We start from the raw sequence: 445,416 nt of genomic DNA, 5'->3' as shown, positions 1-445,416 counted from the left end.
CAGACGTGGGAACACGTGCTAAATAAATACTCGTTGCTAAAGTTGCTAAGTACCAGCAAAGGTATCGCCCCTCCAGGACCTCAAAGGACCCCCGCCCAACCCCCTTGACGGCGGCTCTGTCGTAAATTCACGCGGCCCGTGGCTTTGTTTGTGTTTGCTTGCGTGCTCGTCGTCCTGTTAATGCATAAAGAAATATAAGCGCGCACAAAAGGAGCCGTCAAAACATTACTTTCTCGTGTTTGGGTATTTGTTTATTTTCGCATGAAAATAAATGCGTTTAATGGCGGAAGTTTATGCCTCGTAAAGAGAAGTTAATTAGCTTTCTGGAGTATGAAATTTGTTCCGCACTCTGCCCCTGATCAACAAACCACATCCCATACCGCCGCCGTACGTTCTCAATAGCAAATTGAAAAATATATGCCCACAGAAAGTTGGCCAACTTTCTCCCCCCTTAACTGCTATTGCCATACGAGTGCAGTGGGAAAAATATTGAAACTAAGTGTTTGGTTATTGGTAAAGCAAAGTAACGTATCGTTCCTCATAGTAGACTTTGGCGACTCTGCGGTCACTAAGTTTACTACAGTCCTTAGTGAATGTGACAAAATGGATATGTCCATGAATGATATGCATGGGTTCTATCATGCCAGATTTCTTTATTCTCAAACTACCATAATATTCACATAACTTCAGGTCCGTTGTCGGCATGTTTTTGTGGCAGTGCATCTGCTGCTCCCTTTGCTGCTGCGGGGCAGTTGATGTGTTAACTTCATGGCGGGTCGTCCCTTCAGGTGAGTCTTAAAGTCAAACTGGCGACGTGTTTGCATCTGTGCCGCACAGGCAAATATTTACGTCATCTTGGCTGGATGTATGGGCCATAGTTTCCGGCGCAGACAAAAAGTTGTGTTGAGGGACAGCCGACATAGGAGGACATAGGACGAAAGTTTCGCAAAGGGCCACGCAACCCAGGAACATGAAAATAGTTTTTCTTCAGCCACATTTATGAAATGTGCACCGCAGGGTTAGTTTGCACGAGTGTCTCTGTGTGTGGAATAACTTTCACTTTGCCGAGCGGGCAGGGGGGTGGGGAAATGGAAATGGGAAAGAGCTGGGACTAAGCGGCTTAAAACTTGCACTAGGATGCCCAAAAGTGTCGGGCCAGCAACTCTCGCAGGACAGGAGACAACTGCCAACTGCCATTTTTGGCAAATATTTGCACAGATAATGAAAGTGCGCCCCATCCTGGAACATCCTGGATCGACTGAGAGCGTGTGTGTGTGTGATAGTTGGCAGTTGGACAATGTGTTGAATTCAGTTTGCCGCCTCTTTAGGGTTTCGATTTTGTTGACAATTCACTTTGCAGCGGTAATTGACCCTAATGCTGTTGCTGCTGATTCCGCTCGGTTTTCGCCTTTTAATCGATATCACTTTTGGCAGCTAAATTCAATTTGGCAAAGGAATCGCACACACACTCAACGGGATGGATATTGCACGTGCCTAAATACATTGCAAAAATGTCAAAAAGCACGTTTCAGTGTTTTGTGATTTCGCCTTTGCATGTCATGTGCCCCAAAACAAAACTTTGAACTCCGGAGCGGCTCCTACCCTCCAGTTGCCAACTACGTGACTACCGTGCAGCACTTGCTCTACCAATAAATGTCGGGCTGAGATGTGTGCGCCATTGCTGTAAGGACGCGTGCCAGCCAGAGTCAAAACAATCCCATCTAATTCAATTACAATTATTCAAACATCGATTTCGGCTACAGAGGCTGGGCGACGCAAGCCCACAAAAATATTTAAATGTGGATCGATTTGCCGGCGATGAGGAGGAGCGTGCCCAACCCAATCCCCATTTCCAGCTTTGTTTCAATGCAATCGTCTGTGGCTAATCGTCTGATATTTGCCCCATGTCTGTGTGGACCGTCTGGCCTCCCGGCGCTCAAACATTCGCATTCGGATTTGGATTGGGATTCCCATTCAGATTCGCATTCACATTCACATTCGCATTCACATTGCCATGCACATTGTCAGACGGGGCCATAAATTAGGCAGTTGCTAAGTGCTTCGATGTTTGGCTGTGGTTTTGGCTCCCTCTAAGGATCAGGATTGGTTCCGGCTCCGCCGCCAGGACAATGCTGGCCAAGATTTATACCTTCGCACTTTCTTTTCCCATTTCTGTGCCGGGGAGTTTTGCCGTGAAGTGGCAGAGGAAATATTTCTGAATGTGCAATGCGTTTAAGTGGATGAAAATTGTATTCATTGCAAAAGGGATCGATGGCCGGCCGACAGCTAAATAATGGAATTTTCATTGGATTTTTGGTCAGCATTTAATATTTAACATTGCATACCAGCTGCCTGCTGCTGACTAGCTAAATATTTTAATTTCACATGAGTGGGATATCAAACAGTTTCAGCACATATATTTCCCTTTTGCGCAGCACTTTTTATCTGCAGCTGCAATTTTCCAGAAATTAGCAAAGGCAAAATGTGAAACGAAGGGCAGAATGTGGGGGCGTCTGGGATGTCCGTCGGTTGCATGGGCAAAAAACCCAATTATCACATATTCAAGTCAAGTGCTCGTCCATCGCTTCGTCTCATCTGATGACCGAACCAGCTTCGCCCAGATTGTGATTCCGACTTTGGTTTGCATTTCACCTGAAAACTAGTTTACATGGTCTTAAGGCTACACCAGGAAAAATAAAACGATAATTTTCCCAAGAGCTCGGAACTGATCGATTTGGGGGTCGACATTCATGCTAATTATCATTTTCAAATTTAACATGCTCAAAAGATACACCGATAGATTATCGATTTCCATAAATTACCCAAAAGGAAAAGTTTTATCGGATTTATCGTTGCACCAGTAGATGAATTGACTTATTTATCTGTTTTTTTTTTTTTTTCACCGTGAAAGGTAAAAGGACTGCTTTGGTTTCGAATTAAGACCGGTCAAACGTTAATTGAAATGGGACGAGCTGCAGGGATGTGGCTCTATTATATTGGTCCTCCAGCCGGATTATGGTTATGGATTGGCAGGCATATAGGCCGGCGGGCAGCAATCAGCAAGCCAGCTGGACGGAGGACTCGAATTTCCCGAAATTACCACTAGCTCGGCTTTTGAAGGACCTTTCGCTTGCCTTTTTCTATGTGAATGGCTCTGCCAGGGTCTGCACGTGCACACTCTTTTAATTACACTGCACATTTGCACTTCGACTGCAGGTGCAGATGTAGCCGAGACACGTTGACACTGATGGCTTGGCGATGGTTTTGGGTGGGGGGAGGTATCTGGGGCAGGGCACCTTTGCCGTTGCTCATTCACGCCACGTTGCACAAACACAAAACGCCGACGCTGGCATCCTTGCCGCAACCTTGGAGCTGTCGTTACATATTTCGATGGGAATGCGCTGCCATCAAGTGTCTGGCCACAGATTAAAGCTTAGGAGCGGCTCGAAAAGTATCTGCAACTGTTGTCCAATTTAAATTCAAAACAATTTGTATTGCCTCGACCACCTGCCGCCAGCTGGGAGCTCCATTTGCGTATTCTTTCCACCTCCACCTCCAGTTCCTGTTCCTGCTCCAGCTGCTGCTCCTGCTCCTGTGTTGCTTGGGTCCTCTTCCGTTTACGTGGGGCCTGACCTCACTCCTGTCCTGGTCGTCATCGCATTTTTCTTAATTTTTTAGCGTTTTATTCTGATGCGAAGTCGTTTATTTTCATTGCCCCGCCCCGCCAAGCGCCGAGCAGCATTTTAAGTGAATTTGTTCGGACGCCGGGAAAATTTAGTTGCACGGAATTTAAGCGAGCTGAAAGTGGCCGATTGGATTGGCCTCCAAAGAGTTGGCTGGGTTAGATCAAGCGAGCTGGGCAAACACTAACGAATGGCGTTAAATCAACGCTCAAACACCTATTCGAGCTCCTTTGGGTAGTTGGGCCAGATTCCAGCTTGCTAAATCCGGCTGCCAGACTCCAGATAGAGTCAACAACGACTCTCCAGCCGTTCAGCTGGAGTGTTTGAGGGTAAACAGCCAGGTAAGTGAGCTTAAATTTCACATCACGCATACGGCATGTTGGCCAAGGCGGCGGCGGGTAACTTTCGGATTTGGTGGCTGTGGCAATCGAATTAATTATCGAGATAGCATGCGAAACAAGACCGGAGCATGGTTAACCAAAAGCGAAATGAATTCACCGTGGAAACACGACTCTCTTTGCCTCCACTGCCGAGTTTGCGGCCAATAGAACATCGAATTACAACCCGTATCCTTTGGCTGCAGTTTAAATTTCTATTTGGGCTGGGATACAACATATGGCTTGATTACAATGCGTTGCGATTTCGCTCGACGATATGCTCGATATGCGTCGGCAATAACTTTCTCGAGTTAAGTCGATGGGGGAGGGGGGAACGTCTTCACTGGCATCGCAGGGATGTCAGCTCATGGATTCCTGCCCGCAGAAGCGATGTGCATTAGTAAATTGAATGCGGAGCCGAGTACATGGCTTTGTGTGTGAAGCAGCCTGAGTGCAAGACACTAACATAAATAAGCGCAGAACGCTAACACAGAGGCAATCCATGGCCAGACCTCTTCATCCATTCAATCCGAAGATATGACTTTTGAACCCTAGCATACTGCCAGAATTCGAGGTCCTGGAGTGGGTGGGGTTCCCTTTGAGGGCCTTAATGATGTGCTCATTGACCGGCGGAGGCTGAAGAAAAAGCTTGAATTGATTTCGAGAGCTGTTCCGCAATGAGCTCAAGGTGGAAGGACCTGCGAGTGCATTAATTAAAAGCAGCCTGTCAGCTTGAGGGATTCGCATGACGGGGCTCCTTGCTCCGTGCGATGGAGATTTTCTCGCATATCTAGTGAGGTGTGCATAATGCCCCACAGTAGACCCAAAACTGTCAAACTTAACACTTTGCATTTAAAAAATGGATGGTAATAAAATAAAACAAAAATGGGCAAGGGATGGGCTGGGCTGGGCTGTGAGTTAGCGACTGCCGAACCAAAATTAATCAAGCGTGAAAAAGTGTTTGCAAAGAATTTTTCGCCGCCATTTATAATTTTTCCTCGCCTCCTTCTTTATTTTTTTCGCTTTTCCCCGAGCTATAAGCCATTTCCATTGGCATTTTCCGAGCTGTAAATGCTGTTGCCCGCTTGTTACTTACAATTAGGCGCACGAGTCAGCAGAAAAAGCGCGCAGAGGAAAGTAAAAAGGCAGAACAGACACTAAGCAAGAAAAGCAAATTGGAAAATTACAAGACTGGCGAAATGCATGGGGTCAGCGCTTATGGAAATTGAAAAAAACTGAGAAATGAAAGGATTTTAATGCACATTAGGGAAAAGTTTTTAATTTTAGAAAGGGTCTGCAACAAGTAAGCTGCCAACTCCACCCATCCGGCAAAGGTTTCAAAAAGGCCTGAGGCACACGATTTCGCCATTTAATTAATCATTTCCTAGTTAAGGTTTAGATTTGAGCTTTAAATATCCTTTGTTAACCAGTGAATACAAAATAGATATATTTTGATTATTTTGCAATAAAAGCTACATTCATAGGTGGTAGAAAGTTCATATCATGGAAGAACCAAGTCATGTCATGTAACTAAACTTTTACCAAACATTACAGACAGATACAAATGTTTAAAATAAAGAAGGAGGAGAATAACAGTAAGCTTAAGGAACTAAATCTCTAAGTCATAAAATCGTCGACTTAGTCAGTTTTTTACAAATTTCTTACTTACTTCCCCAAATCGAGGAAGTTTGGTCCATTTGAAATGCCGTGCTATTCCCTGCCGATAGCCTTTTATGTCCAATTATCAGCGACAGCGAGCCCAAAATGAGTAAATGGAATTGTCAGGCCCGGAAAAGGGCTCCTTCCGCTAAAGGCTGCTCGGCCGGGGTTTTGTTTTTGGCAAAACAATAAACTGAAATTATGGCCAATGACAGCTGACATTTAAGCCAAACACATAGGCGCACAATGGCATCGAATCGGAACGGGCTCGAAGGCATTCGAATGGAAAACTCGATCCCTTGTACAACTGTAAATGGCACACAAGGGTTGCCAAAGTGGGAGTGGGTGGGTATGTTCTGAGGTGGGCGGCTGGAGGTGGTTGAGGCGAAGGCTCCAATCAAGTTTCAATGAAGTTCTTTAAGAGTAAACCATAATTTGCAATGCCATTTTCAAGCAATTTGTGATGGAAGCCAAAGCTAATGCAGCATGACCGCAAGGAACTTCTGAAAAGCCAAACGAGACGGGAAACTAATAATAAAAATGTTAAAATAAATCTTGCGTGCGATCCGAGGGCAGAGACTTTCACCGACTGTGTCTTTCGTCCTGCCCCCCGCCCCTCGTCCTTTCCTGCAAAGGAGCGTAGATTTATGCATCCATTGTGCTGGGGATATGAACAACCCTCTTATATTTTATGCGCATAATGGCCAACTACGGCAGCACTCACACCAACTAGCCCACAGACCGACTGATGGGCGGAGGTGGGATTGAGATTGGCAGTGCGCCTGGGGGCGTGGTCCAGAGGTCGGAGCCTTCTTCTCGTCCGCTCGAGGATGTTTTTGTTATTTTCGTGTTATTTACACGAAATTGCGCCTGAGGTCATACAGCTGGCTGTCATTGAAGGTGTTAAAGTTCAAATTGTGTCGCTTTGTGGTAGCCCGAGTGTGTGTGTGTCTGCTGGCCATGATTACAAAGCATAAAACCATCAAGAGAACAGCAGCAGGGACTGCGGGCTTTACTTTCTGACCTTCCCCAGTTTCCACAGAAAATGTTATTCTCTCCAGATTAAATTTGTGGAGCTATGGTCGAACAATGAAGGTCGGGAAACTGTAGCAGATAACTAAACTATCTTCTAACCCCAATCTTAAAAAAGGTTCTTTATAGTATAACCAAATATTTCAAACAAACCAAAATTATCTTTACTAGCTAATCGTGATTAGCAATCTTAATATACAATGACAATGAAATCTTAAATGATTACCTACCTCAAAGTAGAGGATAGTCCATTCGATTATTGATAATTTGTATATTATATATCCTTTACCATGAATCGAAATATCTATGACATTACGGCTCGCCGACGGAGTGGATTTCCGGTCATGCACATGACCACCAGGGCAGTGGTTTTCTACGGTTTTGACTGATTCCAGACCGATTCGAAGCGGCTAAAGCCCGGAGAGAATGAAAAAGGGTGATGAATGTAAATGAAATAAAATGAATTCCCATGGCAGAACTGAAAAGTCGCACAAACCGTTCAAACCGCTTCGCTGTTGGCTGCGGGAAATTCGCCTGCGAAGAGAGAATTTTCCGGCTCGCACAGATTTAAGAGCAATTAACATGCCCGCCCAGGAAGATAATTGAATATGAATGCACATGAGTGCATTGCGAAATCCATAATTGGACACCGTTGGTAATATTTATATTTGCAAATTGTTAAACATCAACCAGCGTCGTTGGTGGGTCGGACCAATTAGCGCGAAATCAATTAAGAGTTCGCTGCTGGGTGAACCGTGTCCAACAAGTGGGTTTCGGGTGAAGTGGAACCACTCGCCTCCTGACCACCAACCGCCCGGCAAGCCGCGACCGCTCTGCAAGTCCTCCTCTTTGGCTTGGGCTAAAGATATCCTGCTGGTCCGCCAGCATACATATCTGCCGATATGTATTTACTTTCAATTTTAGGCAGAACACTCATTTATTACGAGCGCAGAGCGGTATTTTCCATCTTATCTGCTCGGGGGCCAGCTTCCCCGCAATTTGCGTTTGCAGTGGCCTCGGCTTTGGTGCGCTCCATACCCGAAAGTCCTGGAAATCCAGGAGCCCCGGTCGGAGTCTGGCTCCGCGCGAACAATGTAAACAAAGAGGCAAAAACCAAACGATGGCAAACAAGCCGCCAAGCGCCTGCCAACAAATACATGCAGGGAAAAGCAGGAAAAAGTGAAACAAGGGACGAGAGGTTCGGTGGGAGCATAAAGCGAAAAATGTTCTTGTTAACAAATTGCAAAACATTTGCTTTTTGAAGACAAATTACTCGTGGTGAAACAAATTGCTTTGCTCCTTGCCTGCCTCCCTTCCCCCTTCCTTGCTCCGCTACACATTAAATTTCGAGTGTGTGTGGGCCGCATTTAAATTTGATATATTGGACTGGAAAGTAATGCACTCGAAGCACTCATTCCACTGCCACAGCCACAGCTCATTGCACCCGCGTCGCGATGGGTCCGCGTCTAATTAGCAAAAGTCTTCGCTCAATAGCCCACCGCCAAATACACCTTCCCGTCTCGGCGGAACGGAAACGGAAACGGAAAAGGGAACAGTCGGTTGCGGATTAAATGTAACTTTAAGCGCGCTAATGAAGACAATTAAATGGGCTTAGGCGAATGCTCAAGCGGACTTAGCAGCCATGGAGGGGACATGCCAGACTCCGAGGCCACACAGTGGCTGCTAAGCAGCTCTAATGCCCCGTTATTGCTCCGGAGTTAAATGCCAACTGCTTCGAACGGCACCCACTGCGTATGAGCAATGTGCTGCATTACGCATACGCCGTGGGCACAGAGCTGGCCAAAATTCATTTGTTAATTTGTGCATGCACTCGCACTCGATCATAATTTGTGTAATTATTTTTCCAGTTGGTGCGCCACACACCCCTCGGCACTTCCGATTGCCTGGTTTTCGGGGGTCCTGGTTGGCGTTGCCCAGGGAACGTGCCTCGCTGGATGTTGACCACATTTTTCATAGCGCGTTTCGTGTGGCCATAAATTGAACCCGGCCACGGGATATTGGAGTATGCGGTCAGTGCTCGCCATGAACATTCGCAGCGATTTAAGCTTAAAGCTTAAGCTTAAATAGTGGCTGATATTTGAAACTACTTGCCAAGCGAGCGCATAAATTTGCCACTAAGTGATGTATTGATGCCCTAAGTAAACACAGCTTCCACGCCAGTCAGCCAGCTATCCATCAGGAAAGTTGGCCGGACTTTAAAGAGATTCCCGAGCGATTAGCAGGCGGAGCCGGGCTGGGCGCATGGCAAACAGTCTGGGCACGGAAACGCTACCCTTTCGCAGCCAGGACATTAATAAGTCAAGTCAAGCTCCTTCGACCGGAGGGTGTGAAAAATACTGGAAGAATTACATGCTTCAGCGCATAACTTGGCCGAGATCCTGGAATTGAGAACCGGCAGCCGTGTGCCCTGCATAATCAAGTCCCCTGCTCCATCGATGGCTGGCCAATTCGGTAAACAATGCGGAGGCAAATGCAAATGAGCATATTAGTGAAGCCGCCGCAGCATTTGCATAATTTTCCCACAGCTTGCTGTGCCGCAGGAGGAAAGTGTTGCGGCCTCTTCCGACGCAAAAAGGGGCAAATTTGAATGATGTGCTCAGCTGATTTGCGGAAAAGTGATCATGATCCATGAGGAACTGGGAGCCGTCAGCTGCGGGTAAGGATGCCAGGGACGCGCTTTGACCCTTCTGCCCGGAGCACGCACTTCATATTCATGCCGCACTGTGCGTACATATAATTCCTTATGCCCGGCACTCTCCGGGGAATGGAAAAGGACACTGAAACTGCTGCGGTGGAGGAGCATGGGCAGGGGCGGGGAGAGCGACATCGATTTATGCCGGGCACGTGCAGCACTCTACATCCCACGCTTATTGGCATTTGTTGCACTCTATGAAATCCGCTTAACGTTTGCCACTGCAACTATGGACGCAATCAAAGTAAAAATACATCACCATTAACGGGCGACCACAGGAGTTTTGCAGCAGTCGAGATTGCAGATTCAATGGACGGTGCGGCTCGATCGAAATATCAATTATAGCATGTCCACTCAAAGAGTCGGGTAGCTTTCGGTTCGGCCTGGTTGATTTTGGCCCGGTTGCGCCCAGTCGAGCATTTAAATGCTGCTTAATTGTGCTGCGTGCCTGAGATAAAAACGCCGCAGTCACAACACTCGACGGACAATCGCCCGGCTGCCAGCAGATGAAAATATAAACATTAAAATTAATGACTGCCAACCAGTTCTCGGCTGTGTAATTGTGCGTTGAACTCTGCTCGCACAACTGACTGAGCATAAAGTGCTTAACACAGCCAGCAGTCTAAATCGATAGCATACTTAATGGGGCTGATTTTGTTGTGACTCAAATGAAATAGAAGATGCTTTGGGTATTTAAAGCTGGCATTGTGTTAGAGGACTTGATTGTTCGCAAAACATGTCGGCTTATATGTCCAATTGACAGGTGCACTGTTTCGTACTCATACTCATATGAGAAATCAAATAAAAAAGTAATTTATGCCCAGTTATGTCGCGTATAACTGGGACAAATGCACTTTTTGTAGCTGAAGGACGGAAGCTGCCGGTCTATTCAATTAAAGATATTTTATTCACAAAAAAATGTGCATAATTATGTTAAATTATATGGTCTGTTGATGCGAATTTACGGCAATTACTTTTCCAGTTTTTAAATTTTAAACGAGAAATGACATCCTATTTAGCTGACAGCCAATATCTGCGTCATTTTCGAGCCCAGCAGTCAATAAGCTTTTTCAAGAAAATCAAATTGAGCTTCGTCTTAAAATTCATTCTTCGGATTCGTCGCAGACGGCGAATTCACTCAGTGCCATTGTTCGCTTACATAAAATCAATTTGTCATAATTATGAGGAGCGTTCTGCATCCCGAAAGAAGGAAGTCAGAGAAGACATTCATAAATATTCGATATACCTTACACTTTGTACTTAATCAGATCATTTTATTAAACATACACGCGCAGGAGGAGTCGATGGAGAGAACACAATATTGAAATAAAAAAGTTGTCTCATAAATCACAGGACTGCCAGTGCCCCACTCCCTGTACCGTACTCACTCAATATGGTGGCCGCCACTTGACGGGCATTATTCAAAAAGGGCCGCCTGTCACGGCCGCCGAATGTCACGCGCACACTTCGAGTGGCTCAGAGGTTCGGTTCAGGAGTTGCGGAGCTCGACTCGGCTGGCCAAGAAGGGGGAGGTCCTTTGTCTGGCTGCCCCCTTCCTGCTTCGGCCAGGACACCCCTTCGCATGGCTGCAGGTGCAACCGGCGGGGTGTTAACGCCCCGGGGGCCAAATGGCAAGGAGGAGCACATTATCGGGCATAAGTCCCATTACGTGAGCAGGCGAATCCTTTCGGCCGGGTTCGAGAATGCAGAAATGAGCAAGCCCCGTTCGCGCAGCTAAGCAAATTTATAATGCTGTTTAAATGCTTTATGAAAACACACAAGTTGGCCGGGGAGTGTGCTTATGAAATATGCTCTCGAAACTCATGCACGGCGTGGACATTTTAAATGAGTTTTGGCTCCCCGGAATTTACGGTTGTCGGTGGCAAACACGCCAAAAAAAAGGTTCAAACTGCGGAACGGGTTGGAAACACTTTGCCGGGCCGTTTGCGGAAGTTTTTATGGTCCGTTGTTTAATTTATGGTAAAAATACATTTCGACACCGAAGCCGTGGAGCTGCCCAAAGGAGCCAACGCACCTGTTACACCGCCGAGGAGCCACAGCAACAAACAAACAAACAACGAGGCAATTAGACGCGGCAGCAACTTAATGTATTCATGGCCGTGCTGACGGCTGCCGTTGCCCCGAAAACGGCTTTCCAGCCCCAGCCCAGTTATCAGCTGATATATGAGCCCAGACGAGCCGAAAAGAGCTCCACCCACCAGTCCACATGTGTAATTAATTGTGGCCCATTTGTTAGCCAGGGAATCGAAAGTGAGTAAATTAAGGATATTTGGCAGAGCTATCTGAAAATCCGGGCCATTTACTAACTGCCATCGAATGGCATGGAGTGGTTTTAAGGCACTTAAACATTTTACGAGTGCCCGTCTTTCATTTCTTATTCATTGAGGTGCACAAAAAGCATGACGACAAGGAAAACTGCATAATTGATCGAGACTTTAAACATTTAACGAAGTTTGCACAGTACATAATACATTTTGTGTATATATATTTGTGTGTATGTACATAGCTCGACAAATAAATATGGCTGAGACCTGCCACCCCCCCTCCCAGTTGCCGAAAATGTCAAAGGTCGGGGGCAGAGCCACAGCCGTATACTCGTACCAACTAGGTTCCCATAAAGATGTCAACTGCACATGCAGTGAGCCATAGAGCACAACACAAAAGTTTGCTGTGCGCTGCTCACAAATGAAATTTAATAAACGCCAGACCGGCGATTTGGCCATATTAAAACCCTTACGACAATCAGCAACAAAGTCTTGACTTTGAAGTCGAAAAAATTAGGGCGAAATTCAATAAAGTTTGTTTTCTGGAATTTCATACGCGTACATGTCAGCTGCGCACGGGTTTCAACGCGCTGAGGAAAGAGCATCATACTGCAGGAATGTCTGAGTTTGAGCGGGAATCTGTAGGCAAAAAACTTGAATTTAATTTAAATTCGACCAAAAATGCATCACCAAGTGGGTCAATTCCAAATACTTCCACTGTTTACATCATCCTCAGGCCGTTGTTATGCGAAAAAAGTGTATATTTGAAGTGCCCAAACGTGGTAATACACCTGCTGTTCTGTTCGTTAAATTGGTTCGGAGTCATCGAGTTTTCGAGGAATTCCTCCACTCCTTGCGTCGGACATCTCGAGTGCGTAAGTCGGGCAGACGGAAGGGGATATATAGTAGGGATCCATATGGGGGAAGCCCTTTCCAAATTTCACTTTGCACTCGTGGCGCGATTTATGCCATTGTGACTGCGCACAACTCAAAAATCCACAGCGAGTGCAGTGTGAGTGCGGGGTGTACTTGAACTCAATTGATTCAAGCAATTTAATATTCATTTGTGCGTGTAAATCAGATTTGCACATGCAAATACCCGAAATCGGCAGAATAATTGATTGAGCGAGCACACATGGCCGGGAGCCGCCCGAAATCGGGCCAAAATAATTTGATAATTTTTATTTGCAAACGCGTTAACAGATTGCGCCGTCAATTCGCAAATAAATAGCCGAACAAAGGACCTCGCTGGGATGTCAAAGGCGCGCTGCCGCGGGCCACATAATTTAATTACCCAAGTCAAAGTGCTCCAGCCGAGTTATATGCCGTTCCTGTTGGCCATTGATTTATTAGGTTCCGCCGTGCGGCATTAATCCATTTCATGCATCCCGACTCGGAATAATCAGCCAGTAATTTGATTGTGATTTATGATCCCGGCAACCTTGGCAGCCGGAAGTGGCAGTGCTGGGAAGAAGCCTTATGCTGTGGCTCTGGCTCCGGCTCTGGCCCTGCAATAGACTGCAATTATCCAGTGTAATCCCCAGAGCCCGAAAATCAAGTCACTGGCCCCACAGCAGAGTACGAAATGTTAACAGCAGCAGCAGCAGCCGGCTGTGTTTAGTGCGCTCTGTTGGCCGAAAGCAGAGCTGCTGGCGCTGGCCACTGCGTTTGGCATCTATTTATTATCTTTGAGGAACTATTTTCGGCATACCATCAATATGCATGGGGGTCGGTATCGCCCCCGGCCTCGCATAACTGTGGTTGTTATGTATATTACGTATTATCATGGCAAATGTTTCCTATGGAAAATTACGAGCGTGACTCCTCCGAAGCTTTATTTCCACTCCCACTGCCCACTGCCCACTTCCATCCCATCCGAATGCCCACCACCACAGTGGCGTACGAGTATTTAGGGCATTTGCCAACAAGTGCAAACAAACCTCAACGGCAATCATTGTGATTTTAGTTACTCACTAGCACTGTTTGCTATCTTCGCTTTGAATTCTACAACAATGTTTCCCCTCATCAGGTATCTTATGGATTATCATTACTATTTTTCGGTAGAAGTTTATGTAACTGATGCCAGTTACAATTATTTCAAACTAAACAACTTTGAAAAGCTGAATTCAATTAACAATTAACAACTACAACTATTTCTGCAAGATACACAAATCCGCTTGTCTTTCTCAAGTTTCAGCTCACAATTTCGAATATTATTTACATATATCACTTTTTGATTATCAACATCTGGCATAAAATTTAATTGGCGTTGAATTATGAAGCTCAACTTGATAGGCATATATTTCACATAAATTTCTGGAAAGCATTGTTTAAACATAGTTGGCTGATTTATAGTGTGTATAACTTCAGTTATAAAAGCTACCGATAAAAATTCTGAATATTAAATCCGAAATTTTTTGCATTCCATCGTAGTTTCAGTACAATAGAGTCCTTCGAATTTCCCTAAAATGCTGAACCAGATTGCTTCTGTAGTATATAAGCTAGTATGTGCAGCAATTTATGCGGCAAAACTCCACTAATTTCTCATGGCCATATCCTGCGACTGACTGCTTCCCCTCCGCAACCCCTGCCACCCTTTTCCGTATCCTGGATTGTAGCCTTTCTGTTTCCGGTCTGTGTACACTGCACACGAGAGTCGCCGGCGATATTTATTTGCGTGTATTAAATGTCTTTTTGGCAGTGATATCCCCGCCCGCCGGACAGATTGCCGGAATTGTGCCCGGCACCACGGACTGCTGGCAACACGGGCTGTTGTTGGCCAGGATTAGGAAGTTCGTAGCCCGCATACGCGCTATCTGACATCTGTAAAGTATGTGGTAGTTGTGAGGTAAACTTTCGCTATTTCACGTGGCCAACGATGATGACTTTTGCTCCATTTCCCTTTGTGTCATTATCTTTTGATTATTCCATTTCCTCGCTCGCACAGAAATAAAAACAATTTATATTTTCCTTTGTGGCCACAGAGCAGCTCTCAAGTGTGCGGCTGTCGTGGTCGTCCTGGCAAATTATGAAGGGCGTCAAAGGCGGTCCTCTAAGCCAGGTTAAGGCCAGGTTAGTACGAATAGTCCGTCTGCCGGGCCGGCTTTGGGCCACCTTTCGTTTAGCCAGCAATCAACTTTGGCAACTCTTTCAATTTGTTTGGCACGCGTGTGGGTGGGCTGGCCTACGTGTGCTTTCGGGCCTTGAGTGACTTCTTGTTTAGTTGGCAGTTTTCAAAACAGATCCAGCCAGCTTTTTCCTGCCCAAATTGCTTACAAAGTGTTTTTTTCTCGGCCCGGCTTTTTATTCTTGGGTCGCACGAAATAAACGGCTGAGCAGTAAATCTTTGTCGGTTTAGGTTATTGAATATTTCATGCCCGAGTTGATTTATTATTTATTTCTTTTTAATGCCCGCTGAAGGTCAAACCAGCAGTTCCTTCGCCATGAACCCCTTTTATGGTCATTATGTGGGACAACAGTAAAGTCAAAAGCCCGAGGAGCCGATCGCATTCCCATTGTCCGTCCAGCGGAACTGCCTCCTCCGATTTCACTCCGCCCACAATCACAGTTTGCCTGGGCGGGCCGAAAAGAAGCCCACGACACCAGGACACCAGAACAGCATAGCACCAAAGAGCCAGGACACTGGGAGGACACCAGCGAAGCAGAAAGCCGAGCTGGCTGGGAAAGGGGAATTAGATGGAGACGGCATAATTAGAGCACGGCCAGCACTCGGCGTTGCAAGCCTAATGAGTTCGGCTCAGCTTTTGGCGCTGCGTCTTCGCATTGTCATCGCTCGGAAAGAGGAGTCGCTAACCGAAAAAATCAGTGGGCCCTTCATACTCAATAATGCATGCCGCAGCCCCAGTCCCCAGATTTCGGACCAACCCCAATCCCCATCCCCATCCGCTTCATCCTTCCCTTTTGTTTGCCGTTGTGGCGGGCGGTTGTGCAAGAAACGCACGACAGGGTGTCTCAAGCTTAAAGGACATTAGCAAATTGAAGCCATACTATGAGAAGACCTACTTTAAACGACTATTCTTAAATTCCTCTTTAAAACTTAACCAAAGTGCCATTCGAAGTTGATACTAGGCCATTTGATATATTTTTAAGGCAAAACTCTGGTGATACAATGATAGCTTTCCTTAACATTTAAATCCCATGGCAGAGGCTTAAAGCGTCCTTCCTAGGAATACATTGCTCCAACAGCATTTTATTTGTCAAAGAGTGTGACCCACCCTGATGCAATGGTCGTGGGCGTACGGCAGGAAGGATCTGGGCTGGGAGGACCAAATCCGTGACTGTACGCCATTTGGCGCTCCGTGGTGCATTCTGCCCGTCCACAAAGTGCTTCCTGCAGTCCGGCTAGTCTGCAGGATATTGAAGTCAGGAGCGGGACAAGTCGCAGTGAGAAAACTGGTACACAGCAAAGTCCACTTACTTCCATGTTGAACTTTCACCCTGGCTGCTGCAACAGTTATTATGTTTGCATATCCCGGAAAATTTCGTGTGTTTTGCTTTAGCTGGGCTGTTTAATATTAATAAATCTTTTTCTGCATCGAAAAATGCCTTTCAACGGCGCAAAAAGTTTTCCGAGTGTCTGGCTGTTCTGGGCGTCCTGGTCGTGTTTGCATTTCTCCGGATGGCTGGATATGGATGGATGGATGGATGGTGCGTCTGTTTGGGGTCCTTATGTAAATCGGACGTTGTTCCTTTTAGCACTCGTCCTGTGCTCACTTGTTCCCGTGCTCCTACGAGTAAGTGTTGAGTGTTTTGTTATTGAAGCATATTTTCCTCATTTGTTCTCGAGCTGCACTCACTCGCCCGCTTTTTACCCCCGAATTGTTGTTAGTTAAGCACCAACAGCCAGCCACCAGGCAGGATCCTAAGGTGTATGCGAAACTTTTGCTCCTGTACCCTTTCATAAAGGACAGACCGAGCAGCAAAGGGCTTAATGTGTGTATTCGCTAAAAGCCTGTTACTGTTGCTACTGCTGTTCATGGCAACCATGTGCTCCATGGATTGGATGGGTTGGAGGGGTTGGATGGGCTGGATGGGAAGGATGGGCAGGATGGCCGGGAACAACTGGTTGGTAGGCACTGAATTAAAAGTTTTACGGGCTCAAACTTTCGCCAACAAACTTGTGGCAGTCGCATAAAATGGCTCGACTACCCCTCTGAGCCTAAAAGCAAGCACACACGCGGCAACAAAGCCAACTTAACACACAATTGCGCTTTTGCATATTTGCGCGCTGTTACTAAACAAACAAAATTCCGCGGACCAAATCAACAGAAGGATTTGCGGAGGACTGCCACTGTGAACCAGGTCAAGAGCTGTTAACTTGAAAATTACACAATTTGTGCATTTTGCCCGAGAATTAGCCAGTTAAAGTGCCCCAAAATGCCGAAAACCATTTGTTGACCAACAAGGATAACTCAAAGCCACAGCTCTCAATAGCAGAGCACTCTGGAAGGACTAGCGAAAAATGCATATAATTTTCAAAAATTCGTCACACAACTATCGCTACATATTTCGGCCACAATATTTTGATGACTGCAAATTCAGAAGAGCTCTGGAATAAAATGGCAGCGGTGGCCAATGACAGTAATTAAGGAAAGTGCAGAAAAAGTGACTGACACTTGGTAAATACCCATTGGGGCGGACTTGTTTGCCCCAGTGGCTTCTGACCGAGAGCAGATTGAAGGAGGAGCGAGCTGAAAGGCATTTCCCAACGGAGGTATTACACAAAGGGCCACGAAGCCAGTGGTCCAGGAACTGTTTGCTCTGGCCGAGTCACCGAGGAGCTTTAAATACCATCTCAGTCGTTGGCTTACACTCCACACAATGGGATTCGAGGTAGAACTGCCGCCTGCCAGTTATTAATAGAAATAAGTTGGGGAATTATAAGCATATGAATTAGATAGACAGTTTAGTCTTGACAACAGTATAATCTGATATAGATTTAAAGAACTTACTCTTCTCAAAGTTACACCAAGCTCTTAAATAATTGATACCTTTTAGTGAAAAATGTTATAATTGCTTTGACGAGTTGTAAAATTATGTCTTATTTAAACCTTTGTAACTGAAATAATAGATAATTATACTTTACACCATATAAAGTACGTACTTATAGTATGCATAGACATATGTTCTTTATCCGTATCCGTCTGTCCATCCGTCCGTTTCTACCCAAGAAAGACGCTGCTTAAATCTATTTTAAACTTTCAAACTTTTCCCCTTACTTTCTCTATATATTTCTCATATCATTAATATATATCATAATAAGCTTCGGTTGTTCGTATGGTTTTAATTTGAGGTGCGTTAACGATTTCGCTTCATTGTCCTCGACTGGGACCAATCAAAAAGTTACAGCTTACATAAAGTACCCGATAATTGCCAGATAATAGTGTTAAGATTAAAGTTGATTGCAATAAACCATGGCAGCTTTCCCTTAGTATCAGTACTTTGATTTGTTATTGTCTTTTTCGCATCGCTTTCAAATAGCGAACTTGAGCGGCCAGAAGTTTAGTTTGGGTAGTGTTGTGGGTGCGAGTGCCAGATGAAGATTAATTTGTATGTTCACCCCCCAGATGCCACCAGAAGACTTGGAAGACTCGGAAGACTGGGTGCCTGGGGCCGGGGGGTTTGGGTCTCGGCAGCACAAAGGCACAGTCACGGTCATCAGCTGTTCATCTCTCGGAGCATCTCATCTCTGGAAACTGCCTCCTGGCTGACCCCAGGTAACAGACACATCGTCATCAGGCAGTCAGAAATGGTGGCTGGATAAGATGGGAGGTTGGGCGCTTTTGTGAAATTCTTGTTTGGGGCCATACACGGTGCCAACTGAATGATGAATGCTGGATGCTGATGCTGGCAAAGAGCTAGTTCTGCTGGATTGTGTTAAATGTTCTATGAAAATTCATGAAAGGCTTGCTCAAGTGCTTGCACGTCCTGGGATTAAAGCCACTTCTCAGTTTCGCAAACTAAGACATTGAGTATATTCACATTCACATATCCTTTTAACACAACACTTCATTATAGTTATCTATTTTTTAGTAGCCACTTCTGGTACAATGACGCCCCTTAGATTGTATTGCCCTAAAATTAATTAAAATAAATATTAGCATAACTTACCTCCAGATCATACGCAGTAAATTAAAATGTTAATGCCACAAAACATGAAATTTAGTGGTGTGAAAAATGGCTATTATATCATTAATGTCACTTTTTATCTGCCTGTATAAATTTAAAAGATATTAAAAATTAAAGCCGCTTTATTTGCACATTTTTCAGATGGGCACAGTAAGAAGCCCGCGAATCGAATGTTTTAGGCGAAACGACAGGTTTTAATTGTGCCTTTAAGTCTTATTGCCCAATAATCCAATAATCCCATTTGAGAGCTTTTGCTATTGGTGGCTATCAAAGGAGTTGATTCACTGGCCTGAGGTTATCTATGCAAATAGGCACGTGTCCTCGATTCGAGGACTTCGAGGGGCAGGAAGACGGTGCGGAATGCCGTTTGCAATAATTTAACTCAAGCCATCTTGACCCAAATTGCGGAGTGACACATCTCGGCGAAATGAAACCGCCCGCCCGAGGAAACTTTCATTTCGCAAGCTGTGGAGTGGGAGCCGTGTGAATGCTTACACTAATTAATGCGACACCTGCCTCATGTCACGTTCTAGTTGGGTTTTTCAGTTGGCGGGATTAATGAATGCAAGCGTTTTCAATTTTAATCCGCAAAAGCCGCAAAACTTTGGCTAGCCGCCATCATTAGCCGTTGTCAGGCGTCAGGCTGTCATTAAAAATGGCTTAAACATCAGCCCAGTAGGCGGTCGAAAAGACCCCATCCCCGACAGACACGTGTTTTTGGGGATGGCAAGAAATGGGACACCAGTGTCGTTGATTTGCGGAGGGAGTCTAATTTACCCCGTTTAATAGTGACAGCATGGAAGTGGTGCACCTACAGACTGAAACAGAGGGTCCTTGAACTTCAAGAATTTCAAAGGCGCAGCGCTGAATGTTTTCCCATTAGCAGAATGGTCGATCGGGAAAACTCTACCCGGACTAGAAGGTATAATGGAAATGCAGGGTTTCCATTAGCGCCCGGAATCGAAGCGAAGGCAGTAAAATTTAAAAGCGCCGTATGCCTTTTGTTCTCCAACTTTCTCTGCTTTGCATTTCATTGAAAGGCATTCTGCACTCGCTTTCACCATCCGATCCAACCCAATCCAATCCATTCCATTCCAGTCCCTCCTTCTGCTCCTCCTCCGTGTCCTTTGTGCCCGCCCGGCTCAATGGGGTTATGGCTGCGGGCAGATTCTGTTTTGAAGGAGGAGCACGGCTCTAATGCAATATAGTATAGTATACTATATAGCCGGCTGTGTGGGCATAACGAGGTCACTGCTTGGGGACAAAAGTTGTCAACTCGAAAATTACACATTCTGGGGATCTGTAAAAAACACGAGCGAGTGTGCAGCTGCATGGGGGCGTGGCCAGAGCCCACATATCTTTGGCAGCCACTGCACAACTGTTGCCTTTATTTCGGCTTATCAGCCTGTAAAATGCGCAATTCAAATGCAAATGTGCAGCTTAATTAAAAATGTGCATTGCTCAGCCAACTCCCCGACCCGGAATACAGTCCGGAATATAGTCGTATAGTCATATATAGCCAGCTATGTGGCCTGGCAGAGCCAATTTAAATATGTGTATGCAAACACACACACACACACACATCTGGGAAATTTAATTAGCTGAGACCTTCGGCTCCTCACTGCTGCTGGCCATAAAAATAATAACGCGGAATGCGAACTCGGTTCGGCTCGCTAGAAGTGGTTGAAACGGATCCGCCACCCTTTGTTGGCTTCCTTTTGCGAGTCGCACATCGCAAAGCGCAAATCGCTCTAAGCCCCACTATTCATTGCCGCCAACATGGGGCGCTTCCACCTGAAAGGGCTCTTGTAAATATTCAATTTCACACGTTCTATCGGCAGCCCACTGCCCACCACCCACCCACTATCCAGTGCTGGCCAACCGACAAACCATCTAGCGCAGCTGTTAGCCAGTGTGGCCGCAAAATCGGCTCGGCACAGCCGGGAAATAAAGTCGCACATATTTTCAAATAAAGCTGCCGTTATCACAAATTGACAGCAAAGTATTGTGCGGCTGACTACTTTGTGCCAGCGGGGTCTGCGGGCTAGGGTTTGTTCCCAAAATGGCTAAATGGCTTTATGCGGTCAGGCAATGGGGCGGGTACGTAATGCGTGCGTAGGCGGCATTCGAAAGGGAGCGGCGACGATCGGAACGGGACGCGACTTCCGCTTCCGGTTACACGCACACGCACACATAGCTTGAAAGTGCCCTGCGGTCGGCTGTCACTGCGATGATTGCGCTGCGCACACAAACACAAACCGCTTTGGAAAACTAATAACCCGTCCCGAAGCGCTTTATTTAACAATATTAAACAGCCAATCTGCCGCTGGCAATTTCCGCATTCGCACTGCTTTTGCGAGGCCTGTCACATCGGCCAGGGATATTCAAACACGTTTTGAATGCCGATCGAAAAGCATACACTCAAAATTCCAAAAACCACAAGCCCAGCGCCCAAGCGCCATCAATTGTTCCCAGCCGACATCCAGCTCCGATCGGGTACCAATAGCCTCGTTCCGGACCCACTAACATGGACGGAGGAGGGGACAACCAGCTAGCGGTGCGGTCCTTGGCCAGGCTGCGCGAAGCCTTCTCCCACTACGCTGGTCCACCCACGGCCTTGCTGCAGGTACCCGATCCTGGCCAAGGAGACGCCCTTGCCCTGCAGATGGCCATAGAAGCCTTCATCTTTGAATTCGAAGAGGATTCCGGCTTCGAGTCCGGCAGCGAAGACGACTAGCAGGACCCCAAAGAGTGAAGTGATACTTCAGTGAATAGCACCCATGTATAAGCCATCATAAGACGAATATATGTATCTAATGTTGCACCAAACGTGGGCTACACGAATTCCTACAGTATGCACTTGTCGTTATGTTCTAAAGATTTCTTCATGAGTAGCTATTGTTGAGCCGTAGAAGTATCCCATCATAATGGGCAGGACCAATTAGCCCGCCTTATGGACAATGATGCACGGCATTAATTAACTCGCAGTCTTACCTTTCGCAAATAGGATTACGCCCACTGAAATGAAATGGAGCCGTGTTTCGAAATGCCTTAGTTGGGTTTCGGTTTATTCATGTCGATTTGATTTCAATTTGATTTCAAACACAAATTCAATTTAAACACACGGATGCCGGTGCATCTGTATCTGTGTGCGAGTTGCAGATTAGTAGAGAGTTGTAGTTACATTTATTTTACACATACATAAATACGCATATTTGTATACATTTTTAATACGCTCGTTCAAGATGAATTTTTCTATTTTTCTCCGAATTTACCATACGCTCTCTTGTGGAACATCAATAATAAATATTTACGTTTGTCTGCATCGGTATATTCGCATGTACGTATATATTGCATTTTGATTCCATGGTTCACATGCCCATCATACGAGTCCGGTTATAAAAAACTCGCTCGAATGTATTTTGATTTGCCTTAAAATCGAAATTGTTTTCTACTTTTCAAGTATTTTTATATATTCCGCCTAATTTAACCCCTTTCGAATAAATCAATGGTTATCACGCCTAAACTTGCTTTGAAATAAATGCTGCCTTTGTCGCCGGAAACCAAAACAAATGGATTTTCTGTAATCTTCGCAAATTTTGAATTCACTGAACTGTACGAGAGTTCGAGGTTCTAAGTTTATATTAAATACAGTGGGGATTATTCCTTAAAATGTTATAGCCACTCGATATGGTGTCTTCCTTGCCAACTTTGTCTTTGTTTAAACAATGTCCACACACTGCTGCTAACATCAATTTTCGATTCATAGATTACGTATGGCTTAATTTCCAAAGAAGCGCGAAACAATAACATGCATGTAAATGAGGAGTACGTTGTTTGCTTTTAATATCAAAATTAAAATATTACACACGTTGTTCATTATTTGTCATTGTTCAGTTTTTTTCGTTTAGATTTAGTTGCCTATATTTGTATAAGTTACTCGTTTCGCTCGGGGCTCTCCGTTGATAAATACACTGAAAACTCTACACGGTTTCCTCTCAGTCGGGAAATAATCTAAGTAATCAAACTGATCCCACCGAACTCGCTACGCACAGGTATAGGTTTAGATATTAGATTTAGATATAGAGTAGATACTCGTATATGCTTGTATATACTATATACTTCTGTTTGGTACATCTATAAATTCTTTACGATTGCTACTGCTGTATACATTAATGGATTCTTGTTGCGGAGAGAGATGAATACGGATTCTTATAAAATGCATAAACATTCAGCTTAAAGTCTAGACTGTGAGCCAACTGCGATTTCCTTCCTATTCTTTCCTCTCTCTCCCCTCTGGTCGGCTTGGATCGATACTATATAGTTTGGTACGAATATAATATATGTCTGCTGATAGGTTTCGTTTTAGAGAGTGCTCGGGGCACTCGTGATAGGGAGGGCTTTACACTGAAATCCATACAATTCATATTGAGTTGAGTTAGTTGAGACCGTGACATGCAATTCGAGAGTGAGTTCTGTAGTGCAGTTGTTGTGAGTGTGATGCGAATCGATTCGATTCGATTCGATTCCATTCGTTCGCTTCTATTCCGTTGGCTGGCTGCAGTTGTGGCTTTCGGTTTCAAAATTTAAATCACGCTTCGATCTATTCAAAAAGTCCCACAGCTCATGCCGCAGGGGCGTGCAACCTGCTCCTGCTACCTGCCACCTGGCGTTTGGACCACGCCCCGCCCGCCGTTGCAGCAACTTACAGCACAAACCCGTAACCTCAGTAACCAGTCGCATCGAACAGATCCGGAAGAACCAGCGGTGGGCAATTGTGCGGACTGCAGGTGACGCTCGGCATCTCGTCGGGAGTCACGGCATCCGTGCAGATGCACTGCAGGCAGTTGCCCGTGTCCTGCGGCAGAATGTCGCCAATTTTATACAGTTTGCCTGGAACGAGGAGCATTTGATTTGCAGTTTAAATGGGATTAGAAGTGAGCAATTGTGATGCGCAGCAATGAAATACGGGAAAGTTGTTTTCATTACTCAGACTCACGTCGGAATGTTTACCCGGCAATCGAATGATTATACTGCTTATTGTATCAGAGACTTTTGTTTGGCTTGGTCTTCTCTTACTGAATTTAGCAAAATATTTGCAAAGGATTAAATAATATTTTAAAAAGGCTTACTCAGCTGATGCAGTTCTTATCAAAACGCAAAGGACTTGACAATACGATTTAAGTCTGGCAAAGCCTTTGTCGCAATGAAAAAGTTCAGTATTATAAACTCAAACAGATGGAAGCAATCTGACCAAATAGCAGCTTGACCGCAAATGCCCGAGGATATTTATTTCTCTGTGCTGCGATAATCCCCTTGGACCGCCACCTCCCTCGACTTGCTTGCTTACCCAAAACATTGCACATACGCCCTGGAGCCAGCGGCGCAGTTGCTATAATCGTTGTCAGGGTGTACGGCGGAACAACGGGGCTCTGCTGAGGCTGATCCTGATTGCTGCTGCTCCTGGTGCTGCTGCTGATGCTGCTGATGGTGCTGGCTGCCAGTGGGTTCATTGTTGTCCCTGCTGCTCCAACCTGGCTGCTACTGCTGTTGCCATTGTCGTTAGCGCCTGACGTTCTGTTGCCATTTGCAATTAAATCCGTTTGGCGACGGGGATGCACATCAACTGCAGTTAGTGTAATGTCAATATTGACAACGCTCCCATTGAATTCGCTGCTGTAATCGTTGTACGAGCTGCGAAAGAAGACGGCGTCGTTTCCATTGTCTTTGCCGATGCCACCGATGCCCCCGATGCCCCCGATGCCGCCGATGCTCCTGTCACTCTTGTTGGCCATGCCAACATCATCGATTATTGTCGATGCCGGCGTTTCCCGCTCCAGGCTGTCGTCCATGGAGTTTGTGTTGTCAGCATTCAGCTCGGTGGATGTCAGCCAGCGGTGGAAGGCGTCGTCTCGCTTCGCGTCTGGTCCACGGCGATCGGGTAGCATCTGTCCAAGCTGGTCGGGAATAAAGCACAGACTGTTAATTCGACTTGACTGCATGGTAAATAATAAACCAGCTCGAGCATGAAAAACCCCATTACAAGAAGCATTTCGGGCTCACTGGGCACACCACCGAAGGCGCAGAGTTCAAGCTTCTCGTCCGGGCAGCCAATGAAGTGGGAGTTTCCCCCAGACTAATTGGGTAAGGTCTTTCCTTGGGGTTTTCCCGAAAAGCTACTTTCGGGAACCGAGTCCTAAAATACCCTGAGCTTCTGACAAATGGAAGATAATAGTTTTAGTCTGTAAGACCTTGGCTTCATCTCGCTTCCCTAGTTCAACTTAAAATTAGAAAAATTACCAAACAAAAGAGGAAGTCTCTTGAAGATTCCTCACGACTATCATTCGCACAATAACAGTATCACTCAGAAAGAGCAAACATTGTCCCTCAACTTTTAATCTAACAGGAAGTTCTGGCATTTATTTCCAATGCTTACGCTTGGAGATGGATATGTTTTTGCGCTACTTTTCCAACACAATGCCCGACCAAAGTGAGGACCCTACTCAACCTCCCAACTCACATCTGTGGCTGCAACTGTGGCCCCGGACTTCTCCATTCCAGACAGCGTGCTTGTCACCATTTCATTTGTGCCTGTCGTCGTTGTCGTCGTCGTCGTCCTTCCCGTTGCCGCCGTTGTCGTTGTCGTTTTCGTTTTCGATGTCTTTGTCGTTGTCGCAGCCGTGGATGTGGATGCCACGTTGCTCGTCATCAACGCCCTGGCCGAGCTGCTGCTAGTTGGAGTTGGCCATTGTGTGGCAGCTGCCTTGGGCTGCTTTGTAGGCGGCTCTGGCAGAATATCGCTGTCGGTTTCCGCCTCATCAGAGTTTTTATCAGCGGCCAAGTCTCCGCTGGGTGCAACGCCGCCCTCTGCTGTGCCTCCATCCCGCGATTCGGGCTCAGATGCGGATTCAGATGCCCTTTGTCGTGCCAACGCCTCTTGCTGCACCATCTGCTGCTGCTGCTGTTGCTGCTGCTGCTGCAGCAAGCGCTGTTTTTCGTGCAGCAAGTGCTGCTGGTGGTGCTGGTGCTGGTGGTGCTCGTGCTCCTCCGTCTTGTAGTCGTAGTAGAGCAGGGCTGGCAAGTTCTCGGGGAAGTTGAGGATTTTGCTGGACGAGTGCGGCTGCTGGTGTGGGTGGTGGCTGTGCTGTGGGCGCGGCGACGGGGGTGGGGGAGTTGGCAGGGGCGTCGAAGCTGCCTGCTGATAATGCGTTGCCTTTGCTGCGTGATTAACACCCAAAGCTGCCACATTCTGTTGTTGCTGTTGCTGTTGCTGATGTTGCTGCTGCGGTATTTTGAGCTGCTGCTGCTGCTGCTGCTCGTGTTTGTGTTGCTTGATTATATTGTAGTTGCCAGCACCGCTCTTTTCGCTTTTGCGTTTTTGATGCATCTGGAGCTGCTGCTTTATGGCGGACTTTTTATAATCCGACTGCTGCTGCTGCTGCTTCTCCCGCTGGCTGTGGTAAACTTCGTAGTCATTAAAATTCTTTTGATTCTTGCGATGCTTATGCCGCTTGCCAACTTTCCTCGCCGCTTTATGCACTTTTGTTGACTTTCCCGTTGTGCTCTCGTGGCGATATGGATCTGAATAGTCACCATCGCCATCGCCATTGGCATTGCCGTCGCCGTCGTCCTCGACACCAAGTCCAACTCCTGCGTTGTCCCCCGCCGTCCTCGCCTTGTTTACATTGGTCTTATCTGCGAGAAAAAGGCAAAAGTTTCTCGTTATATTATGCATGCCGGAAAAAGCCGACGCAGAACCAACCGCACTTCTCCCACCAGCAGAAGATCTCGCCGTCCATGCAGAGACACACCTCGCAGGCATCCAGGCGCGGAACCTGGAAAGGGATATAGCAAATAACTTAGATGTTTCTCCTCCGACAAGTTCGGCCAGCAGGTGCTCCTGCGGCTTATATATATATATGTACACGGAACATGTGGGAACATGTGCACCCACAACCAGACAATCAATCACAACGCCAGCCGATTTGATGGCCGAGATACAATGAATGGGCGAGCAAAGCATACATCTCGGCTGGAGGAGCAGGGAGTCTGCTCTGGGTCTGGCATTCATCTCATCACATGTGCGGTAACGAGCCACAAATTCAAATTATGCAATCTCTTTGTTCAATTACCAGGAACGCTCGTCGGATTATGGTTATTCAAATGACCACAGAAGCAGAGTTCCACTGCAGCTTCCCGCCCACAAAAACGGATGTCTGAAGGAAATTCACTGACAAAACTAATGTTGAGCCAAAAGAAGATGACACAGTAGAAAAATCTTGGTACTTGTTAAATTATACAGCTCTAGCAAACATTTTTGCTACCTATTTAGACCCAAAGATGGTGCAGGAACTTCTCTAGCTGCTTCCGAGTGGCACAGAAACCACAACTGTACGGCTAAGCATTGTTTTAATTCATTTAACTCGTACTTAAGCCAGTGAGCAGTACTTAACTGACTAAATAGTGAAAGAACGAGTTGAAATATTGCCTCTGGCGCCATCCTACCTTCTGTCCGTGCGTGTACTTGTGTCCGTTGGTGAAGCACGCCGCTGCCCTGCTGTGCGGCTCCAGGTCGTCCTGGACAGAGGATACCGCATCCAAGTGGGACCCAGCTCCAGTCCCCCGAGCTGCCGCGGAGTCGCCATCCAGTGCGTTGTCCTGGCCGTCGCTCAGCCCCTGCCGCTGCAGCTCCGCATCGCTGAGCATCTGCTGCGAGAGCAGACGGGCGTCGTACTTGGCCTGGGACTGCGCCGTGTCCAGGTCGTAGTTGAAGTCCTCGTGCTCATCTACATACTCAAAGGGCAAAGCTGCGAAAGGGCGAGAACAAATGCAAAGTAATCCCGTGCTGGTTTGACTTTTCTCATGTGAACAGTGTCAGAAAAAATCGAAAATATATTTACTGTAGGGTGGACCCGCATAACATATTCCCAAGTTTAGCAGCATATGATGTTTTGTTTATTAGGCAATATATGGGTTTTACCGGTTTTACAGCTTAAATATGAGCAAGCTGAATAACAAAAGTGTGATAATGCGAACATTAAACTAATTAACATTTTTGACTTTATTAAATTGGGGTAAATCCGCTGAACTTTATTATTATTCGGCAGAACAAAACTTTTTGAATAGGATTTTAGTTAGCTGAGCAGAAAAAAATACATTTGAATTATATGCATTTATAAATCGCTTGCAAAATATTTCTAAATAAACTATGATAAAAGGTTAATCCTGATGCAATGGTAAAATACCTCTCCATATCTCAGTTCACCTGAGGCTTATATTAGTTTATTCAAAATGCTTGATGAACAAGAATGATAACTATCTATTAATTAAAAACCAAAGAAAATCTATATATTATAGTTATAAAAACAAACAGATAAGTAAAATCCATACTTTAAGTGCTTGGCATTTTTATTTGTCCATTATCGCCCCGACAACAAAAAAAATTAATAAGCGCGTTTGTGTAAGCAAAGCACTAATTTTACTCCGAAGCTCTGACTACTTATACAAATATTTATTCCGACGACTTGCCTGACCGGCCGCCACCGATAGATAAAGTGTAAAGATTCTCAGAATTGACTGGGCTGTTCAGTCTAAGTTGGGATTTGAAGGTTCCAAGATGCGTTCAGCTACCGTGCTACTTGTGGCAATCGCCGTTCTCCTAGTTTCGGGATACGAAGCTGCCGTTGCCCGGGGCGTCTTCAAGGATCCAGCCCATCCTGGAAAGTGTGTTATCGAGGGTTTGGTTCTCGAAAAAGGTCAGAGTGCACGCCACCCACAGAGGTGTGAGCGAATCATATGCGGAGAAAATAGTGCGGCGGAGGTACACACGTAAGTTTGCTCTTCATAACTCTATATATAATGTATATAATATATACGAATTTACTTTAGATGTGGTGCCTATGGACTTCCTCCCGGGAAGAAGTTTGGAAAGTACGTTACCCCAAACGCAGATTACCCTGATTGCTGTAATCGAGAGATTATAAACCAGTAACCCCGTTTTGAAGTAAACGAAATTGAGCTCGAATCAATAAAAACATTATAAATCAAGACAAATAAATAAAATAACTAATTGTGAATATTAAAAACACCATTTAATAATAACTTGTCTTTATAACTTAAGTTAAGAATGTCTAAGATCGGTATTTATCTCCATAAACCTCCCCCTTTCATTGCAGTTGAATTTCAAATCAACAAAAAATGTTGAATGCAGACAAAAGAATTTAAAAAAAATAATTTAGCTATAGTGGAGTTTTGTGACGATAAAAGCAAAGTAACGATGAAAAGCTCTTGCTGATTAAACATAAATACATATAATCCATTACAGAAAATTCATCATTTAGTAAGTAAGCTTAGCTATATTTTAATGTCACTTAAAAGAAGGGAACGCATTGTCCACGGTGGATGAAAGCAACAAAGTATTTAAATGCATGTGATTTATAATAAGGATGGTACATGCAAATCGATGGTCTAGTCTTAAATATATAAAGTGATTAGACTTCAAGCTACGAAGTCCATCAAAACCGCAAAGATAAAAAACATTTTTAAGCCGAAGTGTTAAAGGAAAAGTTTTCAACGTGAAATCCCATAATCCTATAAAATGTTTTCTACTAAATGTCACTACGTGGTTATTTGTCACTACGTGGACATTCGTCACTACGTGGACTGCCTCCTCTATTATTGAGCCCTGTTAACAAAACTGAAGACTTCAAAATAGAGCAAGGAAACAGGCATCACTCGCATCGCTTGTACACAGCAAATTCGTTACTTAGTACGTTACAAGGTCCACCCTGCAGTAGGCACTCAGCACACAAAATCTGATCGGCAAGCTGTTGCCACCTTACAAATGAAATTTTGGCAAAATTCGCAGAGGCCATAAACGTTTGCTGGCATTTTATTATGCATATTTGATAAATTATCATAAAAATAAGAAGTGAAATAAATCACGGGCCACATAAAAGCCAGCGCTGTGTGTGCATATGTATGTTGTTTTATGGCAAACAGTTGTCATTAAATCAAAAGGCTGCACTCATTATGACATAAAAGCAGGGAAAGGCAAATGGAAAATGTGAAATGTGAAAGCGCAAAGCACTCATAAAAATGCAGAGTGAAACGCTTGCCGTAATTTATGTAATACAGATTTAATAAGGCTGTAAAACGGATTCTCCTTTTATTCCGTCTGCTCTCCATAATTCAAGCAAAGCAATCGGCGACAGAGAGCTGCTCAGTCCGAAGATTGAGGGACTCCCAGACTCCCAGACGCCCCACTCACCCTTGGTCCGGCAGAGTAATCCTAGGATGGTGGCCAGCAGGAGGCAGGTCCTAAGGGAATTGCCGCTCGTCATGCTGTCGCTCCTTATAATCCCAAGAAGAATCTCACTTTCGGCGGATTTCACGGATGGCATTGCACTTTGCTTGCTGCACATTACTTGCACATTTTTGCTCTGACTCTTTGCTTGGCTCCTTTGGCCCACACACACTGGCACACACTCCGAGCGATATTCCGACACACCGGTACACCAATACACCGACACAGCAAGGATTCCGCACAGGACAACCTTCGCCGCTGTTTGTTCGCCGTTTTAGGTGGCTCCGATGTTTGTTTGCGCTCCTTCTTCGTTTGCTGGCTGTGTTTACGCTAGCACTTTATATCTTGGTAGCAACTGCTGTTTTTATCGCACTCGAGTTGTTTGTTATTTTTAGAATGCACACTTGTACCTTTTCATCTTGCCACTCGAGGGCGGAGGTGGAATGCTGCATTCACAATGCCGATGCTGCGCCTGCTAAATGTGGGCCCTCTTAAGTAGGCAACGATTTTCGCAGCCATGCCAATTTATGGAGGCTGAATGTAAATGGAACTCAACTACCGCCATTAGGCCCCGCTTATATTGAACTTATTTCACGGGCTCCTAATGGCGCAACTGTGATTCACTTTCCCCGGCCTTCAGTCGTTCGGCTTTCGCCCTCCGCCTCCCAACTCCCCCACTTGGCTCCTTTCGCCGGAGCTACGTGCCTGGTTAGTTGAGAAAGACCCAACAAGTGTTTCCTTCAGAAAGTTGCCTTACGTAATCTGCGAAAGGAAGCTGCGGCAGCTGCGATTGCCACGTTCTGTGGCGCCCGATTTCGAATGAAATTGAATCCCATTAACTAATCATAAAGAAGTGAATGCGGAGGAGGTCTTCCCCGATGGACGCATACTCCCACTCCCGGTCCGAGTGCTCGTGCTCGTGTTTATCCAACGGCCGGGGTAACTGCACCGCCCATCCATTTAATCTGTGGCACTGGAGAGGCTTAGCTATCCAAATAGCACGAGCACTGGAGCGGGTAAGGGGGTTAGGTGCTCAGGGTGGTGAGGGGCGCCACCGGGAAATCGGGGAGCTGGAAACACGGTGGCTGGGAAAGCAAAGCAAAGCAAAGCCAAACGGAACGAAAGCATCCGCAGGAGGCTGGAGCGGAAATTCATTGCCAGTCCCGGCCACGTTTGAAGTGTGAGAAATTAGCGCCATGCCAGCGGCAATCCCAATCCCAATCCCAACCAAGTCCGGATCCCAATCCGCACACCCACGTGACTGTCGCACACATTGATGGATGAAACAAAGCGGGCAAAGGTTGGCAGCCATAACTTCTAATAAAGGCGGTCCGAGTGCCGCGTGGCCGGGTGGTATTTAATTTACGTTTAATTTGCGACGATTTCCGTTCAACTTGATTGAGTTTCGACTGCACTGGCATGCCGTGATTTATTCGCAGGCGCCTTAAATGGCATTCGTTTTGTCTCCGCGGCTCACTTTCCGATGTTTGCGTTTGATTAAGAGAGGCGGAGAGAGGGTCTCTAATTACATTTTATGTTAATTGAATGCACTTCTCGCACCAAGACTCGCTTTAAATCGGCCACAAAGCGGCGTCGGTCCGTCACACACGGCGGCTACGCGATGACTGAGTCCTTGGACCTGCGACACTCTGCGCTCAGCACTGCGACGCCACTGTTGCCGCGGATGCTGAGTCCTTTGTATTTATTGCACACAAGCACAGCAGCCGCCGACAACTCAATCTCCGCTCTCTCTCTCTCTCTCTCTTTATCTCCTGCGAGAGAGCGCTCTCCCCGCTTTTATGAATGAGTTGTGCGCAATAAACACAGCTGCGACAGCAGCAGAACGCAACGATAACAGCGCCTGTTAACCGGCTGTTAGCCACCGGATTCATGCAAATTGCACCAAAGTGAATCAGCTACAGGCCGCTATTCGTTATTTTCGGTGGAAATTGCATTTTCCCCTTGGCGCCTTCGGGCCATTTGGGCTCGCACGTGGCACCTGAAAATGCATTGTCGCCACCGCCGGCAGTTGTCTTAATCACATTGCACGGGGGAAAACATATCACTGCAGATGAAAGTATCTTCTCAGTCAGTATCTTGTAATCACTACCAAGAATGACCTGCGCGAAGCAGCGATGTGTGCATGTGGGTGCTCTATCTTTGGTTTTGCCAAAGGGGTAACGATGAACTTATAAGTAGTATGATAGAAGCATACATAGTATATGAAATATTCTTCGAGTGGTCCTTCAAGCCGCAATTATCACCTCTCCACTTAAGAAAAATGCTTTGAGTGCAAAAAAAGCTTTGATAGTGAAATACTTTTTAAAATTCTTAATCCTACAACTTGATGCTTTTTATTGAAAAATGCTGGGATGGGGAAACTTGTGCAGGTTTCAAATTGTTTAAAACTCAATTGCTTTAATAAGCGTGCTATAGTGCATTGAACGATTCAATTTGTATTCAATTGTTTTCGCACATTATAATTTCATCGGCAAATGGCTGAACGATTATAATTTTAAAAGTGATACTTTAAACAAACAAGGATTTTGAGCAGCGCACTCTCGGGAACGGGATGCTACGATGTGGAGGAGCATAGTTACATTAGCATTGGACATCCTTGGGGCAGGACATGTGGCGCACAGCACCACCACGGGCTAAAGTTCAGTCCAAGGCACCGGGAGCAAAGTGTAAATATGTAAATGACAGAGGCCCACACACCCGTACACACCCACACACAGCCACACACACTTAAGGACGCAGGACCTGTCAGGACTGTGAGGCCGTTGAGTGACGGGCGATGTTTGCTGTGAAGCTTGTTAGACATTACAATGCGTGTTTGTGCCAGGATAACTGTCAACAGTTGCCGCTGAATTCGCAGCTTTTCTTATTTTTCAAGTTTGCTAATTTCTTTTGTACACTTTGAGCTGCCTAACAATGTCATGCATTAACACAATATAACAATGCCCGCCCAAATGGAGAGCTACTCCTCCGCTCCTTGAGTGTCCTTGGATTTTGTGCAACAGTTGGCGATGAATGCGCCAGATAAATAACGGCCCAGAAGTTGCCTCAGATGTTACAATCCATTCACTTCCGGTCATATGAGGGATGGCGATTGACCCAATCTAAGTGCTGAATATTTATGTGAATGCAAATCGTTATCCGTGCGAGAGCAATTTATGCAGAAAATATTTATATCGTTATGGCTAAACAATATTGCCAGCTGGCAGATGATGCCGATCCGATATGAATTTAATGTTTGCCAAAGCAATTATATTGCTCCCCACAAATGCGCGCATTAATCGAAATCATAACCAGCAAAAAGCGCGTATGAGAAAATGTATTTAAATATTTAACTATGCATTATATGAATAACCATATAAATTAAGAGTTGTGGCCTACATATATTGTCACTATAAACCGGTCATCCGTGCTAAAAGGGTTGCACATTAATAATTAATTATTTTAAAAAATCTTACTTTATACCTACTCACATACAAATACTGTGAAAATAATTTATGGAAATAGTTAAATCGCTTTAATTTATTTCCTATATTATATTTGCCGCAAATGTTAAAAAGATATTGTTTTAAAATGTATTAACATTAAAAGCGTACAAATTTTTATTTCAATATACTATTTTTATACCTGTGAATGTCGCGTTGTTTTTTTAGAATTTGCGGAATTTCTTTTAGTGCCTTCATTACTCTTTTTTTCTAGATGTTGTACCGACATAAATCTTTGCAAATCACGTGGAAATTTAATAAAACTGTCATCAGCCCTTTGCAGATTTAACAGTGAGCATTCTTTGTTTCGACCAAGGTTGCTTTCGAGCATCTTAGGCTAATCCTTTCATAAGCCGCAAAAAAGCCTATTACAAAACTTCGGTCATAAATATTAGACGTATTGTTTTAAAATTTAGGCTTGGAAGCCTTGACCGTGCCATAAAAATGATGATGACAGGACATGCGCTGCTGCCCCAAGGCAGATGTCTTAAGTTTATGCAAATTAAATCACAATTATAAATTCCAAGCCCCCTTCCGCCGCCTGAGTTGGCCCTGACCAGAACCAAGTGGCTATCCAGCCAGAGCCATCATCTTGGTCTAATCTCGTAGCGGGGCGGGGTGGTATGGCCTTGAGCTCACATTACGCTTGCAAAGCCATATACCATATACTATATGCCAAATGTAAATATTTAATATGCTAAAACTCATTCGACACTCGAGTCTGCAGCTCTTTGACAGACGCTCCTCGGTGGCATTGTGAAACAATCTGTGGAATAAACGAGTGTTTTTGGTGCGGATCCTCTGAAAACTAGGACTAAAAGCTCTGGTGCACTTCGTTGACGGGATAATACCCTGCGAATTGGATATTTAATACGTTCTTGATTCTGGAAATATCTTAATGCCCTGTCATGGAAATGCGAATTTCATTTTATAACAAATATGTGGATTATCGATAGCTGAACATTTGATTCGTGCTTTTCGTGCGTTTTATTTTGTGGCAAAGCCAGATTTACCTGTGTAAATTCCTGCTCCCAGCCTTCGATGGAGCTTGATGACCATTAAATTAAATTGATACTGCAATTGAAATCACCTTCCATTGCACATGTGCACATTTTTCATTGATTAAGCTGAAAAAGCTTAAAGACGAACCGATATATCGGAATTAAATTCGCTTCAAACGCACTCAGTGGGTGTGAAAATGCTTAAAAGTTTTTCCGTGTACCAAACAGAAGTTGGCAAGTGAACCCACACCCATCAGTGTGTGTACCTAGGTGCATAGTTGGCGAAACTAACAACAGTATGGAAATCAGTTAACACAAAAATAACGTAACGAACGAACTGGAGACTACTCCAACTTGGGCTCTTACTCAACAGCTTTTTTGGCTCCCTGTTTCGGGTTCCGTGTTTCAGATATGGTACTTGTGCCAGTGCTGCCCAGTTATTTTGTTATTTATTTCATTAATTAGAACTAAATGTAGAGAACCTTATCAGGTAATATCAAAAACTAGAATGCTATCTTCGGTTACGCTAATTTGATGTTATATATCATTAAAAGGGATCTCACATTTTCAACAAAATGTTGAAAGCAGATGGGTAGAATGCGTCTTTTACAATGAATATTCGAAACGAGTTCCGTAGTATTCTGTGTTTCCCTTGGCAGCACTGGTCGGTGGCCTGGGGCCACTTCCTGTTTTCATAGCTGTTATCTGCGCCTTTTGTCTCTTGACCGAAAAGTTTCTCCTCCGCCGGCCTGAGGCCTGATTAAAGCGAAACTTAAATGCAAAACACTTCAAAATTGTCTGATTACGGACGCTGAAGATGAAATGCAATTGCGAGCCATTTCGTGCTGCACCTGTAATTATGGCGCAGCGAATGGAAAATGTGGAAGGCGCGGGGCTCGGCGTTCGCCATTGAAGTGTAACACAAAAGTATGAGGGATTGCTAAAAGCAATTTGAAAACAACAGAGTGAAAGCGCTTCCAGCTCCCAGCTCCCCGATCCCATCACCCATCTCCCAGCTCCCCGTGCTCAAGAATCGCAGAAGTTGGCGTTGCTATGGCAATTATGGGGCTGCAAGAGGTTGCAGCGCATCGAATGGATGAGTGGGGTACCACGACAGCCCCAAGGCTCAAGGATACACTCAGAAATTGTCATTGCTTAACGAAAAGTTTTAGGTATACTTTAAATTCGTTTAAGAAGTTAAAGAATAGAACCAGTCAAGGAGGAAAGCTATAGTCGAGCGTATCGACTATCAGATACCATTTGTTTAGTCTGCTGGCAAGACACTATTCATTACAGACTTCCAAATTTACTACTCGAGTATTCGCAGTTAAAATGCATTCTATTAGATATTATATCTAAAATATCTATATATATCTATATATCTAATTGAACATTGAATGGAATGATTTGCATTAGAAAGCGGTTAATAATACACCCCGCAACAATTAGGTAACAACAGATGACTTTTTGCGAGTGTGGGCTGAAGTGGGTGGCAAGCGTGGGTGGGGATGGGGCTGCTATCTCAGTGGCATACTTAGCAGAGGAACATTATCCTGCATTATCCTGGAACTTTATCAAAGTGCACGGTGAGAGCTGCTCCGCACCTGCGGCTGCGACAACTTGTCAGCCAGCTACGGCTGTATCCCTGATCCTTTTAGCTGTTTCGACTGGCTTAGGCCCAAGTTGGCCGCAGGAAAGGCCCCAACAAGTTGCACGCAATAAAACACGTATGTGCCGCAATTAAAATCCGCACGGCGGGGAAAGAGCAAGGACCTTTTCACATATTAATGAAGGGCCATAAGTAAACATTGCCTTTGTAATTACCTTAGGCAACCACAATGGACTCGGGTTTTATTTCGGGGCTGTTGACTTTGAATTAACAGAAACAACCAGCATGAATGGACGGAATGGACAAAAGCGTAGTGCAAACATAAGGTATTTGCATTCGGATATTGTTGCCAAGGACTAAATATTAAATCAGTAACCGGTTATGTTGGAAGGTGCGCAAAGGGTGGGCTGTGCTGATCGGGCATTTCACTTTTTATTGCCAGTCGGGTTCCTTTTTTATTGGTCGCCATAAAGAGATTCCTTGCTGATATGTTCGTTCACGTCTAGCCGCTCTTTTATGGCGCATAAATCTGTTCGAACGACGCCGAATTCCTTTGCCGAAAAAAGATATCCTGCACGGCGACCGCTCCCTTTTTTTAATCCCTACAGCCTGCTAATTTCGGCAACAAATCTGCTAAGCCAGCTTATGGTCACACACAAAGTCGCAGGCACACACACACACACACTCGTCTGAGTCCTGCAGGAATCCTGATTTGCACACATGTGTTCGTGTTCCAGGGATACACACGGCGCCCTTCGCGTTGGTTTTTATTGTGGCAGAATCGGAAATTGAAACGTAAATCTTTGTGGCATTGCCACAGTCGCAATTGATTTTTTATGGCCCGTTGCTGGCCTTATGAGCGATTTAATCACGAACCCAAGGATGTCCGGGTTGGAGATTAATTCGAGCTGAAGCCGTGCAACTGGTGGAATAATCGAATTGCGACCATCATTGTTCGCACAAATACGATTCGCTGGCATCCAGCAGTTTGTTTATGCTTTCGCCCACAGCGGGCACAATTTGTTTTAATTGCGAGCAAAACAACTGAATAATCACATTACATCGCCGGTGGCGTGGAGGGAATGAAGTGGGTGGCAGTGGGCGGCAGAGGGTGTCTGGTTGTTTACCAACTGCAGCTGATGCAGTTAAGCTCTGCGGAGTCGGCAGCTCGGACGCGTGCAGGCGGCTTGAAAAACGCGCGAACTGCGAGCATCATATGCCAACTTCGATAAGTTGCAGAGACGTAAATAAAGCGCAATGGGAGAAAGCCCGATGCGGAATTGTGTCAACAGCAATCGCCATCCCAATCCGCCAGTCACGAGTGCACTCGGCGCACTCCGCGTACGGCCATAATCTTAAATTTAAATATATATAGCAGTGCGGCGCCTCCTCGAGTCCGCTCATAACGATGTGGCAATAGCTCTCCTCCTGATTAAAGACCAGTGCTCTTGGACATACACACGTGTGTGCACATACGCTCGCTTAAAGCACTGGATGACAGGCAACGGCTGTCGCAAAGGATTCATATCGTTTCGTTTCGTTTCGTTTACTCTTGCTGCCTGCTAGCCCCAATATTACGCATACGACGGGTGGGACGGATGAACGGATGGACGGGCTGCATGGTCTGGATCGGTGGATGGGTGGCGGGGTGGAGCGGGTGCGAAGTGTCAACCACTTGCAACTTTTGACGTTATATTTTTGTTGGTTTTCAATTAAAAAGTTTGCCTTATCCTGCTTTTGTTGCAGCGCCCAACTGGCCTCCTCGGCTGCAGTTCGTCCCTTTTGCCGGATTTCATTGTTCGGATGCCTCTGACAGCCTTCTGACAGCCTGTATGCAACACATTTCAGCCAAATGGAAATCGCAGACAATTGCCATTGACGTGGGCAAACCATTTAGGTAAATAATTGTTTTGCCAGCTAAGTCCGGCATTTACAGCAATCAAACAATGGGCAGCAATTTCGCAGCTTCCGAACTGAATTAATATGTATGTATGTTGCATGAAAATCACATGATATATGTATATGCCATAGCTGTGTTCGCACATAAATGTTTTAAGCCAAACGAGAGGTAAAGAACAACATAAGGTCTGGCGGAAATAAAAACGTTTAAAGTTTCCGACAATCTTCAAGTAAGAAGGCAACTTAACTACGGCAAGTGACTGAAGTGTACGAGTATACTTCAATGGCACATCCATTATTTGTTGAAAGGACTTACACACAATTTTTGCAACTTACTCTTCAACAACAATATGTTGAGTTGCCTTTTATTCTATACGCAAACTTGCAGTGAAATCCACGTCTCTTTTATGAGTCATGCAATTTTTAAAACGACACAAAAAAAGGAAATATATATGATTAGTTATATGCTTTCGCATTTTTAAAGTTGCCCGTTGGCTTATTTATTTTGAAAAATATTTAAAATACTACGAAACTGATATAAAATTAAACTTTTAGTTGCCAGTCCAGTCAACCGACCATTCAGATCCTTGATTTACAATTCACAGAGAATTCTTTGATGTTCCATACATTTGGCTTCGTTTTCTGATTTTAGGTGCTATCTTTCCACAAATATGTTTTTATAGATAAAAGTTGCAGCACATGCAGCAAAGCCCTGAATTTCCTAAACAGAAATACAATACTTTCGATTTTTTGTTAATAACGGGCTTAAAGGACATTTCTTCAATGCATACATTCGTAATACGGCTTTCTGCCAAGTTGATCGTAAATTTTGCTGACAAAACTCCGTTTCAGGCACGTTATATTATCCTGGCGCACTTCCAAGCGTAATTGATTGATTGATGGATGGATGCATGGATGAACCAGGAAGCAGCACACATGTGGATGTGGGGCGGGGGTGGCCTGCCCTCCGCCAAACACATCCAACAGGACATCGAGCGATATTAAAGCAACGTCCTTCTGCCAAAAGTCCCGGCAACTTAGCACATTTAATCTTTAATTAAGAGCAGCAAGGACGAACGTTATCTGACCCTCTTTGGGGCAGTCGACCGCCCTGCCGGCTTAAATGATGCGTTAAGATGACTCCGATGAAGGATCACGAAAGTGGCTTGCGGCTTTCGGGGTTTCTGTGGCCCGTTGGCCGTAAAAGGACTTTAAGGCCAAACACTGGGCCGCCAAAAGGACACGAATCCCGAGGCACTGGAGGGCAGGCCAAAGGCAAATGGTAAATGGCAAACGGCAAATGGCAGAGTAAACCTCCCATCCACATAATTCGCAAAGGCATTGCAAATGAATTAAATTACACAGAAGTGCGAAATAATGGCCGGCAGCCCAAAGAGTTGCGTTGCCAAGAGCCATGCAAATGGCCAGTCGGCCGGAGGGGCAAGGATTCCAGGACTCCAGCTCCAAGGGGAGCAGCGCTCGCCGGGTGCTAGCTAAGGCAGGGAGATTCTCGCCAAGGCGAATTCCTATTAAAATTCAATTGCCTGTAAATAAAATGATGTCGTGACGAACTTGGATTGTTTGTCACTTAATTAAGGTTAATGCGCACGTCCGCTCGGGAGCAAGGCTTAACTTTGGATCGGTAAACAAGTGCCATGCGTAATTAAATTTCCAATGAGGGCGGCACACCAGCTGCCAGTTGCCAGCCTGCCGAACTTTGACCCCCGGGCCGTAGTTCATCCGGCGGACGTAGTTTCGGGAAACAGGACATGGGGCAAATGGCTTCTGCCGACTGTGTGACAAGTTTATTTCATTATGGCCGCAGAGCACAACACTTCCTCCTGCTGCTGCTCCTCTTCCTGCTCCTCCTGCTCCCGCTGAGCCGAGCTGAGTTGAGCTGCCATGTCGCCGCAGAGTGGAATCAAATTGAAAGTTATCAAAATGTGTGCATAACGGTTTGTTAAATAGTTATTGTGCTGGCACTTGCTCCTCCGGCTGTCGCCCGACCCCCAAATGAATTCAATTACGCCAACAAGTCACACAAGTGTCTCCCATGCACATCGCAAACAGATTTGCATGGCAAACAAAACTTTCCCAGCCGCCGCATGGACGAGTATGCGTATACCTAATGCGGATGCGACTGCGGGCGCCACTGTGACCGGGACTTCACTGTACGGCCAATCGGTTTCCGGTGGCAAGTCCAGTGTCACGTCATTGGAATTTGCGAGATACTTTGGCCCGAAGCGCAAGCAGTTAGCGACACCCGAAGCGGCCATAAACGCTGCTTTGCAGGTTGACTGGGCCAACGACGCATGGATCCTCGGATCGGAAGCAATCTTTTGGGCCTAGTGGCAATACAAGGATATGAGTGGAGCCCACTCCTATAGAAATTAAGCTTTTTTTGCTGAAACTTGAAGAATTTCCTTATCAAACCAGGCCGTAAACTTTCCCGAAGTTTTCCTGCGGCTGGGGGATAAGAGTGTGATATGATGGCTTGGGTTTTATTGTCTCGTCTGGATTGCAACTCCCTTTATGGCTGGCACACTTCAGCTGGCTGATCCATTAAGGCCAGCAAATGGCGGTCCGACACGCCAGCAAATTCAATACAAAATAGAGAAAAGTTGCCGCCAACTTAAACAGCACTCAGCTCGACTCGATTCTCGATTCAGAGGAGGAAAGTGGGCGGGTTTTGCCTTCATTTTTTACAGCCGCTGCTGCTGCTGCAAACTTTTCTCATTAGTCACTATTTTTAGCTGCAGTTTAATTGTTACACACTCGCAGGACGAAAGTTTTGCTGCCAGAACTGAGTGCCGCCGGCTCCCAGAGTCGTTTCATTTTTTATTCCCCGATGGGAATTCGGCGGCGGAGGTGGCTGGCATTTGAGCAAGATTTGTGTAAACAAATTAAGCGTGCTGCATGCCACTTCTTTTGCCGCCATCGAGAAGGTGCGAAATGAATATGCGCTGAACTTACGCCCCGCGAAATTAAAAGTTTTCGGGCCCCGGTGGCAATTAAACTTAATGCGTGTGTGTAGACGGGGCAACTCGGCAATTACACAAACGCCCGAGCAATGCCTGTAATTCAGGATCAAACGAGGACATGCCGCAGTCCTGTTGCGACGCAGATCCTTCCGAGGCGGGAATCTGCCTAATGGCGGCCCAGTGGCCTGGTCGTTCTGTTCGCAGAAATTTCATACATCCGCAGGTGGTCCCTTTGACGGGGTCCTGCCATCCCGCCATCCAAGATGCTCCATCACATCAGATACGTTTGAGACAGCCAGCTGGCTTTAATTAAGTGCATGCCTTCGCTGACGCTTGAAGATGAAATCCTTTGACTTGCCAGCGCCAGGAATTTGCTGGCACAACAAATTAAAAGACAATTTGCATTAACCCCGGACGAAATGACACATCCGTGCGGAGTCAACAGTTGCAAAGGTATTTTCATATTAAATTACCGAAGACGAGTCTACTTGCAACAGAAGTGCACTTAATAAATTCATCAGGTTGCAGCACAAGTCCTGCATCATCATTTATGCTAAATCGGCTTAACAATAACATGCAAATTGTTAGCAAATTATAAGCAACTGCAGTCAGGAGTAAAATGCGTCATTATGCAATTAAATCCCATTCAAATGGACATTTTCCACACATTATCTAAATGTAGATAGCAAAGGATACAAGCAAATGATTTTGAACTCAGCATCCCTTTTTTTCCAATCCTTCGTTGGCGTCCAGAAATAACTAATTACGGAAACCGGATAGCAAAGGTTAATTACTTCCCATGGCTTTGACAGCCATTTTTTCGCCTGCCTTTTGATTAAGAAAACGTTTTTTCACAGCAATGTGTTTATTGTTAAAAATGGGAAAAGCCTTAATGAACGAAGGAAGTAGATACAAACTTAGCCAATTAAGTAAACTTATAGAAACAAGAGAAAACTATATTTTTAATTATCAACTATTTTTGGGTTCACTCTTTAGACATATTACGTATACGACAAGTATGGAAAACTTGAAATAGTTTGTTTCATTGGGAGGGATGGAGGCAGATTTTATTCGATCGAGTTATTCAGTGAGTTTCAATTTTATTTGTCACTATTTTAGAGGTATGAATTCAAATTGCTATGGCATTTATAGGGATTTTGCAAGTTTTCATGATAAAACATTTTAGCTTAGATATAGCTTAAAGTATACATATTCAGCAAGTGTGTGGCTTAGACAAACTATGACTATTAACTTCAAACGCTTTTAAATGGCAAACATGGTAAAAAATATGTGCAAGTTATCCAACCCGTAAACATAGCACTCAACCCCAGTTTATAAACAAATTTCAAATTCCAATTTTTTGTCATTGCCTTTGCCAGCACTTAGCTACCCGATTAGAGAGATAACCAAACTTAAAGTAAGCCCAGCTTCCGCTTGGAAAACAAGCAATGGTCAACTTATTGCGCTCCAAACAAACTGCATCAGTCAGCAAATCTCAATTCCACAATGTAGTAAAATAATTTCAGCATAAAGCTTTTATTCTAAACATAATTGAAAGTTCAAGAAGTTTCTAATGAAAAACGTCTGGCCAAGGTTGATTGGATTAGGATTAAGAATTATAAGATCAGTCTGAACGGTTTCCAATTAAGGATAAGCAAAAACCAGTGTAGTGTAATAGTGTACAGATAGTGCTCGTTGTGTAAATACTTTTGGCCACCTCTGTATGTGAAAAAGTTTATAATCAAAAAATATAAAATTATATTAAAATAAATTTTTTTAAATAATTAAACAATACCAATTTTATTTGGCGCCAATTGAATTTTTAATTATGCTTAGCATAAAAGCTTTATGCTGAAGGTTTTCACTGCATTATGGAATTGAGATTTGCTGACTGATGCAGTTTGATTGAAGCGCAATAGTTGATCATGGCTTGTTTTCCAAGCGGAAGCTGCGTTTACTTTAAGTTTGGTTAATTCCCTTATCAGGTAGCTAAATGCTGGCAAAGGCAATGACAAAAACAATGACAAAGTGAAATTGGAATTTGAAATTTGTTTATAAATTGGGTTGAGTGCTCTGTCAATGGGTTGAATTGCTTGCGTAAGTAGAGTCGACTTGAAGGAACGATGATTGATTTCAGGAAAATAACTAAATACTAATAAATATTATAGTACTTAGGGACTCGAGTCCTGACTTAAATAAGATGCTATGTACAAGTTAACCTTAATGTGATATGATACAAAACACTTACAGTCTATATAGCCTTACTTTTTACACAGTTCGCATTGTTGAAAACGGCTGGGCTCCGTTGATCCACATCTCGCAGTGATATATTGTTGAGTTTCCTTTTTAAGGCACAGACATTATGTACACCTGGCAGTACTTAGGTCACTAGAAGAGATTTGAACAGATCTATGTGGCCGGCGGCTTGCCGTGCACGCGAAACCGGTAGAGGCATGTATAGGTGGGATGGCCGTGGTTCGTCTCGATCCGCAGCTCGACGATCTCGTACGGCCGTTTGATGTCCAGGTTCTGAACGGCAAAGTACTGGAGGGAAGCACCATTGTCCTCGAACTGGTACTCGCCGAACAATACGGGTTCCTGGTCCTTCTCCTGCTCCAAGCCCTGAGTTGATGGATAAGTCGTATTAGAAATGCACCCCTTCCTTTGACCATTAGTCAAACTTACCCAGATAGTGAAGTTTCGAGGAGCTGATTCTATTCTTCCTGTGGGGGATAGACTCTTCGGTATGTGCTCTAGGGTGAATCCAGTGACGTACACCAACGAGTTGAGCTTTAGCACTGTGGGAAGAAAACTATAAGGACTGTTTTAGCATTTACTTTTCACCCGCGACTTGCCTAGAAATCCGGGAAACCCTTGGAATGCCCAGCACTCCCCTGGCTGCACATTGGGTGAGATGGCGACCCGCGGCGTGTTGGTGGGATACCAAAGTGGAATTCCAAACACCGATATTTGGGCCGACTTTGTCTGGTAGCTCTCAGTGCAACGCGTGGAAAGGATTTGGCCGCCCGCCGACTCCAGGGCGAAGTCAACCAGACCCGTCTTGTCGGCATCGTAAATAGCTAGCACCGTCTTGACTATCTGGCGCACCTCCTCCTCGCGGATATGGCCCTTCAGCGCTTTGGTGCTCTCGTTATGCTTGGCTTCTACAACCAGAAGAATCTCCCGTTTGAGTCGTTGGCTAATGTCGCTCATCAGCAGGATGCTCGAACGCTCAATCTCGTCGCGGATGTTGTTATTGGTGCGCTTGTTCAGCTCTAGCAGCTGCTGCTCCAGGTAGTCCTTGGCCACAAACACGCTGCGCACCCAGGTCTGCAGATCGAAGTCATCCAATTGGCCAGCGGCACCGCCAGCGGTGGATTGCTTGAATCCCAGAATTTCGACCAGGGATAGCTTGATCTGCTTGTTCAGAAGAGCGAACTGCGAGTCGTTAAGCGCAGACAGTTTGTTTTCTATTTCAGCCAGCAGCCCGTGGAAGCGCCTATCCTGGGCCAGTTCGTGCTGCTGTATGCGTTCCAGCAAATCCTCTTGGCCGAGCTTCAGATTGCTGATTGATTGGTGCAGATCGGCGTTCTCCGCTTGCTTGTCTGAGAGAGCCAACTTAATGAAGGCGATTTCCCTGTTTAGACGCTCAATTTGGATTTCTGCATCTGAGGAACCGGAACTCTCCTTTGGATCGAGCTCTCCCACCCGAAGACTAATTCGAGCATCTACAAAGTCTGCCAATGCTCGCGCAGCAAGAATACGCTCCAGCAGGGATGGAAAGTCTATCCTGTCCAGTTGAATGGTGTAGTGCGATTCGTGGAGGTGAACCTCTGATTTAATTAGCCTGGTTATCTCCTCTAAGTTAGCTTGTGATAGTTTAGCTCCATCTTGCCAACCGCCTGAGCTTTGCAGCTCCATTTTCAGTTTTATGGCCAGATCAGACAAATCCTTTTCGCTTAGCTCCGTTTTGTGGACAATCTGATGGAGGTTTTCCTTCATCAGCTGAACAATGAGTTGAACCTGTTGCGGTGCGAGCTCCTTGGAATGCTGCTGCATTTTCAGCTCGACCAACTGCTGCACGTAACTGTTTACATGGTTTAAGATATTTTCGTATTCCTCGGCAGTCAAGGCTTTCTGGATGTTCTGTTCAATGCTGGCCATGTTCACCTTAATGGCCTCGTCTTCCCGCTGGGAACTCCTGACGGTGGCCATTTCCATCCAACTTTTCAAGGTAGCTCCAGCATTTGACAACCGACTATGTAGGGAGCCGAAAACAGCTAGTGGCAGTGGCAACAGGGCTTCAGCCTGCTGAACGTAAGCACTACGTTGATCCTCCTGCAGGAGCAACCATCCTGGGAAAGGAGAAAATTAAACATAGCACTATTAGTTGGCAATCCTTCTACATTTCCAGTCCCCACCAACTTCAATTATCAACCGGACTGAGGTAACAGGGAACTCGTTTTTGGGGTTATTCCAACACAAATGCAGAAGGATAGAGTTCGATTCTGGCCAACTAATATTGCTTTGTTTACATCTTACTTACCATTTAGCGAACTTCCAACAAATGGCAAATAAAACAAACAACTCTTCTTTGTACTTGATGTTTCGTATGAAATTGTTTGCGGTTTATTTTTGTATAGACTATTACAAAGCAAACAGTGAACAAATTACAATTAAACGTTGTTTAACAACAAGTAAGATTTAGTTAGGGCATTGACCCAGACGGATAAAGGCCCTAATTGTTGGACAAGAATGAAGTTTACGTAAATGATTACGAGAGTTCTGCAATTTGAACAGCCGCGAGCTCTATCCTTCTCCCATCAGCCTGTGATGTTGCATTTTGTTGGGAATTGTGTGGGTTAGTGTGGTGGGATATGTGGGGGGCGTTTGCCTATGAATGTGGGTAAATGACAGGACGAAAAACTATAAAGTAAGTGCGCAAAACAGCGGGTCAAGCAGACGGACAAAAAACGGATCAAATGCTTTACTTTGTACTCATATTGTTCATAAAGAAAGTTTGTCATATGTGTCTAAGTGCAAGGGGCGTTGCACCCAACCAGATCACTAAATAAGCAACTGCTGCAGCAGTTCGACCACCAAACGGTAGCCTGCCCATTGCAGATGTTCCCTACACACGCTCATAATAGACTTTATCATCGCCCTGAAATAACTGGCGACCCTTGTTGACCACGTTCTGACCGATGGTTCTCAAGTACAGAATGTAGTCGTCAGCCCAATCGCGAACGCGGACCGCATGCTCGGCGGCCTGAGAGCGTAGCGATTCGAACTGCTCCTGGTTCAGGTAGTCTTTCACATCGATTTTGGGCAACTCAGGTAGGGTGAATGTGTAATCGGACAGGGATTTGGGTGGGAAAGTTTCATTGGGGTGTATGTAATAGAACAGACCTGCAAAGGCAAAGCAAATTAGGCGTTTAACCTTGGCAGACGGCGAATGGAAAATAAAATATGTCATCACATGGCCACTTAAATCTCATCCGCGGGATTTCACTAACAAATTATCGATGGCGTCACGCGACTACCAACGACCAGACGAGTTTATAAATAAAACGACTGGAGGTGATCTATATGGATACAGCATGAATTCTCGAACCGATACAAGGGCACACGCTCTAACATATTTTACTTTACAGCGAAAATCGGACGGTGCTTAGAAGCCTACTCACCCGACAGCAGCAGCAAGGGCAACAAAATCAGCAGAAATATGAGGAAGCGCTTTTTCGACTTGTTTTCCGCATCCGAGGATCGTAGCAACCACGTGTCCAAACTCAGCACCGATCCGATGAAAACATACAGGTAGCGCAGCAAACTTGCAAGTCCTCTTCCGATGGTCTGTACTATTTTCCCCCAAAGTCCAACTCGTTGACTCTGCTGGCGCTTAGCGTAGTAGTTTTGATAGGCAGTCGTCTCCGTGGCCGAGAGATTGGTCACACGACTCCACACAGTGGTAATGCTGCTAACAACCAGCTGGATGAGGCGGATGAGCCACCAGCTCTGCTTTTGCTGGCCAAAAGTGGCGTCCAGTTCATCTGCGGAGTCATAGTTGACCTGCTGGGTATACTTGGACTGGTAGCGGCGGCGGATGAACTCCTCTTGCGCAGGGTTCTGCTGGACCATGTAGTTGACCCGATCGTTATGGTTCTCTAGGCTCTTTCTGGACATGTTGGGCATGGCAACAATTCCTGGCGCCAACTGGCGTCGGTGGGGGGACAGTTCTGAGTAGGTATAGTCCGTCTTGGGAGTTTTGCTGCAAAATAGCATCATTAGTACAGTTTAAAATGTGCAGGAATGGTTCACTCACTTCCAGTACTCGCCAGCATCTCTGTACTCGATGTAGGCCAGATAATCGCTGACATTTCCCGAGCTGAGGTTTCCGTTCGATTGGTTTAGCTTTTCCTGGGCGGAGTTCAGCGTGTTTTGTGTGGTCTCCAGCTGGCTCCTGTTTCGCGGCGTCGATGTGGCGCCGCCGGATCGCTTGGTGAGAATCGACGTGACTGTGCTCGTGATCGAGTTCTGTTTGCGTTTGGCCTCCGGAGTCATGTCGTCGCTCGAATAGTCCGAGGTCAGCTGGGCGAACGCCTTTGCCCGGGTTTTCTTACTGATACTCGACTCCACTATATGCTCCTCTATTATCGTTCTGCAAAGAAGAGGTGTAGATAGTAGTTGGTAAGATTTGGGGAAAATATTTCAGTAAGTCCGTGATAACGTGCTCGGAATCGTTTGAAACGACGAGTACAGCGTATCAAAACAAAAACACAAAAATATGCTTATAATAGCCGCTGGCCTTCAGCGCAAACGACTGTTGTCCCACCCCAGCGTGCTCGATTTAGTGGCTAAAACGTGAAAACGATTTCTGACGGCTGACGTTGGACCCTGAATGTCGTCATCGAGTCTTGAAGACTGATCATCAGACCGACCAGGCTCTCTCGAAATGGGCGCCAAAAACTACCGAAGCTCGACCAGATGCCGCACCCTGTATGCGGCTTTGCCTTCGTTTTCTACCCGCTTCGAAATTTAAATTCGCGGCGAGCGTGAATAACAAAAAGGTGACGTCATGGCGGCGGCACATGGCATACATACAGTCGCTATACTTGCTTAACTGGAATTAATGGTCTGGTTCAGGACCAAAGGAGATAGTTATAGAGTTTAGACTGAATTCTCCTAGATTCCCTGCTCAAAGTGAAATTGACTCGAACTCCGTAAACATATCGAATGCTAACAATTTTACTGCTTATAAGGGCTAAAAATAATGTTATGGGTTCGCGATAAAGGGCTTCGTCTGGAGGCCTATTTCGGGAGTATCCCAGACACTTACTGCACATTGGGGGCCGCCGATTTCCTTTTGAGGTGGTGCACATGCCCCTCCTCTCCGGCGTGCTCACAGTTCTCATGGTCGCAGCTCGATCTCAGGAAGGGGGTCTTGGAACGCGACCGCCGACGCGTTTCTATCTGGTATGTATTTTCGCTCATGATTAGATTCCCTCCAGTGCTCGGGCCCTGCGAAGAAACAAATAATTAACATGGGCAACGATTTATTTGGAGTAAACATTATAACCAGTCTGTGTGCTTGTGCTTGTGCGTATGTGTGCGTGCTAGGCGTGGGTTGTTTACAATTGGGCAGCTGGAAAACATTCGGTCTATGTGCTCTTCACTTCAATGCTCGAGTGCTTTCCGAAGCGAGCTTTCCCCGCCACATTAATGCCGCATTATGCAATGCAATGCGTGTGGAAATGAGCGCAGTGCCCGGTTTTTAATTAGAATGCATTGGGGAGGTAGTTAAGTAGGCAGGCCGCAAAGACCGCGTCTAAAAATAGGCCGGAGCATTTCGGATCGCGAATTGCTGCCAGTGACCGTGGGGATCCATTGGTGGTGGGCCACATAGCCGAAAACGACGCCCGCCCGACCTTTCGAGCACAGATGTTGACTGCAGGGGGCGGGGAAGGGGGTGGCGCTACAGGGTGCTCCGGCGGACCACGCCATCCGCAAACACCGCGCGATAATCAATACAATGGCTTACTGCCCAAAATGAGTTCGCAGCACAGGCGCAAATATTCGTTGATTCCGTGATTCGGTGAAATGGAAACCCAAACAAGTTTTCCACAGCTGCGTCATAACGTACATATATGTATTTATGTAAGTACGTGGATGTAAAAATGAGGCACGCACGCACACAAACAAAAACTCCGCACACTGCTTCGGGCAGTTTGCCCGCAAATATGTCACATACTTAGTAATATTTCTGGTACTGTCGCACTAATTAATTCCTCCGTTAAATAGCTGAATATGAGGTTTGTTTGCAAGCGCCGCGACCGTTTTAAAAATAGCCTCCACCGTCACGACGGTAAAATCACGTCTATTCCGAGCGGCGAAAAAATTCGAATGGCTTGTGAACGGCGAAGACACATCCATTATTCTAGCGAACATCGATGTTTCCCAGCGTATCGATTGTTCGCATGGATCATTTGCGGGGAACGTTGTGAAATGGAATTTGTTTTCATTATCCCAGAGAAATATTTCGAATAAAAATTTAATTTTTTACAATTGTATCTTAGGTTGAACAAATCTAAATATGATATTATATGAAATAAATATAAATATGAAATCTAAATATAAATTTGTTATAAACCGTTCAATTTGTTCCACACGTTTTACAGGGATGTGATAGATTTGCGTCATGGCAGCTTTGAGCTTTCTAAGTATACTGTCAGATATCTGATATCTTTATCTCAACGTTCTATATATATTTATTTAAACGTATTTAAAATTAAATGAAATATCGATAGCATTGCGGACATTTAGCGATGTCTCAAACCACTCGGTACCCGGTTAAGGGAGTTGACAACCCTAAGCAATAATACCACAACAAATCAAGAATTTATTGTTGTGATTTGCCTTGCAAAACCATAAAATATGATAGAAATAACGTGTAACGATCGTCTTGGCAAGAAGGTAAGTAGCCAAGTACCTGAGGCAACTGCAAGCATGGTTGACAAACGATTAACCCACAGGTGCGCGTCAAGTGCAACCCGGACGACACCATCGGGGACCTCAAGAAACTAATCGCGGCACAAACGGGCACAAAGCACGAGAAGATTGTCCTGAAGAAGTGGTACACAATCTTCAAGGACCCGATTCGCCTATCCGACTGTAAGCCATTGAATAGTCTCCTTGTAACGCCTTGCTTTAGCCGCATTTCTTTCTCGCTTTCTCAGATGAAATCCACGATGGCATGAATCTGGAACTTTACTACCAATAAAACTGCGAGGGAGTACCGTTCCTGTGTCGAGTTTGTCTAATTTTTATAGCTTCTTTAATAAATAAACAAATTTTGAATAATGTATACTAGCTGCATATTATTCGTGTGGGTTATGTGCTGATTTTTAAGGTCAATTTGTAATAGTGAAGGGATCTCAAGTATATATAATATTGCTTAAGCTGTATTAAGCCCTTTTTCATACCTTACTAATAAAAAATAGTTATATTGAATTAAAATTACCAATTGTAATTTGCGTTTAATGCTCCCCTTCGACTCCGCCCCTGTAAAATTGGTATTATTTTCAGCGTCTGTTGCGGCGTTGCCAGATAGCGACAAAGGCGTCCAGAGAAAGAACAACAAATATTGAAAACAGCGCATTCGAGATTCAGTCGAAAATGTCCATGATTCCATTCTTTCCCACGCTCAAAGTCTCCGTGGCCAATCGCTACTGGTTGGACATGGCTCCTGCCTCCGTAAACGAAGAATCGCAGACGCGGCGTTACGAGGATGAAAGGAGCAACTGGGTGAGTTCTCTCCAGACACCGCTTTCTGTATAAATTGTTATAAACTTAAACCGTACAGCGAGAGTCCCTTAAGACGGCCGGCACAGATCTGCAGCCGCTGGGCAAGATGCTCACTATACCCGGAATTGAGACCGACGACGAGGATGGTGAGTACAGCAGGACACTGCATTTGGATTACCATTATCGCCCAATTCCTCTCCTGCAGCCAACGATGACAGCGAGGACACGGACAGTCACGATGAGGAGGATGACGAGACGAACGACCGCGTCATCCCGGTCACCCAGGACTTTTACTCCGCCGACGACATCCAGATGAACGACGAGACCTCGCCCACAGCCCCCTAAATGAAGGGGAGTTCCCAGATTGCCCATCACAATGTCGTCCGGCTGGTGGATACACAATTATTTATTTTCGCGTCTTGTTCCCTTTACAAACTGTAATAACAAGTGTCGGATACTTTAGGCTTAAATAAATTATAACATAGTAAGCATGTTGGCTGGAGGAGTCTCCAATAAACATTTTCGGAGGCTTAGCTCACTGGTTAAGGACAGCAGGGGACGAACTGGGAGTAGAGGACGTGGTCCCTACTTGTGCAGCGCCGCCGTCTCCAGCTTCGGAGCCGGCTTGGAGGCCAGGCCCGAAAGCAGCTTCTTGATCTCAGCGATGGCCCGGCCGGGATTGAGGCCCTTGGGGCAGGTGCGCGTGCAGTTCATGATCGTGTGGCACCGGTAGACGCTGAAGGGGTCCTTCAACTTGTTCAAACGCTCAGCGGAGTTCTCGTCACGCGAATCGATGATCCAGCGGTAGGCCTGCATCAGCACGGCGGGGCCCAGGTACTTCTCGGCGTTCCACCAGTACGAGGGGCACGAGGTGGAGCAGCAGGCGCACAGGATGCACTCGTACAGGCCGTCCAACTTGGAGCGGTCCTCGACGGACTGCAGGTACTGGGCCTTGCCCTTCTTTTCGCCCGCCTCGTTCCTGCAAAGGTCGTGGTATTATTAACATTCCAGTACGTAGGGATTGCTCCCACTCACTTGCGCTGCAGCCAGGGCTGGATGTTGCGGTACTGCTCGTAGAAGTTGTTCATGTCCGGGACCAGGTCGCGCACCACGTACATGTGGGGCAGCGGGTACACCTTCAGCGACTTGGAGGTGTTGATGTCGATCTTGCTGATGCAGGCCAGCGTGTTGGTCCCGCCGATGTTCATGGCGCAGGAGCCGCAGATGCCCTCGCGGCAGGAGCGCCTGAAGGTAAGTGTGGGGTCCATCTCGTTCTTGATCTTGATCAGCGCATCCAGCACCATGGGGCCGCACTCGCGCAGGTCCACCTCGTAGGTCTGCATGTACGGCTTCTCACCGGCGTTGTCCGGGTTCCAGCGGTAGATCTCGAACTTCTTGATCTGCGGCTCCTGGGCCTCCTTCGGCTGCGCCTGCTGCTCCAGCTGGGCGGTGCCATTGCTGATGGCTCGCATCTGCAATTTCGGAGAATCACGCCATTACCCATTTTATCCAATTCAGGTGCCGCTGAAAAAAAGGTTTACATAACAGCTTCTGCCAGTTGGCAGTTCCCCCAATTACGGAGTGCAGTTTGCGTGTTTATCTGCGGCGTTTCTATCCCGGACCCTCTACTTCCCCACTTCCGCCTTATATAATTGCACGGCCCAAAAGCCGCCTGCACCCCCGCCCCACCACGCCCCTGAAATCTTGGCCAGAAGAGCCCTGGGCCACCGGGCACTCCACTCACCTGGTTCCTGGCCACCAGGGATCCCACGCGGATCAGGATCTGTCTCGCCTCGGTCGCCAACATTTTCGATGTGGTTTCTGCTGCAATTGAAACGGCACTGCGTTTGCAATTATCGATTTGCTGAGAGCAAATTTAATGTTTTTCTTATTTGCGTACAAAAACTTGCACGAAACTGGTGATGCAGTGTGACCGTGGCGGCCTCGGAGCTGGGAAAGGCACTAAAATATACCACGCGCGCACTGGTCACACAGCTTGTAACGTATTTGCACCTTTGAATTTCGTTTCCCAGTCTATTTAAACTTGGAAAACACTTAGAAAACACTTGTTTGATAAAACTAATAAATTATGTAAGCTACAGCTTCTTCCGAAAGTAAGTTAAGCTCTGTTCTGGGAGGTTCAAAGCAATAAACATTGTTGGAGTTAACTTAATAGTGCCTAATCACTTTGTATAAAAATCAACTTAATGCTATTATCGCAATGATTCTTTGTTTTGTATGTATATTCCCGACATAACGTACTAAGACTTAAAAAGAATTAAATGATTTTAGTAAAATAAAAGTCAGCCACTAATGTTGATATTAGAACAAACTATAATGGTAGGACGGTTTTCATACCCACTCTAACTCGTCGAGCAAAGGGGTATTCTAGATTTCCCAAAAAGTATACAGGTATGCAGGTAGAAGAAATCGTCTTCTTAGTAAGGATCTCTAGCCGAGATCAGCATTAACGTCGAGTTATTGGGAGCTATAAGTGCTAAAAAGTTATAGCTAAACATGTATATTCAACCTACTTTCCAATTTCTGTCAATGTAACGGGAAAATGTCACTGAGTAGCGGGTATTTGTTAGTCGAGGAACTGAACTCTAACGTTCTCTGGAGTTTTTTTTATGATTTTAATGGCTATATTGTTCTGGCATTGGAGAAACCCTGCCCTTGCGGGTACTTCGCAAGATCGTGGGCCAACTATTATGCAAAACTTTTTAAATGGCGTTTGGCAAGTCCTGAGACAGCAGCACGCCGCCTTTGTCAATTGTTCAGTGACCTTTTGTTGTTGGGAAAAGTTTGCGCGCTTTCCCGCCCCGCCCCGCTCCGCCCTTTGTCATTCGCACCTAGAAATGGAAAGCCCAGGTGAAGTGAAAGGCAAGTGGGTCTGCAGTTCGCTTTATGAGCCGCTGCCTGCGAAGAAAGCGGTGGAAAAAACTTTTTCAATGTTAGAGCAAACACGGGCAGCCACTAAAGTTGCCACCGAAGGCTGGATTCCGGCCACAACTTCTCGTCCGCCTATTAAAAGCAAATAAAAACAATGAGCGCGAAACTTAAATAAAACCGTTCGAGGGAAGTGAAAAGAAGGATTTTATTTGTGTACTCGACCGAGCACAAAGCGGCGAAAGTGAGGTCATAAAAGCGTCCTTGGATACATCTCATCGCACACTGGGAGAAAACACAATGAAGTTCGAAAGTAACTCTTAGCGTGTTAGAATTAATGATAGCAAACAGCCATTAGATAATTCCTCTCTGTGCATCCAGTGGCCTGTTTTGATTTCCATTTAAGAGCTGCTAATGCAAATGCGAATGTCTGGGGAAAGTTGGGTAATTAATCAAGCTTGCGCCCCAACTGTTGCCTACTTTTGCGAGACGAGACGAGACGAGAAAGATGGCCGAAATCAATGGGCCCCCAAGCGAATGGCTTATGGGCCGCATGGGCGTATACTTGATAAAGTTCCAGGTCCTCAGCTCTTTTTCCGCTAACGTTAACTTTATTTGCTTGTGCCATTTTGGGAGTGACTCAAACCCGGCAGATACACACCGCATTTGTTTGCTTTAAATCTTTATTTTGGTGGCCTGGCCGAACTTGCAGCCACTCAATGATTTCAGCTCAAGTGCGGATCGATTTGTTGATACACCAACCATTTATTTGCCATTCGTGACGTAGGCTGAGTGTGCGTGTGTGTGTGTGTGCAACAGGGATTGAATAAGTTCGCTAACAATAGACGCAGGCCGCACAAAAATAACCCATTTATTCGCACATTTGTCTGGCTACAAGTCTGTATCGCCTGCCGTGGGTGTGATGTGGTACGATATGATATGGTGTGGTGTGGGGTGGTTTGAGTATCATGGTTGGTGTGTGTATCCGCGCTAACTGTGCGACAATATTGTCAAAGTTTTGTGTATTAAACTGGCATTCATAGTACGTCATTTCCCCGGGGTGCCATAAAAAGTAGACATACACTCCGGCGAAGTGCGGCAGACGCGTCCACGTCCCATGTAATCCAATGCGGGTGCGTCGGAGCGGGGTAGGGGCACCACTTGACGCACTTCTGTTACATGTTCCAATGAATTATTTATGGACAAATCCCCGCCAAAAAAAAAAAACATCGGAGGGCGCTCGTTACGAACTTGACACCCAAAACGCCCTTAAAATAGGCGGAAACCAATGAGAATTACGTCGTATTGGCCACAATTGGGCAAAAATGCAATAATGAGCGAGATTAAATGTCTATGGGAATAGATCAACTGATTGGAAAACGATACATCAATTTAATTTGTTTAATAATTGCCAAATTATATAATCAATTTGATTCAATTCAAATTGAAAGAGATTGAAGGGGGGTTTCTCAACTCGAAGGACTCCAGTGAGTGTAAAATCTTTTCGTTTGACATAACTCGAGTTTGTGTTTCCGCTCTTCTTTTCCTGAATGCGGAATATTTTAAAGCTCCAGCGCCGGTGAGGCAGACGGAGCCTGAGAATCGAAGCACCTGCCTGCGAAATAAAAACGAGAATGTGCAAAGTCCTGTCGCCTTCGGCAGTCCAACGCAGTCCGGCTGCATTTTCGCCGGGGAAATGCTTGATGGACGCTTTTTAATTTAAACCAACTCCGGGGCTGTTGTAATCCGAGAAAGGTGCAGCGAAACAGCCGGGAAAGTCGAGTTGGCGGCAAAACTATTTATCAACCTGATGGCGACACTGCCGTCGACGGCAACAAAGATGTCACGCGGCTCAGACGTCTCGGCCAAGTTATCAAAAGCGCATCAAGCGCGCCAGTTCGAGTGGGTAGCCCCATTGTCGTAGCTTCTTTTTCTGGTCCTCCAGGCACGCACAGGCCGATATCTCCGATGGCGGCACGTAGCTCCTTCTGCTGCCGCCGACACTGTTGTTTAGGGCTACAACGTAAACGGAGCTGTTGTCCGTAGAAGAAGGTTCACAAATTCAATACCGAGGGTGGGGCCAGCCAAATGTTCTGGGAATCGCCACAAGGATATGTGCGAATAAAATGAATCAACTAAGAGGTCATATTACAAATAGCGATGATGGCGTAGGGCGAAGTGTGTTACAACGAATATAATTGAGTTGAATGCGTATTAAAACATGAAGTGTGCCTAATAGTCTCTTCACATTAACAAGTGTTTCGCATCAGTAGTGTTTGTATTCAATATCCTTTGGAAAGGAGCCAAAAACTTTTTAAGCCGGGATTATCAACGGCAAACCTTGTATCTGGGTTGGCACAACTAATCGTTGTTTTTTTCGTCCTTGATGAGCATCTGCGAGTGATCGTGAATAATTCAAACTTATTTGCCTGCGTTTGTGAGCAAGGAGTCGAAACTGGGTCAAAGATAACAGCCTTGGACGCCTCGATGCTGCGTATTTGCGATGGACAAACAACTAGGAGTCCTGGGCAATATTTGTGCGCCTAATGGCCGCCGGGCTGCCTTGATTAACTAGGCAAACAAGGCGGCCAACCCACGCCGAATACGATATTTGCACGGTATTTGTTTATGGGCCCGGGAACTGGCTAATCAAACAGCCTTGGAGGTGGGCGGTGCCAGGGAGGGCCAAGGACGTTGTGGCGTCTCGCAAATGATGTTAATGCGATTTTCATGCGATAAGCTTCGCATTAGCGCAATAAGCCACAAATAATCAGGCGTCTGACAGCACCGGCGTCACACCTGGACGCGATCCGCAATCAGATTCCAGTCGCAAAGGAGCGCACAAGCAGCCAGGAAACCCAACTCCCTGCTAGATGGCTTTAATGCCGAGCAAAAGGCGAATCCCGTTTATTAACTTCCCGGACAGCTTGCTTAAACTGCCGGAGTGCTTATGCAAATGTATGTAAAGTGTTGTAGTCGCCAGCAAAGCGGAGCCAAGGCAAACCCTCCAAATGAAGTGAGAAAATAAAATTAAAACTTACACACTCAGTTTGAACGCCTTTTCTATCCCATCTCCATGCCATCCCCGTGCCATCCCCATCCCCATCCCCAAACCCCATTCAGCTGCTGTGCGGAGTTAAGCGATAAATTCCAGCCATTCAAAGTCAGAGAAGGCGCAAAAAACCAGAGGTGGTGAGGTTGGTAAGGGAAAATATTTGCACAGGTAGCTTAAAAGGAGGTGGGATCTGTTCGCACTGAAGGGATATCTTTATGGGTATTCTTAAATTACTTTTATATGATCTCATGATAAGAATAGAATGGAGCCAATGCCCCCATTCGAGCCCAGTTCCATCTAAAATTATGCTTGATTTAATGGAATTTAATGAAAACTGAAATGAAGTCTATAGATTCTATATCCTAGGTGAAACTGCCCAGTTACTGGCGCATCTCTTTCGAAGGCAAAGACGATGGACGCAGAGGTGTGCTGGCCAAAAGGTAAACAAAATGTAAATTGGTTTCGGTTTTCCAATTCCGTTTTTTCTCTGCTGTGTGCTGGCCAATGCCGATGGAAGCGGCAGATGGTGCGCCGTTCAATGCACCCGATACGGGACGCTTTCCCCAGTCGAAGAACCCATTAGGGCTCAAAGCCGAACGCCATTGAACCTACCACTCCAAGGTGGCTCGGCTCCAGCGCACGGGTGTGAGTTTCGCTGGGGCTCTGGCCTATTAATGGCTTTCCGCTGCCGGCCGTTAATTAATCCAATTATGGGGCGATTACGGTCCACTTGCACATCAAGTATCCGCCACGTGGTGCCGTCTGACAGCAAGATGGAGGCGCTAGCAAAGTCATGTCCAAACCGAACTCCAGTGCTTCCGCCACCCGGAGACCCGGCCGAAAAGCTGTCCCACATGCAAATGCCAGTCGGCCAAGTGGCACGCATCATGCAACATGCGGGTATGCCGGGGCACTTTCAGTGTGGAATTTAATCAGAAAACAATTGCATAAAATTATGCTCAGCAAGGCGAGAAATTAGTTTTTACTCGCACCAAGCGGGCTGCAGTCGCAGTCTCAGGATGTTGGCTGGCAGATGACATGGCCAAGTGGACGGACACACGGCGAAGAGCTTGCTCCACTCCAAAGACCTCCTGCTTCCCCTTCTGTTTGCCCTGGCACTTTTGTTGTCCGACACGATGTCTTGATGTTCAAGAGACTTAATTATTAAAGCAGTTTCGGGCGACCGGCCACCCTTCTGCGATTTGGGCAGCTCCAGTTGGATCCTTTGGAGCTAGCCGCCTGCGAATTGAATGCGTAATTATGAGCCATGAACCACTTCTGGCTGAGCAACAGCTGCCAAAGCGACCGACTAGGAGAACGATGGCGACGGGGACAATTGGCAGGGACGGGTTTGTTGGCTGAAAGTTAATTTTAAGCACACATTTCACTGAGCTCATTAAGCACACAGTCCGCACACTCCATCCGGATCCGGATCCCCCTGTCCGCCCCGTCCGCCCACAATTGCGCTCCGTAAATCGCGCGGATAATCAAGTCTTTGGTTGAATGCAAATGACAGAGACTCCATCGCGTCTATTAACTTTTGATTTGCGCGTATTTGCCGGATGGCGGAGGGTATTGACAGGAAATCTCTTTGCCACTAATTCAGTATATTTGTATGGGGTTTTCTGTGGAAACTAAGTTATTCAGCTAAATTCTGCTGATAAGCTGGATTCAGTTAGTGGTTAAACGTCTTTAAGGGCTCAAGTACAGATAAGTACACATAAATACCCTGCCTATCAGCACCGATGTCTGTATTTAAGGCAATTAATTAGCTAAGAACACAATATATATATGTCTAATAAGTGCAGTGGATACCCCATTATCTGATTCTCAAGAACATTAATCAATACGTTTACAGGAAAATCACCGATAGGCAGACAGACATCAATATTCGCACTGAGCAACTTGAGTTGCGCCCAAATGTGTGCTACACGTTTGTAGACTGGTGGTTAGGGAATGTGGTGAATCTATCAGGAACCTGCGGAATATGCGAGTGCCTTATTAGCCAGTCCTGATTGCACGTGCGCTGGCGTTACCTCATTTATCAGCTAATCAAATTACATGGCCATAATAAGCAAACATTTGCATGAAGGGGGCACAGGAACACAGGGCAGCTTTAATAGGCAATTTGCGTTAAACGCTGATTGAATAACCATTAATGCAACTAAAGAGCCAGTGTGCCACACATGCGATACTAATGACATCAGCAGGTGGGTGGGAAAGTGCAATCAGGTCGTAAACACGTTCCGACGGCTCCAGTGACTGACTTTTGAAGCGACTGGCTGAGGATGGTGAGCCAAAGTCCTGGACAAGGACTTCGACAACAACGACTAGCTGACGACGGGTCGCTCAATGTACAACAGCATTTTCTGCTAATGGGCCGCAAGCAGGGTGGCAGGAAGCGCCATTAGACCAGGTGCCACATGCGTTGATGATGAAAAGAAAATGCATTAGGCCCGGCCATGAAGAGCACGCTCTTGGCCATGGAGGCCTTCAACGTCAGCCGTGCCCACCAGCCGAGTTTATTAAGATCGCATTTATCATAATTACCGCCGGGGCGTTGTTTTGTGTTGTTTCTGTCTGGTGGAGCAGACTTCAACGCCATGTGATGACATATTCAGCAGGCAAAGCGGCCGTTAAATTCCTGGAATTTCATTCCGCAATGGCGAGCCCGAAAACATGTCTATGGTGGTCCTGGCGACATGGGGGAGGCTCATAAAAAATGCGACAGGCAGACCCCATGAAGAACGAAAAGAAAAGCCCTGCAACACAGGAAAAACCGTGTCCCACTTCTATTACGTCAGTTCTATTTCCTTACTTGGTTCAATGAGTGCTAGCCTTTGTTGTCAATTATGGCAAATTATAATTGTAGTAGTAATTAATCTTTGCTTTCTAAAAGGCCACTCTATACTTTATGTTACACTCCTTTGTGTATAATGAAATACCTACGGAATACTAGACTATTTTTCTTTCTGTGCATTAACTGCTGGGGGAAAAAGCCAAGAATTTATACGCGCTGGGGCAGCCTGTGGAGCTGGAGCCGAAACTGGGAATGATTCATGCGGAAATAAAGGCACTCGAGAGTGCCGTAAATATTGCGGCGGCGACCACAACAACTGCGGCTCTGGGAAAGGTGGAAAACAAAAGGAAAGCTTTGCATTTTCGCACCTTTTCAGCAGCGCACATGACTGTGAATCGCCGTTGATTCATTTGCTGAATGTGACAGGCCGTCAGTGAATGTCCAAGTGTCCAAGTGACCAAAAGTCCGGGTGTCCACGCACTCGCTCCGTAAATTCTGTCCGTTGTTTCGTGTCCGCTGCTGGTGTGCATTATTTAATTGACATGTTGATTGTTTCGCATTGCGATTCCATTTTATGTGCACTTTCAGGCGAGGGTGTGAGGCAGTTCCGCCCGGGGGCGGTGGGGGGTGGTCCGCTGTCTGCCCGACTGCCGAGCGGACGGACAAGTGCCTGTTGAAGAGCTGGCCAACTGCGACGACTCACCAAAATAACGCTCAACAGTTTGTTGCGGAGCACTCAGAATAGGAGAGCGAGCAGCAAATGTTGCTAAACATTCGAGTGAATAGAGTCAAAACAAATTGTTATTTCAAGCAGAATAGGCAAGCAATATTATTCGGAACACAACATATCAGATTCGATTAGCTATTCATCTTGATTTCGTGTAAATTCCGAATATTATTATAGCAATCTTTATGCAAATTGTATCTCTTTGCTGATTATGGTATATAAGTACAGGCAGTATTGGAAAACTGCCTAGGAGTAAGATTTAAGTTACGTAGTTAAGTTAAAAATCCTAAAAGAATAATAGAAACCAATTCATATTACAAAATATTGAGCATAAATTTATTAGAAAAGTGATCAATTTTCCGAATTTAGTTTAATTTCAAACACTAGAAGCTACGGCACTGTAACTTTAAAATTTCGTTTTTTTTTCTTGTGCCAAAATCTTTTTGGATTTTGTGCACAACGAGTTGGTTATAACCCCACTGTGCTGAAGATTTGTCAAACTTCAAACTTGTTGCTAAAAAACGCGCCAAAATACGTGAGTGGTGGAAAGGGGTGGGGGGAAGGCGGAACAAGGCCAAAAGTACCGCACCGCAGCCGTCAACACTGCAGTCATCGGCAATGAGTAACTTCCAACAACCCACCACGACCCCCAATCTCGGCCGGGAAACCCACCTGCGAGGCGCAGGACAGGAGCGTGGTGAAGAGCGCCGCTCGGAAGTCGGAAAATGGAAGGCGGCCGAGCAGTTGCGACGCGACTACCAAATGAATCGGACGCGATAGCGCTTCAGCGGAAGTCGAGAACTGAGATGTTTACCCAAGAACTGTATATACCAAGTGCTTGAAAGCCGTTAGCAAGTGGTTCATTTCAATATTCGTTTGAAGTCGGTTCGGATTGAGGTGTTCGTTGGATTTCGGAATTTCGCGTGGGTTCGAAACTAAAAGTTCATTTTCCGTGCCAAAAAAAAGGACTTTAAAATATCGAATTCTTTTGCGGGATCTCTGTTGCACTCCGTTTCTTGCATCTTCTGATCCTTTTCTCCACTCAGAGGATGCGTGAGTATTCGATTCATGATGTTTCTTCGCCACATGACTAAGCTAAATGGCTAAGTTTTCCGCTTGGCAACGGCTGCAGTGGGCAGTTAAGTCACATCTATTGTGGTACAAAGTTTTGCTTTCACTCGGCTGCTTAATTAAAACAAAGTTTGAAACCCTAAAGTGGAAATTACATGGAACATCTGTTTCCTGGGCGATTTCCAAGCTTGTGCAATTTGATTCCCAAACGGGAACCTCCACTCCGGACACTATTTGCATTTGCTGGCAGGATGGACAACTCGTTCAAAAGTGGCCGCTTATCGCGTCGCCCACTCGGAATATCGCCAATATCAGTCTTATCGCCCCGGGACTTCTGTCGCCATTTACGTGGAACCAGCCAGCGGGCGGGCGACACGTCAGAAAACGGGGCATACATTCGGGCGCCTTCACTCGCTGGCCACGGTGGCGGATACTTAATTATTTACATGCGAGCTGATGGTCCTTCGCGATGTCTTCCTTTTGAGCCGTCACTCGAACACTTGTTCCGCTTGCAGTCCCATTTCGCTGACGAAAGCCACTGCACTTCTGATGGGGTGGTATAAATTATGTTTTTCCCATTGACGCAAAACAAAATACGCAGCCGTTCGCGGCACAGATACAGATACAGTGCAGCGCATGGGTAAACATGGAGTTCGGTAACGAATTCGCGGTTAGATCGTGCCTTCGCATGCCATACGATCTGGATTTGGGCATACTGGGAAATTAGAATGCCCATTGACAGCGCATTAAGTATACGCCGTGTGTTTGTGGAGTAATCTTTTGTTATCTGGAAATCTATTGTTAGATTGCTGGGCCGACGGTTTGTTGGTGCTCCGCCCTCTCCGCTCTCCTGCACCACAACACCCCCCTCGCCGGCCGAGCTGGCATCAAAGCTTATTCATAACATTTGCTTTTGTTGGGGACACAGATACCCACAAGCACACACACTGACGCAGTGGGGCCTTCTGGGCAGCTGTCAGCAGTTGGGAAAACCCTTTTTGGCAAGTCCAACAATAGCAATCCACATTAGTTATGTGGCTGAAAAAATCGGAAAGAGGGAAACTTTTACATCTGCTGCTGGCATTTTATATAAATTATATTAGAGTCCGACATCCCAAGGCTAGCTTACACTTACGACTGCTGTGTAGTGAATTTAGACTCACATTCGCCCAATTTAACTTAGCAGCCGCTCGGTCTCGGAATCCTCGTCGCCAGCCAAGCCAAGCGGGAGCTCAAACTGAAATCCATTTCCAAACTTTCGCTTAATCAACGAGCTACGTCCACTTACCCCTGGCTCCAACTCGAAAGGAGCTCGCTCCAACGCTCCCAAAAGCGGATTTCGAGTGCCTCGCCTGGCCGAGCCACCTGGCATGTCGTCTTCAAAGGGAATCGCAGATTGACGGCCACATCGCGGATTGAGGTGACTGCAAACTGGCTGCGAACGCCGCCATTACCCGGTATTTTGATTTCGCTTTCCTGACCCGCAACGCGCAATTAATTTGCACAACTTTGGATTTATGTGCTCTGCCCCAAGTTGGGGCAACTATTTGTTTGTGGAGTTTGTGGAATGTGCTGCTCATAACTTGTATCAATTGTTCAAACGACGAAACTAATCGAGCGAAGGAGATTTAATTAAAAAGTCAACATGGCGATGGAATGGATAACTGCAATGGACAAACGGTGAGTGAAATCAGTGGATCCACATTTTTTAATGAGCTGCATAATTAATGAGCAGCGAACACGGGGGAACTTTTCTTTAAATTCTAAGTTTTTAGCTCCAAAACTTTCCTTAGCCGAAACGGAGTGCTTTCTCTTAAATTCAAGGCATTTCCCACTTGAGTGCACAAGGTGCTTTCCTCTGTTTTCCCGGAGCAGACACGTACTCACACATCGACGTACGTGTAAGTTGAATGAAAAGCTCGACGAGGAGTACAAACAAAACGAGAACGAGAAGCGAAACATTTTAAAATGTTGCCGTCATGCTCGACATTCATTTGTCAAGAACCAACATCTGGGTGCCCCCACCTCCTCCATCCTAGATGGCTGGCAATTGGCCAATCCATTCACTTTGTGAACACGGCCTGCCACGAATCATCCGCTTTATTAAATCCCGATATCAATTCTCTGTGACTCAATGAGCCGCCTTCTGCACGGCAATTATTTCATCAATCCCGATTTGGACACCGAAAACTGACAAATAAAAAACAGGACGTTAATATCTTTCTTGTTATGAAATGCAAAATAAATGTAATTGTAGTTCGCTATAAATATACCAACCCATTTAATGATACTACCCTTAAAATACAATTTATATTATCATAAAGCATTAAAGTAATTTACAATTCATTGTAGAAAAGCGCTTTATGTCGTGCAAAAATAATAATTAAACCGCTGCACTTTGGTCCAGAATTTAATTTTTTTGGCATAAAGTCTAAAAATTGAGCTACAGACTTTAAACTTTGTACATTTTGTTGTTCAATCACAAATAGTTTACGCACAACATTTGGAGTCTGTGCGACCACGCCTCTTGCCTCCCATATTAACTACTGGTATGACTCAGGAGTCAACAAAATTTCATTGTTTTTTTTTTTTTTTTTTTAAGGTGTGTTTATTGTTGTTTTAAAAATAATCGCCCTCTTCTTCTTTTAGTTCTACATTATAAATTTCCGAATCTGAACTCGAATCAGAATCAGAATGTGAATCCAATCCCATGGATCAGGTTAAAAATTAGACTTTATTTTCAAAAGACTTATACTGCCTTCGGAAGTTTCCTATTTTTTTTCTCTTTTTCTTATAAACAAATTGTTGATAATAGTGGGTCCGAGGAATCAATCGCTCTGTGGAAAATATCACTCATCCTATTGATTCGACTAATTTTCCTTGCATGTGGATAGTCGGTCCCTTTTGTTAAGTTTATTCCTGGCTTCACTCGCATTTTCAGTTTCCTTTTTAATCTTTCTCATGCATTTTGGTAATATAAGTTTCGGCGTCCCATTTGCTGGGGTGTTTTGGTGTTTTCAATATCACTAACAAGAATTCTTATCTTAGAGGCCATCCACTTGGTATATTTGGAAATAAATCGGCCTAGTTGTCTTTTACACTCGGCCAGTTTTCTTGTAATAAATAATTCAAAATTTACTATTTTTTTTTCAATCTCTTCTGTCTTTTTCGATTCCTGATTATTGTTGTTGATTGCGGAATAAACGTAATCCGAAACATAATTTATTTGCCTATTGTTACGCCTCCAAATGTCCAGGAGGTCGCTATGTCTGAACTCGAACTTGCCTATATAAAATCAAATTTTTAAGAAAACGAGCAAAAATGGGCAAAAGATATTACTTTACCGTCAAAGACAATAGTTAAAGGTACAAACTGACGTTTTTAACTTTTGTCAGAAATTGTCAGAAAATTAGTTATACTCCACGAAACACAGGGGACACGTTCGAATTTTCTGTTAAGATACACATAAATTGTATGTCACACAACATAAAAACAGTAAAACTATACATATATCACCTACATAAGTTAAAAACATCATACCTTGGCATTTATTTTCCATATTTTACTATAATTTTTGGATGCGTATTAACGATCGTACTACGTGCAAAAGTAAGCAAATAATTTGGCTGGAATTGCATTCTGTCAATCAGCTGTTTAACACTGCACCTTTCAAAGCTCATAAAAAGATTTAGTGAAGCTTTCGGTCAATTTTGTTTTTGGTTTTTATTTATATGATCAATTTTCTATAAGAAAATAATTGCTAAAGGACGATATATTGCCATAAAAATTTAGACTCTATGCCAAAAAAAACGAATTCTGGACCATAGTGCGCTGTAAAAGTATAAAAATTCAATAATTTAATGAAAATATGTTTATATCTGTTGAAAGCTCCGCGTTTCAGAGGTTTATACATTTTTTACCTAAATATGTGCTGTGCAAACATTATTTTAATGGAATAAAACAGAGGCATGCGTCTATTGATTTCTTTTTTGTTGATTTCAGACTCTATACTTTGAATTTAAAAGAGCGTTCCATTTTATTTGGAATTATTATTAATTATTATAAAAATCTCAAATGTGAGATGGAGTATCTCTCCTGATGACATTCTTACTTACTAGCACTTACTACTTAGTCAAAGCTGTGGACTTTTTCTATCAAGATCCAAATACTCAACAGAATAGTCAACATTTAACGTGTAAAATATTTAATACAAGTACGAAAGAACCAAATTTATTTTAGTGAGTGCGCAGTACTTAAGCTTAAGTTGAACTCGAATAGAGCTAATCAAATATTGACCAGAGATCAGAATTGTTTTTCAAAGTGTCTAAATCAATTTGCCCAACCGTAAATGGCCGGGAATCGAGCACACATTCTTCCCAGCAACCACTTGATGCAATTTGCTGGATTTCAACTGGGGCATCTCTGGACGAGTGCCACCATTACCATTACCATTAGCCCCGCCTGACCCACCGACTGCTCAGTTGTACGGCATACTCTATTATTGCAGAGTGGCCTTATATTTCATTGGTGTTATCCGAATGGGGCGTGCCTCCGCCTCTTGCCGGCCCGCCCCTAAACGCCCCGCCCACACACCATCAATCACAGGACAATCTCTTCAAATTTCACGCTCTGTCAACGCTTAAACGCTTCTGCCGCACTCGCACTAAAGCGTGAGGGGTCAGGGGTCAGCGGGCACTCATGTGACTGCGCGCGGCAGTGGCAAAAAAAGGAAGGTCAAGTGGCAAGGGCTTAAAGCAAACTGTTTGCCTTGTGCCTGGGCAAACATTTGCAGCCCGCTGCCTTTTGTTTGCCCCGCCCAAAGAGAAAGGGGCAAGTAGCGAAGGGTGCCAGTGTGCCAGGATTCCGGGGTGCAGTATGCACATCCAGATTTCTTTCGCAGCTCTTAGGCTGCTCCTCCTTATGGACCTAATACAAATGGCCTCGTACTGAAGTAGGAAGCGAAGACAAAATAAACGATTTAATTTGGGCAGAATTAATGGCACAGCCACGAAGGGCAAGACACGTTGACTGGTAATTCGGCTTATCAAGAGCGATCTGGGCTTAAGCGCACCTGGAGGCAAAGGACGCGGGAGCACTCGGTGCATGCCAACGGAGAATCCTTGGCAGAGGGCAAGGTAATCGCAGAACGTAACGCGTGAAGTGCCAAAGCCAGCAGACAGCAATTGATATTGATGGCTTCCCCTTCCCGGCGGAGGAACAGTCGGCTTACTCACAAGTGCCGCCGCACATTTATCATACGCCACGTGTGCCGAAGCAGCTTTAATGTGTGCGAGGATGCCACCATTACCCGCAGCTTTAAGACTGAGGAATCGCCAGCACGGCAATTACAAAATTCCGAAACTAAACTTTCGGGCGTGTGCCTAAAAACCGCAAAAACCATTATAATAAACAACGAGCTGGCTGCCTAGGATGCGCCCCAACGCGCTTCCGGCTCTTTGGATCACCCCCTTCGTCCTTCGCCCACCTCACCCACCTCGCCCCACGAAAGCACTTAGGACCTGACTGTTTGGTTAACGACCCAGAAACGGTTGGTGGCCCCCCTTCTCGGCACTCGGTTCCCGAAACTGCCGCTTCTACTGGCGAATGAATTATGCATGAGCCCACCAAGACAGCTCACCTTCAGCAGCCGGATGAAAGTTGTTCGCAGGCTGCGCCCAAAAGTAGACGCCTCGCTGCAAAAGTAGCCCTCGATGCAGATGATGCCCGGCCAGGGGCAAGCTTGGGATCTATTCCTGACTGCAAGCAGCCTTTGTCTGCCCAGGTCAGCCCTTCCTGCGGACGCACCCGCTCCGTCTGAGTTTTATGGAATTTTTAATTAGGCGGAAGTTGGATGGGGGCCTTCAGTGTGGGCGGCACTGGGGGATTTATGGTGGGCGGGAGCTCGCCTGAAAGTTGTCTAAAACTTTTGGTAACATGCCGCATGGCAGCAAGGCGCAATTTGTTGTCTGTTAGACATGTAAAAACATTATATCATCATTTTTAGCGCGATCTGTTTTCCTATGGGGAAAAACTTTAAATTTTTTTAAAGCAAAATAAGACTAAGCTGATTTAATTTTTATTATTTAAAATTAACTTACTTGTACTTCGTGGATTTAAGAACTCCTTATTAGATCTGACAGCTAACTTTTAATCAAATGCAATTAGTTGACGCTTCGCTCTCATTGCTTCGCCATTTCCCTCCCCTTCTTCTCATTATTCTGGGCGGACTTCCGTTTCCTGCAGATTCTTGCCCGGAAACTCTTATACTTATTTATTCATTTTTCAATTGACTTGCACACAGACAGGCAAAAAATATAATTTGCATACTTAATGCGCGCACAAACCGAGCACAAATGACACTGGAATTTTTAATTTGAGTTCATTGTTGAACTAATACTTTGCTTTGCCATTTCTCCTCATTTTTATTCAGCTTATGGCCTTGTCCGAATCCAAAAATAGAATAATCTACGTGAAGTGCTTTTCATAGAGTCAGTAAATTATAAATGCAAAATACTCGTTATTCTTCTTCTTTTTTGGGGTTCTTCTTTCCTTATTGCAGTCTATTGTTCGGATATTTTGAGTTCAGAAACGAATCATTTCTCAGAGTCCTTTACACGTATTAATTTTTAGCTTTTGTCATTTCAAAGGAGCATTTAGCATTGTTTTATAATTGTCCTTTTTGATAATTCGTTGTGATAAGCTGGTAAATCTTCCTGGTAACATTAATGCAGAAGGTTATTGTTATATATAACAATAAACTTAACTTAACAATAAACTAAATGGCAATCGTACCTATTCTGAGAATCAATTAGTGAAAACGCTATGACCGAGATAATGGACTATCAGATCAGATATCAAATACAATGAAAACTTCAAAGAAAACTATATATGAGTGCCTCGACTATTCGATACCTTTTACTTTGTAAAGGAAGTGCGAGCGGAATCGTGATACTGCAATCGTACTGTTTTCTAGATTACATTTGTTATTAAAGGGATTAGGAAGAAGCGTGACCTTTAAAGTTTCCGAGATTTCGACGTTTATACGAAAAAAACTTCCTTGAAACCTTCCACCTTCAACAAATATTATGCACCATTTATGTAAACAAGTCATCACATATGACGTGGCTCAAATGTGTTCTCTTCTATAAAATTCAAATTGCACACACAAATATTTAATAAGCTGCATGTTTTTATTAATCTGGAACCCATACTAACACGGCAAGTGATTTTAAGGTACACTAACGTCTAACCATGCTTTAACGATTTTCAGTCCTTGCGACCGGAACCTGCGTGATGTGGAGCTAATTTCGTGCCGCTTGCGTCGCGTGGAGCCGCTGTGTCGCCTCCCGGGATCTGCGCTCCAGCAGCTGGCCATGTGCGGATTCTATGAGGACCTGGAGAAGGGGGTGACTCGTGAGTGCTGGATTGTGGGGATTAACTGTGCGACGGAGGTGGCTAACCCAAACTTCTCCTCCCCGCAGTTTTTCGCGCCGGCGAGCAGGGACGCTTCTGGTATGCAGTGCTCGGCGGATCGCTGGAGGTGCGATACCATGCCCACGCCGATGCCGATGGCAAGGTAAGTCCTTACTTACACCAGTCAGGAGATGAGACATCCTGGCACACCATTCCGCCGTGCGCGGAGTGCGAGACAATGCGCGTGCTGAGCAATATAATTGATAGTGATTACTCGGCGTACCCGCCGTGTTGCATATCCGATCCGCTGTGCATGCTCAATATTCCGGGGATTTGGGCCTGGGGGTTGGGTTGACTCGAGTGGGGGCGTGCCTGGCTGCGGTCTGAGCCCCTCCTCATCCGTCGATGTGAGCAGCAGGAAAAGGGAACTGCTGACAACGGAGAAAGGCCGGGTATCCGCCCTCTCCCATTCCCGCAGCGAATCATATCGGTTTGTGGCATTCAATTTTTTTCCGTTCCGCCGTTGCCCTCCTTCTGGCTTTGTGCTTGCCACAGCAACATTAATTTCCGCCAGGATATTGGCCAGCAGTTTTTTCCAGCCCAGTGTTCTGAATGCACGAGTACATGTGTACACTGTACTACGTAGTACGTACGTACATATGGTGGCGCCACATCCATCTGTGCCTCGCCACGGCCGAGTTCATTTGGTGGGTCCTGTCCAGAGAGGTGTCTGCTAATTGAAATGGTCCGAATTGGGAACTGGGGCCGAGCAGTGTGTGTGTGGGCTCTGGGTCTCGGTGTGGAGCTCCTCGGGTGCCCTCCGTGCACGAGTGGCAGCAATGGAAATTCGAGTATTTATGGTTAAGTGGGGCATGACAGTGGCAGCATGCCTGACCTCAGCTTACTAATATGGTGGCTGTGGCCTGTCGAGCATGTGGCACTGGGAATTGCAGTGCCGGTCCTGGTGGCAAGTGGTCCAAGTGTGGGCAGAGTGCCCTGCAATCCCTTTCAGTATCGCCGGCAAAGGGCTAATGCAGGTGATTTAATAATGAGGATAAGACCCTTGAGTCGCCATCGTTCATCGTTCCTCCGGTATTCATACGTAACTTAATCGAAGCTTGAAATTCACTTCAACGTTTCTGATAAAATCAGGTTTATATGCTTGCAAAACGTAACTTAGTTTTTGGTCGAAGCCTTGTCATTCAATGGTTTCTAGCTGGAAATATACCAAACAGAACTTACTTTTTTACAACTCGCATAATCATATCGGGTTCTTTTTAAGCTATCTGGATGTAAATAGTTTAGGATTTGGAAAATGAATAATTGCGAAAAGTTTTCCACGTAATGTTCATAGAGCATCATCGTTTTGTAGCTGCTTCAAAAGTCATATATTTTATATTGGGCAGGTTCTAAAGAGTTTAGTGAATAAAAAAGGTATTTCAACTTTTAAGAGCTAAAGTTTACTTTCATTCTGATTATATTAAATTTATTTATATTATGGTACATAGAGGAGTCTTTTAGTTGTTTAAATTCGTCTACGCCCAATTTCAAATATTCATGCGTTTAATGCTTTTGCATACATTCGGAAAAGTACTTTCATCTATATTTGTATATAAGGTATAAATGTTTTATAGCTTTCGTTTGGTTTGCTTATATTCAGTGCGCCCCATCCATTGAAAACATGAATGTTAAAACTAAAAGAAATTTTATCCGCAACCGGCTTTAATCGATTCCGTACACAAAATAACTTTTCTTCCGCTCCGGTTTATCAAAGCGATTCGTTCCTGTTAACATCTTTGCTGACCCGAATTTCCCGCTGCCTTTTATTTGCGTTTGCATAATTTTTCCGGCTGATTGGCTTTGGGCAAAGCCGGAATGGATTTGCCTGTGGGCAACCCCCGCAATTATACCATAATACATTATTCAAGCGAATGCACGGTGTTTTGGGCCTATGAAACTGTTTTTGACACTTCGTTCGCCGGCGAGTGTTATGAATTTCGGTGAATGAATGTGGCGTGCGGCACGCACAGCCCAATTTCCAGAGCCGGATAAATACACAGATATCTCAGAGTCAGTTCCCCAAAACAAAGAAGGGCCCTATCAATAGACCCACAATTAATTTGGAGTGATGCGCGATGCGAGAGGTGCTCATCAAAAGTGGAAGTGCCGCTTCTGAAAGATACACCGGAGTGCTGGAAATTTATGTGTGAATGCGAGACTTCGCCGACTGCCACTGCTAGATCCGCTTGGAGTTCTACGGATTTCCCCTTTGTCGCCGGCTTCCCCAGCTCCCCTGACCGAATCACCTCCGATCACGTGATGACGCCAATTTGGGACTAATGAAATGCGAGCGGGCGGCCTTAGGTAGCAAAAACAGCTGAGGCAGATACAAATTGCAACTAATTCATAAATGTCTTTGTAAAATCCCAAATAAGAAGACTTTACTCGTTGAGTTTTTGTAAGAAACTGATTTTATTTGGAAATATCTTCGGTTTAACTAGGTGACATGAGAATCGCATCTTAAAGTAAATGGCCTACGCAGAGGCCTAAGTAAATAGTCCCCGCCTTATCGAGGTCCCACGCTCGGGCACATCTGCCTATCTTGAGCGGCGAGGACCTTATCTGTGGTCTCCCACTAAGGGACTATTTTAGGAGGCGGGGAACGATCTCAAGTGACTGACTCATGTAGTGTGCACTTAAATTACATGTTTTTGAGCAATGCACCCATGTCGCTTTAGATAACAAAATCCTAAATATAATTTATCGCTCTCGATTCATTTACATAAGATATGAACGGAGCCCAAAATTGTAAGTCTTTAAATATATTCGTGTTCATGTGTGAACATTCTGCCAAAGGGCCAGCAAAGCTGAGATGTACATTAGTATATTAGTTGCATTTATAACAGTAGTGGACTGTATTTATTTGATATATGTTCATTTATTTTGCAACTAAGATTTCAATGGGCCTAGTTTTTCTGGCTTTTAATTTTATTGGATTACAATTATGGTTTATATTATTTTTAATTCAACAATTTGTACTCAATTAACTTATTTTAAACATTTTGCTTTTTCTATGTAGAAGTACATTTTCTATTAAACAACGATATAGTGGACTGTATATTTTTATTTGTTATATTATTTTATTGTTTATTTACTATTGATATTTATAGTACTGGCAACGGACCTGCAAAGGTTATTGCTTGCATTCTTTGTTGCACAGCACATTTCCGTATGAAATATATTATTAATACTATCATTAGTATTAAAGCAATAATTAATCCAGCATGTCCGGAAATATGATGGAAATGTAAATCTTTCAATTTTTGATGGTTCTCTTTCATAAATTTAATTTCATTATTCAATCGTTTAAATTCCTCAGTATGATTTAATATTGATAGTTTCAGCGGATCCCAAATAATCTTCGGCACTTCACTAACTTCTCCTATATAAGGTGTTGATAATAATTCTTCACTTTCGGACTGAATGTTATGGTGGGCAACTAGAATTTTATCGTCGGTTCTTGCCGTACAATATGGCGCAATGCTTAAAACTCCTTGCTGAGGCAAATCAAACAATTCAATTTGAGAGCCAGTACATTGCAGACGGACTTTTGAATTCGCAGGAACCTTAAACAACCAACTACTTTTCTTTTCTAACTCTACCCAGTAACTTTTAGAGTCGACTACTGTTTTATAGATGCAGTTCGCCGCTTTATCTGGCTTTAGAGGCTGAATCTCACATGCATTATCTTGGTGCGGTAAAAAATATTTGCCTTCATCACTCACTTCAATCATGTGTCCTAAATCCATGTATTCATTCATGAATTTAGTGTAGTCAACCTTAAGTTTTTCATTTCTTTTTAGTTTTTTCTCCAGATTCATGTAACGAGCTATCGCTTGTTTCTTTGAATCTCCTAAGGTGACATCCTCCTTGAATGGAATTGACACAATGTATCGCCCATCTGAATCTTTTTTTGTCGTTTTGATAAATTTATTTTCACAGATTTCAGACTCGATATCATCTTTTTCTTCTTCTTCCACTTCCCAGTAGCGATCTAACTCTTTTATTTCTATTGTTGTGGCTACAATGGTTTCTTTTCCTTTGGATTTTTTACATCCAGAAACTATCCACCCGAAATCAGTTTTTTGCCCAAGGAGACCGTCTATTTTTATAACTCCATTTTGCAGAATGTGAGTATATACGTCTGCTCCAATGATTAGATCAATGCGACCCGGTTTATTAAAATCGGGGTCGGCTAATTTAAAGTTCTTCCATTTTTTCTGATCAACATTAATCGTGTTGACTGGAAGTGCCTTCATAAGTTTTGGGAGAATAATTGCTTCAATTTCTAAATTTTTCGGAGAATTTCTTATCGAAATAACCGCTTTGTGCTTGGAGATGCACGTTCCTGTGGAAGATACTCCACTTATTTCAGTATGAGACCGAAATTTTTTCAATTTTAGAATCTGTGCAGACTCTTCTGAAATAATTGTGCTTTGAGAGCCACTATCAATCAATGCTCTTAATTGTTCAAAGCCTCCATACCTCGACTTTACTTGAATCAAGGCCGTGGCCAACAAGGCTTGACCTGTTGTTCTACACGTATTCACTTTTTCTGGATTATGACCTGCAAAGTGAAGTAACGTGTGGTGAGGTTTACGACAAGTCGAACAAAGCTGCTCGCTTATACATTTTTTACCAAACGGATGCCTCAGACATCTTAGGCAAATCCCATTTTTTCTTACCCAGTCAGACCGTTCTGCTGGATTCATTATTTTAAATTTATGGCATTGAATTAAATAATGCCCTGGTAGTTTGCAATATGCACAATTGTCACTATAATTTTTATTCTTGTTATTATTAATCATTTTCTTTACAGGTTTTACTTCCTGTGAGAATGATGATATAGAATTGAGCCTTTGCTCTAAAAAGTCCATGACATCAGAAAGTGCCTGTATTTCTTTTGTCTTTTTAACATGGCTTTCATATAAATTGAGTGATTCTTTATTGAATTTCCGAAGAATTATGTGAGCGAAAATTGCATCCACATCTTCTGGTAATTGTGCCTTTAATTTTATAATATAAATTGACTCGTTAATCGTGTCAATAAATGTCTTTATTTGCTTATTGGATTCTAAATTTAAATTTGGCATATCCATAAGCCTATTCATATGATCTGAGAATATGTTTCTTTTATTCTCATATCGCTTGGTCAAAAACTCCCAAGTGGCTTCATAATTTTCTCCAGAGCCGAGCAGTAAATGAGTAACCACATTTCTGGCTTCTCCTTTTAATGCTGACTTTAGATAATTAAATTTGAGAGAAGGACTGAGATCCTCTCTCACATGTATGAGCTCTGTAAAGAGTTCATTAAAAAGATCCCATTCTTTGGAATCACCAAGGAAAGTGGGAATCTGTATTTTAGGCAGGGTTGGTAACTCCTCCGCCTTAACAACCGTCGACATTTCAGCTTTATTTATTGTGCCACTGAGTCGACTATTAATGGCTGTAAGAATATTTTGTTTGTCAAATTCAAGTTCGCTAATTTCTTCTTCGAATAGCGAGCTCTCAAAATGACTATTCACCTGTTCAATCAGGTTATCTATTTTATGCCATAAAAATTCAATTTTATTTTTCCTTATTTTAAGGAAATCTGGACTACTGTCTATTAGTTTAGACGTATCTTCTAGATATACTCGAAATTGGCCAACATTATTTCGAAATGCCTGCTCTACTTTTAAAGCGTTGTTTTGTGCTATACCCTCTTTTTCAGGGTGACCACACATTTCAAGGTTTAATGTAGGGGGAGGGTTTGATTTAGGGACAGTGTTTGATTTAGGGAAAGTGTTTTCTACCGACTCGCCCTTAATTTTTTCATTTTTATTTTTAATTTTTTCTAACACCATCATTATTAAATCATACTGCTTCGCGTTAAAATATTCATGATCGACAACGCCGATCTTTAACAAATTGCTATGATTAGCAATGAAACATTTTTGAAGCTCATTTAATTTTAGAATTTCTACATCTGTTAATGTTGGTTTTACTTCCAACTTTCTAATTTCCAAAATAATTTCGGACTGCTTCTTAAGGAATTGAATAGTCTTTTCTGACATCATTTTGAAAATTTTTTGTAATTTCTTAATATATATAGTACGTGTATATGTATTTTATATGTATTTATATATATATGTGTGTTTGGATAAACAGAAAATTCTTGTTTTGACTTAGCTGATGTCGTTGTTGTTGCTGCTGCTGTTGCTGCTGTTGTTGCTGCTGTTGCTACTGCTGTTGCTGCTTCTGCTGCTGCTGTTGTTGCTGCTTCTGCTGCTGGTAGAGGCTCCTTTGAATTTGACTTCCTTCTCTTCTTTAAGGCTCCGTCGATGTTTAAAGATGATTTTTTTTTTTTTTTTTTATTTGGCACGTTTTATTATTTTTGTAGTCCAGTCAGATTTTTTGTTTTTTAGCCATTTATTTCGGCATTTATGCTCTTTTGGCATATACACTGCACTCTATTTATGAGCTGATTTAATGCTATTAGAGCATTTATAAGGCACTGTTTTCAGGCACTTTTTATTTAATTTATGCTCTTATGGCATATACACTGCACTCTATTTATGAGCTGATTTAATGCTATTAGAGCATTTATAAGGCACTTTTGTTATGCACTTTTTAATTTCACAATTGCTGATGTATGGCCTCAAGCACGCCTTACCACAATTTATAATGGTACACAAAGCAACCTTTAGCTATAGACTATAAGGTGCTTGTTTTAAAACATAAAAGATTCTTTTGTATCTTTTTGCTTTTTATATTTATACTCTGTTCCTTACCTTTGGTAGGGGGAAACAAGAGTCACTTATTTTTGCTACCTTTAGCTGTAAGATGCTTAAAGGAGCTGGCCTTTCTCTGAGTTCCTTACCTTTGGTAGGGGGAAACTGCAGAGTCGATTAAAGGCTCGATTGACCAAATGTAAAATCCCAAATAAGAAGACTTTACTCGTTGAGTTTTTGTAAGAAACTGATTTTATTTGGAAATATCTTCGGTTTAACTAGGTGACATGAGAATCGCATCTTAAAGTAAATGGCCTACGCAGAGGCCTAAGTAAATAGTCCCCGCCTTATCGAGGTCCCACGCTCGGGCACATCTGCCTATCTTGAGCGGCGAGGACCTTATCTGTGGTCTCCCACTAAGGGACTATTTTAGGAGGCGGGGAACGATCTCAAGTGACTGACTCATGTAGTGTGCACTTAAATTACATGTTTTTGAGCAATGCACCCATGTCGCTTTAGATAACAAAATCCTAAATATAATTTATCGCTCTCGATTCATTTACATAAGATATGAACGGAGCCCAAAATTGTAAGTCTTTAAATATATTCGTGTTCATGTGTGAACAGTCTTGGTGAAAACCCCGAGGCTGCCCAAGGCAAAGTCAAGCGGGGGCGTCGTACCTGCAGAGAGCCGTTATAATTGAATTAATTTTGTATTGCAATGGAATCTGCATTCGGGATACCAGCCCCACCCACTCAAGCGACCTTGCATGGCGAGGTATCTGCAAGATACAGAGCCATGGCTCGCACTTGAGCTCGTCTAGCTCGACTTCTTGTCTCCTGACCCGCCGACATAAGCACGATTAATCTTTGTTATGTGTCGACGGAGCCGCCGCGCCGGCAAACATTGCCGGATCCAATTAAAATGATTATATAATTACAGCCGGAACGCCCGAACAGGCCTTCCCTGGCAGAAAGGCCATCAAACTAATGAAAATGCTTTGGAAACTGAAACTTTGCCCACATGTAATTATGTATCATTAGGTGCAGGTGATCGGGGCTTCCTCCAGACCAGTTTCGGGCCACGGCCACCCTGCTGACCCAGCAGCATCGATATTCAAGTTCACTCCATTCGTAGGTGTTTGATCTGTGCGACCCGCGCTCGGAGAAAGCATCTCCACAAATAATTGGATGAGCAGTGAAAACTCTCGACTTAAATAGAGCACACACACTCTACTCGTTTTGTGGGACACAAAAGCCTCAAGCCACAAAACATTTGATTTGATTTGCAAGAGCCATTTCCGCCAAGACACCTCAAAGCGGAAGCATTCGCTCTTTGGTCAAGAGCCGCCTGCCACAATGGGCAAATACAAATCACAGATTCTCTCGGCTGGCCTCATTCGACCTCATTTGTGGCCCCGTTCGACGAAACGTTTAATTAGCCAAAAACTCCAATTCCGATGGGAGTCATTTGCATACGATGGCATCAAGAACCAGCTGACTTGGGCTAGCCAATGTTACTGTTGAATCCAATCATTTTGCCCAACAAACAGTTAGGGGCTGGGGGAAATGGCTGTCGGATGTCTGATTCTCAGACTTAGAATAAACCGAGATACTTGTCTAGCGCGAGACGAACTAGAAGACAGCGCGTCGGATGCAGATCAACGAGCCACTTGAGACGACAAATTGTGGCTCTTCATTGAAATCAACGACACCCGTCGCGCATCTGACCCATCGAGATCACCCCCGCCATGCCGTGCCATCCCATCCGGATTTCGGGACGTGTAAATATAAACATCCAGAAGGGACAGAAGGCGAGGCAGATCTTCGCTCCGGTTGTGTTTACCTCGCTGTCAAACAAGTTGGCGACGCCGGCAGCGAAGTTGCCCACATATGTGGCTATGTGCGCTGGTGCGCGACCAGCGGAACGTATCTTTCGGATAATTTAGTGCTGCCGCAGAAATTAATACGTGCCGAGCTCTCCAGCGGCGCACAACTCGATCGCTGGCCCAGAGGTTCAGTTCGGTTTGGTTCGGTTCGGTTCGCCTTGGTTTGAATCTCTGCCTCTGTTTACACCTCTATATCACCGCCAGTGGAGCCCATCCGTATCTGTTTCCCTGCGCGATTCGAGTATCTTCAAGTTGGCCATGCTGCAGAAAGTGCGTGGGCTGTGCTGAAAGATTCGCGCGCGGGCGTTTTTCAAGTCGAAATAAACCAGTTAAATCTATTGGCCAAAAATGTAATCGACACGACAACGGAGTGTAAACAGGCCCGTTCCGAGTGCAGTTTTGAAATTGTTTATGCAATGCAATTGTGTTAAAAATTTATTACCTTCCAAGCGAAACAAAGCAAGGCAGCCGAAAACACATTTCTCGCCTCTCTGGTGATTCAACAGCTGCAGTGTGTGTAAACAAGTAAAGCCAGAAACAAAGCCGCAATATGGAGGAATTTAATTCAAGTTGATTTCATTCATTAAATCTGCTGGAAGGTTGCAGCGGAAAGAGCAGCGAATTCTTCTCTGGTGCGTATCTGCTATTTGCATTGGCCCCATATACTCGTACTCGTATAGGGTTCTTATCGGCCTCTTATCTGGAAAGAACTGTTTTCGAAGCCAGTTGGGTAAACGTGAGCCAGAATGGGTCTATTATTATATGGGTATATGTATATTATTAGCAACACGAGAACACTTCACCTGGGCTGAGTGATGTGAGTGGGCACACACACAGCACTTCCGGAAAGATGAGTAATGGCTCCTTGGGCTCCAAATCAGTTCCGACTGTCAACACAGCTCCTCTCGCTCCATTTCGCCCATCTTATACATACAAATGTATATGCACAGTCTCGAAAATCGCATAAATCATGGGCCAATAAATGCGATTTGCATAATTGGTTAAAATTATTGGCAAACTGCTGGGCAGGCGGTTCGCCCAACAGGTGGACCACTTATGACGGCCCGTCCAAATAATAAATATAAGCACAAAAGGCAGAGTAGATCGCAGCTGAATAGCCATCGAGATGATTGATGGTGCTCCAAGTTAGCCAAGAGCCAATAAAATGCATAAATGAGTGCTCAACTAGGGGAGCTCGACTATAACAAATGCAGACGAAGATGAAAGATTGATACTGCCCGGGGAGGGAACCACCTCTGCAGATGAAGACATGGCCCACTCCCGATGAGCATTGTGTACATATTGAGATTTATGTTCACCGGGGTAATTCCTAAAGAGAATAGCTGCAACCTAATTGGGCCTAAAATAGAAAGTGGTAGGTCAAAGATCATCCGCATGCACATCTTCCCCTCCACCGACAACCCCTTCAGTCCAAACACAATCCGCCCACCTCATCGCATCCCAACGTGAGATACAAATACTGCTCGTGTTTTATACGCTTTATGGATCAATAAGTTTGGCCTGCGTGCCACGACGGAGCAAGAGCATCAGCGCCACATGGGAGGGAACTCCTTCTCCCGAGATCAAGGTGCTTTTAATAATCTTTAATAGCTTGGGCGGAGGACGGAGTTCGAGTGGGCGGTTAAAAAGCAGTTTTCCAGGGCCTTAAACAAAAATGTTTATACTCTCGTACGTGTGTATGTATATGCACATGCATGTGTGGTGGTGAGCGCATGATGATATTAATCAGGATAAAAGTGGTTTCATAATGTTTATTTATTTATAACAGCAGCGGATGAAATGGGGCACTTTCAGCTCGGGGCAATTATCCATCAGCGGGCAGCTCCCCATCCCCAATTAGGTAGTTTACTCCTTGCGCGCTGAAAAGTTCGCATTAGCGTGGAAAAAGTTCGTAATTAAATAAGTTTACAATGGCAAATTAACCGAAAAATGCAATAAATTCATTTTTATCGCACGACTTTTTCCATTAGCAACTTTGCAATAATTTAATGAGCACACATTCAGGGCTGGCTGAACACGCGCCATTCGGGGATAAGGAGATTTCTAATCGCTATCTCTCGCCACTGCTTCATTAGATAAGCCCGAGCAGCGGCAGCGATTCGCGGAAAGCCAATGTTCGATTCGAAAAATATTCTCAAATTATGCAAATAATCTGCTGATAAGGTGCCAAAAGATACACACCCCCTTACCACGGCGCGTACATAACGAAAATCAAATATGAGATACAAACAAATTATTGCCAAACGAGAGGTAGATTTTCAGCGGAGGGACGACGTGCTTGTCATAAATTCATTCAAAAGTTCAACGCTTCGAATATGCACTGTATGCAAATGCTGTTAAAATACCCTGACAAAAAAATTAAAACTTTTCGCCGAAAATATGTAATGTTTCGTAGAATCTTCAGATTTCAATGGGGCAATACAATTCGCTGTAGTGCATAATATATATAATATTTATTAGTATAAATTTAGAACAGATAATAGACCATTATTAATATCAACAAAGCCATATTTAAATGCATGAATAGTAAAAGAAAATGTTATAGGATTCACAGATACTAATGTAAATATCAAAACTGAAATTTATGTTATATTCCTAATATCAGGGAATAGATATGAACAGATAGTGTATAGGAAAGTTCGACTAAATTCGCTCATATACTTCCACATCTTTTTAGAATTTACCCATGCAGATGTACAATATTTTTAGCTTTGGAAGCCTATAAATAGCAGAAGCACTGAGCCCAAAAAAAAGCAGCTAAAAGAAGCAAGAAAACGCCTTTGCTGTTGCCGCTTGCCATGGCAATAAGCTTAATGGCGGCATTTGATGTCGATTACCATAAATAATATGTTGGGAAAAAGATAAAGCTCGCAACACACGACTCCACTGGCAGAGGCGTCGAATTAGCGCCGGGCAAAAAAAGCCAGAACGAGACTGCCACAAAAAGCGACCTTGCCCCAGACACTTGAGATCGCAGACGGATTGAGAATGGTTTCCAACTTATTGCTTATAGCAGAGGAAATTAGGAGGCGAATTTGCCTACTTGGTCTACTTGAATTTCTCTTTTTGGACGCATAAACTTTATGCAGCGAACAAAATCAATATTTGCGCAATGGAGAATTTTCAATTTGATTGCCCGGGGCTGCGAATCGACTCCCCTCCCCTCGCTGTTCTGTTGCCTTTTCGCTTTCCACTTTCCACTTTCACTTTTTATCAACAAATCGGGCTGAGTTCAGATTCGCGTGCTGAATTGAGTTAAACAATATTCTTATCGACCTTTTCCCCCGTTCTGCCAGCCATGGGAACAAAAGTTTGCTCGGCGTGCGTTTTGCCCAATTTACATTTCGGTGGCTAAGAGCGTGGGACTCTGGCTGTGGCTGTGGCTTAAAGCCAAGTTGCCAGCAAAAGCCGAGCAAACCAACCAGCCAACCACTTCAGTAGTGACAACTTGAAAGGGTTTTTATACACAATCATACCCGTTTCCTATTTGGTGGCATGCCCATAAAGGCAATCGTGATTTGCTGTTGTCATCGTAGGAATCTAGTTGGATTTATTTTTGCTGCTGGCTGGGACCAAAACTAGATTTGCCAAAACGGGAAGCACAGAGCTATTAATTTGCTTTTGAAAACACACTGTGTTTTCGTTTGAGTGGAAATCAAATTTGATGCGTGCGCGACTCCATTTGAATAATTGATTTCTGACATAGTTTCCCTAATTCACTTATACTCTGCTACCTGCGCCGTGGAAACTGCAACGCCTCGCTTTTGGCCAGATCTTTGGGTTGCTCATGTGGCCATGTGGGTATCGATTTTCCTCCTGCCTTCGGGCCATGTGCTCCACGCTCCAAATGCCCGGACCGCATCATGTTTATGTGCTGTGCGTCCAATAAAACTCGTACTAACACCCACGATCTGGAATGCGAATGCGTAAACGCCCCCGCCTAGACCAGCAGCATAATGAATAAGTATAATGCTGATGTTTTCCGGCCCATTTCCCGCTGCGTCCAACACCCCGCCCCACCAGCTCCTTTGCTTTTACTGCCGGCCTTAATATTTCATTACAAATGGCTTTGTCATTTATTTGCCCAAAGCTCTGGCCTGTACCTCTTCTAAATTCACGGCACAAAAGGCAATTTTGGTTTAAAGTGCGTATACGCCACGTGGTGCCATCTGGGCACATAAAACATATTCACGGTGCTCTCAAGCGAGCGTTTTATTGCGCCCCGTAAAAGCGGATCTCTGGGTGGCAGCTACCGCCAGTCCGCTCCAGTTGCAACAGTATAAGTCAACAACTTGCAACTTGGCCGGCGTGCGAGCGACAATCTGTGTCATCTCGCCTGATGGACAGCCGCTTCGGGCTCTCTCTTTTGACACATTGACCCAGCACTTGTCAGTACATCACACCCGGTCATCTTTTTATGGCTTCCGCCGAAGACAGTGGAGCTGCGATGAAACAAAGCCCTCGGCACACAATCAGCACCGAATCAATACGGAGCAGCAGCAGCTGCCACACATGCCACACAATCACAATCACAACAGCAATAGCAATAGCAATCGCAATCACAATCAGAGTCGCGGCTCGAATATGTCAGCCCAGAAATTCAATCAGCCATCATCGTGCTGCTCCAAGAGTCTGGCGGTGATTGAAAAATCCAGCAGGAGGAATGCGCCATTGTCATCCTGCGACAAAGTGGAATCTGGCTAATTATTGCCGCTGCCTGGGGAGTGCGCGTATCTAACTGGAATGGGTGCTGTTTCACTCGAATGCGCACTCAGAAGGCTTAAAGCCTATTACAATTTATCAAGATGCTCTTGTGATGCTGATGATTATGCTGCAAAGGTTGGGTTCTGCAGAGGCGTGTGTTTCTGTTTTGACGTAGGGGATTCCCCCACCTGCGCCCCTCCGTTTCGGCTTCTCTTGTGATTTACATAATACGCAGACGCGACATCGTCACCGTTGTCACCCCACAGGAAATGCAGAATCCCATGCTCCCCGCTCACGATTTGTTTAGATTGTCCCACATCCAGACACAAAGAAAACTAATTTATTCAAGGCGCTCGCTCATGCTGTACGCAGCCTGGAGGGGATTGGGGTTGGGACTGGGACAGGCACTCGAGTTCCCCCTTCTCCGCCAGCATTTGCATTCGAAAGAGCTGTGTCTTCGGGACGCAACACCTATGCAGAGCAAACAATTAGGCGACTGTTTACAAGAAGTCCGCGAGATGCAGCCGAGATGCATCTGCAATTAGCCAGGCCGTCTCCCCGGAGACAACAATCCGCCAGAGACTGCGGCAGTCAGATGTCGACTTAGAGGGCCCTCGAGCGCGTTCTTCATTCTTCAAGAATCTGCATTGTGCGCCGTCGGCGTGGGGTTTCCTTTGTGTGCTCGCCTGGCTTCTTGGGCCCTTCTCGGCTCTTAGCTGCATTTAGATTTGCATTTTTATTTAGCGCATAAGTGCAGCCAGAGGGGCAATCTAGTTTTTGCTCACCGCTTCCTCAGTGCCTTTCTTTCTTTTCGTCGAGCGCTTCATTATGCCAAGAATGCCGCGCTTTGCGTTACTTTTGTTTCCCATCTTAGTGCGGGTTTGTATGGAACACCGTGACCCATGTGGGCCGAGGCTGAGCACTTCAAGGTCGGGCAGGAGGACTTGATTTGTATCGGCGGTCAGATTCAAATCGAATCGTTGCTCACCTTTTGTCGCCACTTGCAGCAGATTCCCAGGTCCGAGTGGGACATAGAAGTGTCAGTTGCAGCACTAAGCCAAAGGAACACGCCCAGTTCAAGACAATGACAGCCAAGGACACTCCAGGCATTGACTCTGGTCCGCCCTGGGGCTGGTCCAATAATTCGAGCAGCTTGTGATAAGAAATGCACAAGGTCAATACTGCCTTGGCTCCCTCGAATTGGAGAAAATAAATCCGCCATAATCGCGTTAGTGTTCCCGCTTTCCCAACCTACAATATAAGGGGATTCCCCGGCACAAATGCACATCCTAATCGGATTATACCCCTTCAAAATGAGACTTGGGGCGGCTAACCGTAAGCTTAATCGGGGCGTTAAGCACACACAATTGTGGGTCTGGTAATTCATTACAATAATGTACCCTTATTAACTATTGGGCTTCATAAGCGCTTCTTTAAACACCCGATTAGTGTGGAATACTTCCTTCCCTCATCTCAAAACATGGCTAGATATTTATAAATCATATCAAGGATTTGACTATAAACAAAAGATAATATAATATTCGAGTTCAGATACCCGTTACTACTTAGCTGGAGGAATTGTTGATGTTTATTTTACAAGACAGCTAGAAAAATTCACCTTTATTTTGCTGTTGTGCCAATAAGTTAAGTTACCAACGATTTGTAAGAGTTAAATATTTACAAATAATCCGACAAACAAAATTTTAATGTTGGTGCGGCATGTAGATTTAACTACCCGACATTGCTTTCGAATGAATAAATTTTAACTACATATGTACATGCTAAATATAATTTTACAGCCAGTTGATGCGTTGTTTCCTAATGAGCAATAAAACCCGATGCGATTATAATGTTTAAAACCAACCGCGACCAGTTCAACAACAATCACGTTATCTACTGTTTATATTTTGATCCACTCGTACAGTGAAGCGTCCAGAGAACGTTTAACTATCTCTTAGAAAGAGTTATTGGTTCTCCCAGCAAATTCATTCGTGTTATCGCCGTGGAACACCAAAAATTAACGTTGTAGTGGGGTGCCCATTACTAAAATAATGGGTGATATTTTAAATGTGTTTTATTTATTTATTTATTATCATTAACAATTTCATGCGATTTTGGCCGCTCCGATTCCCAAGACTTAAAAACGCCTTTAATTATATTTGCTGTTTTCTAATAAATATTGAATACAATGTGAAAAACTTAAATGATCCTTAACCAGCTTGTTTAATAACAATCTTGTAATCGTTTGTATGTATGTTGATACACTGGCAATACAACAGTAGAACTTCAAGAGAATATCTCTAATGTCAAATCTTAAATCTTTTATAAAAAGCAAAGAAGGCTGATACTGATACATGATTACCTACTAGATGGAACTCTCGACTATCAGATACCCATTACTTCAACATCTTTACCTTTAGTTACAAGTGGGATCGTCCTGTATATTTGAATCCACTTTGAATGGCAGTTTCATGTTGTTTTTTATACTATAGTAGTAAAACGATTTAAAACATTTTCCGCATATCGATGGGTATTTACCATTTAATGCTACCTCTACTTCTGGCACCTGCCGAGTTTATAAATGAGTGAGCAGGAGCACCAACCGGTTTGTTTAACAACAATCTCGTTATCATTTGTTTATATTTTGATCCGCGAGCATTAGTACAGTGAAGCGTATGAGTATATCTCTTTGAAAGTGCCTGGCTATTATCGCAGAGTCTGTAATCATGACTAAAAAGTTGCCGAGTCATGGTGATAGAAATATTTAGCTACCAAGCTCATATGCTGTCGTGCCTGTGCGTCGCAGGGGAACCTTATAAAAAGTGCCCGAACCTTTTGTGGTGATCAGTAAATCGTCGTAGTTCGAGCACGACGAATGCGAATCGGGAGGAGCTACGCAAAATGTTTGTTCTAATATACCTGCTGATCGCGATCTCCTCGCTTTTGGCCTACTTGTACCACCGCAACTTCAACTACTGGAATCGCCGCGGAGTGCCCCACGATGCTCCGCACCCACTGTATGGCAACATGGTCGGGTTCCGGAAGTACCGGGTGATGCACGACTTCTTCTACGACTACTACAACAAGTACCGGAAGAGCGGCTACCCCTTCGTGGGCTTTTACTTCCTGCACAAGCCGGCGGCCCTCATTGTGGACACCCAGCTGGCCAAGAACATCCTGATCAAGGACTTCTCCAACTTCGCCGATCGCGGCCAGTTCCACAACGGCCGAGACGATCCGCTCACGCAGCACCTGTTCAACCTGGACGGAAAGAAGTGGAAGGACATGCGCCAGCGTCTGACGCCCACGTTCACCTCGGGCAAGATGAAGTTCATGTTCCCGACGGTGATCAAGGTGTCCGAGGAGTTCGTCAAGGTGATCACGGAGCAGGTGCCCGCCACCCAGAACGGAGCTGTGCTCGAGATCAAGGAGCTGATGGCCAGGTTCACCACCGATGTTATTGGCACCTGTGCCTTCGGCATAGAGTGCAACACGCTGCGCACCCCTGTCAGTGATTTCCGCACCATGGGACAGAAAGTGTTCACCGAGATGCGCCACGGGAAACTGCTCACCATGTTCATGTTCAGCTTTCCCAAGCTGGCCCGCAGGCTGAGAATGCGCATGATGCCTGAGGACGTCCACCAGTTCTTCATGCGCCTGGTCAACGACACGATTGCTCTCAGGGAGCGGGAGAACTTCAAGAGGAACGACTTCATGAACCTACTGATCGAGCTGAAGCAAAAGGGAAGCGTCACCCTGGACAATGGTGAGGTGATCGAGGGCATGGACATCGGCGAACTGGCCGCCCAGGTTTTCGTCTTCTATGTGGCCGGCTTTGAGACCTCCTCCTCTACAATGAGTTACTGCCTCTATGAGTTGGCCCAGAATCAGGACATCCAGCACAGGCTGCGCAACGAGATCCAAACGGTACTGGAGGAACACGAGGGGCAGCTAGCCTACGAATCCATCAAGGCCATGACCTACTTGAACCAGGTTCTCTCAGGTATGTGTTCAGTCTGAAGCGCAACCCCAAGAGGGATTCTAACTGGTTTTACTCAACATCGCTATTCAGAAACCCTCAGGCTCTACACCCTGGTGCCCCACCTCGAACGGAAGGCCCTCAACGACTACGTGGTGCCTGGCCATGAAAAGCTTGTGATTGAGAAGGGCACCCAGGTCCTAATCCCCGCGTGTGCTTACCACCGCGATGAGAATCTTTATCCAAATCCGGAGACCTTCGATCCGGACCGCTTCTCGCCGGATAAAGTGGCCGCCCGGGAGTCCGTGGAGTGGCTGCCCTTCGGCGACGGGCCGCGGAACTGCATCGGGATGCGGTTTGGACAAATGCAGGCCCGCGTCGGTCTGGCTCAGATCATTAGCCGGTTCAGGGTATCCGTCTGCGACAAGACAGAGATCCCACTGCAGTATAGTCCCCTGTCTATAATTTTGGGCACCGTTGGGGGCATCTACTTGCGGGTGGAGCGCATCTAAGCTCCATCTTCGTTGTTTCCATATATATAGCTTAGGATCGAAAGGGAAAGTGATGTACACTTAAGACTGTTCATTTATTAAATTCAATTCGTTGTTGACCATACATATTGTTTGTTAGCTTAAACAGCCATATAACTTATTGGACTGTGATAAATCACTTATGTTCACAGTTTAGATGATTTAATTGACTTCCATTCAGGCAAATGTTGTTCCCATCAGATTTGCAGGTTCATAAATTGCATTCGGCTTAAGTTGCAACGTGCCACGCGAATCGCCACCTGACTAGTCATAATGTTGTTAGAGTCAATGACTTTCCTCTGTATAGCTGAGCGAAAATAATTACTATTCCCAGACGCTCTAATGTTTTGCATACCTCATGCCACACCCGTTAGGTTGCTCAACCGTGGCAGCGAAAACCCCAAATTAAAATATGGTGCTGAAGCATGCAACACGAGTCGGCTAATTGAGGTAAGCCCTACCTGATTAAACAGTATGTATGTCTGTAGAAGAGAAATAATGACTCTACCACGTCGAACATTTCGCAAATGTCAATGCCTCCGCCAGACATCCAGATATGAAAAATTTTTACGGTTTAGTCGCTCATTAGTTCGCCCACTTATCATAGATATTTTTTGTGTTATCAGATAAAGTAGCTGAATTATTAAATTTCAAAACAAGATATAACTATACTTGAGTGCAGCGACTATTAGATACCTGGTGTCAAGTTTCAACTTTCTAGCTTTTATGGTTCCCGAGATCTCGACTTTCATACGAACGGACGGACAAATGGACATACGGACATCGAGACGGGCATGGCTAAATCGTTTGGGCTTGTTAGTATGAACAAGAACTATAGTTGTCAGAACTTGATTTTGTTTTATTCAGCAATAGTTATGATTCTCAATGGCAAACGTAGTGGTATATTTCTTATTTTAGCTGGAAACTGTTTTCATTTCCAGAACTTTATTCGTTTGGTGTACGATTGAGTGATTTAAGATTCCGGTCAATGATGCTAAGCAGTCTCTCTAGTTCATTCTGAAGAATAATTTATATTTAGCAATGTGAGTACTATCAAACTTATTGAAGTTGAAAGCAAACAATGAATCAATTCGAGAATTTAAGCAATCGAAAATTTCTTGTATATATGCATAAATTTCAAACTTTAAATAGATTTTTATCTATATTCTACTTTTTCGGCTGGCTTGTCACGCGTAAATTGGAACAGTCATTTAAAATGTATTTTATGCCCCTCCGGATTAATATTATCCCATCTTCTTTTAATTATGCTGGTAGGGAAATGTTTATCTAACGTCAGCGGCGCATGCAACGCGTGGAAATTGAGGCAAGTGCCTAAAGCTGGGAAAATCGGGGGCGTGTAAATTGTGCGGTGTAATGGGCGTAAATCTAACGGTTATGAGAACACAAAATGTAGTTTGATAAAACTAATTATATACTCTATTATTGGCACTAGCTCATCATCGGGTAATAGACACGTTATATGAACCTTAGTCGGATTAAAAACCACAAACAAGTGAATATTTTCCAATTAATAACTGATGACCTAATTATCATAATTAATTAGACAAACAACGCAGTCAGTGATTTATTCAAACGGCGCGAATGCCGAAAGCAAATAGTTTTTGTGAATGAAATATGTGGTACTTGTATCTGTCGGATACACGCTGCCTGAGCATCCAACACTCGGTTTTTTGTGAGCATTTCGAGCAATCTTTGACTTGGTCTGACACTTGGCCCTACCTTCGCCGTGGGAGGGAGGCGAACTAAATTTAATTACTACCCCGCAAGAAACAAGTGCGGCTAACAAAAAACAAGTGCAAAGCCACCGACATAAAGATAAAGCATAACTGAAATAAAAGTGTCAAGGTTGTTCAACCCGAACCACAAAACATTTCGACTGTTTAAAGCCGCAACTTTAAGGTTGTTTGGCCCGAAAACTTTCAATTCCCAACCAGCAGCTTCTCATCTGAAATTCCATTAGCCCGAGCACCATCAAAGCAAGTCGCTCGCATCGCCATCGCCCAGAGTTAAGTCCACATCCTTGTTTGCCCAACTGAATTGGAACGAGTGCTGCAATGCGAGACCAACTGCAGCGGCATCAAATGTTGCTGTAACAGCAGCAGCGGCAGCAGTTGCAACTGCGACGGACGGAAGCGTGCTCATATGTGCGTAAAAAGTTTGTCAAGCGCGCCACTGAACAAAAAGTCGACTTGGACGTGGGATACTGGACATTTGGCCAAAAACAATGCCGTGGGTGCATGTGGCATGGCCAGGGACAGGGCTTAGGTTTCACCGCCACTATCGCTATCGCTATTGCCTTAGCTGTGGGCATGGATACGCGCATGTCCGCCGACATGGATATGCCCATGGACATGGCCACGGTCTGAGCCCGAAACTCTTGCGCGGATTAATTGCATGCAGCAAGCGTCACCAAAGGCTGCCTTGCCACCGTATCGGCATGTCAGGCACTGCCTCCCTGCTGCGCACCGAATTTTAAATGCCCTAGCGGGCAATCGTATCTCGATCTCAATCTTTTTAGTTTGCTTACTTGCATGCTTCAAACATCTAATAAAAAGAAAGTTCATTCATTTTTAAACTCTTTAAAAGTGCATTCGAAGTTCCGACCTGTTCCATAAATCACCCCCAGTTCTGGATTCCTTTTCTGATAGCTAATATTTGGCAGTCAGTTATGTGACACATATGGTCAATTGACCTGTCATCGCACAGAGCGTTCCAATTTAGCCGTCTTGCTTTACTAGCTTGCTGCTGATGTTGCAGGTGTTGCTGTTGCTGTTGGCCACACTCGAGCAACTTGCAACATCGCGTTGCACAAAGAGCCGGCCACATGCAACGCAGAGTCTCTGCCGGTTCCGCTGACATCCAGCCGCTGCTCAGTTGGCGGCTACATCGATTTCAGTTCGCTTTGCGAGTCGTCGCCGCGCGGTTGGTAAAACTGGAGTCGGGTCTCGAGTGCTGAATCTGAATCTGAAACTGAAACAGAAACTGGCTGGGAAGCTGGCTAAAAGAGCGCCTAATTGAGCCCCGAAGTGACACGCGTCCGCGTCGTTTATCAATGGCAGCTGTGGAGCATGTGGGTCCGGAATGCTGGCCATATTTTTGGCAGCGCGTGCTTGCTTTTAGCCTAGTTAGTGGGGAGAGGTCGCTATTGTGAGCTCACGTCCACAACCTGCAATCAGAAACAGCAGCAGCGGCCAACGGACCAAGCAAACCCATCAACAATTCCATTTATCCCGGGTAACGTGTTGCATTTTTCGTAGTTTTTGTGGCTGCTCATATTTTCAAATGTCGCTCAGCGCAATTTGAATATGCACACAACTGGCCGAGTGTCCGAAATCCACAAACTGAATTCCAGTGGCGGCGTGAGTGAGTGAGTGAGCGAGAGGGCGGCGCGAGAGACAAGGAGGGAAAATGCTATTTCGTCGCAGTTGTACGTATAACGTGGAGCAATCAACGCGACATTATGCAAAGGTAAAACATTGCATTGCAACCCCGCATTTATGTAAAGATCCAGTGGCGAACACGAAACGAGAAAAATGTACGTGCTCTCACATGGCTATAACATAGATACAGATACCGAAGCCATCCCATCCGTTGATACCAGCGGGCAATAACCGTGTTTCTGACTCCATATCATCCGTAGATATAAGCTGGCAATAACCGTATTTACCCCACAGGGATAGCCGTGTTTCTGAAACGTTTTATTATCACAGCCCTTGACAGCACCTAAGGTGTGAGTCGAGAATCCTTGGTACAGTGTAATCCGGACCCATATGAGATATCCGTTCATCATTGTAATTCAGCCATCATTATAGGAAATAGCAGGCTATATAGAACATACCAATTTATAAATAAGTTTCGGTTGTTTCCTTAATGTTCTAGGTTCTGACATGCTTAATTAAAGCCAAATGGTTTGAAATTTTCTCAGTTTGGAGAATGTTTTCGAATTATATTAATACTAAATAATTGGTTATCGCGTAGTATGATAATCCCACAGTTCGATTGAAATATCGATAGACAAATCCAAAAAAGTAGGTTATGAAAACATTCTGATGGCAGTTCCGTTATTTCGACCTCCAACTTTAACCAGAACATAACCTCTTCTTTAAAGCTTTTAGTTTAAAAAAGCAATCAACTGAGGTTGGGAACCCAAATAGTTCGAAAACAGCATTTAAACCCCGTGACCAATGTTATTGTGGCATTGACAAATGAGAAATCGGCGGCAGGAGAGTAACGATGTTAACGATTTTCTGGCTTCTGCAATGCAGAGATGTGCTTTTAATATGTACCCAAGAACTATGAATTAAAATAAAATTGGAAACGATTCAAAACTCCCCACTCAATAAAACAATTTCAAATCGACTGAAGTCAGTGTGGATTTCACAAGAGTTCATATTACAAAATATACGCTACAATGAATATAGAGTTGTTTTAAGCTCGTTATATTAAACTCAATCTTCAGCACGTTAAATAAAATTAAGCTAAGGCAAACACCCACAGAGCCTTTTCCCAACTGGCAAACACACAAAGCTGGGCAGCTTTCCAAATATTATTGTTTGGGCGTAAATTCAATTCAGTTCTCGCCGACTCGAGGAAATGGCGAAAGGGAAATGCTGGTTGACAAAATTCGGTCTGTTGGCCGCTTTTCACTGCCTCTCCGTCTCATTCTGCTCGTCTGTAGCCGTCTCTTTCTGTCGCCATCTCTCTCTTTCCCGTCTGTGGGTCAACTTTTAATGCTGCAATAAATTAGAAAGCAATCAAATTCAGCTTGTACGCGGGAAGGGGCAGACTCTTTTTGACGCTTGTCAAAAAACAAAAGCCGCAATAAATCAGCAGGAAAGCGAGTGAGACTTGCGAAGTTGGCCAAAAGAAAGGTGCCACAGCAGCAGCTTTGTAATTACACAGACCGGGAATTAATTAAAGTGTATTTTATGGTCTCCGTGCGCCGTAATAACTGTGCACACATGTGTCGGCTAATGCGAGTTTAACAATTTCTGCGGTCGCTCGCAAGTCTTCCTAAGCCAATTACACGGCAGGGCCAAGATTCCCGTGTTCTCGGATTCTCCATCGAATTGGGTCTGCGAAGCCCTCGGGCCTTCATGTGGCAAGCATCAAGAAGTGTGGCCCAGAACTCCGAGAAGTCTCTGGTGAGAAAACAAACAGTCCGATGCAAACGCGGCTGGGTAATTGAAAATGTCATTGCAATGTTGCGGTTAGACAGCTCCAATCCGCGTTCGTTACATCCGAGGCAGTGAAGCGGGCTGCACTTCCTCCTCGGCCCCATTTCCCGGCTTGCATTTGAGCGCTGTGGTGCTTCAGTGCCCGTGGTTTTGCGGGAAATGCGACAATGAAGCGATTACAGAGTTTTAAGCAAATGTTTGTCCCTGCCACCACGAGCAAATTGCGGCCATTTGCGTTAATTGTGTAAGATGCCAGCGAAAGACAAGCCCAAGACTGGAGCAGCCAAGCCACCACAGAGTGCATCCTTGCACTCCGACTTGCGGATACCCTCATTCGAAAATGGCTGAGTTCGCAGATACCATTTATAGATTTTAATATAATATTTTTCTCACAATAAGCTGGGTTGTGGAATCATTCAGTTGATAAAGTATTAAGTAAAGAAAAAGGGTAGATTCTACTAAAATTAAGTGATTCAAGAAGTATTTGCTAATAAAAGTTCTTAATTTGAGCTAAAAATGACTAGGGAGAAACGTGGCTACTTTGCTCGAATGTCTAAACTGAGCTGCAAGTGTCGGTTGCTTCTCTTCCCCTTAGGTAAACTATTATTTAAGCCCTTTCCAACAGAAACTAGCATACTTTAACCTGAGTCCAACCTGAACGCTGTTTAACTTTATATTCTGCTCTTATTTATTTGCAGAGCGCAGTTACCCTGTGCAACCTGGGCGTGGGTGCCACATTCGGGGAGTCCGTACTGCACGACTTGCCGCGGGACAGCACCGTAGTGACGAAGACCACCTGCGAACTGCTGCGGGTGGAGCAGCAGGACTTTCGACTCATCTGGGAGGTAAGTTTGTGGCAGTAAGTTACGCAAATCGATTTTCGTCCCTGTTCCTGCACATTCCACTTAATTCAATCCGTCTGTTCCGCGCTCTTCTGTTCTTTTAATGAGTTGCCAAAATGATATGCAGAAATTCGAGATTCGAATGCCTCGACTATTTGCGTTATGCCTTCGTCATTGTGGAAAATATTTAATTAAAATTTCAATTAACATTTAATGATGCCTGGGCCCGAGGACATATTGCCCAAGGAATCCCCAGCATAAGCCCTAAAACACATGGCTAGTAATTTGGGCCCTTGGCCCTGTTAAGTGCTCTGGCTTTGCGGCAGAGTGGGGCATTAAGCCAAGTTCTCCCGTGGGCTAAGTAGTTCTTTGTATCGCCTTATACTTACGAGCATATGGAGAATGGCATTAGAAGGTAATGGCGGGCTTAGCTTAGCATTGCATTGCATCATTGTATCCGCGTCGCATGTTCCCGAGCACTTGGCTGGATTGACAGGACTCTGGGACTGGATAATTAATTGGAAAGGCTTGCTGGTGAGCCGAGCTGGTTATTCGAATTGGTTCGGTTGGCCTAATTTCCATGGAAATGCCTTTGAACGGAAAATGAATTATATTTGCATTTGGCATGCCACAAGGCTGGAATGTGGTTAAGCATCTTTTTGACTACACTCAACCACAACATGGCTTACATATGCCAAAATGTAAATATTTGAGAGGGCCACACAATCGGCAAAATGTGCACTGAGCGAAACGGAAGCTGGAAATACTCTAGAAATAAACCGCAACCCTAAGATGGTATTCAAACACAAAATGCATCGCTTTGAGGACCTGATGCCACGAGTATCCCCAACTACTCGACACCTTCATTCTGTCAGTGTCCGAATGCAAATCCCAATGTGAAATGTGTGTGTGTTGTACTCAGAAACCCCACTAACAATGCCATTCAGCCAGGAGCCCCAAGTCATCTCCTGCGGCAGCCACAAAAGGTATGAGCCCGGCACACAGGCGAGCAACCAGAATTAGTGAGGGTCGTCTGTTTACCTTATTGGTTAGGAGGATGAGCAGGAGCAGGAGCGGGAGCAAGCCCCAATTCGGGGCGAATAGTATTTTGCAACATTATGCCAGCATTGGCTTACCCAAGAGGCAGCCCCAGTTGAGCTGAGCTGAGCTGAACTGAACTGAACTGAACGATAACAAAGTAGCTGCGACAGCAGGGCCACCACATGTCACGTATACGCAGTGTGCAACAATGAAGTGAAAGTCGATGGCGGATGCTGTGGATGCTGTGGATGCAAGACCATAAAAATGCGAACTGGGGGCGTTTTGCCACTGCGAGTGGCACTGCGTAAATGCGATAAAATCAGGAGGCAAATTGAAGGGGAATAAGAGGAATATTCGCAAGAGCGCAAGGGATATAAGCCATTGAGTTCATGGAACTTGTCATCCTTGGCTCGTCCCGCCCACTTTGCAGCATAGTCGAGCATTTGATTTGTGCGCAAATATTTGCTCGTGCGGGCCAAATTGAAAATGTCTTTGAAAGCCATTGTAGTCGCATATGGCGGGTGAAAAGGGAAAGGGAATTTCGGGTTAATTACCAGTCTCATTTCACCGAAGCCCGGGGCCCAAATCCAAATACCAGTCCAACTAGCTACTAGAGCCACTTAACATTCAATGGCTGCCAATTATTCCGGACAAGCAATCCACTCGGATTGGAATTGGCATCGGCATAGCGATTGCTATTGCGATAGGGATTGGGATTGGAAAAATGCAAGTGGTCGATTCCGATTTGTGCACAGGTCGGATGCAGAAGTTGCATCAATGGTGGAAATTACACTTGCCACTTGCAGTAAATTCCCAGATTGCTGCCGAATGTGCTACTTTCACACTCAATGCGATTGATGCGATTCAATGCCACTTGCTTGCCAAATATTTGCATTTAATTTCGGGCGTGTTTTATGTTCTGCCCGCCGTCGCAACCACGGCATTGCCAAACATGTGGTCTGCGTAATAACCGGGCCATAAATATTGCAGCCGACTCCATTGAGAGCCTCGTGGCATGCACAGTTGCATGTCCATGGTCACGGGGTTATTTATTTATGCACAAACACAAGTTGCACATGTGAACCCGCAAGGGAGCCAGTTGCACGAGGAGGAGGGGGCAGGATCTCCAAAGGATTTGAAAGCCTTTGGCGAGGAGGGACACAAACCCACTTGGGTCATCAACGTGCATGCTGCGTCGATCACTTTAAATTTCATCAATGTTTCGAGCACTGCTCATTGAACCCACTACTGGCAAATCCTTGGGATTTTCTCGAAAGTCCTGCAGCACTCTGCAGTGTTATTTCCCTTTGGTTAAGTTGCCGGAAAGAAACAAGAAATTCCTTCTATTAGTGCAGCTGGCTCGGATTCCTTGTTCCATTGAACGGAAAGTATAAACCTAAATGTCTGCCAGGAAAGCATTCGCTTGCTTGCTCAAAAGCTCCTTGTGATTTTCTTTACTGCGTTGCGGAAGTGGAAAGAAATAAATGGGCCATCGTCTTAATAATTTAATAAGAACAAAGTATTTTTCGCCCTCTTAAAACTGAAACTCTTTAAGCCAAGCTTAATTCCATGCTAAGCTAAAAGAATAAGAAGGAAAGTGTGTTCTGTGGTTTTAAACCAGTTGCAGTTAGATAAGTATTAGTAAATGTACATTTGTTTCTTACCTTTTGCATACTTTCTAACCAACATTGTTCACCCTTTTGCTCTGCAAGTAACGAGAACAACAATTTTATCACCGAAAAACACTTAAAAATGACAATGTACCAAGCCTCATAAAAACTTGTTTGCATTTTGGCTGATAAGAAACATTTACTCCAGCTCAAATAGCTTTAAACTCATTTAGTGGTAACAACTAAAATTTAGTTAAGCAAAACACTTCGCTGGGTTTCACCAATCACAACATTGGCATGATAAGGATCCTTCGCTGATTTTCCCTATATAGAATAGTTTGTTCAGTTTGCTCAATATGATACATATTAATGAAACCTCGCACCCCGTTAATCTGTCAAGGCCAATGTAAAGTTTCCTCCAATTGCCAAATCAGCAGGAAACATCACGGTTCCATTACCACGTCCGACTTTCAAGGCGAAGCCTCTCCACCCCTTGAACACCCGAAATCTTGAACTCTCCTGAGCCCCTCGAAAGCCCTTCACCAGCACCCAGTGGGTGGCACTCATTTCGGCGTGCGTTTGATAAGCAAGCGAGTTTAATTAGCTTCGACGGCGACGCCAACGCAGCGTAAGTCGCTTATCGACGGGCGGAACACGAAGTGTTGCCAGGCGTCTTGCTTCGATTTTAACCCATTTCAAGCTAATGAGTCTCGTTAAGTGCGGGAAATCGAAAAAAGCGAGAGTACAACATTTGACTTTCATGTTTAATTAATGGACTGAAGGGAACGCCTCGACTGTCAGATACCGTTGAAACTTGAAAAAGTCTAGTACATACCATATACTTTTATAAAATTGGCAATCTTTTAAAGAAGAGACCTACGTTAATATGACATTTTAAAATAATATTTTAAGTAATTGGTCTTTTAGACCAGCTGAACGACATGCATATCCCATTATCATTTAAAATTACCTATAGAGAAGTAGGTCTATACGGACAAGCGGACATACGGACAAAGCAACTTACATAAAATAAAATACCCCTTCCCATGTAACTTTGCTCATACTAAAATTTTCGTGTTGTAAGATAAACACAAATATATATTATATATTTATCTAATTTATCTATCCCCACTTTGTTAAATATGTATCATTTTGGGAGCTAGGGGAAACTTTAAAAGTTTTTTAAGTTTCCTAATTAAAATGTTTTTATAAGACCTTTAAGGTTCCTGGGGTGTTGGCCCCTCTTGGGTTAAATATGTTGTTTGAATCGTGAACAATGTAGGGGCTTTGGCAACCCTTGTGCCTGATAAGTAATTGCAAACAGCGAGCCGCGGCGTTCGTGTGATTGTCGCCTCCTGACGCTATCAGTACCTGGAGAAGCGTTTGCCAGCAATTACCTGCGAGCTTGAACTCCGCTCCCAAGTGAAAGTGAAGCCAGAGGTTTCCCCACATGGCAGCCGGCCGGCAGCGCTGGTCCACGCAGATTGTGGCCGGCAGTGAGCGTGGTCCCGGCGTCCTTCTGCTCCGCTACCGACGCCACAGCGGCGGGGAGGACCAGGTGGGGGCCACATTCGGGGCCTCCAAGGCCACCAAGGCCACCAATGCCACAGCTGGCGCCACTTCCGCCGCCGTCAAGTGGCGTAGGCAGCTGGAGCGTGGGCAGATGACGCGTCCGCAGTCGACGGCATTTGAAATGAGCAACGTAATTGGAATTGCAGAGCAACCAGGCTGACATACCCAATACTAATGGCTATTTACGCTTTCCATTGCAGAAAAACAAGGAGTTAATGAATGACATATTCACCAACTGCAAGTTGAAGAACGGTATGTAGACAAAAGATCCAATTAAGTCTATTACAAAGTTTTCGCATGACTAACACTACGAGTGCACTCGGTGATTAATGGTGCGAGAGTATCTGCTTCTGTTATTATTTGAAATACATATTTCATACGATAATTCGCTTTGAGAACTTTCATAAATGCGGTATTCGCATCATTTGGAAACTGACTGCACTGGGCTATTGAACATAACATTAAAGGAACTTAACCGACTAACTTTAACCATGGCTGCCTCCTCAGGTTTTGGACCAAGTGTACAAGCAACAGCCGCAGCCACATCGCCCACGAAGCGACCCCTCAGCCCCGACCACCCGAACCCAGCGCTGCCCATCACCGAGGTAAGAGCCAAGGGCACAAAGAAACCAGCGGAGTCCCACCGTGGAACGCGCATAAATAACACAAATGTAATGTCCTGACATTGACGACGACAAATGAGTTAATTTGCTGCTCCAGAGGCCGTCAGGGGAATTACAAAATATTTATGTGCTTTCCATGAGTGGGTGCGCGGGGAAGTGTCTCCTTTCGGGACACTTCCTCTGCCATTGACACTCACTCCGGACTTTCGAGAACGGAAGTTGAAAGAGTTTGACATTTCCAGACGCCGAGTCCTGCTATGAACCGCATGGGCTGGGCCCTACGCACACTACTCGTCGCCGACAACTCGAGCTGTCTGAAGGATCGCAAGGTGAGTGTGCCCGGAGTGCCGGAGTGGGAGGTATCATCATTGGGATGCTAATCATGCCACCTGAATAGGTCTCTGGCAAGCTAATCCGCAAGTGCGCCCCCGGCACCGAGCTCGTCGACTGGCTGGTCAATCTCTCGCCCATCGTCCACACCCGCGCCCAGGCAGCTGGCATGTGGCAGGCGCTTCTCGAGGAAGGAGTAGTCGCACACGGTAAGTTCCACCCGACTCCACGCGCTCCATTTCCTAATCGCTGCACTTCCGCAGTCAACAAGGAGCAGCCCTTCAAGGACAAGTGCTTCCTATACCGCTTTCGCCTCGACGAGGAGGGCGGTACGGCGGCAGCGGGCGTGCCCCAGGCGGAGGACCTCGGAGCGGCCAACGAGCACATCCGCGAGGCGCTGAGCGCACTCTTCCAACGCGGACCGGACGCCACACTGCGTATGATATTGCGCAAACCGTAAGTACGCCGGCTTAACTCGGTACAAAAATAAAGGATTTGTAGTATAGACTTTCTTATCAAAGTAATTAAAACCGTGAAATATATTTCAATGAATTATTTACGTCGTTTCCCACGGACGTTTGCAATATGAGTAATTTACTTGTGTTGCATAATTATTTCCGCACACAGACGTCAGAACTATAAAAACAAAGCGGGAAACCAATTAATACAAATTAAGTCGTTAGCAACGATAGATTCTCATACTGACAATTGTCGTATTCAAGAAAGATATTACAATTTTAGTTCTTACTTAAAGCATACTACAAAGTTACTTCAAGGAAATTGAACTGACAGAGTAATGAAAAAAAAAAAACTAAAAAAAAAATTTTAATTTTAATTTAAATATTTTAATATTATTATAGGTATAAGTCTGTTAATGCGATAATTTCGGTCCGATGCTCAAAAGCTTCTATAAAAAGGACATTAACAGACTTATTCTGCACTGCGTCCGCATAATAAATTCTCACCTGTAAAATCGATTAAGATCCCTTCATTTCTTATATTCCTTAATTTGCAGTTCGCACGAACGGACATCGGAGGAGCTGGAGCTGGTCTTTGAGGAACTGGTCCACATCGCCGCACTCTCCCACTTGTCGACCAGCATAAAGCGGGAGCTCTCGTCGATTTTCGTGTTCGAGGCTCATGCCCAGGCGGGAACAATATGTGAGTATGCGGCCGCAGGATTATTAGCTCCCAGGCGGCGGAGTTGTGATTTTCCGAAGCGGAGGAAGGGAGGCATGGGATGGGAAGGGAAGGGAGAAGTTGGGAAACTTTTTAATTAAGCCCCGGCTAATTATGGCTCAATAATGGGTCAGCCCGCCCACACCGACGCAGCTATAAGTACTAACAACGAGTCTTATCCCTTATCACTCTTAACCCATTAACAGTATTCAATCAAGGCGACGAAGGACGCTCCTGGTACATCTTACTCAAGGGATCGGTGGACGTTGTGATACACGGCAAGGGGACTGTTGCCACTCTGAAGACTGGGGATGATTTCGGGAAACTGGCCTTGATAAACGACGCACCCAGGTGAGTGATGGCGCACCAATTGCGGCGATTCCATTGAGCAATTGTTAACTGGCTGGTCCGTCTCTCCGACCAAAACTTTTGAGAAACCCTTCTGTGGTCCCCATCTCCTCCTCCTGGTGGGCTGACAGCACAACGGACTCGACAATGGCCGCATAGCCACAATGGGCTGAACAAGTCCACTTGGTGCAACGGTCGAGATAACTGGCCACAAGCTCCTCCGCAACAGCGACAGATAACAAGCGGCATTGTGTGCGATTTTAAGGCAAAGAATTCAAATTGAAACAAAGTATCGGCCAAGGCCCCCGTCCAATTTGTAAGCCATTTCGCCAGCCGACGCTTGAGCGGATGGCAAAGGCATAAACTATCAAAGAGTTGCCAAAGAATGGAATTCGTTGCCATTGTTTCCACGGGTGGGGAGCTGAGCAGAGGAAGTCCAACTGCCAGGATCCGTTTGTCTGCAGGCTTATTAGTCCGTGTGCGTGCACTTCCGTGTTTAATGCCCCAATGAAAGGATAACTAGTTTAAGCTCGGCTTTTGTGTTAATTTAAATAGTCAAAGAGCTTGTTTGCCTTCAACAAATGTAATAAATCGCGCTGCCATCCACGTCGCTCGTATCAGCATACAGGCAATAATTCCGCATATATCAATTGAGTTTATTTGCCAACTGCATGTGCATCTGCCGCTGAAATCCAATTTAAAATATTTCCAACTCTGCGGGGGTCGACATACCGTCAAGTGCATAAGAGGTGCCTCACATTTACGCGTTTTCACCATATGAATGAGTGGCTACCCAGGACGAAGTCACGAGTCAGCTGCTCAAACGTTCCACGAAACACATCCATCCCATAGGCAGATCCTTGAGACATCTAATTTCCCGACCTTCTTCCCGCAGAGCTGCTACCATCGTACTGAAGGAGAACAATTGCCACTTGCTGCGCGTGGACAAGGAACACTTCAACCGGATACTGCGCGATGTGGAGGCCAACACCCTGAGATTGCAGGAGCACGGCAAGGATGTTTTAGTGCTCGAGCGCGTGGCTAAGCAACGTGGACAGCATTCGGCATTTAAGTGAGTGGCTAATCAATTTTTAATGTGCCTTCAAATTTAATTGGAAGTTGGAGTTTGATTTGATGGGTTACGGCTGTGTGACGGAATGTAAGCTTTGTTTCTCCCTTCTGGCATCTTCGGATCAAGGAAATACATCCCATTTACCACCCTTAGATAAAGCAGCACTTAACTTCTTAACCCAGATACCTGTCCTTTTTGCCTTAAAATCTACATGTATTTGAATATCTTACCCCACAGATATACGGTGATGTCGGGCACTCCGGCCAAGATGCTGGAGCACCTGCTGGAGACGCGACTGGGCCAGTCCGTGGGTGGAATGGATCCCTTCTTGGACGACTTCCTGCTCACACACATCGTATTCATGCCCGTCGTTCAGTTGGTTGATGAATTGGCCAATTAATATCCTTTTTAAAACAACAAAAATCACCGAAAAATTCCCTAAGCCCTTTAGTCTTTCCCCCTTTCAATTCCAGCCACGTCTCAGAGCTTAATCCTCGCCTTGAAGCTCTTTAAATCCCCATGTAGGAAGCCTAGTGTTTCCAAGGTCCGTTTAGCTAGGTCCTCGACAGTCAGGCTGCACTTAAACTGCAGAAACGCACTCTTCATGCCGTCCATCTCGCGCCCGAGTCACGTTCTCCTAGGTGGGAATTCAAAACTTTTCCACAGCGACAGTTTAATTGCCGCCAGCACGCAAGCCTCCACACATGAGCCCAATCCCGACCAGCGGGAGTGGGTGCGGCGGGCCAGACTTTCGGGTGGCTTTTGGGCTCGAGTGTAGCATAAAATGCTAACAAGCAAACACTTCCGCTTCCAACTTCAGTCGAAACAAAGCCACAATGATGACTTGGGTCAGCATTTTCGGGGTGCTTCAGTTTGGGTGAAGGTGGATGGTGGATGGTTGGCCGAGGACCATGGGCAGTGGGGGGAGAACTCTGGTCAATGATGCCTGAAACTAATCTCACAATCTGCATCGAAATACGTGATGAGTTTAATAAGCAGGCAGGGCGGAGTAATAAGGTTAGCAGGAATGCGGGACAGAAATCAATAACCAGATTCCCAAGACGGGAAACCTACTTTGGGACCGACTGACCCGGTAAGGTAGCGCGCAAGAAGTTGCGCCGGACAGATTTTCAGGACCAAACATATCCCATTCTTAATCCGATTCACAATCCCAAAAGAAATTGGTTTCCGCCTTAACCGCCGTGCACCTTCCACTGCGATGCCCATGAGGACGCCCAAACGCCGGAGGATCGGGAGTACATAATCAACTTTAAGAAGCGCGTGATCCAGTTCATGCAAAAGTGGGTCATGGCCGTCCGCCATGCGGCCTTCGAGGAGCCCAGCGTGTGCGACTTTATCGAGGACCTCGCCGCCGAGGTGGAGGCCGATCCCGACCTGAACGAGGAGACCAGCATAGTGCACAACGTGCTCACCCAGATGGCGCGCTACCAGGAGGACCGCAACCAGAACGCCGGCCAGAAGTGGAAGCTCCCGCCCAACGGCCAGCCAATCTGTCTCTTCAGTGGCAATGCGACGCCTTCAAAGACGGTCATCCGACCAGATGATGATAGTAGGTGTCCATTCAATAGTGATTCAATACACTGGTATCACTTATCGTAAACTCCACTCTGCTTTTTTAGTCATCTTCCGCGTCTACTGCGCCGACCACACCTACTGCACCCTGCGATTCCCCATGCACACCACGGCGGAGCTCATCAAAGCGTGTGCCGCCGACAAGCTGCAGCTGAACCGGGGTCCCGAAGATCTCGTCCTCGTCGAGGTGAAGTCTAACGGGGAGCGGTCCGTGTTTAAGGACAACGATGTCAGCATACCCACGGGCCTGTCGCTCAACGGCCGCCTGTTCGTCTCCGTCAAGGACCACCTGGATGCCCTGGTAAGCTCCGACCAACTTGGATGTTGGATGACCATTTGTTATCCTTGCTCATTCCGCAGACCCAGCTGCAGGAGCAAGAGTGCCCCACCGAGGGCGTGGACATCGACCTGGAGATACTGAGCACCAAGGAGCTGGCCTACCACATCACCCTGTTCGAGTGGGACCTCTTCTGGGCCGTCCATGAATACGAATTGCTCTACCACACCTTCGGGCGGCATCACTTTGGCAAGGTAGGAAGGCAAACTTTGCCGAAAAGTCTCAGAAGTCTCGTTTGGGTAATTATCCTGCCAGGCGCTGACCGCAAAATGCAGCCATTTGTCATCTGCTTGCAAATTGAGTTAGCCCAGAGTTTTGCCACTCGAACTTATTAATGAATTTAATGAATTTCACACTTCCATCCGCAGATCACTGCCAACTTGGATGTGTTCCTGCGCCGATTCAACGAGGTGCAGTACTGGATTGTCACCGAACTGGTGTCCACTCCCAGTCTGAGCAAACGCGTCGGTCTAGTCCGGAAGTTCATAAAGCTGGCCGCGTAGTAAGTAATAGAAATTAGGCTGATATGTGAGCTACCATGAACTTATTTTACAATTGAAGTGTATTGCTTTGGAAACATATATTTTGAAGAACAAAAACCATGATCTTAACTACTATCGATCTAGACCAACTATAAATTAGTACCATTGTATTAATGAAGTTTTTAATACATATCCTTATTGCACTAACACAACTTTTAGGTTTAGTGGAACATCCTTTCCAGCACAAGACAGAGTAGTAAACGTTCTTATCTCGTTACAGCTGCAAGGAGTACCAGAACCTGAACGCCTTCTTCGCTGTGGTCATGGGTCTGTCCAACATGGCGGTGTCCAGGCTGCAACAGACATGGGAGAAGATTCCGTCGAAGTTCAGAAAGATCTTCCAGGAGTTCGAGGCCCTGATCGACCCCAGTCGCAACCACAGGGCGTACCGAGTATTCGTGGGCAAGCTGCAGCCGCCGCTGATTCCCTTCATGCCGCTCCTGCTCAAGGACATGACCTTCGCCCACGAGGGCAACAAGACCAGCCTGGACGGCCTGGTGAACTTTGAGAAGATGCACATGATGGCCCAGACGATGCGTACCATACGCTTCTGTCGCTCCAGGAGTCTGGGTAAGACGAAAAACCCGCCCTTGAAATGTAATTTGCTCATCGATTTCGATTTGGAACAGGACTGGAGCCGCCGTCGCCGAAGAGCGAGGGCGAGGTGAGGTCTTACATCAGCAGCTTCCGCGTCATCGACAACCAGCGGGTACTCACCGCCATGTCCCAGAAGGTGGAGCCCACCAGGAAGCTCTAAGCCCATGTGGAGCTGTCATCCGATTAGCCTGTAGCGCGTATTAAGTGTCTAACCCTAGTGTGTGTTAATCAACCGCAATTAGCTGCACAGTTATGAGCTTAGCCGGGTTGTTGTTGCTTTCCGAAAGCCAATTGGGCCACGGCCACCACATCCCGGACCAACTTTCGTCCTCATCCGCATCCGCATCTGCATCCGCATTAGCCTAAGCTACAGTGTACTATATCTACGACCCGACTAGGAACTATCTCAATCTTCTAATGAACTGAAACCCAAACGCATTTTAATGCAAACGAGAAACTTTTTGCTTTAGTACAAAACGATGGAAAGATGGAAAACAATTTGAAATTCGGGAATTCCCCGCGGAAACCGAAACGAATAAAAACAAAACTTGGACGTGTGTGATACTAAACATTTATAGGAGGCAACATCAAAACAAACACAACTATACTGCATAATTTCCCACAAACCATTACTCTATAAATCCCGCGCGAGCTGGTAGAATAATTTGTAAAGTTGTACAACGTATCCGAGAGCATGGAATCTATATTTTTATAAACCCTAAACTAAAACCAACTATTAAACAGTCTAGTTACAGCTAGTTATTAGCAAGTAAGCTACGTAGCGGATAAGTTACTTTATTTATAGTTTTCAATCTTATTTTCATTTGGTAGACCTTCACCCCATATCCTTTTACGGCAACTCGCAAATAAAATACAAAACCATTTATTAATATTTATTTACACACAGCCAAAATTCGTTTTATTTTGTAGAAAGTGCATGCCTTTTTTATGCTACGTTAGATAAGAAAGTGCAAATGCAAGTGCATTCAAATAACTAAACACTGGAGAGGGACCTTATTAGTTGTAGTTATGTACATACATATATAGAAATACGAAAAATATTTACATTTATTTATTACACGTGCAACTGTGTTTAAAATATGGGGAATATTTACCAACATAGTCGTTCTTAGATCTCTCAATGAAAATGCAATCAACCAATTGTTCTAACTATTAAAGGATGTGGGTGTAAAATGTAATTATGGAATACGTGGTTTTGACACTACCTATTTTTTGAACACAACTGTACAACATATGTATTTATATCCAAGGTACTACTATAGTCGGTAGGAGTAGAAAACGAGGGGCATATTATTGATCCTATGAACTAACTATCTATAATCCGACCGGATAAAGAACAAACGTCCGTCTGCGTCAACAAAATGCCCAAGCATCGTGATCGTCGGCGGTTTTAATATTTGGTTAAGCCAACACATTTCCTAATCATAAAGTAAACTATTTATTATCATCATAAATTTCCGGAATTGTATATAAATTACGGGGTATGTGAATAGTAAATACATTTTATCGACTATCCTTAGGTCGGGGACTCGACTATATCCTTTTTCGCCTTCATTAGCCAACCTCATTTAGTAATTGTACTTGTAGTTACCAATTTAACCCAACTCCTCTCCCAAGTAAAGGTCTCTCGAACAACGATTTATCACGTAAACACCATCCCTAGATGTAACTAAAACTTTGACCATGATGCGTAGAATGTCGTATTAATTAACACTTTTCTTTACGAAAACCAATCAAAATCAAACAATATATTCAACTATAATCCAGTGGTTTCTCCTCCAAAAATAAAACAAAGCAAATGCAAACGAATATTCAATAAAACTTTTATAGATATAGCGAACCGATTTAAACGAAACAATATTCTTTAGTTCATAGTAAATGAGATGTAAAAATTTTGAATTGATTTACAAGCAACGCAACAACAATTTTAGTATGGTACAGTTTGTAAGTAGAGTTGGAAAGCCATTAATTACTTTATCTACACCACGTGCTACGGAAATAGGTAGAATCTATCAGAATCACTCACATAGAATTGTGTAGGCGTTTTAAACCCGACGCAACCTTACAATCCTCTGAGGAAATATTCGAAATAAGCCAACTCTTTGATGCTAATGGCACAAGCAAAGTACACTTACTTAGGAATATTTATCTAGCGGATGCATTAATCTAGGATATGAACCGTAGAAACTATTTTAGTGTTAAGAAATCGTTTCCGAAAACGGAAACTCCTTACGTGTCAAAACCAAAAATGTTTCTACATTTTTAGTACTGCTACATATATAAACGTAATACCAACAATACACCACCATTATTGTTATTGTTGTGCACTTTCAATAATACAATTTACATGCTATATAGTACATATATCAAATATGCAAGTACTCCAAAAGGGAAAATTTCCAATTTCACTTGTGATTCGATTTGACAATCTCAAAACCTAACTCTACGAACTTTTAATTTCTCAAATATAGCCTAGGCACTTGCATAAATTCGACATCATTGGGTAACTCACTGATGCACAAAAAAGATGTATTCATGCTATACGTATATACCTCCGTTACCAAGATATAGCTAAAGCCAATCAGTCGTAATCAGTCAGTAAATGTTTGAGCCGTAACTTGTTCTAACCAATAAATGTTCAAATCAGTGTTTACATGTCTAACGCAAAACAATCTCAAAATTTACTTACCTACCAAATAGCAAAGTAGATTAAATAGTTCGTAATGGGGATGACGAGACGGCTCCCAGAGCTCACAGTAAGAAGACAACACCAACAACCACTTAGAAGTAATTAATCCATCGGTTATGGTATGTGCAGCAGAAGCAGCGATCTTTTAGCCGTACTACCAGTTACATATTCTACTAACCACAAAGCCCATACCCCGAAGTGAGATTTGTGCAATGCAGAGCAGATATTTCAATAGCCTAATATACCCTAAATGTTGAAACTAAGCGTAACAAGATATATCTTTGAATGTCTAACATTTTGAACTCAACTAATATTCGAATAAAGATTTATGTGTTAGCAAGCTGCTACTGGTTTTTAATTTTGAAAGCATCACAAATCGGAATTCAATCTGTGTAATTTTAAAAATGCATTGAGTTTTTGCTTCAATTTATACACTTAAGGGCTTTAAAACAAAATTGTATTCAAACTAATTTAAGTTCCTATGATATAACCTTGCAATCCAGGTCCTAAACATTTCGAGTTGATCACCCCTGGACTTGTGTAGGCAAACAATTACCTGATCGTTTTCCAGCTAACTTTTCTGGCTTGAGCTTTTCTAAAATCCATGTATAATTCTCGCTAGTCGCTAGGCAACACTGCCATACACTCGCGATCGATTCAACAATTGGGGAAAACCTCGCCAGCTAAGCTATGCAACTCGAAGAAATTGATTTCAATTAATGTCGTTCTTATGTTTTTAAACGATAAAATTACGCGTACTTATGTGCGTACCTTAAAATATTGTTATACATCGCGCCAGATGTTGGATCGCAATTCCTCCAGCGCTGAGCTTTTTAAAAACGCCAGATGTAGTGGGAAAAAGCCAACTTGGCAACGCTGGTGGGAAGAACCGCGCGTTGTCCGTGACGTCACCGGATGACACAGCAGCTGCTCGGCCGCCGTGACAAAATCATCGAAACCGGCTGAGCGGGCCAACAGTTGTCCGCGAAGCTTTCGACGAGCTGGAACAGATAGAGATTGATTGGATCGCGAGAAAGGCGTAGTAGCACTGGTTTAGACTTAGAAGCGTCCAATTTACACAGCGTTAATTATCAGCGCCAGCGACACGATGACCAATCTGGCTCCCACCATCCGGCTGAACAACGGGCGCGAGATGCCGACTCTGGGCCTTGGCACCTGGAAGTCCTTCGAGTCGGACGCATACCACTCGACGCGCCACGCCCTCGACGTGGGCTACCGGCACCTGGACACCGCCTTCGTCTACGAGAACGAGGCTGAGGTGGGCCAGGCGATCTCCGAAAAGATCGCCGAGGGAGTGGTCACTCGCGAGGAGGTTTTTGTGACCACCAAGCTGGGCGGAATCCACCACGACCCTGCACTGGTGGAGCGCGCATGCCGCCTGAGCCTTAGGAACCTGGGTCTGGAGTACGTGGACCTCTACCTGATACACATGCCGGTGGGCCAGAAGTTCCACAACGACAGGAACGTGCACGGAACCCTGGAGCTGACGGACGTGGACTACCTGGACACATGGCGCGAGATGGAGAAGCTGGTGGACCTGGGCCTGACGCGCAGCATCGGTCTGTCCAACTTCAACGCTGCCCAGACGGAGCGAGTACTAGCCAACTGCCGCATTCGGCCGGTGGTGAACCAGGTGGAGTGCCACCCAGGCTTCCAGCAGCGACAACTCCGGGAGCATGCCAAGCGCCACGGACTGGTCATCTGCGCCTACTGCCCCCTGGCACGTCCCCAGCCCGCTCGGCAGTGGCCGCCCTTCCTCTACGACGAGCATGCCCAGAATCTGGCCAAGAAGTACGGCCGCACCACGGCCCAGATCTGCCTGCGTTATCTGGTCCAGCTGGGCGTGGTGCCACTGCCCAAGTCGTCTAACAAGGCCCGCATCGAGGAGAACTTCCGCGTCTTCGACTTCGAGCTGAGTCCGGAGGATGTCGCCGGCATGGAGCAGTATCACACCGGGCAGCGCACGGTGCCTTTTTCGGGAATGTCGGGACATAAGTACTACCCGTTCCACGACGAGTTCTAGACAGGCTCAGGGGTGTCCCAGAAATCTCGGTTATTGGATTGGCATGGAATGCAAACGAAACGAGTGTGGCATTCCAAGAGGGGTGTTTTGTTTTAGTTGTTAACTCAAAGTTAAAGAGGTTTCCGGTAAACCGATGCATTAATTTCCCTTTATATTTTACTGGAAGAGGTTCGTAAGACACCCCGCATATGTAGTATTTGTATTGTAAAATAAAGTATATTACGTAGAAGATCTCTGGACGGTCGGGCTAATCAGTTTGTCTAACGGGGCCGCTTGATAAATCGTGTTATCTGCGAGAATTCGGCGTGTGCACCCGTCGGTCGGAACTCAGAATTCCGAGTCAAGTATGGGGCACATAACGAGCTTTCATTCAGATGAATGTCTGCGATAGACGCTAAAATACCTACAAACGAGGAGAGACATTTCCAGGCGCATCGGAATCATATCTCCGCTTATCAGTTGAACAGATTCTGGAATTGTGAAATCAAATTTCAAATTGGCGACCTTGGGCAGCGATAACGGCAGATAGAGCATCGATAGGAGTGTCTGCCGATAACATTCAGCACAAAGGTTTTGCACCACTGTGCATTCAGCTTGGGCGGTCTGGCAGCACTGCCCAGTTTGAAAATCTTTAATTTATTTTCTTTCTCGCTACCAGAAAAGACATATTCTGTACAAATTTAGATGTAAATTAATGCAGTAGCTCCCTATACTCCCCATAAGCCCATTTTAACTTGGTAAAAGAAGTGGTACGACCTTGCGACACCATCACCACCGATGACAACATATCGATACTTTCGACACTGCAATCATTAGCTTAAATAAAGAACAAAAATAAATCAGCGTTAGCATGTCAATGATACTAAGGCGCAACCTAGGGGCATCCTGGTTGCTCAAGGTAGGCATCCCACAGCCAAGAAAAATCACCCACTGATATCAAGGCATTACTCCCATGCAGGCACGCTACAGTTCCAGCGCAAAACCGGTGGACTCGTCCAAAACAATTCCCAGTAACCTGCTCGAGGATAAGCAAACGGCCGTTCTGCAAAAGGAGAACGGCGCTATCTTCGACAAGCGCCCCTTCAAGATCCACCTGGACAAAGGTACTATTCAGAAATCGCAGCCTGCCGGTGCGCAGAGAACAAGTATTTACATAACCACAACTCGCGATCCCAACAGATAAAACATACAGCTGGTGCCTGTGCGGCAAGTCCAAGTCTCAGCCCCTCTGCGATGGAATGCACAAGAACGAGTTCCTAAAGATCAAGCAGAGGTATGTACATAGGTGCTCGAACCAGAGCTCTCCGACGAAGTAATACCTCTTTGCTTTCCAGGCCCATACGGTTCAAGGTGGAGAAGTCGGGAGACTACTGGCTCTGCAACTGCAAACAGACCACCCACAGACCCTTCTGCGACGGCACCCACAAGCAGCCACACATCCAGAGCGCCGTCAAATAGATTTAGGATTGATTGATTGTAGGGCCCTGCCCGTGTGCGAAAATGAGAAATGCATTAATTTTGAATCAAGCAACACATGTTTTTATTCTAGAATTAGATTATAGATCGTGGCGTGGGTGGTACACCCCACCGACGCTCCTCGATGTTGTGGTGTGTGAGCATAATCATACATTTACTTGTGTCTGTCGAAAGCACAGGTTGACTATCATGTGAGTGGTGTGGTGATTGGTGTGTTAACAAATTATTTACAATGATCAGAGAAGAGAAATGAAGGGGTGAAAGTTTCCGCTTGGAGTAACTTGTCCGTGCGTAGTGATGTAATGTGAAAGCCGGAAATCAAAAAGGTGTGTTTAGAAAATAGAAGGACGTTCGCATTTATTCAAACTTTTTAACGAGTTCTGCCTGTTTTACACATAAATATAGAACTTAAAAAATTGAGAGCAAAAATCACTTATTTTATACAATCATTTTGTTATGAAGCCAATTATTTAAAAATAGAAATCGAAAGTACACAATACCGTTTGTTCAACATAATTTCAGATTAGACAAACTCGGCTCTTGTGATATACTACATACAACACTCAAAACGACTAAAGTCAGCTAGTGAAAAGTTTTACTTAAACAAAAATTATAAATGTGCTTAATAGGATATAAATCAACCATGTTAACCATGTGATACAAAGAGCTAAGCTAATTCGAAGTAAATTTGCAAGCTGAGCATTCTAAACTTTCTTAGTCACTAGTCTGTGAACCTTTCAAAAACTAATTTTGAAAAGGGTAGGCTGGTGCTTTCCATTAGATATCGAGATTTGGTTCGTTTATTCCGCTAATATACAAACAATTTAAATATGAAATGGTTGATGGTTCACACACATCGGCAACAGCAGCAAAACTTTCGTGGGTACAATTTTGAATCGAAAAAAAATCCCGTCTCTATCTATTAAGCGACTACGCGTTCGTATCAAAGATTCTGTTGCCAGCCTCGTCTTAGAAAATCAAACACTCTTCTTATTTTTCTCCTCGGTTTTTGCTTATCGTCTTCTTGGTTTCTGTCTAAATAATAAACTCTGTCCCCTTCATCATGCTTCTTGACTTATGTTTTGAATATGTATGCAGCAAATGAATTTAGTGGGTTTTCTTTCACGTTTCAAATTAATACTCCTCGTCCTCTGGTGGTGCATCGTCAGGCGGCGCAAAACCATCCTGCAAATAGAAAATATAAGTCTAAGCGATTGCAGGGCCGGGTAAAAAGAGTACAGACTTGTCCTACCTCAGTCGCATATAAGATGTCCAAAATCTTTTGTATGATCGGATGCGCCTCGGCGTCATCGGCTTCTTGGCAACTAGGAACATAATAGCAAGTAGGCATGTCATTCTTAATTGAACCTGTTGATTTAATTACTTACAGAATTTCAATATCCCGCAACTTGGAGAAGTAAAAGTCACGCTCCTTTTCCAATCCCTCCAGGTTTATGCGCATATCCATGACCTGATCCATAAAATTAGTACCGGTTTTTTTCTCATTTTCTTGATCTTGACCCACCTGGTTAGACATCTCTTCTATTTGCTGATTGTTGACTGAATTGCTCGCGTCGTTCTTCTTGACCGTGCCCGTGCTGTTGGCACCGGCGTTTAACCTGCTCGCTGGGGCTGCGTTGTTCGTGCGCGGCAGCACCTTGGATACTGCTGGAATGGTCAAGACGGTCGGGTTTAGTATGCGAACATCCAGGCCGGAGGTATGTATAGAAGCATAAGGAATCAACAAACGTGAAGCACAGACAGCTTGTGTCTTCTATTCGTGCTTTTGTGTTTACTTGGAGGATGTGCATTTAGTTTCTTAACTGCGACAACATCTACATGGACTTGGGCATGCGATATGTACAATTGTCTGACCATGTGGATAGTGCTTACGATAATGAAAGAAGGGATAGCGATAGGAGGATACAACTGGGAACCAAACCAAAACAACATACTGGGCTTCACTGCAGACGTCATTGCTGGGCGTGTCGTTGCCGATGGGCCACGTCGATAGCTGCTGGACACGCCGCTTGCCGCCGTGCCGGGCAGTGACTTTACCGCTCCCGATCCGAAGCCCATTGGGGCTCCCTCGCGCACCGCGCTGGCATCATAATCCCTGCCATCGTAATTGGCATCGAAGAACTTTTTAAACCATTGCAAAAACTCGAAATTGTCTTGGAAGCGACCCTTGATTAATTTGTCAATGGGTATAATCTAAAAGTAAAATGGGCGAGAGATATGCAAACAGGTGAGAGAGCGTGTGGTGAATCCAAATGCAATGGGAACAAAGATTAAACAAACATACAGTATGAATTTGGGAAACAGAACTCTTTGGCCAGCCAAAGCACCAGATAAAAAAGATGTGTATAAATAATAACTTTGCAATGATGGGGATGGATTTTCAGTTAAATTGATCCCAGGTTTAGCCACTTCGAAAGATAAGATCTAAACTATTTTTTGCGTTTAACCTTGGAATACAGAATTCTCGATATACAAGTTTGCAGTTGGAAATCCGTCCACATTTGCCTAAGTATTAAGTAATATGGGTTCAAAAGTATTGTGCAAGTCGCGGTTCTATACAAATATTGGGTATTTCCCATCACTGTACGGGTATGAAGAGGAGTTAGTGGGTTGGATGTGGGACAACAACAGATCCTCCGACATGTGTGCTTTGTGCTTTGATGCGACTGAATGTGTGTGCGTTTTGTGTAGTACTTGGTGCTCCAGCAGCTCAAGGCCAGTGGGGTTGGTGAAGTTTTGTGTGGTGTTGTGTGGCATCCCAGTTTTGCCTGGTTCCGCTGCGTGCTTCACGTTCGTTCGCTTCGCAACTCAAATGAAATGGCAAGCAAATGGCTCTTCCACACCGGAGTTCGTGGCTTCGACAGAACCGTACCAGTTGAAGCGATGACCCGTGCTGGCATTCGTCCGCCAGCAGCTGGAGCCTGCAATGGTCGCCGGTGCATCAGATGGAGATCGTTGTTGCTGCTGCCCACGCCACTGCCTCCGTTGCTTCCGTGTCCGTTGCCATTGCCCAGCTTGACTCCGCCCCGCTGAGACACGGGGTCGTACTCGCGACCGTCGTAATTGGCGTCGAAGAACTTTTTAAACCATTGAAGGAACTCAAAGTTGTCTTGAAAGCGTCCCTTAATCAGTTTATCAACTGGAATGATCTGTGGTTGTCGGTGTTTGCGTAGTCGTGAAGTTGATTTATAACGGAAATCGTAGTTAGTCACAACATACAAGAGTTTATTCGTACAGTGGACATGTGCATTTAGCGACGCTTTAAGCGCTTCCACTGTACCGTGCCCATGTCCACTCTACATTCTTCGGATCGGGTGGACTTGTGTGTCAAAATTAAATAAAGGTTCGAAAAATAGAAAAGTAATGTAAGCGAGCGGGCGCATATGTACCTTATCCACAGACATCTTCTTGAAGCCCGCCTGCAATATCTTGAAGTTCTGTATGTACTCGTGCTCCAGATTGGTACGAAATTTGACACGCTTTACGGGCACTGAATTGGGGAACAGCATGTCCATGAACTGACAGTAAGCGGCACCTAGAAGTGGAAGCGTAGGTTGATCCCAGCACTTTTTAAACGAGTGAAGCCCACTTACCTGTGCAAAGCTCTTCGATTTTTGAGAATTGCGACTGGAGGCAATCGTTAACCCAAGCTAGCATGTCGTGGCGAGAGAGATTCTCTGACGTCACATTTGTGGAGTAGACGTTAACAGCCATGTTGGTGGTGTCCACAGGTTTATTGAGCGGCACTGAAACGAAGATGCAAAAGGCTGGTTAGTTGGTAACTGCACAGTGGCGGCTCCACATGCAGTCCGTGTGGGAGTGCTAGCGCCATGAACGGCTCTTAATTGCGGCGGCTAATAATTGTTTTGGCTCGGGGTGCATTGAAGCGTGTCCCATGTGCGTGCTCAATATCAAGATCACGATAGACATCAGCAAAGCAAACGGCAACCGGGAACGCCAAATGATTGTTATTGGACATGTTACCGTTGCTCACTCATTCCACAATCTGCAGAATTTGTTCCTCGAAAGTAGTTTGGCTGGTTGGCGGCTCTGGACCGAACAGACCGAACCACAAATAGGCCTTTCCACACCAAAAGCTAATTGCCTTACTTCCCGGATTCAGCATACCAATCTGCCCGATGCACTTACCACCTCTGTATATCCCACGTGCTTCTGGCTGGAATAACGATAAACTATCCTTTCTTGATAAAACTCAATTTGCAAAACGAAATCGAACTGTACAAATTACTTTCGTTTTCCTTTTACTTCGTTTTACGCTCTGTGACTAACTGGTAGGACTTATACAAACTATTGTACCTCTGAAATCTCTACTGAAAAGCAACATTCTCAAGGCCTGTTTTTTGACCACTTAGTCGCCATCCTGTTATTTTTCAAAATATACGTAATGCGGGGACCAAAAACGCACACTGGACAAATTCCATATTTAAAATCACTCATAACTATTCGTAAAGACAAAGAGTGTCAGAGTGGCATTCAAACATATGCACTGCTTTTTTACTGCGTTTCATGACCCCAAACAATCTTATCCTAACATGTAAGCAGTATCTTTGCTTTCGTCAAAGTTCAAGATATGGATATCGGTAAGTTCCGAACTTCAGGAGATAAATCCTCATCAGACCCATCTCTACACTTACGAGAGTATAAACGGCGATCAAACGAAAGAAAATGCTCCGCGGATACTGGAACGGGCGAACAATGAACTTGGACTGTTCGCGACTACAATGCGGCGACAGCGATCCGCTTCGTTGCGACGCGAAGATGGAGATTACTCATGGACCGCGTCATTGGCATTATCAATGTCAGCCTGGCCAGCAGGAACATAGAGCATGGGCATGGGCCATCTGACGTGGGCCAGCGAGATAAAGAATTAGCCGGCATTTGGCAGCCGGCCTATAAATACACCGACTCACGTCGGCCGTGGGCCTTTCGGTGTTTCCGTAAAACTCCAACTCTCCACCTTTTCGCTGCGCGAGTGTACGGTGCATTGACCCGAAAGGGCGGAACTTCAATTCAAATGCGGAGCGATTTGCTGCTCGTTTATTGATTTAAGTGCCCCGCCAGAGAAGGCACAACAATAGCAGTGCCCCAAATACAAGTTGGGATTACTACACAGGGGAATAATGTTTTCTACGCATTCCAATTGCATATTTCCCCTGCACTAACCTACTTCCCATACCACTAACTATATTAGTCGCATCTTTATCAGCCGTGTATTAGACTGTCTGGTTTGTTATTTTCCCATAAGTGGATAAGACTGAAATTCGATGATTCAGTAAACTCTAAATAAATAACATTAGTCATTAATCATAAAAATCATAATACATTTAGGTCTCTGCAAAGTAGAGCTTTTTATAAAATAAAGATTATATTTAAAATAAAATTTTCATGGTAAAAACTTAACATTTGAAATAAAACTTGCAGTTTAAAACTAACTACTAAATAAATTTTAAACACAAGTGCAGACAAATCCCTCTTAAATCAGTGACTTTTTAAATAACTTCATTGCATAAAAGTCAACTGATACGAATGCTTATTTCCATCTCAAGATGAAGAAAAACAAATGATGAGTTACAGTTTAGATTTATATTTCGAGAGGCACATAATTTCTATGACAGTGTTATTGAGACATTTGCTTGGTAACTCATCGGAGATCATTATATCCACAAAATTCCTACTTGGTAAGCCGCTGATGTGTGACATTTGTATTCGAGAAATTGCGGAATGGATGACCCAGCCGACGTTTTTTTTTTTTTTTTGCCAGTGTAGTTTGTTGTGGCTGTCGATAAGTCAGTGTGGATGTATGGGGGTGTGGGTGCTTGCAGCGGAAGTTGAAAGCGAACTAATTAAGCAGAACCAGGGAAACAGAAAAGAGGAGCGAAGCAGGGAATTAGTGGCCAAGCCGGGATTTTCCATTTCTAGCCCACTTTGGGAGACTTCCATATTTGAACCATAGTTATGAACACATGTCCACATCCCCAGGTGTGATCCAATCTGCTGAGAGCGGAAGTGTGTCAACAACAATAAGCTGTTTGAGCAACAAATAAACATTCCGATACTATGAGCCAAATCCGCTCGAAACTGTGAGTGAGTGCTCCCAGTCTTTTTGAGTGGGAACCGAAAAGAAACCGGCATTCTAGCGGAGCAGCATCGGGAAGGCCAAAAAGCTGCGTCGGCGGAGCCCATATCAATTAAGCCAATAAAAATAGTAACTTGAGCTAAAGGAAAACAAAACAAGTCCGAGAATCGTTGGTAACTGGACAGCTCACACACACACACACACACACGACATCTGAAGAAATGCGGGGGCTTGACAGATAAGCCGTAGAAGAATGACGTCATCGAAACGGTGGCTTAAACTCAGGCAATATGGTTTCCCCGCTTTTCCAGACGTCCCGAGCATCGGGAACGGGGTAGCAGGGGTTGGGCACCTTCCACCATATATGTACACTGCACCGGAATTTTTGCGGCCTCTTTCTGCGGCTGTGGCAAGAACAAACGCACGCACACACACACACGCTCGCCGAGATGACAGTCACTCACACTTGCAAGGAACCAGGATAGGGAATTTTATTTTTGGAGGAGGAAGCGAAGCAGCAGCAGGCGACATTTAAATATACAATGCACACGCACACGTAAAGGCACGCACACAGGCGCACGCAGGCTCCGCGATGTACAGCTATTTATTCGGCCAAGTGTGCACTTGAAGTTTTCGGCAGAGTTATTTTAAATCGCCACATACCGATGAACTTTCTTTTCTGCTGACGCTACTTCTAGGTTTGCGATTTCTTCTTCTCTTCTTTTTTTGCGAAAAAGTCGAGGAGCCGCACACACACTCACACATATGTACACGGAGAGAGATACAATCACTGACTCACTCACACTGTGGATGCAGTGGCCATTCAACTGGTCATTCTTGGGATCCTGTGATAAACTCACCTAATCAGTTGGTCGTTATCCTTCGGGCCGACGGAGAACTAAATGATTCCTGGCTTTAAACAAGAAATGCTAATTCTACGAACCGTCTTCAGCTAAACGAGCGAACGCTAGGGATGTAAGATGTACACTGATGCATCGGCCGCCCAGCGCAGGTCCGCATGGAGAGCTATCGATAAGCGCTAGAGATGAACGATAGTGCGCGGTCCACTATATAGCGATATCGACTGTTATTTTTGAAAACTACTTTATAAATGTACGAGAGCATGGAATTTAGCATCAAAACGTTACGTTCAGAAAAAGTATTTATAATATTGCAATATATTGAGCACCACTAAAAGTGTAACAGTGGTATACACTATATAGGCGGTTTTTTTTAATCCCTGTTGTGTCAATCTTACTGGTTTAAAAGCAATTGTTTTGTTATGCATTATATACATTAAATATTTTTATGTTTTCCGTATTTGTTCAATCGCTGTAACTTTTTGACATCAACATTTGTTCTATTGCACAGGAAATAAAATATTTTAGCAAATTTAAATTCATAGGCGTTGAAGCCTATGAATCCTAATAAACACTCAGTTGTACATTACACAGTTAACAATTGTCTTAACGCTAATAAATGCAACAGTTTCGAAATAAAGGCTGGCATTAAATGCCTGTAAATGCGCTCCGATTAAATTTCTTCAGCATGCAAATTGTATTTACATGCGGAAGACTCCAAACTTGGTCTCCTGACCGACGTTGTTCAAGGCTGCTTTCAGGCTAAGGCCCAGGATCTGACGGGTGTTGGCCGGATCAATGATGCCGTCGTCCCACAGACGAGCTGTACTGTAGTAGGGCGAGCCCTCCGCCTCGAACATTTCCACAATTGGAGCCTTCAGCTTCTGGGCTTCTTCCTCGCTGAACTCCTTGCCAGCTCGCTTGCGTTGATCTTCGGTGATCTGAGCCATAACATTTGCTGCCTGAGTTCCGCCCATCACTGAGATGCGCGAATTTGGCCACATGTATAGGAAACGAGGCGAATAGGCCCGACCACACATGCCGTAATTGCCCGCCCCGTAGGATCCGCCGATTATCACCGTGAACTTGGGCACATTAGCGCAGGCCACTGCCGTTACCATCTTAGCTCCGTTTTTGGCAATACCATTGGCCTCGGCATCGCGGCCCACCATGAAACCTACAGAGATCGATATCAGTATATAATCAATCAAGTCACTTCACATATTAACTCACCAGTAATGTTTTGCAGGAAAACAAGCGGTATCTTGCGCTGTGCGCACAACTGAATGAAGTGGGCGCCTTTGAGTGCGCTCTCCGAGAAAAGGACTCCATTGTTTCCGACTATTCCTACTGTGTGGCCATATAGCTTCGCGAATCCGCACACCAAGGTCTCGCCATATAACTTCTTGAACTCCGTAAAGCGGCTTCCGTCGACGATGCGCGCAATCACCTCGCGAACGTCAAAGCTTTTGGTAAGATTAGGACCCACGATGCCGTACAGCTCTTGTGCGTCGTAGCGCGGTTCTTCTACGGCAGACGGAGGAGTAGCACTCTGGAAATTCACTTGACTTGAGTGCATCAGCTGATCGTTGTACGAATTCGTGGCGGGCAGGTTTAAGTTGCTCACAATCTGGCGGGCCAGATACAAGGCGTGTTCGTCGTCCACGGCATAGTGATCGGTGACTCCAGAAGTCTTGCAGTGCAAGTCAGCTCCGCCCAGATCTTCTGCGGACACTTCCTCTCCAGTGGCCGCCTTCACCAGCGGTGGCCCAGCAAGAAAGATGGTTCCCTGCTTCTTAACAATGATGCTCTCATCGGCCATTGCCGGTACGTAAGCTCCTCCGGCCGTGCAGCTGCCCATAACTACGGCGATCTGAGGAATTCCCTGGGCCGACATATTTGCCTGGTTGTAGAAGATGCGTCCGAAGTGCAGTTTGTCTGGAAAGACTTCCGCCTGTCGCGGTAGGTTGGCGCCACCCGAGTCCACAAGGTAAATGCAGGGCAAGCGGTTTTCTTGGGCAATCTCCTGAGCGCGCAAATGCTTCTTAACGGTAATGGGATAGTAGCTTCCACCCTTCACAGTGGCATCGTTGGCCACCACCAAACACTCAGTCCTATAATGAAAGTTGCCTATTATTTGTGATAATTTAAAACGATTTCGTACACCATGTATGAATACCTATTTTCCACCTTTAAAATAAGATATAACGCCATTGTTGAGTTCCTTCAGTATTAGGCTCACAATAAAGCTGAAATAGTTCCGGAGATCTCTACGTTTATACGAACAGACAGACTGGCGAACATGGCTAGATTGACTAGGCTAGTTATCCCGATATTTAAATTTTAACGTAACATACTATGCAAGCGCTAAAAGTTTTGATGTGGAACATCGATCAACTTGGATTTTTTAAAACCTACCCGCAAACGCGTCCCACTCCGGTGACGATTCCCCCGGAGTTGACCACCTCTTCGCCATATAACTCGTGTCCGGCCAAAGCACTGAGTTCTAGGAAAGGTGATCCTTTATCCAGGAGCAGGTTGATGCGCTCCCTGGCCAAGAGTTTTCCCCGCGAGGTGTGTCGCTCGATGGCCTTTTGACCGCCGCCCTTGAGCACCTGGCTGGTGAAGTTCCGCAGATCTCCAACCAACCTGGCCATCTCGCTGGCATTTTCCTAGAAAAGCTTGGACTTAGCTGGTGTGTAAACATAAATACAGCCTGTTTATATGCACCTTGTACTCGGCGGACTGCTTGTCTACCTCGCTAGGCAGAACATTGGCGTCTCCTACGTGGAGCAGTCGCACCTGACTGCACAGCACTCTCGAGGAACTCCTGAACAGCCCATTAAGCCGGATCATTTTGTGGGGGAGAGATTTTAAGGGAGCTAAATGTGAAAATTACCACGCGAGTGGAGGCGAAAGTTACGTCAGTTGTGGGCGGCCGAACTGATAACGATAACAGCAACAGCTGGTCGATCGCTATTGAGTCAACTATCGATTACGAAGAGCAAACGAGGATAAGCGGTGTTGCACAGAAAGAAAAAGAATAAGTTTTAGAAAGATTAACATTTCTGCCCAATGAAGAAAAAGGTAGAACCCATTTGTTGCTTTTACAGCTATAAACATCCAATTGGTATATATCAGTAAAAAAAAGCATATTATTTTAAACGAGATTTTTATTATAGTTTGCTAACATTTATTAATTGCAACACTCTAGCTGAGACCGCCTTAGGAATTGAACTTGAGACTGTAACAGAATGAACAGCCAACTACAATAGGTGCACTGATTTTATGCTTAAAGTTCTAAGAACTTTCATGCGATTCATTGTATTGCACAATTTGCGTAGACGTGATTTGTGATTGTGCAGGTCGCTCTAGAAGGTAGGTAAATACTAATTTATATTGGTTTACGCAGTCGTTAGTGGGCTTGTTAACGTAGCTAAACAATCACTTGACAAGCATAAACATTGGCTCGCTTAAATTTATTCACTTAACTAATTTAGAGTGTAGTGTTAGATTTCTCTTAAAGCGTTTCGAAAAAGTTGTACTACAAAAATATGATGGGTCTGCGCCTTGCATAGGTTACTTGATTTTGATTTTATGCAACTTCAGCTTGAAGCCCAAAACTTCGCTAAGCACGCCCGATAGGGCCGACAGGATGACCACCTTGATGGTTGTGAATAGATATGGATTGGCACTGAGGCCAGAGATCTTGAATGGCGTTTCGAGTTCCTTTAGCAGATCGGCGGCCAGCTTGAGCACGCTGTTCGACACCATCAGTTCGTCCTTTTTCTTCGGCTTCTGCTCGATCTGCAGATACAAGTTAATTTGCTCCGTAATCAGCACCGACACACTGCGGTACTTGTGCTGTATCTTCTGACCTAGGGTCATGAAGCGCAGCAGAAAGATTCCGATCGTTATGGACCAGATTAGGGCCTCCAAGGTAAGGTGTGTGTGCAGATGAACCGAATCCTTCAGCCACTCGACGCTGAGGAAGGCCAGCAACAGGAGGGTTACTATGAATGCGGCGGAAACGATGATATCCACCGATCGCTGGGGTCCGCGTTTCTATGGCGAATGCAAATCAATGGTTTTGATCGATAAATACGTTGATGTGTATATTTACCTTCAAATACGACCTCACGCTCAGCCAGGTCTTGATGTTACGCACCTTGTTCAAACGGAAGTGAGGGAGATTTGACTTTCGAGCCCTACGTGACGAAGTGAGGTGGGAGAAGAGTTTGGCGTAAAGAAAGCGTTGCTTGAAGGTGCGCTCTGCAACGGCGAATATAATGAACAGTATGAGGGTCAGGCAAAGGCGTTGGACAAAGCCCAGAGCCAATACCGTGCGCTCCCACTGGGTGTCGCCGAATGCAAAGCCCAGAAGGGTGAAGAACGATGCCGATGACTTCTCCCACAGCAGCTGTGGCATGTTGAAGTAGCTAATCTCACTGGCCTTCTCTGCATCGCTCCCGAGTGTGACCTGAGTGCATTTAACCAGTAATAAGTAAGCTCCCTCCCGAAAACCTTCTCGGCAACATACCTCGCAGAGACGGCAGAAGATGGGAATCAATGTGAGCATGAATGAGAAGACCACGCCTATGTAGATGTAGTCGTTGGTCTCGCCCATTGAGTCCACGCGTTCGATTATGCAAGACGCTATCTCCAGCACGGATAGCTGCGCCTTTTTGGCATCTCGCTGATCCCAAATGGTGCAGCTAACTTTATAAATTCAATTTTATAGTGCGATCAAAGATGCCAATTTGATTGGTAATACTTACTACGGTCCAGGCTGCTATGTGGATTTAGTATAGTGGTAGGGGTGATATCCAGCTCTCCAGGATCTTCGTCGCTACAGGCCGTGTGCTTCAAGCCCCCGTCAGAGTGATCCAGATCAGAGGTGTAACTGCAGTCTTCGCTATTTGTCGTCACCCCCAGCCAGTCGGTTGCAGAAGTTGTGCACTCTTGGTTACAGCCCGAGGCAGGACTGGACATAATGTCGGCATCATCGCACTCATCCGATTCGGCGCAACTCGTTGAGGATTCATTGCCGCGCGACTTCTTCTCGGTTGGAGAAGCACTAACAGCCACGGCGTTTGCTGTGTTTAATCGCAGACGCAACTGATTGGTCTGAACAGGAACTGGTGGAGCCGCAACAGCCACCGCGTTTGGCAAAGGCGAATGGTTGTTGTCCTCTCCACTAGAGCTCTTTCCATTCAGACTCTCGAAGCCATCGTCCTCCCCGATGTTTCGGCGCGTCTGGTAGGCTGGCTTGACGGAACACACACTTTCTCCGACCGCCACGGCACTTTCTGCTGCAACTTTTCTGCTCGAGCAAGGCTCTTCGCCCAGCTCGTAGGTTGCGTAGATCTGTATAGGCGTGTGCCAGTTGACGTTGCGCTTTTTGGGGCTTTCGGGAGCAGCTCCCCCTGCCTTTCTGCTGAGATCGTAGCATGCGTCTGTGGCTGCCAGCGGTTGCGATAGTGGGCTGATTGCAGTCGTTGTCAAATAGGTCTCCTCGTTGCTGCTCCGCTTTATAACAGAGGGCGAAGGTGTAGTAGGCGTGGTGGGGTCTGGCACCGTGGCACAGGTAACGCTTGGTGAAGGCAAGGGCGTGACCGGTCTGGGAAGCACTTCGATGGCGCTCGTTGCGGTTCTTCTTGGAAGTGAAATGTTACTGCTGGCCTGGGACAAGTCAGCCTCCACTTGTCGAACTCTAAAAAAAAGGAATTCAATATTTGGTTCTCAAAACAGCTTCGTTCTTACCGCACAAACTTCTTGCGGCGTCGCACCCGGTTCTCCCTGGTCGCGGCTTTGTCACTTAAGCAGCTTGCCGATATTCGACGCAGCTTGTTCTTGCTACTCCCGCCAGAGATGCCCGAGGCGGTGTTAGTGGCTACAATCTGTGAGTGGATTAGACTGATCAGCAGGCTTAGGGCACACGGAATAAGCAGGGCGCTGAGGAGGGCGGCATGTTCCTCGGACTCCTTATCTGCATCCTTATCGGAGACATCTCTATCTGCCTCTGCCTCAAGCAGGGTTCCATTTGGCGGCTTTTCATAGACAAGGGGCACTATGCGACTGCTGTGAAGCACGTAAATAGCCCAGTTGGTTAACTGTGTGAGGTAGAGGACAAGGATGAAGCCGAAGGCGTTTGGCGTGGTCTGCTTGACCCACCACTGGGCATAGAGGGGCAGCAGGACATAGCGCAGAATGGCCAGACGTATCACGGTGAGTAGCGACTGCTTGGGCTTGGCCTTAGGGAACGTGGAACCTGAAAAATGTGTTTTAATTATGGGCACTATTTGGGGTCAGTCAGGTTAAACACACCTCGCACCAAGTCCACATCGATTAGCTCCGTCTTCAGCTTAGTGTTTTTTAAATTGACATTATTAAAGCCGTCCAAGATCCTCTGCTCGACGGTCTTTTCCCATTCTTGCTTGTCATAGGTGCCGATTCTCTTCTGGTACCTACAAAAATTCAACAGCGGATAATTTGATAGTCCGGAGAGGGAGAGAGTAATGAAGCATTGTTCGCTTACCATGCAACTATTTCATCCAATTTCATAGTAATAATCACATAAAAGCCTTTGAAGTGTCGTGCAGCCTGCGAACGAACAAAGAAATCTTCAATTAGGCCTTACATCTGCAGCGCGAAAGCCTCTAATTTACATCGGCCTGCGATAGCGAGTTGCCCGCTATCCGGATATAACTGGGGAGTAAGCCCCACAAAACCCACTCCGTGAGTTCGCGGCTGGGATTTTGCCCCACATATGTAGTTGGCGTCGAACAGCTGCTCTGCATAACAGGTTTAGCAGGCGACTGGCCGATATCAGCTGATGACTTTCACCTTCGCCTTGCCACAAACACGGGCCCGCCCCCGTCAAGCCTACGCACATAGCGCGATAAGAAGTGCCCCAGTGTCTTCCTCTTTTCCGCCTAGACCGCCTTGAAACCCTAGGGAAGCGGACGGCAATCGGTCTAACAGCTGTTTATCGGGCGGGTGGGCGGCAATGTTTATGCACACACATGCGGAAGGGGCGCAGGTATACACACAAGCGCAGGGAATTGGACTTGGTATGCGGCCCCTTCTGCAATGCTGGGTTCAAGGTGAATTGGCCACAGCACCCGCACCGTGGCCCCATGGCGGAAGCACCCGTGGGAAGAGCTGTTTTTATTCATGGATGGCGGTTTTACCTTGGTTTAAACCGCGTCACAGATCGATATTTGTCCACCCAGGCGCGAGTTTCTTCCGTGTCCGCTGACTGCTGGTCTCATAAATTCCTGGGCCACTGCTCTGGGAATTTTGGATCCCGTCGGGTATCTGGTAATTTTGAATGCACTACACACGCCGCAAAAGCGTTTGCATTTGCATTGAGTCCGAAAAGATTTGGTGCGCAACAGAACAAACGTCCCGTTCCTAACGAAAAACTAAAGTGAGTGCTCTCACAAATACGTAAATTTTGCTCAGCTGAATATCATCGATAGGCAGTGGATGGATTGTCAGCTGGCCGACGGCACCTATCGATAGCTATTCAAATCCAAATGGCGGTCATGTTGTTTGTTTGAAAGCCCAAAATAAGCTTTTTTGTTAATTTTGTTAATTTGTCCCGCAAATTATTAAGTTTCCGGAAAAAAGGTCATCTACATCACTGGATTTTGTTGCACATATCCGAATTGATTAGAAATTTTCTGGTTTGTCACTTGCTTTATTGTAAAATATTGAATAAACCGAAATAGCATTTAAACAGGATATGCTGATACCAAGACTTTCATTTTTGCGTGTGTTGCAGAAATGAACTCAAAATAATGCGCGTTGGTAATTTGACCTTAACAAAGTTTGTAGTTAATAACCGGGAGAAGTAGCAAACCGCTTCCTTGAGATCCGCCAATACGGTGTCTTCATTAGGTGGACCAGGTTTAGATGGCGATCTTTAGAATTTGAGCATTCTTGTAATCAATACAAATAAAGGTAATAAGGACAGAAAACCACTTATAAATCCCGTCTCATCTTGCATGTTTCTTTTGACCAAAAGTTTTGGATAAGGCTTATTTATTTCACAATAAGGTAGATTTGCTAGAAGGAAACGTTTCCGACCCTATAATGTACTTTTATTCGTAAAGAGGTTTCTGACATCCTATCTCTGTAAACGCTGAGATTTTCGGAACTATAAAACCTACAATGTTAAGAAAAAGCATTCACGGATTCACGTACAATGTCACGTAATGTCTCTTAGAAAAGTGAAATCCTTTTCATTTTAGATTAAACCGAACATTGACAATATGTTAGCTCGAAACACATTTTTATATGTGTCTTACTAACGCCAAAGTGGAAAATACAAAATGATGTGCATTGTTGTAGCGCTTCATGAAAACGATTCTCCGAGTTTGTTTTTATAGGACTATTCGTAGTCACTTTCTTGTTTGCACCGAATGCATAAACAGAGAACTGCAATTCGAAAGGGAAACTCTCGCTCTCGCCTGATTTCACCACACTGCTCCCTCGATTGGCGCTCCTGCGCTCGACGCGAAAGCTTTTCGGGGGAGCGTAAAAGCTGGGGCAAAGCACTAAGTCCACGATCCCGATCCCTAAAGCTCGGGCAAGGCCTCTTGAATGGCACCGAGATTCCACCAAAATACTTTCAGTTGCGAGCGGACCTCTGCACGGAGTGGAACAAAATCTGAAGAGCAAAGAGTACAGTCCGCGGAAAACGTTCAATTAATAGAAGCAAGAAGCCACATATATAATCTAATTATTCTCGTATATACCCCACATATATCTCGCCTGTGCATATACGAACCCCGTATATATGTATCAGTGAACAAAAAGTTGTTATACATAAAATAAATTGCGAAAGAAGAAACACCATTATCAACTAAAAATAGTGACCGATTCTCAAAGGAATACAAATTTTAATAACGAAAGACCCCAAACGACGAGAACGAATCAATTATACAATTATAACACTATAAACTGTAGAACACACCAAAACGAGCAGACACGCGCACGCATGTTCGCGTTAAGGGGCTAAAGCACATCAGAACCGTAACCGATCGCAGGATGACTTTCACCCGCCTCAAGACTCTCTCGCTGCTCGTGTGTGCTCTGCTGGCCCTGAGTTTTCCCGGACATGTGAGTGGCGCAGGCAACAACAACAACAAGAAGGGCTCGCAGCCAGTGGCGCCTCCGGAGCCGGAGGCCGTCATCGAGGAGGTCAATGCCAAGCAGCTGGAGAAGCTCCTGGCCGACAAGGATTACGTGGCCGTCTTCTGGTGTAAGTGGAGGGGGAGGGGGGTGTGCCAGTGCTCTCGGGGTCGTCCGGGCACCGCTCATTTATCACCAGACCGGACCGGACCGGACTCGAAATAGTAACAGAAGCCATATTATATAAATTTTCGCTAGTGAAAATTCTAAAAATTCACATACAAATGAAAATATGTGAAAAATTCGTTGCTCGAAATGTCCGCGATTTTCATTCGGTTAATTTTTTATTTTTTTCTATTTCTTCATTTCCTCCCCGAGTTGCCAGTAGTCTGTGCTGCCTTCCCTTTTCTATATATTTTTTATTTCTGCGCTATCTTGCGATCTGTTTATGAGTAGAGAAATCTCTCTCGGCTGTGAGAAATCGTCTTTGCAGCTTTTTATATTTTCGATTTTTTAGTCTATTTTGGCGCAAACTTTTGGCACAAAATGTACCTCTGAAGCAGACTTTCATTTCCTTCCAGTTGGCAGCAGATTTCCTGCCCTTTTACATTTATTTTCAATGCCCTCGTCCATTGGTCACCTATTTTCGGGTTACCAAAAAAATGGTTACCGTTCGCGTGAAAGAATGGCTTACTTATTAAATCTCTTTATTAGTTTAAAAATAGATTTGGCCTTTGCGCGCTGTTCCCCAATGTCAAAGTTAATAAACACGAAAGTGATCTTTGGATTGTAATATTCTCCTTTATATGTATACGTATACCTCACGATGTGTTTCATTAGCATTGGCGGCAATTCCAAAAATAATTGTTGACAATGAAAATATTTTAAGTCCAAAAGCCTCAGGCCCAATGATGCTGACCGACAATCGAAATAATCATGGAATATCTACGTAAATGGCAGAGCATTGAATAGTTTTGGCAATCAAATCGCAGATAGTTCAATATGTAAACGAATTCTATCGATAAGCTAAATGTGTTTATTGTTTCAAGTGAACGCTATTTATGTTATTGCACTGCATGCGAAAGCACTCGGATGATTTTAAATCAAACATCCTGCACCTAGTGTACACAGGAAACACCTTAGTGTTGGTAAAGACATTAGGAGTAGCGAGTAGTGGGGATTCAGCCAACTCACGATTACTTTCCAAGCAGTGAAAGATTGTTTTGAACGGATTGCCAAACAATCGAAATGGCTGTTTACTCGGCGATGTATTAATGATTCCGATTTTGCAGTCTGGTCTGCCGTTTAACCAACCAGAACGTTTGTAGAGACGTGGGCCAACGGTGGTCTTTTGCGGCCTGCAATTCATTTCCCTAATAGTGGCCGCATGAATTTTATGAATTAATTTAGAATTTCAGCATATTTGTTGGCAGTTGCTGCCGCATTAATAGCACAGAATTGGCCTGGCGCTGCTGTCATTTTATTCATTCATTCAGGCTTATTTTCGACTGCGCGGTCCGATGATGCATCCTGCATCTACTATAGGAATGAATAATCTTTGCGGCATTTGGCTCCACTTCTGCCAGGGCTTTGGGCTTTCGATTCGAATGGGAATTTAGTTATGGTCTCTTGTGGCGTCACATGCAGCAGTTGCCGACTGTCAATCGCTGCCGGTATCTCTGTGCATATAATCGATCTTGGGTATTCACACGCTCGGTTTCTACGATTTCAGATGCGCGAAGCTGCGTGACCTGTGATAAGGTTTTAGCGGAACTCGAGAAAATCGACGATGACACCGACTCCTTCGGTGTGGACTTCGTGAAAATCAACGACAAACGACTAGCCAAGCAGTATGGCATCAAGAACTTCCCCGCCCTCACCTACTTCAGGTAGGTAACTCCCACACCACGAACAAGACACAAGACCTAATCGAATCGAATCCATACCTCGAAAACCGCAGGGAGAAGGAGCCCATCATATACGATGGCGATCTCATGGACGAGGAAGGAGTGCTCGATTTCCTCACCTCCTTGGAGGCCATGGACTTGCCCGATCGCATCGAGGAGGTCAATGCCAAGATATTGCAGAAGATCATCGAGGACACCGACTTCGTAGCCGTTCTGTTCTGTAAGTGTGAATGACTTGACCGTAGCACATACTAAGTTCTTCAAACGTTTAGCACTCCGAACACTCTAGTGTCGGACACTTGAATTGATGATGTTCTTTTTCAAAGCAGTTGCAGTTTTTAGCGAACACAAACAGTTTAGCTCTCTTGTGACTAAAAATCATACAGCTAGGTACTAGGACTACTATCAAAACTACCTATTCTGTACATTCTATTCCATAAATCAGTATATTTTGCGTATGTCTGTACTCTCTCTATAAATACGTATACTACTTGTAACTAACCGAAGCTAAGTGGCGGCATACTTAACACTTAATATAACTCTCTATATATAATAATAATTTCTCTTCCGGCGGTGTTTCGAACCCTCTTTGAGCCAAAATGCAAAAGGACCATTTATCAATCCAATATCTATTCTATCAAACGACTGCAGGTCCAGATCATGAAACATGCCCGCCCCGGGTTATGGGTAAGTTTTCCGTGAACAGTACTGGGAACCTTCTATCTCGCACTCTCCTTATAATTACCTACTTTGAAACTATGTTTCCCCCAAATTAATTCATTGACAATGTTTTACCCTATTCCGCCATAATTTTCCTGATTCCAGTAATACCAAAGTTGAAATGAAAAGATTATTCCGCAATGCCCACAATTCGATATGTAAATATGTATTTCCTAATTGGCTGCATAACCCAAATAACCGAAAAATCCAGTGTGTGTTGGTGCTTGCTAAGATCGATCGCTAGGGAGATTCAAGTTGATGATGATCTCGACTGGGAAATCTTAATCTCTCCGGCGGCAGCCAAGTTAACGTCGATGGCCTGGGTGAAGGACTCATCCTTAAATAGATACAATCACCACCGTACGAGTAGTAATCCTTAGTAATTCTTTAGAAAAACAAGATCTCTCATTTTCGCGTTCGCTGTCGACCAAGGCAGACACACATATTACGTATACGTATAATAATAAACATTACAACAACAGAAGCAATTCAGATGAATGTCTGGGCTCGGCGCCAGATTATGTTTTTGTCGGCACGACGTCTCCTTCTTCACCCCGAATCAGAACCCAATCCCTAACCCTGTGATTTGGACAAGCCGGTGGATAGCTGGATGGAAATTGGGGATTCGCACAGGTCTATTGAAGTTGGATCAGAATGTGGAAATCTTCGAGCGTGGGAGAATTTCCCCAGAGATGATATTCAAGAGTGGGGTGGCCTTGTGTGAATTTTGGAGAAATGCAGGAATTTACCTATAGAAAATCATAAATTCAATACTTGCAGATGTGGCATGCATACATACATGTACATGTACACACACGGCGATGTGTGTTGGCCAACAACAAAGTATTCGTGGCCATCCGTCTCTTTCCGACACAGCCACCTACAATTTTAATGTTAAAAATAGAAAACTCAAGCAGTTGGTGGGCCAACAAAATGATTTTTCGCTGTTCTTGCTGCTGCTGTTATTTTTGCTTAATTCTGAAACAACTAACTATAGCCACACTCACATGGCGAGTGTGTGAATTCACAAGAACATTTCTGTAGCATCCGCTACACTATCCATAGGTATTTTTATCAAACGCAGACAGCATACAAAAAACAAACGCCTTTCCTAATGCAAGATGCATAGATGCATAGATGCGAACAGCATGTAGGTGAGACAAGACAAGAAATGGTGGCCCATTGTCCCGCCCGCCCCTTCACTGCGCTCCCCCCCCCCCCCCCCTCCGATCCCCCCGCAATTGAGTTTGAATCCATCAGGGGCTGCAGACAGACAGCGCTTTTAATTGCTCTTGCATTCAGCAATACATCAACATGGCGCACACGAGCCGGCAGTGCATGGTTATGGCCAGATCTTCAGTTGTCGCAGCCAAATGCTGGTTTACATAATATACGAATACCTATATACTCGTATCCGTCCGTCCCACTGCAGCTCTATAACTGTGTGTGCGCAGCTCTTCCCCGACTGACTTGCACTATTTTTAGTTAAGTGCAACATTTGCCCATGTCTGCGGCAGGACCAAAAAAATTGGTCAGGTCGTCAGGGAGAAAGTTGGAGGCTCACAAACACGTCTGATTTTCTAGATTTAGCACATATGTGTGTTTTGCCATCATTGTGCATTGTGCAGTAAATTATGAGACATTTTCGCGAGCGAGTGTGTGCGTTGGCCTTGTCACCTTGGCGACACCCACTCAAACAGCTGCTGGGAATGAGTCGCGTTGATCGGGAAAATAAGTATTTTGGTCGGGGTAATGGCTTTTGAAGGCGTGTCATTCTGGGCACTACCGCCGGCTAACTGCATTCGGAAAGGTGCGGTGATAGGTTGCCATAAACATGTGGCCAGGCAGGGAGCCATCACACTGACAAGTTCACCGACAAAGCAACAGAAATAAATATTACGTATACGCAGCGTCGGCCAGAAAAGCGAAAGCTTGCCGAAAACACATTTACGAATGTGGCAAGCACAACGCACGGAAATAGAGGAAAAGGTGAATGCAAGGAGAGAGCTTTTCGGAAAAGAAACCATTCCTCTTTTATTCAACCACTCCGATATGTATGTATTTCCTCTACCAAGACAAACACATTGCAACAGGTTGCACGCAGACTGATAGGGATGTTGTAAACAAATTGTGTAAATAAACGAATCGCCTGGGAGAAAAATGGGGCAACCGTAGCGTTAAGTGGAACTTCATGGCCCTTGCATGCACTCACATCTGTCTGAGATGGCTCCGGAATAACCCCACTTACGGCCGCACGAAACATAATACCTGAATGTTCAGCCTATCCGTGTACTATAATACCCAACACCAGACCCCACCCTGATGTTCTGTGCTCTACTCCTCGCTTACCCAGACGTTACCCCTCTGCCAGAAGGCCCTAATTATCTATTGTTTGCCTGATTCTATGAAACAATCCACCGAATCCGCGATCGCGACCGCCAGACAAACAGCAATGCCGCAAGTGCGCCAAGGCCTTGCAGGAGCTGGAGAATATCGACGACGAGGCTGACCAGCTGGGCATCGGGTTTGTGAAGATACACGACGAGGCCTTGGCCGACGAATACAATCTAGGCAACCTGCCAGCCTTGGTCTATTACCGCCACCAGACTCCAATCATATACGAAGGTACCTCCATCCCAAACCACATTCTCTTGAAACCTGCACCACCACTCAAATCGAACTCAGACCAACATACATCAATCCCATGCTGAGCTCGGTATTCATTTCGCTAATATCGAACTGTGTCTCCAGGTGAACTTCAGCGGGAGGAGGACGTCTTGGAATGGTTGGTGCAGAATAAGTCGACGGGCGATGAAGATGATGTGATTGAAGACGTCACTTCGAAGACTCTGTCGACGCTTATCAGCAATATCGACAACCTGGTTGTGCTGTTTTGTATGTAGATGAGAATTTCCGCGAGGCACGACACGCGATAACCGACTGACATTAATCTGCAGATGATCATGGAAACGACGACTCGATGACCGTGTTGGAGGAGCTAGAGCAAATCGACGACGACTGCGACAAGCATGGCATTCAGTTTGTGAAAATCGACGATGCCAAGGCGGCAGCCGATTACGGAATCGATTCGGTAGGATCCCAGCGAGCTGGCAGTTGAAACGTCTTTGACACGAATAACATAATTCGACCTGCAGATTCCGGCCATTGTTTACTTTGAAAAAGAAATTCCAAATGTGTACGACGGCGATCTCATGGACGAGGAGCAGATTCTGAAATGGTTGTTGGGACAGTTGGAACGGGATGAGATCGAGGACGTCACCGACGAAATGCTCGACACAATGATCAAAGAAGGACGCGTCATTGCCGTGCTGTTCTGTAAATATTGAAACCCCGTACCCATTGCGCATAGCGCCTAAGGTGGCGAACACGTTTTGCTCATACGCTGTTTTCCAGACGACAACAACGACAAGAAGTCCCAGAAAGTACTCGAGGAGCTGGAGAACATTGACGACGAGTGCGACGCATTGGGCATTACTTTCGTGAAGATCGACAATCCCGAGGAGGCCGTTGAATATGGCATCAATAAAGTTCCTAAACTGATATACTTTGAAAAAGGCATTCCAACTATTTACGAGGGCAATCTGGAGGACGAGGAGAAGCTTCTGAAATGGCTAACAGACCAAACGAGTTCCGATCAAATCGAGGACATCACCGACGAAATGTTGGACTTAATCATTGAGAAAATGCCCCACGTTGCTGTTCTTTTCTGTAAGTTATTTCAGGGCCCCACTGCGATTTTGTGCCAGGACGCTTGCGCACTCGACTCCCTATCTCTGTTGATATTGTACAGTTGAATTGGTGTTGTACTTCTGAGGTGACTGCAATCGTAACATTAACCCCGCTTACTAGTAGTAATTTTCAATGGCGCTTGGAAAAAGTATTAACTTAAAACTAAACAATAATAACCAGTAGACCCCTCTTTCGTGAAGGTATCTCTGCAAAGACCGATAGAACAGTGTAGATTGTAGGTTTCACGTTACAAGTTGAGCGAAAAAGCAGTTTGTTGATCAGTTCCTTTCATAGCCTTCCAAGGCGTTGCAGACAATTGTTAAATTATCCTATGAAATCATCTTCGCAGACGACAAAGACCAAAAGAAATCACAGAAAATCCTCGCAGAGCTGGAAAACATCGACGATGAGTGCGATCAGAACGATATTGCCTTTGTCAAGATCGATGATGACAAGGAGGCCAAAGAATGGGGTATCGATGAGATACCATCGATTGTACTCTTTGAACGTGGAATTCCACACATCTACGAGGGTGATCTGATGAAAGAGGATGAGCTGCTTGGCTGGTTGGTGCACCAGAAGCGCTATTCCGAAATTCCCGAGGTCACCGATGAGATGAAGGACAAGTTGGTCGAGAACACCGAGCACTTGGCGGTTATATTCTGTGAGTAGCCCACACTGCTTAAGTACCTACGCCTTTGCAATCATTACCATTCGCCCACAGACGACAAGGACGATAAGCAGGATATGCGCATCCTGAACGAACTGGAGAACATTGATGACGAGCTGGAGAAGGAGGGAATTGTGATTGTCCGCATTGATAACGCCGCTGAGGCCAAGGAATATGGTCTCGATCACTTGCCCGCCCTCATCTACTTCGAGAACAAGATCCCGGCCCTCTACGAAGGCGATCTGATGAACGAGGATGAGGTGCTCGAGTGGCTTCTTGTCCAGAAAAAGACAGCTACTATCGAGGAGGTTACCGACGAGATCCTGGTCACTCTGATCAACGAACACGAATACGTCGTCGTCTTCTTCACGGGTCCCTGCGAGCCCGGAGAGACCTGTGAGCACACTCTGAACGCCCTGGAAAGCATCGACGATGAGTTGGATGAGGCTGGCATCATTTTTGTGACCACTGAGGATACCGGAATCGCCAAGAAATACAATGTCAAGACCTATCCACGCCTGGTGTTCTTCAGGAACCGTGATCCACTTCACTTCACCGGAGATCTGGACGACGAGGACGAGGTGTTGGCCTGGATTACCGACGACGAGACCCTTGAAATTCCCGGAAAAATTGAGGAAGTCAATGTGAAGATGTTGGATAAGATCTTGGCTGAAAACGATCACGTTGTCGTATTCTTCTGTAAGCCAACTGAAAACCTTATATTGTATTGTCCTTAAACCCCTATTTTTGCAGACGCCGAGGGCGATAAGAAGGCCCAAAAGATCCTTAACGAGCTGGAGAACATCGATGACGAATGCGAGGAAAAAGACATTGACTTTGTAAAGACATCCGACGACGATATTGATAAGGAGTACGACCTGCCCGGTCTGCCGGCACTTGCATTTTATAGACATAAGTTTAGAACAATTTACACCGGTGAGTGCTGATGCATTAAATGAAGACTTTATTAGAAAAGGTACATATTTGTAATATTCGTTAAAAGGTGACCTGATGAAGGAAGAGGAAATTCTCGAGTGGGTTATTGATTTGCACGAGTCCACAGCTGATGTCATTGAATCTGTCGATCGTAAGACCCTGCAAGTTCTGATCAACGATGTTGAGCACCTGGCTGTGTTCTTCTGTAAGTGTATTGCTCATTAAATTCAATAAGATCTTTGGTTGACATAAGTTGTTTGTACAACAGATGACGATGAATGCGAATCTTGTTCCGAAATCTTGGAGGAGTTGGAGAACATCGACGATGACACCGACAAGCACGGAATACAATTTGTCAAGTCAAATGATGTTAAGCTGGCTCATGAAATTGGCATTTTCGCATTTCCAGCTTTGGTCTACTACGAGACCGGCGTCCCGATTATGTATGATGGTAAGTTGGTGATCTTTGGTATATTATTACAGCCTGAACTTACAGTCCTTTTTCCTTCAGGTAATCTCAAAAATGAAAACCGTGTGCTGCAGTGGTTAGTCAATCAAAAGAGTAAGCGTCCTTTCTTAAACGTGTTTATGCTTTATAACTCACGCTCATAAGCCAAACTTTCGATACAAAGACAATTAAGACAAAAAAAGATTCCATAAATCTTTAAAAAAAAACAAATCAAATATCATTTACCCGTTTCTTGCCTAAATTAAAAGTACAATACGTAATGATAATTTCTTATATAGGCAATGATGACGGCGACAGTAATGAAAAAATTGTTAAATTGCGCTATCCCAAAGAAAGCGATGAGGATAAAAGAGAAAAGTTAAAGCGTCTGCAGAATTCGATTCGCAAAGAGAGATTACATAAAAAAAAACTAGAAACTGATGATGATGAAAATGGGGATAACGAAGATGAAACAGGGGAGAAAGATACTGATAGGGATGACGATGACGAGGATGATGATGAAAATGGGGACAACGGGGATGACGAAGATGATAATAATGAGGATGACGAGGATGACGAAGGAGATGATAATAACGGGAAAGACGAGGACGAGGATGACGAAGATGAAGATGACAATAATGATGACGACGACGAGGATGATGAAGACGATAATAAAAGAGGCGACGAGGATGACGAAGAGAACAATAATGAGGACAAAGATGAAGATAATGATGGGGACGAGGATGACGGAGATGACAATGAGGACGACAAGGACGAGGATGACGAAGAAGATAATAATGATGACGACGAGGACGACGAAGAAGACAATAATGACGACGAAGAGGATGATGAAGAAGACAATGATAAAGATGACGAGGATGACGAAGAAGATAATAATAAAGACGACGAAGATGACGAAGAGGATAATAATGAAGACGACAAGGACGATGAGGATGGCGACGATGAAGATGAGGACGAAAATGACAACGAAGACAATAAGGGAGATGACGAGGATGATGAGGACGGGGATGACGGGGACGAGGAGGACGATGACGAGGAGGACGGGGACGACGATAACAAAAAGGACAATGATGACGAGGATGATGACGAAGACGGAGACGACCAGGATAAGGATGACGAGGACGCAACAGGGGAGGACGATAATGAGGACGACGAAGATGAAGAAGAGGATATTAAAAGTAAACCAAAATATAGGCACACGGCCAAAGGTCGAACGATACACCGTCTTGCTGACCTTTGCTCAGGTCGGCTTATAGATGAAATAGGTAATACCTGAATGTGAGTTGCCATTGACGCACTAACTGAAGTTGTTCAATGTTTTGTCCAACCCGACTTTAATTCCCTTCCCAACTTCATCCCGCCCGAGAACACATCCTTGTACACTGTACTATGCCAAAAAACACTCTGTAACTTTGACTAAAGTTAATTTCATTGTCTATCTACAGACTTGGGGAAGAGGAATTCAAATAGAAATGCATTTAACCAAGGTAACCACTCTACAATCACGTGATTTGTGTGTCTGTGCTCTGCGCATTGCTTCTGTGCTAAAGCAACTATCATGTGAGGCACAATCTTAATTGGGAATACACAGTCCAGTCAAAATAGCTACCCACATTCGTATACTTTTGATCCTCTTGAATAAGTAATCCTACACCTACATCCGCAGCTTTATCCACTTTCAAAGTCAAATGTCCTTGTTATTGCAAGGACATGTTTAAAGAATATTAAATCATACATAGCTGACACAATGTTTGAAATTATTTAAGCCAGGAAACTTAAGGTTTTTTTATTTAAAAACGTAACTATCTTGATAATGATACAACAATTGTGTTAATACCTAATTTGTTCGACTTATAATTTACTTTCTCATAATACTTTAAGTAATCGTTATGTTTGTTTATATATATTAATTTATAACGATCCTGCTGTTCCATGGAAAATATTTAAGCATATAAACAAAAACAACCATAAGTTCGATCAAGTGAGACGCAGTGAATTCACTGACACTCAGTCGAAAACGAAATGTACAACGTGGGCTTAACTCGACTTTTGATATGTTTGTAAATTAGAATCAAAATCCGAAACTTGTACAGTCAGCATCAAAAGCATTTTGTCAGTTAGTAGTTTTGCAATGTAATTTAAATTATATTTTATAACAATTTCGAATCTCTTCCACTCATAAAGCACGCTTCTACTCTAGAACAAAGAATCTTTCAAGTCTGAGAAAATAATTAAAATCAAATCGAAAATCGTACTAACTGCTCTTTTTCTTTCTCTGTGGTAATATCGGAGGTGTTAAGAAAAGTGTAAAAAGCCAGTTTGCGACTTCTATTCTTAGTTCTAGCCTACAATGATGCACTTTTGTTGAAACCTTTTTAACTTATCGTAACGAACCTTCTGTTGATAGTGAACCAAAAAAAAAAAAACAAAAATCTTTTTAAATTAAACAATCTGACAAAATGTTTTTGTTTGTTTGCTTACACAGATGACGAATGTTTCTATGTTGGATTGGGTCATGACGGCCATTCAGCTAAGCGCGGCAACAATTTCGTGCCCAACGATTACAAACCATTCCAATGCTGTCCAACCAAATTGGAGAAGTCAACGAAAGTTCCTAAGATGACCGCCCAGCGGATCGGGCATAGCGAAGGCGACCAGGGCAAGCGTCCCAGCGGCGGCAACTTCCAGTTCGCCGGCCAGGCGTCCAGCAAATCGTCCACCAAGCCTGCGGCCACCAAGAAGCAGGCCAAGCCCTCCAAGGACACCGATGACGATGATGAGGATGACGATGACAAACCCTTGGTGAAGGTTTCCTATGCCAACAAGCGCTCGGGAGGAAGCAACAAGCCGCAGGCTGGCAAGAAGCCGGTAGGCAAGGGCCAGGACAACGACGACCAGTCGCAGGAGGTGGAGAAGGTATCCAAGCAGAAGTCGACGAAGAAGTCCGGCAAGCTGAATGTCAAATCCGGTACGTAGTCGTTGGACCCTCGAACCAGACACCGTTGTCATTTAGCACTACAAACAATTCGAGATAAAGATTCATTTGACGCCAAGCTCATTGTCCTGTTCCCTGATCACTTTGCTCTAGTTGTGCCCATACTCAGACACATACAGACACACGCACAATTTGGTCGTTACCTTATTTGTTTATTTCTCTTCTCTTTTCTCTCTCTTGTGTCTTGCAGGCATTAATTTTTTCCAAAATCGACTAAAAAATTTGTATGATATCATTTTTCAGGATATCTCTCTGTGGGAGTAAGGCAACAGTTTAACTGAATGTGGATAACCACAGACAGTTAGATAGTGATTGATTGTATGATTGAATGATATACCATACTAAAGTAGCACGTATACGCACTGTTGCCAACTGATAGAACAATTATCAAACCACAACCAATACCAAACCCAAAACCAAAACCAACTCAAAATAGCCAGCCAAAGAACCTTCAATGACAGGTTTCTATAATTAAATGTACATCATCTATGTGTGACTGCAAAAGACAACAACTATGACAAGAACCAACTGAAAACTGAATTCGCAGGCTGTGTGTCCTTGAAGTTGAGGTTTCCTCGCACTAACCCTGAACAGTCTGGCACAAAACCATTGACACATCTTCTGTGCCAGATCAGAACTTACTCCACGTTGTTCCACGTTAAGAAGACCCACGAGTAGCAGAATCACACGAAACCCGAAATAATGATTAATGATCAAGAAAACCTACTAACCGAAACTTTGTTGATATTTTCGCTTTAACTTTCTTCAAGAGGGGCCGACCTGTGTAGGTCGAACCCAGGTCTATAACTAACTAAACCACACATTTGTTGCATTTGCCAACGGATTTCAACAAACTTTGTTCAAACTAAAAGCAATTACTTCGACAAACAACTATAAAACTTCTGAGAACTTTCACTTGTATATTTATTTAGTCAGCAAGCTTTGTTATTAACAAATTAATGGGACATTGTCTTTTGTCAATAACGAACGCCTAAACTTTTTTGATACTACTTCTTTTTGTCGCAATATACAATTTACATTTATGTAGTTAGTCTAATTTAAACAAGGGCCAAAGCATAGCAAACGAACGAACAAACGCATAAAATATTTTTTGAAACAATTTACACCTGACAGTGCCCAACTGTTAGCTAATTCAACTGAGACGTGTCACTATGAGAGCCTCCAACTGTTTGCATAATAACAACATTAAGAACCATAATTTGTAACCACAACTTTTTAGATATGTGGCAGCAGCATACAGGCCGTATACTTAATTTTGTTATGGAATCGAAAATCCAATATTTCTCGCTGAACATGGCCTCGCATATTGTAGCTCGCCATTTTGTTTCATTTGTTTTCTTCTGAGAGCGATTTCTGTACCGCTCGCTGTTGTTTTTGTTATCGGTATTTACAAAATATCGAATTATAAATCTTTATCATTATGTTTTCTTAAGCTAAAGCCTACCAATCTACACGCAATTGTAACTAAATCCAATATATATGTAAACAAATTTTGTTGAACAGCAGCTGATAAGTCAAGATTTTCGAAATGGAAATTGTCAGATCGTAAGAATCAAACGCAAATCGACATAAAGCACTTTTGTAAACATAGCTCCCGAATGAAATTGTAAGAATATTTAATAAAAGCCATCCAACTCAATAAACTTAGGTTCTCTTATTTATAAAAACTTTAAAGCACTGTTAAAATACGCAATTCTTTGTCTTAAATAATTTCAAACATACAGGCCACAAAAAATCTTGAAATATATTCTTGAAAACCTTGACGATGTACATATTTATGAATGTATGTTTGTCAGTGGCAACTGTCCCCCTCAAAAACCATATATTTTGAGTCATAGGCTGCCAAATGTAACATTGTTTATGGCCGGGTGCGGATTTGGCAAAGTGCCGATTTCGAATTTCATTTGGGCGGGGGTGGGAATAAACAAAGCGATCATTAATTTTGCATACATATTCAAGATTAAAGCTGATGATTGATTGACAAACTGCAGCCACCAGGTATGTGCCACCAAATGGACGACGAGCCAGACACTTCGACCAAAGACATGGAAATACGATGAGTTCTAACCATTTTGTTTGGTTTTGCTAACAGGTAACATTGCAAGCAATCAGGACGTCTTCAACTGGATTCTCGAACAGAAGGCCGACCAAAGCATTCAGCTCATTAATCGTGACCAACTTTTCGAGTATATAGGCACCAAAGACTTTTTAGCGGTTGTTTTTTGTAAGTATACCTCGGGAACGGTGTTTAGGTAAATTAAATGCTAAGGAATCCAAGAGGTTTTCACATACTTTTAGTAAATCGCGCCCACTAAAAACTGTAACTGCCCAAAAACACAAAAGCAAAATATAATTTCTACGGAATAAGTCTCTCAGAATCTGAATATCTTTATCCAATACTCGAAATATTCATGTTAATGCCATTGGGATATCGCTTGCAATTGCAGACAAAGAAGATGATCCTGACTCGCCACGAGTGCTGCGGCACATCGAACTAATCGACGACGAGGCTGCGGAATATGGCATTTACATAGTGAAGATGCACGACAAGCTGATGGCCAAGAAGTACGGCTTCAGGAATCCCCCGGGACTGACGTATTTCCGCAAGGGCAAGTATATCAACTACGACGGCGATATCGATGACGAGGAGGAGGTCCTGGACTGGCTAACGAGCCCGGCCAACATGGAGATGACCGATCACATCGAGCAGGTAAACCGCAAGATGTTTGAGAAGATCCGCAAGAACTCCGACTACGTAGCGGTGATATTCTGTAAGTCCTCGGTGTCCGCAGTTGATTGGACTACTTTATGAACCCACAACTTACCCTCAGATAGCGATGAGTGCAAGCAGTGTCCTCGCGTCCTGGCGGAGGTGGAGCACATTGACGACGAAGCGGATAAGGCGGGCATCGACTTCGTCAAAATCGACGATAAGCAGATGGCCAAGGAGTACGGAGTGTTCGCCCTGCCTGCCATTGTCTTCTTCAAGCCCACATCCAAGGAGCCAGTTATATACGCCGGTAGGTGTTCCCAGTTAAGAAAGGTGTTAGTTCAGTGCGTAAACTCGTTTCCCTGCAGGTGATCTTTACGAAGAAGAACAGATCCTAACTTGGCTGATCACGCAAAAGGATCCAAGTGGAGATGTTATCGAAGATCTCGAAGGCGAAAGACTGGTTCATCTGATTGAAGAGTCTGGCTCCATCGCAGTCTACTTTTGTAAGTTTGCAACCGAAAGCACTCTGTGATTCAACCGATGAATTTTCAATATCTCTGAGGACCAAGGTTTTAAGTGCTGCAATCTGTTTGGTGGTATCAATTCGCACAAAGTACAACGTCCAATTTGATGTTCACTTCACGTTATGTCCTTCTTTTTAAATGTAGAATTATTAACCATATGTTTCATCGCGTATAACGTACTTTATGGGTTTGGTGCCACGCTTTTGCGCAAACAGTTTGCAGCGAACTGTGTGTTTATGATCGTAGATAACCATTTAGATAAATCTAGTCTAAGCCTCTTATCAGCGCTCTGTGTATCTAACCGAACAAGACTTTATTTATATTTCTATTTACGACTGTGCTCTCTGAAATCTCAAACCGAACCACACAAATCGATACCCAAACGTAGGGAACAAGACCAAGTGCGACATTTGTAATTCGAAAGCGGCTCGCAAGGCGCGGCTGAAAAAGGAGCGCGATCAGCACCAGCAGGAGGGCGGAGCAGCCAGCGCCGCTGCCGCCTTCGGCAGTGAGGCGGATCCTTCCGAGGCGGCCGCTGGCGGGGCGGAGGATGCGCCAGCGGCAGGTTCTGAGGGGGATTCCCCGCCAGCCTCTGCAGCTGCTCCAGCGGATGCGTCAACTGGCAAGCAAGAGGATGGTAGCCACCCTTTCTGTATAGAACTCGTGCAACTGGAATGAGTCCAAGAATGTTTAACCACTTAACCCAGCACAACCAGACACCAATAGCCAACGCACACTAGACACACTTCCTCCTTGTACAGCGAATGTAAAAACCCCAACGAATATAGAATCTCCATCCGAAACCCACTGTATCTATTTGTTGCTCCAACTCTGTCGACTCCTTCTATCTATTCTCAACGTTAGCTGTTATCTTCCTCATCCCCGATAAGATTTATTCTTTATATTCAGTTCGATATTATTTGAATTATAACTGCTGATTCCAACGTACACGTATAGAGATAGCTATTCTGATGCACTGGCTCTAAGGTACACTCACTTATCAGTACCTGAAAACGTGCTAGTGGAATCAGGACTTATAAAACGTACTATCATACTTCCCTTCAACTTCTGCTCTGCTTTTTATGTAGTGCTTGTGTAGTACCCCGTATGTCGAGTCCTTGTGTACAGTACGTGTTGAGTAATTGTAATCATATACTCCTCAACCCCACTTTGACAATCAGATGCGGATGGCTGCGAGCAGTGCACCAAGGTTCTGGAGGAGCTGGAAAACATCGACGATGATTGCGACAAGCACGGCATAACATTCGTTAAGACCAGGGACTTCTCCGTGGCCGACGGCTATGGCGTGCACGAGTATCCGGCTCTAGTTTACTTCGAGGGAGGAATCCCCAACGTATTCGAGGGTGAAGCAGCCATCAATCGATGGGCATTCCTTGCTAAGCCATTGTCTTTACAGGCGAACTGAGCGAGGAGGAGGAGGTGCTCCAGTGGCTGATCACCCAGAAGACCGAAGATCGTATTGAGCTGATCACTCGCCAGATGCTGGAGACAATGGTGGAGGAGACGCAGTACCTGGCCGTCTATTTCTGTGAGTAGCTCCTATCGATCGGACTCTGGTTCGATTGGCCCACTGTTCTCCATCACTTTATCATGATCTACCACATTCTGAATTATTGTATCCTCCCCGCCCCACACTGCATCGACCATAAACCACAATCTGTCTCAATCCCTGTCTCAAACCGAACCCGTAAACGAAAACGAAACCGCAACCGTACCGACCTCAGTGCCACCAGAGCGCAATGGGAAGCAACCCGCTTTCTGCCGCAGTTTCTGCTCCCCCTCTAGTCTTAAAGAAAGCAACCTGACCACCACCAAATCCACAAAACACTCATCCAGCCAATTCGTACAAAACTACATCTCACGTAAAAGAAAACGTATCGAAAAACAAGGTATTCCTTCCGTATTCCACGTGCAAACAATAAAAAACTCCCAAGCTCCGACTTCGCATGCTCGATGGAGCCCTAACCACGTCTAACCCTCCGTAGGAGCTCTGTTCTATGCCCAGAATCGAATCCTGACTGCACTAAACCAGGCTTCCATCGTATTACGACCAAACTAAATGATGAGATATCTGCATGCCCTTCCTTTGCTGTTTATAAATAATTTGCGTTCCAAATTTCTAGAATTCACTGGAATTTAGTTTGGACGGGAATACCTTTTTGTTACGGCGTTTTCTTTGCCTCTTACACTATAGCTAACCGATTCTCAAGCTTCGCTCTAATTATAAACACTAATTACAACGGGGTAACTACTGACCTATCATGCATTTTCGGCAGACAAAATCAACTGCAACATATGCGACCAGATACTAGAGGGCTTGGAACTGATCGATGACGAATGCGACGTGTTCGGCATTCATATGGTCAAGATCCAGGATCCGCAGCTGGCAAAACGTTACTCGATCAAGACGTTCCCGGCCTTGGTTTATTTCAGGTAAGTGTCAAGAGTGTCTACCCACTAAACTTCTAAGGCATACGAACTTGTGTGCAGAAATGGAAACCCATTACTGTTTGAGGGGGATCTTCAGAACGAGCAATCAGTGTTGGAATGGCTCATCGATGATGACAACCGCGAGTTGGCCGATGAAATCGAGGAGGTCAACGAGCGTATGCTGGATCGCCTAATGGCGGAGTCCACTCTATTGGTCGTTTTCTTTTGTGAGTATCACAGCTTTAATGAATTTAGAGATGGTCTTATAACTCATCTCTCACTTATGCAGATGACGATGATTGTGCTGAGTGCGAAGAGATTTTGGAAGAGCTGGAGGAGATCGATGGCGAGGCAGACATGTTCGGCATTGACTTCGTAAAGATTGCTAGTATCCAGGCGGCCAAGAAATACGAGATAGTGAATATACCTTCCCTCGTTTATTTCCGGTAGGTGATACTCAAAGCTATAGGTGAAGTTTTTTAACCCTTCACCACTTTAGAAAACAAGTGCCCGTCCTCTACGACGGCGACCTACACCAACACGACAAGGTGATCACCTGGCTAACGTCGCAGGATGTATTCGAGATCAAAAACGAAATAGAAGAAGTCAACCGAAAGATGCTCGACAAGCTACTCGAGGAGAATGAGTTCTTGGCCGTTTTCTTCTGTGAGTTCACTATCCTTTCTGAAACATTTTCGATTAGTACAAACGTGCGTGTCACTTAGACGAACACAATCAGCCGGACAGTACTGCAGCGCTGGAAAAACTGGAGAACATCGACAGCGAGACGGATAACCTGGACATCACCTTCGTGAAGATGGCCGACTCTCGGTATGCCAAGAAATGGGGCGTCACCAAGCTGCCGGCAATGGTCTACTTCCGCCGTCGGTTCCCCAGCATATACAGGGGTATGTCCTTGGCAACGTGAAGCGAGCAAAGAAGGAATCTCAATCTAATTCTCATTCAAGGTGATCTGTTATCCGAGGACGAAGTGCTGGAGTGGCTGCGCAAGAACCGCTTCCGCCAGCCCGAGCTGAACATCTTTATGTACGCCCTGATTGCGCTGGCGGTGGCCTTTGTGGTCTACACCGCCTTCCTGCTGCAGTGCTTCAAGCCGGCGCCACCGCCTCCTGTCCAGCACCCCAAGCAGTCGTGAATGGTGGCGGGCGGGGAATTGGGAAGAATGTACTGAACCATGTTGAACGGCTGTCAACTTCGATGGAGGGTTTTCGACAAGACACACAAAAGCGAGCGAGCCAAACTTGAAATGATTATCCAAAGTCACAATAATACACGCATATCTATGCACATTAAACTGTCATCCAATCGTCTAAATTAGACGCATGAAAACCACTTGTTTGGAGACAATCCATTGCTTTTGAAATATCTTTTGAGACAACTTGATAACTTCAACAAACTCTGATGCTTCCATTAATATCAAAACTCATGTATGTCACATTACACATTTATTTGTCTTCTCACCCGTGTACATCATGGAAATCAATTACAGAAGAACACTATCAAGTCATAGTAATTACGTTAAATTTAAATTTAAACGCCATAATATTGTGTAATAAATGCCAATAATAATTTTTACAATAACTCATTTACGGCCTATGATACTTAATAAACTATTGGATGATGTATGTAAAATTGTTCGTTGGGAATGTCTTATTTTGATCATGATACAGCATAGGTAAAGTCCATGGTCAATATCATTTGGATTCAATCGCGGCAATTCGTTTTGCTCTGTAATGATGAACTCCAAATAAGAACACAAGTCCGTTTTAAGTTGAATGCAGCCGTCGGGCTGACTTATATTTATTCAATTTCTTCTTTTTTAAAGTAGGCAGAAATGGTTCTGCCAGCTCAACGTCTACAGAGGGTCTGATTTGTCAGTTTTGAATATATTTGGACTTAGGCTAATCCGCGTAGCTGCGCTGCCGGGTACGCCAGCGGCGGAGCGGCGTTCTTATGTATATCTTATATATCTAGGCTTATCGGGAGAGCGAGCTATGTATGTACGTATGTAATATGCATTTGGTCGGCGTCGGAATGCTGAGCATGCACTTATACTTTGTGGCCTTCAAGTGGGCGATGCACTTATACTTTGTGGCCTTCAAGTGGGCGATCATGTTACATCCGCCCTGGGCCTTACTGCGTGCATAAACATAAACATAAACATAGCAACAAAGTGCTGCCATATGTTAATATGCTATTTTATTTAATTGTTCTTAATATTGCATAGGCACATACTACATCTCCCTCCTTTTGAAAAATAACGTAACCTAGTGAAGTTATTTTAATTATTAAATGCCAATTATTTTATTTGAACATTTTTTTTTTAATTTTGTTTGTGTGTTTGTTTGAACAACAATAGTATTATTAATATAAAAGTTGATTTTGTAATGCAAAGATAAAAATATACATAGTGTATGGAAAATTTTGTAATAATGATTAAGGAAAATATAAGTTTAAAATCAATCATGAATGAAATTTCTTTAATCTATCTTTATGAACTACTTGCTTCTTATTTTTATTAGTAAGTAGCGTAATATTGTTATTATCTCCTATGCTTTCTATCTTATAGGGCCCCGTGTATTTAAAGTCTAATTTATGACCTACCTCATTTCTTAGTAAAACTTTATCTCCTACTTCTAACTCTATGTCATTTACTTTTAAGTCGTAATTTTCCTTATTTTTCTCTTTGTGTGCTTCAAGCAGTTTTCTTGCTCTAGCGTATGCTACTTCTAACCTATATTCATCTATGTTATATATTGGTTCTATGCTATGTAGTTTATTAAAATGTTTTGGTAAATTACTTGTTCTACCGAAAACTAATTCATATGGACAGTAATTATGTACCATAGATGGGGTCGTGTTGAAGCAGTATACGAAATATTGAAGCCATACGTCCCAATCGGTTTTGTCCGCCGATATGTAGGATCGTATATACTCGTTTAAAGTTCTATGACTTCTTTCTACTACTCCAACTGTCTGGTGGTGATGAGCTGTTGATGTTTTTTTTTTATTTTCAAATATTTACATAGGTCAGTAATTATTGAATTCTTATACTCTGTTCCCATGTCCGTTATGAACGTCTTCATTGGACCGTACTTTAGAATAAAAGATTCAAATACAGCTTTTGCGACTGTTTTTGCGCTTTTATTTGCTATTGGTATGGCAACTAAGTACTTGGTTAAATCACATATGAGAGTGACTGCGTACTCGTTACCATTTTCTGACTTAGGTAGTGGACCAATTGTGTCCACGACAACTCTATCGAAAGCATGTTCTGGTGTGTCGGTTATAGTCATTGGGGTCTTTATATGCTTTGTTGTTTTTGCTTTTTGGCATTTTTGACATTTTCTTACGTACTCTTTTATGTATTTACTCATATTTTTCCAGTAGTAATGTCTTTTGACCTTGGCCATGGTTTTTATAATGCCTGTATGCCCTCCTTGTATTGGATCATCATTACAACTGACAAATCAGACCCTCTGTAGACGTTGAGCTGGCAGAACCATTTCTGCCTACTTTAAAATCAAAAGAAGAAATTGAATAAATATAAGTCAGCCCGACGGCTGCATTCAACTTAAAACGGACTTGTGTTCTTATTTGGAGTTCATCATTACATGGCGACCGTGACAGTCGTCCAACGCTGGACGAATTGACCAAAGCTGGTGAAGACAAAGGAATACTGGACTGGAAGAAGACACATTACCGAGGAATAATTAAATTGAATTCCCAAAACTAAGGGGAAATCTGAGTGAGTAGAGTTCTATTGAGTATGGGAAAACACCGTGGCGGTTTGAAAACTAAGCTGAATAAACTTATAGCCCACGTACGGGGCTAATATACGGTCAGCAAACGACACCGGTTTGGACGAAAGCTCTAAAGCTACATGCAGAGCTAAACCACTTGCTGCAATATCAGCAAGAATTAAAGACCCATAAACTCGAGAAACTCACTCAGATAATATTAAAAATATACCCAAAATTAATGAAGTTCCAAAATACCAGGCATGTCCAGCACCAGCACCAGCATTAACAAAGCCGAAGAAGTCCTGTCCCCCTGGCTGCGAAGGAATCTGGAGTCCTCACTGCTTGGGGACTTGTGAGCAGCCATCGACATCGTCAGCGGCCAAACAATAGACAGCAGGGAGGGAGTGTCAGCGTGCCACCCCCGGCGACGCCCAGCTGACACCTGATGAGCATCAGCAACATTAAATATATAATAAATATAAAATATATATATAAGAAAACTGTAAGAAATATTGTAAAACGGAGCATATACTATTATGCCCTGTTAACCCAATATGGCCCGTGAAGCCATAGCTAGAATCAGGCAGGCAACAATGTAAAATACCATTTTTTTACTCTTGCGAACATTGAAAACAAAAATTATAAATAAATAATTCCAAACATAAATGTCTGTAGAGACAAATGGAATAAGTAAAACTAAAAATATAAATATATATAAAGAAGATTCTCTACCAAAATATAAAATTAGTATACCCAAAATGGGTCTAATAGACACTAAAACTGTGGACCCTACAGCCAATGTTATAAGTAAAGTCGAAGTCCAAAATGCACATTTGTTCTGTATAACCATAATACTAATTGTAATCGCACTAATTATGGTATCCAATGCATTAATAAAAATATACAAATTGCACAACAAGTGTCTTAAGAAACGATACCGTAGCACTGCTAACGGCTTAGATAATATTTAAGGAAGATCTTGAAGAAACTCAATTATGAATGAAAATATGAGAAAAATTTTATGAAGAAAAAAAATAATAAATAAAAATATAAACGTAATATTGAATTTATCTAGATTAGAACCTAAAACAAAAAAACTACAAATGCATAAATTTGAAGATATGAGTATACCACAGCATGGACTGGGAAAAGCTTGTTGATCAGATAAAAGATCCAAATGAAAATTTCAGAAAATCTTATAAATGATTAACGCAAAACAGATCAATACAAGCTGTAACAATTAATAAGAATGCCCAAATCTTGGTAAATACTTATAATGAAGTCAGAGAGCTGATCCAACAAAATAGAAAGAATTTGGACACCAAACAGTGTGCTAAAGCTTTGGAACTACTGGTAACATTAAGAGAAAAATGAATATTTATAAAAAATAAATTCAGTCTCCAGATAGAAATTCCAACCATAGTAAACACTCCGCTAAGAATAAATTTGAATGAAGACAGCACTAACTCTGACGAAGAAGATAGGACTATAGTCAAAGAAGATATTAAAGAGGAAGATCTTCACGATCTAACTTTACCAGCAAAATTAATGCTGAAGGACGAAGATAAAACAAACAACGCAGCTGACTCCGAAAATAAAGTAACCATGGCAGAACAAGCAGCAGCCATTAGGTCGTACATTAAGGAAGTCGCTTGCACAGTGCCAGAATTTGATGGGCAAAAGATCCATTTACAAAGATTCATTAAGGCAATCAAACTGGTAGACCTAGCTAAAGGACCATATGAACCCATTGCAGTTGAGGTCATTAAGTCAAAAATAGTTGGCACAATTTTGAACTCAGTTGAAAATGAAACTACGATTCCGGCAATTATAAACAAATTGCAGAAAGTAGTCGTAGGTGAAACATCCAGTAATGTCAAGGCAAAACTAGCAACAGTTCAGCAAAGAGGTAAAACTGCAATGCAATTTACCGCTGAAGTTGATAGGCTGAGAAAGCTATTAGAAGCTTCCTTTATCGATGAGGGTATACCTCTCGAACATGCCACTGGTCTAAGCACTAAAGAGGCAATAGACACAATGATAAATCGTGCTGAGCACGAAAGTATAAAAACAGTACTGGAAGCAGGGACTTGCACCACTATGGATGCAGCGATAAGCGCATACATAAGAACGAGCGCTAGAGTTACCGGTGACATCAATAAAGTGATGTACTTTAGAGGTAACAGATCCAACAGAGGATACGGAAATGCCAATAGAGGTGGTAACCGAGGTAGAGGCTTCAATAACAATAGTAATAGAGGCAACTACAATAACGGTTACCAAAATAACGGTTACCAGAATAACGGTTATCAAAACCGCTATAATGGAAATAATAATAATAACCGCTATAATGGCTATAACAGAGGCCGCAATAATGGAAATAGAGGCCGTAACAACAAGCAGAACAACTATAACGGAAATAATGCAAATGTACGAGTAATCCAAGATCAGGGAAACTCGCAACAGCATTTAGGTAATCAGTAGAAGAAGATCGTAGAGTATACACCATCAATTATAATCTCAACATATTTTCTACATTCATTCATGCCGAAACAGGCGTAAAACTAGTTTTTCTACTTGATACAGGTGCAGATATATCTATTCTCAAAGAGAACTCTGACAAATTTTCTAATATTCAAATAACTAACAAAATAAACATTCAAGGCATAAGCCAACAGAAAATTCTGTCGCGATTTCTATTTCTATTTTCACTATTTGCCTGAACTACATTGTAGTTCGAAAGTGGCTCATATTTTAAAGTGTCCATATTGACTAATTGGTCAGAATCTGTCGTGATTAAAATTCGGACAACTGTATTACTTGATGTTGCGATTGTATTTGAAACATAAATACCAGTTTGAATTTCCTGGTTTGGAATTAAACTGTTATCATCTTTGGATGATACTATTAATCTTCGGACAACTTGGGATCTTGCTGGTAATAAAGTTGTGTTAATACAAGAGCTGTATGTTATGGGAATATAAATTGGAAATTTAAAATTGTTGTGTCTAATTATAAACCAATCTTCTTCTGGGTTTAAATCAATTTGGCAATTATATTTTTTAATGAAATCTATTCCTATTATTCCATCACACGGTATGGTAAAATTTTTATCTACTAAATGAAAGTCGTGTGGGATAATGTATTTACCTGTCTGTATCTCAATAAAAGTCTGTCCTCGCGACTGAATTTTCTGTTGGCTTATGCCTTGAATGTTTATTTTGTTAGTTATTTGAATATTAGAAAATTTGTCAGAGTTCTCTTTGAGAATAGATATATCTGCACCTGTATCAAGTAGAAAAACTAGTTTTACGCCTGTTTCGGCATGAATGAATGTAGAAAATATGTTGAGATTATAATTGATGGTGTATACTCTACGATCTTCTTCTACTGATTACCTAAATGCTGTTGCGAGTTTCCCTGATCTTGGATTACTCGTACATTTGCATTATTTCCGTTATAGTTGTTCTGCTTGTTGTTACGGCCTCTATTTCCATTATTGCGGCCTCTGTTATAGCCATTATAGCGGTTATTATTATTATTTCCATTATAGCGGTTTTGATAACCGTTATTCTGGTAACCGTTATTTTGGTAACCGTTATTGTAGTTGCCTCTATTACTATTGTTATTGAAGCCTCTACCTCGGTTACCACCTCTATTGGCATTTCCGTATCCTCTGTTGGATCTGTTACCTCTAAAGTACATCACTTTATTGATGTCACCGGTAACTCTAGCGCTCGTTCTTATGTATGCGCTTATCGCTGCATCCATAGTGGTGCAAGTCCCTGCTTCCAGTACTGTTTTTATACTTTCGTGCTCAGCACGATTTATCATTGTGTCTATTGCCTCTTTAGTGCTTAGACCAGTGGCATGTTCGAGAGGTATACCCTCATCGATAAAGGAAGCTTCTAATAGCTTTCTCAGCCTATCAACTTCAGCGGTAAATTGCATTGCAGTTTTACCTCTTTGCTGAACTGTTGCTAGTTTTGCCTTGACATTACTGGATGTTTCACCTACGACTACTTTCTGCAATTTGTTTATAATTGCCGGAATCGTAGTTTCATTTTCAACTGAGTTCAAAATTGTGCCAACTATTTTTGACTTAATGACCTCAACTGCAATGGGTTCATATGGTCCTTTAGCTAGGTCTACCAGTTTGATTGCCTTAATGAATCTTTGTAAATGGATCTTTTGCCCATCAAATTCTGGCACTGTGCAAGCGACTTCCTTAATGTACGACCTAATGGCTGCTGCTTGTTCTGCCATGGTTACTTTATTTTCGGAGTCAGCTGCGTTGTTTGTTTTATCTTCGTCCTTCAGCATTAATTTTGCTGGTAAAGTTAGATCGTGAAGATCTTCCTCTTTAATATCTTCTTTGACTATAGTCCTATCTTCTTCGTCAGAGTTAGTGCTGTCTTCATTCAAATTTATTCTTAGCGGAGTGTTTACTATGGTTGGAATTTCTATCTGGAGACTGAATTTATTTTTTATAAATATTCATTTTTCTCTTAATGTTACCAGTAGTTCCAAAGCTTTAGCACACTGTTTGGTGTCCAAATTCTTTCTATTTTGTTGGATCAGCTCTCTGACTTCATTATAAGTATTTACCAAGATTTGGGCATTCTTATTAATTGTTACAGCTTGTATTGATCTGTTTTGCGTTAATCATTTATAAGATTTTCTGAAATTTTCATTTGGATCTTTTATCTGATCAACAAGCTTTTCCCAGTCCATGCTGTGGTATACTCATATCTTCAAATTTATGCATTTGTAGTTTTTTTGTTTTAGGTTCTAATCTAGATAAATTCAATATTACGTTTATATTTTTATTTATTATTTTTTTTCTTCATAAAATTTTTCTCATATTTTCATTCATAATTGAGTTTCTTCAAGATCTTCCTTAAATATTATCTAAGCCGTTAGCAGTGCTACGGTATCGTTTCTTAAGACACTTGTTGTGCAATTTGTATATTTTTATTAATGCATTGGATACCATAATTAGTGGGATTACAATTAGTATTATGGTTATACAGAACAAATGTGCATTTTGGACTTCGACTTTACTTATAACATTGGCTGTAGGGTCCACAGTTTTAGTGTCTATTAGACCCATTTTGGGTATACTAATTTTATATTTTGGTAGAGAATCTTCTTTATATATATTTATATTTTTAGTTTTACTTATTCCATTTGTCTCTACAGACATTTATGTTTGGAATTATTTATTTATAATTTTTGTTTTCAATATTCGCAAGAGTAAAAAAATGGTATTTTACATTGTTGCCTGCCTGATTCTAGCTATGGCTTCACGGGCCATATTGGGTTAACAGGGCATAATAGTATATGCTCCGTTTTACAATATTTCTTACAGTTTTCTTATATATATATTTTATATTTATTATATATTTAATGTTGCTGATGCTCATCAGGTGTCAGCTGGGCGTCGCCGGGGGTGGCACGCTGACACTCCCTCCCTGCTGTCTATTGTTTGGCCGCTGACGATGTCGATGGCTGCTCACAAGTCCCCAAGCAGTGAGGACTCCAGATTCCTTCGCAGCCAGGGGGACAGGACTTCTTCGGCTTTGTTAATGCTGGTGCTGGTGCTGGACATGCCTGGTATTTTGGAACTTCATTAATTTTGGGTATATTTTTAATATTATCTGAGTGAGTTTCTCGAGTTTATGGGTCTTTAATTCTTGCTGATATTGCAGCAAGTGGTTTAGCTCTGCATGTAGCTTTAGAGCTTTCGTCCAAACCGGTGTCGTTTGCTGACCGTATATTAGCCCCGTACGTGGGCTATAAGTTTATTCAGCTTAGTTTTCAAACCGCCACGGTGTTTTCCCATACTCAATAGAACTCTACTCACTCAGATTTCCCCTTAGTTTTGGGAATTCAATTTAATTATTCCTCGGTAATGTGTCTTCTTCCAGTCCAGTATTCCTTTGTCTTCACCAGCTTTGGTCAATTCGTCCAGCGTTGGACGACTGTCACGGTCGCCATGTAATGATGAACTCCAAATAAGAACACAAGTCCGTTTTAAGTTGAATGCAGCCGTCGGGCTGACTTATATTTATTCAATTTCTTCTTTTTTAAAGTAGGCAGAAATGGTTCTGCCAGCTCAACGTCTACAGAGGGTCTGATTTGTCAGTTTTGAATATATTTGGACTTAGGCTAATCCGCGTAGCTGCGCTGCCGGGTACGCCAGCGGCGGAGCGGCGTTCTTATGTATATCTTATATATCTAGGCTTATCGGGAGAGCGAGCTATGTATGTACGTATGTAATATGCATTTGGTCGGCGTCGGAATGCTGAGCATGCACTTATACTTTGTGGCCTTCAAGTGGGCGATGCACTTATACTTTGTGGCCTTCAAGTGGGCGATCATGTTACATCCGCCCTGGGCCTTACTGCGTGCATAAACATAAACATAAACATAGCAACAAAGTGCTGCCATATGTTAATACGCTATTTTATATAATTGTTCTTAATATTGCATAGGCACATACTACAGCACTAACAGTATTAAATAATATATTTCATTTTTATATCCGTTACTCGTTGAGTAAAAGGGTATACTAGATTCGTTGAAAAGTATGTAACAGGCAAAAGGAACTGATTCCGACCATATAAAGTATATATATTCTTGATCAGGATCGATCTGGCCATTTCCATCTGTCCGTATGAACGTCGAGATCTCTGAAACTATAAAAGCTAGAAGGATTAAGGACAGCATACAGATTCTAGAGACGTAGACGCAGCGCGAGTTTGTTGACTCATGTTGCCACGCCCACTCTAACGCCTACAAACCCGCTAAAAACTGCCACGCCCACACTTTTGAAAAATGTTTTACTCTTTTTTTATATTATTATTATTATTCTTGTAAATTTTCATAGATTTGACAACAAATTTGCCAAGTAGTTTAGAAACTAAACTAAAGAACAATGCATAGTTGTCTACTTGAGATGAAGAATGTGATTGTCAATGGAAATACATCATATTAAGAATGAAAACCCTTGCCTAGAATTAAAGGCCAATGGTAAATGTAATCTCTCAAACTCGTCTTAAAATAATAAGTTTATCCCTATTGGTTGTAATTACGCCATCATATATTCAAAAACTATTCAAAGATTACCCAACGAGTGATTTATTTTATAATTTCCTTTACTACTGTAGTAGGCTGCTCCTTCTACCCTCTTCCTTTACTCTTAGTCATACATTCCTAGTCATACATACCTAATTATACATAGCCAATCTAGTCATAAGCTTATACATTCATACACCCATCCTTACTATATACATACATACAAATATTATCGAGAAACTTATCGACTGATCGACTCGCCACTCTGCAGAGAGCGCGGCAGTCAGTCGCTGTTGAACCAAGCTAGAGTACAGATCGAAATAAAAGAGACAATTGAAATAGTAATCGAATGTTAACTTCTGTAAACGGCGGCTAAACTACCCACAGGCACTGGCACAGGCACATGTTTAATCATCTGACTCACGAACTATGTTAGTATAGGGCATTTGGCGGTGATATCTCAATTTCGAAGTTATCAGGCGAAACTGTCTCCACAACCTAGTGATAGCACATAGATTCCTGGGTGCACAAGGCCTGTCTGCCGTTGACAACACATTGTTTGTTTCCGCCAGCTGAAATTTCAGTCTGAAAACTCCGACTGACATTCTAATGCGGCAAAACAGACCGATGAGCTCATGCTGGGAGCCAGGGAAATAATGGCTAAAGTGGCAAAATGTGTTAAATCGAAAGGTAGACAGATAATGACCGAAAGATATCATGCCGAAATTTCGCCGTGTACCTTTCGCTAAAGCACTTGGCTGGGCCAACTTAAGTCGAAACCACTAAGCCCTTAATATGTGTAAATATTCGCCAATTCGCCGATACCTTCAACTAGATATCAAGAGCACTATAAAAAGTGAATGGCTTGATATCGGGCCAGTTACTCCGTTTGCAATGGTAGACCAACACTTAATCGTGGCCAAGATCGTGGCCATAGTGGTGCTCTTGCTCGTGACCCTGATCTTCTGCTTTATTCCCTATCTTCTGGATCGCTTCTACAAGTGGACCCAGCGGCCCGAGAACAATGCTCGCGAATTCATCCACATGCTGCCGGAGGTGGTCGAGGTGGTGAACGCTCTCCAGGACTGCCGCATGCTGGCCCCCACTCCCTTCGGACTGCCGGAGGTTCTGCTCTGCACTGGCTTCTATCTGATGTACTGCATTGAGGAAATCATGCACTTCGCGGTTCGCCGACGGCAGCAAAGGAAGCTACGGGAGGTGGTCACGATCAAGGATGCGGGCGAGGAGCTGCGGGCGGAGATTGTGGTCCAGCCAGAAGAAAGTCCTAAGGAGCCCAACTGGCTGCGTGGCCTCGGAATAATCGTGGCCCTCTCCCTGCACGAACTCTTCGGCGGCATGGCCATTGGCGTGGAGATGAGTGTGAGCACGGTGTGGTTCATGACCGGAGCCATTTCCGTCCACAAGCTCGTTCTGGCCTTCTGCATCGGCATGGAGATCATGATGGCCCACACCCGCTGGCTGCTGGCAGTGGTTTACCTGCTCGTCTTCTCTATCGTAACTCCGATTGGCGTGGGCATCGGAATTGCAGTTAGCGAATCTGCCGCGGCTAATCAGCCCAGCACGGTATCAGGAATCCTCCAGGGGCTGGCCTGTGGCACCCTCATCTACGTGGTCTTCTTTGAAATTGTGGCCAAAAACCATGCGGGCATACGCGTTTTACTATCGTCGATGGTGGGATTCGTCCTGATGTTTGGTCTCCAGATAGCAAGTAAGCATACTCTAAAGCCTAAATGACTGAATAACAAAATAACCATTCTTATTATTTCAGTTGGCGAGGCCAAAGGGAAGAGCCACTTCACATGCCCCTAGGGTAACTCGAATTTTATAAGAAAACACAATGTTAGTCTATACAGAAATTAAAAGAAACTATCTAAAAATAAAGCCTGAATTGCATTTACTTTTGGCTTTATAAATATGAAGAAAAGCGAACGACAAGGTCAGGTCCTCGACTATCAGATACCCTTTGTCGGCCTGCGAGGGAAATTTATTAATGGCAGCACCAAAAAAAAACAATATTCTCCGATTGGGCACATGAGCTTCATCTGGCGGTTGCCACATACTAATTACCAAAAACTTTTAAATAAATTATCCGATTCAAAAAAATTTTGGTATGGAGGTTTCTTCATTTATCACACCTTGATTTTGATTTTTGCGGGAATAAAAGTAATAGTGATCTTATCGGACAGCGGCTAAACGAGCGTAACCAAATCATCTGATCCTGGTCCAGAATATTTATATAGCTAAACTCTTTTCAACATACTTTTTAACGTATTAAATGGGCTGCGATTTCAATTCCATTCCTACAACCCTTACCATATAAACCTAAGATGAGCCCGCCTTGAATGGAAAAATTAATTATCTCAGTGTATTAATAATAATAATATAAGGGAAATACTTCCGAAACTTCATTACGAAACTTCCCTCAATCATAAAATTCGCAAAGAACAGCCGACTATGGTTCGCTTATTGGTGCGCCGATGAGAGACACCTGTCCAGGGGACTGCGAATTAGATAACAATACTAGGCTGCGAGGCTTGCCCGCTGTCTGCCCGTGAATCCGCGTATCAATCAGCGATCAGATTTCAATCGGCTCCCGCTGATATATGACTGGAAATATAAACCATTAGCCTGGTTGTGAGTTCCAGCCAGCCCAGTCGAAGCTATCAACTCAGGAGGTGAAGATGGACGCTACCGCAACTATGTTACAGGAGCAAACGCAAGACGTGGATCACCATGCGCTGTTGGTGGCCAAAATAGTTGCCATGGTGGTGCTCGTGGTGATCACCGTGCTTTGCGGCAGCCTTCCCTACGTCCTCAACAGGTGCTTCCATTGGACGAAGGCGAGTCCGGAGGAGACCCGTTCGTCGTTGGTGGTGCGGTGCCTACTCTTCTTCGGCGGCGGAGTGCTCATCTGCACCACCTTCCTGCACATGCTGCCCGAGGTGATAGAGGTGGTGGAAGCGCTCCAGGAATGCGGCTCGCTTGCCAAGACGCCCTTCGCCCTGGCGGAGATGCTGATGTGCACGGGCTTTTTCCTGATGTACGCGTTGGACGAGCTAATGACCAGCATCGTGCGGCACCACCAGCGGAAGCTTAGTCGGAAGGAGTCGGTGGCCAGTCTGGCTTTCGAAAGAGGACGCAGCATTCGGAACAGTGTTCTCCTCAATCCACAGGCGAAGGAAGAAGTGGAAGTTAAGGATACGGAGCCACAGCCGCACAAGGATCACCACGGCCACTCGCACATGCCCGTGCCAGCGGAAGATGGATCCTCTGCCAGGGGGCTGGGCATTATCCTCGCATTGTCGCTCCACGAACTGTTCGAGGGCATGGCAATTGGCCTGGAGGGCACTGTGAGCACTGTGTGGTTCATGTTTGGAGCGGTCTCTGCACACAAGTTGGTGTTGGCCTTCTGCGTGGGCATGGAGCTTCTGGTCGCACGCAGTTCTCTGGCCATCCTGTACCTGGTGACCTTCTCCATTGTTACCCCCATCGGTATTGGTGTTGGCCTCGGCATCAGCCAGCAGGTTGCAGCGGGTCAGCCCAGTCTGCCATCCGGAATTCTCCAGGGCATTGCCTGCGGAACCTTGCTGTACGTGGTCTTCTTCGAGATCCTGACTGAGAGCCACGCCGGATGGAGGGCCCTTATAGCCGCCGTGGCTGGTTTCGCTCTGATGTTTGGTCTTCAAATTCTTTGTAAGTTATAAATGTTTGACATCAATGGTAGGACCGTATTAATAGTTTCCGTTTCCGCTCTTTGTCCCTTTTACAGCTGACGAAGCGGAGGGTGATGACAGCCTAACCTGTTCCTAGCAAGTGTGACGCCACTCCAGTATTATCAAGTTATAGAGGAAACAACAAAAGTGTCTATAAAGGGATTCCCTTGGAATCTGTAAAGGTTTCTCAGAAATCTTTTCCAACGCTAATTATTAAAAATGTAATAACCATATGTGATTAAATCAGATAAAATCGAAAAATTTAGTTTTATATGTAAATATGTGTATTATTTACGTTAAATTTAATACATTATATGAAGCTATTTATGCTCTTCAAACTATTTATAAATTTTAATGTATTACGTATAAGAGCGTACATGCATATAACTTAGTCACCTCTTCATAATATATTTCGATCTTTCTGCGCGACAGCTTCAAACCCAAAATTATCGATAAATTTGGCGGTTCATTCTCATTAACAGAGGGTTTAATCGAACATCTGTGTGGTAACGTAACAGTGTTTCACGCTAACAGTACCCAAACAACATTAATCGTGCGCGGGCACTATCGATAACTTCATATCGCATAAAAATTTAAATTGTTTAACTGTCTTAAGTAAGCTTTAACTGTTCATATTTAATGACGAATCACGTTGTAAGTCTATATAACTCTTTTTTCTGAAAGTGAAATTCTTTCATATTTCGATACATGCTATCGAAATTTCCACCCCCGACGGGCTGCGTTAACAGCCGCTGTTACGGCAACGGTCAGATGATGTTCCAATTGGAGTGCGAACGGTCGTGCGGTGCTTGTGCGGTGAACTATCCGACTTTTCTATATTTTTAAGGGCCGCGGCAGTACAGATAGCCTATTTTTCTCGCGACAGAGCGCGTTAAGTAATCAATTGAAATCCGGCGATTGGGTGAATCGAGAGTTTCTCCCCGATTCCCGACTCCTGCGTGCATTTAAAGCCCTTACAGCTGCGATTTCCGCACTCGGGTGCACTGTGCTTTTGTTTATACGACCTCCGGTCGCCCCACATTTTCTGTTGAACTTGTGCCGCCGAGCGGTGTTGTCACTGCCCCACCTCCCCCGCAGAAAATCGAAACTCCCGTACAGTGGGCGTGACCAAGGGCGAAGCCGATAGATAATAACTTTCCACGGAAACTTGAGTGTGCGTAATATCGCTTATAAAGAGTGTTTGGCAACTTGGCAATCTGGAGTGTCACCCGCAACGAATTCAAATCGTGCATACATATATAAGCCAGCTGATTTGGACGTGTGCTGCAGCGATTTCATCCCACTGTGCAAGGCGGGCGGCAGAAATTCATAAAACAACAGCTAACAAATTCGACGAAGAGCCATACGCAACGGAAACGAAAGAGAGAGCGAGCTTATTGTATTTTTGTAATACTCGTCTGCCCAACAACTACAATCACTTTAATGTGCAGCCTATAATGTAAGATAATGCAATGACACAGGACCAACTCCCAGTAATGGTTGCAATTTAGCCCAGGAGCCACGAATCCACCAACTCAGCAGAGAGATCAGGTGAGAAGCGATTAAACAAAGCGTGCTTTATATTTCGGGGGTTACGTTGACCCTGTTTGCATTTTGTGAACGGTATTTATGTACATATGTATATGTATGTATGAATGTTTGCACATATGGACTTCCTGCACATATATATGTACATGTGTAAGTAATGCGTAATTCCCACTAGAAAGTCTAAATTTATGATAAGATTTTGTTTGCTTTGGGTTTTATCTAGATATAGCTGTGATGAGTTAACAATTTTTGATTTATTTTCGTGCACAACCTTCTGATTCTATGACCGAGTGGGGGCTATTTATAGGTCGGTAGTTTTGGACTCATTTTGGCACGATTGGTGGACTTACGTTTTCCGTTGAAAAAGTATGCAAAAAACAGACACGATTTTATAACATACGTACATATTTATTGTTTTCTTTAAACCGAAAGTGGTTCGAGTACCGAGTGTAGTGAGTCAACAGATAAGACCAACAAAGCGCGTGTAGAGTGCTGTTTACGGGCATGCCATTTTCATACTCGTTTTTTCAGTAGGGTATATAACAGCCCTGATCATTTTACGTATTCATGGGAAGTTAGGAAGCGCGCATAAGCCCACGTTGTATTACCAGCGAAAGAAACCAATAGTTATTACCGCAATGGGATCGCGGCTGTTGCCACACAATTCAATCCCAAGCACTCTGAAAAATAAATCCAAAACTTGGGGCTCCGACTTAGCTCGCCTCCCCGCCCTCCGCACTTGCTCCATTTACATAAGCCGAAGGGTGGACTGAGGTGGGTGGCTCCGAAGGACGACGGCGAGAGGATGCTGGTGCTGGTAAACCGCAGTGACTGTAGCACAGTTTCGGCCATTTCGCCATTTTGCTGCTCCAGTCATTTGGCTTTTACTGCCTTTGTCTTCGGCATCATCCAACCCCACCTAGTTGCAAATCTATTGGATTGGGCTGCACATACATGGATAGTTACACATGTACTTCGAGAAACTGAAATCATTTACGTGACACTGACTTTCTGTGTCTGCAACGGAAACTTCTAGAGGTTTATAAAAGGTATTACTTACTGTGCAGTTTTTGAGTGATATACTGATAGGTAATTGCCAAATCAAAAGTACATACCTCACGCCCAATTTCAAATTAGAGAATTTTAAATCCTTTGGAGGTCTCTACCCATGCTAGTGTATTTGGAAAGAAGAAGGATATGCTGAGTGCAAAAGCAAACCTTATTTATCATAGAATAGCAATATAGCTTTTTCCTCTGTGTGGCTGTTGATATTAGATGAAGTGCCTTGACTTACATATATATACTTGAATATATGCAAACGCTTTTTTGGCTTCGATTTTGGGTTCTTTTGGCGTTCTGCAAATGTGATTTGCTGTAACCGAAAACCATTCTCTTGGCTGGCGTCCTTGAGCTCGCGGCTTCTTGATTTGTACGCAATCCGAAGCGAAATGTGTCTAGATGGCTTGGCTTAGAAGCCATTGACCCTCAATCGGCTGAGGCGGTTTGGAGTTGGTGGGCAGTAGGCAGTGGGCAGGGCAGCGGGGAAGCCCGAAAACATCTGTATGTACCAGCTGACAAAACCGGTAAGACCTTTGCATTTATTATTATTATTATTTTGCCTCGCTGCCTACCTATCTGTTTTGCCGCATAATGTGTGTCAGCAGTGAACGCAGAGCAGTCCAACAGCTGATTGCCTGATCCGCGAATCGCGGAGCTGGAGCCCAGAACCGGTTCTGCAATTCGAGTGTGTCGCAGCGGCGAATTGTATCGCAAGTGTGTTAACGATGCTAATTGCTCTAAAGAGTCTTCATTAGTTGCCCTGTACTTACTTCCATAAATTCACATGCAGCAATTATCATCCAAATTGGCCCAAGCAAAGCATCCACGTTTTCCCATGCATACTCTCGGACTTTCTTTGATCTCTTAAATTTAGCAGGGCATATTCAAAGTGTCACGAGACCAAGTTGTTGACCCTTGAGAAGATACACTTCTAGTACACAGTCTCGTAAACGAATAAAATAGTTGCTAATTAATTTATTCGTCTCTCCCTATCTAAGTTTATCTTATCTACTTCGAGATCGCACTACGTGGGTCGAATGCAAACATTTCTAATTGTTTGACATTTAAGCGTATAAGATGGGAATATGCAGAGCAACAGAGCTGCATTTGATTCGTGGCTCTGTTTTGATGAATATATTTATATTAATCGCATTTGATGAATAGCCACTGCATACTTATCACCTCCCCCATCGCCCAACACGAAGCCTTCGAATGAGGTCATCATGCAAGTATGGCATTCATCTTCTGTGGCTAATCCTGTAGAGACTTCACTTCGGACACGCGAACAATCCACCAGTACTTGGGATAAAGCAGTTTCAATTGTTTAATATAATGGAGGATATGCATAGCATGAAATGAGGAAGATTCTTTTCTTACATTTTCAAAATCTTTTCAATATCTTCAAGTTAGTTTCTTATGTATACATATGTATATGTGACATTCTAGTCGCTACACTGCAAACATTTTCCTGCAGTGCATCAAAATCGGACTCATAGGCTTGCAGCAGAAAGGGTGTACCATCTTCGGCTTCCCTACTTGTTGAGGTCTCCCTCCCCTAAATCCTGAAGTATGAAATGCGCCGGATGAAACACCAAAACTGAAGACATGCGATGGCATCTAATAATGTCGCTGGTAAATTTCCATTGCGTCAAAAGAACACAAACAGGCAGAAGCGAAGAAGTGTTTAGTGGTGGCAAGCACGTCGGGCACTTCGAAATTGAAAACTCCCGATGCACAGCCAGTGGCCAGAGCGAGACGGGGAAGGCGAGTGAGGGAGACGGTGGCGGCAGGAAAGGGCAGGGAAGCCGCTCTTGTTCAGTCAGTCCAATTTCAAACTCGAGAAGAGCAACAACTGTCGAGTGCAGGAACTTCCAAGCCAACAAGTGATTTTCTTACTAAGTTGCATTGATTGTTTTGGCTGCTCATTGCCGATTTGTTTATTGGACTCGGGTCCAAGATAACGAGTAAACACAGTTGACAAAGGAACGAGTTTATCGCCACCAGATACATTTGCGCGTAAGTGGAGCAATTCGAGCAGCCAGAGTCCACTCACTACTCCTCGCTGTCGCATGATCAGCGATACTCAAATGACCCAAAATCCCAAATGACACTCAGAAAGAGCAATATACAATATAAAATATATACAATGAAGTATGAAGTGTACTTTCAACACAAAGCAAGTAATATCTCTGCGTTGTGTGAACCTATCGGGTGAAGTGAGGAAAGTGACGCAAGCTTGCGATTCATATCTTTTAAGAGTCAGATGTTTTTAACTTTAAAGCTGTAGTAAAGGCATATTGTTTATTGAATACTTAATTGCAAACAGGTAAAGTAAGCAGGCAAAAAAGGTCATAATGTACCGGCTGTGATATGTACTAAAGTGAAGCACATCATCGTTTTTGTTTTCAGTGTATGATGGGCACAGTAAACATCCGCCGCACAAGTCGCAGACTGCGTGACGCGCTGATAAATTTGTGTTCGCAAATTTGGCGCAAAGAGAACTTTTCGCAATTACATCATCATGCCCTCGTCCAACGACCTTGCCGCCCATTTTCCCGCACTGTGCGGCAAAAGTTCCCTTTCTGTATCGAATCTTATCTGGATCTAAAAAATACTGATTTTAATTCTCGATCTCAAGAGTTCTGAACCACTTACCTGATTAATGATTTCTTAATTATTGAATGGTGTGGGCAGATAGATTTATTGATTGCGGTTTCAGTATAAATAATTCATCGCATTCATTTCGATCACTCTGCCCATTTAAATGCGAATTAATTGCTTCTAGCGCTAAATCTTAGTCGTTATTGTTAAATTCCAATTTGCATTTTTGTTTGCATATTGCATTTCACATTCAACCTTTTCAGCTCCGTTCTAAAAGCCCGTGTCAAGAGCAGAATTAGGAAAATAAAAGTCACCCCAGCCTTGAAGTTGTTTACACGCATAGCCAAATGTCCGCTTTTTGCCAAGTTGCGCTTTTTAAAAGGCTGCAAGGAAACAAAAGGCAGTGAAAAGAGTGTCAAAAAAACAAAGACTTTTGTTTTGCTTCCAATTTTGTGCAATTTTTCAAAGTACCCCTAATCACACAGGGAAATTGAGTTTCAGAATTGTCCCGACGAACCGGATACAATTAGTTTTGTATCTTTTTACTGCTTAGATTGAAAGTAAGACAGGCATCTTCCTTAGTTGAGATATTATACATAAAGCGAAGTGAATTCTAACACTTTCAAATATGTATAATTATTATGTTTAATTAACTAGCTATAATCTGCAACATTTTTTTTCGGCAATAGTCTCGTGTTGCATATCCCCTGCCTCCGCAAACACACACATTTGGGGGAACACACACAACTCTGGGCAAAAAACTAATAAATCTTATAGCTGGGGAAAAATCAATAAGGGACATTTTGTCCTAGTGTTTGTGTGACCGGAAAGTTAGTCAAGTTGAAGGCGAAAATCATAATTATCCTTTAAATGCGAACACCAATACATATGCTTGCCATTCCTTTTGGATGACATTGCTGCTGATGCAGCTTATTGTTGCTATTTGTTGTGTGCCCCCAATGGTAAATATAAAACATGAAAGGACGCCGAAAGTGTGTGCCTGTGCACAACGACACCTGTGTGTGTGAAACGTGTGTGCACTCTTTGTTGGTTAAATGCAACCAGCGACCTCCTTTGTGACTTTTTGCGGTGGCTTTCGTGTCGAGCTTTCAGATTGCGGCATCAGCCAAATCAAAAGTGGTCTCGGCAAAGGCGTAGGTGGCATTTTTCTCTGCTACGGTGTAATTTATATCGTTATGGTAGCAGTAACTAAGCCTCCGTAAGAAAACTGAAGGCCAAAGTCAAAACATTTAAGTAATGCTTCACCAGGAGAAGGCGTTCTTTTCCTTATGTACATATATATAAATATATATAGTACATAAAAAAAACTAGGGAGAATGCAAGTGTCATTTTTAGATTCAGATTCGCTCAGTTACTGGGACAAATTTCAATATTTTGTTGGGTTTTCTATGAAACTTGCGAAGAAAAATAGTAGAATAGTATAATCGGCGTGCCTAATCTTAACTTTCTAGCTTTTATAGTTCCCGAGATTTCGACGTATGTATATACAGACAAACAGACAGACAGACGAATATGGCCAGTGATTCTGATCAAGAATATATTGTTTATAGGGTCGAGAACACTTCCTTCTTTTAAAAACTTTTCAACATATTTACCCTTTACTGGACAAGTAATGGGTGTAATTACATTTTCCATTTCCTAAAAAAAAAAAAAAAAAAAAAAAACAGAAAGAAAACTTATAGATATAAAGATTGTCCGATCCATCCTTTATGCAAATGTGAACTCACTGTTTTTGAAATGTTCATTTAACTTACCTATAAAAATACTTACTAAACCGATATTTAAAATGATATGTAGTATTGTGCGACAAGCGAATGCAATTTGTTGTGTGAATCTGTCGTGAGACCCGCACAGCAAGCAAAATGTCCAAACCGCAAATCAATTAACAATCGCCACCAGTATTATTCTGGCAGAACTGAACCCACTATCAATTATCTACCTCAATTAAGCGGACTGGAAAAACCGACATCAGATGTTGGCAAGTTGAGCACACATAAAAGCCATTTTAGCCAGCGGTTTTTTGCTATTTTGACCTGAGAATATATTTTACTTTAGAACTTTCCTTCGATGTGTGCAGCACAAAGTGCAGGGTTCAAAGGACAAGGTGGGGTCCATATTCCCTCCTTGGATTGACACTCTAATGGGCAATACAGAAAGCGATTGAGAAGAGCAAACTCAATTCGATTCAAGGTGACCAGCTTGTCCTTGCCTCAATTCCCTTAACTCTTTCAATTGAAAAGTAAAGGGGGGCAGTCGAATTATGTAAATTGGGTTAATTCCTTCAGTTCACTTCAAGGCATCTTCTCTGTGTACAATCAAAACAAACAATCAAAGAAGTGTAATTCATTTAGAGCCAATTTGATAAGCCAAACTTTTATTTGTAGGCCGAAATCGGCTATATGAACGTTTCGGTTTTCCCAGCTCCACTTATTTGAGCCCTCCACATACACAGTAATCAGACCAATAACGCAACTGCGATGGCCTAGGTCAGCATCGAATGGAACCACTGCGTTAAATTCGGGTGCCATAAAACTTATCGCCAACTTGTGGAACGTACAATGGAATTGCCTCATAATCAACCAACCTGAAGAACAACGCAGAAAGTTATTCGGTCTTATCGCCGTAATTATAATAGGCAATTTGAGCCAACTATGTGCCCAAAACGTACTACTTGCTTATCCTCCAGTTCCCTAAGTTATGTGAAGCAAATGATTAAGTGAAAGGCGGATTGTTCCAGATCAAAAATAGTTCGAGCTGTCAAATGTTAGAAGACACAATTTAAGCAGGAATAGTTCTTATCATACCAACAAAATCAGTTTCTTACAATGAAACTAGTACACTCTATCTTTAGAAATTGTAAAGAATTAATCTGCTGGACAGTGAGATAAAGATATCAAATTTGGGAATCAGGCAATATTTATATTTGTTAAATACTCAACTATAACTACTAGTTGGTGTTCAGCTGGGTTTGTTGGTCTGATTCTGTAGTCTGCGGCATTGTTGTTGTAACTAGAACGGCAATTACCCACAATCACATGATTTGTATACTATCGGCTGTCGGAATGGCAGGCTGCGAGTCCAAACCTGACCACTGCCAAAAGATCCGAGGAGCGGGCGTCACAAAAGGTTGGCATGTTGACAGACGCCGACGCGTGTGTCATTACAAACCGACTTTACGAGCATTCGACCGCGTACTTGCGGCTGCACAAACGCCAGATAGAGCAAATACTATACTCCGACGCTCTTTGATAAGGAATTTATTAGATTAAGGCATGCGATAGCTACGCCGGCAGCGGCGTGAGTGGGTTTAGGTTTAGTCGCTCTTCCGACGAGCTGCGGGTCTGTTGTTCTTCCATCCCAGCCCGAAATGTGCTGGACGCGACGGTACGGACACGGGACGAGTGGACTTGAGGGCTACGTTGGCGGCTGTCTAGCGCGCTCCTAATGCGTTCCTTTGTTTTCGGCCATTGTTGTGTAAATACGGACTAAGCGAGATGTGGACTCTAGGTTTCGAGCACGATGTGCTCTACAAAGTGAAAGTGCTGCTCCAACCGCGAGTGCATTCGAAGAGTGTTGCATGCCACGGGGCGCAGTAGATGGTGCTGGACTAGTTTGGAACGAGATTAACGAAAACGTAATGCCAAGTGGGCTTTATGAGGCCAAAATAGATTATAATGCAAAGTAGTTAGCCTAATTTATCATTTTGAATTTTCGTTTGCTACTTTGTGCAATCTGCCGATTCGAGGGACATTAGCTTATCGCATAGCAACAAATAAAACCATTTCTGCCAATTATATTGTAAAGATAGGCAGCCACTTTTCGCCTGGGAATCGCTATCGCCCCACACGCTCACAATCCAACTATGATGATCTATGTACTCACAGTAATCGTGATCCGAATTTGATTTCCGATAAGGGACAATTTCGTTGTCTACCCAAAGTCGCAGTCGCTGGCCAGACAGTCGCGTTTTAGAACTGGAAGTCTCGGCAAATAAAGCACGTTGCTCCCTGTTTACTCAGGTTCCCTGTTCAGTTCGCCTATCGAACGTTGAACTTCAAGAGCCACGATCAGTTGGTAGGATACAGATATCTCTGTATACTAGAAGATACATTCAGGAATTTACAATTCTAAATGATATGGGAGTGCAGCTAAAATCCTACACTTTCATGGAATGTTTGCTCATTAGCTCGCATTCATCTTAGTTATTAAACTAACTAATAACTGAGATAGATAGATAAATTCGGTAATATTTTAACATTTTTATACAATCCGATGGCATTTATGTTCAACTGATTTACTGGTACAAAGACACTCCTACGCAAATCTAGCACTCACCTATCTGCAATCTAATAATAATTAGTTTCATTCATTAGATAAAATAAACAATGGAACTCGCTTGTGCAGAAATAAAACAGTGCGGAGCTAAACGTGTTTTCTTATTTTCAAATTCAAATACAAACTGGCATTGAATAATACTGCCTAATTTCCATTCAAAATTTGCCAAAGACAAAAGTATATCCGTATGAAATAACTCAAATTATGCAGACTTTATATTTCTAAAATCGAATCATGAATTGACTTTTGTTGGTCTTTTACCATAGCAACAGACAAAAAATTGTATGTTTGTAGGCTTCATTGTTGATAATAACTCATTCATACTGTTTGCTTAAATTCCTTTTGATTATAAATAAAACATATATTAATTGCTATTAAAAATTGACCTACAATAATTGATTACGGCAACACGATGTGATGTCGCGCATGCCTTCCAACTCCCCTCTTTGAGGAATTCTGTTCCCGGGAACGTAATTCCCCTTGAAAACACACTATCTCGATTCCATACTTCCATATACGAGTCTCGTATTGTTAGTCAATCGAGCACTTAAACATAAGATGAGAGCATCGTGAATCTTTCGCCTTTTGTGGGACTTTCGCAGAGCAGAGAAATCCGGGCGCATTGAACATACATATTTATAGGTTTAAGCTCGCATTTAAGTCATTTATCAGATGAATCAAAACTAACTTCTGCCCCTCTTGCAGCGTTTGCACTGAAGGCTGCTAATTGAGGACGAGGATCATAAATCATTATCAGGCGCCAGCGAGGAGGCGAGAACAGCGACAGCAGCGATTGAGTTGCACCACCAGAGACGAATTAATCATACGCCGCGTTGGTCGTCCCTCCGTCGATACTAAGATATACATATATACAATGCCTGCGAGTCCGCCTCCGCACCACGCGCCGCGCACTTGACACGGGGAGCGGCAGAGTAGCCGGAGAAGCCAGTGAGGCCCAGATTTGTGTTCGATTTGTGTTTGTTATTTTTTGTTCGAGCTAGCCGGGCGCGCTAGTTGTCATCGGTGGCATCGAATCGAAAAGTGTTTGATTTCCGCGAAAACAAAGTACCGCATGTGGCTGCCAGGGCAAAATCCGCTAGCCGGCAGCACAAACTGCAACAACTGCATCTGCAACTGCAACAGACACAACTGCAGCTACGCCACCAGCAACTGCCGCCAGTTGCCGTCAATTATCGCTCAATATATTCTCCGTTGTCCTGTGATAAACCCCCTAACGTTCTTAATGAACGACCTTCGGTCCAAGTCATTCTATCGTGCAGGCAAAAAAACATCTGCAGCATCCGCATCGGGCGCGACCACCAGCGCCAAGTCGTTCGACAAGGGACAGAACAACAATCCCCGTACTTACAACAACAGCGGCAAGTCGAACAAGGTGTTCCTGCACTACATACCCCGCGATCCGCGCCTAAGAATTTTCAACAAAACCGCCACCCTGAATAAACACTCGAATCGCACCCTGAGCGAGCTAAACATAACTGAAGACCTGTGCAATTATGGTGAATTGATTGGCGGCGGTGCCGAAACAGTGAAGCTAGTGCCAGTGAAATCTTAAGAATATATCCGCAATATCCGCAGATCACCGATTCGATTTGTTCGTTAACGAAGTTGGCTGTTGGCGTGCGAAGAGAGCATTGCCTGAACTACAATCGGGTAAGTGGGGCAACTGGAACCGCGGAGGGATAAACCCTACTTAGATTCGAACTAGTGACTAGAGAGTCCGATCGTTGAGGATTCTTCCCTATTCAGCCTGTGTAGCCGTCTATAATTAACCGCAGACGTCCGTTTCAGGGGAACGAAAACAGAATTGGTTTGAGAATATTCATTTTCGAATACCATAATTATTGGGGGACATCAGGTGCCGTCGCCTTCAAAGTGTGACGCACTTTGTTTTGGGACTAATGTAAGAAGAAAGCCATTCTCTCTCGGATCGGTTCTCTCGGAATGCTCGCTGAAAATCGGAAAATGGTCCGCTTTCTGTTTGCCTGAGGTCAAGTTGAAGGCGCCTCGAAAACCAAATAAACGAATTGCCAAATGAGCAAACAGTTTCTGCGCGGATTTTTCAACGAAATGGTTTCAGGCAGATGTTGTTGTAGTCGCGAAATTGGTCATTTAGATACATAAATATTCGAGGTATAGAAAATCAAACATAAAGTGCCATGTTGGTAAGATTATTAACTGGAAAAGGGTTTGATCAGCCGCAGACTGCAGTTTAGAAGGGGAAATGGGATGCTACCAAGTCGATCTAGCGCTAAGTTCCATCTGTCTCTATCTTTCAGCTAAGCACTGCAGTTGACCAACAGAGAGGGAATATTTACCTACCGCCTACTTAAGAAAATTTATGCTGAAATCTAATGCAAATTGTGTTCACTTCCAATAATCGCTTGGACAAGAAAGTGCAAATTTTACAAACCTTTTTATAGACGTAGCTAAACCCTTTACACAACAACACGATCACTGGGACTCCGACATGGCCAAGCTAGCGTCGGATTTAAACGCCTCCAACAACAACAGCTGCGAGGCGGCTAACAACAACCACAATGGCCAGAACCAGAGCCAAAACGGAGACGCCTCCAATTACCAGGCGCTGCCTCTCACGCCTGCTCCGGCCAACACGCCACTACACAAGGCCATCAAGCACGACCTCTTCCCGGAGGTCACGTTCTGCAACCTCTCCGTAGAGGAACTCACGGATGGGGCGGGACACAGCCGTGTGGTAAGGAGCAGTGTCATCGAACTGGAGGACGGCACCATGACGTGCCTGATGAACGGAAACGGGCAGGTGAAGCGGCGCAAACGCCTGATCTCGAACGAGTCCGGCGACTCGATCGACTCCAGTTCCACGGAGAAGAAAACGCCCAAGATGCCCGACGGTGGATATGGGTGGGTGGTGGTGTTCGCCTCTCTGGTCGTGTCCCTTATAGCCGACGGACTGAGCTTCTCATTCGGCCTAATAAACGTGGAACTGCTGGACTACTTCGGAGAGTCCACTTCCAAGACAGCCTGGATATCCTCGCTATTCTTCTCCGTGCCCCTGCTGATGGGACCCATCTGGTCCAATCTGGTGGACAAGTACGGCTGCCGAAAGATGACCATCCTCGGCGGTGTGGTCTCTGCCTTTGGGTTTGCGCTGTCTTCGTTCTGCAACTCAATCGAGATGCTCATGGTGACCTTTGGTATCATCTCGGGACTGGGCCTAGGCATCGGCTACGTGACCGCGGTGGTGTCCATTGCATTCTGGTTCGACAAGAAGCGCACCTTCGCCACCGGCATCGGAGCATCGGGCACCGGCATCGGGACCTTTGTCTACGCCCGCCTAACTTCCTATCTAATCGAATCGTACGGCTGGCGCGGAGCCACTCTAATCCTTGGCGGCACCATGCTCAACGCATGCGTTTGCGGCGCCCTGATGCGCGATCCCGACTGGCTGATCGAGGAAAACCGACTAGAGAGTCGATCCCAAAGCGTCACCACCTTCTCCAACTCCAGTGTGTGCCTGGAGGAAATTAAAAAGCTGCTGGACACCGGCATCACAAAGGAGGCCGTGCTAGACTCGCTGGTGACCAAGAATAACACGGAAGCCAACCAGCAGATTGACGATCCCTTGGACTCCGCCCTCAAGCGCTACCGCAGCGAGATCTTCCTGCCCACCTTCCTGAGCACTCAAGAGCTCGACAGCATCTGCGAGGTTAAGAGCCTGAGCCGTCGCTCCCTACGCCACAAGGAGGGTGCGGAGGCGCCGTCACGCGAGAACCTGCTCTCCATGTCCTCGGGAGCAGGTGCCTATCCCCCATCGACTGCCGTGATAGGCTCGCCCGATGATACCCTAATGGGCGGAATAGCTCAAGAGGCGGCAGAGGAAGCTAAGAAGGCTTACCTGGCCTCCATCGAGACGCTGTCTCCATCGGAAAAGCGCTCCACTGGTGGGACTCCCAATGGCTCCCTCCGCTCCTCGGACGAAGGCTACCTCACGCAGAAGCACGCCAGCTCCCGGTATTCGCTTAACGAAAACATCTTCATGGCCAAGCATACAACACCATCAATCTCCAACCTAAAGGTGAATGGCCTGCGACACAATTCGGTGGACATCTTGAGCGAGGACATGCACTGCTACTACTCGAAGGACGAGACCTTCGCATTGCTGGAGCCGAACAGGAGCATCAGGCACACCGTCATCGATATTCCGGAACAGGAGCAGTCTGTGAACAGCGAGTTGGCCACCCGTCGCGCCCGCCTGGACAGCATCACCGGAATCCGCCGGCTATCGCGCTCCAAGAAGCCCAGCCACCACCGATCGAACCTCCGCCGCAACATCTCGATCCGGAACTCCAACTTCCTCAAGGACATGCGCATTCACCGCAACTCGATCCACTACCGCGGGGCCATGCTAAACACGCACCGCTACCGGCTGCGTGCCTCCTCCTGCCCCAACATCTACCGCAACTCGATGACCACCATCGCCAAAGAGGAGGAAGATGTGAGTAGACCGTGACCCTTGGTCCGCCCTTATCAATCGGTCGCTTGGCGACAGCCCCAGCTGGTTAATGCTCAAAGCTGTTTATCAGCTGCCTCTCTGTATGGTCGCCTAGTTGGACCACATAGACATACTTTTCACGGCTGATAAGGTGACCGCTCCGATTTCCGTTCTGCCTACGCAAGAAACCGAGCCAGTTATTGGTACCTTGAAAGATGATAATCTCTTGATAGTTCAGTTTACAAGTCACAACTATTATTTCTTTTGTAATGAATGTCTTGACTAAGTACATTTCCTAGATTTTTGTATTAATTGATTATCAAGTAGAGATAAGAGCAGTGACAAGTAATCAAAAATCTTGAAAAGAATATATTTAATTGAACAACAATAATTAAATATCCTTTCTCTCCCGCTAGACCTGGTATGACAACTTCGTGGACACCATGAAGTCCATCTTTGACTTTTCCCTCTTTCTGGACATGAAGTTCGCCCTCTTCAATCTCTCCACATTGTTTTTGTTCATTTGGTGAGTACTCTTTGGTGATATTAATGAAACGATTTCATTGGCAAAGGCCCCAAGCTGAGCATGAACTCAGGGCGCAATAAATGCTAAAATTAATAGACAAATGCGCCAAGCCGTCGCGTGAATTTGTTAATTTGCCAGAAGACGTCGCAAACAATTTTGGCAGCTGTTCGAAAACGAAAAGCGTTGCACAACAATATTGTTGGCCAACAGCGGTGAAATTCCAAGCACAACGCTATCGATCAGTTTAGTTAGTAGGCCCCCTTAGCTGTTCAAGATCATGGTTTATCTTACCCCACGAACGCGGAGTCCGAGAACCCTAATGGATCGATAAGAAAACTAGTTGAAATCAATTCAAACTCAACATTGGCCAGATAAGGCTCCTCTGCTCAATCAGCGGCTAATCTACCTTTTGGCACGCTCCACAGGTTCATTATCCCCTATCTGTACCTTCCCGATTACATGAAGCAATACAAGTACGACGTGAGCCAGAGTGCCGAGTTGATTTCGGATGTCGGCATTGCTCAAACGGTGGGCATGATAGGACTTGGCTATCTGGGGGATCTGCCCTGGATGAACATCAACATATGCTACTCGCTGTGCATGCTGGGTGAGTTGCTTGGACTATGTCACATTTTCAATTTATCAACGACATATTTTTCAGTCTGCGGAGCGTCTGTGTTCTTCATGCCCCTGCTGATTACCAACTACATGGGCCTGATGGTCATGTGCGTTATTTTCGGATTTACGTTCGCCAGCTCTTTTTCGTTTACGCCCAGCATTCTGGTCAGTATTGTGGATCTGGACGATTTCACGTGTGCCTACGGTCTGGTGCTGCTGGTTCAGGGAGTAGGAATGATCGCAGGACCCCCTATTGCAGGCGTCATATACGAGTATACGGGCAGGTGAGTTGGTCGGCATTTTGCAGTCTGTGCACGGGTCGTCTGACCTCGCTTTGTCCTCTTTCAGATGGGATGACACCTTCTATTATGCTGGAATATTTATCGCACTCTCCGGTGTCTGTTCGTATCTGATCGAGTTCTGTGAGAAGAAAGCACCTAAGGAGAGTGATAGTGATGTCTTAGAGACTAAAAAAGCTCAACTTTTACACTAGGTTACTTACATTGCACTGTTGAACGCCGCAAGTAGAAGGCAACTGGAGGTACTACCAATCCGAACTGTAGCATAATAATGGACTAGCATTAAATGTTAACGAGTTTCTTATGTCAAATGGTGTTGCAGCCATAAAATCAGAGCAGAATTGTAACTGAAACTAAGCCTATTCCTAAGCTCTAGCCCGTAAGACTATACTTGACTTGACTAATCGTAGCTAAGTATCAATATACACCTAACATATACTTACCGCACTAGGGCAATTACTAACCGCATCTTGTACTCATGTCTAGACAAACTGTTCAATTTCAATCAATATCAATGCAGTGCATCACTGCCAGGTGCAAACGGGTCCCTCAATTGACTTCTTTACAAAATTTAGAAAAATAGTTTTAATTGCCTTACATTTCGTACGAATATTAATTAAAGGGAATACAATAAACAACAATCTATGTAACGTATGCAATAACAAGCGACCATTTTCAATCAATCTAAATCTCACAATAAAATCTTTGGAGCATTTGTTTGTACATCAAACGTCACGGATCCGGAAAGTTTTCAAATTAAAAAAAATCAACTGAGCAAATTATGGTATAAAAAATAGTTTATGTTGAAGCGAAAAACCTGTTTTTGCAATTTGGAAAACTTTTTCTTAGGCAAAACACAGATAATATTCAGAAATAAATAACAAACCTATGTAATATCTTAAAAGTTCAAGTATTATTAAAAAATACAAAAATATTTCTAGTAGTATATTTCCGTAGTAAAAAAATGTTTTAACATATAAGCACATTTAAAAAATTAAGTAAATGCGACACTATAGCCCTATATAGCCGACATAGAAACTGGAAATTGTTGATTCAGAACACTTTAGCAAATATGTACATAAACAAAAAAAGGTTCACCATTCTATAATATTTACAAGACATTAATTAAACAATTATCTACCGAAAGCCTCTTACTAAATAAAAAAGGGTTTAAACTAAACTAATGCGTAATTGTTTGCCTGTCTTCGTTTCATAAAATTGCATTTAAGCAATAGAGTTTAATTATTACACAATAGAGGTTTACTAAGGCGCAATACTGGCACCTCGACTTTCTCTAGACACCAAAAAACTAAACTTATTAGTTGTTAACTATCACTTGATTAATAAACCCATGGTAAGTACCGATTCAATTTATATATTTATATTAATAATAAGTATGTATATTTATTATTCCGCATTGTGTTGGGCAAATACAAATATTATAAATAATTTGATTTACGTTTACAGTTGTATCTTTCGTTTTGTCTTAGCAATCGCCGTTAATTAAATATATAAACTTCGTAAAATACTAAATTGATCATTGAATCGCAGCATTTCGAGTTACCACTGTTAATGCGTGTTGATTGTGTAAATTATATAACCCCATTTCGGCCCTCATGTTTTGTATATTTTGTTAAAGTACTTTTTTTCTAGTGTATGTATAAAGACTAAGCGGATTGCACAACAAAATAGACAAAGCAAATGCGTTGAGAAGGAAACGTAAACATATTAATATATTTAATTATGTATGTATGTATGTATAGAGAAGCGGAGCAGATACCCATTGCAAAAAGGGGCGTGGCGCAGCGTTGCGAGGCTGGACCTCACTGAAATCAAATTACAATGAAAATTCACACAGTTTGATTTTTGTTCATATATTACACATCATTTTGTCAAAATCCCAATGTATAACTATCGATTTTACACGAAGTAACTGGCGAACTAACTTCAATATACACAAAATACATGCATAAAACATTTAAAAATGTTTTAATAAACTTTATAAAATTTAGAATCACGCACGACATTCACGTACACAAATGTGGTTGGTTTTGGTTTATTTCTGGTTTCTCTTCCTTTTGGTTTCTTTTGGTAAATTAAAACGTAGCTGAACAAGGAGATGTGTTTCTTGTAACTGTCTGATGGTTTTAACATTTAGCTTAGTGTCCAATTGCTAGTTTAGTGGTAGCTATGTTTACGTGGTTAGTTACGGTTTAGATAGAAAATAAGAAATCTGTTCCTTCAACCACCTTCTATTAGTTAGTCACTAAAGTAGCTTTTACAGAAGCGGCTGCGCCTATCCCAGAATTGCAAGCGGGCATCTGCAGTTTACTCCTAGCAGCAGCCACTGTTTGCTGCTCCAGCTGCTCCTCCGGCTCCTGGCAGCGACGGGTTTGTGGGCGAGTGCTGTTGGCCGATCTTAATGCCGTTTGCCTAGTAACGAGATAATAATGTAATTGCAAGAAGTTCCCAAGGAAAATGTTTCTTCCTTACCTCATTGTTGATGTCGAAGACACCTTCTTGGATCTTCTCGTAAATCTCTTTGGCCGTATTGATGAAAGCCTCCTCAACGTTGGCAGCTGTGCGCGCAGAAGTCTCCATGAAGACCAGTCCGTGCTCGCGGGCGAAGGCCTCGCCCTCCTCTTTCTTCACCTCACGCCGCGAATCCAAATCGCTCTTGTTGCCTATCAGCATGATGACCATGTTCGAGTTTGAGTGCTGACGCGCATCCTCAAGCCAGGTGGTCAGGTGGTTGAAGGTCTCCCGTCGTGTGATGTCGTACACCAGCAAGGCGCCAGCAGCTCCGCGGTAATAAGAACGTGTGATAGATCTATCCAAAAAATATTTTGCGTCAGAATACAGTTATATAAATGACAGTGCTTAAATTATTAGAATAATAATTAAATTTCCATCTTTTTTTTTTCAACTGTAGTATTCTATTTATTAAGGTTTCAAAAGGAATCGTTCAGTAATTCCTCTGAACTTAACCTAATGTGTGATAAAGATAAATGAGACCAAGTGGTATCTTAATTATAAAGTACAAAAGAAAATGTAATATGTTATGTTATCCTCCGGGTAAGGATTAACATTTAATTCTAAGTAAAGTATAAGAAGTTTATACTACAGAAAATAAAAAATTATACAATTAATACTTTCCAAAATACAGGATGGTGTAAACATCTATCAACAATGTGTCGAAAATAAACAAATAAAATTTTTAAATAAAAATTATTAAGCCCTTTACTAACAGATCGATCAACCTATATTATTATTATTTTGAATAATTAAGTAAGAATTTTATTTAAATTATTTTTTTTAATATAAATAAAAAGCTTGCGTCTTTTAATTTATTATCTGACTTAGACTTGGGATTTTGGATACGAATTTGCAATAATTTGTTCAGTTCAATTTTGGGAGTAATCTGAGCTTTCCCATCTTGAGTATTAACACTAAATGGACGGAAAAGAGGTACCTGAAAGCCTCCTGGCCAGCCGTGTCCCAGATTTGCAGCTTGATCTGCTTCCCGTCGATGGTGATCATTCGTGCTCCGAACTCCACGCCAATGGTCAGGTCGTGCACCGGCTGGAATCGCTTATCCGTGAACTGGAGCAGCAGACAGGACTTGCCCACGCCTGCGGATACGGAAAAGGGTTAGTAAGTGAGCGGGGAAAAGGTGGGGCAGGCTGGAAAATGCCAACAGCTGTTGGACATCCCGAAAAGCAGAGTGCTGATAAGCCCGTGGCTCTTTGGGGCGGAATCCCTCAATTACAGGGGGTGGTTGGGTTAGTCAGAAGCAGGTTTTATGTGTGGGCTGATCCCCGCGCTCCACAAACTCTGAGAGCAGCAAACGCCTGTATGCGTTGTTATGGTATTATTGATTTTTCCTTCGGCCCACCGACTCCAGGAATATTTTTCTGCCGACGCATTTTTGATTTTATGGTATCAACTTTTCACTTGGGGCCACCTGAAACCCCAATTTTCCGATTTTCTGGTACGACCCCTACGAATGCGATGCCCTTTGTTTTGTTGTGTTGTTTGCAATTACAGATTGTTTCCCTGACAATGGCGAACTTTTCACTGGCCATTCCGTTTCGAAGGGAGTCGCAGTTTGCACTCACCTGTGTCTCCGATAATGATGTATTTGAACAAGTACGCGTACGACATGTTTGCTTGTGACGGGGGTTACGGTAAGCTAGTTTTAGTTTTTAGAAAGTATGATCTCGTAATGCCACAGATAATACGCAATTCTTGTAAGTTTTCCAATCTGTTCGTATTTATGATGACTGTCTGGCGACAGTGTGGCCAGTTTGCGGCCAGGGCTGGCGGAAATACCAAAATACCGCAAGGCTGTCGTCGCCCTATCGATAACGATGCGCACTGCCGCTGGCCAATCGATAGACATATGTATGTATGTAGAATTTGTCAGAAATTTTCTCCCACAAAGCAAAGTGTTTTGGAGGATAAACGCCAATTAATTGTCGAGCGATGTGCCAGCTCCTGTAAAGTCCACTCAGCATACTACGGTGCAGGGATCCCACATCCGGAGACTCCCGCGGGGCAGGGACCAGGCTAGCATTCAGGCTCTGCCAGTGATTTTCTCATCAAGGCGTAGGCACAGACGTTGTGGATCATCGCGTCTTCGAGCGGGTGAAACATGAAGATGGCTGACGGCTCGACCATATTGCGTAGGAACCGGCCAGGCACAAAATCCAAGGTGAGCAATGACATGACGTCCGAACCATGATCCCGGCCCGTCTGACCCGTTTTCGGTTTCGCTATTTCAGGACTTCTGTCGCTGGCCCGATGAGCCCCTGGAGGAGATGGACAGCACGCTGGCGGTGCAGCAGTACATACAGCAGCTGATTAAGCGCGACCCGAGCAACGTGGAACTCATACTGACCATGCCCGAGGCGCAGGATGAGGGCGTGTGGAAGTACGAGCACCTGCGCCAGTTCTGCATGGAGCTGAACGGCCTGGCAGTGCGGCTGCAGAAGGAGTGCTCGCCGTCGACGTGCACCCAGATGACAGCCACCGACCAGTGGATATTCCTGTGCGCCGCCCACAAGACGCCCAAGGAGTGCCCGGCCATTGACTACACACGCCACACGCTGGACGGTGCCGCCTGTCTGCTAAACAGCAACAAGTACTTCCCGAGCAGGTATGCACGCTTCGCGACATGGTTGAACTAGCCACATAATAAGCAAAGTGTCTCCCCCAGGGTGTCCATTAAGGAGTCGTCGGTGACCAAGCTGGGCTCCGTGTGTCGGCGGGTGTATCGCATCTTCTCGCACGCCTACTTTCACCATCGTCGCATTTTCGACGAATTCGAGGCCGAGACGTATCTGTGCCACCGTTTCACGCATTTCGTCACAAAATATAATCTGATGTCGAAGGAGAATCTGATCGTGCCCATCAACGTGGGTGAAAACGCGGCCCCTGGCGAAAGCGAGGCTTAGGAGCCCGCCCAGATTAGTCAGACTCGCATGGAACACTCATTCAACATACATCTATTTATATTTACCAATAGCTTGCAAGTTGGGTTGGCTCACCCTGACAGGGAAACGATTCCACGCGGACCCGACTTAAATGCAGATCTTGTATGTAGTTTAGATGTCAGATACACATAGAGCTACATAACGATAACTAAGTAACAAGGGCAGACCCAAATATACGCAGGCCCCCTCAAACCCGCTCGTCCCATCTGATCCTAAGTCAGCAATTATTTCGCAAGTTATATTACGATTATGTTTAACTCCTTATTTTAATAAATTATATGTAGGCACACGACCTTCTCGTGGCTGATTCCACGTCAAATCCCCGTAAATTAAACTGAATTCCCTTGACTACTGGCAGCCAAAACACCAACACAGCTGTACGTGACTAAAACGTGAACTTTACTATACAAAATTACTATATACACAACAGAAATTGCAATAAAAGAAGTACATATATAAACACACCAAGGCCAAGTATGATCCTCCAGTGATACATTTGTCAAACGATATTCACTTCGTGCATAGGCTGTTGGTTCACCAGGCGTTCGAAGCCGAGGCGTGACAGATCCAGTGTGGTAAACTTGCCGTCCAAGATGAGTTCGGAAATGGCTCGACCCACGGCGGGAGTCTGCTGAATGCCGTGCCCACTGAAGCCCGCGGCAATGAAGAGATTGCTGTAGTGAGGATGTCTGCCGATGATGCCGTTTGCGTCGAATGTGTTGTGGTCATAGAAGCCAGCCCAGCTGCTCTGAATCTTCACAGACTCAAAGGCAGGAACTCGTTTCGCCAGTGTGGGCCAGACATCCGTTTCAAAGTACCCGTGGTCCACGTCCAGCGTTTCGCACTCCGGCTCCTCGTCTTCGTTTGGACTCCGGCCGCACAGGAAGTTGCCACAAAGACCGTCCCGTCGAAAGTAGGTGCCATCCGGATCAACTGTCAGAGGTGTTGCTAGCCCAGGACAATTCTTACCCTGAGTGCTAAGCACATAGACGTATCGCTTGCGAGGCTCCACCGGCAGGGCTACACTTAGGGAAGCCTCCTTTGCTTCCTTATCACCAATCCCTGCCAGACGCGCCACTTGACCCGAGTACGCTCCCGCCGCCAGGACGCACGTGTCAAACTTCACCGTGCGCTGCACCCCATCTCCGGCATCGACCACTGTTCCAGAAAGACCGCCCGAATCGTTCCACTCGAAACCCACTACCGAGCCGTTCGCGAAATTCGCGCCCAAGGCACGGGCCTTCTTCTTGTAGCCCATGAGCAGGGCCCACGGATCAAACCAACCCTCCTTGTCAATCCCGTGGCATCCCAGCTCCACGCCCTCTGTGGACAACCACGGAAACCGCTGACGAAGTGCCTCCGGGCCAAGCAGTTCATTTCGGGCCCCCAGCTCGTTCTGCAGCTTAGAGTTCTTGGCCAGGATGTGGGCTCCCTTTTCGGAGGCGAGGATCAGGTAGCCGTTCGGCTGGTAGCACAGATCCACGTCGCCCAGATGCTCCCTACCGTTAACCACGAAGTTGTATCCGAAGAGCGACATCTCTATGTTCTCGGCCAGAGAGAACTGCTGCCGCACTCCTCCAACAGAAAGCACTGTAGATGCGCTGGTGTACTGGAAAATGATAAAGAAATGCTAGTTATTCAATAGCGAAAAAGTTTCAGTTAGATACTGAATAAATTATACTTTCGAATAAAATAGGAAAAGTAGTATAATTGGCTATAGCTGTAGGTGCTATACACTATACAACGCTTTGATCAGAGCAAATACATAATTATTTTTAACTGTTTGAAACCAAAGGGTCAACCATTATTGGGGGCAACTTTGGATCCCCATACCTTAAAATTAAAAAAAAAGATGTTCCTACAAAAATGAACTTTTGAATAACTCTGGGTCGTATATTAGGCCACCTTGTACTTACACCAGCATCCCGCTCCACCACCAGCACATTGAGCTTGCGACCCAGCTGTAGGGCCCGGGACTTGAGCCAGAGAGCGGAGGAAGCGCCCATGCCACCGCCACCGATTATCAGGACTTCGCAGCTCCGGGGAAGGACATCGCCTTGGGGCTTGCCACTTAACGAGCTGAGCTGACGCAGTGCACCAGATCGCAGAACTCGTCGCAGGCCCAGCATTTTTCACACTAACCAGCACCGGCACCTTCACATTCGTGGGATGATAACGCCATTGAAATCCGCCAGATTAGATTTGTGCAGCTTTTCCTAAGTGCTTTGTGTGCACAGCAATGAATGCGGAATTACAGTAAAATTTCCTTTGGCGGACTGATCTGCTGATTTCTTCTGGAAACATCTTTTTCCAATCCTTTATCACATGAAAATGATTATTTGAACATCACATTCGACACAATTTGTATTTTGTAGTTGTTGATAAATAATTGAAATTTGGTTTAATCGCTGTGAATAATAATAGTGTAATTTTTCTGACCTAAAATATAAAATTAATTGGTTTGTTCTACACTGTTACTTACTGTTCACTTTTAATAGATGCTTTAGCACATTATCAGCTTATCTTTTAATTTCTGGGTATTGAATTTGTATTTGACAAACAACTAACACCAACTCACCAATTTCGAATTTCAACTGATAAGGGAACACTCTAAGTATTGTTTATTGTCCTAGGTATAGAGACTGTATAATATTATGTGAGCATAACTTTTAACTTTATAAAAAACTTGGGATCATTGACACTACTAAGCTAAAACGAAATCTAAATCCTTGCAAAAACAACTTCACGAAATTAACGATAACACATTTACACTTCTCCTCTCGTACTTGCTTAATAATATTAATATTAATATTATTGCTTATTAAACTTTTTAATTTAAAGATTACTTCAGATTCAAATTGAATGTATATGCCCGAAGAGCATCTACTGTGAGTTTGAGAAGAGTTCTATAAAGACGAATTATACAAAGACCGTGCTTATCTTCGGATAGCTAATCTTTTATTGCCCGCAATTGGGTTAATACCGCTGGTCTTTTGTGATAAATTGGCCTTTATTTGTACATCCTTACAAAGGGCAAATAAGGGAATCTTCCCATGGTCGGCTTATCTTAAACTTGACTCTAACTGGCGGGTAAATTCTCTTCGGCGACAGGTTTTCCGTGTTGTTGGCCTGGTTTATTGCGTCCGGGTCTGGTCCGTTTGTTCGGCCGACCCCCACCCCCAGCTCCTGGTTGATGTTGTTGCTGCTGATGGCGGGGCTGGGAACGTGGATGTGACTGTGCTCCTCCGCCATCCCAAAAATCAGTGGATGTATTTGGCTTTTGTAAGCTAATCGGAATATACTTTAACGCTACTGATGCATTTGAAATCTCGTTCTAGCTTACCCATCTATAGTATCCGGCAGCTCGTCCAGACTCATGAGGATGTGCAGGGTGGGTATTTGGCGCGTGACTATTATCTCCTCCAGGCCTTCCATTTGCGGCTTCCAGTGCTCCTCCACGCTATACGAAGTACACTATAATAGTTATTGCACATTTGCTGCTTATTGCCGACTCACCTGGTGTAGGCCATGCGCGTCACCTGGTAGACGGGGTGGCTCCGTTTGAGGACCTCGGCACAGGATATGGTCTTCACCACTCCGCCGCCGGAGCCGCTCCACACCACGCATCTGTGCTCGCCCTTGTTCAGCGCCGCCTGAGCGAACTCAACCACATTGCTCACTTTGGTACCGCCTTTTACCTTCGCAAAAGAAATGGTTTCAGGCAAGGATTTATTTATTATTTAGTGCTACTCACATGCATCCACAAAAAATCCTTTTGGGTCTTTGGCATGCAGTCCTCGAATGGCAGATCGCTCTTGCTCAGCTCCTTCTCCACATTCTCGGCCTTGCGGTAGTGCATCATTTTGAGGCCTTCCGCAAAATCTGCAAACAAGATTGTTTCACTCTTTCAGAAATATAATCTCGCCGAAGCCCTTCAGCAACAACCTTGAACCTATAATGGCGGAAAAAAGAGCCCGGAGGTCCAGAATCTCGAGAACCAACTTAACAACCAACCACTCGTCGTAAACTGTCCGGAGCAGCTATTGCCCCCATCGCAGTCCGTGGAAATTGAATAATTGCTTGGTTTATGAGCCGAGAGAGTAGGGACAGAACGGAAGAACCATTCTGCAAGTGGTGTAAGCAGCGATGTCACCTACACCTTTTAGGTGCGTCATGTGGCTCGAAAAAAGTTTCGAAAATCTTTGAAATCGGTAAGGGTTCAGTTAGGATTAAATTTTAGAACTGTAATAACCCCAACAAAACAAATTGAAATTGGCCCAAATATTATCGCATATCTGTTTCAAATTCAGAATATTCATAAAAGACTTTAAAAAACTTTATTAAATAATATTTATTTTCCGAAATTAGTAATCAGAAGAATAATTGAAACGAAAAACATCAGTTTCCCTAGAAATAGGGCAAGCCCAGGGACAAAACCATGACGCTCTGCACTTTGAAATAATTCATTTTGAAGAGGAGTTCAAGTAAAAGTCAATAAAAAACCATTTCTGCAGCAATTAAATGAGCGCGGATGCATGAGCGTTTTCGCAGCGTTTTCCCATTAAATAAAGCCATGCTGCTGTCGGCCACTAGAAAACGGGGAATGGACTGGGGATGGGGATGGAGATGGGGCCAAAGGGAAAGGAGGTCACCGGGGGATGATAACCACAGGAGCATGATGCCACTTGTTGAAGCTGAGGCCGAACAACATTTCAGTGCCCGGAGATGGTTGCTGCAGCTGAATTCGACAGCAGCAATGAAAGTTTATTAATGAACTTTCATCCAACAACGACAAAAAAACGAGCAGGATTCGGATGGCTGTGCGGGATGATGGTGGCAAGTACATGGGGCCACGTGTCCCAGACAATTCTATGGCCCAGTGCAGCCGGAACCAAGGAGCCCGGGTTGGGAAACGAAAACGGGCTGGAATTTTCCGAGAGGAATGCGTTGAAATTCCTTCGACTCCGCTCCTGCCTGCGCCTCTCTGCTCCGCCTGGGCCATCGTTGTCGTCATTCCCATCGTCATAATCATTTGGCATCGCCACCATTCCCATCAAGTACGTTCCGAACAATAATTCAATTTGGCGCGGAAGTTATTAATAAAACGATTCGCACCCCGGCCAAGACCAAATGGGAAGTCGGGACGTGGGAAGCTGTCCTGTCAGTGTATTTTGTTGTGTGTTTATGACAACACGTTCTTTAAATTAACTCATCCATGGCGAAATTGAGTTGCTATTTAAGAGCAAATTGGGTTTGCTAATCATTTAACAGTTCGAAACTCAATTTACCACAGCTATACGCAGCATCAAGCATACGCACCGTGCAACCACACACATGGGCAACGGTGGTTATTTAATTTCTAGCTCGCTCATTCTATTCCCTGCATATCTTCACGCACAACGGAGGCGGATTTCGAGCCCGCTCCCACAGCTCACAGCTATGAATGAAGCGTCGCAGGAATTCCATTTATTTGCCATTTCAATCGCACCAAGCAGCACCACCCACCCAACCAGCACCACCAGCGCCCTCAGCCTCCAGCCCGGCTCCGGCCCACTGAAGTATGCATTCATTAGACATGCCAGGGCAGCCGAAGGAGCAGCAGCAGCCACGGCAGCCGCGACCGAGCTTAGCTTTTGGCCAGACCGCAGAGCAAGGATCAGTTTGGTTTTGCCAGTCGGGGCCAACGGTTCGTGGTCTCGGGTTCGGAACAAAAGTCGCCCATCGGAATTTGCTCAGCACAAGTAAGTGCCCCGGATCCGGAAGTCGATTCGATAATGGATAATGGTGAAACCAAGCGGAAATTGTATACTTTACAAAGCCGTAAAACGTGGCTAAGGAACCGTAGTTTAATTACAAACAAAAATACTGTTTATGCTAACAACATGTGATTAAAGCAAGCAAAATTAGGGAACAACGCACTATCTCGAGAAAAATAAATCTAAAATAGCGCCAATTTATAGTAAAGTTTACAAATCAGAATTGAATCAGCGGTTTCAAAAAAGCCACAAATAAAGCTCCTGCCGAAATAAATCAGATCCTATAAATAACATAGCAATGAAAACGGAATAAATTCTTGCTTGCCAACAAACTGTAATGTATTTTTGAACAAAGCAGACTCTATATGAAAACCTGCCTAGGAAAAGAGTTTTCTGTGTTCTCACAATTTTAAAATCATTGGAAACAAATCCAATCAAGGAAACACAACTTTTAAGCACCCAGAGCACATTATGAAATCGGGATTTTAGAATAAGTCAACCGATAATGAACATTAAGTCTAAATTACTCAATGAAATACATTTTCGAAATTCAAGAATTTTATAGTTTTTATGCCTACGTATCACTAAGCTAATAATCTTCATTGGCAATCATTTTATTGATTTTTATCGAACGTTTTTTATTTTCGTTTAGAAAAACGCATCATAGTATTTTGTAACAAATGTGTTATCTTAAAATGTTATATTAATTGTGTGAACGTTACTATTTTTTATTCAGATGGCGTTTTTAACAATAATACAAACATACTGTAAGCTAAAACAGCTTCAGTTATAAAATTCGAATTCCCGTGTCTTTTATTACATTTTTTATAATTTAATCTTTATTAAAGAACGAAAAACATGTTTTTTTCTGAGTAAAACGCTAAAATTTGGCAAAACTTTTTTATAAAAAATAGTCAGAACGAATAGATAATAATTCGGGATAAAAAAGAAAGAAAAATTTACATTTGATCATAAAGTAGTCTCTTTCAATTTTAATTTGCTCAAAACCAGACAATAATAATTATTATTATATACTAGATTAGCTGCATTATTTAGTATTTGGTATTATATAGTAGGAATAGTCTGCAAGTTTATTAAAAATAATGGAAAATAATAGTTTCGTTGTTCCTAATTATAAAATGTTCTAGCTCGGTAAAAAACAGTTTTTTCAAAACGATTTAATTTAGCTAGCTTCCTGCTTTGATTTAATTTACATTTATAGCTCTGTCCAAAAATAAAGAAACATCTTTGTATAAATATAGTACACAAAATAATATAAATAATATCCGGAAATCTGGAAATAATCGACTCCCCAAATTTTGGAAAATTTGTTCATTCAATGAAAATTGAATATATTTGCCCCACTACTCTGATTCATTGTACAATTTTTAAACTTTTCATAATAAAGGTCACCGTGGGAGTAAACGAAAACTGAAAAATAGGAAAACACTCAGAAAGGCGATTTGAAAAACCCACCGAAAATGGACAGCACCGAATTTCGAAAACGTGGCATGGAAATGGTGGAGTACATCTGCAACTATCTGGAAACGCTGAACGAGCGCCGGGTCACGCCCAGCGTGGAGCCGGGATATTTGCGGCACCTGTTGCCAAGTAAGCCACAAACATGCCCCCAGAATCTGGTCAGTTTCTCCCTCACCACCAATCTCGCACAGCTGAGGCACCACAGGAGCCGGAGGACTGGGACCAGATAATGAGGGACGTAGAGGACAAGATCATGCCCGGCGTGACGCATTGGCAGCATCCGCGCTTCCATGCCTACTTTCCGGCGGGCAACTCGTTCCCCTCGATCCTGGGCGACATGTTGGGCGACGGGATCGGGTGCATCGGCTTCTCCTGGGCCGCCAGTCCCGCGTGCACTGAGTTGGAGACCATAGTGCTCGACTGGCTGGGCAAGGCCATCGGTCTGCCGGACCACTTTCTGGCCCTCAAGGAGGGCAGCACCGGAGGGGGAGTCATCCAGGTAACATTACACTTGTATAAGACGACGGAACTCTCTTTGGTCCGGTATTTAGATGATGAACGTGAAGAAGAGCGACTTAGTTTTTAGTTTTTAAATATCTACATATTATATGACATTGACTTTTTGGACACCAGACTTCCGCATCGGAGTGTGTGCTGGTCACGATGCTGGCTGCCAGGGCACAGGCGCTCAAGAGGCTCAAGGCCCAGCACCCGTTCGTGGAGGAGGGTCACCTGCTGTCCAAGCTGATGGCCTACTGCTCCAAGGAGGCGCACAGCTGCGTGGAGAAGGCGGCGATGATCTGCTTCGTGAAGCTGCGCATCCTGGAGCCCGACGACGACGCCAGTCTGCGCGGCCAGACGATCTACGAGGCCATGGAGGAGGACGAACTGCAGGGTCTGGTACCCTTCTTCGTCTCCACCACTCTGGGCACCACGGGCTCGTGTGCGTTCGACAATCTGCCGGAGATCGGCAAGCAGCTGCAGCGATTCCCGGGCGTCTGGTTGCACGTGGATGCCGCCTACGCTGGCAACAGCTTCATCTGCCCCGAGCTGAAGCCGCTCCTGAAGGTGAGTGGCATGCCCACGGCACGCACGGCCAATCTGACTGGATTCCATTCGTAGGGCATCGAGTACGCCGACTCGTTCAACACCAATGCCAACAAATGGCTGCTGACGAACTTCGATTGCTCGACGCTGTGGGTGCGGGACCGCATCCGGCTGACTTCAGCCCTGGTGGTGGATCCGCTGTACCTGAAGCACGGCTACTCGGATGCGGCCATCGACTATCGTCATTGGGGAGTTCCACTCAGTCGGCGTTTTCGTTCGCTGAAGCTGTGGTATGTAGCATGTGCCATATGGGGTCCGAAAGCCCTCGATAGCCAAGCAAGTGCGAATGGGTCTGTTGACTGTGGTCGACAATTGAATTGTTTTTGGATTGGAGTGGAGTGGCGTTAAGTATGCTGGCTTGTTTACTCAAATTATGCCCTCGTGTATTTGCTCGCGATTAGTTGTTAAAGCAAGGGTTTCGGTGCTCCGTGTGTGTCGAATCTATCCCGCAGATGAGATGGGTCCACACCGAAATATGACATCGCCAAACAAACGTTTACTAGCAGTTGTGACCACCCAAAAGAATATTATTTGCCCAACTCCACTCTGAGTTTGCCTGTGGAATGATTTGTATGATTTCAGGTTCGTGCTGCGATCCTATGGGATTTCCGGGCTGCAGCATTACATACGTCACCATATCAAGCTGGCCAAGCGGTTCGAAGAGCTCGTGCTCAAAGATAAGCGCTTCGAGATCTGTAACCAAGTCAAGGTGAGACACATTTGCTTTCGTTTCGTTTTCCATATGTGTTTTAAGTTTTATTTTCAATCGATTCGGTTTCTTTCGGCAATTAATCATGCTCAGAGTTCAAAGCTCTTTTGTACACCCCACGAAATGTGTGGGGTTTTCATTTGCCTCCGGCAACCGGGTGGGTGTGCGGGTCCATTGTGCGGACCAAGGGCCGAGCGCCCATGTAAGGCCCAAAAATAGTTGGGAAATGGATTGATTGGTGGGTAACGCAAGTGTCCGGTGCCCAAGCTGGCCACGAAGACGTGAACTTGTTCACACCGCCTTGCAAACGAAGCAAACTGAGCAAACGTGCGCAACTACACGCCAAATTCCGCAGAGAAACGGGCGCAAAAATTAATTTCTTTTTCGACCCGACAATGGAAGTGTTTTGGCATAATTGCTATTGAAAATCATTTAGAGACAGCCACAAGTGATTCATCCAGTCAGCGACTGACACATGAACGTTCAAACTCGTTGAGCGTACGCGTGGCCAAGTCAATTGGCCGATTCGATTCGATTCGGTAGCGGATCTGCAGATAGTCACGTTGTCGTTTTCCAACTAATTACACATTCCGGGAGTAAATATAAATCAAGCTAGCACATTGTATCTTGCTAAACTTTCGCCAGATAACTGAAAATATTAATCATATACTAATGATTTAAATCGATAGAGACTTCCAATCACACTATTTTTTAGATGTTTTAAATACCTTCATGTTTTGAGTTTTCTTTTTTAGTTTGGTTTTAGTCATTCGCCGCAGATTTGTGGAACCGAAATAAATAGTATTTGATTCCATTAGCTGGGCCTGGTCTGCTTTCGGCTGAAGGGCTCCGACAAACTGAATGAGAAGCTGCTGAGCATAATCAACGAGTCCGGCAAGCTGCACATGGTTCCGGCCAGCGTGGGCGATCGCTACATCATCAGGTTCTGCGCCGTGGCCCAGAACGCGACCGCTGAGGACATCGACTACGCCTGGGACATCATCGTGGACTTTGCCAACGAGTTGCTGGAGAAGGAGCAGCACGATGAGCTGTCCGAGATCATGAACCGCAAGAAGCAGGACACGCTGGCCCAGAAGCGCTCCTTCTTCGTGCGCATGGTCAGCGATCCGAAGATCTACAACCCGGCGATCAACAAGGCCGGCACACCCAAGCTCTCCATGGAGCTGCCCTCGCCCGTGGTGAGCCGCGGCAGTGCCCCCATTATCCGGACCCAGAGTTCAGTAGACCACAACTCGTGGATATCCTGGCCTCTGGCATTCCTCTTCAACAGCAACAACGAGGAAAAGGGCAGTAACGTCTCCTTGCGGTGAGTCTTCTTCGAAAGTATCCCATTGTAATGGTTTTGAAAACTATATTAAAAGGAAAATAGTGAAGAGACAACCCATAGAGCTTAAAAAACCACATCCTGTAATTGCAGATTCCGACATCTGGACACCAACGTACGACCATCGTCGTCGCGACGAAACTCCGGAACCGGCTCGTCACCCTCTCCGGAAAACGAGTTGGACTACGTGAACGTCCAGCAGCAGCAGCACATGGAGCACCGATCGCCACGACGATCGCCCATGGCGGTGCGCAAGGCATCGTCCACGCGGGACAACCTCAACTAATAATATTCACTTTAGTTTATGGAAACTCTATAATACAGTATAAGCGCTTCCTTAGGTCAGGCGCCTAGTTGAATTCTAGACCAATCTACAATGCGGTGGCTCGCCACAGTAAAAGGCTTCTTCTGAATTCCAATATTGAAACTTATAGTATACTATGAGTGGGGTGGCGGAAATATCAAACGAACATCTTTCTTCTTTATGAATTGCAATAAATATTATTTCATACTAATATAATATAATCATACAGGGCTGAAGTGCTCGGTTGAACACTGCATGTCAACCCATTAGCAAAAGTTGTATTGATCTCTGTTGAATCAACATTGAAAGCAGAAATATGCTTAAATACTAACAAATGGTAAACATAAATATCCTGCTTTTCTTTGCTTTCTTGCGCAAGGTAAACAGACGAATCCAAATCATCATGCTGATGCCATTGATATGACGTAGCATCATTGTCGATCGGCATGAAATCGGAAATGGAAACGTATAGATGTATTTACTGTGCACGGGCGTGGACTCCAAATGGATAATGACTCATTGGACAGACCTCATATATTTTATACCATTTTATGAAGATGAGTGCACGCTGTTGGGCAGGAGAACCGCGGTTCTAAGAAACTGTCGGCTCTTTTCCTTTTTGAGTGGGCTCCTTGAAATCCATATTTCGCCCAAACACTCTCACCAACTGGTTCAAATAGGCCTCCTTGTCCACGCTTGAGTAATTATCCAGTCGACCGTTTTCCATGTCCCAGTTCAAATACGTGGGCGCGCGCAATTTCGATTCGACGTTAGATGCCTCCGTTTTGGTCGTGCTCCTCTGGGTCTCCGCTGCTCTAAGTGTGGGCAGATCAACTGCGGATTTATGCAATAAATTCCGGGGAGCACTGTTCGCTGTATACGCATGCAACTGGATATGTTCTAAAGTCAGCGGCTTATCGTCTTTGGGAGCCATCTGCACATTACCAACATTTTGGGTTGCTCCTGGAGGAGCTAATTGATTTGGATGGGTTTCTAAATGCCAATTGGAGTGCTGTGTGTAGTATGGGCTCGTCTTTTCAATCATTCGCTCCAGTATTTCGTCATAGCTTTGTGCTGACTTCCCTGGTACCTTGACTATTGGAGTTAGCTTAATCTGCCTACGGTATCCTGGCTGATCCTGACCGGTGGCTACCTGTTGCAACTCTTCCAATCGCCGTTTCATGGCCAGCAGCTCTTTCACCTGCTCACCTGACTTGGCCTTGGACTTCGCCTTCGTAGCCTGGCCTTCGATGACTTTCAACTGCTCCAAACTGGAAAGCATGGAGCTCGTTGACATCTGAAAGCCACGTTGATTATTTGGGTAATCATTTGACATTTCTTTGGATCCTCCTTTCATAGTGTTTGTGTGATCCCTTTTGGCCCTTTTTATTCGTTGCATCAGGGCGTCCAGACTAGGCTTGATTCTTGACGCATCCTCGTAGTTTCTGGGCAGGAAACCTCGTTTTTTCAGATAGAAAACTGGATACTCCCAGTTCCTAATCAAATTTTGGACGACCTCATTATAGGCCTGCAATGGGTCGTCTGTCAAATTTGCTGTGAGTCTTGACTTGGCATTGGCCTTTTGAAATACAGTCATGGAGCTGAGCACGAAGACATACCTGTGCCGATTGATTGGTTAGGGAATGTTTAAGGAATAGTAGAAATGTGTAATAATTCACCATAGAAAAAATCGCATGGCAACAGCGAGGAAATGAATCGTTGTTATTAAAATATATAGTTTATGATTACGTTTTGAAAAATAGGGTTAGGCTATAGAGATGTTAGGGAACTTTTGATCAAAAGGTGATCTTTTAAAGATTCTCCAACCGTTTCTCATTAAAATCGTAACCTTAATAGCTCGAATCTATTACGCCAAATCACGAAATCTAAACTTGGAAACGGGTTCGGGTTGACTTAATTAAATAGCCAAATAACCTGAGCCATAATCTACTGGCGCCAATTAAATTCAAAGTATCGTCTGTCAAAATCTTTGACACCTCCAACCGAATAAACCAATAAATAAATACCGTACCCATAAATTCGTATGCCCCACCAGAATGAATGAGATGCCTAAGGTATGATCTGGCAAAATCCAAAAAAAGCGAAATTGCCAAAAATAAACGAAAATAGAAGAGCCACGGAGCACGAAATCTTCATATGCAGTATCCGTCAGCTATTGTCAAGCACGCGCACCATCAGTAAAAAACACATATATTATGCAAATTTTGGGAAAAATCTACAGGCAGCCCTCGAACAGACAGACAGACAGACAAGGGAGTCTGCAAATCAATCTTCCCAAATCTCAAGCCTAATCACGTTTTTTTCACCTCATCCAACAGATGCTGGATTCTTTTAAGCAAATGTATCTGAACTATATGGTGATTCCCAATATTATGCGCACTTTAAAACTTGTTCCCACACAAACTGGAACCATATATATGATAACAGTAACATGCTAAATCAAAAGTCTTTCCCAAATTTCACACAATCGAAGTTAGGGATGCTCTACTGTAAAGCGGCCTCATGGGAATTTTGATCGGTGTTTGGCAGTGCCAACTGCCATAATTAATGGTTAGACAACAAAAGCGTTAGCCGCGCTCCCAACACACATCCAAACACACAGCCGGGTTGGAGCAGCAGCAGCATCAGAAGGCGGATGGATTCGATGGATGATGGCAATGTGACCGCGTAAACTGAATACGAACTTATATTTAGAAGCACGACGTCATCCGCGGTGTCTGGCACTGTGAATGAAAGTTCCGGCGAAGCTCAGGCCCAGAAAGAAGAGCAGCGAAATACGTCAAGTCACGGTGTTGGGGCGATCTCTGTCCCGCGGTCTCCGAATCTCTAGCCGCGGACTCTGCCCCCACCGCCGAGCGGTGCTTCAAGGCGCGACGCGTGCGCCGGGTGAGTCAGTCAAGCCATGGCTTCCAAAGCTAGGTTCAGCCCCTTTACAGTGGTCGGATTGGGATTGTTTCCGAACAGAACTTGCAAGATAATAGCTGCAGGAGGTTATCTATTGATTCCACCAAGCTATCGTATATTGTTATTTGGTTTGGCTTGCTTTATATCTTAGAGATAGATCTAAGTTAGTTAGTAACTTATTTAGTACGAATGAGGAGGCACTCCCTCCGGTTATAACAATGTGAGATTCTAGCTGTGTTCCCAAACTACCTGCGAATAACCGGTTATTCATCTAACCCTCTTGAGAAGGTTGATGGACCGTGTACCATTAAACATACACAGACTGGAAGATAAGTATAGATCATTACAGGGCAGAGTTAGGTAAGCACTTGTCGGCAATTAGCACCCAACCAAATTGCGGGGACCTCATGCTGACTCTGACAACAAACCCATTCATTCGTTCGGTCTGCCCACCCACACCCATTATCTGCCAAGTTCCTGCGCCTCGCAACCTCGCAACAAATCGGTGATTTTCATTTGGCAACGATTGTTTATTTTGATATTAGTGTTTTTGTATTTCACCTAGCAGGAGATTCCATGAAACAATGGGCGCTCTTCACAGCTACGTCATCAGTTCGGCCTCTTGGCAGGCTTGGCCGTTCGTACATCCGACTTTCTGCTAACGCATTTGGTCAATGTTTGGACACTTGTTCGCCACTTTTTTTTTTTGGTACTGGAAGTGATTCCCCACTGGTTGCCATAAGCCACGGAAAGTTTCGGTATTTCTTCAAGAGATTAGAGCAAACAAGTTTGTTCTCTTTCACTGGCTCTTTGCACACTGTTTGGACGTCCCGGACTTACGGCAAATTTGGGAAATTTTCTAAAACCCCCAAAAGTTCCCCGAAGAGCCATGCGTGTCAGAATATTCACATTCGAAGCCAATTTAAATGTCATAAAAGTCTGCGAATGGTATCGAAAAATTTATTGAGGTAGGTATTGAGCACGATTAAAATATCTGTAAGAAAGCACGCGATGAAATCCGAGTTTATGCCTGGAAAATGGGCGATAAGCTTAGCATTTCGAGCTCGCGAATATCACTCTTTGTGAATTCCTCAATAATAATTCAGAAGCTTAAATAACAAACTACTTTGGTCACTTATAATTAATAATTTGACCACATGTTCGAAGGAAACCACCGTCTGTTGCTCAATCACACTTCGAATGGAACTCACCATATAATTAAGCCAACAGCTGGAAACCCTTGCCCACCAGGGACTTTTTTGCCAAGCAAGATAATGCTCCGCCCGACGCGAGAGCCGAACGAGAGATGTGTCCATAATGACCAAAGCGGGTTTCCCAGCCAAACGGAGTCCGATCCGAGTCTCCGGGCCAGTAATTTGAGTGCGATCACGAGACAATCAACGTCAGTACGAGCACCGAGCACAGCACACCTCGCAGGTGTCGGTGTCAGAAGGGGATACATCCGAGCACAGAGAGAAGCCGAGAGTAGCCGATCGTGCGATGGAGCAACAGGCCGATCGCTGCCATATAAAAACGATTCCGGCGCACTGGCCAAGACATTCGCGTCAAGGAAGCTGACCTGCAACGAGTGTGCGGTGCGAGATAGCCGGGATTTGAAAGTGATCGAGATAAGCTACTGTGTATCGTGTGTGAGAACCTAGTATCCGAGCACTAGAGATACAAGCACCAAGCACCAACAGATACTTCTTAATAAACTACCATTTATTTGAACAAGGAGATAAACGAAAAGTGTAAATTAGACAAAATGGATGTGGAAGAGTTTCGCAAATACGGCAAGGAAGTGATTGATTATATATGCCAATATGGCACTAACATAGAGGAGCGCGACGTGGCGCCCACCTTGGATCCGGGTTACCTCAAAAAACTGCTACCAGGTGAGCATGCAATGGGAAGAAGTGTGAAAAAATCAAAGACCCGGCAAAAGCTAGAGACAAACATCGAAATTATTTAGTTATTTTGTGTGAAGTTTGTGATGAGAGGGTCATACTTTCACAGGTCCTTATTTTCGGGCACATCTATAATTATATGCGATCAATGATAAAACAATATAGTTATCTAATAACAAATAGAAAATAGGGGACTCTACTGACAATTTACACCAAGGCACATCATAGAGTTTTTAAGTTTCCTGGGTAATAAACCCATTTTTGAAAACTCTTCCATGTTAGTCGAATCTAATTTGTCTGATTGTTTTCGCAGAATTCCATTCGAAGCCAGAAAAAAAGTTTAATTATAGCACTAGTGATAAATTGTATACACTAATTTGTTAACTATGCCCAAACAAAATAGCAATGATTCCGAAAAATTTCGTTTGCGCAAAATAATCAAAGAAAGACAGACCAGAGCAAAAAGCAACAAGCAACTGAATGCCTCTCAAAAACTTGTTAAATCATGTTGACTAATTGTTTTGCCCGCTGCCGAAGAGTCATGTGAATAATGTGCGAGTGTAAACTATTCGAAAATCCCCAGCCCACGGATTCAAGTGCCCCGCAACGAGGTGCGTGGGTGGGTACGGCATAATTGGGGCACACTCGACAGCCATCTCTCCGATCTTCGATCTCCGGCCACCTCAGAGGTTGGCAGGTTGGAGAGTAGGTTTCGCTGGCGAATTTCAGGCGAATTCCGCGCAGTTGGCTAAGTTAAATATTTACGCCGGAATGGACGCCGCAATCCCGAGTTCAACTAAACAAATCAATTAATTATGCATACGCAAACACACACCTTGCGTATAGACTTACTTGTTGATCTTTATACTCACTGCCAAAAACAACAGACCCGCCATAAATACAGCCTTTGCTGGCCCCCCAAATTTATGGGTGATAAACGAAATATTTAAGGCCCATCCCACTAATCCCCGACTGCCTGTTTATCTCTATCTTCAGCCGACGCTCCCCAGTCGCCGGAGCCGTTCAAGGACGTGCTCGAGGACTTCGAGCAGAAGATCATGCCGGGCGTGGTGCACTGGAACCACCCCAAGTTCTTCGCCTACTTCCCCTCGGGCAACTCCTTTCCATCGGTCCTAGGCGACATGCTAAGCAGTGCCATTGGTTCAATTGGCTTCAGCTGGGCCAGCTGTCCGGCGGCTGCCGAGCTGGAGACGATCGTTATGAACTGGTACGCCAAGGCCCTTGGCCTGCCCAAGGCCTTCGTTTCGGATGCCCCAGGCAGCACAGGCGGCGGCGCCCTCCAGGGATCCGCCTCGGAATGCGTTCTCGTCTCTCTGATCACAGCCCGTGCCCGGGCCATCAGCGAGCTGAAGGGTCAGACCAGCGTTCACGACAGCGTCTTCCTGCCCAGCCTGATCGCATACGCTAGCCGCGAGGCACACTCCTCCGTGGAAAAGGCCACCAAGATGGCCCTGGTGAAGCTTCGGATCATCGATGCCGACGAGCATGGACGCATGCGCGTTGACCTACTGCGCCAAGCAATTCAAAACGATGTGAACGCCGGCTTGACACCCTTCTTTGTAGTGGCCACTGTGGGTACCACCGGCGGCTGCGCTTTTGACGACATCACTGAGATCGGAAAGGTGTGCCGCGAGGTGTCGAGCATTTGGCTGCACGTAGACGGCGCCTATGCGGGAAACTCCTTTATTCTGCCCGAGATGCGGGTCTTTTCGGCCGGACTCGAATACGCCGACTCATTCAACACAAATCCCAACAAGCTTCTGCTGACGAACTTCGATGCCTCTGCCCTGTGGGTGCGGGATGTGATGAACCTTAAGAGCGCGCTGAATGTGAATCCCCTCTACCTGCGACACGAGCACTTGACCGGAGTTGACTACCGCCACTACGGCATTCCCCTGAGTCGCCGATTCCGGGCACTCAAGCTGTGGTTCGTCTTCCGGACATACGGCATTCGAGGACTACAGGAATACATTCGAAATCACATGGCGTTGGCTAAGAAGTTTGAGATGCTGGTGCGCAAGGATGAACGATTCGAAGTTCGCAACGACGTTCACCTTGGCCTAGTTTGCTTCAGAATGCGGTAAGTCTATTAACCAATAAAATAAGTAATACCGAACTGAAGAAAGAAGCTCTGCTTCGATTTTATACGAATGATGGGATTTAATGGTTTACTCAATCTTCTCTACAGAACTGGCGACGAGCCCAATCACATGCTGCTCGCCCAGATCAACCACTCGGGCAAGATGCACATGACGCCGGCCAAGTTCAACGGCCGCTACGTGATCCGCTTCTGCGTCACCTACGAGCATGCCTCTGAGAAGGACATCCTAGATGCATGGACCCAGATAAAGTGCTTTGCTGAGGAAATACTGCGGGACCACCAGCTGGAGTCCAGCTCCGTGCCAACCACGCCGGAAGGCTCAGAGCGGACCAGCTCAGAGCCAGTGGCTCCAGTGGCGGGCAAGCCACCCATCAAAAAGAGGCTGACCAGGACAAAGTCGTTGCGCTTCTCCTTCACGCGCAGCATCTCGCGGGAGCAGTACCAGAGCCAGAGCGAGCACCTAATGGACGGGTGCACACCCATCCTGGTCGTTGATCCCAAAACTCTTCAGGAGAACTTCCAAAAGGCGGCGGATGACAATGACAGGAACAACAGCAATGGCACCGTAAAACTCAAAGATATATCAGACGTGGATACGGACGAGGCGAGTAACTGAGCGTCGACCCAAAAGGGATTTGCGGATTTACCTCTACCTAGTATTAGTTGTCGAGCTGAAATGAGGCATGAATCAATCGACTACCGACTAACATTGCTCATTTTGAATTTAAGAACATCCATTTATGTACTTTTAGGGCCTTAGTTGTTGCTGAATATCATGTAATTTAAAGATAGACTCATTTGCATCTGCTTATACCTTTTAGCTACCTTAAGTTACTGTCATGAACAAAAGCACTTATTTATAAACATTATCTCGGCATTTTCTATGTAAGTTTCTAAAAAATACAAACATAATCGAACGGAAAATGTATCTCTTGTCTTGTAATGCGGGTTTCCAGTGTCTTCCAAAAGGATACTTTTAAGCAAAACAGAATGTACAGCAGTTTTTAATAAAGCTGTGCATCTGTTTAGAGAATTATATTCCACCCACAAACGCACACAATACCATAAATCGTATACCATAGTCGGATATGGTTCTCAAGAATACGTCATTGGGATTGAGATCCCCGGGAATCTGCTGTCCTCAAAAATTGAAATCTATTCTTCACAAAGCAGATATTAACGGCAGATGGGGGTCATTGTCGTGCATATTTTTCGGAAAATAGGATCAGTATTACCGCCGCAGTGATATCATTGTATATATTTGATTGACCTGCGAGTCTTTTTTGTGAAAGGGACCTGACTGACCTTTCTACACGCAGACATTACCATGCTCTTTGGTTATAAAGGTCAATCGTTGGCCGTCCGTTCTTTAAAGACGTTTTTCTTGAGTACAATGCTCACGTAAATTTATTTATTATTATACGTTTGTGTAATATGTCGATCAAGTGTCTTCCTTCATCAACAGAGTGGGCTAATTGGGGCAATTTCTTTCCAACAGAACTCCTTAAACGGCTAATTACGGAATCCCTGCCAAAGAGCCTATCCAAATCTTTGGGGGACTTAAATAGTTTTTTTTTTTTAATCTTTGTATATTTGGGAACGTACATATGTAAGTTGAAGAATTTACATACGCATATCCTATCAGGAAGAAATCCTGCCGATCGGACGCAAAAAAAGTTAGTAATCTGGTCTCGAGCAACTTGCCAATAAAATTAAACAACTAAAAATAATGCCGAAACAATATCCAACAATACTAATATTTATGCACTATTTAATGAACTCTACCCATCAACTCTATCAATCCAATCATAAACGAACTCACCTTAATAAATATTATTTAAACAGTTTCACCAATTTGTGCACAGCAAAATATAAACAAACACTTGGTACACGTGTGCTATCGATATGACCGGCTTATTATGCTATCGACTTGTTGTGCATACTGACCTATCGTCATCGAACCATCGTAATAAACATAAACAAAAATCCGCCGGCTTAGAAAAATCTCAATCTTGACTTGTTAGAAGCTTATAAACAAACAAAAATAATTTTAAAATGCCTAACTGGAATCAAATACAGTCCCAACTGAGAAGCTCCAACAATCCCGTCGTTTTCTTCGACATTGCTGTAGGCACAACGGTGAGCTAAAAACAATCTAATCATAATCATTAACTTACGCGTTCTAACGACTTTTGTGTGCAGGAAATCGGACGAATGATATTCGAACTCTTTGCGGACACAGTGCCCCGAACGGCGGAAAACTTCCGGCAGTTCTGCACGGGCGAGTACAGACCGGATGGCGTTCCCATTGGCTACAAAGGCGCCAGTTTCCATCGGGTGATCAAGGACTTCATGATCCAGGGCGGCGACTTTGTACAGGGCGACGGCACCGGCGTGACCAGCATATACGGCAACACCTTCGGCGACGAGAACTTCACCCTGAAGCACGACTCGCCCGGCCTCCTTTCTATGGCAAACAGTGGCAAGGAGACGAACGGCTGCCAATTCTTTATCACCTGCGCCAAGTGCAACTTTTTAGACGGCAAGCACGTGGTGTTCGGTCGGGTTCTGGATGGACTGCTTATTATGCGGAAGATCGAGAACGTACCCACGGGCCCCAATAACAAGCCGAAGCTCCCAGTGACCATTTCGCAATGCGGGCAAATGTAGCGCGGAGTTCTAAATGTTGTAATAAAGTCTCTATTATGTCTTTTTAAACGAAGCTATTAGTTTTCCTGCCGTTCTGGTTACTGTCAAAGGCGGCTTTCGCTTTGACTTTCGATAAAATACATTACATTTTTTCGCTTTGTTACAAATTACATGAAAAAATCGCCAGATAGCTTTGCGTGCTTTCAGGGCTAAGAATGTCTTAGATAATACTAATTGTAGAATGAATAGCCGCCGGCCGCAGCCTTCTCCTTTCGCAGGGTTCGACAGTCCTCTATCATGAAGCTGAAATAAAAACACATGTAGCAATATTAAGAAAAAGTAATATTTCTACGCACTCATAGTAGAGGGATGCCAGAGGGATTGTTGCCAAGTGCCACAGAGCATGAGCATCTAGAATCCAGAGGATGGGCGGGAAGTCAAGCAGTTCAAGGCTCATGGCCAACGCCATGAGAATATAGAAACGCAGGATCCTTCTAAAATAGGGCCTGCGGGTGCGCACAAAGTGACACCAAACGAACCATCCCACTGCCGCTATCACTCCCGTGGCCACGTTTACCATCATGTTGAAGGCATAGTTGAACCGCCCCACGCTCAAGTAGGCAAAGTAGTTAATGTAGTAGGAGAGGAAGGCCAACGTGATCACACCTCGCAGGAACAGCGAGTAGCGGTGCAGCATCCGCATGACCATGACGTAAAGTGAGCACAAGATGATGGAGTAGGCAAAGGCGTAGTCCAGCAACTCGGTCAGTGGAAAGTCCCTTGTGTGAAAGATGGCCGACCAGATCCAGCCGTTGAGACTCGTCTGGAAGAGTAAAGATAGAGGTAACTTAGTAAAACGACTTCTTTGGCTGATCGTGTAAACAAAGGCATACCACTGCGAATATGTGGGTCAGCATATAGCAGGGACTGTCCGGACGCACTTCTCGGCGGAACTTGCGTAACAAGCGCAGGTGAACGACAAAATTGAGGCAGGAGAAGATAACTGAGGCCGGCTCCTGCATGCCCAGAAGGCGGAGGAAGGGCCACTTGCCGTAGAACTGCGGAATCGGCCAACCGCGTTCAAAGAAGGCGAACACCGTTCTCCACATGCATCCATACTGACACTCGTCCGCGCAGCTCCACTGGAAGAGCCGGTCGAACACTGATTGCTGGTAAAACTTGACTGCCTGCTCCTGGATCTCCAGCCCATCTGCCAAGGGAAGGGTGCTCGTAAGACTTGCAATTAAAGTGGAAAGCACTCCTCACCTGCCGAGCAGTTCGTTCGCTCGCAGTTCTGTCGACAATTGTGAAAAAACTGTGTGCGGTCGCCGTTGGAGGCTTGGCAGGCGGCCACTAACGCCCCAAGGAGCAGGACTATTGCACTTAAATTACGACTAGACATGACTAAAACTAGTTAAACGCGCCTTCTCGCCGACATCCACCCAAAATATTTTGTAAACATTGCACTATTGATTAATCGCCGTGGTGTTGATGCTATCGGTTCGCCGATAGTCGTCAGCATGCGTATGTGACCATTTGAAAATACCAATGAATTTATAAATAAAACTTAATTTTCAACCGAAGGAGGAATATTAAACTATTTAAACTCGAATTGAGTCCAAGTAATAAATTAAATTATTTATCTACAGAAGAAAAATGCACATCGTTAATGTTTTTTATCGATAGCTTACGTGCATAGGCCTCCCAAGAGCGACCATTTGTCATATGTCAAAACATTTGCTCATCTGTATCGTAGTTTCTGTGTTTTTGCAGTGTTCGCCCATCAAAGCGAGAAGAGCAGTACAAATTGAAGCAAAATATGCTTAGTGATCACTGGATGCACTTGAATGATCAACGTTGGATGGCCCAGGACTGAACTCAGAGGGCTACAGGCTCGGCAGGTGGAATTTTACCCTCAGAGGCAGTGAAAGAGACGTACGCGCTCTGGTGCAGCATTATCATATCGTCAGCAATGCATCTGCCAAATGAATGCAGTTTTATATTTAGAGCATGTCTCACCTAGAAGCCAGTTAGAGAGCCCGCCCTCAACCGGATGTCCAAATATCTAAGCAGTCAGAGAGATGCCCTTTCCGCACCCGCGCTTCCAGTAAGCAGGGAAATCCGGGAGCAACTAAAATCCCAAGGGGTAAAGGTAACAATGTCTATTTTGTCGTGTTATCAGTTGGCTAATCTTGGAACCAAATTCTTTAGCAACGCGAGCCACTGGTCTTTTTCATCATGCGACTGAACCTAAAAGCCGTGCTGCTTGTCCTCACGGTGGCTGTGGTGGTGATCACTCTTGGCGTGTATATGCGCTGCGCCGCCTTCTCCTTTTCGCCGGACTTGGTGCGACCTCTGGACCGGTCCGCAAGGCAGTCCTCCAGCGGAGGAGAGACTACAGCGCTGCACGACATTGAGTGCTCCATTAACCAGGAGTACACCGTGCACTGCAAGCGAGACGAGAACGCCAACGAGGTTTACGTTCCGTTTTCCTTCCTGCGTAACTACTTCGACGTCAGTGGAGCAGTTTCCACCAACAGCAATGAGGTGGCCAAGTTCAACTGGGTGCACAGCACAGCCAAGGTTAACCTTCCCAGGGGAAAGTACGATGCGCGCGGCGTCTTTATGTACTTTGAGAACTACAACGTGGAGGTGCGCGACCGGGTGAAGTGCATCAGCGCCGCGGAGGGCGTTCCAGTGAGCACGCAATGGGAGAAGCGCGGGTACTTTTACCCCACACAAATTGCCCAGTTCGCGTTGTCGCACTACAGCAAGAACCTCACAGAGCCGGCGCCCAGGGTTCGCGTGCTGGAGGACGGCGACGGGAACCAGATGGAATGGAGTACGCCCAAGGCCAGCAACATGAGCCGCATCTGGCACCACAAGTTTAACACCAGTGTTGTCCAGTTCGAGACGGCACCTGGTTACGAGGGCGTCATCAGCATTGCTCTAAACCAGACATTGGATCTCCTGCTCAGCGTTGATCTGCTGCTGGTAACCAATAGCAGCAGTCTCATGATCACCGTCCAGAATCGGGACACCCGTCACACCTACAGCCTCCACTACATACCCGCAGATCTGCTGCTGAGCGTGCAGGATACAAACATCTACTACGGTCTGGGAGGCTCGGCACTGAACAAGTGGCGCCACATCACTCGAGACCTGCACATTGATCTTCAGAAGGGCGTCATGGGTGACAAACGCTCACCGTTAAAGATACGCCGCTCGGATCTGGAGGTAATATCTATTGGCTTTCTGGGCCTCGGCTTCTTCGACAATATCACCTTGTCCACCAGTGACCATCTGGCTCACTTCTACGACGCGGCTGAGTGGTTCGTCCACAACCAGGACCCCAAGACGGGCGGCTGGACCAATCCTGTGCGTCGCAGCCTCAACGGCTTTGCCGAATTGCGCCCGGGGTGGATATCAGCCATGGGTCAAGGCCACGCTATTTCAGTGCTGGCACGAGCCTACTGGCACTCCGGCGGAGATGAACGCTACCTTCGAGCGGCTGCAGCCGGATTGCAGCCTTATAGGGTATTCTCCCGGGACGGCGGCGTTCTGGCGCAGTTCATGGACAAGTTCTACTGGTGAGTACAAGATCGCCTGCATACCATACAGGTTTGCTGGGTAAATCGTTTTTGAGAACCAAATGTATTCAAATATCGAAATTCTTTGTTGGGCTTTTACAGGTACGAGGAGTACCCCACCACGCCACCCTCTTATGTGCTGAACGGCTTTATCTATTCACTGCTGGGTCTCTACGATCTCAACAGCACTGCCCCGGGAAAAATTGCCCGCGAAGCTGGAAAGCTTTTCGCGCAGGGCATGCACTCCCTTAAAAAGATGCTGTTGCTATTCGACACTGGCTCCGGCACCAGCTACGACCTGCGCCATCTCAGCCTAGGCGTGGCTCCTAATCTGGCGCGCTGGGACTACCATGCAACGCACGTGAACCAGTTACTTCTGTTAGCCACCATCGACAGCGATCCATTAATTGCACAAACTGCGGAGCGCTGGAAGGGCTACATGTTTGGTCGTCGAGCCAAGCACAACTGAGAACTAAGGAAACTGGCGGTCTATCGCCGTCGAAAAAGTGATATTTTTTAGGGCCTACGTATTGTGCTTAACCATTCAAAATGGTTGCACCAAACGCCATGTCCTTCCACAACCTCACACTCCTGATCTGGAAATAGTTTCTTGTTTCTATTGTGTTATTTCCGCCCTCGTATGTGTGCTGAAGTCCTTATTTAGCTTGTCTATCTGGGCGCCTAGTGTTAAGCTGTTGTACCTTTACCTTTAATTGCTTTATCAGATGTTGGCCTCGTGTACGAAAATTTGTTAATTCCCCTAATGATAGATCAATTGTTTGCCCGGGAGGAGATGCCCGCGCGCCTTCTGGACAATACTTTAAATGAATATTTAACCGTTTTAGTTAGATTTTTTACTGTGCAAACTAAGTAGAGTTTATAATTACACATCCCTGTATAAAGTAACATAGAGCTTAGCGTACTAGATGTAGAACGTAGTTGGTATCTGTTAGATACAACCGTAGACTCTTGTATTTAGCCTCCCGTGTAGAGGCAATAGTAGCGCTCCCACTCAATACTAACTGCCCGAACCCAAATAACGATGCACGATAATAACGACTTCTATATGATAAGCCTGTAATGTAATGTATTGTAGTGTATGCCACTTTAGAACATCATGTACTTCTCGCCACTTAAACGATGCCATTCCAAACATAATTTTATTTTAACTCCTAGGTTTTCAACATCGCCGAGAGGCCGTCAATTAAGCAGAGAAATATACCCATTCGAATGTAATCTTCGTATCATTTATGTGTCCCACTACTAATCCCAAAACGAGACTGTTAACGAAAATATTTGATTTTAAATATTATGTTAAGTGAACCAAATTAAAGTACTTAATTTTTGTTCTTTGTACTCGTGTATTATATATCATTTGGTTTGCGGTGTGGACAGCTATCGTTTTGTGAACCGTCCACAGATATATTCTCTGTTGTTAGTTTATACACAAACTGATAGACAATTTATTTACAATTTGGTTAATTGTACTAGCAAAGAGGTTTGTCAACGCAACGTACACAACTTTATCTTAAATCACTAAAGAAAAAACATCCCCAAAATTCATCTGGTCAGGACCGCTCCGAGGTGAGCACGTGGGAGCGGATTGAGGGCGGACCACTCCGTCGACGCACCTCCTGGATGAAAGCGTTTTCCATTTGATCGCAGATAAGGTCAAAAAATATGTTGGCGACGTTGCTGTGCAGGAGGGACTTAAACTCGAACGAGACCTTGAAGTCCAGCACGCAGGAGTTAGGGATGTCCTTGAGGCCCGGCTTAAAAGACCACTCATTCAACAGGTAGTTGAACAGACGTCCATCGTGGCACTCTGACTTAACCAAACTGGGCGGCACCAGGGTCACCTGCGAGGTGTACGCCTCGTTAAGCGGCGGAAAGCCGACGATGAGGTCCGCCTTGAAGCCTCCAATTCCCTGGCTGTGCACATCGGAGCGCTTCACATACGGCACGAACTTGTGGTAATTGCTGACGTCGGAAACCACGCTGTACATGTCCTGCATGGAGTAGCTAAAGCAGATGGTACTTGAGAAACGATTTCACCAAGTGCGCTAAAATTTCACTTACCCCACAAGCTCCTTTTTGGTGTACCAGCGGTGTTTTTTACGGAAATCATTGAATGTTATGTAGGACCGGTGGATGCTGCTGGAGAAGCTGCGCTGGTGTCCTCCACTGCAACAGGATAAGAGCAATCTGAGTGTCACGAACAATTTTGCTGCCGCAATGTTACGGGTTTAAAGTCGGCCACGGGTTATGTAATTTACATTTACCTGCTGACCTTGTTTCAATAAGGGGCCATAAGATTCTGACGTCCAGTGCTTTTAGTGTGCTACCCTTTAGCATTTTAGGCAAAGCTGGAGCGTTGGGATGCGGATGCCGAATAGGTATGTAGGTAGGTATCAGCCCGTATCTGAAGTATCGCACAAACTGTGTCGTCAATTCAGCTATTTTGTAGCCAGATTAACCTATTCTCAGCAGTACTGTTCTAACACCGATTACCACTGCTCACGTTTATCAGAGCTTAAACAAATTGTGTGATTCGTAATACGAGCACCTAGACTTTTTGACAGCAAATGAGTTTTTTCTTTACGTGTTTAATGAAGCCTAAAACTTTAAAGACTTTTAAGATAGTTATGTCGGCAAATTGACCTATGTATATTTAGCTAAATGTAGCAGCACTGCCAGAAACAAATACAGCTGACACGAGCGCTGCCAGACCGCCGATTATTCGAAACCATTGCGAAGAACCTGATATCCTTAAAGAAAAATGAAACAATTTCCTTCTTTTCTTAACTAGTCATTTACTATTTATCTTCACATGATCGTGCACAGCGAGCGTTCCTCTCCTTGCGGCGCTGCCTGTCCAGAGAGCTCTTTTTGCTTAACCTCAAGATAGGTATTTTCGTTTCGCTTCTCCATCCAGTCCGGCAGAGGTGCAGCCCAATCCAGCGGTGGCTCCTTACGCTTCTGCCAAGTGTCGTTAGCGAAGTGGGCGCGCAGGCGGATCTTGCGGCGCTCCTCCTCGCTTTTGATCACCGCTTTGCCGGCAGCCACATCGTTGCCGTTGGACTGCAGATATCGTTCGCAGTTCCGGTAATCAGTTAGCCATTGGGAGCAATCTGTGTCCTTGCCAAATATAAAGTACTGGTGAAAGCGCGCCTTAAAGCTCGTGCAGTCGTCGTACTCCTCCTTGTACAAATGACAGGGTCGGATCTGTAAAGGGAATTCCTGAGTCTCGGATACATTACCGTAGCTGGATACTTACTGCCCACGCGTCATTCAGTGAAACCTTGGATTTGTCCGATTTTGAGTCAGCATTATCCGATTTTGTGCCCATTTCAATTACATAAAATCAATCATTAGCCCGCACAGCTGATTTTGTTTATGCCGCTGGCTCGCGGCGTTGCCACATCACCCCGATTGAAACTAGTCGGTTACTTTCAAATGTTCCATTTAATACCAAATAATTGCACAATTAATCATTAAAAATGGTTAGCAACTGGCGTTGCCGGCAACTATTTCGATTTTACTCGTATCCATGTAAAGTGTGTAATATGCGATCACTATGAAAAAGGTGTTTTATGTTTCCCTCTGTCACACTTAATTAAAGCATTTCAAAGTGTCTTTCAACGTTTTCAGCATATTACAACAGAACTTATAAAATAAAAATAACTTTTACGTGTATACTTAGTTTTAGAGCTAAGACCCGATGGCAAATTACAACTAAATCGTAGTCAAAATTTACAATACGCTGCATATAAAGTGTTTCCACGGTCTTTTAACAAGCTACTCATAATTCTAGAATCGCTATTTTCAATCGCATTTTTTGTACAGAGCTGAGAACTGGGCGCGAATTAAATCACCGATCATGGGGCCAACTAAGCATATAAATATATATGTTTGTCTACGTGTGGGCGTGGGGAAGTATCATTACGCGTTATGGTTTACGCTGTGGGATGTTACGTCTAATGTTATTCTGTAGTTTGACTTTAAGACCTATGAACTGTAGAAAATGACCGCACAGGACTCCCAAGCCCGTGTAGATTTGGATGTGGGTAGCCGTGGGTCCGTTCTCGTTTGATCTCACGGCAGAACGCTCTCCAGTTGGAGCAGCTGCAGCAGCTGCCGGTGACAGCCGCCCGACAGTTAGTACTTGTTGTGCTGTGCCAAAAGCTGCATGTCCGTCAGATACTTGATGATGTGCACCTTCGCCTCGGCCTTTTGTCGCACGCCCAGCGTGTTGAGCATGTCCGTGACTACCATGCCGAACGACTGGTCCTCGGCGCTAACCGCCTGCGAGACGTTGTTTTGGAAAATCTTAATGGTGTTGAGCATGTTGTCGCTGTGCTCCTCCTCACTGCGCTCCCGCTTGAGTGGCGGCTCGTAGAAGTATGGCTTTTGGTCCTTGCCCACGGCAGTTGCCAGCTGTGCATCGCTGGTGACAGTAATTTCTGCAAGAGACCGAAGTATTTAGCGGGGATCTCTTGTGCTCAAATGCTGGTTCACCTACCATGCGGATGGGTCAGTGCCTGGGCCGAGGTTGTGGCGCTGCCGTTGAAGGGCTGTGCAAATATATCCACGACGGTCTGTTGCTGCGCCTGCTGCTGCTGCGACGGATCGGCCACCTGGTTGGCGTTTTGACTCCCATTGGCGCACTTGCCGAGCAGCGACTCTCGGTACTGGCGGATGGAGTCAACCAGGAATTGCATCTGCTTGAAGTAACGCCAGCGCGATTCCTGACATAGTTTCATCTCGCGGGCGAACTTGTCGCGCAGACTCTTCCATCGCTTCGTACATTTTTGTTCTAAAATGAAAACGATTTTTGGTTTATGATTATTAAAGGTCCATATTTAATAGTTATTAAACTAATGTTGCCTTTATGTATTGACTATTAAAATATAGAAGCGTTAACTTCTACTGCTTGGTTGGTAGACTTTAAAGAGGTCGCATAATCTCATATTTCGGCTGAAATTTGTGTAACATTTTTTTGAGAAATTACTGACTGCCTTTCTAATGACTCACTTGAAAAATAATAAAAAATTGTTTTTAGTAAGCCTTAAATGTATCACATGTTTCCAAAAATTCATCGGCTAACTTAAACAATCGGCTAAACGGATGAGCTGGCTGACTCAATATAGATTGTTTACTCTAGCAACGAGATGCACTGTTTAAACTCATCATACACGTTCCTAAACTACCACTTTAAAAAAAGTTAAATTTATCAACGTTCTTTGTCAGCTGCAATTTCTCCAAATAAATTAAGTGATACAAATGAATAACACAAAGGACTGTGCCTATAATTAAGTTCGTCTCTGTACGTCTGTGTGTAAATACATATATCATCATATCATATATATCTTATCGGTTAACCCGTCAAATGATTGATAAAGTATACCACTATAAATGAAGTTACATTTTAAAAGAAGCCAGATTCGTAAGTAAATGAAGTGTTTCTGAAAATATTACAAATCTAATATAAACTGAAATCTTGTATCTGTTACAATGAATAAATGCTTTTCCTCGAAGACCTGTTCATAACAACCGGTGCAAGCACACCTGCGCAGCTGTGCGTGGCGGCTATCCACAGAAGGTTCTTCAAGAAGCTCTGGACTAGTGCGGTCCGGAACTGTGCAGAAACTAGAACTATGCCATCAAACCCACCCCAAGAAGCATCAAATCGGGAACCAAAACAAACCGTTGGCAGCAGCAGCGGCGGTGGCAGAAGGAAGGCAGCGGACAGCAGCTTCCCAGCGCTAGCAGAGACGTTGACGTGACGGTGGCTGTGCCGTCGCCGACTCCCGCTGCCCGCTGCCAGGAGACGGAAACCTGTGGCATTGCTGCTGGCTCCACTTGGTTGCAACTCCAGCTTTCCAGCCACCTACTTGCATAATCGAAAGCGGATGAGGTGCAGCGATTTGGGCGAAAATTTAAGGTTCGATCAAAGGCCGTCAAGGGGGTGGGGTGAATGGTAAATTTTGTTGGTATACTCATGAAAACGAAACGAAAGCTGCCTGGTCGGTTCCCGGTATGTACAGTGGGGCTCTAAAGTGTTGAGACAGCTGTTCTAAATTGTGCTTGTCTATTGGCACTCCCAAAGCCCTATATTTTAAGTTCCGAATTCTCATCCTAATCAATAATAAAAATATCTGCCAAATCTATAGATCCTCCTAAAGAACTGAGCCAATCATTTATTTTACTAATAAATACGAATTTATAACCCGTGCCAAACTGTTTTCCGCCACTGTATGCTGTATGCATGTATACGTGTGTGAGCAGCGCACATCGCAGTCGCAGTGGACGAAAATAAACGCTGGCGCAAGCAGAATGGCTGCGGAGCGAGCGAGACAACTACTGCGACGCGACGGCAAAGTACAGCAACTTCAAAAATATCGACTGAGCACAGTCTTCACACCGACAGAGCGGTCAGTGCCGGAGTTCCAGCGCCCGAAAGGGGCGCTTATTTTCGAGCGGATCGTTACAGATCGAAATTAATGTAGGTATAATTATTAGTGAACAGCATTCTGAATGCAACCACATAAATGCACTAAATAAAATTCGCATAAAATATAATTTATGAGCGGGGCACCCCGTGCACACCCTCACACGACTAGATCCGCCCCTGCCATTTCCTAACCATCAGCCAGCTACTGCGCCGCGTCGCCGTTCACTTTTGCGTCGTTTTCTGTCGTCGTCGTCGACTGACTTGCCCCGCCCCCTGCGACCCGCGCCCGCACAGAATTAATCAATTGGCTGGGGCTGGTTGGGGCACGGACCGAAGACGGCTGACAGAAAGCCCGTAGCCAAAACCAGCCGAATTTCACTTACCAGGCACACCGAGCGTTTCGGCGATTTGTTTCCAGGTCTGGGCCTTGCGCACAAAGTGCTTGTAATTGTAGTGCGACCTGTCGTATATCACTGGGTTCAGCTTGACAGCCTCGATGAGATTGAGATCAAACTGCTGCTCAAGATTGGCATCCAGCTTGTCCATCTCAATGGCCGCCGTGAGGGTATGCACTGAGGGGACAAGACGGGGAAACAAGAGTTACAAATTTAGCGGGGACGAGACGGACGTGGACTGGGTCGGATCCCAGTTCCAAGCTGGGCACACGGGCTCCCGCAGCCGACGACACTCACTTTGCTTCTTACGTTTGCTAATTGTTGTTAAGTATTTGGCGCGAACGCACGCTCTGTTTGTTTTTATTTTGATTGGTTTCTTCTGCGAGGAAGGAACGTCGACGTTTTAATTTTATTTCTCAGTCGCGTCTCTGCCAACGGTAACGGTACGTCCCAGCTCAGTCGCGTCTCTGCCCCATTAGGAGTGGGAAAACGCCGATGAAGGCGTCATCAGCGCATCGATAATTTTAAAACGCACATACAATATCAATATGTTATGGCGACTATCGATGTTTCAGACACATCACGACAGTTGCGGATAGCCTCCTAAAGTTTAATGTTTTACCATGTTAAGCTTGTAATCATAATGCGTTCAGAGTTTAGCTAGTTTAAAGAAGGACGGTGACAACTATCGATTGGCGGATATTTTAGATATTTTAGAGGCGCCACCTTTAGGAAATCTGCGGCACCTAATGGCCAGTTGGTATATTGTAACGGCTCGTATGCGGTCACACTGTTTCTGATTAGACCAAATGGAACAACTGGCGGCACAAAAAAACTGGACGGATGAGGAGCGTCTGGAGCTGGCGGCCCAGCTGGACGCGGAGCTGGATGCGTTTATCGATGGCCTGGAGAAGAAGCGTTACGAGGAGGGCTGGCCGGAGGACCGCTGGCAAGAGGAGATGGACAAGCACCCGTTCTTCATGAAACGTGCTCCGCAGCCAGGCGACGACGTGCATCCGATGTTCGAGGGTCTGCAGAAGCTCAAGTACGATCCGGAGGAGAACACGCGCGACGAGCTGGCGCTCAACTACAAGGAGGATGGCAACTTTTACATGAAGCACAAGAAGTTCCGCATGGCAATCTACAGCTTCACGGAGGGTATCAAGACCAAGACGGACAATCCCGACGTGCTAGCCGTTCTCTACAACAACCGCTCGGCGGCTCACTTCTTCATCAAGAACTACAGATCCTCGCTGAGCGACGCCCAGCGAGCTTTGTTCTACAAGCCGGACTACACAAAGGCCCGCTGGCGGTCGGCACAGTGTGCGTACGAGCTGGAGAGGTTCGATCTGTGCACCCAGATGTGCGAGGAGCTGCTCGAGGTGGACGTCGATCACAAGGAAGCCAACGCACTGCTGCACAAGAACAAGATAAAGAAGGTGAGAATGAGTGATCCAACTGAATGTGACCCACATTAAACAATTTATTTCCGCAGATCGAGATAGAACGCAATCAGCGCAAGGAAGCTGTCGAGGAAAGACGTCGGCTTGCAGGCTTTCATAGACTGCGTGACGCCATCGAGCAGCGCGCCATTAAGTTTGACGATCAAAAAGTTGGCAAAAAGGACGTCATCAGCGAGGAGCTGCTTAAGCCCAAGTTTCTGCCTTTGGAGGACCATCCGGTGCACCTGGACAAGGACGGCAGCACGCTGATCTGGCCGGCTGCGTTCTCCTACCCCGAGTTCCTGCTCAGCGACTTTTATCAGCAGCTGTCGGAGACCACCACCATGCGGGATTGCCTGGCGAGGCTGTTCTCCGAACAGCTGCCATACGACAAGGCGCACATCTACCGCCAGGGTAACGTGCACGTTTACTACGAGAACCGCAAGGTGGGCTGCGTCCACAAGGTGGACGAGGAGAAGCAGCTAGCCGAGATAATCGCCGAAAAGGGGTTTTTCGTTTCCGGTGGCGCTCTGCTCTTCTATGTGGTGCCCAAGGATTCGCGGGTGGAACAGGAGTTTATAAACGAACGGCGACGACCCATGGTTTACAGTTGAGACAGCGAGCAAATAAAGTGGTTCCTTCTTGAAAACAAACAAACACCTTTTCTTTTGCTTGTAAAGTTTACTTAATTTTTGTGGCATATTTTATTTGTAAGCTTATGGTTTAGTCACGGTACAGTTCAGCATTGGATATGCTATCTTGAAGCATTTTATTGTAAGTTTAACTAATCTCTGATATGTTATGCGAAGCTAAAAAGCGTAGTTTTAGGCTACGCCGCCAAAAAATATCTGGCGGCGTATGCCCATTTTGGTAGACGATTAATCATTTGTAGAATTGAAAATTGTTTAGCTAAATTTAGTTTTTCTTTAACAACAAGGCGCCTAAATGAGTCAACAATATGGGTTTTGGTTTAATACGTATAAAAGCGTTTTTGTAAATTTTCATAATTGAGCATATTCTTAGACATCCATCGTTGGTTCACAACAGTAATACTAGGGGACCCCCCAAGTGGATCCGGATATGGTTCGTTAAAATACATTTGACAAAGCAGGATGAACATACATAAAAGGCTTAAGTCTAAGTGCATCGTGGGAAAGCGTATTACATACTCGGATAACATAATAATCAACTTGTCGAACTAATCAGATCACATTCACAAGAAACTACAACATAAATAGCGAAATGGGTAAAAAGCAGCGTGTGTCCACAGCGAAGTGTTAAACATGGTTACGGAAAACGGAGAATCCATTTTACTGCTGCGGCGAAGGTGGATTTCTCTGCAGGACACTATTGAGTCTCATCTTCAGCGGCGAAAAGTCAATTTTCTTGAAGCGTGGTAGCGAGGCGAACTTTTTCATGGTGCCTCCCTCGGGCTGCAACTCATTGGACGTGGCCACGGACTGAATCATCGGTTCCAGACGCGCTGGTGCCGGCAAGGCCTTGCTAGGCGAATGCCCGATTTTGGCCAGCGTCGCATACTTTTGCAAGAGACGACTCGCCTTATCCGCCGCTTGAAAGCGGTCCTCGTACTCCTTCTCCAGATTTGGCTGTACAAAACATCCGTTCGTTACGGGAAGAGCCGACGATTTCGCCTTGCAGGAATCCTCAGATGCTTGGCTATCATCAAACTTGAAGTCAATGTTCTTCAAAACGGTCAGGTGCAGCAGTTCGTCATCCACGATTTCATTGTTATTGTTATTGTTGCTTTGGTGGGTATTGTTGCTATTGGTGCTGTTCGGTCGCTTTACCGGATGGGTGACTGCATAAACACTATCTGAGATTTTGTGGGCGGCAGTCTTTTTGGTTGAGCTTTTAGTCTTGGTTGATACTGATGCTGATGAGATGGTGGCTGCCTTGTGGCGCTGTTCAATGATCTGCTGGGGCGAGGAAATGTAAAGGTTCTCCTTTCGTTCACGTCGCAACTTGGAACTGACTAAGTGCCTAAAACTAGGTCCATGTTCGGTGGGACTGCGTCGCTTTGACTTGAGTGTGTCGCAGCTGTTGGGATAATAGGAGGGTATCTTGTCGTCCACACTGATAATCGACTTTCTTGGTGTCTGATAGTAGTTTTCCTCCTCTGGCTTCTGTTGCAAAGATTTGTCCTTGGGCGTTCCCTTCTGCGGCAAGGCCGGCGCCAAGGGAGATTCGGTGGGTGTGCTTGTGCTCAGTCCAAAGCCGACAGGCTGCGCCTCCAGCTCCTGTGCGGCCTTCACAGCCAAAAGGTTCTCGTAGAGGTGTTCCGCAAATCCAGCTGCAGCCGCTCCGACGGTACTGTTCAAAGAGGTGCCATGCATGACTTCGTATATGTCACTCTCATTGGCGATCTGCGTCTTGGTGGGCTGGTCCTCCGTGTTACAGCTGCTGGTGGAGGAGCAGTAGGAGCCCGTGGAATATCCTGAGGATGTGGACACCGTACTGCCGCCTGGCTGGGGGGGCAGCTCTTTTACCGTCGCCTTTAAAATGGGTGCCATTACACAGTACCCCGTAAGGTCTTCCTGTAGTATCTTATTTTTCTTTAGCTGATTACTCTGCGGAACAGCTCCATGCGATCCAATGAGATTGATGGTGGACGTGTTGCATGCGGAAAAGTTGAAGTTGTACGGCAGTTGCTCCGAAACATTCAGACTTTCCAAAGAGTCTGTCTTGCCCAATTGGCTAGATATCTGCGCAATAATCTCATTGCGAGAGATCGGCTCAATGACCGATTCATCCAGACTAATGTTTAGTTCCATGCTCGACTCATGGTTCTGGGTCTCGAAGTATTCGCCAAAGGTGTCCAGCAGATTGAGTTTGGACAAGTCCGGACTTGAGAAGCTATTGCGCTGGGACTTATTCAACTGGGATGTGCGCTTTACTGGAAGCACAGGCTCCGGCGTGGGGGCATTCTCATACAGTGGCAGGACCTCATCGCTGGGTTCATTAACCACCTCGCTGGTGCTGCCGGAACGCTTTTGACGTGAACTTCCGAATAGGTTGTCCAGCATGTTCTTGTACTTCTTCTTCTTGGCCAGCTCCGATTCAGGATTGGTGCTGGACCGTGCAATCTCGCCAAGCTTGTCGCACTCAAAAGTGTTTATTCGCTGACGGTAAGGATGTGCGGGCAGCGGCGGCGGTGAAGGAGTCTCCATGACTGACGGCTTCATCTCCTCGTAGATGCCGGAGGCGATTGATGCGCGGGAGATGCGGCTGCCGTCAAAAATCTCCTCGTAGATTTGCGAGACTCGCGGAGAGAGAGCGCTAGCATCGAGGGTTTCCGGCAGGTTAGGCAGCGGGCCCAGACCTCCGGGACCCCTGCTCAGCCGGCGCTGCTCTAGAAAGACCTGGCGATAAAGTTCCAGATTCTTAATAGACTTTCGCATCCACTTCATGTGACGTCGGCAGGATGTCTCCGTTTCCAGGGCGAAATAGATGAAGCAGTCCCGTCGATTCTGCGTCCAAAACAGTCCGTACGAGTGCTGCTTCGTGCGCGAGGTAGCCAGGCTCAAGCTGACGCCCGGAACGTTTACGGAGACGCTAATGGGTTTAGCGGGGTGACACTCTTGGGAGTGCGACTCGGTCTCCAAGGACTGGAAACTGAGCCGCAGGAAGCAGGGCACACACTTAATGGCCTCTATTTTCACCTGGCAACGGGTCCACGTCTTGTAACGCAGCGCCACTGGTCGCTTATCGTGTGTATCCAGTTTGGCGTCCATGGACATGGAGATTTCGTTGTGGTCCATCTTGGGGCGATTGCTTCGTGGTGGGGCGGATGGAGGTGCGGTGAATGTGTTGCGAGTGAAAAATAAAAAAGTAAACGATGTATATCCGCTACTCCGAGAATTACATGTTTTTTGCGACTGGGTGGAGCTCTTATCGGCTATTCTCTTATCGCACGTTTATCCTTCGTGTCCTCGTGACGTGACTGACGTTGCCACCTGGCGGAATATCACTGAAATCTCGTTTCTAGCAGACCAATGAATTCATTTATAACTTCAATATATATCAATCTTCCTTAAGGTGCTTAGCATAAACTACACACTTCTTTCAAGTTATTTATGTATACTTTTAAATGCTTACCTAAATTTTTGGAAATAATTTCTAAATGTATTTAGTCCAGCTTACATTTTATTTTGACATCTTGGGTCCTAGCTTGACAATCCTTAAAATTATTTTCAAGATCCATAACCTAAAACCAAACAAATACAAATTAATGTCCTCATTATATTTCGCTTTATAGCTATTTTATTATTTATTTAAAAAAACGCTGATGATTACGTCTTTTCAAAAATGTAAAGCATTTCATTTTAGTATTTAGAATTCTACATCGGAAATCGGGGTATATTTGACTTCTACTTGGCTGAGTATGAATTATGATTTGCAAAAGAGGTAAAAATTTAATTTTTAGTTTTGCTTCCACCAGCAGGCAGTCGGTTTTTATTTAATATTTTATTAATATTTTGGGATAGGATTTGTTATTTTTTAAATTTTTTTTGTAGGTTTGTAATTATATTTGAAGGGATGTCTTAATTTTACATTCCCAAAATAACTTGGTAACTATTTTCGATAGTCGTGACACGAAATCGAGGGTGATGCAGCCCCTTGAGCAAACAGTGTTGGACAACAGCACGCGGCATCGGCATTTTTTGGCGGCCATTACAACGAGTGAAAAAGTGTGAAGCGTTGCTCACAAATTAATGCATAAACAACCGACAAGCAAGTAGCACACGCGCTGCCGCCTGACAACCAAACCCACCGAAAGCACAATACACAGCTCCGAAGATGTCTTCGAGTGCTGCCAGGGTCTACATCCAAGTCGAGACAGAGGCCGAGCAGAAGGAGCACCTGAAGCAGCAGAGACAAACCCTGAAACCCTTGCAGGGCAACGTAAACGATAAGGAGAACCTCACTGGTTCAGGGCGCGCCTCCATTGTGGATCAGTTGAGTCGTCTGAAGGCCGGCGTCCAAGTCGCGCCCAAGTACGGCAAGCGCAAATGCGTGGACACGGCGCCAGCGATTTCCACAAAGGATGCGGATACCCAGACTGATGTTGAGGCCGTTCCGCTTGGCAATGCTGAAAAGCCCATCACGGCAGAGGATCTCACCAGCACAGCCGAACCCGGCGAGAACTACTACAAGCTGCTGGCCGAGCAGCGGCGACTGGCGCTGGAGGACTCGCTTACCGAAAACCGCCATCTGCACGAGCGCATCGAGGGGCTTGAGGAGGAGATGGACACTATGCGCCAGGAACTGGACGAGGCCAAGAATCTGGTGGAGGTCCTGAAGGAAATCTGCGAAGAGGACAACAGCGAGGTGGAGGAGGACGACGCTGCGGGTCACGAGGACAAGGCTAACGCCTAAGCTACACACCAATCACACGTTTTTTTAGTCTAAGGTTTTACATTTAGTTGTAGTTAAATATCGCGCTTATATCCCTGTTCGTCGTCAGCCAACACAACGGCTGGTCTAATTGTACGCCAGCAATATATTTACTTGTTACACGCCAGTTATAATCCTAATAAAGTTTTACATTTGCACAATTGCACTCAATATTTAATTTGTATGTTCGTGTATTTTATGTGCAAAATATATAAAACATTTCGTATACAAATCCTGGATTCGATATGCTCTTTTCCTTTCATTAATCAATAAATTAATCAAAAGACAGCTAACGCACAAATAAAATACTCAAGGTACAACATATTTTTGAGACAAATATTTAATGGAAGTCGGTGCAAAACTGTGAACTGCTACTTAAGCCAATCCGTAATAACTTCCTCGCTGTGGAAGTTATCCACGTCAAACTGCAATAAGGGAAGGAAAGAAGTAAGTTTGGGAAGAGATACAAAAAACTAGTAACTCACCACAACGCACTCTTCGTAGGTGGGTACGGTGCCCACGATGTCTACGTCGTTTACCACAGCGTTTATGTAAGCGGCATCTGCCTCGGCTGCCGCTATCAACACCGCAGTCTCGGAATCATCGGTCTCAGCGACGTGTGCAGCATCAGATGAAGTGGCAGGAGTTTCCTGCTCCTCCACCAAGCCGTGAGCCGACTTCATGTGCAGGCGCAGGGCGAAGAGACGCGCGTACTCAGCTCCACAAGTATCACAATAGAACTTCCCAGCTGCCTGGCTCTTCGAGGTGGGTGCACTCTTAGTGTTCGGCGTATCAGGGCCGACACTTCCTTTGCTGCTGACGTCCTTATGGGTCTGCATGTGATTCTTGACGGCGTACATCGAAGAAAATGGGCGATTGCACACGGCACACTGGTAAGGCTTGGTGTGGGTGTTTTTGTGGGCGTACAGCTGCACGGAGGTCCGAAAAGACTTGGGGCACGCATCGCAAGAAAACTGTCGTTCCGAGCTGTGGATCCGCAGGTGGTGGGAATACACTTGGTGCGATTTGAAGCTAAAATAATAAGTTTTTTAAAAGTGTTATTCTATGAAACTTGATTTTACCCACCGCTTGTTGCACACCGTGCACACATACGGCCGAATGTTGGTGTGGGTACGCAGATGAAGGGTCAGGGAATAGGACACCCGAAATGTCTTGCCGCAGACCTCGCAGGCGTAAGGCTTTTCTCCGGTGTGAACCCGTTCGTGCTTGACTTTTTCAAAGGGGCGGGTGAACACCCGCTCGCAGTACTGGCAGGGAAACCCGGGTTTCTCCTTATCAAGACTAGTACTCTGGGTTAATTTACGAGAGGGCTCTGAGTCGCGCGGTTTCTCATGGATTTTTTGGTGCATCTGATAGTTAACTTCATTCTCAAACTTCCGGTTGCAAATGCTGCACATAATCTCCCTAGATTCCTGTTGGTGCATCTGTTTGTGCACCGTCAGGAGGGTTTCATCAAAGCTGGTAAAGAAGGAAATGATTCGTGGTATTTCTTTCAACTGCAGAAATTAGCATACCTTTTGTTGCATATTTCGCAGTAGAACTGGTCCAGCTCGCTGTACTGTTGATGGGCGCCTATGGGAAGGGCGTCCTGAATGCTCTTGGGAGCTCGATTCTCATGAATGCGCATGTGGAATTTGAGAAACTTCTCCGAGCTGAAAACGGTGTTGCAGATTCCGCACCTAATAACGGATGATGCGTCGCTCGGACCCGTGTTTGCACTGACACTGGCCAACTTTCGCCGGGCGGGTGCTTTCGCATCGCCAACTTGTTGGCTGGACCCGCCGGATTCCGCCCTCGGACATATGTGCTCCTCAGCTTTATTTCGGTTTTCGAAAATGCTGTGGCAGTCGTAACAGAAGTAGCGATCGGAATTGCTAGGCTCGGTTTGGTCCTTCTCCGCCTTCATGTTGGCCGGAACTTCCTCCACCAGCTCCCAGAGGGGTACGTCTGCGTAGATAATGTCCTCTTCCCCGACCTCTTCCGAAATGCAATCTTCGGCGACCTCCTCGACGAAATCCAATTCCCCGCTAGCGCCGATGCAGCAGCCTGCCTGAGGACCGTGGGCCCTGTCGTAGGACTCGGTGTCCTCGTATACGTTGCCGCAGCTCTCGCAGTATAGGAATTCCTGCGGCAAGGCGCCTCCGGATAAGTGTCCATCCTCCACGTGGAGGTTCGGGGTAGTCTCCTCCACCTGGTTGGACGCTGCAAGTGCATGTTACTCGACGCTCATGCCCACGGAAACAGTGCACTTACATGACATGGCATAATTTGCTGCAATCTTTACTTACAACAAATAATAATGGGCAGATCCACAGCAATAATAACAAATGGTTGGTGGAAGTCGGAGCGTTGCCACAGGGCTTGTTGAATATTTGCTTTAGCTGGGTGGCAAGGCTAACAATAAAAATTTAAAATATTAATAAAAAATAATGTCTACATATTCTGAAAATGTTCTTTTAAAAGCTAGAACACTGAAACTAAACAATTGCAAAATTATAAAAACTTTCGTCAGCAAAGTTAACATTTACATTAACATTTCTTTGTTTAACTGAGAGATTATGTTAGTCGATTCCTCTTGTATTTAAAATGGTAAACGCGTATAGTAACTGATACACTGTTCAAAAATCAAAGATTGAGCACTATGACATTTAAAAGACAAATTTTCATATTCAAAACAAATGGCACCTCCACGGTGTTTCCAGTATTGCTAAACACGGACATAAAGTACTAGTTCCATGCTTACCACCCAGACTTGGCGCCAAATTCAAATTAAAACACACGCTTTATTGCGCCTAAAATAGCCTTGTATGTACAAAAAGAGGAGAAAGGAAATAACAATATTATATGTAAAACAGGGTCCATTACATACTACTAAACGACTGGTGCCCATGGAAGCAGGAATGATTCGAAGCTCTCATTGACTAAATGGTACGATTGTATTTCTAAACGACGCGATCCCAGGCGAATCTAGAACAGCAGCGAATACATTTGACCTCCAATGCGCCGACACACGTTTGAGACCATATACGCTCCCGCAGAGATGGTCACAAACAGCGTCAACCATCCCAAGAACGTGAATTCTCCGACCCGGGGTCGGATGTGCCGCGACAGGCCCAGCCATCCGCCGTTGTCGATCAGCCAGTAGACCAGGTCGTCCTCTATGATCTCAGCCAGACCGTCAATCAGGCACTGTAGGTAGTCGAAGTGTCCCTGGCGCACGCAGTCTATGGCAAAGCCGCCGCATACGGCAAATATCGAGATTATCTTGCCCCAGGTTATGCTGGAGCGAAAAAGATCCTTGGCAACTAGGTTGAGCAGCATGGGCGCCATGTCGCTGTCCTCCAGCTCCCCAAACGGGGCCCTCGACAGCTGTCGCGATATGTTTGTGTACACCCGTGGGTGCATCCGCTCCAGTTCCTCGCCCATCTGTGGATTAACCCATGTTAGAAAAATAATCAATGGCGAACGGCAGTCCACTCACGCTGTTCAGTGCCGGAAAAACCTCATAGACCACGTGCGAGGAGCCGGGGTCCAGGATGTTGCGCAGACGCTGTGTCACCTTCCGGTTGAGGACTCCTGCCCGTCGCAGCCGCGCTCTGATGTACTGACCACACAGACATTTCCCCTGGAATAGAACGACAAAGCCAAAAGTTCAATCACAATCAAATTAACTACAGTGCTTTGATCATTGCCAGGCAATTTCGCTCCATCAGCGGGCCACTTAAGCAATATCAATCGACTGCCTCGAGTTTTCCGGCGAATGTACTTGCATATGTTCTATTTACGTCGCTCTGAATCCGTTTACAGGATTCCGTGGACACCTGGGCTATTTCAATCACACCTCTTACAGAGTATCTAAACATGCAGCCAAACTGATGGCAGGTGCACATGGCGGCAATAAACATTGACCAACGATTTAAACAAAAGAAGCAATCCGCACGTGCTGTGGAAAGGCCTTAAGACAACTAAAAATTTACTTATGGAATCTGAAAGACGCGAAATGTTTATCGTAATTAAGGCATTTCCCTCCATGTTGCGTTCAATTCGGACCAATTTAATTGCAAGTTTCCTTCGACAATTTATGTCGCACAATTAGCGTTCGTCACGCCAACGATTCGCAGCCAAGTAAACAAACAATTACTTACTTTGGAGCCAACTTGACTTATGACATGGCCAGGCAAAGAGATCAAACCCTTGCCAAATCACCGGCCTTGAAGCTGGTGTCTTGACAAGTCTACTCCGAACCCGTCCAGACTCCCAGCGAATAACCAATAAATCCGTCAATTTGTTTACGTGATCTTGTTATGGCGAACACTTGTGCGCCCAACTCTTTTCTTTTGGCGGGTTTGGCGCGACCAAATACCATAAAATTTACTTGAATGGCCAAAGTTCGATGAATTCATCACCTGAGGCTTTCGGGTAATATTGTTAGTGGTCGGTTTATTTTTGGAATACATGTTTATAATGGTTCCACCCAGCTTGGCTATGGGCCATTCCATCTGATTTGACAAAAAAATGGTGTTTACTTTAGAGGACTACATTCCGAGCCAACTTCCGCAATGCGCTTAGCGAAAAATTCCTCAAGAAGTTATCAGCCCGGCGAAAGCAACCACATAGGCAAATATATTTAATAAACACTTTACATGTCGCTCACCTGGAGGAGCGGAGTAAATAGTTTTATCAGTCTCAGATAAACGAATGGAGGAAACAAAAAATATTTGCCTTATCAATTAAGTTCAGAGAGAGTCACGACCCAAATGGTGGATAGCACAGATTCGGATGGATCGTACTCGATCAGAGCCATCGAAAAATTAGTTGATATCGCAAACATTTCTGCACATTAAATGGGAATCGAGGTTCTCTCTGTTTGCAGATCAGTTGTCTGTTCAGTTTCATTTTCGCAATTTCGAAATTTGTCCACGAAATTAGGCAATTTGTTTGAACAGCTTTTTCGTTTAGTTCTGTGCTGAGTTCCTCATTTTGCGTACTTGCCGAATATTTAATCACCAAACTGTAGTATTTATGTGTCTCAAAAATCGGTTTTGATTATGTGCACATGTTTGGATGTATGAGCCGTTCACTTTAAAGAATTTTCTGACTCATTCAATGTTGATAACGTTAGATATTACTTAAAATAATAAAAAAAAAACAAACATTGAGTAGCAACATAAGGCTGGAATAAAATAACTATATACTATACACCTAACAGCAAAGCTTTTAACTATTTTAACGCAAAACTATATATTTAAATGAAAGCTAAAACCGAGACATGTTAAAAATAATTACATTTTTAAGTAAAGCGCATGTCCAACTTTTTAAGAAATTTAAGTATTTGTTTTGATTAAACTTGTATATCATCAGGCATTGGTGACTTTTATGAACTATAAGAAGTCTTATTTATCTAAAAAGTATCTATTGTGAATTTCAACATTAAAACAATGCATAAGAGCCCTGAAAAATGGTCGAAAGTATAAAAATTATTTGTAACAAAGCCTTGACCGATATATTACATAACGATTCTAAAACCATTTACAAATTTAATTTGTATTATCTTGGCTTAGTTTTTCCAATTTTCCAACAAAAATTGCTGCAATTGTATCATTTTAGAGAATTTGGCCATATAAGGAACACATCTGCTTGATCTGGAGTCCAGATCTGGATCACAGATGTAACTATGTCTAAGATAGCTGTTATATTAAAGAATATCCATCAGAACTCTAGAATTCTGCAATAGATTAAAGCTAATCCAAGGCATTCGGAAGATCCTTGCTGAAACACTCACTTTGCTGCTGAATATCTGCCTATTTATCTTTCTAGCAATTCCGTTAGCTGAGTAACTCTTGTTTTCATATCTGTACTTAATGTACACTTTTTAAACATATGCTGAATCAGACGCTTACTTTATAAGGAAAGAGTCCCAGACTACAACTAAATAATTCCAAAATTGTTCATAGCAAAGGAACACGAGTCACCCACGAGTCACCCACCCGAACACTAGTCACCCATTTCTGGTCCTCACCTGGTTGATGATATCCATCTTGTACTCCTGGTAGTTGGTCATTGTGCGCGTACTGCTAGCCAGCGAGGATGTGGAGGCAGCCCGTGTCATGGGTCCGCCGGCGTGAAGGGAGCGGCCGTTAGAGGGATTGGGTCCGCTACCAGGTCCTCCTCCTCCTGCTCCTCCACCGACGCCTCCGCGGAGCGCCTTCCAGTCGCTGGAGGCCGTTGCAATGGTGCTGCGGCGATTGGCCGTGTAGATCTCGTGGTCCAGCGACGAGGACTTGAACTTGGCCAGCTTGGGTGGCGGACTGGTGGTGGGAGCCATGGTCGAAGTCGAGGACAGAATGCTTGGCTGCCCGCTATTGTTGCTGCTGAGGCTTTTGTTGGCGCTGCCCCATGTGGGTTGTGTAATTCCGAAAGCCCAGCCCCGCGACTTTGCATGCACTATGCACTCGGAGCGGAGCGGATCGGATTGGATTGGATGGGATCGGGTGTGAGCGGTGGGGAGCGGCGGGCAGCGCACGGAAGGGGAGCGGAGCGGATCAGCTCACCTCGACGCAGCTGAGGCTCAGCTCGTCTTGCGCTTTTTTGGAGGTGCTCCGATTCTGATAAAATGGGCAAAACAAAATAAAAGTCGGCGACGAATGTGGCGGGCAAAGCGCAGGGCAGCAAACACGAACGAACGCACAAAGGAGAACCACTAAAACTTGTTGCTGATGCCGCGATCCCAGTTTTATTTCATTTCATTTTATTTTCAGCCGCTCGAAGCTTGCTTTCTTTTTCGCCGCGTTTAACCGAGAGCTTAGTATTCTGAATTTCAACGGGCAGTGGGGAGGGGGAATCGGCCGACCACCCTCTCCGTTCTATCTACGGTTCCCCACTTTCACGGTTACGGTTCCACGGTTCTCCGATCTGCGATCTCCGTTCTTCCGAGCTCCCGTTCTCGTTCTCGCGAGCGGCGCTTGTGATTGTGCGTTCGTTGTAGAGCTGGAGAAACATCGATGCCAACATCGATGTTTTTGAAAAATCACAAACATCGATGTTTTTCGAGGAATCATCGATGTTTTTCCTTCTCTACTGCGCATTGGAGAAGAAATGTGTATAATAATAATAAAAATTAATTTTTCATATTTTCTAATACAATTATTAATAGCATATTGCAAATTTATTATGACCTGCTGGTGGCGTTGGCTGGCGTCGTGGAAGACATTGATAAATATCTGAAATGTAAGTTTTTAACTCCCGAATAAGGCTTGCACGGTTTCACTTGCTTCTTTTCCATTGAATCGCATTAATTTGTTATATAGGAGCAATTATGGGACCAGCGGCGGATGAAAACGTAGACGACAATAAGATTCTTTTGTTTTATTTAAAAAATGCCTTTTTATTTAAGCAATATTAAAAAAAAATGATAATAAAAAATCTTTAAATTAAACAGATAAATGTTTTTGTATTTATTTAAAAAATCGATGTTTAAGTCATCGATGTTTTACGCAAAAAACATTGGGAACTTTGATGACCGCCAAGATCGATGTTTCTCCACCTCTAGATTGCGCGTTCGTTGAGTTTTCGGAACTGGCGAGCAGCGGTTCGCTGGGAACCGGTTCGTGGTAACGGTTTCGCGGAGAAACCCAGTTCCGAAACCGAATACTGATTATTTTAATATAATTGTAAAGTGCAAACCAAACTTTTTTAACAACGACGTATTACTCTGAAATCCATTTGATTTATATTTAGATATTTATATATTATACTTTCTTTCAGATCTACAACTGTTATGGACCAGAAAGCTCTTGCCGCCAATTTCAAAACTGTAAGGGAACGATCTCCAAACTTCTAAATGTGATGTTCAAAAACTATAGATCTTTTATTTCTAAGCGATAAAATCACATCACATTCCGATTGGGATACAAAAGATTCCTATGAATAGGACCTCAAGGTTTGGAAGGTTTTTTTTGAGTCGTTCTTGTTATCAAAAGTTTTAAAAATTACATTTGGTAGTATAAAGAAAACGAAAATATTTAAAGAAATTTGCATAACCAATAACAAAATGAAAAAAATTACGTTCTTGAACAATCTTGCACAGTGTAGGCGTGCAGCTGCACAAGGAAATCAGGAAATAACCCTGTCATCTGTGCACTAAGAATTTCATCAGACATCAACACAACCACAAAGGTTTCCGCATACTGACTAAGCCTGGTTGATTCTACTATACTGTGGAGCGCCAGTCCTTGGCAAACTGAACACTCAAGGACACGTTCCTCAGTGGGTTTGGTGTCCATCAAAATATGTACTGAGGTATACTCTTCGTCCACAGCCTTGATGTAGAGTGGTCCATCGCATTGACATCTTCGGTTTTGCAACCATGGTATATCTTAGTCGTCACAGTGAGTCCTTCGAATGATTTACCAACAGGCTGGGCTTAGATGTGATCGAGGTCAGTCATCTCGCTGAGGAGAAAGGTCAGGAATTCGGAGGCGTCTCCTGCCTCGAAAATTCCTCTAACTCCAACTCCCAACCTGCTGGCATCCACCGACTCGGGCCGAAGATATCTTGACAGGTCGAGGTCTACGACAATGCCATCGTAGTTTGCCAAAAAGAAGTTTTGACAAAATCTAAAACATGAAACCGTCAATTGCATAACAGGGTAACAGATTAATCTTTTATAGACTTACGTCACATTAACGGCCAGGACCTGCAACACGCTATTGATGAAACAGTTCCGGTGTTTATTAAACCGCATGGTGGTTTTGCTGGAATGTCCGGAATTGGAATCTGTATAAATTTAAATGAAATATATATACATGAGAATTTTAATAAATACTTACATTTAGATCATCAAGGCTGATTTTGACTTAAAGTCGGCTTTGCATTTATTACATCTATACATAAGGCCACACGTTACGATCCCACCACAGATAGCTGCTGGAATGGACCAGGTCCATGACCAGGAAACTGTGGCAGTGGAGCTCCAATTGGTGGCGAGCACGGATTGCTGGGGGTGTGGCGCTGTTAATCGGTCGACGGTGTTGGTGTAGTGGGCGAGGATTTCAAAACGCTGTCCACCAACTCTTTGACCATCAGTCCAATATGTCTGCGCGACTTAGGGTCTGTCTCGTCAAAATGGTCGACCTCTATATAATTGGCCAAGAGGCGTAAAGTTCGTACAATTGAAATTGAATTATCCGTTTTATAATGCTTGATTTTTAAAAAATTGATTTAAAACATCGACAGCTATTCATTCTAATTTTCGTGGAAAACAAGCATTTTCGATTCTCTGTTTGCACTAATTTTCGTGGACACAAACGCGAAAAAAGCAAAGAAGTATTGGAATATTGGAATAGACGCCTGGAAATTGGAAGTTTCGCTCTGCTTCTTATTTTTTTCGTGGAATAAGAAGCGCGTTCTCTTGCACGAAAATTAGTGCGAACCTTACAATTCGAAACGAACTAAAACAAAACGAATTATGATCGTGCGAACCGGTTACGCGGAGAAACCCGGTTCCGAATCCGAATACCGATTATTTTGATATAAGTGTAAATGGAAACAAAACTTTTTTACCAATGTTGTATTACTTTATTACCCATTTTATTATATCTCAAGATATTTACATATTATACTTTCTTTCAGATCTACAGTCGAACTTTTATCGAAACAAAAAGTTCTGGGAAAAGCTTTCAGAGAGAACATCTTGCCGCCAATTTCAAAACTGTAAGGGAGCGATCTACAAACTTCTAAATGTAATGTTCGCAAACTTTGGATCTTTTATCTCTGAACGATAAATGTCCGTAGGCTTCGATCTATGATCTGAGATCAGAGATGCAAGCCTCGGTCCTTTTGGAGGTGATATTACCCGTGGAGGATTTTGGATTCGTTGGATCTATATGTTGTTTGTTGAAAAGGTGCTCCAAGTGTGGAACACTGACAACCATATTGGGAAGATCCTAATCTTCACCCAAACTCAGCGCATTGAGAGCAAAGGCCGAAAGAGTAAACGCGAAGAAGTTTTATTTGAAACTGAAACTGATACACATAAAAATGCCAGCTTCATGCGGCTGCTTATTTACTAATATATATACATACATACAGTTCATGTGTATGTATGTATGTTCTCATACAAAATTACATATGCACATGTGGGCATTGCTTATATTCAACACTATAATACTACATATATATATATATATATGGAACACTTTATTTATAAAAAATTTGCAATATTTCACAAGTGTGAGTGATTATGATACATGAGCATTAAGAATACAGGCCTTTTTCAACCTTTTCTACTTAGAAATATGTTTTATACAGAAGATAAATTGGTATTAATCATTGATTATAATGAGGGGAAAATTTTAGTACAAAAAACCCCCATAAAGAAACATTAATATATAAACTTAAAACTAATAATTTCAAACTATCTTAAAAACTAGACTTATATCTTATAATAATATTAAACATTTTGAAGGTGTAAATAATTAGAATTAATGTTTCTATTTACAAAGTTGGTGTGTAATTTGGCCAATCTCTCTGAGGCCAGTTCAATCCCAGCTAAGTTGTGCAACTCCACAGTAGAGTAATGCCACGGAAGATTAAATATCATGTTTAATATTATGTTTTGTGCCACCTGGATTTTATAAATATGAACATTAGCAACATCGGCCCAAACCGGTGCCCCGTAAAAAATTGTTGACTGAAAAATAGTTCTAAATAAGTACATTTTATTTTCTATGCTTAGTCGAGAATTTCTATTTATAAAAGGGTATAAAATGCGAACTAATATATTTGTTTTCTTTATAATATGTTGAATGTGATCTGAAAAATTAAGCTTTTTATCTAATATGACTCCTAAATATCGGACATTGTTTTCCCAATTTATGTCCACTTGGTTGAGAAATATACTGTTCGTTGAGATATAAATATTTTTCCGTTTTCTTGTAAAAAATATAGCTTGAGTTTTGTCTGAATTTACAAGAATTTTCCATTTATTGAAGTATGCCACAAGGGTATTAAAAGCTACTTGAAGAGAATTTGTAATATTACTTGCAAGGGTTCCAGTGCAAAGAATTGCAGTATCATCTGCAAAAATTGATGCAGTACATCCACTTAAGGCTGGGAAATCAGAGGTGAATATATTGTACATAAGTGGGGAAAGACAAGATCCTTGCGGACAGCCTGCACTTAAGTCATATATTCGAGAGTGATAATCACATATATATACAGCAAAGGAGCGGTTACTAAGGAAACTTCTTATTATTTTAATAATTTTAGGCGGAAAATGTAAAAGATTCAATTTGTAAACAAGACCTTCATGCCAAACTGAATCGAAGGCCGCTTTAATATCTAGTAAGACCATTCCTGTGGATTTGGATCTACTAAAGTTCGACTTAACAATTTTTTTAATTCAATAAAGAGGGTGTGCAGTATTGTGTTCAGGACGAAAACCAAACTGCTGGGTAGGAAGTATATCATTGTTTTCAGTAAAGTCGAAAATCCTTTTTTTGATAACTTTCTCAAGAACTTTACTAACCGAAGAGAGCAGACTTATGGGTCTATAAGATGTGGGACACTCTGGGGGCTTGTTCGTTTTTAAAATGGGGATAACCTTGGAGTGTTTCCATTTCTGTGGAAAATAACCTAAGCGAAGGCAACCATTAATAATCAAGGTTAAATACTTTACCCCTTTTTTAGGGAGAGCTTTCAAACACATGTTGTCAATGTTGTCAAGACCAGATTTTTTTAATTTAAGGTTATTAAGGACCGAAGAAATTTCTTGATAGTCCGACAAGTACAACTCCTTATTTACAGTCGACGAGTCAAATGATGTCATAAAGTTAGTGACCTCAGATATTGTTATAGGATCACTTAGATTGTTTGAATGGCAACAGTTAACAGTTGTTCTTGTTATCAGAAGTTTTAAAAATAAAATTTGTTACTATAACTCAGTTTAAAATAAACAGGGCAAATTTTGTTTGCCATATTTATAGAAATTGGCATAAGCAATAACAAAATAAACAAGAGAGAATGCTATAGTCGAGTACCCCGACTATCAGATACCAGTTACTCAACTAGTGTGAATGCGAACGCGAAATTTAATTTTTTCTGAGATATCGATAGATACTGGGGAATAAAACAGGAAAAAATCAAAAATTGTTCAAAAGTGTGGGCGTGACCGGTTTGGAGGATTTGGTGCGTTGACTCCAACGCGTGGCGTGGCAAAAAGTTTTTTTGGCAAATCGATAGAAATATTAAACAATTTTTCAAAAATGTGGGCGTTGCAGTTTTGGACATTAGAGTGGGCAGAGCAACGTTCTTGAATAATCTTGATCAGTGTAAGCGTTGGTAGAATCTGCTTGCCTAATCTCAAATTTTAACTTTTACAGTTCCTGAGATCTCGAAGTTCATTCGGCCGGAAACGCTTCCTCCTATCTGTTATATATTTGTCAACGAATCAAGTAAGCCTTTTTTGTTTACGAGTAACGGATGCAATTAAACATAGTAGTTTGTAGTAGTTTCTTGAACTATCCCCACATTTAGCTCATCTCACTACGCAAACTGCTCTCCGGTGTGAAAGTCAAGCAAACAGATACTTCTCAGCATTTGCCTACCTAGTATCAAAATGATCAAAATGGGCCGGTTGACGAGAAGCGTGAAATCCATACACTCCACAGCAAAACTAATTGTAATCTTGATGGACAGCATGGGGCTGTCAAAGCATGCTTACGTTCAATTGGATTCCAGCAGAGTATCAACCCAATCAATTCTACTATCAGAGCGCAAACATATTCCACTACTTGGCTTCCCCACACCCGTTTCTATGAACATTTGGCTCATTTGCCAACCCCCACACCCACACCCACCCACCAGCTACATACATATGTATACCACCCACAGCAAAGACTTTTCCGTAGGCTTCACTGCGCACTGCAACATTGTTGCCCTCGGCAGAGTTTTTGTAATTGAATGAAATTAATTATATTCCAGTCGCTGATGATATTCATTTGCGTTCGCTGTGTTGGAGGGGCAGCTAGCTGATAATTAAAAGCTCAAATAGGCTGTTAAACTGAACTGACACAGTGGCTCCGGGTTAGGTGGTGTAAATCTCCACCAAATCTCAATTGATAGCGTTATCAGTGAGCCCCTTGTGGGAGCTGAGGATCGGTTCCTATGCCGCCCAGCAGCGGCAATTGTCGTAATTCCTGGACATGAACAACTTTTAGAAACACATCCATTGGTTAGACTCATTGTAAATTTCCTTTGTTGTATTGGGAATTGGTAAACATATATATTTTCTATCAACGAGTAATCTTCCGAAATATTCCGCGAATCAGCAAGACTAGCCCATAAGTTTCGCTTAGTGAGTGCTTGACTGTAATCCCGGTCGGCTGACGGCGGATTCCAGACGCTTACAGAACGGCCGATGCCGTCGCCAGAGTCTCTGTTATGTCACCGGCAACCGCGAGTGATAAGGCACGGGTCGGTGGATGAAACCGCCTGGCGAACTCTCCTTTCCCTTAGTGTTCCTCAGGCCCATGCCAGCTTGTTATTGCCGTGATGAGGGAAGCGACTTATCAGCGGCAAACAACCCAGCACACTCGACTGTAGCGCACATAGTGACGCCTTCCCGGGTCTATTATATCGCTGGGAGCTCGAGCGCCTCAGTTAGTCGTTGGTCAGGCGCGGAAGTAGACGTGTTACAGAAAAGTGAAACTTTAAAAATACGCTACCAATCGGGAATCCCAAAATGATCAAAACTTCAGTGGACAAGCGTCGCGTTTGCGTAATAGGAGGTGATGCTCGAATCTTTCCAGAGATATGTGCCACAAACTAGTAGCCATATCTGGTTTTTCTTTTCAGCTGGAACAGCGGGGTTGTGCGCGCTGAAGAACTCCCTGGAAGCGGGTCTGGATGCGGTGGCCTACGAACGCGGCACCGAAATCGGGGGAACTTGGATTTTCTCCGAGGAAATGCCCAAGAACGAGTACGACGAGGTGCACAGCAGCATGTACGAGGGCCTGCGGTAGGTGATCGAGTAGATGATCGAGCTGGAAGATTTCTGATTTGCGACTCGGTTTCAGCACAAATCTTCCGAAGGAGGTCATGGGCTATCCGGACTACTCGTACCCCGACGACATCGCCGAGTCCTTCATCACCTCCAACCAGGTGCTGGAATTTCTGCGCTCCTACGCGGAACACTTCAAGCTAAAGCCCCACATCAAGCTCCAGCACGAGGTGATAAGAGTGCGTCCTCGCTTGGACGACTGGGAGGTTGGTAGCGACGTCACGTATTTTGAAACCAGTTTTCCATCACTGTGACTTGTTTGTTCGACTGGCAAAATACTCATAGATCTCACGGGGCCTTCTCCGATCACTTCCAGGTCTACGTATGGGACCACAGCACGGATACCTGTGACCCAATCTACTACGACTTCGTGTATGTCTGCAACGGGCACTACACGGAACCGGACCTCCCGGAAGTCGAGGGATTAGATCTGTTCGAGGGCAAGAAGATGCACAGCCACCTCTACCGCAAGGCAGATAAGTTTAAAGGTAAGATTAGAGCGCTCCTGTCTGTATCTTAAATCAGTCTGGCCAAAGCTTCGGACTTCGCCTCCATCGCCGTCTGGACGGAGTCCCACTCTTGTTTTTTCCATAAACAACTCGGCCCTCGACTGCAGATAATGTTGTTGACGGCTGTGTGACATAATAATAATAAGTGTAGTGGGTCCGTGCCAATTTCGAGCTCCTCTAGCACGTGCTTAACTGCTGATAGCTAGCACTGTGGGAGATCTCAAAACGCTACTTATCAGATTGTAGATAGAAAAGTAAGACGAAAATCGGGAGTCCTTTGGGAAGATGTAGTCACATCACTGAAGAGCCAACCATTATAGTTTTTAAGAGCAGTGCACACGTAACAGGAATTTTATAGTAAGAACTAACTAAAATCGAAAACCTCTTGGTATAGAATAGAATACTGCATTTGGTGTAGTATTGCACAAAACTTTTGTGTTAAAAAATGATAGAAGCTTTAGCACATGAGACCACCATGATACATCATACATGATCGTTGAGTAGCGTGTCAAACCACTTCCGTTTACCTTATCTGCGCAAAAACCCATTTAGCACCAAAGTATTTATCGGCTAACTCGTTTTTCGTACAGACGCGCGTGTGCTGATCATTGGCGCCGGTCCCAGTGGCATGGACATCACCAACCATGTTCGCGAGGCTGCCAAACAGGTCTTCCTAAGCCACCACCTTTCCACGACCCCAAACACAGCATTTATGGGCAACGTAACGCAGAAACCGGACGTGCAGCGCTTCACCAAGGATGGAGCCGTCTTTACGGACGGCAGCACGGAGAGCTTTGACCACGTGATGTTCTGCACCGGATACAAGTACACATTCCCCTGCCTCAGCACCGATGTGGGTGTCCAGGTGATAGACAACTTCGTGCAACCACTGTGGAAGCACTGCGTCAACATCAACCACCCGACCATGGCCTTTGTGGGCCTGCCCTTCAACGTGATTCCCACCCACATCTTCGACATGCAGGTGCGCTTCACGCTGAAGTTCTTCACGGGCCAGCGGAAGTTTCCCTCCCGGGAGCAGATGATCGCCGATCTGGAGCAGGAAATCGGAGAGCGGTGGGGCTGCGGCGTGCGCAACCAGAATAAAGCACATCAGATGGGCGAGCGACAGGTGAGTGTTCACAATACCCTGTATAAGAAATGAAATTATTAGCTTACAAGCAGAGAACATAGATAAAACAATCTTGTATCTGTCATTCCAGTTTGTCTACTACAATGAACTGGCCAGTATCGCGGGCATCGAGAACATCAAGCCAGTTATCCACAAGCTGATGAAGGACTGCGGCAAGAAGTACATTTTTGAATTGGACACGTACAGGAGCAACAAGTATACGATTGTAGACGATGAAAACTTTTTGAAGAACGGAGAAGCTATTGTATGATGAAACTGATTTCATCCCATTCTAATATCTTAGGTTAGGCGATAAAAATGTTTCACTGTAGTACACGAAGATTTAGCGGAGTCTTCGGTTCGGTTTCTTTTAACGGATTATAACTCAGATGTGTTAATTAATATTTTTATAAGTTTTTTACAATGTAAATCATATTAAGTTTTGAACAATTAAGTCAAAACGTTTGTTTGCTAAACAGGACTATATCTGATAATGTCCACCATAGTTCTTTAGTCTCTTTAGTTCTAAGACTCGTTCACATTGTAGAAGTCTAATTAAAATGTTACTCCCGAATCTCCTATATTTTGGTGGAATATGGTATGAATCATTTAGACAAACAAGGTATGGTTTGTTTTCACATTTTTTAGTGTCGTTCTTACAAGTCAGTTAAATAATCATATTGATAGGAAGCTACTGACTCAATTCGTACATGATGTGGGAGAGCACTCCGCTAGCCTCCACATTGCTAAAGGCCACATTGGCCAGGCGTGACTCATAGCGTTTCAGGCTTCTCTTGGCCGTAGACGAGTAGGTGACAAGGTTGCGTATAATGAGCGCCGCTGTCAGACGGATGCTCTTGGTGACTGGACCCTCGTTCTCGTCCATCAGCTCTTTAGCGTTCGTGTAATCAGACGTGTGCCGGTTCATAGCTTGCATTGCGGCGCTGCCAACGACTGGAACCGCTGAAGCAGGACCCGAAGGTGAACCACTAGGAGCGCCTCCCGCCAATCGTTGAGCCTGACCCTCGTTGCGCACTATGGTCACGGGAGCCTGGGCTGGCGCCACATTGTGAATCCCAGTTGCCAAGCGACGTTGCACACTGGCGCGCAAGTTCTCCGTGGTCAGGTGCCGGTCAATCAGATGCGTCATCAATGAGTATCGTTTGCGCGCTCTGTTGTCGCAGAAGTTGGGTCCGCTGCCCCACTGACAATAAATGTCGGCGTCAGAATCAAGGTGATCCGGACAGTGGACACTGCACACGTGGTACTGCAGCTCGTTAAGAGACTTGAATTTCTTGCGGGGACAGTTTCTCCAGTCGCAGATGTACAACCAATTTGCATCCACGGGCATGGGAGAGGGCGAGGGGTTGGCATTCGGGCCAGGAGCAGCGTAGACGCTCTGACTGACAACCAAAGAACTGCTGCTGGGACCTGTAGTTACGACAGCAGGTGGGACTGTCGTCTGTGCTACTACCTCTGATTCCGCTGGCTTGGCCTCACTGGTTGCTAAGACAACTGGTTTGCCGCCTTCCGTTGAATCACTAGTTCCTGACGTCGTTACCACAACAGCCTGGGTGACTGGTGGCTTGGGGCTAGACACTTGCGCAGGCTGTGGCTGCACCGGCTTTTTTGCGAGGAGAGTTACTGTTGGTGGAACTGGAACAGGTGCTATTTTCGGTTTGGTCACTTCAGAAATCTAAAATAATATATTAAAATATTTGTTTTAGTCATAAATCACTCAAAATAATAGCTTTTAACGCCTTCAATTATTTTTACCATAAATCTGTTGCCTATTTAAACAAGAGATCCTGTAAAACCAACCCGTCACTTAAGTGGTGAAAATGCGATGAAGACATTTACAAATGGGGAATGTGAATGTGATGCGATTTATGGGATTTAGAACGGGCATGGGCATATACAATCTTGTACAGCGTGTGCTTCTCCAGAATCTGCATGCTTAATATCAAATTTTAGCTTTCTTCCACCTGTTACATACTGTTTTCAATGACCCTTTTATAATCGTACATATAATTTCAAAAAGAAATAATTGTTTAATTTCGCCCCTAGTTCCCTACTTACTGCCGGCATGGTTATCTTCTGTTGGATAATGGATGGATGATGCGGCTGCTGCTGGTCCAACACAGATCGAATGTGCTGTTGCTGCTGAAGAGCAACGCCTCCAACGATAGCCGTGCTGGCAGGTGACTGAGTGATGATCGTCTGCGAGTTAAGCTGGCTTTGCTGTAGGGGAGCCGCTGTAGTCGGCGTCTGGGTAATTAGCGTGGTCTCCTTGATTCCGCCAAGAATTACCTGCCTCTTTTCCCCACCAACCGTACCGCCAACTGTGGAAGTCGGAGTGGATGGGCCCGAGATTATGTGTTGCTGGATGATAGACTGATGTTGCTGGAGCTGCGGAATGGGCAATGAAGCGCCCGGCTTAGCGGCAACTAATCGCTGCTGGGGTGCTAATTGCGGCGAAACGAGCTGCGCCTGGGGTTGTGGCTGGTGAAGCTTAATAGTAGCCGGGATCTGGTTAAGCTGCGACAGCAGTGATGGCGACATTTGGCCAGCACCCAACGCCGGAACTGGTCGCTGGGGTGCGATAAAGATTTGCTGCTGGGGGGTAGAAGTACGCGGTTGCGCCAGTTGCGGAGCTGTGGTGGTGGTAACCAGGACCTGCTGCCCCTGCGCCGTTGTCATTATCATTTTCTGAGTGCCAGCCACGTTCGCAGCAGAGACTCCTCCTGGCTGCTGCAGGATTATTATGGTCTTCGTTTGTTGTTGCGGTGTTTGCGTCACCAGCAGAGTGGGTGGGGCCGACTGCGTGGATGTCGGAATAGTCGGCTGCGTTTGCTGGGCCACAAGATACGTCTGGCCTTGCTGATTGGTGGCCAGAACATACTGCGTCTGCGGAGCTGGTGTGGAATCCATTGCAGTCTTGGGCTGCAGGATCACCGGCACAGTTTGCAAGCCCTGATCCGTCTTTATGGTGGCCGTGGTGGCAAGTTTCAGTTGGGGATGCGGGGCTGGAGAAACCACATTGCTGCCGGGGAAAACAAGTTGACGTTGGGTCGGTTGCACTTTAGCCGGAATGAGTTGAAGCTGCTGTGCCTGTTGCGATTGCTGCTGGCTTTGATCCTGACTTGGTTTGGCCAGAGGTGGAACGTCATCCATATCCTCATCCTCCAGAATGGATGCCGCCAGATCCGCATAGAGATTGGCTGCATTTTTCGAGGGAGTCACCTGGGCTTCTTCCTTGCCGCCAGAAGATGAGCTGCTGGAACTGCTGGCAGCGGCATCTAAAGCCAGACGCTTATTCTGCTCCTCGTCAATGGTTAATTTTCGTTTGGCAGCTGCCGATGCAATGATGAGAGTGCGCCCGCTGGCATCTTTCGTCACTACGTTTGCGCCACTCAATGGAGCGAGAGGTGGCGGGGCCGAGTCAGTGATTGGCTTTTTTTCGATGGCCATCTGGGGGTGCAACGGTTTAATGGTAGTCTGACCCACCTTCACCGGTGTGTGCTGCATCAGCGGGTTGTTCACGAAGGCGCTTATAGCTGTTGAGGTTACCTTGATAGGCTGGGTAGCATTTGTGCCTGAAGCTGTGGTAGCCACAAGGGCTGGCGGCTGCGGCGTCTGAGCTTGGGCCTTCTGCTTCTGTTGCCGTTCAGTTACCTTGTTGGCCAACAAGCTTTTGATGAGCGAGGAGCTTGGGGGTGGCGTGACTGCAGAAGAAACGCTTTCCTCAGACGCCACTTCCGTTTGTATAGGATCACTAGATGTTTGCTTGGGCAATATTGGCGTGTCCTTTTTAACGGGAACAATGCTGGGGGTGGGTCTCTGTTGCATGGCTAGCGGCTGAGCTCGCATCCTAATGCCTACGTAGTACGTCCCAGGCAGCTCTATTCCGTCCAGGTGCCGTACAATTACTGGTCCCACCGACTGGTTAAATATAAGCCGCACTAGACGAGGAAACTGCATGTGATTAACCACTGAAAGCTTACCCGCCTTCTGGCAATGCGATAAATATATTCTGTATAGTTCCGCTTGTTCCACACGGAGATCGTTACCGTGCCCAGCCCGTTCATACGTCGCTCCCAGCCAAGCCAGCGCGTACTGTTCATCTTCGTGTGTAAAACTCTGGGAGGCGGAGGGCAGACTGGGAAGGGTAACGGTGGCAGCGATTGGTGGCAATTGTACCTGCGGCAGACTGGGTACAGGCAAATTAACCTGTGGCAGACTGGGCATTGGCAGACCGGGAAGACCTGTAACCAAGGGCGTTTGCTCTCCGTGAGGCAGAAGCACTTGCGTCTGGGCGGGCGTAGGCGTGGGCAAAACTGCTGGCGGTTTAACAGCTACTTGCAGCGATGTTGGAAGTGTAGTCAGGGAAGTGGCACCTGGAGCATGAATGGCGGGCATGTTCTGAGCCAGCGAGGCAGCCATGTTTCCAGGGAAAACCTCTACCACACGCATCAGTATGCAACCGCCTGTGCCATATGACTGAGCCTCCACTGTAATAAGGGTCACCAGCAAATCTATTAGGCCACGTACTTGCATCAGCATCGAACATGGCCGAGCGCCAAGACCACTTAGTGCGTAAACTGCCTCCAGCGTAAAGATAATCATCATGACGTCGGTAAGCGAGAGGAGCAACATGGCTCGCTGGTAAAAGTCCAGGCCAAGGCAACGATTGATGTGCTGCGAATTGCCCTCTCGGCCGCACAACTTGTAGAGTATTTCCAGACAGCTCATGATCACCGCGCGGTCGTTTGAGTCAATACCCTCGCAGAGGGTGGCTAAAAGATTCCGCGACAGCTCGTCAGTGTTGGGGTCTAGCAGCTCGAATTGTTGAGCCAGGTTTCCAGCGGTCTCGAGGGCCTGGATGTGGATGTTGCCTAGAACAAGCGAAACGTGTTTCAGTTATTTTCTTTTAAATTGATAAAGAATACAATAGTAAATTTCCTTGCAGGGCATTTAGGATAGCACCTTGTTACTTCGTACATTCAAAGCGTTATACTTACTCCATCGTACATTTGCTCCCATGACCAAATAACGCCACAAAGTGCGGTTGGAAGCCAGGAGTGCATGATTCTCCTGATGAAAGCTGAGTGTACGGACTAGCTGGACAATCTGAAGTACTCGCTGTCCCATGCGCTCATCAGTCCCGTTACTCCGGCGCAGATTAAGGAAGTGCAACTCGTCGCAGGCCGCCAGTAGTTCACTTCGAGCGTCAGAGTTCTCACCGTCCTCCTTGCTTATCAGACCGTTGTCCACCCAAGCCTGCTCATCAGTGTAGAGCTCTAGGACCTGTGGCTTGTCGTGCAGCAGGTCGCGCCAGAAACTGAGCTGCGAGTGGTGTCGAACCTCGGCGTAAATGTGCTGGAACAACTGGCGCATTGTGAAGTCAGCGTAGACGCCGAGGTGAGCAAGCAGCACATCAAGCAGTTTGGGGCACTCGGACAACTGTAGGGTGTGGCGCGCCTCGTTGGCCATAAGTGTGCACACGTTAATGGCGAAGTCCTGCTCATTGGGCAGGGGGGAAAGCAGAGACAACAGCAGCTTCTCGTAGCTGCTGTGTCGGTGCAGCTGCGTGGACATCTTGTACTGTCGGCGGCGTTCCACATTAACAGAGTGCTGGCGCTGGTTGTAGGCCATTGGCACCGCCGGCAACGTAGAGTGCGCTGAACCAAAGATGCTGCCTAGGCCACCACCGGCGCCAGACAAAAAACGAGATCGCGAGCGTCCACCGCCCATTTCTACGTTCTCAATAGCCGCCTCCAGAGCCTCCATCTTGTCTGGATCCTCGCCAAAGAAGTTCAACCGTTCGTACTTGTCCAGATAGCGTCTGTAGATGTGCTTGATACTAGCCGTTCCGTTAACGCAGCGCTCCCGCAATGTATCCATGGCGCTGTACACCTCGTCCCACTCGTCCCGCATGGTCACCTTATTAAAGCCGCCTCGTTCGGTTACCTCGTTGTACAGCTTGTACAGGTCGACATGCTTACCGCTTATCCTGGCGGGCTGTGTCAATGGAGTGCTGTTTGGGCAGAGGGAAAGTGGGTCAGGGCATCTCAAAATACAGAGGAGCCGTGTCAAACTCACCCGCGTCGTTCGTGAAACTGCTGCAGGTCCCTCCAGAACTCCTCCGGAGGTGACGCCGGCATCTCCTCGACCTTCTCCGGCATGATCTGTAACTGGGCGGGATTCTTGGCGCGAAGCGGAGTCACCGGGGCCGCAATCTTGCCCGGCGTCTGTGGATCGCCCGGCTGAGTGGCGCTGTTTACGGCGGCAGCAGGCAGCGACTGAAGCAGCACCCGTACGTTGTCGATGGTAGTGGCGCTCATGATTGGATCTTTTTGTGTGGTGGCTTGGATGGGAAACACTTAACACATGATATTCTAATAGTAAGACACGCAGATGCTAATTAAAATTATTTAAAAAATTCAACAAAAATTACAACGCGACGCTGACGCGGTACAGCAGAGTTGCATTCACTAGCAGGGCCGTCAACAATTGGCCCGTATATCGATATGAAGTATCGATGTCTTTCATTAATGTATTTTATATTTATTTATATTCATATTTTATTTTATTTACTGTCTTCTTTTCATAACTCCAAAAACAGCATCAAATCTACATTGGCTCAATAATGAAACGTAATCTGTTCTTAACTCCATCCGAATTTACCGTTGGTGGTTCAAAGTTGAAACATATCTCTCTCTCTTGCTGATTGAAATCTTTAAAGAACTAGTAAGCTGCCAGTTTGCTTCAGTTTTAAGCTGAATAATGTTATGAAACTGAACTTTGCATTACATTTAGTAACTCTTATTGAAACGAATTAAGCATTTAAGGCCAAAACTCATTAGAGCCCAGAAATTTGGATAAAAAAAAACTAACTACTAGTTTACTAATATCGAATACTTACAATCGATTGGTTTGGCTACACTGTGCACACATGTGCGCTGGAACAAACTTCGTAGTTGGGTAACATTTAAGTTGGACAAAACATTAAAACAAAGAGATGTCAGTGCGTGCGATGGGAGTACTGGGCCAGGCGTGCCGCCTCGGTCGCTGTGCCCAAGTGTTGAGGCAGAGTCACCGATCCGCCCCAGCAGCGTTCAATATCGCCCTTGGATCGCAGCATTCGCCGGGTGGTAAGCCCTACATTCGAGCAACTGGCTCCCCGGAGGGATTCTAATGTTTATATAACACTTATCTTTCCACTTGCAGCTCTCTCGCTCCGTCGCTACTCCACTGAGACCAAGCAGGCATCGGGGACAGTGGTGGACAAGCATGAGTTCCAGGCAGAGACGCGCCAGCTACTGGACATTGTGGCTCGTTCGTTATACTCCGACCACGAGGTCTTTGTGCGCGAGCTTATTTCGAATGCAAGCGATGCGCTAGAGAAATTTCGGTACACCTCGTTGAGTGCTGGAGGCGAGAATCTGACTGGAAAGGACCGGCCTCTGGAGATTCGTATCACCACCGACAAGCCACTGATGCAGCTAATCATCCAGGACACGGGCATCGGCATGACCAAGGAGGAGCTGGTCAGTAACCTGGGCACTATCGCACGCAGCGGATCAAAGAAGTTCTTGGAGCAGATGAAGGAGACCCAGCAGGGAGCCAGCTCGGAGGCATCCTCGAACATTATTGGTCAGTTCGGCGTGGGCTTTTACTCTTCCTTCATTGTCGCCAACAAGGTAGAGGTGTTCACGAGGGCGGCTGTGCCTGATGCTCCCGGACTGCGTTGGTCCACGGATGGCAGTGGAACCTACGAGATCGAGGAGGTGCCTGACGTTGAGTTGGGAACGCGAATCGTGCTTCATTTAAAGACCGATTGCCGTGAATATGCGGACGAAGAGAGGATCAAGGCGGTGATCAAGAAATACAGCAACTTTGTGGGCTCACCCATCTTGCTAAACGGAAAGCAGGCCAATGAGATCAAGCCTCTGTGGCTTCTTGAGCCTCAAAGCATCAGCAAGGAGCAGCACCATGACTTCTATCGGTTCATTAGCAATAGCTTTGATGTCCCGCGCTTCACCCTACACTACAATGCTGACGTACCCTTGAGCATCCATGCGCTGCTGTACTTCCCCGAGGGAAAGCCTGGTTTGTTCGAGATGTCTCGGGACGGAAACACCGGTGTGGCTCTCTACACCCGAAAGGTGCTTATTCAGTCCAAGACAGAGCATCTGCTGCCCAAGTGGCTGCGCTTTGTAAAGGGTGTTGTCGACTCTGAGGACATTCCACTCAACCTGAGTCGCGAGCTGCTCCAGAACAGCAGCCTGATTCGCAAACTGTCCAGTGTGATTTCCACCCGCGTGATCCGTTTCCTGCAAGAGCGCTCCAAGAAGCAGCCAGAGGAGTACGAGGCCTTCTACCGCGACTATGGGCTCTTCCTGAAGGAGGGAATTGTAACCTCCAGCGACGCCTCCGAAAAAGAAGAAATCGCTAAACTTCTGCGTTTTGAATCCTCCAAGTCGGAGACCGCCAGTGGGCGCATGTCGCTGGAGGAGTACTACAACGCCGTTCCCGCAGAACAGCAGAATATTTACTACTTAGCAGCACCCAACCGCGTTCTTGCCGAGTCCTCGCCCTACTACGAGAGTCTGAAGAAGCGCAACGAGCTGGTGCTCTTCTGTTACGAACCCTATGATGAGCTGGTGCTCATGCAGCTGGGCAAGTTCAAAAGCAAAAAACTCTTATCCGTGGAGAAGGAGATGCGCGAAGAGTCCAAGGAGACAACAACGACCGCCGACTTTGGCGAGGGCAGTCTGCTGCGCTCAGAACTCGACGCTTTGATTCCTTGGTTGGAGGAGGAGCTCAAGGGGCAGGTTATTAAAGTAAAAGCCACCACTCGTCTAGACACCCATCCCTGTGTAATCACTGTGGAGGAAATGGCAGCCGCTCGCCACTTTATTCGCACCCAGAGTCACCAGGTCCCAGAACAGAATCGATTTGCCCTGCTTCAACCAGAACTGGAGATAAACCCAAAGTGAGTCCTGCTGGTCACCTTCCTTTCGTTGCTTTCTTATTTTGCATTTTTCCTGACCTTAGGCACCCCATCATCAAGAAGCTTAACAAGCTTCGTGAGAGCGACAAGGATCTGGCCCAACTTATCGCCAAGCAGCTCTTCGCAAACGCAATGGTGGGCGCCGGTTTGGCTGAGGATCCCCGCATGCTGCTAACCAACATGAATACTCTGCTTTCGCGGGCCCTGGAGAAATATTAGAGTGCGCCGTAAAAGGAACAGTGTAGATCTACCGACTATGTAATATTAATTTCTATAATTAATTTGATAAAACGTGTTGAAATAGTTTTAAATATGTATAATTAAACGTTTTAAATATTTTAATTCCAGAAATTAAGAGGAATATAATTTCTTCGGGTTTTTTTTCAACTTAGTGTGCACAAAAATGACATTTTATACAAAGTGTTTTTTCATAAATGTATTCTTTGTTGAAAAGCTCCATAAAAACCGCTATTTCTAAAATAGTGTAAATAAAATAAGAAATTGTTACATTATACTAAAAAAAAAACATTTTGTGAGCTATTTTGATAAAAGGTAAACCTTTCTTGGGCCCATTTAGTTCGAGCAATTGAATTTTTCTATGGTACAAATATATATTTTCCATACAAGTTCATGGAAAAATTGACCAAGCTATCAGAAATATAAAATATTAATTTTGATGTGCTTATGCTTTTCAATTGCGTGCATTCTTTCGGTGTTCGGTGTGAAAGCAATGGTTCAATTGTCTTGGCTTTAGTGGGAACATTGTTAGTGCATTTTGTCTTCCACCACGTGGCAACGCTGGCTCAAACTATCGCCGAAAATCCGCCCCGTGACTAACGTTTATAAAAGCAAAGCAAAATAACTCGTTGGTGTTCAGTATCCGATCCGCGCTTTTAAGCAGCAGCCAGCAGTAACCCGAAAAGGCCACAGAGCAGCGAATTGCTTTTAATTAGATTTCTAATCACGTGAGTGAAAAAGCAGTCAAAAGATAGGCGGTCATGTGAGGCTAGCCCTGCGGAAAAGTTTCGGGCCTGCGATAAAACATGCTGCTGCGACAACTTCAATTTGAACAGAGTTCAAACAGAAAAAAAATTGTACAATATTTTCTGCCACGACATGCACACACACACAGGCAAGCCAATGGCAATGAGATTCCTCGTGAGTGTGCGTTTTCCGCGTTGAGCAATGGGAAATGGACAAGGAGCACAGGCATCTTCAGAACGTGCACAAATTGCCGTTTTCATTTTCAGCCTGGAAAACCAGGTTTTTAACAACTGTGTGTACGTGTGTAATTTTCCAGACCGTTGTCATTGCCAATTGGACTTACTATCCGTGATGTGTGCCCGTTCTGTCATGCGCTCACTCTCGAGCGCACACAAGCACATGACAGCACGCACATACACACAGGTCACACTCCACACAAGCGCAGTTCAATAATCCGACGAGTGGCCTCTCGCTCATTCTCACTCTCTCTAGCTGCTCTCTCCCAGTTTTCGTCGTTGGCTACTCGCTCCGACATGCCCACTCGCGATTAAAAAGTATATTTAAGAATATGCCGTGAGCGGCCACTCGCAATTCGTTCGTCGTCGCAGCAGCATTGGCCGCAGAGCAGCGTAAAACCCCACGTATATAGCACATATATTGTACATATAATAAAAATACTTTGTTTCGACTTGAAGCAACGCATACATATAACGAGCGCGCATAACATTCAGATTCAGCCGTGCAAAACGCCGAACAAAAACTATAGTGCAATCACCACAGCAGCAGCAAAACGAACTAAAATTTCGATTTTTGATCATTTGTAGCCTAAAAAACACACAAACAAAGCAAAATGTCTTCTGAAGTGAGCAGCGACAACCCCATCTATGGCCCCTTCTTCGGAGTTATGGGAGCAGCCTCCGCCATCATCTTCTCGGGTAAGTTAGAATCTGACTAGAATAAGGATGCCATGCCCGTGCTGTGAAAAATCGAACATTTGTGTGGCGTAAAAGGTAGAAGAAGAAGAGCAAATGCGGGGATAAGCGTGTGGGCGTACGGGCTTCTGTAGGTGGTAGTAACGGGAAATAGCGGCAAGTGTACGAAAACGGTGTACGGACACGGGCTTACTCACACATAGGGATCAAGGTGCTCATATGCCTGCGCGTGACAAGCAGAATATCCAAAACTCTTTGGATCGGCAAACTCGATTTTGAAACGAATAGTATTCCCCCTTTTTTACAACGTAAAGAATTAGCAATTTTAATTTCGCAGTGGCCAAGTTGAAAAAAGAAATTTCGCTTTTTCAACATGCTAAAAACGGCATTACTCATACACACTCATGTGAGCGCATCGCTCTCATGAGCGCTGCGCACTCTCTCGGACTCGATGCCATTGAGCGTGTGTGTGTGAGAGCGAGCAAAGTTACTGTTTTTGGTGAAGTTTATGAAGCGCGCTTTCCTTTTCTCACAACAGTCACAAGACCGTGGGGAAGTGTTGCCATATTAAAGTTTTTTCTGTTCATCTTATTGGTTAGAGCTTGGGCAAACAATGGACTAGAAACCGTATAGAAGAACATAAAACCCTCGCTTTTCCTCTTTGTAAGCCCAATTAACTGGCAACTTATGATTCAATATTTATTGTTCTATAATTCGTTGTCGGGAATCGCATGCCAAAGAAATCCATATAAAGGACAACATATTTTTGTGCGAAAGTACATTCCTATCGATATCTTCTCAAGCCCAATTAGCAGACAACTTATGACCCAATGTAAATGATCGTCGGTAATCACATGCCCAAATCGTTGGGTGCATGATCAATCGACTTTTTAGCCCACATCACATGGTTAGCTGACGATCTTTTCAGTGGCTTATCAAGACCACTCATTCTCAGTTACCTTACTGATAAGTGGCTTATTTACCAATTCAGTTGGCCATGATAAGATAGCAAGTTCCCAAGCGATTGTCGCAAGACGAACTTAAGGCATTATATGAAAAGAACAGCGAGCACGCGCTGCTGCTTATGAGAGCCCAGTTTAGGCTACCCCCACACCGCTTTCCATCGAATTGTGACGCAATTCTTATGTCATGTTACCCTGTAATGTCTTGTGATTTGCGCTAAAAAACCCTACACCCGACATTTTAATTTGATAGTAAGCAATGAGGTTTCCTATGATGTTTACCTGGCCCATTATCATCACCCAATGAGTAAAGTTATCTGAGTTAAAGACTGCTTATGCAATTAGAGTCAACAGCATAAATCAATTTCCAGCTTTTATCAGCGCTAACTGGCCTGCTGATCTGGCAACGCCGCTTGACGATCACATGAGTGCCGACGAATGAGAGTTCCAGTTACTTATCTCTCCAGCTCTCACTCTCTTTCAGCTGGCAAATGCATTTGTCTTTTTCGATGATAGATGCGACGACTGAGTCACTGCACTGCGAACAATGGGCGTTGCTTTCAGCTGCGCTTTATCAGCACTTGCCGCCACTTGGAATGCTGGCCCACATCCTTGCTTCGCAGTGGTCTAAAAATACCCAAATGCCACGAAAATCCTTCACACAATGACATTCAGCTCCTGCAGCACACTCGAGGACGCACACACTCGCACGTTTGCCTGCGCAATCGCAGTAGCGGCAATAGGAGCAGATATACATAGAATGGTAGTTGGGCTAGTAAATTATGTAAAGGCGGTTATGCTAACGCATAATTTGCTGCCACATGTGATGAATTTTCATCATATCGGCACATGCCACACTGGCCAGGCCCCACCATTGTAATCCCCGACTTTAACGAGCGCACACATTGACTCGGCAACTGGGATGCTGCTGTATGTGTGAGCTCATGCCTTTCATTCGTATTGCATTTTAATCAATGAACGGCTAAGCATACTATACACCCTGTTTCCATGGTACAGCCTAGAATACAGTGGGCGCTTATCTTATCTTATTTTCCGTTTCCCGTTCAAATTCTTCTCGCTCGCAGGAGAGATTAGAAAAACAAACACACCTGCAGCGCTACACATTTGTCCGACGTGCACTTATTTCTGACTACAACCTGTCTCATCCAAAAAGCTCGCCACTATTTGCATCGCTCGCAGTTCCCTTTGATTTCTGCTCTCTGATTGTGCACTCTGCACTCAACTGTGACGCCTTCGATGGGTTTTTTTCTTCGGTGCTGTGTTTTTTGCCAGCCACAGTCTCTTGCTATCTCCCCGTTTTATAATTATCTTCGGATGTGCTGGCATTTGTTGTTGTTCTCTTCCTCTTTCGGCCGATTATGTGCTATATTGTTTAAATTTCAACGCCCACAGAAGCGTCTGCGATGCCGTCTGTTTCTTGATAAATGCCTTGTACCGGTTTGTGTGCGGTAACTTAAAATGCACAGCAGCTCTACAGGCAGTTAAAAGGCGAAACAAGTCACTGCCATTTCGGTACTTTGAAATAATTTCTGTGATTTGAATGCGTCGCCAATAATGCCGAAAAAGCATCAATGGCACAGCAGCCAATACAACGATATAAACAAATAGTACGGAAATTCTAAACGATGAGTTCCACTTTTCTGTTGTGTTTTGAAAGAAACCTTATGCCAAAGAATTTTTTCCTACTTATCATATGATAGCTATCCGTTTACTTGTGCATATAGTCTAGGAAAACCACGTGGTGTAAGCAATCGGAGAAAGCACTGGGTCAACAGCCTATGTTAGGCTTTCAATGCTGAATAAATGTTTATAATGTTAATGCCATTTCACGCAATACGGGCCACAAACGCACCAGAATATTTCTGTACTTGTGCTTGAGAGGAATCTGCTTTTTTGAGGATGTGTTCGTGCTTTTGTGACGACAACCTCGACCTCATAGATTTCTGTGTGCTGGTGCTAGGCGCCTAGATATATCTCTTGTGGCTCTAACCAATTGCTTGTTCAAGTTCATTCTGGTTTTTATCATGGGAATTTCCCATGATTTTCCTGTTTAGTGACGTAGATAGTCGGCAGCCCACATTGATCAAGAGCAGAACAGTCCATAAGTTATGGTGATTATTGGAAGATTCGATTCGGCGGTGCGCTTTACGTGTTCCAGAAGTGCGCTGATGTCTTCCAAATCGAATACCAGCAATTCTTGGCTCGAGGCGGAAAGTAAGTAATTAACATCGAATCACATGACTCGGTGGATATCTGCTCTCCCGCTCCGCCAGCTTTGAATACACCCATATATCTGACACTTAGCTGAGTTGGTGGTGTGCGTGCGGCTTAATTCGATTTATTAGTCTCTCACGAACACACTGACGTTCAGTTGACCGTCACATGAAACTGGTTTTGTACTTCAATTAATGCCCCATCGATACACAAAATAAGTTGAATCTCTCGCCACTGGGTTACCCTGCCCACCTGCCTGCTCCATAGACACCGATCCTAGTCCAGCTGCCCCCCCTCGGAAACCTGTCGTTTATACTATGTACTTCAGCTCGGCCTTATCAATATTTGCCCGACTTTTCGAGAGAGCGAGTAATAAAACCCGCCGATTTGCAGGGAGAGGCGATTTGGAATGTGAGCGGAGCGAGTTTTATTGCTCTCCAGCTGAAACTCAACTCTGGGCGATGAGTGGCACTTTTGCGGGTGCGGGGACTTTGGGTTTTTTTTTTATGAAACAAACAACGTCAGTTAAAAGCGATCATGTGACTGCGAACTGTTACGCCCGCGGCCAAAGTTGGAGCAAGGGTATCCAAACTTATTCGGTTGGCCAGCGCTGGAATGGCTGACAAATTGAAGAGTTACATCATAATGTTAAATGTTCTGGCATAATTAGAGAATCGCGCTTGAGGTTAAATATGGCTTGTATACTATGGCAATGGGCGATTTGTACATGTTTTAATTAATACCCTTTAAGTTTGTAACTTATGCATATAAGAAATATTCCTTGACATTGTATTTAGATGTAGATATGGGATAAATCCTGGGTCAAATTACTAGAAAATTGCCACATTAATATGTTTGTGATCGAAAAGCTTTCCCAAAACTAATTGTTATGTATTTGATTTTCTTATTCAGCCCTGGGCGCTGCTTATGGCACTGCTAAGTCTGGTACCGGTATTGCTGCCATGTCAGTGATGCGGCCTGAACTGATCATGAAATCCATCATTCCTGTGGTCATGGCGGGTATCATTGCCATTTACGGTCTGGTGGTGGCTGTGCTTATCGCCGGCGCGCTGGAAGAGCCCTCAAAGTACTCACTATACAGGTAATTATCGATTGACTACTACCATGTACGATTCAACTTACTAACTATGTCAATGTCCAGGGGCTTCATTCACTTGGGAGCCGGTCTGGCGGTGGGCTTCTCTGGCCTGGCAGCTGGTTTTGCGATCGGCATTGTGGGAGACGCCGGTGTCCGTGGCACAGCACAGCAGCCTAGACTGTTCGTGGGCATGATCCTGATTCTCATTTTCGCTGAAGTGTTGGGTCTCTACGGCTTGATTGTCGCCATTTACCTGTACACGAAATAAATCAATCAATGCAAACACACAACAACAGATAGACAAACGGCGCCCAGCAGTCAACAGCAGCCACATCAACATCAGCGGCAGCTTCAAGAGGAGCAGGTAAAATTGTGTCAAGCCAACGAGCAACGTGCAACATGCAACTTCCAACAAGCAAAACCACAACAGTGCGTGTGCGGTGCAAGCCCGGCGTGGACCGTTTGTACATAGGGAGAACAACCAAAACCAGTCCTGCCGGACTGCAGGATCTCCGCCACGCACTGCCCATTGGTGGCCGCCGATTTGCACCTGTTGCTCAGTTTACCTCGATTTGCTGGCGCGTGGTTTAGCTTAGTTATTTTCCGTTCAAAATCAGTCTTAAACACGAGGAAAACAATTTGCAATTAAGTTCATAAAGATGTAATAATTATGTTTTTTGCTATATCAAGAAATCCTGCTCTTTTACTTTTTATTTTGCGCTCCACAATTTTGTGTGCTCTTTGTTATTTGTTTTTTCCATTATTATTATTAAATAATGTTTAGTGTATATGTAAAGTTCGTTAAACAAAAAGAAAAAATTGTAAAGAAATCAACAACCAACAATTGTCAGAAGAAACTTTGTACATTTGCATTGAGCCTGACGCGGCTGCAACCAATTCAGATCAACAAATTTAGCGAAAGGGCCAAAACAACAAACAAACAAGCAGCAACCACAACATCAATGCTACCGCCCGATGCCATCCGGTGCGGCAACGTACCGCTCGCGTCCGATTGCCGCTGTTTGGGCGCGCCCCGCCCCCAACTTTGGTGGGAGGGGCGGAAGCCCAGTACAGTGGTGTCTCTGGATGTCGGACGGCAAGCGGACGCTTGGCAATACTTTATCGTCAACTGCGAAAACCAACTACATGCAATCATTCACACACACACACACACACACACAAAACCAACACACACACATACAAAATGTAACTAAGTCCTATGTTTATTTTTAATTATTGTTCAATTCTAAGAATAATATATTAAAAATTAATAATAATAAATTATATATATAATTATGATTTTTTGTGATAAGAACAGATGGTAATGCAAACAATTACGGTATTGATATACATAATATATACAGAATATATATATATATATAAACGAGAACAAGAAATCATAAACAATTATACATATTAACACGAGATAGTTGTTATAAAACGTACGAAACAATACAAATCAAGTGAATGAATGTAATGCGACAAACTAAAAAATACTGCAAATCAACAACCACAACACACAATTTTTCCGCTGTTATTGTATAGTAAAGAAAATATTATATATATAAATATATATTATGTATAAAATATTAACAAGAAATTGTAGTAGCAAAATTATAAACCAACAAACAAGAATACCCACAACAAAAGTCGTGCAAGCAGAACCCAAAAACCGTAGACGAATGTTGCAAATGAAACTCATACCAACAACAACCGCATTAGCAACACGAAATCTACCAGAAAAATCCAACAAAAAAAATTGTAAAATCCCAACAAATTAGAAGTTATAAGCAGCAACTTCGGAACCGAACCCAACAACACCCGATCAACATGTATAGTGGCATTAGGCAAATAACAATTAATTTGTAGGGGAGCCACGCAAGCCGAACGACCCGGTCCCGAGGAGGATGCACATTCCACCGCCCGTTGGACGCCGATGCATTCGTGATGCTGAGAATGCGGAGGAGCTCAACCTGTGCGGAGGCGCTGAATTCTCGGGACCCGAATCGCTCTGCTTGCGCACACCTCCCGATCCCCACAAGGTAGCGACCACAACAGAAATGCACAAAACACACCTGCATAAACCACTTGTGCTCACAATCAATCAGCAATTGTATATAAGCATGTGACGTTGCCTGTCAATCACAGATTCCCCCATCCGACACCGAATGATGCAGCGTCAGTGTTACGTTCCCATCGGAAGACGGTGGGGGAAACTAATTAACTCGATTGCTAGCTTAAGCTTAAGGAACTCACGGAGCAAGTGTTGAATAGTCCGTTTATTATTGTTACGCGTACCCCCAACAATTGTGTCACGAATTCATATTGTTATTTGTTTAAGTTGCATGCACCCACAACATATACATGTATCCAATGGTGAGGTTTTAAAAACTGTAACTGTGTATTCGAAACAACTTATAAAGCAAGTAAACAACCATCAACAACAGACATTGTATGAAATAAATTGTAATTTCTAATTTCCAAAAAAAAAAGTGTATTTTTTATGGGAGGGTTTATCAACGGCCTTGGTTCATTTATTCTGTGGGCTCAGAAAAATAATAAAAAGCGCTCATGAAGTATTTGAGAATCAGCTTTATTAATGCTATTATTACTCAATCCTGGGAAAATGTTCGAAGGAATCTCTTCTGACCCCATAAGGTGTATCATTTTACGGTCACAAGTAGAGTTAAACAATGTTTGTCCGCCTGTCTGTGTCCGTTTGTATTGACAGCATCATTAAGTTTATATATCTTGATAAGGATCGCCAAGTCACATACTTAATCCCAAAATTTTAGTGTTTACGGGCATTCATACGGACAAACAGATGGGCATGGCCAAATAACCTAGGATAGTGATCCTGATCAAGAAAATTTATACTATAAAGGAGGGAATAAAGCTTATAGGTCAAAAAAGATTGTTTCTGGCCATACTTGTGGGTGGAAACATTAGTAATCATCGTCAAACTAATTGTTTAATTTACCAATAGCGATCTCTGTTGTTTAATTAAAAACATATTATGAATCGATTTTATTAAAAAGGAAGGTTCACCAGTCGTAGTCAGTAACAAAATGAAACTCGCGTTACTGGTTTTGCTGGGCAGCTGTTTCATTGGGCAATTGGTAAATGTTGTGAAGTTTGGTAGAATACTTATTGGCTTCTTTATTTCGCCAGACTAAGACCCAGTTGGTTTACAAGCTTAAGAAAATCGAGTGTCTGGTTAATCGGACGCGAGTGAGCAACGTGTCTTGCCATGTGAAGGCGGTCAATTGGAATCTGGCAGTGGTGAATATGGATTGCTTCATGATTATGCCTCTGCTTAACCCAATCGTAAGGCATAGTAACGAATTCCTCATGAGATCCGACTTTAAGCTGTTGTTTCGCAGATCCGATTGCAAGTTTTTACAAAAGACTACAGTAACCAGTACAAACCATTCTTAGTTGACGTTAGAATCCGAATTTGCGAGGTGATTGAGAGGAGGAACTTCATACCGTATGGCGTGATAATATGGAAGTTATTTAAGCGTTACACGAATGTTAACCACTCCTGCCCTTTTTCGGTATTTTGCATGTGGACTGTGTCATCCTGATCTGATTGTCCTTAATCATTTTCCAACTGCAGGGCCAACTTATAGCTCGTGACGGTTTTCTGGATACTAGCCATCTGCCGCCGTTTCCTCAAGGATTTTACCAAGTCAGCTTGGTAGTTACGGACACTGATTATGTAGGCACAATGAAATTCTTCCTCCAGGCCATGGAACAGATAAAAAGCAAGAAGACCCCTAGTTCCTAATGCTATCTAAACTTGGTCTTCAATTAGAGATTTCTTTACGTTTTATACACATATGTACATGTGGGAGTAATATAATTTACATTTCACAAAAAAATTATATCAATATGTTAAGCCAAATCTTTCAAATAAATACAACCCAATAATTAGTATTACACTTGTTAAAAGGTAATTAGCTGATATGTAGTGCCCCAAAATAGTTATAGATTTTATCTTTATAGTCCATTTAATTTTCACTCAGCATTTTGTGTCCACTTAAAAAATATTTTTTAGCATAACTAAGCATTTGTCTGAATGTTACTCCGATTCTAGACGTTGCATACAAGATCATTGTGTGTAGAAACACATTCATCTCCAACTAGTACTGAAATAATTGTGACGATTAATAGAAGCGATAACCAGAAATGCATTACAAATATTTTAACTAGTTACACCCGTCACTACCATTGTTGTTAAGATTGTAATATGTATTAACATATTTATTATTTATGTTACATACATATACTCAGAATCACTGTGAGTAGGCAGTTCATGTAGTAACGAAGCGCACCACATATACTTGCAGATGTTGTGATTGTCTGATTCGAACAAGTGAAAGGGATTGCATAACTAGACCTAAAGAAAATATATGGATCAGGAGAAGGAGTGCTAAAGACTAAGAAGAAAATTTTAAAATGGGTCTAATGAGTCTTTTGTTTAAAGTTTACATTTTACAAACGCGTATTGATTGCCACCTCATTCAACCCAGTGCACCGTTAAAAAGTTTTTAAAAACTAGATTTTGAGGAACTTTCCTATGAATTTTTAAAATGATGGGGATCTTAGTCAGATTTTTGCAACGTAAACATTCGTAAAACATTTGCGAACATAAAAAGTAAATCAGTATCAACAGCTCACACGATAGAAAAATGTTATTCCAAATAAATATATGTACTCTTTTCAAGGGTATAGGAATGTAACTTCCTTCTCATTGGCATACTGTAGTTTTTCGAAAATGCTAAACTTCGGTTTTAATTAGATCAATTTCTTACAACTATATTATATAACTGTCATTTTATATAAATATATATAATATACTTGAATTTAGTAAAATTAAATTACTAGGTAATCAAAACAAAAGAAATCGTAACTTTTACGTTTTCGGCAATAAAGTGTTTGGCAATGATATTTTTAAATTTTAAAATTGATAAAAAAAAATTTATACTTTTCCGGAAAAATATAAAAATATTAGAAAAGAAATCATACTTTTGTTGTTTTTGATCATAAGGATTCGGTTCCACTAGTTTTCCGGCTACCATGCTTACTTTCCGATTTTTATGAATATGTCAAAAGAATTTGCATTTCACTGTTTAAATGTATACAAATATCTTTTATCTTACTATAAATTCGATGCTGATATATTAAGATAATTTATTTTGAAAAACGCATTGCCAGAATAGTATTTATGTAGTGTTTGTTTTTTTGAACAAATATTACATTTTTGTGTCCTGATAACCTTTGAATGTGGATATACTTGGACAATGGTATTATAGAGGCCTTCATTTAAAAATAATCGTTAGTCCCGTGTCCGAGAAAATATGGGGATAAATAAGCACAGCCTCATTTTATCAAGCAATATACATATTTACTACATACACTTGCCTGTATCATATCCTGTAAAAACTATAGGTATTTTTAATATCAAACATACAACTCGATTTCAATTTATTAAATTGACACAAGAACAATTGGAGATACAATATTTATAGAAAATAGTCCCCAACGATTTAGTCAAAGGACCAAATCGACTAAATCGACTAGCGAATCGAATATCAAAAAAATGGGGTGTAATTAAACGGTCCTTTTGAGCAAGAACAGCTCTAATTCCAATTTTTAGGTTAGCAAAGCGTGTTATCCATTTTTTTATTATCCTTTAAATTCCTTGTATTACGCGAGAATGTGATATTTAAATTACAAGATAGAAAGTTTTTTGCCCAATATAAGCACGTTAGTTATAGCATTAGAAACTATATATCATTTGATTAAGTCGCCATCGAATATTCCCCGAAAATAAACGAAATAAAAATACGTATATAGCATAATACTTGATTTTTTTTTATATTTTTTCATTTCTCAGCGCATTACATGATCTTGGTTTTCAGAATCGGTTTGAGTCCACTTGTACATACTATGTTGTGTATATAGAGTTCTATAATATATTGTATATAATTCTTTTGATTACATTAGTTACAATCGAAGCAAGATCTCTGCTGTTGTGGCTGTGTACCGCCTTAGATTTGGCCAGAACTGAATCCAAAATCAAACCTCGCAATATAAATACTTCTCCTGTATACGTTCGTATGTGTACGCCTGCTAATTACCATAATTATGTATGCTTAATTCATTTCTGCCTGCAATTTATTAAAGCGGTTTTAATATTTAAAATATGGTTATGATAGTAAGTATATGTCTCGTACTGGGTCAACTAATCTATGTACAAACTCAAATTCAGCTCAGGGCTAAAGGCAAATGCATAACTGGGTATGGGTATGGGTATGGATATGGGTATCCACCTCGAAAGGCTTCTCCGAAATGGGGTTGAAAACAAAAAGCCGAGGTAAGTGTACTTCATCTGGATCATTGCTTATCCTACAGACCGTTCGCGATACTAGCAAAATATGAAATTAGCCTACGGCTTCCCCTTGTTTCTTTGTGTGTACTCATGTAGTGTGCACTACTCCCTTGTTTTTCGGCTCCGCCCTGCTCGAATCCGAATCCTTCGGTCGCGAGCCGTATAACGCTGCCCCTATATACTCTCTTCGCTTTAGAAAACTTGTCTCGAAAAATTCTTTTGTGTATTTTATGCTTGCAAAATTTGAGGTAGTTTTATTTTATTTGAATTTTTTCCATTACTTCTCTCGGATTCTTGTTTGATACTTATTTTCCATTAGTTATAGACTTCTTCATTTTTTGCAGTACAAAGCGCTGAACAACTCGGGCGAAAGGCATCGAAAGTCTAACCGAATGGAAGAGTCAACTAAGCTTGATCGGCTAATATCATAGAGTATTGCTTTAAATCATGTTTGTGGGCTGCGATCGACAGACGCAAGGTCCTCGCGACTTCCTGCCTCCTCTATAGATACAGATACACGGGAATTACGCCTACATTTATATATATATATATATATATATATTTATGTATATTTTTCAATCTTCTTGCTAAGCTTAAATTACGTGAGGGGCACAGATACGCATCTACATCTACGTAGGACAACACACAAATACATTTAATACACTCGATCCGAAGCGAGCTTTTATCGTGCAACATAGGGCAAGTGCTCGAGCGGGAATTAGGGTATTAGCAGTTATAATAATTTGTGGCTCCATGCCCATGCCGCACACTAAATTAATCAGTCGTTCCTAACAACTGGGTTCTTGTTGTTGATTTACATATTTGGCAGTGGTGAGTACTCTTTTATTCATGTTTGTGATTTTCGTCTTCATTTGAGTTTACTTACTTTAAAAACATACAAATTCATTCGCATAGAAAACTATAAGAATCGATTACCGTTTAGCCTATATGCTTCAAGTGTCGAGTTTGAAAGTCGGATACGTTTGAAAAAACATAAAGGAAAAGTTCAAGGATCGTTGAATGGGTTTTGGTTTGTCCGTAAAACAATACAAAATAAAAACATGGGATTTTGTGTTATACTTCGCTTGTAGATTGTTGATCTTCTTTCGAAAACTTTATTTAGTATATTTTAGTTGGTTTTGCCTTGGCTAATTTCTAAATGAATAGTTTAATGTAAGTTTAAACGCGAAACTAGTTAATGCTATTTTATTTACAGTATGCATGATGCTTTTCCGTCTCTTCAAGTTTTCACAAATCGATTGAGAGACGCTGATGAGTTGGCGAAAGTTGCATTTGATTTGCACTAAATTAATGGATAATCGTCTTGGGCTTGGGTCTAACTTGAGCTAAAACTGTTGCATTGCTGTTCGAGTTGAGTACAAAATGTTATACAAATATTTCTCGTATTTTAGCGGTAAATGCTTCAAGTCTTGTGTTCTTCCACGTCACTTTACTATTCTTAAACATTACTGCTCAGTTGTGTGCGTAGATTTTCCGCTTTCAGTGTAAGTTTGGCCAGTTTCTAAGAGTACAATACATTAAGAGGGGGACAACAAAAAGAAAACAAAATCTAACTTTAATTTTGTCAATAGATTAACATAAACTTGGCTTACAAACAAGTGTTGTCCAGTCGACCATTCCCACATGAATCTCTACTAAGTATACATTTTAGAAATTAAATTAGAACTAAGAACTAGGACATTTGTTCATAACAGCACTTGCTAGAACGCGTGGGTGGGTTGCGATTAGGTGGCCACTAAATGCTTCTGACTTTTACTCTTGATTCCATCCGAATATATGTACAACGATCGATAAACGAAACTTGGATGGAATCAAAAACTAAACGCCGGTTACGCGCACCAAACAAAACAAAAACAAACAAAGCGGGAGTACTCATAATTTCTATACATTAATGGATGCATGTAGTAATTTACTTTGGTCTTACACTAACTAGTCTACTTGTCACTGTTTACTCGTTTGTCGTTTGTTTTTCGGTTTAATTACTTAGAAAATACTATAAATCTGGTATGCCCCTAAATGGGCACCAGTGCGTCCGTTGGAACCAGCTTTTCCCTCGCCGGCGGTGTCACTTTGGGTGGTTTTCGCGGATGCTTACGCCGCTGTTGCATCTGCAGCTTGGCGATGCTAAGTACCTGCTGATAGCTGGACACCGTCTCACAACTCGCACTGCGCGAACTACTGCTTCCATCTTCCTCTTCATCTTCATCTTGATCCTCTAAATCCTCCTCCTCTTGATCCTCATCCCCATCCTCGTCGCAGTCGCTGCCGCTGGCCTCGCCAACCTGCTGCTCGTTGACATTATAATCGTCGGCGAACAAGTGGGAGTCATAGCGTAAACGGAAAGCCGTGCTGAGCAGGCTATCCACGCGAGTTTTTTCGGCTGGCCGCATTTGCTTGATGTGCAGTACCTTAGTGTGCTGACGCGTTCGGTTAAGACACTCCGGCAGCCACTCGTCGGAAATGCTGTTTGGAAGAGAGCAGAAATTAGCATCTGGGAAATAGAGATCTCTTCAGGTTGGCTTACATCTCGCGCGGGGACCATCGCACGAAGCACTCGTAGCCGCCTTGGCTATTGCGACGTCGCATCATACACTGCCCCTGGAACTCGATGGCCTGGGCACCGTTGGTGAGTGTGCTAATCTGGCGCAGGCGGTGCTGTAGCCCCTCCATTATGCCCGTGTCGAAGAAGTCAAACATGCGAGCTGTAATTTGAAGTGTTGAATTAGATAAACTGCATTTTATCTTTAGGGTCAAAACCAATTATTTTTCAATGCATTAAAATTTCATTCAAGTATGGTCTTTGCGCTGATTTTAAGGTATTACTTTATGTTTTATGTCTTGGTAAACAAAAATTATATTCACCTGAGAAAGGCTGACGACGATATCGCAGCTTCTTGCCATTCTTACGGAGTTGTTTGGGCACTGGCGGATCAGAGGTGCGTTTGCTGGTGCTCTCCCTTGCATTGTCAGTGGCATTAAAGTGGTTGTTAACATGCTTTTGCAACGCCAACTAGAAGAGAAAGATAAAAAACCAGGTTATAGACTTGCACACACATCGTTTTTGAATTTTACCGACCTGTGAGCCGAACCGTAGGCCGCAGCCCTCCACGATGCACTTGAATTGCTTGGAGCCTCCATGGGAGAGCACGTGACGCTCCAGCCAGCGACGAGAGCATGACTCCTTGTTATACACTTTGCAGCCCACCCACAGACAGGCGAAGGGACCTGTTTGTGTATTGACGTGGTGCGTCTGCATGTGGTCCAACAGCTTGGAGTTGCTCTCATGCTTCTTGTTGCACTTGTCCCAGTAGCAGACGCCGTCATGCCGCTTTCCGCCTTTGCCGCCCGCCCCTGCTCCAGCCGGAAAGCGGATGGTCTTTGGCTGGGAGAGGATTGGAGAGATAGCGCTCTTTGGCAGACTCTTGCTGCTGGCTTCCACCATCGCAATGTCCACCACAGTGCTGGGCGGAATGGATCCGGCAGTGGAGGCGGAGCAGGCGGGCGAAGGAGCGGCTGAACAATCGTCCGGAGAGGCTGGGGATGGTGCATTGCTGGCCAGTGAGTTGCTGTCGGAAACGGAGGAAGAAGAACTGCTCGCTGCAGTAGTGGGTGGTCCCACAGAGGCGGATTTGGAGGAGCTAGTAAGGAAATGTTTTAAGATTAGTCAACATTTCTTAATGTTATAATTTTAAACTGTACTCACATGGCATCGGCAATTGAGTTGCTGCTCTCGCTGTTACTCAGACTTCCACCGATTCCTGACTCGGGCGTGGGCAGGTCCCTTAGCCGCTTGTGTGTCTGATGAGTTTCCAGCGAGGCCACCGACTTGTCGTCCTCTTCATCGTAATTGCTACTCCCACTGCTGCTTCCTCCGCTGACCGTGGAAATGGGAGTGGTAGCATCGTCACTCTTGGCCAGAGGGAGTGTCGGCATTGGAGGCGAGTCTGTGGCTTGAGAGCAGTCATCGCCGCCGCTGGAGATGCACGACGAAGTGACCAGTTCACTTAGCATATCAGTTTGGCTAGCAGCTCGCCGGCTGCTGGCACTCAAGTTGCTGGCCGCCGGCGAGGGTGATCCCAAGCCGGAAGGCGATGCTGAAGGTGAAGGTGATGGAGCGGGCGTAGAGGCCTCTAATGAGAGATCTGCTGCCGAACTAACCGAGTGCGAATAGGTGCTGCTGCTACAGGAGTTTGAGTTTGAGTTGCTGTTTGTGCAGTCTGGCAAAAGTTCGTGCTTCAGCGTGTCGGCCTCCGATTCCGGTTCTCTTTTGGGCAGCTGCCCGGCGAAGCTCTGAGGCTTGGGTGATATTGTAGGTAATGAGGAAGAGGTCATGGAGCCAGTCTGGGAAGCCAGCTCCGTTGTTTCCACCTTGATCTTGCTAAATGCAGACAGGGTGCAGGAGTTTGACGCGGAGAGGGCCGGGGAGGATCGCATACCGTGGCTTCCGTTGCTACTGCTGCTGGGGGAACTGAAGGGAAGCGGCGTCAACGGTGGCGAAACCTTGGCAACCAGCTTTGAGTTCTTCACCAGGTCAAAGAGATCGGGAGCGCTGTTGGCAAGCTTCATTGTAGGTCCTTGCTTCGAAACGCTCAGCGTTGGGGTCAGCTTCGAGGGTGCGATGCTTACTAGCGGTGGCGTTGGTGTGGGTGTGCTAGTAGGGGGTCCTGTGGTTCCCGTACTCTTGCGCAGCTGACCCAGCTCCTTAGTAGCAGACGTGGGAACCAGAGGAGGCGGAGTTGTAGGCGTTGCGATTATCGGCGCTGTCCCCACTCTGCCCTTTGCGGTCAACCGCTTCTGGTAAGGCTTGGCGGCGGGCAGTGACCGTTTGGCCGCTGGCGAAGATGCGGCAGCCGGGGAGCATGCGGGCATGGAGGAAATCGTCACAAGCGGAGGCGGTTGCGTGGAACTGTGCAATGGCGGCTTCACAATCGCCCGCTGAGGCTGTATGGCATTGTTGTTGATATTGCTTAGATTATTCGAGGCATTATGGTTGTTACTGTTGCTGGCAGTCGAATTGTTGGCAGTGTTCGAATTGGTATTGTTCGTAGCTGCCAATGGCGGCGGCTGAGTGGCAGTGTTCGTACTGTTATTGTTTGTGGCTGCCAGTGGTGGAGGCTGTGTGGCAGATATGATTTGTTGTTGCTGGTGCTGTTGGTTATTAAGAGCTATCTGCAGACTCATTAAGTATCCTAGGTACTCGGCCGAGTTCACAATATATAATTTGTTATCTTTGAGTCCAACTTGCTGGTTGTTAAGTGGATTAACAAAGTTCATGTTGCCGCAAGAATTGGAAGCCATAGTTTCTGTAATGGAAAAGTAAGCATAAGCGAAAATTCCGAGACTTAAAACCGTCCGATCTGTAGGGAAATGCAAGCTTATAGACCGACTTTTTCGAGTTCTTTAGTCTTTTATGCCTCTGCCAATTATGTCGAACTAGAAGCTTAGCTATTCCCACTTTCAGAATTCATTTCATTAAACTAAAAATGTACTATACTTACCGTTTAAACTCATGTTGTTCTGTCTGGCCAGAAGCAGCTGATGATGGAGATAGCTTCCAGCTCCCGGAATGGCTTCAATGGGGAATTGCCCATTGGCATTGGGCAGGCCAAAGGGATTGCCCGCCGTGGCTAAGTTAAGCAGTCCAAAGGGATTGCCAGCCGGGGCCGCCGCTGCTGTAGCCGTGGTGGCCGTCGTCGTCGTGGCCGTGGTCACCTGTTGCAGCTTAAAGACAGTGCCGTTAAGGAAGTACTGGGCAGCAGCTGCCTGGGCAGCCTGTGCCGCCTGCGCGGCCGCGTTGTTGGTGGCCGCCGCGGCCACTGCAGCTTTGGCCACGTTGTTCAGCTGCATAATATTGGCGGCAGCCGCCAGCTGTGGCGGAAGCTGGACTAGATTAGGCAGCTGTACGGGCAGCTGGTAAAGCGTGGGATTGGCGGGGGCGGGCGTTGGATTTAGTGCTGGCGCTGGGGCGGGTGTGGTGGCCGCCACGGGGGCGGGCGGTGAGATCTGTTTTTGCTTCAAAGCGGGGCTTGTTACTGGCGGTCGGTAGACCATGGCCGCCTTTCCCTGCTGCTGCTGCTGTTTCATCTCCGGCGTCCTGGGTGCGATGGCCACGTGTTTCTTCGTTGGCGATTTGCCCGTATTGGAGCCATTTGAGGAGCTGGACGAGGACGACGAGGAGCTGCCTGAAGATCCACTGCTGGGTGTCTTACGTAGATTGGGTGCCACCTGTGCTATCTTGGCTGGCTGCTTGTTGCTGCGTTCGATCTTTTTTAGCGCCGGGACAGGCAAACTAGGACTGGGAGTGACCACGGGTGCGACAGGGGGCCCAGATGAGATTGGGGCGACTGGAGCTGGAGTGGGCAAGGTCTTGGATGCCTGCTGCTGCTGTTGTTGCTGCTGTTGGGCCTTCTGCTCTTTCAGCTGCGACAGGATATTGAAGTACTTGTTCAGCGAGGCGGTAGTTGCGGGCGTGCTCATGGTCAGCGTGTTGGCCGGATTGCTCTGTTGGCCGGGCTGCGGCGATAGCTTTCCGCCGCCAGGAGGCGGCTTCATTTGGGATTTAAAAAAACCGGTGATCTTGGTCTGCGACTCCTCCATAGCGGCCACTTTCAGTCTTTTGCTTGCGTCAAAGGAGCCGGGCAAATCGCTGCGCGCTTTCTTAGCCGCCGCGGCTCCTCCACCGGTTAAACAGGACCCTTCACCGCTCAATCCTAATGCCGCTCCCGATCCGGCCGCCGTCCGCTTGTTTTTGTTGGCCGAGGCGGCGGGCACGGCAGTGGAGGTGCTGCCCAGACTGGTGTTCCACGGCCACTGGAGCGTGGGAAGGAGACTGGGGTTGCCGTGGCGCTGAGGCGTCGTCGGCTTGGACATGACGCTGGATGCGTTGTGCTGGCTCAGATGACTGTGGTGAATGGCTGGTGATGGAGGCGTCTGGCTGGCGCTGCTGGTGGGCGGAGAGGCGGCCGCTGTTGAGCTGCTGCCGCTAGCGCTTCCAAGGATCTGTGGCGGCATCTTGCCCAGCGGATCGGGCGGGTCGCTCAGTTGCGAGTGCGCACTGTACGGGGAGCCGGGATCGGACGCATCCTCACTGGAGCCCGTGCTGGAATCCGCGCAGCTCAGTGAGGTGGCAACGCCGCTGCAAAAAGGAGAAGGGGAAGTTGATAAGTACACGGGTGTTATCTTGTGCTGGGGCTACACTACTGATACTCTGAGGGATTTCGCTGGCCCCTACTGTGGCTATAGCTGACTCGGTTACAGCCACACCTTTTGGACGCGGGCCAAGGGAAGGGGAAGTAGATTGAATCATTTGTAGGAGGACTATTGCTTGGAAATTTTAATTCACCAACTCGGCAATTACATTGCAGTGCACCTTTAATATGTTTTTGTTTATGCTTTTGTCTTTTTTTACACGCCTTTTTATATCTTTTTTTCTTTGATTGTTTATTTGCCTGGCAGTGTTGGAAGGCCAATCAAATTATTCTTGGATGTTTATTTCCCGGCAGTGTTAGAGAATGTGCGTCGCAAGCGCTGTTACCTCTAACAGCGCGGCTAACAGCTGATAAATTTCCCAAAACAATCCGCAGTAAAAGGCAAGCAGCTACGAAACTAAATTTAATAAGAGGCGCGTAAAACAACAATTTTGAAATTAATCTTAAAAAAATCGATTTACTCGCTTTTGTGATACAAAATATTTTGATTTAGAGAAACTGTAAATCAAGCATATATTCATTTTACACGAGAAAAAGAGAAAATACGGTTGAAGGAGAACGAAGAGAGAAGGAGAAGAGCGCAAGAGAATAATGAAAAACACAAGGGAGGCAGCTGCGAAATTAAATTCAACAACAGGCGCGTAAAACAATATTTTTAAAATTAATCTTAAATAATTCGATTTACTAGGTGTTTGTGATACTAAATATTTTAATTTAGAATAACTGTAAAAAGCATGTATTCATTTCACACGAGAAAAAGGGAAATTATTGTTGCAAGAGAACGAACAGAGAAGGAGAAGAGCGCAAGAGAATAAGAGAACTTACAAACGGGTCGATAAACGCTAAACAATTCGTCTCTGTTTCGCACTAATTTTCGTGGAAGAGAACATGAAAAGTAAACAAAAAAACTGGAAGAAAGAGCGAACGTAAAGGAAGAAAAAACTCCCTCTGCATCTCTTTCTTTATTTACAACAACAACGATGAGAAAGAAGAAGAAGAGGCATGGAAGGCAAGGGCCGCAATCTAATGCGGGAAAATTTAAGTTTCAGGTAGCCCCAAGTCGCGTGTGTGTTTGTGCGGTTTTGGTTAAACACATGTACATGTGAAACGGGATAAACGTCGGCAAGTATACAAAAAATCCTCTGGTTACACAAAAAGGGTATTTTTGAATTCGGGTTGCTTTTTTGGTGCTCGAAAAAATATACAAATAGATACTTTTTCGCTCTTGGAACACGTACATGTTTAAGCCTTTTAAAAAATGAATTTAACACGCAAACTGTAAATATACAATACATAAGTGCAGAATAAATACAATCCCATTTATGCATCAATCAAATAACTAAATCGAAGCAAGCGTGCATTCTACATATTCTCTACTTATTGTACAAAATATTTTATTTAATTTTTAGCTAAAGCGTCTCTTTACTAGATCGTTAAAATAATCTTTAGTCGAGCTTGGGTTCTAGGCCTGAAATCTTTGTGGACAGGGATTCCCAGGGTTTTGTATTTTCCGTCGGCCTTCCGTGGAACATTTTTAATCACATCCCAGTCCTACCTACTCAAAATTCAGATCTATGTACAAAGCAACATTCAACATGGAAAACAACAAAAAGAAAACTCATGAAATGAAAACACATTTTATTTTATGTTTGCCTACCCCGGGAGATACCACAGATTACGACGACCAAACTGCTTTTGTGATAAGCCTATTACGGCGGATTGCTGTTAACTGCGTCCATCTTCCTCCTGCATTTGTGTCATTTTTTAATGGGGTTGACGACCCCGTCCATTTTTGTTTTCGTGCATTTTAACGATGCTTTTTTTTACGGATGCGGATTCATATTCAAATATGACACACAAGTCTTTTGGGCTCAAATTTTGTTTAATTCTAAAAACAAATTGAAGGACACGTAGTCAAGTCATAATTAATATGGAGTACGTTTTATAAACAAACATCAATACTATCAGTATATGCGAGTACACATACTTTTGATCACTTGTTTTAAAACAGTAGGGCTTAATTTAAAGCTTTCCTATCGTGAAGTGGTATTCACTATTATTTTTAAATGTTGGAATCACGTAATGTTGTTTTAAAGCATATACATTTAAGCATAGATTTCTTTTTAGCAATTTTAAATCACCCGTATGCATCCCTTAACGTTGCAATTTTTTCGGGGAAATAATATTTATATATTTAAAGAGCTCATTAATGGACAGACGCAGTGCATTTATATATTCGTAGCGAAAATCGTAACAGCTTTAAACTACACTTTGTTTCGTTGACTGGCAGTTAATATAGCTAACATTTTGATCGACATAATCAGACACTTTCTGTTTGCCGTCGGCCATTTCCAGGGGACTCAAATTCCCTTTGCCCGTTGCAAATTGTGAATCTGGTGGCACTGAGCCCGAGTATAAGTTATCCGATATTTATGCAGTAGTCCTTTGGTAGACGGCGCCTTTCAATTGCAGCCGTTTATTATGCATTCAACGCAAAGTTGATGCTTAAATTATGCACTCTATTTAATTTTCCAGCCATAAGCAAAGCTTTATGGCCCCTATTCACACACACAGGGGTCATATTAAATTCATAGAACGAACGCCGCACGGCAAAAGCGGCAACAATTTAAATTTTATTAGAAAATCCCATTAGATACACACGCACACACTGAAAGCGGCTTCCACTTCCGCCAGAAGTTGCCTTTGTCGTGCGTTTGTGTGCGTGGGTCGGATGTGGGGGTGTGTATCCAACATACACACACACACGCAAGGCATGAATGAAGAAGGCAATGGGTGGAAGGGGAGAGGTGGTATGGGGCAGGGGGTGGCGCAAAAATCATTGCATATTTGCTTGGGCAAACAACAATTGCACACAATTACACACACACGGCCGCGAACAGCGAACAGTGACAGCCAGCAGTTATTTAACACGTGATGTAAACGGAATGTAAAGCATGCTGTAATAGTCGGGCGAAACTAAAAATGCAGGCCGAGGCAGCGCTGCAGCGGCGAGGCGGCAGAGAAACATGCGCAGCAGCAGAGAGGGAGCAATGCACGATTACTTTTATTTTGCTGGCGTATTCTTTGGCTTAACGACTTCAGCCTTCGTCGGTATACTAACGTTCAACGCTAACGCTATGCTATGCGTGTTCCCAGGCAGGCGATCCGATTCCGATCCGTTTTCCTGTCCGCTTTTCCACACTCATGCACACACAAACACACAGACGAACACAACAACAACAACGACCGACCTTCAACTTTAATCTCGGTCTTAAAGCATTTCGTACTCGAAATAGTTGCTGCTTTAATTATCCACACAAACACACGCGCGCACACTGGCGATTCTGTTTCTACGAGCGGGCACGCGAAGCATAAATATCCATTTATCCAAAAAAGAGGCGGCAGCAGAAGAAATTCCCACCAATACACCGAAACCGAAGCCGAACCGAACCGTATCTGTATATTTAACTTTATCTTCAATTCTGATGCAGTCCGCTTTCTGCAGGCGCGTCCGTCGCGTTCGAATGTCGGAGAGAAAATGGCCTAAAAACCTGGCTTCTTCACAAGGAACAACGGGAAAACCGACCGAGCGGGATATTCCCTGTATAATATTGGGAATCGAAAAGGGCATTTTCTGAAAGAGCGAAAGCGCTCTCTTTCGCTCTCACTCTCGCTGCGCTCCCTACGTTTCAGCCCATTATTATTATTATTTTTATTTATATTTCACTTTTGTTGTTGGCACGTTAAATATTTCCTGTTTGTCGTCGTCTCTCCGCTTTGAACCCGCAAACGGGAGCGAGGGCGTTGGACGGTGGGCGGGGCTGAGGTCGGTGGCAGCAGTTCATGTTATGGTTATGGTCACGTACTCCTCCCCCTCCCACAGAACATCCCCCGCCAGCCTCATTTTACTTTCTTTTCCTTTTCGCTGCCTGCCTCGGCGAGCTTAAATGTTTATCTAATTATTTGGACGTCCTAACTCGGCCCGGCGGGCGTGAAAAATATTTAATTCCTGCATAAATCTCTGCAAAATGAGTCGCCTACATTTGGCACCGACTTTTAATTATTGCTCCTGTGCTTCTGGCTATTTAATCGGAGGCCGTGTGTAAAAAGGATCAAGTTTGGTATAATCTGTGGTTAATCTATGCAATTTCGTTTCCAAGCAGAATGCACAGTGTAAAGTGTGCAGACAGCGACTAATAACTATTGATAAACGTAAATGAAATTTTCAAATTTTCATAAGCAGCTCTCAGAATACAATTTTGTAAGGAAAATGTTCGAGGCAACTTAAGATGTATCCAACATTTGCGTTATCCCTTACTTTAGTGGGATCTGGCCGTATCCGTCTGTCTGTCCGCGTGAAATTTAAGATCTAAGTAACTATCACTGTGTATGGTAGTCCAGGTAGTGACGAAGAGCACTGCTTTTCAGATAACAATTACTTATTGAAAGTCGGAGCTGGAGGCCGGTGAAGCAAAATGCTATATCTATTTATGTTGTTGGAAAGGTATCCTTAAATGTCATATTATTAAATAATTCTTTAACCGTTGCACATAGAGCAAAAGGGTATACTAGTATCGTTGAAAAGTATGTAACAGGTAGAAGGAATCGTTTCCGACCATATGTATAAAGTACATATATTCTTGATCAGGATCAATAGTCGAGTCGATCTAGCAAATGGTATATCAGATTAATGCTATATAAATGAAACTTTTGTTTCCGGAAAATTAATTAAGAGAATGGGAAAAAAATCATATTCCGCTTTTTTTGTATAGTTAGATTTTACAATATATATGTATAAACAAATTAAATTTGATTAAAATCGTACGAATATATCATAAGGCTGCCGTAGAATCAGTCGGAACATGTACTAGAAACTATAATAGTTCCCGTTACTCGTAGAGTCTATCAATTTATGTATGTATCTATAATTTCGATAAGGACACCTATTCGAATCGATAAGAACATGTCTGTCAGTCCGTAAAATACTGAATTAATACTTAATTCAGTAATTTAAGAACAATTCTTCCGTTTTGGATTTCGGTTGGTGCTACCTCTTCCTGTATTGTTTTTAGAAACATTTTATGCACTGTGTTTCTGGTTTCTAATTTGGTATAAAACATTAGGATCGAATCGTAGGGTTACGAGATTATCCAGGAAATACCATGTCCAAGGTGCTTATGTAAATTGCCTTGACTCGGGTGAACGGGAAGTCGGGGGTTTGAAGTAATCCCAACCTTTACGGGTTTTTACCATTTTCCAAATCAAAAAGAACGTGTCCGTTTTCCTTTCCAACAGTTTGAGTAGGTATCGGTTCCATAACTTTTGGTAATCTGCATAAATTTAACACATTTTTAGCAATACAATATGCCAGAAAGAGGCCAGAGGATACGGATCTCCTAGTTCCGCATCAAACCCTACATGTCACCATATTTGTTTTCGCGTCAATTTTGATTTATGTGTGGCATAATTCCAGGCGTTATAAACTGTTTTTGACAGCCGAGTTGGGTTTGCTTGGGTGGCTGGGGCTGTGGGTGGTTGAATGTTTGGCTGTAGAGCTTGTGGGTGACGTACGCATGAGTTATGGCTAGTACCTGCATCTATTACTTAGCATTTGATAAGGGTTCGTTTGTTATATGCTAATTTGACTCTTTCTGCGTAAACTATTTTGCAAATCGCCCGCCGTTCTTCATTAGCCGTGATAAATGGAATTACAGTTTATTTAATTAACACATTGGACGTCCTTAGTGCGAGTTGACAAACACACAGCAAATATTTCAAACGCACAAAGTAACAAGCCGGACAATATGTTGAATTACATTTACCCTTTTCGCTAGGCATTGACGTTTATAAGTGGCTTTTTCAGGTACAAAGTCCTTGCAGAAACTTGAAGTTCCCAAAAGCAGAGTGGTATTAACAGTACTTTAATTTGCCCATATATGCTTTAGGTGGTGATTATCCAACTGAGCAATAACTTCCAAAAACGGCTTTAATTTGATAAGCCACGTTAAATGTCTCTCCATTCATTACATAGTCCTTAAAGAAGAGGCGAAGGAAAAGGACTTACGTATAGCTTTGTTTATTTCTCCCAGAAACAACAACTCAGCCATTTGCGACTACACAGGTCGGACTATTCAGACTCCACTTGCATCGTTATTAGAGCCGAGTAAACAGAATATAGGTCTTCCGGGAGAGTGCATACACTGTGTACTTAGTTGTGTGTACCTTCACCTTCCCTCACATACAAGCATATGAATATTCTGCCTGACTGGACCCCCTGACGGCACCCCAATTATAACGCGCTAAACAATAAAGAAAATAATAATAAAACGCCAGTGCTCACACATGTTTGCCGTACACACCAGACTGTGTGCCTGTGTTTGTCCTGAGCAACCCTCGCTAATGAAGCTGCGCTCAGCTATGTTTGCACACGCAATTTGGCTTCGCCTTGCTCCTTCCTCGACAAAGACCCGGGCACCAGGACCTGGACGTGGACCTGGACTAGGACCTGAAACGGGAACTGGATCTGGACGTGGTACTGAGGTGTGGCCGAGAGCGAAAGAGGGCCCAGGGATTATCACCGGCACCAATAGACCGAGTCGAACAGATCGAAAAACAACAGGAAAAAGTACGCATGAGCCGAATAATTGATACCCTGTCGGTTGGCCTACCCCGAAGGGATACTTTTCAAATCGTACGCGAGAACTCTGAACAATACTCAGCAAAATAAATGACTACTGTGTCCGCTCGTAAATTAAAAGTTGTTGGCTCGTAGATGAATCGGTACAGCTCAAACCACCATCTGCCAGTGCCATAAAAAAAGCCAGTGCAGATCAGTGGGGGTTAAGGTATTAAAAACAATATGACTCTTTGTTTAGAAATTAATCTTATCAATTACAAGAAAAAAGCGTAATACTTTCTTATACTTACACTTACTTATATATTCTTATTCAGCTAAAGAATTTAAATCTGCATCTATTGGAAATTGTAACCATTAAGAAATGCCTCTAGTTCTAAATTGTCTCGTATGGTAATTGATTGATGGTAATGATTGATTAACTAGTCACTACTTTGTTATTTCATTGTAACTTTTAAAGTAATTTCTAAATTACTACATCATTGAAATAAATGGGCATTCATAAAGGTTATGATAGAAGAGAACTACACTATACCAGCATTTCGTTCGGAGCTACCATTAAGCTTTAGGGGCTTAATAAAACACCTAAATATGTTAATTAAATTTAATTTCTCACATTTAATATTTAAATGTATCAGGTACTCAGCTAAGGAAGTAGAAAAGTGAATTTTGCGAGATTGCACACGAGCCTTTGATCCAAAGACATTCGATTCAAATAATAAGAATATGTTTTATATATTATTTCTACAGAAATAAAGTGAATCCGTTAAAAAAATAACAAAATATTTTTTTAAAGTTGTTGGCGGTTGTTTGCTGCTTGTGCTTACGATCGAAAGATGGACATGGCTATATCGACCGACCGACCAGTGATCCTCATATTCACGGATTCGTTAACCTAATGAATCTAATATACCCATTCAATCTAAAAGGTTAGTGATACTCTGATAATAGACCACTATTTATATATCCATAGCTTGGTAATGCGACTAGCGAAAACTTTTTTTCCAAAACTAGAATAAAATTCGCTAAGTTCTAATAGATCAGAACCCGTTTGTTTGATGTTCCTCTAAACAGGAACGGTTAATTATTGGCCTCATATCTTCACAAACTTGTTAGTGAAAGTTCGTCGATCCGATTGGTTAATTATATACATATGTATGTATGCATGTGTGTAGATGTGTTTCAATATTTGGATATAACCAATGTCTGACTGCATACGATACACAAAATGTCGCTTAAGCTGGCCAAACAGTTGCCGCAACGTTGCAAGATAGATGTAACCAATGTTTGTTGTTGCTTTTGCATCGGCATTATGTCAATCCGGAATATATTCCATTAGCTACTCGGGAAACATACTCCGAACTTACGAACAAACATATGTACATATGTATGTTCTTAGTGCCGCGGGTCCATTTGTGCGAGAGAGAAAGTAGAAAGGCTGGGTGGCGAAAGAGTAAGGGAGAGAGTGAGAGAGGCCGCTTTGTTTGGCGGGAACAAATAGAAGTACAACAACGCCAAATCACAGCTGCGGGCAGCGTTGAAGAAGCGTCGCTGTCGACGTCGGCGTCAACATAAAAACGAGCCGCCCGCTGGCTCCCCAACCCCCTTTTAGACCCCTCTTCACCCCCCTTCCTCTTGCAGACTGTGCTGTTACATTTGTTTTGACATTGTTTGTAGTTCTTTCCTAACGACTGTCTCGCTCACTCCGTCATTCTGTCCAACAATCAATTTTCTCCCTATCACGCGCGAGTGTGTGTGCTCGTTGCTTGGCTATGTTTTGCAGCGCGCCTTGCACTCGCTGCGCTTTTTACCAGTTCTCGTTGGAGTGTGAAGTTATGGTACATACATACATACGAGGTAGGAATATTAGATTTTTCTTATATTTAAACAGTTATTTGACGGTACGTCCTTTTTGACCAACATGTGAAACATGTTTGTACATTTAATTCTCTTCAACTGGATGCAAGAAGATTAAAATTGCAATAAAATTAATAAATAGTTAAAAAAATATTGAATAAGTTTTAAATCAGTAATATATAGCTAGCGTGCAATCACTTTAAAAGAAACTCGTTCATCCAAAACCAGTGTTTTTGACTACACCGTTTTTCTAGTAGCAAGAATAAAAATATTATGTTTGAGTATTCAATTCGTTAAGTCTCCAAGTGGGTCCACTACAAGGAATCCACTGAATTGCAATTTTCTCCCCCTGAAATCCCCATTTATAATCCTTCTATTCTCCCGTCCATCACCACCAAATGTACCTTTTGGGCGGATTGGGCTGAAAGGGTGGTTACTTTGTGATGAGGGGTTATGTGTGGCCACCTGGGTCCACCAGAGTCGTTTTGCATTTCGTCCCACCTCTAATTGTTCTGCTCCTTAGAATGCGGTCTCAGTCTCCCACTTTTCACCTCTACCCGTAGTTCTTTTGTGTGGAGCCGTTTACTTGCGCAGAAGTACGCCTTGGGGCGCAATAAAATGTTTAATAAATTGCAAAAGTGCGCCGAAAGCGGCAAGAGGAAGCGGAAGCCAGCAGCAAGTGGAGACGGAGCTGAAGGACGGCCCGGAACACAGATGGGGCTGGTCAGGCGGAACAAGTCAATGACACATCCCATATACAAACATATTCTAATGAAGCCGAAGTGAAAGAGACCAAATGCGGCTCTCACACGTTTTTTGGTCAACATAGGAGGGCGGAGAACGGGGGCGTGTCGTGGGCGTGGCTGGGGCGAGATGTTTGGCTTGCTGGGCACGTAAAATGTATTGAATAATTACATTGGGCCGCCTAACGGCATACGAAATGAGCAAGAATCCAAACTCGAATTCGAACTCAAACCGAAGTTGAAGTCGACGCCGCGACAAGTGGCGGCCCGGACATGGGCCACGCCCCCCGTCGAACAGTCGAACCGCCCACCTCCTGTCTCCCACCTGCCTGGCGAACCTATCCTGCCGTGGACGTAATGAGCGCCACAGGAATTGGGCATTTCGAAGCGCAGCAGGAAACAAACTTTGTGGATGACTAAGCCGCTCCGAGGGGAAACGATAAAGATTGATGAATCCACAGAAATGCATCTCGCCCGGCAATCTGTTTCGTTGGAACTCAGACTCGGAACGGAGGGAGCAGGCCGATGGCCTTTAAGTAGTGCTAAAGTATCAATCAAAATGCGTGCGCTCGGAACAATCATGAAATTACTTTGAAATTTTCGAATGCCCAGTCAAGGTGAAGAAGACGCAACTTGAAACCGAATCCCAGTTCTTCTGGCACCGAATGCCTCTGGAGGCATCCGTACAAAGAGCCGAGAAATCGGTTACCAAATCGGAGAAAACAAAGCGGGAACACAAAAGATGATTTATCATTACAGGAGGGGGTAGGGCGAAGGAACTGGTGGACTTACAAATTGGATTGCCAGAGGGGATCGGAAAAATTAGCTACGCAAGGAAAAAACGACGTGTGGCAGTTTTGAGCTGGGCCGCATACCCATATTTATTTATTTATTTATTTAAGTTATTAATATAAGTAATCTTTAGTGTTTGCGTAACAATGGCACATTCAACGACGCAACATATTTATTGAAAAATGCAACAGGTCTTTCGGTTGTGTCTAGTTGTCTCAAGATAAACCCTATGGTAAACCATTAACTGCCACAGCACACACTTACATACATACATTGCCAGGGGGAAACATAATTATCTTCAGTGTGCCCAAGCCCCAATCAAACTCATTTCGAGGAAAGCCGACGAAATTCCTGACAAATTCAACATTTGGGGCTGACACAATGTCAATGTTTAAGTTTTATTTCCGAGCGGAATAAGGACTTGCGCAGGACAGAAAAATCCTGCATAATTTAATTGTCCTGTTGCTGGTTTTAGCCAGTTGGCTCGGCTTCACTTCGTCTACCTGGTTTTGTTTGTTGCCTTATTGCTTGTGAAAATATTTGTTCGGAGCTGTTCGGCACTCAGAGAAATATCTCTGGTCTGAAGCTAACAAGATTTTTCCAAGGATTTTTGACTTCCCAGTTCATTTATTCTATCTTTAGGCAAGAGCAAGTAAATAAAACATTACATTGTATGCCTCTGTTGTATTAATTTTCTCCCAGCGCAACTGTGAATTCTGTTTGTGCACCATGCTCCCGTCACCTTGCAACTTGCTACAGAGTGCAACGTGCCTCACTCACACCCGTGTCTTTAATCCAAATGCGAGAGAGGCTAACTGTAGGCCAAGAAGGCAGGCGACAGGTGCTCTGGATCGAGTGTCAGGCGGGTTTTTGGGGGGTTTGCGGTTCGGAACCGTATCCTCACACAACTAGTGCGTTGTTCTAACTGTATTGCCCCAGCCACCCTTTGTGGGGCTAATTAAAGCTTGCTGGGAGTTGGGGAATCTTTGGGACTCGAGATTAGTGCGTATGTGCCACTGGAGTTTGGGATTAGTCAGTGGGCCAGAAAATCCAAAGCAGTTTGATTGGGACTTTATGGGCATTCCGCATTTTATTGGAGTGGTGACCCCGACCTGCTGCGTTCGCAGACAATTCCATTAACATTAAATGGTAATAGACGGCAGAGCGGTCCAAAGATTCCACAACTCACGTTCCTCGAATTGGAAATGGAACCAGTCGAAGAACCGCGCTGGCGATGGGTCCAGCTGATAAATTCATTTTGTGCCCCTAGAACCGAGGAAAAACAAAGAGGGCTTGGAGACCGGAGTGGGGTAGGCAACGGCGACTGAAATTCAATACCATTTTGGGGGATGACGACGATGATGTGTGCCCGATGGTGATAGTTATTGCTGTTGGTGTTCCCAATTATTGATGTTGCCTGGTGTCATTGTTGCTGTTGCCGCTTTGTTGCTGATGCTGTCATGCGGGGTTTCTCCTCGGGTCTTCTCAGACTTACAAATGATTTTGATTTCAATTTTTCCCTTTTTGTTTGCCACCAACTATAACTCCGCACCCTCCACGCGGGAGATGCAATCGTGGAGTATTGAGTGCTGGGTAGAGGGGGAACTTTTGTGTTACAATTTTCCATTAATACCGCAGAACAGAGGCGGAGTTGTGTGCAGACTGACTAAGAAGGGGGAGATACATATAAAACTCAATTTTTCCATATTATATTTCCGAAAGGATCCCCGAGCAGTCACAGGACGATATAGGAGTGAGTGAAGGACATGGAGAACCGGTCACCCAGGCACTCAACTTCCCAGCTACACGGGAGAAGTCACCAGCATTTGCATATGAATGCTGGGAACGGAACCTAGGAGAGGTGGGGATCGGATACAGCTCGAAGGAGCACTCACACATGACTTGTGCCCATAGACGCACACCCACACCCACAGATGACTCACATGCACTCGTGCTCCTCTCGTCGTCGGGCACTTTCAATTGCCAGAGAAGTATTAATGGCAGCATTTGAATAACAATGACGATGCAGAGCCAGTGTGGCAGTTTCTGCAATTCAAATTCAAACGACTGCCAGTCACCGGAGAACCAATACTTTCTGGCAGGCGTGCCACAGCAAGTGCTGCAATTAAATCAAAGTCGGGGCTAATTTGAGCTGCATTCGTAGAAGTGACATCTTTGGTAGCAAGATACTTTTTCAATGGAATACATTGGATCGAAACGTATTCGATAATTTGGTTGACAAATGCATCGCATATATCAGAAAGGCTTTCTTCAGATACGCTTTTAATTTTCAATCAATGCTTGAGGCAGCGATTTACAATAGTCAGTTTGCAAAGGCCGGACCAAGTGATTTGGCCTGGAAAATCCTATTGTTAAGGATCAGTATGGAGGTCTTCAGAAGGAATTTAGGTACCCAAGGTCTGGGCAGGCAAAAGTATCTCGTTATTGATGTAGGCTTTTCGTTTCCTCCGATAACTGAATGCTCATTTTCAGCGGCGATTTCCGAGAATCTTCGACCGATGCCAACCCACGTAGTATAATGAGCACCGAATTCAGGGAATTTCGCCATCTGAGGGAGAATTCATTAAAGATCAGCTGAATTTATTCGAGGCTGCCTCTGAAATATGCAAACGTCATTCAGATGTCGTTAATTACATCCGTGCACTCCGCAAGATCGCTGCCTCTTGAGAGGAGTTGGAGATGGAAATGTAGTTGTTTAGATTCAAGAGTATTCCGTTCGACTAGCAAACTGGGTTTCATTAATTATTTTCGAACACACATCTCGTATTTGAAATCAATACAAACAGTAAAATTTGAGCTCTGATTTGAATTGATATGTCATCTGGAGCATTAAATACCCTAGCTATTGTCTTGCTCTTGATGCCAGGTAAGTGGTTCCTTTAAAACCTGTGTGCCAAATGACCTTCGGTTCATCCATCAGGTACATTTTGTCAGTGCATTGACTGTAACGCTCATTGGAAGTTTCACTGTGAGACTAACTTTACGGGGTTTTACTGCGCTGCAGGTGCTTACGTCCACCAGTGGGTGGTGCCGGAGGAAGAATACAACTCGGGTCTAAAGGGTTTTGCCACCCCATTTGCAGCATGCACGCCGTTCCCCTTAGAGATAAGTTCAGTTTGTAGATCTTCATCTGAAACCACAAGCCCTCTCAATACTTTCCTCCTGCAGGTTACGTCGAGACGTTTTGCTGCCTGTATTCGCCCTCGAATGGCTGCCAGTTGGCCCTTAATCCAGGTATCTTCAATAAGGAGAAGCTACCTGTCACGAGATGCCGGGACTGCATTAAGCACTGCCAATGCTCAAACAAGGCAGGAACACCTCTGAAGCCACGGATGATTGTGTCTCTTCTGGGAATGTTTGCCATGCTAACCGAGTCGATCTACTTGACTCAGAAAGTTTGGGCAGGATGCGGTGCAGAACTTATTTGAGCATTGACAGTAGTTAAATGTGTAAACTATTCATTGAATTCTCGTTGAGTACTATGATTTTGTATCCTCTAATGTCACGAGGCTAACCAAGTTCAAAGCGAAGACAGTTGCACCGTAGGAGGAAGTACAAGTACTGGAGCTCTATCGTTTAGATTGGCAAACAGCTACATAATTCAAGAGACCTAGCAAGCTAATAAAAACTACAAATGGTTGAAACGAAAAATTGATGTCCTTTGTTAAATATCCTTCAGCTTTGAACTATTTGACCACCAAATGCCAGCTCTTGGGTCGGGAAAAGGCCTAGAGCCCAGAGTTGCCCGGCGGTACGTGACTGAGACCATTATTGTTTACTTATCTACACCTAATTGCTTCTGGCTACACTTAATAATATGGCACAGACATGGCCACAACGCCATCGTCATCGTCGTCATGGAGAAGTCATCTCCACCCCCTCAGGAATGAAGGCGGAGGTCTTGCTTGTTTGTTCGGTTTCCCACTTTGTGTTGGTCCACTCGCCGCTTCTCTGGCGTTTTCATTCAGCTCGAGATTTGTTGCACCATAAAAAGGGCTTCTCGAGATTCTCCCCCACGTCCCGTAGACCCTCCGCCGTCGCACTGCTCCCCAGGTTATTGTGTTCCATCCGAGGCAGTGGATTCGGAGCCTGGCTATTTGTTTGCCCGTCGTCCGTTGTGCTGTCTTCTTGTTTCTGGTTTGCCCTTCTCGTTCTGTTCGCTTTTTCAATTTGGTGGGATGAAAAATTTCATTGGAATTGGATTTTATTGTGGGGGCCCCTTCTGATGGATTTCTTTTTCGGTAGGTACAAATTGTGTGACGCTAATGGAGCATGCGGGCGGGCGAGGGTCTTCGATTTTCGGGCGAGAGAAGTTGGACATCGGCCAGCGACATGGCTCATTAGCCGAGAGATTAAAGTTGTTTCAATCACATTAAACTATTGAAATACTATCAATTCATTGCAGAGCGTGTGCTGCACTGCGTCCGTCAGGACAATTTAAAAAGGTCGCTTCGGAGAAGGGAACCATAATTTTCTCAGATTTACCGGAACCTTCTTGATAAATGTTTCTTTATTTTCGACCATGCTTCTTTTCCATTTCGCTTTCCCCCTGTCATTTCGAACCCATCTATCTTGAGTGCTAATTGTAACGAATTTCCAACCCTCCGAGTGGAGAGGGGTGTGAATAGGGGATGCTTTCAATGCCTGTCCACAGTTTGCCCAACTCCGGAGGAGCAGATGGGGGAAGCTGGAAAAGCAGTGGAAAATTTCTGGTTCTCCGCTTTCCCTGCACCGCAATGGCTTTTTGGATTGCCCCCTCTTCCGTGTGCCGATGCATTCGTCGCAATGTGACAATTGATAATTTAGCTGTGGGACTCGCCTGCCCCCCGCTGCAATTGGGGGCGTGGTCCAGGAAGTGCGTGACTCGACCGACTTGCAGTCCATGGGAATATCGTCTATGAGCAATAATCAGGCTAATAAACATTTCATTCACAGGCCCCATTGAGCGGAGCCAATAATAACAGCAACATGATGGCTGTCTGCATATGCCAAATGCTGAATAGGAACCACGAAAACAAAGGCCCCAGTGCCTCCGCCCCTGGGCAACACATGGGGCGGGAAAGACGATTGCTTTCGTTTTCATCGTTTGGCTGTCATAATACGAGGGCTCCAGACATAAACCGGAAATTATTGTTGTAGCTTTCTTGCCACAACCACAAAACTTTTTCTTTGATTCCGATAAAAATCTAGGGGTGTTTGCAGATCAATATGAAACGGAAAATTATCGAAAGCTGGTACTTATCATAATAGAATTTCAGATTTTCAGCTCATTTAGAAGTGGCGACTCACATACCTGAAAGATAAAAAAGAAAATTGCTAGCTTAGTGGACTGTCCAATTTCTTATCAAGAAATAACTTAAAGAGAGTTTTAAAATGCGAAGCACTCCCCCAAAATCACTTTTCCGACCTGAATAAACCAGACATCTGCACGCTGCAATCAAAACGAGAACAATAGAACAACCTACAGCCAGTCTCCAATCCCCTCAGTCCAACTACCAATCACCCCATCCCGTAAACTGGTTAATCCCACGCAAGCCCTAACGATTAACCAACCCGAACCGAAGCCAAACACAATCCCAATTCCAAACTCCAGTCAAGCCGAACCGCAATGAAAACTGCAGCCCAAAGAATCCAGATAACAACTGCAGATATCAACGTGGCAGGAGCAGGAGATACACCGACAGTAACGCCGTCATAAACGCCGCCAGTGAAAGTAGAAGTAACATCCGGAGGAAAAGGATCGGTAACAATGCGGCTGGGACGTTCCAATTAAAGGAACAGGCTTAGTCAGCGAGAGGATAAACTGTTTAAAACGGTGGAATTGTTTCCCGCCCACAAAACATTATTTGCTTCAACCCTAATTCTAATATATAATGTATAAAATCAAAAGTGCCCAGTCTGGTCCATGCTTGTAACTCTTGTATCCTGCTAAACTATTCTAACTATTAGAAGTTATCAGAAAGTAAAATTAGTTTTAAAGTCGCACTGGATTGATTTCTTTCAGTGCGCAAAGGGAAGTGAACACATTAACTGCTGGCAAATGAAAAAGGAAATGGCCGCAGGAAGGTAAAAGGGCTAGTCAGAAAGTCATCTCGAGGGTAGGCTGTTCGATGGGAAATCCCATAGGAGCGAAACAATCTAAATAAGCATATAGATGGGATTAAAGTTTACAAAGGCCAACAAACAACATCAACGTTGAAAGCAAAGTAAAAGGAACTAGTAGTAACGAAGTTGTGGATACCCTAACATTACGGTTAGGCGATTTTTACACTCTCCGTGATAGCTTTAATAAATATACAACATTATTAATTATTTCCCTTTAAATATATATATAACATATGTTAATTTTTAGTTTTGTACCAAAGTATTCAAGTATGTTGTTTACCAACACTTATTTCTCATTTGTTTCAGACTGGTTGGAGAAGGCAAAGTACCCACTTGGGATAGGCAACCAATACTGCATACCCAATGAGCGGAAGAGCGGAAGTGGCGAGTGCAATAAAAAGGGCGCGGGAGAGCCACGCCAACTGTCAAAACTCCCACGATGTCCGAATCTGCACCGAGCGAAACTTCACTGTAGAGGACTGGGCGTGCAACCCCTCGGACCTTCGGCGGAAGCTAACCCTGTGGAACGGACGGATTGCCGGTCGGATTGCTTGGCAAGAATGGCAACATCTGAAGGGTTAACACGTGGTCCACATCCAGCTGCACATCGACGTCCACGTCCGTGCTCAACGGAGTTCAATGGGGTTCAACGGGGTCGGCTGATCCTGGTCCTGCCTGGGCATTTTGTATATTCAATTAGCGCCCGCTTCCATGTCGAACATTTCCGCTAGTTGGGGCCCCGAACGCCGGCTTCGAGTGGTTTTGGGGTGGAGCTCTGGCAGCCCACTTGTTTGCATTTCTAATGCAATTTGCGGCTGCAGCGCTTTTGTTGCCCTGGACTGCCCTGCGCCCAAATTGTGTGGCGTGTCGTGTCCATTAGCACCTCAACGCTTATAATACATATTCATTAATGCCCAGCCCATCACGACTCCCTCATCAGGCGCCCACCGCCTACCAGCGATCCTGCACACGTGGCCCCCTCGCTAGGGTTTAATTAACCTCCAAGGGGAGCGGCCTTATCCGGAGACAATCTCTTTAACTGCGGTGCAGCAGATGGAAACTTCACCCGACCCCACCACCGCTTCCTTATCCCTCAAAGGTGAGCCGTGTCTGTTGTCGCTCGAGTCACCGCAAAATGTTCTCATTCATTAGACATTCGGGCAACGAAAGTAAGCTTAGACTGATGCCCGAAGTCAAACTTGATTGACTATTGTAATTGTTGTCCACCCCTTCTGCTCGCTTCGATACCCAAAAGCCCAGACACTGATTCCGCCTAGGACAATCCGGTATCTGGTGGACGTGCTCCTTTTTGTCTTACACATTAGTTAAAGCTTGCGGCAAGAGCAACAACAAGTACAACAACTACCCAACACAACAAAACACTTAAGCGCAACACTTTTAATTTTACAGTACGCTGCGGACCGAGGAGATTGGAGGAGTTGGGGCTAACCCTTTGTGGGTGAGCTGGGGGCGAGCTTGAAACCGATGCCCGGCACGTGGACGTGCGAAGAACATGACGCCCTCGGAGAGCAGACACAAAAGACAGACTGTCGACGAACGGGGACAAGACGGGGCAGGCCGAACTATTTAAATGCGATTTTCGGCAGTGCTGAAAAGGGGGTAGTCGAATTCGGATGGGGAGGGCAGGGCACCCTGAGCCGTCGGCACGCGCACAAATTAGTGAGCAGCAGATATGAAAGACTGGGCTCGTGCCAGTTGCTCACTCACTCACTCACTCATTCACTCACTCGCATTGCCACCAACGAGAAAACAACAACAATGGGGTTGCGTATAATCAAAAATTAACATAACAATACAGTGCGCCGAGCAACAACAAGTAATCGGAGGACAAAAGGGAGGCCAAGTGTTGCCGGGGCAGATACTCGAATAAAAAATACACGAATATCGAGATGAATTCACATGGCAAGAACTTAAAGCCCAGTCTTCGCCCTCGACTGAGCCCATAATGAAAGGGTTAGCTCAGGAAAGGGAAACTGTTGGGGGGAGGGGAGGGCGATTCGATCAGGAGAGGGACGAGGGTCGGGGGCAAGGACGGGGAAGGACGGGAAAGGACAGACCTTTAAGCACGGCGAACGCACCAGGAGAGCGGTCTGGCTTCATCTTCTGAGCTCTACACTCAGACAAATATTTGCTACCCACAAACGAGTTTTGTGGCACTAGCAGGATCGTATGACGACTTAATTTCCACGAGCGATCTCTGGCTTAAAACAGTGGGCTGTTAAAAATAAGTCCCAATAAAGCTGATTGCCTTTAAGCAGACTGCACCTGTTGAATGTGATGTAAATCACTAGTGCCTAAAGGGAGCATCAACAAGATCGTAATCTTTCAAACCAAATCAGTCGGAACTCCATTCAAATACAGGAATACTTTTAAATTGAGAAAAAGTTCTTACAAAATGTGATAAAGGTTTGGCAAGTAAAAGAAGCACGTAGTTATTCTCAGTGCACTGAAAACACAAAACGTAGACGGGTAGGCAAACAGAGGGAGAGAGAGTGAGCTGGGTAGACAGAGACAGAGCAGACAGGCACGCACACAGCCGCACAATTCGATAAAGAAAATTCCCAGCGGGCACTTAATTTACTGCTTGGCGTTCCATTTCATGTCCATTTCCCAGGCTTTTCCCTCATGCGGCGGTGAATACGCACTGTTGCCACTTTTCTCTGCCGAAGGATCTTGCAGTGCTCTGCATTAACATCACAAAATAAAAGGCCTCTAAGCGTTATTATTTTAGATCTGTATAACACTGTAATAATACTAATTTTAATGATATTTCATTACTCGTTACATGAGGTAGCGTGGTTACCATAGATCTTTAATGTCAATTTATGAATTTATAATTTTTTAGCTTCCCTGAATAGAAATAGTTTTACACTATTATGTATCGATCCGGATCTAGGTGGATGTAGATCCGTTTACATAAATACGATCCCTGGTCCGGTTTCATGTTTCGTGGTGGCCAACTTGATTTGCTTTCTGGGAAACTGACTTATTGCCCCTCCTCCTCCCCCTCCTCATTCCTAGTCCTGAACTCTCCGATTTCCCTACCACGCGTGTCACACACCCCGCAACTGAAAAGCCAAAGAGGCCAGTGTAATCAACATAATGAGAGCGAGTAAGAGCGCGCATTATGATAATAATAGTGTGCCAAATGCTCGTCCCGGGGTTCTTCCATGGACATTCAGGGTTGCCAGGCAGCGGCAGCCAAGGGTTGCAGGGCCCTCAACTTCAACTTCGAGTTGAGAGTGTGTTGTGTTTAGATTTTAAAAATATTTGAGTTATTTGAGGAATGCATTTGGCTGTGTTTGGCTTAATCATTTGTTGTTTTTTTCGATGGATGCTTAGAGTAGCTTACGCGGCACAACAATGAAAAGGCTCCTGGCACGAAATGGCACTGATCTGCTCGCGGAGTGCGTGCGGAATGTCGATTGTCTCGCTGAAGGGGTGGCTATGAATACTGAGAACAGGGACGTTAATATCAAGGTTAAGAATTCTTATAGGTACAGCTGGGTACTTTTTAGCTCTCTGAGGTACTGAAAAATAGCCTACAGGGCCAAATAGCACAAACCCATTTCTAAAGAGTGTTCGATCAAGTTTCAAAATAATGCTGGGCATATCACTGGTGCTACCTTCATATTGAAGGTAGCGTATTGAAAGAGATTCCGAAGTATGTAACGCTGTGTAACACTGGATACCGAAAACCCTTCAGGCCGTGTAAGACTGCTGATACATACGTCGCTGTAATCGGCACCAGTTGAATCATATTTCCGTTTGAGATTTGTGGTACTTTAAAGCTGGAATACCCTATGTGATTTCCTTACGGTCTTAAAGGGCTTATCCCTGAGGCAGCCTAATCCTATTCCAGCCTACTTCTCCTTTCACTCAACCGATTCCCTCCACTTTTGAACTTCACTTCCACATCAGTGGTTCCAGAATAGGAGATGAGACAAGAAGCCGCTTCTGTTCTCATTCATCTCACTCGAGACAAAATCAAAATTCAACTAATTTGCATTTTCGATTTGCATATTTACACAGAATCCAGCCTATCAACGGCTGCAGTCCGCTCATCTCCCCATTCACCAACTCCAGGCAAATGCTCTGTCATTGAAATTAAATTGATTGCAAATACTGAAGATTGACTTGAAGTGGGGAGGCCGGCAAAGATGCGGATGCATCTGGCGGGGAAAGCAGGCTGGATCCATGTTGATTTTTGATAACTTTCCGGGCCTGGCTTCCAGCTGCACCCCCAGGTGAAGTCGAAGTCAGGTCCTGTAATTGCAGTTTGTGTGCTGAAGGGTTGATCGGGTTGCAATTGTGCCAAATGCCATTAATGAAAATCACAAACACAGTCCCTCCGCCCTATTATGAATCTGAATTCCAGACCGAATCCGAGTCCGAGCCGAAGCGCGAACCCTTAACCCCCGGCACATGGCACTAAAACGCCACCCTAATTTGAAATTAAGCAGCCTTCGTGTGGATGGGGTTAAAGGGTGTGCAAAATGCATTATACTAGATGCGTTAATGGAAAGCCAAGAGGATGGTGGGTGGGAGAGCTGCCACTCAGCCCGCTCAACCCGGACAACCTGTCCCTCTTAAGCCGGGAAGTCCTTTGAACAGGGACAAAGTTAAACAGAAGAATCATTTTAGTCTGAGAGCTGGAAACCTGGATCGCTGTATAGCTGGAGAGCAGAAAGTTGTCGGGTCAGGTCACTTGGACTGTTTAATAAACTTTATTTGGCTGCTGTCCACTCGTCGCTGAAGAAAACTTGCGAGCAACTTTCGGAAATTGACGCAGCCCAAATCAGTTGCGAAACAAGTTGATTGAACAATTTATCAAGCGCCCAGCGAGCAGAAGGCAAACATCTGAAGGACGGATGGGGTGGCATGCTAGCGAAGCTGAATGGGATTGGGTGCTCATGTCATGAGCCAGAAAAAGAAATGACAGCACGCGTCATTTTCGGAACACAAGAAGGGGCTTCTCTGAGACCCAACCCCTGGCCCATCGGTGTTTACTTTGTCAGGATTTGCTCGTGCCACCCCAGAGCTGCTGCTTAAATCTATCTAAACAAATTGGAAAATTTTATAAAAATTGGTTTATGATGCTGACATTTGTACGGCATCCGGAAGAGGGTATGAGTGCAGGCCAGGCGGATGTTGTCAGGCAAAAACACGGAATCCAATCCAAACATCACTCGAAGAGAAAAAGTGCAGCCAAGCGTTCAAGTCCTCAGCTCAGGGAGTGGGCTTCACTGGATGCGAGCTTAAGTCGCCAAGGTGCCAAGAGGTTTGCTCAATATCGGCGACGGCTCCCACATCCCAACAGGTGCCGGGTGATGGCTGGATCTGCTGATGGCTCCATCAATAACGGGGTGACAGTGGCATTGGCAAGTGGATGAGTGAAACAAATCAATAAGCTGGAGATGGAGCCGAGTGTCAGAGGGAATCGAATCGCTGTCGGGAGAGTTCAAGTCGGCTGAATCATTTAACTTGGCCGCTAACTTTCCATAAGCCATAAAGAAAATTAATACCACTTTACTTCCCTGTAACACTTAAACTCGCAATATAAATCCCATCTAAACGCTTTAAATTACACCAGTCGACGGCGAGTCCTCAGTCATTAAATTGATAAATACCCAAACTTTGCTCATAATCGCCTGCGAAACGGGCTCGTCTTGGCGAAACAGCTCCTTGGATGGGTGGGGAGGCTGGACTAAGCCCTCCTCCCTAAACAGCCAGTCACCATGAGGCCAAACATTTATCAAGGCCCACCAGTGGCAAAGGCCTTCTCCTCCAGATGCTCCCTGATGTCAATGGCGCGTCTGGAACTGTTTGCCTTACCAATTTGCGAGCAAGAGGTCGGATGGGCGGCCGGAGGAGGCGGGTCTGCAGCCGGATGGTGATCCATTTAAATTCCGCACATAAATTAACGCACTGCCTGCCTATATCTCACATATGTCGGCAGGCAGTCAACTATGGCCACCAACTCCGACTCCAAGTCCATCTCATACTCAGCTCCTGGTGCAGCCTTTCATCTTGATTGCGGTCCAGCCCTAATCCAGGTCCTGCATCCGTTTGCCGCCTCATTGGGCGGATCGTTTGGGTGACTGACTGGACGACATATTGATGTATTGGCTGCCCGAATTGAATGACTGTCCTGGCCAAATCATGTCAGCGCCAAAATGTTACTAATATTGAGAGCAACCCAGCCAGCCAACCTGAACTGCCTCCGCTGCCCAGCCTCCGCTTCATTACTTTAAATGCCTTACACGTTCAACATTTAGGACTCGCCGGAAACAGGGGCAGACAATGTGGCCAGGGTGCCCCTCCCCTCTTGCGGACGAGCGTACAGGGTGCGAGGGCAGGCACAAACGTTCCATTGATGCAGCCGACGCACGGCAAACGCATTTCGCACGCAATTCAATCTATTTCCCTTTGTCAGTCGCAATCTTTTTGTCACGGACTGCGAGTGCGACTGATGAGAATGGATGATGTCGCCGAAGTTGCCGGCACTTTTTTACGGACTGAGCAGTGGAGGAAGGGGGTTTGGGAGTCACCTCACTATTTGCTGATTACAATGGTGCCACATATTGCTTTTATGACAGTGAACTGAGGAAACTACGACACGTGTAGATGGATAATAATCAGCATAACATCTTCTGCTCAGAACGCTTTAGGAAAGCGCTGTATTCGGGAATCGAACTCAAACCAGCGATAAGGGAAGAAACTTTTATGTCGGGTGATTAAAGATGAACTTAAAGATTATTATATAGCAGGTATTGCCAAAAATGATCGATGTGGAAAATGACACCACTAATCCTCTAATGATGCTAAGCAACCCTTAAACCAACGACTAATCACACTGAAGCAAATAACTCCGCTTAGTTCAATTTTATTCCCCGTTTGCTGACATCCCAAGCGATCTTCCACAAGCATTGTTTCTCCCCTTTTTTCACTCACTACAAAACATTCTCTATTGGCATTACTCCGTTCCAACGAAATTAAAGTCTTTCAATCAGAATGCTTCCATGTGTGTTGCATGCCACTTTAAGTTGAACAAGACTTTGGGGGTAAAACTATAAAAAAGTGTTACACGGACAATTAAGTTTTTATGAAGCATTTCCGCTAGATGGCGCTTGTGGGCAGGCGAGTAAGCAGGGAACACGAAACAAGTTCACATACAAAAATACACACAAGCTCGTGGGTTGAGAAATACTTTAACTTTTCGAAGTAGATGGGTTCATGGGGTTGAGCCACAAATGTGTGGGGTTGGAGGGCGTAGCATCCAGAACGGCATGTGGCTGTGGACTCTTTTGTTGGCTATTTGCATTTAAATACATTTTAATTAGTATTTATTGTTTTTACAGACTTCATGGCGCCGTGGACCCGGGCTGAACAAAAACAAACTCGACCCTGCCTAGCACTTAGCACTCGCCAAATTAGACATGCAGCAATAATGACAGCGGCATCAAGGGGCTAAGTTAATCAAAGGGCACAAAAAGGGATCCCAACGACCCCACCCGCGAACTGATCCACTGCTCCACCGGTCTCCCCGATGAAATCCCAATCAGAACAGCTTCTGCTTCTTTCTGCTCTCCTTCTGCGGAGCAATTAACTACGCTTTGATTAAAACTCGACACATACACACGCTGCTGGCGGCCGTTGACAAGGACGTCGACAGCTCAACCGCCCACCACCACCCACCAGCCTGGCCAGGAGCACAAACACCCACCGCACCGCACCCGCCGCCTAGCCACTGTCTGTTAACTAACAGCTGTCATTTACACCCGCGCCAGCTTAGACGCTGTTAAGGCAGTCCTTTGGCAGTCCTTTTCCTCGTTCTCGGACCCTCCGATGTTCCCAAGTCGTTCGTCGGGAGTCTCAATCGGATTTCGGCTCTGAGGGACGTCGGGACGTACACTGGGATTAATAATGTCTGCTATGCCCAACTCCAGAAATACAAATAGTAATAGTAGTGAAGACTGTAAACTAACCAGTGTTGTAAAGAGCCCCACCATATGTCCTTTGCCGTTATTCTTAAACCACACTATTAAATGAGTAATCTCGAGCTAGGAATATTTTTGATCTCTGCTGAGTAATAGAGAGCTCATATGGTTAAATAAATAAATCAATAAATAAATTAGATGATTGTATTGTTGAAATAGCTGAGCACGTAAAGTAAAGCACTTAAAGTAAATTGTTTGGCTATTTTGAAATTTTGCTGGTAATATTGCAGGACCAACTTTTAATGGCAGTGTTTCTGTCGCCTGTTGGTAATTAGAGTGCACTTCGTGATTTCGGCTTAGTTCGTGCGCCATCGACTGGCACTTTATAAAGCCCCGCCACCCCGCGCCCGTTCCCCACAGCTACCCCCGTTGACTTCCGTTGGCGCTTAACGGATGTGCCGCTTTGGGTTGTACCGTAATAAGTTATGACACTTTTGGCGCTTAGTGTGCGTGGGCCGCGCTGCCCCCAGTGCCAGTGTGTGTGTGGGGTAAGTGTACTGGTGTGCGTGCACGAGGGTAAGAGCCACCCCTTTGTGTTTTGGCCACAAGGAGTTCATTGAAGCGCATAATCGCATGTTAAATGTGTTGTAATTAAAATATTAATTTCTTCGTTCTTGTGCCCGTCTCGCCAGCCAGTAGTTGGTTTGCCCGATTCCACGCCACTCCATCTATCCCATCGACGTCGTAATCAGCATCATGGAAACCATAATCATCAACAATACCGTCGTCGTCACCGTCTGCTGCCTTGTGGTTTTTCGGCTGTTCTGTAATTATAGTTTTCAGCATTTCTTCTGCCATACACTAAGTTTTTGTTGGGTGAGCCATGAAAACGTGGGCGTGAAAGAAACTTTGCAAGGACTTTCGTTAAACAGGCTGTGGAGAAGTTTTTATAAGTGCAGCTTGAGGATCTGATAGGCAGGAGTTTTAGATTATTTGCTTCAATTGGGAGATATTTTGTAAATCCACACAGATGGTTGCATTGATGATTCAGTTCTTGGTTCCTTGATCAGTCAACTTTGAATTCCCATTTGACCCGCGTTCAATATGCCTGCCCTTTTCCATTGTAAAATTTAGTTAAAGTTCGGTAATGGAATTAAAAACTCACTTAACGTGGCTGTTTACATTAGATCCATTACGCAACGTGCACAAGCACAGACACCCTAAAAAATACATATTACTTAGTCAGGCCCTGCATTTCATATTGGACGTTCAACCACCCAATCTTCTGCTGGAAAACTGCGGTGTTGTAATCGGATATAATTCCTGCTCTCCAGAGAGCAGCCCGCTGGCTCCAAAGTCTGGCTGAAAAATATGCCACTCGGAAGGGACCAAAGACAAAACGCTGTGGTCCAGGACACACATGCGTCGGCTTCTGCTCCTGCTTGTGCTCCTGGTCCTGGTTTTGGCCATGGCAACTAAGCCGTCAGCCGTGGGCTTTCACATTTGATTTAAAAAACGAATTGGAGAACATTAAATGAAACATTCTACAACAAAACCGAACATTTTGGCCCAAGTGACACTCGCAGCGGGCTGACGAAAGGGGCGGAAGTGGTTGGGCGTTATAAACAAAAAATTAAGCGCATACGTGAGCTGCATGCGATTTGGAGTCCTGTCCCTCCGGCCCTCCTCCTTCTTGTTTGCTGTCTGCTCTCTGCTGGTCTGGCTTTTTTGCTCATTATGTGCGAGGTCGAAAAAAGGAAAAGCCAAGGAAAAACGTTCACAGATATGCCTGGGCACTACCCTCGTGTGTATGTTATTGTTATTAAACGAATTCCCGGATCGAATTTGGCCGGGGGAACGGTCTGTCTGGCTTCGCCAACCGTGCGTTGCCGGCATTTTGTAACCGAGACTGACCGCAACTTCACTTCATTGCTGTCCGTCGCCATTCGAAAGTCCGTACTCACTACTCCTCATTAGCGATTGGCGCCCATATGAAAAAAAAGAGTGGCCCGTTCAAAGTGTCAATAGATAGGACGTCACACCTTTCAGTACAGTACATGTTCCTATATTATACCATAATTAGTATGTTGATAAGACGGGTGGAAGCCCCGTCTTTGCCTTGTGCAGTCCGCCCACGTGACTTTGGTTCTCTAATTGTCCTGGTTCAGGAGTGGCGAAAAAATACCATTTCAATTCAATTCGTGATGGGTATCGTGCCTGCGGCAGTTACCGGGACAACCCAAGTCGGCAAAAAAATAACCAAATCTATTTTGCCGGCTTATCCACTCGCGAGGCTGGGCCAACTAACAAATGGCTTTCATTTCACTTGACGACTTGCGGCAGATAAGCTGGTGACCCCGACCCTTTCCTTGCCCCAGATCAAATGAAAGTATTAGTAGACCAGCAGCTAGACAGGCTTGGGACCCTTGTGAAAAGCCTCGATTTCGCCGCACGTGACCAAATCATTTCCCCTCACGGTGTAATTTTCCATGTGCACTTCACATGTCCTGGCAAGGACTCTCGATGAAACCATGGGACTGAAATTCCTTCGACTTCGGTTGGCGCTTCCCTGGCCGACTGGCAATTACTATTTTATGCTGGGGCTTCCACCAAGCTCTTCACTCCAATCGACGGGTCTTGGCCTGCTTTATGGCTATATACTATTGCATACTATTGCACATGTATGTATAAATTATGTTAATGGCAATTTGTCGCTATTTTGGCCATTGCCTTGTTAACAGCCGTAGTCTTGCCTCCATAAATATATGGACTGATATTTAGGCTAATGAATATAAATGCCATCATAAGGGGTCCAGTGCTACCTTGTGAGAGCAACCAGTTTTCATGTTCTATCGTACGTATCTACCAATAACTTCCGTTGGGATTCTATAGAGGTCTATAGGCGAATTCCCCATATAAAAGTGTTTACAAATGCATAAATACTATTTGTTTGGTAACCATTTTCCACCCCCTTTTCCTTTTACCCCTTTAAAGTACTAAAGCTTGGCACCTGAATACTTTATAACTAGCTGATAACTAGGTTGTCCCATTTATGTGTGAATGGTTTTCCAATTCTCCTGACACCGAAGATTTCCTTTTCAATTGAAACTGCTTTCGGGATAACCCTTGGAACTCAATATCTATATATCATCAAAGGTCCATATTTAAAATTTGAATAGTGTTCATTAATAACAGTTGTTTGATCCACCTAATGTGCCGCCCTCCTTGACAACAGAAAGGCGATTGGGATCGGCTGTAAGGGACCTAAAAGCCACCACCCATGAAATGCTGGGCAGGAATATTCCAAGGAGCGGACTCTTATAATCCTTTTTAAGTACACGCATGAATATGCCACATGCTGTTTGCAGCAAATGCAACATTTGTGTCCAAGGCCGTCGAGAACAGTTGTTCCACGTGGTGGCGGTGGTGCTTCTAGTGGTGATGGTGGTGGTGGTGGTTCTGGTTCTCTCTGGGCTGAAAATCGTGGAAGGAAAACAAACAATTCAAGTGTTTCGGCTGCAGGTTCGAGGACACGTGCAGGACCTAATCCCGAAACTAGAGCGAGAGCCGCACCGCAGGAAGGGAATGGTGGGAGATGCGTCAGCTGGGAAATTTACCTGCAACGAAAAGAGCGGAGTACGAAGATTTTTTAATTAAATCCCTCGCAACAAAGCATTAAATGTGAGTTTCTTTAATGCGTGGAAAATGTGCGCACGGGACCAGGACAGGGAGGGACAGGACCCATGACCAAGCCGGGCCAATTAGGATTCATAAATCCGGGCTCCGAACTTTTTACCAGCCATCAAATTGCAGGAAGCGCTGGACATAAAAACCATTTCGGGTTCGGATGGACAATAAAAACACAGACTCAAATTGTTTGACAATTAAAAAGGGAGCAATCAGAATTTGGACAGCCGGACAAAAGCCAGCAATCCAATGATATCCGTACATACATTGGTGTGATACAGTGTAGCGGGCTCTTAATCAACAGGGATCTGAATGGGCCGAATTTGGCAGCAAAATAAGCGCAAAACGGCGCACAAATAAAAATGTAAATATTAATAAGCGTCAATATGCGTTCAACCATGGCAGAATCCCGCCGAGCTCTTCGACGAAGCCAGCGAGTTTCAGCCAAACAAGCGAGCAAACAAACACGAATGCCGCCAGGATCTGCTCCCCCTTCCCCATCCGATTCCCAACCCCGACCCCAGCCACCACTCACCCCAAACCTCAGTTGAGCCATCCAGAACCGCACACAGGAACAGCAAGGAAAACATTCAGTCAGACACCGAGGGGAGATGGTAATCTCCCACCACCCCTTAGCCCTAACCACCGAGCACCCTGACCAAAGTGGGTGCTGCCACCCACCGAATCCGAGTTCCGTGCTCGTCGTCGTCGTTTACCACTCGAACGGATTCGGCCGGAGTCGGACCAAACGCTAATGTTAGACTAAACGCGAGCCGGAGACCGAAACCGATTTCCGCCGCAGGCCAATGGGTTTGAGTACATCCACAGTGGGTAAAGTACACCACAACAGAGCGAAAGATTGGAATGATTAAATAACTCCTTTATCATTTATTAATATTGTTACTATTATAAGTTGTCACTAACAGACCCGACTAATTTATTCTATTATCAGTGTTAGTATTATAAAAATAAATATGAATTTATATTTATGTATATTTTATTTGAATTCTCAAATTTTCGAATCGAATTTCGAATCGAACTCTAATCTTGCTTCGATAACATTATTTTTAATAAGTTTACACCCCGCCGAGACCCACTGTGGGCGAATGGCTGTCGCTTTTTTTTGGTCCCGATCCTTCCGCCGTACGCTCTAACACCACACCCCCTATAGAGCCATCATCATATCAACTTCAAGCCATGGACTTCTGTGAAATGGAACTTTCAACACCGGAAGCAGCGTGTTGCATGTATTTATGTAGATATAAGCGGAGCGGCTAGCCCTTCAGCCACCCGCCTGCCGCCCTTTCAGACCCTTTCAGTGCTTTCTAACCACCGCTCCTGGCCAGAACTGTTCAGTACCGAATCGAACCGAACCGTATGGCATCGTGCGGAGTTCGCTGTTTCATAGGCGCGACCATAGACCAGATTTCGCAGCTCTGCACCCTCTTTAGGCAAAGGTCGCAGCGCTACTGGGACGGGACAGGGGTAAGTCAAATTAAGGTCCATGTTTCTGGCGGTGATAAAAAAACAAATTCCAAAGTAATGAATTCCCAACTTTTTGTCAGCAATTTAACGAAATTATGTATTCATGTTTCTCAGAGGATTGCTATTCGGGCCATTTAAAGATGTAGAATATCTGGGATAGATAGACTTGTTTAATCAAGTAATCAAGTTGGTTGGCTGAAAGATAAACAGATACAATGCAGATTGCAATGAAAGGCTTTCATAAGTAAAGAGCTTACTTTAATGCATTGCTTGGACACTCAAACATGTTCAATTGAACGCTGACCTCTGGCAAACAGAGTGAAGTAGTCCCGGCAAACAGAACTCTGGTCAAACGAGAGTGCTTCGTTTTCATGTGGTCAGAACCCTTCCATTAAACCGGCTGGACAGCTCGTGGCGTGATGCCACCCCTGAGCCTTTAATCAAATGCAATGCATGCAGATCGTCGGGATTACGTGGAACTTGCAGGCTGTAATAAGTTGTTATGGTTGGCTGCTGCCTCTGCTGTGTGTTTCATTAAAAAAGTGTCACGCGGCCAGAGGACTCGTACTCCCTGCCTACCTGGCAGCCTCTGAAGCATGCATCAGCAACATCAATGGGATGTGTAAGCCTTTGACTTGCCGGGGGGTTGCCTCGCGGCACTCGCTCGGAAAAAACAAACCTGTTTGGCCCGAACTTGCCATCAGGGTTTCTCGGCCAGTGTCCACTACGTATGAGTGACCAGTAGGGGCAGCAAATCTCAATGGGAACGGAGGACAAAGGACCGAGTGAGTCGCGTGTTCCATCATAATTCAGGGCCTGGAACTCGACTGACGATCGGGGAGGGGGTTGCAGAACGGTAAACGATTTTGCGATAACATCTGCGGCGGTATTGCGATTGAGCAGCGAGGGTTGCTCATTGCATAATTATGCCATTGTGCAATGAAGTTCACAGTGCTGCTGCTGATTTAATCTAATTTGCCAAGTTCACGAGTTCGGGGTGGCTTCCAGGATTTACGAAAACCAATGTCGGCCCATTGACCCAAAAGATTCATGCTCCCCGTTCAAGCTCCGCATCACCTCAAGCTTCGAAGAATTCACCCACGACAACTCTCGAATAACGAAATCCCTAAGTCCAGGTGCTAAAGATGCCGGGCTATAAAACATCGCCGGCAAAATGCCACAAAATCCCCGCCATAAGGCGCAATTCATAACTCATTTGTTGCCTTGTGAAGGCCGCGGGTGAAGAGGGGAGGACGGGAGCACATCCCCTTGATAACCTCCAAACCCCTCCATGCCCCATTTGAATGTCTGCTTGTCGGTTGGCTCATCGTGTGTAATGGCAACGATTTTCACTCTTTTGTATTTGATTTTCGAAATTGTAATGCCAAGCAATTTCGGTTTCAGTTTCCACTCTTGGGGCAAAGGGAGGCAGCGTGTAACGAATGCGCTACATTTGTCAAATTAGCCAGGGCAGATAAGCGACGGGCGTGGCCAAAGACGAGCAAGATGTCCCAAAGCGAATGCAGTAATCCACTTCTGAGGCAATTACTTGTGTTGATATTTATAGCCATCGCTACGTGAGAGATTTCTAGCAAGCAGACATGGAAAGTGAAAGGCGCGTAAGATATTGTTGTCTTTCGAAAGTTACAAGGACGAAGGGGAGGCGTTTGATCGATAGCGTGACGGTATTTAACGAAGCGTTTAAAATTTAAGGATGCGTCGAATAGCTATCGAAACATGTTTTGAATTCTTCCCGAAAATCGTACATAATTTAATAGCTAATTTCCGATTCAGGTTGGAATTTGTAGGGTACTTGTCGACCGACTCTGGCTGCCTCATCGGATTGGATGCCCCTTTCTCCGGGCAATCGGTGTGTTATTGAACTGAACTTGACATTTTGCACTCCCTGCCAGAGAACACGCAATAAAAAGGATAATACACACAGATACACAGCGGTTCAGCTGCAGCCACAGATACCAGCACATCCACAAAACCCAGCCGCGTACACACACCCAAACCGACGCGACCCCAAACAGGAGGCAGCTGCTGTCCTGTCGGCTCGGTTCGGATTGGATCGGATCGGATCGGGACAGGGTATACGAATAATAAAGCCGGATTCAGCGAGTAGGCACGGTGCCGCAAAAAACAGGATGAAAGGACACGCGGTGCGTTTATGATATTATTTGTTGGCTTGCAGAGCACAAAAAGTGGGGAGTACGAAGGGAATGGATATATTGAAATATGGAGGATGGACATTTACAGTCCCGCCAAAAAAAGGTGGCTTAAAAGGCGTAAAGGGGGCAGTGCGGATAATTCAAAGAATGCTACAAAAATAATTTTCTTTTAATGCAGCTTACGACTATATAAAATCTATTAACAATTGATAAATATTCGTATACAAGCTGTTTTGAAAGCTAGTGTTCGCCTGAGAAACACTTTTATTTAGAACAAGCTGAATATAATGGATTGTATCTTTAAACGCAAAACAGCAAAAGGGATAGAATGATACCAAAGTCAAACTTAAAGGGAAGGGAAAGACCAAAGAGCAGTTTGAGCTTAGACCAACTCGTATTGAAGGCAGCCGGCGCAGAGATTTTAATTAGATGTAATGTCAACGTAATGAGGTTTATCTCATCTGGTCCATGGACAGAGGAGGGAGTTTCCCGCCGAAGTTAATCCCGCTTGGCCGCACCGTTGATCCTCATCCCAGCTTATGTATGCGCCATAAAACCACACTCTCTTCGGGCTCCTCCTTGGGACTTTCCAACTGTCAGCTATTTAGGACCAGGAGTGGGATTATCCGCAGCAGTTGAAGTCTCATCCAGCAGCTTGAGTTGCTCATTAGCAGCCTAGTCGCCTGCGTGGGTCCACAAGGATCTCGCAGAATGTCAGGTCGTGCCTCACAATTAAATGGCACAAAAACAGATTAGCGCCGAACCAACAATGCGTAAGAAAGAAGGACGCTCCCTGCATTATGGCCTTTATGGACGGGGCATTAAAATAATTTTTATGAAAATTAACTCAGCTAAAAATAAGAAAAGGATGAACGCAGTTCGTAGCGTGTGTTTGCTCGTGATAATTGTCGTGTGTCCTCGAGTATGGCTGCCTGGCTGTCTGTGTGAACTTGGAAACTTGATTTTGCGGAAGAAGACAGGCAGCAGGAGCAGCAACAACAACGCGCAACATCTGGCGCTAAGTAAAAACCGTGATACACACGGGCAGATGGAGGGAGTCATGGGACGGGCTGACAGCGCGGGACATTCGGGGAGCTGCATACGTATCCTGGCCCATCGCGGGACCCCGAGGTTCCTCTTGAAGCTGAAGCTCAGAACAGCAAGGATGCGCGCGCAGCAGGCGGAGGACGCCTGAGAAAAAGGAAGTTGGGCAGGCAAGAACTCGAGTCCTGCGAGCTAAGGAATAGCTAGCGCCGTTCGTCGCTTGCCTGGCAAACTTTGAAAGCGGGTAATGGCACTGGGACGCGGGGAGGGGAAGGTGGTCTGCTAGGAGCGGTAAGGACATGGCCGGGCAGCGTGAGAACATTTTCATGCAGGATATTTTTTCAGTTCAAGAGTGGAACACACCCTGCTGGGTAGTGCTACCCTATCGCACTCGCACTCACACTTGCACAATCACACACACACTAACAGCTGTGAAACAGGCTGCTTATGAAATTTCCCAGTATTGGCAACACTTCCGCGTTGCTCTTCCGCTCTCTTGCATTCTCAGCTCTGCACATGCGCTCTGGCAGAGAGCGAAGACCACAAAATACTGGGATGTGCCCCTTCCCTTCCGCTTTCTCCGCCGACGACCCTCCTCCATTGCGCCTGGTGAAGTGCACTTCACTGGCTGGGTAAATATGTATAGCTCTTCTCTGCTTCTTCCCCACATAGTTTTTCTTATTTTTTTGGGTTGAGCTCTTCTCGCTCTCCCGCTTTTCCTCTCCCCGGCCTTTGGATGAGCTCCTTTCATGCCGTCGTTCGTGTGGTCGGGGGTGTTATGTATTTTTTACAAGTGTTTAGTCAAATTCGTTTGGCATTTCGGGCAGGGGTGCCGACGAAACACTCCTCCCCCGTACCGTCCTCATCTCATCTGTTCTCGGCGTGCGGTGAACTTAAAGAGAGGAAAAACGTGGGGCGAGGGCGGGGCGATTTGTTTACAAACGCGGGGCAAAGCCAACAAGAGAAAAGTCCCTACCCTTCGCGCCCTTCGAAAGCACGAAAAGACGGAAAGGAAGCATTTTAGAATGAAATTGATTTTTAGTGTAACGAAAGCGGCCGTGTGCAAAGGGAACGGACGGGGATGATGTGATGGGATTAGGTGATTAGGTGACTTAAAGATTTTTTGGCGCCCAACCTGGGGCTTTTCGAGGAAGTCTATGATTGGTTGAGTTCAAGAAAGAGTACTTAAATGTATTAAATGATAAGTTTAAATCAATAAAATATATGTTATGGATTATCGAATAAATCGACCTTGAAATTAATATAATTTTTTATCAATGTTACTTCAACTGCGTTGAAGGGCTTAAAAAGTCTTGTTTTCCCAAGGATTTCCATTACTTTCTTAAGCGTTTAAGTGGCAGCAAAATGTACAACGACTTTTTAGTGTCGGAGTGGATCATTTATAACCAATCCCCCTCTGAGCGTTTGAGTGTTTAATGTCTTCGAGTGCCTTACAAACGTTCCCATAGAACACGCTGCGATCGCGTACAGCTGATTTCCCCAGCACAATGCCCCCAATTAGGCAGCTTGTTGTGAACAAAGCACAGACTTTGGATGCGATTCACTGAGATCTTCTTAACCATACATCCTGGGGCAAGGATCCCGAAGGATCATTTTAATGACATTCAGGTACAGCAACAGATGACGGACAACTCGTCGCAGACCGCAAGACAATTTTAAATAACTGTGCTGAAAAAAGAAAAGTCTTCAGACCCCGAACCTAAAAGAGTTGTCCCGTCATGCGAAACAAACATTCAAACAGATGATTGCCAAAAACCAAAACAAAAGCAGGTCGAGACACTGCCCCGAGAAACAGCTGTCAGGGAACGGGAACGCTCCTATGGAACCAGAGGGTAGAAACCAGACAGAGACAGCTAGATGATGAGAAAGAAGAGGTGGGCAAACAGGAAAGTGCAAGGTGCAAAAACCAGAAATGCGACCGAGGGGGCCTCAACATGGAAGCATTAAACAGAAGCAGCCGTAATGAGCCGCCTGCTTCGAGGGGCTCGAGTGGTTGGTCCCACCCGATGATTAGTCCGCTAAGGACGAGGATCGAAAATGGTCGCTCCCCAGAGGGTCTCGATCAGGTAGTTCAACCTGCATCGGTTCCGTCTGTCCGCCTGTTGAGCAGCTGTCGTTAATGATCTGCTCGGGTCTAGAACGGTACACATATGCAGTTTTATTGTTAGCGGGCTGTTTACGGAGCAAAGCAATCTGCGCTTGCAGCACATCTAATCTTTCAGCACCGCTCGTCGTGTTTCGGTTTGGGTTTCGGATATGGGATCGAGTTTTTCTTTAGCGCTCTGTGGAAATTCTATTTGTCAAACAAACAATTTCGTTTGCATTATTCACGGTCTGATCTGACAGATAAATAGGGTTCCCTGATAGTGTGAGTTTGACTGAGAGTCGTCACCGCAGGTTTTCCTGTGAGGCAGGTAAAGGACTGGCGAGGCAGGAGATGCGGTTTCAGGTGATCCTCAGCAGCTGAACAGCCATTTCAAAGGAACCAAGTCATGGCTACAACAGTTTGTTGATTAAAAGGATTTTCTTGTTTTTCTACGTTACGCAAACGTAACGAGGGTCTGTCATCTTTATCGTTCATTGGAAAAGATTTTCTCGGCGAGAGGAGAACCCAGTGCACCGAGCGTTTTATGGTTAGAAATAAAGATAAATGATTGTTTTTCAGAAGCCTAGTGTGATTTTAAGTGCGTCAATTTCGGGGTAGAAAGGTGCATTGCATTGAAAACAGTCATCCATTTTAAACTTCGAACTATGCGGTGTGCTTATGTATGTGTATACCTTAACAAAGCTTTGCCCTATTTTCGTCAGCTGATTTCCCGTTCATTAGCAGAAGTCCCCCCAGAAGTCCACCCACACCGCTTAGCACCCAGCCCATGCGAATGCCGCATCCTAAGCACACAGAGCCCCCATTCCGCCCCTGGGTTCGTGGAAACACCCCCACTTCCCACCTCCACCCTTATTGGAAGGGACGAACGCGTCGCTTGCGCATAAAACGCGATTTTAATCACTTTCCGTTCTGCGCCGCTGAAGTGTGACTGCCCCAAAAGCCGTCCGCTGCCTTCGCCACTCAAGCCTGCTCCTCGGAGTGTCCTGTCTTTGGCTTGTCATTGGGTTCCTTTCTGTGTGTTTCTGCTCCGTGCGAGAATAATTCCATTTAAATATCCACGCATAAAGTTCGCCTCGGGTCTGAGCTGTATGTTAATGTAATTTTTATGCTGATTGCGAATTTCCACATTTCCGGGCGGCTGTTCGCTCCTTTGTCAGAGAATTAACGGGGGGAACCCGCGTGCGTGCCTCCAGCCCTCCCTCGGTTCTTGTGAGCCGTAATGCCCCCGATTATGATGTTTACCCATCGTGCTAGGCCCGTACTGCCGCGCTTCCTCTGTCTCCTGGATCCTTCCCCCGGTTGAATTTTTGGTCGGCTTTTGTTTTATTCGCTGCCAGTTAAGTGCCGCCTTTTGTTTATGTCCTCGCCGCGCAGCCAGTTTTAATCAGCAGCATTAATTTAATTTAATTTGATTTAATAATACATCCCTGCATATGTTTCTCCTTTGTGGCCACTAAGTACGTCTAAGTGGTTGTCCGAACCGAAGCCTGCTCCGAAACCAACACCGAATCCAGCTCCAACTCCACGACTGATCTATTGTGAGGCGAAATATGGCTCCATTGTAGGGGAACTGCTCTTTGTGGGGCTGCTCATTAAAAAATGTACAAGGATTACGGCCAGGAGCGAAGGTAGGTTGGCTGTCCATTAAGGAATAAAATCAGGCTGTAATGAGGGCAAATGAAGAGGGAGGCTCAAGTGGCTCGTCTGGCTTAAAGAACTTAAAACAGAGATCTGAATTTCACTTAAAGGTAACACTTAATGGACTTCAGTGAATTGCCGCCCGTTTAGTTTCCGCATCCGTACACCAGTTTTCATTCATCATTTCCCAATCATTCAAACGGGTATGCAATTAAAATTACTTCGGCTATCTCATTTTGGCCCAACTTAGGACTCACATTCCTTTGATTTCGGCTTTCAGGACCTCGGCAGGCAAATAATTTAAATGAATATCTCTTTTTCGTTCCAATTTTAAACTAACAATGTTTTAGCAACACTTCAAAGGTTTCAATTTCAACATCAACTTGGCAACAGGCAGGCGCGCGGCATGTTCGGTTGCCACATCGTGTGGCACAAGCACCAATACGCACGCAGCCACACGTACACACGCGCACACACCAGCAGAAAAATAATCAAAAATGGCATATAAACAAACACGAGAGCGACAACGAACGAAAGCAGCCATCGCCAGCTACAACCATCCAGCCTTGCAACCCTCAGGCCCTTCGTCCTTCAGCCAACCACCCCCCGCCCCTCGCCCTCTGGCGACGCTTTTTGCTACCTTTTCTCCGCCCCTACGCCTCTCCGCCCCGCCTGCTCTCTGTTTGTTCAAAATGTTAAAATCCTGTTTATTGGATTCAATGGTTTGTTAATTGCCAATTTCAACTCCTTCCACCAGGGAAAACTTTTCGCAGTCCCTGTGCCTGTGTGCATGTTGGCGTCTGTGTGCGTGCGCCTGCGAGTGTGTGTGGGAAAAGCGTCTCACGACGACGCGTCCTGCGCGTGTGAGTGTGTTTGTGTCTGGGCTCATCGATTCCATAATAATTTCCTGGCTATACAATTCATTAGACGCCGTTGGAGCTCCGACCACCTGTGAAAGCTGTCGTCTTCGTCTCATGGACTCCTGCTCAGAAACACTGATTCACAGAACCATAGCCTAGGTCATATATCCTGGTTTTCCCATCGAGAGCCGTTTAATCAACCACTAGTTGCCCAAGTCTTGGGAAAGATAAGCTTAACTAGGTATACTTTGATTCTTTTTATCCGGTTAAGTGAAAAAGGGTTCAGCACAGAAGTCAAGTAAGTGTTGTGAATACAATATTTCGGTAGTCTTGTTGACACTTATGTGCATTAATTACATATTTTCCAACCTCTGTCCAGCAAATTAAATCATATTTAAATCTATAAGGTGGTATTGAGCTCGCAGATTTTAGAAAATAATGTCGATTTTTTCGTTTTATTATATTTCTTACAATTTAGAAAAGAAAGACAAATAATAAAATGAAAAAATCCAAACATGATTTAAAATTGCAGTCGTGACAGTTTTGGGTGACTTGTGATTTAAAGTGTGCGTGTCAAACTTTTGAAACAAACTTGCGTTACGCCTGTGTCTCTACAATCTGAAAGTTTTTTCTATTTAGTTCCCGAGATCTCGACGATTATACGGACAGACGGGCGGACACACAGACGGGCGGACGCACAGCCGGGCGGACAGACGGACGGACAGACTGTCATGATTCTGATGAAGAATGAAAATACTCTATATGTTCGTTACGGAATTCCCTTCTTCAACTTGTTACACGCTTTTCAACTTACCTTTCAATAAAGTAATCCAATTTAAGCCACGAGTAAGGTTAATAACTGTTGGTTCACGCTTTTAGGCATATTTCTTCGTCTTCGTCACCCCCGCTTAAGTGCTTATAACTTGGCATATGGTTGTCTGGTGTCACATTTAATTCAATCGATTCTTTTGCTGGGAAGGCAAAAAAGTGGCAACATTGCTGCACAAATGCGAAGCAGACTCGGAGGACAAAGGGCCTGCCAGCTGCGATTGCAGCAGTATCACTTGGGTGCGTTCAGGAGGAAAGGGGGCTGCGAGCTGGGGGAGACGCCACGGATATGTCGCGCAAGGCTGCCAGGATATATCGGAGCGTGACAGCGGCCAACATTGCCGGAGACGGCAGCTCACGCACTCGACAAAAGTTAGCAAGGCTTAGAAAGCGTTTTTTTTTGCTGGCGTCGGGGAAATGGGGTAAAGGGGGATAGGGGGATTGGAAAGATGGCCATGCCCACCCACCAATTTGAGTTGACAACGCATTTCCGCTTCGATGAATTCGGTCCTCCTCATATACTCCCTCTTCGGTTTATTGGTTGATCCTTTGTTTGAATCGGGGCAGTTCATCATTTTCCAAAAGTTTTTCCGTCCGATATTGCTACCTCACATATGTTGCGGAAATGTCAGGGAAATGTGCATGGAAAATCGGCTTCTCGCTTTGACAGATGTCGAAGGCCATCGAGTGAGGAGGGTAGGTGGAGTGGGACCAATTCTGGCCACAACTAATAGAATAGCTATCTGTATCTCTCGTGGACCCTTCGACTCGCTAGCCACCTTCTCCGTCTGGCGGCAATTGGCAAATAATGTGGAAGTCATGAAATATTTAAAATGCCACGACTGAAAAGGTGGCCCTATCCCCCTCTAGTCGCTGCCACACTCCTTTCCACGCCCACTTTCATTTTCATTTTGCGTTTTCTGCATGCGACACAACATGTTGAATTTTTAATGCGGATTTTTGGCAAATATTTTTTCATCCCGCTGGAAAACTTTTTAAAGCATACTTTGGTGCATCGCTGATCACGGGTTCGCTGTGGGTGGCATAAGGGAAATGACATAGGAGTTACATATACTCGAACGGTCGCAGATTGGGGCAAAGCGTTTTATTAGGGGGTTTGGGGGGCAGGCGTTAAGAGGTGAAAATGCCAGAGCAGCTTAAATTTGCACTTCGATCGTGGAGTGGGTATTAGTCGAAAGTGAGAAAGCCATTTCGACGGGAATAGGAGGCGGTGGGCCAGACATCCAATGAATGCCAGGCATCGCATGAAAGATAAACCAACAGAAGCCAGCGCCTGACTTTTGGCCTACACTGCGAACGGAAACGAAACGAAACGAGACGAGTTGAGGCAAAACGCACGGGAATGTGGCAGGGCACCCGCTCCTGATCTCAGCCTGCCCCACGGAAGAGACAGACTCCGGACAGAAACACAGGCATAGTAAACATTTTTTCCTGCCCTCCCACGATTTGCTCGTTTTAATTTCTTTTGCCATTTGCCTGCTACATATTTTCACACTTTATCGTCACTTCCATCCTGCTCCTTTGAACCCCTATGCCCCACTCTGCCACTCCGCCATTCCGCCCCAGCTTCCAGACCAGGTCTTTGTTTGTTTGCAGCCTGTCTGTCAAATGAATTATTTGCATAGTTTTGGGCAGCAGACCCAGCAGAATCGCAAAATAATATCGAATCAGACTCCGAAAATTGCATCCGACTGGGTTTTCTATGCGCACGCTGTTTTTGTGCCTAAGCATGGATTTCCACGCCCTTCGCCGCCGTGTAAACATTTATTTGATGCCTGAATAAGTTTTAAATATGCATGTCCTGGAATAGATGCCTATGCACTCTGCATATAGATGCAGGAGCCCCTCGTCCCGCTAATCGAATGTGTGATATGGACTTAAACGCTCTTTGGTGTGGTAAGCGATTCAAAGCTGGACAAATCGTGAATCATAAATGAGTGGAGTGCATGGGGAATAGGTGCGAAAAGGTTAGAGAATTTGCGCAGATGAACCGGGCTAAATAAATAATCTTTTAAAGAACTAAACTGGCCTTCGCAGTTTAGGTAAAACACACAGATGTTTAATATTGTTCACCCTTTCGGATTAAGAGCGAACAGAATGATTTTGATAAGCTTTGTCCTAAAAACCACCAGATAATTCATCGGTACAGCATACGATGTTAAACTTTTGAAAAATCCAGGTTCTTTTCAATCTATGCCCTTCAAGACTTGATAAAGGATGAGTGGTCTCAATTGCTCCAGCTGCATTCACACAACACGCTAATCAAAGTCCGGCTGCACTTGAAAGTCGCCGGGGAGTAATTGCAGAAGCCTTTCAGGGACCGGACATCTCTCCCGTGCCACTTGAGCCCAAATGCATTCAGAGCAACTATTCGGCGGCGGGTTGATTAAAATAGCTTTGTGGCAATGAAGCGCAGCGAAAAAACAGCCGAAATAAATGACTTTCGTTTAGCGGGCGGCGGAAGCGACAAACTATGGACGCCATTGTGCATCGGGGTCCGGGTTCCAGGGTTCCAGGGTCCAGAGCCCAGAGTCCCGGCCAGGAAACTTTTCAAATAGACATTTTCAAAGGGAAACTTTATGCCTTACTTAACTGCCTGTTTGCGAACTTTTTTATCAGCAGCCCCAGACCAAAACCAGAATCAGAACCAGAACTGAACGGAGACTGGCCGGATGTTTAGTCCGGCGGGTTAGGATTCCCGGGAGGTCGGGGACTGGAGCTTGGGCTGTTTCGTCCTGTGGTTAGGCCATTTACAGCTAGGACCTCGGCCAGCAGACTGTCCACAATTTATGATGTATGCAAGTTGGTTGGGAGGGTGGCCAAGGGTATGGGGTAGTGGGGTCCGGGTTAGCAACACCCGCATTTATGTGCGACTATTTGGTTTATTTCAAATAGAATCACATTCACACACACACACTGGGACACTTAGTGGTCTTTATTGGGTTGTGTTGTTCTTGCTGCTCCTGGTGACCCATGGCCGGCACCCACAGTCGATGCGGTTGTTTGGACATCCCGCCCCCAAACCCGTTCCTATCCTGAACTGCCCGGTTTTTATTTTAGTTTGGAGTTAACCTTTTTGCAGCACTCGCATTTAATTTGAATCCTCAAACACACTCGCACACACATTTGTCATTATAGTTTATGTAGTTTGCGGTCACATTTGGCCAGGCAATATGGGTTCGGGTCACCCTGCGGCCAGGCTTGTGTTCCAGCCCCAATCTTCCCCGCTATCCCAGCGCACAGTCGAGTGCTAATTTTAAATGTATATGGATATTTTATTGCTGCCATTAGAGTTATTGGGCTGAGATCTGGTAGTTGTCGTTCTTGGTTGGTAGTTTGTTAAGTGGTTGAGTAAGATAAGAGTGCGAAGGGTTACTGGCTATCAGAATTTACGCCAAAAGATGAGGTTTCCTCTTAAGTGAGTTTTACAAAGATGTAAGCATAGGGTAAAATCCCTACGGATAGTCGAATAACCAAACTTCGAAGCTTGTCATGTATGTTATCATACATACATCTCTTTAAAATCCTTCTTTCAGTTCCTCAAGATATTAAATAATCAATATATAAAAGAAGGGCTTCACTTGCTAGGACTTCGTTAACCAACACCTTTTACTCAACACACACCAGCACAGATATTCACACACACAAACACACTTATCAGGGCGTCCAATTTGTATTAGAGCTTTGAGTGCTTTTTTGGGTTCCGCCAACTGGAATTTCTTTTGTGGCCCGTTTTTCGAGCGCTATTTATTGCCCTTTTTCTGCAAACCCCTCGCACGCATGCACCACGCCCCTCCGCCGCTGGACCCATTTTAGCCCCTTTTACCCGCAGTTTGGGGCGTAAAACCCCAGCTACGATTTCGCATAAATCAAAATAACTGTCAACGGAACCGGCGCCCATAGTTTTTCGGACCCCACAGCGGAACAAAGTGGAACGGAATCGAATGTGGCCGTGAGTAGGAGAAGTGGGGGAGGGGCGGCCCCTCAAACAGGAAGGCAGTGACCATGTCCATGGTTCAACGTTCCTGCCCGGAAAAATCTGAATCGGAATCCGGTGTGCCGTTCAGTGCGCAAAGGGATTCCGAACGGACCAGGGTTGCCACCATCCCAGCATAAATGTTGACGCCGTTGTCATTGTTGTCGCCGCCATTTGGCTGGCAATTTTTTCCCATTTTGTTCTCGGCGGCGTCATCATAATTAATTGCCCAACTTTTGCGGTCAACTGTGACTAGGCAGCACTGAAAGTCCCGCCACAATTTGAATAATATTCCATGTTCTCGTATTTGACCCGAAATATCAGCTAATGGAGTCCATCGCAATGCCCGTGCACTTCCCACTGGAAAAGTCAATTACCCTGAATGAACCTTGATGAAAAGCAGCGAATTTCATTTCATTTCGTAGTCAAGTAATGAAAACAGACACTGTACCCAGTACGGGTCCACCATTAGGTTCTCAACTGGTGTCGCGACTGAATTTGATGAAGTTTTAATAAAACCAGCGACAACAAACACCGGAGCCCCGAAGCATCTTTCTGCTGTTTGCCTTTTTGGCCCAATCAAAAATTAATGAGTGCCAGGCGCTTAGAGGTGATAAATCACCTTGACAAAAGGCTCCAGACCTGAAGAACAAGGACCACGGACGACAGTGGGAGCTGACAGGCGGAGGGGAGAAGCCTGAATGGAGGAGGAAGTTGGTCTACGTTGGGGGGGAAAAGCTCTTGGGAAATGCTGGCCATAATAATAATGAATGTCGCCTTTGGTAATTTGCTTTAATTGCCGGCAAATTCGCCACACAGAAACTGTAAGAGGGTAACGTTCGAGTGAAGCAGTTCCAGTGGCCAACAGACATGAAAGTATGCCCATCATATAAAATACTTCATAGCATCGGGTTTTGAAAAAATCTGGCCATAGTATTTTTAAAATGGTAAGCTGTGACTTACAGGATCTAGATTTTGATATTCTTTTTCGTACAGCCGCAAAAGTAAAAAAATTGAAGAAGATTTTGGGTATTTAAGTGTCTGAAGGACACTTTTACTATACTTATAAAGAATATAATCAGTACGAGCTCCAACCGGGAAAAGGTGTACCTAATGCCGCCCATCATGGTAGGAGTGTGTTCTGTCCGCTGCCTATACTCCTTGTTGCAAGAATTTCGTGGGGTGGAAAATTCACAAGAGGGTCGAAAAGAAGGAAGGCTGCGCAGCATGACGTGGTATTTATTAATTTCTTTGACAAATCTGTTGCGTTGAGTGGCGTTCTCATCATGTCCATCCCGCTTACCTGTCCTGCCCGCCCACAAAGTCCTGCCCGCCGCCGCCCACCGCCCAAGCCCCTGTGTCCTGGTTTTGTTTTGAAGCACTTTGTCAAACTTTTGCAACAACTTTGTGGCACACCACGGGGCAAAGTCGCAGCAACTTGCTAAATGCCCAGTCACACACATCCAGGGTGTGGAAGGGGGTAGGATGTTCGTATAGACAGGGAGCAAGAGAATCACTTGAAAAACGCAAAAGTAATAAACTTAATTGGTTTGTTCGCAGTTACTTGAGCTCGCTCAGACGACGACTCTCCAGCATTATCACCACCAGAACCAGAGCCAGAGCCAGAACCAGACCCAGACACATCCAGGACCTCCCTTGGAAGTCCTGCCACATCCCCGCCTATACAGCTGGCACCACTCGAGCATTGCGTTGCGTTTTGCGCTTTTAAGTAGTAAAGTTTATACTCTCGCCTTGTTTTACTTTATTTCGCCTGCTCGCTTTTGAGCCAAAGTGTTGAAGTTTTCTCTTCGAGTGCCTGCGGGGCTGAAACTGAAAGCAGGACGAGGTGCGACTCACACACAAACTCTCCGAGAAATAGAAAAACTTTTGCCGGCATTTGAAACAACAAGAAAAATCGCTCATACGACACGTTGGCTCTGCGCTTCCCCTCAACTCGCCAGCCTCAAGTGCTTATTATTTTATCTAATGAATCTGTTTGAGTTACCTCCAAAGGAGTGAGGAAGGAAAGACTGGGTCTAGTTCATGTATGAATACGGCGGAAAGTTTCTCAAGTGCTTTAGCTCCACATCCACGTCCTTCTCCCCCGATTTATAAAGATCCTCGTTAACTGCTTTTTTTCCTGGCACTTTATATTGCCCCATTTAGCGTCCTTTGTGTGTGCGTGCAGTCAGAGTAGTAGATTTTTACTATGCATTTTTTGCAGAGTGAAAATAAACCCAGAAATGTGCCATCTTGATGCAAATCCTGTCCTGTCCGACTTGCTCATCCTGCCTCAAGCCCCTTGCGACTCGGTGTCAACTTAGTTGGCCGCGAGATGACGGCACATAATTATGGCCGGGATACCGGGATACAGGTGGAAGTAAAAGGATTCCTAGCGCCAAAGATGCCGAGCTTAGCTAGATGAGTACTCACACATACTCACTGAGGTGTGCGCAAAGGAGCAGGAGAAGCAGGGGCACTTCCTGTCTTCGGAAGATTCGGCTGCCTTTTGGTCCCGGCACTTTCGACTAATTGAAGCCGCAGCAGGATGCAAACTCACCTGCAAAGAGATGGAGAGAGAAGACCATTTAGAATAAGGCGGCGGAAAGTCGAGCCAGGCAGTTGCTTAAGCTAACTTTAGTTTTTCCCTCCTCACGGGCCAGATAAAGTTAGCAAAATCCTGTAAATTATGTTTAATAGATAAAGGCGGGCAGAAGGAAGTTCAGCACAGGAGGCTGTCTAGACCAGCGACTAATGGAAAGCAAACGGGAGCGGGAGTGGGAGTCCCACCGCTGCCACTCCATCTCCTCCTCCCCAAATGCTGTCAAATTTATAGGAGGAAAGTTTTCGGCTGCAGCTCGGCTGCTGCACTTGCAGTCAGACAGTTGACAAGAGTCCTTGGCAGCCTGGTGTCATATTATGTCACCCAGCAAGTCGCTGGATCCCTCCCTCCCAGCTTTCGGCAGGAGGATTCCCTTTGTTGGCCTGCCCTCGGGCAAAAGTAATAAGTCTGCGACAAAGAGGAACAAACAGAGCCGGCCCAAACAGGCGCGTAATGAAGCTGCCTGGTCGGATGAGTCAGGTTCCGCTTGTCCCCCTCGCTTCTGAGTGACCATATGATGCTGTCTGGACCTGGCTGTGAGCAACCGGCTGCTTCCTGGCCCGCCCGTGTTTACCTGGCTGAAAAGGGCTATAAAAACAAAGACAAACACGAACGAGAGACGCTGGCGAGGCGAGGAGCTAATGTGGAAATTCAGGTTAAACTGGCTTCGCTCCGTCACTCCTCTTTTCGAGATGGGCTCGCTCCTAAGAAGAACTCTCCTCCAAGGATGCAAAGTCATAACTCAAAAGTCTAATAGCAGAGCCACTGTGATGGCGATGGCGAGGGCGGAAGGAACCGGGATCGGGGCGGGGTCACGTGGCGCACGCCCGGCAAACAGACAGACAGACGTGTGACTTAATAGTTGCCGGAGACTGCAAAACTGGATCTAAGGAGGGGATGCAGAAGAAGACTGCGGCAAACAAAAAACTACTGGAGGAGCGGGAGTCGTGGCGAAGGTTTCAGACGTTCTTAACGTGGCTCACAGATACACACGAACATATGTTGCTCGGTTCGGTTTGCGTCTCAGCAGGTTGTCGCTACCTTATGCCCCTTCTGGTCCTGGAGCCCACTAGTTTCCCATCAGCAGCAGCAGCTCCGCTAAGTCAGATGCTAAATGGCATTTGGGGACACCACCAAACACATGGGAGCGAACAAGAAAGAATGAAAGGGTTGCCTTATGGGACTGAAGATAGAAATGCTCTTTTAAATATTAATTAAAGGTTTGTTCAGTGATGAAAAGCAATAGAGCAATCATCGTTAAACATTGAGAAGTATAGGAATATTTCCTATACAATTATATTTATATTTTTCAACCTTTGTAAACGTCAACATTACACATTAGCCATTTTATAACTCGGAGATATTAGTTTGGATTACTTTGTTTGTAGACCGAACCCATTACTAAACGTAAGAAATAAAAACGAGAGACAAAGCCGATTTTTATGATTTTAACTGGCTGATTTACTCACTAACAGATCACTTATTAAAATTAAAATACCCCGTTCAAGGGTAAAATACAAAACTCACACATCCACGAACAGCTGAGCCACGATATGAGTGGCATTCTGGAGCTGGTTCTACGTTTGGGTTGGGTGATTTCCCTTGTTTGAGCTGCCTGCAGCAGCAGACGCCGAATTTTTGTGTTCCCAGTCCTCGAGTCCAGAGGATTCTGTCTGCGGTTTTTAGCTTTTTTCTTCTCAAACTTTTTTTGGGACTGGAGAAAAGGAGTGTTAAGTAGCGATTCGGCAAACTTCTCCTCGCCCCCGGCCACATGTGGCGAGGTAGTTTTGACTGGCTTGTCACTCCCTGTCAGTTGCAAGTAAGTGGCTTGGCTGCCGGTGGTGCAAGCTCTTCTGGCAGCTTAGTTGTGTCCCAACACTGGCGATAAGATCGTCTTGTTTACATATGCCAAGTATTTGCCAGGCGAAAGTGATGAGCTGCATTGGAGTCTGCCTCCAAGCTACTTACTCGGACTAAAAGTTCCCTGTCCGCTCTAATCCTGGGCTTCGAATAAGTACCCTCATGGCTACCTCATTCCCCTCCGAAGGAGCTTAGCCCCGTTTGCCTCTGGCCGACCAGCTCCCCTCAAACATAATTGCTCCAATGTGGCAACAATTTCGGGACATGTTCGAAACAGGACATAGTGCCCGTATTCTACTGAAGCTCTTCCAGGCGGAGGAGCAAGCCAGCTTGTGGGTGGGTAAGGCGGTCCTGAAAAACTACGGACAGCTTTTACTTACAGTTGCGAAGCAAGGTACAAAACTTTTTCTTACCCGTGAACAAACTTTTCGGCACACACGAGCCGGAGGAGTGTCGTGGGTCAGCTCCGTGTTGACAAAGGCCAACCGAGAGGTAGTGTCCCACTCAGCTTGATAAATGTAATGGGCTGGAGTAAAAGTGAAAATGGCAGCAAATTAAACGCAAGGAACTTGAAAGCAACTGGGCGGTTGAGTGATGCCAGGGCCAAAACGAAAACTTTTGCGGGGGACCCAAAAGGGTTTGCACTTTTCCTTGGCAATTTTAATTAAAATGGAAAAATGATTTTATGATTTACACGGACCACTGCCGGCAATTTAAAGCCATTTCGCCCACTTAAAGCCGCATCTTGTGCTCGAGGGCCTTTTTCAATTTGTCTCCAGCTCAGACACGCCAGAAAACTGCCAGAAACACGCGCCTTTCCGAATGTTCTTTCGCTCCCCATCGCGGCGAAATTTACATAATCTTAATGCAAAGTCTGTGGAATAGAGGATGGGATTAAGCCTTAGTGCAGACAGGCGGACAGACAGGGAGCGTCAGCGGACAGGACAGCAAACACTTGGAGTGCGGCTACCACTTTCAGTACTTCTCAAGATCGGCGGAACATCTCAAGCAATCGCACAGCCTCCGGATTCCCAGATTCAATACCCTCCTTGCGTCACTTGGAGGCTGCAAAGGCGGCAAGGGCCTGCAAATAATGGATGCTGGCCATTCGTTCCGGGGAACGGGTTGGGTTCCGCCCTTCCCCCTGCGCCATTGCTTTTTTCCGTGTGTGCGAAAAGTTGACAACAGGCAAATAAGTGGCAGGAGTGGCGGCCCGAAAAGTCAATTGAGTGTGAAAAGCCAAGCGAGTTTAATTTCCAAATAAAAGGGCTCTGATTTCCCAAATCGAAGGGGTTGAGAGCGGAGGCCACGACGAACTATTAGCACACGTCTGGAGACGGGCAGCAACCCTTGCAAGGAGTGTGCTCCGGCTCCTTTATCTTGCGGGTTGCGGTTTGTATCGTTGTCACAGCCCGCTCCAACGTCCGTCCGCTCGCAGTCTCCATTCAATTTACAGCCCTCGCGGGCCTCACAATTGACAGTCGTTAGCATAATTATTACACAAGGCTTAGCCGGGCGGGTTCGATGGCATTCGGATGGCTTTCGGAGGGTGGTGGCTAATCCTCCAGAGCACCACGAGTGTGTCAACACCCACTGTCCCATCTGTCACCCACCGCTGGCTCCCTTTTCCTTCCTAATTCCTCTTGTCATTTAATAAAAAACTGTTTGAGGAATTTAACAACTTTTTACCTTGCACCCCAGGGCATTCGGAAGTCCCTGCGACAGGGGGAGTGCCTTGGTTTAATGTAGCAGCTCAACTGAACATATGATGTTAATTTCTTTGTTGTTCCCAAGGAAATGGGTTTGGCAGGACGGAAGCTTGGATTGATGTGAGTCAGGGACGGGGGCGACTTTAAATTCGACTTCTTCCCAGGGAGGCGGTGGTCGGGGATCAGGAAGTTTGCTATTGAGAGTTGATTCCGCACATCCTGCCGACTTTTCCCTCCTTGCCGTCTTGCCAACTGCTAAATTTAATGGCAAGCAATAACAGGGCTAAGAAAACCTTATAATTAACTATCGTACCACTCCACCTCTCTCCAAAAATCGGACTCGTCTCACCGTTTAGAAATTAATTTATTCAGAGCCCGGGACTTAGATGGAGTCCTGCCATCTGCGACCAGCCAACTCGCCTAATGACAGTTGATGTAGTGGGACGGTCCGGGCTTATAGATAGTTGTGTGCTAGACGGCACCAGATCATTAACTCCGGCGATTGCGAATGCTAACGGCAAATGAGGACTGGGCACGTGATTTCGACGCGCTCCCCTCGAGGAGTCGACCACTAGATTTGGTGGGGCGTTGCGGAGAAAGGTGACTCTGGAAATTTTAAAACTGGAGAGTCTCGACCGAGTCTGTTCCGAGTCACAATTTGAATTTCACAAGCCATTGATTTTTATTTGATTACCACGACAATGAAGCGACGAGCGCGGTAAACTCTTTTTGGCTCGGCCAGGACAGCCGAAATCTGGGGTGCCTGTGATGGTGGCAGAAAAGGCACAAAGTTGAAATGATTTTCGGTAAAAGTTTCTTTTCGGGGCGACAACTTTGCATGTCATTCGAATGCCGCTGCCGTCTCTGGTATTTCGAGTTTCCTTTTCGATACCCATCACTAGTGCGATTGAAGGGTATTTTTGGATTCGTGGAGACGGAGGTACGAAAGGACCTGCAGTTTTACCAATCTATGTTTGGTAAGCTGTACAATGTTGCAGAATCTTATCAGTGTGATATTTTTATACTATACAGTGTAGTTAATAGTGATAAAGATGTTATTTTGACAGATCAATAAATGTTAAATATCCTATCACTTCAGAATGCTGGGTATCTTCAAGTTGCAGCCCTCCTTTCTACATTTTATTGTGGGGGAACTACACCGGCTACGTGGACCCTTTTCTAATGTCCTTGGTCTTGGGTTGTGTTGCTTTGCTGGAATTTATTGCAGCCCCACACGAACAGGGCGGCCTGTCTAGAAGTGGGGCCCAGGAGCAGCTGTCCAGGGAACCGGCGGGCGCTCCGCTCCGGCTGTCAGAAGGATGTCAAAGGCGTCGTCGCCGCCACTCGGTGGTGCATCCCTTTGCCATTTACTATCCACCATTCACCCCATTCACCCTCTCCCTGTTTGCTGCACACAATCGCAAAAAACTTGAGACAATCGAATCAAACTCATTCGCCCGAAATCATCGACGTGTAAAATTACGAGATAACATTGTTAGCTGTCCCGGCAGGAAGGTCCCGGCTCTGAATCCTGCTCCAGCTCCTGGCCCTGCTCAGCCACTCGTGGAAATGTGTTCAGGATTTGAAATTGAATCGCATCGCGCTTAAGCAAGAAATCAACGACACAACGACACCCATTGACGACCACATAAATGTCGAAATATGCAGTCAGCCCAAAGTCCAATGAGAGCTCGGGGTGGCTGAAAGGACATCGGTTAGTTGACGGCGGAATGCCTCGCCAGCAACTGGCAGCTGGGACCCCGGTAGTCATGGCACTATCCCTCAGCCCGGCTGCACATTTCTGAGGTTTTCATTGTCGGTTAGTTGAGTTTTGCTGTTTGAATTGTCAGACGGCTGATGGCGCCTGGCATTTGGCATTTGCTTGCCTCGAACTAAGTTTAATTGGTTTATCCTTTGTGATTGTGCGGCTCCCCCGCAGTCCCGCAGCCATCAGCCTCGGATCTCCATCCCGTTTCCCAGCCCGAAATTCCTGGAACGCTTTGGGATACTTATGCTTATGAGTGAGTGTAATTAAGTCGCTTTTCGGGAATGCAGATTGTGAGCCTGGTCGGTGCTGGAGGGTTGGCACGGTAGTGACAACTGAGGCATGAATGAAAGGATCAATGAATGGTGACTGGGGAGTGAGTGCCTAAGTGGCTTAAAAGGTTACTGAACGAATGGAGAGCAAGTTATTGCAACCTCACTTTGGGCAGGTCATATTTTATCTAATCGGTTTTAATCACAAATGGCAGCCGTTTTGAGCAATTACTTTTGTACTTGTTTATTTTTAAGGGTATTCGCATTTCATCTCTAGTCGAATCGCCTGGCAGTACTGGGAAGCCCTGTATCATCTATATACTTTTAAAGGCATATGGCAGACATGCAATCTCCATGCCAGACACGTTTGCTAAAGGGTTTCGCTTTCATTCAATGGTGGGCAGGGCACCTTGGGCAGTCCGGGACAATCCCAGAAACTTCCAGGACAACAAGCAAACACCCAGTCCGCCCGTCTATCAGGGAAATGGCATTATTATAGTCCCAGAATGTCCTTCGCTTATGATTCGCCCTGGCCAGAGTGGAAGCACCCTCTCTCCCACTCCGTTCTCATCCTGAACTTATCGGGCACTATCCCTGGGTCCAACTGCTTAGCAGTTTGCTGTCTCGCTGCCATGGGCATGTCCAGGTCCAATTTCCAAGAAAGCAACTCTAGAGAATTTCGAGTTTAACTTTTTACGCTTGAAGCGCCTTTCGTTTCAGTCGGAACTCAGGTTCAGGTTCAGGTCCAGGTCCACGACCACGGCCAGGTCCATTGGCCAGGCCCCAAACCAAACGGCAAACAAAGCCACAGATGCTCGTGCCCGTGGACCTGCCTCCATACACTGCGAGAATATTCAAGACAGTCAGATAATATTTTTCGAAGACGAAGCAAATGTAAAAATGGTAGGTCTAGCATTTCTCAGAAACGTTGTAGTAACTTATACATAATATATCTGTCTGATTCGTCTTGTCTTAGTTTAATATGGGTTTGTCTTCAAATTACTACTTCATTCTATTGAAATTTTTTAAGAGGACTTAAGGAACTCACTTTGTTATCTCAGTGTATACTGGTACCCATTCCCTTAAGCGTACTTCTCCCTGGCGCAGCCTTCGCCCTGCCCTTCATGCATAATTTCTCCTCGAATTCTGCAATCGCGCTCCTCCTCCCAGATTCAACTTCTCCAACTTCTTTTTAGGTGGAAGTTTTCCCGGCTGCGCTGCTGTTTTTTCCGTTTTCTGCTGAGAAATCTGTTTTTAAGTTTCAGCAATTTAATATTTTAAGTCCACAAATTGTTGCCGGCGAGGATTACGATGGTGTGCATTCTAATAAGCTGTTAATTGGTTGCCGCTGCAGACGGGCGACATTGTTGCTATAGCTTTGGCTATATAGCTAACGGTAAAGCTATACTGCCACCTAAATCTCATCCCTCGCTGCTCGGTGGCAGGCTCAAATGCTTTTAGTTTAAAATTTCATTCTGCGAATTAAGAACTTAATAGCTTGCGAACGCGCTTTTCTGCAGGGCAAACTATTAAGCTTACCCATCATAAATGTCCTGCTCTCCCCTGATTTATCCCTTTCTCTCTGTCTGAGGCTTAATTACAGTCTGCTTTCCCTGCAGCAGTGCCAGGGCATTTTGCCCATCTGGTAATTCAAAAATAGTTAAATAGATGACCGAGCACCTCGACGGAGTGTCATCTTCCCCGCCTCCTATGCAATTGGTTGCCATCCCAATCAACCAATGGGCATTGAACTGCAGTTCGATCGCTCATATTTAACTAAACCTATATCCGGTATAGGAGTTCCCCTTTCGACTGACGCAAGTCCCTTTAAGTGGTTTAGTTCTTTTGAAGGGAAAATCGGATCATTTCAATATTGAGGATGACAGATAACGCTGCCAAAGGCACACCGCATCTTCGGGGTTCTTTGTGCCGCCCGATCTCAATCTGAAAGAAATCCAGCCTCTCATGTGCACATCCTATTTTCATGGTGCCTGCACAACAAAATGCTGTCTCATCATCTGACTTCAAAGGATTCATTTGCACAATACTTTGCCTCCGTCCCCCATTCGCCTCGTTCGCTGAGGAAGGAAGTCGGCGGAAGTTCTGTTCATTATGTCCTTGCCAAACATTGCCTTGACATCAACTTAAGAGCTGGTCATCCCGAATCTCTGTCCGTATCCATTTCAGTGTTATTTTTGCCCTTTAATATGCCCAGAATTCAGAGACTTGGAAGTTTATCTGTTTAATATGGCCAAAACAACTTTGATGTTCGGGTAATTAACATTAGAACTCTTCCAATTTCAGACTAATCCCAACAAAACCACAGGAAAAAGTGCATATTATCTTTGGAGAAAAGCGGTTGCTTCTTTCGGTTTGAAACAGCGTTAATCCGAGCGGTTGCCGCTACCGCCAAATGTGGCAGGCAGTCTTGGCCTGCAACTGACGGCTGCAGGATGCGAAGGACCCGGAAAGAGCGAGGATGGGAAGCGGGAAGGGAGAGGCCGCAGGACCCTCGCTTGGTCTTTTGGCCGCCGCCAATGTTGATTGAAATGCGATTAGGGTCGGGGTCGCGCTCAGCCGGGGAGAATCAGAAGCGAGATTTGGCCACTGGCGCATAACAATGCGAGTGATGAGGGCAGACAGGAGCGAGATATGGTGGTCGGCGGGACGGGAGCGGTGAGCGGTGAGCCCTACATACCCACAAATTGATGATGAGCACGGAGCGCACGAATCATCTGTGCGGCGGATTATGCAAGGTCCGTCTGTCCCGCAACAAGAACCCCCGTCTCCGGAGGCCATAACTCGAATACGCCAGTTAATTGGCATTTTGTGCGGCGGCCGCTCCGTTCGCAATATTATAATTATTGGAGCTTTAATCGGGCTTATTACGCTCTTCCGAACCCACTAACCCACCGCAAATCGAGCCGGGAATCATCATCGCCATCATCGGGATCAGCAGTTACCATTGACATCGCGGCGGCTTCAATTATAATTGAAATTCGTGCAGGACGGGCCAGTAATTAAAGGCGGGGAGCTACGTGATTATATCGGGGGTTGATTAAATAGATATCGCATTATATTTGGTGGGTATCATTACGGCGCGATTGTTGCCCTTACGAAGTTCGGTGGGCCTATTCTTTTGATTGATGGTTTATCGGTAAGCGTTGGCATAGTTTCCAGAAATTCTGTCGACTCACACTGACCCTTTTCAAAGGGGTTTCGTTGCTAATGACTTGTGAGGGGAATGTATATACCATTATTATGCACAAGCGCCCAGAACAAGTATCAGCTGAGTGGAGTTACGACTCTCTCTCACATTCACTCACTCACTCACTAATTCACTTACTAACTCATAATTAAACGCCAATTTGGGGCACATTTTCCTACTCATTGCACAATAGTGCGCCAAAATCGCGGAAACTCCCATCGGGGAGTCGGTAGGCTAGTCTCCGATATCGCTCCACGCCTGTCAAGTTCAATATCGCAGCTCGATAATCAGCCAGTCAAGACTCCGGGAAGGAGGAACGGGTCTGCCCGGGGGATTGGGCAGTATGTACTGACAGCGTGGACAGAGGCAACAACGAATGGTCAGTCGGCCAGGCACATAAATCAATTCCAGTTCGAGAGCAATCGAATCGAATCGACCCGACATTGCCTTTGATACACTGGGGAATGGGGTACATCTAGTTGGTAACTCAGCATCAGCCCAACAGATTATATCTTGAATTAATTATAATGCATAGAAGATGACACATCTGTTATGTTATATAAAACAAGAAACTACAACAAGTATTAAAAGAATAATTACAATTAAACCCACATCTCTCAGGTCCATTAAGCAAACTTTTAATTGCTAATCGCAAGTCTAGAATTCTACACTATATTTAAGGATATTAGTATTTCCTTCTTGAAGTTAGGGTATTTAAGGTTCGACACTAGCTCTCATATCGGGCACTGATATTTCTTTAGCTTTAATTTGCGATTGAAAATCTAGGCGCAAAGCGAAACATGTTTGGCAATTAATTGGTTAATCAAAATGATTAATTTGCATGAGCCCGAAGCACTCTTTGCCATTCACCATTCGCAGCCAAATTGAAGCTGAATTTATGCGCTAGGAAAAGCTGTGGAATGGACCAGAACGAGAAAATGGGCAGGGGCGGAAATGGGCAGGGAACAGGAAAAATGTCAATGGGGCCATAAAAATGTCTGGGAAGCTGACCAGCCGGATAACTTGCTTTTTCTTTGAGTCAGAGCGTTTTGGTTGGAGTTATCAGAGTTTTAGCTTCGACATTTGTTGCTATAGCAAATGAGCCTGCAAAGATGATAAGTGTGCCGCCGATTGCCAGGGGTGAATAAACCGAGAGTTGAGGCTCCAGCCTCCTGAAGTGTCTCGTACGCCCGTGCAATTAAAACCTAATTAAATCGATTTGGTATTAAGTATTAAGTATACGCCGTGTAGCCGCGCAGAGGGCGCCAAAGTCACTCATTTAAAGCCACTGAAATAAAAATGAAAATGAAAGAGAGAATACTGGCATAAAACATTCAAAGGACAGTCAGTCGAGAGGGGATGAATACAGGAGGTGTTCACCGATTTCGTGCGCTGATAAAAAGTGAATCGAGAGCAGAGGCGCAGGCAGGCTCAAGTGGATGAGTGTGTAAGTGAGTGTGTGAGTGTGTGAGTGTATGAGTGAGTGAATGAATGAATGACTGACTGTCTGACTGACTGACTCGACTGCCTGTTGGCCGAAGCGAAAGGGGTGTGCCGATGTGTGTGAGTGTGTTGTGCGAGCTTAGGCGTTCGCTTTGTAGGCGCAAAAAGCGACACACAAATGACACTTCATAAAAATGAAGACAACCATAATGATGATGATTGTGATGGCGATGATGATGATGGCGATCAAGCGAGGGTGCGATGGGTGTGTGAGTTGGATAATAATGATTTCAAATGTTTCCAATGCTGTCGTCGGTTTTGGTACGTTTGCTGCCTCGAAAGAAAAAACGAGGACTTCTGGGGTGCCAGAGTAATGTTTTAAATTAAGTAATTTGCATACGGACATGGGGCTGCCGCCCATAACAAAGCCTCCCTTCCAGATGCTTTGAAAATCGTTCAACGAGTCAGAAGAGCTTGGATGTAATAGAAATGCTGTCCACGTCAGTTTTTTTTCTTTTTGCATTTGCATGCAAATGTGACGAAATGAAATCAACGCCTGTAGTTTGCCAAAATTAAAATAATAAAATAAAAAACAGTGAAGATAATTCAAGTCAATGGCCCTTTAAACTAAGGGGATGTTTAATCATTCTTACAGAACTGTTTGAATTGGGAAATAACTTTTGTTCTAAAAGTATGATCCAAACCAATGCCATTAGCTTCAAAACTAAGACAAATCATAATTGGTAATATAATTTGTTAAATACTAGCTTACGGCCCCAAACTCAGGCACTGCTTAAAGGTATTCGCAAGTTAAAGCACACTAGTGGGGGTTAAACCCCAATGGGTAATATATCACGCCGACCGACTCAATTTGCCAAACCAAACCCCCATCGAACCTGCTGCCCAGCCCCATGCGAGGATTAGATTTACTGCTTAACTTTGGCCGGCGCTTGAGCTCCAGCCCAATCCTGCTGCTCGGCTTCCACAAAGGCACAATAGGCAATCCTCAAGTAGGTGTATTTTGTTGTCGTTGCCGAGCCGCATAATTAAAAAGTCAAGTGAAAAATCACATTTTAACGCAAATTCGCAGGGAGTGGGGCCGTCGAAAAGAATGAATGAAATTTTTGCGCTCGAAAGCCGTCTAAAGTAATAAGTTGGCGCTGAAGGGGCGCCAAAGGGGTGGCTGCGCATACCACACCGGATTGCGTCAAATGCAAATGCGTCCATTGTGCCCGGGGCCATAAACAAGCGGGCTGCAAGCGGCATTCCAAGGAGGAAGGATCAGGCATTCCTGCTCCGGAGGACGATGCGCCAGACCCACCACAAGCACTTGAGGTACAGCGGCGACGTCAGAGTGGAAAATCGCGAGCTGCAGCCGAAAGAAACGCGCTATTTTCCTCTGGCTGGCTTTGTTCACCCAACAACTTGCATAGCAGCAACAGAAGCCAAAAACGCTAGAATGCCTACCCGAGACTCTGGGCATTATGCAATTAAATATTTAAGGATATGCCAGCCCCAGTCCGGTCAGTAAAGTATGGTCCTAGCAGCCCAAGGAACGGTTTTCAGGCATAACATCTGTTTTTATCTTGAACAAGAGCCAAAACTACACAAGTGTGGCACACAATATTCAAAGATACTTACTAATTGAATGAAAAGGAGGGAGTTTACGTTTTTCTTTAATGCCTGCCTTGAAGAGGAAATCATATTTCAACACACGCATAAAAGTGCCTTTGTTTACCGAATTTAGCAGAAGACGTTACTGGTTCACCGAAAGCCGTAAAATACATTTTGTAAGTTCTTGTTAAGATTTCTTTACAGAAAGAATGATAGTTTTCAATCTCACACTTCTTATTTATTACTTTTAATCAGTTAAATGCAGTGAAATGATTTCCCTTTAATTTATCTCTTGCCAAGCTCTTCCTGAAAAAACCAAGAAAATTAAAGCTTTGTCTATTTAAAGGCTCCAAATAAACTTAAAGGAGAAATCTTCGGCGAGGGAGAGTAGAGGTCTCCTTCCATTTTCTAAGAAGCTAAGTGAAGACGCGACTGTCAGTGCCTCTTTTAAGTGCTTACAAATTTCACTTTTCCGTTCTAAGCAGCATCCCATTGAATTTAGGATTCCGAGTTTTCGCTGCCTCTGTGCTCGTTGGGAGCTTACTTATTTCTACTTTTTTAATTTCATGCAAATTTTCTTTTTCAAGATTAATGTCTGCGCCAAAAAAAGTTTTCCAGGGCCCATGAGGAAAACGAGCAGAAGTTGGCGAAAGCGAACACAGTAATTACTGTGCAGTTCGAAGATGACAATACCCTTTTTCGGTAGTAGAGTCTGATTCATAATGTTATTGTTAGGACCGAAGAAAGTTTTAATAAAGATATATTTAATCTTGAACATAACTGGATTGAATAAATATTAAAATGTTGTTTGTAAAATATATTATAATGTTGAAATGTAGCATATAATCGAAGTTTCTTTCGAGCTAAAGAGTGCGATATCAATAATTGTTTAAAATATTTGGTACTATTAGGTGATTTTTTTATATACATATCATACATATATTTGTGCATTAAAATAATCACTAACTTAAGAATGGAGTAGAAAAGAGTATCTTGTTATTTTACCCGTTACTCCTACAGTAAAAGGGTATACTAGATTAGTTGAAAAAGATGTATCAGGTAGAATCTTTTCAGAATCTGTCAAAATTTAGTATACGAGTATATCGATGTGGCCCTGTCTGTATGATCGTCGAGATTTAGGAAACTAGAAGACTTGGCCTCACTAATTCTAACGCCCAAAAACTGCAAAAAGGTATCATGTGCACATTTTCCCAAATTGTTTTTGGTAAACTTGAACCGATATAGCTATAAATGTTGATATTTCTCCCCATATTATCAGTGGCTGAGTAACAGGTATCTGATAGTCGAGCTTTAGCATTCTCTCTTGCTTTTCTTCTATATCCGGTTTCTTTCTTGGCCAGGCCTAAATAATTCTTGAAACTTTTTTTGGGAGGGCGTGGCGTGGTATCTGGAGGGTTAACTGTCTGTCTGGCCCCAAAAAAAAACATCATACAATCAACAAAGATACTCGAAATGAATTCCAAAGAATATTTGTTGCTCCCTGTCCCTGGAAGTGCATTGAAATTTAATTAAAGCTCTCCCGCATAACCCTTAAAATATGGCAGTTTGGGGAAAATGAATTCATTCTCATTTCGGCACTCGTAATTCAGCTGCTTAATCCTTAATCCCAGCTTCAAAGCCAGTTTGTAAAAACTTTTTAATTGATTTCACTTATTCTGTAGCAGCAAATTGGAGCTCTTCCTTTTCGCTTTTGTTTCAAATCGTTTTTTAATTTCGCGTTTTTTCTCGGCACGCTCTGTCGCCTTCTAGTCCGCTTTTCTTTTGGATAAATTTGACTAAAGCAATAATGTTGCCTTCAGGCATTTGTGTAGTGAAATGGCGGTGCAAAATGTTGGATTTGACTTGGAAAGTTTTCAATAGAATCGATTTGGACGACCCCCACCCAGGACTTTGGAAAGATATTTTTGTGACACTTAGATTCAACATGGGGATGGGATATAGCTTCCAGATTTCACTCTCGCTTGCAATCGATTCACTTTCAACTATGTGTTCCGTAATCTGTGCTTCATCAGCGAAATACCGCTCCAAAGGACCGGGTAAACCAGCAACAAGACGAACAAATCCAATGCGAACCCACGCGTTGGCTTGTCGGTTGGTTGGGGCTTAATGACGACAGTAAAATGACTTAAATCGCTGTCAATGTTGACACTTTAACAAATTTTTTCACTTATGCGCTTTTAAATGCAACTCCGCCGCCGGTCGGTCGGTCGGTCGGATGGATGGATGGATGGCGGCATCCTGAGCGGGGAACATGGAAAATAATTATGCGAAATTTTTCAGCACACTTTATCCATTGTGGCCGTTGTGTTGCTTTTTCAACTCCAACTCCGCACAGACCAACTTTATTTTGCTGTATTTTGTTTGGTTTTGGTTCGGTTCGGATCGCCTCGGTTCGGTTCCATGGCAAAGTTTGTGCAAAAATGTGTGTGTTTATTAAAAAACGTGCAAAATATTGTTGTTGCTGGGTTTTTTGCTGCATCCTGACAACGTTGTTGACGACGATGATGATGATGATGGTTAAGTCGTCATCATTGTTATTGTTGCCGACTGGCTGCCTGGCGGGCGTGTCCATTCAACCGCATATAAATCGCAGCAGCGGTCCCACGGACGGACACTGAAAAATGCAACGGAAACGCGAATGTGCGACGGGGGCGTGGCACGGTGCTTTGCGAGGGGCGGGTGGCAGGCGGCACCCAAAAACATCAGCGAACAGCCACAACAACTGAAACAACAGCAGTTCGAAGACCGATGTTGCAACCAGTTGATTGGGGACTTTAGGAGCGGAGTGCACCTCGCTTGAAGAGGTTGGGATCTGGGTAGGTGGGTAGGAGCCCTGGAGCTTTAGCTGTTTGACTGACTGACTCGACTGGTTAGAGGGGACTTCCAGGGGCGTGGGGCACGGCCTGTGGTTATCCGCGGCCAGCAGGTGAGCCTCGGAGCCCCTCGCCTTATCTCCTGATAAAGCGCGACTTGCAACGCGTTGCGTGGTGGAAGCTCCACTCGGAGTCCCCTCCTCGCTCCACCGCAGAATTATGAGAGCACGCTTCATAAACGTGAGGAGCGTGGAACTGGCAACCGGGAACGGGAATTGGAGGGCAGGGTGCACCGCATTTTTCAACCGGGGTGCGCTACACTTTATGTGTGTGGGCATGCTGCTTTCGATGGCCTATGGTCTATGGAGCTTCGGTGGGTGCTTGATTAAAGAGAGTGGATCCGGAGACGATGAAGTCATGATCTAGTGTGGCACAGCATTTGCAATTGTATAAAATGAATCTTATATTTTAGAGGTTTTTATTTTAAGTAGAACTTTTAATTACGAATAAGAAGAATGTAATATTTACCTTATCTCTATTTCAATACAAGGTTTAGAAATCTTGGTTCTATCCAAAAAAATATTTAAAAACTGCATATTGTAAAGGTGTATATTCTTTAAAGAACGTGTGGTGAATACAAAATTTATACCATCGATGGAATATTAAGGCACAATCCCAATTTATTAATTGATATATTCACTGAATGCATATTCATGGTATTTCCTGCATGTCACCCACTTGAACCCTGTCCTCCCGGCATCCGACTACTCACTGGGCCCTGGGAAGGGTATCCATGGTTCCTTATGACTCGGTGCCGCCCCTTCCATCTGCATCCCCCTTCCGTTCACCGCTCATAATCTTCTCCTGCGCATCGGCTCCAACTTCTCCGAAGGGTCCCCTCCTCCTTTTTCGTGTAATTGAATTGTTGCTGTTGTTGTAATTGCTTTGCTACCGTTTTTAAAATCAAGCAGCATACCGGGCCAACGCATGTTGCCCCCCACCAGCCCACTCTTCCCCGATCCACCGTCAGCCTGCTCTGCCCCGATCCCCAACTCCTCCCTTTGCCTTGCTGCAGGGCACTTAGCTGCATTTAATGCGCTGTCTGCTGCTGCCTCTTTGCCAATTTTGCGAATTTTAAACTGGTTTCCCAGCCGCCTTTTTTATTCTGTTTTACACATAACTCTTCGCATATTTCTGCTGTCGGTGTGTATTAATTTCAATACACCTTGCCCCTGCCCCTGCCCACTTGCCAATGCCCCTGCCCCGAGCTCCATGCCATGCAATCCCATTTTTGGGCACCTGGTGCGCGTGCGCTCGCATGCGTAATGAGGCAAGGGTTACGCATACGCCGGACAACGGACAACGGACAGCGGACAGCGGACATCAGATACTGGACATCAGACATCGGCCAGCGGACATCGGACATCGGACATCGGACGGATGACTATATGATGGCACTTGCTGCCGCACTCGTGTCGCCTGCACCTGTCGATCGATCGAACGGGCGTCATGTGCCGCTCGCCGCTTGTAAATAATTCATGTTGACAACTATTTTAGCCGGTCGCAGCTCTAGTTGGTCGCGGCTGACAAACGACGGCAGCGACTGCGATTGACGGTGTATTAAATTATGATTGACACATTGACTGCCTGGCTGCCTGGCTGCCGGACTGGATGACTAACTAACCAACAAACCGAGTGACTGAGTGCGGACGAGCGCTTATCTTCGTTGGGGACTATACATACATATGAGCATTAGAGTGGACCTATTTTCCCATCAGGCATTCATTGCAAAATTCGGCTAAGTCTTAAATTGGCCAATTAGCGTGAGATTTACAAATGTAGCAAAATGATAAGTTATTATATATTTCCATGACCAAACAAGGCAAACACTTCGACATCGATCAAAACCAATATGATGGGTCAAGGGTAGGGGTTTCTAAAGAAGTCGATTAGCATGTCGTTTGAAACTTTTTTCTTTGAAGAAAACTTGTTATCACAATCACTTGAAGTTCTTTTAGTCAACATATAATTTTACCTCCAACCATGTCCACCTAAATGCCCACGAATATATACACATTTTTGTATGTACACATTGAACTCGTTATCAGGCATCGCCGGTGCTATTGACCTTTGCTGGGAGGGGAGGTTCACAATGTTTACGCTTCCAGTATCAGCTGTTGACATTGAATGGACAGGCCACAAGTAGGTTGTCTCCTCGGAGGTTTGTGAATTGAAAACGTATCCCATTCAGGAACGATGGCGTCAGTACAGCCCCCGATGCCGCCGAATTTTGTTTTCCTTGCGGATTTAGCACATTATTGGCTTGTCAAACCCCTTCCTTACCTGAAATGAAATCAAAAGTGAACGAGAAACATGTTAATTAAAAACTTTTTGGGGGAGCGGATTAACGGGGAGCGGATTAAATGGATGAACGAGGCATGTAATGCTTCAGCAATTAACAATTAGCAAGTTTATTGCCGAACTGCACAAATCACGTCTGCTGCGAAAGCCGCTCCAATGAAGCGCGAAGCTAAAGTGCCCGTAGAAGGGTAAAAACGCGGGAAACGAAGTGGAAACGCCTTCATATCTGACCTACGTCCTCCATTTTCCTCGGCAAAGAGGCGTGGCAAAAATAAACAGCCAGCCAGAAAGCAGAAAAAGGCAAAACAAATGCAAAAGTTTTCTAATTAAAATCGCGTAAGTTTTGCGCCAGCCTCGTTAAATTTTCCCTAACCCAAACTATCCTGCATGGGAAGTGCTATCATGTTTTCCTGCAGCTTCCCAAAGTCAAGACTTTATGGACTCCTCCTGCTGCCGTCATCATCGTCGTAATTGTTTGTTAATGCCCTGCCAAATGAGAGGCCGTAAACAGGAAAGGAGTCCGTGGCGTACAGGGGAACTGCCACCATTTTCTGGCGGTGTCGTCGGCACACACAAGTCGCAAAGAAAAAATGAAGTGCAGAACCAAAGGGGAAAATTAAATTAAGAGCTCAACACGCAAGGCGGAAATCACGCGTGTCACGAGAGGCACGTCGAGAGGCAACAGGCTTCTTTGGGGTCGAGGCTCACTTTATCGTTATTATTATGCTCCATATTTATAGTTGTATTTACAGCTGGAGAGACGCGGGCACGTTGGATGGTAGTGCTGATGATGTTGATGTCGGTAATGAATAAGCCACGTCGGGCCAAGGACTCGCAGCTCGGGAGCAATCCTTGCTGGCGTCTAGACTCACAAAACAAACATAAGGGAAGTCGAACTGAGAGGAGCTGAGCAGCGCAGCACCACGTACGTATATGTACATATCAAAGTCCTGGCCCACCCACACGAACTCCAAGCTCCAACCCCCCACTTCAACACACAACTCCGCTCTGGAATAAACTTAACGCCTCTTTAAACCTATGAAACATTGCATCCTGCGAAACTCTCTTTCGAGATTACGCTGGCTGACTGTGCCTTTGTGTGTTTTAAATTCTATTTCGAAAATGAATTTTTAATTGTGAACCTCACGGGTTCAAGTGGCAGAGTTGCCACTGTGGCCATGAAAATCAAAATTCTGGCAGCGCCCTGGCAGGCGAATTCTGTCGGATATCGAAGAAAATGTGCAGCAGAGGCAAAGAGAAAAGGAGGCGTGATGGGAACTACCTTATCGGCAGCAGTCGAAAAGGATATGAAGTGGAAAAAACATCAGAGGACTTGACGCGAGAATGGTCGAGATCGACTTGCGAAATACCATAACTTTAAGGGAATCTAAAGTTGAAATTTCAGATGCAAAAGCGTCCGAATGGATGAGACTACTAAGACTACTAAGAGGTATTAGCAATTGGAAACTACGTTTCTCAAGATTACTTGAAAGCTTAGAAGGTGAACACTCTTTACGACAATGCTGCTTCGTAGACAATGTATTAGTTAGTATACAAGTAGACAACATTTATTTCATCCTAAAGTATGATAATGTATATGAAACCACACGGAGTTATGTACCGAATTGTTTTCATCGGAGGTTTCTTTTGCAAGGAATAGAGATCATTTTTTAAAAGCTAAGCTATTAGTAATATGTTTTATACTGTGAAAGAGCAGTCCTTAGTCAATGTTGAACGTCGTGGTACAAAGCCAGCAGCGAAAAAAAGGAGCAAAAAGTGAGCACGAAACCGGAAGGAAGGAAGACTCTCTCTCACACACACACAGAAGCAGTGGGAGCGCGAGAAGGACGCGCACACACACAGGCACAGACAGAGGGAGCAGGACACGAGCACACACACACACACACGTAGACATAACGACGGTAAAGTGCCAAGCGACTTTTACAAGGGTCGACAAATATGAGGCAAACGAACGAAGCCGCCGGATGGCCAAAAAGGGAGCTGCGGGTGGTAACGAGAAAAGGCAACACATTGAGCGCTTTAATGTGCCCCACCCTGGTCTTGGGGAGAGCACTCCACCCCGTATCCAATCCCTGCTCCTGCTCCGCTCCTTCCCCTGCCTGTCTGGCCTCGGGGGTCGCAGCTCAGCCGCACCCCCGAGCCGCCGCTGTGTTAACTTAAATATTTTATGGGGTGTCAGCATTGTCGATGTTGGCGCGATTGTCTCTGCCACCCCTCGGCCCCCGTAAAACCTCTGAGATCCGTCCACCTCACTCATGTGAAACGTTCGCTTTCGTTCCTCTTCTTTATCGGGTGCGTGGCTTGTCTTTTGTGTTCGGGGCTAAAGTAATTTCAAATTGATAAGAATCGCCTCCGAGGTGGGTGGTTGGTCTATTTCGGGGTGGGACGAGGTGGGGGTATATTAAACTGATTTGTTCCGAGAAGAAGTCGAAGCAGCCACGTCACACGCTTCTCAAAGTCAATTGAAATTAAGTAACAGATTTTTGCGGACAATGTAAGGGGTGAGGGTTGATGGAAAGGCAAACTGAGCGATGAGGAATGTAATTCCTTTCAACGTGAGTGTCTCTGCTGCTGAAACTTTCGCCAGCCACTTGAGCCGAGGAGGAGCTGCCGCCCATCAGTAGCAGAGTGCAGGATCAGAACTCAGAATGCAGAAATTTGCATAAGTTTATTAAGAGTCCAGACCTGGGGCCCGAGCCACTCGAAAGTGCAGCCAGCTGGCCAGGCACAGAGAGGCGGACAAAGTCGTCTGACAGACGGACTTCAAGTAGCCAGAAATCGGCAAGACAGGAACTGCCACAACAGCAACTGCACAAAGAAAATTGGGAATTTAAACTGTTTATATGTATAAACTTATAAGTTGTTTACACATTTGTATGCTACTTTCACACAATAAAGCAATCAATCCTTGGAAAAGGACGAAAGTTCAAAAGCAAAATTCGTACTTAACGTGTTATGGAAATGAATAGCTTATTTTTAACTTTATCAAATTAAACCTAATTGACCATTTTACAATTTAAAAACCGATTCCGATTGTGCTCAACAATACAATCTTTACTTTCGCCTTGATTTACCAATGTTTTTCTCTGAGTGCAGCCGCAATGAGGACAACCACTCCGGAGCGGCCAACGTTGCGTATGCGTATTATCAGGAGTCGACAATAAATTATGTGTCAATTACAAGAGTCAATTGCATTAATCATCGCAGCGACTTGGCTGCAAAGATAAAAAGGCGCCTGCCATCTGTTTTGGTTGTCAAGAACGAGGGCGTGGCCACTTGGACCGCAGCTGCAGCACCTCCGCCCCTTAATGCCCAGCTCCTCCCAGATTGCAGTGCAGAAACTAGAAGGAAACCCGTTCGTCAGCTACTTCTTTCCCCAGATACATGCGGAGATTGTCATAAATTTAACGCAGTCGACATGGAGTTGCAAACTTTTTGGCAGCAGCCACTCCACGTGCCCCTGCCCCGCCAAGTGTCATGTAAATGTGCAACAGCCCGGAGACGGTTGCTGTCGACATGAAGTGGGACAAGTGGGGGAGGAGAAGGAAGGGGTCAGAGCCCAAAACACGACCCGGCTCGAAAAGCCGCCAACTGCTTTTAACTGTCATTAATTATGTCAAAATAAGATTTAAATGCTTTTTGTCTGTGCAAACACTTGGAGCAGCTGAGGAGGAGGAGCGCTCCACCCCAACCGACAACCCCTAAGCAAAGGTTCCATCCTTCCAGAGACAAAGTTTTTCGTCTTACTAAGCTGGCACTGCAAAAATACAATTTGCTTAGTAAAACCCCAGGACTTTCGGCATCTTTGCATACTTTTGTCATTGGCTTAGAGGTCTGGTGTGGTCTCAACTTGGTTATTTTCCCTGGGCTTTGGGGGCCAAATGAGCCAGCTGTACCAGCGCAAACTTTCATTAATTATGCGCATTCGGCGGTGGACTGGTCTGACATAATGAGGGGCAATCGGCTTAGACTGCCCTTTGTTGAGCCTGGTTAATAGAATTTTGAATAAGTTATCAGTCGGCGCTTACAAAGGCACGCAATTGTTTCTGCTGCGTCAACAAATCACCGATTCATGTCTCAGATCGCAGGACAACAGGCAGCTGTATCCTGGCGCCGAACAATGTGTTTGCTTCGCTGCGGCAGAGGCACAATTCAATTGTGGCTGCCATTGTGCTGTAAGCCACTTCTGCTGCTGTCAGTCAGAAGGAGTCGCCGCCCTGCCGATTCCCTTGCACTTCGCTCGAATCGAGCCACTCAATGCAACATGGCCAATTAATTACACAACAGCATGGCCCACTGCACCCAGCCCCCCGTTGAGTGGCCGCAGTGACCGCAACATTCAAGTGTCTAACCCACACACCTGCAACAAAACGAAGCGCTTCTGCTCACCTGGCCAACGCTGCGTATACTTGATGCGGCTGATTCTGATTCCCATCCTCCGAGTGCTGCAGTCTTCCAGTGTCTCTTTTTTAATTTGCATAAATTACGGAGCAGGGAGCACTGGCAGCTGAACTGGTGCTATTTTCATTGAAGAGCGCGCTTCATTAAAATTAAATTTAAAAGTATACAAAAAAACGCAGTTCAATTGGTGGAAATTCTGCCCTTCTTCTGAGTTTTTGCCTAGTTGCGTCTGGTTCCCCGCTCTCCTGGGGCCCTTGAAAGGCCCAACCACAGCGGAGGTTGGGAAATTTCAATGAATTCGCCGCCCAGCGATTGCAGTTTGCATTTTAATCCCATTCAACATCCGGGGACCGGGCTAATCAGGGTCCGCCGATGCTTCCGGGCAGAGCACGATTGCACGATTTATGTCGTCATCATTGCGAAAGAGCCATCGGTTCGGATTAAAGCTGGCTTTAAGCCGAAAGAGTGCAGAATCAAATTTGACGAGACTGACATTAATCAAGACTATTTAGGTCTTGAGTCACTAATTGACTGGCTAATTGTTGGAATGCCCATCTGAAGCTGTTAGAAGTGTCGAGCTGTAGTCTTCTTTCCGCCAGATTGTCGTGATTTTCAAAATGAATTCAGAAAGTTTGTCAGGATACAAGCAATTGCAATGAAATGTAATCTAATATGACTCTCCTTAGTCATTTCAAAATCTAATTAAAAGGCTATATCAAAAACGCAATTTAAAATATATTAAAACTCAAGGGCTTTAAATTAGAATTTCAGTGGAGATTTTTGGCTAGCCCGGTACCTGCGAAGGGCCTTCAACGCGCGGCTGCTTTTCACTTTCTGCAGATTCTTTTGGTGTGTCTGTCTTCTGAAGTCTCTTAATTTGGCGTTGCATCTTGGCCTGGACACAAGCCAACAACTTTGTCATCCGGCTCCTTTTAGCACTGGACTTTTAACTAGACCCTCGCCCTCCTTCCGCCTAATTGGCCGCTCACTGGCTCATTTGTCTTGCTCGAACTCGGACCCATCTCTTTCCGCGGCCCTTGGCTTGTCCACTTTTAATTTGGGTGAAATTTTCCTTATTTATAAGGTTTTTCACTTCATTGCACTCGGTTGTCGGCCAAGTAGCAGTCCGCCCTCCTTCCGCTCGCCACCAGACGCTCTCGAGGCTTTGTCCACTTTCCTCTGGCTTCGACTGTGGTATCATGTCACTAAATCAGCACAAATTGCTCAACTGATTTATAAATTTCTTGGCCGAGTGCCAGCGATGTAATCTCATTGCTTGTAGCTTTGGCCAGCCACTCCTCCACTCCTCCACTGCCTCCGCTGCCTCCTCTGCCATTTACATCATCGCCGGCGTTGTGTTGCTTTGTCTGTTGCCATTCTGGCTGTATAAATGCTACCAAATATGTCAACGGGCTGCAGTTTCCTCTTTTGTTTTCCGTGTGCGCTGTGCTGCTTGGCAATTTCTTGGTTTCGGTTTTGGGGTCATCTGGCCAGAGCTGAAAATAGATTTTCGTGTCCGAGTCTCAAGCTCCTTCGAGTTGGCCCAGGAAGTTGGCCTAAATGGGATCGATAAAAGTTGCCAGCTTAGCACTGCTGGGCTGCTATTTAAATTCATGAATAATCCCTCGAATCACCTCGACCAGAACCGCATTCTGCAACAATTATCTTTGTTTTCAACTTTTAAATGTACTTTCCAAAACTCAGAGAGCGACCTTCAGCCAAAACCGGCAACCGCTAGGCAACTGGCCAAAAAGCAAACAGAACCACGGCAAAATTGCATGGAAATAACAAAAAATATATGCATAGATACAAATGTATGGTCTGTGTTGTTGTGAGCGCAAAATCAACTCCAAAGTTAGAAGTCAGCTGCGAGGGTTACTGTTAACTGAAGTAATTGTGGTCAAAAACTGATACTCCAGTCTCGACTTCAAAGTGCCTCATGGCTTGAATTTATATAACTTCTCTTAAACAGTAGAAAAATTTAATTTCCAACACAGGGCAGCCCCTCTCTAAAATTAATAATTTGTTGATAAATTCTACCACTCCATGAACCCCCCATCGAATACCCTTCACAAGCGCTTTCGAAATATTCCCACCGCCGAGATCCCCTTCCCGCATCCGTAACCCCTTCGCTTCCGCTGTGCTGTGGGTACCAGTTGATAGTTTTGACCACTTTGTGCGTTGTTTTCAAATAAATTTCGTTGGCTAAAACTTTTTAATTCGCATGCAGCAACAGCTGCACAAGCTTTGCATGTTTATGGTAATTGCATTTACAAGTGGGCTGCGGGGCAAGTTCGCTCCGAGCTCCAGAGTAAAGGGGCTCAGCTCAGCCGGCATGGATCAGAAATCCCACTCGAATTGCTTGTTTATATCAAATGCATTGATGATAAGTGACTGCACACTTTTAAATTGGGGTCCAAGTGCAGACATGCGGGACAAGCTCATCATTTAATTGAACCGGAACGCCAATTGAACGAAAACCAGATCGTAAGGGGGAAGAGATATGAATCGGCACCAATTACAAAAGTTGGTGGTCGAAATAGAAAAATAGGACATTAACGAGTCAACCTCCGAGTCGAGTTTGACGAGTTTGACACTTTCAAAGTATTTTAAAATTGATAGAAATATTAATTATAGTTAAAGTGCGAACGAGAATTTCTAACATTTTTTGGCTAGATGGCACTAATTCGGCGACTTTGGAACCTGAAAGATGTGTGAATAGTTATTATAGTTATGTAGTTCAGATCTCTGAATGTCATACGGACAAACGGACAGACGGACGGACAGGCGAACGGACAGGCGAACGTGGTCAGGACGACAATGGTAATAGTTCCGAACAATAATATATATATCGGAAAAGCTTCCTTCTACTAGCTTAATACTTTTTTTTACTTTTATCGATTATAGTGTGTCCTTTTACTAAACTGTAACAGATATACCATTATATTTAGATCCGATTGCGTCTTTTTTAAAATAGTCATAGACCGAGTTCGAGCAACAAATATATATGATCCCGGCGACTTTCGCGAATCTGGGATTCTTAAATTGTAGTTAGACAGGCAGCCTGAAATATGCGTTTCGCCCAATTGGCGTGGTGTTTGTTTTTGTCGACGTTCCACTCCATGGGGGGAGTGAAATGCGTGGGGCACAGGACCCCCGGGTGGATTTTTTGGGTCCCGCATTTTTCTGCATGAGCGGCAACAGGAGCGTTTCGAATTCAAAGAAGCGTGCAGCGCTTTCCGCCGCCTGTTGAGGTGCCCTTTGGGAATTCGGGGGGGGTATGAGGGTAGTGGTGGCGGTGGCGGTGGAGAGATGCCTGTCACCGGAAAGCAATCAGCAAAATAATCGAGTGAGCCCAGAGCCCTGTGAGAATGTGTGTGAATGGAATTGGCCCTCGGGGTTGTGATTGTGATATGTGTGCAGCCCAGCAAGTGCTTTAAGTCACTCACGGCGCACACTTGTCGCTACGCTTTAGAAGTTTGAAGTGAATTTAAGATTCAGAAAACTAAAATGAAGATCTGACTGGCTAAATAACTGATACTCGTACTCAATGAATGTGGTGAACATATTTATGGGTGCAAATGACGCCGCCTGATGCATCTTTCGGATCCTGGTTTTGCAGCATTAGCCACATATTAACTGCCACACGCTTAACCCGCACTTGGCCACTGGGGTCTGTGGGTGCTTGTTCGAAATCGCTGATTATACCTTAATTGCCAACAGTGCGGAACATGAAGCCCAGTAAACGCGCTTTTCGCCGTCCTCGTTCTGCTTCCTTCCACTTCCATTGCGCTCGATGATCCCCTTGTGCGATTCTCGTTTTCCATTTCTTCCAATTGCCAACTTGAAATGCAATACAATGGGCATTAAGTAATTGTTGCTGTCGTTGTCGTTGCTGTTGCTTTCGCTGCTGCTACTGCAGCTTGTTGACAAATCCGCACATTTCTCATAAACTCGGCCAAGTACTTGCTCCCATGCACACAACTGGCGCACAAATATGCCGCCCGTACTTGGTCTTCGCATACCCTGTGCTCTTATGAGGACTGAGGGCGTATTAGCTGGGCGCTACAGAGGCCATTGTTTTTTGAAGTGATGGGACATAGCAAACAATTGGGTAAGCCACGCAATTGGCATCACTGATATACCCAACGAAACATACCCTCGCCTATTTTCATTTCGTTTTGACTGTCGTGCAGTTTTTTGCGCCGATTATGACGCGGACGTGGACGCGACGCTTCAATTGGAGTGGAGTGCCTCCCATCTCATCCCCATTTCCATTTCCAATTCCATGCCACTCCACCCGTCCCATGCCCATGCCCATGCCCATTCCCATGCCTTGACACATGGAGGCCCAGTCCGCTCGCATTGCCATTTATGAGGGCACATTATGCCATTTATCGCAGCTTAAATGCCGCACATAAAGCCAATGCTGGCCTCCTCGTCCTCGGATTATTGGCTTCTTGCTGGGCAGGCACAGGGGCAGGTAGGAAGGGATTGAGCCGGGGAACGACCCTCCTGCGACCCTCATGCGACTTGGACTTGGGTCGAAGTGCCGATCGCTCCCGGCTGGGGGTCTCCGGCAATAATAGTGCTCGGTTATCATTGCAATCAATTAATGGAAGTTATTACTTGCCAGGCACTTGGATTTCGGCTGCCATTATTATGTTTTAAGATTTTCATTTTATTTAACTCGTTGCGACTGCCATCAGTAATTGCTTCCTCGGTTCGAGCAAAATAAATAATGAATAATTGTGCAGTCGCCTTGACTTTTGCATCTAAGCATATACTTAATAATTAGATAATGACGCCATGAACGGCAACAGCCACAATGGAACCATTAACAATGAAATTGCAGCGCGGCAAGCCGCACAAATATAAAAACACAGTATGAGCGTATTCAACCTTTGCATTGCCGTTTTTGCTCGTTCGGTTTTTTGCAAAACTAATTCGCAGAAAAGCGAAAAAATCCACTGGCAAAAAGCATAAAGAATTATGTGGCTAACCTTGAGTTTTTTATTCGCTATCCAAATGCAACTAACGAAACGAAAACCAGAAACAATCGCCTTCAATCTGCGGGGGACAGAGTCCCATTATCCACGGGCTTCAAAATCTGGGTGTGGTGGAGTCGCATAAGATGGGATCTCAAATCGCTGCCAGATTGGTATTAAATTTGCTTGAAGTCGCCCAAGGATTCAGCATTGAACTTTGATTCGGGCACACTAAACAAATCTTAGATTTGTTAACCAATTGGGGTCAATCATCCAATGCACATTTCCGCGATCTATGAAAAACTTGATTATACAGATGAAATTAATGGTATTAAGAATAAATGAATCATAACCCCAATCACACTCTATTCAGAACCCATGTGTTTTACGATCTACCGGGAACTGGAAAGGGAGTGGGCTCAATTTGAAACTTCTTATGCGTAATTAACGCACACAAATTGGCCAAACGAAATGAATTTGAATGAGGCTGGTTTGCATTACTTCCCGCCCGACACACACAATAGAGTCCTAAAATTGTCATAAAATCGCCAGAAAAAGAAACTCTAAGACTATTCCGCTACGGTCAACACAGAATCGTTAAAGATATGAAGTTATGGGACCCTCTTCTCCGAGCCAGAAAATTAAGTTTAATGAGCATTTTATGCGTCCCAGCATGAGACACTGCGAGCTGAAGTATTTATAGATTGATTTATTTTATTTCCTAACGGCGAAACACAAAATTTGAGATGCTCCAGGGGAGCGGACCAGGCCGATCGGCGGAAGCGAGTGACTCACGATCGAGGTACAAGTTTGCGTTTACGTAATTGCAATGCCAAGTGCTGCATGCAACGCAATATGCTGCCAACAAGCAGCATATGCAAAATTTTGAAACTCTTTGGCTGCCGCACCGCCGCCAAGCTGCCAATATGTTGCAACATCAGCCGACGATTATTATTTATATGGGACTTTGGCCCGGAGTTTTGTTTGCCTTACTCTCTATACTGCACTCCCTTAAACGATACTATATAGACATGGGTATGTGTGGCAGGCTGGTTGGCAAACTGTGCCAAACTTAAAATTTATTGCTGCCGCAAAAGTTTCATTGCCAATTTGCAGGGGATAGAGCGAAACCCCCGGCTTAAGCTATCAAAAGTGCTTAGGACTTGTTTAGCAACTTGGCGAAGATTGCAATATTGATGCAGGCAGCGCCAGGACACTAAGGACGAAAATGCTGTGATTGGGTCTTAGCAGAGGGATTGGACTGGGAGCAATAGAAAGACAGATACTCCGACCCAATGGGTATTATGTTTGCTCGCCAACTTGCAACCTTTTTCCAGATCTCTGAGTTCCCAGCGCCTGGGGCTACCACCATCTACCCCTTCGGAGTTCCAGATGCGGCCGATGGAAGCCGCTTAATCACTCAGATGTAGCCAGCAGACCCAACGATAGGAATCGCGACTCCAATTCAAATCTGAAGAACGCCCACAGACAAATGCCGGCAATCAACGCCATCCAGATAAAAACAAATATAAACAAATAGCGGGCAGCATTTCTGTTCATTTCCAACATTTTTACATTTTTACATAAAATTCCAGGGGGCGGAGAGGGCGGCGCGGAAGGGAAAGTGGCCATTTTATTTATTGTTATTTCATTTCGACCGCAAATTAAAAGCTATGAATAAAAGCGCCAAGTGGAGCACGAAGATGGGAGGGCGCAACAAGGTGCAGGCAGGAGGAGCTGTGGACAAGGAGAAAGACGCCACAAAAAGCAGCCAGCAAAACATGCTGAAAACGGAAATAAAAGCTTATTAAAGCCAACACAAAATGGAGCTCGAAGAGGTCCGAGGTGGGGGACTCCAAGGGGTGGTACGGTGGTACGGACCGGCAGGGACAGGATGAACGGTACGGAAGTGCAGAGCTAAAAAACAAACACTAAATCAAACATTACACCCGACGAAAGTGGAGGGGGCGGGAGTGAATATATAAAAACGCACAAAGGAAAAACGTGCAGAAGAAAATCTTGGGAAAATAGCAGAAGGAACGGCGCCTCACTTTCTATGCTCACAGCCAGGATTCGCGGACAGGGAGACTCTTTTTTTACGGAGCAGATGGAACGAACAGAGTGGCAGAATGGCAATTCAAAGGATAAGGAACTACTTTTTGGAAGTGTTTATTTTTCACTTTCGAAGACTATGGCACCTGGAAAGCAGCTCTCTTTAGAACGGCTTTAAATTGTCACTAAATATATTTATTGATTAATTAATGTAAGCCAGAGGCAGTTTACAATTAACAGGAAATTTATGTAATCGAACCATTTCACTTGCATATCGATTGTCTTCAGGCTTAATCTATTCTATCGATACTTACAATAAAGGCTGATAGGTAATCGACAGATACTTAAATATCTGTGAGTATATTAAGGTACCACAGGTACAGGGATAGGAATCAAATGAAATATAGCTTAGTAGGTAACCACAAGTCGAGACATTTCGCTCCACTATTGCCGTGTTCATTTCAGAGCGCTTGGAGCGAGTGCAGGGACTTGAGTAAACAGCGGGCCGACATCAGTGGAAAGTGGGAGCAAGACAAATGTGGGCGCCACCGCGACGCCTTCTCCGAGTCCCCGAATCCCCGGGAAGGAAGCCCTGAAAGCCGGTTCGGCATCCTTTTTGCAATATTAAACGCAGCAATGACACCCATGGGGTGCAGGGCCGCATGCGGGTTAAACACTGCCTCGGTGTGGGTGCGGACTACTAGAAGACAACTAAATATATACATACACCTCGTTATTTGTTGGCATTTGGCTGCTTTTTGCGGCTTTTGTTGACACGGTTGGTGGGGGAGGGGAGGGACCGAGAGAGGAGGGAAGAGAAGGGGCGGGCCGCAGGACGACGTCGGCAAACAAAGTGAAATATCAAGGGAATTAGAGTCATGGCTGGGATTAGCGATGAATGCCCGACCGAACATGAGTGAAATACCGCCGGCAGAAGGAGTTATAGCTTTAAATTTAACATGGATGTGGCGGAGATCGTAGTGCTGGAATCGGCATTCGCTCGGGACTAAACTAGTTCCATTTCGTAATCCACTAACCCTTTTTTATTCACGCACCGCTGGCAAAAACCTAATCGCATGCTAAGTGCTTCACTTCTGTGTAACATGAGTGAGAGGAATATGTATGGCCCCGAGGTGAAGGCACGCTGTTAGCCGGATAAGACGAAAGGATATGTGGACCCCTCCTCCTTGACGATTTCCCATCCCACTCATACATTCCGGCAACAATGCCAGCAGAGAGCTTTTTGTCATAGTATTCCGGAGAAGAAAAGCAAGCGTCTAAGAATTAGACTTCAAAACGCAGAGGCAGCCGGAAAAGTTTAGTATAGCTAGAGCTCAAGTACCAGCTCAAACGCCGAGCCAAGTTCTCAGCCCGCTTTTCCAGCCCACCACCCACCACCCACCTCGAAGTCGTTTGAATGGTGCCAAGCGGCCAGCGCTCGAAGGCATTTCCATGATTACAAGCAAAGGATATGGGCCCAGAACAGCAGGGCAGCACTTTGAAATTGAAGCTGCTGGGAAAGGGATGAGTGTACACATGTATGCCAATGCGAGGGATGGCATCCGGCTCTGAAGACCTCTCAAGTCAAATTAAAGACTCGACACCCCCACGTCAGAAGCTCCTTCAGAACGGACCAAGCGGCTCTTGGCCCACTGCCAAGCACCAAACTTAGTAGCCATACATGAAATGGATCAGCTGCGGGCCCTTGAATCCCGCTTGAGTTGATAACATTTTGCATTGCCAAACTGTGAGAATCTGGAGTAGAACCAATAGGCCATATAGCCGGTTGCAGCCACATTAAATCCAATCGGTGTTCTTCCCAGCTCCTCCATCAATCTCAGCTACGCACTCTTACCGGAAGACGGTGGGAACTGGTAACTGGCGAAGAGGAGAGTGCTATCTGGTCATGTGGCACCTCCAGGAAATGTCTCATGCGGTTATCAGGAGCGGTAATCTTATCAGTGGCCGCTGGCACTCGGAGCTGACAAATGTTAGAGGTAGAAGTGCATTTCTGGCGCGATTGGGCTTGTGGGGTGGGACACAAAGAGGACATTGACTGCAACTTGTGGAGCACATGGAATGGGCGAGCCGGGCACTGGAGCTACCCGAAGACCATGTGGCGCAGTCAATAAAACAAATATGACAGGCCGGGGGAAGTCGGGGAGCGACGCAAGTGTAATGATAATAAAAGTTTATGACAGCAGCTCATGAGCTTGTAAGGCTAATGTCAACGTACTTTTTCATGCGGCGGGGGCTTGGGCCGCCAAATGGGTTGGGGTGGAGGTCTTGGTGTGGGGCTGAAGCTCTTTGCAAGTGCCAGTGTGAAAGCGCATCATGCTCCACTGAACTTTTGGCGGCGCAATGAAGCAAGATTTTGCACAGGTAGTCTCCAAGAAGAGACTTTGATAAAGCGTTGCTGGCGGAAGAAACCCTGCACCTTGTTCGAAAGTCCAACTGGAATTGCCCGTAAGTAAAGCCTTCAATCGGTCAACGAAGCTCGCTGAACCCTGGCCCTAATCACCGATATAAATCCCTTTTCTAAGCACAACTGGGTAGCAAAGAAACAAGCCGCCAATTCAGGTGTTCTGGCGGTTTCCCACTTGCAATTAAACGTTTTTATCTATATTTTATTTGTATTTACTTGCCACTGCTTGGACGTTAAGGGGTTCGGGTACCAGTGAATCAGTTCCAATTAGCACCAATAATTGGTTTCACTTGCCGCAGAGCTGCTAACGCAACCGATCGACTTAATATATGCAAATCAAATATTTAATGGTCACTGCAATAATAACCCGTTCGGTGGCAACCTCTGTGGCAAGTGTATAATTAAACGCAGACACACACATGGACACTCAATGGCCAAGTGCCGAGCCGACTTTGTAATGGCCAGAAGAGAAGCAATAAGGAGAAACACGCACGAACTGCAGGCCCAGAAAAAGGGGGAAAAGGCCGAGAACTGGTTGCTAAATAATTCACACTCGTGCGCAGGGGGCCGACGAAATAACGGTTCATTGCACAAACTAATAATTACATAATGAAGCAAAACACAAGTTAAACTTTGACCCTGGCCAAGAGAGGAGCCGGAAGTTCTGGCCAACTTTTGTATTGTGTCCGTTGCAGGAGGAAGGAAAGTGAAAAGGTTGGTGGGCTATTTTCCGATGCAATGTAGATAAGCTTTGAACAACAAGTGCTCATGGGGGGAGACACCTAATAATTGTTCACTGCAATTGAATGTCGGAATACCTTGGCCCACACGGTGCTACAAGTGCACCCAATGACCTATAAACAAAGCTTCCATACTTTCCAACTCGATAGCCATTCACGGAACACAAATGCGATATGAACTCCGGAAGGGATAATCCGACTTTGGCCATATGCTGCGACTTAGCCAACAACTCCTAAGCAGCTTGCACTTGGCTTTAAAACTGCATAGCCAAGCATAGTGGGCCTATTCCCCTGGGTAACTGGCCTGCACACATTGTGGCCAGCCAACATAAAACAACAACTCCAGTGAGCATTCCCCGAAACATTAAGGCACACCAAGAGTGCCTATGTTTTGCCCCTGTGCCATGACAAACCGGTGGGCAGGGGCACTCCCGACACGAGAGTTGCAGTTACAATTGGCCATGTGTGCGGAGGTCAATGACAATGAGCCGAGGCCTCGAAACCCCAAGTCCCGGCCCAAGTCCAATCCCAATCCGGCCCAAACGCAAGCCCAAGACGCAGGCCAACGAAGCATGCATACTAAGCACCAGCGGTCTGCAGGGTAGCGGGATCGCGGCGGAGGCCGGCGGAGGACCAGCTATGTGTGACCACCGGCCAGATCCCAGTGCTCCACTGAGCGAAATGCCTGACTGCACTCAAGAAACAATTATTGGGAAAGGTGGCTCACCTCGCTATTAGCAGGTCGAACTTATTGCTCTTCTTTAATGAATCAGCGTACTACGTTTTTTTCGTATTGATAATGTGAATATGTATATTTAATAATGAATGACCAATGCAATACAATTTCCACTATTCCCTGTACGCAGCTAAGTTAGTTTTAAAAGTTAAATTGTCACAGCCGACTAAAGTTACCACGTATACTTATATCTCTTTTAATAGCATATATTTCCATCCCAGCACGAAGATAACGATACTTATTTATGCAATATTAAAGGATGAATTAATTGATCAGAATTTTATTTAAAACCAACGAATTAATAGGGTTCTCATAAACCTTATTTATTAGTTAGCATAACTGTCAGTAAAATAAATGAAATAAAGAATCTGATTAGGAAGTGCTTCCAAAGACAACGTTACAAGATCAATGTTCTGAAAATTATATTATTTAGCTTTAATCCCCTTTTTTGTCGCAGTGGAGTTTCAGTCGCATACACAAAACACAAAAGGCAAAATGCATTCGTGCGTACGCCAATGACGATGACGACGCTGCCAGTTAACAACACGATTTGTTATTTTTGTAGCTCCGCCTAGAGCCCCCAGATCTCCACGAAACCCTCCGCAACCATCTGAAGCCTCCAGTTGGCAGGCAGCGAAACCTTAATTCTAGCAACCTGCTGGCTTTGCTGAATTTATTAGCAGTCCGTTGTCCGCTGTCCGCTGTCCGTTGTCCATAGTCCACAGGCCGCAGCCAGTGCAATGGCTCCCCGGCAGACGGACATTCGGACGGAATGCTGAAGAGGAGCCATAAATACAGACCCAAGAGGGAGGGGTTCCTTTGGAGGGGAGCACGGTGGAGTTCTTCTCGCCAGAAACTCCGCATGATGCACCGCATTCCTCGGCAATCGATGAGTAAATAATGACCAACGCAACGCAGCCAAACTGGGGCGAGCAGGAGGGGGCGTGGCCCGCAAGGGCCGTGGGCGAGGGAGGGAGGTTCTGGGAGGGGCATGTTTTGTTGCCTTTGTTGTAATCACACTCAGCATGCATTTCAACATGCCACTGCCCCGCCTCTCCCCGCTCCAACGACTTGAATCCACAGAAATCCATTCAATTCCCCCGCTTAGCATATTCTGTGGCTTCTTATCGTGGTTGCGGACGGAAAAGAGGGTTCATTATTAATCAGAGAAGTGTTTCGAAGTGAAGCCGAGTTTGTGTCCAAAATTGTCAATATTGAATATTCCACATTTTTATATGGGTAATTCCACACATTTTCCCAAGAATTTCAAATTAACCCATAGATTCACAAATAGATTTATTTTAAATATTAGAAACATTTAATGATTTTCTAATGGTGGCCCAAATGTCCCAGTTATATAATTTGTTCTCAGTGTTTCGACTGACATTAGCATTAGCGCCTATTGTCATAAAAGAGATGGTGGCAGCGGGGGAGCAAGGGAGATGGGCAACCAACCTAGTCGCCCCATTATAATTTGAGTTAATTACGTATTTTAGCTATATAAATATTTCATATGTCATGCATGCCTGCAGTTAGCCGGCAGTGCATCCCCTGCTCCCTACTCCATTCCACTTGCAGGCCCCGTGGAGCGGCAGCCAAAGAAAGGGGAGAGCAACAATAACAGACCCTGCTGCCACCGCAGACTAAACAGATTTTTGGACTGTGTTGCACACGACCTTTGGCGTTGAAGCCACATACACATAAACATACACCCACCCCACCCCTTTGCACACGCGTAATTGAAAATGAATTTATTATGGGCCATGGAGATGCATGGATGGATGCTGTGCTAGTTGGTCAGCGGGGGAAGGTCAGTTGGGGAGAGGTAACTAGGTTGGCAAATAGAATTATAAACAGGATGCACGCCCACTGCCATATCCCAAAAGCAATCTTCGAGGGAGGCGGGCCCCAAGGGTGTGGCCCACATTGAAGAAGGAGCAAGTCAACAATAAACAAGGATCGGGCTTCATTTGATTGGCATTAAGCGCTGCAAATCGCCTCAGACAAATCAAGCGAAATATTTTTAATGGGTTGTTCAGCGAGGGATGCGAAGGGTGTATATTTTGAGTGAGCTGTGGCAATCAGATACAAAAAATACGATAACAAATTAAGCGTTGAAGTATACATACAACCCTGGTATCAATACAACGTTAATAGACCTGCATAAAGAAGTTTCGAGCATACAAACTATATATTGTATATATTCAGTCCGTTTTCATTATTTTTATTAGAATATAAATTTTATTACAACTAAAGAAATTCTTCAATAATCAAAAGCTCTATTGAACAAGACGTAGCTTGTTGGGAACGGGTGGTCCAATGCGAATCCCGATGATCGTATTTAACGTATTCAACTTCCTGGACCAAATAACTTCATTAGGGAAGTCGAAGCTTCCACCGGGCCAGGAGTGGCTCCTCCCCGATCGCAGTTCCTCCTTCGGGAGACAACTTAATTACCAATTTGCCCCTGGCCTTTTGCCTCTGCGATTGCCATTGCGCTGCTCATTTCCCTGAAAACACCCTTTTGCCGGGCCTTGTTTCACGTGGCCAGCAACAAATTGCTCCGCAACAGAAGAAAGAGCAGGGAACCGAAAACAGCAACAGAAAATTTCACACGCTCCCAGGGTGCAAATTCTGACCAACTCAGACTGATGGCCATTAGCACTCCAGAGCGAGGAGTTGGGCCGAGGTGCAACAGCTGCAGCAGCAGTAATAATAATGGGAAATGCAAATACCTCAGTGGTTTTTCGTGGCGTTACCTGTTGATATTGACAATGGGTGCGTCCAGCTACACTGCCCCACCGAAGGCCATTAAACAGTAGCCAAGATGCAGGGACAGCCGCACTGCATGCCTTGCAAATTAGACCGAATTAACGCGGCCAGGCAGAAGTATCTATTTACCTGCAACGAGAGAAAAAGAGAGGATGTGAGAATGCAGTGCGGATTAGCCGGATAAAGTTGGTGTTTGCTCAAGAAGTTAGCTTGACCAGGACTGGCTAATTGAATCCCTATGGCAGGTTGAATGAACTGAAAAAGGCATTCTGAGAAAATTAAGGATCTGGATAGAAAGATTCTGCGAAGTCTCTTTAAGTTTAAGGGGCGGACGCACTCATTTTACTTTTCCAGGTTTACGTTTTGTAATTCAAAACTGGGATTAGAAAGAAGTAGGCGTTTTGAGCTCTTCTTCCATTTAATCTCAACCTACAAGCTGAGTGGCTCAACCCCCATGTAAGAAAGCTGGCGACAAAGAACTGTAAAAAGGAAATTAAAAACCATTCCGGAAAGGGCAACATCTTGCCGCCTGAACGGAGTGCGATAAAGCGGAAAAGCTAAAGAAATAGAAATCCATGTGCAGCTCAAATGGCGACCACAAATCTAAATTACCTCGTCCGTGCACTAAATCAAATGGAGCTCGGGCCTCGGAACCCGGACGCCCGAAAGGGAAGCCCAAGGGCCACCGCAGCGGCAACAATAGTGGCCAAAGGTTTATATTAAACAAGCGGCATGCGGCATGGAGCAAAGCCGAATGGTAACTCAACTTGTTACCCTAGAAGTGTGGCCCACAACGACGACGTCGACCGCATTTTGGCGCCCTGGGGGGATGATTTCCATGGTCGATGGCGATGTGCCTGGTCTGGACTCCTGCCCCTCCGCCCTGCGGTCTGCGGGCATGGGCGCCTTTTTTGCCGTCTTCAGTCTGGGGTTTCCAGCCCCACACCGCCCAAACCCCTTCGACTGCGCTTGTAATTAGCCATAATTCACTTGCCTAGACCGAAGACAGAATGAAGCATAAAATATTTACGCACTGGCCAGCCAGGCACCGGAAATATGCAATTTGACGCAATTTGCATGCAAACTCCGCCAGACAGCGACTTCTTGCAACTTTCCCCTTGCAACTCGCAACTGGCCGCTCGCAAACACAGTTGGCAGGCAGAAATGAGTGGCACGTGGTTGTGTTAGGTGATGCAATCATTTCCGCTCTTGCGTGCATATCGATGCTGATTGCCAATGCTCTGGCAGAAATCAATTTCCGTTTTACCATCGTCTGCCAGCGGATGCATTGCGATCCCTCTGCGAGAAACGGGTGAAGGTGAGATCTGGCCAAGGTCTTATATTTCTAAGTGGGATTAATGGCCTCCGATCTGCAGCTGATGGTGATCAGCAAGAGAAAAAGAGAAACAAAAAATACAAAACAGACAAGGAACAAAAAGGAAAACTGCACTAGAGGCGGTTCCTGTCTACTAAGAGGGTATGCTGGATTATTTGGAAAGTACGTAACAGGTAGCGAGATACGTTTCCCCGACCATAAATAACTATCCTTCATGAACTTAGCTGAATGGCAACATTAGCATTAAGTATACAATCGCACTGCTGTGTGCAATCTATATGATGAACATGCTTAGCAGGTGTCGCGTTTCACATAGTAAGCGGTATCTGATAGTCGAGGCTCGCGACTGTAGCCATCTAAAGTTATAATACTCAAGAGATCACAAACTTGATATTTCGATTGCCTAAAAATAGGAATACTACTTATATTTATTCCTAGTCTTCCGTAGTCACTAATAAATAATCACCACAGTGACTCAATGAAGCGAAATCAAGAATTCGAAGAACCGGACTTTGCGTCATGCAAGATATTACGGCTCAGATTAATAGAGTAGAAATGGTTTCAGAACACATGCCATAAAGCAATGGAGTTGATATCATATCAGTTACTCATTAGCTGGTAATCAGATCGCATTCAACGCAAACCGGAATTATCATACATTATATCGGCTTAACGCATTTAAAGTTTAATCTGTGATTTTTTGTCTGTGTTGTAAACGAAGCCTGCCCCGGCAGACAACGTCGTAAAAGTTAAATGATCCGTAGACTGGCTTGTTGCTTATCTGTGGGCTTCTCCCCGAGCCTCTAGAAATCCCCTCCAGCCACCTGTGCTGCACTTCTGCTGGTGCAAACATTTTCTTTTCATTAATTCATAAAGCATATTTTTATAGAGTGGCAACACATGACCCACGCGGGGAACGGGTTAAGGGTGGACGGAATGGCCTGCAGTCATCGTGGGGCATTAAAAAGTTGCAGTAATGGAAATTGTTTCGTGAAAACTGCGAACTGCCAGTTAGCTTGCTGCCATCTAGCGGCGAACCGAGGGACTAGTGGGGACTTGGAAAAGTGCTTGAAAGTTGTTTTGGGCACGCTTTTTTTGCCACGGGAACTTCAAACAGACTACAAGTCGACTTGATGCTTCTGATAATTTCATCTAATTTGAGTGGGTTTCCACATCCCATTCAGACCCATCTGCACATCTACTGTAGAACGGTATGGCTATGGAATTCAATAAAGTGTCCAGCTTACAGCTTGGTTTTAAATAGGGTTCAGACGAAAATAAGTACAAGTTAAAAGAACAACGTTCCAAGATTAAACAATATATATAGTATGCCAGCTAAATGATTGCCATAATTTGGCAATGTATTGGCAATCTTGCTTTCTGCAATAAGTGTTTACACTCTTTGCCAACTTTGACTGCTCTCCCTTGACGCCCCAGTGAATTTGGCTCCACTAGTTCAAATTAGTTGTATCTTCGCCTCGAGGCGGTTTTTACTCCACTCCTGGGCGACTCAGATCTCCCAAAAAAGAAAACTCCCTCAGTTGTTTATCTAACAAACACACCAATTCGGGAAACAACATTTTGTGTACCGACGGATAGAATGTTTATTTTGATTTGTACTCACTCCCCACGCGCTATTTGTTCTATCCTCACCCCGCCCGAGGCCTTATCTATACCACCATGCGCTACATTCATCCATGATGATGTTTTTCCGAGATGAACGGGACGGCCAACTCGGGGGCTTGGGAACTTCGGGCCACATACGGCCTGGTCCATAATTTTGTTTATTTAATTTTTATGTCATGGGCCGTTCGGGCGCTTGTCGCTTGTCGGACGTCTGCCTTGGCTGCTCGCCCGTCAAATGTGCCGCCGGAGACTGGGGAACGAAGCCCAGGGCACATGGGCATGGCGAGTGGAGTGGAGTGGCTAGGATTGAAGCGTGCTCCGAGCACCCAACCCACTAAGACGCTGCATCGCCATTATCAGCAGAATCATCATCAGCATCATCATCATTGGCAGCAACTTCTATGGCCTGCTCCTGGCATAAAGTTGTCATGCCTCAGTTGTTTGATTGCCTCTGCTCGCTTGCAGTTGGGCCCCAAGGCGGTGGATGCCTGGATAGATCCCCCTAGCCCACTGCTCTCCGCCCCATCACACAGCTATATTCAAGCCAGTAGTATCGGTCTTTAAGTCCTTCTCTAATTTAGTTTTGCTCAAGAATTCATTATTCTCGGTTAAGGAAATATACAGCTGGTTAAGAGAGTACTCAGCTCCTCTAATCCTTACTAACTTTGTACTTATCCTGAGATCACCTCCTCTTTTTGTTCCCTCGACTGTAACTAGATGTATTTCCCAGTTGAACGTTCCCTGAGTTTCCCACACGCTCTCGGGAGTCGTCTGCACTTGGCTTATAGGAAGGCACTCGCAGACAGTTTTATTTTCATTTTCCATTTGGTGTTCTTCGACTTAGTTTCGTTCGCTCTCCTGCTTATTTTTTTATTTCGGTGTATCTATTTCCCTCGTTTCTAATTTTAAATCTTGCTTGCTTGATGGCCCGGGCTGAGGCGCGTTGTTTACGGAAGTTTTTTCGTCCACCCCTCCTGGCCAGAGTGCATTGCCATGTTCCACAGGCGACCAACTTCATTGTCGTCTTCCTCAATGTTTCTTTTGCCTTTTCTTTTGCTTTTGCCGTCGCTGTCTGGGTTGTATCTTCGCATCCGAGTACCTGAGTATCTGTGTATCTGCCGCTTGAAGTCAACTTGCTGTTGAGTCAAGTCAATGTCGTTCTTCGACAAACTTTGTTGACTGCGGCACAGACTTTAATTTCAAATCTATTAGACAGTCTGCAAACTACCATCCGCTGGCTCGCCCCGCCAACTTCTAAGCTTGCTGCACCGTTTGTTATTAATTGATTTCCTTATTAAGCCTCGCTGCGCTGACGGAGCTGGAAAGGCGGAGTGATGGGGGGAGTGGCATCCGGACTCTTTGACGTAGTTTGGCTAATTAGAATGTGATTAAAATTTGTCTGGTTCCGGATCGGAGTCAAACAGGACAGCACAACTTAAAAGTTTCTCTAGGTGCGGACAGTCTCCCTAGATGTTGCAGGAAAACTTATCTGGCTACACGACTTTCACATTCTCTTCTGACTGAAAGCTGTGCTGACTTGAACACATAAATCGAATGGAGTGTTGAAAGTTGTTGCAGCAAGGCCTTAGGATTTATTTCAGCATGGTCAAACACTAGGAACACTAGTCAGTAAGCACTCGATTATAGCTTTGCTCCATACGAGAAATGTCAGAGGGACATTTCAGTCCTGTGACTGAAGTACATTCGGATTTGAAATATTCCTTATCCATTCTAGAAATATCTTTTACTGGCATTTATTTCACTAATCTCAGAATGTTTTTATATTTTGCTTTCCGCCGCTGCTGTTGTTCTCGATTTCAATGCGCCCTCGAGTGATGAGTGCACTTTATTTTATTGCAATCTTAAATCCAGACTGCTGTTGCATAACACAGAGTGGGGGCGAAATGTGTGAAATGTGCACATACATGCTGGATGAAATGTCTTCTTCCATTTTCAATTATAAAATCATTTTAAATTGCCCGGCCGGCGGGTCCATTGAACTTTGCTTTTGATTAATGAAACAAAATCACCAGCAGCGAAATCTGACGGGAATGCCTGTATAGGTTATACTCAACTGATTAGCATTTTGGGTGCTGCCGTCGCATTAAAATAAAAAGAATATTTGTTCGCGTCGGGCGAAATGCAATTTAAATTTTAATGCGCTGTCTTTTAGCAACGTCGAGAGCGGCAGCACCGGAAAATAAAATAAAAACACGAAACTCGCAATAAACCAGGAAAAAAACTTCGGCACACATGGTGGATTGCTAATGGACGCAGGGGCAGAGCTCGGTGCTTGTGGTGGGGCAAGTGGCAGTTGCATGCTATTTCAACCGTTCTGCTGCCCCAAAGCACTCCCCGTGCCCCCCATCCACAAGCCCGAACACGCACTGCTACTTTTACATTGTATTACATTTAGTTTGCCTGTTTTTGCTGGCAGCCTTTCTGCCGCTCGACCTGGCAAATGTCAAAAGTTAGCATCGAACGCAGCTCATTAAGGTGGTCGAAAAATATCTCGCAGATACATTTTCAATCTATCCCAGATAAACGCCTCCCTCAGTAATAAAGTCCAGCACGAAAGGACGGTAGTTTTAGCGTGACTGCCAGTACCCCGGAATTTAAAATTTCTTACCATTTGCAAATGAAATCATTGTGATGTGTAATGTATGATCTATTCACATATCAAATTTCCCTTTTAGTACTAAGATGCTCGACTTTCTTCAGTTTTATAACTCTTATTGATTTTACCTAAGCTCACACATCCACATTCCACACAGAGTCCCCTTAATTTCCGAATTTAAAGTGACTTTTCAATAAGGAAGCTGAGCTCCCTCTATTAAAATCCCATCTCCTCCGAAGTGGAAAGGACCGTGTGCCTGTTCCCAGGACATCCCTGGCGCACAGCTTGACCCACTTAAGGCACTGCCCCTCCCAGGGACATTTGAAATCTGCCGCCACTCATAGCCCAGAGCTTTGGACATCCGGAGACTCAGCTTTTCGCCCGGATTGGCTGGCTCCGGCCCTCTTGCCACGCATTAATCATGACAACTCTGCCATGTCAACGTCGTCACCATGCAAAGCCAACAAACTGTCACTAAATGTGCGACTTTAAGCGCTCTTATCCTGCTCTACACTGGGAAGGAAGAATGCCGCTTCAGCCGCTGCCATCCCATCCGCTCCCTCAGCCGGTTCCCGTTCGCAATATTTCCTGGGCGCGATTCCGACAGCCCGAATGTGCGAGAGAGTTTTCCCAGTCCGAAAACCAAAGCGAGACACATCATCCACATTCGTTTGGCTTTTTTGCCATCGCGCACATTGGTTTGGTTTTGCTACCGAGCTCTTTGAATATTTCACACGATTGCAAGGGGCACAGTGGGACGAATATCGCGTATACCCACCCATTAAACCATTATCAGAGACATTTAAGGGGGTATCCCTTAAATCAACTTATTTCATATAATTCAATATAGATCGGTGACAAGAAGTGGGGCAGTACACATTTATATTTAGCTGATCGGCTGAAGTTCAATATAACGTTTACTAGATCCATGCAAGTGATCTATCTCTTATAAAGAGACGCTCATATTGTGTTGGCCATAAGATTGTACAAACATACGTTTTAAGCCCTTCTGATGATAAAGGCATACGAAGTCCTATAGCACTCCCTGATATTCAAGTGCATTGCAATGATAAAGGTCTACTTTAGCTGTCCACTAAACGTCTGCCCACTGTACCCACTTCGTTGTTCTGGCCGAGTGAAAAATAGTGTAATTTGCAGCGCAGAACAGAGCTGAGTGGCTCAAAAATGCAGCCCAGGGTGAACAGAGCCAAAGTTAATTTGCAGCGACGGCGAAACAAGCTATTAGCAGGTTGCACACAGGCGACAAGGGGACAGTGTCGCCGTGAGGGGTTGCAAGAGGGCGGAATAAGGGGCGTGGCGCCTCCTTCTGCCGCCTGCCTGCATGTGTGCTTCTTGTTCTGGCCACAACTCGTTTTTTCCAGCATTTCGACTGGCCATGGGCTCTGATGAACGTGAGCAGCACGTTGACGCTTTATGCTTTTCGTTCGGATTAACCCGGCTACTGCAGCTGCACTGGAAAAAATGCAACTCAATGGGAAAAGATGTCGGGTATGACTATTATCTACTACAATATCAGATTAATAATAATAATAATAATATCTGAGCTTAACTTTGCAACCCTACAATATTTTTTCGTTGAGTCTCGATACTAATTTTGGCTCCGTGTACGTACCCATTACGTGTGTGCCCGTGCCGGCGTATCTGTCAGATACTTTAGCACAAGTGCTGCAAAACTTTGTAAATAATGCCCGACCGGGGAACCCTCCCCCCACCGCCGCCACGACGGGCTGTGTGCATTCAACATGTCATGAATGAATAATTAGCCGAGGCAAGGCAACCCTGGCAGGGGCTGGGGAAACTAGGAAGCCAACTGCAACCATCCACACACGGCAACACGTAAAATGTTTCCACACTCTGCGCTGCTTTAATTAATTTAAGTCGAGTCGAGTTCAGTTGAGTTGAGTCGGTTCTTCGTTGGCCGCAAATCCCCGCGAACTAATTTCGTTTTGATTTGTATTACTTTTTCGTAAATATATTTTATTATGCGATAATCATGCATATTCATAAGAGCCGCTAATGCCCCAAACGAAGCAGACTCCGCCGGCTGCACTCCTCCACCCACCCGTTTTATTAGCCGGAAATGCAAACGTTTGTTATGCTTTTTGCCCGACTTATCTTTTATTCATGTGCATTAAGTGTGTTTCCATGGCACTGCAGTGGATTGCCGATCTGAAGGGTTGGGATGCGATGGGAACTGGGCTGGGCGCTAGAGCTGGGAGAACGGTTAACAGGTTAATAAACAGCCGAGCCGGCATCCAAAACCAGTTAAAGACGCATATTTTTGCTTTACTTGTATTTAATATAGACGACTTCCTTTGCCAACTAATTTATGCAACTTGTGTTTGCTTGTCTACGGCAATCATCTTGGCGTTTGAAATGCCCGGGAGTGCGGAAGGAAATGGGAACCCTAATGGATAGTTCACAATTTATTTAGTGCGTACAGAAAAATGGGCTAATTTCTATATTTCTAGCTTATTAAAATATAAAGTACTTTTTCTTTAACTATTTACAATCAAAACGCCAAATGGCATGATGGCTACTTGACCTCCATCGGATCCCCAGCATCTCGTAACTTGTGCTATTAATGCACTGCTATCTCCCCAAATGAAATGTTAACAAATTTCGCATGTATCGCAGTTAGTGGCTGATTTCACACTTCTGTACCGACGGCAAAACTGTCTCAATCGTTTACATAAATTCGCCGAGCTGTCTATCAATAAATCTAAGCCCGGATAAATTTATAGCATTTCGCTGCTGTTGCTATCCGTGTCTAACGTTTCCTCCGTCTTTCTCTGGCTCGAATACGGAATACGGATTCGTAGTCAAGACTACCTCAATACGAGTTTCGTTTGCCTAAATGAGTTTTTCGCTCCCAGCTTGGGGCGTTGGGGGGTCTGTGGCGGGGGAAACGAGAATAACAAGCGTGTAGGAATAACAAAAAAAGCGCAGAATCGTTTAGCATATTTTAGCATATTCAGATACCGCCGAAAGAGATGGACGAGCCCGAGCGCCTCGCCCGCTCTCTGTCGCACTCAATTATTACGAAACGCAGGCAGTAGTTGTTGGATAGTTGTTGTAGTTCATTAGCACCTGTCAGTGACAAGCATGTGCCCCCTCTCCATCGATGGAATAAAAAACCTCGGTTCAATTGCCACAAAGCGCTGCCCCAATGAAAGTTTATGGCCCGTTGTGGTTGTTGTGACTGATGATTCCCTATTATATTGCTTTTTTTCGCTTGCGGGTTCTCTGGTTTTGAAAGTGAATTTATAATTAACTCGGTTAATTTTTAGCGTTCGACGCTCTTTGAAATTAATTAATGTGGGAAGTTTTCGAAATGAGTAGAGTGCGCATTAAATTTCAAATTTAAATGGCAAACGAATCGGTTTTGACATTGGCGTTGTGAGTCACACTGATCGTGATTCAGTTGACTGGTCGTGGCCAAGATGCGGCCAAAAAGCATTTAACATTGCCCTACGATTTCAATGCATCCCAAACAAATCTAGTTTCAAAGTAGTGCTTACTATTCTATTTTATTTCGTTATTTTGTAACATATTCTACCAGCCTATATTTATTGTGCTCATCAAATATACATAATGATAAAGAGTTATTACTTGTGTGATGATATTCCTTAAGGAAAGGATTCGGGGAATCCACTTTGGAACCTTTCAGCTCGCTAAGCTCAAAAGGTGAATAACATTCAGAGAGACACAACAGAATCCTAAAAGAACTCGTACCGCTCATTGGCATCATTGGCAGAATAAAAGGAAAAAGTGAATCGCATTACCAAGTTTTATTGTGCTGATTTTGTATTTGGCTAATTCGTCGTCAAGTACCTTGTGTGCCCGCTTCTGCCCGCTCCCTTGCTTTTATTCGTGCAGTATTTTTATTTATATTTAATTTGATGTGTCACTTAATATTGTCGACAAGCGGGGGGCAATGTCAACATGAGCGAGTGAGAAATTAAGATTTATTTTGGGTGGAACAGCCAGAGGCGCAGGGGAGATTGTACATATGGCTTCATATACATGTATGTACATACGTGGTGGGTGGTGGAGGTTGGATGTCGGTTTCAGCTGTTCGCGTGTATCCGCGAATTTGTATCTGTGCATCGGAAACAGTGAGCGAATGCGAAGGTTGTCCGAATAAAAGCAAAATAAAATACGTTCGACAAGTATTCCCTCACCCGTCAATTTGTTCGTCACCTCCGCCGATGCTACTGCATTTGGGCAATGCACTTGAAGTTAATACATACAAAAAACAACACTGTGAGCCGCCTAGGAATAGTTTTTTGTGCTAAGAAATGGAAAATTGAAACTTTTAGGCTATTTTCGACACTTTAAGAACTTTAAACCTTTTGCCTCGTGGCAATTTCCATTCGAATTCGAATTCAATTTAATTTAATTTTCACCCCGGGTCACTTACAAATTATATATCATTTGGGGCCAGCTGCTAATGACCCAAGCAGCTTCGACTGTTGTTAAATTTATACATTTTCGTTTTCGGCTGCCGTGATTATTACAAATTTCTGGTGTGCGCCGTGCCCGCAAGAGAATCACATCATTCGGAATGTTCGAGTAAGTTACAATTAATTATGAATGTTAATGATCTTCAAACAGAGTAAAACCAACAACGGTGGGGGAAGGGGGTTAGATGGACCCATGGATAAGCCAAAGCCGAACCAGGAAGCCTGCCCGAAAAACATAAAACATGCTCGCAGAAAACCAAGCCGAGTCCAAGCTGCCACAGCTGTTTCTGATGTTAATTTCATGCGTCCAACAGGTTTGCCGGGTACTAGCCACCATGCTTTGCGTTCTCTGTGCCATATTTCACGTTAGTTTCAGTAATTTTTTCATTTCGCCACGCTAACTACCACACAGCGTGCACTTAAGTGTCGTCGCTCCGCCTGTGAATGCGAGTGCATGCACTAGTACGGGTATCTGCCAGTACGCGTATCTGTGGTATCTGTATCTTTCAGCCACCACTACGACCCCTGTATCTGCCCCTGCCCCACCTCCTGGCCCTGCCCCCTGTACCTGTCGCCGTTTCGGGCTCAATCCCATTCCCAATTCCAGCCTGCCTAACGTTTTGCTGCTTTTAATAGGTTTTTGTGCGCCCCGGGCCAACACACACGCACAGCCGAGATACCGGGTATCTTGTAGATACTTTATCGGCCACGGTTTCGCCTTTAAGTCGGAACCGCCTTGACTGGCTTATGTTTAATTACAGTACCCCATTCGCTTGTGAATTAGTTTCGAGAGCCGAAGAGCTGTAAACTTGTACTTGCCATAAATAAGAAAGAAGACGCACACCAACAACAAAGCCTTAAAGATTCCAAGAATGTTCTTCGGTGGCCTATTCTAGCAAAGGATAATGACCTAGTGTGTAGTTCAACCGCTCACAGTTCTCTATGTTCCTCAAAGGAAATAAGCAGTTGAGTTAATGTTTTTTGTAGTATACAAATTTTATTTTGGCTGAGCTATTGGCCACCATCAATATTATATTTAATATAAGTATTAGATGATCTCATTTAAAACAATACAATTCTTCCTTAGTGATTTTTCTTTAAAGGATGCCTTGGATCAGCTACACTTTCGGATCTTTTAACGATCCGATCATTTCTATAGCCACATAATATAGTTTTCTTTGGCAAAAGTAACCTAAAGCAATGAACTGCAACGCAGTTTCCCAATGTATCTGAAACCACAGCTGCAGCAGCTGGCGGTGTCTTTCAAGCCCGGTCTTAATAAAATGCGTATGCAAAGAGTGCGAGAGAGCCAGTCGGCTGGGCGAATATGAATGCATTTGAGTCATTTGGCCAGCGACAACCATCATTTACACCCGGTCTAAGAGCCGTCCTCGATACCTGTTCCCGATCTTCCGCAGAATGCGGACGACGAGGACAAAGAGGCTGCAGCCGCGAACAAAGGAAAGGAAATCGAGTTCCCAAGAGCGGCTGACTCATCGGCTGGGTGCGAAGAATGCTGCCAGGGTGATGGACGCAGTCAGGGTTTATGGGTTGGGCCCGGGTTGACATGGGGAAAGGTGCATTGGATACATTTTGCAGAACCAGAGAGCTTGCGAATTCCCGAAAAATGTATTAAGGGTGAGAAAGAATTCTTAAGTGTCCTGCCAGGATAGAGAATATCGGCTGGCCGTTAATTTCTTCTGCTCGGCCAAAAGCGGCGAACATGGGGACAACAGACTGATAGCCGTAGATAAAGCGCTCCGAGCCACTTGGGGATCGCTGCGAGATGGGTACAATAAATTGGATTTCTGTGAATTTGTAATGTGCGCTCAAAAGTTCCAAAGAAGCAGCCATAAAAACCAAAGGAACAACAAATATGGTGTCTTGTCTGCTGAGCAAGTATTCGGCATACACTTATTCATAGGAAACTCAGGGTCTGAGATATGGTGACCAGACAAGCTGGAAAACGTAGAGCGGAGTGTTGCGGACAAAACTGTCAAAGGGGCGAGCACTGGCAGAAACCAGGGACTCCATTGGATCGGCTGCGCTCAGAAATCGCCTTCTAAATGGACCACTTTTCCCAGTGTACCGTTCCATGTAGTCTGTCCATCAGTCAGTTGTATATACTCACACAGCTACACACACACTCTTACGCGCACAAGTGCTAACTTAATTATTTAGCATGCAAGCAGGAACGGAAACAACAGCAACAACAGCAACAACAAGGCCCAAGAACAACTTCAAACTCGGCAACAAAGAAAGCCCGCTAGAGCCGCTCCCCCAGCCAGCTCCGCCCCTCCCGACCAACAAGTGCCGACAAAAGCCAAATCTCAGCTGAGGCAGCAGCAACGTCGCGAAGTTGGAGTTTCGTTTTGGGCTTTGGTTTAGGTTTTGGTTTCGGATTGGGATTCGGCTGCCCTCCCTTTTCTCCGTTTTGTTGTTAAGTAGATTTATGCACGTCTAGTCTGAAATTATTTGAAACAAGTTTAAAGGCATATGGGTAGTCTTCACGGAGAGACCCCTGCGATTCTGCGGCGACTCAGGTAGGGAAGGGCGTTGCAGACGGCGGACCTAAACCTAAAACCACACAGCCAGCGAGCCGGGGACGACGGCCAGTACATTAAATCGCCATGAAGTATACAAAATACAACGGCAAACACATGTCGACGTCGGCGACGTGCCAAAGATACAGGTAGGCGGATACAGATACGAATGTATCTGGATGAACTGCAGAGGGCCATCCCTGGCCCTGATGCTGCTGCTTTCCCGTGACATTGGCAGAGTTCAAGAACTGCCCCGAATGGGGGACGAGAGGAGTAAGCTCTCCACGTCGATTCCACGAATTTCACACTTTTTTGGCTGCTTGATTATGATGATTACGATGACGATGATGAAGGATTAAGATGCGCTGTCGCGGGCACGGCGAGATGCGAAGATACATTTGGCCACATGCGATACCCGACAGAGATACGACGGCATTTACTACTGCATCTGCATCTGTGTGGCACAGATTCATTTTAGTGTCGATGTGGGCTTGTGGGCAAGGCACCGTAAAAGCAACACTTAAAGGCGCTTAAGCAGCCATTCGAAATCGCAGGATGCAGGGGCATATGCACGCAGATGATGTATCGAGTACTTTTGGCGCCATCTGTGGGCAAACTCAGTCATTTGTTCGCGAAAAAAAAAGTCATCAGAGAACCATCCAGGGACATGGTGGGATTTTTAATCAAGGCCTTCACTGATATCTGCCCCGAAGAGTTCAAAGACCGAAAACAACCCTTTCGTTAGACACCCTCTCGAATTTGCCTTTATGCGGAGTCACCGCCGCTGCTCATCAATTGCATTTGGTTAACGCCCTCGAGGACTCTACCACAACTCTTCATTTTGGTTTTCTGAGGGGCTTCCTTCAGCATATCGCGTGACCCGTCAGCCCAGTGGGGCGAAGTGATAAAAGGGGCAGGAGGATGTGGGGAAAAGGGAAAAGTCCAGGGCAACGCCTCCGATCGCTCAATGGTCGCCAAAGTATCCGCAATTAGCTATACAGCTCCATTTTAAGCGTCTCGCAATAACTCCAAGCAAACATATCCAAACGGAAGTCTTCGTTCTGCCCTTTTTGGCTCATTTTGGACTCTCATTAGGCCAAACTTGACTTTTTCACAGCTTATAATGCTAGCTGGCGAAGGGAAACAGAAAAAATTAATTTATTATGTTAACAACGGCCATACAAAAGTTTTGTAATGTTTAAGCCCCGGCAATTAAGTGACAGAAGTTATCATCTCCCTGGGATCTTCACATGTGTCAAAGCGGGGATCTGTCGAGGGTTAAGGGCCGGTTCTAGTTAGCCCTTGTCGTAGCCGGATCCCTTTTGCTCCTCCTCTCCGGTTGCGTGTTTAATAACATTATGATTAAAATCATTTTGTGTCACAGACAATTGTCGCACGCACTCACACTTGTTTGGTTGGCGAGGAAACAGGCTGGCCATATGTGAGGGAATCAAGGACACTCCCTTAAAAGCCAGTATGAACATCCTTCATTCTGTTTCGATCTAGTCCCCACTAATGAGCGCTTCTCTGGGATAAAAGGGGGCTTAAAAAAAGGATGTGCGGATGACAGGGCATGCATCGTAATTGGAAGGATTGTTAATGATTAATTACCGTGTTTTAAGTTAGTCTTATCTTAATTTTGTACTTGCCCAAACTGAAAATTACCTAAAGGAATGGGCTAATCGAATTTAATGAATAACCATTGTCGACTTCAGAACTAATGTACATTATATTACTAAAAGTGAGAAAATCATATTTAGTCGATAACTGATACTACTGGTAAGCCCTTTTAAAGTTTGTTTTAACGATAATAGTTTTGGGCAGTTTGCATAATCATCATATACTTAAGACCAGAATCTTTACGCTTCATTGCCAGTTTATCGGGAGAAAGGGCTGTCTAGATCGACCCCTCGGGTGATCCTGATCCCACATATGTTAAAAGTTTTCGACGATAATGTACTTACTAAATGAGAGAAGTGGTATGAATATAATACAGCACAAGTTAGATACAGTATCCCATACGTTTGAAATGGTTTGTAGGGAAATCGTATAGCCCAGATAAGTAAACAATAGATTTTGTAGAATTGTGGGTTACTGGGTCATTAATGCGTCATGTACTGCCCTCGTATCCCCGGTTCGTCACATTTTTTTTACGACTCAGTGAAGGAAATTTGTGATACTTTTATTTTTATATTTCACTTTGCTTTACTCATAGTGTTTCGAGGTATACCCAAAGTGATAAGAACTTTGACGCCGCTCCCCACTTATCCTCACTTATGCAACTATCTGATAAGTTCCCGCATGTAGCTGGTGACAGAGTTTCCCCTGGATGTTTGGTTTGTTTTATGTCTTGGCAAACATTTGATAAAGCAAAAAAGGGGAAAAACGAAAATCCCAAGGCAAACATCGGTCGAGTAAAAGTTAAGCAAATACACAAATATTTGTTAATTATTTCTGTCACCGACTTTTCTCACTGACTTCGAACTGTCGTTGAACTTTCCGGCATTTGTGTGTCAATTTTAATGAGCGTAGTTAACATTTTAGACATTTTAGAGTCTCAAGACTCGCCCAAAAGGGCAAAAGAGCCCTGGTCAACCGGCGAAATTTGGTATATTTTCTTGGACTTTAATGGTTTGATTTACTATAGACATTTACGACTGCCGCCCAGCGAAAAAAAAACACAGACTCCGCCCACATATGACTGTGTGTGCGAAACAGAAACGAACGAACGAAAAATTCCCTCACGCACTTTTCCACTAAATCGTTTGAGCGTGTTTTAATTAAATAAAAATAAATGTTCGGGACTTGCGGAACGCTCAGTTCCAAGTGGAAGGGAAGTTCGCAGGGATCTGAAAATATTCGAGGAATTCCAGGACGACTTTAAGCCGGGCCATCTCATCTTGGTCAGCAAGCAGACATTTCGCATTTCTTTTTTGTCCATAAAGGTATTTTGCAATAAGCACGAAGGCAGAAGGGAAAGAAAATATGAAGGAAATAAAAAAGCATTTGTTCTTATTTTATTCATAAACTTTTTTTACACCCCATCGGGAACTTTGAAAACTTTTTCAGAGAACCGGTATTTTGCTTCCCCTGCCAACCACACTATCCTCATATACAGATAGATACTGGCGACTGCAGCAGACAGACGCAGATGAAGAGACAGCAGCGGCGGAGAAGCCTGGACTAAAGTCAAACGGAACCAAGCCAAGCCGAAAATGTATCTTACGGATACACAAACATGCCGCACGTCTTTGTCTACGTAAATGGCCCATGAAAATGAGACAGGCATATACATATACATATAAACAGCACCAGCGCCCAAAACAGCAAGGAACTCGCAGGAACAACAGAGCAAGGACAAGGACAGCTCAGCACGATAGTCGCCGTCTTCGGCGCTTCGCTTCGATGGCGACATCTTCATAAAATGAAAATAAAACGAAAAAAAGTGCCAAAAATCGCGTGTTGATAACAGCGCGCGAAATGGAGGAAATGGCCCCCAATGTGGCGACTTCGAAACAAGGTATTAAAGAAAGATTCTTATACAAGAAAGCAACAAATGCAGAAATGACTAGGCGCTTTTAACTGGCATAAGTTTTGAATACTTGACTGGACACTAATTGCAACAAAGTTAACAGGATTGTATGCGGTATAAAGCATTGTTTACTTGGACAAACGTTTGTGCTTCATCGGTAAAATGGTAAAAAATGTACAACAAAAGTTCCAGCAGCTATGTCCACGGCGAACGCCATTAAAGACGTGTATCTTTCATTTTGGAGAGCAGTAATTGCAACGCTTCGTTTGCACTGATGCAACCTTTATTGTTTTTGCTGCTTGCTGTGGCGGAAAAGGCAAATTGAATTTCTAATGAACAACATCGAAATCAGAAATTAGTGCGCTGAAAAGTGGCAGACCTAACATAACAGTTTTGCATGAAAAACAAGAAAATAACCAATTAAATTATATGATTACTTTTCCTGACTGCAGAATATATATTAATACCAGCAGTATTTTATATTTTTTAATATTATTATTCTTTAAGACATTTAAATAAACCCCGCCCGTATAAACGACGAGAACTATAAAATCGAGGACTAAAGAGGCTTAGCTAAGATTCTCCCACAAGCTCGTATATCTTGTAAAACGTAACTGTGTTTTTCATCAAAAAGGTGAGCAATTAATGTAAACACTGCTGGGTTTCAGGACTGTTTAAATAAAATAAGCGCTGAACTACCTTGCTTCACTCCCTATCAGATTAATTTACTTTTAATGACCATGTGGTTTGGCTTTTTCTCGCACTGCCACTGGGCGTGGTACGCCATGCAATTTGATATAATTTTATTTTAAAATAACGTATTTTTGCGTTCAATTTGATTTTATTTGAGCTAATTAGAATCACAAACTCTTTGCCCTTCCTAACCGCAAACTAATTTCACGCGTGAACGCAAATAAAAGCGCACACAGCCTCACACAATTTATGTGACATTGCCTGTGGATATATATTAATTAATATATTTTGACACAACATTTCATGTCTAATCAATGGACCAAACAATGGTCGAGCACCACAACGAGCATACCATCGCCAACAAAGTCCACGAACGACCGTACAAATTTCAGTTTCGATTGTCAATTCAATTCACATTGATCAGATGTCAGGCTGACACTTTTTAAGCCGATTATGATGGTCTAATGGTTTGGTGCCGCACACTTCCCTCCTCTTTCATGCCCCAAGTCGCTCCCAGAGTTTTCTTCATTGTCTGCTTGTTACCCAGTTATTGCTATTGCTATATTTCCGTTTCCGACTTCTAACGAACTTTCAACGACGCATACTTCATTCACTTTTTCTGTACGCATTTTCCGCTCGTCAGCTCTTTTTATTTCCTTTAATTAGCTTTGTGACTGGTGCTTTCTTCAGCGTTTTGCAACTCGAATCGAGCCATTTAGTTACACTTTTCCTTTTAAAAGCTTCTGTTTATGTTTGAGTTTCGGTTGAGCGTCGAAGTGGAGCAGGTCACATCCCAAGGTCAATGTCAAGAGGGAAAAGCGAGAAGTGGAAGCTGGATGTAACGAGTAAGAAAACAACTGCAATACGAAGAATTCAAAAGACTATGGATTCGGCTTTCGGATTTCTGACTTTGGTACAATGGGTTACATATGTGTTAGGAAGTATTGCTAGTAATCTGAGCAAACAGCATTAAATTCAAATTAAATTTCCTAGGGATGTAATTTCTTTAATTGTAAATTCATCCTAAATATTCTAACGATGGCTACAGATACTTTTCACAGATAGTCCTTGGCACCACCAGTGCAGCGGCAGAATAATTGCCACATGCACCACAGAATTGAGTGCAGTTGTTGGGCTTATCACCGCATGACCACCATGGCACATCACTCATACGCCATGTTTGTCCAGCCGATGCTTAAAAAGTTAATGACTAATTTTCGCTTGGGCACAGCTCGAAAAAAGCCAGTGCCTGGAATGGCCGTCAGTTGGTTCTCTGGACGTCTGTCTGACCAGCGATGTCAGTGGGGATAGATGGGGATGGGTCTGGAGTTACCTTTTCGATGTGATGCACTGGTTTGCTGCTGTTGTTTCAGCTGCAATCAGGGAGGCATGCCTCGTGTCTGCACGGAAGTACACACTACACTCACAAATAAAGTTGCAACCGAATGCGTAATCTCAGCATTTTTATGGTTTCTTACTAATGAGAGTATAAATTTCAGAAGCTTATGCCAGCTAATTAAAGAATTTAAATACACTCCTTCCCAACTTGTATCCTAACATAAGTATTGTATGCGATAGATTTTAATAAAATCAAATGTTTTTCAGTTCATTTTTCCACAGAAGGGAATACAAAATATTTAAATTATATTTTCGGTGGAGTCCTTCTGTAAGTGTATACCGAAGGGCCAATGGGCAAGGGCGAAGGGCAAAAGGGGGAGCAAACGACGCCTGTCCATCGCCCGCCGCCTGACGTTATAATTAATGAAAATTCGCCACGTTCCAGTATGTGATGTTGGCTGATGGCTGGCCCAAAAGTGCGCTCAGAAAATATATGCAAAATCGGGCACGGCACGGCATCAGCGGACGCCGCTGCATCCCGGCATTTGGCTAATATGATTTTGATTTTGGTGGCCGGCATTAGAATGCCATTAAGTTGTCGGTTTGTTGGTTTTCTTTCCAACGGGGCTTGCACACTATGATTCTGGCGCGTCGATTTGCACATGAGATGTGTAAGCGATGCATAAATTATGCATCTGTTGCACAAATGTGCTCTGGGGCAGACCCTGAATGGAATATTTGGGGCGGGATGGCGAGCCCGTGGAGTCTCGGCACTTTCAGTCGTCTGGATGGCACTTCCTGTCTCGACAGCCCTAATTAAAGAGTTGAATAATCTACTGGAGAGTGAGATTGATTAATTGGAATTAAGATTCGGTCCGACGAACTCAATTTGTGAAGCACTATAACTATTTAAAAATATTAATTTGATATGAAATTTGATATTAGTGACATGTCGATAGATACAAGAATTGTAAATTTAAAGTTTCTGGACAGAACAGTGTTGCGGAATTCGCTTTAAAAAAACTGACTTTCGAAATTTAGATGTTCATGCGGAAAAATTTATATTTGTACGGTCAGAGATGCCTAGATTTACTTCAGTCAGATATGCATTCTTCTATCCATAACTAGGCATATATACATTTTTTCAGATATAATTTGAATATTTTGTACGATCTTGGCTACGGAAAAACTCAGAATAGTATTAGTGTAATCGCACACTTCAACTTGCGGAAGTTGGGGGCGGAAAGAAAAGTGTCCCTAAATCCCTACTATTTCACACTTTTTTCGCCATTTCACTCGCCTAATTTTTCCTAATAGCTGTTTTCACTCCCCCAACCCCGACTTCAGCCAAGAAATCCCTGCTTGAGACCGGTTCGGGTTTTGCCTTTTTGATTTATGGCCCCGAAAAGTCGCGCACGTACTGCAACTAGTCCGCCCGCCGTCACCACCCCCTCCTCCAGCCTTCTAGCCATTGTTTGTAGAGACAAAGTAGCGTGCGAGCAGGGAAAACAACTGCAAACGGCGAAAAGAGTCTGCATTCTACAATTGCGAATTGCATTTTCCATGGAACGTAAATAGAAGCTATTTAGCAAAATGTGCACGAACAACAACTAGAACAACAAAAACAATGCCAACAACAAGGGAACAGCATCCCAGCTGAAGAGATACAACCCACAGAGGCGTGGCAGGGGAAAGGGGCGCGCGCACGGCGGCTTTGCTCCGTTTTGAGGTCAATGTACAAAGCATGCAACCAGGCAGCATTTATTACGACTTAATGCGCTCCCTTCGGGGGCAATTGGGAACCTCGGAGGGGGAAGGCTCTAATTTCGTGTTTAAACTGCTTTTCACACAACCACTCACTCACACATGCGGGGGCACGGGTGGTTGTTGCAAGCAAAAAGAATACGAATTTAGGAGTGCCACGAACAAGAGAGATTTTACTTGATTATGCATGTATGTATTAATAACAATTCACCTCACTTATTTCTGGTCGTACATATTCTTATTGTGTAAATTTTATTCTTTTTAGAAATTATACCGCGTATGGAAGTCATTGGAAGTTTGGCCCCTGATTTTGGGCATCACAACTAACAGTCAATAAACGACACCGACATCAGCGGAATGCAGCACGCAAAAACCAAAAGGGAAGACGAGGACAGCAGCAGCGACAAGGACAGACTGTAACAGGGGCGGCGAAAAGGGGGTTCGCATATATGTACATATATGTACATACATACAAGTAGAAGACTGGGAATCCTATCAGAGAACCAACACGCGAAAGACTGCTGCAGAACGTATACAAAATGTGTAAAGAAAACACTTAAGCATTAAAACACAGTGTACACTTATAAAAAACAAGGTATCTCTATAGACGATTGACTCGAATAACATATACCTGATAAGTGAGGCGATATATGCAAATAGCGGAGCGACCGAAACGTATTTCGATTTATGTTCAAAAGGTTTTTCATTAAACCAACACTACATATAGCACTGTTAACGGTACTTCATTTTCTTCTCCTTAGTCTTCGAGTCTTTTTCTTTGCAGTTGCAATTCAGCCTAATCTCCTAGCGTTTATACAGCGGAGCACTTCTGGCTGACATTTAAAGAAATAAATATATTTAAACCGAACATAAATTTCAATTTAAAAATGTTAAGTTTTTGAAGTGTTACAGTTTTTAGGGCTAGGGCGTAAATGTGGGAGTGGCAATGTTTACTGGGAGCTCTTGTAGTTACCGACGATGGCTAGATTGGCTCTTTTACCTCTATATCTTTTACCTGTTGCAGAATCTAGAAATTTTCTTTAAATGAAAACGAAAGATAGCCCTAATTTTCGAAATTCAGACATGGACTAGATGTGCATTTCCTTGCCGATGCAAAAGAACATTGGAAAGAACACTTCTTTGTCAGTCTAAGAAAGTGACAATATTACGATTACGAATCAACCTTGCTTTCGGTATTTTTAAGCGCCTTATATTTTTCTAAGTTTTTTTCGGATATCGAGGCAGCTGCTTCGTGAGCGCGTTCACCATCTTCAAAAGTTGGCTAGTTAAATCAAGAGTTCTACACTATGGCCCTAAGACTTGTCAGGCTCACATTGATAAAGGCCAAAAAGGAGCTGGCAAATGGTTATGCCAAGACATGGCAAATAGCATCGGAAGCACGACCTCTCTGAGTGCACGACCCGCGGCAACCAACGGTGATACACACACTGGCAATTGCAACTTATTATATTACACTTTCGATGTCATCGCGCGATGTTGCCGCTGTCATTGCAACTGCAATTGCTGATGCTGTTGCAGTTGCTGTTGCAGTGCTGCCGTTTCGGAGTCACTTAAACGAGATAAATCAACGTGGGCGATTACACAATATCTCAGGGTGATTGTCGTCCCCTGCCACCCGCTGCCCGCCGTGCATGACTTGGCGAAAAGTGCAACAGCAACAGCCCACAATCAGCAAAGCAAAAGCAAAGCAAAAGCATGGCCAAAAACTCGCGCCATTGGAGCAGTGGGTCGCTCTCGGGGTCTCGTGGAAATATGTGGAAAAACGTGGAAAACCTGTAAGACCAAAGTCGACAAAATCAATAGCACACTCACACTCGCTAGTCCGGCGACACTGCAAAAAGCAAAGACGACGCTGCAGTTGCAGCAGCAACAATTGCGTTGCTGAAGTAGGCAGTTACTCTTGCAGTTGTGTTTCAGCTTTATGAGCGACAATTAAAGTTAAATGCCTCCGCTTCGAAGCTGCGGATGTTACTCGCTGCTTATACTCAAATGCATACGTGCACATGTATTTTTGGTTTTTGTTTTGCTCTTAGAAAATAAATACATTTTAATGACTACGCTCAGTGGAAGTGGGATTGCTTTTTGTGGTTTAGGAGCACGTTGAAACGAGCCAGCGAACGAGAGAGCTTAGTTCACAAAAGCCGCCTTTTGCCAAGATTCAAATTTTAGGCGCACAGCTCTGGAAAGATTCGCAACGAAATCGAAATAAAAACAGAGCCAAACACAAAGCTACCACAAAATGCAATGCTGTTTGGCGACGACAAAAAGTACACACACACGAAAACCAAAAAGGGAAGAAAAACAGAAACAGAAACAGAAACAAAAAAAATAAATAAATCAAAAGGAGTTCAACGACCAAAAGTTTAAAAGATTTCCGACTGCCAACGAAGAGAGGCAACGCCGAAATCACTCACCAGTCCGCGAGGGAACGCGATCTTGGGGGGGTGATACGAGGACGGTGATAAGGCCAAGCCAATTGACAAAACGCTCGCCACAAAACATTTGAAACATGCTGCTGCGAAACGAGATACAAATTCCAAATAAGCGTAGCTAAGATAGAAGATGTGCATGAATTTAGAACCATTTTTGAAAACCGAAACATAACTTACACATAATCGACAATTGTGCAGCAGATCGGCAGACCGCACCGCTCATATTCAAGATTCATTTCCCCAAAGGGGTGGTTTCGGACTCGTATCTGCATCTATATCTACATCGATGCAGCCAGGAAGCCGCCTTCGTTTGCTCAACCGCCCACGCGCCGCATTTGGAAAATCAGCAGCTCTGCTACTGCGGCGCATCAGCCGCCATTTGCGGCTGATAAATGAACGCATGTTGTGCGTATCTGCCAGATACAAATGCCTGCAGTCCGTTGCGGCCTTTGCTCTTCCTTTGTTTCCATTCCGCTGCTGCCTCCACTGTGCTGCGCATTTTTAATGAGCGGAAATTAGTTGGCATTGCGGCAAGAGGTTTTGTGGCTGCCCATTTGAGTAGATACAAATGTATCTGTAAGCCATAAATTCGCAATCTATGAGGCACGTGCCTCGTAGGCCCCTTACAAGACTGGCACTTTGCAGGTCTGTACAATTATTGGAACGATTACCTGTCAGATAAATTCAGCTCAATCGGCTATTAGCGTTTTCCAGATATCGCTAAGCACTGCAGATTTGGTTCATGCGTTTATCATGACTGCGATGGGCTGCATTCTATTTGTGTCTCACGGATCAAACTTTTGGATCACTTTTTGGTAGTACAGCGCGTGTTTATATTTAGAGCATTTTCTTTGGCTCAGACTTGCCATTTCATTTCCGTTTATAGCCAGGCAGTGCATCTATGAAATACATTTGGCAGCTTGCATTGTTAGGACTCTTAATGATGCCATTAAAAACGACGATGAAAAGGGAAAGGGGAAAGCTGCTATTGTTTATGCAAAAAGTTTATTTTTAATTATATTATATTTTAATATATTTCAAAAATTAGATACGCCCATCGCTTCTGCCTTTGCGTTTAAATAAACCTCAAAAAGAGTATCAATCAACCATTAAAAAACTCAAATTACCACTAGAATTTAGAATTGTCGAAGAGCAACGTAGTTCGCTGCAAAATGCCAAACTTCAGTAGTGTGCCCACGACATTCACTCACCTGTCTGATGACTCCGACGAGTCGTACCGATCGAGACACCGCTTCTTGGACCCCTTTGTGCCACGTTCTCCTCCAGTTGTTCTTGGGGCTGTTGTCACCGTTGTTGTTTTGCCGACTCCCACTCGAGATGTTGTTGCAGTCTTCCTGGCGCCCTGGTAGAGCTGAGATCGCAATGCGTTTATATCCAATTTGGCGGCTTGGGCTCCGAACCCGCCAACCACTCCGCCCACCCCCCGTTTGGTGCCCTGCACGATTCCAATAGTGCTGGGTGAGGTAAAGGGCCGAGCGGGCTTGGCCGGGGGCTTCAGTTCAATATTGGATGACAGAGACGTGCTTTTGTTGATGGGTGGTGTGGGTGGTGGGCTTGTGGGAGTAACTATCGGGGGGGCGGTGGTTGTACTGGCTGGTGCTGTTTTAGGTGGTTTGGCTTCTGGGCTACTGTTTTTGCCGACGCCGGCGCCAATTGTCAAACTATTTGTGTTGACGCTGTTTTTCAGCTGATCAAACAATGACAAAGCCGCGCTGGAGGTTAAAGTTTTCCGTCCCGTTGCTCCTGCTGTTTTGGCAGAGAGTGTGGCCAGAGGGGCTGCTACTTCAGCTGCCGACTCCTTGGTCTTCAGTGCCGTATCCTTTGGCTGAGTGGCTGACATTTTCCCTCTCTACGTTTGCTGCACTATTGCTACAACGACGCTTTTAATTGGTGTTAACTGCTGCCAGAACTCTGGATCTGCTTTGGCACACATTTGCTATTCCCAGCTGCTTATTGTTAGTCGACGGAAAGCCAGTTTGAATTGCATTAATCTGAAAGTTGCTCGTCAGCAATTGTTAGCCGCACTGCCCTTAAATGGTATTACCATTTCGATTTTCCCCATCAGTTTGCACAAATTGGTATTTATATTTCGCCATGAACTTGCATTTTATGACTTTCGTGGGTCGGACTCTCGAGTTACGAGAAGTTAAAATATTTATACAAATTAAACAAAAATTCATTTAAATCAATTGCACTTTTATGACTTTTGGCATTGAGCTGCACTTCACTTCTGCACTTATGACACACATTTTTCAATTCGATTGATATTTCAGTCGAGAAATTACTTGATCATCATAAAATTAAGCGACGTCGCGGGTTCGGTTTTGATTTGCGATCCGTTACAAAGTGTTCCACTGTGCTCTATGGCTTTGTGAATGGCCAATAGTTATTTCGCTCTCGGTTGTTTCCGGTGCACACCCGAAATTCATTCTGCAAGATTGGCAAAAACGCGGTGCTCGCAAGCTCAAGAAGGCGGCAATGAAACCGAATTCAAAACCGAAACGGGTAAGTCAGGTTAACCTCCTAGTCGCTGTGACTGCGGGCCAGCTTTTGTTTATTGACAACAATGACGGGCCAACAAACACATCGCAATCTAATCAAATGCATTCCAATGTGCCTCTCGCTCAGCAAACTAGCGATTCACTATCACGGGGCCAACTTGTCTGCCGCGCGCACCATCCATAATTAATGCAGTGGCCACTGCTCCTAATTGCCGCCAATTGCCGTGTAACCAAATTAAACAAAGTCTAAGAAGCGCTGCACTGCAAACTAGAATTCCGAAACGCCATCGATTGGCAAGCGAAAAACTGCGATCTCCCCACGAAAAAGCTGCGGGCTGCTCTTGCTCTGCCTGCCGACTGACTGACGAGTGGGGCCAAGTGGAGTGGGAGTGGGCCGAGCTTCGCGGCCCCACCCGAAGAGGGAGCCGACGAGCGCCGAGTCGGCGGACCGAGTGCCAGTCGAATGGCTTAGCCAACTAGAACCGGGCACAAATCAAGATACGAAGCACGCGAGGCAAGAACGAAGGCAACGAACTGCCGTTCGTTTTTATTCGGCGCCCAACGAGGGGCTCACCGAAGAGTTGAAGGGGAAGAGGAGAAGATAGGGCCGCGTGCAGTGTGTTCACTTTTGATTTCTGAGCAGCGGTAGCAGGTTTTCGAGAGCATTGACGAGACAAAGGGTCGCGTGGGGAACTGGGGAGCTTGTTGCGCTACAATGTGAGTTCTTTCTGTGTGTGTGAGTGTGTGCATTTGAACTTCTGGGGAAGTTCAGAGATTCTGTATTTGAATTTCGGCATTTGGCGGCTGGCTAGATGGGCAGCAACTTCCGATGTGTCCGCGGTGGCAAGTTCGCTCACACACAAGCGACCCAAGCTGCAGCTACCTGTTGATATGTGTGGGAACTAATCAGAATACAAGAGGTTCCTGCGGTTCGATAAAACTCAAAACCGGTTCATCCAAGCGAGCATGGTTATATGGGAACTTGAGCTCGAATTTGGAGCTAAATACAAATGTGTGGAGAATATGCACCCAGAACCAATACCTTGGCTATATCTGTTTTGGCCCACACATTTAATAAGGCCAAAAAAGTCAAGAACAAAAACAAAAAACACGAGTCTGGTATAAAAAAAAGAGAAAAGTAAACAAAGTTAATGCAAAAACAAAACAATAACAAAACAGCAAGGCAGCCAGACCAGCTCTCACAAACACAATCTAAAATCGCAACTGTTTTTAAAGACCAAAGAAAGGGAGGGAGCGAGGAATCAAACACAACACGTGCTTTTATTACGCTACAAGCAATTGTACGTACGGCCGTGTGATGCAACTGAGGGAGAATGCAAAAACAGGAGGGACAAAGAAGACATGTTTACGCGAGAATTTTGCGGGTGTGTGCGAGTGCAACAAAACCCGTTTGGTGGCCAGTTTTACTCTACCAAGAAAATGTTTGTTCCTATTGAACGTTTTACCCTGCACTTGTGATCACTTTAATTAAGTGAATGAATTCATTTCCGAGGAATGCATTTAATACAATCAAAATGTTTGAGCTCACAAAAGCTCTACAAAAAATAGCTCTCTCATGCTATTGTTAAATAAGTTTGTAAGCTTGCGTTTGCATTTTGCGATTCATTTTCCGAAAAGCTATTAAACTGCAGCAAACGGAGAGAGAGAGTGAAAATATGATTTAGACAGTAATAAAATTACAAGAAGAAACCACTCCTAAAGCAAGGGTTAGGAGAGAAAGTAACCATATCGCTGCATTTTGATTGCAGCTCAAACTTCGCTAAACATTTTTTTGTAGATGTATATACATATGTATGTGTAGATAATAATAAATTAAATTAATTATAAAAATAAATTATAATCAAACATTTTATTTCCTCAATAAAATATCTAAGTTTGACTTCTAAATTTTGTGTCTTTTAAATGCTCTCGGTCTAAAGCTCAGCTTGCCACAGCTTACAGCTTTTGTCAGCGATGTTACGTTATAAACAGTGATGCCTTTTCAGTATATTTCTAGATAATTCCAAAATTACATATGTGTGCATGTAAACTAAGTAAGGAATCAAACCAGTTTGAAATTGATAGCGGACTGCATGATGTTCTTTGAATATCAACGGGACAATAGGTTGTTTATAAATATATGCCCTGATTTCGAATGCTAACAAAAAAATTATGGCAACAAGTAATATTATTGTCTATAAAACAAGAACGAAAATGTCTTATAATTGTCTTATACAGATAACTTTTGTTTCGAATTCAAAAACGAGTACGCTAAAAAATACACTTATACGCATAAATAAATATAAAATAATATAAATATAAGTTCTTTTAAAATAAAACAAAAAGCATAAATATAGACACAAGCCTTTATGTTAAATTAGTTTTTGAAATGAACTCTATGATAAGTATTTTCTTTTCTATTCCAATTAAATTTATAATGGTTGTTCCCCATGCAATGCACCGCGTTTAAAATGTTCAGCTGCATCAATGGATTAAACAAGGAAAATAACAATTTGATTACATATTTTTTGGTTTTTAATTTATTGAATATGATCTTAAATTATTTTTCCAAATTGATGTACACCATGAAATGTGGAGAAAGCATAACAACCTAATTCTTAAAATACTTATTTTTTCTCATTACCTACTTCAGGGTGTATAGCTTTTTATTTTAAATCAAGGACTTTGAAGAAAAGCCATTTTAGATTCATCTCGGAAAAAATTTAAAAAGGCTGCACACTTAGTTGATATGAGAAATACTTATTATTAATTTCATTTATTCCAATGGGTGGGCTGCACGGTGGCAGAACAATGTAAAAATCTGTGAATGGTGAAGGGGAAATATTAGGTATGAATTCTTTAACTTTATTATTTAATAAAAAAAAAAATGATATTGGGATCTATTTATATTTGCGGTAACAATTAGAGAAGACATATGAGGAAGGAAGAATGTAATATATATAATGAATATAAATATGCAATTAAGGATAGAACTAAGATAAGAATAATAATGAGAAAGAGTAAATAATAAATATTAGAAAGGAATCAATAAAAATTTAAATATTTCAGCGCGCGTGCCAGCAACTACGGACGGAGGGTCACACTGGACCAATCATACTGGCCCACTTATGCAGACAAATACCACACTGACGACGGTCACACTAAGCAGAGCCGGATCCTATATAAAGCGGGCGTCTGCCTGTTATTAGTCACTTCGCAGGTGACAGCGGTCAGTATGCAGTGTGCGCGACCTGAAAGAGTTCTCACACGAAGTCGCTTCCCGTATGGGCAACCTTTAAAAGGTCTGTCTCCAAATTTTTCAAGCTCTCTTTTTATCGTAACTTATCAGCGTGCTTTGGTAAAATTCATTCACGCAGACTCTCTATATTTATAATACCGTCGACTCGACTTGAAATATTTTAATGTTTAACGTTAAAAAATGTTCATGTTCCAAGTTATTATTCTAACTAATGCTTTTTATTATATCTTGCCTCGATTTTAAAAATTATTTTCATTCGTCAAATATTTAAATATCACTAATTTTTTTATTTATGAGATAGAACTCTGCGCTTAACTTTCTTTTTTTGTCTATCAGCTATCATCACAGTCCACTTGCAATGCTTAAAATTCAACACTTTTATAAGTTTGTTTAACAGATCTATTTTATGCGCATAACATTCATTATATACATAAAACCATAATGGGAAATCACTACTTTCATTTGTGCACTTAATGCGTTGCTCAACAATAAATTTTTTTATACACATTTGTTTTTTATTATTTTTAAAAATATTTTCGAAAACTTTAATGTGTATTTTGCAAATATTAAAAAATAAATCAGATGGTGCCTTTAATTTCCCGAAGTCCGAGTCTATTGAGTAGTTTTTCTCATGTATGAAAAGCTCTGATGGAGCTGTTAAATGCTCGGTTTCTTTTAAAATTACCGATCTGCTTTTATCGCAACTGGATCCTTTAGCAATATATCCAACAAAATATCTACTGGAAGTTAGTTCAACGGGTACATCATTGCACAAAAAGTTATCTATATTTTGGTCAAAGTACCTCTCATTGTCTTGCAGAATTTTGGAAAATGATACAGAGTATTCTTGTTGCTGTATTTCTTTTTTTTCAATGAAAGGCTGATATATTATCGAATCGAACTCTATTGGCAACATAACATCATCATCTGATTCGCAATTCGACTTTTGTGAAAATTTAAAAATGTGTAGAGATATGAGCTTGGCAATTATTATATTAAATTCGTTAACTGAAGGATTTCTGCAGTTACCACCTTTTGCTCGAACGCACGCAAATATATTTTCAAGGGGATCCTGGTTAACTCTACTAGTTAAAAAGAAAAAGTGGTCTGCGTGATCCTTAAAGAGATCTTCGACGAGTCCAAATATAGCTTCAGTAGTTTGGATCAAGCCATCAACACAATATATTTTATTCCCGTGATATTTATATATATATATAAATATTTATATATTATAATATTTATATATTATAATATTTATATATTATAATATTTATATATTATATAAATATTCCTGCATTTCTTTTAGTTTATTCCAAACTGCATTGTTAACTTGAAGCGCGCATTTCATGGGGTTTTTGTCAGTTAATACTCTGCTATTCAGACAATCAAAGTAATCATTAACCTTTTGGACAAATGCAGCCGTAGAAGCTGCAACTTCGGAACTATTTCGATGTAATTGCTTGTTTTGGTTAGAAGTCTTAATTGCCGCTGCAACCGTGTGGCTAAGTGTCTGAGTTGCCAAACATACGCGCATTAGCTCAAATCTAGTTGGATTAACGTGGCTTCTTGTTAATTTAGTCATTCTCGTTACTGATCCATGATCTAATTCGTAAACCTCTCGAATGACATCAAAATCAACTAGTCCGTCAGGGGTTTCAAAATTAGCTTTCAGAAAATTATTCCTTATAGACTTGAAAAGATGCGGAATGTCATAAAACATATAATATTTTTTTTTTCCATTTTTTTTAAATACCCCTAACCCCCCTATGGCTTCCGATTTTATTAGAGCGATCAAGTAAATGCTCTATTCCATCTATAATATCAACTGACACATTGTAAGCTAGGTTTTTTTTTTATTGCTACTTCATCACAAGCCAATATGCACTCTTTATCAGATGCATTCATTTCTTTAATAGATTCTTTAAGGGCTGAGTACAAACATTCGTTGTCTCCGGGCTGTAATTTTTTGATGCTGTTCCACTTTTGCAAAGATGATGGACTTGGAAAATTTAATTTTAGCGAGTCTCTTAAAAACGTATATGTCGATGTGGACCTGTAATATATGCTCTGAGCAAACAATTTTTCGCAATCATTCCATCTTGTATTTGTGCCCTTTTTTTTCCTTAATAAGCATTTTCGCCAATATTTTTTCATTTCTCGTTAAATTTATTTTTTCTATTTCAGAATATATGTTTTTCTTGGACTTGGATTCCAACCTAACTAATTTTCGTTTTAGATTTGAGTTTTCTTTCCTCAAATTTTTAATTAGAGTTTGTTTCTCATCTGACAATTTTTTAGAAGCGAAATATTTTTTTTGAAACACTTTTAAAGTTTTTGCATTTTTATGGCACTGCCGACAAACTTCAACGGGGGACTGTGAGCGGTGTCTTTTTCGTGGAGGCGATCCTACAGCATTTAAATTAATATCGTCATTTTGGCAACTATCATATTTTGTAAGATTGCGATCTGGAATTGTCCCTTGCTTCAAATATTTTACCCCAATATCATCTGGGGAGAAATGATCTTGGCATAAAAACAGTGATGAAGTGCTCGCCATAAAATCTTCTGTAAATTGGCATTTTTCCGCCCATCATCAGGAAATCTAAAAGTGGGATAAGCTGCACTTGTTCCCACTTATGAATCTTCTTTTTTTCTTGGCCATATACATAAGGTCATTCAAATGGGCCATTTAAATGTTTTTTTCACTTACAATTTATAAATAAAACCTTTGTCGAAAAGCAGCAGCACGTTGTATAAGTCGAAGAGGGGGCGGAAAAATCTCTCAAGAGTCATAATCATGCGAATGTCAAAGTTAATGCGACTCAATACGTAAACACTATTCACTATTCACTATTTATCGCAATTACTATTTGCGCTTATATTTCCGTACTTCACTATTGCAACAAAACGATTTTAGTTGAATATAAACTCGATTATATGCGAAAAGATAAAAAAATCGAGGAGCTCTGCGTATAGTCAACTTTAAAAAACGGGCTAAGAGAAATTAAAAGGAAAAACCAAAAATTTGGCGCGCTATTCTTCCCACCCAAAAGTGCGCGCTTTTTAAAAATATCAAATTGGAATATACCAAAAAAAAAAAAATTTAACTGGAAGCTGAATATAATGCGCATCTTAATAATAAAAATGGTTCATTTACATACATCATATTAAGTCAAATGACTTAATAAGTATACTAAATAATTAAAGCAAATACAAAGGAAATTATTATAACTACTGTAATTTGAAACATAAATTTTCCAAAAAGAAGACATAACATTGAGAAATAAATATTTCATAAAAATAATAATTATTTTTTAATTTCATAAAAAAATAATAATTTTATTAATAAATAATAAAAATAATAATATTTCATAATAATATTTCATAAAAAATAATAATACGTAGTAGAAAATAAAAATTAATAAAATAAATAAAAATATGAAAACAGTTCGTTGCAAAAGTCATATCGTCAGGCACGAAGTGCGGACACAAGCACTCATTAATCAATGCCTTATTAATTTTTCTCACGCCGCAAGCTGAATACCCTAATGACAAGTATTCTAATATAAAGTCATTTTCGAACGCCGCAAGCTGAATACCCTAATGACAAGTATTCTAATATAAAGTCATTTTCGAAATTTATTTTGTGATGTACATAGATTCGTCTCTTACTATTTCTAAGCTTTATTTAAATAATAATAACGTTGAGGCAATGCAAAACAAGAATTTTTCGCATGGTGCCAATTGATAAAAAATAATATAGATTTACAGTCAACGAACTTCTAAGGTGAAGGGCATATTTTGTCAAATTTACAATACATGAGCATACGTGTGCACACATACAGTTGTATGCTATCACTGTATGCGTAGAAAAGAGCTGTTTGCTGTAGCGCTCTCCGCTCTTTCTCTCTCGAACAAAAACTCAAGGGAGCCTGGAGCCACCTCTAGAGCCACGGCCAAAAAATCGCGTGCCAAAAATTTGTATGGCCGTTACGCATCTTGTTATTCTAGTGTCTTTGCCAGAAGGTTGATGGCCAGGTGGTTGGGGTGGTTCTCCTGTCTGCTAGCATATCTCACACTGTGTCTAAAGATCTCGTCATCTACCCATGGAATCCCAAGCTCCTCGTGGAGGGCGGAATTTTCGTGGTAGGGATGGGCGTTGGAGACTATTCTCAAGCATCTGTTTTGGAATCGCTGGATCTTCTTTCTATGCGAAGCGCTTGCAGTGCTCCATAGTTGTATTCCGTACGTCCAGATTGGCTTGAGAATAGTCTTGTAGACGAGAATCTTTAATTTCTCTCGCAGTTTGGACTTTTTCCCGATGAGCCTGTGAAGTTGCTTAAGGCGTATGTTTGCCTGGATACGCTTCCTGTTGATGTGAGGGCCCCAAGTCAGACTTCTGTCCAGGGTTATCCCTAAGTAATTGGGGGTGCTGGTGGTAGGGATGGTGTCGCCGTCGAGTGTGACCGGGGGGCATTCTCCTCTGCGCAGAGAGAAGGTTGGAATATCTGACTTTTTATATATATGCTTGTGTGTTTTTTATTATTTTTGTTCCGTACTCACGCACTTTCCATCGATGTCAGCAGGCCTGTTGATGATTTGCTGTAGGTATTAATATAAATCGGGAAAATCACATATATATATGTCGGAGCACAATTATTATTCTCCATTTCGCGCAGCGAGTTTCGAACGCACCGAAGATCTACACACAATTAATTTGTGTCACTCACTTCTTCTCCGTGCTATCCTTCGAACCACACTCGGCGACAGCGACCACACGCTGCCGCCGCGCGCTGTAACGGGAGATGCCAAAGCTACAAAAATACAGCCGACCAATAGCAACGCAGTATGCAATAATGTAATATGATGAAATTCCCCGAAATGATGAAATTACTGTACTTCTGGAATATTCTTTTTTTTTTTTGTTTTTTTTAAATGGTCATTCTATTTATTAAGGTTTCAAAAGGAATCGTTCAGTAATTCCTCTGAACTTAACCTAATGTGTGATAAAGATAAATGAGACCAAGTGGTATCTTAATTATAAAGTACAAAAGAAAATGTAATATGTTATATTATCCTCCGGGTAAGGAGATCGCTGGGGTGTACCCTCTTCAGTCTTCGGAGGGAGATGGGATCAGCTAGGATAGTTGCTAGTTGGTTCGGGTGGGCTATAAGCCTGTCGGCATAACGGCTGCTGTGGAAATTAATCTGATCCCCGAGAAGGGTAACTTTCAGATCTCTTTCGATGACTATGTTCGTCACGTACCAGGGGAGCCCAGGTGCGTGACGTGCAGCTCTCGACTGGACCACACGGAGCCTATTAAGCTGGAATATTCTAACACACAATACAATATGATGACATACCAATGATTTCCCCGAACTGATAGAATTATTATTCTTGTGAAATATTCTAGCACATCCACCAGCTTACAAAAGTATGCGCCGACACGGCCATCCTGACCTTTACACGTCCTCGTGAAATATTACCAAAATGATTCGTTCTCTATAATTTTATTGTAAAACTAATTTACTGTTGTAGTTTATAATTTATATTTCCTTTCTTAATAAATAAATAAATAGTCAAGTTTGTGTTTGAGTTTTATGTTTTATATTTTAAGTTATTTTCAACTGCAACACCAGCACCACGACCTACTCTCAGCAAAAAACGTACAAGAATGAGAAAACAAACAAAAAGTGTGGCCATTCATGTCAAATATAAAGTAGTGTTGTTTAACGTTATTTTTGTAGGTTGAATAGTATATTCCAACACGCCCCCTCAAAAATAACGTCTATAATTAAAAACATAACAATAATATTCATTAGTAACTATAAAATGTGGGTGGTGTGCATTCTGGGAAGTGTTAACTGATCCAGCATTTGCTGCGAGGATACGGGGAAAACCCCGATCAGATCATTGTAACAAAATATGTTTACAGGAATTTAAATTTGAAAAATATATATAAAAATTTCATTCAGCATTCGATTGGTCGTCTTGCAGCAAACCCAATTTGTCTCGTAACTCCACAAATCTCGCAGCAGGCAACGGTTTTGTAAATATGTCAGCCAGTTGATTCTCTGTAGGAATATACTCAAGACAAATCACATTATTCTGAACTTGCTCTCTGGCAAAATGATATTTAATATCAATATGTTTAGCTCGTTTATGACATGAGGGGTTGTTTGCTATGCTAATACAGCCTTGATTGTCTTCGTAAATTTTAATGGGGTTTTCTAGTTTAATGTTAATACTAGTTAATAAAAAATTTAAGCCATAGAGCTTCTCTCACGGCTTCAAATAGGGCCATATACTCAGCTTCAGTTGATGAGGCTGCTACTGAGTTCTGTCTCTTTGTATTCCAACAAATGAGATTAAAATCAAACATTTTGAATAAATACCCTGTTGTACTTTTTCTATCAATTTCACAACCACCCCAATCAGAATCCACATAACCAATAATTTTATTTTCAAATGCCAAGTTCTTTTTAAAAATCAATTTCATATCGATAGTGCCCTTCAAATATCTAAGAACTCTTTTTAAGTTCTGCCATAACTCGGAGTTATTTTTGCTACTATATCTGCTCAAGATATTTACTGCAGTAGTTAAATCTGGGCGTGTACAAAGCATTATGTACATTAAACATCCTATGAGGTTACGGCATGGGGTATTGCAGTCTTCATCTGAATTAAGTAATTCATAATTTATTTTACTAGGTAAAGGAGTACTAACTGCATTACAATTTTCCATGTTAAATTTACTTAAAATTTTTTTAACATATGCAGATTGGCTTAAATAGATTTTATCTTCATGCATTTCTATCCTAATTCCAATTAAATGTTTTATTTCATTTAGGTCAGTCATCCTAAACTTTTCCATTAAATACCTTTTGAAGTTATTCATTCTTGTCGTATCTCCTGTAGCTATAACCACATCATCTACATATAATAATACATATATGTTTTCATTGATGTTACCTTTGTCTAAAATATATATACAGCGATCAACTAAAGAGTTTACAAACTCACACTCTTTCAATGCTTGCTCAAATACTTCAAACCAGCATCTAGCCGCTTGCTTGAGTCCGTAAATTGCCTTATTCAATTTACACACATTGTCACTATTACACGATATACCTTGAGGAAGTCTCATATAAATTTCCTCTTTTAACGTGCCATTTAAGAAAGCTGTTTTTTCATCCATTTGATGGACTTTCAAGTTATACTGTATTGCTAATGACAATATAAATCGGAAACTTGAAATTCTAGCTACAGGAGCAAATGTCTCTTCATAGTCTATTTGGTATTTTTGAGTGAATCTTCGTGCAACCAATCTAGCTTTGTATCTAATTGGATTTCCAAGTTCATTATATTTAACAGAAAATACCCATCTGCTATCTACAATATTTTTGTTTTCAGGCCTTTTTGTAATTGTCCAAGTATTATTAATTTTATGAGCATTTAACTCTGTATTGATGGCTTCTTCCCAAGAAGATTTATCATCCCTATATTGAATTTCATCAAATGAATTTGGGACATCGTTAAATATAGTGTGAGCATTTAGAACAACTTTATTTAGACTATTATCCTCTTCATTATAGGATATCTGAGGCTTAGTCTTTAATCTCTCACTTCTTCTATTAATAATTTCTATGCCATCATTTTTATTTGGATTATCAATTCCAATTTCTTTTAAGTGCTCTGCTGTTTCACTTTCCCTACTCTCATTCGGGTTGCCTGATCCCTTACTTTCATTCAGGTGATCATCTCGCTTTCTTTTCTTACTCTCATTCAGAAAATATTTATTACTTTCCTTACTATCTTTCAGGAATTGTATGTTGTCGCATTCCTTACTCTCATTCGGGAATTCTGTTTGTATTATTTTCCTACTGTCATTTGGAAAATTTTTATTTTCACTTTTCTTACTATCTTTCAGGAATTGTATGTTGTCGCATTCCTTACTCTCATTCGGGAATTCTGTTTGTATTATTTTCCTACTGTCATTCGGAAAATTTTTATTTTCACTTTCCTTACTATCTTTCAGGAACACTGTTTCAAATTTAACAGCTCTAGAATTAACCATATTGGTTTCATCGACAACAACATCTCTTGCGACAATAAATTTTTCATTTACAGCATCCCACAACTTAAAACCATTGGGTTCATAGCCCACAAAAATACTTTTAAATGATTTATCATCAAACTTTCCTTGTTTGTTTTTAATATGCACATAAACAGTTGCACCAAACACTCTCAAATGTTTTAAGTATGGCTTCTTATTGTGCCACATCTCATATGGGGTCTTTGAACTATCAACTAGTGCTCTGCTAGGAATTCTGTTGATTAAATAAGTAGCAGTTAATACTGCTTCGCCCCAAAAGCTTTTATCTAGTTTTGCACCACTAACCATGGTTCGAGCTTTTTCCGTAATGGTTCTTATCATTCTCTCAGAAACACCATTTAACTGAGGTGTATGTGGCACTGTTAAGTGATAAGAAATTCCTTTCTTAACACAAAATTGTCTCATCTCATTTGACAAGTATTCTCTACCATTGTCAATGTATAAATACACAACCTTTAAATTAAAATGAGCTTCACTCTTGGCTACAAAATCTTGAAACATGCTAAACACATCAGATTTATATTTAATTAAATAAGTTACACAATAATGTGAAAACTGATCAACAAAGATCACAAAATAATTTTTATCATCTAAAGTAACTGGAGTAATAGGCCCACAGACATCTGAGTGTACTACAAAAAGTGGTCTTCTAATATGGGTCTTATCTTTCAATTGTTTAAAAGGAAGTCTTGCCTGTTTACCATTTAAACAGGGTTCACAAATTTCACATGATAACTCTAAGTTGTTTAGAAGACTTTGATCACTAAACATATTCTTTCGTTTCATTTCTAATAATCGTCGTGGCCATCGCTTATATGGCCAAACCTCTCATGCCATAAACGAAAATTATTTTTATGCTTAGCATTTATAGAATATGCTTGAAAATTGATCACAGGTACATTGTTTAACATACCTGAATTTTTTGACAACCATTAACCCATTTTTCGAAATGGTTACACCGCTTTTGTCAAATTCGATCGACATTCCTGCCTCTTGGAGACGCTTTACGGACATCAAATTACCAGCAGCTTCCTTACAAAAGAGTACATCCTCCAGTAGTGTTGGGTAATCCTAGTTCAATTTGAGGAATAAGTTCGTTCGTTCGTTTAAAATCAATGAACTAGGTCGTTCATTTAGTTCAATCGTTCATTTTTTAAACTTGCTTAAAGGTGCTTCAAAAAAAAAAATGTTATGAATTTATTTCATACAATGCTGTCATTGAAAATTAATATTATTTATTCAATTTATGTCAAAAACACTTATACATAATAATAATAAGAAATAATAAAGAGTTTACAAACAGATAATATAGTAATTTTAATGCATTTATTTGATTTCTGAAAAGAGAATAGAGAAGTTTATTAGGGAACATTTTCAATAACATATGATAAAATTATGTTTATACCTGTGATCCATCTACATGTTGCTATGAAGGAACATTAGATTTTCCACTTTATTAGGTTTTAGTAGCATCCGTCTTTTTCGGATGATTTCCCCAGCACTTGAAAATAGGCGTTCGCAAGGAACTGATGTAGCCATAAGGCATAGTCGCTTAAGGCTGTAAGAATATAGATGCGGATACAATTTCTTTCTTTGTTCCCACCAAACCAAAGGGTCAGCAGTCCTCGGTATAAATTCCTCTTCGAGGTATTTTTCCATCTCTTTCTCGGCAGAACCGGTAGTGTTTGCAGCCTTTGTCGTGTTCTTGAACTCACTGTCAAAATCACACCAAACCGAACTCTGATTGGCTGAATTAGTTTCAAACGCAGGTGATTCGAATTCATAATTTTCGCTGTTGAGACGAATTGGAGTTACTTTCCTTTTAAGATTACAAACAGCTTTTTCGTATTCTTCTTTTGACTTGAACTCTCTCTGCGTAGAGTTCGTTACTTTCCAGCTTGCAAAATCGTCGATTCATCTCAGCTTTTAGAACTGCAACAAGTGCAGCAACACATTTATCCTTAGGCGTTTTGTTATTCAAACAGTTCTGTAGCAAAATCGCAAGAACTATAACCTTTGAAAGGGTTACATTCTTTTCTGCTGATATTTCTTCTGTTACCTCCATGAATGGTTTTAATATAGGCAGTAACTCTTCTTCTATCGCCCACTCATTCTGAGATAAGTTTAATTCAGAACGCAGAGTAGAAAGTGTTAATATAAGAGCATCTTTCAACACAACAAGCCTTTCTAGCATTTTAAAAGTTGAATTCCAACGAGTTGACACATCTTGAATCAATTTGAGATCGGGCAAGTTCAATTGGGTTTGAGTTGACTTCAGCTTCTTAAGGCCGAAAGTGCTACGATTGAAAAACTCCACAATGAGTTTGACTTTGTTTTGTACAACGCTGATTTCGCGGAGTCCTTTTTGCACAATTAGGTTCAAGCTATGTGCAAAACATGGTATATGTGGCCAATTTCCTGTTTTAATGGCATTGACAATATTTGCAGCATTATCGGAAACCACAGCAGATATTTTGTTCTCTATACTCCATCTTCCAATTCCAAACTTTGCTATGCTTTCGTTTTGAAGCCATAGATACGCACAAACTTGTAAACCGTAGTTTTAAATGTATGCGAAAATTAATCAGCTTATTCGATAAGCGAACTTTCGAACTAAATGAACTAAGACCAACCTATCGAACTAAGTGAACTCAGACCGACCTATCGAACTAAGTGAACTCAGACCGACCTATCGAACTAAGTGAACTCAGACCGACCTATCGAACTAAGTGAACTCAGACCGACCTATCGAACTAAGTGAACAACGAACGAACGATCAGGGTAAGAGATCAAAATGAACGACGTGAACTAAGTGAACTATATTGAACTAAGTGAACTAAATTGAACTATCGAACTATATTGAACTATAAAGGCAGACCTAGTTCGTTCGTTCAGTTTGGTGAATAGTTCAATTTAGTTCGTTCGTTCACGAACGACACAACACTATCCTCCAGTGTAATCTCATGGTCATTCCGTAGTCGGACAATACCACGCTTAGTGGCATAAATAAATTCGCCTTGCTTGGCCACTGCAATCTTAAGTGGAGGCACAACCTCCACACTGTCGGTATACAGCGACTCATCATTTATAAGATGGTCACTAGCACCAGAATCAAGGACAAACCCGCAGTTATCCATCACTGAAGTATTATTCACTTCTTTTACCATAAACGCAATGCCGTGTGATGTTGCAGTTTGAACTTGTTTTTCATTTTCTTTATTTTTATTATTTAATATTCTTTTATAATGGAAGCAGTCTTTTTTAATGTGGCCTTCTCTGCCACAGTGGTGACACTTGACTTTATACTTTGAATTTCCCTTGAATATTTTCTTTGGTTTAGTTACCCGATTTTTAAACAAATTATTTTTATAAGTGTTATTTTTGTTGTGCACGATCGCGTTCATAACTTTCTTGCTTGTATCGTTGTGGTCATTTTTAATTTTAATTTCTTGATCCAGCAATCTATTTTTCACAAACGCCAATGTCAAATTTTCTTCAGATAATGTCTCTATCGCTGTAATAATTCCATCGTAACACGAAGGCAATGTGATCAGTAGATGAGAAATTTTATCCATCTCTTCTATTTTTGCACCAGCTGCCAACAATTCACTTATAAGTTCGTCAAAAATATGAAAATGGCTTAATAGTGACATCTCACTCGATAGCTTCAGAGAAAGCAAGCGTTTTCGCCAGTTGCGACGCCAAACTTTTTCGTTCATAAACGGCGTCCAAATTCTCAAGAATCTGACGCGCCGTAATGTCGCTTGTTGCGAAATTTAAAAACGAGTCGCGTAGGTACTCTATTATTGTACTTTTTGCACAACGCTCTGCCTTTTTCCAGGAGTCATCTACCTCGTTAGGCATTAAACCATCAACTACTTTAAGCACATCTTGCTCGGCTAAAAGAGCCCTAATTCTAAATTTCCAAATCGCGTACTTCTCGCCATCAAACGGCTTAATATTACGTTTAGCCTTGTCCATTTTTCACTCAAATTCTGAGAAGGAATTAATTTCACAAGAATGTGAAAAAAAAATGCTATTTCACAATTTATTTTCACAATCTTTAATTCACAATTTAATTGTTTATTAGGCATGGACTGGACCCATAACCTGTTGTAGTTTATAATTTATATTTCCTTTCTTAATAAATAAATAAATAGTCAAGTTTGTGTTTGAGTTTTATGTTTTATATTTTAAGTTATTTTCAACTGCAACACCAGCACCACGACCTACTCTCAGCAAAAAACGTACAAGAATGAGAAAACAAACAAAAAGTGTGGCCATTCATGTCAAATATAAAGTAGTGTTGTTTAACGTTATTTTTGTAGGTTGAATAGTATATTCCAACATTTACATCATTTAAAAAAAAAAATTAGCCAATTGACAAATCAAATTTCCAAATTTAAATTTCCAATAAAAATTTCTTTTCTTTAACATAATTCATTTTCTTCTTATTCATATGTAATGCGCAACACGCCATGATCAAGACATTTGCCTTGCACTTGTGCTTACATTATAATTAAAAATTTCATTATTAGCCCTTCAGGATCCATACTGTCTCTTTCAACAGCTTCAATAATTTCGCTACTGTCTCTTTCAACAGCTTCAACCATTTCGCTACTGTCTCTTTCAACAGCTTCAACAATTTCGCTACTGTCTCTTTCAACAGCTTCAACAATTTCGCTACTGTCTCTTTCAACAGCTTCAACTATTTCGCTACTGTCTCTTTCAACAGCTTCAACAATTTCGCTACTGTATCTTTCAACAGCTTCAACAATTTCGCTACTGTCTCTTTCAACAGCTTCAACAATTTCGCTACAAATTTATTTGCAAAGTCTCCGAGATAGTAAGTCGACATGAGCCATACGCTCACATGGTCTACACTAAATATCAAATTCAAAAGATTGCAAGTACGAAATATGAGACTAGCCTAGCTGATAAATCGTCTAACACTACATGGAAAAATATTTTATATGAACTTTCACATATCAAAACATTGGCCAATATCTGCAATGTGCTACAAATAGTATTGCTACCAATACACCATAAAATAGCTTCGTTGCCCATTCTGGATTCAGATAGTCTCTGCGAAGTAGCCTCCTTGATGAGTGAACACTCGGCTTCAGAATCAAAACAAAATTGGAACGACTCACCAGATTGCGAAAACGTTCCTACAGGTTGACATCATTTACAATGTTGTTTTTGGTAAACGACGAACGCTTCTGACGATCAGGACATACTGTAGAGATGTGTCCAGCTTTTCCGCAGGTGAAACAAGTCAAAGTAGACCGGTCTTTCCCTGATGGTTGCTCGCCGGGTTGCTGGACGTGCACTGCCATTGTTTTTGATCGACAATCCGCCTTTTTGTGACCGAGTTTTCCACAGAAATGGCATCTCATTGTTGAAAGTTGCTGGCGCTTTATGTCAGCTGGAGGCATTTCTTCTTGCGGAGTTTTCTTTCGTTTATTAAACGTAAATGCTTTAAGCTCAGTTTGTAATTCACTTCTCGTGCGCACATTTGAAGTAAATGTTAATCGTTGCAGCCTGCTATCTACATGAGCCAACTTAGCAAGCGTTACAGAAACAGCGGATGCCGTTGATTGTATTGCTTTAACAAGTTCGATCAAGTTTTTATTTTGCATTTCCATTAAAACGCGCCACGGCCCATCTATGGTGTTAGGCAGCGAGCCAGATCCCACTTCTGATGTCGGAGCACAATTATTATTCTCCATTTCGCGCAGCGAGTTTCGAACGCACAGAAGATCTACACACAATTAATTTGTGTCACTCACTTCTTCTCCGTGCTATCCTTCGAACCACACTCGGCGACAGCGACCACACGCTGCCGCCGCGCGCTGTAACGGGAGATGCCAAAGCTACAAAAATACAGCCGACCAATAGCAACGCAGTATGCAATAATGTAATATGATGAAATTCCCCGAAATGATGAAATTACTGTACTTTGGTTGACCTGCGATCTGTCGGCAGCAGAAGAGGACAAGCTCCTGATGCAAGCAGTTGTAAATCTTTCGCCTTGGCGACGCAGCCACTAAGACTTCTATCTCCAAATGTGGGACCAGGAGCGACGCAGTTAAAGGAAACTATCACTTGGCAGTATTTGCCTTGAACTATTATCCAAACCACACGATGCTCGTGGATTTTTAATCATGGATTTTGCATAAAGTTAAACTGCACTCAATCACGCCTTCACGAAAAGAGAACGGAAGTATGCAAATCATATGTGACCGTAGCTTGCTACAATCCTACTCGGGAATTTTGTGGTATTTTTCTAGGGCAATGATCAATTTTGCCAGGATTTGAATTTGGCTAAAATGGTTCGTTACCAAATAAGTGCGGTAGCACATATAAGGTTGCCATTTGGCTCGACTCCCACAACCACAGATTTGATTTTTAGTCCCTGTGACTAACAATAAAAACTGAAAAAGGAGTCAAAAGCAATTACCAAATGACATGAAATCTACCAATTTCCTTGCCGTTCATGTCCTCTAAGAGATATATTGATTGACCAATCCTTTCTTTGACTCGGTCCTTAACACCGACAGGAGCGAGTTTCGCGTTAAAATTATTCGCTGCATTACTTAGAACGAAATTTCTTTTAACTACTTTAACTTCTTGAACAAGCTCAAAAGATCGGGATCGTGCTCGGAGATTGTAAGACTTTTGGTTTGTCTCATAAGCCTTATTCAAATGTTTGGCAATGTTGGAGCGAATTCTTTGAAATTCGTCAGTCCTTGATAATTTTACGTCACCTTCTGTGAGTAAATTAAGTTTGCGCAACAGTTTGTAGTCATTACCGTGGGATATCATGTGTTTACCGAAAACAACCTGATAAGGCGATATACCAAAAGATTGGTGAATCGAGTTACGAAGAGAACAGTTGATGCTACTGAGGAACACGTCCCATTCGCGATGGTCAGAGCGAATGTAAGCTCTTAAAGCAGCGTTTATAGAACGGTTAACTCTCTCAGCTCCGTTGGATTGTGGAGCATATGCACCAGTAAACATATGACGAACGCCATATTTCAAAAGAAAGTCAGAGAAATCACGTCTTTTAAATTGAGTTGTCACTCACGACTGTTATCAACTGAGTTGTAAGTCAAGGGAATTTGTATAGTGCCTGCAACATTTTGCGTTTGGCCATCAGCAGTTCGCACAACCGATTTAAATTTATTAAATGGCTTGCTTGATATTAATTGTTGTGCTAGCTCACCACCTATAACCCTTTTGTTGGGGCCACTGTCTAGGAGAGCTAAATGCGATTGACCAAATATGTCAATGTGTGTGAAAGGTCGAATATCGTTCTTATTTTGAACAATTGATGAAATCGTAAAACGGTTGAATGATCGTTTACGAATCCAAAACTTACGAATTCGCCGTGATGATCGGTGTTTTCGATGATGAAGTGAATTTTGCCTAAATATTTGCAATTTACGATTTTCATACTCCAGCACTTGCAAATGATATGGATTAAAAGTTTGGGATAATGTTACGTCAGGTTGAGTTGAAGGCAGAATGGAATGAAAATCAGTTGCCACAGAATTTGGTTCAGTTTTTATTTTCGAGGCTAACGGCGGACACTCGTTTTGTTCGCATAACGAATGCCCTGCTGAGAGTTTTCCGATGCCGATTTATATTTTGCGCAGTTGGGCTTATACACCTCCGGTGTTCCGCAACCATAACAAAAAATAAGGCGTGTCTTAAGGCAATTCTGGTAACCGTGACCTGATTCATCGCAGTTCCAGCACTTAATTTTCTCAGGAGTCCTAACGACACAAATCTCGTCCTCAACATCCTGTTCTTCCTCAGACTGATCTTCGGAATCATCTTCCTGCAGAATTGCGTTAACAAAACGCTTGCTTGTGTTCGGACGTTGGATTGGCTTTGTCCGGGTGCTTCGAAAGAAATCTTCGTGACGATGACATTCCTTACGCAATGTTGCTAAGTTTGGGGTGTCTATGTGCAGTAATTCGTGCTTGATCTCCGGTTTGAGATTATGACGAACTTCAACAGTAATCTCACTGTCCTGCATTGGTTCACGAAGGGAATCTGCAATGGAAAGCATTGCATCCAAAAAATCATCAAAATTTTCTGTGCTACCCTGTTTACGGCGACGCATAGCAATTTTAATTTCACGATCAGACCTCTGATCTTGATATCTTTCCTTTAAACGCCTGCATAACACATTCCAATTCATGTTATCCACCGATCTGTGAACACGCCAATAAAATGCTAAGGCCGGTCCTGCAAACAGTAAATTAGCGAAATGGGAAAGAAGTTCGAAGTTTCCGTTCAGGCTTTGCGAAGTGAGACAATTTACAATTTCGATCGCTACGAAAGTCTGGTGAAGTCCTAACATGTGAATTGTTATTTCTTTCTGAGTTTATTTCGGGAACGTCTCGACCGAAATTATTTTGTATGTCTTGCTGCAGCTCACTCTGTCCATTATTTACAAATGTGGATTTATTCAATTGAGTGAACGCCATAGTGATTTGTTCTGTCACTGATTGTAGCATGCTTGCTTGAAAGGCCTGCATTGAACCCAACTCTGGAATATGAACTATCCCCGCTACAAATTTCCTGTTGGGAATTTGGATCAGACTTCTCATGTTGTTTGCCTGTATTCCGAGAACCTGAACGGGTCATCATCCTGTTACCTTGAGATTTAGTTGACAAAGGCAAATGAGATTCTAACTCGGATTGAGAACATGGCTGGCCACATATGGGGCATTCGTCATGGTTCTTAAGGTAATTGTCAAGGCAATGTTTGTGAAAAGAATGTTTACAACGGGTTTCAACCAAATCCAGATTACATACTGGCCCGTTGCAGATGGTGCATGTCACCGACGCATCCGTATCTACGTCAACTAAATTTTCATTACTTCGCATCATCATTTTCGAAGCTTCTAGAAGAATATATAAAGTCTAACAATTCCTCTCGTTAGAACAAGAAAAATAAGCGTTAAGATCAAACGATCAATAGTAGGCAAAAACGGTAAGATCCAACGATCAAAGATAAGCGAAAAAGATAATGAGTTCGCGCTAAGATCCAACGATCAACGCTAAGCGACAAAAAGATAAAAGTTAAGCGACCAAAATATAATACCTGCGGGTCTTACCCTGAAAAGCTAACGGGGTGTGCATACAGAGTTGTAAAATAAATGTCATTCATTTATTTATGAACTCTTACCACTTAGAAGAGTAACTAGCCGAATCTATCCAGCTAGAAAAATCTCGATCCTAAATAATAAGAAGGTAATTTTTGAATAGTGAAATCCTGGTATTGAACCGACTTTAAATCAGAACTATAATTCCTAAGAATCAATTACTCAAATTAGAATGTTGTTTTTTAACAATACTGTTCGGTTATTACCGAACTGATAGAAAAAAACATATAAAAGCATAACATTTCCTCCGTATGGCTCCGGAACTCTCCAGAGACCATAAATTCCAGGACGGAATATGAAATACCTAACTGAAACTAAAAGTGGATGGATTGTTTATTAACGGGAAGCTCGGTTGTCAAACGACAAGTGCCTAATAAGCCATCGGGCGGTCCCACGTTTGGGCGCCAATTATAACTGTAACGAACACCACCCCAACACACTCTGTCTACTATTTTTACCGGCATGCTCAGGGAAAATGGGCGTGGGCTTTGTGTTGAGATGAACAAGAGTGTCACAGCTACAATACTGTAGACAGAGATACGGTAGATTCAAAAACGATAACCAATCGGTTAAGAAGCGGACAAGAAAGTGTACCTATTGAAGATGAGGCCCAGATGTAATTGGCCTCATTCTATACCCACCCTACCTGTGAAATCCATTCGGACTCCACCCTAATACAACCACTGCTTTACATACCCTTTGGTGCCCAACAAGACATCAGATTAGTTCATTTTGGACCGCATATAATTGAAGATAAAGATAATATTCCGATACATTTTCCTAAACCTAATCCTTAAACTAAAAATTACGTTATTTACGTTAAGGAAATCTCTTATTGAGTAATTTTGCTTATCAACGATAAAATAAAGGAAAAATAATTAAGATAGGAATGCAAATACTGGTATTTAAGTTTACATTAATGCTTTTGTTTGTTTGGCTTACTTTACATTAGAATTATGTGACGGAGCGTAGATTTAATCCAAATTGTGAAGCGTGTCCCTGTAGTTTTCCTCTTTTTGATTCTTGCCGCTGCGTGTGTGTGCTTTTCCTCGTTCTCTTCTCGATAGACACGCACGGCCACACACTATCAGGGCCACACTCGATCTCAATGTTATTGAAATCTCACAATCGATTACAACTCGTCCTATCGATAAGTCTCGTGAACAGTTGACCATCGATAGGGCGCCTATTTCAAAATATCATTCCCTTCTCCGACAAGGCCATTCTGATAAATTACACGCCCTCGTGTATGAGCTACCCTCTGCAATAAATCAACCTTCAACCTTCAGTTGTACTCTTAATGTGACAATCTTATTCATTAACAACTTTGAATTTTTTTAAACTTAATCTTTAACATTCATTATTCATTTCTTAGAATTCTTCAATTTCTTGACTAGTTCGTTCATTTAAGCAATTTCTTTTCAAATCAAAATTTTATTAATTTTCCTTCTTTCATCTCGTCTTTACTTATTCTAATTTCTCATTTTCGTCTCTTATTTTCTTCTCTCATTTTCTTTTCTCATTTTCGTCTCTTATTTTCTTCTCTCATTTTCTTTTCTGATCCTTCTATATTCTCTAAAGCTTGGGTTCTTATCTTAGTCAGATCTATTTCAGTTTCTGGTTCATGAATGGGAACAAGGCCTAAAGGTCGAGCAACCTTTCCCAATAATAATTCTAATGGACTCGCTTTTGTTATCTTATTAGCAGTACAATTAATAGCTAATTGCACGTCACCCAATGCCTCTTGCCACGATCGAGAACTCATTTCAACAGCTGTTAATAAATTTTTCAAGGTACTCATAACTCTCTCAACTCAATCAAATGTAATTTTATCTTTTGTGAAGAGCAAAATTCAACGAACTTAGCACCTGTAAAACTTCTTCCCTGATCAGCCACAATACGAATAGGGACTCCGAACAACGAAATTGCTGATTTTAACGCCATTACACAGCTTTCCGCACTTAATGTGAACGTGTGTTAGAGATAAACATACTTGGTAAATGCATCTATCTGTACAATAACATATTCTTTACGATCGCTTTTACCACTAAGCTTGCCTGATATGTCTATGTGAACAGTATGCCACGGAATGTTTACTTTGGGAATAGGATGTAATTCCATTTGTAATTTTCCAGAAGATGATTTGGACACTCGGCAGGTTATACAATTTTCAACAAATCTTCGAACGTATTTGGCCATGCCCTCAAACCAATAGTAATCGTAAACCTTGTCAAGTGTTTTCTCCCAGCCCAGATGCATTATGGATTCATGTACTTGGTTAATAACTGACCATCTAAATCCACGAGGCCTTACTGGCAAACATAGGGTCGTGCCATTTCTTTGTATGATTCTATACAAAACTCCAGCTCTCAAATCATATGTCTTAGCCAAATCGAATGGACATTCATCATTGTTCAGCTTGGCAACGATTTCTACGATATCTTGATCTTTCTGTTGTTCTGCACAAATCCAATCCTCAGATACTTCAGTTAAGTCGATTCGCTTTTCAACAACTTTCGCATATTCAGGGGAATTTTCCGGAGGAAGTGGATTTCTGGAAAAGAAATCAGCATGAGCCATACGCTTGCCTTCTCTATACTGTATGTCAAAATCGAATGTCTGTATATAAGCCCACCAGCGATAGACTCTAGGCAACAACTCAATCTTATTTCGTGATGATTTTAAAGAATTACAATCAGTGAATATTACAAACTTTCTGCCATGTAAGTAGTGCCGGAAATGCTTGACTGCATTTACCACCGCAAGAGTTTCCAACTCATACGAAGTATATTTAGATTCGCATACACTTGTTGTCTTACTGTAGTATTCCACTACATACGGTTTATTTTCAATTCTGTGCAAGAGTATAGCACCATATCCGATTGCACTCGCATCGGTGTGTAACTCTATTGGATATTGCGGGTCAAAGATAATCAAAACTGGTTTATTAGTAAGATTGTAAATAATTTTTCTACGAATTTCCTCATGTTCTATATTCCACTCAAATTTATTTTTCTCTGAGGTGAGAAAATATAAAGGCTTCATTAGCTGTGAAAATCCTGGAACAAACTGACGAAAGTACGATGCTAACCCAATGAACTGTCTCAATGTTGTCACTGACCTAGGAGGTGGCAAGGCATTCAAAGATTCTACTTTGCGAGTATTTGGACTAATCTCACCTGCTCGTACTTCGAATCCTAAATATTGGACAGAAGTCCTCAGAAAGAATCATTTTTCAACATTGAATGAAAATCCTGCCTTTGATAAAATATCCAAAACAATCTTTAACCTTTCGAGTGCCGTTTCCTTGGTTGGAGCTACAATCATTATGTCGTCCATATACACAATGACATACGAATAAGCGACCTCGCTTAATGCCTTTATAACTGCTCTTTGAAAGACTGACGGCGCATTCTTAAGTCCAAATGGCATCGACAGGAACTCATATTGGCCGTCAGGGGTGAAAAATGCCGTGTACTCGACAGAGTTCGGATGCATAGGAACCTGATAATAGCCACTTGCCATGTCCAAGCAGGTAAAGAACTTTGCACCACGCAACCTGGCTATCTGATCAGATATTAAAGGCAACGGAAACTTGTCAGCTACTGTATTCGAATTCAATTCTCTTTAATCCACACAAAGCCTAGCTGATCCATTCTTCTTCTTCACCAATAGAACAGGGCTCGCAAAAGGGGAGCTACTCGGTCTGATAACTTTGCAATCTAATAATTCTTGAACTTTGTTTCGAACCACATCTCTCTCACTGGGGCTCAATCTATATGGTCTTCTCTGTACCGTTTTTGTCTCATCAATCAATCGAATTTTCATTCGATCACTTGGCAGTATTTGCCTTGAAAAACTATTATCCAAACCACACGATGCTCGTGGATTTTTAATCATGGATTTTGCATAAAGTTAAACTGCGCTCAATCACGCCTTCACGAAAAGAGAACGGAAGTATGCAAATCATATGTGACCGTAGCTTGCTACAATCCTACTCGGGAATTTTGTGGTATTTTTCTAGGGCAATATTCAATTTTGCCACGATTTGAATTTGGCTAAAATGGTTCGTTACCAAATAAGTGCGGTAGCACATATAAGGTTGCCATTTGGCTCGACTCCCACACAGTTGCCTCTAGATGATGGCTGATGCTCGTTGAGGGTTTGTTGCAGTGACAACGCCGTCTCATCTGCATAGGTGGCTGCTGTGAGGTAACGGGAGGGTATGATAGGGAGGTCTGCTGTAAATAGGGTGTAGAGGATGGGACCAAGGACGCTGCCTTGAGGTACTCCGGCTCGTATGGTCCTTGCCGTGCTGGTTGAGGAACCGCATCGCACTTGGAACTCTCTTCCTTCAGTATACGATATGAGTAGGGCATAGTGTGAACTGGGAAGGTGGGACTTGAGTTTGTAGAGGAGTCCAGGATGCCACACTCTGTCGAACGCCTTTTGTTCTCGAATGCATCGAGGATGCGTGCTACGAGCTGGTGGCATTGCTCGGGTGTTCCGTGGGATCGCCTGAAGCCAAACTGGTGATCAGGGATCAGTCCAGCCTCGTCCAGTACTGGCAACACTCTGCGCAGAAATACTCTTTCGAGTATTTTGGAGAGGATTGCCAGCAGACTAATCGGTCTATATGAGGCAAGATTGGCTTCAGGTTTTCCAGGTTTGAGGATGAGAATGACTTCTGCACGTTTCCACGATCTCGGGAAGTACCCTAGTGAGAAGCATCTGTTGTATATGTTGGCCAGCAACTGGGAACAGGGAGGTGGCAGCATTTTAAAGGCGATCTCCTGCGCAACCTCTTCTGGGGTGACGGGCTCTATTGGCAGGCTAGGAGGACATGGACTCTCTAGGAACCTGGTGGTGGCAGCACACTCTTCACCAGTGCATCTGTCAAATGGGGTAAATGCAATCCTGAGGTGATCTGCAAACGCTTCAGGTCTTTCGGCTTCAGAGCGGCACCAAGAACCGTCCGCTTTGCGCACCGGCGACGCCTTCTTTGCAGGCCTCCTAATATGACGCGTGACATGCCACAGATTGTGTTGTGGGTCACCAGGTTCCAGCTCCTCAAGTAATCTGTCTTGCCGTAAGGTACACAGCTTGTCCTTGAGTGCCTTGGTGGCTCTATCGAGTGCTGCCTTGTCACTTGGGTTGCGCGAGGAGAACCAGATTCTCCTGAAGCGCCTTTTTCCCGCAACGAAGGCCGCAATTTCTGGAGACCAGAGGTGAAGGTCTCTCCCAGGAGTTCTCAGGGTCGTTGGAGGAGGAGGATTGGCAAACCTAGCAGCATTGTGCATCTCCTCGGTGAGAGTCTTGATCGCCGCATCGATGTTGCTTGGAGTGGAGAGTGGCGGATCTGGGTGCAGGGAGGACAGCTTCCAGAATGTGAACTTGGAGCGTTCTGCCTTTGGGGTTGATGGAGCGGGACCCCCACCAGGAGCTTTTGGCGACGTTGAAGTCGCCGGCTACTATAAAGCGAGGTCCAATAGACTCGAAAAACACTTGTAGGTGAGTCTCGGTGATCGAGTGTCTGGGAGGGAAGTAGACCGCTCCAACAGCTAATGCTAAAATGGGATCTGGGACAAAAGTGGGTTTCTGATACCAGTAGTACATCGATGGCATCTGTTTTTAGGAGGTGTTCCACCTCGGCTCTGCTCTTCTGCAGGCCGTTAGCATTCCAAAGAACTATTTTTAGGCCTATTTGCATACTTTTGCGTTGAGGATGGAAGCAACAAGCTGCGTCATTTGCGAGAACATATTCTCCATCATCATTTTGACCATGCCTTCAAAGCGAGACAACATTTATTCCATGTTGCTGGGTTGCGGAGCTTCAGGTGGGGTTTGATGGGCTAGGTTGAGATTGGTTTGCTGTGGCACTTGGGTAGACATGAGCGCATCTTTGTAGCTCATATTGGAGATACTTGGGAGCATGGTGGTGCAGGGCAGGTGGAGGGAATTTGAACGGAGGCTCGATGGTAGCGACCGACCAGCACAGTCTCCTGATCTGGAATACCTGCTTGTTGTTGCTAGCAGGTTCGAGGTTGGCGAAGAAGATCCCAAGTGGTTCTTTGGTTTTCCTCCCAATAGGATTGTGGAGGTCTCTTATGCCCCAGTTTTTCCAATTCTTCTTGGATTTCGGCACGATCACGAGTTACGAAGAGAACAGTTGATGCTACTGAGGAACACGTCCCATTCGCGATGGTCAGAGCGAATGTAAGCTCTTAAAGCAGCGTTTATAGAACGGTTAACTCTCTCAGCTCCGTTGGATTGTGGAGCATATGCACCAGTAAACATATGACGAACGCCATATTTCAAAAGAAAGTCAGAGAAATCACGTCTTTTAAATTGAGTTGTCACTCACGACTGTTATCAACTGAGTTGTAAGTCAAGGGAATTTGTATAGTGCCTGCAACATTTTGCGTTTGGCCATCAGCAGTTCGCACAACCGATTTAAATTTATTAAATGGCTTGCTTGATATTAATTGTTGTGCTAGCTCACCACCTATAACCCTTTTGTTGGGGCCACTGTCTAGGAGAGCTAAATGCGATTGACCAAATATGTCAATGTGTGTGAAAGGTCGAATATCGTTCTTATTTTGAACAATTGATGAAATCGTAAAACGGTTGAATGATCGTTTACGAATCCAAAACTTACGAATTCGCCGTGATGATCGGTGTTTTCGATGATGAAGTGAATTTTCCCTAAATATTTGCAATTTACGATTTTCATACTCCAGCACTTGCAAATGATATGGATTAAAAGTTTGGGATAATGTTACGTCAGGTTGAGTTGAAGGCAGAATGGAATGAAAATCAGTTGCCACAGAATTTGGTTCAGTTTTTATTTTCGAGGCTAACGGCGGACACTCGTTTTGTTCGCATAACGAATGCCCTGCTGAGAGTTTTCCGATGCCGATTTATATTTTGCGCAGTTGGGCTTATACACCTCCGGTGTTCCGCAACCATAACAAAAAATAAGGCGTGTCTTAAGGCAATTCTGGTAACCGTGACCTGATTCATCGCAGTTCCAGCACTTAATTTTCTCAGGAGTCCTAACGACACAAATCTCGTCCTCAACATCCTGTTCTTCCTCAGACTGATCTTCGGAATCATCTTCCTGCAGAATTGCGTTAACAAAACGCTTGCTTGTGTTCGGACGTTGGATTGGCTTTGTCCGGGTGCTTCGAAAGAAATCTTCGTGACGATGACATTCCTTACGCAATGTTGCTAAGTTTGGGGTGTCTATGTGCAGTAATTCGTGCTTGATCTCCGGTTTGAGATTATGACGAACTTCAACAGTAATCTCACTGTCCTGCATTGGTTCACGAAGGGAATCTGCAATGGAAAGCATTGCATCCAAAAAATCATCAAAATTTTCTGTGCTACCCTGTTTACGGCGACGCATAGCAATTTTAATTTCACGATCAGACCTCTGATCTTGATATCTTTCCTTTAAACGCCTGCATAACACATTCCAATTCATGTTATCCACCGATCTGTGAACACGCCAATAAAATGCTAAGGCCGGTCCTGCAAACAGTAAATTAGCGAAATGGGAAAGAAGTTCGAAGTTTCCGTTCAGGCTTTGCGAAGTGAGACAATTTACAATTTCGATCGCTACGAAAGTCTGGTGAAGTCCTAACATGTGAATTGTTATTTCTTTCTGAGTTTATTTCGGGAACGTCTCGACCGAAATTATTTTGTATGTCTTGCTGCAGCTCACTCTGTCCATTATTTACAAATGTGGATTTATTCAATTGAGTGAACGCCATAGTGATTTGTTCTGTCACTGATTGTAGCATGCTTGCTTGAAAGGCCTGCATTGAACCCAACTCTGGAATATGAACTATCCCCGCTACAAATTTCCTGTTGGGAATTTGGATCAGACTTCTCATGTTGTTTGCCTGTATTCCGAGAACCTGAACGGGTCATCATCCTGTTACCTTGAGATTTAGTTGACAAAGGCAAATGAGATTCTAACTCGGATTGAGAACATGGCTGGCCACATATGGGGCATTCGTCATGGTTCTTAAGGTAATTGTCAAGGCAATGTTTGTGAAAAGAATGTTTACAACGGGTTTCAACCAAATCCAGATTACGTACTGGCCCGTTGCAGATGGTGCATGTCACCGACGCATCCGTATCTACGTCAACTAAATTTTCATTACTTCGCATCATCATTTTCGAAGCTTCTAGAAGAATATATAAAGTCTAACAATTCCTCTCGTTAGAACAAGAAAAATAAGCGTTAAGATCAAACGATCAATAGTAGGCAAAAACGGTAAGATCCAACGATCAAAGATAAGCGAAAAAGATAATGAGTTCGCGCTAAGATCCAACGATCAACGCTAAGCGACAAAAAGATAAAAGTTAAGCGACCAAAATATAATACCTGCGGGTCTTACCCTGAAAAGCTAACGGGGTGTGCATACAGAGTTGTAAAATAAATGTCATTCATTTATTTATGAACTCTTACCACTTAGAAGAGTAACTAGCCGAATCTATCCAGCTAGAAAAATCTCGATCCTAAATAATAAGAAGGTAATTTTTGAATAGTGAAATCCTGGTATTGAACCGACTTTAAATCAGAACTATAATTCCTAAGAATCAATTACTCAAATTAGAATGTTGTTTTTTAACAATACTGTTCGGTTATTACCGAACTGATAGAAAAAAACATATAAAAGCATAACATTTCCTCCGTATGGCTCCGGAACTCTCCAGAGACCATAAATTCCAGGACGGAATATGAAATACCTAACTGAAACTAAAAGTGGATGGATTGTTTATTAACGGGAAGCTCGGTTGTCAAACGACAAGTGCCTAATAAGCCATCGGGCGGTCCCACGTTTGGGCGCCAATTATAACTGTAACGAACACCACCCCAACACACTCTGTCTACTATTTTTACCGGCATGCTCAGGGAAAATGGGCGTGGGCTTTGTGTTGAGATGAACAAGAGTGTCACAGCTACAATACTGTAGACAGAGATACGGTAGATTCAAAAACGATAACCAATCGGTTAAGAAGCGGACAAGAAAGTGTACCTATTGAAGATGAGGCCCAGATGTAATTGGCCTCATTCTATACCCACCCTAGCTGTGAAATCCATTCGGACTCCACCCTAATACAACCACTGCTTTACATACCCTTTGGTGCCCAACAAGACATCAGATTAGTTCATTTTGGACCCCATATAATTGAAGATAAAGATAATATTCCGATACATTTTCCTAAACCTAATCCTTAAACTAAAAATTACGTTATTTACGTTAAGGAAATCTCTTATTGAGTAATTTTGCTTATCAACGATAAAATAAAGGAAAAATAATTAAGATAGGAATGCAAATACTGGTATTTAAGTTTACATTAATGCTTTTGTTTGTTTGGCTTACTTTACATTAGAATTATGTGACGGAGCGTAGATTTAATCCAAATTGTGAAGCGTGTCCCTGTAGTTTTCCTCTTTTTGATTCTTGCCGCTGCGTGTGTGTGCTTTTCCTCGTTCTCTTCTCGATAGACACGCACGGCCACACACTATCAGGGCCACACTCGATCTCAATGTTATTGAAATCTCACAATCGATTACAACTCGTCCTATCGATAAGTCTCGTGAACAGTTGACCATCGATAGGGCGCCTATTTCAAAATATCATTCCCTTCTCCGACAAGGCCATTCTGATAAATTACACGCCCTCGTGTATGAGCTACCCTCTGCAATAAATCAACCTTCAACCTTCAGTTGTACTCTTAATGTGACAATCTTATTCATTAACAACTTTGAATTTTTTTAAACTTAATCTTTAACATTCATTATTCATTTCTTAGAATTCTTCAATTTCTTGACTAGTTCGTTCATTTAAGCAATTTCTTTTCAAATCAAAATTTTATTAATTTTCCTTCTTTCATCTCGTCTTTACTTATTCTAATTTCTCATTTTCGTCTCTTATTTTCTTCTCTCATTTTCTTTTCTCATTTTCGTCTCTTATTTTCTTCTCTCATTTTCTTTTCTGATCCTTCTATATTCTCTAAAGCTTGGGTTCTTATCTTAGTCAGATCTATTTCAGTTTCTGGTTCATGAATGGGAACAAGGCCTAAAGGTCGAGCAACCTTTCCCAATAATAATTCTAATGGACTCGCTTTTGTTATCTTATTAGCAGTACAATTAATAGCTAATTGCACGTCACCCAATGCCTCTTGCCACGATCGAGAACTCATTTCAACAGCTGTTAATAAATTTTTCAAGGTACTCATAACTCTCTCAACTCAATCAAATGTAATTTTATCTTTTGTGAAGAGCAAAATTCAACGAACTTAGCACCTGTAAAACTTCTTCCCTGATCAGCCACAATACGAATAGGGACTCCGAACAACGAAATTGCTGATTTTAACGCCATTACACAGCTTTCCGCACTTAATGTGAACGTGTGTTAGAGATAAACATACTTGGTAAATGCATCTATCTGTACAATAACATATTCTTTACGATCGCTTTTACCACTAAGCTTGCCTGATATGTCTATGTGAACAGTATGCCACGGAATGTTTACTTTGGGAATAGGATGTAATTCCATTTGTAATTTTCCAGAAGATGATTTGGACACTCGGCAGGTTATACAATTTTCAACAAATCTTCGAACGTATTTGGCCATGCCCTCAAACCAATAGTAATCGTAAACCTTGTCAAGTGTTTTCTCCCAGCCCAGATGCATTATGGATTCATGTACTTGGTTAATAACTGACCATCTAAATCCACGAGGCCTTACTGGCAAACATAGGGTCGTGCCATTTCTTTGTATGATTCTATACAAAACTCCAGCTCTCAAATCATATGTCTTAGCCAAATCGAATGGACATTCATCATTGTTCAGCTTGGCAACGATTTCTACGATATCTTGATCTTTCTGTTGTTCTGCACAAATCCAATCCTCAGATACTTCAGTTAAGTCGATTCGCTTTTCAACAACTTTCGCATATTCAGGGGAATTTTCCGGAGGAAGTGGATTTCTGGAAAAGAAATCAGCATGAGCCATACGCTTGCCTTCTCTATACTGTATGTCAAAATCGAATGTCTGTATATAAGCCCACCAGCGATAGACTCTAGGCAACAACTCAATCTTATTTCGTGATGATTTTAAAGAATTACAATCAGTGAATATTACAAACTTTCTGCCATGTAAGTAGTGCCGGAAATGCTTGACTGCATTTACCACCGCAAGAGTTTCCAACTCATACGAAGTATATTTAGATTCGCATACACTTGTTGTCTTACTGTAGTATTCCACTACATACGGTTTATTTTCAATTCTGTGCAAGAGTATAGCACCATATCCGATTGCACTCGCATCGGTGTGTAACTCTATTGGATATTGCGGGTCAAAGATAATCAAAACTGGTTTATTAGTAAGATTGTAAATAATTTTTCTACGAATTTCCTCATGTTCTATATTCCACTCAAATTTATTTTTCTCTGAGGTGAGAAAATATAAAGGCTTCATTAGCTGTGAAAATCCTGGAACAAACTGACGAAAGTACGATGCTAACCCAATGAACTGTCTCAATGTTGTCACTGACCTAGGAGGTGGCAAGGCATTCAAAGATTCTACTTTGCGAGTATTTGGACTAATCTCACCTGCTCGTACTTCGAATCCTAAATATTGGACAGAAGTCCTCAGAAAGAATCATTTTTCAACATTGAATGAAAATCCTGCCTTTGATAAAATATCCAAAACAATCTTTAACCTTTCGAGTGCCGTTTCCTTGGTTGGAGCTACAATCATTATGTCGTCCATATACACAATGACATACGAATAAGCGACCTCGCTTAATGCCTTTATAACTGCTCTTTGAAAGACTGACGGCGCATTCTTAAGTCCAAATGGCATCGACAGGAACTCATATTGGCCGTCAGGGGTGAAAAATGCCGTGTACTCGACAGAGTTCGGATGCATAGGAACCTGATAATAGCCACTTGCCATGTCCAAGCAGGTAAAGAACTTTGCACCACGCAACCTGGCTATCTGATCAGATATTAAAGGCAACGGAAACTTGTCAGCTACTGTATTCGAATTCAATTCTCTTTAATCCACACAAAGCCTAGCTGATCCATTCTTCTTCTTCACCAATAGAACAGGGCTCGCAAAAGGGGAGCTACTCGGTCTGATAACTTTGCAATCTAATAATTCTTGAACTTTGTTTCGAACCACATCTCTCTCACTGGGGCTCAATCTATATGGTCTTCTCTGTACCGTTTTTGTCTCATCAATCAATCGAATTTTCATTCGATCACTTGGCAGTATTTGCCTTGAAAAACTATTATCCAAACCACACGATGCTCGTGGATTTTTAATCATGGATTTTGCATAAAGTTAAACTGCGCTCAATCACGCCTTCACGAAAAGAGAACGGAAGTATGCAAATCATATGTGACCGTAGCTTGCTACAATCCTACTCGGGAATTTTGTGGTATTTTTCTAGGGCAATATTCAATTTTGCCACGATTTGAATTTGGCTAAAATGGTTCGTTACCAAATAAGTGCGGTAGCACATATAAGGTTGCCATTTGGCTCGACTCCCACACAGTTGCCTCTAGATGATGGCTGATGCTCGTTGAGGGTTTGTTGCAGTGACAACGCCGTCTCATCTGCATAGGTGGCTGCTGTGAGGTAACGGGAGGGTATGATAGGGAGGTCTGCTGTAAATAGGGTGTAGAGGATGGGACCAAGGACGCTGCCTTGAGGTACTCCGGCTCGTATGGTCCTTGCCGTGCTGGTTGAGGAACCGCATCGCACTTGGAACTCTCTTCCTTCAGTATACGATATGAGTAGGGCATAGTGTGAACTGGGAAGGTGGGACTTGAGTTTGTAGAGGAGTCCAGGATGCCACACTCTGTCGAACGCCTTTTGTTCTCGAATGCATCGAGGATGCGTGCTACGAGCTGGTGGCATTGCTCGGGTGTTCCGTGGGATCGCCTGAAGCCAAACTGGTGATCAGGGATCAGTCCAGCCTCGTCCAGTACTGGCAACACTCTGCGCAGAAATACTCTTTCGAGTATTTTGGAGAGGATTGCCAGCAGACTAATCGGTCTATATGAGGCAAGATTGGCTTCAGGTTTTCCAGGTTTGAGGATGAGAATGACTTCTGCACGTTTCCACGATCTCGGGAAGTACCCTAGTGAGAAGCATCTGTTGTATATGTTGGCCAGCAACTGGGAACAGGGAGGTGGCAGCATTTTAAAGGCGATCTCCTGCGCAACCTCTTCTGGGGTGACGGGCTCTATTGGCAGGCTAGGAGGACATGGACTCTCTAGGAACCTGGTGGTGGCAGCACACTCTTCACCAGTGCATCTGTCAAATGGGGTAAATGCAATCCTGAGGTGATCTGCAAACGCTTCAGGTCTTTCGGCTTCAGAGCGGCACCAAGAACCGTCCGCTTTGCGCACCGGCGACGCCTTCTTTGCAGGCCTCCTAATATGACGCGTGACATGCCACAGATTGTGTTGTGGGTCACCAGGTTCCAGCTCCTCAAGTAATCTGTCTTGCCGTAAGGTACACAGCTTGTCCTTGAGTGCCTTGGTGGCTCTATCGAGTGCTGCCTTGTCACTTGGGTTGCGCGAGGAGAACCAGATTCTCCTGAAGCGCCTTTTTCCCGCAACGAAGGCCGCAATTTCTGGAGACCAGAGGTGAAGGTCTCTCCCAGGAGTTCTCAGGGTCGTTGGAGGAGGAGGATTGGCAAACCTAGCAGCATTGTGCATCTCCTCGGTGAGAGTCTTGATCGCCGCATCGATGTTGCTTGGAGTGGAGAGTGGCGGATCTGGGTGCAGGGAGGACAGCTTCCAGAATGTGAACTTGGAGCGTTCTGCCTTTGGGGTTGATGGAGCGGGACCCCCACCAGGAGCTTTTGGCGACGTTGAAGTCGCCGGCTACTATAAAGCGAGGTCCAATAGACTCGAAAAACACTTGTAGGTGAGTCTCGGTGATCGAGTGTCTGGGAGGGAAGTAGACCGCTCCAACAGCTAATGCTAAAATGGGATCTGGGACAAAAGTGGGTTTCTGATACCAGTAGTACATCGATGGCATCTGTTTTTAGGAGGTGTTCCACCTCGGCTCTGCTCTTCTGCAGGCCGTTAGCATTCCAAAGAACTATTTTTAGGCCTATTTGCATACTTTTGCGTTGAGGATGGAAGCAACAAGCTGCGTCATTTGCGAGAACATATTCTCCATCATCATTTTGACCATGCCTTCAAAGCGAGACAACATTTATTCCATGTTGCTGGGTTGCGGAGCTTCAGGTGGGGTTTGATGGGCTAGGTTGAGATTGGTTTGCTGTGGCACTTGGGTAGACATGAGCGCATCTTTGTAGCTCATATTGGAGATACTTGGGAGCATGGTGGTGCAGGGCAGGTGGAGGGAATTTGAACGGAGGCTCGATGGTAGCGACCGACCAGCACAGTCTCCTGATCTGGAATACCTGCTTGTTGTTGCTAGCAGGTTCGAGGTTGGCGAAGAAGATCCCAAGTGGTTCTTTGGTTTTCCTCCCAATAGGATTGTGGAGGTCTCTTATGCCCCAGTTTTTCCAATTCTTCTTGGATTTCGGCACGATCAGCAGTGTGATGTAAACCCTTGATTACGACTCAGTAGGCTCTCTCATCCCTGGGTTGGAATGTGCGATGCCTTTTATTCTGGGCCACGAGTTGCTGACGTAGCTCAGTATAAGACTCCTTGTCGGGCATCATAAAACCATAATGAGAAGTCAATACTTTCATTTGTGCACTTAATGCATAGCAAACCAATAAATTTTCTTATGCACATTGGATTTTTTTTTTTAATTTTGAAAAACATGTTTTTTTTTTTTTGTAGCGTGCCTTAATTTTTTTAAGATCTGTCCGAGAGGACAATAATTAAATGGTTTGGCGGGTGACTTAACTTAAGGGATACTACATGTATTTGAGGCGGGTTTTAAATAAAACAAAAATATTACAAATAGATGAGATGTTGCCTTTAGTTTTCCGAAGTCCGAGTCATTTGAGTAGTTTTTCTCATGTTTAAGTGGCCGGTTTCTTTTAAAATTACCGATCTGCATTAGTAATATAGGTTTTTTATTGCTACTTCATCACAAGTTAATATGTATTTGTCAAATTATATTCGTCTCCCATTAAAGCGTAGCGCGTTTCGAACTATTCACAGGCGATCACTCAAGCATACTGCCCTGCTCGTTTTCTTACAACCTATACGAAACCTCGAACCACACTCGGCGGCAACGTCGCGACGCATCGTCGTGCAACTAAACAGGCGACGCGTCGTTGTCGCCCCGCTCCAACGGTACTTGCAGAAAAACGAGGGACAACCACAATACAAAGACGCAAAACATAATATGATGAAACAATTCGAGTTCATGCGTAATCTTCTACTACTACTATATACAACTGCGATGCCATCTGCATAGGTTGCAATAAGAGTCCTGTTCGGTGCTTCCATGTGTACGAAACTCGGGCAAGGGATATCAGCAGGGAGGGTAAGAGGCTTATAGTGTAGTTGTATTCTTCCAAAATACAGTTGGTTTTTATTTCATCTCTCCCTTTGACCAGTAAACGGTTAATCGTTTTTGCCTCTTGTAACAAGTACCGTATGGTCGTCCATTTACCGCTTGAATTTAAGTCAACTGCGCAATATCTCTTTCGATAATATTATTTCTTTATTTCAATTTTTAGGAGCAGGGAAGGTCCCGCTCCATTTGAAGTCAACTCGTAATTGACTGCCTGATCTGCATACAAAGATTTCTTAGTCTAGGTCTGGGAGCAGCGCTGCCGGCGTAATCTGCAGCTTAGCGATGCTTATCTATACTTATTATCGATGCTTATCTACGTTATAAATACACAACGTTATACGCATACATTAGGGCTTGACTGTATATGTACACATTGTAACGGAGTGCTACAATTTTCTTGTATGTTATGAATATACAGTACAGTGATAAACCAATATGTGTGCATACTACATCTTTCTCCTTTTGAAAAATAACGTAATAATATGAAGTTATTTTCAAGTATATAATTTTTTTTTTTTTTAATTGAAACTGCAGTTTTGCCGCGCTGTTGTGTACAAAGCATTTTCGCTTTGATGACATCGGGCGATTCGCCTTTAACTGATGCTTTTAATACATTTATTATACCGATATGGTCTTTTCATTTTCAACTTTGTGTGATAATGGACCAAGTATCTTGGTCTTGATTACCTCTACCGCTAGCCTGATCTCCTTTTGTCAGATCTGTTAGCCGGAGAGCCGTGATTAATCTATTTAAGTTTAACTTTTTGCCGTCAAACTTAGGTATTGTGGACGAAATTTGTCGCACATATTCCCTTGATGTTGCGGCAGAGTCTGTCATTTTGGCTGTTTCCTGTATACTCGAAGTATTTGAATTTGAAAGCTCTTCTTCAAGTAATTCGGGTAATGTTATTACAGCTGGAATTGAAAGATCGTGGAGATCTTCTTCTTTTATTTCTGATTCTTCTACACTTTCGATATCCTCACCGATCTCAGCCACTATAGGTGTGCTTAAAATCGTTGGGATAGTAACATTTAATAATAATATTTTTTTTTTCATTCTAGTTTTCTGATTTTAAAACAAAAATTTTGGATCATCTTAATTAAAAATACATTTTGTGTGGGTTTTTTATTTTTTGGTTTTAAAAAAATTTATTTTGTTTTTTTTTATATGTTTATATGTATCCTTAAGTATTTCTTTATGCATTCATCTTTTTATTCTTAAATTTTTAAATCTTATCCAAATTATTCGCTCTGCTTATAGAACGCTTCTTTATTATTATGTCTTACTACTGTCAGATCCAAACGAACAATATAATTTTTACTTATTTTTGGGTTTTGGTTTATTTTACGTTAAAAATATTTTGTTTTGATATATATACATATTGTTACATTTTCCAGCCTAATTGTTGTATGGCTTTACGGGTCATTCTTCTCATCGGGCAGAAAAAGTTCCGCTCAATGTTACAATATTTTGTGTAATATTAATATGCAGCGCAGTGCATCGAGGGTGGTGTGCCACGCAGGGCAACAAAAAAAAAATATTTTTTTCCGCAGCTCCTACTTGCTTCAGGAATATTTTTGGCTGCAGATCCTCCTTGCGTCAGCTGGACGTCGCCGGTGTTGGCACGCTGACACTCCCTCGATGACGTAGTGAGCGGGCTGCTCACCACGTTTATGATGATGTCTTCATTTGGGGTTATGTGCCGGGGCTGCAATGTCTGCACGTATGTTCACAATGTGGTGTGAACAATGATCCCTCGCAGTCGTTCGGGCAGCTTTTCTTTAATTCCGGCAGGCTTTTTGCCTGGGGAGTTTGAGTTTTATTAATTGTTAACGATTTTATTTGTTTTTCTGAGTGAGCAGGTGTGGTTGGCTTTTTTTTCTTAAGATATTCGACACAGTGGTCTACCTCAGCTTGTAGTTTTTGAGCTTTCGACCATTCGGGCGGTGGAGTGTTCGTATATAATAGCCACTTTATGTGCGCTATTCTCTTTTTTGCTGTATTTCGAACTCCGCCCCTGTTTTTACCCATCACACTAACACTCTACTCACTCAGATACTACTCACTACATACAACTCACTGCATACTACAATAGGCCGATACGACTCAGGATCAACTTCCGGTTTTCCAGGCCTGTCTTGGGAACACTTGGATCCTTAAAATAACATTAAAGATTAGTGCTATATAGATTATCTTTTAAAGGTAAAACCTTTAGCGTGGCATGGCAAATCCTATCAATTCCTGGAGCTTTATGTTTCGGCAGTAATTTAATTATTTCAGATATTTCTTCTATCCTTATTGGCTTAATAGGCCAAGACATCTGCAATGGCATTTGTAGGTACTGGTGAGTCTCTCTTATTTGTTCTGTCGTGGCGAAGTCATAAGTCCACTTCAGTTTTTGCAAATTCCACACCTGGACAGCGTACGGGTACCCATCGAAGTGGTTGTCGTCTAAGCGATTTTGTGCACTTCCACAGCGAATAGTTTGCATCAACGGTATGGAGGATAATTTTTGCTCAAAGAATGATGATGATTTTGAGTTGCTTTGCTGCTCGGTTCCACAAGATTCTGTCCCATGGATCCTGAGTTCGAATTGATCTTCTTCGAAGGCGTCTTTTAGTTATGATTAGTTATCTAGCCTCTCTTGTTAGTACAATACCATAACTTCTGGGGCATGTCTCAGGCTCAGACGGCGTAGAATCAGAAGCAGCTCTATATATATTTTGCGTTAGAATGTCTACTGCGTTCTCGATGACTTCCTTAGAGCTCAGAAAATTGAATATATTATGAATATTATATTAATTGAAAAGAGTTTTCCAGATGTTGTCTGAAAACAAAGAGATCAGTTCGGCTGTTTATTAACCGAGAGCATGGTCTAGCATAGGCACCTTCTGTTTGTAGAGTAGCAACAAGGGCTACATGATCGGAGTCTAGATCCCAATTTTCGCAAATACTTGTTCTGTCTAAGTTTATCCCATGGTACACAGCAAAATCAATGCATGTAGGTCTGTTTTTGGGCACATGTGGGTATCTAGTTGGTGAACCTGTTGTAAGGATATAAGCACCTCTGGCTGAAATGGCTTCTGCTAGTTCTCGACCTCTGGGTGAATTTTACGTATCACCCCATAGCCAATGTCGGGCGTTCCAGTCCCCACCATCTAAATACCTTTGGCCACAATAGACAAGTAAGTCACTGAAGTGCCTTTCTTCAATTCTATTTGTTGGTGGACAGTATATCGCGCTAAATTCCATATCTCCAAGCCCGGTGGAGACCTTAACTGAAGACATCTGAATAGTTCTCGTTCCAATAACTCTTTGCGGGAAATGACGAAGAGAGATTCTCGCCAGTACTGCTGCACCTCCCATTCCGTGATTATGGCTTGAAGGCTTGTATGCAGGATAAAAGCTATACCCATGTATCTTAACTGTGTTCCCTCTGTTGATTCTGATCTCGTTTAGGAGAAGAATGTCAACGCAGTTGTTGTGTGCGAAGAGCTCGACTTCTCTGGCTTTACCTGAAATACCATTTACATTCCAGATAAAAATCTTCAGAGGATTCATTGCGATGGTAAAGCGTTACTATGGAGTTGGGGAGCCGATTTGGCCATTTCAAAAACCATTTTTTCCAGCAGTTCAAGTCGTTCAAGTCGATTTTTCTGGGGTGGTTGCGCTGGTTTGTTGCACTTTTATCTAACCTGGCTTGCTTAGGTTGTTGCTTCTTTATAGTGCCCATTGATCGTCCAAGATACTCCTGGTACCACTGGCAAACTTTGTAACTTGCCGAGTTATTTCCTCCACAGTGTATACAAAAAAAGCATATTTAAATTCAATTACCTGTGCAGGATTCTCCTTTCATACATTTTATTGCCAAAAGTCGGTTTACCAGTCGTTAAAGTCGGTTTGCGCGCTCTTATATAATGTATGGTACAGGACAGATAAGACAATCTTAAATGATTGTCTGTCCATACGCCACTGGTGACTGCATAGCCAAACAACTTGAGCTTTACAATCTCTGCTTTAACTGGACCAAAGCGCTCTTGATATAACTATGCCACGCTCCTTGAAATTGTTGTAGAATTGTGCAAAAGCTTGTCGACATCTACGTTAGCATGGGAGCAACCCATGTTGATCAAGAACGTGGCAAATTCTGTGAAGCCAGTATCGCCAATCACATAAAATGGTCGACAATTCCTTACAATCCATTTCGTAGCAATTGTGGCTACTTTTTTTGTTTCACAATTAACATTGATTAGAGCTTGATACGATAGCTATACAAACGATTTTATTATTTGTATTACTATTCTATTTTAAATATATGTCGGCGCGGGCAGTTCGTGCTGTGTATGAGTGTGAGGCATTTCCCACGAATCTGGCCGACGCGGGCAGTTCGTTGTATGAGTGTGAGGCATTTCGCAGGAATGTTATTTCATCATTATTTGGCAATTGCATCAGCCTCTAATTGAGTTGCGATTGGCTGATGGCATTTGGTAGTTTTGGAAGGTACCGTTTTAGCGCGGCGACAGCGCCACAACGCTGTCGCCGAGCGTGGTTCGATGGTAGGCACAAAAGAAGAAGTGTGCGACGCAAGTCAGTTCAATTCTAGACTTCGACCACCGAAACTCGCTGCGCGATTAGAAAATGGAACAGTTTAATGACGCGTTTATATCAGAAGTGGGATCGGGCTCGGCACCTAACAACGAAGCTGAGCCGTGGAAAGCTCTAATAGAGTTGCAAAATAAAAACTTAACAGAACTCGTTAAAACATTTCAAGCAACGATTTCCGAAAAAACAAACAAAATCGCGGTTGTGCTGCCAAAATTCAATGCAGACCTTGTTGGCGCCGATGCGTCGGCATGGTGCTCTACTGCGAACATTATTTTGGCAGAAAATGATATAAAAGGTAGTGCCCTTGTGACGGTGTTAAGTGCAGCGATGGAAGGTAGTGCCTCACAATGGCTTGCGCGGACTTGTTATCCAGAAATGAATTGGCCCGAGTTCAAGCAACTATTCATTCAACAGTTCACTAATGTTGAAACACCAGCGGCTATGTTTCTGACAATGCTAACTAACAGTCCGAGCGACGGTGAATGCCTTTCGAATTATGCTGGTCGTATGATGACGTCGCTTATGGTGAAATGGCGTGAAATGGATGTAGAGGAGATCGCAGCTTCCGTAACGCTTGCTAGGCTGGCTCAAGTTGATAGCAGATTGCAGCGCATGACCTTCACCTCAAATGTGCGCACCAGAAGTGATTTGCAAACCGAGTTAAAAGCATTCACATTCAACAAAAGGAAGATGACGTCGCGGGAAGAAATGTCTTTGCTTGACATCAAGAGGCAAAAACTTTCAACAATTAAGTGTCACTTCTGTGGAAAGTTAGGCCACAAGATCAACGAATGCAGAGTTAGACAGCTGCAAAATTTTTCGTCTCGTGCTATGGACCGTAATGGCAGCAGCGCATTTGGTCACCGTCAAAAATCTGATGTAACCTGCTTCAAGTGTGGAGAGCGTGGCCATATTTCTACACAATGCAGTAAACAAAAAACGGACAACAGCAAGGATACACATACTGTAAAGAGAGTGCAACTGTGCGAAGTTGTTGAGCCTAAAGGAGAGATGGTTCATCAAGGAATGACATTTGCTACAACGTTTGACTCTGGCGCGGAGTGTTCATTAATCAAACAACAGATAAGTGCTAAGCTAGCTGGTAAAAGATTAAATAATGTTGTGAGGTTGGAAGGTATTGGCAATGGCAGCGTTTGCAGCACATTGCAAATACTTACCAACGTAAATATTAATAATTATCAGATTGAGATTTTGTTTCATGTTTTAGACAATAATTATATGAAAAATGACATAATTATTGGTCGAGAAATATTGTCGCCTGGATTTAATGTCATAATTTCACCAGGGAAATTTGAAATTGTTAAAACAAAAACTGTTAATAATTGTGTTAACGAAGATAAATTTTATGACTTAGACACAGGTCTTGTTGGTGAAGACTGTGATGAATTAAAAAGTTTGTTGGAAAATTATTCAAAATATTTTATCAATGGGATTCCTTTGTCTAGAGTTAGTTCGGGTAAAATGAAAATTAAACTAAATGACCCAAGAAAAATTGTCCAAAGGAGACCATACAGGCTCAGTCCAAGTGAAAGGGAATTGGTTCGAAATAAGATTAGGGAGCTATTGGAATGCAAAGTAATAAAGCCGAGTTGCTCACCCTTCGCAAGTCCCATAATGCTGGTAAACAAAAAAGACGGCTCCCATCGCTTGTGTGTAGATTACCGGGAATTAAATGGTAATACCGTTGCAGATAGATACCCTTTGCCCCTTATATCAGACCAGATAGCCAGGCTTCATGGAGCAAAATATTTCACATGCTTAGATATGGCAAGTGGATATTATCAAATACCCATGCATGAAGACTCAGTAGAGTGTACAGCGTTCGTCACTCCAGACGGACAATATGAATTCTTAGCAATGCCGTTTGGGCTTAAAAATGCGCCTTCAGTTTTTCAGCGTACCGTTATACAAGCCCTGGGAGATCTTGCTAATACATTTGTGGTCGTTTATATGGACGACGTAATGGTGGCTGCTTCAACGAAAACTGAGGCTTTAGAGAGATTAAAGATTACTCTTGACTGTCTTACGTGTGCCGGATTTTCCTTTAATATAAAAAAAATGTTCTTTTCTTAAGTCAACAGTACAATATTTGGGATATGAAGTGAGTGCAGGTGAAATTCGTCCAAATCCGCTTAAAATTGCTGCGTTAACTGCATTACCACCTCCTCAGTCGATCCCAGCTTTAAGACAATTTATAGGGCTGGCGTCTTATTTTAGGCAATTTATTCAAGGATTTTCTTGTTTTATGAAGCCCTTATATCTGTTGACCTCAGGGAAGAACGAGTTTGTTTGGGAACCAGAACATGAGCAAATAAGAAAGAAGGTTGTCTCTATACTTACACAGAAGCCAGTCTTGGTAATTTTCGACCCGCAGTATCCAATCGAGTTGCATACTGATGCAAGTTCTCGTGGATACGGTGCCATCTTGTTACATAAAATCAACAACAAGTCGCATGTCATTGAATATTTCAGTAAAGCTGCTTCACCTGCAGAGTCTCGGTACCATTCTTACGAATTGGAGACTCTTGCTGTTGTTTTGTCCATAAAACATTTTCGCCATTATTTACTGGGTAGAAATTTTGTTGTTTTCACTGACTGTAATTCCCTTAAGGCATCAAGGACTAAACATGATCTGTCTCCTAGGGCGCAAAGATGGTGGGCTTACTTACAATCGTTTACGTTTGAATTACAGTATAGAGAAGGTAAACGAATGGCTCACGCTGATTTCTTTTCAAGAAATTTACCTTCAACTAAGTTGCTGGCCACAAATTGTAAAGCTTCTGAAAAACGAGTTTGCTTGGCAGAAATTTCCAGCAACTGGCTTTTGGCTGAACAACGTCAAGATTCAGAAATAGTTAGCATCGTAAAGAAATTAAAAGACAATTCTCTTTCCATAGACGTTGCAAAAACTTATGAGTTGAGAGCAGGAATACTTTATAGAAAAATTCAGCGTAATGGTAGAACTCGATCCTTAGCAATTGTTCCTCGAGTGTTTAGATGGTCCGTGATAAACCAAATTCATGAATCGATTATGCATTTAGGATGGGAAAAGACGCTAGACAAGGCCTATGACTATTATTGGTTCGATAATATGTCCAAATATATTCGAAAATTTGTTGAAAATTGTATCACCTGCAAAATGTCAAAGTCCTCTTCTGGCAAAATTCAAGCTAGTCTTCATCCTATACCAAAAGTAAGCACACCTTGGCATACTATTCACATAGACATAAGTGGGAAGTTGAGTGGGAAGTCTGATCAAAAAGAGTATATCATCGTTCAAGTAGATGCCTTTACTAAATTTGTTTTGTTAACTCACACCCTTAAAATAGATGCTGAAAATTGCATAAATGCTGTGACGGCGGCAATATCTTTATTTGGAGTACCAAATCGTATAATAGCAGATCAGGGTAGGTGTTTTGCTAGCACAAGATTCAGTGAGTTTTGTGCACAACAAAAGATAAATTTGCATTTGATTGCAACAGGTGCAAGCAGAGCAAATGGGCAGGTTGAACGCACTATGTTTACTTTGAAAAATTTATTAACCGCAGTCGAAACTAGCAGCAGGTCTTGGCAAGATGCATTGGGAGAAATTCAGTTGGCCTTAAACTGTACGGTGAGCCGAGTGACAAAGGCAAGTCCTTTAGAATTATTTATTGGTAAAGTTGCTCGACCATTGGGGTTACTTCCACTCTGCGACACGGTTGATGAGATTGATTTGCCAGCAGTACGAGCTCAAGCAAGTCAAAATATTTCGGCTTCAGCAACATATAGCAAGACACAATTTGATAAAAACAAAGCTAGAGTTGTGGAATGCAAAGTTGGCGATTTCGTATTATTAAAAAATGAGGAGAGGCATCAAACAAAGCTTGACCCAAAGTTTAGAGGCCCTTTTGAAATAACGGAATTATTAGACGGGAATAGGTATGTGCTGAGGTCATTGACAAACAATAGGAAATATAAATATGCCCATGACGATGTGCGGAAAATGCCAGATGGTTATGTACCAGTTGAATATGAAAATGTTGGAAATGAAACTGTTGAAACAGACAGTAGTCAAAATGTTGAAAATGAAACTGTTGAAACAGACAGTAGTCAAAATGTTGAAAATGAAACTGTTGAAACAGACAGTAGTCAAAATGTTGAAAGTGAAACTGTTGAAACAGACAGTAGTCAAAATGTTGAAAGTGAAACTGTTGAAACAGACAGTAGTTAAAATATTAAAAGTTAAACTGTTGAAACAGACAGGACAGGGGTCCTGTAGCCTGAAGGGCTAGAAATGAAATGCAAGCACAAATGCAAAACAGTTGTTTTGATCATGGCGTGTAGAGCATAAGATATGATGTTTAAAATTTTTTTTTAGGTTTAAGGATAAAAAAAAAAAAAAAAAAAAAAAAAAAAAAAAATAATAATAATAATAATAATAATAATGAATGAATTTGAAGATTACGTTTGTCAATGTTTAGTAGCGGTTTTGTAAGAAAACTTATCCTTGTTAAACTGAAATTTTTATAATTTGTTAATAAAAATGTTTTATGTATATCGCAAAGTATATTTTGGAAGTATTGCACGAGGTCGTGTAATGGTCAGGATGGCCGTGTCGGCGCGGGCAGTTCGTGCTGTGTATGAGTGTGAGGCATTTCCCACGAATCTGGCCGACGCGGGCAGTTCGTTGTATGAGTGTGAGGCATTTCGCAGGAATGTTATTTCATCATTATTTGGCAATTGCATCAGCCTCTAATTGAGTTGCGATTGGCTGATGGCATTTGGTAGTTTTGGAAGGTACCGTTTTAGCGCGGCGACAGCGCCACAACGCTGTCGCCGAGCGTGGTTCGATGGTAGGCACAAAAGAAGAAGTGTGCGACGCAAGTCAGTTCAATTCTAGACTTCGACCACCGAAACTCGCTGCGCGATTAGAAAATGGAACAGTTTAATGACGCGTTTATATATATATAATTGACAACACATGGAGAATTTGACACGATCGCTAATTAATTTATATATGTCGGCAAATGAACTGTTTCGGGGTCCTCTGTTGCCGCGCTCCGCCCGCGAGTCGTACACTTCCTCGGTTGCGACATATTCACGCGTCCACTTTCTCAGAGTTTTCAAACATAAGGGACCCGTGTACATTTCAACATCACTCCATTTCGCTTGATACTTGCTGGTCCGAACCCACCACAGGACAAGCATTTGTCCCACTCTAACGCATCGTCGAACCGAGGCTGTGTAGAACAGAGCAAAATCCGTTAAACTCGCATAACGGAACACAGCGAACAGCGATCAAAAAAAAAACGAAGACAAGAACAGCGAGATACGAATTTTATTTATTAGAGATGGAACATAGAAAATAAAAATAAGACTAATAATGATGCGACACGGCCTTCCTGACCAGCACACGTCCTCGTGTGTAATATAAGTTTTGAAATTAAACAAGCTTAATCTAGAAAGATAACATTAAACGTAATTCAGAGTATTAGTATAGGTTCTCTTTTATATTATATTTTTTTTTTTTTTTTTTTTTTTTTTTTTAATTTTATTTTTCTTGTTATCGACCAACTCGAGTGACAGAAGTACCAAGCAGATCGTTTGTTATTATTAGCAACACACTAGGACAATTCAACCCGCCACGCCGCCAGTCACCAGACATCAAATAAGTCAACACAGTAACACGTGTACCTACTAGCACTGGCAACTTGGCGACGTTGCATGTGTTCCCAATCTCGCATTGAAATCCATCAATGCCTCTCATTCACTTGAGTCTTCAAAGAACTCAGTAACTTTTCCGCTCACATTGGCATCCACCAACGGATTTCTAACGTCTCTTTCAACGTTTTCATCCACATTGGAATCCACCAAGGGATTTCTAACGTCTCTTTCAACGTTTTCATCCACATTGGAATCCACCAAGGGATTTCTAACGTCTCTTTCAACGTTTTCATCCACATTGGAATCCACCAAGGGATTTCTAACGTCTCTTTCAACGTTTTCATCCACATTGGAATCCACCAAGGGATTTCTAACGTCTCTTTCAACGTTTTCTTGATCGTCACATAGATCTAACTCTTTGGGGATCTCCTCTGTTGGCATACTGCGCAAAGCTTCATGTGGGTACTTATAAGTCCGCTTATTAGTTAAAGATTTTAAAATATAACGATCTCCCTCAAGTACCTCTGTCACGAGGAAAGGTCCTTTATATTTTTGGTCTAATTTTGTTTGGTGCCTTTCTTCGTTCTTAAGTAAAACATAATCGCCAACACTAAAGTTATCAAATTTGGCTTTGTGCTTATCGAATCTAGTTTTTTCATACAAGGCGTTCTTCTTAATATTTTCTCTCGCGATATTTCTTATAATATTTACATCGATTTTATTAACTTGTTCACATATTGATAACATATTAAATGGTCTACATTCTTTTCCGATTAGTAATTCAAGAGGACTGGCTTTCGTTATGCGATTTGTAGTACAATTTATAGCTAGTTGTATCTCTCCTAAGGCATCTTGCCAAGAACGATGGCTGCTCTCTACAGCCGTAAGCATGCGTTTAAGCACACTCATAACGCGTTCTACCTGTCCATTGGCACGACTAGCCCCTGTTGCAATTAAGTGTAGTTGAATTTTTTGCATGGAACAGAATTCACTGAAACAAGAGCCTGTAAAGCATTTACCCTGATCTGCAATGATTCGTGTTGGTACACCGAATACGGAGATTGACGCCTTCAAGGCGTCTATACAACTCTCACTATTAATGTTTACCGTGTGGTGCAAACAAACAAACTTTGTAAACGCATCAATCAGAACGATAATATATTCCTTTTGATCCCTCTTGCCGCTTAATTTTCCCGTAATATCTATATGGATCGTGTGCCATGGAATTTCTACTTTTGGTATGGGGTGGAGTTCGATTGGCAATTTTCCTGACGGAGGCTTAGTTAACTTACACGTAATGCAATTATCAACGAACTTACGAACATATTTGGCCATGTTCTCAAACCAGTAAAATTCGTACATTTTGTCTAAAGTCTTTTCCCACCCAAGATGTACAACTGCTTCATGGACATGGTTCACTACTGACCATCTGAATGATCTGGGGACAACTGGCAGGCAACGAGTTTTACCGTTCCTTTGAATTTTGCGAAAAAGCATTTTCGAGCGTAATTCATAACTTTTTGCCAAGCTCTCACCCAATTCATTGTTCTGTATTTTAACAACAATCGTGGAAATCTCTGAATCCTTTTGTTGTTCTGCAAGTAACCAGTTGTCCGTTATTTTGGCCAATAGAACATGTTTTTCTTCCTCACCAGTAATAACCCGAGCAGTTGGCAGTGGGTTGCGTGATAAGAAATCAACATGTGCCATTTTGGCACCAGGTCTATATTCTATGTCAAAGTCGAAGGACTGCATATATGCCCACCAACGGTGTACTCTCGGCGTTAGTTCAGTCTTGTTGCGAGTAGCTTTTAGGGAATTACAGTCTGTAAAAACAACAAATCGTCGCCCATGTAAATAGTGACGAAAGTGTCTCATGGAGTTATACACAGCTAAAGTTTCAAGCTCGTACGAATGATATCGAGATTCCGTCAAGGATGTTTGTTTGCTGTAATACTCAACTACACGACGTTTATTATCTATTTTGTGGAGTAGAATTGCTCCGTAGCCATCCATACTGGCATCTGTATGCAGTTCAATGGGATGCCGAGGATCGAAGATAACAAGGACGGGCTCATCTGTAAGCAATTTAATGACTTTTTGACGAATTTGTTCGTGTTCAAGTTTCCATTCAAATATTTTGTTTTTGCAGGTCAGTCTATATAAGGGTTTCATGATTTCTGAAAACTTTGGCACAAACTGCCTAAAATAAGAGGCTAGGCCAATAAATTGTCTTACTTGGGTAACAGACTGCGGAGGCGGTAAAGCGACTAATGCTTTTATCTTAGATGGATTTGGTCTAATTTCGCCCTCTTTTACCACGAACCCCAGATATTCAACGCAAGATTTCAGGAATGAACATTTTCCGATATTAAAAGAAAACCCAGCCTGCGATAATATTTTCAAAACTGTCCTTAACCTTACAAAAGCTTCTTCTTTTGTTTCTGCGATAATCATTATATCGTCCATATAAACGATAACGTAAGAGTGAGCAAGCTCACCCAAAGCTTTCATAACTGCACGCTGGAACACGGATGGGGCATTCTTTAACCCGAAGGGCATAGTTAGAAATTCGAATTGGCCGTCAGGTGTCACAAAAGCCGTGCGCTCAATTGAATTTGCGTGAATAGGTATCTGATGAAACCCGCTGGCCATATCCAAGCAACTAAAGAAACTTGCTCCACGCAACCTAGATATCTGGTCACTAATTAGTGGTAAGGGATATTTCTCTGCAACTGTGTTTGTATTTAGTTCGCGGTAATCCACGCAAAGACGATCAGAACCATTTTTCTTTTTAACGAGTAAAACTGGACTGGCGAACGGTGAGCTGCTAGGACGGATGATGTTAGCTAACAGCAGCTCATTAATCTTGTTTCGGACAATTTGTTTTTCCTCTATACTAAGTCGGTACGGTCGTCTGTGTACAGTTTTTATTGGATCAATTAAGCGTACTTCTAATTCGCCAGTTGTAACACGATTTTTGGGAAAACCGTCTATAAATGAGTCACAGAATTCATTCAAAAGATTTACCAAGATTTTCCTATCCTCGCCACACAATTCGGTATTAACATTTTCAAGACTAAAACTACTACTCAAAGCAGATAGGGTTTGCACAGACCTTGTTTTGCATAACTTTATTTTATCTATTGTTATAGTAGCACTAAATCCCTGACTTAAAATTTCACGTCCAATTATAATATTATAATTAATGAAATCATTAAGAATTACGTGAAAAAGCACTTCGAGACTGTAACCACTTATTGTTACGTTAGACAAAATTTGTAATGTACTGGTAAAAGTATTATTTCCGATACCCTTTAAAACTACAATGTTGTTAATACGTGTGCCCGAGAGTTGGGTGGACACAGATTCTCTTACAAGTGAGCATTCGGCTCCAGAGTCGAAATAAAATGGATACGACTCACCAGATGATATCAATGTCCCAATTGGCTCGACTACGTGACACACGTTGACACGCTTCTCGTCGGCTTTAGTTTGGTTTGACAACGATTGTCTTGCAGGGCAAGCTGACGCTATATGCCCCTGGTTTCCACATCTATAGCAAGTAATTGACCAAGGTTTAGAGTCAGATAAGCGCCCAATACTCGAACTAGATCCTTGTTGATTCTTTAAGTTGTTTTTCATGGAGCGGCAGTCAACTATCTTGTGGCCATTTTTTCCACAAAAGTGGCACTTAACATTTGGGTGTAGGCGAGCTCTTTTGCTGGTAGAATTTTCTGGAACGGGATGGTCCTTCCTCTTGCCATACGAAAACGCTCTTAGCTCGTTCTGCAACTCGTTGCGTGTTTTGACAGTAGTTGTGAACACAGTGCGTTGCAGCCTACCATCTATATTTGCAGCATGTGCCAGGGCAACAGACACTGCAATTTCTTCTGCGGTCATAGACTTCCATTTTGCCATAAGTGTTGTTATTAATCGGCTACCATACAGCGCAAGACATTCGCCGTCGTTTGGCCGCCCGTTTAACACATTAAAGACTGTTGCTGCTGGCGTCTCATTGCCTTCATACTGCTGAAGAAACATTTCTTGGAATTGGCTCCAAGTCATTCCGGCGAAACAAATTTGTGACAGCCAATTAGAAGCACTGCCCTCCAATGATTTGGTTAAGGCCATGAGCAAAGCACTGCCATCCAGAGGATTTTCTCCTATAACAAGGTCCACTGTAGAGCACCAAGTGGCTGCACTTGAACCGGCGGACTCAGGGTTGAACTTGGGTAGCACAACCACTTGTGTAGTCTGCGAGCCCCTCACGGCATTTACAATTTCTAATAGACTACGATGCTGCATTTCTAAAATTGTGGACAGGCGATCATCAGTGATGGCTTGGGGCTGAGGCGATCCCACTTCTGATGTCGGCAAATGAACTGTTTCGGGGTCCTCTGTTGCCGCGCTCCGCCCGCGAGTCGTACACTTCCTCGGTTGCGACATATTCACGCGTCCACTTTCTCAGAGTTTTCAAACATAAGTGACCCGTGTACATTTCAACATCACTCCATTTCGCTTCATACTTGCTGGTCCGAACCCACCACAGGACAAGCATTTGTCCCACTCTAACGCATCGTCGAACCGAGGCTGTGTAGAACAGAGCAAAATCCGTTAAACTCGCATAACGGAACACAGCGAACAGCGATCAAAAAAGAAACGAAGACAAGAACAGCTAGATACGAATTTTATTTATTAGAGATGGAACATAGAAAATAAAAATAAGACTAATAATGATGCGACATATATTTATTTTAGACAAATGCTACAATATTATTAAATAGGACGCACACGCACATAATAATACACATAAACATAATAAAACACACACTTTGACTTACCTCCGCGCTGTCCGAACTCATTTTACCCAATGACAACACAAAGAATTCTGAGCACTCTGAATTACCCGTGAAAAAGAGAAAGAGAGTGATGGTAAGAGAAGGGAGAAGTTGGGAAACTTTTTAGTTAAGCACCGGCTAATTATGGCTCAATAATGGGTCGGCCTGCCCACACCGACACAGCTTTAAGTACTAACAACGAGTCTTATCCCTTAACACTCTTAACCAATTAACAGTATTCAATCAAGGCGACGAAGGACGCTCCTGGTATTTCGATTGGACGCCTAAAAGTCCGAACACATACGAAGTGAACGCGAAGAGAACGCGACCAACTGAATGACATGTATTCTGAATACGTAGTAAAACGAATGAATACTCTAATTTTAAACAAAGAGAATTGTGTTACTTACTTACCTCTACTTTATTTTAACTGTCTCCTTTGAGAGCACGCCACAGAATGACACCTCGAAACTCATCTCCTCTTCTTCATTTGTGCGAATGGGCCACAACAGAATCGATCTTATATGCTGAATGTACATGACAGAAAGGGATGACAATGTTGTGCTTAATTCTAAAGGGGATTTGTGCTTATTACTCCATTGCTTCTTATTCTATTTTACAGTAGGTCTCATTCGTATCAATTATGTCATATATAATACAGTGGGACTTATATACTATGTCCTACTACAATGCACTATGGTCCAGAATTCGTTTTTTTTGGCATAAACTCTAAATTTTTATGTCAATATATCGTCTTTTAGCAATTATTTTCTAATAGAAAATTGATCATATAAATAAAAACCAAAAACAAAATTGACCGAAAGCTTCACTAAATCTTTTTATGAGCTTTTAAAGTTGAAGTGCTAAACAGCTGATTGAGAGAATGCAATTCCCGCCAAATTATTTGTTTACTTTTGCACGTAGTACGATCGTTAATACGCATCCAAAAATTATAGTAAAATATGGAAAATAATTGTCAAGGTATGATGTTTTTAACGTATATATGTAATATATGTGTAGTTGTACTGTTTTTATGTTGTGTGACATCCAATTTATGTGTATTTTAACGTGTGTATGTGTATGTGTATTCTAACGTGTCCCCTGTGTTTCGTGGAGTATAACTAATTTTCTGACAATTTCTGACAAAAGTTAAAAACGTCAGTTTGTACCTTTAACTATTGTCTTTCACGGTAAAGTAATATCTTTTGCCCATTTTTGCTCGTTTTCTTAAAAATTTGATTTTATATAGGCAAGTTCGAGTTCACACATAGCGACCTCCTGGACATTTGGAGGCGTAACAATAGGCAAATAAGTTATGTTTCAGATTACGTTTATTCCGCAATCAACAACAATAATCTGGAATCGAAAAAGACAGAAGAGATTGACAAAAAAATAGTAAATTTTGAATTATTTATTAAAAAAAAACTGCCCGAGTGTAACAGACAACTAGACCGATTTATTTCCAAACATACCAAGTGGATGGCGTCTAAGATAACAATTCCTGTTAGTGATTTTGAAAACTCCAAGACACCCCAGCAAGTGGGACGCCGAAACTTATCTTACCAAAATGCAGGAGAAATATTAAAAAGGAAACTGGCATCGAATCTGGCAAGTGAAAGTGACCACGACACAAGTCTTTTGATTCATGCAGCAACTGTTTCTGCTAGAAAAGAATGCAAGAGGGACGTTGCCTTTGTTCTTAAAGAAACTTTAAAAACACCAGAATTTCCAAGCGAATCGAGGATGCAAATTCAATGCCAAAAACCAACTCCTCTTTCACCAGATGAAGCTCTAGCTTATCTCCTGGAAAACACGCTGACAAAACAGCAATATATAAGCACCAGGCTTTTAAATAAAAGCCATAACAGCGATATATATCCGCCGTATAATGAAGTGATCGAAGCTAAATTACAGTGCCGACCAGAGGGTATAGAAGTAATGGAAAACACTGCTCAAGTGCTATTACAAAATCTCTTGGATCATACAGCGCAAAGATTAATTAAGTTGCAATCTGATGTTTTCAAGGAATTTCCAGATATCTTTAAAATCAAATTAATTTGCAGCTACGGATTTGATGGGACAACTGGTCATAGTGCTTACAAGCAGAAATATGAAACTGAAGCACTTGGCACACCAATTTCTGATCAATCTTTATTTGTAACTTCTGTCATACCCATACAAATTATAGATTCGTTTGATCGGCATATCTGGATAAACAGAGCACCGCAGTCCATTCGATTTTGCAGACCTCTAAAAATTGAGTTGATAAAGGAAACTGCTGTCCACATAATGATGGAAAAAAATCAGTTAGATAATCAAATTAATAATCTTACGCCATTCACTTATAAATATGATGAAAATCGTGACATAGAAGTTAGCTATGAAATGCACATGACACTTATAGATGGAAAAGTCCTAAACGTATTAACAGACACTAAATCTACTCAATGTTGTCCGATCTGTGGAGTCAGCCCAACACAAATGTTGAAAATTTCAAATTTTAGTTCAGAAACCTTTGTACCAAAAGTAAAAGCTTTACAATTTGGGGTAAGTCCACTACATGCCTGGATCCGTTTTTTTGAATTTGTTTTAAACGTATCATACAGAGCTGAGATAAAAAAGTGGCATATAAAAGGAGAGGACAAGGTTAAAATGAGTATTCGAAAAAAATATATCCAGGAGGAAATGTGGAGAGAAATGGGCCTTCGAGTAAGCATGCCGAAGCAGAATGGCAGCGGCAATAGCAATGATGGTAATACGGCAAGAAGAGCTTTCGCAAGTACCAAATTCTCGTCGATAACCAGCTTTAACGAACATCTTTTGGAAAAGTTTCACATTATTTTAATAGCAATATCATCCAACTATTTTATAAATTCCGACAAATTTCGTTCTTTTTGCGATATAACTTTTCAATTATATATGCAAACGTATCCATGGTATCCTATGTCACCAACGATCCATAAATCCATAATTCGGCGTTGGTTTCACTTGGATGCCTAGGCGAAAATGCGAGTGAAGCCCGGAATAAACTTTACAAAAGGGACCGATTATCACATGCAAGGAAAAATAGTCGGATCAATACGATGAGTGATATTTTCCACAGAGCTATTGATTCCTCGGACCCACTATTATCAACAATATGTTTAAAAGAAAGAGAGAGAAAAAATAGGAAAAACCACTTCCGAAGGCAGTAATAAGTCTTTTGGAAATACAGTCTAATTTTAAACCTGATCCATCAGACAAAATATTGGACTCACATTCTGATTCTGATTCGAGGACGATTATTTAAAAAAAAAACAATATAGACACTTTTATTAAAAAAAAAAAACAATGAAATTTCGTAGACTCCTGAGTCATACCAGTAGTTAACACTTTCGCGCCCAACGTTGGTTGTGAACAATTTCTATGTTTTCAGAGCTAACTGTAAGCGTGCCTTTTGTTTTTATCTGCTCATTCTTATGATAACGGTGCTTTTATGTGTCTACTTTAAATATGAAAAGCAAAAAACGCATTTGGAAATGAGTTGCAGAAAATATTTGCAATAAACAGCATCACAATAATTATTGTTTCGATATTCGGTGGAACTTTAGAAATTAGTAATTTTTTTATAATACTTTAAAAAGAACCTAAAGTATAAGCAAAAAATTATTTAGCAAAGAGTTAACTAGACAGTGATATAGTCAAACTTAGTTAATAGTGAACAATAAGTAAGTAAATAATTTTCAAAGTTGCTTGTGAGCAACCTTGGGCATTCGTGGTAATAATTTTTGTTTGCATTTAGATATGAGACCGAAAGTAAAAGGTTTGTCTAACGAAGAAATTGAACGGGCTTTAAACTTCGATTGGGATGTTTCTACTGACGAAGAAAGTGGTGATGAGATGAAAGACATTTCTACGGTACTGGAGAAGAATTTAGAAGGAATTCTTGAAAGGGGAGAAAGTATCGAGATTGACCTTCTGGAAAATACAGTGATTGAAGGATGTGAACCTGACTCTTGCGTTGTTGTTGACAGTTGCTTGGAGAAAATTGATCCAAAGACGCTTGTGGGAGTCTAGCCAAAATGGCAACCTTATATGTGCTATCGCACTCATTTGGTAACGAACCATTTTAGCCAAATTCAAATCCTGGCAAAATTGAATATTGCCATATAAAATACCACAAAATTCCCGAGTAGGATTGTAGCAAGCTACGGTGCATTGATTTGCATACTTCCGTTCTCTTTTCGTGAAGGCGTGATCGAGTGCAGTTTAACTTTATGCAAAATCCATGATTATAAATCCACGAGCATCGTGCGCCGCTGCCGGTCCTACATTTGGAGGTAGAAGTCTTAGTGGCCGCGTCGCCAAGGCGGTTTGCATTGTGAGCACCCACCGCGTGCAGCGGAAAGCTGGGCTTGTCCTTTTCTGCTGCCAACCAAATGCAAATCGCAGGTCACCCCCCGAGTTGGCGTTCTTTTTCTACTCTTCATCGCCGCAGCAAGGAGCAGATCGCCGTGCACCCATTTTATGTACACATCAGCTTGGTGTGCATCTTTTCTTCGTTTTCATTGCACACATCGGATAAGCGTCACTTCTTCTTCATCCATGCGCATTCCGAGAATATTTGTGCACAAAACGAGCCCCAGGCTGCTGGTTTTGCCGCTGCGTATGCTGCGAACCTGAAGCAGTCACAACACGAATGATCGTGTCCAGTCTTGAGTATCTTTAGAATAGTTTTTCATATCTGTGTTAATTTTGCCTAAAAATATTTACTTATAAACCTCTACGATTCTAATTTAGCTTAACTTGTGGGAGATCTGACAAATTTATATATGTGATTTTCCCAATTTATATTAATACATACAGCAGATCATCAACAGTCATCAGGCCTGCTGACATCGATGGAAAGTGCGTAAGTACGGCAGAGCGTGAACAAACAAAAATAATAAAAACACACATATATAAAGTCAGATATTCCTAAAAAGTGTGCTAAAAATACCTTGCCTTAATTAATCGTATATCTAGATCTCTTAATTTAAAGCAGTTTAAAGTTTAAATATCAATTAATCATACATAATTCTAATGTAAAGTAAGCCAAACAAACAAATGTAGTAATGTAAACTTAAATACCAATATTTGCATTCCTATCTTAATTATTTTTCCTTTATTTTGTCGTGGATAAGCAAAATTACTCAATAAGAGATTTCCTTAACTAAATAATAACGTAAATAAATAACGTAAATAACGTAATTTTTAGTTTAAGGATTAGGTTTAGGAAAATGTATCGAAATATTATCTTTATATTCAGTTATATGGGGTCGAAAATGAACTAATCTGATGTCTTGTTGGGCTCCAAAGGGTATGTAAAGCAGCGGTTGTAAAAGGGTGGAGTACGAATGGATTTCACAGGTAGGGTGGGTATAGAATAAGGCCAATAACATCTGGGCCTCATCTTCAATAGGTACACTTTCTTGTCTGGTTCTTAGCCGTTTGGTTATCGTTTTGCATCTACCGTATCTCTGTCTACAGTATTGTAGCTGTGACACTCTTGTTCATCTCAACACAAAACCCACGCCGATTTTCCCTGAGCATGCCGGTAAAAATAGTAGACAAAGTGTGTTGGGGTGGACAACGCTCTATGAGTGTGTTCGTTACAATTTCAAAAAAGGAGAGGTCGACCAATAAATGCAGAAAGAGAAAGCTCAGTGGTATCATTGGGATCCCCAAGCAGTGTTTCTTCGCATCAATCAAAGAAGCACAAATTTCAGACAAATCCTTCAGTGTCACAACGTTATGATAAAGTTGAACGTTGGATAGTTTTTGGAGAAAAAGGACGTTGCAGACTGTGCAAAACTGCAACACCGATGACCAAATGCCTTAAATGCAAAGTCTATATGTGTTGCAATAACAATAAAAACTGTTTTTTGTCATACCACACTTAAATTGTCATTATAAAAAAAATATTTCATATTCTGTGAATTATAAAAAAAACAATGCTTACACACCACTACTGCCCAACGTTGCTCACAAGCAACTTTCGCTACCGCCCAAACTAATGGGCGTGGCATACTAAAATTTGTTGCTACATTTTTCTAAAAAATGTAAAATGTAAAAACATTAATGATAAAAAAATTAATTTCACGGGGAAAAAGTTGAACGCGAAAAGCTTTAGGTCACGCGCACGGCACCGTGCGCTGACCGCTGTCAGCTGCGAAGTGACTAATAATAGGAAGACGCCCGCTTTATATAGGATCCGGCTCTGCTTAGTGTGCCCGTCGTCAGTGTGGTATTTGCCTGCATAAGTGGGCCAGCGTGATTGGTCCAGTGTGACCCTCCGCCCGTAGTTTCTGGCACGCGCCCTAAAATATTAAAATTTTATTTATTTATTTATTTATTATGATAGATAGAATAGTTTACAAAACTAGACTAACTTAGATAGTATAGCATTAGCTACGGGGCTTACAGCTATATTTATTTACAATGTTATTATATCTTAATTTAGGTAATATCTAATTTGGTAACTAATTGCTGGCTTGTTATGTACAAATGTCTGTTTTGTTTTTAGATTTTGTGGTATAATTTAGTTTTTTTGAGGAAAAGTATCAGTTTTTGTATGTTATCTGGATTGGGTTTGCTAAGAAGGTCTAGAGGGTTGGTGTTGTTAAATATATCTTGCTTGGCTTGTAGGAGGGATGGGCATGAGTTTAATATGTGGTTTAAAGAAATATCACCTTGGCAAAACGGGCAAGTTGGTATTGAATTGGGATTTAGGTAGTGTTGGTGGGATATGTTTGTGTGTCCCAGTCGAAGTCGTATTATTTTTATTTGGTCGAGTCTCGTCCAATTTGGGTGGGATTGTTTAAGTTAATCGCATGTGTGTGAGGTGTTCGTGTTAATAGATTGGTACCATGGACTGCAGTTTATAATGTGTTCTTTCTGTTTTGTCGCAAGGTCGGCTTTAAGGTTTTTTTTTATATCTGTGGTATTTATGTTTGGGGTGAGGATAAGTGGCATACTGCTTGCTGATATTGCAGCTTGATCGGTTAGTTCATATCCTTTTATTCCTGAATGGCCAGGAATCCACATTATTATAATTTTAGGTGCGTGTTGCGTTATTAGCGATCGTATTCTGCTTGGGTAAAAGTTGTTATTATTTGTGTTTTGAATTGAATCTATTGCTGATAGGGAGTCCTTTGATTCCTTTCTATTATTTATTATATTTACTTTTATTCAAATAAGGCTCACTGGAATTATTTTGTTATATTCCAATTGATATTTTTATAAAACGCGCAACTCTGGGTGGGAAGAAAAGCGCGAAAAATTGTTTCGTTTTTCTTTTTACCTTTTCTTAATCCGTTTTGCAGATCTCATAGATTTTTCGAAATATTCGCTGTATAATCGAGTTTCTATTCAATTAAAGTCGTTTTGCTTCAATAGTTAAGTACGGAAATATAAGCGCAAATAGTTATTGCGATAAGTAGTGAAAAATAAAAAATAATTTTAGTTGTTTACGTATATTCGTAATTTTACGCGCAAATAGAAATTGCTGCTGCTTTTCGACAAAGTTCTGAATAGAAATTTATAAATTGTTAGTAAAAAAAAGATTTAAATGGCCCATTTGAGTGACGTTATGGCTATGGCCGAGAAAAAAAGAAGAAACGTGTGTGAGAACAAGTGCAACTTACCCCACTGTCGGAAATCTAGGCGCGCTTTCCCCGCTCTTAAATTGTTTAGATTTGCTGAAAGTGATCCAACATTGTTAATAAAATGAGCGGATAAGTGCCAATTCACAGAAGATTTTGTGGCGAGCACTATAATAACTATATAACTTCATTTCTCGTTTTTCTGTTCACTTCATCAGGAACTTCTCACTGTTTATTGGGGGGGTGTATGGGGGTAGACAAGGAGACTAGGAGATGCATTTTGGGACGAAGCAGTTTATTTGCGGAACCGATCACCTACCACATGTAGTAGGCTAGAGGTACACATACATAAGTTCAGTATAGCAACATAGTATATAAACATTAAGTCATTGTTCGCTTTCGATGTTTCGCAACATCGGCTCTGTAGCAACAAGCATAGAGGTAGATCGCAAACGGAGAGGGAGTCATAAACATAAACAATAAACCAAAGAGGCCAACTCCTGCTTTTTTGTTTTATTTATATAAGAGTATAATAAGAGGACTTATAGTACCCCTACACACAGTAGTTTAAAGCATGACAATGGGAGCTTGGATCGGTAAGAAAACGTCTTAAAGTCTTCGGATCGTTGCAGTTGCTCTTGACAAGGGTCTTTGGAAGGGCAGCAAGTTTCAACCCGAAGGTAAGGAGTACACTAAGGTTGGTTACTCGGTATCAACCAAAGTATACCGTTTGTATGATCCAGCGGCTCGGCAAGTGGATGGAGAGATAGTACAATTCACTAGTTGACAACCAGAGCGCGATAAGAACGGCCGCATAGACCGCTTCAAGACAAAACTAGTGGCAAATGGATGCTCCCAGCAGTTCGGCGTTATCTGGAAACTTTTTTGACGGTTTTTCGACTGGAAAGTGTGCGTTTTATAATTGCATTAGCGTCGGAGCTATAATTACATTTTCATTAAATGGACCGCGTACCTCAATAGCGACCTAAGCGAGGCCCTTTACATATATGATACCTAATTGCAAAGAATCCAGATAAGGTATTGTTGCAAAAGAAAGCAAGAAAGAAAGCCGCTGCCTGGCAGCATTAACAGCCCACTGACTTAGTCAATTGAATATGGTTATTCAATAATGATTTGCGAAGGCAGAACGTTGAAATTCTTATTTTTAGTTTCCCAATGCATTCCATAATCTAATACGGTATAGTTTGAGGTCGACCAAACCCCATGTCGATGGCCACGCCATAGTGAATGTATTTTGCAGTGCGAATATTTGTACCGGGACTGGAACTCTTAAGCCAAGAAGCGATAAAGTTTGGATGGATATAAGCAACCAATTGGATGGAGGATTAGCACGAAGACCCTTAATTTCTATGCCAGAATCAATCGGAATGACTGTGGGGTAAGAACGATGTGGAACAGCTGGACAACAGTGCCAATAATAGTACTTTAAATAGCACATTTCCTGATGATGACCCGGAATTCCAGATCACCGAAGCTTCAAAAAGTAGACTGTTCAAGTTACGGGATTTGGACTGTCACCCGCTCTCCGCTCCCTCTTACGCTCTCCCGCTCTTCACCACAGAGTCTCCAAGGAGTCTCCGCTGCGCTTGGGAGAGCCTAACTAATTCGAATAAGCACCAGTGTCAAAACTAACCACGCTGAATAAACATACGCCCGGTCGCGCCCGCGCAATTACGAAAAGTCTAGTGTTCGCTTTTCTTTGAGTGTTTTCTTTTCAGCATATTTGTAAAATTCCAGGACAGCAACCCCCAATAACCCATCATTTTTTGGTCCTTCGAACAGGATCCCCTGGATTTTCAAGTTTGTCCACCAGCGACCAAATTGTAAGATAAGTACGAAATTTCCATTCCTTTTAATTGCCGGTCTGCAGCAAAAGGTTCGAAAATCCAATTTCGTTAATGTTCATAAATAAACCCGCCAGTGTTACTGTTTAGTTTAATTTATTGGTTAATTTCAGACACTTAATATTAATTAGTTCGACACCGATGCGTACGTTTTCTCGCAGATCAAAAATATGACTAACTTAAGCTTTGGCTGTACTCACGCCATACGATTAAACTAGCACAAGACGTAAACAAGTTTCAGTTAGAAGGGAGTTAGAAGTTTGGAAAAGTACTGGGCAAGCTCGCGGACAATTACAGCGGTGCGATGCTTACATTGATTCCGCTGATAAGCTCCGCTGAAGCTGCAGACAAATGATAATGTAAACAAAGATAAAGGGTGACTTGTTCGCGTATACAGGGTGTCTCGTTCCCAAACAGTTAAATTTGCTGTAAGATTTATTGTCAAATCTAACGGATTTCTCCGACAAAAGGCAATTAAAGAAAAGTACTTATCCATTCTCACGGGCGCCGCCATATTACCCACCGTTCTCCTTTCACCCTCATTCGTGAAAATTTCTAAGTCCAAATTTCCGAATATATTTAAATATTCATCCAGTCCGAAAAGTGCAAAATTCCAAATGTGAAAAAGTGAAAATAATTTGTGCCAAGTTCAGTAAAAATTTCTAAGTCCAAAGCTCTGCCAAAAGTGGCAAAAATTCAGTTCTCGTTTCACTGTGTCCAACGCAATCAAATTCTTTTCGCAACACATTTTTTGCTTTAACTCCGCAGTCCACTTAATACAATTTGCTTTGCTATCGAAGAATACAACAACGAAACAAACAACACATACCCTCTGGCCATTCCAAATAAAATATTAATTAAACATTTACCCGCCAGTTCCATATATTACATCAACATATATTACATCAACATATACTACATCCACATATATTACCGACATACATTGCGCATATTATGTGCATTCCGTTTAAACATATACCAAAGTTTAAATTGTTTCCCGTCGGCAAATCCAAAACACAAATAAAATTTATTCCAAGTGCCGACGCGGAAAAGGCATTTTGTTTTCCATCAATTTTTTCCGTAAATCTCCAAATTAATTTCCGAGCAATAAATTAAAAGCATTTTTTCTCTTTTTTTTAACAAATAACTTTTTCAATATTTATTAAATTATTTTTTTTTAATTTTTTTTGAAAATTTTCAAAAAATCATCCATAAATAAATAATACGACAGCCAAATAGAAGTCGTTCACCCGAAAAATATTTTTTCCTGTATTGCTTGGATATTAATTTGTGTTTGTTTTAGAAGTACTTACAACGCGGAGAAAAGACTCCAATTCCACCATTCCATTTTCTCCGTTTCCAGTTGTAAACAAAAAAATAAAATTTTCTTCGTTCTAATAAACATTTTATTTCACCGTGTTCCACATTCCAAGTGTTCCAATAAGGTAACCGTAAATAAGGTGGACCTAATTACCATAAATCACAGGTCATTTATACAATTCGCTGTTCACTCCGAGTCACCTGTCCAATTAGTCTAAACTACGGCGTTTCCACTTCGTAAATTTTACACCACTTTCCCAACCATTACATCCTATTCGGTCGTTTTCCGCGGCTTTATACCGTTCACCGGGCTCCAAAACCGCTTCCCTTCCATTTCGTATTTCTTCAATTATGCCCATCGGGGACGATAAGAAGAAATTGTCCGCTGACAAACCCATGTCTATTTTTTCACCACAAGGGCCCAAGAGTCCAAGAATCCCAAGCATTTCGGTGAAAACGCCTGCGCAGATTTCCGACGACTGTGCTACTCCATTCAAAGCCACAGTACAGCGCACAGCTAAAAATATGGCTGCTTCCGATCTAGCGCTAGCCAAATTCATTTCGGTTTCTGACCGCTTAAGCGAATTTGAGGCTCAGATCAACACTCCGGAATCCGCAGCTCCAACCGTCACGATGCTTAGCGTCCGTCGCGACCAAGTCCGAACCCTATGGGACAAGGTTGAAAAGGAATTAGACCTCTGCTCAGAGTGCCTTGTGTCAGCAGGCGAAGCGGCAGAAAGCAACATGCCTATTCTCAGGGCTAAATACAGTTATTGCTATTCAGTCTATGAAAGGTGTGTTGCTCAGCTCGTTGATAAAATCGAGCAGGGCACGTCTCAGTCCATCCCAGCCGCGAACGCTGCGCCCCAGGCCTACATTTCCTCTGGCTTTCGGTTGCCTCCATGCGATACAGAAGTTTTCGCAGGCGACTATCTTCGCTGGCCGACTTTCCGGGATCTTTTCACAGCCATTTATATCAATAATCCACGGCTGACTCCGGTTGAACAGTTATTCCATTTAAATGCCAAAACAAGTGGCGAGACGCATGACATAGTTTCGATTTCGCCTCTCACCAACGAGGGTTTCCGCTCTGCGTGGGAAAACCTAATAGAGCATTTCGAAAATAAACGATTGTTGGTAAACAGTCAATTGAAAATACTGTTTAATGTGCAGTCGATACCACAGGAATCTGGGGCGGCCTTGAAGGTACTGCAAAGTACTGATCAAGGTTGCTGGACTGCCTTAGAACTGTCAGGCATCAACACTGAGAACTGGGACTGCCTGCTGGTATATGTTGTGTATATGTATATGTGTTCATCCAAGCTCCCGAAACTAACTCTCTCCTTATGGGAGCAGTCGCTACATAAGAAAGCCGACATCCCGACATGGGGAGAGCTGAACACCTTTCTCACAGAACGTCATCGAACCCTAGAGGCCATCGATGATGTGAGACCGTCCGTACTAAGTCAGTCGCACTCCAAAGCGATGAACTCAAGTGGGCCCTCTAGAAAACTAAATTCTTATGAGACGAAAGTGGCTCCAAAATCGAAAATTTGCGACTTGTGCAACAAGGAAAACTATCCTGTCCGTGTATGTCCGCGTTTTCTCCAAATGTCGGTTGCGACCGGTCAGCCTACATTAAACGGAAGCAGTTATGCTTAAACTGCAAAGGGACATCAGCTTCGTGAGTGCAAAAGCACGCACAATTGTTTTACTTGCCGTGGCCGGCATCACACGTTGTTGCACCGAAACAACCTCTTTTCCAGCAATTCAAGCCCTTTAAATCCTGCAAGGCCAATTTCCGCTAATCAGGCCAATTTCGTTCCAAATGAGCAAACCGGTGTTCAAAATTGTTTCGCCACGGGCTCAAGAGCTATCCTTCTTGGCACTGCCATAATCAATATTTCCCATCTTGGCACTAATTTTAAGGCACGTGCCCTGATCGACTCCGGATCAGAGGCGACACTCATAACCGAGCGACTGTTCAATCTAATTAGATTGCCATTCCAGGTGGTTCAAGCCCAAGTCTCGGGCTTAAACCAAACAGTAGCTGCTCAGTCCAAGAAGCTCTGCAGTTTCACCATCCGATCTCCGACTAGGCCTGCGTTGCAGTTGGAGACGACGGCCTATGTCCTCCCTCAACTAGCTGGAAATCTGCCTTCCTACCCAATTCCGCAAAATTTCCTTCGGGATCTTCCCGATTTTCCACTGGCGGATCCAAAATTCTATGAGAGCGCACAAATAGATGTCCTTATCGGAGCCGACATTCTGCCTTCGGTGCTTCTGAGTGGAGCAAAAACCAACATCTGTGGCTCTCTCTTGGGGCAAGAGACCATTTTCGGCTGGGTACTAACTGGTCCAGTGTCAGCCTCAACCCAAAGCAGAATTTCCTCTTTTTCGACACAGATCTCCCACGCGTACGATAATTCACTGGACAAACTACTCATAAAATTTTGGGAGGTGGAGAATATACCAACAAAGTTGGTAAAAGAATCCGATTCCATGTGCGAGAAGAATTTCCTTCAAACGACCACGAGAAACGAGTGCGGCAAATATGTCGTTACTCTGCCTTTTCGCGACCCAGAACATATCGGTTCCGGGCTAGGGCATTCTAGGTCTTTCGCGTTGTCTCAGTTCTGAAGAAATGGGCAGCGTCTAAAAAGAGATGAGGCCTTGAAAGCGAGATACTATTCGGTGATCCAGGAATATCTCGACTTAAATCACATGCGACAAGTTCTTCCTACCCATGATTGCATCGCCTATTATATGCCACATCACGCCGTCTTAAAACCGGAAAGCGTAACTACTAAACTCCGTGTAGTATTCAATGCCTCCAGCCCTTCATCGAATGGTACCAGTTTAAATTATATCCTTCATGCTGACCCTGTCTTACAGTCCGACTTGACCATTCAAATTCTGAAGTGGCGCTATTTCCGATACGTGTTCAGCGCCGATATCGAAAAAATGTATCGGCAGATCTGGGTAGATCTGAAACACACTCCATTCCAGCGAATACTTTTCCGTAACAATAGAGGGGAAATCAGAGATTTCGAATTGAAAACAGTAACCTTTGGAGTCAATTGCGCGCCTTTCCTGGCCATCCGAGTACTGCAGCAGCTAGCAGATGACGTAGAACTCAGCCATGTTCTAGCCGGAGCGGACTCCACGGAGGAAGCTCAGCTCATGGTTGAAGAGCTCCGAGACGCTCTGAATTCCGCCGGATTTCCATTGAGGAAATGGACCTCCAACCAAAAGGAAGTTTTAGCGGCCATTCAGAGCAACCATCTTTTAAATACTGATTTTCTCGAGATCGATGCAGAAAGTACTGCCAAAACCCTCGGTATTCGCTGGAAGGCAACCTCCGACGAATTCTTCTTCGTCCCGCCAGAGTTGGCTATCGAAACGTCCTTTACAAAACGCCAAGTCCTGTCCCAAATTGCCAAATTGTTCGACCCTGCAGACTGGTTAGCGCCGTTTATCGTTCGAGCTAAAATTTTCATGCAGGAGATTTGGCTGCAGGAGCTTGGGTGAGACGAAAACATTCCAAATGAGCTTTTTCAGCGATGTCCTAATTTTCTCCAAAGTTATTCGGTTTTAGAGCAGATACGCATTCCACGCTGGCTATCGTTTCGTCCAGATTTCAAGGTCGAGCATCATGGCTTTTGCGATGCATCGCAAAAGGCTTATGGGGCGGCAATATATGTCCGCGTAGATGTGGGCAGCACCATTTTGGTGCAACTCCTAACCGCGAAAACCCAGGTAGCACCAGTCCAAACGGTTTCGCTCCCAAGACTGGAGCTGTGCGGAGCGTTATTGCTTTCCGAAATGGCTGCAGCCATCATTCCGCAGATGGCTACGATTAACTCCGAACTTTACTATTGGACGGACTCCACGATAGTGCTTGCATGGTTAAGCAAGCCAGCGTGCCAGTGGACCACATTTGTACCCAATAGGGTGACGAAGATCGCCCAGGCCACAAAAACAGAGAATTGGTCTCATGTTCAATCTGAGCATAATCCAGCAGACCTGGCAAGTAGAGGAGTTTCCCTCCAAGATCTAGCCGATAGGCAGTTATGGTGGCACGGACCGACTTGGTTGCAAAATCCACGCAACCAATGGCCAGCGACCGACCTGGAGAAGAGTGCTCTAAAAGTCCATCTCGCAAAAGCTCCTTCTGAAGAGTTGTTGGCACGTTTCTCTAAGCTAGAGAAAGCTCTACGGGTCCTTGCTTATGTTCATCGCTTCATTCAGCGGTGCAGGAAGCAGACATCTCCATCTGATGTGCATTTGCTGGCCACTGATGTGCGCCATCCGGTCGAAATACTGGATTCCGAGAATTAAGAACCTGATGAAAGCAGTAGTAAATTCGTGCAAAGTATGTGTGATCCACAACAAGCGGTTGCAAAGCCAACTGATGGGTGTCCTGTCCAAAGAAAGAGCATCGTTCTCCCGACCATTCCCGTATACTGGCATGGATTACGCCGGTCCGTTCGATATAAAGAACTATACGGGAAGAGCATGTCTTATTACAGAGGGGTATGTGTTAGTGTTTGTTTGTTTCTCCACCAAGGCCATCCATTTAGAGCCTACATCTGACTTAACGACCGAAAAGTTTCTTGCCGCTTTCTCTCGTTTTGTATCCAGAAGAAGTTGTCCACATCAAGTCTAGTCAGACAATGTCAAAACCTTTGTTGGCGCTGCCACCCTGCTTTCCCGCGATTTCCTTCAAGCCGTAAAAGAGTCGGTGACGAATGCCTATATTCATGAAGAGATGCAATGGCAATTTATTCCTCCGGGGGCACCCCATATGGGAGGCCTTTGGGAAGCAGGCGTAAAAAGTTTTAAGACGCTATTTTACAAATGCACTGCCACACGAAAATACACGTTCGAAGAGCTCTCCACGCTCTTGGCAAAAATAGAAGCGTGCCTTAACTTCAGGCCGCTCTCTCCTATGTCTGAGGATCCGACAGATTTGCTGGCTCTGGCGCCAGGTCATTTCCTTGTCGGGGGACCCCTTATATCCACGGTGGAACCCGAAGTAAAGGGGGAAACGAAATCCATTCTTAATCGGTGGCAGCATTTGAAAGCTCTCCATCAGCAGTTCCGTGTGCGATGGAAAGAAGAGTACCTTCTTCTCCACAAGCGCTCTAAATGGCAGGCTCCGTCCAAAAATCTCCGCATCGATGAGAATTGAGTCTGTTTTCCCAGGAGCCGACGGCAACGTCCGTGTAGTAAATATCCGTACTGCACGTGGAGTTGTTAAACGTCCAGTGGCAAAAGTGGTGCTTTTGCCGACGGAGTCTTCCAAATCTCCACAATAATAGGCGCTCCTCTCGTCCTTAGTTGTAGTTCACTAGCACTAATCATCCATTATTTTTCATTTCGTTTCGATGTCCTTTCGACATTCAACTACGCGCAGCATGGCCCCTCGTCAACAAAACGCACGCAGTGCTCGTGCCATGGAGAGCAGACGTACCCGAGGTATTCAATCCTACCGATGCCGAGTCTGCCGCGGTATCTATCCTCTTCGGAAGTGCGCGAGGTTCCTAAAGCTCAGCGCTGAAAAGCGTTTGCGAGCAGTCCTCATTAACAAACACTGCGCGATTCCACGGTCGCGAGCATTCCACGGGAGACTGCCGAAGCGGTGATCGTTGCAAGAAGTGCGACCGATCCCACCACACGCTGCTCCACATGCACGAGCAGGTTAGCTCGTTGTCGCGGTCGCGAGCGCGCTCGAGTTACCGGTCGTGGGTTAGGGTAACTATGTTTCATAGTAGTATTGGTTATGGAATGTTTAAACTGTTCTAATTAAACATGTGTTCGTTGGTTGAAGTGAACAAAGCGAATGAATTGACGACGTCGACGTGTCACTCAGTGTGGCCGTTTGTGAAACGTCAAAATACACCGTCGTGTCACTTGGCGATGACCGGTCACACAGGCATTCTGTAAGTTGTGTGTGTTGGTGCTGCTCAGAGTCCCGGTTGATGGCATAGGCGTAGTACGGGAAGTCTGCAGGGGAACACTGAAAGTGGTAACTCTCGCGTCTCCAACCGGTGCCAACCCGGCAAGCAGCTTCGCCCTCGTCCCAACGTGCCCGCCGGCAAAATCCACCAACTCAGCGTAGGAGTTCACCGCCACGACGCCCGGAATCGACCACGCCAGGCCCATCGCTTTCGTCGCTGCTGCAAAGCCACAGCGTGAACATCCTTCCGGCAGCGCTGGTCAAGTTGGAGACCGGGACGAAGACCTTCGAGACCGCAGCACTTATCGATCCGTGCACCCCCATGAGCTGCATCGACGCTTCGTTGGCGTCAGCCTTTACGCTTCCGATGACCAATGTTGGCGACGAGAAGGTCTGCACGACGACGATTCGCTCCAGGATCGACGCGAACAAGATCGAGCCCAGTGTGCGGATCCGCACACCTGTCCGGGCATTGAGCGACACCGTGGTGTCCAAGTTCCGGGACATCATGCTGGCTGATGACCAGTTCCATCGGCCCGCTACCGTCTCCATGGTCTTAGGAGCAGATGTTTATCCAAAGGTTATCCAATCCGGATTCCTGACCTTCGACGAGGGAATGCCGGTCGCTCAGAAAACTGTTTTTGGGTGGATCGTGTCCGGTGCCTGCAGCCTGCCGTAGGATGGCTGTGTTGCAACCCCAGTGATTGCAAGGGGGGCGGAATGTTCAAGTTACGGGGTTTGGACTGTCACCCGCTCTCCGCTCCCTCTTACGCTCTCCCGCTCTTCACCACAGAGTCTCCAAGGAGTCTCCGCTGCGCTTGGAGAGCCTAACTAATTAGAATAAGCACCAGTGTCAAAACTAACCACGCTGAATAAACATACGTCCGGTCGCGCCCGCGCAATTACGAAAAGTCTAGTGTTCGCTTTTCTTCGAGTGTTTTCTTTTCAGCATATTTGTAAAATTCCAGGACAGCAACCCCCAACAACCGATCATAAACCATTGCCTATTATGTATTTTAACCTAGATTTGGACCAGGATGTGTGGACATCAATTGCCCCTTAAAAAAAAATAAAAAAAATTAATTGAGATCAGAAAGTTATCTGCAACCTAACTGCACGGATACTATAGCCAAGTTTATATACGAAGTTTCTCTTCCGTGTTCATTTAATTTTAAAAAGGCTAAACTATCCGACAAAGTGGATAATATCTGGCTAAGAATTGAAGGCTATTCCAATGAGTGCAGCTCAATTTTAAAGCGACATTGCCTTGTGAAACCCGATGAACAGTGCGTCATATTGATATCCATTTCGGTACCGGAGACTCCTCATAGTAAAAAACGACGATGCACTGGATCCAGACGACTTAAAATTTGTAATTGATTTCAAAATTGGAAGATATGCGGAGGAAGGAATCCACCGACAATATGAAAGATGACGACCCAGAACTAAGTTACATACCAAAGTGAGCAACACTAACACACACACAACCAAAAGACACCTAGGAATCACCAAAGACCGCAATCGAGTCATCATTATACCTTAAAAAGTATGAGTGTGAATTGGCTGGATGCATTCTTGACATTGAAGTGGATGCATTTTTCTGTATATGATGCACTCGAACCCATATTAAAACATATGCATCAAGGATAAAAACCATTAAAAAAAATCTGTTGACGCACATGGAAGCGTGGTGTTACTCATTCAGAAACCGAACGGCGACTCAAGTTATGTTTTTCAATACCAAACTGTGATGGAGGGTGACAGCATATTTTCAGTTTTACACATGCTTTCGGCGGAACATGATACAGCCAGCATACAGGGCATTTTCCACTGGAGGTTGTATCTGACTTTTCCTTGGCATTGTTTAATGGACTAAGCTTAAGCTTTAATGAGTGCCAGACTAAGACGTATATAAAAAAATGTTTCCAAAGCCTTTTGACGGAGGAACGGACGGATCTGCCACCCTTCTATATTCGACCTGACATCACCCACCTAATTAAAATGAAATGCCGAAAGAAAGTCTTAAAAAGTAAATTGCCTAACCTGAACGATTTTTATATTAGATGTATTGGTCTAGCAACAACGTGCGAGACAAATGACAGTATTCCTCAGGGGAAGATGGAAAAGGAAACTACAGCTACAGGAATGATAAGTATCAGAATAGCTACATTGGCTGCCCCGGATCATAATGAGACCATTGAAGATAAATAAATACCAAAAGATCAGGAGGAAATTGACAATGATGTTACGGACATCATCTCTAATATTAAAATCGCTGAAAACGCACCAAAGAATATGTGCCGTAAGATAACCAAGGCATTCCTCGAAGAAATACTTGCCGAAAGCGAAGATACCTTTTACAAGAAGAAAATGAATGTTAAAGAATAAAACGCTAAAGATAAAAGGTAAAGGTAACGAATAAAAGCCCACAGTAGGAAATGATTCAGAAGGCAATGACAATGTTGATGAAAAGCCAAATATAAAAACAAAGAGGAAAATATCTAAATAAAAATGTCCCATTGCGGAATTATTGTAAAATGTACCACATTGAAGCAAACGGGACGAAATTTTGCAATATGGTTAATCAATGGGACCCATCTGGATGGGTAAACAATTATTGCAATTCATAAATACTTGTCCGTTTCGGACATCTACTTTTTCGTAGATATATTGTCACCGCATAACTTGTAATTATGGTATATCGATATGAGACAGTGTCGTTTTTGTATCGATAGCTATTTTATTATGTTGCTCCCTTTATTGGTGAGTTTTGTCCGCTGCCTGGCTACGTTAACAGCGCACAGACTTAGTCAATTAAATATAATTATTCAATAATGATTTGCGATGCAGGACGTTGAATTTTTTCAGTTTCACAATGCATGATTTAATAAGGTGTAGTTTGAGGTACTCCAAGTTCTAAAATAAATATTTAAATATTATTATTTTATTTATTATTATATACCATTATTTTATTTTTATAATGTATAATGCGCGCCGACAACGAGCTACAATATTTACCAAATTTGCAAGAACAGCTGCAATGGAAAAGTTACATAACAATATTTATTATTGAAATTAGGCCGCATAGTTATGTACACTAAAAAAAAACTAAACTTTGTGAAGAATCACATTTTCTTTATCAACCCCCTTTATATATTATAATCTTTCATTGTTTAAGCATTGTCGTGCATGTCGCCCCTCAGACGTTGACGTTAATACCCAGAAACAACGGTGCTTCAGTAGTTGAGAACTTGGCGCCTTCAGCTCCTCCAATAACCACGAAGATAAGGAATTCCGATCTCGTTTAACGTTTAACAACGACAGAGGTACATGATTCATCGATGTCACCTTTGTCAACAGAAGTCTAGCCCCCACCGCTATATGGATGATTCTTGGGGACGTAACGCTAAGCGATCATCCCCCTTTTACATTCAATGCACGCACGATGCGATGCAGCGATGCCGCGAAAGAATAAGAAGAGCAAACGCAAACCTCCGGTCTACTGGTGGAATGGCTCACTTAACCAACCAAGGAGACAGGCGCAGCCAGCCAGAGGATATCCTCAGCACTCCCAAAACACATGAGGCGTACAGAGCGAAACGTGCTGAGCTGAGAATATCTACTGATAAGCCAAATGATTTTAAAGAGTTGCTGGCGAGTGTAGCCGAAAATCCGTGGGGTTTTTTTTTTTTTTTATTATATACGGCAGGAAAATGAAATCTTCTAAAGATACCATCTAACGTCCTTGGATGGCATGCACGATTCATAACCCTCAGCTGAGGGATTATGCCTACGTACTAAACAAAAACCTCCGCTCTCTCTCCTGTCCATGTCAAGCTCACCGGGACTGCCAGTCAAGGAATTTCATCGGTGAGCAGGATGTGATGTGAGTCGCACTCCATCTTCTTTTGCGATGCTCAGCTGAGGGATTATGCCTACGTACTAAACAAAAACCTCCGCTCTCTCTCCTGTCCTTGTCAAGCTCACCGGGACTGCCAAGGAATTTCATCGGTGAGCAGGATGTGATGCCAAGTCGCACTCCATCTTCTTTTGCGATGCTCAGCTGAGGGATTATGCCTACGTACTAAACAAAAACCTCCGCTCTCTCTCCTGTCCTTGTCAAGCTCACCGGGACTGCCAAGGAATTTCATCGGTGAGCAGGATGTGATGCCAAGTCGCACTCCATCTTCTTTTGCGATGCACAGCAGCGCCTTTTTACGACCAACTGAGCTTACAGTCGTAGAGTTCTTGCCCCGCCAACATACGGGAGTACTCCTTATCTAAAGTTCCGATTGGCCAACTCGTCCTTACGGACACGCTTCATCATGGTGACGATGATCACGTGAGCCCCGTCCCAAGCGATTTTGGGTTTTGGGTTTTGGGTTTTCCGCCATAGCTCCGACACGATGTAAGCCAGGGCGGCTGGGTCCTGCGGAGATCTTGCACCAGCGGAGTTAAGTGTTTTCCTTACGACTTTGTAGGCGAGACCCCAAGGGTCGTCGTCTACGCTAGCAATCAGGTTCTTAAATGCATTCGCTTTTGCTGTTGATATGCCGTTCTTAAGCTCAGTTCGCTTCGCTTTATATAACTCAATGCACTGGGCGTCGTGCGGTTGCCCTCTAGATCGCTACGCTTGTCTCCTCGCCTTGAGACATTCCGTCCGAAGCTGGTGCAGTGAGTCACTCCACCAGTAAACAGGGGGCTTTCGTTTTGTCTTCATTTTCCTCGGCATCACCGCATCACACGTTGCTGTGAGCCTATCCATGAGCGCTGTCACCATGGTCCATTTATGGACTCCATGCTCTCGATCTGGTATGCCAGCATGTCTTCATCCAGTTTCCTAATGTCCCATACCGGTCCTAGCGCCCATCTTCGCTGTTTGGGTATCGGCCTCATTGTTCGGGCACCGAACGTGATCAGGTTATGGTCGCTTAGCGTTATGTCCTCATGGACCATCCAGTTCGAGCTAGCCACTAGAACTCTGCTAACAAAAGTGTCATCAATGAAAGACGTACCTCTGTCATTATAAAACGTCGGTTTGAGTCCGTCGTTTAGCAATACGAGATCTAGCAGGTTCATGGCATCGATCACTGCTCGTCCTCTTGTGTTAGAAATGCGACTGCCCCATTCTGTAGCCCAGGCACCTCCGATGACTGTTGGTCTGCGCCCACTTGCATGGTTGACCAGCTTTTCGAGCATGTCCTCATATTGTTCGGGACTGTCGCTAGGTGAAACATAGCAGCTGGAGAAGTGGATTCCTCTAATTTTCGCGTATGCTATGCCGCGCATTGGTACGGTTTCCCACGTCCGCATTACGCTCCTTCGCTGTTTGAGTCAGGAGGTTCTGTGCAGCTGCGCAATTGTTGACGTTAAGCTGAATGATGTTAATTTCTTCTGGCATCATTTTGACGGCTATTAGTTCCTTTGGTGTTAGCTTTGCAGGTGGGGCATGCAAAACCACCCGTCGCATGGTTCTTGTCCACGTCACTACTGCAGATCAGGCATCTTGGTGGGGCTACGCAGCCCTTTGCCTTATGTCCATGCTCGCCGCACCGTAGGCAGCAGTCAGAGCGATCGACTGACTTGCATTTAGGAGCCCGGTGGCCGAATTCGAGGCATCTGAAGCATCTTATTGGGCGAATGTCTTGGGTTATGCGGCAACGTGACCATCCCACGGTTACAATGCCCCGGTTGATAACCGTAATGGCATCGTTCGCGCACATTAGCACAGAGGCTATCTGGGTCCCGTCACGCATCCTGCGGAGGCCTCTTACATCCTCTGGTTCTAGGCGGATGCCCTGAAATTGGGAGACCAGGGAATTATGAAGATCCTGAGCCGTCGTAGCCTCGTCTAGTCCGCTGCAGATTAGCGCAGTCCTATGCGCGCCCGTGCGTACCGAAGCAATGTCTTTGAGCGTCGCTTCTAGCTCATTTTTAAAGTTGGGAATGACCTCAGAGGCTTTACCTTCTAATTCAAGAAGTAGTTCTCCCTGTTTTGCGCAGGCGCTTGGGCTTCACCTTAGCCCATTCTTCGTCCTTGTTAGCGTCCTTGACAGACGCATAACTTTCCGGCTTGGAGTCAGCCCTCGTGGGTACCGCTTTACCGGTAGATTTCTCGGCAGTATGTATGGTTGTCCGTTTTGGGGACCTGCACATTTGGTAATGCCTGTCTGGGTGGCGCCACCTGGCTGCGCTTAGTTTTTCCTGCCTCAGTCTGTGTGGCAGTACTCCTTGGCGGGGGCTTATTGTTGATACCCTCCTGTAGCTCAATTGCTCTGTTATTGAACGCCGATAGGTCCATTAGCACGCCCCTGTCCTCACTGGTTACGTGGCGCCTAGTCTCGAACGAGGATAGAATGGCGGTGATCTTGGCTTTCATCATGACCAGGATGCCCTGCAGGTCCTCATTGTGGAGCTGATGAAGTCCATCGTCTTCTGGCTTGTAGCAGTCGTGAAGGCTGTAGGGGCCAGAGTCTCCACATCCACAGCTGCACTGCAGTCGCTAGTTTTCGGCGGCGGGGGGCCTGCTTGCTCACCTCCCGCTCCCTGGATTGGGGTTCCGACTCCTCTTATAGGGGACCTCTATAGCCTACCACTCCTCCTGAACGGGTCGTTGGGGTCGGGGGCACTGCCCGCCATGTTCTGTCCATCTGATATAATAGGGGAACTATGGCTTGTTGGTCACAAGCGCTCCGTGGGAATTAGAACTAGTTGCAGTTCTTGATTTAGATTTTAAATTTTAGTTCAAATTAATTAATTCAAACTTGAATTTGAATTCGAATTTGGCGGCCAACGAGCGCGCGGTCGAATGATGATCGCACCGCTGATCTGGCAACGCCAGACTTACCACCTCGTCCACTGCGAAAGGTTGGTAGTGCTATCAGCTGTCTTATCTGATGCAGCTGATCTGATTTATTGCCAATTTACTGGATCACTCGTGAATTGCGAAACGACACCGTGACGCTCAGAACCGCGGCACAAGCCCCAGTGTGGAATTGCAGGTTTTGTAGCAGTTTACGGCTGACCGGACTCTTATATGTTGAAAATCGCGCAGCGCAGCAAAAAGACGTGCGTAATACGCGGGAACTCCAAAGATCCTTGGGGTATCGCCTACAAAATGTTTACTAATAAACTGAAAGCCGCTGAAGGAGGTATTCCACAGGACCCAGTTCTATTATAAAACATCGTGGAGGAGCTATTCCCAAAACAGGATACTCTGTGGCAACCCGTATAAGAAATCAGAGTATCAAACAACAGTGTAAAACGTCTAAATCAGTGCAAAATTGTTTATTTTTTCATAACTGCATAAAAAGAATAAGTATTACTTTCAGGATGTCGGCCAAACCCCATGTCGATGGCCACGCCATCTTTAGCAGTTCGAATATTTTTACCGGGACTGGAACTCTTAAGGCAAGAAGCGATAAAGTTTGGATGGATATAAGCAACCAATTGGAAGGAGCGATTAGCACGAAGACCCTTAATTTCTATGCCAGAATCAATCGGAATGACTGTGGTGAAATGATGTGGCATTGAACAGCTGGACAACAGTGCCAATAATAGAACTTTAAATAGCACTTTTCCTGATGATGACCCAGAATTCCAGATCACCGAAGCTTCAAAAAGTGGACCATCGCCCATTATGTATTTTAACCTAGATTTGGACCAGGAAGTGTGGACATCAATTGCCCATCAAAAAAATAAAAAAACTGAATTGAGATCAGAAAGTTATCTGCAACCTAACTGCACGGATACTATAGCCAAGTTGATATACGAAGTTCCTCGTCCTTGTTCATTTAATTTTAAAAAGGCTAAACTATCCGACAAAGTGGATAATATCTGGCTAAGAATTGAAGGCTATTCCAATGAGTGCAGCTCAATTTTAAAGCGACATTGCCTTGTGAAACCCGATGAACAGTGCGTCATATTGATATCCATTTCGGTACCGGAGACTCCTCATAGTAAAAAACGACGATGCACTGGATCCAGACGACTTAAAATTTGTAATTGATTTAAAATTGGAAGATATGCGGATACCATAAAAAGTATTAGTGTGAATTGGCTGGATGCATTCTTGACATTGAAGTGGGTGAATTTTTCTGTATATGATGCACACGAACCCATATTAAAACATATGCATCAAGGATAAAAACCATTAAAAAAAAATCTGTTGACGCACATGGAAGCGTGGTGTTACTCATTCAGAAACCGAACGGCGACTCAAGTTATGTTTTTCTATACCAAACTGTGATGGAGGGTGACAGCATATTTTCAGTTTTACAAATGCTTTCGGCGGAACATGATACAGCCAGCATACAGGGCATTTTCCACTGCAGGTTGTATCTGACTTTTCCTTGGCATTGTTTAATGGACTAAGCTTAAGCTTTAATGAGTGCCAGACTAAGACGTATATAAAAAAATGTTTCCAAAGCCTTTTGACGGAGGAACGGACGGATCTGCCACCCTTCTATATTCGACCTGACATCACCCACCTAATTAAAATGGCATGCCGGAAGAATGTCTTAAAAAGTAAATTGCCGAACCTCAAGGATTTTTATATTAGATGTTCTGGTCTAGCAACAACGTGCGAGACAAATGACAGTATTCCTAAGGGGAAGATGGAAAAGGAGACTTTCTTCCGAGCTACAGGAATGAAAACAAAATTAAAATCTTCTAAATATATCACCTACCGTCCGTAGGTGGCATGCACGATTCATAAACTCTAATGGGATTATGCCTACGAACTAAAACAAAAACCTCAGCGTGCTCTTCAGTCCTTGCTTGCTCACCGGGACTGCCAGTCAAGGTATGACTTCGGTGAGCAGGATGTGAGGCCAAGTCGCACTCCAATCCTTCTTTGTAGTCCATGAGGGCTCCTTTAGTCGACTTTTACGACAAGCCGGGAACGCTGAGGTAGTATTCTTCGCCCGCCACCACACGGGACGACTGTTTGACCTTAGCCCCTTAGCCACCCACTCTGTTGGCCATCTCGTCTTATCGAACTCCCTTCATCATATTAATGATAAGGCTGTGACCCAGCTCCCATGCCTCGCTATTCGCCAACATAGCCGCGAACAGGCCACTAGGACTGAACGGGGTACCTGCTAGCGACTTTAGCTGCTCCCTCTCCTCCGTAAACCTGGAGCAGTGCATTAGCACATGTTCAGCTGTTTCTTCACGATCGACGCAGAACAAACATTAGGCTGACTCTGCATGGCGGAACCTGAGTATATAGGCCCGAAAGCAGCCATGGTCCGTGAGGAACTGGGTTAGATGGTAGTCCAGGCATTTGTGTTGACACTCTGCCCAGACCGTCAACTCAGGGATGAGCTGGTGTGACCACCTTCCCCGACGCGACGTTTGCCATCTGTTCTGCCACTCACCCAGCATCCACTCGTGTGCCTCTAGCCCGGAGGCGCCACCCCGCATTAGGCTGAGAGCCGTGATCTCCAGATCAATTGGCGAAAGGCCTGACAGTGCTAGCGCCGTGTCTTCGGCTATGGTCCTGAAACCTCTGATGAGCCCGATGGCCATGGTCCGTAGCACCGAGCGCGTTCCTTTCAGGTATGAACCCCTGCTAGTGGCAATGCTTCAGATTGGTGCAGCGTATAGCAGCGAAGCCATTGCTACAGCCACCAGCAGTTTCCTGGCCGGATATCTAGGGGCACCGAAGTTGGGCATGAGTCTAGCCAGCGAAGAGGCTGTGACTGCTGCCTTCTTGCTGGCGTAACTCGCGTGATCCTTAAACGATAGTCTGTGGTCTATCATTACACCCAGATGCTGTAGGGACTCTTGTTAGGTCACCTGTGTGCCATTGGCGGACACTAGCATATTCTCCACCTTCTTCCTGCTGCTTAAAAGGACTGTCTCGGTCTTGTGGGCCGCTATTGCTAGCCCGGCTTTCTCGAGCCAGAGGATGCCAGCACCAATCGTAGTGTTACATTTACATATCTTGCAACCCTGCGATTGCTTTGGCGACTGCTATAGTTGCCACAGCGAAACAGTGCAGCTCTACTCCCATGGGCCTGTTGATGCCCAAGATCCCATCGTACATGATGTTCCACAGGATTGGTCCACGTACCGATCCTTGGGGAACACCTGCCGAAACACGGTATCTTTTTGGGCTGGCTTCCGTTTCGTACCATAAGACCCGGTCCCTAAAAAAGCTGCCAACGATGAATCCTCAGATACTCCGGGATCCCCATACGGTTCATGGCTCCGCCATCTGGCGGTGTTGAAGGCGTTCTTTACGTCCAGGGTCACTATTGCGCAGTATTCCTTCCTGCCCCCAAGGCATCTATCACCAGCAAGAGCGGTCTTGGCGATGTCACACACGGCCGAGAGAGCGTCCAGGGTACTCTTTCCTTTCCGGAAGCCATATTGCTGGCTTCCTAGGCCGTGGGTGCTCTCGGTGATAGCCTCTATTCGAGTATACAGCATACGTTCAAACAGTTTTCCAACTATATCCAGTAGGCATAGGGGGCGGTAGCTGTTTGCAGCGTGTGCTGGACTCTTGCCTATCGGCAACAGCACTAGCTTCTGACTTTTTCACCTTGTTGGGAAGATTCCCTCCAGAAAACATTGCTGGAAGGTCGCCCTGAAGATGCCAGGTTTACCCAGCTCCGCTGCTTTAATAACCGCTCCAGGAATACCATCTAGTCCAGGGGCTTTGTAGGGTAAATCCGGGGCAGGGGCTACTTCTGTAGGGGAATAGTTCCCCTACAATCTTAGCCAGGACCCCAGGGTCAGATGGTGTTGCCGTTCTCTTCCTTAGCTTGTTGGTTACAAGCTTATAGGCGAGGCCCCAGGTATCACTGTCTACACTATCCTGCAGTTCCTTATACGCCCGGCAGCCTCTATGCTATGCTTGAATTCTAAGCGTTTCCTTCCGAAAGCCTCCATGAGCTCCGCGTGGTGGGTGCAGCCTCTGGCTCGTTGCGCCGTTCTCCGAGCCCTGAGGCAGTCAGACCGAAGTTGGTTTAGGGTGGCATTCCACCAGTACACGGGTGGTTTGCGCTGTGCCTTCTTTTTTCTTGGCATGGATGCGTCGCAAAGTCTGCCCAGCATGTTCATGAGGCCAGCCGCCATACTCTCTGCATCCCCATTTGGGATTTCCAGGGAGTTGATCTGATAGGCCAGCATGACCTCATCGATCTTCCTGGTGTCCCATGCTTGCCCGGCTGTTCTACTCTGCTAAAGGAAATCAAAGCGTGGTCGCTTAGCGTTACGACGTCATGGACCATACAGTTGTTGGTATCAACAAACCCTCCACTGACAAAGTTAACGTCAATAAATGATGTACCCCTATCGTTGTTAAACGTTGGCTTCCGTCCGTCGTTCAGCAGTACTAGGTCCAGCATTCCGATTCCGTCTATTACTGCTCGGCCTCTGGGGTTGGATACTCTGCTGCCCCATTCCACTGCCCAGTCATTAAAATCACCTGCAATGATCTTTGGGCTTCGTCCTCTCGCATGGTTCACAAGCGCCTCCAGGAACTCCTCGAACTGGTCGGGGGGTGGCGCTAGGCGGAGCATAGCAGCTGTACATATGCACGTGTTTTATCTTTGCGTATGCGATTCCCCGCATCGGTGATGTAGCCAGTTCCTGGACTTGGAGGGAGCTGCAACACTTGATAGCTGCTCTACCTGACTCGTCTAGGATCATGGAGGATGGTCCCGTTCCAGTGACGTAAGATTCCGGAACCGAGATTCCATCACCCAGAGTCGGGTTACCGGCTCCTTTAGTGGGGGATCTCGAGAGTCTGGAGCTCCTCCT

The 445,416-nt window shown here is 44.0% G+C and overlaps 45 protein-coding genes, 4 long non-coding RNA genes and 1 pseudogene across 89 annotated transcripts; 27 read left to right on the top strand and 23 right to left on the bottom strand.

The window, feature by feature from the left end:
• Positions 1–21,262: 21,262 nt before the first annotated feature.
• On the top strand, positions 21,263–21,753 carry LOC6620688. Its single transcript, XM_002044851.2, has one exon. The coding sequence runs from the start codon at positions 21,426–21,428 to the stop codon at positions 21,633–21,635; it is 210 nt and encodes a 69-aa protein (XP_002044887.1). The 5' UTR covers positions 21,263–21,425; the 3' UTR covers positions 21,636–21,753.
• Positions 21,754–21,945: 192 nt separating this feature from the next.
• On the bottom strand, positions 21,946–31,861 carry LOC6607901 (ataxin-2 homolog). Of its 3 annotated transcripts, none has more exons than XM_032715889.1 (7): positions 31,570–31,861; positions 30,168–30,678; positions 27,404–27,705; positions 26,661–26,733; positions 25,419–26,593; positions 24,249–24,855; positions 21,946–23,791 (listed from the first exon to the last, which is right to left on the bottom strand). In XM_032715889.1, the coding sequence occupies exons 2-7, from the start codon at positions 30,319–30,321 to the stop codon at positions 23,625–23,627; spliced, it is 2,478 nt and encodes an 825-aa protein (XP_032571780.1). In that variant the 5' UTR covers positions 30,322–30,678; positions 31,570–31,861; the 3' UTR covers positions 21,946–23,624. The 3 variants fall into 3 exon arrangements, with proteins under 3 accessions (XP_032571780.1, XP_032571781.1, XP_032571779.1); XM_032715890.1 differs by having other exon boundaries at positions 30,168–30,675; XM_032715888.1 differs by lacking the exon at positions 31,570–31,861 and having other exon boundaries at positions 30,168–31,427.
• LOC116800506 lies at positions 28,480–28,988 on the top strand. The gene is made up of 2 exons (XM_032715891.1): positions 28,480–28,726; positions 28,787–28,988. Exons 1-2 carry the CDS (start codon positions 28,515–28,517, stop codon positions 28,887–28,889), a joined length of 315 nt encoding a protein of 104 aa, XP_032571782.1. The 5' UTR covers positions 28,480–28,514; the 3' UTR covers positions 28,890–28,988.
• A 10,415-nt stretch (positions 31,862–42,276) lies between the features above and the next one.
• On the bottom strand, positions 42,277–49,629 carry LOC6607899. 3 transcript variants are annotated; one of them, XM_032714438.1, is made up of 7 exons: positions 49,445–49,629; positions 48,533–48,714; positions 47,519–47,854; positions 46,884–47,464; positions 44,052–45,551; positions 43,882–43,994; positions 42,277–43,818 (listed from the first exon to the last, which is right to left on the bottom strand). In XM_032714438.1, the coding sequence occupies exons 2-7, from the start codon at positions 48,685–48,687 to the stop codon at positions 43,606–43,608; spliced, it is 2,898 nt and encodes a 965-aa protein (XP_032570329.1). In that variant the 5' UTR covers positions 48,688–48,714; positions 49,445–49,629; the 3' UTR covers positions 42,277–43,605. The 3 variants fall into 3 exon arrangements, with proteins under 3 accessions (XP_032570329.1, XP_032570330.1, XP_002032653.1); XM_032714439.1 differs by lacking the exon at positions 49,445–49,629 and adding an exon at positions 48,773–49,166; XM_002032617.2 differs by lacking the exons at positions 42,277–43,818; positions 43,882–43,994; positions 44,052–45,551 and adding an exon at positions 45,787–46,605 and having other exon boundaries at positions 49,445–49,614.
• Positions 49,630–50,054: 425 nt separating this feature from the next.
• Positions 50,055–50,557, top strand: LOC6607898 (ubiquitin-like protein 5). The gene is made up of 3 exons (XM_002032616.2): positions 50,055–50,166; positions 50,226–50,364; positions 50,430–50,557. Exons 1-3 carry the CDS (start codon positions 50,128–50,130, stop codon positions 50,471–50,473), a joined length of 222 nt encoding a protein of 73 aa, XP_002032652.1. The 5' UTR covers positions 50,055–50,127; the 3' UTR covers positions 50,474–50,557.
• Positions 50,558–50,800: 243 nt separating this feature from the next.
• Positions 50,801–51,485, top strand: LOC6607897 (anaphase-promoting complex subunit 15A). Its single transcript, XM_002032615.2, has 3 exons — positions 50,801–50,997; positions 51,056–51,143; positions 51,203–51,485. The coding sequence occupies exons 1-3, from the start codon at positions 50,869–50,871 to the stop codon at positions 51,340–51,342; spliced, it is 357 nt and encodes a 118-aa protein (XP_002032651.1). The 5' UTR covers positions 50,801–50,868; the 3' UTR covers positions 51,343–51,485.
• On the bottom strand, positions 51,386–52,929 carry LOC6607896 (succinate dehydrogenase [ubiquinone] iron-sulfur subunit, mitochondrial). The gene is made up of 3 exons (XM_002032614.2): positions 52,742–52,929; positions 52,033–52,469; positions 51,386–51,976 (listed from the first exon to the last, which is right to left on the bottom strand). The coding sequence occupies exons 1-3, from the start codon at positions 52,802–52,804 to the stop codon at positions 51,583–51,585; spliced, it is 894 nt and encodes a 297-aa protein (XP_002032650.1). The 5' UTR covers positions 52,805–52,929; the 3' UTR covers positions 51,386–51,582.
• Positions 52,930–61,273: 8,344 nt separating this feature from the next.
• Positions 61,274–106,782, top strand: LOC6607891 (rap guanine nucleotide exchange factor 4). 4 transcript variants are annotated; one of them, XM_032715761.1, is made up of 20 exons: positions 61,274–61,521; positions 62,726–63,219; positions 68,810–68,952; positions 69,021–69,115; positions 92,745–92,891; positions 97,312–97,363; positions 97,619–97,716; positions 97,977–98,063; positions 98,132–98,273; positions 98,328–98,520; positions 99,080–99,225; positions 99,450–99,594; positions 100,487–100,663; positions 100,901–101,062; positions 101,872–102,233; positions 102,304–102,557; positions 102,617–102,787; positions 102,962–103,095; positions 103,356–103,705; positions 103,765–106,782. In XM_032715761.1, exons 2-20 carry the CDS (start codon positions 63,185–63,187, stop codon positions 103,890–103,892), a joined length of 3,021 nt encoding a protein of 1,006 aa, XP_032571652.1. In that variant the 5' UTR covers positions 61,274–61,521; positions 62,726–63,184; the 3' UTR covers positions 103,893–106,782. The 4 variants fall into 4 exon arrangements, with proteins under 4 accessions (XP_032571652.1, XP_032571654.1, XP_032571653.1 ...); XM_032715763.1 differs by lacking the exons at positions 61,274–61,521; positions 62,726–63,219; positions 68,810–68,952; positions 69,021–69,115 and adding an exon at positions 77,714–78,246; XM_032715762.1 differs by lacking the exons at positions 61,274–61,521; positions 62,726–63,219; positions 68,810–68,952; positions 69,021–69,115 and adding an exon at positions 89,789–90,337.
• Positions 85,184–88,737, top strand: LOC6607893 (cytochrome P450 6a2). Its single transcript, XM_002032611.2, has 2 exons — positions 85,184–86,342; positions 86,412–88,737. The coding sequence occupies exons 1-2, from the start codon at positions 85,241–85,243 to the stop codon at positions 86,828–86,830; spliced, it is 1,521 nt and encodes a 506-aa protein (XP_002032647.1). The 5' UTR covers positions 85,184–85,240; the 3' UTR covers positions 86,831–88,737.
• Positions 106,783–107,398: 616 nt separating the features above from the next.
• On the top strand, positions 107,399–108,717 carry LOC6607890 (aldo-keto reductase family 1 member B1). The gene has a single exon (XM_032715765.1). The coding sequence runs from the start codon at positions 107,551–107,553 to the stop codon at positions 108,484–108,486; it is 936 nt and encodes a 311-aa protein (XP_032571656.1). The 5' UTR covers positions 107,399–107,550; the 3' UTR covers positions 108,487–108,717.
• A 555-nt stretch (positions 108,718–109,272) lies between these two features.
• On the top strand, positions 109,273–110,013 carry LOC6607889 (CDGSH iron-sulfur domain-containing protein 3, mitochondrial). The gene is made up of 4 exons (XM_002032607.2): positions 109,273–109,384; positions 109,445–109,589; positions 109,666–109,759; positions 109,821–110,013. The coding sequence occupies exons 1-4, from the start codon at positions 109,337–109,339 to the stop codon at positions 109,942–109,944; spliced, it is 411 nt and encodes a 136-aa protein (XP_002032643.1). The 5' UTR covers positions 109,273–109,336; the 3' UTR covers positions 109,945–110,013.
• A 280-nt stretch (positions 110,014–110,293) lies between these two features.
• On the bottom strand, positions 110,294–117,103 carry LOC6607888 (microtubule-associated protein RP/EB family member 1). Of its 7 annotated transcripts, none has more exons than XM_032715766.1 (8): positions 116,941–117,103; positions 113,577–113,729; positions 113,373–113,518; positions 112,856–113,132; positions 111,488–111,630; positions 111,351–111,433; positions 111,206–111,287; positions 110,294–111,147 (listed from the first exon to the last, which is right to left on the bottom strand). In XM_032715766.1, exons 2-8 carry the CDS (start codon positions 113,695–113,697, stop codon positions 111,097–111,099), a joined length of 903 nt encoding a protein of 300 aa, XP_032571657.1. In that variant the 5' UTR covers positions 113,698–113,729; positions 116,941–117,103; the 3' UTR covers positions 110,294–111,096. The 7 variants fall into 7 exon arrangements, with proteins under 7 accessions (XP_032571657.1, XP_032571659.1, XP_032571658.1 ...); XM_032715768.1 differs by having other exon boundaries at positions 111,215–111,287; XM_032715767.1 differs by having other exon boundaries at positions 111,488–111,627.
• A 188-nt stretch (positions 117,104–117,291) lies between these two features.
• LOC6607887 (probable methylcrotonoyl-CoA carboxylase beta chain, mitochondrial) lies at positions 117,292–119,884 on the bottom strand. 2 transcript variants are annotated; one of them, XM_002032605.2, is made up of 4 exons: positions 119,671–119,884; positions 119,359–119,612; positions 118,174–119,054; positions 117,292–118,117 (listed from the first exon to the last, which is right to left on the bottom strand). In XM_002032605.2, exons 1-4 carry the CDS (start codon positions 119,794–119,796, stop codon positions 117,642–117,644), a joined length of 1,737 nt encoding a protein of 578 aa, XP_002032641.1. In that variant the 5' UTR covers positions 119,797–119,884; the 3' UTR covers positions 117,292–117,641. The 2 variants fall into 2 exon arrangements, with proteins under 2 accessions (XP_002032641.1, XP_032571655.1); XM_032715764.1 differs by lacking the exons at positions 119,359–119,612; positions 119,671–119,884 and adding an exon at positions 119,120–119,169.
• Positions 119,885–120,098: 214 nt separating this feature from the next.
• LOC6607886 (putative homeodomain transcription factor) lies at positions 120,099–124,383 on the bottom strand. Its single transcript, XM_002032604.2, has 8 exons — positions 124,134–124,383; positions 123,479–123,543; positions 123,268–123,407; positions 122,704–123,211; positions 121,719–122,653; positions 121,481–121,659; positions 121,064–121,420; positions 120,099–121,005 (listed from the first exon to the last, which is right to left on the bottom strand). The coding sequence occupies exons 2-8, from the start codon at positions 123,502–123,504 to the stop codon at positions 120,520–120,522; spliced, it is 2,631 nt and encodes an 876-aa protein (XP_002032640.1). The 5' UTR covers positions 123,505–123,543; positions 124,134–124,383; the 3' UTR covers positions 120,099–120,519.
• Positions 124,384–125,578: 1,195 nt separating this feature from the next.
• LOC6607885 (FK506-binding protein 5) lies at positions 125,579–144,843 on the top strand. 18 transcript variants are annotated; one of them, XM_032714212.1, is made up of 28 exons: positions 125,580–126,211; positions 127,814–127,970; positions 128,042–128,208; positions 128,640–128,675; positions 131,151–131,333; positions 131,460–131,603; positions 131,666–131,799; positions 131,864–132,044; positions 132,123–132,437; positions 132,808–133,122; positions 133,183–133,827; positions 133,882–134,064; positions 134,132–134,269; positions 134,333–134,515; positions 139,642–139,773; positions 139,997–140,320; positions 140,381–140,569; positions 140,628–140,765; positions 141,175–141,423; positions 141,968–142,150; positions 142,204–142,335; positions 142,532–142,696; positions 143,084–143,240; positions 143,298–143,464; positions 143,527–143,683; positions 143,737–143,903; positions 143,963–144,145; positions 144,206–144,843. In XM_032714212.1, the coding sequence occupies exons 1-28, from the start codon at positions 125,998–126,000 to the stop codon at positions 144,391–144,393; spliced, it is 5,526 nt and encodes a 1,841-aa protein (XP_032570103.1). In that variant the 5' UTR covers positions 125,580–125,997; the 3' UTR covers positions 144,394–144,843. The 18 variants fall into 18 exon arrangements, with proteins under 18 accessions (XP_032570119.1, XP_032570103.1, XP_032570105.1 ...); XM_032714214.1 differs by lacking the exon at positions 128,640–128,675; XM_032714216.1 differs by lacking the exon at positions 141,175–141,423 and having other exon boundaries at positions 125,581–126,211.
• A 10,125-nt stretch (positions 144,844–154,968) lies between these two features.
• On the top strand, positions 154,969–156,032 carry LOC6607884 (zinc transporter ZIP1). Its single transcript, XM_002032602.2, has 2 exons — positions 154,969–155,810; positions 155,871–156,032. Exons 1-2 carry the CDS (start codon positions 154,976–154,978, stop codon positions 155,909–155,911), a joined length of 876 nt encoding a protein of 291 aa, XP_002032638.1. The 5' UTR covers positions 154,969–154,975; the 3' UTR covers positions 155,912–156,032.
• A 730-nt stretch (positions 156,033–156,762) lies between these two features.
• LOC6607883 (zinc transporter ZIP1) lies at positions 156,763–158,058 on the top strand. Its single transcript, XM_002032601.2, has 2 exons — positions 156,763–157,795; positions 157,872–158,058. Exons 1-2 carry the CDS (start codon positions 156,784–156,786, stop codon positions 157,910–157,912), a joined length of 1,053 nt encoding a protein of 350 aa, XP_002032637.1. The 5' UTR covers positions 156,763–156,783; the 3' UTR covers positions 157,913–158,058.
• A 531-nt stretch (positions 158,059–158,589) lies between these two features.
• Positions 158,590–168,971, top strand: LOC6607882. 2 transcript variants are annotated; one of them, XM_032714182.1, is made up of 2 exons: positions 158,590–159,366; positions 168,085–168,971. In XM_032714182.1, the coding sequence occupies exon 2, from the start codon at positions 168,452–168,454 to the stop codon at positions 168,950–168,952; it is 501 nt and encodes a 166-aa protein (XP_032570073.1). In that variant the 5' UTR covers positions 158,590–159,366; positions 168,085–168,451; the 3' UTR covers positions 168,953–168,971. The 2 variants fall into 2 exon arrangements, with proteins under 2 accessions (XP_032570073.1, XP_032570074.1); XM_032714183.1 differs by lacking the exon at positions 158,590–159,366 and adding an exon at positions 166,366–166,678.
• LOC116800290 lies at positions 162,689–163,165 on the bottom strand. Its single transcript, XR_004361220.1, has 2 exons — positions 163,078–163,165; positions 162,689–163,026 (listed from the first exon to the last, which is right to left on the bottom strand). It is a non-coding gene; the product is annotated as an uncharacterized LOC116800290 (long non-coding RNA).
• LOC116800685 lies at positions 165,385–167,237 on the bottom strand (annotated as a pseudogene).
• An 879-nt stretch (positions 168,972–169,850) lies between the features above and the next one.
• Positions 169,851–174,498, top strand: LOC6607881. Its single transcript, XM_002032599.2, has 5 exons — positions 169,851–171,874; positions 172,288–172,397; positions 172,823–173,004; positions 173,059–173,299; positions 173,364–174,498. Exons 1-5 carry the CDS (start codon positions 169,868–169,870, stop codon positions 173,506–173,508), a joined length of 2,685 nt encoding a protein of 894 aa, XP_002032635.1. The 5' UTR covers positions 169,851–169,867; the 3' UTR covers positions 173,509–174,498.
• Positions 174,499–175,016: 518 nt separating this feature from the next.
• LOC6607880 (ras-related protein Rab-2A) lies at positions 175,017–177,609 on the bottom strand. Its single transcript, XM_002032598.2, has 4 exons — positions 177,433–177,609; positions 176,787–176,946; positions 175,808–176,144; positions 175,017–175,747 (listed from the first exon to the last, which is right to left on the bottom strand). Exons 1-4 carry the CDS (start codon positions 177,476–177,478, stop codon positions 175,649–175,651), a joined length of 642 nt encoding a protein of 213 aa, XP_002032634.2. The 5' UTR covers positions 177,479–177,609; the 3' UTR covers positions 175,017–175,648.
• A 104-nt stretch (positions 177,610–177,713) lies between these two features.
• On the top strand, positions 177,714–179,271 carry LOC6607879 (MOB kinase activator-like 4). 2 transcript variants are annotated; one of them, XM_032714178.1, is made up of 3 exons: positions 177,714–178,028; positions 178,099–178,472; positions 178,521–179,271. In XM_032714178.1, exons 1-3 carry the CDS (start codon positions 177,969–177,971, stop codon positions 178,768–178,770), a joined length of 684 nt encoding a protein of 227 aa, XP_032570069.1. In that variant the 5' UTR covers positions 177,714–177,968; the 3' UTR covers positions 178,771–179,271. The 2 variants fall into 2 exon arrangements, with proteins under 2 accessions (XP_032570069.1, XP_002032633.1); XM_002032597.2 differs by having other exon boundaries at positions 177,716–178,028; positions 178,533–179,271.
• LOC6607878 (FAD-dependent oxidoreductase domain-containing protein 1) lies at positions 179,188–180,961 on the bottom strand. The gene is made up of 2 exons (XM_002032596.2): positions 180,726–180,961; positions 179,188–180,418 (listed from the first exon to the last, which is right to left on the bottom strand). The coding sequence occupies exons 1-2, from the start codon at positions 180,936–180,938 to the stop codon at positions 179,309–179,311; spliced, it is 1,323 nt and encodes a 440-aa protein (XP_002032632.1). The 5' UTR covers positions 180,939–180,961; the 3' UTR covers positions 179,188–179,308.
• Positions 180,962–181,745: 784 nt separating this feature from the next.
• LOC6607877 (ribonuclease P protein subunit p25-like protein) lies at positions 181,746–198,368 on the bottom strand. Its single transcript, XM_002032595.2, has 5 exons — positions 198,289–198,368; positions 182,564–182,691; positions 182,326–182,507; positions 182,153–182,269; positions 181,746–182,096 (listed from the first exon to the last, which is right to left on the bottom strand). The coding sequence occupies exons 2-5, from the start codon at positions 182,669–182,671 to the stop codon at positions 181,889–181,891; spliced, it is 615 nt and encodes a 204-aa protein (XP_002032631.2). The 5' UTR covers positions 182,672–182,691; positions 198,289–198,368; the 3' UTR covers positions 181,746–181,888.
• LOC6607876 (tyrosine decarboxylase) lies at positions 184,196–189,572 on the top strand. The gene is made up of 8 exons (XM_002032594.2): positions 184,196–184,550; positions 185,974–186,176; positions 186,239–186,546; positions 186,681–187,115; positions 187,170–187,384; positions 187,737–187,863; positions 188,682–189,190; positions 189,302–189,572. The coding sequence occupies exons 2-8, from the start codon at positions 186,047–186,049 to the stop codon at positions 189,492–189,494; spliced, it is 1,917 nt and encodes a 638-aa protein (XP_002032630.1). The 5' UTR covers positions 184,196–184,550; positions 185,974–186,046; the 3' UTR covers positions 189,495–189,572.
• Positions 189,664–191,652, bottom strand: LOC6607874. The gene is made up of 2 exons (XM_002032592.2): positions 191,192–191,652; positions 189,664–191,131 (listed from the first exon to the last, which is right to left on the bottom strand). Exons 1-2 carry the CDS (start codon positions 191,206–191,208, stop codon positions 190,105–190,107), a joined length of 1,044 nt encoding a protein of 347 aa, XP_002032628.2. The 5' UTR covers positions 191,209–191,652; the 3' UTR covers positions 189,664–190,104.
• LOC6607873 (aromatic-L-amino-acid decarboxylase) lies at positions 193,982–197,390 on the top strand. Its single transcript, XM_002032591.2, has 3 exons — positions 193,982–194,332; positions 195,341–196,445; positions 196,554–197,390. The coding sequence occupies exons 1-3, from the start codon at positions 194,203–194,205 to the stop codon at positions 197,080–197,082; spliced, it is 1,764 nt and encodes a 587-aa protein (XP_002032627.1). The 5' UTR covers positions 193,982–194,202; the 3' UTR covers positions 197,083–197,390.
• A 50-nt stretch (positions 198,369–198,418) lies between the features above and the next one.
• On the top strand, positions 198,419–199,188 carry LOC6607872 (peptidyl-prolyl cis-trans isomerase H). The gene is made up of 2 exons (XM_002032590.2): positions 198,419–198,605; positions 198,669–199,188. Exons 1-2 carry the CDS (start codon positions 198,522–198,524, stop codon positions 199,134–199,136), a joined length of 552 nt encoding a protein of 183 aa, XP_002032626.1. The 5' UTR covers positions 198,419–198,521; the 3' UTR covers positions 199,137–199,188.
• On the bottom strand, positions 199,151–200,591 carry LOC6607871 (post-GPI attachment to proteins factor 3). Its single transcript, XM_002032589.2, has 4 exons — positions 200,382–200,591; positions 200,009–200,325; positions 199,472–199,938; positions 199,151–199,418 (listed from the first exon to the last, which is right to left on the bottom strand). Exons 1-4 carry the CDS (start codon positions 200,515–200,517, stop codon positions 199,346–199,348), a joined length of 993 nt encoding a protein of 330 aa, XP_002032625.1. The 5' UTR covers positions 200,518–200,591; the 3' UTR covers positions 199,151–199,345.
• A 264-nt stretch (positions 200,592–200,855) lies between these two features.
• On the top strand, positions 200,856–204,061 carry LOC6607870 (D-glucuronyl C5-epimerase B). Of its 2 annotated transcripts, none has more exons than XM_032714175.1 (3): positions 200,856–201,261; positions 201,327–202,705; positions 202,808–204,061. In XM_032714175.1, exons 1-3 carry the CDS (start codon positions 201,169–201,171, stop codon positions 203,172–203,174), a joined length of 1,839 nt encoding a protein of 612 aa, XP_032570066.1. In that variant the 5' UTR covers positions 200,856–201,168; the 3' UTR covers positions 203,175–204,061. The 2 variants fall into 2 exon arrangements, with proteins under 2 accessions (XP_032570066.1, XP_002032624.1); XM_002032588.2 differs by having other exon boundaries at positions 200,857–201,267.
• LOC6607869 (coenzyme Q-binding protein COQ10, mitochondrial) lies at positions 204,047–205,167 on the bottom strand. Of its 3 annotated transcripts, none has more exons than XM_032714179.1 (3): positions 204,988–205,162; positions 204,785–204,932; positions 204,047–204,727 (listed from the first exon to the last, which is right to left on the bottom strand). In XM_032714179.1, the coding sequence occupies exons 1-3, from the start codon at positions 205,058–205,060 to the stop codon at positions 204,274–204,276; spliced, it is 675 nt and encodes a 224-aa protein (XP_032570070.1). In that variant the 5' UTR covers positions 205,061–205,162; the 3' UTR covers positions 204,047–204,273. The 3 variants fall into 3 exon arrangements, with proteins under 3 accessions (XP_032570070.1, XP_002032623.1, XP_032570072.1); XM_002032587.2 differs by having other exon boundaries at positions 204,785–204,889; positions 204,996–205,158; XM_032714181.1 differs by lacking the exon at positions 204,047–204,727 and having other exon boundaries at positions 204,824–204,889; positions 204,988–205,167.
• A 331-nt stretch (positions 205,168–205,498) lies between these two features.
• Positions 205,499–206,106, bottom strand: LOC6607868 (UPF0545 protein C22orf39 homolog). The gene is made up of 2 exons (XM_002032586.2): positions 205,983–206,106; positions 205,499–205,930 (listed from the first exon to the last, which is right to left on the bottom strand). The coding sequence occupies exons 1-2, from the start codon at positions 206,052–206,054 to the stop codon at positions 205,532–205,534; spliced, it is 471 nt and encodes a 156-aa protein (XP_002032622.1). The 5' UTR covers positions 206,055–206,106; the 3' UTR covers positions 205,499–205,531.
• A 45-nt stretch (positions 206,107–206,151) lies between these two features.
• On the bottom strand, positions 206,152–210,039 carry LOC6607867 (transcription factor Adf-1). Of its 2 annotated transcripts, none has more exons than XM_032714177.1 (4): positions 209,852–210,039; positions 209,543–209,731; positions 207,228–207,521; positions 206,152–207,168 (listed from the first exon to the last, which is right to left on the bottom strand). In XM_032714177.1, coding segments are annotated over exons 1-4 (789 nt in total). In that variant the 5' UTR covers positions 209,853–210,039; the 3' UTR covers positions 206,152–206,863. The 2 variants fall into 2 exon arrangements, with proteins under 2 accessions (XP_032570068.1, XP_002032621.1); XM_002032585.2 differs by having other exon boundaries at positions 209,864–210,039.
• A 298-nt stretch (positions 210,040–210,337) lies between these two features.
• On the top strand, positions 210,338–211,653 carry LOC6607866 (DNA polymerase interacting tetratricopeptide repeat-containing, protein of 47 kDa). The gene is made up of 2 exons (XM_002032584.2): positions 210,338–210,993; positions 211,050–211,653. Exons 1-2 carry the CDS (start codon positions 210,364–210,366, stop codon positions 211,608–211,610), a joined length of 1,191 nt encoding a protein of 396 aa, XP_002032620.1. The 5' UTR covers positions 210,338–210,363; the 3' UTR covers positions 211,611–211,653.
• Positions 211,654–211,657: 4 nt separating this feature from the next.
• On the bottom strand, positions 211,658–214,956 carry LOC6607865. Its single transcript, XM_002032583.2, has one exon. It carries the CDS (start codon positions 214,773–214,775, stop codon positions 212,307–212,309), a length of 2,469 nt encoding a protein of 822 aa, XP_002032619.1. The 5' UTR covers positions 214,776–214,956; the 3' UTR covers positions 211,658–212,306.
• A 701-nt stretch (positions 214,957–215,657) lies between these two features.
• LOC6607864 (geminin) lies at positions 215,658–216,582 on the top strand. Its single transcript, XM_002032582.2, has one exon. The coding sequence runs from the start codon at positions 215,815–215,817 to the stop codon at positions 216,391–216,393; it is 579 nt and encodes a 192-aa protein (XP_002032618.1). The 5' UTR covers positions 215,658–215,814; the 3' UTR covers positions 216,394–216,582.
• Positions 216,583–216,733: 151 nt separating this feature from the next.
• LOC6607863 (zinc finger protein 271) lies at positions 216,734–218,815 on the bottom strand. Of its 2 annotated transcripts, none has more exons than XM_032715017.1 (5): positions 218,686–218,815; positions 217,947–218,623; positions 217,498–217,890; positions 216,897–217,443; positions 216,734–216,836 (listed from the first exon to the last, which is right to left on the bottom strand). In XM_032715017.1, exons 1-5 carry the CDS (start codon positions 218,695–218,697, stop codon positions 216,783–216,785), a joined length of 1,683 nt encoding a protein of 560 aa, XP_032570908.1. In that variant the 5' UTR covers positions 218,698–218,815; the 3' UTR covers positions 216,734–216,782. The 2 variants fall into 2 exon arrangements, with proteins under 2 accessions (XP_032570908.1, XP_002032617.1); XM_002032581.2 differs by having other exon boundaries at positions 217,947–218,634; positions 218,686–218,814.
• Positions 218,816–219,195: 380 nt separating this feature from the next.
• Positions 219,196–222,974, bottom strand: LOC6607862 (bcl-2-related ovarian killer protein). Its single transcript, XM_002032580.2, has 3 exons — positions 222,452–222,974; positions 219,914–220,057; positions 219,196–219,858 (listed from the first exon to the last, which is right to left on the bottom strand). The coding sequence occupies exons 1-3, from the start codon at positions 222,755–222,757 to the stop codon at positions 219,400–219,402; spliced, it is 909 nt and encodes a 302-aa protein (XP_002032616.1). The 5' UTR covers positions 222,758–222,974; the 3' UTR covers positions 219,196–219,399.
• LOC116800387 lies at positions 222,939–223,808 on the top strand. Its single transcript, XR_004361328.1, has 3 exons — positions 222,939–223,402; positions 223,586–223,659; positions 223,740–223,808. It is a non-coding gene; the product is annotated as an uncharacterized LOC116800387 (long non-coding RNA).
• Positions 223,809–230,086: 6,278 nt separating this feature from the next.
• LOC6607860 (senecionine N-oxygenase) lies at positions 230,087–232,703 on the top strand. The gene is made up of 6 exons (XM_002032578.2): positions 230,087–230,219; positions 230,287–230,449; positions 230,508–230,697; positions 230,808–230,979; positions 231,591–232,129; positions 232,221–232,703. The coding sequence occupies exons 1-6, from the start codon at positions 230,174–230,176 to the stop codon at positions 232,398–232,400; spliced, it is 1,290 nt and encodes a 429-aa protein (XP_002032614.1). The 5' UTR covers positions 230,087–230,173; the 3' UTR covers positions 232,401–232,703.
• A 54-nt stretch (positions 232,704–232,757) lies between these two features.
• On the bottom strand, positions 232,758–238,638 carry LOC6607859 (AT-rich interactive domain-containing protein 2). The gene is made up of 4 exons (XM_002032577.2): positions 238,232–238,638; positions 237,151–238,166; positions 234,209–237,024; positions 232,758–233,825 (listed from the first exon to the last, which is right to left on the bottom strand). The coding sequence occupies exons 1-4, from the start codon at positions 238,471–238,473 to the stop codon at positions 232,821–232,823; spliced, it is 5,079 nt and encodes a 1,692-aa protein (XP_002032613.1). The 5' UTR covers positions 238,474–238,638; the 3' UTR covers positions 232,758–232,820.
• Positions 238,639–239,064: 426 nt separating this feature from the next.
• LOC6607858 (heat shock protein 75 kDa, mitochondrial) lies at positions 239,065–241,492 on the top strand. The gene is made up of 3 exons (XM_002032576.2): positions 239,065–239,283; positions 239,360–241,127; positions 241,190–241,492. The coding sequence occupies exons 1-3, from the start codon at positions 239,151–239,153 to the stop codon at positions 241,362–241,364; spliced, it is 2,076 nt and encodes a 691-aa protein (XP_002032612.1). The 5' UTR covers positions 239,065–239,150; the 3' UTR covers positions 241,365–241,492.
• A 514-nt stretch (positions 241,493–242,006) lies between these two features.
• On the top strand, positions 242,007–248,780 carry LOC6607857 (V-type proton ATPase 16 kDa proteolipid subunit). 2 transcript variants are annotated; one of them, XM_002032575.2, is made up of 4 exons: positions 242,007–242,110; positions 242,954–243,064; positions 247,171–247,360; positions 247,421–248,780. In XM_002032575.2, the coding sequence occupies exons 2-4, from the start codon at positions 242,980–242,982 to the stop codon at positions 247,623–247,625; spliced, it is 480 nt and encodes a 159-aa protein (XP_002032611.1). In that variant the 5' UTR covers positions 242,007–242,110; positions 242,954–242,979; the 3' UTR covers positions 247,626–248,780. The 2 variants fall into 2 exon arrangements, with proteins under 2 accessions (XP_002032611.1, XP_032572237.1); XM_032716346.1 differs by lacking the exon at positions 242,007–242,110 and adding an exon at positions 242,689–242,770.
• Positions 248,781–250,271: 1,491 nt separating this feature from the next.
• Positions 250,272–251,296, top strand: LOC6607855. The gene is made up of 4 exons (XM_002032573.2): positions 250,272–250,476; positions 250,529–250,684; positions 250,741–250,914; positions 250,977–251,296. Exons 1-4 carry the CDS (start codon positions 250,426–250,428, stop codon positions 251,145–251,147), a joined length of 552 nt encoding a protein of 183 aa, XP_002032609.1. The 5' UTR covers positions 250,272–250,425; the 3' UTR covers positions 251,148–251,296.
• Positions 251,297–254,821: 3,525 nt separating this feature from the next.
• Positions 254,822–364,990, bottom strand: LOC6607854 (zinc finger protein jing). 2 transcript variants are annotated; one of them, XM_032717063.1, is made up of 7 exons: positions 364,341–364,990; positions 259,274–260,910; positions 257,479–259,078; positions 256,852–257,413; positions 256,638–256,785; positions 256,300–256,477; positions 254,822–256,238 (listed from the first exon to the last, which is right to left on the bottom strand). In XM_032717063.1, the coding sequence occupies exons 1-7, from the start codon at positions 364,988–364,990 to the stop codon at positions 255,788–255,790; spliced, it is 5,226 nt and encodes a 1,741-aa protein (XP_032572954.1). In that variant the 3' UTR covers positions 254,822–255,787. The 2 variants fall into 2 exon arrangements, with proteins under 2 accessions (XP_032572954.1, XP_032572955.1); XM_032717064.1 differs by lacking the exon at positions 364,341–364,990 and adding an exon at positions 264,105–264,523 and having other exon boundaries at positions 255,788–256,238.
• On the top strand, positions 273,774–274,669 carry LOC6607848. Its single transcript, XM_032717065.1, has 3 exons — positions 273,774–273,896; positions 273,951–274,139; positions 274,199–274,669. Exons 1-3 carry the CDS (start codon positions 273,845–273,847, stop codon positions 274,456–274,458), a joined length of 501 nt encoding a protein of 166 aa, XP_032572956.1. The 5' UTR covers positions 273,774–273,844; the 3' UTR covers positions 274,459–274,669.
• LOC116800686 lies at positions 307,021–308,521 on the bottom strand. Its single transcript, XR_004361557.1, has 3 exons — positions 307,813–308,521; positions 307,508–307,758; positions 307,021–307,417 (listed from the first exon to the last, which is right to left on the bottom strand). It is a non-coding gene; the product is annotated as an uncharacterized LOC116800686 (long non-coding RNA).
• Positions 364,991–378,223: 13,233 nt separating the features above from the next.
• LOC116800518 lies at positions 378,224–379,968 on the bottom strand. The gene is made up of 2 exons (XR_004361450.1): positions 378,433–379,968; positions 378,224–378,364 (listed from the first exon to the last, which is right to left on the bottom strand). It is a non-coding gene; the product is annotated as an uncharacterized LOC116800518 (long non-coding RNA).
• A 38,325-nt stretch (positions 379,969–418,293) lies between these two features.
• On the top strand, positions 418,294–419,968 carry LOC116800605. Its single transcript, XM_032716472.1, has 2 exons — positions 418,294–419,422; positions 419,482–419,968. Exons 1-2 carry the CDS (start codon positions 418,355–418,357, stop codon positions 419,485–419,487), a joined length of 1,074 nt encoding a protein of 357 aa, XP_032572363.1. The 5' UTR covers positions 418,294–418,354; the 3' UTR covers positions 419,488–419,968.
• Positions 419,969–445,416: the final 25,448 nt, after the last annotated feature.

The sequence above is a fragment of the Drosophila sechellia genome, chromosome 2R (assembly GCF_004382195.2).
Source record: "Drosophila sechellia strain sech25 chromosome 2R, ASM438219v1, whole genome shotgun sequence".
In the NCBI taxonomy this organism is placed as follows: Eukaryota; Metazoa; Arthropoda; class Insecta; order Diptera; family Drosophilidae; genus Drosophila; species Drosophila sechellia.
The sequence above is the reverse complement of the archived record's forward strand: the minus strand, read 5'-3'. Positions and strand labels throughout refer to the sequence as shown.

What these genes read in the sequence shown, in the direction of transcription:
- LOC6620688 (XM_002044851.2), top strand. Translation starts at nt 21,426, where the DNA reads ATGGACGGAGGAGGGGACAACCAGCTAGCGGTGCGGTCCTTGGCCAGG.
- LOC116800506 (XM_032715891.1), top strand. Translation starts at nt 28,515, where the DNA reads ATGCGTTCAGCTACCGTGCTACTTGTGGCAATCGCCGTTCTCCTAGTT. An exon ending in AGTGCGGCGGAGGTACACAC is followed by an intron (nt 28,727 to 28,786) that starts GTAAGTTTGCTC and finishes AATTTACTTTAG; the next exon opens with ATGTGGTGCCTATGGACTTC.
- LOC6607901 (XM_032715889.1), bottom strand. Translation starts at nt 30,321, where the DNA reads ATGTGCAGCAAGCAAAGTGCAATGCCATCCGTGAAATCCGCCGAAAGT. An exon ending in AGTACACGCACGGACAGAAG is followed by an intron (nt 26,734 to 27,403) that starts GTAGGATGGCGC and finishes ATCCCTTTCCAG; the next exon opens with GTTCCGCGCCTGGATGCCTG. An exon ending in GCGTATGTGCAATGTTTTGG is followed by an intron (nt 23,792 to 24,248) that starts GTAAGCAAGCAA and finishes TCCTCGTTCCAG; the next exon opens with GCAAACTGTATAAAATTGGC.
- LOC6607899 (XM_032714438.1), bottom strand. Translation starts at nt 48,687, where the DNA reads ATGAGCGAAAATACATACCAGATAGAAACGCGTCGGCGGTCGCGTTCC. An exon ending in GATGCTGGCGAGTACTGGAA is followed by an intron (nt 47,465 to 47,518) that starts GTGAGTGAACCA and finishes GCTATTTTGCAG; the next exon opens with CAAAACTCCCAAGACGGACT. An exon ending in GCCCTTGCTGCTGCTGTCGG is followed by an intron (nt 45,552 to 46,883) that starts GTGAGTAGGCTT and finishes CTCCTTTCCCAG; the next exon opens with GATGGTTGCTCCTGCAGGAG.
- LOC6607898 (XM_002032616.2), top strand. Translation starts at nt 50,128, where the DNA reads ATGATAGAAATAACGTGTAACGATCGTCTTGGCAAGAAG. An exon ending in ACGATCGTCTTGGCAAGAAG is followed by an intron (nt 50,167 to 50,225) that starts GTAAGTAGCCAA and finishes ATTAACCCACAG; the next exon opens with GTGCGCGTCAAGTGCAACCC. An exon ending in CCCGATTCGCCTATCCGACT is followed by an intron (nt 50,365 to 50,429) that starts GTAAGCCATTGA and finishes TCGCTTTCTCAG; the next exon opens with ATGAAATCCACGATGGCATG.
- LOC6607897 (XM_002032615.2), top strand. Translation starts at nt 50,869, where the DNA reads ATGTCCATGATTCCATTCTTTCCCACGCTCAAAGTCTCCGTGGCCAAT. An exon ending in AGGATGAAAGGAGCAACTGG is followed by an intron (nt 50,998 to 51,055) that starts GTGAGTTCTCTC and finishes TAAACCGTACAG; the next exon opens with CGAGAGTCCCTTAAGACGGC. An exon ending in TGAGACCGACGACGAGGATG is followed by an intron (nt 51,144 to 51,202) that starts GTGAGTACAGCA and finishes CCTCTCCTGCAG; the next exon opens with CCAACGATGACAGCGAGGAC.
- LOC6607896 (XM_002032614.2), bottom strand. Translation starts at nt 52,804, where the DNA reads ATGTTGGCGACCGAGGCGAGACAGATCCTGATCCGCGTGGGATCCCTG. An exon ending in CCCTGGTGGCCAGGAACCAG is followed by an intron (nt 52,470 to 52,741) that starts GTGAGTGGAGTG and finishes CCGAAATTGCAG; the next exon opens with ATGCGAGCCATCAGCAATGG. An exon ending in CAGCCCTGGCTGCAGCGCAA is followed by an intron (nt 51,977 to 52,032) that starts GTGAGTGGGAGC and finishes CGACCTTTGCAG; the next exon opens with GAACGAGGCGGGCGAAAAGA.
- LOC6607891 (XM_032715761.1), top strand. Translation starts at nt 63,185, where the DNA reads ATGGCGATGGAATGGATAACTGCAATGGACAAACG. An exon ending in CGTATGATATTGCGCAAACC is followed by an intron (nt 98,521 to 99,079) that starts GTAAGTACGCCG and finishes CTTAATTTGCAG; the next exon opens with TTCGCACGAACGGACATCGG. An exon ending in GGCGGCATCACTTTGGCAAG is followed by an intron (nt 102,788 to 102,961) that starts GTAGGAAGGCAA and finishes TTCCATCCGCAG; the next exon opens with ATCACTGCCAACTTGGATGT.
- LOC6607893 (XM_002032611.2), top strand. Translation starts at nt 85,241, where the DNA reads ATGTTTGTTCTAATATACCTGCTGATCGCGATCTCCTCGCTTTTGGCC. An exon ending in CTTGAACCAGGTTCTCTCAG is followed by an intron (nt 86,343 to 86,411) that starts GTATGTGTTCAG and finishes ATCGCTATTCAG; the next exon opens with AAACCCTCAGGCTCTACACC.
- LOC6607890 (XM_032715765.1), top strand. Translation starts at nt 107,551, where the DNA reads ATGACCAATCTGGCTCCCACCATCCGGCTGAACAACGGGCGCGAGATG.
- LOC6607889 (XM_002032607.2), top strand. Translation starts at nt 109,337, where the DNA reads ATGTCAATGATACTAAGGCGCAACCTAGGGGCATCCTGGTTGCTCAAG. An exon ending in GGGCATCCTGGTTGCTCAAG is followed by an intron (nt 109,385 to 109,444) that starts GTAGGCATCCCA and finishes ACTCCCATGCAG; the next exon opens with GCACGCTACAGTTCCAGCGC. An exon ending in TTCCTAAAGATCAAGCAGAG is followed by an intron (nt 109,760 to 109,820) that starts GTATGTACATAG and finishes TTTGCTTTCCAG; the next exon opens with GCCCATACGGTTCAAGGTGG.
- LOC6607888 (XM_032715766.1), bottom strand. Translation starts at nt 113,697, where the DNA reads ATGGCTGTTAACGTCTACTCCACAAATGTGACGTCAGAGAATCTCTCT. An exon ending in AATCGAAGAGCTTTGCACAG is followed by an intron (nt 113,519 to 113,576) that starts GTAAGTGGGCTT and finishes TTCCACTTCTAG; the next exon opens with GTGCCGCTTACTGTCAGTTC. An exon ending in TAGAAGAGATGTCTAACCAG is followed by an intron (nt 111,434 to 111,487) that starts GTGGGTCAAGAT and finishes TTTATGGATCAG; the next exon opens with GTCATGGATATGCGCATAAA.
- LOC6607887 (XM_002032605.2), bottom strand. Translation starts at nt 119,796, where the DNA reads ATGATCCGGCTTAATGGGCTGTTCAGGAGTTCCTCGAGAGTGCTGTGC. An exon ending in GGAGTGGGACGCGTTTGCGG is followed by an intron (nt 119,055 to 119,358) that starts GTAGGTTTTAAA and finishes CTTTCATTATAG; the next exon opens with GACTGAGTGTTTGGTGGTGG. An exon ending in TTTCCTGCAAAACATTACTG is followed by an intron (nt 118,118 to 118,173) that starts GTGAGTTAATAT and finishes CGATCTCTGTAG; the next exon opens with GTTTCATGGTGGGCCGCGAT.
- LOC6607886 (XM_002032604.2), bottom strand. Translation starts at nt 123,504, where the DNA reads ATGAAATTGGATGAAATAGTTGCATG. An exon ending in ACATAGCAGCCTGGACCGTA is followed by an intron (nt 121,660 to 121,718) that starts GTAAGTATTACC and finishes GAATTTATAAAG; the next exon opens with TTAGCTGCACCATTTGGGAT. An exon ending in TCTTCTGCCGTCTCTGCGAG is followed by an intron (nt 121,421 to 121,480) that starts GTATGTTGCCGA and finishes AAATGCACTCAG; the next exon opens with GTCACACTCGGGAGCGATGC.
- LOC6607885 (XM_032714212.1), top strand. Translation starts at nt 125,998, where the DNA reads ATGACTTTCACCCGCCTCAAGACTCTCTCGCTGCTCGTGTGTGCTCTG. An exon ending in GTTTAGAACAATTTACACCG is followed by an intron (nt 134,065 to 134,131) that starts GTGAGTGCTGAT and finishes ATTCGTTAAAAG; the next exon opens with GTGACCTGATGAAGGAAGAG. An exon ending in GGAGCCAGTTATATACGCCG is followed by an intron (nt 140,570 to 140,627) that starts GTAGGTGTTCCC and finishes GTTTCCCTGCAG; the next exon opens with GTGATCTTTACGAAGAAGAA.
- LOC6607884 (XM_002032602.2), top strand. Translation starts at nt 154,976, where the DNA reads ATGGTAGACCAACACTTAATCGTGGCCAAGATCGTGGCCATAGTGGTG. An exon ending in GTTTGGTCTCCAGATAGCAA is followed by an intron (nt 155,811 to 155,870) that starts GTAAGCATACTC and finishes TTATTATTTCAG; the next exon opens with TTGGCGAGGCCAAAGGGAAG.
- LOC6607883 (XM_002032601.2), top strand. Translation starts at nt 156,784, where the DNA reads ATGGACGCTACCGCAACTATGTTACAGGAGCAAACGCAAGACGTGGAT. An exon ending in GTTTGGTCTTCAAATTCTTT is followed by an intron (nt 157,796 to 157,871) that starts GTAAGTTATAAA and finishes TCCCTTTTACAG; the next exon opens with CTGACGAAGCGGAGGGTGAT.
- LOC6607882 (XM_032714182.1), top strand. Translation starts at nt 168,452, where the DNA reads ATGTGGCTGCCAGGGCAAAATCCGCTAGCCGGCAGCACAAACTGCAAC.
- LOC6607881 (XM_002032599.2), top strand. Translation starts at nt 169,868, where the DNA reads ATGGCCAAGCTAGCGTCGGATTTAAACGCCTCCAACAACAACAGCTGC. An exon ending in TCGCCAAAGAGGAGGAAGAT is followed by an intron (nt 171,875 to 172,287) that starts GTGAGTAGACCG and finishes CTCTCCCGCTAG; the next exon opens with ACCTGGTATGACAACTTCGT. An exon ending in CTACTCGCTGTGCATGCTGG is followed by an intron (nt 173,005 to 173,058) that starts GTGAGTTGCTTG and finishes CATATTTTTCAG; the next exon opens with TCTGCGGAGCGTCTGTGTTC.
- LOC6607880 (XM_002032598.2), bottom strand. Translation starts at nt 177,478, where the DNA reads ATGTCGTACGCGTACTTGTTCAAATACATCATTATCGGAGACACAG. An exon ending in GCTGGCCAGGAGGCTTTCAG is followed by an intron (nt 176,145 to 176,786) that starts GTACCTCTTTTC and finishes TTTTTTGGATAG; the next exon opens with ATCTATCACACGTTCTTATT. An exon ending in TCTTCGACATCAACAATGAG is followed by an intron (nt 175,748 to 175,807) that starts GTAAGGAAGAAA and finishes TCTCGTTACTAG; the next exon opens with GCAAACGGCATTAAGATCGG.
- LOC6607879 (XM_032714178.1), top strand. Translation starts at nt 177,969, where the DNA reads ATGAAGATGGCTGACGGCTCGACCATATTGCGTAGGAACCGGCCAGGC. An exon ending in GGCCAGGCACAAAATCCAAG is followed by an intron (nt 178,029 to 178,098) that starts GTGAGCAATGAC and finishes TCGCTATTTCAG; the next exon opens with GACTTCTGTCGCTGGCCCGA. An exon ending in AACAAGTACTTCCCGAGCAG is followed by an intron (nt 178,473 to 178,520) that starts GTATGCACGCTT and finishes TAATAAGCAAAG; the next exon opens with TGTCTCCCCCAGGGTGTCCA.
- LOC6607878 (XM_002032596.2), bottom strand. Translation starts at nt 180,938, where the DNA reads ATGCTGGGCCTGCGACGAGTTCTGCGATCTGGTGCACTGCGTCAGCTC. An exon ending in TGGTGGAGCGGGATGCTGGT is followed by an intron (nt 180,419 to 180,725) that starts GTAAGTACAAGG and finishes ATCATTTTCCAG; the next exon opens with TACACCAGCGCATCTACAGT.
- LOC6607877 (XM_002032595.2), bottom strand. Translation starts at nt 182,671, where the DNA reads ATGATGCACTACCGCAAGGCCGAGAATGTGGAGAAGGAGCTGAGCAAG. An exon ending in ACGCGCATGGCCTACACCAG is followed by an intron (nt 182,270 to 182,325) that starts GTGAGTCGGCAA and finishes TACTTCGTATAG; the next exon opens with CGTGGAGGAGCACTGGAAGC. An exon ending in CTGCCGGATACTATAGATGG is followed by an intron (nt 182,097 to 182,152) that starts GTAAGCTAGAAC and finishes TATTCCGATTAG; the next exon opens with CTTACAAAAGCCAAATACAT.
- LOC6607876 (XM_002032594.2), top strand. Translation starts at nt 186,047, where the DNA reads ATGGACAGCACCGAATTTCGAAAACGTGGCATGGAAATGGTGGAGTAC. An exon ending in TTTGCGGCACCTGTTGCCAA is followed by an intron (nt 186,177 to 186,238) that starts GTAAGCCACAAA and finishes AATCTCGCACAG; the next exon opens with CTGAGGCACCACAGGAGCCG. An exon ending in AGATCTGTAACCAAGTCAAG is followed by an intron (nt 187,864 to 188,681) that starts GTGAGACACATT and finishes TGATTCCATTAG; the next exon opens with CTGGGCCTGGTCTGCTTTCG.
- LOC6607873 (XM_002032591.2), top strand. Translation starts at nt 194,203, where the DNA reads ATGGATGTGGAAGAGTTTCGCAAATACGGCAAGGAAGTGATTGATTAT. An exon ending in CCTCAAAAAACTGCTACCAG is followed by an intron (nt 194,333 to 195,340) that starts GTGAGCATGCAA and finishes CTCTATCTTCAG; the next exon opens with CCGACGCTCCCCAGTCGCCG. An exon ending in CTAGTTTGCTTCAGAATGCG is followed by an intron (nt 196,446 to 196,553) that starts GTAAGTCTATTA and finishes TCTTCTCTACAG; the next exon opens with AACTGGCGACGAGCCCAATC.
- LOC6607872 (XM_002032590.2), top strand. Translation starts at nt 198,522, where the DNA reads ATGCCTAACTGGAATCAAATACAGTCCCAACTGAGAAGCTCCAACAAT. An exon ending in ACATTGCTGTAGGCACAACG is followed by an intron (nt 198,606 to 198,668) that starts GTGAGCTAAAAA and finishes TTTTGTGTGCAG; the next exon opens with GAAATCGGACGAATGATATT.
- LOC6607871 (XM_002032589.2), bottom strand. Translation starts at nt 200,517, where the DNA reads ATGTCTAGTCGTAATTTAAGTGCAATAGTCCTGCTCCTTGGGGCGTTA. An exon ending in TGACCCACATATTCGCAGTG is followed by an intron (nt 199,939 to 200,008) that starts GTATGCCTTTGT and finishes TTACTCTTCCAG; the next exon opens with ACGAGTCTCAACGGCTGGAT. An exon ending in CTGGCATCCCTCTACTATGA is followed by an intron (nt 199,419 to 199,471) that starts GTGCGTAGAAAT and finishes TTTTTATTTCAG; the next exon opens with CTTCATGATAGAGGACTGTC.
- LOC6607870 (XM_002032588.2), top strand. Translation starts at nt 201,169, where the DNA reads ATGTCCAAATATCTAAGCAGTCAGAGAGATGCCCTTTCCGCACCCGCG. An exon ending in TAAAATCCCAAGGGGTAAAG is followed by an intron (nt 201,268 to 201,326) that starts GTAACAATGTCT and finishes CAAATTCTTTAG; the next exon opens with CAACGCGAGCCACTGGTCTT. An exon ending in TTCATGGACAAGTTCTACTG is followed by an intron (nt 202,706 to 202,807) that starts GTGAGTACAAGA and finishes GGGCTTTTACAG; the next exon opens with GTACGAGGAGTACCCCACCA.
- LOC6607869 (XM_032714179.1), bottom strand. Translation starts at nt 205,060, where the DNA reads ATGCTAAAGGGTAGCACACTAAAAGCACTGGACGTCAGAATCTTATGG. An exon ending in TATTGAAACAAGGTCAGCAG is followed by an intron (nt 204,933 to 204,987) that starts GTAAATGTAAAT and finishes ACATTGCGGCAG; the next exon opens with CAAAATTGTTCGTGACACTC. An exon ending in ACCAAAAAGGAGCTTGTGGG is followed by an intron (nt 204,728 to 204,784) that starts GTAAGTGAAATT and finishes CATCTGCTTTAG; the next exon opens with CTACTCCATGCAGGACATGT.
- LOC6607868 (XM_002032586.2), bottom strand. Translation starts at nt 206,054, where the DNA reads ATGGGCACAAAATCGGATAATGCTGACTCAAAATCGGACAAATCCAAG. An exon ending in CACTGAATGACGCGTGGGCA is followed by an intron (nt 205,931 to 205,982) that starts GTAAGTATCCAG and finishes TTCCCTTTACAG; the next exon opens with ATCCGACCCTGTCATTTGTA.
- LOC6607867 (XM_032714177.1), bottom strand. An exon ending in CGAAACGCTCGGTGTGCCTG is followed by an intron (nt 207,522 to 209,542) that starts GTAAGTGAAATT and finishes TTTTCATTTTAG; the next exon opens with AACAAAAATGTACGAAGCGA. An exon ending in GGCACTGACCCATCCGCATG is followed by an intron (nt 207,169 to 207,227) that starts GTAGGTGAACCA and finishes GGTCTCTTGCAG; the next exon opens with AAATTACTGTCACCAGCGAT.
- LOC6607866 (XM_002032584.2), top strand. Translation starts at nt 210,364, where the DNA reads ATGGAACAACTGGCGGCACAAAAAAACTGGACGGATGAGGAGCGTCTG. An exon ending in ACAAGAACAAGATAAAGAAG is followed by an intron (nt 210,994 to 211,049) that starts GTGAGAATGAGT and finishes TTATTTCCGCAG; the next exon opens with ATCGAGATAGAACGCAATCA.
- LOC6607865 (XM_002032583.2), bottom strand. Translation starts at nt 214,775, where the DNA reads ATGGACCACAACGAAATCTCCATGTCCATGGACGCCAAACTGGATACA.
- LOC6607864 (XM_002032582.2), top strand. Translation starts at nt 215,815, where the DNA reads ATGTCTTCGAGTGCTGCCAGGGTCTACATCCAAGTCGAGACAGAGGCC.
- LOC6607863 (XM_002032581.2), bottom strand. An exon ending in TGCGAAATATGCAACAAAAG is followed by an intron (nt 217,891 to 217,946) that starts GTATGCTAATTT and finishes CTTCTTTACCAG; the next exon opens with CTTTGATGAAACCCTCCTGA. An exon ending in CCTACGAAGAGTGCGTTGTG is followed by an intron (nt 216,837 to 216,896) that starts GTGAGTTACTAG and finishes CCCTTATTGCAG; the next exon opens with TTTGACGTGGATAACTTCCA.
- LOC6607862 (XM_002032580.2), bottom strand. Translation starts at nt 222,757, where the DNA reads ATGGCTCCCACCACCAGTCCGCCACCCAAGCTGGCCAAGTTCAAGTCC. An exon ending in AGATGGATATCATCAACCAG is followed by an intron (nt 220,058 to 222,451) that starts GTGAGGACCAGA and finishes GTTCTATTCCAG; the next exon opens with GGGAAATGTCTGTGTGGTCA. An exon ending in TTTTTCCGGCACTGAACAGC is followed by an intron (nt 219,859 to 219,913) that starts GTGAGTGGACTG and finishes GTTAATCCACAG; the next exon opens with ATGGGCGAGGAACTGGAGCG.
- LOC6607860 (XM_002032578.2), top strand. Translation starts at nt 230,174, where the DNA reads ATGATCAAAACTTCAGTGGACAAGCGTCGCGTTTGCGTAATAGGAG. An exon ending in TCGCGTTTGCGTAATAGGAG is followed by an intron (nt 230,220 to 230,286) that starts GTGATGCTCGAA and finishes TTTTCTTTTCAG; the next exon opens with CTGGAACAGCGGGGTTGTGC. An exon ending in AGCATGTACGAGGGCCTGCG is followed by an intron (nt 230,450 to 230,507) that starts GTAGGTGATCGA and finishes ACTCGGTTTCAG; the next exon opens with CACAAATCTTCCGAAGGAGG.
- LOC6607859 (XM_002032577.2), bottom strand. Translation starts at nt 238,473, where the DNA reads ATGAGCGCCACTACCATCGACAACGTACGGGTGCTGCTTCAGTCGCTG. An exon ending in GGGAGCAAATGTACGATGGA is followed by an intron (nt 237,025 to 237,150) that starts GTAAGTATAACG and finishes CGCTTGTTCTAG; the next exon opens with GCAACATCCACATCCAGGCC. An exon ending in AGAAGATAACCATGCCGGCA is followed by an intron (nt 233,826 to 234,208) that starts GTAAGTAGGGAA and finishes ATATTATTTTAG; the next exon opens with ATTTCTGAAGTGACCAAACC.
- LOC6607858 (XM_002032576.2), top strand. Translation starts at nt 239,151, where the DNA reads ATGTCAGTGCGTGCGATGGGAGTACTGGGCCAGGCGTGCCGCCTCGGT. An exon ending in ATCGCAGCATTCGCCGGGTG is followed by an intron (nt 239,284 to 239,359) that starts GTAAGCCCTACA and finishes TTCCACTTGCAG; the next exon opens with CTCTCTCGCTCCGTCGCTAC. An exon ending in GAACTGGAGATAAACCCAAA is followed by an intron (nt 241,128 to 241,189) that starts GTGAGTCCTGCT and finishes TCCTGACCTTAG; the next exon opens with GCACCCCATCATCAAGAAGC.
- LOC6607857 (XM_002032575.2), top strand. Translation starts at nt 242,980, where the DNA reads ATGTCTTCTGAAGTGAGCAGCGACAACCCCATCTATGGCCCCTTCTTC. An exon ending in CTCCGCCATCATCTTCTCGG is followed by an intron (nt 243,065 to 247,170) that starts GTAAGTTAGAAT and finishes TTTCTTATTCAG; the next exon opens with CCCTGGGCGCTGCTTATGGC. An exon ending in TCAAAGTACTCACTATACAG is followed by an intron (nt 247,361 to 247,420) that starts GTAATTATCGAT and finishes GTCAATGTCCAG; the next exon opens with GGGCTTCATTCACTTGGGAG.
- LOC6607855 (XM_002032573.2), top strand. Translation starts at nt 250,426, where the DNA reads ATGAAACTCGCGTTACTGGTTTTGCTGGGCAGCTGTTTCATTGGGCAA. An exon ending in TGCCTCTGCTTAACCCAATC is followed by an intron (nt 250,685 to 250,740) that starts GTAAGGCATAGT and finishes GTTGTTTCGCAG; the next exon opens with ATCCGATTGCAAGTTTTTAC. An exon ending in ACCACTCCTGCCCTTTTTCG is followed by an intron (nt 250,915 to 250,976) that starts GTATTTTGCATG and finishes TTCCAACTGCAG; the next exon opens with GGCCAACTTATAGCTCGTGA.
- LOC6607848 (XM_032717065.1), top strand. Translation starts at nt 273,845, where the DNA reads ATGTCATCTGGAGCATTAAATACCCTAGCTATTGTCTTGCTCTTGATG. An exon ending in TGTCTTGCTCTTGATGCCAG is followed by an intron (nt 273,897 to 273,950) that starts GTAAGTGGTTCC and finishes TTCATCCATCAG; the next exon opens with GTACATTTTGTCAGTGCATT. An exon ending in GCCGTTCCCCTTAGAGATAA is followed by an intron (nt 274,140 to 274,198) that starts GTTCAGTTTGTA and finishes TTCCTCCTGCAG; the next exon opens with GTTACGTCGAGACGTTTTGC.
- LOC6607854 (XM_032717063.1), bottom strand. Translation starts at nt 364,990, where the DNA reads ATGTCAGCCACTCAGCCAAAGGATACGGCACTGAAGACCAAGGAGTCG. An exon ending in GAACAACATGAGTTTAAACG is followed by an intron (nt 259,079 to 259,273) that starts GTAAGTATAGTA and finishes TTTCCATTACAG; the next exon opens with AAACTATGGCTTCCAATTCT. An exon ending in TCGTCGTCAGCCTTTCTCAG is followed by an intron (nt 256,478 to 256,637) that starts GTGAATATAATT and finishes TTCAAATTACAG; the next exon opens with CTCGCATGTTTGACTTCTTC.
- LOC116800605 (XM_032716472.1), top strand. Translation starts at nt 418,355, where the DNA reads ATGGCGTCTAAGATAACAATTCCTGTTAGTGATTTTGAAAACTCCAAG.